This window comes from Anabrus simplex, chromosome 2 (genome assembly GCF_040414725.1).
Source record: "Anabrus simplex isolate iqAnaSimp1 chromosome 2, ASM4041472v1, whole genome shotgun sequence".
Classification (NCBI taxonomy): Eukaryota; Metazoa; Arthropoda; class Insecta; order Orthoptera; family Tettigoniidae; genus Anabrus; species Anabrus simplex.
The window spans coordinates 996,502,208-997,041,623 of NC_090266.1; the positions used below are offsets into that span (position 1 = coordinate 996,502,208).

The 539,416-nt window shown below is 41.2% G+C and overlaps 1 protein-coding gene and 1 long non-coding RNA gene across 2 annotated transcripts; one reads left to right on the top strand and one right to left on the bottom strand.

Moving 5' to 3' along the window:
- The first annotated feature begins 27,825 nt into the window (after positions 1-27,825).
- Positions 27,826-454,735, top strand: LOC136863238 (facilitated trehalose transporter Tret1-2 homolog). Its single transcript, XM_068225885.1, has 6 exons — positions 27,826-27,934; positions 179,106-179,232; positions 236,162-236,297; positions 395,782-395,990; positions 442,708-442,980; positions 452,102-454,735. Exons 1-6 carry the CDS (start codon positions 27,918-27,920, stop codon positions 452,930-452,932), a joined length of 1,593 nt encoding a protein of 530 aa, XP_068081986.1. The 5' UTR covers positions 27,826-27,917; the 3' UTR covers positions 452,933-454,735.
- Positions 454,736-526,044: 71,309 nt separating this feature from the next.
- On the bottom strand, positions 526,045-528,466 carry LOC137498406 (uncharacterized). The gene is made up of 3 exons (XR_011017785.1): positions 528,282-528,466; positions 526,343-526,616; positions 526,045-526,212 (listed from the first exon to the last, which is right to left on the bottom strand). It is a non-coding gene; the product is annotated as an uncharacterized lncRNA (long non-coding RNA).
- Between the last annotated feature and the right edge of the window lie 10,950 nt (positions 528,467-539,416).

The window sequence follows — 539,416 nt, forward strand, 5'->3', positions numbered from 1 at the left end:
GCTCGAATGAAGGGTTCTACAGAAGATCGTTTGGGATCTCTGCTGACGAGTTTGAAGGCCACTGGCGGCTCTATTATCAACTTGAGCACGCCAAAACGGGGAGTGATGATTCACGTCACTACTAAGAGCGTGTGTGTAGAGTTATGTGATATTAGCTGCAACGATGCCGAAGCGGATTGACTCTTACTGGGAGGGATATATAACAGCCCTTTCCGATGCTAAATATAGCTATTCTGCAATCCAAGGAATGTGCTAGAAGCGTGATTAGTGCTCTATTGAATAAAAAAAACGAAGGACAGAGGGAAAATACAGACAAATCTACGACCAGTCACCAGCCGTATGCCAGAAGTGTGAGGAATGTGAAGGCCCTTGTCTCAGGTGGTAACGCTTCCCCACCAAAGGACTTTCACACGTACGTTGGGGATGTCTGTTTCAACAGTTAACACCATAATCAACAAGGACCTGCAATTAGAAAAGCGACATAAGCGCCGAGTTCACAAGCTGTTGCCTCGTCACATTTCGGAACCTCGCACTAATGCAAGAAAGCTGTATGAAGGCTATCTGGCAAGGGACAGATGGAAAAATGTGGTGACATTAGACGAAGAAAATATGTACGTTACTGACTGTAACAAACCCCGCTCGATTTACTGCCGCTTTAGAGATAAAAAATATCAAACATTGTAAAATAATGCCAGGAAAGTTTTCCTAGGGGTTTCATGATCATCGTTAGATACTGCTACAATGACAAATTAACCATTCGCCGTGTCGATAATAATGTGAAGGTGAACTGTACATACTATCAGCAAGAGGTTTTAACACCCATTTACAACACAGATATCCCAGAACTGTGTGGGATAATGAACAATCAGGTATGGGTACATCAAGATAAAGCATCCAGCCACAGCTCTCGTTCGACTCGTCTGTTCTTAGAGAGAATGGAGGTGGACACTGGAATCCGTGTAATTCATTTACTGACATTCGGGTGAAGGCACCCGATGGGTCGCCCCTGGACTTCTGTGCATTTGGACTCCTAAAAAAGGTCCTTAGGAAATAGACGTCCACGCACTATCAATGGCCTCTGGAAAGCCTGTCAGGAGGGGTGGGAAAAGATAGACAAGCAAGTCTGTTGCAATGGAAATTACGTTGTCGCGCTGTAGCTAGAAATGCTGACTTTCCAATTGAGCATTATCGTTGGTTGAGACATGGCTTTTCATAAGCTAATTACCCTTCAAACCTCGTCCCCAGAGATCCCGAACGACCTCCTGTACACTTAAGGCGAAGAGGAATCACATACAGGAGACATCCCTGACGCACTTACTTGTTATTGGAGTAGGTTTAAGTAAATTAACATTTATGTGTCATGAGTGTATATATTTCTAATGATACAACATGTTGAGACCTTGGAATACCTAACTTGTCGAGAATCGTGAACAAATAACGATCGTGAGCTCTGTCAAAAGCCTTTGTTTTATTGTTGCGTCGTTATGGAGGTAGTATCACATGAGAATATAGCATCTCGAATCGCTTGGAGATTAAAATTTGATGTTCTTGTTCGGAATGCCACACGTCTGCCGTGGTTTAATGATAGTTTCCGGAAACGTCCGCAGTCTGTTGGCGAGAATTTTCATAAATAAACTGTAGTCTGTATTTAGTAAGGTTATCGAACGATAACCTGATCAATTTTATGGTTCTGAAACTTTCGGAATGAGAATTATTACGCCTTCGTAGAATCCAATTTATTCTTCTGAGTTGTTTGATGAAATGTTCATCCGTTCCAGGGGCGTATATTTAATAATCTTTTAGTAATCCCTACTTGCTCTGAATTCGTAGACAGTTCACAGTCACAGTACGTAAGAGCTAAATACTGACATCGCAGCTAAGGTTATCGGGAAAAATAGGGTACATTAGCGGTTTGTGTTAACGAACGGCTCGTAATATGTTTCAGATTATGCCTGTGGAAGACATTTACTTAATATTGTTACAAATAAAGCACTTTCTGTTTTATCGGTCGAATGTAATTCTAGAATGACCCAATTAGTACGCACACAATTATATTAGATGATGAAGGACCGGACCGCACTCCACAAACTTCTGCCTATTTACAAGTCTCTCACAGCAGGGCGCCAGATGGGCAGTCTTTACCTGCTCGGACGACCTTCCGTAAATCTTGACTGACAGTTTGCTTTACTTTCACTTCGTCTTGCAAGTCGAATCATCCCGCACAGCAGTACATGAAGACAGATATGAGCACAGGTCTTCTGACCACCACAACACACGATGACTGTTCCTTGGCTCGACTTCAGATGAAGTCCGCCATTCACACTGTCAATAGAGTCAATTCGCGTGGACGCTCCACACAGTGAGCTACTTAAAAATGACGACTAAAAACAGCGGTCACACGACAGCAACAACTCAACAGTGCTATCCAGCACTACAGTATTCCTCACAACAATGACAATTAACACTGCTCCTATTCTACTCACGCCAGCTATTCCACACACATACTCCAAGTCGGCCTGCAGTCCACTGCAGTACACACACAGTACACCAAAGCAGTATACAGACATTACTCTGCTCAGTACATTACACGCTTTCAGTGTTTTATTGCCACAAATGTTGAATAAGTCCCTGGGTTGTTCACTTATTGGGAAGTGACTATGATGTTCTTTCCCTTGGCGATCGTTCGTAACTTCAAGTACTAGAAGGGAATATTTTAACTGCATATCACAATGTATTTCCATAATTGGGGAGATTTCAGAAGTTGCATGCATACATCAACTCATCGTTTCAAGAGCTATAGAATCCCAATAATATTTACTGTATGCATCCAACAAAACGCCTTCAACATACAGTTAGGAACTTGAAACTGATAATCAGTATTGGCGTGTCTAACACACTGTTTATTACTTGATATTATATTTCATTTCCAATATATTTGTGCTCACTAATGTAGCAACGAGACAATATTGTGCTTTAAGGCAGTGAGACCTATATTTAATTTCCAATACCTTTGTGCTCACTAATGCATCAATGAGACAAGTATCGTCCTTTATGGTAGTGAGACCTATATTTCATTTATAATCTCTTTGTGCTCACTAATGCATCAATGAGACAATTATCGTGCTTTAAGGTAATGAGACCTATATTTTGTTTTCAATATCTTAGTGCTCACTAATGTATCAATGAAATAATTACCGGTATCATGCTTTAAGGTAGTGAGACCTATATTTAATTTCCAATCTCCTTGTGCTCACTAGGGTATCAATGAGACCTACATTTTCCAAGAAATATCGAGTTCACTAGTTGGACTGAGGCGGCAGTGTCCCACCGGAGCCAAAGTATCGACGACCCGTGTGGGACGTGTAACTTTCCCCTTCCTGATACTTGTTTTTGTATTCTGTGAACAAAATACTATTTCTACGAAAAGAAACTAAAACAATTATCATTTTCTCTTATTCTGCCGCTTTTACTAAATCTGTGGCGTCGCGGGTGCCAACTATGTCGCACATGTGGATTTGACCCTGTTTTATGGCTGGATGCCCTTTTCTGACGCCAACCCTACGAGGAGGGATTTAATCACTATTGCGTATTTCTGTAGTGGTTGGTAGTGTTCTGCTATTTGCTTTACGTCGCACCGACACAGATATGTCTTATGGCGACGATGGGATAGGACAGGCCTAGGAAGTGGAAGGAAGCGGCCGTGGCCTTAATTAAGGTACAGCCTCGGCATTTGCCTGGTGTGAAAATGGGAAACCACGGAAAACCATCTTCAGGGCTGCCGACAGTGGGGCTCGAACCCACTATCTCCCGATTACTGGATACTGGCCACACTTAAGCGACTGCAGCTATCGAGCTCGGTGGTAGTGTTCTGTGTTGTGTGAATATGAAGAGGAGAGTGTGGGGAAAACACAAATACCCAGTTCCTGGCTCAGAATAATTAATCGGCCGAGATTTAAATTTCCAAACCGGCCGAGAATCGAACCCGTGACCCCTTGAACCGACGGCCTCAACGATAATAATTCAGCCAAGGAGTCGGATAAAAATAGTCATTATTAACGTGAAAGTGCTCGTTTTATAACTATATACAACGTATGTTCATAAGAGATATATTTGTGCCTGGTAAAATTTCCGACACATCCCACAACCTCATCCCCAAGCAAGTGTTCACCGAGTCGTCCACGTAGCTCACCGAATCTGAACATAAACCATTTCCGTTGGAAAATGATTGCCTCTCCAGATGTCGAAATTTCGTACAATATTTGTCGACCTCCTGACGATGAATTTTATCTCACATGAACCAAGCGAAGCACGTCTTTCCCTATCGGCTTGCATACCTCATCATCATTAAAAAATGTATAATACTTCTGACTCTTATGTTTTTGTCTGTTCTGCTAGGTCACCTTGAGTATCATTATTAGATAGCATTTGTTTTCTCTCTGTGTTGTTCCTTTTCTACACTCGTTTTGCTCTTACACTTCTCTAGACTGAATTACACGGTTCTTCTGTACGACAAGCATCATTCTTTTCCATTGTCATTTTTTACTCTCGCCATCAAGCCACTCTCTAATATCTCCTTTGTCCTTGGTTCCAATAGCATGTTCACTTGCGCTGTTTCTGGAAGGTTTAGCGGTAATGCGTCGCTCAACAACATTACTTCGTGGATAATTAACGGGTGATTTTTCTAGTTCTTCGCCTAATTTCTCTTCCTGGTGTTGTGACATTACATTAATTGTAGCGATTATCCATGGTGTTTGTTTATAATTCATTCCGCTCAGCTATCTTGAATTTATTTACCCTTGCAGGGGTTTAACTTGCCAGTAAGAGGTGATAATAGTCGATATTTGCTCCTCAAGTGGATCTCTCCACTGATCAATGCCTCGTAGCCATCAAGATTTGAAAAATTTGATTTACAGGTAGTCATCAGGATACTTTCGGCTACTATTGTATGTCGTGAGTAAGGAACATGGCTTCCAATAAGCATTCTTCTATCAAATTCACACCGTAACCATTTCCATTGCAGTGTAAATTGGGCATGGCTAGAAGCATGATTTTTTCGCATTAACGATAAACGCGACAAGAAATATTTTGAAGCGATTTTGTGATATCTTTACGAATCATATGTTTCTGCTTAAGAAAATGTGGATATTATGTTCGCGAATTAAAGCGACAAGGCCAGTTTAAAGCGAAATTCAATTATTTCGCGATAAGCGCGATATTACAGCAAAATGTGTAGTGAATAACGAACTTGACATTTTGTTCCAAGATTATGAATGAAAAGAAAAGGAAGAGCGAACAAAGATCAACAGGAGAGAAATATGTTATCATTAATGTTCTGGAAAATCTCTTTAACACATGGCATCAAAGAAAAGGGGTTGGCTCCAGGCTTCTTGCCAAACGAAATGTTTGGAATGTTGTTCTTGTGGTGGCTGGTAATCCTACCCCAGCCTGTCTCCTCACGGCAGTGTGCAATCCTGGAATCCCTTATGACGTCTACAAGCATCACAATTGACTGGTGTATTTCGGCTTCGTGGTCAGGTAAAATTAAGAAAGTGATCACAGACAGTAGTGAAGATGGGTCGCTCGACAAGTGTTACGGTGCACAGCAGAGCTAAACAGTTTGCGAGTGAAGGTTTATACGTTTCGGAAAGCAATATTTTAATGTGTAAATTTTGTAATGTTCGTATCGAGTGGGAGAAAAAAGATACTGTCTCAAAACATTGTTTTAAAAATAAGGAACATTCAGAACGTAAATTTAGCACTCCAGCAGTGAAACGGCAGGCAACAATAGAGCTCTCATTAGATATGCAAAAGACATGTATTCACGAAATAACAGCGATGCTACTCAAAGCCAACATCCCGCTGGAGAAGGTAGACGACCTTGCAATCTGGAAAGGACTTCAAAAGTTTGTACCAGGTATGTACAGACTATCAATTAAACCTCCACAATCAACGATCAGTGATTGTAATGAAACCTTTAATGAGTAATTTTATAATTTCATTAAAGCGAAATTAAAGCGATACGGCAATATCTATTTCGCGAAATAACGCGAAAATTAGTATCCTTCTCGCGAAATCGTTCAAAAATTAATGCGAAAACATCATGCCCCTAGGCATGGCTATTGTCGAAATGCATTTGCTTTTGTACCTCAGTTCAATAATTACATTTCACAGGATTGTTTACCGACCAATAGTGCATGTTTCTAAGGTCAACTTGGCCATGATTTGTAAATTTTGCTTAATCATTAAACAAGATACATGATAAATCTCGTGAATCTTGTTTTGCTAATGCCCATGTACAAAGGTTAACGCATTTCTCAAAATAATTTCCATTTAGCTCTTGATGGAGAGAGACATGATACAGATGGAACTTACGACGATGCAGAACGTGCGTAGTACAATCGCGATCACAAGACTTCCGGGTGGAAAAGAAACACGTAACGTTTGGGCGAAGATTTTAGCCAACCCTGACGATGAAGGAGAAGTAATCAAGGCAACGTGACATGTTTTCGTCGTCCAGGAGGTGTGGCCTGCCCCGTAACGCACTCAGAGGTCACTCCCAAAACTAATTTCTCGGGAAATGATTAAGATGTTTCCATGGTTAAATATTCTGGCTATACTGGCTTCTCCTAATCAAGAAAAACAATTAATTAAACTGTAATTTACTTGTGAAAAAATGTGCACGATGTAATCCCGCTCCAATACTTTTAATTGTTTGATCTGCGCTGAAATAACTCCTTAGGAACGGTTTTCCAAATACCCTTGCTATTAACAAAGTGATGAAGAACCATTCTTTCCGTTTTTCCCTAATTAGTTTCCTCCAATCATTTGAATTGCTGGAAAATTATTTTTATGGAAAACTAGTGCTCTGCTTAAGATTAGGCCTATACAAATACAATTATGTTCGTGTGCAGGAAGCGCTCATTTTATTTATTTACATTTTTCTTACAAAATGCACTCCTTTGTTTCTTTAAGATATTTTGCTGTGATGTTATGAGAATATCTTATTTTTATTATTGCCTACCATTATTTTTTTGGCTTGTAAATAATATTTTTCATTTAGATGTCTTTTAAATATAAGCACTGTTTCTGTCTTGTATTTCTATACGTCATTTTATCGTTTACTAGCAAATGTACTCGTGCTTCGCTACGGTATTCTACTTTATATACGGATATCGAAGTAAATTACTGTACATGAAGTGAATAAGATTTTTTAAATTTCATGTCTCTTGACGTTATCCAAGAAACAGCATAGGAACGTCCGCAGACGTTGTTTCCAATGTAAAGTGCGAGTTGAGGAGTTGTGATGATAATGACAGGTCCACTTGTCTACCGCAATTCACTATGCGTAACGTCAGTCACATTTTGAAGGGTATTTTTTTATAATCGGTGGCACCCTTGCAAGAGGGCACCTATTTCTAACGCTAAAGAGAATCAGCTAAAAGAGTTTAAAAAAATGCACGCTCCCTTGCTCTCTGCTAGTCAAATCAAGAAGGGAATTATTCATTACAATTGTACACAGGCGTTGGAGGAGGTCCCCATTCCTACTGCCACTTAAAGTCGATGTGGGGAGTACTGATTACAACAGCAGACGTCCTCCAGCTGACAGTCACTATTGATTTGTAAAGTATTAATTACAATGTCAGACAAACCCCCTTCTAGATCGCTACAAATCGACTTCGATGAATAAACGTAGATCGACATACGGAAGTGTATGCATGTTCACCTATATTTACAGAATATCTGCTGCTAAACGGTGCATGATATCGAAAAGCGGATTGTACGGTAAGACACCTCTGGCCTCATTTACCAATCTAAATGGCTGGCCCTAAGATATTTCCTCGTATCTCATCTATTTGAAGGTAAGATTGCTGCAGAAACGTTGAGTAGAGTGAAATTTGTGTAAGATTTTCACACAGTGAATTACTTTTCAGATACTTATGCGACAGCTTCAAACATAGAATTTGGCTCACATATGGCTACTGGGTGGGCCAATATTCGTGTAGAATTTGATGATCCAATCTTTCCTATAAGTTAATCAAACCATCAATTATACGTGTACAAAGTGGAAAATTTAGGTAAATCCAGAAATACAGCCAAATTTGACGTACAACAAAGCTATAATTTTGCCTAATTTCAATTTTCTAACTTGTCTGTGACATTGTGCCGCCATCTTCATATGGGGGAGGTGGTAAAAAATTAGGACTTTCAGGAAACTTTTAAGCCCATGAAACCTATAAGTTATCGTTCTGGATCAATATCGCCGACTGTGTTCATACGCAGACTTGAAACTCCCAGCGTATCCCCCTCAGAAAATTTTGAGAATTTTAGATTTTTCTAGGGATCCTGAAGTCATCAGCTTGTCTGGTAACAAGTTTTAAGTTTCTAAGATGCCTAGAATGGTCTCATTAATTCACGTCTGTTTTCATGTTAATGCCTTAATTTATATATATAGTACAGTATACAATAGAATTCCATTAGTCTGGCATCCGACAGTCCGGAACGCCCGATGGTCCGGCACCATTCCAGGATATTTAATGTTATTATCTCTTAAGAATGATCTCTCCTGAACAATTTTATGCATTATTTGTCGAAACAACTGGAAGTGTATTTTTTATTATTTCAATGTTAATAGTGACAATGTATCTGATACAATCCAGTTGTTATGCATTGACTTACTTCCATATCTCTATCTCTGGAAATATTCAGTCTGGAAGGCTGTGTGCTACACTGAGTACTGGAAAGCCAACCATATGATAAAAAACAGATTTCAAAAATTGAATGTATGGGCCACGTTCAAAAACGGATGGGAACATGCCTTCAAAAACTGAAGCGGACAGAATGGAAAAGAGAAGTTGTAGATGGAGAGACTCTAAATGGTAAAGGAAGACTTACAGATAAAAACATCGATGAACTTCGGCATTATTATGGAATGGCAATAAGAAACAAGACGATTGAAAAGAGGAGTGTGTTATTAAACTTATGATTTTGCTGATCAATATTTACTACAAAACTGTGTTACAGCTGTTTTCACCGTACGCCTTAACCTATATCGTAGTAAGAGTTACCGCCCGATAGTCCGGCATTTTCGGTATTCCGGCATCGGGCCGGTCCCGCTCGTGCCGGACTATCGGACTTCTTCTGTACATAGATCGCTCCAAACTGACTTCCATTCATTAATACAGATTATATTTCACCCGCTTCCCTAGTGGTTCTAGGGGCGTATTACTACCAAAGTATGTTTTCCAGGTAGTAAGTCATACTTGAAAGTCATACTGGAACATACACACGTTCACTATCTCGGTCATTTTTGACAATTTATTTTCTCACCTTCTGAAGTTGGACTTTAAAAGTCCGGAATATTACTATTCATCTCAGTGACCCGGAAAACTATGGATTCGGCAGTATATTCGATTATTTTTATATCTCACTCCCCCTCCCCCACCCTAAAGGGGCTAAACATTGATTTTTTAAAAATCGGGTGTGTTAGTATTCATCTCAGCGACCCCGACAACTATGGATTCGATACTATTTTTGATTATTTTTATATATCACTTGTTGCGAGCTGTTTGTGCTTACCTTACGTAATAAAATTCTCCCCTTCGAATTGGTGCTCTTTTCTCCGTCTGCTGTTACGAACTGTCAGCTTCCCGGCTGCTTGTACTACTGCTGTCACTGCTCGCCTGCATGGCGCATCCACTCTGACGTCACGCCTATAGTATGTTCTCGATCTACCCCGCTCGCATATATATATATGGCCTTGTGTCGTTCATTCGGCAGGTCAGTTGTGGTATAACCTTGTTAAAGACAGTGGGAGCTGGAACTCTGCACACGGCTGGACCGTGTCCATTTTACTTGTGAACTTCGTGCTGGACTTCTGTCAAGGGTGAGCAGACACTGCTTCTTTCTATCATTTAACGTGCCCTACCTTGCTGTACTTGCGCTTCGCCGTAGTAACGAAAATTGAACTTTGGTCCCTTCAGGACACATCTGAGTATTCGTACAGCGCAAATGTTCTGCCTTTTGGACATTTATATTCCTAAAATGTGGTGTAAATGGTGTACTGGACAGCTGATCTAAAATTCAAGTCCATAAACATTCCTACCTTCTGAGATGAACTTTTGCATCGCGTCTGTCAGTGCTGGGGACTTGGCGGCTTGATCCTTATCCTATCCCATTCCTCCGTATTCTTATTTCCTTGTTCTAACCTTTATATTTTACCTATCTTTATTTCTTTTCTTATCCCATCTATCTGTTCATTTTGCGTAAAAATGGTGCTTGCTCAAAACATGTGGTCTGCTAATTTAATTTGTATGTTCATCGGTTAGCTTCAATTTTATTATCGCTTCTGCGCATGCGTGTGTGTTTTAATCCCTTCTGGGATCATTTGTTAGAATTCCTATTTTTTTTCTAATCTACCAACAGGATCACTCCATGGACTGGAGATTGGTTTATTTCAATTCTGAATCTCTTGAATTGTTTGGCATGAGGTTACATTACAATGTCCTATTGTAAACATTGTATCAATTTGTGAGCTTATCTAGCAAGTGTATGACACTACCAACTTTGTATTCTACTGGCACGAGTCTGAAACTTTATTTGATGTACCTCCCTTCTAGCGTATTGTGTAATTTAATGCAAAGAAACTGTTTTCAGAATCTATGGGTCCCCCCCCCCCCTTCTTTTTCTCTTTCCCCTAATTGAAGTGTTGGAACATATGTCCAAAGCTTGTAGTGATTGGTGCTTAGGAATTCGATTATGACGATGTAATCAAATTTTGTATCACCTACGTGTCTTAAAATCAAACTTAACGCTTTTATTACGCCATATGCTGGTTCATACTATTTGTTCTGATGTAAAGATAATTTGTTACCCCTTTGAGATTGGTATAATATATTTGTTATTTTCAAACTTGTTTTCCAAAATTCTCTTTCACGAGTTCCTTTCCCCCGTTACTTCTGTTTCCACGTGTACCTACCACGGCAATTCTCTTGGGTAGCGGCCCTTTAACTTGTTTATGCACATGTATGGAGCTCTAAATTGCACTGTTTACGGTAATGTTGATACGATGTATTGAACTGTTATATTCTCATGTTGCACGCTTCTCGGCACTCTGCGCCCTTATGTACTGTCAGTTCTGAGTACTTTGATATCTTGTTGTCTAGTATCCCGATCAAGGGCACTCTCTTAAAAGTAAATCTCAATTACAACGCAATTTCTACCAAGTTGATAGTAAGCAAAGACACTATCAAGTACAAAGAGCGTTACACACTCTCCCATCGCCCCTCACCACGAAGGGGGCTGAACTTGAAAAAATTCCGGAATGTCATTATTCATCTCAGCGACCTACTTTCGATTATTTTTATATCTCAGCCCCTTCTTCCCCCACCCCGCGGTGTCCTACCGCCACGTGGTTTGTCTCCTGATACTAAAAATTCGAAGTGTACAATTCACCCCGGCGACCCCGAATACTATGTCTTCGACACTATTTCGATTTATTTTATATACCACACCCCCACCCCCACCCCAAAGGGGGATGAAATTGGACTTATAAAATATCCGTTTTCTCAATATTCATCTCAGTGACGCCGACAACTATGGATTCAATATTATTTTAGATTATTTTTATGTATCACTCTCTCATCACCCCCCACCAAGGAGGGGGCTGAACTGAGACTTTAAAAAATTCCGGAGTGTCACTATTCATCTCAGCGACTCCGAAAAGTATGGATTCGACACTACTTTCGATGATTTTTATATCTAAGCCCTCTCGCCCCGCCTGACCCAAAGGGTTCCTGGGGTGTATTACCCCCACGTGGTTTGTCTCCTGATACTAAAAATCTGCTGTGTCACTATTCATAGCAGCGACCCAGAAAACTATGGATTCGACACTATTTTCTATTATTTTAATATATTACCCCCATCGCCCCCACCTCGTGGGGGCTGAACTTGGACGTTAAAAAATTCCGGAGTGTCACTATTCATTTCAGCGAGCCCGAAAAGTATGGACTCGACACTACTTTCAATGATTTTTATATATTAGCCCCCTCGCCCCCTGACCCTAAGGGTTCCTGGGGTGTATTACCCCCACGTGGTTTGTCTCCTGATACTAAAAATCTATTGTGTCACTATTCATCGCAGTGACCCCGAAAACTGTGGATTCGACACTATTTTCTATTATTTTTATATATTACCCCCATCGCTCCCACCCCGAAGAGAGCTGAAATTGGACATTAAAAAATTCCGGAGTGTCACTATTTATTTCAGTGAGCCCGAAAAGAATGAATTCGACACTACTTTCGATTATTTTAATATCTCACCCCCCCTAGCCCCACTGCCCCTAAGGGTTCCTGGGCGGTCTTATCCCCACGTGGTTTGTCTCCTGATACTAAAAATCCGGAGTGTACAATTCACCTCGGCGACCCCTAAAACTATGTATTCGACACTATTTTCGTTTAATTGTATATGTCACTCCCCCCTCGCCCCCACCCCCAAAGGGGGTTAAACTTGGACTTTAAAAAATCCGGAGTGTCACTATTCATCTCAGCGACCCCGAAAAATATGGATTCAACACTATTTTCTTAATTTGTATATCTGACCCCGCTCGCTCCCCACCCATAAGGGTTCCTGGGCTGTCTTACCCCCACGTGGTTTGTCTTCTGATACTAAAAATTCGGAGTATACAATTCAACCTCGGCGACCCCGAAAACTATGTATTCGACACTATTTTCGTTTAATTTTATATATCACTCCCCCCTCGCCCTCTACCCAAAAGGGAGCTGAACTTTGACTTTTGAAAAATCGGGAATGTTACTATTTATCTCAGTGACCCCGAAAACTGTGGATTCGACATCTTTTCAATTATTTTTATACCTTGCTCCACTGACCGCCCACTCCTAACGCAGCTACGGATGGCTTACCCCCACAGTGCTCGTCTCCGGATAGTAAGTCATAAGTGTACCAAGTTTGGTTGAAATTGCTCGAGTGGTTTAGGAGGAGATGTGTCATTTCCACACATACATACATACATACATACATACATACATACATACATACATTCATTTTTATATATAGTAAGATCCCATTTAATTTCTATCCCATTTCCCATCATTATAATAAGAAAAACGATTGGTATCATATTTCAGTAAAAGCGTAGGCCCTAAATCTTTATGTGAAACAGTTACCTTCTTTCATCTTATTTTCTTGCGCTCAAATTTGATATCCGTGCATATTTTAGTGCAAAGTATAAATCACTTGGAAAATATTCTTATAAAACCAACTTTCAGGTTATAAACGATTACGTTCAGTTTAATAAAATTACAATTCCACATGGTAAAATAAAAATCAAAAATCTAGGGAATTCTTTCCTTTACGACAACGACTACCATTACAGATCCATCTACTTATTGTTTGTCCCAACAAACTAACTACAAAGTACCGAGTTCGATAGCTGCAGTCGCTTAAGTGCGGCCAGTGTCCAGTATTTGGGAGATAGTAGGTTCGAACCCCACTGTCGGCAGCCCTGAAAATGGTTTTCCGTGGTTTCCCATTTTCACACCAGGCAAATGCTGGGGCTGTACCTTAATTAAGGCCACGGCCGCTTCCTTCCCACTTCTAGCCCTTCCCTGTCCCATCGTTGCCATAAGACCTATCTGTGTCGGTGCGACGTAAAACAACTAGCAAAACAAAAAAATAACTACAAAGTTATTGATCGACCACAATCAACTATTATAAAAATGAAAGAACGAAAAATTGAAAATAAAACATACATTCCCAGCTGACGAATCGAACCCGCATTCGTAACTCAAATCTCAAATAAAGAAGCTAAGTGTCAACACGCACACTAACAAAGCAATCGGACGTCTGAACGACAAAACAATTAAGTCAGTAACTAAAATACAATACTGAAGTTAAAGAACTCAAACGCGCATGGTAAACAGCAGTAAATACTCAATCACCGTTAGCTCAGTATCCAATCTTAGACAACCCTCACGTTCATGCCACTAGTGGTTCCATAATCTTATGTAAACACCGTCCAACTGGTGAGGGCTCTGCCAAAACAGGGCCTCAATATTACGTCGCTAACACTCTTCGCATTGCATACACTACTGCAGACACTACCATCGTTCAAGTCACTTCACAAAAACACCTCACCCAAGACTTATTTATATACAGACGACACCATAAACCTATCGTCGGGCCTACATAATATCTACACACCCTAACACTAACATCTATGTACAGACACAACTTCCTAAATCTATCGTCGAGCGTAAACTGGGACGTCTCATCATCAGTATACTCTTATGATAACATGTGACGTCCTAAATCTATCGTCGAGCGGAAAATGGGATGTCTATGCATCCTCTAGATTGTCAGGCGAGAACCGTAACTTCAAACACATTCTTTGATATTTAGCTGGAAACCTTGTCGAAACTATAGCACACAATGAAACGAATCTTGCCACAGAGTGAACGCAAGTCTGGAAATGCAACAAAGTCCCTATCTTGTTAACAATACGTGAAATTAAAAATAAATGACGCGTGGCAAACAGTCCACAACTCAAACACGATCTCGATATACGCAATGAAGTTTGGAAAAATAATATTGAATTTCAGCACACGTCTAACATTACGTGAATATCGCCAAAACAGTAATCGTCACCACCGCAAAAATCCACACTGTAATTCTAGGGTGAGGCCCAAAATCGTCTACCATCTCACTATTCCAAACATTCATATCAATAAACTATCCAGTGAAGCGAAATTAAATGAATCTACACAACCAAACTATCGTTTTAATAACGTCCAATATCTCACCCCACAATGTTTCCGGTTTAATGATAAATTATCGTCTCGTAATTTATGAAATTTACTGAGTGGAAATTTGTTATATCAGTCAAATAACACCAACCGTGTATTTAGAATGCTCTTCTACCCTTGAGGTCGCATACTATAATATTCATTATGCTGACTTTACATAAATCGTCACTTGGACTTAACTGCCAAGAGCTACAATCTTCTACAGAATTGTTTTTCACTGGGAGATCTTAACTTGAAATCATAATGTGCGTCACAGAGCACTCATTTTGAACCAACCTTCACCCGGTCAGCTGTTCCAGATTGTTAACGGAATCTCACTACAGCCTGCCTCAGAAATATCACATTTACTATACAGCCTGTCCCAAAATTTCTTCGCCATCAAGAAATGTAGCCTGTCTCAAAAATTCATCTTCACCGCCTATCACGGCGGCGTCACACATGAAATACAGGCTTCCTATGCCTTCAACATCTTCAAAACTATTATCTCAACATATCGTTCCGGCACAATCCATTTCTTCCTGTTTCAAACTTTTCAAACCTCATTACTCCCGTGATGAACAATTTTATAAGGATCTATTCATTTATTTTTACTACAACTTTCGGACCTCAAGAATACAATAACACACCGTGATTTCCTATATCACCGACAACACGGTCTCACAAAAATTATCTTCCCACGAATAAATATAACTTTATCAGACTTCACTGGATTTCGAGATGAACGCAAATCTTACTGAATATACCTGTTAAATACACGTTTACCATTCAAAAATATTTTCCTGCTGTAAATATTATTATTATTATTATTATTTCGACAAAAAATCTGAACTCATGCGATATTCGAATTTAAGGCATTCACCACGACTACATTATCGTTGTCACCTTTCAAACTTTACTCAGTTTGAATACTATCTCAAATAATGTTAACACATGATTTAAACTTCGCACTTTTACAGTTTCTCGACGTGAATTTTACTGCCCTGAAGTGTTTCACACGACGACCAGAAATGTAACACATTCGCCTGATATTATTAAATATTAATTTGACACACGCACTGAAAATTTTATTGGGACAAACAAATTCTAAACTACAACAGTGATACAAAATATAGACACAGACCTGTAATAGCAGTCATCCTGGATATTCCGGCCACATTTAGCCTGCTGCCCTCGTGCTTAGCCGTTCACGGTTACATTAGACACCATCTTCTTATATATAACTTAAAATACACAGATTTTACACTCGTTATCGGTTAACACCGCAAATGGCACACTTTCTTCGCGTTTTAACATGCGACGAGCACGCTTCCCAAATGGCGACTGCCACTGTTTTCCCAGGACCCTGCTTTCGTTCAATCTAATGCTGGCCAGGTGTTTCAAATAGATAACAAAAATCAGACTTCACTGGCTAGCCTCCAGACTCCCTTTGATAATATCAAACACACACAATTGTAATACAGAGAGAAACTCAGCTGCGCACGAAAGGTTTGTCACTGCCTCAGCTGCAAAGGCTTGTGTTTCTTCAGCAGTTGAAAAAAAAAGCAGTGAAGAGCTAACCTCAAAAAGAAGACCATTGCTATACCTTATTGTAGATTGCATTGTATTTGTAACTTGGGTTGTAACTGTATTACAGTATCGTATTGTTTACCCATATCCATGTCCGAGTAAAATAAATTAAAATTGAGAAAATACAAATTCCCACCTCAGCCATCCTGGAAGTGGTTTACCGTGGTTTTCCACTTCTCCTCCAGGCAAATGCCGGGATGGTACCTAACTTAAGGCCACGGCCCTTCCTTCCCTCTTCCTTGTCTATCCCTTCCAATCTTCCCATCCCTCGCAAGGACCCTGTTCAGCATAGCAGGTGAGGCCGCCTGGGCGAGATACTGGTCATCCTCCCCAGGTGTATCACGACCCAGAGTCTGAAGCTCCAGGACACTGCCCTTGAGTCGGTAGAGGTGGGATCCCTCGCTGAGTCCGAGGGAAAAACTCACCCTGGAGGGTAAACAGACAAAGAAGAAGAAGAAATAAAATAAATTTTAAAAAAATAAAACTGAACTCAGTACAATACTATACAAAGACGACTACAAGGCGAGACACCCGTGCAATGTGAGCAGGGCCTACCCAATTGCCACCCATAAAGGCGGCACAACAATCGTGATGTCACGTAACTTCTGTGCGTCGTTAAATTCGAAGGTTGCCTTTCTAAGCCTGGTTTTTATTGTTATTTAATTTCTTCTTCTTTCTTAATCTGTTTACCCTCCAGGGTTGGTTTTTCGCTCGGACTCAGCGAGGGATCCCACCTCTACCGCCTCAAGGGCAGTGTCCTGGAGCGTGAGACATTGGGTCGGGGATACAACTGGTGAGAATGACCAGTACATCGCCCAGGCGGCCTCACCTGCTATGCTGAACAGGGGCCTTGCGGGGTGATGGGAAGATTGGAAGGGATAGACAAGGAAGAGGGAAGGAAGCAGCCGTGGCCTTAAGTTAGGTACCATCTCGGCATTTGCCTGAAGGAGAAGTGGGAAACTACGGAAAACCACTTCCAGAATGGCTGAGGTGGGAATCGAACCCACCTCCACTCAGTTGACCTCCCGAGGCTGAGTGAACCCCGTTCAGCCCTCGTACCACTTTTCAAATTTCGTGGCAGAGCCGGGAATCGAACACGGGCCTCCGTGGTTGGCAGCTAATCACACCAACCACTACACCACAGAGGCGGCAATATAGTTGTTGCTAGTTAAAAATACAAAACAAATAATACAAACTGTTTATAAATATAAAGTAATGACAATTAAATGTTAAATTTTAAGCTGAAAACGTTCAATAGACACAAATTAAAATTAAACTCGTGTGCTGAAAAAGGGATTATTACAAATTAAATATAATAAAGTCCGCCTCTGCAGTGTAGTGGTTAGTGTGATTAGCTGTCACCCTCGGAGGCCTGGGTTCGTTTCCCGGCTCTGCCACGACATTTGGAATGTGGTATAAGGGCTGGAATGGGGTCCACTCAGCCTCGGGAGGTCAAATGAGTAAGGGTGGGTTCGATTCCCACCTCAGCCATCCTGGAAGTGGTTTTCCGTGGTTTCTCACTTCTCCTGCAGGCAAATGCCGGGATGGTACCTAACTTAAGGCTACGGCCGCTTCCTTCCCTCTTCCTTTTCTATCCCTTCCAATCTTTCCATCCCCCTTCAAGGCCCCTGTTCAGCATAGCAGGTGAGGCCGCCTAGGCGAGGTACTGGTCATTCTCACCAGTTGTATCCGTGACCCAATGTCTCACGTAATAATAATGGCGTGTGGCCTCCGCAGAGGCATGGTGCAGCTCTTTTGATTTGACTCCTGTAGGCGACCTACGCGTCGTAATGAGGATGAAATGATGATGATGACACATACACCCCGTCCCCGTGCCAGGGGAATTAACCAATTATGGTTAAAATTCCCGACCCTGCCGGGAATCGAACCCGGGACCCCTGTGACCAAAGGCCAGCACGCTAACCATTTAGCCATGGAGCCGGACAATTCCTACCAGTGTATCCCCCGACCCAATGTCTCACGCTCCAGAAGACTGCTCTTGAGCGGTAGAGGTGGAATTCCTCGCTGAGTCCTAGGGAAAAACCAACCCTGGAGGGTAAACAGATTAAGAAAGAAAGAAAGAAAGAAAGAAAGAAAGAACAACTATATTATCGAAATGGAAATACAACTCAATATGACTAAATTACAAAAGACTATATAAAATCTAACATGTCCTGGCGCTTCTGTTCAGCACGAACTTTAGTCGCGTTGTTTTCGTGCTGATCGCCAACAGGTTCTTCGAAATCCTCGTCATTCTCGTCCTCTGCTTCTTCTCCGTCTTCCAAGTCACACTCAGATGTATTATTTAAGTGCTTAGCAATATTGTCCAGTGCGGCACACGTGACAATTACTTTGGGGATTCTTTTCAGGGCAACTCGGACGGATCGGAAACCGTTGTTTTACCTGACCAAAGGTTCTTTCCGCTATTACTTTCTCTCTTTGGCATTAGTCAGGTTCCTTACATTTGCTCACATCTCTTCGAAAACGGTACGTTTTCTCTTGTCCAACCGGCATGAACATCGCCGTGATAACTGACAAGCAGAAAGGAAGAAGCCAGAATGCCCCACCACAGTCTTATACAAATTGAGATACATCTATACACAATAAGTAGAATCTATGCTTTTTTTCGCATCAAAATGGAAATGTATCTAGCCTGCCCGGAAAAAGCAAGATACATCTAAGTGTAGTAGCTTCTTGTCTTTTTATTCACATCAAAGAGCGTTACATCACCATATTGTTTAAGACTTAACTTCAACTAGTGTTTAATCACCTCACTCCTTATTGTCTTCAGTCATCTGCTCCCGCAACCGGCTAAGAGCACTTCTTATGCCAAACTCTTGCGCAAACACTTCCTCCGCACAGGTTTTCCATGAATCGTGCTTCGCATAACACTCGACAATGAACACGCGCTGTTTTATCGTGAGCACCATTTTGTGTCCCATTCAACAGGTCACTAAACACGTCTGCTCCTCTCACTTACTCGTTCGCTGACTTGCACGTAATGAATAGTGCCCGGATATTTTTAAAAATGCATATGCGCATATGCAAATACATATTTTGAACGTTAGGGCAAATACAGGCATATTTTTCTCTTGTGTGTGATCGATTATGTAAGATCTCTGGACTAAATGGAAAATTTAATGAGCTGTGTATGTTGCACATCACTTGGCAACATGAGAAACCTTCCCTGATCAAAGAAAGTTCTTACAATGTTACAATACAAGTAGGTAGATGGATAATGACGTTTTTCTCAGCAGCAATTTCTTTCTTTCTGACATTCCTCCTTCTTCTTACTGTAGCCTCCCAAGGTTTGCTTAAAGGGGTGCGTTCATCTGTTAACTTGATCTTCGTCTATTGCAGTGTTTTACCAGATTAAACTGTAAAATTGCCTAAAGCCTTTTCCAGAAGAATGTTCCGAGCAGTCAGTGCCGGTGTATATGTATTGCGCAGTTAATTCCGTCGACGTAGAACGATCATTTTCAGTGTATAAATTACTTCTGTCCGACAACAGAAAGTCATTGACTCCTGAAAATATTGAAAAACTGCTGAAACCTACTACCATGCATCATTTTGTAAGGAATGAAACTTGTTTATCTATTTAAAACTGAGTTAAAATTAAATAATGCGTTTGATGATTGTATTTTGTTTTATTTATACTGCATATTTCCGTGCATATTTTCAACATTTTTAGTGCATATGTGCGTGCATATTTTCGGAGTTTTTAGTGCATATGAATCCGGATCCTAGTAATGACACAGCGACGTATTCGGGACAGAGCATGTGGGAGATCCGCACGCGCAGACATGTGACAGCAACAGATTGATGCGCCGAAACCACGGTTTTCATCATTTCCTGCGATGGGCAGTTCTCCTGTTAATTAACAAGGGTCAGTTCTGCATCAGCCTTATAAATATTTTCCGGGCCAGTTTTATTTTGTCCATTCTGTATATGGTCCTGGCGCGCTCTTGCATGCACATTCCAGGCGCGTCAGTGAAGAGTGCAATGTGTGGCCGTTACTTCCCGTCTGCGAGTAAAATGTGGAGTGGAGTAAGGAGTTTCAGCTTGTTAATAATCTTGAGTGTCTATTCCAGGAGGGTGTACATTTCCGGGTGATTTGTACGTAGGGGATGAGAACAGCAGAAAATCGGGAGATGTCTAACGAACTGATGCGAGATTTCATCGACGTACATCAACAGCACGAATGCCGTAGAAAGTAAAATCACCTTCGCATGCCAACAAAAAATTACGAAATGAAGCGTACGATAAACTTGTTAAGTTAATTCAGCTAGTCTTTCCTAATGTAAACAAGGAATTTGTGATTCTAAGAATAAGAAGAGGGTGTTTCCGAAAGGAATTAAAAAACTGAACGTGTCCAAACGTTCTGTACAGTATGTGGGACTGACAGCGTGCACAAGCCGTCGTTGTGATATATCAACACTATTAGCTGTCGTCCTCGAATAGCAGGAGGGCTGGTATGTGGTTAAAACGGTACATGCAGCTCACCTCTAGTGGGGTTGTGCACCACCTCGGGGCGAGGACATGAGTTTGTCCGGTTCCATGGCTAAATGGTTAGCGTGCTGACCTTTGGTCCAAGGGGTCCCGGGTTCAATTCGCGGTCGGCTCCGGGATTTTAAACTTCATTGGTTAATTTCGATAGCTCGGTGGTTGGGCATGCGTGACGTCTTTATCATTAGAATCATCATAGGTAGGGCCCTATCCTCACAGACGTGCACATCCCGTACACGGCCTCAACATGAAAGACCTGCACCAGGCCTTTTCGGAGGCCACACGCCATTATTATTCACTTATTGTTGTTCATACCCGAATAGCAAATGCCACGAAACAGCATGTCAAATTTGGATGCTCTGTTTGCAAACGTAAAAGGTGATGACACAAGTAAGTAAAACTTATTTCTTCTTCTTCTTTATCTGTTTACGCTCCAGGGTCGGTTTTTCCCTCGGACTCAGCGAAGGATCCCACCTCTACCGCCTCAAGGGCAGTGTCCTGGAGCTTTAGACTCTGGGTCGGGATACAACTGGGGGGATCACCAGAACCTCGCCCAGGTGGCCTCACCTGCTATACTGAACAGGGGCCCTGCAGGGGGATGGGAAGATTGGAAGGGATAGACAAGGAAGACGGAAGGAAGCGGCCGTGACCTGAAGTTAGGTACCATCCCGGCATTTGCCTGCAGGAGAAGTGGGAAACCACGGAAAACCACTTCCAGGATGGCTGAGGGGGGAATCGAACCCACCTCTACTCAGTTGACCTCCCGAGGCTGAGTAGACCCCGTTCCGCCCTCGTACCACTTTTCAAATTTCGTAGCAGCCGGGAATCGAATCCGGGCCTCCGGGGGTGGCAGCTAACACACTAACCACTACACGACGGAGGCGGACAGTAAAACATATTTAATTTATTTTAATCGCTCCTTTGATGGTATGGAGTACCTTGTTTTGTATGAGGTTGCTTCACTCTTTTAACAAAGCACTTAAAGCATTTCCGACACACGCGTATAGATACTGAAATAATCAGGGTTATTTTCTGGTAAGTCGCAACTTAACTTCAAGTTACGGAATTCTCCCCGTTGCATTAACCAGTTCTTGGCCTAACTGTGACCTATTCTTCTCTTTTTAGATTTATCCGCTTCATTTTGAATAACTGTGATAATAATTAATTTTGGGAGCCTACGTGGCTCAGACGGCAGCGCGTCGGCCTCTCACCGCTGGATACCGTGGTTCAAATCCCGGTCACTCCATGTGAGATTTGTGCTGGACAAAGCGGAGGCGGGACAGGTTTTTCTCCGGGTACTCCGGTTTTCCCTGTCATCTTTCATTCCAGCAACACTCTCCATTCTCATTTCATAGCATCTATCACTCATTAATAAATCACTTTGGGAGTGGCGACCCCATCGTACTAATAGCCTATATCTGCTTCATTCATTCCATCCCTGACCCGGTCAATGACTGGAAAACAGGTTGTAGGTTTTCATTTTCAATAATTAATTTCGTGTGGCTATTTCTAGCCGAGTGCAGACCTTGTAAGGCAGACCCTCCGATTAGGGTGGGCGGCATCTGCCATGTGTAAGTGATTGCGTGTTATTGTGGTGGAGGATAGTGTTACGTGTGGTGTGAGAGTTGCAGGGATGTTGGGGACAGCACAAACACCCAGCCCCCGAGCCATTTGAATAAACCAATGAAGCTTAAAATCCCCGATCCGGCCGGGAATTGAACCCGTGACCCTCTGAACCGAAGGCCAGTACGCTGACCATTCAGACGAGTGAGACATAACGGTGATACCTGCAGCTAATTCTTCTTAATACAAGGACGGTACTCCCTCGTTTGGTGTGCACTCATAACTGAACGAGAAACGTGTACACTTCTAGCACTCAAGAATACATACTTCAAGAGCACATTCAAGAGTCCACGTGTGTATCAGCCCTTACCGACATGCAGGTCGTTGTGTATCTTTATGAATTTGAAGTTACTGGTGGACCAATTGCCGGCCCCGTGGTGTAGGGGTAGCGTGCCTGCCTCTTACCCGGAGGCCCCGGGTTCGATTCCCGGCCAGGTCAGGGATTTTTACCTGGACCTGAGGGCTGGTTCGAGGTCCACTCAGCCTACGTGATTAGAATTGAGGAGCTGTCTGACGGTGAGATAGCTGCCCCGGTCTAGAAAGCCAAGAATGACGGCCGAGAGGATCCGTCGTGCTGACCACACGACACCTCGTAATCTGCAGGCCTTCGGGCTGAGCAGCGGTCGCTTGGTAGGCCAAGGCCCTTCTAGGGCTGTAGTGCCAGGGGGGTTGGTTTGGTTTGGTGGACCAATCTGTATGCACAGAGTGTATCAAAATTATAGCGACAAAGAAAATCAAGGATGTTCTTCGAGTTATGTTAGGAACGATGTGCGTGCAATCGTATTGGCGGAGAATTTTTTTTCTTTTCAAGTAAACGAGATTACTTTGTTACTTCCGGGCGCGCGATTCAAATTTACGAACTCGCCGTATTTGCTATCTCAGAGCACAAGCCGCTGCCGTGCTGCAGAGAAGAGAAGGGGAGGGAGGGGAATCGTGGTGTATGGTAGAGACAGAGGTAATGCTCCGCGTATGCTCAAGTTTACTCGTTCTACTCCCACAGGATTGACCTTCTCTCACATGCAATATCCGCAGTATCTGCTCACATGTTACAGGAACATGTTGTAATTACGACACACTTGTCAGTCAAGGAATGCACCAGACCGTTCCCCCTCTCGTCTGTTGGTCTCAGTAACGTTATTTATTATTTAACAAGCTCAAAGCTGCATCGCTGCCGCCCCACGATTGTGTATTCCTTCACTTTCAACATTGTAAATGGAATGAAATGCTGAACGAGGGAAGCAAAACAACCAATGGTTCGATTAGAGTAGACGTTCAATATGCCCCCTTCCTACTACAGTGCACAGTTCACAACGGTGTAGTAGTGACCTTTGGACTCTGTTTAGGATGTGTGGTGTGTCGCGAACGATCTGGAAAGCTGCCTGTATTCTTCGTACAAGTTCATATTCTCTTTCTACGGGGTTCGTATAGTAGTCGGTTTGTGAAAAACAAACGGTATACTGCCAACTGGGACTGGGAAGCGACTATGCAAAAGGAACGAGAAACTCGTGTATTCGCACCTCTGACTCCCACTTCCCCTCCCTCCCCTTTCCTCCTCTGACGCACAGCAACAGGCAGCGGAGAGCTGGCATAGTAATTACGGTAAGTTCGTCAATTTGAATCACACGTCCGAAAGTAACAAATTAACCTAAATTTATCGAGAAAAAAAATGAACTATCCCCCAATTCGATTGCTCCATTGTTGTTAACATACCACAAAGAAAATCCTTGATTTTTTATCAGTACAGTTCTGATACCCTCTGTATACGAGAATAGTAGACTGAGTATTGACAGCTAAAATAGAAGCAAATGTTCACCAGGCTCGAGTCGGTTGATTATGAGACATAAAGTAAACTCTTTACTCGAAATATAGGCATAGCAGCGCGGCCTGTGTCGTTAAATTTATTAACTCCAGTCATTATTGTACTTTTCAGCATCCTCACCATCATCATGATCATCATCAGCAGCAGCGTACTGTCGGTTGGAGCTCTTAGATATTCCTCTGCATTCCCTGTCCTTCATGGTCAACCTAATAGATACTTCCCTGTCCTTATCATCATTATACATACAAACATCCATACTATCCATTAACCCAAGCGAGCCGGCTACCATCCATTTCATTTCTAAAATAACCTCGATTCCTTCATTGTTAATGTCCTCCTGTCATTGCTCGCACCAGCCATCATTCTTGCTACTCTCAACAATGTTACCTCCATGTTATGAATTAAGTATCCCGAATTCACTCAACGCTCAACCCCTGTGCAGCAAAGTCAGTTTGAAAACAGAGCATTTTAAGAATAGTTTCATCTGTCAGCTCACCCCGTCATTCATGTTTTACATGGCTAACTACAATGGGGATTAGCTGCCATCCCCGGAGGCTCGGGTTCGATTCCCGACTCTGCCACGAAAAATTGAAAAGGTACGAGGGATGGAACGGGATCCAGTCAGCCTCGGGAGGTCAACTGAGTACAGGAGGGTTGGATTCCCACCTCAGCCATCCTGGAAGTGGTTTACCGTGGTTTCCCACTTTTCCTCCAGGCAAATGCCGGGATGTTTGCTGACTTAAGGCCAAGGCCGCTTCCTTCCCTCTTCCTTGTCTTTCCCTTCGAATCTTCCCACCCCCCTCAAGGCCCGTGTTCAGCGTAGCAGATGAGGCCGCCAGGGTGAGGTACTGGTCCTCCTCCCCAGTAATATCCCCGACCCAAAGTCTCACTTTCCAGGACACAGGCCTTGGGGTGGTAGAGATGGGATCCCTCGCTGAGTCCGTGGGAGAAACCAACTCTGGAGGGTAAACGGGTTAAGAAAGAAAGAAGGATGAAATAAAGAAAGAAAGAAAGAAAGAAAGAAAGAAAGAAAGAAAAATACAGTCGGTTCCATATTCATTAATGGAAATACATAGTTTTTATAGTACGCTGTGTGCTGTGGTAAGCGCACGAACACATTAGTTACTTTCGTAAATCTTTTTTTTTTTTTTTTTTTTACAACTTGCTTTACGTCGCACCGACACAGATAGGTCTTATGGCGACAATGGGATAAGAAAGAGCTAGGAGTGGGAAAGAAGCGGCGTGGCCTTAATTACGGTATATCCCCAGAATTTGTCTGGTGTGAAAATGGGAAACAACGGAAAACCATCTTCGGGCTGCCGACAGTGGTGTTCGAACCCACTGTCTCCCGAATACTGGATACTGGCCGCACTCACGTGACTGCAGCTCTCGAGCTCGCTTTTCATAAATCTCTCTCCTTGGCTTTGACGGTATATATTATTATTATTATTATTATTATTATTATTATTATTATTATTATTATTATTATTATCCTCGCCCCGAGACACTGCAGCTCTTTTCAGGCTCTTCCCCAATGGATGTAAGCTGCATGTACCATTTTGACCACATACCCGCCCTCCTGCCATTTTTAAATCTCTGACAGTATCGAGAATTGAACCGGGCCCCCGACGTCGGTAGCTAATAGTGGTAACCGGTAAGCTACGACGGCGGCAACTTGTAAGTGACTGAGGTATGTGTCATGCTAGTAATGCCAATCCTGTGATGAATGGTGTGAAAGTGTTGCTCATACGATCGGTTGGTGTGTACTTTTCAGTGGGCTCGGCCGACTGATCTCTAATATCTCCTTCTGGCTCGGTGAGTTAAAAACGGGATTCCACTCAACACCTCATATTTCTCGTAAACCTCCAATGACACCTAGGCTATCCGTGACAGTTGACGATAGGGGTGTTAGGGATCTAACCAGCCTTCGAGTTGGAGATTCATCATATATACATACATACGGTACCATAATCGAGGGAGAATGTATGTTCTGAGTACCTGTTGCATTTCTTAAAGTATCTCTAGGAGGGCGAGTAAAGGCCCGCTCCCACCTAGTGGAATGGAATCGAATCGAACCGAACGGAACAGGATTCTCTGCCAAGAATATTTTTCGACTAGCGGAGTGGAATCGAACAGAATTATCAAGATTCGTGCAACTTCATAGACGGTCGGGTCGTGATCTTTCGGACGAACATTTGGCAGCAAATGTGTATCACCTTCAGCTGGAAAGTCAGCTGTTTCTTGGATACGATCTGGAACGTTCTCCTTTGTGTTAGTTAATTTAATTTATTAATACAAGACACGGAAAACTTACCATTTTAATTCAAAAATATAATTTCCTCTACTACAAGACCCACGAGCATTACTACAACAACGTAAAAATAATGCCTGGGAGGAAAGAAGCAATGCTATGAAAAACCAAACTTACTAGAATATTAAATTTTGCGGTAGGTTACTGTATGTAGTCTATATACAATTTATTTCATAATTTTTGTTGACTTCCTAACAAAATCATGTTATGTTGGAGTCCACATACGGTATATCAGTACGATAATTGACACCACATCTCATATGGGATCTATATTTAAGTGTTCATTATATTTACAGTGAACGACTTCTAAGTTGCATTCCCTAGGTTTCAAACTGTCGTATATGTGTTCCTAACAAATAGTAGGCTACTGTATACTAAATTGCTCTGTTGTAGACAATAACTACACTTCACTGTCTTTAATTAATGTTACAGAGAGTTTGCCGTGTGGTTAGGGTGGCGTAGATGTGTTTTCATTCGGGAGATAGTGAGTTCGAAAACCACTGTCGGCAGCCCTGAAAATGGTTTTCCGTGGTTTTCCCATTTTTCACACCAGGCAAATGCTCGGCCCGTACCTTAATTAAGGCCACGGTCCTAGCCCTTCCCTCCTGTAAAATTGAACTTTTCTGTTAAATTCTGCTATCTGAAATAGTTATTGAAATTGCAATACAATAACTCTGAGGTACCGTCGAGACAGCTTCATCGCGCAATAAACATTCAAATAAGTTTGAATAGTCTTCTTTCAGCTCTCTTGTTAATTTCATGCACCCAGAAACTTCTCCGATCTCTGCCTCCTCACTCCTTCTATCAGACCGTCCATTGCAAGCCTGAAGTTTCCCGTAGAATCCCGTTCGATTCTGTTCCGCTTGATGTGAGCGGTCGAGGTGGAAATTTCGGCTGTTCGGTTCGATTCGATTCCATTAGGTGGGAGCGAGCCTTAAGTCGTGCTCCCGCCTGTGCGGTTTATCACTTTCTGCTTGGGAGATAAGAGATCGTTTAATCCCACTGCTTGACAGATAACACATTTCCTGTCCAGGACATGGCAGTGACACAGACATTAAAAGTGAAATAAGGTCAGGGGCTACTCCTCCCTGTTGGTTACCGCTTGGACAGATAAGTCACGTGGTCACCTTGGTAGTGCCGGAGTGGGGAGAGTGGCGCGGCTTGAAAGTGACAACAGACCTCTTGAAAGCACTAGTAGAGGCGAAGCGGGCCTCAAGTTCGAACACGAGTGGTTACTCCGTTTCGTGACAGCAGCTCAGTGAAAGCACGCGCTATGGAGCAGGACACGAGGTGAGTACCCGCAACAGGTGGTGGTTTCTGGGAACTCTATTCGAAAATTATTCAAAAAGTAAAACTGTTTCTTTTTACGGTACCTGACTGCGTGAAAGGCTGATCTTTTCTCCCCAAATTCTTGGAAGAACTCGGTGAGATTTGTTTCAAGAGGAAGTAACACTAGAAAATGAAAAACATGGATTACGTGAAATGTCATTCGTAGCAGATTTTGGTACCGAAACGTTAATAAATGTGTGCAGTGTTTAACATTTAATAAATCAGCGGAATGTTTCACGCTGTACACCCCATTTACCCGTAAACTTTTCCTCAGGTCGTATTAGCAGACACCTGTTCAGCATTTCTTTGATTTTATATGGACTTCTCTTTCCTTTCAGTTGGTCAAGAGGAGGATGTCTAAATAATTTTGTTAGGATTGAAGTAATACTTTTAAGTGTCGACTAACTAAAATTAACATTCAACTCTTTTAGCCTATCGAACACAAGATACAAATTTATAAATAACTAGGACATACCTGAAACAGTCTCTATTTTTATATTATGTTCCAGTGTGTTTTAAACTTTCATCCTGTGCTCGACAGACCTAAAAGCTTAAAGATCATTTTAATATAACTTTGTGAAAATTAGATAAAACATTACTAAATGGATAGGTTTGAGGTTTGTCTGAAAACTCGCGTGATGCACACAAGTAAGATTTGCCCTCACTGGTGATAGAAACAATCAGATCGTATAGTAAACTGATCGCTCTTAATTGGGTACCCTGTCCGACTCGTTGGCTGAATGGTCAGCGTTCTGGTCTTCGGTTTAGAGGGTTCCGGGTTAGATTCCCGGCCGGGTCGGGATTTTAACCTTAATTGGTCAATTCCAATGCACCGGGGGCAGGGTGTTTGTGCTGTCATCAACATCCCTGCAACTCACACACCACACATAACACTATCCTCCACCACAATAACACGCAGTTACCTACACATGGCAGATGCCGCCCCCCCCCTCATCGGAGGGTCTGCCTTATAAGGGCTGCACACGGCTAGAAATAGACAGACGAAATTATTATATATCGGGTACCATGTAGTCAAAGGGGTAGAGGTATGTTGTTCAACTTAACTCCAAATGAAGTACCTTTGTCTCTTCTCACAATGGTTCATGGCTGCTATTAAAGATGTTCGAGTACAAGGAGCTTACTGGGATTAAAAGAACAACTTTCACTCTGGGTGCACAAGCGTAATGGTGGAGAGAAAAACAAATTACAATCAATGTGTTGGAGTACCCAGTTCACCGACAGATAAATCAACTTCAGTACTAGGACACCAGAACCATCAAGCTAATATCGCAGTTAAACGTAATGAATTGGATATATTAGTTAACTTTAAAATATAAATCACCTCTTCTAGATTTTAAGGCATAGAATGAACCAGTCTATCCGAACAGACATATCTCACCCTCCCCATTGCCTTCCAAGATATTCTTAGAATGGGATTGATACTTCTCCCACCGGGCGAATTGGCCGTGCGGTTAGGACCGCGCAGCTGTGAGCTTATATCCGTGAAATAGTGGGTTCGAATCCAACTGTCGGCAGCTCTGAATATTGTTTTCCGAGGTTTCCCATTTTCACACCAAGCAAATGGGCTTACATTAATTAAGGCCACTGCAGCTTCCAGCCCACTCATAGGCCTTTCCTATCACATCGTCGCTATAAGATCTATCTGTGTCGATGCGACGTAAAACAAATTCTAATATATATTATAATTTGTTTGTTGTACACAATCTTGAGAGGAATCGAGAATTCGTACGAGGGTCATTCCCTTTTGAGTACGTTCGACTTTTTAAAGGGTTGTATACTTGATATAAAAAGCTTTTTTTTACTTTACGTCGCACCGACACAGATATGTCTTATGACGACGATGGGATAGGAAAGGCCTAGGAAGTGGAAGGAAGCGGCCGTGGCCTTAATTAAGGCACAGCCCCGGCATTTGCCTGGTGTGAAAATGGGAAACCACGGAAAACCATCTTCAGGGCTGCCGACAGTGGGGCTCGAACCCACTATCTCCCGATTACTGGATTCTGGCCGCACTTAAGCGACTGCAGCTATCGAGCTCGGTGATATTAAAAAAAATTAAAAAAAAGCTTGATATATTTTGAAGATATCTCAGATTCCAAGGTTTCCTACATTTGTATGTAATCTGTCCATTTATAGGGCCATCACTATAATCCTCAATGAGCTCCTTGATTCTGGAATTTAATTAATTGCTCGTCTCATTAGGCATCTGTCTGCCAGTTTATGTTCATATGAGCGGTTATGGAAAACGACTCTTCCATTTGCTAACATTAGTATCACCTAGCCATTCGTCCATGATCAACTTTTCTAATTCTTTGTGCATCGTTCAACCATGGGTCTCCGAGAAAATAGCTTTTTGTTGACGAACTGTTGTTGTTAATGTGGTGTATTTTTAGTATACCAAATGTAAACAAAACGGGCTCATATGACTTGCTCGGCCGAGTAGAAATATCTCCTTTGTCCGTAACGTTAGACACTAGGGTTCCCAAACTTGTGTAACGCTTATTCAATGCTATAGATTCTAAGAGACCCTAGTGTCGGAATGTTGTCCTGCAGGACTTCATTAACGTTTTAAGCCAACGATATGCTGTTGTTGCATTTAAACTAGTGTTTGTGATACCCGGGTAATAAGGAACCAGTATCCGTATTAGGCCTACCCGTTCTACCCGTTCAGTCGAAAGCTGATTCTCATACTATCCGGGTAATCCCGTTCTTTACAACTTAGCGATCTGTAATCTTATGATGAGGGGGATGAATAAGGACTAGCTATTCCGAGCGAGTTGGCTACGCGGTTCGTGTCTTGTAAATGTGACCTTGAATTCATGAGATAGTGGGTTCGAACTCCATCGTCGGCAGCCCTGATTATGGTTTTCCGTGTCTTTCTATTTTCACACCACGCAAATGCTGGGGCTGTACCTTAATTAGTTTAGGGCCACGGTCGCTTCCTTTCCTATCCCATCATCGCCATACCTATCTGTGTCAGTGTGACGTAATACAAATTATTATTATTATCATTATTATTATTATTATTATTATTATTAGGCCTATTATTATTATTACTAGGCCTATATTAAATTCTTCACATTAACACTTTTGAACCTATAGGTCTAATATTTGTTGTTGGTACTTCTCCACAGTGTTTGTATCTATGTACAATACACGGAAAAAGTCCGGCTCCATGGCTAAATGCTTAGCGTGCTGGCCTTTGGTCACAGGGGTGCCGGATTCGATTTCCGGCAGGGTCGGGAATTTTAACCATAATTGGTTAATTTCGCTGGCACGGGGTCTGTGTGTATGTGTCGTCTTCATCATTTCATCTTCATCACTACTCGCAGGTCGCCTACGGCCGTCAAATCAAAAGCCCTGCGTCTGGCGAGCCGAACTTGTCCTCGGACACTCCCGGCACTAAAAACCATACGCCATTTCATTACACGGACCTTGAATATCTATGACGTCAAAATAATGTCCTATTTCAAAAGTTGAAAAAGTGATGTTTGTAGCTCGATTAGTATTTAATGATGAACGACTTGGAGCTTTGCCGACATGCATTACAATATTTTCCTGTGTGAAAAGGTTCGCTTCTTGTTCGTATTTTGATTATATTTTGATAATTATTAAAATTAAGTCAGATAAAGTTTAAATGTGACAAAAAACAATCCTATGTGCTCATTATTTTTTGAGCTGTTATACATGTAAACAAAATAACTGCTTAATCAATACTGGGCGCTAGGGAGACAAGTACAAATAATCTTGCGGAAGGTAGGTATGTCTTTTAATTTAGCGAATAATTTGTCCGAGGTTGAGCTTGAAGTAGTGTGCGATGTTTGTGAGGTAGGTAGTAGTTTCGCTTCCCCCTCTGCTTATACCACCGCCGTACCATGTTACAGGTGGTAGTAGTATGCATGCGTAAATTGTATGAACATGTTCTACATACAAGAAGCGAACGTTTTCACACCGGAAAGTATTATCATGTAAGTTAGCAAAGCCGTAGCTTGTTCATCATTAAATACTACCTGACCTACAGACATCAACCTATCAACTTCATTTCTTGATTTTTGAAATAGGACATTAATTTGACGTTATATGTATTCAATAATCAGAAGAAAAAACATTTGTACTTGTCTCCCAAACACTGTGTATATTTTTTTTTTATTGCTAGTTGTTTTACGTCGCACCGACACAGATAGGTCTTACGGCGACGATGGGACAGGAAAGGGATAGGAGTGGGAAGGAAGCGGCCGTGGCCTTAATTAAGGTACATCCCCAGCATTTGCCTGGTGTGAAAATGGGAAACCACGGAAAACCATTTTCAGGGCTGCCGACAGTGGGGTTCGAACCTACTATCTCCCGAATGCTGGATACTGGCCGCACTAAAGCGAACACTGTGTATAAATGCTAAACCTAAGGTCCATACCTTTACCGTTTAAAAATTGTGAAGGATGAATAAAAATGTTATTGTTTTTATGCCCCCACTAACTACTTTCACGGTTTTCGCAGAGGCAGAGATGCCGGAATTTAGTCCCGCAGGAGTTCTTTAACGTGCCAGTAAAAATACCGACACGACGATGGCGTATTTACGCACCTTCAAATACCACCGGACTGAGCCAGGATCGAACCTGCCAAGATGGGGTCAGAAGGCCAGCGCCTCAACCGTCCGAGCCACTCAGCCCGGCTTTAAAGGATAATATCGTGAAGAGCAATACAAGAAACTAATAAAGACTGAGGAAATGGCTACCCGGTTAGGGTCGCGTAGCTGTCAGCTTGCAATCAGATGATAGTGGGTTCGAAACCTACTGTCGGCAGCCCTGAAGGTGGTTTTCCGTGTTTTCCCATTTTCACACAAGGCAAAGGGGCTGTACCTTAATTAAGGCCACGACCGCTTCCTTTCAATTCCTAGCTCTTTCCTATCCCAACGTCGCCATAAGACCTATCTGTGTCGGTGCGACGTATAAACACTAGCAAAAAAAAAAATGTAAAAAGAACTCACAAAGGTACAAGAATGGACAATACTATTTGTTGACGAAATTGTCTTTGAGGAAAGGATGTCGGAGGAGTTCAAGAACAGGCTGATGTAGTACACGAGAAATTAGAAGATTGGAGAATTGGAAACGTTTGGCGAAAGGCAAGTGTGTGTGTGTGTGTGTGTGTGTGTGTGTGTGTGTGTGTGTGTAAAAAGGAGAGATTATTAAATGTAATGATATTAAAATATGGGGAGCTTAAATAATGAAAGTGAAATAAAGGAGATTTTCACATTAAATATGGGAATGAATCGGAGGAGTTAACGGGGGTCTTCTATGACGGAGTTTGCAACTTATATGGAACTCAGATATGTTGTACTAAAATACCGTACAAAGTAAACTACGGGTCTAAGACTTACGGTGCTGTTACATGTTAAGTTACGAGAATGGGTGGATTCTGGGTACAAGCACCGTAAGTGAAATTGCTGAGATTTATATTTTGTAAGACATGGGGAAGTCCGTCGCTTGTCGTGTAGTGGTTAGTGTGATTACCTCTCACCCCCGGAGGCCCGAGTTCGATTCCCGGCTCTGCCACGAAATTTGAAAAGTGGTACGAGGGCTGGAACAGGGTCCACTCAGCCTCGGAAGGTCAACTGAGTAGAGGGGGGTTCGATTTCCTCCTCAGCCATTTTTGAAGTGGTTTTCCGTGGTTTCCCACTTCTCCTCCAGGCAAATGCCGGGATGTTTCCTGACTTAAGGCCAAGGCCGCTTCCTTCCCTCTTCCTTGTCTATCCCTTCGAATCTTCCCATCCCCCACAAGGCCCCTGTTCAGCATATCAGGCGAGGCCGCCTGGGCGAGGTACTGGACCTCCTCCCTGGTTGTATCTCCCGACCCAATGTTTCACGCTCCAGGACACTGCCCTTGAGGTGGTAGAGGTGTGATCCCTCGCTGAGTCCCAGGGAAAAGCCAACCCGGGATGGTAAACAGATTAAGAAAGAAAGAAAGACATAGAGAAAATGAAGACTTATTAAATAAATGAAAATTGATTAAACAGAATGGGATAAGCTGAGATGGTTTGAACATGGTAAAATGGAGAGACAAATAAAAGAAGAGCAAATGAAGAACTACTGTATTTGAGGAGGCATATACTCGATAGACTATAAAAGATGGATATCAAATTTTGTGCTATCCTATTACTTACCAAGGGTTTGAGAGCAACAATACTTATAGCTAAAGACGATTTATGTTAGTTCGTTGTTCAGACGACGACAGTCGTAAATTGTTAAATTGATTATTTGGTGCTTCGCTTTAGTCGCATGTGTATTGGTGGCTTAGGTTGATCAGTTTAGTTCACACTGAGCTATTCGTTGAAGTCCGGCCTTCGCTATAGATGTTGTTGTTCTTAATTGTGCTTACACTTCATGATATAGTGATCGGCTGAATAATTGCAAGTCCCAGAATACAAGCACCACGGAAAAGAAGGAGCACACTATCATAGATGTTTCTTAAATAGCCAACACTCAGAACTTCATCTGTACTTCGCTAATGAAAATGTGTTCTTACATACTTCTAGAACAAGTATAAATGATAACATTTGCCACAAATTGCTTTCCACTTTCCTAACATGCAAATTTATTGACAGTGAATATATTGGACAAATATATAAGAGAAAGACAATACGAGGCACCAAAGTATGGAATCCGCCCGGTTTCGTTATCGGGAAGTGTAGCATACAAGAAACTGGCACTCGATTGATAGAAACTTCTTTATTCCAATTATCTAATTTTAAAATTAAATTACATTTGACCATTGCTGGCCTGGTGGTGCCTTTGTGGAGTCTGTCGTGCATGGGAAACAGCGTGTTAGGATGGCGGAGGATAGTGTTGTGTAAGGCGTGCGAGTAGCAGAACTGCTCGGGATAGGCCTAGTACGAACTCCCAGTGAAGGGAATTAACCTTTGAAGATTAAAATTCCTCGACCCGGCCGTGAATCCAACCCGGCGCTCCTAGGACTGAAGGCCACTAAGCCATGGAACTGGACTAACTTCCTAATGTACGCTGTGTTGCAACTGTACTCGATACTAATAATAATTAGCTGGCTGAGTGTACATCCCAGAAGAATGATGGATTAGTGACACCGCCACAGTGGAAAATTTTGCTTGCTTTTCACCTTTACAGTTATTATTAAAACACAGACATTACCATCAGTAAGTCTCCGCATTTATATCACGTACAGTATGGCAGTACACATCCTTTATTATAAAGATATTCAGTTGGAGACTAATGAATTGAGATTAATTATTTCGAAATTTGGAGGGGCAACAGCCGAGAGATATCCTCACAGATTTCTCACTGAGGTGTGGGACTTCTGAAATGAAAGGCCGTGTTCCTGTAGTTCGTACTCCACGTAAAACTCAAGGTTACGTATTACGTGATTATGATTACAATATCACCTGTCGTTCTGAACTAGAAACTATCCTGCTTGCTACTGAGGAGGAAGGTCCTGAATGATATTGTGGTTGGCTTTCTGCCATGGCTGCCGTGGTGAGAATCTTGGCCATTAGATGTGAATTTTTTGAAATGAAAATAACACTAATGTTACTCAAATTCCACGTAAAACTGGAGAATCAGGATATCAACATTCATGTAAAACTAGGAGCTTGGTGCTTGCATTCGAAGAAGCAGTGGTATTCGACTAACAAGAAAGAACTCGCGTATGGATGAATGTCGAATTTTATCTTCTAGGAAGTAGTCCACTACGATCTCATTTTATCAAAGTATTTAGGTTCATAACAGATGACACTTCATGCATAGCCTCGAATGAACGCTGTATGTAATAGTGGTTTGAATTCAGTGCGCGAAAAGAAATTCTCACAAACGATAAGATCGCATGTGGTAGGTCAGTGCTCAATCACGTTCGTGTAGTTCTCCGATGAGAGCATATAATTAGCCTCTGCTGTTAGCAAGTTGATACACAATGTCACTGCTACCAGGGCTCGAAATAGAACCAGAAATATTCTTTAAAGTATTGCTGCTCGCAAAATGACAGACATAGAAGGAACACACTAAGTCGTATAATTGTCGACAAGGGGGCAATCACTGTGCATCAGTGGCGGCATGTGACCCTTATCAAAGTGTTAGCTCACTAGTTTGTAGAAACATGGATACAAACAATGTATAAATAGAATCATGCATTTTTAATTACACACAAATCAATCCTCTCCGTACATCTACATGTATTACATCTTGTAACACAGCTCTATCCGGCGATTTTTGGCGGCAAAAATGTCTGGAACAGAACCCCGGATTCTACCTACAGTTTTTCAGGAGGTTCTTCTCAATTGAAATTAATGACAATTTTAATCTTCTTGTGCTTGCGTACTTCTTAAATAAGATTTTATCCGCTTCATTGCTGAGAAAGTTCGTTCGACAGAGGCGCTAGTAGCAGGAATAGTCACAATTAAAGAACAGAGTTTGGTTACAGGTAATGCCACATTTAATCATGAACATTAATATAGTCCACAGACATGTCGTTTCTTTAGTACATAACTGTTAACATCACAAACTCCCTCTATCGTGTCTGTTGAAAAGTAAAAGACAAGGCCAGCAGTACACCAAACATGACTTCTTACAGCAACATAGCCATGTATCATTTGTGTACCAGGAATCATTAAAGTGACGCATTTTGCCTCTTGTTTCTGTTACCATAGCAGATATACTAGGAGTGGGCCTCTAATTGTCTGTGATTTGTATCTATGCGGCAAGAGTTTGGCTAGAGAATGAATGTGTTAATAAGTCCTCAATAACAGAGCCCCATTCGTCCTCTATCATAACTGAATCTCCCTTTAACAACAAGAAAGCCACAGCAAGCACAAAACACTCTCCTAACAATCACCACCGAACACCATAAATTATTAGGCACACTTAAGCTAGCCTCTCGACTGAGGCAAACACGCGAGCTTAGTTGCCGCAGCATGATCAGCTCTGTGCATACACTGCAGCATTCGCCCCGAATGAACATGCGTTGGCGATGCGGGAGCGCAGAAGCACCACCCGCATGCCAGTCTGTTGAGAAAGTTTCCACTGTGTTCGGACCTCGTGCGGACCGAGAACACCGCCTGTGTTTACGTGTAGTGTAGTGTTTTGCCTGAGCTGAGGCAGTTATTGTTATGTGTATTTATTGCATTCCTTGAAAACAAAAAGGAGAAACCGGCGGTGGCAAAGAAAACTGTATGAAGAGAGATGCAATGCTCAATTGTTAAAAACGATCGGACATGAAACAAATGACAATTTTTAAAAAATTACGAGAATGTCATGCGAGGATTTTAAGTGGATATTGCGTAGTATCAGGGCTACGATTGAGATATAAGACACAACATTTAGGAAAGCCACATCTGCCGAGGAACGTCTAGCTGTGACACTGCGATTTCTGGCTACAGGAGACTCTTCCACGAGTTTGCAGCACCTCTTCAAAATTTCGAAACAAGCCATTTGCAGAATCATACCTGAAGTGTGCCAAGCCATCGTAGCCTGCTTAAAGGTTTATGTGAAGGAATTGTTATAGAACTCATTGGGGTTCCACAGAACGGGATACTTGTGGTAGTACCCCAGGAGATAAGAGAATTACCCTGGGACAATTCCGTTTCAACTTGAAATTATCGTTCACACTTTTCCTTCAATTCACTTGCACGAACGAGATCGCATATGCATAGCAGAAGCAGTCGGCTCATACTGTTCGGGCTACCCCACTCATCACCCGTCCACAGTGAGCACGAACAGAGCACGTGCTCACTTTGAGGTGCCGACAACATTCGGATCTGGCTGAGGCATGCGGATCCATTCGGTTCGCCTTGTACTCATCTGAGCAAAACTGGGCAAACGCATGCTCATTCGGGGCGAATGCTCAAGTGTATACGTGGCTTTACTGAGTGCACAGAATGCGCAAGCAAACGCCGACTATAGTGATGTGCGCAAATGACACCTGGACTTGCGAGAATCGGTTCCTACGACTCCGAGGTCGCACTCAATGTCGCATGCGAGGAATCGGTTCCCCGATGATGTCACCAGTGTGCTAGGCGCTCTCCCGTTTGTAAGTGGGGCAAATTCGAACGTGCCATATTTAATATTTCTTCTGTATACAGTATAGTTATGATATAACACACATTCAAATTAATTGTCTTATTGGTTGTCATGAATGAATTATGCCACATAATAATGAAATGACAATTTAACCTGGTAGTCTGGAAATCACATTACACATTTCGACACTAGGTGTAGCAATCTACATTGTTATTTATGCTTATACTGTATTTTTCTCGTGTAGTAATCAAATATCGCTAGTGTAAACGTATAAAATCTGTGGAATTAAGTCACATTTTTAATAAGTACGCAACTTGTTTCGTAGCATACCTCTCTTCCAATACATTTAATTTGCAATGAATATTTCGTACTACTGTCAGACTAATTGGCTGAATGATCAGCGTTGAGGCCTTCGGTTCACAGGGTCCTGGGTTCGATTCCTGCCCGGGTGGGGGATTTTAATCGCCTCTGATTAGTTCTTTTGGCCCGGAGACTGGGTGTTTGTATTTGTCGCAAGACTTTCCTCTTCAAACTCAGACAACACACAACACTACCAACCACCACAGGAACTCACAATAGTGATTACATCCCTCCAAATAGGGTTGGCGTCAGGAAGGGCAGCCGGCCGCAAAACAAGGCCAATTCCACATGTGCGATACATTTCGCACCCGCGACCGCACAGGTGTCGGAAAAATGGTAGAAGAAGAAGAAGAAGAAGAAGAAGATTTCATAATATTGCTAAATATGATTATAAGAAACTTTAAGAATCGCTATTTTTGTTTTCCTCACTGCTTAACATTACTTAAGGTTGTCTCTTAGTAAATTGTATTTTGTTGAAATAGTAGTATTATATTATGCGATAATACCCGTACAAGTTTTGATTTTTTGACAATCCATAAAATCTGATTATTTTCAAACAGAGATTCATATTTTTTCTGATCAAATTACGGTCGCATTAGAGTATATAACTCCAGGACATTAAAATCAGAGCAGGCATGGCTTGTAGTGACCTGGTTATAAACCAAAACGAACTCACATTACAGAACACATTCGTTCTGCACGGGTTTACGTATCTGCATCATAGATGGTGCCACTATTTCCTCGGAATTGATTCCGGGATCGGGTACCAGGTTCCCCAGGCATATGGAATCGACTCTTCGCGATTCGAGTCGCAACACTTCACTAACGCCCACTGAATTCATGTTCCTCACGTTTGCCTCGGCGAAACGGCAAACAGCGCGCAGTAGGCATATCTTTATCTTGCGACAGATGCGAGTATTTATGTGGAAGAGGATTCGGTTTTATGGTTGTTATAATATGGTATAGGTATTAAATAAACAATTTATATGCCATAATATTATGCAGTCATATTCGTAGATCTTTCGTTTTAGATGGTAATACCGGGCGAGTTGGCCGTGCGGTTTAGGGGTGCGCAGCTCGTGAGCTTGCATCCGGGACATAGTGGGTTCAAATCCCACTGTCGGCAGCCCTGAAGATGGTTCTCCGCGGTTTCCCATTTTCACACCAGGCAAATCCTGGGGATGTACCTTAATTAAGACCACGGCTGCTTCCTTCCAACTCCTAGTCCTCTCCACACCTTGTTGGGGTTGTGGGTGCGAACTCGATCACATGTGAATTTTGTCCTGTTTTACCGCCAGGTGTCTTCGTGTGGAAGGATGCATTCACTGCTGCATGTTTGTCTGGTATTTTGTATGCAAATGAGGATGTTTGTATTAAGGAATATACAAACACCCACTCCCTCAGTCAGAAGAATGCGACAAAAATCATGACCCGGTCGGGAATCTAATTCGGAGCACCTGATCCGAAGACCGACACGCTGAACTTTTCCTATCAAGAAGTCGGGCAGTAGCAAAATAGAATGTTGTTATTAATACTGCCGTGTATTAACGGTAGTTCCTTCTCATGAATAAGCTCGACAGCTGCAGTCGCTTAAGTGCGGCCAGTTTCCAGTGTTTGGGAGATAATGGTTTCGAACCCCACTGTCGATAGCTCTGAAGATGGTTTCACGTCGTTTCTCATTTTCGCACCAGGCAAATTAGGGATATAGTGGGTTCGACGTACGCTGTACGTTTTTTAAGGCCACGGCCGCTTTCTTCCCACTTCTAGCCCTTTCCTGTCCCATCGTCGCCATGACACCTATCTGTGTCTGTGGGACGTAAAGCAACTTCTAAAAAATGGATGATATACGGTAGTCTGCATTTAATGGTCGTTTTCTGCGAGCTAAAAAATTAGATTTAGGACAGTACTTTCGATATCGGCACTTATGCCCACGACCTCACCTACTGATAATTCATAGAGGCTACCTCTTTTACTTAACTTCAAGCACCTTTGCGTACAAAATAGCTCTGAAAATATCCTAGTTTTTGTTATAAGATATTTCTTCAGATATACTACCGAACGTTTCTGTACGATATATTTTCATAAGACTGATTTCCTAGATTTTCTTTTAATAAATATATATATTTTTTTGATTTTACGTCCCAGTTACTTTTACTAATTTAAAGGCCGAGATGCTGACTGTTTGTCCCGCAGGAGTTCTTTTACGTGCCAGTATATCAACCAACACGAGGCTGTCGTGTCTGAGGACCTTCAAAGTCGGGAAAGCAGTACGCTATCTTTTTTTTACATCACACAGACAGGTCTTATGGCGATGCTGGTATAGGAAAGGGCTAGGAGTGGGAAGTAAGCGACCGTAACAGTAATTAAGAAACAGCCCAAATATTTGGCTTGTATGAAAATGGGAAACCACGGAAAACCATCTTCAGAGCTGCCGACAGTGGGGGTTCGAACTATCTTGTTATCGTTGAATGCGTCACACAACGTCTATTTAGTTCACTTGCGTTATATTAGCTGCTAATGGAAAACCTTGTCTGCATGTAGCGTGGTGTTTCAATATCCGTACATCATGGTTGTTGAGGGATGTTGAGTTGAATTAGAGCATAGTCACGTCATGTCCCTCTTGTTGGTATTTCCCAGTCCGATCGCCAGTGTTGGTATGTTTGTTGTCGTACGAGGAGATAAAAAGTTAAAGTCGGGAAAGCAGTACGCTTTCTTTTTTTCTTTACATCGCACAGACACAGATAGGTCTTATGGCGACGCGGGGATATGAAAGGGCCGAGCGTGGAAAGTGACCGTGACCGTAATTAAGAAACAACCCAATCATTTGGCTTGTATGAAAACTGGAAACCACAGAAAACAATTTTCAGAGCTGCCGGCAGTGGGATTCGAACAAGTCCACCACGAGCACCAATTTTTGCCACTTCGTCAGCTTTCTTGTTGCCAAGGATGGCAAAATATCCTTTGATCCGGAGAAACTCTACTTGATGACATAGTACTTTTTTTGCGAGTGGCTTTGCGTCGCACCGGCACACAGATAGGTCTTACTGCGACGATGGGATAGGAAAGGCTTAGGATTTGGAAGGAAGCGGCCGTGATTTAATTAAGGTACAGCCCTAGCATTTGCCTGGTGCGAAAGTGGAGAAACCACGGAAAACCGTTTTCAGGGCTGTAGACACCGGGATTCGAACCCACTATCTCCCGGATGCAAGCTCACAGCCGCGCGCCTCTAACCGCACGGTCAACTCGCCCGGTCGTGGTACTTTTAAGAATAAAGTAATGTCGAATCTGTCAAAACAAATAGGCATATGTCTCAGGATTCTAAAGAGAACACACTTCGAACCGGAATTATCTGCGCCAACCAACCCTAGGAGCTTCTCTACTAGCGAGTATCTCAGCACTGCAAATGGATACCTGACCTGGTAAGGAAAACATAATTTTTTCTTCAGTTTGCAGACAGTAGTACGCAAATACCAAGAAGTCCTCGTATAGGCCTATAGAGTCATCAGTGAAGATGTACATATAACCAAGAGGCTTCGGTTTGGAAGTTGGCGGGAGCGTAGTATATAAGTAAATTACTCAAAGAACGATTGTAAAGGTACTAAAATCCAGGAATACTGTACCTTAATTAAGGCCACGACCGCTTCCTTCCCACTCCTAGCCCTTTCGTGTCCCATCGTCACCATAACGCCAATTCCTTTTAGCATTGGCCGGGTCGGAGATTTTAACCTTAAATCTTTAATTCCCTTGGCTCGGGGACTGAGTGTTTGAAACTCACACACCACACATAACGCTATCCTCCACCACAATAACACGCAGTTGCCTACACATGGCACATGCCGGCTGGTCTGCCTTACAAGCCCTGCACCCGGCTAGAAAGAGCCACACCACACAGAGCTCGATAGCTGCAGTCGCCTAAGTGCGGCCAGTATCCAGTATTCGGGAGATAGTAGGTTCGAACCCCACTGTCGGCAGCCCTGAAAATGGTTTTCCGTGGTTTCTCATTTTCACACCAGGCAAATGCAGGCTGGGACTGTACCTTAATTAAGGCCACGACCGCTTCCTTCCCACTCCTAGCCCTTTCGTGTCCCATCGTCACCATAACACCTATCTGTGTCGGTGCGACATAAAGCAACTAGCAAAAAAAAGGAAATAGCCACACGAAATTATTATTATTATTATTATTATTATTATTATTATTATTATTATTATTATTATTATTATTATTATTATTATTATTATTATTATTATTATTATTATTATAGCATGTAGTCTCTGGAGTGTAGTAAGCAATGGGCTTTTACTCAAAGTTGAGCGCTGAACGTTTCTTGCAGAGCATCTCACGGCGTATACGATATGACATCTCAGCAGCCTCCGTCAACAGTGCTTTAGTAGGTGTTGATTTCATATCTCCCAGCACTCCCTCATAGCGCGATTCTGAAGAATGCTGATTTTATGAAGGACGTACTGTGGGGCGTTTCCTTATAGAATGCTTCCGCATCCATTAATAAAGGAAGGTGAAATGTTAATGCTTGTAGCTTGTCAAATAAGGCGCTAATCGTAAGCAACTCTGATATCGTGAGAGTGAGAGTGAGAGTGAGAGAGAGAGAGAGAGAGAGAGAGAGAGAGTAGATATCCATTCACTTTAAACGTTCTCTTACATCCGTAATCAGAATGCTGTGGAGATATGTAGTACTACCTCGACAAAATCCATGTTGTGTGGTCGGTAGAAGGTTATTATGCTCCAGCCACCACTCCAATCGTGTCTTCGCCGGGCTGAGTGGCTCAGACGGTTAAGGCGCTGGCCTTCTGACCCCATCGATCCTGGCTCAGTCCGGTGGTATTTGAAGGTGCTCGTGTCGGTAGATTTACTGGCACGTAAAAGAACTCCTGCGGGACTAAATTTTGGCACCTCGGCGTCTCCGAAAACCGTAAAAGTAGTTAGCGGGACGTAAAGCCAATAACATTATTATTATAATCGTGTCATCACCAGGCTTTCCAAGATATTAATAGTACAGGATGATAGAACAATTAGTCTGTAAGAAGCAGGATCATCTGGGTCCTTGCCATCTTTAAGATTCTATATGCTGATCTGAGTAATCCACTCGACAGCTAATAGGCGATGAGCCCGCAGGTCATTAAAAATGCCCAATAAAACTTCTTTGGCCGATCGTGGAAGGTGATGTAGCATAGAATACTGGATTCGAACTTTCTTTGGAGTATTGTTATTATTTTGTTTTAAAGCTTGTAAATATGTAAATATCTGGAGAAGAAAATTGTTTTTGTTCTGACGAGGGGTGGAACACGAGAAGGGGCAATGGCTAATGGTACCGGAGCAAGGTAGCTTGCTAAGTCTTGAGGAGGTCGATAAGGCCTGTGACTATATGATCCCTTCGGAGCTCTTATTTTGGACCAAATTTTTGTAAGAGAGGTATCTCTTGTTTTTTTTCGCTTCTTCTGTTTTAAGTACCTTTATACGTGTGCATTTATATTTCGAAAATTGTATTATTTGTCCGACGTAGAAAATCGTCGGTATTGTGAAAAGCCTGCTTTCCTCTTCGCGATCATCCGTGAACAGTCTTTTTCCCACCATGGCGTATAACTTACTTTCACTGCAATAGTAACTTCAGCCGCTTCATGAATACATTTAGTGGGGCCGATGACCTAGCTGTTAGGCCCCTGTAAACAACAAACATCATCATCATCATCAATACATTTAGAACGCTGCATATCTGCCACAGGATATGGATAGTTTGGTATATTTTTCAGATCATGTTCTATTTTTCTATCATATAGCACCCAATCAGCATCCTTAGTATTCCATTTCATTTTTGGATATATTTTGAAAGATTCTTATATAGAAGTATCAAACAACATTTCAACAGGAAAGTGGTCAGAGCTTGTTGAATTGGGTAGAACTGTCCATGTCATATCTGTAGCGAGTTCTGGTGAACAAAGGGCAACCAACATCTACCGCTGGGGGCTGGCGGTTGTGTCGAGGTATCAAAGTAGGTGATCCATCATTCAAAATGACAAGGTTGTAATCGTCCAGTGCTTCTTGGAGCGCATTTACTCTTGAATCCTTTGACATATCCCCACACTTGTGCTGTGGGCACTAAGATCACCTAACAGAAGGTTTTTAAGTAGTTGGAACAACTGAAACAAATCCGTTTTCTGGATAATGACCCGGGGTGGACAGCATGTATATATATCAATGTGAAGGCAACTGGTAATACACGAATCCGCGCTGCAACAACTAGGAGAGCATGGTTGAAATTGTTTGTAATTGTAATAGGTAAATAAATATTTTTACGGGCAGGAACCATTTGCTCTATCCGATCTGGTCACATTATTTCCCGGAAATCGAACTAAAATATTGAACCATGTCTCAGATATTGACCAATGGTAACTTTTCTATCACAAAATTCCTTTAAGAGACTGCCTTTATGCCATACTTCGCATTGCGTGTTCCATTTGTAGTTATTTTAAGTTAGAAGCGATCGTGAATAGTTTCCGTTATCAAGGTCTTTTGGAAGTACAAATTCCTTATATCAGTTGAGTAATCAAGTTATAAATATTTCTTACGAGCGTATAAGATGACAGTAGGCGACTGTTTTCTTGGTGAGGATCAGAAGTATTGGTCGGAGCAATTACACGGTGCGGTTGAGGTGGGTATGTCTTCGGTCCAACTGGGCCACTAGGTAATTCATGGAACTGGTAGAAAGTTGGAAGGATCGGCATTGATGGGTGGATGGACGTTACCGCTGAGTAACAGTAATCTTGTGTGATTGTTGTTGTGATAAAGCGGGGAAAGCCTGTTCATCATATATTGGAGTATAACTTGCAACTTCTGCGTATGGTCTTCGGGTGACTACAGTCTGGGCCTCATCAAATATTGTGTTATGTTTTTCGGATATTTTATTGGTTGTACTCGTTTGTTAAAGTCCGGCATGGCATCCTTTACAATACACTCAAATAGGTTGGATTTCGACCAACTGAATCTGGTTTTGCGTGCCACTAAATTTGACGCATCTACCTTGTGACCAGCAGAGCATACTAAAATGACCGAACCGGAAATAATTATAGGAGATTCGAGCAGGGGCCACAAAAGAGAGGATACTGCACATCGTGCGCCGTACATTGGTACGCTTTCCGGTAAGACTTGAGAATCGAAACTGAGAACACAAGTCTGTAATGGGACCGTTATTAGTTTATTACCCTTAAAAGTATGTTTAGTCATACGTCGATTGCGTAGAACTTTCAGTGGTGAATCAATAACCTGTTTTAGTTCTTCATCTTCTAAAACTGTGGGCACATTCCGAATAACTCCTTGACGAGTAATCACATGCAAGGTGTGGGGGTTCCAGATGTTTATCAATAAATAAGGATGAACCTACTACCACTACCATATTAGCAACCTGGGCGGAATTTAATTCAATTTTAATCCGATTACGTCCGATTGAAAAGATGTTTTTAATTGAGTGTCGGCTAGACTGTATAGCTGTATACATCCATGGAAATAAGTATTCATACACTGCAGTGTAGAAAAGTAAACTTTACTTTTACTGCTATGAAAACAAACATTCTCATTGGATTTGTGACCTACAAGTTGTTCATTCACAACTATAGCTCTATAGGTAAGAAAACAAGAATTTACAAAAAAGTACTCTTTTGCACTGCGAAAAAAGTATTCATACACTGACTGAAAATAGAATTTATAACAAAGCCACAAATGGTTTAATACTTTGTATGCATTCCTATACATCGCTTCTCTCAACCTCTTTGGTATAGAATGGACGAACCTCTTTGTAGTCTCTGACGTAGTACTTTGCCATTTCCGTAACGGATATTTTTTCAAAGCTGTCTTATTACGAAATTCGTGCTTTTTCACTCTGGCTTCAAGTTCACTCCACTGATGCTCCATTGGATGCATGTTCAGACACTTAGCTGGAGTTTTGAGTATGTGTGGAGTGTGGTACGGTAACAACAGAAGTACAATGTCCGCTGCATGATTTGGATCATTGTCTTGTTGATATTAATAATTTCTCGCAAGACTTTTTTTTACAGTTTGTTTTACGTCGCACCGACACAGATAGGTATTTTAACGACGATGGTATAGGGAAGGTTAAGGAGTGGGAAGGAAGCAGCCGTGGTCTTAAAGTACAGACCAGCCTTTGCCTGATGTGAAAATGGGAAACCACGGAAAACCATCATCAGGGCTGCCGACTGTTGGGTTCGAACTCACTCTATCCCGAATGCACGCTCACAGCTGCGCGCCCCTAACCGCATGGCCAAATTGCTCGGACTCGCATGACCCAAGGCATTAACAGTGTGTTGTAAATCCTATTCGGGAATATTCAAATACAAAAATTTGTTCGTGTTACCATCAATAAACACAAGTTTCCCTACGCCGAAAGCTGCCATGCATCCCCAAACCATGACTCTACCACCTCCTTGCTTCACCGTGGCTTGGAGATTTTGAGGGTGATGTCCTGTATTCGGTCTCTTCCAGAGCATTATCCTACCATAGTTGTGAAAGATATTAAATTTATTCTCATCCGTAAATAATACCGTATCCCAGAAATACATACTGTTGTGCGAATTCGGATCTTTGTAATTCGGCGTTATGCTGTTGCTGATCCTAAATAAATAAATAAATAAATAAATAAATAAATAAATAAATAAATAAATAAATAAATAAATAAATAAATAAATAAATAAAAAGAATTCCAAACTCCATTTCTTGTTGTTTTTACCAATATAGGGTTTTCGTCTAGGAACCCTGGCTCTGTTGCCCGAACGGTTGAGAAATGTACGGATTGCCCTTCTAGTGATGGCCTTTCCGAATTGGTCACGAACATGTGCAGATAGTGCAGACGCAGACAGTTTAGGGGATCTTGATCATTCTTTGTAGAATTCTAGTCTCTCTTGTCGTATGCTTCTGTGGACGATCTCATCTTTCACCCTTAATTACAGTTTTTCTGTTTTTGTATCTTTTAAGGATGGATTTCACAGCCTATAGACTTCTTCCGATTATTATTGCAATTTCATAATGTGATGTGTGTTGAAGGTATTAGGAGACAACAATGTTTCTTTCCTCCACGGTCGTTTCCTTCGCCTTGCGGCCCGTTCTGCTGTTCCACAGTACGCACGTTTTGCCAACTGATACTTCACGGAACACCAAATGGCTACACACATGTTCCTAGCACTATGGCGTTGGATGAGCTGTTGCTTTGGTGTATGGAATACTTTGTTCCCGGTTGAAGTCCGGCTCCATGGCTAAAAGGTTAGCGTGCTGGCCTTTGGTCACAGGGGTCCCGGGTTCGATTCCCGACAAGGTCGGGAATTTTAACCTTAATTGGTTAATTTCGCTGGCACGGGGGCTAGGTGTACGTGTCGTCTTCATCATCATTTCATCCTCATCACGACGCGCAGGTTGCCTACGGGAGTCAATTCAAAAGACCTGCACCTGGCGAGCCGAACTTGTCCTCGGACACTCCCGGCACTAAAAGCCATACGCCATTTCATTTCATTCCCCCCCCCCCCCCGGTTGAACGCCGTACGAATTACTACATCGTTTATTTTCATAGAATATTACCGTGGCATATGCAAACATGTACAACGCATGACTTAAGTTATATCGTTACCTGTTAGCTTGGATGTAGTGTTTTAATTTACTATTGTCCGGCTCCATGGCTAAGTGGTTTGCGCGCTGGCCTTTGCTCACAGGAGTCCCAGGTTCGATTCCTGGCAGGGCCGAGAATTTTGACCATAATTGGTTAATTCCCCTGGCACGGGGACTGGGTGTATGTGCCGTCTTCATCATTTAATACTCATAAGGGCGCGCAGGTCGCCTACGGACGTCAAATCAAAAAGGCGTGCACAGGCCATTAGGTATATTTACTATTAAGCACTCAAACTTTCTTTTCCAGCTCATACTGAACGAATACTTTTTCTATGACTGTATAACATTTTGTCGAGGGTCACTGGGCGTAGTTTATCAACATTACTCTCCTTTCCCTCAACATAAATGTAGTAAAGACCGGCAGAATTAGGCTTGTAACGATTTGCTTTATTATAATGATAAGCATTCTTTCGAGGTAGATCTGAAATGTTTGACAATCCGACAGAGCCTACTGACGCATTTGAATTAGGTGGATCACCTGTTGCCGGATTAGAATTGGTCAAGAGCATTAAACAATGCGAACTGTTATTTACAGGAGGTTTAGGTTGTATTAACATATTACATATAAATACACTAATTTACAGCAAGGGGAAGTAGGGATTGGAATAATTTATCAAGGGTAATGTTCGATAAATTCTTTGAAATTATCGAAGAAAAGAGTAGGAAAACAATCGATAGGGAATCTACCAGCTGGGCGATAGTCTCAAATGCAGATGATTGATTGATTGATTGATTGATTGATTGATTGATTGAAGGCAGCACGTGTAGGACTGAGTTAAATATGGTAGTTGTCTCCAGAGTTAGATAAAATGTCAAGGAGAGACAAACGGTTGATAATAATCAGTGGACTTGGTGCCCACACAAAAAACTTTAAAGGGTCGGTATTTCCTGCTTTCAGCACGTCGAACAATGGACAAGAATTTAAGAAATAACAATTGTATTTTAAGTGTGCGTAGCACGGAATGAATTACAATTGATTGCTAAGATAGAAAACCACGGCGCAAACAGATGAAACTTCCACAGTCAGAGTGAGCGCTCCAAGCGACACTATTCGACCAATCCGAATCGTTACCTCCCCATTTGCCAGTCAACTCGTCCAGCGCATGCATCGGAGTTTGAGACCACAGTGAAGACTGAGGCTTCTTGTTACTAGTGGACAGTTTCTGTACAGGTGCGTGATTTCCTTTAAGATGAACGTTTGGTAAACATGTTTTCTCTGGTATATCAGGGATACCTTTAAAAAAGCCAAAACATGTCTCAAGATCTCTGCAGTAATATATTTCTCTAACATTTCTCTTTAGTTTTATCAATACATACTTTGTGCGTATTTGTCCGGAAGTTTCACTTTTATAACGTATTTTTCAGGGTAATTTCGCGCAGGTGGATCCCGATGAAATGCTACCGCGGTGCTCTTCGAGTGTCGAGGTGTGCTGGCACGTTTACTTTGAACAAATTAGAGTGCTTAAAGCAGGCCGGCTGCGCCTGAATACTGTGTCTTCACCATGAAACACCAATACATTTTTGGAAGGTGGATGCCAACGACCGATGCTAGTCGAAAGAAGGCGGAAATTCTGAAGGTTATTTGTAGTGCTTATAAACTGAAAACTGCATAGAAGGTGTGTTTACGTAAATTTTAGTGAATTACTGCACGTGACTTTGAGCCAAAAATGGCAGATATCTCACAAGATTCGGTCGATTTGTAGCTAAACATGTAGAGTGGCTCGACGTCCGTGCCAGCTCCCGGACTATTTAACAATGTCAAATGAAGACCGGTGGAGCTTGCTCTGCTCGCGGTAGGCCCTATGAACAGTTCGAGGACTGCTCACTAAAAAAAAGGAGAAAGGGCGTGTAGAAACTCTTTTAGCGACTAACGCTGAAGAAAAGTTTTCTTTTGCTGCTAAACAGGCAGCAGCGAAAGAAAACTCCAAGAAATATGGAACGGTCGAACTGCCTATCTATTTTGCAAGCATTACCCTTATTTGTAGATCTCGATCTTTCCGAAAAGCAATACACGACTTTGAGGTCGGTCGTCAATAGCATTCATACAGACTGTCTCCCTAGCCTATACAGTCTAAGGCAAGCAAAGAACTTTTACCCCAACGTATTTCAGTCACCGAAAAACATCTGCTCAAGAACGTTTGTACAAAACTGTTGAAAGCATTTCCAAATCGTTGAATGTAGAACAGCCAAATTGATCTATCAATGGAGATTTCACTGCAGTGGAGGTCACCGGATTTACAAACAGAAATTTAGTGACTCGAACGTGGAATATACGGATGAATACGTGTTCTTGATTGCCTTCGTCCCTATTCAATTGATTGATGTAATATCAGGAACAGTTCTGTGGTGCAACGATCGTCCAGGATCAAAATCGTATTGTAGACTCATTAGATTCATGTTCGCGAAAGAATCATATGCTATTGGCTTTACGTCGCACCGACACAGATAGGTCTTACGGCGCCGATGGGACAGGAAAGGGCTGGGACTGGGAAGGAAGCGGCCGCGGCCTTAAGTAAGGTACTGTCCCAGCATTTGCCTGGTGTGAAAAAGGGAAACCCCGGAAAACCAACTTCAGGGCTGCCGACAGTGGGGTTCGAACCCACTATCTCCCGAATACTGGTCTCAAAAGAATCACCGGAGTTGGTTTTACGAGAAGGATCTAACATGAAGACTCCGTATAGAGAATCTTGTGAACTGTATCTTGGTCCTTGGTGATTGTACATTAGATGTCGCCTTTGATTTGCGTTTAACTGTGGTAGATGGGAGCGTGTGTAACACTCTAAGTGGAACCAACGCAACCTCAAATTGTTTCATTTGTAGTTGGAAACCAACGGAAAAGAATTCTGCTAAACCTTGTGGTAAGCCTGTAAACAAAGCTTTCTTTTCATTCGTCTATCTCCCCTTCGTGCCATGATAAGAATATTTGAATTTTTATTACATATTGCGTTTCGTCTACTCTTCAAATCCTGACAGGCTTTTTAAATGCTATTTGTTCGGGGCGTCGACCTATAGAGATCTTTTGCCCTTAATCTGACAGGTTAGGGGTTCAAGAAAACGGGTAGGGAAGGAAAGAAAGAAAGAAAGAAAGAAAGAAAGAAAGAAAGAAAGAAAAAAAAGAGAATTCAAACTGCTTTTAAAGAGAAAATGAGCCTCGTTGTTGATAAACCCAAACAAAGTACGGCCAGAATGTTCTTCGCTGAACCTACGAAGGCTTCTGAAACAACAGGCATTGATGAAGTACTTATTAGGAACCTACCTGTCATTCTACGGTTAGTTGCTAGTAGCAGAGTCATTGACGTAGATAGACTTAAGTCTTATTTGCTATACCAAAGACTTGTAACTAATTTGAGTTACCAGAAGGACTGTTTAGCCAGCCTGCCTCTCACACGGAGGCTCCGGGTTCGATTCCCGGCTAGGTCAGGGGTTACCTGAATCTGAGGGCTGGTTCGAAATCCACTCAAGCTACGTGATTACAATTGAGGAGCTATCTGACGGTGAGATGGCGGCCCCGGTATAGAAAGCCAAGAATAACGGCCGAGGGGATTCGCCGTGCTGACCACACGACACCTCATAATCTGCAGACCTTCGGGCTGAGCAGCGGTCGCTTGGCAGGCCGTGGCCCTTCGGGGCTGTTGCACCATGGGTTTTTTCTTGTTTATTTGTAGGGCTGTTTACGGAAGAGCCTTTAGAAGCCCTCCACAAAGTCTTCCACGTCACTAGGTTAAAGCATACACGGAAAACTTTCTCGATCCAGTACGTGTTTAGACCTGATGACACACATGTTTATTGATCGGACCTTCTGTATCCTCACGAATAAAGAAGTACACAAAGAAAAGGACGAGAGATACAAATCTGGACATTGTTTTAGAATTGAGGCTGGCCTGCTCCATACCTCTACGGACAACTATGCTTTCGTAGACTGTGATGGTGATGACTGATAGGAGGAAAATCTAGACAGGTTGAAATCATATAATTAATTTTCACTATATTTTTAATGTTATTACTTATGTTTAAAAGTGCCTTTTAAAGTTTGATACGGGACTCTCGGACGAGATTTTACTTTCTATATATTTACAGTTGAAAGTTCAACGACGGCAAACACGTGTGTTTAGGTCTAATTGGCCAGTGAGCACCTTTACAGACAATGAACATGTGAGGAAAACGTAATTTTGACTTTTGTCCACTAATCCCATATGGTCGCCGTGCTGTGCGTCATAGGCCCCCTGCTACAGCCACCTTGTTCCGCCAGGATCTTCGGAGGGTCACCGAAGTGAATATGTCAGATCAGACTGTACGAAGTCGGCTGCACGACAGAGGACTGATGTCAAGGAAGCCGGCGCCAAAAGCTTCTCCTAAACCACACCATCGGACAGCATGTGCGAGGTGGGCCCATGGCATCAGGAACGACGGAAATGTACGCTCTTTTTTTGATGAGGTAGCCATAAGCTTGCAGGAGAAGGGTTAGTCTGGAAACGACCCAATGGGGGAGAGAACGAGCGCCATCAGCAGGAAGGTGGTTCATTTTATACCTGTTAGGGTCTTCAGTCTGCCGAAACTAATTTTGAAGAAACATTTACAAACTATCAGAAAAATAAAACATTTGGTAACAGAAGTATACCTAAATAACCGACACGATTAATTAAGTAGTTTTTTCGATGGGACTACTATGACTTGAGGGTGCAAGGTATGATGATGTTCTGCTCTTTATGACTGATGCAGCGCCTTACATAGTTAAACCTGCCAATGCAATCAAAGCATTTTAATTCTTGGAATATCCACATTGCAGGAGACACACCTACGCTTGCGGCTAATCCGGAAGCGATGATGAAGTCGTGGGGGTAGGAAGACAGACAACAGTAAACCCAGTAATGCCAGTCTGGTTAAATACCTCAGTGCAACCATATGTGTGCTAAGTGGATTTGTGTTATCGGCCGCGATTTTTTTCGAGTGTATTTAAAATTATGAAGTTTAAAGCATCTAACGCTGTTCATTTCAAACAAATAATTTTGGAAATTTTACCACCGATGGTGAAGTTATTTTCTGCAAAATACACTGACTGACAGAGCAAATGCAACACCAAGGAGGAGTGGTTCGAAAGGGATGAAAGTTGGGGAAAAAACAGAGTCGGCACGGAAGAATAATTGATGTTTATTTCAAACCGATATGCAGGTTACACAATGCGCACGGCATCGACTCAGTAGGATGTAGGACCACCGCGAGCGGCGATGCACGCAGAAACACGTCGAGGTACAGAGTCAATAAGAGTGCGGATGGTGTCCTGAGGGATGGTTCTCCATTCTCTGTCAACCATTTGCCACAGTTGGTCGTCCGTACGAGGCTGGGGCAGAGTTTGCAAACGGCGTCCAATGAGATCCCACACGTGTTCGATTGGTGAAAGATCCGGAGAGTACGCTGGCCACGGAAGCATCTATACACCTCGTAGAGCCTGTTGGGAGATGCGAGCAGTGTGTGGGCGGGCATTATCCTGCTGAAACAGAGCATTGGGCAGCCCCTGAAGGTACGGGAATGCCACCGGCCGCAGCACATGCTGCACGTAGCGGTGGGCATTTAACGTGCCTTGAATACGCACTAGAGGTGACGTGGAATCATACGCAATAGCGCCCCAAACCATGATGCCGCGTTGTCTAGCGGTAGGGCGCTCCACAGTTACTGCCGGATTTGACCTTTCTCCACGCCGACGCCACACTCGTCTGCGGTGACTATCACTGACAGAACAGAAGCGTGACTCATCGGAGAACACGACGTTCCGCCATTCCCTCATCCAAGTCGCTCTAGCCCGGCACCATGCCAGGCGTGCACGTCTATGCTGTGGAGTCAATGGTATTCTTCTGAGCGGACGCCGGGAGTGCAGGCCTCCTTCAACCAATCGACGGGAAATTGTTCTGGTCGATATTGGAACAGCCAGGGTGTCTTGCACATGCTGAAGAATGGCGGTTGACGTGGCGTGCGAGGCTGCCACCGCTTGGCGGCGGATGCGCCGATCCTCGCGTGCTGACGTCACTCGGGCTGCGCCTGGACCCCTCGCACGTGCCACATGTCCCTGCGCCAACCATCTTCGCCACAGGCGCTGCACCGTGGACACATCCCTATGGGTATCGGCTGCGATTTGACGAAGCGACCAACCTGCCCTTCTCAGCCCGATCACCATACCCCTCGTAAAGTCGTCTGTCTGCTGGAAATGCCTCCGTTGACGGCGGCCTGGCATTCTTAGCTATACACGTGTCCTGTGGCACACGACAACACGTTCTACAATGACTGTCGGCTGAGAAATCACGGTACGAAGTGGGCCATTCGCCAACGCCGTGTCCCATTTATCGTTCGCTACGTGCGCAGCACAGCGGCGCATTTCACATCATGAGCATACCTCAGTGACGTCAGTCTACCCTGCAATTGGCATAAAGTTCTGACCACTCCTTCTTGGTGTTGCATTTGCTCTGTCAGTCAGTGTATGTGAAGTGAAAGTGGCAAGAGATAGGAGATCTACCGTTCAGCAACATATCGGTCGAGAGAAGCACATACGTGGAGTCCAAAAGTAACAAACGAAAAGTTTCTCAACTGTTACTCTCTGTCATCCTCCGACGGCGGTACTTCCTCTGGGTTTTGTAAAGAGTTGTGTGAAGCTTTGGTTTCTTCGAACTTTCCACTCTGGAAATTGAACAGTATTAAAATGAGAGATTTCTTAGAATGGTATACGGGCCGTGTAATTCCGGATGAGTCTACTCTGAGAAAGAACTATGTACCCCAATCCTATGACGACAAAATAAGGAATATCAGAGAAGTAGTCTGCGGAAACAGAATATTCGTTTCAAACAATGAAACCCGTAATGTAGAGGGCCGTATCATTGCCAGTGTTATCGTAGCTACGTTAGAAGAAGATAGGCCTGGAAAAATAATTTTGCTCACGAGCGAAGTTCTGCAATCTGTGAACCACTCTACAATATGTCGCCTCTTCGATAAATCGATGGGACTACTACGGCTTGAGGTGTAAGGTATGATGATGATCTGCTCTTTGTGACTGATGCAGCGCCTTACATAATTAAACCTGCCAATGCAATCAAAGCATTTTACTCAAAAATGGTACATGTAACCTGCCTAGCTCACGCTTTTCACAGAGTGGCCGAAGAAGTCAGATCAAATTTCCTTTAAGTTGTCAAGCCTGTGTCCCTAACTAAGAAGGTATTTACTAAGGTTCCATCACGCAGGGAACTTTTCAGATACCAAGCACTCGACATTCCATTACCACCGCAGCCTTTCATCACACGGTGGGGTATGTGGATCGACGCCTGTATTTACTATTGTGACCACTTTCAGACAGTGAAGCATGTAATAGATTCTTTCGACGTACAGATGCCAAGGACATTCAGATGGCTCAAGAATTGTTTTCGAATACACAAATGGACGGAAAACCAGCGCGCATCTAAGCAAATTTCAGTTCCTTGCCGTCAATTATTACACGTCTTCTGGAGAGAGGCGTGGCTCTAGAAGAAAATGGTCAGTTTAGTCAGAACAGCCACAGTCGAATCAAAATCCATTTGTGGCGATTCTGGTGTGGCAGTGCCAGACAAACTGAAACCTGTTCTTAACAAGAACTCGGGTTTTAATGCTTTGTGCTCCATCTCTCGGATTTTGGCGGGTGAAGATTTCAGCATTATTGGCATTGAAGAACAACTTACATCCATTGATGTAGTGCACTTCAGGTATGCTCCAATAGCATCTGTACACTCTGAAAAGAGCTTTTCAAAGTGCAACAACGTGCTGGTCGACAATCGTTCTTTTTCCTGTGAGAATCTACGAACGGTCAGTCATCTGCTGTAATGCGGAGTGAGGTAATCCTGTAGCCCTATAGCCTGTCATGTATTTTAAGTGCTCGTTTTTATTACCTCTAATCCGATAAAGAATTCGAGTACCTAACGGAGAAATTCTCTTTTTGTTTTTCAGATGTTGCAGTCTTTAAAGTTCCACGTACCATGAAGTGTTATTTTGCTTGAAGAAAAGAACGTAGAACTTGGAATGCCAAACAATAGACTGAAATAATAACCAGTATTTGTGTACAAATAATTCGTATTTGTCAAATAATAATTAAATTATAGTAGGTACTTATTAAAATCATTTCAACATACAATGACTTAGTCTGTTTGCATTTTTTGTGTGATGAAATTATGTCGGTTTCATTCAAATATTTAGGTCAGTTTTTTAAGTTTTCGGGTCTTTATATGGGATATTTGCAGTCAGTTTATAGGTAATTTTTCAAACATTTTAGGTCATCAAAATCCGGCCCATGCTCATTAGTGGATGATAATCCTCGTGCCCTTCGAGCAAGTGTGTCAGTTTGTTCCTTGAGACTCACGCATACCGGCATGTTCTTGTGACATGAAGTGTGTTGAACATGTATAGCGTAAACTGAAGACAACAATTGCTCATACTCCTAATCCTCCTGCTAACATTCAGCAGCTGACCGAACCTGCTATCCAAGAGTGGGATACTCTGCCCACAAACATGTCGTATTTTTTAATATTCAATACGCCTCGTCTTCTTAAGGCTAGTACACACTTAGCGACAAAGTCGCGGGACATTGTATGGGGACAGTTGCGAGACACTGTCCCTAGACTGTTGCGATACAGTGTCCCGCGTCCACATCTATAGAGCCAGTTGCACCACAGCAATCGGCGCGAAATGACGCAAGAAATTGCTTTATGTGCTTTTAATGTTGTGAATCTTTTTCTCCATCTCGTGAACGACATATCGAACTTTTTAGCCAGAAACTCCATTGCTTCCCTCCTTTTGTCTCTGTTTTTATACTCGGTAGACATAACATCCCAAAGACAAGGGAGGGTGTGCAAATCCTCAATGATTTTTAAAGTAGTTTCCATCGCAAAACAACAGAACACGAAACACAACACCAACACGTGACAGCTATCTGCACACTGGCATCGGCGTGTCTCGGGACTTTGTCTCACGACACGTCCAGACTACATCATGTTGCGCAACATTTGTATCATGTATCCCATTTCGAATGGGAGACCTGCGACATGCAACTTTTGTATCGCGACAGTCCCAAACACGGAAAAAATGTCGCAGGATGTCCCTGGAACTTGTCGCGATACACGTGTTCCGCAACTTTGTCGCTTGGTGTGTACTAGCCTTAAAAGCATACCTCAGGTCCCGAGGCATGCTACACGGTACTGATGTGCCACACAACGAACTATAATTTTGTATTAAAAACCCCACACTACCATATTTGTGCTTTCGTTGACTTTCTGTCTGTTTGCATACCTGACTGCATGTTATTTTTCTTTTTATATACCCTTTATAATACATAATCCACGTGCCTACATAAAGCAAGATAAGAAGTGCACTGAACCAGAATTTACAAAACGTTTTGAGCATTGCATTATTATTATTATTATTATTATTACTATTACTATTATTATTATTGTTATTATTGTTACGGCTGAGTTTTAATAAGACAGACTGAGAATTGTTTTAATCTTGGCGGTTTTATCGAAACTTATCTCCCGCTTGCTATCCACACACACCTTTTATCAGGCAACGTAATATGGTCTGCTCCTGGATAACCTGAATTTGTACCACTCAAGCGTGTATTGCTCGGTAGGAAGTCTCACTTCGACCATCAGACCTACATGATCTGGCCCTGCACAAGAAGAGAATCGTCTTTGCTAATTTTTTTTTTGCTAGTTGTTTTACGTCGCACCGACACAGATAGGTCTTACGGCGACGATGGGACAGGAAAGGGCTAGGAGTGGGAAGGAAGCGGCCGTGGCCTTAATTAAGGTACAGCCCCAGCATTTGCCTGGTGTGAAAATGGGAAACCACGGAAAACCATTTTCAGGGCTGCCGACAGTGGGGTTCGAACCTACTATCTCCCGAATACTGGATACTGGCCGCACTTAAGCGACTGCAGCTATCGAGCTCGGTCTTTGCTAATTTTGGCTTACTAAATTGTTGTTAGCTCTTGCTACAGAATACTGTAGTATAATTATTTTAAAGTTACATTTAGATAATTTACCATGAATTTCAACATTCACTGAAATTAGGCGCATAGTTACTTTAGTTACGAAGACACAGTGCAGTCTCTGCATAGCGTAACGTAAGATCAGTATTCTCGTCATTGCAGTTTAACCAAGTACTTCCCACATTCCATTGTATCTCAAACAGCATAAGTAGCGTGTGCATTGGAATAACATAACCTCTGTTATTTACAAATGCCAGATGTGTTCGACAACCTTGGCAAAAGTTGCAAGTCACGAGTGATCAGCGTGTACAGGTGAGTGTTGTAGTCGTGAAGAGTGTGAAGTTGCTCAGTGTGAAGTTCAAAGATAAGCCCCGCTTACTGCTGTCCAAATTCTTAATCGAATATTACTCTATCGCCGTAAACTTAGTCCCATATTTATAACATCTGCCCGCTTAGGTCACTCTACCACGTACACAACGGAAATTACTCAAAGTTGCGTGCTTAGAAAGGGCCATTGGAATTCAGCACACTAGTGAAAAATGTTATGCCACTACGAACTCCGGAAATTTTACAGTGGGTCATATAATTATAAAGGAAGGTACGTTTGGGTAGCTTACAGATAAGGTGAGCACGGGAGAAGTTTTATTGATTTAGATACAAGTTAGTTAATGTTGTCTTGTTAAAACATTAACTTGGGCTAGTCAGTAATAATAATAATAATAATAATAATAATAATAACAATAATAATAATAATAATAATAGTGTATGGCTTCCAAAGAATCCTAGTGCAGGCCTTTCGATTTGACGCCGATGGGCGACGTGCGTTTTCGTGAGGATGGTGCCCTACCTAGGATGAATTCTGATGTTGAATACTGCCCACGAATCCAGCCACCGGGTCAGAGGGATTAACCCTTGAAGGTTAAAATCCCCGACCTGGCCGGGTATTGAACTCAGGATCCCTTGGACGAAATGCCATCATGCTAGCCAGTTAGCCACGGAGCCGGACGGCTATTCAGTCAGTCAACGCTTTGTAGAAAAACTCGAGTGAGCTTGCAATTTCCCGCAATTGTCAGCTTCGTGATTATAGCCAACGGAAGCTCTATATTCACGTGGATTCGCAATCATAACCTCAGGAACGTGACTTTTATTTCGAAGATCCCAGTTTCGTTGACTGGGATATGAACCTTGGTCATTAGCCAATGGTGATATCTCTAGGCTATCTCAACAATAATACTGTACGTGTTAGTCTCAAAGTAATTTTGACGTTGATCAAAGCAAACAAATAATGCTTACACTATTACTTCTTACTTTTCCTGTCGTTTTTCCCAATTTATTGCAGTCTAGATTTTGACGTTGATAGGCCCAGTTTTACAGCTGGATGCTCTTCCTGACCCACCCCTATGTAGAGGAATATACTAATTATTGCGTGATCCTGTGGTGGTTGGCGAGTTGTAGAAGAGGAGAAGTGTCTTATGACGAACACAAATCCCAGTCACCGAGCCAAAATAATTAACCATACGCAGTCAAAATCCCCGTCCTAGTTGGGAATCGAACCCGGGACCGTCTGAACTGAAGACCAGTACGCTGACTTTTCAGCCAAGGAGCCGGACAAGCAAATAGTGATTTCACTTGTTAAATTCAAATTACTGAATGAATTAATTAATTAATTCTGGAAGATTGTAGTGTGTATCATCTGGTATGTTCCTCTTATTGGAGTTTAATTTTGTTATTTATTCTATTTCTCGTATTTTCATTTTGGTTTCTTGACAGTTAAACCATCACCACCTTTTATTCCCTTTTCGATCCACCTAACGAGTGTTTTGCTGTTGTTCAGTTTGACCATTCACAGAAATGAATCAAGAAATTTTTCAAGGGTTAATCAACTGATATGACCGAATTGTTACGCTAGTGTTCTGTCCTCAACAGTAGAGCAAGCTCACGTATAAGTGAGAGTTACGACACACGTCGTCTACTAGTATAACAATACAAAAGTACACAGAAATGGATAGATTTACATTGTGAAGATCATGCAGTGTTGGAATTATTACTTTCGTATAGGTTTCGTAGTTAAGGACACGAGAAGGGCCTACTGTTTGGCAGATTTATTCAATATTACTGCCGTTTGTAAAATACGTTATTAGGTGCTTTGACACTTGTAGAAAGTAACCTAATGGAAATTACTTTCCATTAATGAAAATGTATCGAGTCAGCATATATAAGTACGTATATTTGTTGAAAAAGTAAATGGCAATTACTTCTAACAAAATAAATTCGTGAAGTGCCTGACATATATCGGCATGGTATATTCTTTCGTGGCTCTTTTCCAATTATATGAGGCCGAGATTAATGTGGACTTAACCTAGATTTACGGCTGTATACACTTCTGACGCCGGGGCTAAATGGAAGGTCTTGTTCATTATTGAGTGTTTCTGTGGTGGATGACAACTTAAGAGTGTTGTGTGTAAATGAACGTGTGTATTAATATGATGAGTGATTACAAACACCGGACCCCCAAGCTAGTCCGGGTAAAATCCTCGATCCGGCCTAGAATGGAACCCAGGGCCCTATGAAATGAAGGCCGCTTCGATGACCACTCAGCCACGGAGCCAAACAAATATTAGTGTGATGTGATATTGAATAAGACGGAAAGTTCAGTTGTAAACAGTGTTTTTGTACTAATGTTAGCTCCCTGTAGCGGTAATTATACAGGGTACCACAAAAAACATGGACAACGCTTAGTATGTTGTGCGGGAAGGCAAACTGATCCGTTTTCAAGAAGGAACCGATATCCAGAGATACACGGCTTGGACAATGTAGCGCATCGAAGTGCGAGATGGGTGTGCGTTCCACATGTCGTCAATAAACCCAACATATGTGGCACATCGGGCTCATTAAAATCGGAGTACGAACTGTGTACCTCCTACGTCATTGCAGAGCCTACATAGGCGGTGCTGAGCCTCACGCAAATGACCCAATACGTGCTGTTGTCTCTGAAGAATTTCAATCACTCCGTAGACTCGAGCAATAAAGTCCTCCGCTGACGTTACAGGAGTGTCACACACCATACTCTTCATACTATCTACGTGAAACTGTACGACTTCTCTTAGTCGTCTCTCGATGGCCGCGAACGTGGAATAATGTGGGGTACGTCTGTTTGGAAAACGTTCCGCATACAATCTTGCAGCAGCTGTACCATTGCAATCTGTTTTAACGTATGCAAGCACCATGTCGGTCATTTACGTAGCTTTGTACTGATACATGTCGCACTGCTGTTAACAACGTTACTGCACTGCCAGACTACAGTACACAACTAACGCAGTAGGATGCGCACAAAGGATTGTGTGGTGGAATTGTAGCGCATGCGCAGGAATGTTATTAGGCTGAAGTCGTCCATCCGCAGTACACAGATGACCGAAGGGTTGCATACCATCCGTATTAAAACTCCAAATCGGAAAAAATGGTCGCAAACGTTCTCAGACTTCGACGCCCTTCAGCGCCCAAACCGTGTATCTCCGGCCAGGGAGTCCTCCTTTAAAACCGATCAGTCCGCCATCCCGCAAAACATACTAAACCTTGTCAGTGTTTTTGGGAACATTCTGTATATGGTTTAGTATTGATAAAGAAATCTTGTACACGACAATAAGTATGTTCGATGAATGATTCATTTGTGCATTTGGAGTTGAGCAGCTCGAATCTTCAGTCTTCCAGATAACATGCGCAGAAGCATCAAAATCATTACATTCACCAGAAAATAAAGCTATCTTCCAGTTCAATAAATATGTATGCATTCCATGAATGTTCCTTGTTAGAGGTAATCCCGATTTTGCTTTTCCGACAACGGAAGGGCCCAATGTATGGTTGCTGAAATTAAATTCGCATATAATTTGATAATGGAGGACACTGAATACATATAACATTTTTAGGTGCTGTGGACCACAATCGGAGATAAAACAGGCCTTCAAGGTTGGAATGGAAATGTAACGAATACGAATAGAACCTGGATTTTTAAGAAGAGAATTGTTTATTTATGGAATGATAACCAATAATATTACATTCTATAAGTAAGAATCCAAATCGGAAAAAGAAACTAGCCACTTTTTATTGTCTCTTTCCGGTGCAACCGTTTGGTCCCTGTATTTACTTTTCTCGCAGTGATCACATCTGATGAATGCAGGTGGTCGTATTTTTTTCGGAAACACTCGTCGGTTAATTCAACTTCGCAGCAGTACTTCAGTGGTGTCTGAAATGTGCCAGGATAGTCTTTGTTGTAATCATATTGCGATAAAGCAACTCGGACCAAGCTTGCAACTATGCTGCCAAGAACTAAAAAGATTGAAGAAAAAGAAAATTATCTCTCTGCCAAATGTTGATATCAGAAGGTAGGGGAGAAGGGTGTTTTTTGGATATTTCGTATGGTGAAAAGAACACATCAGCTTGCTGTGCATTTTGCTGCAATTACCTTCCTGATGCAGTCAGCGCAGTCAAGAAATGTAGCGTGTCGTTCCTGCTGTTCAATATAACGAAAGTGAAGTTTCTATGGCATTTAGTCCGACTGTACAAGAAATCTTGTATGGATTGTCTGTTCATCGCCACTGTCTTCTTTTTTGTTGCGTCGCGTGGTTAAGGATAACATTCTGATCATCATCGTTCATCAACTCTTCAATGGGTTTTTGTTTTCAGTTCTATCCTCTATAACCGGTAGACTGACTGTTTGCAAGATCGAAGTGAGATTGTTCAACACAGGCTATCTCACTTTCGTTGGTACTATTTTTGTTGACAGAACTATTATACTAACATTTAACAATCATTTACTGATTAATATCATGGATTTCTTCCAACCAGTAAATCACATCTTTTACATTTAGGCTATAGAGTACAGTTTCTCCATGTTCTAAATCTCCTAGCAGATGCTTCAGATGTCTGCGCTGGTAATTACGCTTAATGATCTCTTGTACCCCTTGATTAAGGGTTAGATGAGGGCTGTTTCATTTCAGGGTAAGAAAAGACCATGAATATTCCCACTAGATGGCACACTTTAATCGTGATGAGCCAGGGAATTATCCGAAATCAAGATTGCCTTGTGTGGGTGATAGTTTTCGTCTACAAATTGTATAACGCTCGGAACAAGATATTCACGGAATCAATTCGTAAATAAAACTCAATTCATCCTGGCATTTTTTGTTGTATTGTTGACAAGACGGCTGTGTACGTTAATGGTTTTGAAAGTTCGTGGCTATTTGATTTGGCAATAAGTAGGGATTTTTTGTGATCGCCATATTTGTTTCTTTTACAATCTGCCTTATGTCGCACCGACACAGATGAGTTTTATGGTGACGATGGGATAGGAAAGGGCTAGGAGTGGGAACGAAGCGACCATTCATACCCATTTGCCTGGTATGAAAATGGGAAACCACGGAAAACCATTTTCAGGGCTGCCGAAAGTTGGGTTCGAACCCATTATATCCCGAATGAAAGCTCACAGCTGCGCGTCCCTAACGGCACGGCCAGCTCGGTCAGTCCCACCCGATTTATTTGAACAAGCTAAATCTTTTCATCTCCTTGCTCATTTATAGCTAGGAGATGGATTTTCCTTCCTTGGAAGTAAGTCCTTTTGTAGGCAATATGTTTTATAGTTCATTCATGTTTCATCGTAGTTGTAGAGTTGTTTCGGACATCAGTCCTCGCTTTCAATAATTTTGCCTAATTTGACATTAAACGATGCTATCTCTTCCGTGATGGCTGACTTCTCGCCATTGATGTTCAACTGTCTCACGCCATATCTTGTCTTTCATCGGTCGAGCCAACCAGAACTTGGTGCGAACCCTTTTGTCTTTAAAACAGCTGTAAAATTCCGAAGCTTTTGCTTGTAGAATGTACCTTCCAGTCTCATTTTAATAAACCACAGAAATAAAGTTCCTGAAGTATTTTCGTACTCGCCCTTTTCCATGGCTTGTCTGCTTTCATCCCCACTCATCGACGCCCGTTGTAAAACCCACTTTTCAATTTCAGTTCTGTGTCTACTCCAGTCTCCCACAGTCACTTCACTGACTCATCAGAAACTAGCCACTTTTTTATTGTCTCTCCCCGGTGCAACCCTTTGATTGCTTCCCCTTTCACATCTGAGGATACCTAAAATAAGATTTCTTCTTCCGTTCATTTGTTGCCACTCAGGCCGCCTGCGTTCCAGTTTCGACATTCTGATTTGCTGTTATCTAGAATTCCACCACACTTAATGGGCCCATTGCAGAAACGGTGTTTAGACGATGTCTAGGTTCAAACAATGTCCAAGTATGGCTTCCGTATTGCAGAGACGTTATTTATCACTTAGACACTGTCTAAAACCGTTGTTCGACCGGCCATGTTTAAACACTGCCGAGAACACTGTTTAACCTCTTTTTTTATTCTATTTTGCTTTACGTCGCACCGACACAGATAGGTCTTATAACGACGATGGGATAGGAGAGGCTTAGGAGTTGGAAGGAAGCGGCCGTGGCAACCCCAGCATTTGCCTGTCGTGAAAATGGGAAACCACAGAAAACCATATTCAGGGCTGCCGACAGTAGGGTTCGAACCCCTATCTCCCGGATGCAAGCTCACAGTTGCGCGCCCCTAACCGCACGGCCAACTCGCCCGGTGTGTTTAACCTCAAATGTGAGGAGTGAATCACAATCAGAGGTTATGTACTATGAAACATGTAGTTCGTATTATCATGTTGAGACGATTCCGGGAAGAAAGATTAGTCTGTGGGTCTTCCGCTGTGAAATCGCAGCAATTCATTTAAAATGTACGAGGAAGTACGGCTTAAAATAAGATATATTTTATTATACAAGATGATCACAAAGTCCCATTACCCCCTATGTATTACATAGATGGTAATGAATTGTTGTCTTATTTTTGTGGGATTACGGCAGAGGACAACTTTGAGGTAGTGTGACTACTTGTTGTTATTTATTCCAGGGTGTCTGTGTGTACACCATCGTTTTCATAACAGAGCATGATTCTCCTCCATGTACGATGTGAAATTCTCCTCAACATTGCTGACGTGATGGTAGTAAATGCACGTCGAACAGCATCCTTAAGTTCGTCAACTGTCTCGTAACGTGTGGCAGAAACCTCCTGTTTAATGAACCACCATAATGCATTATCGCAGGATGAGAGATCAGGACTTCCGGGTGGCCACTCTTGAGGCGTAGGCAAGTGGACAGAACCACGCCCAATCTATTTCTCAGGCAATACCGCATTAGTGGGGAAGGTTTCTGAAACCTTACAGTGAAATCCTGCTGAATATCTTTCATTGACTTTCCTGTATGCGGTCGTTCGTGAGCCCACGTGCTCATTACGATCCGTTCCTCCATGGTGCAAGTGGACTCCTTCGCCATGATTTAGATTTATATCCACACCTACGACACTAAGAAACAACTATTCATTAACATCAGAGTAATACATAGGAAACGCGATCTATGTAATAAATAGGGGGTAAAGGGACTTTGTGATCACCCTGTACATGGGATAATTTCCATGTAATTATAGGTCACTTCGACTACATACATGTGAGAATTACTTGTCTCAATCGTCAGAGGTCTGTCGTATACAACCGGGAGAGATTCACTTATATTTACTGCCAAGTAAGCACACATAGGCCTAATAGTGACAACTAAAAAGAAGGTTGTACGTGGGTATTTATAATCGTCCCGCTTATTCAGTTTTTGGCAACTATGAGATAGGAAAATGCAAGTAATGGTGATGGTGGCGATTATTGTTTTAAGAGGAGGACTGCGGAAGAAGAGCCGTAGCCGTAATAGCAGACCTAGTATTTGTCTGGTGTAAAAATAGGGAAACTATGGAAAACAAACTTCAAGACTGCCTATGATGCGTTTCGAACCTATGATCTCCAGAATGCAAGCTACATCTACGTTATATATGGCCCGTATAACACATTCGCCGGCCAGGTCAGGGATTTTTCTCTCGACCTGAGGGCTGGTTCGAGGTACACTCAGCCTACATGATTAGAATTGAGGAGCTATCTGACGGTGAGATGGTGGCCGCGGTTTCGAAATCCCAGAATAACTGCCGAGCGGATACGCCGTGCTGACCACACGGCCCCCCTTAATCTGCAGGCCTTCGGACTGAGCAGCGGTCGCTGGGCAGGCCAGAGCCCTTTCAAGGACGTTAAGTGCCGTGGAGTTTGGTTTTGGTCGTACAACATATTCGGTTCCACAGTACACTTTGCCGAAACTATTTGCGAGAATATTACACTCACCGTCACAACACTATAATATAACCTACATTTCCTCGAAGCTTTAGTTTCGGTAAGATTATGAGATTTAATTTCCACCGAAAGCGATAATCTTACCTGCGGGTAAGTCATGCTCATGCTTAGCCATATTTGAGTAATGTGTAGGAAGACAACAGCTGACTAGCGTTCGGCGCACGCATCGACGAATTTCATTGGTTGCGACAAGCAAAGTATTACGTGAAATATACTGTAGTCTCCATTTTCGAACCAGTACTCAAACTTTAAACTATATCTGATTTAACATCGGCTGAACATTGTTTATGCAATGGAAACACGTGCACAACTTAGACGTTGTTTAGGTAGACGTTGTCTAAGGCTTACAAGTAGTCATCGTTTCTGCAATCGGCCCAGAGTTGTCCAGTGTGCTCCTCCAGAGTTCAACATTCCAACTGTGACATGGAGGGTCGCCATTTTTACCGTCCTTCAAAGATCAGCTTACGTCGCTCAGGATCGAGCCCGTGAATTGGGAACATGAGTTGGACACATTGGTTTTTGTCTTCCGGAGCAGTTTGTTAGTATATCATTATATTGTACGTTACATTAGGCATTATATTTGGCCAGTCCTGTTCCAGTAACGAGATAAATTAGCCGGCACCAGCTGGGGGAGTGGCAGTGTCGGTCACCTACCGCCACGTGACGTAGCATTCTGAGTTCTTGACCAGACTGAGGCCTTTGGTGCACAGGGTTTCGGACTAGATTCCCGCTCGAGTTAGGTATTTTAGCCACGTATGCTTTATTTCTCTGACTTGACGACTGGGTGATTGCGTTCGTCTGAAGACACATCTCTTCCTTGACACATAACACAGCACATTACCAACTACCACAGAAACAAGCAGTAGTGAATACTGCTTATCCCTCCACATAGGCTTTTGCTTCAGGAAGGGCATTCTGCCGTTAAACTAGAAATGATATTCATTAGTGTCGACCCCAGATAATTGAGAAAAAGGTCAGGAAAGTAAAATAATAATAATAATAATAATAATAATAATAATAATAATAATAATAATAATAATAATACAAGTTGAAATTTTAAAAGAAATTGCCGAACGAACTGATTTGCAGATATCGTTTGAGAAAACAGAAGTAATGACTAACATCAAAGAGGCTCCACCAAAACTCCATACAAAATACGGGGACATCATCCGAGTAGACAAATTCGAATACCTGGATGAGATCATCATGAAAAATGGACTGGACAAAGAAGCACTTCAGGAGCGAGTACGAAAACTGGAAATAGCCTACCAAACATCCCGCACAATCTACAACAAAAAATGCCTTTCCCAAAACACCAAGATACGTCACTATGAAACAGTTCTGAAGCCAGTAGTTCTATATGCAGCCGAAACCCGGTCTCTAAATGCCAACAAAGGACTCCTTGAAGAACTGGAGAAAAGAGAACGCAAAATTGTGAGAGGAATCTTGGGATCAAAGTACAGAAATGGAATCCATCAAAAGAGATCCAACAAGGAAGTCTACAGCAAAATAGAGAAAATTACCGACACAATCAGAAAAAGACGGCCACCATTTTACGGTCATCTGAAAAGAATGGACGGAAGAAAGTTAACTAAAGAAATCTTTCACTTTTTTGATTCAAACCCCAAAACCACAATTCCCTGGTTTAGAAATGCCAAAGAAGACCCGCAAATGCTACATATCTCAGCTGAAGACGCCCTTAACAGAGATCTCTTCCGCAAGAAAATATTGCCGAACGGGCTAAACCGAGACGAGCAACTGAAGAGAAGACACGATGCCCCTTGGACAAAGGAACGTAAGCAGGCCCACTCACAAAGAATGAGGGGAAATTTGGGCTCTAAAGAAGGCCAAGTTCAGTGTCAAATGCAACAAGACTTAACGTGGTCCTTGATGGCCCCAGCGAATTATATATATAAAATAATAATAATAATAATAATAATAATAATAATAATAATAATAATAATAATAATAATAATAATAATAATAATAATCAAATGAATAAGAAACAGTATTCATAAAATGGAGGGATCCCAAAAGTGAACCAAAAGTATGCTGTGCTGTGAGCTTGCGTTCGGGAGATGCTGGGTTCGAACCCCACTGTCGGCAGCCCTGAAGATGGTTTTCCGTGGTTTACTATCTTCACACCAGGCAAATACTAGGGCCGTACCTTAATTAAGACCATGACTGCTTCCTTCCCACTACTAGTCTTTTCCTGTCCCACTGTCGCCTATCCGTGTGGGTGCGACGTAAAGCAACTTGTAAAAAAAAAGAAAAGCTTTCCGACGGACCACAATTGGTTTTAATTTAATTTAATTTAATTGGCCACTGAAAGCATTATTTAAAGCTCGCCAGTGCGATGTTCAAAGAAAATTGGAGTTGTCATTCAAGTCGGTGAGGAACAATATCATATAACAGGAAATGAAAAACACACGTACAAAAATATTTTGTGCAGGGAAATGTATAATTGAATTTCATGGAGTTAATATTTCCGGACCGCGCGAGTTGGCCGTGCGCGTAGAGGCGCGCGGCTGTGAGCTTGCATCCGGGAGATAGTAGGTTCGAATCCCACTATCGGCAGCCCTGAAGATGGTTTTCCGTGGTTTCCCATTTTCAAACCAGGCTAATGCTGGGGCTGTACCTTAATTAAGGCCACGGCCGCTTCCTTCCAACTTCTAGGCCTTCCTATCCCATTGTCGCCGTAAGACCTATCTGTGTCGGTGCGACGTAAAGCCCCTAGCAAAAAAAAAATATTTCCGGTAACTAGTCTTCAAATGAACAAATGAAAACAGTTTTCTTGATATTATGATCCCCTTTTCCATCGCCCAATAAATGCCACCAGCCATAAATAAAGCAGTTGATTCTCCAGTGAATATCCAATGAGTTAATATCTCAAACCAATGCTCTACGTAACTTACTCTATTATAATGAAGACCTGTAACTCTCCGGACAACACTTTCCATTGCATCATTGTCTTATGACTCCCTATGTCCTTCTGTCATGTTTCATCATATTCAGTTATTAACAGTTCTCTTGTCAGCAGATACAGCCACGTAAACTGCACAGCCAAATACAGTTATGCAAATTCATATGGTTGCTTAGAATACTATTTTCACCACAGTTCAAATGATGTACCTTATTTCAGTTACATCCTATATATTAAGTTCGTAACATACTTAACTATGCTAGTTTCACTATATCTTCTTTCGCAGTTTTTCTTAATAATGAACCGGCAGCCCTGAAGATGGTTTTCCGTGGTTTCCCATTTTCACACCAGGCTTAAGGCTGCGCCTTAATTAAGGCCACGGCTGCTTCCTTCGCACTCCTAGCCCTTTCCTGTCCCATCGTCGCCATAAGTCCTATCTGTATCGGTGCGACGTAAAGCAACTTGCAAAAATATCTTAATAATGGAACTCTCTTAACACAGAGCAAGTTGGCTACGCGGTGTGTTCGCGTATCTGCAAGCTAGCATTCGAGATCCCACCGTTGCAAAATGCTGGGATCGACACATTTAGACGGCTAAGCATTATGAATTTGCATCGTTTAACAGAAGACTTAGAAACACGATTTGAGGTTAAAATCTCCCACTCGGCGTGGAATCGAACCCGGTGTCCTCGGAACCGAAAGCCACTACGCTAACCATTCAGCTAAGGAACCCGAAAGTACCTGCTGCTGATAACGAAAGATGTCTCGGTCTCTAATATCAAACATAAATATCACCTGCATTTTTCTGAGATAGTATGCTATACAAAGCCTCCGTGGCTCAGACGGCAGCGCGTCGGCCTCTCACCGCTGGACACCGTGGTTCAAATCCCGGTCATTACATGTGAGATTTGTGCTGAACAAAGCGGAGGCGGGACAGGTTTTTCTCCGGGTACTCCGGTTTTCCCCTGTCATCTTTCATTCCAGCAACACTCTCCATTCTCATTTCGTAGCATCTATCATTCATTAATATATCACTTTGGGAGTGGCGACCCCATCGTAATAATAGCCTATAAACGATTCATTCATTCCATCCCTGACCCGGTCAGTGACTGGAAAACAGGTTGTAGGTTTTCATTTTCAGTATGCTATACACTCCCCGATTTCACAGCTGAACGGACTGTAGTCCAGAAGAAACAGCGTCCGACTTTGTATTTCTCTTCTCGTGTTATGTTCATTCATATGAACATACATTAGTCTAAAACACACTTTGTCAGTAAACGTGAGTAGTTCTTTTATGTTCAAGTGACAAGCAGCGTTTAGGGAAATTATAGCGAATGTTACCACTTACAGTAAACTCACTCTGAAAGAAGAGAAGTGCGAACTTTTACTGGTAAACTGTGGGTGAACACCGCCACACACCGAGTAGATAAAGCTTTGGCTGGCCTTGCAGCTCTACATTCGGGTGGCGGAGGGGTTGTTCCCCACCGTCGGCTGTCCTGACAAGAGTTTTCCGTGGTTTTCCATTCTCTTGCACCAAGGCCAATGCCGGGACAGATGCCACAGCCGCTGTCCCCCTTACCCTTCTCCGCATCATATTTACCGTAACAAATCTCCATCGCCTGATAGGGGGTTACCCTCTAAGGCAGGGCCCAAAATCTCACGCGTGCAAGCAGCGGCGCAGAGTTCCTGTGCACAGTGCATCGGTCCCACTCGGCTCGGCTCGGCTCGGACCAACGCTTCGTTTCTGGGCTACTCGGCTAAGCTCGGCTCAACTCGGCTCGGATTTGGAGCGCTACGGAGCAAGTGAGGAAGACGAAGACAGGGGAGCGATCGAGACAGGCGTGGGGAAAGAGAGAGACAGCGCTGTTGCTCCAAATCGAGGAATGGGGGTCTGCACTCTGGGCAACCAAGCGAAGTCGTCTTTTGCACCGTGCACAGTTCATGCACCAGGCGCATGCACCCCGAAAGGCCCTGCTCTAAGGGTACGAAATGTAAACTTGTGTAGTTACTTAGTGAAAACCCTTGTATTAACCAGCCAATAAATGTCTATGATGCAGTCCTCATATGGGGCTTACTTTCTGATATGAGAGGCAGTGAACTCGGTCAATAAATTCAAGCAAGGTGGCTGAGGAATTCGTCATGCTGACCACGTGCCCTCTAGTATTTGCTGGCCACCTGGCTGGGTAGCAGTCGGTTTGGCAGTCTGACACTGAATGGGCTCTGTTTATGGGCTGTATCCTCGGTGACAGCCATTTCTACAGTAAACTGGACAGCGATTAAAGACTAAATGTCGTCATTTTCCGTACGTTTCACACGATTGGATGTGGCCCGCTGATGACTGCAGGAGGGTAAACACAGTTTTAGTATACATGTTTAGAGGTCCCTTTCCTAGTCGAGAAACTGGATATGACACGAAACGTCAAGAATTGTGAGTCACACTACTAAATTTTAACCTGAACTATGCACTCGGGATGGGGACAAGACTGTGAGTGACAACGTCATATGTTTCTTACCAAAATGGCCGGGGTTTGAATTCCAGCCACTGCGAGAGAGAGAGAGAGAGAGAGAGAGAGAGAGAGAGAGAGAGAGAGAGAGATATGAGTTTTAATTAAAACTTGTTATGGAGACTTATGTGTCCCTTTATATGACGTTCACTCTCAATACAGTATCCAATGATTTAAGGACAAAGTAAAGAGAAGTAAATTATGAACTTAAATGTGCACTGACTTAATACAAGACGATATAAAATTAATTTCCACTGAAATTATAAATACGGTAACTAAAAGAAAACGGGATGCAAACTACTTGTAGGATGAAGGAAAACTTCCGTCCAGTAACCACAGACTGTGATAAATGGAAACAGGACGATTTATGAGGGTATGAACCAACCATTTAACTTACAATTTTCATCCAGAGTAAACTGGAGGAATGTAAGGTACTGTTATTTTGCAGCCACAGATTGCCAGGTTGGAATCTCCACAGTCGTTCTGCTTGGTCTCGGTTCGATATTTACGCGACGGTGGGAGTTGGTCTATTTTATTCGTGCAATAATTCGACCTCCAACTTTTTATGGATTTTGACGAATCTAGACACAGCAAAAATAGATTTCGTAACTAAACTGTGGTTTTAGATGAAATGGGGACTTCTTGATAGGCATTTGGGTCACAGACCTCTCTATATAGACGTTTCGTCACTTGCCCTATGTCAAGCTAGATGAAAATTGCGCGTTAGAAAGTTAGTTCCTATCTTCATTTTAACTGTCCTGATCCCCTTTTTAGCTTGCATCCGAGAGATCGTGGGTTAGAATCCCACTGTCGGCAGCCCTGAAGATGGTTTTCCGTGGCTTCCCATTTTCAGACCAGGCAAATGCTGGGGCTTTACCTTAATTAAGGCCACGGCCGCTTCCTTCCCACTCCTAGTCCTTTCCTATCCCATTGTCGCCAAAAAATCTATATGTGTCGGTGCGACGTAAAGCAAATTGCAAAAAAAAAAAAAAAATTATAAATAATAAGTTGACCCCCTTTATGGCGGTCTGTGATTATTGGACTTTTTTTACCCTGTATAAATAATATTCACAGTACAACGATGAAAATGAACTATATTAACTTTTCCAGGAAGGGTATACGATATGTCGATGGTGGACGAGAAGAAAATACAGTAGTTTATATTTTGAACTAGGCCTACACCAGAAACTAACGATTCTGTTTCAGAAAAGGGAACTAAAAGGCCCTTTTTAATTCGCTGACGATTAGACCACTCGGATTTGTAACGAAAACAAAATAGACACAAATTCTTCAGTAACATCGACTGAAAAACATTGAAAATATTTAACATACTCGGTTAAATCATGTACTCAAAACGTAGTCTTTAATTTACCGTCCCAGGACGCCTTCCTTTTTCATCCTTTTATTTCCAGAACCTGCAGATCTGCCTCTACATCATCTAACAAGCGTAGTTTAGGTCTTCCGTTTTTTTCCTACATCCATAAGGTTTCTGGCGCGTAGGACTTTCCCACATCATTATCTTCCTCCATTCTAAGAACGTGCCCTGCCCATTCTAACTGATGAATCTTTATAAAACGGACCATATTGGTCTTATTGTTCTAATCCACAGGTAAGTCAATTCTATTTTCGTACTTAAGTTTAAAATATTTTGCTCTGAAACTTACGAACTTACATGTAAGAACTATTGTATTCGTCAATTTAAAAAAAAAAATAGTGTTTACTGAGAGAAACAACAGTCCAGCCAGAATTCGTAAATTGGTGAAGATCGAATATATTAAAAGGCCAGGGTGCTAGAGAGAGAGAGAGAGAGAGAAAGAGAAAGAGAAAGAGAAAGAGAAAGAGAGAAAGAGAGAGAAAGAGAGTCAAGTGTCCTTGAAATTCAGAGATGGTACCACAAATACTCTGAGACATTCCTTCTGATTTTTCGCCATAGTCTTTCTCCTTGAAGTCTGACTCCTTGGCTGAATGGTCAGCGTCGAGGCCTTCGTTCAGAGGGTCTCGGGTTCGATTTCCGCAATTTGCCACACTACCAACCACTACATAAACACGCAATAGTGATTACAACCCTCCAAATAGGTTTGGCGTCAGGAAAGGCATACAGCCATGACACAATTCGCAACCGCGACTCCACCAGATTGTGGAAGAAGAAGAAGAAGAAGAAGAAGAAGAAGTCCTGTACCGTAAAGTTATCCAATCCAGGACGTAGCATGCACCCAGGCTCCAATGAGGAAACTTGTAACGTCTTGTAGTTTTATCCAGCGAATACTGACCTAGACTGTACCAAACGAGGTCACGAACCACTGTTTATCCGATTGTCTATAGGCACAAAAATAATTATGTCCGCAGAATATTACATGTTCTTAGAGGAAAACTGTGTAGTGAAAGCAGGTCCCTAGAATTCTTTCTCCTACCAAACATGCATCTCATATTCAATGGCACTACCGATCGCATGTCATGCTGTAATATTGAAGCTAAATGTAAACAAAGACGGGTGGTACACTCCATGCTGTAAGTGACGCTACAGCACGACAAGCTGAAGTTAAACCCTTAAAGCCAAGCGATATAAGCACTAGTTCCGTCAGCTGGTATGTATAACAGAGAGAGCAGGGCGAGTATTAAAATGTAGGCGTGAACGCGCTGGTGATGTCTCTCCCTTCGCTACGAACAACTTTGTTTTTAGCACTTGCCACTACTTAACGCACGGAGATTATATACTTCTGATTGAATTAAATATATTTCATGGTTCTCCGTGGTTTTCCATTCTCCTGCACTAAGGCGAATGCCGGGACATTTCCTAGTATAGGCCACGGCCGCCGACCCCCTCACCTTCTCCGAGGAATCTGCTGGGTGTCCCCATACTTGAGTCTGTTTGTTTTAAAACCCTGTAAGTCAAGAATTGTGAACTTGCGGGAAAGCAAATCTGAATTATTAATAGAGTATATTTACAAGATAATTTGCTTCTGAAACTTAATCTTGAATGAAGAAGACATGGAAAAATGTAATTGTCCTGTATAAAATGGTACAGCATTCGCCATTTTAAGAGTTCGTGACTTACATTATTTCAAAAACTAATGAAGGATGATTGATCACTACTTAAATAAACAATAAATTCAGTTTCCATTTATAAACGGACACATTTTTATCAAAATAATATGTTTAGGTAATTATATTATTCTCAGAATGTGATTGACATTTCTGTTTGTAGTAAACTGTGCTGAGAAACTACTGATAGAATGTGTGTACATGAAGCTACACAAGATATGTTTCTGAAATGATCCCTTTCAGTCCATGAAGTATTTCCAGTGGAATCTCTCTGCTGCTGATGGAAACTTTGAACCATTGTAGTAGTTTTCACAGGCCTGATACTGAACCAATGCTCCTTAAAGTTCACCCTATTCGAAACGATAATTCATCCAGGGCAAAAAATTTACAATAACAATCAGATATAACAATATCAGTGCCCGAAGGCCATAATATTCTCAATCCCTATTGTAACAAATAACCAAATCCTGCTCTACAAATCAAAATGTATCAACGGGAAGGTTATTCTTAACGATTGTCCGCCTTTGTACCGTATTGAGCGTATTCCCGGTACTGCCAGAAATTTAAGAATGGCAGGAAGGCTGGTGTGTGGCGAAAATGGTACATGAAGCTCGCCTTCATGGGAGGCAGGAAGGGGGGGGGGGGGGGGAGCGTGTACCTGAAAAGAGCTGCACCACCTTGGGGCAAGGACACAAATTTTCTTTACTTAACAGTTGAATAAAACTTTTCCACTACGACAGATGAGAAACTCTAAGTTTGCGTAAGGAAGAAAGTCTACTTCAGAACATTCCACGAACTGAATAAATTATGGGCTTGTGGATGTTATAGGCCTACTGATATTCCTTTTCTTCGGCTATACTCTTGACCACGTTATCCCCTGCCTATTGTAAGAGTAGACTAAAAGGGGCGACCACGGGATGATGGATATTGAACCGTGAAATTACCTGTGATTCCATTACGCGAGGAACACCATGGATCGACTTTACTTGCGATTAGTACCACTATGTGAGGAACACAATGGGTCTGTGATTAGTATCATCGTGGGGGAATCACTATGAGTTTGGAGTACCCATGGGTTTACGTTGCCTGTGAATAGTACCACTATTTGAGGAACATCACAGGTCTGTCCGATTCGTTGGCTGAATGGTCAGCGTACAGCCCTTCGGTTCAAAGGGTCCCAGGTTCCATTACCGGCCGGGTCGGGTATTTTAACCTTCATTGGTTAATTCCACTGGCTCGGGGCTGGGTGTTTGTGCTGTCTCCAACATACCTGCAACTCACACACCACACATAACACTATCCTCCAACACAATAACACGCAGTTACCTACACAAGGCAGATGCCGCCCACCCTCATCGGAGGGTCCGCCTTACAAAGGCTGCACTCGGCTAGAAATAGCCACACGAAATTATAATTATTACACGACAGGTATTCGAGAATCCTGTGATTAGTACCACTATGTGAGGAACACCATGGATCTGCGTTGCCTGTGACAGTACAATTACGTGAGGAACACCACGGGTCTGGGCGTTGCCACTATATGAGTGACATCATGGGTCTGCGTTGCCTATGAGTGATGCCATTATGTGATGAACACCATAGGTCTGAATGACCTATGAGTAGTTCATTACCTGTGATTAATACTACTATGTGAGGAACACCGTGAGTCTACGTTACTTGTGATTACTGCCACTACATGAGGAACATCATGGTTCCACTTTACCAGTGATTAGTACCAATATAAGGGGCTCGTGGCATGTATTTTGAAGCCCTTTAGACAACAAGCATCATCGATTTAGGATTTTGCTTTGGAAGCAGTCCCCTGTTCAGTTTATATCATTTTATGGGAAGGTGGGTCATTGCCGGTCGGATCTACTGACTGCTTTCAGTTCATAATCCTTGTTCATCGTCGCCTTTTTGAATTCTAGTCAGTGAATGGATTTTGGAATTTTAATTGTCATTTCATTTCGTCTCAACTCGTACCGTTAGAGGAAGATGACCTAAATATTTTAGGTCCCTTCAAACATCATCATCATCATCATCATCATCATCTGTACGATTGACGCATGATCCCTCAAACTCCCTGATAAGTAGGTATAATTTTAGTATTTAAACGCATTTACATAAAGAATTACGCAGACCTATAATGTAGACTTAACGTTTCTGCCTTTTACCTGGGGACTCTGGGTTCAATTCTCGAATAATGTGAGGACTTAAATCTTGATCTGAGGGCCGGAAGGACTTTCACTCTTTCTCGTGAGAACACCTGGTGGGCGGTCTAAATAATGGAACCAGTGAACATAGACATGAAAGGGAAGCAGTGAGGTTATGAGCCGTCACACTGGCCACTTGACATCAATATTTCTTCAGGCAGTTTGTTCGCCAACAGTCATGTTGATAACTTCATCCGACCATTGACATAATTTTTGACATCTAAATAAGTCTCTTATTTTAAATATCCTTAAATTATAGGTTTTGTACATAACTCCGTTGGAGATATTTCATAGCTCATAACCCCATGTCAGTCTTATATGACCCTTTTATTTGATTAGAGGATTTTCGCTGGTAGGTCACAGAGTTCTTATTTGCTATTGGCTACTCCAAGATTCCTCTCTACTTATCACTCATCGTAATCGATCGAAGCAATCTCTCGCTGGCTGACAGCAAAATGAGCGTATGTTAGAAACTTGCTGAGTAATCGACCGATATGTCGGTTCCATCTGCTTATCTCTCGGACGAACAACATAACAGATAATCTCAAAAACGCGGCATGAGAGCGCACATTGTGTAATCTTAAACCAGAAGAGAGGCTTTACAGTAGTGATGATTGTGAATTAGAACTGACGGGGGTGGGGGTGGGTGACCAAACATATACAGACAACATAAAGTACCCGGTTTTGTTAAAAAGAAAATAAAATAAAATAAAATAAAATAAAATAAAATAAAATAAAATAAACGAATTAGCTGATAAGACAACAGGGCTCGTACAAATTTGTCTTTTTTAATAATTCCTATAATTTCTAGTTTCAGACGGCTAACATGGAATAAAAATATAACGTTTTCTCCAAAGAGCGCGGGGGGGGTGGGGAAGGTGTCTGTCCCCTCGCCCTCCCTAATCACCGTAACAGGAGGCATATCCCTTCAGTTTAATCCTTTGTCCAAATGAAGACTTCAGTTATTTCACCAAGGGCCGGTTCTACCATCTGCTGGTAAAGTGGCTGGCAGCTGCCCGGGAGGTAAACTACCTGGAGGTGTAAATCGGCTGGTACTTTGGCTTGCGTCCAACCACCTCCGCGCAAGTGCTAGGTAGCTACCCGGAGCTAGACACCGATATACGAAGTTGGCTAGACTGATTTTCAGCGATTTCTCGCTTTCGAGTGTGGTGCTATCTATCGTCAGATGCATGAAACCCATTTCGATTGTCTTATTTCCCTGTGCTTGCGTCTGCTGATTATCACCAGAAAGCCTAATAAGGGGAGTCTTAAGAGTTATGGACAACGATTCATGTCAAGCTTTCGTGATTTTAATCTATGATCTTCAATATCAATACCTAATTGGGATTAAAATCTTGAGATTACATTTTCTTACGCCAGTTATAACCTGTCAGGCAAGGCAGCGTTTTTGAAAGGTATTCTCGTAGTAGACTGGTCAAGTCGCTTGCTCCGTAATAGAAGGTACGCAGGTTTTCATCGTATTTCTAATTTACATTTTAAAGTGTATTTTCGTTCCCTGCCGTTGTTCTTAACTCTCTTTTACGCGCTTCCATATACGTATATACACACACATCTTTTTTACGGACTCATTGCCTTTGAGCATTCTATCTGCAGGCTTCTGTGAATTGATTAAGTATCTCCGCGATGCTCTATTTGCAACTAGTTCTGTGACCTCGTTTAGTTCCAGATGCTTCCATTTATTGATAAAGCATTTCATTTTAATTTTTAACTTTATGAAGATAAAGTTGGAAGGTACTGTAAATGTAAAGAACTAATCGGGATAAATATCCATTCATAGGAAGAGGAATTCGGGAATGGAATAATTTCCAATTTCTTCGAAATAATTTACAAGCCTATGTAAACAACTAATAGGGAATCTGCTACCTGGGCGACAGTCCTATGTGCTATTAATCATAACATCACTTGCTATAGGTAGCATACATATAAAGCAATTTTCCTAGTAGACATTATATTGTGATAAGAACGTATGAAAAGAGGCATACAGATTAACACAGCGCTAATAATGGAAATAAAAAAGATTCGTCATAATAAAGACTCGAACCTTCACACTCCGTATTACGAAGCGAACGTGTTAACCATTACGCTACGAAAACACTTGGGTTAGCTAGGATACATACAGTAATATATATCTCGTGTCCGAAAACTGAAAAAGTAGAAAATTAAAGCCCATTTCAAATGATTTCCAAATAGATTTTGATTTTACATCCTTTTAGAGTTTCTTTACGAAAGCTTAACGTATAAAATGTGTTCCCTGCGCTACCGATGCGAGAGGCTGGTGTGACCGTTGCAACTAAAGGGAAGCATTAATGTTCAAAATCCTGCAATACAATATCGATCACTGTTACAGTACACTGTTTTTTTTTTTTTTTTTCAGTATACTAAGCTAATTTGAGTTGCATATCACCAGAAATACAGCTAATAATGTTCAGCTCTCAGAACTTGCCCGGCAGGTGAAGTCTTATCGGGCCCTCGAAGTGGCCGAGAAATTACGCGCCGGGTAACGACGATTTATGCTGCCGATAGCGCTACCTGGGAGTGGTCGGACGGAAACATCCTTTTACGCGGAGGGCAAATTACGCGCTACTTTACCAGTAGGTGGTAGAACCGGCCCCAAGTCGAAATGGGCGACATTTACTTGAGGGGACAACTTCAAAACCCAGTGCAAATGGATATGGGACCATTCGATATCTCATGCTATCGCAAACGGAGGTCACGCTACTTAAGACGGTGAAAAGCACGCTGGGCTGTAAATTACCTCGCACATAACCGAAAATGAATAAAGAACTCCATGAAAGAAGCAAATGAGAAACAGCATTTCGTCGTTGCCGGGACAAAACCTCCTATGTGATAATATTTTTGGAGATACACAGACCTGCAGCACATACATTATGAAGAGCGAGAATACCTTGACCATATTCACACAATATTGCACCTTAGCTGACAGAACCTTACCGGCCAAAGTTCTATGCTAAATTATTTCACATAGGAGGTTTTGTCCCGGCAGCGACGATTTGGTCGTGACATTACCAGTTGGTAGCACGTAGATGACCCAGGGCGCAGAGTTGTAGAAGCATCCGCAAACGTGTGTTGTTCGTGGAACATCTTAGGCTTACAAGCAGTTACACGCCTGCACAGGAAAATATCCCGTAGTTCCAAACGCCAGACTGTGCTTCGAAGTTGTGTTGAACATTGTTGGCATGCCAGGATGGCGTAGGCACGCACTGTGTCTGCAATTAACGTTGGTTGAGTGACGCCATGTAGAGGAGAATTGTGCAACATGTTAACGAGAAGAGTCCATTTTAGTCATTCTGCAAAGGAAGGCGCATATACCCGTATGCCTGGTTTCACATGGCAGTGGCGTACAGTTTTATAGTCACTCAAAACAAAGGAAAAAAGGAGAGAATGAGCGCATGGTATCGTATGTTCCTCACATTTAATATTCTATCAGGCATAATTTTAACTACCAACATCTAATTCACCTCCCGTGTAGATACAAAACCTGTCGATACCCACAACAAAAATTGTATTTATAGGTGCAGTTATTTCTGATAAAAGTCTACCAGGGAGGAACATATACAGTACCATGCGCTTATTCGTATTTGAGCGATTACATGTGAAGATCGTCACGAAGTCTCGAGAAGAGACATCCACAATGCTACTGGGTAACCGTACCCACGTCTCACTACCGTGCAGTTCACCCCTAGAAGTGTCGGGAATGTAAGTCTACAGGGCGAGTGTCGAGGAGCAGACTCTACCTCTGTGTTATTGACGGTCGACCAGGTGAGTGATACCATCCGCAGGACTATCGCCTCTAATACTGTAGGTTCCTGGTTTATCCGTTCACTTGTCCAGGGAACAGTGATCAGTGTGCGGTATATCAAGGACAATGTTCAGCCTATTCTACAGCCATTTGTGCAACATCCGGTAGATGTTAGTCCGACAAGGGAATGCCCACACACAGACCTCTCGTGCAAGTGAACGCTCATTCTAACGTGGCCAGGACGACAACCAGACTTTCCCTCAGCGATCATGTATGGGAATGCATACGACGACGTCTGTTCTGGTCTTGGACACCAGTAACAACCCTTGCCCAACTGCACCAGCGAATAGGATGTCCCTGGGGTTTCATTTCGCAGGATGATATTCATCATTTCCAAGTGAGAGTTTCGGCATGCAGTGCTTTTAAAGACACGTAATGCAGACACACTGCACACGTGTAAGGCTTGAGAAGGAATTAGTGTGTGTGTGCGTGTGCGAAAATATCCATGGCTTGAGACAAGGACTTCGTGGTCGTCCTTTCTCATTTTCGATTTCTGTATTAATCTTCTGTAGCCATTCCAGTTTCGAACGTTTCCGAAGATATGTAGCAGGATCTATGAGTTGTCCAGTAGGCTTTCTATCAGATCGATTTTTGTGGCTATTCCACGATGTAACTCAGAAACGAGAGCTTTGTGGTCAATATAATTTTGACTGTAATTATTTGTGAAAATCTATAGTTCCAATTGTGAATATAATTTCCAGCCTGCCTTTTTAATGTTTGTCATAAACATAGTTGAAAGGGAACATATCTGGCTCCTTGACTCCCACTCCCGTAAATTTACCTATTTCTCGGCGTGCGATGAGTATGTCTTCTTTTCCTAGTGGTTTAACACTTCACTAACACATGGAAGGATTTCGGCGAAGGAAGGATGGGAATGGGCTTGGATTCGAGAGGTGGCGGCGTGGCCTTAATTAAGGCACAGCCCCAGCATTTGTCTGGTGTAAACATGAGAAATCACGGAAAAACATCTTTAGAGATTCTGACGGTGGTATTTGAACCCACCATCTCCTGAATGCAAGCTCAAAGCTACTCGACCTTAATCGCACGACCAACCCGCACTGTAGTAATGTATAAGTTACTGCATTTTAACCACCATCATAACAAAGTTCGAGAAGGTTGTTCATAAGGCAGTTGAGATAACGAAGTTGACGTTTCTTTCTAGATAGCAGTGACATTAGATAGCTACAGAGTGTGTTTCATTCCCAAGCACCATGGCGCAACAGCCCAGAAGGGCCTTGGCCTACCAAGCGACCGCTGCTCAGCCCTAAGGTCTGCAGATTATGCGGTGTCGTGTGGTCAGTACGACGAATCCTCTCGGCTGTTATTCTTGGCTTTCTTGAACGAGACCGCCATATCACCGTCAGATAACTCCTCAATTGTAATCACGTAGGCTGAGTGGACCTCGAACCAGCCCTCAGATCTAGGTCAAAATCCGTGACTTCTCCGAGAATTGAACCCGGGGCCTCCAGGTATGAGGCAAGCACGCTACCCCTACACCGCGGGGCCAGCGTTTCTATCCGAAGGTTTCCGAAAATATGGAAAATGATTGGTATATTATTTCTAATTTTAAAAGCAATCAAGCAGTCAATCGGGCTTGCAGTCAAACGTGTCTGTTGATATCGTGAACATATCCACTAGACCTCCAGTTTTATATGAGATCCGAACCACAAGGACATTACTTCCATTTCAAAATTCCAACAAAACATTGGCCAAAATTAGAATCCTGGCCACCTTGGTGAGAAGCCCGTAACGATGTCACTCGGCTATCGCGTCCCCTATCCGTAAGTTTAGACCAAACCCGCTACACCGGCTATTAAGCAGATTCCTCTGTATGAAGACCATAATGCTGGAAACCAAAGAGGTTGTGTTATTTTGTCGTAAAATTAATCAGGAAAGGCTATTGTTTGGTGCTATCTTTAAAATGTGGTCCATTGTTGCCATTGTTTGAAAGGAAAATATAAACTATGACAGGTATACGAGGCTCATTTCTAGCGACATTGAACCCTAAAATAACGAAGTACATATTGGCTCTGTTCGTTTGACCAGTTCGAGAACCCATCTTACTGTAAATTGTTAGGAAGACAAGTGTCGTGCTCGCCTATTCCCTTACATCAACGCATGCATGCAGTTTCCCTAAAATTAAATGTCGACATCCTCCCATATATTACACGCTGGATGTAAGAAGATACCTGGCATGAAAGCAGTTGACAAAACTCGTTTAGCAACATCGTTATTCTTTATGACCCAACATTTGCACTACAAAAGTATTTGGATGCTTCAAAATGTTCACCGTGCCCGCTCTATAAAGCTTTCAAGGAACTTCATCTTTATGCATGAATTGAGAAATAAAGCCGAGTGGAGGAAAGTCAGCTGTTAATGATATCTAGTCTCGTTGTATGCAAGGTCAGCTGCGTGTTGATCCTGCTTGGTGTACAACAGAGTACAGCGGCACAGTGTATACAGCGTGATTCAGCGACCCTTTCCAATGCAGTTTTATGCAATCCACAATATTCATTCCGTCCTGAAAACATCTGCCCTGCTGGTATGCTCAGAACACACAACCGGATATCTTGGTATTTACCGCCTCATCATGGTAGGACGCCGTAATGTTATACTCGTATTAAACACTGGAAGACATGCGTGTGCCTTCTAGATCATATAAACCTGACACGAAATTTATATTGTGACCGCAGTGAACCTAATACTTGCTATAATCTGCCGAGTGTGCCGTACGGAACCGTAGTGCAGTTGGTAACTTCGTAGCGGAGCGGGCTTGCATGTCAGGTGAGAGGTTCTAGTCCGGGGCGAACATTACACAATTTTGAAATATTTCTTTAATACGTACAGCACGCAAGGTAAGTTCAATATCTGATTTCATGCAAATTGTGTCTGAATGAACGTGTTTGTGGCCCTAAGAAGGGCCGATTAGTTAGCAGGCCGGACGCATACAGATCGGAAGTAATAGGAACACAACTGCCCTGACAATGTTTTATCGCAGCAAATGCTCGATGTGATGACCGTTTTGGTTATGTACATCCGCGCCCGGTGTAGAATAGATCGTCTTGCGCGCTGAAGCATTCCAGGTGTAATTGCTCGGCAGGCGTCCGTGATGAGTTGCCGGAGATGGTCAGGGTTTTTCGGCGCTTGAGTATAAACGACGTTCTTCAAATGTCCCCACGAGAAGTCTAACGGCGTTAAATCCGCTGATATGGCGGGCCAAGAAATAAGGCCTCAATCGTCCTATCCATTTCCCTCGCAGTTCCTCGTTCAGATGGTTACGAACGGGCAAAGTCGAATGTGTTGGAGCTTCATCCTGTTGCAACCACATCGTCAAACGATCGTGCAAGGGCATATCCTCCAGCAGCAGTGGGAGTTCATGACGCAGAAAGTGCAGATAGCGTGGACCCGTCCAATGGCCCTCAAAGAAATAAGGTCCAATCTGGTGATCCCCCACGATTCCACACCAAACATTCACTCCCAATCTTCCTTGATGGGTCGCCTGTTGCACCTAGTGAGGATTGTCCGGACTCCAATAAGGAATGTTGTAGTGATTGTCGTTCCTATTATTGTGAAAGCGCGATTCGTCCGAGAAAAAGGTATGCAATACGAATGCTACATCATTGTCCAGCCTGCCTAATAGCCACCGACAAAACTCTTTTCGAGCTTCGAAATCTCGTCTATGGAGCTCTTTGTGTAGTTCAAGATGGTATGGGTGAAATTTATGTTCATGCAGTTCACCTGTCGTGCAATCGCCCTTGTACTGATGTGTGGACTATTACGAACTGCCTCCAGAACGGCTTCTTCCGTTTCACCCGATGTAACGGATCTATCGCGGACTGGTGCTGGTTGGAAATCATGCCTGTTTTCCTTATGCGTCTTTCAACACGGTGGAATGTCGTACCAGCAGGGTGTTGCCTGTCGGGATACCGTTCCTAGTACAGACGTAGTGCCTCGCACGCGTTTTGTCTTGATTCCCCATAAATGAGGAGCAAGTCAACGTATTCCTCTGTGGAAAATATGCCGAATGACAGCAGAGATCACAGTAAATTCAGGCCCTAACCAGCGGAGTATGTGCAGGGCACAGGGTGAATAACAGCGTCATTCTACTGTTTGAATGTGGCAAACGTGGGCCTGTGTTTACGTATTCAAACATCATACTGATGCAAAACTATTTGAATGATGCAGGATTCGAACCGCCGCTGCCACATTCCGTCGATTGCTAGGCGAATGCCTAACCGCATCCGCTACGCTACATTGCTGGAAACATGCTGGTAGTACGACGAGAGCCGAGTACATACGCCATCCGGTTCGGTGTTTAAGACATTAATTACTGCACTGTTACCTAGTTTTATGCATTGATGCCCCTCTTCGTTACACCCGGTCACGAGGCGCGACACATTATAACATAGTCACATGGTAAAAGGACGTTGCTACGTGACTTCAAGGCATCATGTTTTGCGAACGGATGATTTAACATTTCGCTAGGGCTCAGAATCGTGTGCAAAATGTGCTCACAGAACTTTAGTATCATACAGTACGCCTGCATGGGAATAGCACACCTATAACCTTGTGCACATTAGTTGGGCTGCAGCAAACGATATTGGAAGGGGCTGCTGAATCGCACTGTATAAGGAAACGCTACATGGAAGTAACAGGGACCTTAATAATCGTTCCTTCACAGCACAGCTATCATTGTGATGAATGTTTTGGCCATGGTACTTCCAGGAGAAATGTTCTTCATAAACGTGACCTGTCCTCTAGTTCCGTTTAGGATATTCGCAGGACTGCTTGTCACTACTGGGTACCTGGAATATGAGGATCGAACAGTTTTTTCAGTATGCATATCAGTGCCTCATGGTCAGGTTAACTGCAAGAAACAAGGACATTTCTTAGTTGTGTGAGCTATTTTATACTAAAATAACAGGGTGTGGGGTAATAAGCTTACTGTTGACAACATACCATATAAGTTCTGGGAAAAGGAGATTGGCGTTCGGTTTCCCCATTAATTTTGAGGTTAAGATATTTTACTTACAATGAAATGAAACTATGAATTCGTTTGATAGAACAATATATATTCTTTAAATAATATATCAAAAAATAGTGAGTCTTGTTGCGATAAAACAGATGAGAATATGAAATTATGACATTGCAACTGAAAGAAACTAGGCATGAATTTGAATTCTTCTTGACCGGACATTTAACAATTTATACGAAATATTTCCCTCACTGATTCACTTGACTGTACCTTCAACACTTTGAGTGTAATTACGACGTAATCCATTGCTCTGGTGTTTACTGTAGATGTGTCACGCCTAACGTGGTGATACATCCTTGTGACTGCTTCTTCTCCATATCATCTGACTTCTTTGTAAGTCAATATGGTATGACCTCTTGGCAGGTCCAGGGTTGCCCTCTCTGACTCCTTGGTAAGCCTTGCGTCCGCGTCTTCCACTAAGTGACGGACCAACCATTTGGTCTCACTCTCTCAATGACCAATAATGGCTCACTGAGTCTTCACCATCTCTCGTTCACGCTGGTTGACTGACCACCTAAGGCCTCTTGATCTAGTAGACTACTTCACTGTACTGCATCCGTATAAGTAATGACTGACGCTACAATATGGAGCTACCTTATATAGACGTTGGTTGACACAGCTACGTAATCTCCAGAAATAACCATGACATACTCCCACCTACGCGACAGATATTACATACAGTGGTGAAATAGCCCTGCGGCGACTGAGTCCGTGCGCGCATTGCTAAATAAATACGATGACGTAGCCATGGCGCGGCGATGACTTGGCAGAATCGCCACTAATCTTGCACAATGTCCCAACGTCACACCTAATCCCTGATATATACAACAATTCTCACTGTACAGGTATTGAGTGTTATCCTACACATACGTATATATGTATACATCTAAGTACAATCTTGCAAGCAACAGGCAATTGCAAAATCGAATTGAATAAAACGGATAATTACAATAATAGTAACAATATCACAGATAAAATAATAATAATACTGACATAATAATAATAATAATAATAATAATAATAATAATAATAAAATACAGATAAAATCATACAATAATAAAAATACAGATATCATCTTGTAACGGGATTTGAACCGTTACAGTTGTCTGAAGCAAAGGAAATTTCATATTACTACACAGTTCTCTCCAGCAGACACATGCTTAGCTTCCTAATTGTGGATGTTCATAAGCAACAAATTTGGTGATTCGAAACGAGATGTTGGAGTATCCGCCCATACACCATTAATTAAAATGCTTTTTTCTATTCTAGTTCAGAAGGAAGAAGAAAGACACAGATTTATACCTTATTTTGAAAAGTGTGAATTATGTTAGGACCTTCGTAAGTCAGACTCCTTCAGTGTACTGGTCTTCGCTTGAGAGGACACCAGGTTCAATTCCCGGCCAGCTCGGAGATTTTGAACTGCTTGTAGGTAACTCCCCTGGCTCGGGAAGTGGGCGTTTGTGTTCATCTTAATATCCTTCTCTTCATGTATTTTGCCTGTATCAGTTCGTGATAGCCAACCAACATTTCTAAATATTTCACCTCAAATATTTTCTGACTACCGTTTGCAGTTGTAGCGTCGTGAGTAGTTATTACCTGTAGGTCAAAAAGACAAGGGCTACGCATTACTCACACTACGTGTTGTCGCCAGGAAGAGTGAACATACAATCCACCTCTGATGTATAACCCTCAGGTCTTTACGTTCAGAATATTGGGGCTACAGTGGAAAACTTGCTAAATTCACTGCTCCCTTTCGCCATTGCCAAATGTTAGACTGTGAAAATAATTACATTTCCGAATGTGGTGGTCTACGAACAACTATATCCGCGACAGAAATTGATATAGTTCCATTTAAAACAAGTTGGTGTGCCTTCCTCGAGAATAGTTTATCCTGTTAAATGTGCCAGAAAATTACACAAAATTGTCAGCAATGGGTGAATCTATATTACTACATTTAATTTCTCTTCTCTTTCCAGAATTAAGGCTTTCAGTAATACAATTTTCGCTGATACATCATATGATCTTGTTTCATGACGTTCTGAAGAAAGTCGCATTCTATACATCTTTTTTTTTGCTAGGGGCTTTACGTCGCACCGACACAGATAGGTCTTGTGGCGACGATGGGATAGGAAAGGCTTAGGAGTTGGAAGGAAGCGGCCGTGGCCTTAATTAAGGTACAACCCCAGCATTTGCCTGGTGTGAAAATGGGAAACCACGGAAAACCATTTTCAGGGCTGCCGATAGTGGGATTCGAACCTACTATCTCCCGGATGCAAGCTCACTGCCGCGCGCCTGTACGCGCACGGCCGACTCGCCCGGTCTATACATCTTTAGAGACTGGATTCTTATGTGTTGATGTTTCGAGGAGGAGAGAGTTTTTATGGTTGTAGAACAAGTCATTGTGACTTCATTACATTACATTGAGTTGCAAATTTGATCTAAGGCAAGAAAACAGGAAGCAGTTAGCCTAGCATGAATACAGTATAAGTGGAGCGGCAGAAAGAGCCATCAAGAACTGTTACTGAGCGGTGACGTAGACTGAAGCTATTCAGACAGAACTGACCCGGTTTGTAAATAAAATGGAGTCCGACTCGTTGGCTGAACGGTCAGCGTACTGGCCTTCGGTTCAGAGGGTCCCGGGTTCCATTCCCGGCTGGGTCGGGGATTTTAACCTTAATTGGTTCATTCCTACGGCATGGGGGCTGAGTGACTTCAAACTCATGAAATATTAAAGGTAGATCGTGCCAAGATGGAGAACATCTTGTTTATGATATTTATAACTCTTTGAACTTGTGGAACTCCTGAGTATTGCTGGTTCTGGTAAGCTGAAACCTAGGAAGCGAGATCTGTTTTCAGGTGAATAAGGAGAATGGTTCACGATAAGGAAAAAAGAATGAAATGCATAAATATGCTCTAAAAATGTGCGTAAGATATTTTAGTGGTTCAGGATATTGGAAATAGAGATGGTGTACAGTGGTGTACTGTTTCAAACGCTATGCTCGAAATTCATACAAAACGCCACAAATGAAAATGAAAATGAGAGCCTTGTGTAGAAGGGAGGAGCAAACAGAAATCTCTGAAATCCGTCAGTACAGGGAGAGTCGGTAAACGAGAATGCAGTCGCAGACAAACCGTTCCCGTACGCCCCATCTGTTAACAGACTGCAGAAACCAATTACAACAATGTTTCGTTGCAGCTGGATCTCTTGGTCTTCAACTTAGCATTTTTTGAATGTGTAGGCTGAAATTTCAGTTCAATTGCCAACTGCCAAGCAGAAGAATATGAATTCTCATTTTGATGAACCAGTTTCCTTGAAGATTTTCAAGGGGATTGCTGAAGTCCTTCTCGGACATTCTGAATGTTTTCGTCAGTTAAAACAGTATGTTGTTTTAATCGTTCTTTATTTAGCACTGAACTCAGTTTTGAGTTTATGTACAGTTTTCTAAATTCCGTAACGCATACGCACTCGCGCTCCAGAATATTGTTCACAAACACAATGTAATTTTCCAGTTTTCCGTTTCTAGTTAACGTTTATTTTTTTCTGTAATACTTGTTATGCTGAATATCTCATTGAGAATTAAATTGGCAGTTGATTAAAGGAAGCACTGAACAATAGCACACGAGTGGAAATTTGTAAATTTTCTTTTAATACACGAACACACCTTCAGATTTTTCTCTTGGCGAAAGTAAAGTATCTTGAAGTTGACTTTTAATCCGGCGTGGAAGTGTTGATCGTTTTCCAAGGGCGAAGAACACAGCACCAGGCACATTTCGTAGTTTATTGAAGAATGTCATGGCTTGCGCTGTAATCACGTGTTCCAGAGTGCCTAACTGAAGTTCACTATGTAACCTTGTGTATTGTTTAATCTTCTAGCTGATACAGTTAACGTTTTACTTGGAGTTTGAAAACCATCGTCTTGTTGTAATTGAGGATGGTGAGAAGCAAGAGTTTCGTGCGTACGTTTAAGTTCAGCAAGTTTACTTGATTGTAAAATAGGTTTTGATGGGGTTAAAGACACAAGGTTGATTAATAAGTTCTAGACTTACATGATGTTGTTCCCGTTTTTGTAATTACTGCTGGTGTTGAGTTGCTTGTTGCTGTAGATGTGAGGAAACATTCACTGAAGGCTGGTTTGTGTTGACTTGTTGACAGAGTTGAATTGTTCGCGTAGAATCTATATTCGCTGACGGCGAACAATATCGTCGCTTCACCGGTAAAACGTTGTATTCCACAAAGCTCTTCCTATCGATTACTCTCCTTAAGACTGGTCACGCCTCCCAGCTACGTATGGATATGCAGTCCATCAGAACAAATTTCGTTGTGTTCATTTTCTTATGCCCATGTGTAAAGGAAAATTAACCTTACTGTACCGTACAATAGGAATGTGTGTTTGCATTACGTATTTGCGCACTCCTAGTGTATAATGCATGTAAGGTTCATTTTCGTTTACTCGTCGGCATAGTAAAACGAACACAACGGACATTGTTCTGATGGACTGCGTATCCATATGTGGCTGGGAGGCGTGACCAGCCTTAAGGAGAATAATGGATAGGAAGAGCTTTGTGGAATACAATGTTTTACCGGTGGAGCGACGATATGTTAATAAACTTTCCGTTAATACAGTCCCCGTATCAGGGTTTATTCCATTAGCCGTATTAATAATAATAATGATGTTATTTGTTTTACGTCCCACTAACTACTTTTTAAGGTCTTCGGAGACGCCAAGGTGCCGGAATTTAGTCCTGCAGGAGTTCTTGTACGTGCCAGTAAATCTACCGACACGAGGCTGTCGTATTTGAGCACCTTCAAATACCACCGGACTGAGCCAGGATCGAACCTGCCAAGTTGGGGCTAGAAGGCCAGCGCCTTAACCGTCTGAGCCACTCAGCCCGGCATTAGCCGTATTGAGAGAAGTGTAAGTTTGTAACGTGAAAGCACACGAAGTTTAATTACACAAATACACTGAAGAACGAACGCACAGTACACGTTATGCTACACTGCAAACACAAGCGAGAGGTAAGAGCGCTGAGTGACTTGCTACGGCTGAAGCTCGCTAGCGACTGCATTTACAAAGATCCTTTACTGACAGACATAAATTATCTGGACGGGAATTCAATAAGCACTTCGCCTAATAACTTGATTTCGAAGACAGGTTTTGAGTCGAAAATGTTGGAACTCGAAGCAGATGTATATGAAGTGTGGTAAGCAAATCAGCATTTTTTCAAAGTCGAAAGTGGGATCAGTATGGTAGGTGAGGGACTTGAAAATTTGAAATATTAGGTAGGAAATAGGAAACTAGAGCAGGTAATTTTCACATTCTTGACTTGTGTATACCCCCACAATAACGGTAGTATGAAGACAATTGAATCACGATGTTTCAGAGCTAATGTAGTGAATTCGAAGCTACGATTTACGAGCAGGCCTACTTAACGAATTAAATTATTTCACAGGCACAGTCAGTGTTATTTTGTTCAATATTAACGCCAATTTCTTTTGTATACGAATGAAATCTTCGTGGATTCAGGAATTCTTACTCACAAATTTGGAAGTGTCCGTCTGTCATCAGCCCGGTGACTGGTTGGAACCTCCTATGGCACCAATGAATGTTATGCAGTTAAAAGGAAGCCAAAAACAACCGATGGCTCTATTGTGAGGCATTCCTAGCATGATAAGGTAGTTTGCCATTACTTTCCTTAGTAGTACCTTTCCCAGCATGCAGGAACACTATTTGAGTTCTGTATGTCATTAATAAGCACCACTCATCCCCCAGCATCTTCCATAGTGTCACAGCTGTAAATAAGAAGAGACGTCAATGGAAGTTACATTTCGCTCTGTCTTGTGCAAAGAAACAGATAAATACTGCATCCATTAATAGAATTTGGAAATAAAAGGCATGGCAGTAGCGAGGAAAATTGTTGGACCAATAAACTCTCATCAGTGGTAGGAATGTAACTGTAATAGAGATATTAAGGCCAAATAACGAATGGACACCCACACGAGAGATAGACTGGGTATTTCATGGCTCTTAAGATTTTGGAGGGAACTAGCTGCACATGAAGACCCATAGAAGTGTGTAAGCTGATAACTAAAAGTTATTACATTATAATGAAATTAATAATTGATTGATTAATTAATTAATTGATTAATGAGTTTTATATTAAGAGTCTCTTAGTTGTTGGTTTGGTTTTGGCTGTCACCGTAATTGGCCTACATATTGCCAAGAATAGACTCCATTACATTACATTCATATTGGCAGTTACTCAGAATTTAGTATTTCCCATGAAATGGAAAATATCCCCATGGCTTGATAATTCTTGTTTTGCCCTACATGAAGATGGATGATTTTCATAGTAACAAAATCCAGTGAAACACAATTTCACACTAGTTAATCCTAGCTCGGATGATTATACAAGATATTTTGCCTTCGTCATGATGTGACACATCTACATTCCGTCTTGCATTTCGTATGAACGTAGGAATACTTAACTAGTGCCTGGTCCCCAGACAATGACTTTCTCTTTCTAGTAAACCTACCGAGCTCGATAGCTGCAGTCGCTTAAGTGCGGCCAGTATCCAGTATTCGGGAGATAGTAGGTTCGAACCCCACTGTCGGCAGCCCTGAAAATGGTTTTCCGTGGTTTCCCATTTTCACACCAGGCAAATGGTGGGGCTGTACCTTAATTAAGGCCACGGCCGCTTCCTTCCCACTCCTACCCCCGTCCTGTCCCATCGTCGCCATAAGACCTATCTGTGTCGGTGCGACGTAAAGCAACTAGCAAAAAAAAAAAAAAAAATCTAGTCGCCGCAGTACTTCCCAGGCACGCTCGGTCATTGGTCCAAGCTATTCGTTATAATTTCCCTACACTTCTCAAATTTACTAAACTTGCTTCTACCGGGCGAGTTGGCCGTGCGCGTAGAGGCGTGCGGCTGTGAGCTTGCATCCGGGAGATAGTAGGTTCGAATCCCACTATCGGCAGCCCTGAAGATGGTTTTCCGTGGTTTCCCATTTTCACACCAGGCAAATGCTGGGGCTGTACCTTAAGGCCACGGCCGATTCCTTCCAACTCCTAGGCCTTTCCTATCCCATCGTCGCCATAAGACCTATCTGTGTCGGTGCGACGTAAAGCCCCTAGCAAAAAAAAAACTTGCTTCTCGGGTGCAGTTCATCACGATAAACTCGATATTGCTCATTATTGTTTGCCGGAGAAGGATAAAGTCATACAGTCATTTTCCAAGTCCCGCATGATTCTGCGTATCTTTGGGACAGTCAGAAGGTGACAGCTCAGGACTTGGATCCATTTGCTCAGTAACTTTGGTGTGGACCATCCAGTTTCTTTTCTTCCTTCTCCCTACTACCTTTCCAAGTCCCAAGGCCCGAATTCTTCAAGAACAAAGCCCATCAACCTTTCAGAACAGCTTAGTCTTGCACGGCTGGCATTTTGTCGGTAATAAAGTTTCCTGAGCTTGAAGGCCGCGGTGCATTAACTTCTGATGCGCCCAACATTTCACCAAAAACTACATTTGGCATTTTCAAGGTTTCACTGTCTCCAATGTCTGCGAAAGTCTAGAACCTCACTAGATCATGGTTTGTAAGCCTGGGAAAGTTCTGTTATCAACCCAGCAATATTCTATTTGTACGTAAACTATTTAAATCTTAGGCCTAATAATTTTTTTAACATTAGGGGCCCTTAAAATGGTAATCACATATGTAAATATAACCCGGATTAAAACTAGTGTAACTCTAGCTTCAAACTTGCCCTGCTGTTTTCCATATCTAATGCAAAGTGAAGTCAAGCCATCTTTGTACAGTCCATAAAGCAGCTAGGTACGTAGGTCAGTGGAAACTAAAGGCTTGCACTATTCGTATCCTCTGCACTAAGTGGGATATTGTGATTAGCTCAATGCCAGATTCCCTTTGCCCCCCCCCCAAAAAAAGCCTGGTACTCATTTCTGGTGTAGGCCAAATGAACCTGAAGATCACTCCAAAATGGTAAAGACTCGTTTCTGAATTATTACCCTTCATGTTGAGGAACTGAACCTACGTTCTTCCGGGCGGACTTAGCACGCCTATACCGCCTCGGCTAGGCAGCCCCAATCCGGTCAAATAGGAAATAGGAAGGAAGGAAGGAAGGAAGGAAGGAAGGAAGGAAGGAAGGAAGGAAGAAAATATATCAAATCTCTCTACAGGCCAGGAAGGTTTCCCACGAACAATATATCCATCGAAAAGTGGTCGTTTCATTTCGAAATTTCTCGATATTCAGGTAATTAGTCAATTCGTCAACCTCTGCGAATTAATACAACCTTCCCGTTCGTTTTCAAACTAGTCGCCTGATGCTATGATTAATTAAGATACATTCTATGATCATACTTTGTTAATTTATGATAGTAGCCTATTTTGTTAGGATTTAGATAAATGGCGCAAATATCAAGAATATCCTTACGTACAAGAATGGAATAAAATAATAAAAGGAAGCCGTAAATACGTACGTTAATACGTGGAATTGATTCTCGTTACATCTAAATTAAATAATTGCGCAACTAATTGATCTCAGAACCCCTGCGGGTGGGGGACGCAGATGTAGAATACACCCCCGGTATTCCATGCTTGTCGTAAGAAGCGACTAAAAGGGGCGACCTAGGCGCGGACATGGATTGTGGTTTCGGTATCATGTGTTGGACCCTCTGTGAACGGGAGGGGCTGAATACATTCACAGACAATCCCTGCCTGTCGTAGAAGGTGACTAATAGGGTCATGTGGCCCTCGGTCCCCTCTTTATTCTTATTTTCTTTACTTTTTTGAGGGTTAGTTGTAGACAGATTCAAAATTCTCGATGTGCGTGCTGCTCGGAGATGGGCCTTTTACGAGTGCGATTACGCTCAAAAGCCCGTTGGTGACCCAGGGAAGCCTTCGGGTGGGAGCACCATGTACCCGTACAGTAGTATCCGCCTGACAGCACAGGTCACCGCACAGCCGCATGTCAGACGGACACATTATTATTAATTGTTTAATACTTTTCTCTATATTTATTACTCTACACACGCTATAGGGTACATGCTATTGCGGGTGATTCGAGGAAGGGAGTCCTAGTACTCATTGCCTCAGTCATTCCGCATTAGGCGTCGTCTAACATCAGACCCCGAGCAATATCTGCTACGACCAGGTGGGTATTGCCTTGGCTGCTTGGTTTGGCTACAGAGGCCCCTGATCCGCGTGGGTGGCATTCGAGGAGGATGATTTCGGGCATGGCTTCGAAACGTCTTCGACCTGCCCAAGGTGGTCGGGATTCCCTTGAGGCAGGGAAAGAAAAGGAAGTCTGCAGGCGCCAGGTCTGGGTTGTACGGTGGGTGTTCTAGAAGAGTTACTCGCCGTATAATCAAGAAGTTGCGCACACGGATCGCTGTGATAGGCGAGCGTTGTAGTTGAGGAAGACTCCACTCTCCTGTTCTACACAACTCTGTGCGTAACAGCAACCGTGTCAAAATTTTGCGGCGTAGCTGCAGTCGCTTAAGTGCTGCCAGTATCCAGTAATCGGGAGATAGTGGGTTCGAGCCCCACTGTCGGCAGCCCTGAAGATGGTTTTCCGTGGTTTCCCATTTTCACACCAGGAAAATTCCGGGGTTGCACCTTAATTAAGTCCACGGCCGCTTCCTTCCAATTCCTAGGTCTTTCCTATCCCATCGTCGCCATAAGACCTATCTGTCTCGGTGCGACGTAAAGCAAATAGCAAAAAAGAAAAAAAAAAATACGCTATTCCTGGTGGATGGGTCTTGCCATTGCTGTTAAGATGCTCTGTTGATTTTGACTGCTTCACTCCGCCTACAAGTCTTCTCAGCTTTACCATACGGGCTAAGACCGTTTTATTATTTAGAGTGGTTAGCTGCTGATGTCCGTCCTGGAAATCAGATATTCGACCTGAGCGTTAATGTCAAGATTTTTCTGAAGATTACTTGATTACAAAGGCAACTCGCACGGTAAACCTAACTGATATTTGTATTGTGTGATAATTCAGTATACGTTCCTCAAGAATGGCTTAGCACACCGGAGTAGTTCGATTTTGATTTAGATGAAGTGAACTTCAGTGAACTCTTCGTCATTCGCTGTTCATTGTGCAAGTTGAGCCTCTTTGGATCATTGAATTCTGGCGATAACCATTTTGTAAAATTTCACAGATCTTATTCTGAGGCTTATGCTTTTCACATCACTCAACGGTAAACTTACCATCGTTCTCCTGTGAGCAAGATTTTCCATTAGTGGCTAATGTTGTGCATATGTGGTACTGTCGACACTATTCAGCTTTGTCGACCTCGGAGTGGGAAGTGTCCCTCGTAACATATGAAGTTGTTATAAGTAGATTTACAGAGAACGCGACAATTTCCCAACGCAAGCCAGAAACCTTATAACAAGACTGATATTCATGGGATGGGACAGAGAGAATGTGAGCTTGTTGATGAGTAAAATTCTGGCTGAAACTTGCATCACTGTTTATTCGCTTAGACAACGCGTTTCATTTTCCACTCTTTCGTCGTTCTGCAATATGATGGTGCTCATAACATTTATATTTGTTTTTTATCAGATTACTGCAAGAACTTCTAAATCGTGCCAGTTTACAGTAGTGAAACCATATACACTACTATTAAGCAGAACTAGTTCCATTTGATAGTTTGTTAAAGACATTCCACCAACTAACTCGCTAACTTGACGCGTATGAGTTCCCTTCCTATTCTGTTATGTCATCTACATCATACCAGTCTACGAACTGATGACTTAAATAAAAAAGTATCTTTATCATCATTGTTTCATTAAGCATGGTGTATCTTGTGTGTATCACAGTAACTATTTTAGACGTATTGACAAAGGTTGAGTGCCGTAAGTTAAGTCCAGTATCGTCAAGTTCCGGTTTCCAAATTAGTAGTACGATCTAACAATTCTGGCTGTACCGGGAATCGATCTCAGGCCCCCGAGGACGGTAACTACGGAGGCGCACAAAAGACCTATTCCTATTACATACTATGCGTTGGAGTCATTTTTATACGCAGTTTAAGTTTTACTCCCACATTTAAAGGAAAAGGGAGAATTTAGGAGCAAAAAGTGTCCTTCAGTATCAGGAAGTCTCTGTTAAAACTTGCAGTAATTGACTGTCCCGTATCCCCACGTGAAACTGTTACTTGTTGAACAATCGAATAGTTGGGAAATTAGAGTCCATGACAAACCAGGCTCGGTAATGTTTCGAACCTTCACCTCGATCCGAGGGATGTGAGCACGTATCCCGGTCTCTTCAATAGCCGCAATGAAGTAGCGACCCAGTAATGGAAGCAGGTTGAGTACCTCCGAAATGGGTCGAACCTATGTTACAGTACATTCAATTGAAGTGAATAAAGTTACCATCTTATATAGGCCACATTGAAACTATGTCAGTACTCTTGAACTTGACTCGACGACCGGCGGACAGATTGAGAAACGTCGTTGTCTTCTTGGCCTTATCGCAGTTACCAAGGGTCGGCACATTTGTATGGATTCAGCCCAGCTTTACGGTTGAATTATTTTCCTGACGCCAAAACTATGTGGAGGGGTGTATTCACTGCTGCATGTACTGAGGTGGTTTGCAGTGTGATGTGTTGTAAAAAATGTGTATTAAGATGAACTCAAGTAATTAACGAGTTAACAAAACAAAGTTAAAATCCACGACTCGACCGAAAAACTTGATCAATGGCGGCCACATCAGGTGGCCATAGTTACCCTTCGATGAGTACGGGGGAATTATTTGGGACATCGATGCAGTTGTGTTATTTAGAAGACAGTGAAATTTTAAAAGATAGTGTAACTCCGTTACAACCTACAAATTTACGTAAGCAGGGTTTACCTAATTCGTCACATGATCACTGGAATAAAAGTGTTAGTGCAAAGAAACCTCCGTCCCAATTAAGTAGCCCTGCAGTTCTTGCAGATTATCACACGTTTGTGTCAGGTGAGGTACCACAGAATCTTGGCAGGTTGCACCCTACGGCTGTAGGAACGATTAATCGTTCATTAATGCCTGACCTTCGAACTGACATACTAAATATCTCAGTTAAAGGATGTAACCGTGTCCAGATAGAATTATCCTCTGCCCAGAGCACTAACAAACTTACTAGATGTCATTCCGAAATTTTGAAATTCTACATTCCAAAACATTTGACGGTTAGAACCGGCCTCTTACGAGGAGTAGACACCACCATCTCGGAGGAAGAGTTAAAATCCGAAATTCAATCTGATGTCAAGATTCTCGAAGTTCATTGCTTCCATCGCAAAATAATTCGTTATGACAAGCCATACCTGGTTCGTAGGCAACTATTACGCATTGTATTTGAAGGTCGCACATTGCTCCAATATATTTATATCTACAGTACACGTGTGCTAGTGGAACCGTATGTCCAGAACATAATTCAATGCTTTACTTGCTACCGTTATGGTCATGTTTCTAGAGCTTGTGAAGATGTGCATCTTGCGGTGACCACATTAAGTATAATATGGCACACCTCAAAATAACAATCGAGTATGATTTGGAGCTGGAGCATTCCAGTTCATATGCCAAAACTTCGCAAAACATTTCACCGCCAACTCAAGACTTAGTTCACCATTTCACACCTTTTCCCTCACGAGATCATGCTTTGGCTCTCAAACCTCATCAAGGACCCCAGCAGTACAAGTCCCACAAAGGATCAATACACCAGCAAGTGCTATCGTCTCGAAGCGTACTTAACATTCTGGAAAATTAATTCGCCCACCTCGACCAATGGTTCACAATCCATGGACAACTTTTTAAAGTGGACAAAGAAGCCCTCCCAGTTTATCACTAGGACATAACCCATACTGCCCTGTGTAGACTACACCTAGAAATGCAGCTGTGAATAAATGACTAAAGTTCGTTTCAAATGCCATTCAATCAACAGACTCAGGGATTTCTCCTAATATTATTCGTGATGCTATTACCTCTATCTTCTATGAAGAACAACATAAAGCCGCAACGTGGCACACAACGTGTGATGCAGTGAAACTCCCGGTCTATTCAGTGGAATAAACATAGTTTATAAGTGTGTTACAACATTCCGTGCCTGTCTGTGCTGTGCAACAAACATGGCTGGATTCAACAGCCACTTTTCGATATCCAGGGCTTAATTTCATTCTCTCTGATCGGGATGACGTTATGGCGGAGGGAGCATACTAATTAGATGCTCATTGACGTATGATTTTTTGCCACTGGATATGACCAACAACAGCTTGGAAGCATATGCTATTAAATTTATCATTAGTGGTATGCCTATGAATCTGGTTTCTGTATACTGGTCACCGCATGTTCAGACTAACAAGCAGGATTTCCATAGTCTTTTTTCTCATATTCCCCACACAGCACTGGTGTTGGGAGACTTCAATGCACAGCATACAATCTGGAGAAGCCCGACGTGTGACACTATTGGTAGAAGCCTCTTGGAAGTTATGGATGATAAATAAATGTTTCTATTAAATGACGGATCGTCTACACGCGTATCTTGTCCATCCAGACACCTTCAGTGTTAGATCTAACATTAGATTCCGCCAGTCTTGTAATATACGTTACTTGGCAAGTGCTTACCGACACTCTCGGCTAGGATCATTTCCCACTGCTGCTAACCTTTCACCATACTTCACTTCCAGTGACGATCATTCCTACTTACAGATGGAAAATTCATAAGGTGAACTGGGGAGAATATCGCGAATGCCTTGCAGACATTATGGACCCATACATAGATACTAATGTTATAGTTACAGTTTATAATGCATTTTGCGAAACCTTAAACTGTGCAGCAAGAAGTACTATTCCAGAAAATAGACAATTTATACCGGGAAAATCGAAATGCAGTCCTTGGTGGGATGATGAACGTCATTTAGCTGTAAATGAGAGACGAATTGCCCATAAAAAATATAAATCTGCATCAACTGAAGCAAAATTTTTACTTGTTCGCAGGACCAAAGTTTGAGTCAAACAGTTGCTAAAGCATAAGAAACATCAGAGTTGGAAACAATTTTGGAATGCACTCTGTCCACTGTCCCCTGCCTCTAATGTGTGGAGTAATACTAAACAATTTCAAGGATCTCTTAGCTGACCTATTAAAGATAATCTATTATGCGAAATGGCTCCTCCTTCCGTGGACGTGGTGTTTCCATAATTTTGCAGTGAAAAATCCGACCACAAGCTCTTACGCCCTTTGGACCTAGAAGAACTGCTTCGAGCATTGAAAAAAGTTCCAACACTGCCCCTGGTCCAGATAATATTCTTTATCCGATGCTCTTGCATAAGCCTCTGGATGGGCACTAATACCAGTTGAACTTGCTAATACGTAGGTAGATAGTTGTCAGGCAGCGCACATATTCTTTCAGATTAATTTGCCCGCTCCCTGTTCTAAAGCTTCGAAAGGAACCTCGGCTGGATTTATCCTACCTAACAATTTCCATAATAATCCGCTGTATTTAAGACACTTGTACGAATGATCAAAAAAGAGACTAGAATGGTGGCTTGAATATCGTAGTCTTTTATAAGACACTCGGTTGGGCTTTCGCCGATGCAGAGGAACTAAGGACACGTTGGTACAACTCATCACTAATATTCAATTAGCTCTGACGAACAACGACTATATCACCGTATTATACACAGATAGTAATGTTCTGCTACCCGTCTTAGCATCAGAATTATGCAGTTTTGAGTTCTAGAAGCTTTCGTAGGAAATCTCCTTGCTCTGCAGAGTGACCGGCAAGTTGTTATGACTCTCAACGATATAACCACAAGCCTACGAACTACTTTTACTGGCTTGCCACAAGGTTCCATTTAGGCACCCCTTCTATTTACTGCTGATATTTCTCGCGTATATCGACATAATATACACATTCTTCAATATGTAGATTATGTATGCTTCTGTACGGCAGCCAGATCTATTTAAACATGTTAAGAAGAACCGACAGAATTGTGTACCTTTTGAGCCATGGCTCATTAAAAATGGACTTAATATTTCTCCTGACAAGTCATCTGTATCCATCTATTCAAGACGCTTCGTTCCAGACTTCCAGAGATTGAAACTAGACGTGTACAACTTTCCTTACAAAAGTGTAAAATATTTAAGACTTTTGATTGATACTAAATTGTCTTGGTCTGCCCATATAATGCATGTCGTGAAGGAAAGTGAACCTGCTCTGAACTTACTGCGTGCTATCACTGGCTCATCTTGGGATTCCTATCCCAGGAAAACACTTGTGTTCTACAGAGCCTTAATACGCCCTCATCTCGATTATGGAAGTGTTTGTTTCGGCTCTGCTTCTGCTACAGTACTAGATAAACTAGACAAACGCCAATATCCAGCTCCTCGAACGTGTATTGGAGTGATGAATTGCACGCCAACGAACGCACTACAGCTGGATACTATGAAACTGCCACTGCACCTACGTAGGCATTACCTGACGTCAAAATACAGTATCTGTGAAAACAATATCAAGTTAGTAATGACGCCCTAGTAAAGAAAATTGTACAACTTACCAATGCTGTACAGACATTGAGATACTGGCAGAGCAAGCGTCCCCCAATCCTTGTTCAAGAATTTCTGACGACTAGTGGATTCAGGAAAGTCATATCTACCCTGCAGGGTCTGGAATTTTAACCATAATTGGTTAATTTCGCTGGCACGAGGGCTGGGTGTATGTGTCGTCTTTATCATAATTTCATCCTCATCACGACGTGCAGGTCGCCTACGGGCGTTGAATCAAAAAGACCCGTATCTGGCGAGCCGAACTTGTCCTTGGACACTCCCGGCACCAAAAGCCATACGCCATTTCATTTTTTTTTTCATCCAACGTTTAATACAATGTATGCTAACACTGTCAAGCAACTTGCTGTTCGACTGGATGTAACATTTCAACCGGATACTCCTGAACATGCTGTTATGCCGGGCTGAGTGGCTTAGGCGATTGAGGCGCTGGCCTTCTGAACTCAATTTGGCAGGTTCGATCCTGGCTTGGTCTGGTGGTATTTGAAGGTGCTCAAATACGTCGGTCTCGTGTCGGTAGATTTACTGGCACGTAAAATAACTCCTGCGGGCACCTCGGCGTCTCCGAAAACCGTGAAAGTAGTCATTGGGACATAAACATTATTATTATTATTATTATTATTATTATTATTATTATTATTATTATTATTATTATTATTATTGCAATTGCTATTATATTGCAACAGTTCCTGTCACTGTGGAATGGCATTTTCCAAATATATACTGACGGTTCAAAATCTTTTATCAGTGTTGGAAGAGCTTTCGTAGACGTAACAAATGATAAAAGTGCAACGTTTGAACTTCCCGGTATGTCTTCCATATATACCGCGGAACTAACCGTAATTGTAGCAGATTGCATTATGTAACGACAGTCAAATAGCATTCAGTCATAATACTTTCAGACTCACGAGCAGGATTACAGAAACTGCAACGTTCTCCTGGTCTTAAAAGATCCTCTCTTCTAGTCTACGAAATAAACGATACTGCTCGAAGTCTTCAGCTTGTGGGGAAGTGTGCGAGACTGGTTTGGTTAAATAGTTTATTGGTCTTCTTGGAAATAAGTGGGCTGATAGACTAGTAGAGTCTGCTTAAAACAATCGGAGACACGATTATACCACCTTCCCATTATCTGATTACATACCTCTTCTGAAGAAAAGGCTCCTGACCTGTTGATGCGAAGAATGGCATACTTGCTAGTGCATCCTACGTTTCTCTCCGTACATTGGTACCAGAAGCATCCGTGTTCAAGAATGTTGATTACAACAATTGCACGGCTTAAATTTAATCATGGACGATACCCGCAGCATTTGCACCGAATACGGGTTGTTCAATTACTTACTTGCTACTAATGCAATAACGCTGAACGGGACATTAACCACATTATCTTCAATTGTAATCATCAGTTTGTGCAGTTCACTCCTCTTGCAGAAACTTGTAGCCCTGGATCATGCGTTGCCGACTACTCTACCTACCCTGCTAAATGGATTCAGCTATGCTACTTATGACCTCTTGCGTACATTTTTGATGAGTGTACAAATTACAGTTTGAGTGATCTATCACAGTGCACAATAAGAGACAGTGACAGTGCGAGTAGCCCTATTATAATTTCCTTCTCTGTTGTTGTTTTCTTGTTTCCTTTTCTTTCACATATGAAGATACATTGCGAGTAGACAATTATAATTTGCTTTCCTATTGTTATTGTAGTTCGCTTCTTGCGCTGTTTTGTTTTCAGGTACGGACATAAACAAACGAACTGTGTGTGTGATTATTAAGATCATGTAACATAAATCAAACAATGTAAAACAGTGTTCTTGGCTGAATGGGAAAGGCCCCCGTAGTCAAAATAAATCTATATATATTACACTCTTCCGGGCTTCGAATGGATGACCCACGCATAAGAATGCCTCCACGTAACGGGGTAAACACCCACGGATGAGATTGGATTGAAGAGCGGGTCGAATTGCTTAACGTGCTTCAAACCGCTCCCCTTCCTACTTTCTGTGCCGGCCCGGCAGCCTGAGCACTTGGGGGGGGGGGTGGTACGTTCGAAAGAAAGAAAAAAAAACTAATACTTAAGATGGAGCCTTATGTCTATAATATGAAAGTAGGATCTCTGGGTTCAAATGCCTATTGGATACTGCTTAGCACTGCTACAAATGACAAGAATCATAAAATAGGGGTTACGAATATGAATTTATTCAAATATGACAATTTTAAAGAAGTTGACACAGCTCTATACAATGACTCTCCACATATGGGAGGAAAAGAAAATAATAATCACTTTAAAATACGAATCGCCCATGGGCGTCGTCTGCATAACGGTATGATTGAGGTTTTTGCGACTTGCTATCGTTCATTTTTCCTCATCGTTCAGACCGTTCATGAAATTTTTATATTATTCTGTCGATCACACCGTGAGATGAACTGATGTCCCTATTCACAAATTACTTGTTGTTCTTAGCACGAACATAACCGGGGCCTACGCTACATAACATCATATTAAAAGACACATTTGCATAATGCACAAACAAACACAAATACCATTTTGCTAAACCCCGGACTCCTCATCTATCACCAAGACCACACAACGTGCACATAGGTTCTGTTTGAACTCAAAAATATATGCACATAATTACGAAACATACACTGATATATGGATATATACACTTCATGCACAAAGGAGAGCCATTCCTAGAAAGAAAACAGCATGGTTATCAAAATCTCCGGCCCAAGGCGCACGCCTGGAGCAGCTCGCTCAAGGGCGCCATCATAATCCGGAGTCGAACTGGCCAACTCCCGACCGAGAGGTACTGTGGGTTTCTGTAGATCCCTAGAATAGCTACATTCTCATATCGCCGGATATCTGGGGGGGATCCCTACTCATTTATTAAATACCTTTTAAAATCACCGTGATATTATCATTATACAAGTATTCTTAGCTAGGCCATTTAAACCAAACAGTGGGGGCGTGGAGAGCCAGGGCTCCAAGTCTTAACACAATGGCAGAAAAGAATTCCTCTGTCACGAGGGCGAGAGCCAGACATTCACAAAAAAAACAAGGAAGGGAGGGCGGTCATTCACTTCGCACGGCCATTTCTCATTCATTGGCCACGCCAGATTCTTCTCTCCCTCAAACGTTCACCCTCTCGTCTCGGGGACACATATCCATGGCCCATTTCATTTGCTTATTCATATTATCGTGGAATTCCCATAAAGTACTCTTTTATTCTCTCTCATTATTATCGCTGAGCGCCAACTGTGGGCACAATCACTTCTAACTCATTTCATCGTAAATTACTCGGGCATTCGGCCCTCTCACTACGTCTCATATCGCGTATCTTCTTCCCTTGGGCATATGGCTCTCATGACCCCTCGTTCCTGCCACAGGAACTATACTTATATTTAAATTTTCTGACCAAAGATGAGAGACTCCTGCCTCTGGGCCTCACCCCGGCTATAGATAAAGAAACACTCCAAACCATCCTGTCCAATTAATCAAAAATCACGGGAGACTTGCACATGGTTCCACACACCTACCTAAATAACACACATATACCTCTCTCGGTCGGGATTTCTTCTTTCTTGCTGTACATGCACTGATCAGATGTGTAAGCTAGGCATGCGTTGTCTGACTGACCCATGAGTTTCCCCGGCATCTACGACAGCCACGTGGGACAATAACTACCAACATTTTGACATGGTTTTCCCTGCTCGCCAGCACTATTGTTCCAACCACCCCTATGGGAAACTCAAATAGTCTCCTAACCTTGTTCCCATATTTACTAGGACATTCTACATATTACTAGAAATATAACCCTCACGATAAGCTAATCATTAAGGGAAAAAAATGAGTCGTCCGGGAATTTAGCTCCCCTGAATTTACTTCAGCTATCTAAAGATCAATAAAATTTCCATATAGGACATGCATTATCTTACAACATTTTGATATTTACAAAAGAAAGCTAATCCTATCCCCCGGTTATATCATGCTTAGAAATTAAATTTGGACATCACTCATCTGTTTGGTGGCCGTTGTTTCTCCTTCCACGGGAGACCCATGGTGAAGTTCTTAGTACTCCATGACCACTCGGTAGGTGGCGGGCGTGCAGTCCTTCATCCCTGGTCCATACAAGTCTGACATCCTGGGGAACTCGTTCACAGCTGAAATCTTACAGTAATCCAAGATGGGTACACTTTACACTCGTCACACGGCCTCTATTTCAGAGTTTACACCCACGAATAAGACGGTCTTTCAAACCACGGCGGGCGCGTTCACAGTAAGAATCGGGTGGCTCACGAGACTCGAGCCCCTGATTCAAAGTAACACTTTGGGTGATACCAAATTATGAATTTCACTGACTCATTAAACCGGCATTGTCTCAGCCGTATTCTGCTACTTGTTTGTAAATTATGCTCGCGGAGTTACTAGTTTGACACGCAGCACAGAAACAATTCACCTAGGCTCGTTTGGCCTCCCGTTCACTTCACAAAGGCGTGCTGGACACAATAGCACTTTTAGTACGCGGTCAGGGGTTTCTGACTGTAAACTGGAGCACCGCGGGACACAGTGTCCGTCTCAACGACCCGCCAAGAACAACTGTCTCTGCAATGGCCTGCCCGGCCTATATTATCTTGCCCGCCGGAAGCTTGGGGGCGTCAACGTTCACGGTTCATTAAGAACAAGAGCTCCTTTCGTACCAAGAATTGAAGAAATTTAAATAGTGCATCTTGTAGCCCTCTGTCTCCTCTTTCATTTGAGCAAAGCGTGCTGGACCTACGATCGGCAGTTTTTATGTAATTTGCTTCCCGCCTTTGATTAATTCATTAGCGTCCTCTGGAGGGTGGAGTCATCTTTGAGCGCGACTCTTAGCTTGGGTGACGCCGTTGTTTTCACATGTGTTAGCGATATGTCACCGCTGGACAGCTGGCGACCTCATTTCTTCCCCTGAATAAATTATTGCATATTTTTAGTCTGGGAACCGCAGAAAATTCCGCTCTATTCAATGGTGCGTCTCACATAATTTTCCTATGTCTGGATCAAAAATATCATCCCATTTTTACGCGCCAAACTCCGACGTTGGCACCCGTGACACGTGCATAAAAAACCGGAAGTTCCTTATGTTAGTTTGGAACTCTGGGAAGCTAAGCCACACCTCGGGGCGTATCTGACTACTCCAGCATCGCGTCCCTTTCTATCTCTCTCTGCAAGTTGAGAGGGCATTTCCGCGGGGGCTTGGCTCTTGCTTTGTCTCCCCTTTGTTTCCCAGGCGCTCCTTCGCGGGTTCCGTTCTGGCCGGACGCCGCTCGATCCCCTTCGCCCATACTGAAACCGTACAGTGTCCTGTACAGCTCCATGGGAATGATATGGGCTTTTATACTCCATTAAAATTACTCCTAAAGGTCGCGTCATTGGTAGCAGTATGGGCGAAGGGGATCGAGCGGCGTCCTGCCAGAATGGAACCCGCGAAAAGAGCACTTGCCAAACAAAGCAAGAGCCAAGCCCCCGCGGAATTACGCTCTCAACTTGCAGAGAGAGATAGAAGGGGACGCGATGCTGGAGTAGTCAGATACGCCCCGAGGTGTGGTCTAGCTTCCCAGAGTTCCAAACGAACATAAGGAACTTCCGGTTTTTTATGCACGTGTCACGGGTGCCAACATCGGACTTTGGCGCGTAAACAATGGAATGATATTTTAATCCAGACATAGGAAAATTATGTGAGACACACCATTGAATAGAACGGAATTTTCTGCGTTCCCCAGACTAAAAATATGTAATAACTTATGCAGGGGAAGAAAGGAGGTCACCAGCTGTCAAGATGTAACATATCGCTAACACATGTGGATACAGCGGCGTCACCCAAGCCAAGAGTCGCGCTCAAAGTTAACTCCACCTCCCGAGGGACGCTAATGAATTAATCAAAGGCGGGAAGCAAATTACATAAAAACTGCTGATCGTAGGTCCAGCGCGCCTGGCTCAAATGAAAGAGGAGACAGAGGGCTACAAGATGCAATATTTAGATATCGTCAATTCTTGGTACGAAAGGAGCTCTTGTTCTTAATGAACCGTGAACGTTGACGCCCCCAAGCTTCCGGCGGGCAAGATAATATAGGCCGAGCAAGCCAGTGCAGAGACAGTTGTTCTTTCACGGGTCGTGAGACGGACACTGCGTCCCGCGGTGCTCCAGCTACAGTCAGAAACCCTTGTACAAAAGCCTTTGTGTAGTGAACGGGAGGCCAAACGAGCCTAGGTGAATTGTTTCTGTGCTGCGTGTCAAACTAGTAAAAACCGCGAGCATAATTTTCGAACAAGTATTAGAATTCGGCTGAGAAACTGCCGGTTTAATGAGTCAGTGAAATTCATAATTAGGTATCACCCAAAGTGTTACTTTGAATCAGGGGCTCGAGTCTCGTGAGCCACCCGATTCTTACTGTGAACGCGCTCGCCGTGGTTTGAAAGACCGTCTTATTCGTGGGTGTAAACTCTGAAATAGAGGACGTGTGACGAGTGTAAAAGTGTTACCCACTTGGATTACTGTAAGATTTCAGCTGTGACGAGTCCCCCAGGATGTCGGACTTGTATGGACCAGGGATGAAGGACTGCACGCCCGCCACCTCCCGAGTGGTCATGGAGTACTAAGAACTTCACCATGGGTCTCCCGTGGAAGGATAAACAACGGCCACCAAACAGATGAGTGATGTCCAAATTTAATTTCTAAGCATGACATAACCCGGGGATAGGATTAGCGTTCTTTTGTAAATATCAAAATGTTGTAAGTTAATGCATGTCCTATATGGAAATTTTATTGATTTTTATAATGTTGAAGTAAATTCAAGGGGGCTAAATTCCCGGACGACTCATATTTCTTTCTTAATGATTAGCTTATCGTGAGGGTTATATTTTTAGTAATATGTTGAACGTCCTAGCAAAGATGGGAACAAGGTTAGGAGAATATTTGAGTTTCCCGTAGGGGTGGTTGGAAAAATAGTGCTGGCAAGCAGGGAAATATGTCGAATGTTGGTAGTCACTGTCCCACGAGGTTGTCAAATATGCCAGGGAAACTCATGGGTCAGTCAGACAATGCATGCCTAGCTTACAGATATAATCAGTGCATGGACTGCAAGAAAGAAGAAGATCCCGACCGGGAGAGGTACATACTGTGTGATTTAGATAAGTGTGAGGAACCATGTGCACGTCTCCCGTGATTTTTGATTAATTGGCCATAATGGTTTGGAGTGGGTTTTTTTTATCTATAGCCGGGGCGAGACCCAGGGCAGGAGCCCTTAATCTTTGGTCAGAAGGTTTAAATATAAGTGTATTTATGTGGTATGAACGAGGAGCCATGAGAGCCATAGGCCCAAGGGAAGAAGATACGCGATATGAGACGTAGTGAGAAGGCCGAATAGGAATTTACGATGAGATGATTGAGAAGTGATCGTGCCCCAGTCTCAGTGATAATAATGAGAGAGAATAAAAGAGTATTTTATGGGAATTCCACGATAATATAAATAAGCAAATGAAATGGGCCAAGGATGTGTCCCCGGGACGAGAGGGTGAACGTTTGAGGGAGAGAAGAATCTGAATGGCCGTGCGAAGTGAATGGCCGGCCTTCCTTGTTTGTGAATGTCTAGCTCTCGCCCTCGTGACAAAAGGGTCCCGTATCCCATTGTGTTAGGGCTTGGAGCCCGGGTCTGCCCGCGTTCTTTTGTTTGGGTTAAATGGCTTAGCTAAGAATACTTGTATAATGATAATATCACGGTAACTTCTTTTAAAGGTATTTAATAAATGAGTAGGGATCCCCCCGATATCCGGCGAGATGAGATTGTAGCTATTCTCGGGATCTCCAGAAACCCACAGTACCTCTCGGTCGGGAGTCTGCCAGTTCGACTCCGGATTATGGTGGCGCCCTTGAGCGAGCTGCTCCAAGCTTGCGCCTTGGGCCGGAGACAGTGATAACCATGCTGTTTTCTTTTCTAGGAATGGTTCTCCTGTGTGCATGAATTGTATATATCCATATATTTGTGTATGTTTCGTAATTATGTGCACATATTTTTGAGTTCAAACAGAACCTATGTGCACGTTGTGTGGTCTTGGCGATAGATGAGTAGTCCGGGGTTTAGCAAAAATGGTATTTGTGTTTGTTTATGCATTATGCAAATGTGTCTTTTAATATGATATTATGTAGTGTAGGCCCCGGTTATGTTCGTGCTTAGAACAGCTAGTAATATTTGTGTATAGGGACATCAGATCATCTCACGGTGTGATCGACAGAATAATGTACAAATTTCATGAACGGTATGAATTAATGAGGAAAAATGAACGATAGCAAGTCGCAAAACCTCAATCATACCGTTATGCAGACGACGCCCATGGGCGATTCGTACTTTAAAAATGATTATTATTTTCTTTTCCTCCCATATGTGGAGAGTCATTGTATAGAGAGCTGTATCAACTTCTTTAAATTGTCATGTTTGAATAAATTCATATTCGTAACCCCTATTTAATGATTCTTGTCATTTGTAGCAGTGTTAAGCAGTATCCAATAGGCATTTGAACCCAGAGATCCTACTTTCATATTATAGACATAAGACTCCATCTTAAGTATTTGTTGTTTTTGTTTTTCTTTGAACGTACCACTTCCCCAAGTGCTCAGGCTGCCGGGCCGGCACAGAAAGTAGGAAGGGGAGCGGTTCGAAGCTCGTTAAGCAATTCGACCCGCTCTTCAATCCAATCTCATCCGTGGGTGTTTACCCCGTTACGTGGCGGCATTCTTGCGTGGGTCATCCATTCGAAACCCGGTAGGGTGTAATACTGCTACCAATGACGCGACCTTTAGGAGTAATTTTTATGGAGTAGAAAGGCACATATCATTCCCATGAGCTGTACAGGACACTGTACGGTTTCAATATAAAATAACTTGTCCTGACTGACTGACTGACTGACTGACTGACTGACTGACTGACCATCGCCGAGCCAAAACTACTGGACATAAAGAAATAAAATTTTGGAGATACATACATATTAACATGTAGGTGCCCGCTAAGAGAGGATTTTTGGATATTCCTTCGCTAAGGGGGTGAAAAGGGGGTCAAAATTTTAAAATGAGTGTATCTATATCTCTAAACGTTAAAAGTTTAGAGATGTAAAAATGGTATTTAGAATCTTCTTTAAAAATAAGGAAACACGTATTTTTTTGTTTTCAGAAAATCCCAATAGGAGGGGTGAAAAACGGTGAAAAAGGGGTTGAATACCTTTAATCAGGATACCGGTACTTATATCTCAGAAACTGAACGTATTACAGGCCTGAAAATAGGTACTTTTGATCTCTTTTAAAAATAAAGAAACACGTATTTTTTTGTTTTTGGAAAATCCAATTAATGGGAGGGTGAAAAGGGGGGGTTGAATTTTTAAAATGAGTGCATCTATATCTCAAAAATTTTAAAGTTTACAAATGTAAAAATTGGTATTTAGAATCTTCATTAAAAATAAAGAAACACGTATTTTTTGTTTTCGGAAAATCCCAATAGGAGGGGTGAAAAGGGGTGAAAAATGGGTTGAATGTCTTTAATGAGGATACCTATATTTCAGAACCTGAAGATATTACAGACCTGAAAATTGGTGTTTGGGATCTCCTTTAAAAATAAAGAAACATGTATTTTTTTATTTTTGGAAAAATCAATTAATGGCGGTTAAAGAGGAGTGACAAATTGGGGTGAATGTTTTGAAAGATTATATCTACAGAATATCTGAGAAACGTAAAACGTTACAGACGTAAAAAGTGGGTATTTGGAATCTCCTGTAAATGTAAAGAAACATAGGTGAATTGTTTTTGGAAACTCCACTTAAGGGGAACTAAAAAGGGGTTAAATTTTAAAATGAGAATTTCTACAGTATATCTCAAAAAAACTTTACATGTTACAAAAATGTGAAAAATGGTAATTTTTATCTCTATTAAAAATAAAGAAACGTGTATCTTTAGTTTTCGGAAATACCACTTGGGTGGAGAGGGGTGGGGTAAAAGTGACTGAAAATGGTGTTGAATTATTTTAATTAGGCTACTGATATCTCAAAAATGAAGATGTTACAGACGTAAAAGTTGATATTTGGAATCTGCTTTAAAAGTAAAGAAACACGTACTCTCGGAAAATCCAATGAAGGGGGGGGGGGGGTGGTTGGGTGGGTGTGAAAGAATTGAAAAATTAATTGAATTAATTTTATGATGATACTTACATCTAATAAAAACTAAAGTTGTTACAGACGTGAAAATTGGTATTTGGATCTCCTTTGAAAACAAAGTAAAACGCGTTTTGGGGGGCGGAAACCATCTTGGGGGGCATGAGTGTTGAATTCATTTCATGAGGACACATACATCAAAAACTGAAGAAGTTAGAGTCGTAATAATTGGTATTTAGAAAATCCTTTACTATTAAAGAAACAAGTACTTTTGCCGGAAAATTCACATAGGGGGAGGGGGGAGTGTGAAAGGAAGTGAAAAAAGTGAATTATTTTTATGGGGATACTTATATCTCAAAACTGAAGGTAATAGACAGGAACATTGTTGTTTGAAATGTCCTTTAAACATAAAGAAACACGCCTTCTTTTAATTTTTTTGGTGGCGGTGGAGGGGGGGGGGGGGCGGGTAAATAAACTTAAAGGCAATGGGGTGTAAAAGGAGGTGAGACCAATTGATTTTACTGTTCATAATGTACTAATAAGGAGCCTCCGTTGCTCAGGCGGCAGCACGCCGGCCTCTCAGAGCTGGGTTCCGTGGTTCAAATCCCGGTCACTCCATGTGACATTCGTGCTGGACAAAACGGAGGCGGGATAGGTATTTCTCCGGATACTCCGGTTTTCCCTGTCATCATTCATTCCAGCAACACTGTCCAATATAATTTCATTTCATTTGTCATTCATCGATCATTGCCCCAGAGGAGTGCTTCGGGAGTCGGCACAATTCCTGATGTTGCCGCTAGATGGGGCTTTATCCATTCCATTCCTGACCCTGTCGAATGACTGGAAACAGGCTGTAGATTTTCGATGTACTTATTCTGATCATAAATCGAATATTTTTAATCTTTCCTGGGTTCGTTTTTAACAGCCATCTTTTCCTTCGGAGAACGTTCTTAGATTACAGTAGATTCTCCTGACATATAAATAAAAATTTAAACACATTTGAAATAAACAATAGGATTTGATACATATTAAAAATTCTTATAGGAAAGGATGGCAAAGATTTAGGGACCCAACTGACCGGGTGGAATACCTGGAACTAGCCCGGGAAGTACGAAATCGATTGCTGGAAAGAAAGATTGAAAATGGGAGGAAACTTGCCGTAATCTATTAGAAAACGAGTCAGATCGCGAATTTTGGCGGATTCTCGCAGAAAACAAGTCAGATCGCGAATTTCGGCGGATTATATATGTAAAAGAATAAGCATTCAATTATAAATTTCAGTATAATACCGTAGCGAAGCACGGGTATCTTGCTAGTAAGAAATAAAATAAAAGGTCATGTTGATGTATCGGTCTTACGCTTAGTTATTCATTAGTAACATTCTGCAGAAATTCGAATGAGATGATAGAGTTAACGTATATACAAGCATCAGTGGAATCTAAAGCCATGTGAATTTGTTACAATACCTCCAGAAGATTTTTATACAAATTCCTGACATTCCTCTGCACCAGCAAATTCTCTACTACTTCAGATATTTCGTATCACTGTAAAAGTAATGTTCCAGTCCACAGTGGTTAATCCTTACATCCTGTAAAAGCTTAACAACTAAAAAGCTGAGTTTTCCTTACTGATGTTATTGGAAATCTGTAATGTACATCCTCAAGAGAATAAAAAGATACAAAAAGATATAAAAGAACGTTTCAAAAACTTAAGCAGATCGCATTGTTTTCTCAATATAAATTGAGGTAGTGACTTGTGAATTTCCCAAAATGTGGAAAATATGACTCAACTATATTCCTGCTCTGGCAATATATGTATCCCACGCTAGCTATGACTGAAAGTAAAGTTCCCGAATTTCCAATCGAATTTTGTAAGCTGGGAAGAGACTTTATTCAAATGAAAAAAATTAAAATCCACAGCCCGTTTCCAGTCATTCGACCGGGTCAGAAATGGAATGAATGAAGCCCCCATCTAACGGCGAGGATAGGAAATGTACTGGCTGCCGAAGCCTGTCGCACTCCTCTGGGGTAATGATTAATGGATGATTAATGAATGAAATGATATTGGAGAGTGTTGCTGGAATGAAAAATGACGGGGAAAACCGGAGTACCCGGAGAAAAAGCTGTCCTGCCTCCGCTTCGTCGAGCACAAATCCCACATGAAGTGACCGGGATATGAACCACGGTATCCAGCGGGGAGAGGCCGGTGCGCTGCCGCCTGAGCCACGGAGGCTTCTTTATTCAAATAAGTTACTAATCTTAACATAAGAATTGTAGAAATTTGTAATACCTGTACCTGGCAAATGTCCCAAGCTTTATGACTTTGAATTTCAAGTATGTCTCTATACTGTACGCTTGCTTACATGTTGTTTAAAGGGGCTAGGTGCCGATGACCTTAGATGTTAGGCCCCTTTAAACAACAAGCATTACTCATCACCATCATGTTTAAAGGGCCTAATATCTAAGGTTATCGGCCCCTATACTGTGCGAATGTACTTCATATACAATTGCGAATGAGATTTTTCGTATATGACCTTGCTGATAAAGAAACGGGAAAAATGCTACCAAGGAAGTCTTGAAATTACATTTCGTAATAGATACTACAGCAGCTGCTGAGATCGTTATCAGTTAAACTGGACTTATTATTATTATTATTATTATTATTATTATTATTATTATTATTATTATTATTATTACTATTATTGAATTTTCTCGACTACATTAAGATTGTACAACCTTGCCAGTTAATTCGTAGAGTATGTGATGTATGGTATAATGATATTTAGTACAGAACTACAATAGCACGGCATGACTTTGGATTGAAACCCTCGATATCTCCTTCTGCTGTACTACATACTTTTAATGCTGTATGACGTGTGCTCACACCATTGAGCGGTTGTGGGTTAGAACTGTGTTGCACCTCTGAATTTAGTCCTTTCTTACGGCCGGGTACCATTGCTGACGGCAGACTCAAGTGGATGGATGTATTAATTATTGGTGTTAGTAGTGTTCTGTGTTGTGTGAACATGAAGGTGTATTGAGAAAAACAAACACTCAGTCCCCGAGCCAGCGACTAAAATGTGCAATCCTGCGAAGAATTGAACCTAGGACCCTGTGAATAGAAGGCCGCGACACTGCGAGTTCTACCTAGGTGCCGGATAAATAGAGTACACGAGCTATTTCTCAATCTTCTTATTACCGAGCTCGATAGCTGCAGTCGCTTAAGTGCGGCCAGTATCCACTATTCGGGAGATCGTAGGTTCGAACCCCACTGTCGGCAGCCCTGAAAATGGTTTTCCATGGTTTCCCATTTTCACACCAGGCAAATGCTGGGGCTGTACCTTAATTAAGGCCACGGCCGCTTCCTTCCCACTCCTAGCCCTTTCCTGTCCCATCGTCGCCATAAGACCTATCTGTGTCGGTGCGACGTAAAGCAACTAGCAAAAAAAATCTTATTTACTGTTATAAGATGATTAATTCTCCGACAATATCATGAGGTTCTCAAGTTAATAGGCTTCTTGCCCAGTCTGTGAAAACTTGTAATTGTCTGCTTTGACGGCAATTACTGGCTGGGACTGTAGATTACTTGGCGTGCGCAAGGAGAAAACTCACGCCATAGTGTTGAACAGAGAATTGTGATGTAATATCTCGTCTCGCTTTGTGGATTACGAAGTTAAAAGCAGCGTTTTCTCATGCTCAGGTAGAGCATGAATATTTAATGTGCTAAGTACAGGTAGAGCCAGTGTTTTCTTTTTTGAATAGCTGGCGCAGTTAATACTGAACTTAACAGAGACACACAGTACAGGTAACACAACCTCGTGCATAACTGCATATTTAAAATTACTCATTCGTTTAAATTTCCTGTGAAGGCTGCTAGTTCGCTGTATTGTCGTTCTGTTGTGGAAACTTGAAATCGTTCTATTGAAATATAATGAATGTATGAGCATCAAATGCCGGAATAGAAAGTTTTGCACCAAACAGCTAGGTTTTCACATGTTAATGCATAATGAACATGAGACCATCGGTGACATAAAACCGGAGTCTATATCTGCTACATTCCGGTATTGGACAACTAAATTGCCGGATGAGTGCCACTGTAAATGATTGATGGATTTAGCATATGTAGATAAGGACTCCACTTCCAACACTAAACGTTGTTGACCAGATCAATATACCAAGCTAAGCCAAGGCATTACCGGTTAAGCATCCTGAGGCAGATTTAGGTTTTACTAGGATGTGCGGCTTTCTAAGCCCATGATTTTGGATTCGGTCCTGGTTCAGTTCTGTGGTATATGAAGGTGTTCAAACACGCCAGCCTCGTTTTGGTAGATTCACTGGCACATACGAGGACTTCTGTGGGACAAAATTTCCTTTTTCTCGGCATCTCCGAAAACTATAAAATTATTTATTATTATTATTATTATTATTAGTTGGGAAGTAGGGTGGCCAGATTCACGCTGCTCTTTCATAGGTTATCAGCTTCCAAATCACCTAAGCACTGATCACGCTCAGTGTAGGCCTATAAACCAGTACTTCATAATAAGTACAACTTGCTTTACGCCCCCACCGAGACAGATACGTCTTATGTCGACGATGGGATAGGAAAGGGCCAGGATCGGGAAGGAAGCGACCGTCGCATTAAGGTATAGCCCCAGAATTTTCCTGGTGTGATAATGGGAAACCACGGAAAACCATCTTCAGGGTTGCCGACAGTTGGACGCCCAGTATTAACTTCGAAGATACCATTCGATCCTAATAAGGCCACGTTGTCGTTGAACAAATTTATATATAATTTAAGATAAACACGAAGACATTCAGTTATAAAGGAAGAACCTATTTTTACACGATTGTTGATACACTGATCATAGCCATGACGTCTCCACTTTTACGTGGTATGCGAACCACAGGATCACGACTTTTCATTTTATCAAATCCTAAATAAATGTATTGACTGAGATTTGAAGCGCAGCTCCTTAGTGAGAAGCCTGTGTACAGTAGCATTAAATACAGTATCTCGAGAATAAGTGATGTGAGGATTAAGCAGAAGAGCGAAAGTTGTTTTGTTTTGTCATCAAGCGAGCATCTTTCACAGACGGAAAGATCCACCACTATGTGCGATTGGTGATTTCATGAGCGCTTATTACCGATGTAGAAAGTGTTGTAAATGGAAAACATCTGCGGGAAAATATAGTATGGATCATCCTAGGGTAAGTACAGTATGCAGCAAAACAGAGAGTACTGCCCTAAACATCAAGATAGGTCCTTATAACATGCCAAATGACGACGGCAACATATCTCTAGCTCCGTCAGTACATCATGTGTTCAATATGTACACCCTCACGTCTCACGTAATGTCCATAACGGTCCTATTCATGTTCGCACATGTTGATGAATACAGGTTGTCGTAAAGACACAAAAAACGATCATCTCTCGTAATTTGGGGCATGCTGGAAGAATCCTTTTTCTAGTCAGATGACCCACCTAGGAATGATCCCGAATTAAGAGAACATTTTTGGTTTCCTTACGGCAACCTGAGTTCATAAACATATTCGACAATCTATAGGACTGTTACGAACAATGCGTGAGACGTGAGGGTGCACATTTTGAACATATACTTTACCGACACAGTTAAGCAAGTTACCGATAGCAACACGCATCTTTAGAGGATGGTTGCACAGTTGTACTTCCTCTTAAAACAATAATCACCACCGCCACCAACACGCATACGTTTTAATGACGTATCGGCGGGCTGAGTAGCTCGGGCGGTACAGCGCTGTCTTTCCGAGCTCAAATTGGCGAATTTGTTCCCGGCTCAGTCTGGTGGTATTTGAAGGTGCTCTTACGTCAGCCCTGTGTCTGTATACACTGAGTGGCCAGAAGTCGTGGGAAGACACTGAATGTGATGTTAATAACGAGTTGCTCCTCCACGAGCCCTCAAAACAGCACCAATACGGCGAGGCATCGACTCTACAAGGTGTTGGAATCGTTCTGGAGGGATCTGGACCTCCGCATCTTGTACTGCTATCAACAACTGGTCTTGTGTAATTCATGGAGCGTACACCAGCATCGACAGCATCCCATATATGCTAGACTGGATTAAGGTCGGGAGATCTGGAGGGCCAATCCATGGGCGTAACTTTACTGGAGTGCTCCTCCAACCACATACGTGCCACCACAGAGCGGTGACGTGGCGCATTGTCCTGTTGAAGAATGTCATCACTATCAGGGTACTCTAGGGACAGAAAGGGATGCAGATGGCCTGATAGAATGTCCACATAACGTGCATCTGTCAGCGCTCCCTGCAGCCGGACAATGGGGCCTAATTGCGACCATGAGAACGCCACCCAGACCAGAACTGAGCCACCTCACGCCTGGACACAACCTTGTTGACATGTAGAATCCATAGCTTCATGGGGCATACGCCACACTTTCACGCGCCCATCAGATCGATACACCTGGAACCGGGATTCATCAGACCATACCACACGCCACCACTGTTCCAGGGTCCATTGCCGATGTTCGCGGAGCCATGTACGTCGTTGAGATCTGTGTCGAGGTGTCTGGACACGAGTTGGTCGTCGGCTGGTGAATCCTTAGCGGTGCAGTTGCCTCCTTACAGTTCTGGTAAAAATGGGTTCCTGACTCACAACATTCAACTGGGCGGTAATCTGCCTCACAGGAGCCCGTCGAGCGACCAGTATGGTTCTGCGGTCTGTGGTCTTCCCGTGCGACGGTTTACGCGGATGGCAACATTCTCTCTGCGGTATTGAAGATCCACCCTCGACATTGTTGACCTCGGAAACCCGAATTCGCGGGTAATCTCCGCAATACTATGACCCATGCGTCGTGCGTCGATGATCATCCCACGTTCAAACTCGCGACGTGTTGCCATCTTCACGACACTGGTGTCTGTGACGAACTACTCAGCTACGCCGCAGCTAGCCGCAAAGCTCAGGGGTCATACACGTCACATTTTCTGATGGGACACCCCTTCCCGTGACCTTTGGCCACTCAGTGTATTTACTGGCACGTTCAATATCTTCTGTGGGGCAAAATTCCGGCAGGTGGCGTCTCCAAAAACGTAAACGTAGTTCGTGGGACGTAAAACCAATAACATCAGTTCATTGTCCGGCTCCATGGCTAAATGGTTAGCGTGCTGGCCTTTGGTCACAGGGGTCCCAGGTTCGATTCCCGGCAGGGTCGCGAATTTTAACCATCATTGGTTAATCACCCTGGCACGGGGGCTGGGTTTATGTGTTGTCTACATCATCATTTCATCCTCATCACAACGCGTAGGTCGCTTACGGGAGTCAAATGAAAAGACCTGCACCTGGCGAGCAGAACCCGTCCTGGGATATCCTGGCACTAAAAGCCATACGACATTTCATTTCATCAATTCATTAAAATAGAGTATTGTGGACGTCATTATTTCATTCACTGAGGCTTGCAGACTGAACGCTGGGAGTCAACTACTAATATCGTCCGGAAGAAATGTGAATCTTGAGTGGGTGTTAACTAAATTGATAAGTTATTGGCGGTAGTAGAATTGAGATTATTTTCTTGATATATCGAATTGTTATGATTAATTTCATGAATAACAGGAACACCCCTTATCTCATCCTTTCCCTTTGCATTGCCACCCATCCATCAAGTCAGAAGAGATTCGTTCGTTTCGTAAGGAACGAGTTGGTGAAATCAATATGTAGGAAAAATGAGTAGGTCAGTAGCCGATTTGAGCAATAGAAAGATAAATTTATATTTTAAAAAGGTGTTTTCATTGTTCCAAAAATAATTCTAAAATCATCAGTTTGTCTTTTTTTTTATTTTGCTAGTGGCTTTACGTCGCACCGACACAGATAGGTCTTATGGCAAAGATGGGACAGGAAAGAGCTAGGAGTGGGATGGAAGCAGCCGTGGCCTAAATTAAGGCACAGCGCCAGCATTTGACTGGCGTGAAAATGGGAAACCACGGAAAACATCTTCAGGGCTGCCGACCGTGGTGTTCGAACCCACGATCTCCAGAATACTGTCCGGCTCCATGGCTAAATGGTTAGCATGCTGGCCTTTGGTCACAGGGGTCCCGGGTTCGATTCCAGGCAGGGTCGGGAATTTTAACCTTAATTGGTTAATTTCGCTGGCACGGGGGTTGGGTGTATGTGTAGTCTTCATCATTTCATCTTCATCACGACGAGCAGGTCGCCTACGAGAGTCAAATCAAAAGACCTGCATCTGGCGAGCCGAACTTGTCCTCGGACACTCCCGACACTAAAAGCCATACGCCATTTCATTTCCAGAATACTGGGTACTGGCCGCACTTAAGCAACTGCAACTATCGAGCTCGGTCACAGTCTTCGCATGTTCTCATTAATGTGCTTATAATTAATTGTAGTAAACACTAGGAAGGCGGTGGCTATGGTCTGGAAAAGGTAATTCTCGTATTTTCCACAAAACGAAACGATGAAACAATGTGAACGGTATTTTCAGTGCAGTTAGGTTTTGTAGGCATTTGACACTTTCTCTTGAGGAGGAAAAGGCTTTTTACGTGGCTGTTGGTATTGTGATCATTGTTACGGATCTTCCAGTTGTAAGTACAATCCGAACTATACGACATACTTTATTTCAAAAATTCCACTTGCATGGGCCGGAGATTGAACCGCGGTCGACCTGATGAGATGCCAGTGACTCGCTCATGCCAGTACGTTGAAGCCGTATAAGGAACATAATGTTAACAATCGTCTGTAACCGCTTTACAAGTCCGATATTAATGTTCCGCCTTGAACTAGTTTTATAGCACAGGAGATTCTAACATTTAGCTGCGAGATATTCGTTGCATGTTCCGCAATAAAGTGATGTGAACACGTTTTCCCCTCGGACGTGATTTTGGTAGGCATCCATCCGCGTTATCGCATTCTGGCTGGCCGAACATCGGCCATTTCAACTCGGCCATGATGTGGCTTAGTAGCGCATTTGTCTTGTTGGCCTCGCTGTTTATGCTCGGTCATTTAAACCAGCTGCCAGTCCCTGATCCATTATTTCCTAGTTAATATGTTCTCTCGCTACGGTGCTGTGAAATTTGTTCCTTTTCCACTCGGAAGTAAACAACGATGGATTCCATTAGTTTGTCCTTGCAGTCGGTTCACAACGGAGACGTACGTATATCATTACACCGGTTTTGAGTCTGGCCATTGCCGTGGTCAGTAGAATAGCATGGAAACTTACTGGGTTCAATTCCCGGCTCCACCACGAATTTAAAATGAGGTTGATGGTCTGAAATTGAGTTCATTCAGCTTCGGGAACACAACTGAGAAGAGAAGATTGTAGGTTCAAATTCCTAGAAATGATTCTTTTAAATTCTTGTTCTTTCTCTCTGAAGTCGGAGCAAATTAAGCAAGCTTTTGTTTGTTTGTTTGTAGTGCCGTAACTTTGCACAAGCACATGGAAGGTTTCCGGTGATGCGAGAAAGGGAAAGTAGCGGCCTTGGCCTTAATTAGGTATACCCACAGCATTTATTTGATGTGAAAATTGGAAACCACAGAAAACCATCTTCAGGACTTCCCACGGTGGGATTCGAACCCACCATATCCCGAATGCCAGTTCGCAGCTACCGCGCGGCCAGCTTACTCGGTGCTCGTAGTTTTACTTGACTGTTGATAACATGATCATAGCCAGAGGATCTTCAGTCTTACAAGGAATCCGGACGTGAATTTCAGTTACAAATCCCATAAACATTGCCCGGGATTCGAACTACGGCCTCTTTAGTTACTAGGCAGAGATTACACTACTCAGCTATCACGCCATCCTCACCCTTGCCTCTTGAATTTACATTGGTTGCTCATCTTAAGTGGCAACATTTCAATTCGGTATCTCCTACGACTGCAGTTACCACAGTTACTAAGACGACTTTACGTTCGCTACGAACCCCAGACTGACTACGACGACCCTAGTCCCTTATATGAAGGAGCGATAAACTTATCAACCGATTTGATGAACTGACACAGATGGGTCTTATGGCGACAATGGGATAGTAAAGGGCTAGGAGTGGGAAGGAAGCGGCCGTGGCCTTAATTAAGGTACCGCCCCGGCATTTGCCTGGTGTGAAAATGGGAAACTACGGAATACCATCTTCAGGGCTGCCGACAGTGGGGTTCGAACCCACTATCTACCGAATACTGTTTGGTATTTAAGTCTCACCGACACACAGTTTTTATGGCAATGATAGAATAGGATAAGACTGGGCTAGGGTTGGGAAGGAAGCGACCATGACTTAAATTGAGAAAACACGGAAATCTATCTTAAGGTCTGCCGACAGGAGGTTGGCGGGGTTTTGAACCCACTGTCTCCAGAATACAAAATCTCAGCTACGCGGGACGAACCGCTCGCTCAGTATAGGCAGATCAGGAAAATTAAAATGAGGATAGGATCAAACAACCAACCCTCCAACTTGCAATTTTCTTCCGGAGACAACTGGAAGAATGTAAGGTAATGCAGTTTAGCAGTCACATTTAATCAGATGTGAGTCTCCGCTGTCGTTCTACTTGGTCTCGGTTCGATCCTTACTTTCGAACGACTGTGTGATTGAATGGAGTAAGCCTATTGTATTCGTGCAATAATTCGACCTACGATTGTTAACCCATTTTGATGTTCCATGACTCCTAGATACCGGAAAAGTGGGTTTCGTAACATAACTGTGGTTCATGACGTCGTAGAGCGGGGAGCTCCTTTCGGCCGCAGACCTCGTAAAATACGACTTTACGTTGCCTGTCCCGTTTGAACCTCGGAGAAAATTGCGAGTTAGAGGGTTTGTTCTATCTTGTTCGGCTGCAGGGCTAAATGGTTAACATGCTTACCTTTGACCCACGAAGTCTCGGGTTCGATTTGCAGCCCAGTCGGAGACTTCAATCTTGTTTGGTTAATTCCTCTTGTTTGGAGGCTGGGTGTTTGTGCCGTACAATTCGTCTTAGGTAAGGCTCCATTCTCTGACGCTCAGGTAACCTAAAGGGCGTCAAATCGAAAAACCTGCACCAGGGCTTTCGGAGGCCATACGCCATTATTATTATTGTTGTTGTTGTTATTATTATTATTAATATATTCTTGATCCCTATATCACCGATTGTTATGATTGGGCGGCGTTTTCTGTACACTCTGTATATAAACCTATCGGTTTTGGTACAGTAGAAGATATGCAGTATACTATATAGTGCAGTTTAACTGTTTTGGAAATAGTCTTTTAATAGGTCGCAAGTCATGTTCCTCTGAGAACACAAGTTTTTTTAATGTAAAAAGCATACTTATTCTTCCTGTTTCTTCCCAAATTCCTTGGTCAGCGCTTGTGTGGATTTGGCTCATTTTTGCGGCGGATGCTCTACCTGATGTCAACCCTATGTGGTGGGATGTAATCACTAAACGTATTTCTATGGTGACTTGTAGTGTGGTTTGTTGCATGTAGATGAAGAGATGTGTATTGAGACGAACAAAATACCCAGTCCCCGAGCCAGAGGAATTAACCATATGAAGAAAAATCTACGGCCCAGACGGGAATCGAACCCGTGGACCTTTGGGATTGGCCATTCTGGACCTTTGGGATTGGCCATTCTGGACCTTTGGGATTGGCCATTCTGGACCTTAGGGATTGGCCATTCAGCCAAGGAAACGAACGTAAAGGGTATACTAATGAGGTAAATTATATTTCGCCTCAGGAAGTTATCGGGAATCTATTGCACTACTTCACGGTCATCGTCAAGGGTAACATATGCTAATGGCCACACTTTCCTCCTCACTTCGAATGCAAGCTGATAACATTCCTGGATAGGAAGTAAGGCAATAAACTCTACTTTTTATTGTAATAGAGAATCTGCATATAACTGAAGCATAAATGGAAATTGATCATAGCTGTTCTAACAAACACTTTCATACTGTTGAACAATCGAGCTACTTGCTCAGAGTACATTGAAAACGCTAACAATTTATTTTTCCCAAGATATTAGCGCGATGTTAAGGAGGTAATATAAAAAAAGACAATGGGGGTACGGACCACTGATATCCTTGGCCTCGAAAATGTAGACGTGATAGCAGTCTGATTTATAATTGGATACATTTTTCGCTTGTCACTCATGAACTAATGACTAAATTTGAAATTTGATACCCCTTCGTAATCAATTGCATCCAGTTTATGATTGTACGAGGAAGGCCTTGAGTATTTACATCGGAAGCATCGACCAATAAGTAGTGTGCATTCTTCTTCAATGAGCTCCCAGGAAGGTAAGGAAATTCGCCTACTGTGTACAATTGTTGATAACCAAAGTGTATATGATGACCGGCTTATAAATCTTCAAAGATTTGTGATAGTTCCAACAGTCATTACCCTGGTTATAAACTGACCTTGTATAAAAGTTGTCCTGACGAAATGGAAGTGGCTCCAATAAAAATCAGTCATCGTTATCATCACCGTAAGTAGGTGCTAGATAACGAAAGCGATACGATAGGAAGAGATGAAATGTCAACAAGACTTACGATGGGGAAAACCAATTTACTCTGATACCCACAAACATAAGGCTAATTTTTGGAGAGTTTAAAACAATGACGGGAATATATCCACCTAACACATAAATATGCTATCTAGAGATTTGAAAGGCAGAATACCCTCGCGTAAGGAGATAAGCAAATTGGGGTGAGGACGCACTTAACCTTGGATTTCTTTAACTCGTTAATACCGTTCTGCTGCATACCTAGAAAACTATGCTACACGTCCATTTCTCTCAGGGAGGCCCGAGTAGCTAAAGAGTCCGGTTGATTAAAATAAGCAGTGCTGAGTGGCTCAGACTGTTGAGGCGCAGGTCTTCTGACCCCAACTTGACAGGTTCGATCCTGTCTCAGTCCGGTGGTATTTGAAGGTGCTCAAATAAGTCAGCCTGATGTCGGTAGATGTAATGGCACATAAAAGAACTCTTGCGGGATCAAATTCAGGCATCTCGGCGTCTCCGGAAACCGTAAAAGTAGTTAGTGGGTCGCAAAAGCCAATAATATTTTTGATTAAGATAAGCCTTTTTCACAGCAAAACTCCAGCACCCAGCTCCTCCTAAAATCACTATTCTATTAATTAAAGGAGCGTTAAAACATTATTACATCTATATAAATAAAAATATAATTGTATCTGTACACATTAAAAATTTGCGTCATACGTCGTATTTATCTCAGATTTGTTACACAAAAGTCGAAGACAGGTTCAGTTTCTGTCTGTCTGTCTGTCTGTCTGTCTGTCTGTCTGTCTGTCTGTCTGTCTGTCTGTCTGTCTGTCTGTGTCTACCATGACGGGAATACTGTGTAACATAATTCCTCGAAACCTAGTATTTAAGTTCAAGGATAGCTGACATGTGCACTGGGCTATATATTACTTGATTAGTATACAGTGACGTAAGCATTATTAGGAGGGAAAGCAGGAAATGTCAACTTACTCCGTTAATAATATCCATATGGTAAAACTTTATACAATAAAAAATGTGCAAAATATACTTTGCAGTCTCTTTTTAAAACATCTGGAGATATTGAGCAATTATTACATTTTTCACGTACTTCCAGATATCTATGGAAATGTTAGTCTGATCTAAAATGTGTACAAAACAAAACTGATTAAAAAAGCATTTCAAATAATATGTTTTCGATACACTAGTAAGAGCCTCCGCGCCGGTCGTTCACCGCTGGGTTCCGTGGTTCAAATCCCGATCACTCCATGTGAGATTTGTGCTGAAGAAAGCGGAGGCGGAACAGGCTTTTGTCCGGATACTCCAGTTTTCCCTGTCGTAATTCATTCCAGCAACACTCTCCAATATCATTTCATCTGTCATTCATTAATCATTGCTCCAGAGGAATGCGACAGGCTCCGGCAGCCGGCACAATTCCTATCCTCGCTGCTAGATTGGCGATTCATTCATCCCATTCATGACCCTGTCGAATGACTGGAAACAGGCTGTGGATTTTCATTTTTTATACACTAGTTACGTACGAGGTATAATAATTTAGGTTCTAACTGTAGGGTTCATCAGTGTGATGGCCTGGCGACCATGACCGTTAAGACTTTATGGTTAGCTGGTTCGAGTCCCATAGGTGGAAAATATTTGGTGCGTAGTGCGAGTGTAGGAGGAGCTGTCGGGATTGTTTCTGCCGGCGCATGAACGCAGACACATGGAGCTGTCTGTTTCTTGCAGCGGTTACAGTTCAATGTTCGGCAGAGGATAAGAACCTCGGTATTTTTCATTTCCAGAACTTGTCAAAGGACTTGGGAGATTTGAGAAAATAATACACCGGTATCCAGAGCCCGGACTCAGCTTCCTCCCTTGTGACCGGACCTTTGGTATAATCGAGCAGTCCGATTCGTTGGCTTAATGTCAGCGTACTGGCCTTTGGTTCAGAGGGTCGCGATTTCGATTTCCGGCCGGGTCGGGGATTTTAACCTTAATAGCCTAATTCCAATGGCTCGGGGACTGGGAGTGTGTGGCGTATTCAACATTAGAAATCATCCTAGGTAGGGCCCTCATCTTCAGACATCCAGGTCGCCTAATAAGTAATATACGAGAAAAAGACCCGCACCAGGCCTCTCCGGAGGCCATACGCTATTATTATTATTATTATTATTATTATTATTATTATTATTATTATTATTATTATTATTATTATTATTATTATTATTATTATCGAGAAGAAAGAACTAAAGGAGAGAGAATATATTTGCCACAAGATTATCGTGTCCTGGTACAGAATGGGAGTCGCATGTTCATTGTTCATGATATAACACGAACAATGTTTTTGGACTACATAACTCGCTTTAAAATCTTCTTCAAAACACAGGTCAGCGTTGACAATGTCAAAATATAGATACGATGAGTATAACAGCATGGATTGTCGTGCAGTGTCAATGGGTAAGGAATGTTTTTGTTTTGGAGAAAGCAGTAGCTACTATTTCCTAACGAGACGCATCAAGTGTTCTACATAGTAGTTAGTGTCTTGAATGTAAATGCAAATAAGGCAAAGGATATTAAAGATATAGCTTTGAATATGTTCCACCTGGCTGGTGCTGAATAATGAACTTCCTGTGACCCTCTAATTTCCTTGGTGCATATTTGCATTGTAACGATATTTAATCTCACAGTAAGTCTGCTGTATAATAAAGTATCTTACGTTAATGACGCAGATAAATACTGTAGTACTGCTTATTGCATTCGCCATAGTAAACATAGTGTAAACAAGACAGCTCCAGAGATTATGTGAATAAACCAAGAGGAGTCCAGTAGGACAACCCGTATCATTTTCACTTCAATATTCTTCTTTTCCTACCGCTTTTCCCACACCTGTGGGGTCGTGGGTACGAACTGATTCGCACATGTAGTTTTGGCCCTGTTTTACGGCCGGGTGCCCTTCCTGACTTCAACCCTGTCTGGAGGGATGTAATCACTATTGCGTGTTTCTTTGATGATTGGTAATATGGTATGTTGCCTTAATATGAAGAGGAGAGTGTTGGGCGGACACAAACACCCAGTCCCCGAGCCAGAAGAGATATTCAGAAGCGATTAAAATTCCAGACCCGGCCGGGAATCGAACCCGGCACCCTCTGTCGAAGGCCAGTACGCTGACCATTCAGCCAACGAGTCGGACGTCATTATTTTCCACTTCAATATGTATGTTAATACTGCTTCTAGCTAGTGTACGTAGATAACCTTTAAATTTTCAACACTTTTCATGACATTTTTTGTCTCTCCTGAAAATCTTTATATTTTGGAGCTGTCTGGTTCATGCGCCGGGTTGTTCAATTTCTAATCACTAAATTCCGCGCGAAAATCCCGAGTTCAGTTCCTAACTTCTCCGAAATGTTCATATGGAGTGAAAAAATGAAATGGCGTATGGCTTTTAGTGCCGGGAGTTTCCCGAGGACATCTTCGGCTCGCCAGGTGCAGGTCCTTCGATTTGACGCCCGTAGGCCTCCGTGCCAGAGAAATTAAACAATGGTGTTTAAAATTCCCGACCCTGCCGGGAATCGAACCCGGGACCCCTGTGACCAAAGGCCAGCATGCTAACCATTTAGCCACGGAGCCGGACTCAAATGGAGTGAAGGCCTATATTAGTAATATTTTATTTTACCTGACAAGATTAAGGCCTTCAGACCTTCTCTTTCAGCTGACCAGGCAATCAAAGACACATATTCCATTGTATTATATTCCAACAATTAAATTAAATACAAATTAAGTTAATAATACAATTAATGATCAGTGGTAAGATTAAATGAAACTGAAAAATGCTACGAGAGGAATGGAGAGTTACGTTCATGTTTCGTACATTACATTATCATTATAGACCGTTATACCTTTCAGCGTTCAGTCTGCAAGCCTCTGTGAATTTACTAAACGTCGCCACAATCCTCTATCTAGATATAGGGAAACATATGGCAGAGTACCGAGGGAAAAGGTGTTCGCCGTACTGGGGGACTATGGGATTAATGGTAGATTATTAAAATCAATCAAAAGGCATTTATGTTGACGATTGGGTTGAAGTGAGAACTGATGGTAGCATGAGTTCTTGGTTCAAGGTACTTTCAAGGTTAGACAAGGCTGTAATCGTTCACCTTTATTGTTCATAGTTTAATAATAATAATAATAATAATAATAATAATAATAATAATGTCATTTGCTTTACGTCCCACTAACTACTTTTACGGTTTTCGGAGACTCCGAGGTGTCGGAATTTAGTCCAGAAGGAGTTCTTTTACGTGCCAGTAAGTCTACCGATGCGAGGTTGTCGTACTCTAGCACCTTCAAATACCACTGGACTGAGTCAGGATCGAATCTGCCAAGCTGGGGTCAGAAGGCCAGTGCCTTAATCGTCTGAGCCACTCAGCCCGGCGTTCATAGTTTACGTGGATCATCTGTTGAAAGGTATAAAGTGGCAGGGAGGGATTCAGTTACGTGTAAATATAGTAATCAGTCTGGCCTATGCTGACGACTTGGTCTAATATCTTGGAACTCTAAAATAGGTGCAATGAGTATGGTATGAAAATTAGTCTTTCCACGATTCAATTTATGTCAGTAGGTAAGAAATTAAAGAGAATTCAGTGTCGCATTGCGGTTACAAAGCTGGAGCAGGTAGATAATTTCATGTATTTAGGATGTGTGTTCTCCCACGATGGTAGTATAGTAAGTAAGATTAAATCAATGTGCAGTAAAACTAATACAGTGAGCTCATAGTTGCTTTCAACAGTATTCTGCAAGAAGGAAGTCAGCTCCCTGACGAATCTATCTTTACATCGGTCTGTTTTCAGACAAACTTTGCTTTACGGGAGTGAAAGCTGGGCGGACGTAGGATATTTTACTGATAGTTTAGAAGTGAGACATGAAAGCAAGAATGATTGCTGGTACAAACAGGTGGGAACCGTGGCAGGAGGGTGCTCGGGGTGTGAATATAAAGGAAGTTAAGAATGAACTCGATGGATGTGGCTGTACGCATAAACCGGCTTCGGTGGTGGGATCACGAGGGGCGAATGGAAGAAGATAGGTTACCTAGGAGAATAATGGACTCTGTTATGGAGAGTAAGAGAAGTAGAGGGAGACGAAGACGGCCATGGTTAGACTCTGTTTCCCACGATTTAAAGATAGAAGTAGAGAACTAAACGAGGCTACAGAACTAATTACAAATAGAGGATTGTGGCGGCGTTTAGTAAATGCAGAGGCGTGCAGACTGAACGCTGAAAGGCATTACGGTCTAAAATGATATGTATGTATGTATGTATGAAATATAATAAGAGGAAAATGTTTAAAACTATTACCTGCATGTAAAAAGTAGGTAGTGCATAGCATTTAACAAACAATTAAGAATTGTAAACTAATCTTCTGTCAGGGCATCCGTGACAATAGAATGGTTGTGAGTAGCAACATCAAGTTTATATGTGATCCTTATTGGTGCATAAAATGTCTCCGAAGTGCTTGCTTGAAAGTACGAATAGCACTTAACCCTCTCATACTTTCAGGAAGGGGGTTCAATCATCAATCAGTCTCTACTGATCTGCATTTAGGGCAGTCGCCCAGGTGGCAGATTTCCTATCTGTTGTTTTCCTAGCCTTTCCTCGAATGATTTCAAAGAAGCTGGAAATATATTGAACATCTCCCTTGGTGAGTTATTCCAATCCCTAACTCCCCTTCCTATAAACGAATATTTGCCCCAATTTGTCCTCTTGAATTCTAACTCACTCGCGGCAGGCAAGTACTGTGAATGAATTATCGTAAATGGCAGTTCTATGGGTCGGTAAAGCAAGGACGGAATTACTAGTAGATCTAGTGTTAATACTGTGATAGGATGAGTGGTATTTGAAATGTTAAGTAAGGTAAAATGGCTGTGAAGAATGAAGGACTTTATGGAGTTGGCATAGGGTATGCACAGTGCGACGAATTACTATTCGGGGCCTAGAGAGACGGTTGTATGAAGGAGTTACATGATCATAGTACCGCAGGTTACAGACATATATCTCTCACGTGCATTTTCACAACGTTGCAATCTACTCAATAACTTCCACCCAGCTTCCCTGTAAATCGAATCACAGTAGTCGAAACGAGGGAAAACTAGAGCTTCTACCAGCATTTTAAGTTTTTCAGGAAGTAAGTATTTATAACCGCGCACCGTGTGCAATGGGGAGAATATTTTCTGAGTGATATTCATAATATGCGTTGTCCATGACACGTTTTCAACGAACGTAACGCCTAAGACTTTTACTGGTGTCATGAATAGTAAGATCGTATTACACAACCTTAGAGATGGAATCTCCGGTTGATTGATCTTCGCGAGAAACTTAGGATATCCAAGGATGATGGCTTGCATTTTGCTGGGTTTAACGTCACACCACATCTCAAAGACCAGGAAGTAAACTGTGTTAGATCCTGATTGATTTTTTCTATGGCCGAAAATATTTGATCTGTTGGTGTGCAAGAAAATTTGTACATCAGCGCAAACGTGTTATTTGCTGTGCATTAGATTTTGGGATGCTTCATTAATGTAAATAGAAAAAAGAAGGGGTCCCAACGACCCTTGAAGCACACCACACTGCGCGGACCGCGAAGTTCATTTATCTTATATGGAACACACTGCCGATGGCCATGCAGGTAGGAATGCAACCAAAGGAGGGCACTGTCCGAGAAATTGAGAGAATACAATTTAGATAACAAACTGTCAGTATCAATAGAGTCAAGAACTTTGCTCAAGTCTAGAAGTGATAATCATCATCATCATCATCATCATCATCATCATCATCATCTCCCACCTTTTTTCGCAGGTCGCCCATGTGTTTCAACTAGAAATACCTGCACCAGGCTTCTCAGGAGACCACGCATCACATAGCTTAACAACAATAACGTCACACTGACTGAGCATTGCTGTTAGTTGAAGCATGTTGTAACTCACGCTGCCACTCCACTCTGCTAGATAGTATTACTGCTGCAATTATATAAACTGTCCCGTCAACGATAGTTACACAATGACGAATTATCTATAAATCCTCCGAGAAGGCTGAGGGTGATTAAATTATATTTTTTTTTCTCAATTTTGATTTTTCTGAGAGATCGGTATCCTTCCAAGTTATTTTCCTTTTCTGTAATTTTTAGTCACAGTTACACACTGCCTGACACTGTACCCCGATGAGGCACCATCACTAGAATTAACAACATCCTCAGTGTCTTTTCGAATCCTAGATTCTGCTCATAGTTAGTGAATTTCAATTATTTATATTCCTCCAGTATCCTCATCAGCACTAAACTCATCAATATCGTTTTATACATCTGGAGAAGAAAAGTAAACGTCTATAGGATTTTCTACAGTTGCATCTTCCTAGTCTTATTTTGAGGTCCTAACCTCATCAACATTTAAATATCTGAAACAACGGAAAATGCATTATAAACTATAAACAGGTAGACGTTTATGTGAATCTTTATATAAAACGTCACAAATTTAAATTCTGTGCACAAAGTGAAGTAACGCTTCATTGAGCTTACGGGGTAGATGCACTTCCTTGCGTTCGATGGTACGACAATGCACCAATGGAATTTGAGTTCAGTCTGTGTGTAGCGTAATGAAGAGAAATGGCTATTTGTGTGCTTAAATAATTAAACCTATTCCTCCAGATTATAAACCACCAAATACTTTAGAAGGAAACCCATAGTATTCAACAAATCTCTCCTTTAACTTCGAGTGTGTTCTGTCATTATGTGTTACCGCACATCAATTATGTTCTTTGTGATGATGATGATGCTTGTTGTTTTAAGGGGCCTAACATCGAAGGTCATCGGCCCCTATATGTTCTTTGTAAGCTTGTGTTACATCACTTCTTCCGTTCTAGGTATTGGCAAAAACATTTGAACGGAAACTGCTGGCCTTAAGATTGTTGGGCACACTCAAACATTGAGGAAAGAAATAGCCTTGCAGAGTGATGCAAGAATGCACCACTGAGCAAATACTGGTTATTGTCGAAGATCAGAAAGAAAGAGGTCGAAGAATGATATAAAATATGTTCTACCCCATTCCAGAAGACATAGTGCGCTGTAAACATTACATCAGATATGAATGTGGGATCATTGTGTTATAGGGAGCCTTTCTATGACCTCACCTGAACTCAAGTACACGTCATTTCATTAACAAGCGGATCATTGTTACTAGACAGTAGTTACACGAACACAGACTGAAATGGTCATGGTATCTAGTAGTAAAGCAACAAGCCTTACAAGGAAGGGGATCACGTGTTGTCGCAAAATTCCTATTTCTATGTGGCGTATTCGACAGTCTGTCAAAATATGTATACCACAGAAGTTATAGCTGCTATGGTCAATAAACGTAGGAGTTCGCAGCCTCGATATATACTCTATACACACTAGTACAATGCAAAGGAAATACTATGGCTATAAAATTGAGATTAACGACTGAGTGGTTAATAAAATGGCTTCAATATTGATTATGAAATGAATATGTACCCACAGTAGTTTAATTTGAACAGTATACGTGAAGATCCATAATTAAGGCATGTGACATTATTCACAGTGAGCACATCATAATGAAAGCAAGCTTTCCACCGTTGTCTCTGGAGCATTCTTCCGCTGGCCTCGTCGGAGGTTCTGCCTTACAAGGGCTGAACCCTGCTAGAAATAACAAAACGAAATTATATTATCCATTCGACCGAACAAGTTGGCCTTGCGGTTAGGGTCCCACAGCCCTACAGCTGTGAGCCTGTATTCGGGAGATAATAGGTATGAACCCCACTGTCGGCAGACTTGAAGATGGTTTCCGTGGTTTCCCATTTTCACACCAGGCAACTTCTGCGACTGCGCCTTAATTAAGGCCAGGTCCGATTCCTTCCTCCTCCTATCCCCTTCCTCTCCCATCGTCGCCGTAAGACCTATCTGTGTCGGCGCGACGTCAGACACATTACATTGCAAATTATCCATTCGCCTTACATGACCCCACCACCGAAGCTGATTCATACTCACCGTGGCCTTAAGGTACAGCCCCATCATTTACCTGGTGTGAAAATGGGAAACCACGGAAAACCATCTTCAGGCCGCGACAGTGGGGTTAGAACCCACTATCTCCCGGATGCAAGCTCACAGATGCGCGCCCCTAACCGCACGGCCAACTTACCCCGTAGAAGTATTTTAAATACTTACTTTTTGTTGAGCTTCCTAGCGACATACACGTCGCACTAACACATCGAATATTTCTGACGACGTAACGGTGTGAAAGAGCTAGGACTGGGAAAGGAGCCTTTATTATCGCACAATCCCAACATATGTCTGTGTGAAAATGGGAAATTACGCAAAACCATCATCAGGGCTGCCGGCGGTGGGATTCGAACCCTCTGTTTTCCGAATGCCAGCTCATAGCTATGCGACCCGAACCGCACGGCCAACTCGCTCGGTGATATTATTATTCCACCGCTTTTCGTGCCTTCTGATGGGGTAGCGGGTGAGGACTTTTGCATATGTGGACTTAGTCATTTTTACGGCTAGAGTCCCTTCTTGACATTAACCCTATGTGGAGAGATGTATTATATATTGCATGTGTCTGTGTTGTTTGGTATCGTAGGGCGGTGTGTTACGTGTAGATGAATAGGTGTGTATTGTCACGAACACAAACAGTAAAGTGATCTACAGTAGGTTCGGCTAAAATCATCAACCCGTTCGGGTATTGAGTCCGGAATTATCTGAAACCAAGTATATAACGCTTATTATTATTATTATTATTATTATTATTATTATTATTATTATTATTATTTATTACAAAAATGTTGATATTTTTATTTATGTTTTTGTTGGATTTGTTAATGATTGAAACAGCAAGACCGATCTTCCCAACGAACATTGGTGTAGTTAAGACGATGTGTAAAGCATGAAAGTAAAATAAAGTCGTTCTTGTAATATGTACAGTTAGATAATAGTCCAATATGTAAACTCGATACTTATGCTGGTGAAACCTTAACTAATATTCCTCTGCTAGTCTTGTCAATTCAGTTTACGCTGCGTCACTTTGAAGGCCACTTGATTATCGCATACACCACTAACAAGTTCATATGCCGCTAATGTGAGCCAATGTTTATCTAGACGGAGCGAAAGTCACGTGCGGAGAGCCGCTATTTGATAAGCAAGCCCGCCCTCTCGGCTCAACAGCTGATCGTTGTGACGTCACGTGAGGTTAGTTCATGGGCAGTGACCTCTCCTGCGCTGTACAGGGCGTTTCTATGCTGAAACAATTTGAAGCGTGAATCATGCCAGTCGATGTGTTGATAATGTACATTATGTACGTTTACAGACGCCCTGGGCATTGATAGGCGGGGGAAGTAGGGATTAGTGGGTCCGAAACACACTTCAGAACGAAATAATAATAATAATAATAATAATAATAATAATAATAATAATAATAATAATAATAATAATAATAATTAAGAAGAAGCGTTTTACCGTCTGAGCTACTCAGCCTGGCCACACTTTATTAATGGCAATTCGCAGCCTGTTTCCAGTCATTCGACCGGGTCAGGAATGGAATGAATGAAGCCCTCGTCTAGCGGCGAGCATAGGAATTGTGCCGGCTGCCGAAGCCTGTCGCACTCCTCTGGGGCAATGATTAATGGATGATTAATGAATGAAATGGTATTGGAGAGTGTTGCTGGAATGAAATACGACGCTGAAAACCGGAGTACCCGGAGAAAACCTGTCCCGCCTCCGCTTTGTCCAGCCCAAATCTCACATTGAGTGACAGGGATTTGAACCACGGAACCCAGAGATGAGAGGCCGGCGCGCTGTTGCCTGAACACTTTATTAATAACTAAATCTTTATTATTATTATTATTATTATTATTATTATTATTATTATTATTATTATTCATGTGTCTTTAAAATCTGACGATATTAATTGTACGACACCTCCTAATATCAGTTTTGTTGGCAGTACACTCAATCGTTTCATATCGATTGAATTTTATGCTGATGTTGTTCTGTTGGCAACAAACTCGAAGCCATTTTTCGTTTCTGTACAGACAATGGACAATGGCGTCACACGCGCGCGCGCACACTCTCTCTCTCTCTCTCTCTCTCTCTCTCTCTCTCTCTCTCTCTCTCTCTCTCTCTCTCTCTCTGTGTGTGTGTGTGTGTGTGTGTGTGTGTGTGTGTGTGTGTGTGTGTGTGTGTGTGTGTGTGTGTGTGTGTGTGTGTGTGTGTGTGTGTGTGTGTGTGTGTGTGTCCGGTGGGGGGGCTGAAATAATTGTTAGTTGCATGTGTTCAAATTTATCTGTAAGTTAAGGTTTAATTTAATGTAAGTTATAGCGGCTACGGTTTGAAAATATACAGGGTGAAGCGTAATTCGCGCACTCGGGCGTCGCAGCGCGACTCCTCACATGCCAGCAATAAAAAAAATGTCTCTTACAAATTTTCGTCTTGCGAGTATATCCGGTAGAAAACGGACGTTGAAGAGTTTGGTCGGCATGCAGGAGGTCGATGGTTCGATCCTGGGTTGAGGCGTATGTTTTTTATTTCGTAAATGTAGTCCAGGTGGTATGGTATCTGGCATCTTAATCGTCAACAGCGATTGCAGCGGGTCCTCTAGAAACCATTTGCACTTACATACTACGATCCTAGAAATCGACAATCATTGGTCAGCTTTGAAAGGCACCCTTTCCACGTCGTGGGCGTGAATTTATTCGCACCACTTCATCCACTAGATATGAAACCTGATCCCATAGATTATTATTCTTGCCTCGTTCAGGTCCATTACATTTCGTTAGGGCCTTACGTTACCAGTAGGCCTAGCAACGTGCTCTGCGAATAATGTCCAAACTCGGCATGCAGGAGGTCGATGGTTCGATCCTGAGTTGAGGCGTATGTTTTTTATTTCGTAAATGTCCCAATAATTCTGCCTTTCAACATTGCGTCTGGTAACCGCATGCTGTTTAGTACGTATCCTAATGCATTATTATTATTATTATTATTATTATTATTATTATTATTATTATTATTATTATCATCATCATCATCATCATCATCATCATCATCTGTTTACCCTCCAGGTTCGGCTTTTCCCTCGGACTCAGCGGACCTCTACCGCCTCAAGGGCTGGAGCTTCAGACTCTCGGTCGGGGGATGAAACTGGGGAGAATGACCAGTACCTCGCCCAGACTGCCTCACCTGCTATGCTAAACAGGGGCATTGTGGAGGGATGGGAAGATTGGAAGGGATAGACAAGGAAGAGGGAAGGAAGCGACCGTGGCCTTAAGTTAGGTACCATCCCGGCATTCGCCTGGAGGAGAAGTGGGAAACCACGGAAAACCACTTCGAGGATGGCTGAGATGGGAATCGAACCCACCTCTACTCAGTTGACCTCCCGAGGCTGAGTGGACCCCGCTCCAGCCCTCGTACCACTTTTCAAATTTTCGTGGCAGAGCCGGGAATCTAACCCGGACCTCCGGGGGTGGCAGCTAATCACGCTAACCACTACACCACAGAGGCGGACTATTATTATTATTATTATTATTATTATTATTATTATTATTATTATTATTATTATTATTATTATTATTATGTTGTAAATGTAGGATACATGTGACCTCAGAAACGGTGTCTTACTGTATTACAGTAGGTAATGTCAGATGGAAATTAGCAAATAAAAAATGCGCCTCAACCCAGGATCGAACCATCAACCTCCTGCATGCCGACCAAAATCTCTCCCCACTGCACCAACTGTACAGCACAACGAGAACGTGCTGACAGCGGTAGTTACCCTACATATGGTTACAGTGTTGCCAGATTGCTACTCTTCAACGTCCGTTTTCTACCGGATATACTCGCAAGACGAAAATTTGTAAGAGACATTTTTTTTATTGCTGGCATGTGAGGAGTCGCGCTGCGACGCCCGAGTGCGCGAATTACGCTTCACCCTGTATATGCTTGGTATTTCAGCCAGATACAGATCAAATCGTATGGTGCTGCTTTCCTTTCTAGTTTTATCAGTTTATACTGGTGTGGGTCCCATTCACTGGAACCACACTCCAATACAGGGTCTTACCTGAGACTTACACGTTCTCTCCTTTTCGTCCTTATTATAACCCCTAAATATCCTTATAAGTCATAACCATATGAAGAGATCTGTAACCTCCATTTACATCCTCATTGATGTGACTACCCCAATGCAAATCTGTCTTTATATTAACACCTAGATACTCACAATGAGAGCCTCCGTGGCTCAGGCGGCCTCTCACCGCTGGGTTCCGTGGTTCAAATCCCGGTAAGTCCATGTAAGACTTGTGCTGGATAAAGCGGAGACGGGACAGGTTTTTCTCCGGGTACTCCGGCTTTCCCTGTCATATGTTATTCGAGCAACATTCTCCAGTATCATTTCATGTCATCTATCATTCATTAATCATTGCCCCAGAGGAGTGCGACAGGCTTCGGCAGCCGGCACAATTCGTATCCTCGCCGCTAGATGGGGGCTTCATTCATTCCATTCCTGACCCGGTCGAATGACTGGAAACAGGCTGTGGATTTTAATTTTCTTACTCACAATGATCCCGCGAGGTACATCCCCCCACCCCCACAATCACACAGTGAAACTTCCAACCTGACATTTCGTCCCCTTTACCTTCACACCATTGTCTCCTGTCCATCTCAAAACATTGTCGAGGTCTTTCTTTTTAGTCGCTCACAATCTTGAAACTTGTTTACTATGCTATACAGTATAACATCATAACATCATGTGCACAAGACCTTATCTATGATTCCCGTTTTTATTCATATAATTTATACAGGTAAAATATTAATGTCCATTAATAGTACTTCGCCACCTCTACTTCTCTGAGTTCTATTTTCTAGAAATTTAGCCACCCATTCAAAACTAATTTATCTAGTCCAATAGCCCTCGTTTTCTTGAGCAGTCTTTCATACTGTAATCGACCCTGTCAAAGCTTTGAACAGATCAATTACGAGTTGGCAGTATACAATTTATCATCGCTACATGGTGTGCCTTTCCGCAGCTGTCACGTGGACTGAGGGCATACGACGCTGTTGGTGATTCGTCCGTCAGATGGAGATATTAATCCTCAGTACTCTTGTCGAATATGTGCCAACACAGAGTTTTACCCTCTCCCTACCTCATGACGATCATCCGTCGCGCAAATCACCTATGGGTATAAAATAGACTTGCACCAGGCGGGCCAACATCTCCTTGGACACTTGGCTTGAAGCTCATGAAACTTTCTTCCAGTATGCATACAGGACGCTGATTGATAAGCACGGATGGCATATCTGAGACAGATCCCACCTTCAGTCTGAAGGAGGTAAATATGTGAATATTTCTGTTAGAATGCATAAAGAGAGACTGCTGCTGTCATTGATCACAAATTGCGTGTCAGAGGAATAATAATAGTTCCTTTTCCTCCTATTAGTGTTTTTGACAGACTGAAAAACCTTGAAATTACAGTAACTAAGTGGGCATTGGAAAATATGGCTTCTTTCGTAACTAACTTTCCTCCTATTGTTCATTGTCCTTTAGCACCATTCACCACTTTCCACAGGGAAAAGCGAATCATTTTATTTAATTTGTCTTCAGACTCAGTGTGGCTCCTAAGAAGTGATCGGACATTTTACTATTTTCTCTTCCTACACCGTTTGATGATGGGTTTGACGAACCAACTGTCCGCCTCCGTAGCGTAACGCTTAGTGTTATTAGCTGCCGTCTTCGGGAGCCTGAGTTCGATTCCCGGTACTGCCGGAAATTTAAGAATGGCAGGATGGTTATGTGGTTGAGATAGTACATGCAGCTCACCTCCATCGGGGGTGTGCCTGAAAAGAGCTGCACCACCTCGGGATGTGGACACGAGTTTACTTTATGAATCAATTGCTCAGCACACACAGGGAGAGAAACTTAACAGTTCAGTTAAACACTTCAAGTATATCCTTTCGAAAAATAAAAATAAACTACTACTTTTCTCTCACGGCATCGTTCGAACCCCAATGTCGGCAGCCCTGAAGATAGTTCTCCGTGGTTGCCCATTTTCACACGAGGCAAAATATACTGGGGCTGTACCTTAATCAAAGCCGTTTCCTACCGGTCCCTTTCCTTCCCACTTCTAGCCCTATCCTGTCAAATCTTCGCCATAAGACCTACCTATGTGTGTCGTCGTCTGTGTTGTTACGACGTAAATTGTAAAACAAGAAATCACAAAAGCTCTCCGAATATAGGACTAGTAAAACAAACACTTCTTAGTCGTCGTCGTGAAACGAAGCTATGAATGTAGTGACCTGCTTCTGTCTGAGGAAATTATGAAGTAGCACGCTTCGCAACCCAATTACAAGGGTGTGACAAAACGGACTTGGATCTAATTAACACTGAACTGAAAATATTCGTAAATACAGAAGATGAAGACATGAACATAATTACACTAATAATTTGATGTTGCTGTAAAATAGAGATAAGCAAACTTGACACTACCCAACGATATTTTGGAACAACACTTGAAATGCTCAATCCAGCACTTTTGTACCAGCACTTCTGGCGTGACAGTATTCTCTGAAGGCCCCCATTTACTTGACTCCTCTTTACCAATCCTCGTATAAGATTCTCACTGTCGTCTTCCATTTCTTAAGTCTCGTCTGTGAATAAATTCCTCCTTTTCATCATCATTGTTCATGCCGAATGGCCGAAATTTCGTCCTGAAAAAGGATTTTTTAAGATGCTAGTGAATTACAGACATGAATGCCAACACATCTAAAGGATCTTAAATACCAACCATCTTCGCCAAGAACTAACTATGCTGAGCAGTCAATTGGAGCAACATGATCACATCGCAGTAGGATGCTGAGAGTAACACTGAATGTTCCTTAATGTAATCTGAAATTCAGCTGATGCTGGCTGTAACGTCGAAGAATCAACTCATTCAACTATTACTGATCTGCATTTAGGGCTGTCGCCAAGGTGGTAGATTCCCTATCAGTTGTTTAGCTAGTCCTTTTTTAAATGATTCCAGAGAACTTGTAAATATATCGATTATTTCTCTTCGTAAATTATTCCAATCCCTAAATCCTCTCCCAGTAAATGAATATTTGTCTGGGTTTGTCTACTTGAATTTCAACTTTATATTATATTTCCTTTAAAAGCTGCACTCACTCTACGCCATCTCTCCATTGACGCCTTTCCGCTTAGTCGAGCAGCTCATCTCCTTACTTCCAAGTCTTCCCAGCCCAAAGTTTGCAACATTTTTGTAACACTACTATTTTGTCGGGAATCGACCGAAACAAATCGCGCTGTTTTCCTGTGTATATTTTCCAGTTATCCTATCAATAATCGTGGTGTGGGTCCCATACTCTGGAACCTACTCTAATTAGGGTCTTACGAGAGACTTGTAATATACCCACTCTCCCTCACATCCTTACTACAACCACTAAATTCTCTCATAACCATACGAAGAGATCTGTAACCATTGTTAGAGAGGACCATTGTTGAACGCGTTGGTGGACGGCCGACTGTTGAAAGTGCTCTATCTTATCGTAGTGATAAAGTAGTTTATAGCTACTATGAAAAGTGTGTGCGTGATCCATTTAGTCAATAAATGTTGGTGTTTTGGTGTTGTAATCAAGATTAGTGATATTTATTCAAATTACTTACTTTCAGTAATTCTGTTAATGTTCGGTAGATTACGTATTGTAGGTTAACTTTTCTGTGTTTCGTATCTGGGTTGGGGAGATAGGAAATATTACATAGTTTTTGTTTGAATGTTTATAATGTTGTTGGTAGGATACTTGTAAAGACGGGTTATTACACGGATTCGTACCTGCAGCACTTTCTACATTTACGTACATTCGTATATGTACTAGACTCAATATTTCGTACAGCACTTCCGTTGCGCCAATCACGAAGGGAATACTTTCTTTAAGTTATCAATACAATATCGGTAGCGTTGTAAATTTAGTTTAAAAAGTAAAAAATACATCATGGGAATGCAACGTATTTCGCTGAGAAGATAATTAACGGTCTTTCATTGTTAGTGATTATTGATGCTCGTCAAATTAAAATATTCCGCTGTTTGTATACTGACCAGTAAATCAGCTGATTCGTATTATCAGATATTTGTAGTTAAAGTCAGACATACTTTCGAGAAAATTTGAGTCACTGTTTTAGACGTTTTCCCTGTATTTTCGATATTTCAGCAATTAAGCGCAGTTTTTAATTTCTGTTAGGGCGTAGGTAGAACAATAATATGTTTAAGTATCAAGTATTTAGTTTTAACTTCCGTTCTGTTGTTTCACTTACTGTTATAATTAGGATACGCCTTAATGCAGAGTAGAATAAATTATAGTGTAGTTATTTTATTAAATAGGATCTTGCTTGCTTTATTGCCGTTAAATCTTTCTGGAGTATACAGTATTTATTTACTCTGACATATGTATTTGTATTCATAGAATACGCTCTTTTATTTCTGTTCAGATTTCCTTGCTATTTCATATTTATTTGAAGAAGATAAAAGATTGGCTGAGGGAGTCAGGTGTAGGGAATGTTGATGTAAGTGGGAATTAAGGAATATGAGGAAAGAGATACAGAGTTTGAAGGAGATAATTAGGTTTTAAACGGAGGACAGGAATGAAGGTACATCTCCCTCAGTCAGGACAGATGGACTAATGTTTTAAAGGGAAGAGAAATGAGAGCTGAGGGTTCTCCTGAGGGAGTGAGTTCAGGAGAGGTGTAAGTGAGAAATCTGTATGAGTGGCTGCTGGTAGAGCAGCAGATGAAAGAAGGGAATAGTGAAGTGATACGGATAACGGGCGAGGAAAGAGGAAAGGGACCGGTAGGAAACGGAAACGTAGATTAAGAGGATAGGAACAGGGAGGTGTAACAGTGTCGTGAGAAGCAGAGAAGGGAGGAGAAAGTAGGTTCTGCACGTGTCAGGGAAGTTACGGGAGACCAGGACAGGAGATTTCATCAGGTGGGTTGGGTTGAGGCTTTGATCATAAGTGACTATTGTTAAGCATGTGAGGAAAGTATATGGAGAAAATGGAACCAGGATGGTTCAACCTCCAGTCAGTATCCCACTGATAATATTCGCTCCCTTGAACTTTCCCCGCACTGTCAGAACCATGTACCATACATCAAAACTCTGTCTGTGTTGGACGGTGCGACATGAAATGAAATCGCTGTTCTAACTCATCCCATAGGTGTTCTACTGGGTTTAGATCGGGACTCTGGGACGGACATTCCAGTTGTTATCCTTAAACCATTGGCTTACAGAACCCGCTTTATGACTCTGAATGGAATCATGGTGGTATAACCAGTGGTCATCACCGACCTGATTTTCCACGGTAGGCAGTACGAAATCATTTAAAATGTGCTTATATACTTCCGCTCTTGCAGTGTCGTGCAGTCCTACAAGTGGACCGAATCCGAGTCATGAGAAACATCCCGGCACCATAATGCCACCTCCTCCAAACTTCACTGTTCGTACTAAACATTCAGGTAGATAGCGTTTCCCGGACTTCCCCGCACCCAAATCCTGCCATCAGATTGCAACAACTTATAACGTGACTCAACACTCCAAATTACTGTTCCAGTGTCGAGTGGCGCCGCTCTTAACACCCCGCCAGGTGGTGGACTTCATTAACATGGGTAATAATTTGTTTATGGGCAGATTCTCGACCGTAAAACCGTATTCTTTTCCATTCCCGACGCACATTCAGGGGACTGGCTGTACTTTAAGTAACATTTTGAAATTCCGTGGTGACTTGTTTCTACAGATGATCGACGGCTTTGTCACACCACCCTCTATAATATTCGCTGGACCCTGCGTGTCAGTATATGTGGCCGATCAGATCGTTGTTGTATTTTCACGTTTCCAATTTACCATTACATCACTGACGGTCGATATGGGTACATTCGTAAGGCTAAAACTGTCCAATACAGATTTCTTGCTTATGTGGCAACCAATGATTACCCCACGTTGAAAGTCTCTAAATACACTTGACCTAGACATGTTGCTGTGCCATAGTCGCACTAAACAACACCAAACTCCCTGCCTCCTTTTATAACGGTACGGTGCATCATTTGTTATTTACTAGTGTACAAGGGTGCCCGAATACCTATGATCAGATAGTGTATTAATTCTTATAATGTACAGTACAGAAATAGTGGAGCTAGAAGACTATACGAAGATATCGGCATCCAAGCAGATATGACTAGGAAAGTAGTAAAATATTTGTTAAGATTAAGAAGGGGAGATGGGGAGGGAAATAATGAACCTGGCGTACCAACACCAGATGAAACATCTAGATGATGATTATTGGCTGACGGAAGTGAAAAGCATGCTAGACATAATAGGAATGAGAGATTATTGCGATAAGGAGATACACAGTAAAGAGAAGAGATTCATCAAGAAAGTAATGATCACAGTGAAGGACAATGAGAAGCAGATGATTACGGCAGAATATGAGGTTAAAGGAGCATTATCAGATTTTTTTCTAAAATTATCCTAAATATGTCAATAAGGAAAGAAAGGCTCCCAAATAGAGAACTAAGAGGTGTGGTGTGGTGGCTAATGGGGATATATATAACAATTAGGGGCTGAGATAGAAACATGATGAAAATAATTCTGTACTATGTGGAGAAATAATGGAAGAGGCTCGTCTATTGAGATTATTTAGGGGAACTAATGCACTTAGAAATAAATATTTGGGCGGTGAATATAAATAAAACATAGGAAGAGAGAAAGCATTCTATACAATTGCTAAATTATTAAACAGAGAATGGATCACACCGGACGAATAGCAAAGTTTTTTGTATTTTAAGAAGTATGTGGCAAGAGGAAAAAATTGCATTAACTAAAAGTATGAAAAGAAACAAAGAACAAACATGGTTGTCTTTTTGTTGTCACTGTGCAAGCTAAGCAGATTCACATGCAATTTATGAAATGTGTCTTCCTCAGCTGCTGCAATTCCGTAGCTGTACGCAGAGAATTTCCGGTGTCTATTTTAAGATAAGGAGGAATCTGTTCGCACCCATAACAAAAGAAATACTCGCGCCAGTTAATAGTAAGGGTAAGATACATGTTCTCCTACATAATAAAACACTGCCAATGCCTAGGACAAATATACGTATTCTTTTTAAAACTACAATTTAGAGTTAGATGGAAATAGTAATTAGGCGTAAGTGTAATGTTTGAGGTTTTAATTTAATTTCGTGTGGCTATTTCTAGCCGAGTGCAGCCCTTGTAAGGCAGACCCTCCGATGAGGGTGGGCGGCATCTGCCATTTGTAGGTAACTGCGTGTTATTGTGGTGGAGGATAGTGTTATGTGTGGTGTGTGAGTTGCAGGGATGTTGGGGACAGCACAAACACCCAGCCCCCGGGCCACTGGAATTAACCAATTAAGGTTAAAATCCCCGACCCAGCCGGGAATCGAACCCGGGACCCTCTGAACCGAAGGCCAGTACGCTGACAATTCAGCCAATGAGTCGGACAATGTTTGAGGTAGTAGTAGTAGATAAATTGAAATGTAATAAGGAAAGCGTTCATGTATCAGAATAATATGAATTGCAATAAATGATTACTCTCTCTCTCCAGTTCCAGGCGATCCGGGACTAGGGAATGGGAGTATTCTATTCTATGTGCATTATGTCGCCAAAAATGCTCAACTCTTACGTACCGAATAGTTCTTTTCGAAGTTACCTTGAAAGCTTTCGAAGCGCGGCTGCAGAAGGCTACCAGCGATACCAGCGCATCCAACCTACCGCAAGGGTCATCCGTGACTTCACTGAATGTATGACTGTCATCTCATCCGAAATGGAAGAACTGAAAGATATTTGCTTTACGACGCACCGACACAGATAGGTTGTATGGCGACGATGGGATTAGGAAAGGTCTAGGAATGGGAAGGAAGCAGCCGTGGACTTCAGGAAGCTACAGCCCTAGCATTTGTCTGGTGTGAAAATGGGAAACCACGGAAAACCATCTTCAGGGATGCCGACAGAACTAAAAGAAGAGGTCTCCCGGTTGGAATTCAGAATTGGATGAAGCCATGCAATACAGGCGGAGAAATTATCTTCTAATTCACGGGGCGTGCGAGAATCTCAAGGAAGTGTATTCCAGAATAACAGGCGTATTTAAATTTCATGTAAATATTGATGCTACGCTGCTGTTCTACCTGCAGTGACTCATATCGATTTCTCACCGATAGCTCTCTTGTACTCGACAACCGTGGAGAAGCCTTAGCCCTCATTTCGATTGTACCGTAGAATTGATCAACGGCTGAAGTGGTTGCAAGTGGTAAACAGCCAATAATAGTTCATTTTACTAGTTATGTTGAACGTGATCGTGTGTAGCGAGCGAAGAGGATACTCAAAAGTCCCGTACCAAACTGCTCATAACAGAATCATTTATGAAAACTCGTAAGGAAATCGTAAATGCAGCTAGGGATCACTTTGACACCATTAAAGTCTGGAAAACGTGTAGTCTCATTGTGGTTCTTATTCCAAGTAGGACCAAAGGTTATATTAGCCCAGCGACCGAACTGAATAAACAAAATCGAAACTGCGGGATAACTGATTTCATGATTCATGTTTGCGATATGTTTGATCATTGTTTTGAGCAGTTTTAATTGTTTCTTATATTTTCTGTAAGTGTTTGAGTGTTGTGTGTGTTGTGGTGCTAGTAGCAGTCGGCGGTCTCTTTCTCCAGGATGTCGAGGTGAACACTTATTGTCGCTGTCGGTCTATTTGTAAGATAATACCGCCATACTGTTAGAACAATGTCCACTAAAAGATAAATACCTGGCCCTGGCCTTGGCGAGATACTCAACACTAGTCCTTTTTACCACTCCCCTCCGCTGCCACACGCATTCTTTTGAAGCAGGCCCTTGCCTCCACAACGCAGTGTTTACAATATTGTCACTTAAACACACACTGTATGTCTCTTTCTCGCGCGCGCGTGTCTTGTGTATTAGCTAAAGTCAGTTCACATCTACCATCCCATCTTCTGTGGCAGCACTTGATCGCTATGGACTGGTCCGCCGGGATCTAATGGCAAAAACGGGGGCGGAGTAACCCTCTATTACACAAACGAATTGAAAGGTAAAGTATTATGTACGTCATTGCATGGCACTCAGCCGGTACCTGAGTTCAAGTTCGTTGAGACTACTGTTAGCGCGGCGAAAGCAAACCTCCTGGCACATTAAACATGAATGAGTCCGAAGCTTGTTTATTCGACCTCATAACCTGGCAATACTTCCTTTAAAACCTGCTAATAACATGTACAGAGTGTTCAGGGCATACGTGCAGATATTTTGCTAGTCGGAAAAGAAAAATACGTCTCACAATATACGCTATGTACTTTTTACCTTATCCTATTAGTTTTCCCATAACTGGTCCAAATATTTCAGGACCTAATGTGTTTTGAACGGCCGTAGCAGGATACGCTGGTTATGTCATTCTATCATCGTGTAGTGGAGGTACAGTAGTAGAATGTAGGGGTTGTTGGAACGGTTTCTTATCGCAGGCCAACACATTTAATTATGCACTTCCCCTAGCCGCTTGGCAAGTAGTGGAGACTGACTCACGTGCCAGGTCGCTTGGTATACTAGAAAACCGGTCTAGGATATTCTGTGTGAAAAGCACACATAATCCTTACAGAAGTATCCACTCTTGTACTTTCCATTTTGCCGCCGAGTGTTATTTTGTACTCCTTTAAGTACGGTACGTGACGTCGAAGATCCGTACCAGCACAAACATGCGAATCAAGTGTTGTGCAGTTGTGTGTGATTTGTAAGACGTCAATGGCATTACCCAGTGATCCAAGCTGACAAAAATGAAGGGAAATAGTTTGAGTTAATGAAAAATGGGTGCAACCTTTTTGTGCTGTCATTGTGACAGTCTATGATGAATATCTGAAAGTAGACAATGAGAGTTGTCTATGTTATGTTCATAACATTTTCAGGTCAATGAAAGGACGGCAGAAACTGAAAACAAGGCTATAAGTATTCAGTGAAATTGTTATTAATGTGACAAATTTCAAAAACCGTAGTTGGAACCATACGTGAATATTGCTCGAAGGATAAACAGCTACTATGAACGTGCCGCCGGGTATTTGTAATAAAAGGCTTATTACTGGACATTAAGTGCCGATAGGTAAAATGATGACTGTAATTGACCCGTTTAATTAGATATTCCGTAATAATAGTGTTACTACTAGTCCGACTCGTTGGCTGAATGGTCAGCGTACTGGCCTTCGGTTCAGAGGGTCCCGGGTTCGATTCCCGGCCGGGTCGGGGATTTTAATCGCTTCTGATTAATTCTTCTGGCTCGGGGACTGGGTGTATATGTCCGTCCCAACACTCTCCTCATCATATTCAGACAACACACTGCACTACCAACCACCACAGAAACACGCAATAGTGCTTACATCCCTCCATAGAGGGTTGGCGTCAGGAAGGGCATCCGGCCGTAAAACAGGGCCACATCCACATGTGCGACGCAGTTCGCACCCGCGACCCCACAGGTGTGGGAAAAAGCGGCAGGAAAAGAAGAAGAAGAAGAAGAAGAAGAAGAGTGTTACTACTACTACTACTGTCTTTACGTTCCACTAACTAATTTCACGGTTTTAGGGGACGCCGAGGCGCCAGAATTTTGTCCCGCAGGATTTTTTAATGCAAATCTACAGACACGAGACTGGCGTATTTGAGCATCTTCAAATACCACCGAACAGAGCCGCCATCGAATCTGTCAAGTTCGGATCAAAAGACTAGAGCTCTATCGTCCGAGCTACTCAGCCCGGCTTAGAGCTTAGAGTAAGTTGGTGGTGCGGTTGGGGGCGCGCAGCTGTGAGGTTGCATTCGGGAAAGAGTTGGTTAGAACTCCACTGTCGGCAGCATTGAAGATGTTTTTCCGTGGTTTCCCATTTTTACACCAGGAAAATGCTGGTGCTTTACATTTATTAAGGCCACGACTACTTCCTTTTCACTTCTATCCCTTTTCTGTCCCTTCGTCGCCATAAGACCTATCTGTGTCGGTGCAACGTAAAGCCAGTTTTAAAATGTAATCATATTTAGTTCATTATACAACTGTTGAGATGCATAGTTATAAACGATGAGAAGTATTTTCTGGGCAGACATTATTCTCTTCTTCTAGTTGCTTTACGTCGCGCCGACACAGGTAGGTCTTATGGCGACGACGGGATAGGGAAGGGAAGGAAGCGGCCGTGGCCTTAATTAAGGTACAACCTACTATCTCCCGAATACTGGATACTGGCAAGAAGTCAATAATAATAATAATAATAATATAATAATAATAATAATAATAATACGAGTCTCCGTGGGTCAGGCGGCAGCGCGCTGGCCTCTCACCGCTGGGTAACGTGGTTCAAATCCCGGTCACTCAATTTGAGATTTGTGCTTGACAAAGCGGAGGCGGGACAGGTTACTCCGGTTTTCTCTGTAATTTTTCATTCCTGCAACAATCTCCAATATCATTTCATTTCATCCGTCAGTCATTAATCATCGCCTCAGAAGAGTGGGACAGGCTTCGACAGCCGGCACAATTCATATCCTTGCTGCTAGATGGAGGCTTCAATCATTCCTTTTTTGACCCAATTGAATGACTGAAAACGGGCTGTAGATGTTAATTTCATTTCCATTATTATTATTATTATTATTATTATTATTATTATTATTATTATAATTATTATTATTATTATTATTATTATTATTATTATTATTATTATTATTATATGTCTTCGCTAGTCTGATTATTCCAAAATGTATTCGTATGGAGCCTAAATCCAGTGTAGCATTAATTTTTTACGCTGAGTGTAAAGTCATTTGGATTGTCTGTGTAACAGGTGCATCAGTTCGTTTTCCCATCTGATTGGTATACCTAGTGGATTTAGGCTCCACTGGCGCTCAGTCGTGGGACACTTGTAGAGCTAACATAACTGTAGCCAGTTGATTACATATTGGAAACATTTACTTGTGCCGAGTTAGTTGATATTCACCTCGTTTACAAAGCAGCTGGAGGATCTGCACATGCAGTGAGGGAGCTGCATAGACAACGATTTCCAAACCGCCGTATTCCTTATAGCCGAACGTTCGTCGCTGTGCACCAAAGGCTCCGGGATACTGGCTTGATTCTTCCTTGGATAGAGGGTCGTGGACCTCATCGTGATCCCACGGAGATTCAGCGGGAAGAAGAAATTTTACGACTTGTCGAAGAGAGATCAACGATCTTTGCGAGGCAAGTAGGTACATGTAACTGGACTGTTCGCCGTACATTGCGTGAACAGATATTGTACCCATACTACTACTACCACCACCACAGAGTTCAACATCTCTATGAATCGGATTACCTACCATGAGCTGAACAATGTGAACGTAGTGCAGATTTTCCGCACGACGTGTTGGTTACAGAAGAGGCATCCTTTATCGTGGAGGGTTTCATTCGTTTTCACAATGCCCATACATGGACAGAAGAAAACCCTCATGCCATTCACCAAAGTCATTTCAAGCACAGGTTTTCTATAAATCTTGGAGCCGGGATGTTGGGAGGTCAGCTTCTTGGACCATTGGCGCTGCCTGCACGACTAACTGGCTCCTGCTACCTCCTTTTTCTGCAGTCTTCTCTGTCAGAGCATCTGGACGACGTTTCACTACAGGTACGTCAGCGCATGTAGTATATGCACGACGGGGCAATTCCCCGTGTCAGTATGGACGTTCGTCGATTTCTAGATCGCCACTTCCCGAATCGGTAGGTTGGTCAATATGGCTCCATTAATTGGCAGTCGTCCCCTGACTTAAATACACTCGACTTTATTTCTGGGGGCACCTCACAAACTTGGTGTAACAAGTAGAAATTGCCAATGAAGCAACATTACGATAACGAATCTGGGATGCCGTCGCAACTGTGAGAGTTGATGTGGAGGTGGGTGAGACCTTAATTGTGTCACTGCATGGAAGCTTGTCGTAGAGCTAACGGAAGTCATTTCCAGCAATTCCTATGGAGGAATAGAACTGTAACTTTGGATGTTCAAGTACATGTTCGCCCGCCTTTGTAGCATAGTGGTTAGTGTGATTAGCTACCACCCCGGGGACCCCGGGTTCAATTCCCGGCTCTGCCACGAAGTTTTAAAAGTGGTACGAGTGCTGGAACGGGGTCCACTCAGCCTCGGGAGGTTAACTGAGTAGAGGGAGTACGATTCCCACCTCAGCCATCCTCAATGTAGTTTTCCGTGGTTTCTCAGTTTTCTCCACGCAAACGCCGGGATGGTACCTTGCCACGGCCGCTTCCTTCTCACTCCTCCTTCGCCGGGCTGAGTGGCTCAGAGGGTTGAGGCGCTGGCCTTCTGACCCCAACTTGGCAGGTTCGATCCTGATTCAGTCCGGTGGTATTTGAAGGTGCTCAAATACGTCAGCCTCGTGTCAGTAGATTTACTGGCACGTAAAAGAACTCCTGCGGGACTAAATTCCGGCACCTCGGCGACTACGAAAACCGTAAAAGAGTAGTTAGTGGGACGTAAAACAAGTAACATTATTATTATTATTCCTTCTCACTCCTGTAGGCCTTTTCTGCTCGATGGCGGGCGGAATACATGCTGTCAGGGGAAGTGGGGTGCGGGCAATGTGTCACTGCCCAATCAGACAAAAGATCGCCTAGCGGTGGCGCTGAGAACTACTCAGTCGCCCGGGAGTTTGCCGCGCTCACTTCGCTCTACGAACTGCTGTGTTGCCGAGTAGCCTTACAGTGTGCGTGTGTGTATTATAAAGAGCTTGCTTGACGAGTTTGTTTTAGGATTATTCTAGTTTTATGAGTAATTCTTGCCGCGTCGTTTACTGCATTCTTCGATTAGCGTGTTCGTGGCATGTGATGTGACGTTAGTTTCTATTCTATTTTTTCTGTTTGCGTTGCAGTATGTTTTTGAATGTAATAACTGCACTATATATCTTATAATGATGAAAAGAAAGGAGATAAGGAGCCAGGGTAGAAAATTGATGAACAATGTTCATGAATATTTTAGAAAGGAAGCAGAAAATAACGGCCCTTTAGTGAGTGTGTATAAAGTGCAGCAGTGTGTGTCTGAAGTTTGTCATGTTAGTACGCGAACCGTTCAGCGTATAGTAAAGAAAGGTAAAGACAGTAGCCAATCATCTGGTTCAATCTCATTTCAATCACCGCGCAAATGAACCAAAAGGAGCTACATAACAAAGGCAATCGACGGATTCCATAAAGATGTAATAAGAAGACCCCTCCTCAGTAATTACGTAAAGGGTGAATACCCCACACTGAACAAATTACGTGGTAATTTGGAAAGATATATAAAATTTAAATGGGAAGTTACTTCATTGTGGAGGATACCAAAGTCTATGGGAACTCGTGGCAACGTTGTAGTAATGGCATTTCTCTCTTTCCCTTAACGGTCTATCGCGTCATGCTGGATTGGTCGGCCGCATGCTTAGCCGCCTCCACTGACAGCATGTAGACCGCCCGCCATCAGAACAGAAAGACTTATAGCAATTTCCTATCCCGTCGACGCCATAAAACCTATCTGTGTCGGTGCGAAGTAAAACAACGTGTAAGTAAATGTTTCAGTAATTTCGGAGACATGACCGGAATTATAAGATTAATAATAATTCGGACTTGTTGACAATTCACGATTTTCTTTCCTGTTTTCTGACACATTACGAGCTGCGAAGTTTGAGTGTGGCGATTAACTTTTATTTTCATAATAGTTAATAGTAATAGACTAACACAGTTATAATAAAAATAATAATAATGTTTACGTCCCAATGGAGACGCGCGGTGACGGACTTTTGCCAGCAGGTATTCTTTAAGCGCCAGTAAATCTACTGAACAGAAGCGGATGTATTTGAGCACTTCAAATACCACCGGACTGAACCAGGATCGAGCCTGCTAAGTTCATGAAACCAGTGCTTGAACCGTCTGAGCCGCTCAGCCTGACAACTTTTATTTTGATACGTTTAATAAGCACTGCAAAAGCAGCAGTAAGTTATAATGCTTTATTTTACCTTTACACATGTTCTTTTCGTCTGGAAGTACAAGATGAAAGTACGTTTAATTTATTTACTTTTATAACATGTCCCTTATTGGTGTGAAGCAAAACGTTCGATGTGCTTTGACAATTCAATTCCGATACTACTCATTTGGACATCCTATCCCATGCATTCTTTCGTTGACTTAAACTTTGTTTACGTATACGTCAACACGATGTTTCCTTCTTCCTCGTAACTTTACGCAATGCAAAACGGTGATCATACCGTATTTCACGTCTCGGAGCGCACATGCCGAACTTACGCTTGAATAATTATAATGCCGTACTATCGTACAGACCTCGCACCATCACAGATTTCAGGCCATTTCCACACTCACTAGGGCATGCGGCTGATAACCACATACAGGGTGGGCGGGGTATAACTAGGCAGCCGCGGACACACGATGCCTCATGTCAGTAAGAGCTGAAATATGCTCAAATCGTATATAAAATGCGTGGAGTTTAGCGGGAAAATTATTTTCCTTGTGGTATTTAGAGATGTCTAGCAGACTAACCGGATATCCTATAGGTTTTGTGTTTGAGCTATGTTCGCATTATATAACAACATGAAGAACTCAAGTCCGGGGTTTTACAGCATACGGTGAATAGTTCTCCCAAAAGTCCATGATAATGAAATCACACTGTGGGAGAATATTCAACGTAAGCAGTTAGACAATAGCGCTAGACGTGTCACGTGTCGGTTCGGTTGTATGCTGTTCCTAGCGGTGGGGATGTGGTTAGACTTGTTCCCGGCCCCTCCATGAAATCGGACTAGAGATATGAGTTGCCTGCCTGACCTTCACCTGATTAACAGCTGTCAGAGACGCGAATTATCGTCCGTACTAGTCGTACGCAAGTTACGTCGTCGTTGTAGTAGTAGTATTTGAATAATGCCAGTATATGAAAATCACGAATACCATGATATGCTGCTAGTCTATCGTGAGGCAGAACAGAATACGGGTCGCGCTCTACGAATCTATCGGGAAAGGTTTCCCAACAGACGGGCTACGAACCTGCTACGCTGGCGTAGCAGGGGAAGAGGTGATACTTCCACGTGGCGCGTCCCAGGTGACGGATAGGGGGTCCTAACCGGCTTGCCGGCGGGCTTGAGGGAAATAAAATACCTCTCGCGGAACAAACACACAACCCCCTGTGGGTGGGAGTCGCAGACGAAGAATACACCCACGGTATACCCTGCCTGTTGCAAGAGGCGACGAAAACGAGCGACCTTGAAACCATGAACCATGAAACTACTTGTGATTAGTACCACCACGCGGGAAACATCCTGGGTCGCATTTACTTGCGCGTAGTACTACTATGTGAGGTACCAAATAGGTATGTGATTAGTAGCAAACGAGAGCGCGACGGCTTTTACAGTACTTGTGATTAGTAGCACTATATGAGCGACACCATGGGATGATGGAACCCATGGTTCTGGCTTGCCTATGATTAGTACCCACTATATGAGGAACACCACGGGATAGTACGAGTCCCTGTGGTTAGTACACTTATGTGTTGAACACCATAGGTTTGCGTTGCCTGTAAATGGCGCCGCATTATGCGAAAACGTAGGTCTGTAATACATGTGCGAATTTCATTACCTTGGGTAGTACCATAATATGTGGAATACCGCGAGTCTACGCTACTTTTGATTAGTACCGCAACATGACAAATGCCATGGTTCTACTTTTCAAGCGATAGGTACCATTATAAGGGGCCGCTGCCTTGGATTTAGGACTCCATCCGACTACAAGCATCATCGATTCAGTATTGTGCTATAGAAGCAGACACTTGGTCAGTAATACTATTGTTTTACGCCAGCTTCTGTGCATGTGGGGGACTGTGGGTCGGTTCCACTGATCGTTTTAAATTCATATCCATCCATCCATTCAATCTTCGGCCTCACGTTTTGAATTCTGGTCAGTAGAAGATTTTGTACTTTTAATTTGTCATTCCATTTCGTTTCATTTCGTACCATTAGGGGCTGATTTGGACATCTTATCCCATGCATGCTTGTGTGGACATAAAGAACTTTGTTTACAAACACGTCAACAGGATTTTGCCTTCTTTCTTCTACTATTATGCAATGCACAACGGGGATGTTACGTAACATCTCGTGGCATTGCATTGGTGGCGTTCAGCTGTTGCAATAGTACATATGTTCTTAAACATAAACAGAAACCAGTGTGGCACGGATGGCGCGTAACTTGCCTGTTATCGATGGAAAGCTATTAATTCACATGAACAAGGCACATTACCTATTCTGAAAACATCGTATCCCTATGCCTTCGAAAATAACTTCCGAGGATAACTAAAAGTATGAGATATAGTGGTTCGTAACGTTGTTCTCTATTGCTACAAGAAATATTCGCACGTATACACTTAACATTCTGTATACAGGTAATCACATCTCACATATACTAATCGATCATATCATAACTGACAATCCACAGAAAATTCAAAATCGCGGCCAAATTCCTATTTCATTGATCTCAACTCACGACCTTATTTACTTATCCTACTTGTACCCAAATACAAACCGAAGGTCACCATATGCAAAGGTATGAAATACATTAATTAATCTGTATCACTTGAAGTATGACTCCTGTAACCTACCCTGTAATGGTATTCTACTTCTGAACTATATTCACACAAAAGTGGACAGTTTTAATTCTCTTATTACCAGACTGTACGCCCAGCTGCCGAACGATTTGTGACAGTTAGTTGCCCTCTCTGCCCGTGGTTAAATGACAAAATAAAAAGTATGATCGCTCGCCGTGGCGCATGTTTCAGACGCGATGGCATAAGAGAATTTGCAATGAATGCGACTTCGAAAACTCCCTTGTTCTTAGCAACAGTCAACTAATTCCTAAGAAATCAGAAATATGTGTACTTGAACTTTCTTTCAGGTAAATTAAATACAAGTAATGCTTGGGAACATCTTCGTTCACTGGGTATTGTGAAAGGTCAGCAGAAACAGACTGAACTAATTGTTCCCCTGACGAGCTTAATTACATATTTTTCAGAAGATAGAATACCGTCTAACCCAAACAACTAGACGTAAATGAATATCAATCATTCATCCCATCACCTAATCACCCACATTTTACTTTCAAGGCTGTCTCTGGCAACCAAGTTAATAAAGTGCTTTTTTAATGTACTATAAAGACGGGTTGTAGATAACATACCTATACATTTTATACATAATTTAGGTGCCATTCTTCCTACTGACACACACATTTTCAAGTACTGTCCTACAACTTTTAAAACCCCTAACCCTCCATCTCTCTGGAAACGCGCAAATGTTATTCCAATACCCAAGAAACCCGAACCTAAACTACCTTCTCTATTCTCCCAGTGCTATCTCAAGCTTTGGAACAACTTCTGTACGAATTAGTATTGCAACATTTAAATACCCTTTATGTCCTTGATCCCTCACAGTCAGGTTTAAGAACGGGTACAGTACTGAAACTGCTCTCCTTAGTGACAGAAGACATCAGACTCGCTATGGAACAACGTCAAGGGACTGTTCTAACGCTATTGGATTTCAGTGGTGCTTTTGACACAATAGCCTCACAACAATTAGTTAGGAACATTGATACTACTGGTTCTACTCTTTCACGCTCACTTTTTTACTTTTTATTCGAATGATTGACAGTAGATAAAAATAATTGACAACATTTCGGAACGGTGACCTAGGAAAGTAGATACCCCGCAGGAAGTGTTTTGTTATCACCACTTTTCGCTGTACATCAGTCTCATCTCACCTACTCTAAAATCATGCATTTAACTCTTATATGCAAATGACATTCAAATATATAGCCAATGGAGTATAAGTAAATTATCAGATGCAGTGCAACACGTAAATGCTGACTTGAAACGACTAAGCGAATATGCACGATCAAGCAGACATCTCATAAGCCCATCAAAACCACAAGCAATCACTGTCTGCTCTCGGAAGCTCCTACGTGTAATCAACAGCACGTGTATTCCACTTTTGCTAATAAACGATAAAATCTTTCCTTACATTATAACAGTGAGAAACCTTGGCGTGACTATGACTGAAACTCATAGTTGTTGGGAGCATACCAGAAATGTGTGTCACAAGGTCTCTGCTTCGCTCCATCCATTGAAAAGAAACAGACATCTTATCACTGCACACACAACAAAGGCTAGTCCAAACTTCAATTCTTCTTGTCCTCGACTACAGTGACGTACGTATTCATTGGTGACGAACATACCTGCGAGCAAAGCAGTGAAATCACTCATATTCGCGAGTGGGAGCTTGTATAGTGCAGCGTAGGGCATCGGGAGATAACAAAGCAGAGCGTTCAAAATAATTTGATTTCGCTGTTCTTATTCCTTGGATATAGTATGGATAGAGATCAAGTAATTATTTCAGTTTTCATTCGTAATGCTCTGTGGGACTTGAAGGGCGCACACCACTGTAATCTCTTTATTTGAAATAATCTTAGGGATGAAGTTGCTGCTAAATGAAAACAAATTAGTATGTAGGGATACAATAGTATTGCAGGATTTCTAAATGATTTTTGCACCTGCCATGTATTTACGTATTTTAATATAATAATATAATAAAGGGCAAACTCGTCTAATTCCCGTATAATAAGCTTTAAATACTTGTTCTTTGGGAGTAGTAATTCGTAATGTTTCAAATCGTGCTTTCTTTCTTTCTTTCTTTCTTTCTTTCTTTCTTTCTTTCTTTCTTTCTTTCTTAACGCGTTTACCCTCCAGGGTTGATTTTTCATTCGGGCTCGCCGAGAGATCAGACCTCTACCGCCTCAAGGGCAGTGCCCTGGAGAGAGACTTTAGGTCAGAGGATACAACTGGGAAGGAGGACCAATACCTAGCCCAGGTGGCCTCACTTGCTTGTAGGGGGATGGGAAAATCGGAAGGGATAGACAAGGAAGAGGTAAGGAAGCGGTGTTGGCCTTAAGGTGGGTACCAGAAGTGGTAAATCACCGGAAACCACTTTGAGGATGGCTGAGGTGGGAACCGAATCCCCTCCCCCTACTTACTTGTCCTCCGGAGGCTGAATGGACCCAGGTCTAGCCCTCGTACCACTTTTCAAATTTCGTAACAGAACCGGGAATCGAACACGGGCCTCCGGGAGTGGTAGCTAATCACACTAATCACTACACCACAGAGGCTGACGATAATAACTGGTAATACCTGTAATCTCTTTATTTGAGATAATCTTAGGGATGAAGTTGCTGCAGAAATGAAAACAAATTAGTATGTAGGGATGCAATAGTATTGCAGGATTTCTAAATGATTTTTGCACCTGGCATGAATTTACGTATTTTAATATAATAATATAATAAAGGGCAAACTCGTCTAATTCCGTGTATATATTTACGAAAGAGTTAATATAGTCACCTGATTCTTCTCATGTAATTTCGTGACTTATTTTATGTAGAATACAAATTGATTACGCTATACAACACTGCAACAGTTCTACGTTTTCTATTTCTCCTCGTAACACCCCTTTACCGACTGGCATTCAAATCGCCTATACGCCCTTGGCGGACGAGTAGTTTTAAATTGAGTTTATTTACTAAAATATATTTTCATTGTTTATTGCTAAACGAGGATGAAAGCAGAATAGTTTTAAACGTAACAGAGCAATGAATCTAAGAAAAATTAAATGGCGTATGGCTTTCAGTGCCGGGAGTGTCCCAGGAGATATTCGGCTCGCGAGATGCAGGTCTTTTGATTTGACGCCCGTAGGCGACGTTATCATCGTGATGAGAATGAAATGATGATGATGATGAAGACGATACATACACCCATCCCCCGTGGCAGCGAAATTTGCCAATGATGTTTAAAATTCCCGACCCTGCGAAACCGGGACCCCTGTGACCAAAGGCCAGCACGCTAACCTTTTATCCATCGAGCCGGACTGCCTTTGATCAAACTCCGTAGCTGTTGCGTAAAGAACCGGGCTGAGTGGCTCAGACGGTGTAGGCGCTGGCCTCCTGACTTCAACTTCGCCGGTTCGATCCTGTCTCAGTCCGGTGGTATTTGAAGGTGCTCAAATACGTCAGCCTCGTGTCGGTAGATTTGCCGGTACGTTGAAGAACTCCTACGGGATTAAATTCCAGCACCTCGGCGTCTCCAGAAACCGTAAAAGAAGTTAGTGGAACGTAAAGCCAATAACATTTGTTCTGTGAAAGATTTAATGAGATGCTTTACCTTTCCCTGATATTTCAGGCACACGACCATATTTCAAGGAGTTAAGTTCATTATATGCTTGAATTAATCTCTGAATCTGTATTTCTAAACTATCATACCAAGAGTTACTAGAATACTTCATATCTCATTTAGGGAATCACAGAATAACAGTGTACGAAGTATCAAGGTTTCTCCCTGTATAATAACTATCGCTATACGCAATGCCTCCCTTCAAATATAACCCAGACCTAGACACAGGGTGAAGAAGTCAAATTTATTCCACCAAGACTTATCTAAGAAATGACCAATGAAAGAATCCCCAAATATTCTGTTTGATCACTTGGGTAGAAATGTACTGCACTTCCAGAATACATTTCTTTCTTCCTGGTACTAATTTTCAACTTGCACTCTTCAGCTCACACTACAACCTCAACTGACATGAACACCTGTATCAACCAGAGTTTTACTATTCGTTATATCATCGAACTGAGACACATTAGTTGATTATTTCTATCCTGCGCCGAAACGATGTTCAGTGGACGTCTTAAGTATTACCTTTTCTTGGGTATTTTCCCATGTAGAAGGTGTCCCGAAGCGCCGTCTGCTGCTTGAAGTTTCATGTTGAAGTTACGCATCGCGCACTGGTAATGTTGGTTGCATGTAATAGGGGTGGTAAATATTATATTCAGTTACGACTCGACTCTTTCAGTGTAGTGGTGTATGCTCGTAAACATTAGTTGTGATATCCCAGAATACGACTAATGAAAATACGTTAAGTTTAGACGAATTCAATGAAATTGTGTATATTACAGGCTACCCAAATGGTTTGTTAATACGGAGGCATTCCATGGAATTAAAATATATATATGAAAATTAAAATCTACAACCTGTTTTCCAGTCTTTGACCGGGTCAGGATTGTAATGAATGAACCATATATATAGGCTATTATTACAATGGGGTCTCCACTCCCAAAGTGATTTTATGAATGACTGATAAATGCTATGAAATGATAATGGAGAGTGTCGCTGGAATGAAAGATGACAGGGAAAACCGGAGTACCCGGAGAAAAACCTGACCCGCCTCCGCTTTGTCCAGCAAAAATCTCACATGGAGTGACTGGGATTTGAACCACGGTATCCAGCGGTGACAGGCCGACGTGCTGCCGTCTGAGCCACGGAGGCTAATATATATATAGCAATTTGCTTTACGTCGCACCGACACAGATATTCTAATCCTTATGGCAACGTTGGGATAGGAAAGGCCTAGGAGTGAGAAGGAAGTGGCCGTGGCCTTAATTAAGGCCTGGTGTGAAAATGGGAAATCGCGGAAAACCATCTTCAGGGTTGCCGACAGTGGGATTCGAACCCACTATCTCCCGAATGTAGGGTCACAGCTGCGCGGTTCTAACTGTACGGCCACTTGCTCGGTGGAATTAATAAAGTCACATTCCTAATGTTTATTTTTATTCTAATCCTTAATATCAGAAACCTTAAATCCAGGTACTATGTGAGGCTTCTTATTGCTAACTATATCATAGGGTTTTCTGCATCCATGTCTTGTATGTGGGTATTGAAGCACCTCTATCTTGTGATCTGTCTTTTCACCTCCTCGACATTTCCCCCACAAGGTGGACATGTGGACGAACGTAATGTAGTGGTAACCCTCTCACTGTGCCACTGTTGTGATCTGGGGGTGCCCTCATCGTCCCCTAATGCTTATGTGGGTGGGAATTCTGTCAACTACCGTGTAGCGAATCGGTCACCCTTCCACCAATGTCACCGCCAATGTTGCTTGTCCCATGCGTTGCGATTATTTCGTAAGAATAATTTTGAAAAGTTGCACCTGCCTGTGTTTTACGCTGATTTCCAGTATAGTAGAAAAGTTTCCTCTAGTCTCATAAACTATTTCTACTCACTGTGTATTCTTCGCATTTGTACATCTTCGTTACGTTACTGTAGTCACACTCTCGTAGGACAGGACCATTTTCCTACATACCGGACGGGAATATTCTAGAAACGTATTCTTTTATATTAATTAGACAATGTTGCTCGAAACGCCTAGAAATATGACATAAATACGTAGATGTACGCATATATTACAGGTTTAAAAATCTTTCGGTGGGAGTGGGATTCGGACTCGTGAGCTCTGTTGAAAATCCGCCGCCCTTACCACTCCTGCATGAAGCGCAACTGCAGATGTGTAGGTCAAAGCCACTAAAAAACTCGTGCCGCTACAGACCTAACGGACCTTGGTTTACCAAGTGACTGCTGCTCAACCCGAAGGCCTACAGATTACGAGATGACGCATGATCAGCACGAGTAATTTTCTCGGCCGTTACTCTTGGCTTTTCAGACCGAGGGCGCTATCTCGTTGTCGGATAGCTTCTGCATTGTCATCACGTAGTCTGGGTGGACATCGAACAAGCACTCAAATCCAGCTAAAAATTACTGACCTGACTAGGAATCGAACCCGGATCCCTCCGAGTGACAGGCAGGCATGTTACCCGGCTCAAAGTCTCTACATAACTGATATTCTTGAGACATGTTTGAAAACGGACGAGACGTATTATTATTATTATTATTATTATTATTATTATTATTATTATTACAGTGACACCTGTATTTAGCTACCATTGACTGTTCCGCGAAGGAATGGTATTTTAATAATATTTGCTTTACGTCCCACTAACTACTTTTACGGTTTTCGGAGACGCGGATGTGCCTGAATCTTGTCCCGCAGGAATTCTGTTACGTGCCAGTAAAACTATCGACACGAAGCTGACATATTTGAGCACCTTTAAATACCAACGGACTGAGCCAGGATCGAACCTGAGAAGTTGTGGCCAGCGCTTCAACCGTCTGATCCACTCAGCCCGGCAAATGGTCCTTTTAGCGGGGTGGTTGCTTATTAGGGGGAGGCAATTTTTAGTAACTTTTATTTTACATTGAAAACAAAATGTATGTATCATAAAAAGCATAGTTTACTGCAGTTTTACACCATAGCATATAGAAGAGAAAGTGATTGGTCGTGCGATTAGCGGCACGCAGCTGTGGGCTTGCATTCGGGAGATAGTGGGTTTGAACCCAACCTGTCGGCAGCCCTGAAGATGGTTTTCCGTGGTTTTCCCATTTTCACACCGGGCAAATGCTGGGGCTTTATCTTAATTAAGGCTACGCCCACTCCCTTCACACTCCTAGCAGTTTCCTATCCCATCGTCACTATAAGACCTATCTGTGTCGGTGCAACGTAAAGCCAATATTGTAAATGAAAGAAAAGGTGCGTTCACTTCCCCTGGTTCTGACGCAGAGCGGCGCTAGGAACAAATATGGTTTCCATCATTTTTTCTTATGCAGCACCCTAGGTAATTTCTTTACCAATGGAATATACACACACATGAACACATTCCACGATGTTAAATTCAGTTCTAGACATAGGGAAAATAAAAATGCAGCGTTCCTGTATTATCTCCGCAACGAGGAGAGGTGGGCCGACAAGCGCAAGCAGTTCTTAAACATTGCGGAACATTTTGTTCCTAAAACGATGACTAAGTGTTTTTGTTGGCTTAAAAAGTTCCTTTACGCCTAAATTACCATCCTAAGATCAAACCCAGCGAATGTGTTGAAGAAAAATTCTGAGATATTCACTTCACATATTGCACGATCTCCTGATCTAGTCTCACGTACTCCAACTGCGTAGATAATATGATTATACACACTTTATGACTTTGGATTCATTGTCGTTAAATTTTATCCTGTTCCTCACCCTTATGGTCCATGGCAGTCATCTCAGTCGCGCAAGTTCAGTCTCTTTGGCGTTAATAGAATATGTATCAGCCTTTATGATGCACTTGTCATAAAACTGAACATCACACATAGAACTTTGCCGTGAGATTTCTATCTTTCCGGGAAATACCATTCGTCCACTTCAAAATCATGTCGATCATTTTGGTGGATCTAATTATTATCCTTTCAACCCGAAGTACAGCCCGTTCCAAAACACGGCTTGTCCCCGTCACAGCAATAAGAATGCATTCACAGAATAGAGAAACACATTAAAATGCCGTGCTGACTAACAGCGAAAAAGCAAACTACACGAAGTAAAAATTATGCTGCTGTCAACGTGAGTGGTATCTCTCCAAATCTATCCTAGAGAGTTGTCGTGGGAAAATGTATTCTTAACCATTATTATTGAAAAATCTGGAGGTCTTTAAGTGGTGAGCTGGCGTTTGTAACAGATACAGCTGTTCAAAATGCATAAATAATACAACAGTGACCTTCGGATTGCCTTAGTTTTATTCTGTGTGGAGTTCTGAAGCATTATTTTCAATCAAGGGAATATCATATGAACATTCAGAGATCCACAAACGTTAAAAGTAAACTGAACTTTGGTGTGCAATACAAGGTACTGCATTAGGAACTAAATCAGCAAACAACCGCCACGCCACAGTTTTGGCCAGACGCCCTGGTGACTGCCGCAGACAACGACAAGTGTACGGGCGCGCAGAGAAGTGATCGCACTTTCTTTTTTTTGTGCTATGTTTACACTTTTACACTCTTGTACGCTACTTCAATATAGGTGCAGCTGAGTAAAAATGTTGTCCCTAAGATTTCATTTTCCTTTAAAAAAGTAAAAATTAAACTTGTTTCATTTTCATTCTTCATAACATTTTAAAATTGAATTTATCCGAGTTCTGATACATTTAAGTTTTTTGGCTAATGTCCTTTTCGATAATCCCCTTTCACTATCGTGGATAATTTTTACGCGATCTTCAAGATATAACACGCTTCTCACATTCTTAAAGATCTCTACCGTCACAGTACGTCGCAACAAATGAGCTGTTATGAGTTATGACACACATCCTCTTGCCCCTGCTTTTAAAATTGTACTGAAGAGTTCATTTGAACTTCTAGCAAAGATCTTTAGTTAGTTAATTAAGTACGCTCTGCTCGGACGATTACTCAGGCAGGTACGGAATGCTGACCTTAACTTTCGCTATCCGTTCAAAAACTTGCTAAGGAATCTTCTCATGCGTGTTATATTCCTCCGAATTCACTGAGAAGTGGTCCTTCGAAGGAGGTTAGACAAAAGAAATGCCTGGTCGGTGGTCGGAGAGATTGATGGTTTTTAAGTAGAGGTTCAAAATACATTATCCTTATGGGATTTTAACTCTGTTCCTTTTTTTGCTATTTGTTTTACGTCGCACCGACACAGATAGGTCTTATGGCGATGATGGGATAGGAAAGGCCTAGGAATGGGAAGGAAGCGGCCGTGGCCTTAATTAAGGTGTGAAAATGGGGAACCACGGAAAGCCATCTTCAGGGCTGCCGACAGTGGGGTTCGAACCCACTTATCTCCCGGATGCAAGCTCACAGCTGCACGCCCCTAACCGCACGGCCAACTCGCTCGGTGCTCTGTTCCTTTAATAATAAGTCTTTAAGAGGGGTGGTCTCTTAGTAGGGGTGGTCTTTAAAACATATTTCTCTGTTAACATTATAGTACTAGACGAATAAACAATAATACACATACCTCGGCTAGACTGATGTAACGATCAAAGCTAAATGTTAGTACACGAAACACACTTGCCTTCTACGTACTTGACAAGTGTTAGCAGAACCAGAAATCCAGTTGTAAATACAAGACCATAGCGAATAGAAACAGGAAGTGAGAGCACTTCGAATCGCTTCCCATTAGAGCAGTGGAGAAACTAGTGGCCACAGTGCGGAGATTTGCCACTGCAGCGCAACGATCGCTTTGGATGAACATATGACATTGTTTATACTTGGTGCGCGCGGGTTTACTTGTAGCGGGAGTAATTTTTTAGTATGATAACTATATTTTGGAATGTAGTGAGTATGAAAATGCCGTCGTGCTTTGTGCTGGGGGGTCGATCTCGTTACAGGTCAGGTGAAGATAAACATTTCTTACATTTCTTCTCACCACCTGAAAATGTGGAGCATTTCTCTGAGTGGGCTAGAGCGATCCTAAGAAAAGACATGCAGCTTGTCTAGGATTTGTATCATTTTTCGGAAGATCTTATTATAAAGGTAGGGCTCATTTATTGTTAAGAGGGGAAAAAGTTAAGCCAGGAGCTGTCCCTCACATTTTTCCAAACTTACCGTCCTATATAAGCAAGTCCCTGAAAATTCGAAAATCCCCACTGAAGCGAGAGTTACTCAAAGAACATATTGGCAATGACAATATTAACAGTAGTAGCTTAGAATGTAATGAGCTAAATTTTCCCTCTACATCTAAAATACTTAATAGTGACGATAATGTCAAAATAAAGAACCGTGTCTCGGTTTGCCCTGTAAAGTAGCTGATAGTGATGTTGATGCTTACGGAACTATTCTAAATTTGAGGAGACAAGTTAGAAACCTTGGTAGGAATTTAATTAGAACCAAAAAGAATTAGTTACATGGAGAGCTAAATTAAAGCAGATAGAAAATAAATTCAATATGTCAAGTGGAGCTGAAGTCAGTCTTAAGTTCCTTAGCAAGAAACAATAACTGTGGACACAATGCTAAAAGAATGTAACACCAGCTCCAAAGGTATACGCTATTCTAATGAATTTATATTAGATAGTTTGCTTCTGAAAATCAAATCCCTTAAGGGTTACGGACATTGTTTGAAGCATGAGTTACTTCCTCTCCCTGCCGAAGCTCATTTGAAACGACTATGCAAAGGGTTCAAATGTAATTATGGTGTTAATGGAAATGCCATGAATGCAATTAAAGATTTTTATTTAAACGAGTAAGACGAAAACAAGCGACTAGGAATAGTGACTTTTGATGAAGTGAAATTGAGAGAGAAGACATTAGATTTAATACAACGGGTTCGTTGATTTAGGAGATGAAACTCCGTACGACAAAAAGAACGTCCTTGCCAATCACGCGCTTATATTTATGTTTGTCCCTTTGATGCACAGTTGGATGCTAGCAAGTATGCAACTCCTGGAGACCTAATGTCAAAAATAATCATTCAGGTAATAATTAAATTGGAACAAGCTGGGGTGAAAGTAATTGGCTTTACGTGTGATGGAAGTCAGTGTAATAAAAGGGCGTGGATGAATTTGGGAATTTCATGGAAGAATGATAAAATAAAATGCTCCATTGGAAACCCGGCAGATCATCAAAGGCGAGTGTGGGCATTTTCTGATTCCGTGCATATTTTGAAGTGCATACGTAATTATTTCCACGATAACGTTCTTTTGCTGCATAAAGGCAAAAAGGTGAATTAAAACTTTTATAGACTGGTATATCAAATTGACACCTCCTGAGTTCCCTGGTTTTCGAAGTAGTCCTAAGATGACGTCCTCTCAGGTAGACCCAACCTCATTTCAGAGGATGGAGCTCAGGTTAGCTTTACAGTTATTCAGTAATGGCGTAGCCGACGCAATTCAGCTGTTTAAAGAAATTAAGCCTAATGAATTCAGTGATAGTGAGCCCCCAGAAATTTTCACACGAGAAATCAGTATAATTTTGCAGATGCCCTTAACTCCACATTGCCGTAAAAGGGCTTTATAAAGGTTCTCCGCCACACAAAATATGGGTTGAAATTTTAGAAAACATCACATCTCAGAAAAACACATTTGCATCTTCAAGAACTTTGGAATCATTAAGAGTAACCTTGAAAAGTATTCTGGAAATGGCGGACTACTTGTGGAGCAGAGGATTAGGTATGTCCTAACGGCAAAATTTAATCAAGATCATTTAGAGCGCCATTTTGGTATTTTGCGTTCTTGTAGTTGTGACGATCACCCTTTCACTGTGGACTTTTTAAATTTACGCATGCTGCAGTCTGTATATACATTATACCTACCAAACTCTCCTTAAATTCGACTGCAAATTGCGAGTCGGTGATAGATTACCCCTCGCTTCATTTCTTGTCGTATTCGTGCAATGGCTAAAGAAAGTGAACGTAAGAATAAATAAAGAATCCGCAGAGGTCAAAATTAAAGAAAAATAGTACTCACGGACTGGGAAAATTAAATAACTCTTCCTTACGAGGGGAAACCTCACAAGAAAGAATTTAGTGTTTCACCTGGCAGGCTACTTAGTAAAAAAAAGTGACAAATATGTTGACTGCTTAGACTGTGCTCTCACCCTTCGTAGTCAACAGCCACCTGAGCTTCCACTGGCAACATTTACCCTCGTTAAAGATTATGGCACGAAGAAAGGCTTGCGATACTTGGCATATCCTTCACCGTGTGTGTTTAGGTTGCTATTGCAAGTGGAAGAGGTCGTCTCAGAAAAACTGCGATCAGAACAAAATTTATGGGGTGATGTATTTTTTGCATGTTTGGACAGCATAGACTCTATAATTGTCCAACCCACAGACTTGGATTCAGCAGTGATCACAGATATGAACTTATGGTAAAATTAGTGTTTCATTACATTAAGTGCCGATTCTTCTTCCGTACGAAGGAAATAAGGAAAGAGCTGCTATCGTCCAAATCAGCGAAATCATCCTGGAAGTTCTCAAAGGTTTCGGACAGCTAACGCTTTCGAGGGTGAGTTAAAACTTTTTTATATGTCTTGGATAATGTGAAATACATAATCGTTTCAACTATATCTTAATACTTTGTACGTCATTTCGGAATTACTGATGTTGAAATCTTTTCAGAGGATAACATTAAGCCGTTAAGTTAGTGTGTTTACCAGCTTCCTCTATTCAAATATTTCTGGACTGTACACACATGGCACATGAAAGGGAATAATTCAAAGCGTCATTCTGGCAACTGGAAGTCTTAGAGAATTTATTTCGTGTATGTTTTGTATATTGCCGCGCCCGGTTATTGTATTAACGCGAGCAGTGCAGTCCATCCATAGCTACACTTGCGCAGCCTGCCGCCACCGCCTATTAAATACGGGACAGCACTCACTTCCCCTTTCCATACGCTATGACAAGACTGTAAAACAGATGTCTGCCCAGCGTTTCTGCTGTCGTTTGAGTTGCCTATACGAACAAAGTGGATGGTGATGCATGTGTACCCTATATAACAGACACGTTGAATGAATGACTTCAAAGCTTTTCCATCACTAGCTAACGATTGACATGATAGGATGACGCAGGCACCCATTTGCTTATACTGTAGTAACTAAACCGAAAGGTTACGCTATCTGTTTCACAACAGGTAACCTTGGTGACACCACCATTGTTGGTAAAGTACACGTGCGTATGTTTATCATCCATAGTTGCCATTCTCTACTGAGTCTACTTTGTTCCACTCGATGTACTCCAATTCTTTACAGTCCAGAAATTCTTGCAATATGTATCGTGATTAATGACTTATCGGAAGTACCTTGAGAACAGCAGTCTCACCAGAGTAAATGAACTCCTCAGGAATGACGAAACTTAATGTTTTAACGTTCTGCCATATGAAACTCTCCCAACATTTTCTCCTTATTTCCGTCTTTTAGTCGTGATGTGCGATCAAACTTACAAGATTAGACTTCTCTATACAAATACCTTGTGCTTTGGTATGGGATCTTATATTAAGAAAAAGACAACTATTTTAGCTATACGCTCGTTCCAAATTGTAGTGGAAGCTTTTATAAAACATTCCTTTGTCTTGGAAAGCAATATTCTCAGTAAACGACGATGCTACATCGCTTGTGAATTGCCCGATTCCCACGAAAGAAAGAAAGAAAGAAAGAAAGAAAGAAAGAAAGAAAGAAAGAAAGAAAGAAAGAAAGAAGCTGATGAATGTCATGTTTGAACTTGTACAAACTACTAATATAACTTGTACTGATTATGTAAAAAGAAAAGAAGCAGCTCGAACTGAAAAGTTAGTAAATTTTGGTAGAGCTTGGAAGTTTGGTCGATATGTTATCTTTTATCACTGGTCTATAGGAGAATGGTCATGTGAATATAACATTACTACGGCATCGGGTGATATATAGATGTGTAACACTGCTCCTACAGACTTAATTGTCACGAATGAAACTCTTAAGTTATGAATAAGAATACGGTATAAGTTTGCCATTTCTTTGTGGGCTCGTTATTAAAACTCACAGAATGTCACGAAATTTTATAGGAATATTTGATTCCTATTTTGAAATTAGTTGGTGAATGTATCTTGTGATAAATCCGTGAAATCGCAGCTGTACCTGCCAGGATATTAAGAGCCCTTCCTGATCACTTTTACCATGTTCCGGAACCATTTTCACCTATGCGGTAAGATAAAGATGTGAGTGACCAAAAATTCCACATCCTACAGTGCCAGTCTCGGGTGACCATTTCATTTGTGACCAGAGTTTTTTTCAATTCTAGAAATAAAACTGTAAACTATCAGTGGTGTTGGTATGAAATGCAATGAAAGGAGTATAATTCCTATCACTTGTAACTAAATATTTTATTATTGAAAATGTCTAAACTTTTCCGTAGAAAGTATGGCACTGTTCGTGATTTATCTATCTGATGGCCCATTGAAAGGGACGGACTCTTCGTGTACCTAAACAAGAGAAAACATGTTTGCAGTTTCACATTCTTTTCTATCAATTTTTATTAAAAATTAATTGGATGGATGCTACACAGAGCACACTTGTCATAATGACAACTTCAACACATTCCCTACGATATGTATTGTTGGTCCTTAATGCCCTGTCCGTGTTGAATCTTACAAAATTATTGAATTCTTCAAATTATGCGCTCTGGTCTGTCTAAGACATGACAAGTCCATATATTGTTCTCTAAAGTTAATGAGAGCAATATTCATATGCCACATTATGGACAAAAGCAACGATACCCTTTTGTAAGATAGTCGTTTTTCCGCTTGCAGGCAATTGAACACGGTCGTTTAATACATTAAGCAACCTGGCTTTAGTGTAGCAACGCGACAATTGGAACTATGTAGCTATATTTATTGAAACCATGACCTTCAACTTTGTTAATCTACCTGCAGCATCGCTGATTAAAAATTTGCACCTTTCTACTTTTCTGATGTTTATAGAAAGTTATCTGGAGTAAAAATGACGAGATGGTTCGTTCATAGCAGTCATGAAGGATTCTGTTTATGTTCCATGAAAAGATCCAAGGAACATAAGGGTTATTACATAATGAAGTGATGTGAAAAATAATAAGAGAAGAACATCCATATAACAGGAGGTCTGGAAATGCATACCGCTTCAAATTGCCTTTGTGTCCAGTCAAAGACTTAATAATATGGTGGTTTACAACGTTTCCCGAAAAAGAGACCATGAGTCTCGTGTAAGTTCATCGGGCATATTTTCATCGAAGGATTCAGAGCCCTTGCTCTCGTCTCCCGTGAAAGTTGTTAATCTCGGGCGCCGTACAGACCGTGAAACTCATTCACCCCTGGTACCGAATATATGACATCGCATCGATATTTATTTGGTTTCATTAACCACGGCGACTATATCTACGCTACACTCCTAGAAAACGCTTGTAACGCCTATTATAAAGCTCAAATTGGAAAGTTTCTCCATAATACCGCCAGGGCGCTGAACGCCAAGGATACAGGAAGCACGTAAGCTCTCGCCTCTTAAGGGAAGTATAAAATGAAAACCCAAGTTTGTCATAACTCTTGCCGATATGCTAACAGTAACTTGTAGATGAAAATGTTAGCATATTATCATAACATCATCATACTAAGTTATAATGACTTAACTTTTAAAATAATGTGTATGTATAATCAATGTATCATTTTCAGCATTGCATTGCAACCATGAAGACTGCAAGTCTAGCTTTTGTTGGTGGCTATATAGTGTGGACGGTAGGAAAAAGTTACTTGCACTCAAGCAGTTTCCATTTAATGACCCTTATTTCAAATCAAGACTTACGAAGTCTGCGGTATCCCAAACCTACATTTGTAACAGTGTTATCTGTTCTTCAACATTTTGTAGAAAAATCAGTGCGGTATCTTAGAAATATATTGGAAATCATATGCTTTCATATTTTATTGTCTCTGTGTTAGCCGGATACCCACTTAGCAGTGCCCAATTTGTGACAAATCCAGACAGGGCCATATGTCTAAGATTTTCCCCAAGTCCAACTTTTCTCTCAAGCATACTTGCAGCCCCATCAATTCCCAATCCAATTACCCAAACTTCTTCTCTTCTGTTTTCAGTGGTACAGAATAGTTTTCAAAACCGTTCACAATAGCATCGTGTTATCCGACACTACAATATTTTCACTAACAAGAGGTTCTAATCAAAGAAAAGATTCATATTCTGTATCCTTTAAATATCGGATATAAACAACATGGCAAGATTTATTAAAACAGTATGTTGAACCATCAACTAATACTGTAAGGATTTTAAAATACTGCTAACAAGTTCTTGCTGAAAGCTTCACCTATGAATTGTGTGAAATTTGTGCATTCTGTTCGGCTGTTACTTTTTCCACTCACTGGAACGCCTACATTTCTGAGTAGTTCAGTTTGATCACAAAAATCTCGCAGTGGTTTGGCATGGTAAGCTATGAACTGTGCTATGTTAAAAAACTGTAATTTATTTTAATACTTGTGGAGCACCCTAAAGCACAGCCTTTAGGGACGGAGCTGTAGCAGGTGATGTTTTGGCCTTCCATGCTTTAAGACAAGACCCATGCTTATTACTACTATCATACTGTTTTATAGTCTCTAATTTATATTTTCCTTCCAGTCCAAAAATAAGTCTTGATGCAAGGTTGCATACATGAGGAGTTTTAGGCATACAGATCAGAAAATAACTACCGGGCAAGTTCGCCGTGCGGTCAGGGGCGCGCAGCTGTAAGCTTGCACCCGGGAGATAGTGGGTTCGAACTCCACTGTTGGCAGCCCTGAAGATGGTTTTTCTGTGGTTTCCTATTTTCACACCAGGCAAATTTGGGACTGTACCTTAATGAAGGTCACGGCCGCTTCCTTCCCTCTCCTAGGCCTTTCCTATCACATCGTCACCATAAGATCTATACGTGTCGGTGCGACTTAAAAGAAATTGTAAAAAAGGACACGAAATAACTGCACTACTGTCAGGTTTTTCAATTTGTTTAAGGCAATCAAACTAATTGAACGAAGACAATTGCATCTGTCTAGACCTAAAGTGTACGTGTATAACTCTTCGTTAGGCCTACCTGCATTTGTGTATTTACGTTTGGAGTTACCGGTATGCATGCGATCTATTCATTCAATTTTTGTGTTCTCGGCTCATTGAAAATACTAACGCCAGGATCGTGGGACTCAGACAGTGGTGCATTTACATTTGATAAACTATGGCCAATACTTCCCATTTCTTATTTCCCAAATAAGGACAAGGTATTTCTTCGAGTTGACATGCCACCGGTTACTGAAGCGAAGTGGATTTTTACCTAAAATATATAATTTATTGAAACAAGTCTCTTAGTTAACAAACGAGAGGCGGTGTAGAACTGCACTGGTTATGAAAGAAACGAACTTACTATGTAACTCATGCAACAAGCATGCACAGCATGATTCGTGCAGATAAAATATTACTCGCGAAACTTTTAGTGATAAGTTACCTGGTCTCCCTAGTGCTGAATCGGTAGACCTCAGCAGTCTTCGAGATTCATATTGGCAACATTTGAACACAAACTATGAATCGCAATGAGACATCTGGCGTACACTTTACGTACTAGTACTGTTGTTTACACAGCAAAGCCAAAATATAGAATGCATGCTCGGAACAAGATTCGCATCGAGAAATGTTACATAATGTTATATAATGTGTGTGTGTGTGTGTGTGTGTGTGTGTGTGTGTGTGTGTGTGTGTGTGTGTGTGTGTGTGTGTGTGTGTGTGTGTGTGTGTGTGTGTGTGTGTGTGTGTGTGACACAGTTGTTGACTGAAGATAATAAAGCTTTAGAAAGTTCCTATCGATCGATCATACTATAGATTCAATTCAGATTTCATTTCCATTCAGTTGGCAGTATTACCAGAACCGGGTTAGCTCCCTCCTTACTCCTCATCCCCCGTACAAAGAAGTATCACTAAAAGTTTCGCGAGTAATACAAACGGTTGAATCAGCATCTTCCGCGGTGAATGTGGCAACTCTGCGGCTAAATACCATTGTATGACGCAATACTTCAAGTCAGTCCAGCGTTGCCAACCTCGTAAAGCAATACGCAATATTCTGCTACCAGCGCTAGGACATTTCAGAGATAATGCGGAAATGTTAAAATAAAAACAATTTCAGAGTCCTTTTAAATTTCGGCAGCCATGTAATTGGAATGTTAGTCGTCCGTGGGAATAATTTAGACGCCCGGGGCGTGTGGGCATCTGTTTATTTGCAAGTCTCTACTCGTGTATACGTGAACACATGAGACAAATCAACTGCTGCTTGTATGCTTTAAGGGATTGATATTTGCCCTTGGATAATCTGTCTTAACGGTATTAGTTCCATAATGATTTCTTACACGATGCTTTTTAAATCACAACACCTCCCCACAGTTAGGCCTAGTACTAACAATCTGTCCGTCTTGGTAACTTCGGGAATGAGACAGAAAGGAATATTATTTTGGCGGATGATCTCAGTTTACCAAATGGTAACTGGGAAGGTAATGAGAATGACATAAAGCATGGCCAATAATGAATATGCTAATATGGGAAAGACAGATGAATCGTACTAGGAAAACAATTGATAGGGAATCTGCCACCTGGGGAACAGCCCTATGTACAGATCAGGATTGATTTGATTTCGTTTGCAATAGGGTTACAAAATTGTAATTTTCTAAACTCTTAAAAATAACAATAAATAAGGCCTCGCTCCTCGCTAGTATGAAGTTCATTACGTGATTTCAATTCGAGAAGTACGGTAATAAGACTTCTCCTATTTCTGATATATATAAAAACACATAGCGTTATGTCCACAGTGTATTCCACCTTTACAGTGTTCGCAGGTTTTCGAGTTTATTTTTAGTTTACAGCCAGCACCTAAGGAGCGAAAAATTCTTGTGTATTAATTGTACTCACTTTTTGAAGTCATTTAATGATTGTTCAATGGAAGAAATAACATTCTTCAAGATATCGAAATGTAGCGCAGGAAATTTACTTAAAATTAAAAATATAAAGTACTTTCGAGAAATAATAGTATTATTTATTTTAGTGCAGCAGTACCTAGAGAAAGTAGATAAGGCAGCGATGTGCCTGGAAAGAAAAGTTAACTTTTTGTATCACGATTTTGTAAACACAAAACAGTACACACCAACTTAAGGCAGACCTATAAGCCATTTACATCCAACAGATTCTATGACATCTAATTTCGTTTTTGAATTAAGAACTGACAGTTTTCATCAAATCACTCGCACGTCCATCTTATTATTGTGAATGATCTGGATCTCTACAGCTGTGTCTCACTGATGTGCTAGGGCCTACGCTGTTAAAATTCCTTTCACTTGCTCTTGCAATGGCGTGAATGCGGATACGATTTCTTTCGCAACTTAGGTAAATTTTCTTTTTTCGTCATCCGGTAGTTCTTTGAAACATGCATGAAGAAAGTCATTCATGAAGTGGAAATCGTGCAGTACATTAACAACTTTCTCCTTCAGTATCTTCATTGTTCCACTTTTATCTTGACTTTGGCTTGCATCTAATGAACTAAAAGTCCCTGGTATTACGAAAGGTATGGTCGGTTCATTTTCACCCTCCAGGTCATTTTTGGCGTCTTTGAAACATTTCAGAAAATTGTTTTGCCATTAAATTAGCTAGATACGAAATTCACTTCCTGCTTATTTTTCTCCAACAGTAAGTTTCCAAAATAATTTTGTTGCCAATCGAATGAATCCAACACCGTACCGTTGCTATTCCATCCAATTTCGATATCCTGATATAATTTTGTTTCTAATCCTGCCGCCAAACCGGACTGTTTCGTGTATCCCACAATTTTACGCACTGTCTAGATGGAGTTTTAAACATCAGGTAGGTCTTCACTGTGAAACTTTTCATCCAAATTGTGCCTTAGTGTTGTGTTTATGTAGTGCACTTCGCATTGTGTCCATACCATTCAGCAATATCTGCCGATCTTCTGCAGACTCTGATAAAATAGTAATATCATCGGTAAATTTCAAAGTTTTTATTTCCTCTCCATGGATTGTAATTCCCTGTCCAAATTATTATTTCATTTCCTTTATCGCCTGCTCTATGTAAACACTGAAATGGAGATGGGCAAATTGCAGCCTTGCCTCACTCCTTTTACAAAGCCCTAGATTCTTCTAACTGTTAGACTGATTTTTGTACAGGTAATAGATAATTCTCCTTTCAGGGCCGGGCGTGTTATCCCTGGGAAGGTGGCTCCTTTTCTCACCAGGGGTGGATAACACGACCGGGCAGTAGCTATGCATAAACACATCCATGCATTTATTCAGCGAATCGAATGCTCTCTCCTCAGTTGGCGGTTATCCTTGACTGGGAGAGAAGTGTTCATTCATTCATGCATGCATGACAATTCAATTCAGTCATGGAATCATTCATTACCAACTCATTCATACATTAAAGTAGCCATATGTATAGTGTCTGTGAATATGGAGAATAACTCTGTACAGACTTATGAAAATTAAATAAATAAATAAATAAATAAATAAATAAATAAATAAATAAATAAATAAATAAATAAATAAATAAATCTTCTTTCTCTGTATCTGATCCCGATCACCTTCAGAATCTCAAATAGCTTGGTCCAATCAACAATATCGGATGCCTTTTCTAGCTCTACGATTACTATGTACGTGGGCTTCGTCTTCCTTAATTCGATCCTCTAAGATCAGACGTAAAGTTAAGATTGCTTCATGTGTTCCTACATTTCTTCTGAAGCCAAACTGACCATCGCGCAACTCAGTTTCAACTTGTATTTCCATTCTTCTGTAAATAATACGTGTTACAATTTTGCAGGCGTGAGATACTCAACTAATGGTGCGGTAGTTTTCACGCTTGTCAGCGCCTGCTTTCTTGGGAATAGGTATAATAACATTCTGTCTGAAATCAGACAGTGCTTCTCCTGTATAATATATTTTACGTACTAAATGGAATAACCTCGCCATGCTGGTTTCTCATAAGGAAGGCAGTGATTCTGAGGGTATGTCAACGGCCGAGTTGGCCATGCGGTTAGGGGCGCGCAGCTGTGAGATTGCATCCTGGTGATACCGTAGTCTGTTCGAACCACACTGTCGGTAGCCCTGAAAATGGTTTTCCGTGGTTTCCCATTTTCACACAAGGCAAAGGCCACGGCCACTTGCTTCCAACTCCTAGGCCTTTACTATACCATCGTCGCCATAAGACCTATCTGTGTCGGTGCGACGTAAAGCAAATGTAAAAAAGTGTGTCATCAATTCCAGGTACCTTGTTCCTATTTAGGTCTCTCAGTGCTCTGTCGAATTTTGACCTCAAAACTGGGTCTGCCATTTCATCAGCATCAACAGCCTCTTCTTGTTCCAGAAGAATATAATCTACTTCTTTCCCTAGATGCAATTGTTGGATATGTTCCTTCCATTATTCTGCCTTGTCTCCTTTCCCGATAAGTGGTTTCCATCTGTGGCCTTAATCCTGATATATGTAGTTTACATTTCTACAAAGGTTTTCTTGATTCTCCTGTATGCATCATCCACCTTTCCTCCGACAATACAACCTTCAACATCCTTACACTTCTCTTTCATCCATTTTTCCTTAGCTGTCCTGCACTTGCTACTTACGTCATTCTTTGATCGTCTGTATTCTTTTCTGCCCTCCCAATTTTTTGCACTTTTGTACTTTCGCCGTTCGTCAATCAGGCCTAATATCTCCTGAGTTATCCATTGTTCTTTATTTGATCTTTCCTTTCTTCCTAAACTTTCTTCAGCAGCCCTACTGATCATATTCTTTACGACAGACCATTCTTCCTCTATTGTGCTTCCTCCAGCCTTTTCATTTAGTTCTTGTGCAACAAACAGCTTGAAAAATCCCTCGCACTCCTTTCTTCAATTTCTGCTACTTCAGATGGCATTTCATAACCAACAAGTTGCGGTTTGAATCCACGTCTGCACCTGCAACGCCTGGTTCATGAATCTCTGCCTAATCATTATGAAGTGTCTCCAGGTCTTATCGGTGCAGAATTCAACCGGCCGACTCTCATTCCTTTGTCTCAGTCTGAAATCTCCTACTGCATTACCTTATCTTCCTTGGCCTACCTACTGCATTCCATTCTCCCATCAGAAGTTGGTTCTCATCACCTTTTACATGTTGTATTAAGTCTTCCATCTCTTCATATATTACTTCGATTTTTCATCCTCCGCTGAACTAGTAGGCATATAGAACTGCATTAGTGTGGTGGACATTGGCGTGGTGTCTATCTTGACAACAGTAACTCGTTCACTATGGTGGTCGTAGTAACTTATCCACTGCTATATTTTCTTATTCATTATTAAACCAACTCCATCATTTCCCCTGTTTGATTTGTGTTTAATCGCCTGACCAAAAATGCTGCTTTTCCTGCCAACGTACTTCACTTATACCAACTTCATCTTACTTTAGTCTATCCATTTCCCTTTTCAGATTCTCTAACCTACCACAACAATTCAATCTTCTAACTTTCCACTCTCCGGCAAGCAGAATGTCAGTATCCACCTTCCTAATTATTGCCCCATCTCGTGCAGTCCCCACCCGGAGATCCGAGTGGAGGACAATTTTATCTTCGGAATATTTCACCCAGGAGGTATCGATCATCAGTACATCATTCATACAGAGAGAGCTGCATGCCCCCTGAAGTTGGTTTCGGCTGTAGTTTCCCTTTGCCTTCAGCCGTGTAGCAGTATCAACACAGCTAAGCCATGTTAAATAGTATGACAAGGCCATATCAGTCAATCATCCAGACTGCCGACCTTATAACTTCCGAAATGCTGCTACCCCTCTTTCAATGAACCATTCGTTAGTCTGGTCTTTCGGCGGATACCCATCCGATCTGGTTGCACCTGCGGCTCGGGTATCTGCTTCATTGGGACTCGTAAGCCTCCGCACCGCGGCAAGGTCACATGGTTCGCAGGGGAGGATGAAGAACATGACATTCTAGGTACATTGTTCATCTATAAATATAATAGACAGCTTGATATTTTTGGTGTGTACAGACCTGGAAGGCGTGATGATGACGCGGAATTATTTGATAAATTATTTAGCTATGTGAGGAATAAGACAGAAAGGAACGTGAATGTAACAGTTGATCTCAATTTGTCAGATGTTAACTGGGAAGGTAATGCCAATGATAGAAAATGACCAACAAATGTGAAACAATTTAATCCGGGAAGGACAGCTGAATCAGAAAGTGATGGAACCAACCAGAGGGAAGGGTATTCTCTTCTATCTGCAGGGACGCACAAATCTCCCCACCGCGGCAAGGTCACATGGTCGGCAGGGGACGACCTATATTCTTACAATTCACATTTTTTATCCCTAAATCGATTTGAAATGTTTTTATATATTGTCAGAAATAAAAAATATTTGCTGACTTATTTTCACTATCTTGAACAGTACTCGAATAATATTTTTGAAAGAAAATCCTAAAAGCGGGAAACTGTAAACAGCGCTCTCGGGAAATTCTTGAGAACATCCCGCAGTAAACACGCTCGTATTCTGTGTCACGAGGCGGGAAGAAAAGTGTCCGTTGAGCTGCCGGAAACAAAACTCATTTCAGTGTGTGCATTATGTGCCGCTTCCAAGTCGTCTTTAATTAAACAGTGGTTAGGAGACTTTCGCCATTTCACATCGGATGATAAAATTATATTCTGTGACGTTTTCAACAAAGAAGTGAGTGAAATTTGTTTTACAGTATATTTCCCCCTAAAGTGTTACTATCGATTTAGCAAAATAAAAATGGTATTTTCATTGATAAATCCCCATTAAAATATGTATATTTGAAGCTACGTAAAATATATTTGAGAATATATTTTAATATTTGAGAACCTATTTTATGCACCTAAAATAACATTTTTAGCACCTAAAATCCGACGTCTAGTCATAACACTCATTCTAGTCAATGGCTTGCTTTACTTTAGGCATGATCTAACACCTCACTTCATTGTTGTGCATTCAGTGTGTAGTATTTGACACATGTGCTGATTATTTCATGGAATATTGTTGATGGGTCGTAGATCGAACGCCCACATTAGCACAGAGTAGTCCTTGATTGTCTCTCTACCACTCTTAGAAATTGCTGTGGGTGTTGCATATTTGCTGTCTTTGCACTGATGTATAATGCTCACGGGGCTGCTCTTGTATACGAGTAACGCTTCGCATCCCTGTCTTGGCATTGAACATCCCCTACAGGACTAACGGTATCCCCTTTATTCACTCTCTGAAATGAATAACGACATGAATGAATATATTAGTTCTGTAGAATACAATTCCTTTTTCTACCTGTTTTTGTTTTACGTCGCACTGACACGGATAGGTCTTATGGCGACGATGGGATAGGAAAGGCGTAGGAGTGGGAAGGAAGCGGCCGTGGCCTTAATTGAGGTACAGCCCCAGCATTTGCCTGGTGTGAAAATGGGAAACTACGGAAAACCATCTTCAGGGCTGTCAACAGTGGGATTCGAACCCACTATCTCCCGGATGCGAGCTCTCAGTCGCGCGCCTCCACGCGCACGGCCAACTCGCTCGGTTTCAGTATTTTACAATGTTAAATCATAACTGGTAAACGCTTTTGCCATGGCGTTCACACCTACTTACAGTAATACTCAAACAACGAATAGAGCCAGGTTGTGTTATCCCACTACATATTGAAATAGTCACTCCTTAAGCTAATGGATTTTCTCTCATTCCAGACCTGAAGAAGCCCCTATGCTCACTGGAAACTCGGCCAAGGTCGCACAGTCTCAAGGATCAGCCAACAACAATGAAGACGTGCCGGCGGACGGACCACGCAGCAATTCCCGGTCGTTATATGCTCAGGTAGACGGTCAATCTTGTATCAGTTTATGAATTTAAATCGAGCGGTATGGGTCACGTAACTGTTAGCTTGTATTCAGCATATAGTGGGTTCGAACCCCACTGTCGGCAGCTCTGAAGAGTTTTCCTAGGTTTCCCACTTCCACACCAGGTAAATGATGGGGTTGTACCTTAATAAAGGTGACGTAGTATTCCTTCCTTCTCGTAGCCCTTTTCATACCTGCCAACCTTTGCGGTTTTCTCTTAAAAGGTAGTGTGCTTTACGGTTCTATGTATTAACTGTAATATTTTACGATTTTATGTACCAAGATCTTTTTAAAATTCGCGCTAGAACAAGCCTCCGCAGGCCGTCGATACATGCTGTGTGATCAGTGAATATTCGATACGTTGCTTTGATTAATACATCCGATCGTTAGTCTTAGACTGCGAATACGAGATGCGTCCTGAATCCCAGTCGATCGATGTCTGTTTGCTTGTGTTGAAAGAGACTGACTCTTGGATAACTGTTGGCTTGTTCTTTAACGCACTGATTGGTTCGATAACCTTTACCTTCCTGTAACAAAAATAGTTATTTTGTTCTTCACCACGAATTACAAAGTGTTACGGAAAAACGTGTGCCTTTTGTTCGTCGCTTAATTTGCTTCATAGTTATTGCCACGCGTGGCGAAGCTGTGGTTATGTAGTTGTGGAATGATGTAAATTGTCTTCGTTGTTTATTTTGTCTTATGATCTACGAAAAAATATAACCATCAGGTGTTTAGGGAAACCTATTCTTTGGGTTTCCCTTGTATACTGACATATACAAAAGGAGACAAATTTGCGATTTGTACCGTGTGCTCTTGTGATATTAACATAGCACATGGCGGCGAAAACGACCTGAATAATCCTGTAAAGTGTGTTAAACATCTTGGTAGTTCGAAATCTAAGAGAGAAAAACAGAAAATAAACAGATTTTTTTTGCCAAAGCTGGAGATAATGTAATCAAGGCAGAGTGTATACTTACTTTTTAGTGGAACAAAGCATTCTATTGAGTGCAGCTGACCATGCAGCAGCTTTGCTCAGAAAGATGTTTCCTACGACAGAAATCGCAAAAATATGTATGGTTGTAATGGCACAAAACCAACGTGTATCTGAACGAAATGGTGCATACTGCAACATAGGTCAATGTTACCTGTGTACAGAATAGTCCATTTTTGTTGTCGACAGATGGAAGCAATGTTGCAGATTCCAAATTGTATCCCATACCGCTTACTTTTTGTGATGCTACTCGAGAAAATATTATAAGTACTGTCCTATCGGTAGTAGCATTGGAATGGAGTTCGACAGGGTGCAGCATAGGAAAGTTGCTATTATCGCAGTTGGAATTAAATACATTGCGAATTAAGAACTGTCTGGCATTCTGTTCAGACAATGCTCCTATTATGATCGGGCAGAAAAATGGAGTTATAGCAGTTTTGAAAGAAGCTCATCAGGATATTTTGGCATGGGCTGCAGGTGCCATCTAATTAACTTAGATGCTGGAAAAGCTGCTCCAACTTTACCAGTTAGAATTGATGTGACCATTGTTGATATTTTATGTTACTTAGAGTAGAGTTCCAAAGAAAAGAACGTCTTCGAAAATTTCAAAGTATGCATGGAAAATAAGAAAACCACTTTTGAAGCACATGTACACAAGATGGTTATCCCTAACCACGTGTTTAGACAGATTATTAGATCACTGGGATCAACTTCTTTCATTTTATTAAGGATGAGGTGGTAGTGTGCTTCAAATATTTCTGCCAGTTTATCCTTTTATGTATTCCCAAAGCAGGGCACAGTAGATCTGATGACAAACATCTGAAGAGAGTTTTTGATTCCTTCTCCTTCTCCTTATTCTTCTTCTCCTTCTCCTTCTCCTCATCTGCCGAAAGAATGGTATGTTCTTTTAAATGTGACTCACCTGTTCTCAGAAACGTGAATCCCAATACATATCGTGAAGAAAAGCCGATCGAAACAAAGCATTTTGCGCGTTTTTACATGTGACTATCCAATCATTCGATAAGATCAATACAGTCCTTCAGAATGCTTCCCCACACATCCATGTACTGTTCGACTTAATGATGGATCTATTGAAACAGACGTTCGCCCAATTTTTCAAGCGAAGTGTAGTTAAACTAAACTGCATTGCTTGAGGTCCAGTATCACCCAATCCAGAATCAGAAGGATGTATAAGAATTAGTTATTGGCATTCAATCATCAAATTTTCTTACGATGCTACAAGATGAAAACAAATATTTTTTCTCGTCATTCAGAAAGTATTCCTGTGCAGCCTGTGACTACATGATTAAAAAGTTCCTTTTAAGAACGATGTGCTAAAACACGCACAGGTTGATAAACCTGGCGCCATTGAAGAAGAACAATTTTCTTCTGTTAATTTCTTTTTGGAGAAGTTTCCTCTTATTTTGTGTTAAAAAGTGAAACAAGAGATGATGCTGTGAATGAACTCCAAAGCCAGTTCGCGGCTCTTCAGATAGACTACTTATGTAGTGTTGTAAGTAACCAAGCTACAAATAATCCAATATGGGCACAGTTGTTGAATATATGTGGAACTGATGAACATCATAAATATTACAGGATCTCTAGATTCATTTTGCCTGTTCTTACCATATCGCACAGTAATGCAGGGTGTGAACGAACTTTTAGACTAATTAAGAACAGGACCCAGTTCAGGTTATCGATGTCTAATGGAACTATGGAAGCCATTTCCATTTTGAAGACGAGATGTTCTGAACCATGTTATACAAACGCATATACTATCGACTTTCTGAAGAAAGCAAAGCAAGTCACAACTTCAGCTGTTAAATCAGACTTAAAGATGTGCGTGTGATAGTTTAAATAATGTAAATAGCGTGTGTGCATATAATTATGTGCAGCAACATACTCTTTACTTCAATGTTTTAACTTGTCGTCTGCATAAACAAATTAAGTTGTGTAATTATATTTCATTGATGCATTTTGTTACTGTAACTGAGGTGAAATATTTTGTCCATTATAATGGCATCGGTTACATGCAGTGTTTTATATTTAAATTTTGTTTTACGTCGAACCGACACAGATAGGTCTTACGGCGACGATGGGATAAGAAAGACCTGGGAATGGGAAGGAAGCAGTCGTGGCCTTAATTAAGGTGCAGCTCCAGCATTTGCCTGGTGTGAAAATGGGAAACCACGGAAAACCATCTTCAGGGCTGCCGACAGCGGGGTTTGAAACCACTATCTCCCGGATGCAATCTCACAGCTATGCGTCCCTAACCGCATGGCCAACCCGCCCGGTGTTTTATATTTATGCCCTTGAACTCGTGATTATTATTGAAGTGAAGAAAAACCTGAACATTTACCGTATTTTGGTGCACTGGGTTCCCGCGTATTGTGATGTGCGGGGATTTCACTGATAGGTCATTTGGAAAATTGGCAGGTATGCCTTTCCTATTCCATCGTCGCCATAAGACCTATCTGTGTCGGTAGCTGTAAGGAAATAATAGAGTAGGATGTACATTTCGAGATAACTTACCTTTAGCAGAATTATATATTTATAAAGGTTGCATACCACTAAGTAAATTGAACATGAAAGGTTTAAAAGTATTCTGAATCACAAAATAAGTAATTGTTTGTGAATAGTGAGTCTACATTATAATAGTCGAAATCATACTTCCCGACGAATTCCTTCCAATAGTAGATAAAGCAAAATAATCCTCAACTGTGACGCCTTCAGCTGCAAATGAGAAAGCAGACGACGGTTCTGCTCCTGGAGCCCACATAACCCTCCACTTTACATAAAAGTCATTACTGCCTGCTGACCTTAATGTTTCAGTCATTTGTCCTTTGCTTTCTTTTTTTCTGCATAACGGGATCTTTTCTGACTGAAGTCGGTGGCATTTGAGGGTTTTTAATTACAAGTCTGTATCGTTGACATGTTAAAGAATTTTTTGCAAAACAAATTCCTATACTCAGGCGTTTCTTAAGATTGTTAGCGTTAGAACTGCCATTAAAAGTTTATTTATTTATTTATTTATTTTTATTTATTTATTTATTTATTTATTTATTTATTTATTTATTTATTTATTTACATCCGTTAATGTTCATTTGTTCCAGTAGGAAGTCATGATGGACTTCAACGAACACATTTTGTTCAGAGGAGAAATTCACGACCACTAGACTCTTCGATTCATCTATCAAAACCTCCATATAAGCATCCTAAAATCATTACGTCATCATAATATAGTATCAAACATTATTCCTCTGGTTGCGTTCCCAAAATTTCATTGCGAGGAGAGGACTGAAACAACTCTCATGATTCCTAAATCTAATCAGTCAGGAAAAGTAGTTTACCTCATAACAACGAACATTTCCTCGTATTTAACTTTTTTTCATGAATGCAAAAGGGTGTGACAGACCTCTTCAAAACCTCGTCCATCAAATTAAGGGTCAATTAAGTGGTTCAATTGTAAGGATTACGCACGTATTTTGAAAGCTCCTCTTCCAAGTGTGTTGGTTGGAGTTGACTTATGGCATGTCCTATCTAACGCGAGAAGCAAAGACAAGGCACACAGTACCTTTGGATCACGCTAATTGAGATTGAAGAGATTTAAAACTAGTGGTTACGTCGGAGTCCCTGAGCTGGCTCCAGTCACTGAGGATGACTTGTGTACCACTTTCGGCAGCACTTTACCAAGTACCGATATATTTATCCTTTGAAGGGTATGAATCTCCTTTTCTAGACCCCTTATGTAGAACAACAGTTATTTTAGCAGATAAAAAGCGCCAAAATTCATAGTTCTTATCCTAGAATACTAACCCATGTCCATAGCTAAGAATTTCGTAATAGGACTGCCGAGCAAGTTTTGGGTGCTCTGACATGTTCGTTTTTGCCTACAATCTTGTACCTGTCTTTATTCCCAGAATATTCCTCATTAACAGCAGAAAAATTCAGTGATACAACTTTATATCCAGTTACAGGATGCTTATCTGAATCCTAGTCCCAGATCATTACTAGTTCAGACACACAATACCAAAGGTTACTGGATAATTTTCCTTTAAATAATTAAGCGGAGATGATCTAAGTTGCTTCCAGTTCTCTGAAAACTCATGTAGGCCTACTGAGCATTGATCTGTTTAAGGTTCATGCAAGAACACATTTGCCCATTCTCCGCATATTGCACCCTTCACCGCGCGGATGTATTTTTAGCTGTTTCCTTCCGGTGGTGCAGAGCTGAACTGTTATCGTAATATGAATAATAAATATTAGACAAATTGCTAATCATAAAATCGTGGGGATTTCTTAGAATTATCCTGCTAGATTACTGCGCCGAATAGTGCTCATCAGTGATGAAGCCCTCCTCATGAGCCCACCAGCTCACCTTTTAGACCTCCGCAGGAGTTCGAAACCTCAATTTGGGCCAACTCCTGATATGATGTTGACTGGTGGATATTATTGCTTTATGGGAGGAAAAATATATGCACGATGAGACAGGAGTTCTTCATAGCACTGTGGTTAATCAGACACTTGGTGACTACCCTTGTGTTAATGTTGTTTTTGTAACTATTGGCATTGGTTTCAATCAATCTAGAATTCAAATTGACGCAGAGCATTGTTTTATTTTCTTCACCAACCTTAGCTTCGTAGTCTCTTGTTGTTCATATCCTTACTAGGGGGTTCAGTATCGATCATTGATATTTTTGGCAATTTCTGTATACCCTCTTCATAAATGTTTCTTTGTCACCCCCTTCATACCAGACACTTCCGCTAAGGCGTTACTCGGACTGGATTATGCATTCCATAGATATTAGGAAATTTTAGTCAGGTTCTCTTCAATTTAATGCATTATTTTTTTCAATTTTATAGTTAACGTTTATTGTACTGAGAACTCCTGGTGCAAAGAGGAAACGTATATCTCAGATCCATGTGCTCTAAAGTACAGACGTCACTATCTTGTTGAGTCTCGTAACAGGTAACAACTGCTGCAACACCTTGCAGCCAGAGGCGTCCATCGTACTCTCGCAGTTCGTATTAGCTCTGTTCTGGTGAGTTGGCTTATCATCATAACACACAAAGCGCCACGCACAACACATCGCGACGAACAGAACTCTGCCTAGTAGTATGCATTATATCAGCAAGCCACGTGCTCGCTGGTAGCTGACAGTGACAATCCAGTTCAGTAATGGCAAGATAAATAGTGTTGCAGGTTTTTAAAAGGACAATGCGGAACATCACTGATCCCTCCCCCTCCGTCCTATTGTCGTGCAATCAAACATATCTGACAACGAAATTCCTTATTGTAACCTTAAAAGAGGAAATTATATTTAGTTGTACAATTGCGATCACAAGAATTCCGGGTGGAAAAGGAAACATGTAACGTTTGGGCGAAGACTTTGGCCAACCCTGAGGATGAAGGAGAGGTAACAACGACAACGTCACCTGTGTTCGTCGTCCCGTGGCCTGTCCCGTTACGCACTCAGAGGTCACTCCCAATAACATTTTTTTTTTTTTTTTTTTTTTTTTGCTAGGGGCTTTACGTCGCACCGACACAGATAGGTCTTATGGCGACGATGGAATAGGAAAGGCCTAGGAGTTGGAAGGAAGCGGCCGTGGCCTTAATTAAGGTACAGCCCCAGCATTTGCCTGGTGTGAAAATGGGAAACCACGGAAAACCATCTTCAGGGCTGCCGATAGTGGGATTCGAACCTACTATCTCCCGGATGCAAGCTCACAGCCGCGCGCCTCTACGCGCACGGCCAACTCGCCCGGTATAACATTTTCTCGGGAACCGATTAAGATGTTTCTATGGTTAAATATTCTAGCTGTACTGGCTTCTCCTAACGAGGAAAACAAACCAAACCAAAAACAAACCCCATGGCACTATAGCCCTTGAAGAGCCTTGGCGTACCAAGTGACCGCTGCTCAGCCCGAAGGCCTGCAGATTACGAGGTGTCATGTAGTCAGCACGACGAATCCTCTCGGTCGTTATTCTTGGCTTTCTAGACCGGGGCCGCTATCTCGCCATCAGATAGCTCCTCAATTCTAATCACGTAGGCTGAGTGGACCTCGAACCAGCCCTCAGGTCCAGGTAAAAATCCCTGACCTGGCCAGGAATCGAACCCGGGACCTCCGGGTGAGAGGCAGGCACGCTACCCCTACACCACGGGGCCGGCCGAGGAAAACAATTAACTGTAATTTACTTGTGAAAAACTTTGCACGATGTAATCCCGCCCCACGACGTGTGGCATTTGTTTGATCAGCGCTGACAGTCATTCCATAGAAACGGTTTTCCGAAGACCCTTGCCATTAACAAAGTAATGAAGAACCATTCTTTCCGTTTTCCCCTAATTCGTTTCCTCTAGTCATTTGAATTGCTAGAAAATTATTATTTTTATAGAAAACGAGTGCGCTGTTTAAGTTTATACAAATAAATTTAGTTTCGTATGCAGGAAGCGTTCATTTTTTTAAACTTTTTTTTTTACAAAATGCACTCCTGTTTCTTTTATGGTATTTTACTGTGATATTATGAGAATATATTATTTTTATTATTACCTACCGTTATTTTTGGGGACTGTGAATAATATTCTTCATTTACATGTCTATCAAATGTAAGCACATAAATGGGATTGTAAATAAAGGGTACAGATCTCTGCACATGGTTATGAGGGTGTTTAGGGGTTGTAGTAAGGATGTAAAGGAGAGGGTATATACGTCTCTGGTAAGACCCCAACTAGAGTATGGTTCCAGTGTATGGGATCCTCACCAGGATTACCTGATTCAAGAACTGGAAAAAATCCAAAGAAAATCAGCTCGATTTGTTCTGGGTGATTTCCGACAAAATAGTAGCGTTACAAAAATATTGCAAAATTTGGGCTGGAAAGAATTGGGAGAAAGAAGACGAGCTGCTCGACTAAGTGGTATGTTCCGAGCTGTCAGCGGAGAGATGGCGTGGAATGACATTAGTAGATGAATAAGTTTGAGTGGCGCCTTTAAAAGTAGGAAACATCACAATATGAAGATAAAGTTGGAATTCAAGAGGACAAATTGGGGCAAATATTCGTGTATATGAAGGGGAGTTAGGGAATGGAATAACTTACCAAGGGAGATGTTCAATAAATTTCCAATTTCTTTGAAATCATTTAAGAAAACGCTCGGAAAGCAACAGATAGGGAATCTGCCACCTGGGCGACTGCCCTAAATGCAGATCAGTATTGATTGATTGAGCACCGTTTCTGTCTCGTATTTTTATACGTCATTTTATCCCTTTTAATTTCTATCCCATTTCCCATAATACTATTAAGAAAAACGAATCGTATAATATTTCAATAAAAGGGTAGGCCATAAATCTTTATATGAAACAGTTGCCTTCTTTCGTCTTAATTTCTTGCGTTCAAATTTAATGTCCGTGTATATTTTAGTGCAAAGTATATTAAGTCTTCTTTTGACAGTGTCTACATGACTACTGACGTAGTTTAACTTAATAGGGCCAATATTGACGAAAATATGGGTCATTCTCTCTTACAGTGGTTGAGCGCGATGATAATGAAGTCATGGTCGAGACCGCTATCATTTCAGCCTTCAACAAAGACGTTGCCTCTTCTGTCAAGATTGCGCAAGAATTGTTTTCCAGTAGTTTGCCAGAAAGTCTGGTATATATTAAGTCGAACATTGGAGTTACATCGAGTGCAATTACTTGTTCAGAAGCTGCTAGCTTAGAGATTCATGCAAGTATTGTTCTGAACAATCATATAGAATAGTTGGCGACAGTGTAAAACAGAAACGGTTATGTGAACAAATTGGATCCACGAAATGTCACTATAATATTTGTCCCAAATGGAAGATAATAATTGCTTTTACTCAAATAAAGTGTAAGATCTGCGGTAAATTAAGAAATACTACGAAATATTTTACTTGTAGAGAATAATATATGGATACACACTTTACTACCTTACAACTATTTTTTTCTGCTACGTCGCAGCGTTTCCGCATGTGTTTTGTTCGTCTAACACTTTCATTTGTGATGTCTTTGATCACTGAAGTTGTTTGAATTAATTAGGTGTCGTTTTCTTCATGTTGTTCATTCGTTTTGTGCCTTAACTCATTCATTAAATGATATATGTATTGGTCCAGGGATCATGCTATTTTCCTTCCAACAAAAAATTGCTATTTGCTTTACGTCGCATCGACACAGATAGGTCTTATGGCGACGATGGGATAGGAAACGCCTAGGAACTGGAAGGAAGCAGCCGTGGCCTTAATTAAGGTACAGCCCCAGCATTTGCCTGGAGTGAAAATGGGAACCCACTATCTCCCGGTTACTGGATACTGGCCGCACTTAAGCGACTGCAGCTATCGAGCTCGGTCAACAACAAAATTAATATATTTACTGGTCAAGGGATCATGCTATTTTGTTGTGTGAACTGCCCGCGCTAGTCACATGGACAAAGATAATGAGAATTAACAGATATGGTACTCCCGTTCGTCGCTGCTAGCCCTGAACCTCAAAAAGAAACAAAAGACGGCACGCGCAGCGGAGTGCAACATAAGGGAGTCCTGTCTTCAGTCCGTAAATACGTATACATATTTCTCTAGTAACGACGGTATTTCTTAATTTACCGCAGATTTTACACTTTATGTGAGTAAAAGCAATTATTATCTTCCATTTGGGACAAATATTATAGTGACATTCCGTGGATCCAATTTGTTCACATAACCGTTTCTGTTTTACACTGTCGCCAACTATTCTATATGATTGTTCAGAACAATACTTGCATGAATCTCTAAGCTAGCAGCTTCTGAACAAGTAATTGCACTCGATGTAACTCCAATGTTCGACTTAATATATACCAGACTTTCGGACAAACTGCTGGAAAACAATTCTTGCGCAATCTTGACAGAAGAGGCAACATCTTTGTTAAAGCCGTTAACGATGTTTTGATAGTGGAGTAGTTTCCGCAAAAATACACAGCAGCATCAAGCCACGCCCCCCCACCTAGTTAAACTGCCTGTGGAGGGAGTGGTGTCGAAGGAACTAACTCCTTGAAAGTGCAACCCGCAGATCCCTACAAACAGGATGTATCTAAGTTCTTAGCACACGCTTTGTTGCAGGTGAAGCAGAGTGCATAACATTTTGTGTAGGAACCAGCGTCAGAAAACGTACCATTCAGTCGCTAAATTACCACCTCCACCAATGAGCTTACATTGTTTCAGATGTTTTGTGAGCGAGTGTACCGGAACATGATACGCAAGTGTAATGTTTTTATCGTAGAGCACTGCTAATCGATTTAGCAATCACCACATATTTAAGCGCCTCAAAATGATGGGTTCAGTATATGTACAGTTGAAAAATCAAACTTCGCCGCAAGAAAAATGTTTAAGTCCTCTATCGCTTCTTGCTAAACGACACGTTCCTGACGAAATGCGACCGCCAGTACACTATACAACTGTCCGCATATCAGAATAACATAAAAGAATACTACGAAATGGACGAGAAACAACCATAATGGTTAAATATACGAAGTCAGGGATACGCCCAGCAAGTGAAGCTTCGATGTGAAGAAACTTCACGGTGTGTCAGTGTTACTGGTATCGGCCAATTCTTTTGTTTTTGTTTTGTTTTTACCGGTCTCAGTCATTCTATTGTGTAACTGCACCATACTAAGTCTCAGAATTTCCACTCCGAATTCTTGTTATGAGCGCGTAGTTTATTATCTCTGGCCCCTCGAAGGACTGTTATAGAGGTGTAAATGTGCTACGTGCCATGCACAGTGGGAAATGCTTTACAGTATTAAGCGCGTTAATGAGAGTGCCGGTTAGCTCCGAGGAAGCGTACCCTCCTGTCAAGGTGAGAACCAGGATGAAAGTCCAGCTCTGTGCTTGACTTTTTTTTAAAGACATTTAGTGTTGGGTTATCCAAATACGTGTGTACTTGTTATTTATTGCGAAATCTGGCATTATTCTTTTAATTATGTTAGTCCTGAAAAGGACTGTTTTAGACTTAATAGCTCATCCACTATCCATCGGCTTGAACAATTTGTCGGAGCCGACGTGGAATACACTCAACAAGTTTTCGAAAATATTCCTCGTCGAGGGCGATATCCTCCCATGCGTCGAATAAATATAACGCCCCACAAAGCATCATGCAAACGTGGGGAAGGCCAGTGTTTATTTATATGGCGTTTCCACCTTGCCCACACATGTTCAATGGGGTTCAAGTCTGGAGTTCGAGGCACTCAGTTGAACAGTTCAGTGAAGTCCTGCCCAGAAAATTAGTCTTGAACACGACCGCTGTGGATTGGGGAATTTTCTTGGATGGACTGTGTTACCTCATGTAGACAGCGTTCTCGCATACTCAAAACCATAGTATTCCGTACAAGGTCCAATTATTGATCTGATGTGAGACGGTCGTCTATCGGATGAAACACTCCAGCCCCATCACATGATATCAAGCCCCTACACGACACAGATATGCGACCACTGCGTGAACATTGGGCTACATATGTTTGTCGTATCGGTCTCCTCTTAGCCTGTAAACATGAGCCAGCCGGACCTCAGCCGAACAGAAAGAAATCTCGTTGGATCACATGATCCAAATTACGATATATTTCCATCTCGGTAATGGCGTACCGATCGACCATCTGCTCATCGGAGAGAGACTCTCTGTCAGCAGCTTTTTTTTTCTTTTTTTTTTTTGCTATTTGCTTTACGTCGCACTGACACAGATAGGTCTTATGGCGACGATGGGATAGGAAAGGCCTAGGAGTTGGAAGGAAGCGGCCGTGGCCTTAATTATGGTACAGCCCCGGCATTTGCCTGGTGTGAAAATGGGAAACCACGGAAAACCATCTTCAAGGCTGCCGACAGTGGGACTCGAACCCACTATCTCCCGATTACTGGATACTGGCCGTACTTAAGCGACTGCAGCTATCGAGCTCGGTAGCAGCTTTTCTGCAGTGGAGTGCAGCTTCTCATAATTGTTTAATGACCGTGTATGGAAATCCAGGAAAATTGATCGCCTCTATGAGCTCCGCCGAGTTTATGCACGGGTTCTACAGTAGGCGTAACGTTTCGACTAGCCTGTTGTCTTCTTCCCTAGCAGAAACCCGTTTTAAATCAATGCCCGTAAACGTAGAATGTCCCCTGTAGTGATGGGACATTCGATTCATTTTACTGAATCGATTCATTTGATTCCATTCACGTTACTGAATCGATAGTGATCCGATTCACGGCACATTAGTCACCGCTTCTACTGCATCTGTGTAGTAGGCCTATGTGCTGGTAAGACAGCAACAACAGCATTCACTGCTCGCAGCTGCCATCTGGTCTTCGTACTATGAACTCCTTTCTTAGAAAAAATGCTAGTGACTCTAATACATCGAAGGTTTCCGACGACGCAGGGTGGGAAAGGTTAGGATTAGGAAGGTAGCAACCATGGTCTGAATTAAGGTACAGTCCCAGCATTTCGTGGTGTGAAAATGGGGAAACTACGGAAAACCATCTTAACGGCTGCCGACGGTGGGATTCGAACCCACCCTCCCCCGTATGCAAGCGCATAGCTACGCGATACTAACCGCACGGCAACTCGCTCAGTCATTTTTGAAAATGTGTATTTTTCTATCAGCTGAGGATTTTTTAAATCGTCATATTTTGTATAGGCTACCCGAGATGTACAGTAGCCCGCTGGTTTTCTGATTCAACATACTGTTGGTTAAGTTACTGCGTCTGTCCACATATGATTGAAGTCTTGTGCAACGATGTGACATGTGAACTGAGAGAATACTGAGCCGTTCTTCCCAATATAAAACAGGTACTTTTGAGTGGTCATGAGCATGACTCATAGTCATAGGGCAGGCTAGAGTAGAGTTTAATTGTCAAATGTCAACTAAGTTATAATACTAAGATTCATTAAACTTTTTTGTGCTTGTGGCTTTTACGTCGCACCGACACAGATAAATCTTATGGCGACGATGGGATAGGAAAGGCCTAGGAGTTGGCAGGAAGCGGCCGTGGCCTTAATCAAGGTACAGCCCTAGCATTTGCATGGTGTGAAAATGGGAAACCATCTTCAGGGCAGCCGACAATGGGATTCGAACCCACTATCTCCCGGATGCAAGCTCACAGCCGCGCGCCCCTGACCGCATGGCCAACTCGCCCGGTATTCATTAAACTAATAAACAGTATAACCTAATAGCCTGCCTACTTACTAGCTACTTCAGAATTATGTTGACTACCTTTTTAACACTGCAAATAAATCCATCTATTATTTAAACCTCCCTGTAAGAAGAGGACAGTGAATGCAAATGGGTATTATTTTCAAATGAGCTGAGCTCGAGAGTCCATTCTAGCATACGATTCTTTCAGTGTACCATGGCTCACTGTATGTCTCGCTGCAGCGGAAGCTCGGCTCTCCGCCAGTATCCAGTAAGCGGATAAGGAGCCGTGTGTATCTTGTGTATCACTGAGTCGCGCTCGTTCACGATTCTTTCGATGTGCCATGATTCGCTGTCCCGCTGGAGCGGAAGCTCTGCTCCCCGTCAACGTCCAGTGAGTGCGCCACTCAGCACTGTCCGCTGGGAGTAAGCTGAATCGTGTGCCGTGAGCTCGCCATTCCTGTGAATCGATTCACTCGGACACTTGAATGAATCGATACACTGCTTCGAATCACGCATTCAGTAGCCAACACTAGTCCCCTGACACCCGTCACTACTATATGCAACTCTGAGCAAACCTAGGCGGAACGCCACACCAAATCGTTGCCTCATGAATGTTAAAACTCTCGTGTTGCACGAGAGCCAACGGTTGCTCTTTTGACGTGTGTGAATAATGTACCATGTCAAACTGGAGTGAAGCATTCAGCATCGAAGGTAGTTCGTCCAAACTTGCTGTATTCGTTGCCTGACGTCATCACGGTGTATTTGTCCAGCTCCATGGCCAAATAGTTGACGTGCTGGCCCTTGATCCATGGGGTCCACTGTTCGATTCCTGGCCGGTTCGGAGATTTTAAACTTCATTGAATAATTTAAATGGCTCGGGGGCTGGATGTGTGTGCCGTCTCTAACACTAGAATTCATCATAGGTAGGGCCAGATCCTCATAGACGTGCAGGTCGCCTATATGGCGTCAACTCGAAAGACCTGCACCAAGCTTCTTCGGAGGCCACATGCCATTAATAATAATAATAATAATAATAATAATAATAATAATAATAATAATAATAATAATAATAATATGTTTTATTCATTCGAGAACAAAAATAAAATCGTTCATGCTGGGATTCGTAACTTAGCTATTACGGTAGACGAGAATTATGTATCCTACAGCTGACCCACTGTGCTACACTGGAAGCGTGCAATGTGCTTATAATTTCATAATGCTGTATGCACGTACATACCAGGGGAGAGAGAGAGAGAGAGAGAGAGAGAGAGAGAGAGAGAGAGAGAGAGAGAGAGAGAGAGAGAGCGACTGACACAATAAGAGAATTACAGACCCTGTTGCGAAACACATGGAACTGACTGTACAAGGCCGAACATAGCCGAAGTGGACTTTCTTATACTTCACGTCTCTAGAGGTGCTACAATTTTTGATTGTTCATCTGTACATTGTTACAAATTACGAAGGTTATATACAAAGAAAACCGGCATGCAATCAACTATGCAAAAGCAACAGAAACGCAACAAAACCACGAAGTTGGTATTGTAGAATTTGAACACAAAATTCATTCATTATGTCGCACATCTGTACCTTGGGCCCTGAGGCTTACTTGAACACGACGAGCAATACTCGGCATCAGAGAATCTATCTTGTTCAGAGGCAACTTTCGTCAGTTGGTGAATGTGAGCAGAGGGATTAGGACGGCTGGCAGTTGCTCTCTTCAACATGTTCAACATTGTTCATGTCATTGTAACTGAAACGTCTATGAAACAAAATGTCCACCATGGTTTTTTAAAGGGAATGTCCAATCAGAAAGAAATTAAAATGCAGAGAAACTCTTGGAAACGATTGTGATATTAAACTTCAGTAGAAAGCTGTTGTCTATTAGTCATCTGGTAGATCGTCTTCTTGATATGATATGGCTCTAAGATAGGGAGGGATGTTATTTTCATCTTTGTAATACTGATAATTTCTCACAATGCTAAATATCCTACTTTAGTTGTTAAAATACCGCTGATTTATAGGCTGCTTAATTTTTGTATGGCCGACCAGGACTTGAGTAACTGTTTTGTTTTTGTTCATGAAGATGGTTAATAAATCGCCAAATATTCACGTGAGGTACGACCACAAGTCTCAGAAACTGAGAGTGAAATCCTTCAACCGCGTTATTCGGACGCTGCCTTTCATTTAGTACTAATTGGCAGACATTCTATATCTCAGGAGGAAATCTAGAGGGGAACTGCTCGCCTTCGTCTTCGTGCTGGGTGGCTAGCAATATATATGTCAATTCAACATACGATACAAGCTGCGGAAATCTTCAAGAAATCTGTCATTTGACCGAGCTGGGTAGCTGCAGTCGCTTAAGTGCGGCCAGTATCCAGTATTCGGGAGATAGTGACTTCGAACCCCACGGTCGGCAGCCCTGAAGATGGTTTTCTGTGGTTCCCCTTTTTCACACCAGGCTGTACCTTAAGGCCACGGTCGCTTCCTTCCTACTCCTAGTCCCTTCCCATCCCATCGTCGCCACAAGACCTATCTGTGTTGGTGCGACGTAAAGGAACATACAAAAAATAATCTGTCATATAATAAATCCCATACCATCTGCAAGTCATTTAGTGGAATGAACGGTAGTACCATAATTTCCTGTATTTGGTGTCTTATTTCAGGGTGGCCAATGTCCAAATAATGTGTCCTCAGACCTTTATTGACTATATTTCTCCATATTATGACTTCATTGAAGTGGAAGAGGCATCCACTGACTATTGCCTGAGGGAATGCCACTTGAAAAGCATTCGGATTGGCGAGTTCAAAATCTCACATTGCATAGATAGGATTACATGCGAGATTTAGATGTACCGCGCAATATCTAAGTTCATTAAACATTGTCCTGTAAGTTTCTTCGTTCTTCCGAGGTGTCAGACTAAACACCAAGGGAAATACAAACACACGAACATTCCCATGAACTGTAAAATATTGAAAGAATTGATTTGGATCAGTTTTAAAAGTTCCGTCACTGAATATTGTGTTACTTGCAACCAGACTTTCTAGGTTCCTATCAGTGAAAAAAATAGCACCCGTGATTAGTCATTTATACCTCAATAAAACCACAGAAATTTTTCTCCTTTCAATGTCTTGTTGTATGGTTCAGTAATCACAGTTTCACTTACTGATTGTGGAATTGGAGGGAGATTTTAATTTTGCTGATAAGAATCCATTCTGGTTACTGTATTTCTTTGCGGAACACTTGCTGAAATTTCTTTGTTACTAACGCCGGTAAATACTTGTCTCACAACCGAGCTGGGTGGTTGGGTTAGGTTTTCTCTTTCCCTCTTTCTTATCCTGATCACTATCTCTCTAACCCTCCCTTCTTTGATATTTCGACAATATAAATGGTTCTCTGTACCATCTGTTATAATTCTAAGGTTTTCGAAGTCAGCTTTTGTTGTACATTTTGCGTTACAGTTCTTACTGTGAAAACGTAGCCAATATTTATCCCCCGCATGGCTCTCAGAATGGTAATTGTAAAGATTATCTCGAAATAACAACATGGGCTTGTTCTTCTGGCTGTAGATCACTTGGGGCATTACATCAATGTCACGAACAATTTTATGGTATTCCAATGTCATAGTAACGATAAACTATTGTTGGACAGTTTTCTTTTTTTTTTTTTGGACATTGTCTGCAGGACAACTAACTTGTCGCGCTTTTTGTACGTTGGACCAATTGTTAGTAGGGCATTAAATGTTGGACAGTTTAGTATGTGGACATTTTTGTTAGGACCTTATGTCTCTTTGGACATTTTGTTATGAACATTTTATCTTGGAACCGCGGAACTAAATGGCTGTAGCAGTGGCTTATGATACAACGTGCTGAAAGCAACAAATATCGATCCTCGATTAGTTATTTTGTGTGTCGATCAGCAGTAGTGTGTGCTCTCCCTGAACTTTATCCGAAGCCTTGAGACATCACTATGACTCGCTTCAACACGAGCGTCGATATCAACTTGACGCTATCCTTCTTGCAGCAGTGTCACAATTCGAGTGCTGTCAGTAGTAGAAATGAATATTCTTGTGATGTTTGCCTCAGGCCTACATGTGCTGTCTGTACACCACCAACCTTACAAGTGATGTGTTTAACACTGTTAGGCACGTGCAATTCAGTCATGGGTTTAGTCCGTGGATGACACCTGTCAACTACTCTAACTCATGTTGCATTAGTAACTTAATAACTACAGAAGGTTTACTACGTATTTATTAACTATAGTAATTTTAACTAATACCAGATAGAGTTTACTATAATACAACATATCTGATCATTCAAAAATATGATATAAAGGAAAAGACACAAATACATTAAAATACTTTTGCCCTAACTTTCACTAGCATTTATTCTGAATATGTATCATTTTCAAATAATGTGGAAAAATTCCGTGAATACAGACGTTGAAAACAATCACCACACACGTCCATCAGATAATAAGAGTAGGTCCAATAATTATGGCACTTCTTTTTGCTAGTTGCATTACGTCGCACCGACACAGATAGGTCTTATGGCGACGATGGGAGAGGAAAGGCCTAGGACTGGGAAGGAAGCGGCCGTGGCCTTAATTAAGGTACAGCCCCAGCATTTGCCTGGTGTGAAAATGGGAAACCACGGAAAACCATTTTCAGGGCTTCCGACAGTGGGGTTCGAACCCACTATCTCCCGGATGCGAGCTCACAGCTGAGCGCTCCTAACCGCACGGCCAATTCGCCCGGTATGGCACTTTTTACACCACCTTCTTATTGTCTTGTTCCGACTTCGCCCACACCTGATGGTAGCGGCCTGTATTACCTCAACGTTCCTTGACCGGTGATCAAGTTGTCATTCCAAGGTCTAACTGGGCTCGTTTTCTTATATCATTGGTAATTTGTGGATGTTTTGCTCCCCTTTCAATCTGAGGTTTCAGAAGCACCCAAGTAGCATTCTGTAAAAAGTCTGTTCTCCGCACTTTCTCGTCAACGTGGGTGTACAATACTTCAGTAAAACTACGATGACATTACAGACTTACAGCGTTCTTTGTAATAATAATTAACTTGCAATTTACTGTGTACAGAATCCGACAGAGAAGAGGAGAGTTTGTGCTCAGTCAGTGTAAACTTACCAAGGGCTGAATTTGGGCACGTGGACGACGACAATGGTCCTCCAAGCAAATATACCAGCTAGTAGCAAAGTCAGTGTGGCAGTACTGCAGTCGAGACTCAACTGGGTGATTAGATCAAATTTAGCCAGAGAGGTACACAAAGCCGTGTTTTGTCACTTACTCAGAGTTTTAAATAACCGTTGTCGAAAGCTGACTTGATGACACCTGTCATCCACGCGCCTAACCTAGGGTTAGACTGACTGATCCGACAACTATTGAACCTGATCTTGGTTTGGCGTCTTTGTGTGAGACATTGGCCTACAGTGCATACTGTAAACATGTTTGACGTGCGCTGACATATACCCTGTGAAAATCGTAACAGTAAAAAACAATTGAGCACTGTGAAAGTTTAGGGTTAAACTGACTGATCCGATAAATATCGAACCTGATCTTGGTTTGGCGTCGCTGTGTGAGACATTGGCCTACAGTGCATACTGTAAACATGTTTGACGTGCCCTGACATATACCCTGTGAAAATCGTAACTGTAAAAAACAATTGAACACTGTGAAAGTCACTACGGTGATGCGCAACGACTTCTTCATTCCTCCCATTCAGGCAAGACTATATGTTACAAAATTAAAATACAAGAGGATCAAATACTTTTCAAGATAAGGCTGAAAACAAACACAAGGCAAGTAAAACAAAAACACTCTAAAAGGAGTTAAACTGATAAGTGTAATTCTTGTAGAAACACACATAATAGTTCATACGTTTGCTTCTTTGATCCCGCCAGTAAAGATGTAAGTCTTCTTGGTAATGAGTAATCCAGTGAGACGAGTTTCTTGAGAAGAGCGATAGACTGGTCAAAATGGTGGATACATTTGAAAAGAAAATGATTCATGTCTACTTTAACGGTCTGACAGTAGGCACAAAGAGGTGACTGTATATCTCGTATGCGCTGAAGATGATATGGGAAACGTCCATGATTGAATTTCAGACGAGTTCTAGTGGCTATAAACTTTCTGGAACAGGAATGTTTCTTGTACCAATCAGCATAACGAGCCATAGGATGCACTTGGTAGTAGTGGTATGATTGTGATGAGATCTGCCACTCATCTGCTTGAAATAGCAGAGAACAATCTTCTCTTGAGAAGAGGTATATAATCAGCTGAGGGAACTGTGTTTTATTCTAGTCGACCGCTAATTGAGGTCTATTTAGCCAACTTATCTGCACGCTCGTTACCAAGCCAGTGTCACAAATTTAGCTGCAAGTTGTGGGCGACAATTTGTGTCTATGATTTCACAAATCAGTAAAGTGTTGTTGGCAGTTTTGGTTGATAGTTTCAACTTCTCCATTTCTGCTTTTGAATCTGAGAAAACTATAATGGTAGATTGTTGGACTGTTATCATATGTTGTAATGCAGCTAGTATAGGAGTTAGCTCCGCAGTGTATATAGAGGCTACACCAGGCAATTCAAACTGTGCACTTCTATTGATTGTTATGTCTATGAAAGCACAACTGACTGAATTCAGGGAATTGGAGCCATTTGTGTAGATTTGGCATATGTCAGTCCGATATTCTAAAAATTCTTGCAGCGTCAGGTTAGAATGGAATATTCAACTTGACGTCCAGACGTTTGATGACATTTCCATAAGCAGTGTGAACATTAGGCAGAATGGGGAACGTATTAATCATTTTCATGAATCCATTTGTGATCCTCAATTCTTCAACCAGGATCGGGATGCGTTTTATTCTCCAGTATCTTGATGTTTGTACCAATGTTGCCACCCGCGTAATCGCCGTCAGGAGGTCATTGTCTCTTAATTGGTATAATTTAAAAAGATACTTGGCAGTGAGGTAGTGCCTGCGCAGGCATAGTAGAGGTTCCAAAGCATTGATTGGAGTGAAAGTCATCGCCCCAGTACATACCCGAAGCGCTAAAATTGTACCATAGGACGATCCGTAACATACGATGCTGTAATCTAAGTGAGGCCGAATCAGTGCTTTATAGAACAAAAGTACAGTTCGAGGATCAGAGCCCCATCTTGTGCCATTAATCGCTCACAGGATATTCATAAAAAAGTTCACATTTCCTGATTACGTGGTTAATATTGTTGGACCAAGACAGTTTATGATCAATTGGGAGACCTAGATATCTGACACCTTTTTGATAAGGGAAAATAAACGTACCGGTGCCACAGAAGGCAAATCCGGAACTTCGCGTCGACAACAGATGGGGATAGCCGATTTACCTGGTGAAATGCTGAGTCCATGTCCGTTGAGCAATACTTGAAGGTTTTTCATTGAATCTGTCAGTTCTTCTTTACATTGTTCAATAGTCTTTCCCTCCGTGTTGAAACAAACATCATGCTGGAGAGTGCGCACTGCCGGGTGGAATATCCCAGAGGGATCTGCTTTGTATACATTAAATAAGGTGCCAAAATAGAGCCTTGGGGCAAGCCAATTGTGGTGGATCGGGGGCCAATTATCTTGTCATTTGGTCACCATCAACAAGGATGGGAAGGTCTAACTATTCAATACTGTTATTTTGATGTTATTGTTATTTATTACATGTCGGGACTAGTTTCGACCTATTTTACTGGGTTATCTTCAGCCTTAATTTATAAATAGAGAAGATATTACATGCAAATTACAATCACCAAAGCGTAATATAGTATTATTGGTATGTTCTGGGCTATTGACATACTGTATGATTGTAGTTGTGATGGTGGACAAACTGGTATACGAGCCGCCTGTAGACATCCACATTGTACGGAATATTGACGGATCACTCCACAAGATCAGAAGGCCACATATTCATACCGTGAATGTCCCCGAAAGTATTACAAAAATTGTAGTTTGCATATTAATTTCATGTGGCTATTTCTAGCCGAGTGCAGCCCTTGTAAGGCAGACCCTCCGATGAGGGTGGGCGGCATCTGCCATGTGTAGGTAACTGCATATTATAGTAGTGGAGGGTAGTGTTATGTGTGGTGTGTGAGTTTTAGGGATGTTGAGGACAGTACAAACACCCAGCCACCGAGGCATTGGAATTAGCCAATGGAAGTTAAAGTCGCCGGCCCGACCGGGAATCGAACCCGGGACCCTCTGAACCGAAGGCCGGCGCTCTGACCATTCATCCATCGAGCGGGACAGTTTGCATTTTAATATCAATTACAACTTGAGGACCAAAGGTGTCAATCACATGTACGTTAACTTTTTAATACCAACACTAACGCAAGATTAGAACCACATCAAAGGACACCGTAACAAATATATATCAAAGGAATATTTTTAATGTGTTACTTTTGCCTCCCCCGTTTTATCTGTGCAGTGTTTACATTATAATATACTGAACTCATAATTCTACCTTGCTGAAATTTCAAATACAAGATGGAGTGCATCCATATATTTCCGTGGCGTGAAAACTCACAGCGGGATGCGACCCGCCAAACATCGAATTAGGTCGGAACATTTCGGAAGACCTCGGGTAATTAATAATTACATTCTGGATAATAATCCGCATTGCGAGAGATTTCGGCCTGTCATTAACAAAGAAATAAGTAATTAAGGATTTTGGGAAATATTTGATGAAGCTGAAGTCCGCAGGGTGGAAATGTATTTAATTAGGCTCGGAGAGAAGGTGGCATCCATATTGGTAGGGTAGTGTACACGTGTCAAGGACATAGTCAAAATGCGCGGGAACCTTTGTGTTCGAAATTAATTAATTAATTAATTAATTACGCCCGTTTAAGACAGAGGAAAAATCAGCAAACGACACCGTCGTGACTGAAAAAACAGGCAGAATCTCTGGGGTGAGTCTCAAATAAATCGGTCCAATGGTCATCAGATGGAATGCTTGCACAACAGTACATAACACCAAGCAAAGCGTTCCTAGAGAAGGCATAAAAACCCTCTCCTCAACCAAGAGAGTCAGTCATCATTCGATTGTCCGAGAGGGTGAACTTCTGTTGCGCAACATTAAGAAGACTTTAAGTGAGAAATATACTTGTAGAATCTCTAAAGCCAGTTGGCTAGAGGGATGAATATTTTACCGAGTGATAAATGGTGAACGAAGACAAATTAGATAATGGAACATTGTATTCACGATATCCATCCCGGTAGGAGAAGAAAATCATAAGTTAAATAATTGTAGGATTCCTGAACTTCTGCGTAGGGAGACAAAAGATTCATAGATAGCTCTTGTGATTTATTGCGGACGTTGTTAGTTTGGTAATCGGGAAGGGAGGACTGGTGTAGTCTGGCAGAGATAAGCTTGGGTCTCACGGTAAGTCGCATCTGTGGAACACCTGGAGAGGAAGGAGTTGGAGATTTCCGCAAACTGCATTAGTTGAATTCTCGACACGAATTGGGTCGGTTTAACTGTTGTATATGTGTACAGAACAAAATGTGTGTTTAAGTTTCATAAAATCAATGTGTGTTGCTTCAAGACGAGTGCAGAATCCGTGTATTTATAAGGTAGTATTTAAGCGAAGAATGTGTCCTGCCATTGTGAGGGGCTAAGTCCAGCGGTGGCTGGCGTAAGATGAAGCCGAGATAATGCCACGCCAATGGCGCAATTACAGGTCTGTCAAATTTAAACATTATGTTTTTGTAGTTAGAGATGCAAATGCTCGTCCCTTTAAATAAATTCATGAAGTAATTAATCATAACATCGCGTTGTAAATGTGGCGTGTGTAAATTTAAGTGTTGCGACGACGATGATGCGTCTTGTCGTTATTCCAGTGTGGAGGCGAATTGTCTATTATTTATGTCAGTGCGTGAGCCTTTGAACTGTATTTACATTTCTTTAAAAAAATAAAATGAAGTAAAAGTGAAGTTAAATATTGCAATGAAAATCAATGACATAATATTCAGCCGGTAAAAGTTACAATGATAACGATAAAATAACCGTTATGAGTGTGTTAAAGTCAAATAACGATGTATCCAATAATAATAATAATAATAATAATAATAACACTAGCCTGCAAAATAAAACTTTTGTGCGGTAAAAACGAAACTAGGAGTGATTTATGAATTTCTTAACGCAGAATTCGAGAAAAAAGTTTTGGCGAATCACGTCTAGTTTGGTGGCAATTTTACAAAATATTATTTTGTTCTTACGTAAAATTGTTGATACTTAGTGTTGATTAAATTTGATGTATTAATGTAAATTTCAGCTTGCAAAACGTAATCATATTTTGCATGCATTGAATACACATAAATGCCGCTTTGTAAACAAGTAGATAGTACACTGACTGACAGAGCAAATGCAACACCAAGAAGGAGTGGTTCGAAAGGGATGAAAGTTGGGGAAAAAACAGAGACGGCACGGACGAATAATTGATGTTTATTTCAAACCGATATGCAGGTTACACAATGCGCACGGCATCGACTCAGTAGGATGTAGGACCACCGCGAGCGGCGATGCACGCAGAAACACGTCGAGGTACTGAGTCAATAAGAGTGCGGATGGTGTCCTGAGGGATGGTTCTCCATTCTCTGTCAACCATTTGCCACAGTTGGTCACCGTACGAGGCTGGGGCAGAGTTTGCAAACGGCGTCCAATGAGATCCCACACGTGTTCGATTGGTGAGAGATCCGGAGAGTACGCTGGCCACGGAAGCATCTGTACACCTCGTAGAGACTGTTGGGAGATGCGAGCAGTGTGTGGGCGGGCATTATCCTGCTGAAACAGAGCATTGGGCAGCCCCTGAAGGTACGGGAGTGCCACCGGCCGCAGCACATGCTGCACGTAGCGGTGGGCATTTAACGTGCCTTGAATACGCACTAGAGGTGACGTGGAATCATACGCAATAGCACCCCAAACCATGATGCCGCGTTGTCTAGCGGTAGGGCGCTCCACAGTTACTGCCGGATTTGACCTTTCTCCACGCCGACGACACACTCGTCTGCGGTGACTATCACTGACAGAACAGAAGCGTGACTCATCGGAGAACACGACGTTCCGCCATTCCCTCATCCAAGTTGCTCTAGCCCGGCACCATGCCAGGCGTGCACGTCTATGCTGTGGAGTCAATGGTAGTCTTCTGAGCGGACGCCGGGAGTGCAGGCCTCCTTCAACCAATCGACGGGAAATTGTTCTGGTCGATATTGGAACAGCCAGGGTGTCTTGCACATGCTGAAGAATGACGGTTGACGTGGCGTGCGGGGCTGCCACCGCTTGGCGGCGGATGCGCCGATCCTCGCGTGCTGACGTCACTCGGGCTGTGCCTGGACCCCTCGCACGTGCCACATGTCCCTGCGCCAACCATCTTCGCCACAGGCGCTGCACCGTGGACACATCCCTATGGGTATCGGCTGCGATTTGACAAAGCGACCAACCTGCCCTTCTCAGCCCGATCACCATACCCCTCGTAAAGTCGTCTCTGCTGGAAATGCCTCCGTTGACGGCGGCCTGGCATTCTTAGCTATACACGTGTCCTGTGGCACACGACAACACGTTCTACAATGACTGTCGGCTGAGAAATCACGGTACGAAGTGGGCCATTCGCCAACGCCGTGTCCCATTTATCGTTCGCTACGTGCGCAGCACAGCGGCGCATTTCACATCATGAGCATACCTCAGTGACGTCAGTCTACCCTGCAATTGGCATAAAGTTCTGACCACTCCTTCTTGGTGTTGCATTTGCTCTGTCAGTCAGTGTATGTATTATATTTTTAATGTATATTGAAATTCGTGAAACTGAAGCATAAAGCGCCTATTTAGTTTCGACTGAACCGTACCTTGAATAAAAATTACATGGTTAAACATACACAGTTAAGTTACTTACATTATGTGCAGGTTAGATTCACACCTCCGTCTTTTCCTGTTTTCCGTGGAATTTCCGGGTTTTTGAAGTTCTTGAATGGTCTGTAGAAGGGTCGTCTCGTGCAATCGACCAACAGTAATCTGCCATCATATTCACATCCTAACGTCCCTGATGGCGTCGTTCTGCATCTTTGAGATCCTGGTGAAACCTTTCACCTTGTTCTTCACTGACAGCTCCTAAATTTAGAGGGAAATAATCCAGATGCGAAGCTAAGAAATAAAGCTTAAGGCTCATATTACAACAGAGTTCCTTAAACTTTACCAACATTTTCCTTACAATTTCTTTGTATTGAGGGTCCTTAATGTTGCCAAAGAATTTAGTCACTACATCTTTGAATGCGTTCCATGCCTCTTTCTCAATTTTGGTCATCGTGTCTGTGAAAATTTTATCTTTCATCTATTTACAAATCTGTGGTCCATCAAATACGCCTTCTTTGATTTTTGCATCTAATAATGAGGGAAATTTAGTGGATAAATATTGGAAGCATAGGCTACTTTCATCTAATGCCTCGACATACAGTTTCATCAATCCAAATTTGATGTGCAAGGGTGGAAGTAGAATTTTTTCACGGTCAATAAGACTTACATTCAAGACATTTTTGGATTCTGGTTGTAGTTGTTTCCTTTCTGTTCAATTCACTATATCCCAATGTTTATCCCGTGCCCTGCTATCCCATTCGCATAGGAAACAGGGAAATTTTATATAGCCTTTTTGTTGTCCCAGCAACAATCCAATGATCTTCAAATCACCGCAAATTTGCCACCCACGCTCATGATATTTAATTTTTTCAAGCACCAACTTTAAGGTCTCGTATGTTTCAGACATTTTTGTGGAGTGTGCAAGTGGACGGATGCCAGAACATTTGTATTATGAAGCAAAACAGCCTTTAAACTTATTTTGGAAGAGTCAATAAAAACACGCCAGTTACTAGGATCATACACTTTCTCTCCCAATCGACATAGAAGATTTGAAACATCCGTACAAAATAAAAGTTCATCTTCTTGAGTATAATACTTTCGGACTGTTATATTTGAAAGGAAACTGCTTTATCAGTCCATCATAAACATTGCTTAAGGGCTGGGGCTTTTAACACGTCTGTTTATTCAAGTGGTCCAAGATGAAAGACAAACTCTCAACTGTATTATCTTCAATCCTACATACCTCGCAGTCTATTGCGTATCTGGGGGAGTTTGTTATGAATTTACCAGGAAATCCCCAACTACAAAATGAAAATTTAGGCAGCAATAAACCTATAATAAAATGCAAACAATAACAAAATCAAATCACATAATTGTATTCTAAAAAAAGTTGCGCGAGGACATCTCTCAACATTACATCTTACGAATTCATGCAGATACTAAAACACCGAATTGCGTCAAAACTAGACGTGATAGGAAAAAAATAGCATTTTCGGAATCAGGGCAGCGATTTCCATAAGAATTACATATTTTCTATGTTACCGCAAAATCATGTTGGCTAGTGTAATAATAATAATAATAATAATAATAATAATAATAATAATAATAATAATAATAATAACGCCAGGATACAATTTGAGATGATGATAATTATGGGTTCAGCATTTAGGTAAGAGAGGTTTGCGGTTTATATCGAAATCCAATGAAGAATCAAGTTTGACATTCTGGGGAAATTTAAATTTTGTGAAACCGTGCATTTGTGATACAGAAAATCACGGCATGTTATTTTACTCCTGACGTCGGGAAAAATTTCAAGAAATTAATTGTGAAATCATTATAAAGATGTATGGTCATGCGATCGCTTGTACTTAAAAAGCTTCAAGCAAGAAGAAAATGGATTGTAAAGGAAATGAAATATTATGAGAAGAATTAGGAAGATGTTAAAGGCAGAGTAAGCCTGTGTTTTATGAGTGATGTAAAATAAGCAGGTCGCCGAAGATAAGATGCCCTATAGATCGACGGAGAGGAATTTTTGTGACATTGTTTATGCGTTGAAGTGTAATATTTCTGAGACAGGCTGTCTAAGAGGAACGATGTCCTGTAGCAAGCCAGAACGATTGAAGAATATAAGGGTTGTCAAATCCAAGTGCGCGCGTTGTAACGCCTGTTTTAAGTACAAGTTGATTTTGTCCCATTATTACTATTTTATGTAAGACCACAGGTAACGGCAGTTAAGTCTAAGTGACGATTCTATGTGATACCAGCGAAGTGCATTTTGTGATAGCCGACCTCACGAAAAAAATACATTCTGACACACGGTCAAGATAATATTTTAATTATTGTGAATTGTATTCTATTTCTGTATCTTGACGAGACGAAAACATCACTGACTGGAAACATTACGCGTGTGGAAAATGCATTTTATTAGAGTGATAGTTTAGTCTGCTTAGGTTGATGAGAACTTACTTCACTGGACAGTTCACGATGATTCATATATGGAGTGTTGACATGGTAAGTCAGTTCGAGCCTCACACTCCAGTTATGCCGTGAATAACGTGATGGTGGTGATTATTGTTGTCAGTGATATTACGTAATATCTAACGAGAGTTGAGTTTATTTCTATTTAGCGAACTTCACCGCATGTGTTTAAATTCTAATGAGGAATAGATCCAACTACTCGAACATGTAGTTTAATTTCGATTTCACAGTTTATTGTAAAGATGTATAGACACAGAAATATTTCCAGACTCGAGTTCATTTTTGTAGCGAAATTTTACTTCACGTATCAGAGTTTCAACGCGGATCAGATTTAAATATCCGGACATTGTATTAAAGTTTCGATTTCGCCTGGCAGTGTGAATGATGTGTAGATACCATAACGTTGGCTCAACGATAGGTTTAGGATGCCGCGTGTATTGTATAACTTAAGGATGAGAAGACACAGTACCGCCGAATCAACGACAGGAATTTTTTTGCTAGTGACTTTACGTCGCACCGACACAGATAGGTTTTATGGCGATGGGATAGGAAATGCCTAGGAGTTGGAAGGAAGCGGCCGTGGCCTAAATTAAGGTACAGCCCAAGCATTTGCCTGCTGTGAAACCACGGAAAACCATCTTCAGGACTGCCAACAGTGGGATTCGAACCCACTATCTCCCGGATGGAAGCTCACAGCCGCGCGCCCCTGACCTCACGGCCAACTCACCCGGTGAACGACAGGATTAGGACGTGGTTTGTACATAGGCAAGTCATAGGTTAGTCATTTTTGCGAATCGACTTGAACAATGTTAGTGATTGCAGTAGTGAATGCGAGTGTGAAGGATACTAGCAGGTGCTATTTAGGCCATGTTTCGGCATAATTTTTACTAGCCGCAAGGTGCTTCCATAATAGCGTTGCATCAGTAGCGGCATGAATGTAAGGGTTATCCCACGTGGAAACCTGGCTAATGGAGACTGATCCCTACTACTTAGCCGCGTGTACTCAAGTTCGATGAACTTTCGTTTATAGTTGTTTCTTTTCTTACTTTAAGATTTATTGTTCGGGCGTACGGTATATGATGATAGTGACGTGTGTTGACACTTAGTTGATTTATGTAGTATTTACTCTACGAATGCGGTTTCGATTAGTCACCTGATTCGTGTATTTTTTATTTTCCATTATTCACATTATTTATGTGAGACCTTGATCTATCGATCACTTGTAGTTTGGTTTAATGGGACAATTGTAGGTAGACAGATTTGTTATTGTAGTCGTAGTTATAGAGAAGTGGGAAGATTTTCTGTCGTTTGTTTTATATTGTGGACTTGTATTTTAACTAATTTAACGACGTAACTCTTTCGTAACCTGAAAGTTGGTTTAGTAAGTATATTTTCTAGTGATTTATCACTTTCCTTTAACTTCAGTGTTTGGCATTTCTTCGAAATGCATAATGAATTAATGTTTTCCTGCATTTCACAGTTTTGTTACTTCAGAACGATGTAACGTAAGATCTCATCGGATCAAGTGTTGTTGGTTCCTTCTGAAGATCTGTTTGGGGTGATGCATGTTTCAGCATCGGGGATTACTCTGTAACTGAAGGATGTCATGAGATGACAACACATGGTGGAATTATATTTTTGATTGTACAATTGCTGTTAACTTGTAGTGAACACCAAGCTTTCAAGTAATATTTCGCAACCTATCCAAAGCAACTGAGAGTCGATTTGGTTCGATTAAGGATCCATTCGGGGGATGTTCCAATATCCCATAGGATAGTCGACTGGCGGATAACCTTAATTAAATGTAAATCTGGATTTCTATTTGTTTAAGGACAGATTTTCCACAGATCGTGTGGATTAACTCTCAGTTAACGTTTGTATCATTGGTGAGCCGATTTTCAGGTTTTCAATTCTTTTTCTGGTTCTTGCTGTCCACGAATTTTACACTACATATCCATTCTTTGGAAGGCAATATATTTACCACTCACGTTATATATTGTGACTGCGTTAAAACATGTTTTGTACTGACTCTTCTTGCTGTTCAATAAATAAATTATCGTGAGTTACGTTGAATAAATGTTTTAGTAAGCTCATTTTTGCTTCTCATTTGGAGTAGTTACCGAGCTCGATAGCTGCAGTCGCTTAAGTGCGGCCAGTGTCCAGTATTCGGGAGATAGTAGGTTCGAACCCCACTGTCGGCAGCCCTGAAAATGGTTTTCCGTGATTTACCATTTTCACACCAGGCAAATGCTGGGGTTGTACCTTAATTAAGGCCACGGCCGCTTCCTTCCAACTCCTAGCTCTTCCCTGTCCCATCGTCGCCATTCGGTGCAACGTAAAACAATTAGCATTTGGAGTAGTTATGCTCTTCTCTGAAGCCTATCGTTTGGTCGATGAAGTGACAGAAAACAACTCGTAACGATCCCAAGATCCGAGAGTACGATATTGCTCTGCCGAAGCAGCCGAGGCAGACGACCAACGATGGAACGGTAAGTTCAAGGGTTTAGTACTGTTTTATATCAATACCATATTTTTTCTTACAAGGACAAATGACCCAAATAAATGACGCGTGGACAAGCAACTTAAATTTGAATAGACTCATATGTAACCACAAACATATTATGTCAATAAGTACTACATTATGTTATTGGTGATTGCGATTTCCATGTAATATCTTTTCTATTTATGAATTAAGGCTGAGGATGACCCAATACAACAGGGTCGAAACTAGCCCCGAAATGTAATAAATAATATCAAAATTACGGTATTGAATAGGTGGACCTTCCCAACCTTGTTGATAGTGATCAATCGTCAATACGGATCAAAATGAAATTCATTTCATATGATTGTCGCACAGTAAAGAATAAATGTTTGTGACAAAGGGTGCAGGGACTCTAAGAGCACACAACTTCGATGTTAAGTCGGGTAGAATTACACTGTCATACGCTGCGGTGATGTCTGTCTAAAACACAAGTACATAATTGTTGTTTGTTAGACCCAATTGAATATCGCTAATAAGATGGTCTAAGGTGTCTACGGTTCCTTTGCCTCGTCTGAAGCCCAACTGACGGTCTGGCAGGAGGCGGTGATGTTCCAGTCACCATTCCAGTCTGTTTTATCATTCTTTCCAGTGTCTTTAATATATAGGACAATAGTGGGAGCGTTCGGTAAGAAGAAGATAAACGAGGATTCTTTTATCAGGTTTCAGGATAGGAACCAGACGGATTTGTTTGGATATATTTGGGTAGAGACGTTCTGTCCGCATTCTATTCAACAGGTTCAAAAGCCATTGGTGTCCAACTGGAGGCATGTGCACTGGGTAGTGTATATTATCAGGGCATGGACAGGTATTTGAACTTGTTTTGAGGGTGTTGAACAGTTCCTCCATATTGAACGGCTGTAAGAGATCATGAGCGGATGGATCCCTGACTGAAGGAGGAGCGATATTTTCTAAAACTTCTTCCTTGAGTGGTAAATAGCATGCTGTTATAGGACGATATGAGGTGAGAGATCCTCGAAGACGCATGATATTTGTCCACACGTAGAAGCAGGTGTTGACGGAGAAATAGTTGTTCAAAATTTTCTCGAGCTCTGACGTTTTTTGTACTTCTACAACTGCTTGTCTCTAGCTTGAGCTGTACAGACGAGTAGAAAATTAACCTTTGTTGAAGAAGTTTAAGTATGGAGAGCTCTGCTTCCCACTAGGGAGTAGCCTTCCGTTTTCCAGGAATAAATGGTGTTTTTTGTGGGATCGTAAGATTAGCAGCAAGATTCGAAAAGTCGCAAAAGGAAGTAAACTCGTGCTTGGTCTATGTTGTTTTTTTTTCCGATGGGAATGTCAATTATATCCGAAAGGCACTCACGTTAATGTTCCCAGTTTATTTCCCAAGTGTTCCAGCGATAGGCGGGAAATATCTTGAGTGATGTGACGTGTTTTTAAAAGATAACGACACGTGATCACAACCGAGAGGGTCATCTGGGACTTGGCAGCCGATATTCATTCCAAGTGGGGCGGAGACAAGGGAGAGATCAACTGCAGAAAGTGCCTGAGACGGGAGCGTCCCACTAGTGGGTGATCCATCATTGAATAAAACGAAATTTTCTTCATCCAGTACTTCCAACAAATAAGTAGCAAGAAAATGGCAGAAGATGCTTCCCCAGCTGGTATGATGAACGTTGAAGTCACCCAAGACCAAAGCAGGATGAGGGAGTTGATGATCTTTCTTATTGGTCCCAATACCCGGAGTGCGGTAGAGAGAAACGATGACAAATGGTACACTAATTGTAATTCTTATAGCACATGCTTCTAAAACTACAGTCAGACAGACCAAGAGCTATAAAATCATATGTTAACGATTGTTTAATGAGAATACTAAATCCGCCATATCCGCCTGTACGATCATTGCACAGAAAGTTATATCCACTTAGTCAAAAGTAAATTTCTGAATGTAACTAAGTTTCTTCAACCGCACAAACTGACACATAGTATTCTTGTAAAACTGCTTGTAGACTGTATTTGTCTGAATGGGACGACAATTCGACTGCATCACATGTTGGCCGTTAGAAGTGGACCGCCATTATGTTCTCACATAAAGATAGCTGATTAACTCGCTAATGTTATTAGGAGTGAGACCCGAATCTGTCATTATAATAGCGGTCGGAAAAGAAAGCTCAAAAAGTTTGTTCACAACTGCAGTGCTAGGTGCAGATGGAGCCAGTCTGTAAAGGTTGAATGTTATCGGTGAATCAACGGAAATGCATTGTCCATTGTCAATTGTAGAACGTCTTTCAAGGATTGTGAACTGGTTGCCATGGTGGTCGAATAGCTTTACGCTGAAGTGTCAGAATATGGAACTCCAACGGGTACTGGTATAATACCTTTTTGTGAAGTTGAAACAGATGGATGAGTGGTAAGAGCTTGTGATAAATACATAAATAAATAAATAAATAAATAAATAAATAAATGGAGTATGGCCCCGAGGAGGCCTAGTGCAGGTCTTTCCAATTGACGCCGTACGGGCAACCTGCGTGTCTATGAGAATGGGGCCCTACCTATGGTGAATTCTAATTATGAAGGCGGCACACACACCCAGGCCCCGAGCCATCGGAATTAAACAATTGAGGTTAAAATCCCCGACCCGGCCGGTAATCGAACCCGGGAGCCCCATGACCAAAGGCCAGCACTCTAACCATTTAGCCATGGAGTACTGCCTGGGAATAAACTCGATTCTGTCTGTCACGAACTATTTTCCGTTCAAAACTGTTCACTTCCAAAATTCGAACATTAGTTTTTATTTCTGACCGTAGCACGTTCCCAGGAATGGGCGTGTCAACCCCACGAATAAGGCCACTTTTGACAGATTAGAAATATAAAGGATATTTAAAAATTTAGGAGACCGGGCGAGCTGGCCGTGCTGTAAGGGACGTGCAGCTGTGAGCTTGCATCTTGGAGATAGTGGGTTCGAATCCCACTGTAGGCAGACCTGAAAATGGTTTTCCGTGGTTTCCCATTTTTACACCAGGTAAATGCTGGGGCTGTAGCTTAATTAAGGCCACGGCCGCTTCCTTCTCCCTCATAGGCCCTTCCTATCCCATCGTCGCCATAAGACCTATCTGTGTTGGTGGGATGTAAACAAGATTGTAAAAAGATAATAAGAAATAAAAATAGAGATTGTAACTGATATTTTTCAAGTTAATTAGCACTATAGGCATTTGTAAATTCTATTTGCACACGGTTACAGCCCTCATTTATGAAATTTGATATACCTATCTGAACGAACGTCTGGTATTAGAGTGAATGAGTTTTCCCACAGCCATAGGATGTAATCGACCGAGGTTTTGACGTGTCTCACCTGATACACGAGGTTGATGTACAGTAAATACGGCGAAAGGCCCCATATCCTGGGAGTGCTGGAGGCATGGCCGGCTGGGCAGCTTCATGCAAGTTCGTAGTACGTACCGTACGCGCACCTTTTAGCGATACATGGACACCGTAGTGCTGAATAGGTCGACCTCGGGTATCTTCGAGATTCGTATTGGCAAACTTCGAAACACAAACTATGAATCGCTTATGCATCGCTGTGTGACATCTGGCGTACACTTTACGAACTAGTACTGTTGTTGTTTGCACAGCAAAGCCAAACTATAGAATTCATGCTGGGAACAAGATTCGCATCGAGATATGTTATATAATGTTATATAAAGTGTGTATGACACAGTTGTTGGTTTAAGATAATAAAGGTTTAGAAAATTCATATCGATCGATCATATTATCGATTCAATTCAGATTTCATTTTCATTCAGTTGGCAGTATAACCGGAACCGTGAGAGCTCCCTCCTTCCTCCACCCCCCGTACAAAGAAATGTCGCTAAAAGGTGCGCGGACTATACGTTCACTCGGGCCAGGTGTTTTGCGTTGGGGAAGCACTTCGTGAGACCCATAGTTAACTCTTTAGGATGGCAGTTTCTTAACACTAACACTTTCGTTCCGATAATCGTCAGTATATCAGAAATGCAACGCTTCCGTAAAACCAGATGTTGCGGCTGAGGTTCACTCTTATTCAATGTCATTTTCACCTGAATAACATATATGAATTGAATCCCGAATTATTCGTCTACGACAACAAATCACTAGAGCCACCTGGTGTGGTTGTCATAGTTCGGCTTAAAGGGAGCAAGAAGTTCGCTCAAGGCAAGGGAAGGGTGAAGATGTGTTGTGTTGTGCGTTCGAGTTGTTTAGATTGTAATTCAGTGTACATTCACACTAGTTGTTTGACTCAGTCTCTGTTTATTTTTTCATGTCATTTGACCACTACAGTTAATTACAGTCCTCGTGTGAGTGGGGGAATTCAATCATGGTTGATGGTTTATATAGGGAGGGAAGTCTTCCAATTATCACGAGATTCATATAGTGACACCTATGAGGAAACTAGAAGGTATCCAACGACGAGCAGAACGTTTAATTAACAAACACATCCCCTTAAACACAGCCAGGTCATTGCCACCAGTGAACTCGTTATGTACACAAATAGATGTAGCCTTCCTTAGGAAATCCCTGACAGATAACACACACCTCTCCCCTTTCCACCGCCAGCAGCTCAATTACCGCTCTGTTAAAAGAGGCCAAGGAGTTACTCTTGTCCCTCCCTTCGCTAGAACAACCTCATATTTAAATGGTTTTACTCAAGGGCTGCTCGTACGTGGAACCTTATACCATCTGAGGTAAAGCTACTTCCTCTTCCTCACTTCCTCCGCGAAGTAAAGAAAATGTATATGTAAATATAAACCTATATGTGATGTATATAACTTGTATAAATTAGATTTGTAAGAAGGATGGGTGCAAGTACAGGTGTATGTGGGCGAATGTGTATGCGTATGCGTGTGCGTGTGGGAGTGGTAGTCAATGAGTGTGTATACAGGGGTCTGAGTGAGAGTATAAATGGCTGGGTGTTCTTACTCTAATATTTTCAGGATAAATCAAGATAATTATTATTCTAAGGGTGCAGTGTTTGTAGTGTAAATATGTATATTTAAAATTGTCTACATAAGTTTGTATGTAAATATTCAGAAGAGTTTATGTACACATGTGGAGATGGAGGCACTTCCGTGTATGCGGGGCTTGCCCTTTCTCCATCTACCACCCCTAAATTGTACATGTACAATTTAAGGAAAATAAATAATAATAATAATAATAATAATAATAATAATAATAATAATAATAATAATAATAATAAGGTAACGCTGTATCTTCCAAACGTAGGAATGGCATTGCAGGTACTTAATTATTCTTCCAATTCTGATGTCGATATGGAAGCGACTGCAATGCGTACTAATGCTGCAAACAAACGAGCCCTGGAAGACCTTGTGAGAGGTGCTGGTAAAAAGAAATGCACCGAGCTCGATAGCTGCAGCCAGTATCCAGTATTCGGGAGATAGTGGGTTCGAACCCCACTGTCGGCAGCCCTGAAGATGGTTTTCCGTGATTTCCCATTTTCACACGAGGCAAATGCTGGGGCTGTACCTTAAGGCCACGGCCGCTTCCTTCCCACTCCTAGGCCTTTCCCATCCCATCGTCACCATAAGACCTATCTGTGTCGGTGTGACGGAAAACAAATTGTAAAAAAGGAATGCATCAATCTCAATGACAATCCAGATAAAGTTCCATATTCCTTAAATGAGTCACCTCACTTGACATCTGAGGTGTCTGGGTCACAGCTTAATTCCGAAGCCAGTTCTGAGAGTTCGAATTGGTCTGCCACGAGTTCTTCGACCGCGTCCCAACTTAGGAATGATGTTATGGCACAGCGTTCACTCGGAGATCAGTCGACCTACGCCAGTACCGATCGTATAATACGGCAGCCATCACACACTAGATACAAGCATTCAGATTGTGGACCTTTCTGTGTGTATGTAGAAGGCGAAGACAAAGCCATAGGCCGTATGCATCCTATGACTCTCAGAAAATTACTTCACAATAATTTAATCGGTACGAAAGGCAGTATAGTAAATATTCAACCTCTTGGGCATTATAGAATTAAAATAGAAGTGAACAATGTTCTTAATGCCAATAATCTAGATAGTGCCTCTATTTTATCGGACAGTAACCTAGAGGCTTATATTCCGTCTCATTGCATACACAAACAAGCTGTAATTCGGTCAGTCGAAACGAGCCTGGAAGGGGACAAAATCGTGAAGTAGCAGTTTCTGAATACAGTATAGCACAAGTTCGCCGATTACTGAAACAAGTGGTGCGTGAAGGAGTTAAGACCCACATTTGACTCCAGACCTTTGTATTAACATTAGATTCCAAAATTCTCTTACAATGCATGTATATTCATGGCATGCGATGTGAGGTATCCCCTTACCTTGAGGATTTGTTCAAATTGCGAACTTCAGTGCCACATCAGGACTCGGTGCCGCAGTGGAAGCAGGTACAGTCGCTGCAGTGGATCCCACTTTCTACAAGAATGTGAAGCCAATGCCATGAACTGCCTAAACTGCCACGGACAGCATTTAGCTACCGTCAAGCAATGTCCGGAATACCAACGCCGGCAAATTATAACTGAGTTCGCGGCGCAAATTAACGCATCATTCAATGACGCGCGGGCTTTCTAACAACGGAACTCATACTCAGCGGTGATCGGAGGCACCAAAGAAATGCTTCCAAGAAGACTTAGTCCCATACAGAACAATAGTATCACCTCCCCCCCCCCCCATATGAACAGAGAAGACATTTTTTCTTCTCGCACCGGGACACAGAAACCAATCAATAATTTACCAATAAGAAATGAAACTATCCCCAGGTGTGGAGACCTACACAGACTAATCCTAGACCTCCACAACCACTTGGGAATTATCTGAATTTCAATTACCTTGCAGAACTTTACTATCTCCAACAACGGCAACAAGCTCCAATGCCAGTCAATTCATATCCACCGACACCTCAGGTCCCTCATGCTCGACATCTTAATCCAAATACCATCGAACAGCTCGTTGAACACATCTATAACCTCATTACTATACTGATCCAACAATCTTCTTCTCAACTATCGGATTCTATACAACCCATGGCGATCAAGAATATCCTGCTGTAGATCGCCCAATCGAATAATGGAATTTAAAATTCTTCAGTGGAATGCACGATCGGGTGTATCTAACAAAGAAAGTCTAGACAAAACACTTCACTATATAAAGCCTCATATTGTTTTTCTATCAGAAATATGGTTCAAACCTCAAATATATATAGTTTCGAAACTATACCACTATAAGGAAAGACTGTGATGATGGATATGGTGATGTAGCCATTTTGGGGCACAAATCGTTATCTTACAGCCAAATAACTATTCAACGTAGTGTGCCTTCATCATTTCAACTGATTGCTGCTAGGGTTCAGCTAACCTCTACAACTCCTAAGATTGCATCTGGATATTGCACACAGAGAACAGCAATCACCTTTGATATTCGACATGAAATCATGTCTCAACTACATCCCCCACAGATCATCTCTGGAGACTTCAAAGCTCATTCATCAGCATTAGGTTGTCCAACCACCGACAGCTATGGCAATGATATAGTCAACATGATGGCATAATATAATTTAGTAATCCTGAATGATAATTCCCTTATTCCTTCAACGAATAGGCAGAAATCTGCAGTCGATCTCACTATTAACACACCCTCTTTATCATTGTCAACCAACTGGTCCGTTCTAACTAATTCTGGGTGTTCCAACGATTTTCCTATTTTAATGAAGATAGACTTCTCTTCCTCAGCACCAGAAAGTGTCATAAGTGAGATGAGTTCACGGGCTTCGTATGTTGGAGCCTTTCAAAGCCCACTGCGGTCTATTGCCGAAGCAGGTCATGGGCTGGGCCGCTGTGCAGGACTCTGCTGCTCACTATGGACATATGTAAGACATTTGCTGAGAAATGTTACATGCTTGCCTTTTTTCTGGGCATGTCTGCTGCATACGACAACGTTGATATCAAGACCGGGCGAATTGGCCGTGTGGTTAGGGCCGGGCAGCTGTGAGCTTACATCCGGGAGATAGCGGGGTCGAACCAGACTGTCGGCACCCCTGAAGATGGATTTCTGTGGTTTTCTATTTTCACACCAAGCACACCAGGCTGTACCTTAAATAAGACCACGGCCGATTCCTTCGAACTCCCAGCCCTTTCCTATCCCATCGTCGCCATAAAACCTATCTGTGTCGTGCGACGTAAAGAAAATTGTAATAAAATAATATCTCAAGATTAGTGTCTAAATTGATGGACCTCTGCCTTCCCCATCTGATCATCAAGGGAATTAATTATAGTCTGCACACCAGATGGCCATATTTGCGTTATCAACACAAACTACTTGGACCACGCAAAGGTTCACAAGGATTGCCTCAAAGTGCAGTGCTTAGTCCCCATCTGTACACCATTTACACCAGTGATCTAGAACATATTTTCACCTAGGATTAAAATCTTACAGTATGCTGACGATGTGTGTATATACTAGTGCAAATTCTCTACAAACTGTAGAAGCTCAAATGGCTTCAGCTGTATTTTAATTAGGCCATTAACTCCTTGGAAATAATTTATCCTTATTGCCTTCCAAGTCCCAACACCTAAGAGAAACGCTCTTAACCTTGAACTTGCGACCCTACAACTTCAGAGTCAAACCTCAGGCAAAGATTTTAGGTCTGACATATGACACTCGTCCTACATGGTCGCCACACGTATCTGATCTAACACCAAAACTGGAACAAACCCTGAATATTCTTCGTGCCCTCCTCCGAACACGGTGGGGTGCTGATCTCTTTGTTCTCCTTACCATATATCGCAGCTGGTCCGATCTAAAGTGGATTATGTGAGTATGTTTAATCATAACGGAAGCAAGTTTGACAGAAGACAATGTAGTTATGTTGAAACCTGCTTTAGAGAAATGACTACGACTCCAAAAAGTGCGCCGTCACTAGAGTGCGTCGAACCTCCTTTTGCTGTACGATGACAGTATTTAGTATGTAAATTTGTATTAGCCAGGATGGACAACAATGATACACCAATTTGTAGCAGACTGGCAGATTTAGAAATCGTTATGGGAGAGCACGGGAACCTAAAATGGATGAATAACATGTGCATTCTGAATAGTTTCTAAAGTTTCTACGCCCCTTACTTCCATCGTCAACACCCCGCAAGTCCTTCCCTGTATTTGAGATTCCGTACTCTTACTTATTGTTTTCCATTCAAATACATCTTTTTACAACGTACTCCCTCTAACTGGAGTTCAATCCTACTTTGTAGATCATACTTCAAGCAAGTGGCCCAATGCTCTTCATATCTTCACCGATGGCTCAAAGATATCTTCACCGCCTGCAGTGGAATGCGCTTTTTAATGTCTTGCAACTGAAGCTAGTTTATATACTTTACCACATGACTGGATTACTTTTACATCAGAAGCTGTGTCTATTTCCGAAGCTCAACGAACATGTTGAGCGGCTCCCTAGAGCAGAAACGCATATGGGCCAACGCCTAGATTCACCAGTTCCAATTCGAGATGATGTGGCGTGTATCGAGCAGCGTTCCCAAACACGAATTGGGAACATTTCAAGAACGCTGTTGTACAACCATACCCTCCACACTACCCACTGTTGTTCTCAAGTGGAATGCCTGTCACCATTACGTCACTTCTATTATTTGCATGAGTTACAATCACGGCAGTTTTGCACACCATCTCTACCGGATAGGAGTTCTAGACTTTCCTTACTGTTCCTGTGCCCGCCGAGCAATCGCTCATCTCAATCACATCATTTCTCGTACCAACTTTATCACGTGCAGTGAAAAAAAAAAAACTTTACTTAAAATCAGCTTTCAACTTCCACTAAACTTACAGTGTATTTTATCTTTCCAGCAACTGGAGGTGTGTAAAGCAATTGCCGAGTTCATAAAAGACAGATTTAAAAAATAGAATGTCTGCAGTGCTACTATATCGGAAAAACATAACATTACAGTTGCAGTGTTTATATATCTTCTCTGTGTGTGTGTGTGTGTGTGTGTGTGTGTGTGTGTGTGTGTGTGTGTGTGTGTGTGTGTGTGTGTGTGTGTGTGTGTGTGTGTGTGTGTGCTGTATGGCCTAGGAAACATTAAAATAATAGTACACTATCATGGAATACATCATATGTATTGCAAGTGTAAATTTACCGTTTGTTTTAATACTGAAAACATGATTCCTAGCAGACAAAGCAGGGGCCCCCATGCTACGAAAAACGTAAAATTAAGCAATTTCCTCAATTGTGCCGAAAGGAAGCGCTAAAGGGCCCGGAAAGGTTTCAAGTTGTGTCTTGGATAGCTCTATCAAACTAACCCCATGGCACTACAGCTCTGAAGGGCCTTGGCTTACCAAGCGACCGCTGCTCAGACCGAAAGCCTGCAGACTGAGGTGTCGTGTGGTCAGCACGATGAATACTCTCGGCCGTTATTCTTGGCTTTCTAGACCGGGGCCGCTATCTCACCGTCAAATAACCCCTCAATTCTAATCACGTAGGCTGAGTAGACCTCGAACCAGCCCTCAGATCCAGGTAATAATCCCTGACCTGGCCGGGCTATCGAACACGGGGCCTTCAGGTAAGAGGCAGGCACGTTACCCCTAAACCACGGGGGCGGCTCTATCAAACTAACAAAGTAAAATTCGAAAATCACTTCCGACCTAAATGCAGTTCCGGAAAAATAGCCTAAAATCGCTTGTTACTTTCTTAATTTTCTTTTTTATTCAAACGCCAGCCAAATTAACATTTTTACATATTTCTTTCCGTAATGTGTTCCTTTGTTCAATACCCTTAGGCGTTTTTTAATATTGTTTAAATGTCCACACCGAATGTAGTTATAAAGGCTTAAGTAAAGCTCTGCATTGACTCACGTTAGCGCTCGTAGTGGTAGAAAAGGGCAAATTGCTAATTTAATCGACCGGATAACGATGATTAAGAAAAGGATCGTAATTTGTAGGAATAAATAAACAATATATTCTCATACTTATTATATTTTATTTACCTACAATCCGTAGCTTATATTCCTAGGATGTTTTCAATTTTAAGTTGCTTGCCTGAAGTGCTAGAACTGTGGATTTTAAAAATCAATTGTATTTGTAGCCGACTGTTTGATCTGTTACCTAAAGCCAATAACTTTTTTTTATAAAAGGAAGTAAGCTCCCTGTTCTCTGTTAATCAAAGTCAAAGTCGGACACTAACTTTTAAACAAATCCGTATTATTGTACTGTATGGTGCATTTCACTGTTTATACTGAACTCGCTCCAAGTCGAGCAGTCCGGCTCCGTGCTGGCCTTTCCTTCAGAGGGTCCTGGGCCATTCGTAATCTGTAGGCCTTCGGGCCAAGCAGCAATCGCTTGGTAGACCAGGGCCAATCGGAGATGGAGTGTAAAGTTACCTGAAGTGATGGTTGTTGGTACGTGCTTATATTTTGAGTGTTTAGCTCTGTGACTTTCGAAAAAATTCAAACTTCTGTTAAGGATGAGAGACCCTTATCGGTTTCTGCAACAGTGCACGGTTGGAGGAGGGGGGTAAATCCCCGAACACACGTGACCCATTGTTTTCTTTCTTTCTTTCTTTCCTGCATAGATTTGTGATGTTCACGAATATCATGACTTCGTCTGTCTTTAAGGCATAGTGAAGTGTGAACTTAAGAGACTACAATTGCAGTGTTTAAAAGAGAGAGAGAGAGAGAGAGAGAGAGAGAGAGACAGACGTCTCACCGTTGCACAGACCTCAAAGCAAGTCTGGTAATTGCTACTTGAAATCAAAGTCCAAGTGGAGATAACTCGTCATTCTGTTACCTCGCATTGATATGAATACACATTAATGTTATGGGAGTGATAACGAATCGCATTATAACATATCGTATCACTGGATTGATGAGCCGCCGTGACAGGATACGAGGATACTCAAAAATTCCGCGCGCGGCTTAATATTACAGAATTTCTACTGCGCCAGCAGTGGTAAGCTCCGATGAGCCTTGTAGTATAGAGCTTTTCCACACCTTCGACCATGCGAAACGACAGATGAGGGTTAAAACCAAACCAAACCCCATGGCGCAACAGCCCCGAAAGACCATGGCGTACCAAGCGAGTGCTGCTCAGCCCGATGGCCTGCAGATTACGAGGTGTCGTGTGGTTAGCACGTCGAATCCTCTCGGCCGTTACTCTTGGCTTCTAGACCGGGACCGCCATCTCGCCATCAGATGGCTCCTCAATTGTAATCACGTAGGCTGGGTGGACCTCGAGCCAGCCCTCAGATACAGGTAGAAATTTCTGACCTGGCCGGGAATCGAACCCTGGGCGTCCGGGTAAGAGGCAAGCACGCTACCCCTACACCGTGGAGCCGGCAGATCAGGATAAAACCATAGACAAATTTCATGTTACTGTAAGTACAGTACGAAAGTCATAGGTAATGAAGTGTTGAGAGGTACTATCTTGCCACGGTAGCACTGTCAATAAAGCGCAAGAATATGAGAAGACTTTGGAGAAGATTCAAATGCTGTTAGGAATGAGAGATCCTCATCGGTTTTTGCAACAGTGCTGCTGCCAATGTACAGTACTTGAACATTGGGATATTAATCAGCACAGTGAACTCCTATGTTCACACCGAGCAGCCTTGGAGGACAAAACATCAAGTCGATGACCCTACCTTCCGAGATCTTCCTAACGTCGCCGGAAACATAGCTAGTTTCTGTGACGTTAAACAACTGGCCGAATCGAAGAAGGATAACGTGGCTGTCAGGAATGTGTGTGTATTAAATGACCTAAATAATTTCGTGTGGCTATTGCTAGCAACCATTGTAAGGCACACCCTCCGATGAGGATGTGCACCATCTGCTGTGTATGAGGAACTGCGTGTTTTTGTGGGAGGAGGATCGTGTTGTGTGCGAGTTGCAGGAACCCGGATCCCTCAGAAACAAAGGCCACTACACTGACCATTCAGCCAAGCAGCCGTACAGTAGGGAACTGAGGTGTGGGTGAAGAGTCCCTGCACATCAACACTGTAGCGTGTGCCTTAGCAGGGTTGCCTATGGTTGGTGAATGGAGCATGTTTTGAAACATTTCTCGAGAACTACTTAAAAAAAACACCTCTGAATTGGCCATATCCATTACTCTAATGTTACCGTATGTGTTAAAAATATTATACTTCCATTTAACAAAACAAAGTTAATACCGTTACCTCGACAAGTACTGACACTCTGGAAAAGTACAGAATGTTCGAAACGAGTCCCATGATAACATTACTAAAATGGAAATAAACTTTCCGATATGTTTAATGGTTTACAAGTTAATTGAGGTAAACATATTATGTGACTCACCCTGTATGAACATTTTCCAGATAATATCTCAGATTTTGGAACTAAGACGGAAATAAAATGCAGTTTAAAAAGACAAGGGAATAGTTAATTTACGATAAAGTTTATGAATCCGGTATTTGAAATACAACATGTGGTGTATAGTGGAAGACATGTACGGGAGCGGAGGCTGAATTGAATCAGGATATATTATTGAAATAACAGCCATGAAATGATGAAAGATTTATCGTACATTGGGGTGAATACAATTGCAGGAGAGCATTTACAATAAAGAACAGAGACCAAGGTAGAAATGAAGATGCAGAGCGAAGGTGTATAAATGAATTGCCTTGAATGATAGGACTTGAGAAGAGAATAATGAACTGAGTCGTAGAGGGCAAAAGAAACGTGTTCTTGTTTTCTTTAAAAGTTACTTTACGTCGCACCAACGCAGATAGGTTTTATGCCGCGATGGGATAGGAAAGGGCTAGGATGGGGAAGGAAGCGGCCGTGGCCTTCATTAAAGTACAGCATGATGTGAAAAATCAGAAACCGCGGAAAACCATCTTCAGGGTTGCCGACAGTGGGATTCGAACCCACTATCTCCCAAATGCAAGCTCAGAGCTGCGCGCTCCTAATTGCATGCCCAACTCGCTCGGTAAAAGAAACAAAGGGAGACCTAGATGACAATAGGTAGACTGGGCATTTAATCCTTAAGTAGCTATAGGAGTGAATGTGAGTACATGTTGGAGGCACACACGTCGTTCAGATTGCTTGCGGTCTGAACGTTGAGAGGCACAAGAGTCCGTAATGAAAATGTCTGTCTGTCTGTCTGTCTGTCTGTCTGAATAGATAGATGATGCGTGTATCAGAATGCCAGTCGCGTTATCTCTTAGTCAACTGTCAAACTGTTGAAATAACTAAACGATACACATCGTGTGTTTCTCCTCATGTCATGTGTTATCCATAAATAGGTTCCTTGTTAGCTCTGTCACAAATTGCATGAACAAGCAAAGTGTAGGCTACACACATTAGCTTGGTAAAATGTTTGATGATTTTTAGCTGTATTCTCGGTTCAAATTTTTAAAATATCATGGGAGAATGTGGATTGCGTGATTTTGGGGTAGGAGCAACGATGTGGTTTCAGAGGTTACGTGCCAATAGCGACCGAGCGGATAAGCATCGTGCCACATGCGACCCATCAATCACTTACAATTGATCTGCATTTAGGGCTGTCACCAAGTGGCAGATTGCTTATCAGTTACTAACTTAGTCTTTTCTAAAATAAAGGTCTGATGCCGTGGTTAGCCGGTTCGAGTGTCGTTGGACGAAAACAAAAATTATAATTTTGCTAGCTTTACATTCCAGTAACTATGTTTCTTGTTAAAGGAGACGCCGAGGTGCCGGAATTGAGTCCCGCAGGAGTTATTTTACGTGCCAGTGAAACCACCGACACGAAGCTGACGTATTTGAGCACCTTCAAACATCAACCGGACTGAGCCAGGATCGAACCTGCCAAGTTGGAGTCGGAAGACCAGCACCTCAACCGTCTGAACCACTTAGCCTAGATGAAAAAATTTTCACCGCCAGAATGTAGGCCGGCAGGGTAGGAAAGTTGGTGGTATACAATTTGTAATCACTAGATTGCATGCCAAAAGCCTGGATTCAAATCCAAACCTCTTCGCATTGTTGAAATGGAGTGAGGGAATATGATACTGATGATGGTGATTCGTCCGTCGGATGACGACGTACAAATTTGAACAGACCCCTTGGTGTTATTTGAGAGGAGTAGGCTACGTGCCGACACCGGGTTTCACCCTCTTCCTACCTCATTATCACAATCTCCCATCCAGAAGCGCAAGCCGCCCGTGGGGATCAGGTAGAAAGATTTGCACCAGGCGAGCCGAACACGTCCTCGGAACAGAACAAAGACAATTTCATTCCCTACCCCGTAAGCAGTGTTCTAAATTTTTGGCCATTTTTCTAAATTTTTCTGGTTCTCATTTGGCTTACCTTACCTTGGGTGATGACAAAGCTTATCAAATGACAATTTGCTTGTCAACGCCGGTCGCATCCGGCACGGTTACAGATTGTGGTCACCAGTGACACGGGTCGCATGCGGCACGGTCGCATCTGGCACGCCACCGTTTCACAGTAGCCCAGTGTAACCTCGACTTAGAATTTTTCTTCAGTGTGAAAAAAAAATTTGTAATGTCTAATCCAGTTGCCGTACAGTTCTTTCGTGCGTATAATACACTTGTTAACATGATGCTGCACTTTGTTTCCGATACAGTTCTTTTCACAGTTAGAGGATGTTCTGCTTGTAAGTGGAATTACGCAGAAAGGATATGTTCCATTTAAGAGGCAAGAAAACGCTGAGGACAAACCACATGAAGAGGAAAGATAATTCTTGTTTTGTTGAACAACGATATAAAATAACACGTTGCTATAATTAGAACAAATAGAAAATATCTATTTTATGTACTCAAATTGCTATTTAGAGTAATAACAAAGAGCAACTCATCGAAGTGATCAACCGGCAGCTGACATTCGTGGTTAAATTCGAAGAATTCCTTCGCTTCGTAGATAAACCTCACTCAAGTCAAAGAAATATCTAGATTACTGTGGAAAACGAATTACTTACACTATGCATGTGACTGATGCAGCATTGGAAGAATTTAAGAATGGTAAATTATTTGCTTTCAGTGTTGGGTGCGTGATTGTATGGATAATGGGATATCTGTTGATCACTTTGTGTTACAGTTTGATAATATTTCTTTGGGAGATTCTTTGGATTCTGCTAACAGAATAGCATACTTACTTTTGGTCCAAGGGGCCTCGGGTTCGATTCATGGCTGGGTCGAGGATTTTAACCTTAATTGGTTAATTCCTCTGGCTCGGAGACTTTGCTGTCTTCAACATTAGATATCATCCCAGGTAGGACCCCATTCTCACAGACGCTCAAGTACCTCACCGACGTCAGTTTGAAAAACCTGCGCCAGGCCTCTCCGAACGCCATACACGATTATTATTATTATTATTATTATTATTATTATTATTATTATTATTATTATTATTATTATTATTATTATTATTATTAAAAATCCACAGCCTGTTTCCAGTCATTCGACTAGGTCAGGAATGGAATGAATGGAGCCCCACCTAGCGGCGAGGATAGGAATTGTGCCGGCTGCTGAAGCCTGTCTCACACCTCTGATTGACTGACGGATGAAATGAAATGATACTGGAGTGTTGCTGGAATGAAAGATGACAGGGAAGACTGGAGTCCCCGCAGGAAACCTGTCCCAACTCCGCTTTGTCCAGGACAAATCTCACATGGAGAGACCGGGATTTGAAACACGGAACCCAGTGGTGAGAGGCCGGCGCGCTGCCGCCTGAGCCATGGAGGCTCATTATTATTATTATTATTATTATTATTATTATTAATGAAAGTTTTATATTACGGAAAATTTATATGAGCATATTGTATCGAAAAATATAAGACGCATTGCATCATTCATTTTTGGGTAATGGACATTCATAGACATTCGTAATTTGTTCTACGACGTAACACGTTGAATTCGCAATCACACATTAGCGAAGAAAATATTATTACATTATTAGCATTCAGAATTCCCTAGGAATTTTTATTGGTTGTGTAGATCTAATCAACCTTTGTCCAGTGAACGGAGTGGCTGGACTGGAGTTGGTTCCCAACCATTTTTGAGAAGACACTTGTGTTAGTTCCCAAACTATTAAAAAGTTACTATAGAAATTGGTTCCCAGTAAACATAATTTCCCTTCCTATTTTTTTGCTAGTTTCTTTCCGTCGCACCGGCACAGATAGGTCTTATGGCGACGATGGGACAGGGAAGGGCTGGGAGTGGGAAGGAAGCGGCCGTGGCCTTAATTAAGGTACAGCCCCAGCATTTGCCTGGTGTAAAAATGGAAAACCACGGAAAACCATCTTCAGGGCTGCCGACAGTGGGGTTCGAACCTACTATCTCCCGAATACTGGATACTGGCCGCACTTAAGCGACTGCAGCTATCGAGCTCGGTAATACAAATTTAAAGCAGACGTCTTGCAAGAATGAATATCTAGTTTTAGTATCTTTTAACCTCTCAATCCGCCTCTGAACATATTCTTCTGTTTGTAGTAGTTGTTTTAGTCTTGGTTTCATCTTTGCTCCTTCATTTGATGTTAGAAACGCCCTGAATTTTCTTGAGGACATCTGTCATTTGGAATATATTCCGTGTGTGGAGCTAAAACTGCCCATTCAATTTGCTGCGGAAAGTTTCACAGCAATTAATGGTACGCTGTGACGAACTTTAAATTTCTGCCCATACTGCAGCTCGATATCTGTTGTCTGCAGCAATATCAGCATCAAGGAGATACGAATTTCCTCTAACCTTACATATGTGTATTTGATAACCATTAAATCCTCAACAAAAGACCACTCACTTTCTTCTGGTGGCGATAAAGGAAGTCCAAATAAGGATTTTAATAGCTGTGAAATTTCTTACGGTAACACACGGAAACCAAATCGTGTAATGTTAAATATTCAAGACCCGAAATTAACGGGAACTAAATCTAGCTCCGGAAGTTCGACTTGAGAGGAAAGTCGAGAACTCGGAACGGAGCACAGCCGTGAGAGCGGTGTTGAAGCATAGTGTTTACCTGTGCTGACCAGTTGGCAGGCAATCCAGTGCATCGTGCGTACAGGAGACCACAAATGGACACCTACCTCTTACTAGGACAAAGCAATTTTGGACTGCCTGGAACATTTATCTGTTTCATCCATTTAAACTCTGATAAACTACAATTAGCTCAAGCGGCCTTAAAACACATGGTCATCAGATTGAACACTCTACATTACCCAGGACTGACGACTAGAAGCTGCTCTGCGATCCACCACTATTATGAGAACAGTTCAACATAGGTTGCTCTGTATGCTGTCTCACAATTAGCGTACAGTAAATTTCATCTTTGGTTTTTAATTATTGGGCAGGGGAACGATATATCGTCGTTGCGCCTAGAAAAACCGCTATGCGATAATATTTCAGCTTAGAACTCTGACCAGAAAGGTTCTGTCATCGAAGGTTCATTACTGCACGAACTATATCAACTAAGCGATACGTGTGCTGCGGGTCAGTATTTATCCCCTCAATATTTTCACACAGCGGAGTTTGGAGGCACAACGACAATATTGGTTTTGCAAGTCGTTGTCTCAACAGGGCGTCGAAGATACAGCGAGAGGCAGCGAAAAATGACCGCACTACGCAGGGGACGTCGGGGGAACAGACATTGCTAGACTCACCGGTAAGTGGCCGATGACTTAGCCGTTAGGCTCCTTTAAACAACAAACAACTCCGGTAAGCTGTAACAGTGCGGCGGGTGTTCAGTTTGATTACGGTAGGCCTAAATTATTAGTTAAAAGTTAATAATGAAGTTCAGAACTAATGTAGAATTTTACCATTCATCAAAGCAGCTATTAAAAATGATTTCCATCATTCTTAAAAATTCGGTGTCTAAAGTCTCCGAAACACTCGTATCTCCGTCTCTGTAATTTCACGTATCAGTCGTCTGACTTCATTCTCCAGGGCTTCAAGGCTACGTGGATTGCTTTTCACATTTTTTGTTTTAAAGTTCGCCACAAATTAAATCGGGGGAACGAGGGGGCCAAAGTCCAGGACTGTTCTAATGCATGCACCGATAGCAGACACAAATAACGTTCAGCAGTAAGTGTAGAAATACAACAGTAATAACGCCAGTAACGTGTTCTCAACAGGAACACCACTTGTAAACTAAACATTCATTTCGTTATCTTACAGCTAACCATGCTCTCTGCGCTACCTGGCCACGCACTCTATCCCCCCACTCTGCAGTCTCCAGTCCATCTGCATAGCAGCGCCGGGTAAAGCGCCAGCAACTTTTCGCTGCCTCTCCCTGTATGTTCTAGTTGAATATTGACTTGGAGAAATGCATGCATAAAAATAATAGGGCAAAGTATAATGAGTGGCCATGTTCATGGCATTCTGGCACATTTGAAGAATTGTCTACTTCATGATGTACACTGTAGAGTAGTCCGCAAAGCTGAGGGTTGTATTTTGTGTTGAAGTAAAATGTATATTATTCGTTTAAGGAACTGTATTTTCATCAAAACACCCTCCAATATTTTCATCACGTTAATGTAGCATCTTTGTCCCAGTCTATAAAGGAAAAGGTGATGTGCAAGATTACGGTAATTACAGAGAGATTATCGAGCTAGGGGCGCGAGTCTGTGAACTTACATCCGGGAAATAGTGGGTTCGAACCCCACTGTCGGCAGTCCTGAAAAAAGTTTTCCGTGCTTTCCCATTTTCACATCAGGCGAATGCCGGGGCTGTACCTCAAGTCCACGGAAGTTTCCTCCCCACTCCTAGGCCTTCCTTATCCTGTCGTCGCCACAAGACCTATCTGTGTCGGTGCGACGTAAAGCAAATTGTAAAAAATGCACATAGAGGGACGACTTCCCTTGGAGACAGTAATTGGTGCTGGACAATTTGATTTATACCAGAATATAGTACAACATATGCAATCTTTGCATTGAGACAACTTACGGAAATATAGTGAGTACAGACTGCCCTTCGCGTGGTGTTCGTAGCCCTTGTGAAGGCATATGACCGGGGCCCCAGACAAGAGATATGGAGATGCCTACGACTGAAAGGATCGCCTGAATAATATGTCAAATTGGTGAGGGTGATTTACGAAGAAGTAGTGGTACAAGTGAGAAGTAGTGTAGGAATCACAGCGAGCTTCCCAGTGTGAGTTGGTTTACACCAGGATTTGTCCCTCAGCCCATACCTATTTAATGTGGTTATGATTGTGTAAGGTGTGAAGAATCCCAGCACTTTGGTGCATGCTGTTTGTTGACGTTCTGTTATGTGAACCAAATAAAGGTAAATTGGAAGCGAAGCTGTAGTCATGAGAATTAGTAGAGTAAAAACAGAATAGGCCCCATATGACTACTGCTAAGCAAAAGCGCCTTTGGGTTGCGTTCCAAGAAGTGCAGTTGCCAGCGGTATCGAAGTTCAGGTACTTGGGGTCATGCCTATAAAGAGATTGTCAGCTGCATGCTGAAATACAACGCAGGATAAAATGTGGCTTGCTCAACTGGAGAAAGATAAGCGGAGTACTCTGTGACAGGAAGGTGAACTGTAGACAGAAAGGGAAGGTGTACAAGTCGGTCGTGCGTCCGGCTATGATATACGGTGCGGAAACGTGGCCCATTACTATGGCCCAAGAAAAGAAGTTGGAAGTAAGAGAAATGCAGATGTTGCGGTGAATGTGTGGGGACACTTCAGAGGATGAAAAAGAAATGAGCACATTAAAAGTGAGACACGTAGGGAGGAAAATTCAGGAAATGCAATTTTGATGGTATGGCCATGTGCAGTGACGAGAAGGGTAGCCTATATGGGGGAGGGAGTCCAAAACTTCTTAAATATTAGTAGAAAATCAAGAAGGCCAACGTGAGATGGAGGAACAAAGTAACGGAAGGCCAGAGAGAGAGAGAGAGAGAGAGAGAGAGAGAGAGAGAGAGAGAGAAAGGCTGGCAACACGAGAGGAAGCTGGGGGCAGGTACACCTGGAGAAACTAACGCCGATCCTATATGACACGCGATGAGGAGGAGGAGTTTTCCTGCAGTTTTATAATTCGACAGGCGTGGAAGTAGAAAAGGTCATTCAAATGCTTTTGGACAGCGTTGAAAGCGTCAAGTTACTTTCATTTCGTGGGACAACTCTAGTTTTAGTGGTATGACTAAATGTCGTGTTTCTGTCTGTCTGTCTGTCTGTCTGTCTGTCCGTCTGTTAGGTCATCAGCCCAGAGGCTGGTTGGATACTCAAATAGCACCACCAAAGGTTGTGCGCTTATAAGGAAACTGCAAAAAAACCAATGCTAGCACCAAAATGAGGCGTACTAGGCAAGATGAAGAGTGAGATAGTTTGCCATTGCTTTCCCCACTGGGCCAGTTGACCGTGCGGTTAGGGGCGCGCAGCTGTGAGCTCGCATCCGGGAGATAGTGGGTTCGAATCCCACTGTCGGCAGCCCTGAAGATGGTTTTCCGTCGTTTCCCATTTTCACACCAGGCAAATGCTGGGGCTGTCCTTTAATTAAGGCCACGGCCGCTACCTTCCCATTCCTATGCCTTTCCCGTCCCATCGTCGCCGTAAGACCTATCTGTGTGGGTGCGACGTAAATCAAATAGCAAAGCAAAAAGAAGAAACTGGGACTTCCTTGGAAGCTACACTTTACTCTGGCCTGTACCAAGAGATGGATGCACAAGTACTGCATCCGTCAAGAAATGACAGCAGCCAGATGTTTAAAATATAATATTCTGCTGGGTGTCATATGGCATCCTGGCTAACCTTACGCAACTATCTAGAATTCCTTATTTTACAACAAATAGTATCACTGTCTTCCTCCTGGTGGTAATTATCCTCTTCAAGGTGAAGTGCAGCAAAATAATCTAGAAGTCTCTTATTTAAAAAATTAAACTCGTGTCCTCGTCCCGAGGTGGTGCAGTTCTTTTCAGACACGCAGCCGCATGTACCATTTTAACCACATACCAGTCCTCCTGTCATTCCTAAATAGCTGGCAGTACCAGGAATCGAACCCGGGCCCCCGAGGGCGGCAGCTAATAACACTAGCTATTACGCTGCTGAAGCGGACAGTCTCTTATTCATTGTTGCCATTGAGAAGCATGTGGTTTGGACCCATGATGTGTGCACAAGCTGAAAATAATATCGTTACGATTTTCGGACATCCATAATCGAAAGGAGGTCGATGCCATATGTCACTATCCGTATGAGTCAGCTTTTCTCACTGGCCAATATGATGGAAGTAAACCAATGAAAACGAGTTGCTAACTGTTCACAAAATCCCTAAGATGGGGCATCAGGCATGGAGTATAAGGAGTCTTCTGACAGTGTAGGAGAGAAACTTTAATGTTGTTAATTCCGAGAGAATTCTGTATATGGATCAGATATTCACATAATCTTCGGGAAACAAAATAGAAGTAAATTTGCAGAAACCTCATGGTCGAAGTTATAACGAGATATAAAGGCTGCGAAGTCTACTTGGGTTTGTACCACCTATTTATGCTTCCTCTTATCAGTCGCTGAGATGTGATTACAGTAGAGGAACACTTCCTCTGGAAAACATAGGTTAGGAACGGGATATACTCGAAACTCAACAAGAACGCTTGCCTTCTTCAAATCATCGTCTGGTAGTGACAGTTAAATCCTTTTACATGTGGTTATAAAATAGCCTATCGTATATTTTTAAGCAATGGGACTGCCGGAGGAACGCTCAAACATTCACCAGTTACAACTGTAGGGAACATTACTGTATCACATACTGAACGTTGCCTCTAAACATTCAACTGTTGCTATTATTAACTATAAATCATAAGCGGAAGTCCAAACAAGTTCACTATTTCTGCCTATTGTTTTTCAACGGGTCACTTTATGTGCACGAAAGCAATGAGTGTTAGTTGTGTATAGCTTTAAATCTCCTGAGCATTAGCCACGACAACTGTTTCGGCACCTGTCTTCCATGATCAAGGTTGTAGCAAAATGATTCCCGGTGAAATGTGCTTAAAAATGAACAGACGAGGGTTGGTAGATTTACTAGCACGTTGAAGAACCCCTTTCTAAGGAATATTTCTTACACCGCGACGTTAAAAATGATCACTGTTGGAATCCTACCCAAATGGATAGGATTTTTCGGTTTGAAAATTTGTTCTCCAGCCTCGCAACCGAGTGACCTGACCCATGTTGGATGACAAGTCTCTAATACTTCACAAGTAAAGGGTGTGAGATTAAATTACTTGGTGATAACGACTCTTGAGTCCTGTATTTCTCGGGTATTCTTGCCCTTAATGTATCCCAAGTAAATGCAGGATGGTACCTTGCTTAAAACTGAGACATATACTGTATTTCGCAATAATTAGAATAACCTAATACAGATCTGTAATAACATAGTTATGGGATAGAAGATACACACACTTAATCTATTGACAGGAATTCGAGCCGTCGTTGCCTAGGTGGGAAGTAAACGACTGAATTATTCAGCAATCTCACTTTCCTTAAACGCATCCATTTCAGCAAATAGCCTTTGTTCTAAATAATCAGTGACATCAAAGGATTTAAACTTTTACAGTAAAGATTGTGCAGTGAAACTAAGGCCGTTCAGTTTGTCTCGTCATCCCCTACAGTGATCTCTAGAATTCTTAAAACACTTTGCAATATGATGAAAGAGAACTCTTTACGATATACGAGGGCGAATCAAAAAGTAAATTACACTTCCAAATTATGGCCATTTATGAAACCACCTACACGTAGACAACACGGCTACGACAACATATAATGTAAGTCCACTTTTGCACATAGTCCCCTAGAGACTGTAAATATTTCTCGGAACGGTCAACCAACTTTTCAATTTCGGATGCGTAGAAATCACCTCCAGCGCTATGTAACCACCTGGAGACAGCTGCTTTCACCTCGTCATCGTTTCGGAATAGTCTTCCACCGAGATCCTTTTTCAGATTACCGAACACAGGATAATCGCATGGCTCTAAGTCTGGACTGTATGGAGTATGTTGCCATACCTCCCACTTGAATCGCTGCAGCAGTTTGGTCGTTTGGCGGGCCATGTGAGGTGTTGTGTTATCATGCAACAAAATCACACCGGCGCTCAATTTTACCCGCGTCTTTTCTTTAATCGCCGGGGCCGATGACCTAGACTTTAAACCCCTTTAAACAACAAGCATCATCATCATCATCATCATCATCTTTAATTGCCTTACGCAACTGGTTCAACGTTAGACAACACGGAGCCGAGTTGATTGTCCTGCCTCTCGGCATAAATTCCGCGTGCACCATACCATCCGTGTCAAAGAACACTGTCGCCATTATCTTTCCTGCTAAAGGTTGGACCTTGGCCTTCTTTCATGGCGGTGATGTGGTGTACAGCCATTCCATCGATGTTGTCTTTGTAATGGAGGTGAAGTTGTGAAAACTCGTTGCCCTCCACAGAATTCCGTTGCAAAAATGCCATTGACGATTGAAAACATTGTCCCTTGTGAAGATCGATGAGCGTCTTTGACATATTTTACGAAATCCAATGTGCTAGTGAACAATGGAGAACACACTGCCATATGAAATGTTCAGCATGCTGGCAATTTTCTGCAATGTTATGCGCCGATTCTCTCTAGTGATCCCATCCATACGGTCAACATTTGCAACGGTACTGGATGATGCAGGCCTGCCTTCGCGCTATTCGTCCGTGAGATCAGTGCGTCCGGCGTCAAATTGCTTAAACCACTTTACAATACCTGGGAAAGGAATTGCACTCTCACCATATGAAGCAGTGATTTCATGATGAATGTCCGTGGTATTGAGCCGTTTAACCCATAGAAATCTGATCGTTGCACGCATCTCCAATTTGGAGTGAACATCCAGTTGACGCGCCATTGAGCCTAGCTCTGGACGCACAACACGACAGGATACAACACTAACTTTTCTATCGAACGTGTCGGCAGTAACTGTAGCTTGCTCCGCACTGGCCACGGCCACGACACACAGCGTGCCCTCTCGGCGCGCTAGTTCAACTTACTATTTGATTCGCCCTCGTAGCTCCTTGTATTACATGCAACAAATAAAAAGTCACTGATGAAAAGTGCTAGATAAGTCAGAGATTTTCTGACCCAGAAAACTTTGTATGTGTACGTTCGGACACACTGGCCACCAAGAGAGTCCGCTTCGCAGTTCAGGCCGTGTGGCTGTTAGTTTGCATTAGAGTGATCGTGGGTTCGAGTACACTATTTCTGCCGTATTGTTATTCAGCGATGATGGGTTGTTAATAGGCAACCCTGAAGATGATTCCGTGGTTTCCCATTTTCACACCAGGAAAATGCTGGTGTTGTACCTTAATTAAGGCCACGGCCGTTTCCTTCCCACTCCTAGCCCTTTAAGGTGCCATCGTCGCCATAAGACCTATCTGTATCAGTGCGACGTAAAGCATCTTGAAAAAAACTCTGTAACAACATGATCCTTCATTGCGATCGTGCTTGTACTCGAGGACTTTTCTTTCTGCCGACCAACGAAAAGCTTGTTTGTAGTTCTATGTGCAAGTTGTCATCACAGGCATGGGACCTCCAGTTTTACGGGAAATACGAACTACAGGAGTGTGAGTTTCCATTTCAAGAATCCCATATATATTGACCGGGATTCTAACAGCGGGCGCCTTGGTGACAAACCAGCGACGATGCCCCTCGGCTGTCCCGCGTCCACACCTTTTCCCGATCAAATTTTGAGTCGGGACGTGTACTTTCAATAGTCCATTCTTCGGGGTTAGTTAAAGTTTGTGATATGGAAGATGCACTCGCCTACCTGTACAAAGCGTATCAGAGTTTTATATTTGATTAACGGAGAACATGATATAGATTTCTTCCCTTGTTATCTCTGCTTGTTACCTGAAGACAGAGGTGGAAGAGGGTTAGGGCTACATCCCCTAAATGAGATTAACTTGTGCGGCTGCTTGGCTGAATGGTTAACGTATTTGCTTTAGGTTCAGAGGGCCCAGTTTTCGAGGGCAAAAGGATTTTAACTGTATATGGTTAATTCCACTGGCTCGGGGACGTTTGCGTTCGTGTTTATACACTTCTCTTCATCTGCACACAACACACCACAACACATCATAGAAACACGCAATAGTGAATACATCACTCCACATAGGTTTGATGACAGGAAGGGCATCCGGTCGGAAATCTGGACCAAATTCACTTTCATTGCCAGAAGAAGGAGAGGCAAGGTGAGCTGAACGATGCATACGTAGTGATTCCACAGGATACCAGTACTACATCCAACTTCTCCTGTTTTAAAGATTTGGCAACAATCTAGACGTTCCGCTACTCTATGCCACCCTCTATGTTTATTTGTTACAGCTCCATGGCTTAGAGCTCAGACGATATTAGTGCTGGCCTCCTGAGTCAAAGTTGGTGGGTTCGATCCCATTCCAGTCCGGTGGTACTTAAAGGTGTATAAATATGCCAGCTTCATGTCGGTAGATTTACTGGCACGTTAAAGAACTCCCGAGGGACAACATTCCGGCACCTCGGCATCTCCGGAAACCATAAACATAAAACCAATAGCATGATGGTGGTGATACTATTTTGGCATCCCATGAACTACTTTTACGGTTTTCAGAGACGCCAAAGTGCCGGGAAGTTGTCCCGTGGGAATTCCTTAACGTGCCAGTAAATCTACTGCCATGAGACTGGCGTATCTGAGCACCTTAAAATACCACCGGACTGAGCTGGGATTGACCCCGCCAACTATGGCCCAGGGTTTTGCCGTCTGAGCCACTCAGACTGGCTAATGATTTTATTATTATTATTATTATTATTATTATTATTATTATTATTATTTCTTCCTTAAGAGGTAATTATTATTTCCTGGTGCTGATGCTCTTCCTTACTGACTTAATCATTGTTCGAGGAACATAGGAAACACACCCAGGGACGCTATTACTTACGCTCTCTTCTCCTCAGACGCTGGTGGCGGGTGCAGTGTTCTTGCTGACTGCCGGCTGTGGGTTCCCAATCGGCTTCTCAGCAGTCTTGTTACCTCAGCTGAAAGATCCAAACAGCACGCTGCTTACAGATGATGACATGGGATCATGGATTGGTAAGAATCTCTTCAAATATTCATTCGGCAAATTATTCCGCATGGTTTTAGGTCATGTAGATGATCATTTATTGAAATAATTCTCTATTGATATGTAATACTCTGTAAAACGTAATTTTCCTGTGACTGAAAACATTTTCAAACAAGTCAGTCGTTTCAATTAAGGGAACTGGGAAGTGTGAAAGGATAAACAAATGCATTTTTAAATGCATTACATTCTCCAAAGTTTTCTGAGCAAAATTTTATACACTTTTATTACCTATGTTTTGTGCATATTAAGTTCTTACAAATATATTTTAAAGGACTGAATGTCTCTGTAAGTTGAGCCATGCCACGCCTCATACACACACATCTGTTGTTTCCAAACGGTGAGGAATCATGGAATGGTTTTCAGAAAGCATTAGTAGGTGGTACTAGTCACCAGCACAAACTGTGCTGTGATAGAAGCCATGAGACTTAGTTTCAGAGATCTCGGTGAAGACAAATCCTTGCAGAAATGTCTCTATGGGCAGACTCAAAATTTAAATGAAAGTCTCAATAATTGTGTATTAGGTATCACCTAATGGACTGCAGAAAAAGAATACAACCCACCATCACATTTGCCGAGGACTGATAAAATGTAAAGTGTATGTACACAATGTGTTCAATACTATATTATATAATAACTGTGCGTGGAAACACTTACCAAAAACTGTTTTCATTGATTGTTGTGTTCAATAGCTACGGGTATATGCGATGCTGCTTTCACATTCCGTTAGGGTGCAATGGGTAGAACTAAAGTTTTGAGTGCATTGGGCATGGAACCAGGTCATAACACCACAACAGTTTTATGTCAACTCGAACAAGATCGTGTGAAACGTCCAGAAAGAGCTGTTAAGGCCTCATTAAAGGAAGCCAGAACTGATCGAAGCAGAATAAGAAGAAGAAGAAGAAAGCTAGACTAAGTAGCTGAAGCAGATAATGATGACTATTCTTCAGGAATACACTTGTAATACTATCTTTAAATCACTCTTTTCTCGATACTACATTTTTGCAAACGTAGGTACATGTTTCTCAATAACTATTAGCTAATAATTAATGTTATTTGCTTTACGTCCCACTAACTACTTTTACGGTCTTCGGAGACGCCGAGGTGCCGGAATTTAGTCCCGCAGGAATTCTTTTGCGTGCCAGTAAATCTACCGACACGAGACTGTCGTATTTGAGCACTTTCAAATACCACCGGACTGAGCCAGGATCGAACCTGCCAAGTTGGGGTTAGAAGGCCAGCGCCTTAACCGTCTGAGCCACTCAGCCCGGCAACTATTAGCTATAGAATGCTGGAATTTGAACCTGGACCATATATTTTACATGTAATAGTGAGTGCTGATAAGTAAAATTATACAATTAGGTTTAATAAATTCTAAGATATTTTTAGGAACATGGCAGATTTTTGTGCATGGTAATTATTTTCTTGACATAAATGTATTTCAATTAGGAAATTGAATTTAATTACTAAGGTCAATTAACAGTTATGAAAAAACATGTAAAATGTCTTAAGACCATATTTTGAATCACGTTCTCAGAAATTTTGCTTAAAATTTTTGAACATTCAGTAAGTGATGCTGCTAGGGTGCAATGGGTAGAACTGAAGTTCTGAGGGAATTGGGCAGAGATCCAGGTCATAACACCACAACACTTTTATGTCAACTCGAACAAGATCGTGTAAAACATGAAGAAAGAGCTGCTAAGGCCTCATTAAAGGAATGACGTAGCGTCGGAATATTGCCCGAAGAATGGGTGGTTGAAAATACTTCTAAATTCACTAACCTGTGTGTGTGTGTATTTTAGGCGTTATTCTGCCATCGTTCTCGATGTCCTGTTTGATTATGTATCTCATATGCACAGTATTTATCAAGCGACACCCGAATACTGTAAATAACTGTGTCAGCCGGAAATAGAAGAAACTCGAGCCGTAACGTGTGGAGCGAACTAACTTTCAAAATTCACAGAACTCTTTGAGTACAGCGCGGAAAGTTAGCTGTGAGGTCTTGCTGATAAAAACGAATTTGAGTTGAGTTGTTTAATTTGACTAATTTCATCAAACTGTTATAAAGAGATGCATTCAAGTAGATTTAACCATGAAGAATTTTAACAGGCGAATATTAGTTCTCTTCCAAGGAAGTATGAAACTGTTGTTCAGAACTTGTTTGAAAAACTGAATTTAAGAAAAATGTGGGCAGTATCGTACAGAAATCAAACTGTAGAATTAAGAGTGAGGAATGCAAACGAATTGAAACTGTTCCCAAAGTTGTGTGACATGATTGTAGCTAGTTACCCCATTTTCCTTTTAAAGCAGGCAGTAAAGAATATCAGAGACATTTGATAAGGGAATCACCTTTAATGTAGAGGAAATGAAAGCCCTAAAATGCGTCAATGATTCGCATTATACCGGGCGAGTTGGCCGTGCGGTTAAAGGCGCGCGGCTCTGAGCTTGCATCCGGGAGATAGTGGGTTCGAATCCCATTGTCGGCAGCCCTGAAGATGGTTTTCCGTGGTTTCCTATTTTCACACCAGGCAAATGCTGGGGCTGTACCTTAATTAAGGCCACGGCCGATTCCTTCCAACTCCTAGGCCTTTCCTATCCCATCGTCGCCATAAGACCTATCTGTGTCGGTGCGACGTAAAGCAAATAGCAAAAAAAAAAAAAATCGCATTATTATAGTCAACACATAACTTGGAGAAGATGCTTTATGATAGACTGTCTTCAACTGAACTTCAAGGTGATAGTGAGATGAAAACCAGATTTTGGCAGGTTATCCTAATGAATGAAATCCTAAACGGATTAGATGAACGTTTCTATTTGAGTGGTAAAGTAATCCATATGAGCAGAGGCAAAGAGAACATTATGGGTACACTTTCTAAGCCAGGATAACATTTCTGACAAAGAAAAATTTGCTGACCTTTAAAACACTGGTAGCCCTATACGTATTAAGAAGTCGTTCCTGTAAGCGCTTTTCTCACAAGGAACATCCGCGAAGTGCCTGATTAATAATGGTAAAGATATCAAATGGAAATATTTATTGTTCCAATTTTAGCTGTTCATAACGGTAATTAACATATTTATGGGCCTAGAAAGATATTGACATAATAATGAATACTACAGGAAACTCGGCTGATTATTCTAATAATTTTACCTGTCCTTACATATACTTAAAATGTTTGTGGGTCTTTATGTACAAATCAGTTAAGCACAAGTGTAAACGACGAAAAGCATATTGAATGATTGATGCACTCACTTAGTTGGGAACTGAACCGCTCGAATCTTCAGTGTCTTTGATAACATTGTCAGGAGCATCGAAGGCATCACATTAATGGAAATGGAGCTTTCTTTCAGGCGTGCTTAATCATGTTATTGAATATGGGTGAACTGAACTGACTATCGATAAGACCAAGGAGGTTGATGACAATGTTACGGCTCTGGAGGTGAATATCAATGCTGTCGAGTAAAACTCGTTCGCAAAAACGTTTGGCGAACTTCCTTCATTGACGGAAAATATACGATACATCGAAAAGTTGAACGAGGGAAGTTGTACCAGGTGAAATAGTTGTTAACGTATGTGTTTATTCAGAACTAGCAGTTAACCGCAGCTTCGCTTGCGTGGATTTCGTAATTTGATACAAGTAATCGTTCCTCGGTACTGTACTAAGACATTACCTGAAAATCCCTAAAGTATAAAAACTAACCGAAAAATTTTAGTTTCATTTAATCCAGAAACTCTTTGTAAACTACGTTTATGGTATTGCCTTTCGGGGCTAAGATGACATGTGAGAAGATTTCTTCTCAAGTCCAAAGAAAGCCCAATGTTTCTTTATTTTTAAGAGAAATGTCAAATGCCAATTTTCACGTCTGTAACATCTTCAGTTTTTGAGATGTAAATAACCTCATAAAACGTAATTCAACACTTTTTTCACTTCTTTTCAACCCCGTTAAGTGCCTGACGTGTTCCTGTATTTTTAAAGGACTTTCCGAATACAAAGTTTCTTCTCTGTAACATCTTAAGCTTTTTACATATATTGTACGTATACCGGTACTCTTTTTTAAAAATTCACCCGCTTTTTCAATTTTTTCAGCCCTTTAAGTGGATTTTCCGAAAACAAAAAATACATGTTTCTTTATTTTTAAAGGATTCCAAGTACCAGTTTTCACGTCTGTAACATCTTAAGTTTTTCAGATATTAGTATCCTTATAAACACAATTCATCTTCTTCTTTCCTTATTTTCCCCCACTCCCACCCCTTAAGAGGATTTCCTGAAAACAAAAGAAGACGTGTTTCTTAACATTGAAAAAAGATTCCAAATACAAATGTTCATGTCTGTAACATCTTCAGCTTTTTAGATGCAAGTATCCTCATAAAAAGAATTGGGGTCGCCACTCCCAAAGTGCTTTTGGTAATGACTGGTAGATGCTATGAAATTAGAATGGAGAGTGTTGCTGGAATGAAAGATGACAGGGAAAACCGGAGTACCCGGAGGAAAACCTGTCCCGCCTCCGCTTTATTCAGCACAAATCTCACATGGAGTGACCGTGGAATACAGAATACAAGCAGTAAATATACACTTAGAATACAAATACACATATGAATCTTCCATAATAGTGTACTTGGATTTCGTAGTTTTAAGTTAATAGTTCTGAGTCATTACAGAATACTCACGCACATACACAGAGAAAAAGGAAGAAATTTAAACACTGCAACTGTAGTACGTTAAGTTATTTTTTCCGATGTTGTAGCACGTCAATCTTTATAATCTAAAATCGGTGTCTTTTAATAATAGGACGATTGCATTATACACCACTGGTTGCTGGGATTATAAAGTGCACTGTATGTGGAGTGGTAGTTGGAAGCTGATTGAAAGTAAAGTTGTCGAGACTCTACTTAAGACATCAGCACAGATAACAAAGATATTACAGGAATACATAATAGTCCTTTTACTCGGTTTGGTGAACTCGTTCGTGAAACACTGATTTGATAGCAAAGAAATGTCACACTCGTCATAGTAATACGAACGGTTATGGATTAATACTGAAATTAAAATAATGGGGAAAGCTGTACAATGTGTCCGCATCTACTTCGTACAGAACACATTTAACCTTATCAAAAAATATGTGAACTCTGGGCTGCAGCAAGTGTGAACCATACAGAATTAGCTCAAGAACCACCAAGCTATGTGTGTGGATATTTTTCATCTCACCGAACATGCTGTGTTCGTGGTTATTAAGCTAAGGTGATCACAATTAAAACAGCTCTCTGGAGTTTTATTCTTTCTTTCCTAGCCTTTTCCCAATTTTCAGGGGTCGGCACTAATGTGTATTAAGCCCAGTTTCACGGCCGGATGCCCTTTCTGATGCCAACACTAAATGAATGATATATTCTCTATTGCGTGTTTCTATGGTGTTTTGTAGTACATGTTGAGCGTACAGAGTCTCAAGAAGAGAATAAGTGCATGGTGATGTACAAGTCTGGTCTAGAAAGCCAAGAAAAACGGCCGAGAGGATTCGTCGTGCTGACCATACGACACCTCACAATCTGCAGGCCTTCGGGCTGAGCAGCAGTCGCTTGGTAGGCCAAGGCCCTTCAAGGGCTGTAGTGCCATGGGGTTTGGTTTGGTTTGGTTTGGTTTGATGTACATGTTCTTCCCAGGTACACTTACAATTAAACATGTGTGGGTGTCCACACAGTTTGTATCTACATAAGAGGTGAATTATGTTTTGATAGTAATTAAAATTAAGTTTGATAAAATATTAAATGTGACAAACATGCAATAACATGCGCTCTTATTTTGAAAGACTGTATTTATTAAGATGCGAATTAACACAATCCACAAACGCCCAGCCCCAAGCAAGAGGCATTAAACGCACCTAAAATACCAGACCCCGGCAGGAATCGAACCCGCGATCCTATGAACCGAAGATCACCACACTGACCATTCAGCCAAGAAGCCAAACTTCTCTAAGAGCTCGTATTAGGAGAGAGGGAGATAAGGTGCAATGCTCGGCCTTGGCATTGTCAAGTAGAACTACACTCTCTGTCTCTCGTGCACGTTGCATTGTGCCGTGTATGCAAAAGATTCTTGCGGATCGCTCTGATGTTTGGAAGAGAGTCGGTCAAGATTATTACATTGTAGCAACGTCAGAAAATTTACTAAGCTATTGTATGAGCATAGTTATTAGTGACCGGGCGAGTTGGCCGTGCGCGTAGAAGCGCGCGGCTGTGAGCTTGCATCCGGGAGATAGTAGGTTCCAATCCCACTATCGGCAGCCCTGAAGATGGTTTTCCGTGGTTTCCCATTTTCACACCAGGCAAATGCTGGGGCTGTACCTTAATTAAGGCCACGGCCGCTTCCTTCCAACTCCTAGGCCTTCCCTATCCCATCGTCGCCATAAGACCTATCTGTGTCGGTGCGACGTAAAGCCCCTAGCAAAAAAAAGTTATTAGTGATTCAGATTGTCTTGTGTACAAACGTTTGTAACTATATAAAATTTGTGTTGGACGAAGTGCAGGCTATACAGTTTTTCATTAGGATCTCGGGTTTCCTGTGCTACTTTGGAACTCTGTTGGATTCGTTATTATTGTGCTCAATAATCATTATTTCACAGTTCATACACAATTACCACAAGAGCAAGTAAGATGTGTAGAAGAGTGATGTTAACAATGAAGAGAATTATTGGCGTAAGTCATAGATATTGAGCGAGACGAAAACCGTAACATTTTAGTGAATGGGAGTGGCATCGGAACATCGACTGTATACGTATGCAGAAAGGCGAACTATTTAAATTCTATTATTATTATTATTATTATTATTATTATTATTATTATTATTATTATTAAAAACAAAAACAATGGAAAATCATTTTCAAGGCTGCCAAAAGTCGGTGCTCGAGCCCACCACCTGACGAAAGCTAGCTCAGGAAAACTGCGATATCCAGCAACACTTGGGCCTTGAAAGTGCCGGATTGAACATATTTTACTTCATATTTCATTTTGGGCAGCAAGATGTATTCACTCAGACATACATAACTTATCCCAAATTTTTAGTACATTTTTCATGGAAAGGCGGAAAAATCGTGTAAACACTATAATTAGGAATTTAGTGCTATTGATTTCACGTTTCACTTAACTACTTTTACGATTTTCAGAGGAGCCGAGGTGTCTGAATTTTGTCTGATAGGAGTTATTTTACGTACCGGTAAATCTACAGACACGAGGATATCTTCAATTATATCGGAAGATTCGAATGTTTTCCTACGAATAAATATAATTTTTATGAATGTAAGGATTTTTCATTATGTTTACTTGTATCCTTCACTTTTTAGTACGTGTTCGAACTTTCTTTGCATTTTTTAAAATGGGTAATTCGACTGGCTTATGAAGGCAAAGTCATCCACGTGATCTTCCGGTAGCACTCAAATGCCACCAGAACGCGTTCAGGATGTTCAATCAATCGATCAATCAATCATCTGCATTAGGACTGCCTAGGTGGAAGATTCCCTGTCAATTGTTTACCTAGCTTTTTCTTACACGTTTCCAAAGAACTTCATAATTTTTCGAAAATTTCTCTTGAAAAATATTATTCTAATCCCTTACTCCTCGCCCTATAAACAAATATTTTCCCCAATTTTTACTCCTGAATTCAAACTTTATCTTCACATTACGGTCTTTCCTAGATTTTAAAGCTCCGCTCAATGTTATTAGTCTACTAATGCAATTCCACGGCATCTCTCCACTGGCAACTCGAAACATAACACTTAGTGGAGTATCTTGTCTCCTTACTCGTAAGTCTTCCCATGCCAAAGTTTACAACATTTTCGTAACACTTATCCTTTGTCAGCAATCATCCAGAAAAAATCGTGCTGCTGTTCTTTGCATCTCTTCCAGTTCTCATATCAAGTAGACCTGGTGAGTGTCCCAACACTGGAATCATCCTCTAACTGGGGTCCTACCAGAGACTCTACATCCTTACTACTACTCTTAAATACTCCCATAACCATGTAAAATGGTCTGTAACTAAGGCGAATGCCGAGACAGTTCCTCCTTTAAGCCACGGCCGCCAACCCCCTATCTTCTCCGAGCATCTCCTTCACCGTAACAAATCTCCCGGCCTGAGAGACGGCATCACCGTCTAACAGGCCCGAGGAATGAAAACATCGTAGTAGTAGTCTTTAACCATTTTAACAACCTTGCTAATATAACCCCAATGAATATCATTCCTTATATATAATATTTGTTTGATCCTGGATTTGAATCATCAATTCGCTGTGAGCCTACATTCAGGAGGTAATAAGTTCGAACCACATCGTCGGCAACCTTAAAGATGGTTTTCGTGCTTTCCCATTTTCACTCCAGGCAAATGCTGGGTGGGTTTGTACCTTCATTAAGACCACGGACACTTCCTTCCCAGTCCTGTCTTCATCCTATCCCATGTCTTTAAGGTATTCATTCAAAAATGCATTATCTTATTTATTACCTTTCATATCGATTTTAATTATTGTTGCACTTATTATCTTTTTAAAATGCGATTCTTTTGTCCTGGAACAGAGCTGCAGCATGTTGTTCACATAAATAAAATGAACTAACATGAATGATTTCACGAAAATCTCTCTTTGAATAATGACAACACGTGAGTAAAATTGAAATAATACGGAAAATTATAACCAAGATATGACAGTGTGTGACGTAGCAAGTGGCGTACATGATATTTTCAAAAGCATATCTTCGAAGTAGGGGAGACAATTAACTTTCACTAGCTTACATAGGAAATATAGTTCTATAACGAAGGAAATCAATTACAGTAATGAAAATATGTAATTATTTCACTCTAAAAGTGCACTTATCTTCTTGAATGAATTAATAGACGTTGTTTTCGAGAAAACTTCGATTATTAATCATGCTATTGGTTTTAAGTCCCTCTAACTACTTTTATGGCTTTCAGAGACGCGGAGTTGCCAGAATGTTATCCCGAAGGAGCTCTTTAACGTGCCGGTAAATGTACCGACATGAGGCTGACTTATTTGATCAACTTCAAATATCTCTGAACTGAATAGTGATCGAACCAACCAACTTGACCTCAGAAACCTTATTCTCTACCGTCTGAGCCACTCAGCCCAGCTCTTCAGCATTTTAAATATATATTTTGCTACCATTTTTACATCGCACCATCATAGTTCTTACGGCGACGATGGGATAGGTCAAGGCTACGGTACAGCTACTCCCGTGAAATTGGAAAACCACGGAAAACCATCTTTAGGACCACCGATGCTAGCGTTCGGACCCACTATCTTCCGAATGCAAGTTTTTAGCTGCGTAACCCAAATCGCGTAGCCAATTCACTCTGCACTTCAAGCATTTTTTTTCATCGATTAAGGCTATCAACAATTAAAGCAAGAATATTGCACACACATCATATGAACCACTGTGCGTTCAATGAATCTCTCCTCGTGAATCAGCCCAAGGCTTGGCGAGGTTACGAATGCTTGCAGTGGGAATAGAGCACAGGCATGTCCACGACTGGAATTGCATCTCCATTCCCTCGGGAGTTTATTGTATTTTATTGAAATTGACCCTTAGCCTTCGTCTAGAGAGAGAGAGAGAGAGAGAGAGAGAGAGAGAGGGGGAGGGGGAGAGAGAGAGAGAGAGAGAGAACTAACGTGATCGTACCCAGTTAGTGCCTTAATGTACGACCCGGCCGGTTGTCGACTATCCCCAGCAGCTTGCGGGCAGAAGACAACTACGACTGGGCACGGCTGAACGGAAATTAGAAATTAGAATTAGAATAGCCACTTGATTGCCCAGCACCAATATTGTTACCTTACCACAATATTCATCTCACTCTGTTGCTTTGTACACAGGCTCGGCTCCAACATCACTAATTTGAGATATTAAAGAACACTGAACTGAAACAAGATATAAGTTTATTTACATAACGTTAGTTTCGTATTGTGTTCCTTATGTGTGCCAGCCCCGTGGTGTAGGGGTAGCGTGCCTGCCTCTTACCCGGAGGCCCCGGGTTCGATTCCCGGCCAGGTCAGGGATTTTTACCTGGATCTGAGGGCTGGTTCGAGGTCCACTCAGCCTACGTGATTAGAATTGAGGAGCTATCTGACGGTGAGATAGCGGCCCCGGTCTAGAAAGCCAAGAATAACGACCGAGAGGATTCGTCGTGCTGAGCACACGACACCTCGTAATCTGCAGGCCTTCGGGCTGAGCAGCGGTCGCTTGGTAGGCCAAGGCCCTTCAAGGGCTGTAGTGCCATGGGGTTTGGTTTGGTTCCTTATGTGTTGAATTGCGCCACAGCCTTCCAGGACCTGCGCTTGTTGGGCTTCCTTACGCCTCTTCAGTGATGCCTAGAGACCTATGACAACTATAGTGATGTCAGATACCCCACCAGCCTTCAGGCTGAGGATGGATGGATGGATACAAATTTATATTAATTTTTCTTCTGTCTTCTTCTCTAAGACCCACGGTCGCTTTCTTCGTAATAAGTAATTTCTTCTTGAGGATTTTGCCAGCAGAGTGACATACAGTTCTTTACTAAGGTGGTCGCGGTCTGAATTTATCCAATACATGTGGGACTTTCGGAATGAAAAGAATCACGAACTGCAATTCGAATTCCATGTAAAACTGGCGGCTTCGTGCTATGATCACGATATGAACAGCCGCGTAAAACTACAAGCTGCTGCTGCTGCTTCTTGGAGTTACGGATATCACACACGTGGACTTCCCTTTGTTTTACGTCCGGATGCTCTATCTGACGTCCACACTAATACTTACTATTGGGTGTTTCTGTGAAGGTTCGTAGTGCGGTTTATTGAGTATGTATGGAGCGATGTGTAATAAGACAGTCAGTCCCCGAGCCAGAGGAATCAATCCAACGCGACCAGAAATCTCACACGTGACCCTCTAAACCGAAGGCCGTAACCTGACCATTCACATCAAAAAGTAAAAATATGATGAAAGTAGATTTATTAAACACAATGTGTACAGATGGATTGAAAAAGAAATGCTTGACTGCCATTGCCAATTATCGTACTTAGCACAATAGGTGGTTGGCAGGGTTCTTAGTGTGCACTCGAACAGGTGGTATAATGAACAGCATAGTCGGCAGATTTCGCACATGCATTCAATGGACACTTGACAATCTTTCCTGTTAGAGGTGCGATAGTGAACACCATGTATTCCTCCTCACATGTAAAGCTGCCTCAACTCGTAGTTGGCCGTTTTCCATTCCTCGTTGAACATGGCTGGGGCGTGGGAAAGGTCCGGATGTATTTCTACTGGTTTCTGTAGGAACGTTTTACTGCCTGGAATAGGCATCAAGTTGCGAAAGGTCATCACGTCCTCTATGAAAGATGTAGTTTCTGCCAGCTGGTATACAAGTCGGGTTGGGGCAAACATTGAGATTCAGATAGATTTTGTAATATACTTGGCTTTGACCCTGTCTAAGGTTTTAAGATTGTTGTATTTCAGGTATTGCTATGTTAGACAGATGCATGCACCATGAGTACATACATATTGTGCCGTTTTACTATGTTTTGTTCACGCGATAGAGCACCAAATTTAATATATCCATTTAATAGCTCACAAGGAAAGTTCCCACCTTGTCAGAAACGGATGGTGATGAATTTTGACAGGCGAAGCTAGGGAGGGTTAGAGAAGACACTGGTGCAATATTTCCGCCTGAGTCGAAGAGGGCTAGGAGATAGACGCGAGGGAAGCATCGCATTATTACACTTCTTCCTTGTTTTCAGATGCCAAAAACCGATCCAAAAGCAGTTCTCTACCTCCTGGCACAGAGCTTTCCCGTAGAATACAATGGAGATCCGAATAAGGAGGATTGTGAAGTGGTCAAGAGGGTTCGATATATACTAATTGTAGACAATGTAATGGGTGAAGACAGGACACTAGACGTCGAGGACTGTTATATCCTCGAAGAGGACGAGTCCATTATGTTTGGAGATGCGCCCGTTGAAAAGAACAGTCTTGGTGAAGGAACAAGCTCGCAATCGGAATACGCGCCGTCGCCACCGAAGACATAAAAGTATGAGGAGTCTCTTCAGAGTCTCAAAATCTCCTTTCCCTTGCCACCACCTAATACCAACAGCCTGTCTTTGACACCATCAGCAAGGAGAACATTCTCCCGGTCAGATATTTTTAGAATTTCCTCACGAAGAACACCTCCTCGGAATTTCTTGGTTCTTTTTTGTATTCCTTGGACATGCTTTATGTTTCGGTACAGCGTACTCTTTAAATTGTAGAAATGCGGCGTCCTTGTAACGAATTCATAACCCCTGTTTAGTAAAGGCTGAATTTTTTCATCAAATACCCGGGTAACTGCTGCACTGTTGTCTTTGCGAGATCACTTCTTCGCTCGAAATATAGCTTTATTTACATCCATCTTCGTCTCGTCGGAACCGCACTCACCACTGTATTGTTCTGACACACTAGTCTCCCTTTACACTGCGATTACTTCTCTTTCAAAGATACCCATGTTACCAAATATCGTTGACTTTCACGTAGCTTTCTGTAAGAGTATCCATTACATAAAGCACAAGGCTTGCCCCTATTCGTTTCAGTGAACTTCATGTTGTAAGCACGCAGATGACGACGAAGCTAAATCAACGATGGATTTCTACAGCTGGAGTATGCATGTTAGAAACTATGGGGTAATATTACCTCAAAAATAGTTCAAGATAGAGGGGACGGGTTGAGAGAATCCCTAAACATAGCTTCATCACACGTTATCTGGAGTACGCCCTAATTAGCAGTATCCCTGCTGCATGGACGTTGGGAAACCTAGACAGGCTTCTGATAATTTTACAGTGATCGCAAATGGGACCCGAAGTAGCCTTTCTTCTCATTCTATTTTTTCTGTAATTGGAGTGAACGCAAATGGGATACAACCGATTACACATAGTGTGAGACAAGATTACGTGCCTTCAAAGACAGACTGACAACAATATTATCAGATTACTTTCTTCGCAGAATCAGGATCTAATAATCAGAGACAGCATTCCGCCTTAATAGGTGCTGAAATGTTATCAAAATTGCTTCGATAAAGAGGCCCTTAATGGCAGAACGTTAAAAAATGCTGGCAGCAAACAGGCCTTTGTCGTTAGTGGTTCGAGTGCAGCCACCACACACTTGTGGTGCCAATATAACAAAGGCTGTTTGAAGGGCATCCTGAAGGAAGTAGTCTATTCTTCTCCAGTACCACAGGTTATACTGATAGATGACTCATGAAGTGCATACAAAAGATAAGCAACTAATCCAACAGTGTACTCCTGTCCATGTGCGTGTGCAAATGGAACATATCCCACAGAAACACTAGACGTGAACGTCTGACGTCATTACAAAAATTTCGTGAAATATGTCGGATTCTGCATTAGCTGTCGCTCCACGGTAGGAGATACGGAAACGAGTAAACTTCTTGAAACTTCAGAAGCTGGGCCACTTCCAATTTTTGGCATCCAGACGTAAACCGTCAATTGTGCATGCTTTAGTTGCTGGATGTAGAGATCAGTCACCGGAACATTCAAATGAAACATTAAGTTCTGTTCCACGCAAACAGTAATGATGAACATACAGTATACCACGTAAGCGGATTGAATTCTACAATGTGCACAATGCTACATAACATTTTGTTTTACGAATGCTGCCGTAGAACTACCCAAATGTACATGATGGTCCATGCGTTTACAAACAATTGCATTGTTTGTTTCTTTTGCACAGTTTAACAAGTTATATCTGATGAACCCATTCCGCTCTGGCGTTTATATTTGTTCTGCATGCCTATCCTGTCATGTACATTCAATGTGCCACGTTTAGTCAGGATCGGTGTCTGACACGAATGTATGAGACCTTGCACTTCCTTAGTCAGACGGTGAGCGTTCACGTGTCACATAAGTGCTCATTTCGCTATAAAAGTAAAAGGTTCCCTACAAACGTGGATCCAAAGGATTAACTATAAAGTTGGCAAATTATAATTCGCGGTGCGATTAAAATGTAAAAATTACAAATTGATTCAAAATAAGTGTGCCAGTCTAATTCGCTCCAATGGTGGTAATGATAGTTTCGTTAATAAAATTTAATTTAATCGAAATTAGCGAACGAATGGGGCGTTGCATAAATGTTCCCTAAACTTTCTAATAAATTAATTTTTATCTTCAATACAAATTCGGTCCTGAATTTACTATTTATATTTCCTGTTATACTGAAATGCTCAGAAAATAAAAATCGTGATAGGAAAGATTTCCATTGAGAGAGGTAAACATTCTGAACGTTAAATTATAGACTAATACGTATTTATATGTTTAATCATACACCTTAAAATATATTATTCGCTGTCTAATATTAAGTCGAACGTATGGCTTGACATTTGTTCACAAAACAAAATATTCACTCTTAATTCTTGAAAACAACAATTTTTCAACTTAAGAAACAACACAGAACCATGAATCTCAACAACTTTGGCAAGGAAACACAAATCCAACAACAATTATCACTAATAATGATGATAAAGGGAAAAAGATGACGCAACACATGGCTGCAAAGAAACGAAACACAACAGCACATAATAAATAAACGTGTCCAACAGACAATATAAATACAAAACACACGCACTGGGTTATGCTTTATCATTTATATGATACCTAATAAATTATTATCATATTAATGTCGCAAATCGTGTCAAATGGTCATACAAGTATCGTACTCAGAAGATTACACTTCATATCAACATACTAGCGTACCAAGCTCGATAGCTGCAGTCGCTTAAGTGCGGCCAGTATCCAGTAATCGGGAGATAGTGGGTTCGAACACCACTGACGGCAGCCCTGAAGATGGTTTTCCGTGGTTTCCCATTTTCACACCAGGCAAATGTTTGGGCTGCACCTTAATTAAGGCCACGGCCGCTTCCTTCCACTTCCTAGGCCTGTCCTATCCCATCGTCGCCATAAGACATATCTGTGTCGCTGCGACGTAAAGCAACTAGCAAAAAAAAAAAAAAAAGAAACACTTGTGTATTCTACATCGAATATTAGTGGATTGTGACTGTATAAAAACGCGCTCATTTGCTTGCAATATCACATGACTCACATTGTCATAACTGGAATAAATCTTCTTCGATATTAGATAATCGGAAAATATCAGAAAAACACTCTGACAATATAATGCTCACTTGAAAATACATTATAGATCCATCATCCTTGAAAGTATTAAATCACTATGACAAGGCAATATCATATCAGTCGCATCGTGACTTGTAATCCTTCAAAAGAGCTCATGGCGCATTCATTAACATCCGTGAAGTGCTCGAATTATATTAGGAGATTTCCGACAATATCTTCACTGAATTCACGTAAAGGTACCAAATATTTGACTAGCCGGTCACAAATAACTATCACAAACAGCATAAGTCCTTACTCCAAGAATACACAATGGAAGCTTACACAAAATCTTCACCTATCACCTTAAGCACCGCACAAATTCAAGGTATCTCAAGCATGCCAATTATTTAATACATGATTTTTGTTCATCCTAACTTGTGCGTGTTCTTTAAATTATTAACGTTACTATTATTATAAACTTTGCCTTCGCAAATCAAATATAAGAGATGTCATTTTAAAATGCGCTAAAATCTCATACCACGAGATATCGTGATTTATGGAACATTTCACCACAATCTAACAAACACAAAGCAAATTATCACCGCAACGAATGTAAAATTCGCGTAATATTATTCATCCATTAAAAATACGACTGACGGACTTTATATTATTGGATCGCATATTAATAATTTTTATTTATTATTATATTTCTTTTACAATTTTGCTTTACGTCACACCGATACAGATAGGTCCTACGATGACCATACGATAGGAAAGGGCTTGGAGTGGAAAGGAAACGTCTGCGGCCTTAATTTACCTGGTGAGAAAATGGGGAAACCACGGAAAACCATCTTCAGAGCTGCCAACAGTGGGGTCAAACCCACTATCTCCCGCATTCAAGCTGACAAATACGCGACTCAAACCACGCAGCCATTCGCTTGGTGGATCAAATTATTAATTCATGGCCTCATCTATACATGGTTTACAAGAAAATTCATAACTGCGTCTAATAAATTTATGCGGAAAATCTTAACGGAATAGCTAATCCAACTACAAGCGCGAAGCTTAGAAAATACGCTACAATAAATTAAACTAGTGGAGGGAGAAAGAGTGGGGTTTCTTACTTATGCAACATAGTAATTCATCTACGTTATCAAAGTATAATAAAAATTCCTATCAATCAATTTACATTAATAAAATGTTTAAGTGTCTGCTTAACTTCATGCAATTTCCCATCATGAAGACCGCTGGATTGTTATCCTGGGGCTTGATAACTGGTAAGTCGGTGGAAAAGTTGCCATTTGTGATGGATAATGGAATACAAAATAATCTCTTATTCTATTATTTCATTTTATCCGATGATTCGGTTATTATTCCATTCCATTCTTTTTTTATTGTTCATTCGAAGCTCTATTCGAACGACTGAGACAATCGATCAGTGAACTCCTTCAAAATAATCGAATAGAAAGTGACCCAAATGTTGTGTTCAACTTGTGAATCTCATTACAGGGAAATTAAAATTACGATACGCATTCGGTGCTCCACACGTGTGAATGAGTCATTCACTCGGATGCCGTAACTTAAGATTCATAGATTGATATATTGCATCGCGCACTCACGCGATTGAGCCTCTGTGGCTCAGATGGCAGCGCACCGGCCTCTCACCGCTGGGTTCCGTAGTTCAAATCCCGGTCACTCCATGTGAGACTTGTGCTGGACAAAGCGGAAGTGGGACAGGTTTTTCTCTGGGTACTCCGGTTTTCCCTGTCATATTTCATTCCAGCAACACTCTCCAATATCATTTCATTTCATCTGTCAGTCATCAATCATTGCCCCAGAGGAGTGCGACAGGCTTCGGCAGCCGGCACAATTTCTATCCTCGCCGCTAGATGGGGGCTTCATTCATTCCTTTCCTGGTCCTGACCCGGTTGAATGACTGGAAACAGGCTGTGGGTTTTCAGTTTCATCCACGCGATTACGCGAAGCGCAGTGCTCGTGTTGGATACTTGGCTCGCCAAATTTATCAAGTTATAAATTATAATTCCGCAGAATTTTCTCTAAAGGGTGAAGTCGCTATCTTAGAATTTCTGTCTCTAAATTACTTCAAAAAGACTCCAGATCGTTATAGTTGGCAACATAGATATTTTTGCTGTTGTTGTTGATATTTTGTGATAGTGGTTCCTTCCCCAGCCAAGAAAATATGTAAAAGGTTAATACAAATCAGTAAGAGTTCAAAACTATGAAGGAAAGGTGGTGGTGATTACTGCGGTAAGAAGTACAACTATCCTCTATTAACATTAGAGGGAAAAATGGAAGGTTTCCGATACTTCTAAATATGAGGATATTGGACAAAGAAAGACAAGGGACAAGAGTTGATTAAGGAAGGTCGATTAGGATAGATGAAAGTAAGGAGCCTGGCAGGAGTGAGTAGAAGCAATGCCTGGGCTCAGCTCAGGACCCCGTGGTCGCCAACCCTCCCTCACCACAGATCTGCAATTTGGGCAGTTAACCCTGCGGCATATTGCCTATTAGTTGTTTACCTAATATTTTCTTAAATAATGCAAGAGCTCGTGGGACCCTTTTAGTCGCCTCTTACTGCAGGCAAGGAATACCGTAGATGTTATTCTACCGCCCCAACTCACAGGGGAAAATAATGGTTGGTGAATGAAGAGACAGATTTATCATCACCGTCATCGTCATCATCATCAAAATACTTTTCTGTGATCTTAAATCTAATGCAATGTCTTTCCTTTCGACATACAATTGAAGTAGGTATGTTGTCTGCTGCTAGTTAAAAGAAATTGTCAATTGGTGGTACTGGGCCAGACTTCCATTATGTTGAGAGAATACTGCATTTACTTAAATACGGAACGTGATTTTACAAATATTGAAGTTTAAGACAGTTCATTCAATCATTTAGTTTCAACACTCGTGAGATTCATTTGAAAAAAAAGGGCACATTTCTATATTTTCATATTGTCAAATCCAAAATTGAGACGGAGACAGGTTAATGAAAGTAACAAAATGTTTATAGCCCATATCAGAAGATGTACTCCACTGTAAAAACTACGTCTCGCCACTAAAGGCAGAATATTTTTTTAAATAATTTGAATAATTTATTTGGCATTACACAAGGCAAAATACATTAATATATACAGATATTCTCCATGTAAACCAAACGAGCTTACTCCAATAAAAAACTACATACACCTCAAAATATCTTACTTGCCAATGAACACACGTCTCTATCGGTATAAAAGCTGCACAATTACCCAGATATACTCAAATAAATTGACAGATACGCGAGTAACAACAAATTAATTTTAATATTGTCAAAAAATGTCCATCGGCGGTGCAGTGATGCTGTTGTCGATCCACGCTCTGTCAGTCCATCTCGGCTTTGAATCCTGGTAACATCCGGTAGAAGACTCTCAACCAGTTCAATGGATAGTGGCCATTCAAATAAAACCAGAACAACAAAAGAAGTGTTCAAGATGCCATCGATTAATCCAGTTACACTTAGCGCATTTAAATAACTAGTTGTACATTATACTGCATTTAAGCAAATACGGTGGCAGTCATTACCCCTTATGAAGATATAGAAACGTAGGAATTAACACTCAAAGTTAGTGTAAACCGCTCCAGTCCTCTTCAATGCAATCGACAATGTAGTACTATGGATTTACCAAACAACCATTTAGAAAGAGTTTCAAAATGTTCGATGGGAGCTGACAGAATTCTTGACCAAATTTATTACACAGGTTTATACTTAACACCATATGACATTCTTGAATTTTCGTTTAACCTAGACCACGGCATATCGAGATGACAGGATGACCTGGTACCATAGGTATATAAATGGTGTTCCGACATTACTGATTACTGACTGTACCTACTCTCCATATACTGTACATCAGAATATTATATACTTCTAAATTCATAACGGTTAAGATAGACAGCTCGTTGAGTAGTGGTGTACAATAAGAGTAAATGGGGAACGCCGGCAATGGTGTGAACAGCATTCTTTTGCAACTTTAAAATATCACCTACGTGCGCACTGTTGCCAAAAACGAATAAACCATACCCAAAAATGCTCTGAAAAAATGCAAATATGCATAATGCATATATGCTTTAGTTACTACATGTTTCAGATGATTGAGAAGGTACATACTACCCGGGAGAGCCGGACACAAATATAGTTTGTGGTATTCCCGTGTCAGCTTTGTGTCAAGTTGCAATCCAAGAAGTTTAATATAGTATGCATTATTTTGATTTTTTTAAGTTAAAAATTAGGTTTTGAATTTCCCTACATTAGGGAGAAAACCATTTACTTCACAACCATAGTTTAGCTTCCTCAAACGTGTGTTCGGACAACAATAGTTCATCAAAGTCTTTACATGAGCTCAGTAGAGTCGTTTGCATATATGACAGTATTTGTTTTTATACTCTCATCAAAGAAATTTATCATGATCAGAAAGAGAAAGGGACCAAGGACGGACCCTTGAGGCACCACATATTACACCATAGTTTATTTTGAGGACACCCCATTTACCTCCACATATACAGTGTGATTCAGCCGACCTGTCCAATGTAGTTTTATGCAATCCGCAATATTAATTCCGCCCTGAAAACGTCTGTCCTGCCGGTATGTTCAGACAGCACAACTATATGTCTTGGTATTTACCGCCTCACCATCATAGGACGCCGTAATATTATAGTCATATTAAACACTGTAAGGCTTGCGCGTGCCTTCTAGGCCATAATATGAACCCGACACGCCGGCGAAACACTAAATTGATATTGTAACCGCAGCATCAGCAGCAGTGGGAGTTCCTGGCGCAGAACAGTGCACATAGCTTGAGCCCGTCCAATGGCCCTCAAGGAAATAAGGTCCAATCAGGCGATCCCCCAAGATTCCACACCAAACATTCACTCCCTATCGTACTTGATGGGCCTCCTGTCGCATCCAGTGAGGATTGTCCGGACTCCAATAGTGCTGATTGTGGCGACTCATGTTCCCATTATTGTGAAAGTGCGATTCGTCCGAGAACAAGATATGTGGTACGAATGCTGCATCATTGTTCAGCCTGCCTAATAGCCACCGACACAACTCCATTCGAGCTTCGAAATCCCATCTATGGAGCTCTTGGTGTAGCTCAAGATGGTATGGGTGAAATTTGTTCATGCAGTATTCGCCAGACGGACGGCTGGCTGGTGTTCACCTGTTGTGCAATCGACCTTGTATTCATGTGTGGATTATTACGATCTACCTCCAGAACGGCCTCTTTTGTTTCACCCGATGTAACGGGCCTACCGCGGACTGGTGGCTGCTTGGAAAACACGCATGTTGTCCTGAGGCGTCTTTCAACACGGTGGAATGCCGTAGAAGCCGGGTGTCGCCTGTCAGGAAACCGTTCCTGGTACAGACGTAGTTCATTGCACGCATTCTATCTTGGTTCTTCATAAATAAGGAGCATGTCAACGTATTCCGCTGTGGAAAATATCCGAATGACAGCATACATTCAGGCCCTAACCAGTGGAGTATGCGCAGGGCACAAGGTGAATAACAGCGACGTTCTACTATTTGAATGTATCAAACGTGGGTCTGTATTTACGTATTCAAGCATCGTACCGATGCAAAAATATTTGAACGATGCAGGATTTTAACCGCCTATGGCACATTTCCCCGGTCTCGAAAACCAAGAATAACGGCCGAGAGGATTCGTCGTGCTGACCACACGACACCTCGTAATCTTCAGGCCTTCGGGCTGAGCAGCGGTCGCTTGGTAGGCCAAGGCCCTTCAAGGGCTATAGTGCCATGGGGGCGGGGGGTGTTTGGCACATTCCGTAGATTGCTAGGCTAATGCCTAACGATATCCGCTACACTGCACTGCTGAGAATCTGCTGGTAGTACGACGAGAGCAGAGTATATACGCCATCCGGTTCGGTGTTCAAGACATTAATTACTGCACTGTTTTATGCATTGATTCCGCTCTTCGCTACATCCTGTCACGAGGCACGACACATTAACATAGTTACATATGATTTCAAGGCGTCATGTTTTGCGAGCGGACGCCATAATCTGTCGGTATTGTTCAGAATCGCGTGCGAAATGTGCTCACTGGACATTAGTACTACACAGTACGCCTGCAGGGAAATAGCCACCTTATAACCATGTTGCACGTTAGTTGGGTTGCATAAAACTACATTGGAAGGGACGGCTGAATCACACGCTAGGGTATGATCTAAAAAATTTAAGTTCATTTCCAGAAATGCCATAATATGCTAATTTATCATGTAGAATTTTATGCAGAACACAATCAAAGGCCCTACCAAGGTCACATAGGAAAACCATAAACATAATTTCCTTCGTCAAAATTACTCATATAATTATCTAATAACATCATCCAGTGCATTTATTGTTGTTTTTTCTGGTATATAGCCATACTGAGATGTTGACAAAAGTTTATTAGACACAAAATATTCATAAATTTGTACTAGCATCACATAAACAAAAAATGAGAGAATCGGAACAACGGAGACATTCTGATCTATCACATTTTTTAAACACTGGAAGTAACCTATAATAGTTGCTGTAGAAAGTAACCAGTTTGATCTTTGTCGTAGGAATAGAGATAGAACTAATGAGCGATCTTAAAATGTTGTTGGTAATGTCATAGTGAACTTTACTGTTTGAAGGTTTCATATCATTAACAACTTGTTTCACTTCTTCACAGTTAACCATTGTCCATTTCAAATGAAAGTTACATGTGGTCAGTTTGAAATGTAAGCTTTCCAGGTTTTCAGTAACCATACTACTTGATGACTGGAATTTAGAACAGTTGTCTTCGACTGAATGGATGAAGTAATCATTAAACAAATTATGGTAATTTATAGCTGCAGGTTTCGCATTAGAAAACGTGACTCTTAATTACTGTCCAAGCTGCTTTACACTAACTCTTAGCAATTTGTATGAAATTAATATTTGTAGAAATTTTAACTTCTCTAGGTGCCACTTTATATTCTCTCCGTATGCAAGCATAGCCTATGCCTTTTTGGTATTTAACGTGTTCTGCATTTTAAGTAGTGTCTAGAATAATACAAAATTTCCTTTTGAAACTTCATACTCAGCAGTATACCATTTAACTTCTGTTTGTTTTTCTGATGATCAGTAGATTTTTAGTCCATATAAGGAGGCAATAATAGTTAAACGTTCCAATAATGACACCGGAAGACATATTACAACATTCTAGAGCTGAAAATGCTTTCAGCCCAGTTTTCCGAAAACACTCGATATTCTGTAGTGTAATTCTTCTGCTATTGATTGAAACAGGGTGTTCGGATTTTCCTTCGTTTTACCAGGTTGAAGTAAATTAAACATTACCACAGCATGATCTGATAAACAAGGATTAACACCACTTACTTGAAAACACTGTGGGCTAAAATCAGTGAAGATATGGTCTAAGCAGGACTGGCCACGTGTTGGATCATTGGCAGTATGATATAATCTGTAGCATTCAAAAAGATTACAAACCATGCGACTTTATCTGTAAGAAAATCTATGATCTATTATCTGCGAAACTTTTAGTGACACTCGTTTTACGGTGGTGAGGAGTAAGGAGGGAGCTACAACGGTTCCGGTAATACTGCCAACTGAAAGGAAATGTAATCGGGATCGAATCGATAGTATGATTGATCGATCGATATTAATTTCTCTAAACCGTCGGCTTCCGTGTAGGAGTTCTAGGTTGTTCCTGTGATTTACTTTAATATTCCTCACCCGTGTTCAAGCTTAACATATATTTTGACTTTGCTGTGTAAATAACAACAGTACTTAAAAGTGTTTCAATTATACCGCCAGATGTCTCACGGCGATGCTTAATCGATTAATATTTTTTGCACCTACGAAACTCGAAGATAACCGAGGTCTACAGATTCAGCACCAGAGAGCCGAAGTTTCACTAAAAGTTTCGCGGATAGTACATTCAGATTCCAACAGATTATTACTTTTATTTTAGGCCTAGATTTCAATATATTTTCAAGTAATGCTTCCATACTTTCAAGAAAGATACTTATACTGTCGAAAGGAGAACGGTAAAAGGCCACTAGGCCTAGGTTAGTTTCTGCAAGCAAAATAGCTATTGGTTCACAGTGCGATTCAACAGAAAACTGAGACACATAAATAACTTCATATACCGAGTCGAAAGATAGAAATAAAGCACATCCCCAGCCTGATTGGTTCGACAAAATGTGTCCGCTAGAAAAAACCCATTAAGGTGAATTAATTCCATCTTTCTCTTATCCAACGAATGTTCATTAATACACAGTATATCAAAATTACAATCCCTTAAGAATGTATTTAGTTCCAGTTATATTTTTTAAGCCACAAATACTTAGAAGAAAAATGCTTTAACTTACTTTTTACTGTGAATAAATTTGGTTCCCATACCTCTACTGGATTCCCCGCATTTAATTATAATTAGACTACTACTACTACTACTACTACTACTACTACTACTACTACTACTACTACTACCACTACCACCTTATCACCACCGTTGCCATTACATTCATTACTACGACAACTATTTTTTATTTGAGTTGTTGTTAATATTGTCACGGGGATACCCGTGGAGCAGAAAGAGGTTAACGAAGGTGCTGGGGTGAATGGGTCTCTCTACAATATCAAAATTAATTTAAAACTTGAACTGAAGGTTATACACTGACTGACAGAGCAAATGCAACACCAAGAAGGAGTGGTTCGAAAGGGATGAAAGTTGGGGAAAAAACAGAGACGGCACGGACGAATAATTGATGTTTATTTCAAACCGATATGCAGGTTACACAATGTGCACGGCATCGACTCAGTAGGATGTAGGACCACCGCGAGCGGCGATGCACGCAGAAACACGTCGAGGTACAGAGTCAATAAGAGTGCGGATGGTGTCCTGAGGGATGGTTCTCCATTCTCTGTCAACCATTTGCCACAGTTGGTCGTCCGTACGAGGCTGGGGCAGAGTTTGCAAACGGCGTCCAATGAGATCCCACACGTGTTCGATTGGTGAGAGATCCGGAGAGTACGCTGGCCACGGAAGCATCTGTACACCTCGTAGAGCCTGTTGGGAGATGCGAGCAGTGTGTGGGCGGGCATTATCCTGCTGAAACAGAGCATTGGGCAGCCCCTGAAGGTACGGGAGTGCCACCGGCCGCAGCACATGCTGCACGTAGCGGTGGGCATTTAACGTGCCTTGAGTACGCACTAGAGGTGACGTGGAATCGTACGCAATAGCGCCCCAAACCATGATGCCGCGTTGTCTAGCGGTAGGGCGCTCCACAGTTACTGCCGGATTTGACCTTTCCCCACGCCGACGCCACACTCGTCTGCGGTGACTATCACTGACAGAACAGAAGCGTGACTCATCGGAGAACACGACGTTCCGCCATTCCCTCATCCAAGTCGCTCTAGCCCGGCACCATGCCAGGCGTGCACGTCTATGCTGTGGAGTCAATGGTAGTCTTCTGAGCGGACGCCGGGGCCGGGAGTGCAGGCCTCCTTCAACCAATCGACGGGAAATTGTTCTGGTCGATATTGGAACAGCCAGGGTGTCTTGCACATGCTGAAGAATGGCGGTTGACGTGGCGTGCGGGGCTGCCACCGCTTGGCGGCGGATGCGCCGATCCTCGCGTGCTGACGTCACTCGGGCTGCGCCTGGACCCCTCGCACGTGCCACATGTCCCTGCGCCAACCATCTTCGCCACAGGCGCTGCACCGTGGACACATCCCTATGGGTATCGGCTGCGATTTGACGAAGCGACCAACCTGCCCTTCTCAGCCCGATCACCATACCCCTCGTAAAGTCGTCTGTCTGCTGGAAATGCCTCCGTTGACGGCGGCCTGGCATTCTTAGCTATACACGTGTCCTGTGGCACACGACAACACGTTCTACAATGACTGTCGGCTGAGAAATCACGGAACGAAGTGGGCCATTCGCCAACGCCGTGTCCCATTTATCGTTCGCTACGTGCGCAGCACATCGGCGCATTTCACATCATGAGCATACCTCAGTGACGTCAGTCTACCCTGCAATTGGCATAAAGTTCTGACCACTCCTTCTTGGTGTTGCATTTGCTCTGTCAGTCAGTGTATTTCTTTAAAAACAACAACTCAACAAATAACAACATGTCAGGTACAAAAGCAATCTTGAAACAAGACTAAGAAAGTCCAAGATTAGTGATTTTTACCGATTCTGGGTTTCAAGACCCTAGTTCTACAATTTTACAAATGGAAGAGGTATTATTTAGTGAAGGGCAGAAATCCCCTAGTTCAAAAGCACTTGCTCCCAAAATACAATATCTAGCCTTCCAGAGGCACTCGTTACTATTACAAAACTTGAAAAAGAGCTAACAGGCTCTCAGTTTCTTACTGCCCACTCAAGGCAACGTTACACACAACTCTTACACTCTCTGGCCTCTCTAGGCACAATTTACAATTGACATTACTTTTACAGGGGTATTTATAACCCAACCTGCTGGGCCTTCATGGAAAAAGAACAGGTTAGATACCTGGCCCAAACACAAAATAAATAGGTAATAAAGGATAAAATCCTTACGGGGCTATTGGCCCAGAGATACAGGGGCTAATCCCAAGCTACTGAGGTGGCACGAATAAAGATTGAATAAATGCATCACGGAAAGGGAGAAAACAGTTACAAAACGTAGTCACCTCAAACCAAGATGAAGGGGAGCTCGAGAGGATGGCTCACTCTCTATCCCCGATTTACAGTTAAAGCTTTATGAAATTTTACATTAGCCAAAAGAAAATTTACATTTTAGAAAAGTAGGTTACATAGTTAAAGATTCGAACCTTTCCCCTCGGATTAAGCTGCGGAGGTAGCTACAACAAGAAAGATGTAATTTATGTGGCCATTACATTATAGATGTTCTGCTGCCCACGAAAGAGGCCGCCCGCCTCCTGCGTAAACACACACATTCAGAAAGACGACGATCGATTGGCCAGGAAACATGAAAAGCCACAGTTTATATACCCTCAGGGAAGGTTCGAGATCATTCAAGACTAATCAGGACATACCCTCTTAAATTTAATTGGTTAACACAAAGTGAACAAGAAATGTGGGATTGGTTGAAAATTATTTACAAAAATTACTGATTGGCTAGATTCAAAACTGGTGGAAGGAAAAGGAAGTATTGCCAACCCAAAAATAAATGAACATAGATCATTTATGGAAAACCTAGGAATACAAAATTTCTTTAAGTTCTTACACCTTGCACCAGGGTGCATGATCATAGTTTTTTTGGTAGTGTCATCTGTGGAAGAATGTCCAAACTTGTTGATGAATGGCAAACAAAACGGGGAGAAATTCAGTCAGTTTAGGAAACTTCACAACAAAACAATTACTTAGTTTTCAGTGGTGACATCTTCTGATTCAAGTTTTCAGTGGTGACATCTTCTGATTAAAGTTCTAAGTTCCTGTTGTAGTAGTTTCCACTTTTGTTCGATAGAGGAATTCATTAAGGCGCTTAATTTGAATGCGCGGCTTTGAGGTGTACCTCCCGGTACAGACCTCCCCCCTCCCCAAATGTCCTTCCTTGAGGTGACATAGAAGAATTTGAAAAACCGTATCAGTTGAAGAAAAAAATTCTTAGTTTTTGAAAGCAGATTTGTAGGAAAAATTCTTAAAGCCAGCTTTAGAATGTCCTTGTAGTCGTTGAAGGTTAAATATATATTGATAGGTTTGACGGCAAGACCTGTCGCCGCTGCCGATACCCAGGGGAGGTCGCCCGGACTCCCTAAGTACCCTCAGGTACACCTCTCCCGCTATTATGATAGGCGTAGTCCATGAGATGTATATGTGCAGTCCCCAGATGAGTTGGCGGTAGGGTCAACGCACTTCAGCCTTTGCTAGAAAGATGGATTCCGGCGCGCCGTTCATAAGGAGGCCTTACTAGAGCGAAGTGGGCCCTTTCTTCTCTCTTGTGTCCCTCACAAGATGTTACAGTACGGCGGCAGACAGCTGAGGGGGCACTGAAAGAGTAAGATCTAGGCAACAGAGAAGTGTTGTTGCTTGAGATAGGAGAGTACGATCCTTATTGCTGATGCAGAGGGGCGGGCGGCGTGGAAAGTGCTTGAGTGCCAATAGTGCGTGGATGCAGGAGACGGGGGCTTGGTAATGGCCACCAAGTAATTTGACGGCAGGAAAACCAGAGGGGAGGATCGTACATACAGGTCATATATACGTATTTTAATAAAACTATTAGGGCAGAAGGCCTCAAATAAAAAACATAACCTTCAAACTCCTGCTAAATGTTGATGGCTAATGAAAGTAGTAAAGCAATTATAGAGGTTTCAACTGGGAGAGGTGCACTCTAAAGATCCTCTCTGTGGCTGATTGCTTACCAATAATGTAACAGGAGTCAGAAAATCTAAAATGACGCACGGCCCATGAAATCTGGGGGCAAGCTTGCCCGCGGGAACAAAATTCCTAACCATGACTTGATCCCCGATTTTTTAATTGGTGGGACTCTGTCCACAATCATATCTTTCCCTAAACTTTTCAAGAGAAACCTGCAGGTTGTGCTTAGCCTTCTTCCATAGATCCCTAATATTATCGGGATCTATTGTCTCTGGTAAAATATCATTAAGTGACCAAAGGTTAGATAACGGCGTGTTAGGAACAAATTTAAACATAAGAGAAGCTGGAGTAAACTTATGGGACTCATGAACCGCCGAATTAAAAGCAAAGGCCAACCAATGCAGGGACGTATCCCACCTGGAATGATCTTTTTTTTTTTGCTAGTTGCTTTACGTCGCACCGACACAGATAGGTCTTATGGCGACGATGGGATAGGAAAGGCCTAGGAGTTGGAAGGAAGCGGCCGTGGCCTTAATTAAGGTACAGCCCCAGCATTTGCCTGGTGTGAAAAGGGAAACCACGGAAAACCATCTTCAGGGCTGCCGATAGTGGGATTCAAACCTACTATCTCCCGGATGCAAGCTCACAGCCGCGCGCCTCTACGCGCACGGCCAACTCGCCCGGTGGGAATGATCTTCATGATGAAATGCGATGAGTGCCGATCTAAGATTACGATTGACCCGCACAGCCAGAGATGATTGAGGATAATATGCCGAATTAGTTACATGTGACATAGACAGATCAAAACAGAATTTACGGAAGAGGTTGGATGTAAAGGCTTTAACATTGTCAGAAACTATATATTGACAGGGACCACAAGAGGCAAATATGGTATTTAAATAACAAATGGTGGATTGAACGGTTGCCATCTTAGTCAGAAATAACCAGGAAAATGTCGTGAAACCATCTACACGCACTAGAATGAATTTGTTGGCGTTCCCCTTTGATTGGGGGAAGGGTCCGACGTAGTCTATATATAGGCGTTCCATGGGGCGCGATGCTTGGTGAGATGATAATAGACCTAGCTTAGTGGACAAGGTGGGTTTACTAAGCAAACAAGATTTACAAGCTTTTACCCATTCTCGAATTTCGCCGTCCATACCTTTCCAAATGAACATCTCTCGGATCTTTTCCCGAGTTTTGAAGATGCCTAAATGCCCCCCCTAATGGGGTCTCATGATAGTACTTGATGATCATAGGTACAAGCACGGCTGGAACCACTACTTTCATCTTTTGGTCATGCCTGGACGGGCAACACAAAACCCCGTTCCTCAATACATAAGGGACGACACATTCCCCAGAAGAAAAGGGTCTCAATAATAGGGGCCAGCACAGGATCTTCTCGTTGATATTTTTCAATGTGGGGGCATCAGTTACAATGGCATTAACACCCGAAGGTATGGGCGTGGGAAGAGAAGAATTATCTTCCTGTTCAGGGGTCTCCACATCCTGAGAAAACATGCGGCTTAGTCCATCCGCCACGACATTTCCAGATCCTCTGATATGCCTTACATCAAACTGGAATTGCAGAAATTCCGATGGCCCAACTGGCTATAAGACCAGTACGACGCGGCCTAGCTAATACCCAACTTAAGGCTTGATTATCTGTTTCCAGGTCGAACTTTCTAGTGCAAATAAAAAAGCCAAACCCTCAGGTTCATAGATGGAATATTTGGCCTCTTGGGCCGATAATGTCCTAGACGCATAGGCGATGGGTCGCCTTCCGAGATAATTTTCCTGAAGAAGCACAGCAGCCACCGCCGATGACGAGGCGTCGGTTTGAACGATGTAATTCTTCGAAAAATCACTCATAGCAAGGATAGGAGCGTTGCAGAGAGCTAATTTCAGGTCTTGAAAAGCGGCTTGTTGAGAAGGCCCCCATTCAAGATTGACGCCTTTCCTACGGAGTACGTTCAAGGGCGCCGCTCTGTTAGCGAAGTTAGGAATAAATTTTCTGAAGAAATTCACCATGCCGATGAACCTGGCAGTACCTTTGATATCCTTAGGGGGTTCGAAATCACGGATGGCCTGTGTTCTAGAATGATCAAGAGAAACTCCATCGTGCGACACAATATGCCTTAGGAATGACATGGAAGATTTAGCAAAAGCTACCTTAGATAACTTCACAGTCAACCCGGCCTTACGAAGGCGATTGAGTACCTTCCATTAGATGATCTAGATGTTCCTCAAAGGTCTCAGAAAATACTACGACATCATCAAGGTAGTGATACAAGTACTCAAACTTGATGTCGGAAAAGACCCTATCTAGCAGTCTAGTGAGCACAGCTGCCCCCGTGGGGAACACGAAAGGCACGCAGTTGTACTCATACAAATTCCAATCCGTGGCAAAATCTGTTACATATTTCGATTCTTCAGCTAGAGGGATCTGATTGCACGCCTGATTGAGATCAAGGATGGTAAAGAATTTAGCTTTCCGAAACCATGAAATACAAGAGTGAAGGTCGAGAAGAGGCACAGATTGTAACACCACCTTCCGATTTAAAGCCCTATAGTCAATCACAGGCCTCAAGCCCCCTTGGGGTTTCGGCACCAGAAAAATGGGCGATGAATAAGCCGACTTGGAGGGTCGAATAATACCGTCCTTTAACATTTGATCGATGATCTCCTTAAGAGCCTTCATTTAGGTGGAGACAGCCTATAAGGCGGAAATCTAACTGGGATCGAGTCCATAACCTCAATCTTGTATTCAATAAGGTCAGTAACACCAAGAGTATCGGAAAATACATCCGGAAACGACTGACACAACTTACGAATACTTTCAGCCTGCTCCTCAGGTAGATGTCTAAGGTCTAACAACATCTCATCCTGGGTAGGCGAAACAGATGAACATGACACAGAGTTACATTTTAGCAAAGGAATTTTGCAATTATTAGCAAATTTAAAGGTGCACGACTTGCTCTGAATGTCGAGCACCAGACCAGTAAAAGACATGAAATCCGCTCCCAATATTACGGGGCGCGACAAGTGCTTAGCCACAAACAATTTTATTTTCCAATTGAATTTAGAAATTCGGATTTTGGCAAAGATGAAATCTAAAATTTCCAATGGAGAGGAATTAGCCGAAACGCATTGGACGGAAGACGAACAATAATCAGGAAACTTACAGACAGACTTTAATTTGGAATACCATTCAGCCGAAATAATAGAACAAACACTCCCAGAGTCTAATAGCGCGGTAACGGGTTCACTATTCAATTCAGTTTTAAGAAAAGGTACCATTGCGGGGGTCTCCGCCGCAATCCTGAGGCATTCTTTAGGACCTTGAAATGATTGGTTAGAAGAACTTTTACCGTACCGGAGCTTTCGGTGGGTTTAACGGGGGCTGAGCCTTGGGAAGATGAACTTGCCGACTCAGCCGATGACACTAGTCACTTTCGATTATTAGTGTAGAGTTCGCGGAGGTTGCACCAAAAGTTGAGCAGGAGGGGGTGCTATTGGCATTAGGGTAATTTTTGGCTAGATGAGAAAGAGCCGCATTTGAAACATCCTTGTGATGACCCTGCTCCATTCTTTGCCCCTTTCGATTGTATCACTGGGCACTTGTTACGCAGATGTTCCGTAGATCCACAAGCGTAGCACTTACGGGTGGTGAAAGTTCGGCGAGATGAAGGCCGAATATTATTAGAGGACGGAGGGGTTCCTTCGCAACTTTTAAGGTGTCGGCATACCGAACTCCTTCGGTTGAGACAGCCATAGCCTCTAATTCTGCCAAGGTTTGGGGACGAGACTCAAAACATAAATAAGATCTATAAGGTGGAGAGATACCTTCAACAATAGTTGGCACAATCTGGTCTTCGGAAAAATGCAGAGCGTACACTCGGGTATAAAACTTGATATCTTCAATGAAGTCTGCAAGATTTTCGTCGAGTCGCTGCACTCTGAAATAGTACTTCTGTATGAAAGAGGATATTGCCCTAGCCGCAATGAAATTTGCCAAAAAGTGGGCGCGGAACTCTTATATAGATTATCTATCAGCTATAGCCTTGACGATCTTGTCCGACAGGACGCCTACCGAATATGGGTACATAATTTGAAGAATTTGAGATTGAGAAAGGGAAAAACACTAATGCATGATCCTGAAATTCAACTAAGAACCTTAGAAATGAAATGACATTAGTGGAATTTACGGAAAATTTTGAAATTCGCCTAAGTAACATAGCCAGTGGATGGGGCAAACTACTAAAACAGGGTAACATAATTGGTGACGGCCTAGGGGGTTGAGAAGCGTCCGATACAGCATTATTCGAAAAGAAAGGTGGAATTTGTTTGGGATGACCAGACTCTGTTTCCAATGGGGCTGATGTTTGTTGCGTTGCCACAGATTTTCTACTTTTTACACCTTTGGAAGAATCTTCCTCAGCAGGCAAGTTGATTAAAGGGGCTTTGTCGGATTTGGAAGCAGCTGCCCCAGTCAACAATTGACTAACTTTATTTGACATTTCAGAAAGGTGTTCAACAAGGTTACTAGCCTTCTTATCATGATCTTCTTTTAGTTTGAGAGATAATACGTCCCTAACACTGTGATATAAATGGAACAGTATAGCCTGTACTCTTTTAAGCTGATTAGGAGATAGATCACTTACTTCAGAAAAACTAGCTACATATTCTAGCTCGGTGGTGTTGTCGGTGATAGTGGAGAGAGCCTCACCAATTTCCTTTTCTCCCAAAATTGGGATACTAATTGGCAATTCTGGGGATTATTTAAGTTTGGCAGTATCTGCAGGAACCGTGCCTCCAGATTGAACATTTCTAATAAGTAATTCATAAATTAATTCCTCCTTGCGCAAGTACCCGGGATGGAGGACTTTACGAGGGCCAGACATGATGATAAAACTTTTCAGATCTAGAAAAAAATCCAGAAAAAGAGAAAATTCTTAGTTTTCGATGCGGATTCTGTGTGTAGCCGTCAAAAAGGGCTTAATTTAGACCCATTCAACCACGCTTTGCTACCACTTGTTACGGAGATACCCGTGGAGCAGAAAGGGGTTAAAGAAAGTGCTGGGGTGAATGGGTCTCTCTACAATTTCGAAATTAAATTAAAACTTGAACTGAAGGTTATATTTCTTTAAAAACAACAACTCCACAAATAACAACATGTCAGGTACAAAAGCAATCTTGAAACAAGATTAAGAAAGTCCAAGATTAGTGATTTTTACTGATTCTGGGCTTCAACCCCTAGTTTTACAATTTTACAAATGGAAGAGGTATTATTTAGTTAAGGGCAGAAATACCCTAGTTCAAGAGCACTTGCTCCCAAAATACAATATCTAGCCTTCCAGAGGCACTCGTTACTATTACAAAACTTGAAAAAGAGCTAACAGGCTCTCAGCTTCTTACTGCCCACTCAAGGCAACGTTACACACAACTCTTACACTCTCTGGCCTCTCTAGGCACAATTTACAATTGACATTACTTTTACAGGGGTATTCAAAACCCAACCTACTGGGCCTTCATGGAAAAAGAACAGGTTAGATACCTAGCCCAAACACAAAATAAATGGAGGCGTACACTTGCACTCCTAGGTAATAAAGGATAAAATCCTTACGGGGCTATTGGCCCAGAGATACAGGGGCTAATCCCAAGCTACAGAGGTGACACGAATAAAGATTGAATAAATGCATTACGGAAAGGGAGAAAACGGTTACAAAACGTAGTCACCTCAAACCAAGATGAAGGGGAGCTCGAGAGGGTGGCTCACTCTCTAACCCCGATTTACAGTTAAAGCTTTATGAAATTTTACATTAGCCAAAAGAAAATTTACATTTTAGAAAAGTAGGTTACATAGTTAAAGATTCGGACCTTTCCCCTCGGATTAAGCTGCGGAGGTAGCTACAACAATAAAAATGTAATTTATGTGGCCGTTACCTTATAGATGTTCTGCTGCCGACGAAAGAGGCCGCCCGCCTCCTGCGTAAACACACACACTCAGAAAGACGACGATCGATTGGCCAGGAAACATGAAAAGCTGCAGTTTATATACCCACGGGGAAGGTTCGAGATCATTCAAGACTAATCAGGACATACCCTCTTAAATTTAATTGGTTAACACAAAGTGAACAAGAAATGTGGGATTGGTTGAAAATTATTTACAAAAATTACTGATTGGCTAGATTCAAAACTGGCGGAAGGAAAAGAAAGTATTGCCAACCCAAAAATAAATGAACATAGATCATTTATGGAAAACCTAGGAATACAAAATTTCTTTAAGTTCTTACACCTTGCACCAGGGTGCATGATCATAGTTTTTTGGTAGTGTTATCTGTGGAAGAATGTCCAAACTTGTTGATGAATGGCAAACAAAACGGGGAGAAATTCAGTCAGTTTAGGAAACTTCACAACAAAACAATTACTTAGTATTTCAGTGGTGACGTCTTCTGATTAAAGTTCTAAGTTCCTGTTGTAGTAGTTTCCACTTTTGTTCGATAGAGGAGTTCACTAAGAACACTACTTTGAATGCGCGGCGTTGAGGTGTACCTCCCGGTACAATTATTACTATTATTATTATTATTATTATTATTATTATTATTATTATTATTATTATTATTATTAACATTATTACACTGTGGAATATCTACTTGTGCACATACCCTGTGATTTGTCTCAGCATTTTGGGTTGTGTTTGACTTCACATGACCACCGCTCTGTTTCCTTACTCGTTTCCCATTTGGAGGCTTCCGGCTAATCTGTTTGAGACTGCTGAAATGTGAAGATCCCCATCTGCTGAAATGCAGGCCACCTTTTCCAATATCTCTACCTTCTATCCATGAATTTCCATCAATATATAACGAGCCCATATCCTCTCCTCCAGTCATGGCACGAATGAATCGATTTAATGAATCTGTAACATCACGTCTGTATACCAGTCCACTTGTGCACACTTTCGCACCTACGAAATCATATTTCACTTTCCTTACAAGCTATTTTATGTCTTCTATTATATGTGATTGTGTTGGAGATCTGTTAATACTATGTGTACTCTCATGGATCGCTACAATATCTGGTTCTTCTTTTACATCATCGCTGGGGCGAATAAGGTCACGACCGCTTCCTTCTCATTCCTAGCTCCTTCCTATTCCTTCTTCGCTATTAGACGTATCTGTGTCTGTGCGACGTAAAGTAGCTTGTGGAAAAATACATCATCAACTTTCCGAGTAATGTGACTAATCTGGATCTCTGGGTAACAGTAAATAATTGAATTCTTCATATTCCTACTCACATTCCTGACCTTAGTCTCCAAGTACAACAAGACGACTTCTATGCTTAACCTCCTTTTATTTACCCTGTTTATTATGAAGCTCTCCCGTACATCCGACTACAATATCTTCTTCCGAATTAGCAAGACTTTCAAAACGATTTTCTATTATAGTGGGCGATTCGTAACTTAAGTCGCGTTTTTTCATTGGAGCTGCTTTCATTGTTGGTACTTGCCGAACTGTCCTCTATTTTCTTCTCTCTTCTCTTCTACGATGATTTCTCGATCCCAAAGACAACGGATTTATTCCTGTGCTTTTTCTCATTCTCTTCTTAATACTCTGATAATTCCTTCCTTAGTAGCGAGCTCCGACTTGATTTGATGAACTATAGTAGACACTTTATCGAAGGTCATATATCCATGTGGTTATCGTCACATAATAATAATAATAATAATAATAATAATAATAATAATAATAATAATAATAATAATAATAATAATAATATGTTATATTACTCAAATGTTACTTTGTAATAATGATTATTTTAAACAGACGCGCGCAATTGTCCTTAGTTCCTGGAGTCATTGCGTAGTTGTATCAAAGTCAGAGTACTGTTCCAATTATAACCGGGCTAGTATTTCTACAACGAAATATCATCTGGGTAATCGATAGCTCAAAGAACATTTCATCCACTGGGCCATACTGGCACGATACATACATGCGAATATTTAAGACAGAAATTTTATTTCCGACTTGAGTGGCGCAGACGCTAGTGCACTACATATTTTCCTTCTGTATTGTGTCGACTATCTTCTGGTTGGTTTGAAAGGTTAAGCCACTAGCATCGCCACTATCAAGATATCAGCCATATCTTTCATGACAAGCAACTAGAGGTTATCGTTTAGTTCCATGCAGCGTCTTCTTTGTCAAAGACAGAAAGGAGTAATATATAGCCAAGGTCGCAAAAGAACAAGAAGTGACCATTTGGAGTCAGGACTCACTCAGAAGCGCCAATCACCTTTACTTCTGATGTCTTATCTTTGATGTCCGTATCAGAATCTTCACAAATGAAGATGAATTCATGTCTCTAAAGTGTTTTAATTTCATACTTGGTTTCCACCGTGTGTAAATCTAGAATTCAGGATCGTTGTAGTTGTCCATTGTAGGGGAATAATAAATAAATAAATAAATCAGACTCGGGTAGTACACGTCTCATCTCGTCGCGGACTTCACTAACACGCCGGTACAACATCATACTGCGTGTGAAACGTTCCTCGTCTGAATCTCTGGGTGCGAATAACGGGAGTACACCACTCTCCATTTCATTCATCCTCAACACTGACCAAAACTTGAGCCTGAAAAGCGGACCTCTTGAGCATAAGAAATGCATACGTAAACACTAAAACCAAATCTACAAACAGTGAGTGGGCCATAAATCACCGTACCTCCAAGGATTTGATTGGGTAAGTCATATTAACGAGAACTTGCAAATATGTGAAGTACTCTATCAAAAACCAATCCACAGTTCTAGCCCTTCAGCCAAGTAACTCAGTGTATAAATCATTCCAGGGATATGAGCTACGAATTTTAGGTAAATAAAATGTAATAAGGTATGAGAATACATTTACAATATTTATTTATTCCTAAAAATTACAATCCTTTCCTTAATCATAGTTATCCGGTCGATTAGATTAGCAGTTTGCTTTCTTCTACCACTATGAGCGCTAATGTGAGTCAATACATTGTTTCACTTAAGCATTGCTAGTAGGGCTAATGTGAGTCAATGCAGAGTTTCATTTAAGCCCTTATAACTAATTTCGGCGTGGAAATTGTTCAGGAAATCAGAAACCTCCTGACGGTATTGAACCAAGGAATACATTACAGAAAAAGTTATGTAAGCAAGTTAATTTGGGCTAGGATTCGAATCAAAAAGAAAATTAGTAAAGAAACAAGCGATTTTTGGCTGTTTTTCCAGAACTGCACTTAGGGAGGAAGTAAAAAAATGAAATGGCGTATGGCTTTTAGTGCCGGGAGTGTCCGAGGACAAGTTCGGCTCGCCAGATGTAGGTCTTTTGATTCGACTCCCGTAGACGACCTGCGCGTCGTGATGAGGATGAAATGATGATGAAGACGGCACATACAGCCAGCCCCCGTGTCAGCGAAATTAACCAATTATGGTTAAAATTCCTGACCCTGCCGGGAATCGAACCCGGGACCCCTGTAACCAAAGGCCAGCACGCTAACCATTTAGCCATGGAGCCGGACAGGGCGGAAGTGATTTTCGATTATTCTTTTTAGTTTGATAGAGTAATCCAAGAACCACAACTTGAAACCTTTCCGGGCCCTTTAGACCTTCAGCCCTTCAGGTTTCGGCACAATTGAGTATATTGCTTAATTTAACGTTTTTCGTGGTATGGGTACCACTACCTTGTCTGCTAAGAAGCTAGCAGTGATTGGTCAACATCTCACACGGGATTTTCGACATCGGCGTTTGTCAAGTGACGAGTATGGAGGCTCAGTGACATATCGCGGATTATATTCGGCTGTGCCAGGACCTAAACCTCGTCTCACTCAAACTGACAGTTTTACATGGAGATAGCTTCTGAAATTGTGTCAGAAATGCGCTGTATTTTCTGCATACTATGTGATCTTTCGCAGTCAAAACGTTAGCTATGATACGCAAAAAAAAAAAAAAAAAAGGATCCGGAGGCTAAACCAACTTCGCAGCGTACACAGGCTCGCTAGATCAATAAATCTGGTGATGTGCAGTGACTTATGGTTCACCCAGCTCATATAGCCAGCGCAGCATGTTCGGGTAGAAGATGAAGATAGTCTGAGGGAATAATCGGGTTTGATCACATTGTTGTTATGCACTAAACGTAACCATAACCAGAATGTGAAGTAGGAATAGGGTAATGTGTTTAGTTAGCATTGGTATCAACTGTTCTTGTGCAAAGACAACATGTAATAAAACTAATAATAATATTAATAACTTACTGTCCGGCTCGTTGGGTTAATGGTCAGCCTACTGGCCTTCGGTTCAGAAGGCCTCGGGTTCGATTCCCGGCCTGGCCGAATATTTTAACTGCGTATGATTAATTTATCTTGCTCAGAGACTGGATGTTAGCGTTTGTGTTCGTGTTAATACACTTATCATCTGCACACAACACACCACACTATCAACCACTACAAAAGCATGCATTAGAGATATGGCGTCAGATAGGGCATCCGGTTTTAAAACCCGGCCTAATGCGCATGAAAACTGGAAAAAACATTATTATTATTATTATTATTATTATTATTATTACCAGTAGAATGCCACAGTAATATTTCTTGCTGCTTGCTACTTGCTTTTTACGTCGCACCGACACAGACAGGTCTTTTGGCGACGGTGGGACAGGGAAGGGCTAGGAGTGGGAAGGAAGCGGCCGTGGCCTTAATTAAGGTACAGCCCCAGCATTTGCCTGGTGTGAAAATGGGAAACCACGGAAAACCATTTTCAGGGCTGTCGACAGTGGGGTTCGAACCTACTATCTCCCGAATACTGGATACTGGCCGCGCTTAAGCGACTGCAGCTATCGAGCTCGGTGAGTAATATTTCAGATAGTAAGTATTGTCTACAAAATTCATCAACACGAAATGTCCCCTTTAATACAAAATATTAGAAAACCCTCTATCTTTTGCGGCCTATTAGGAGCGCTGGTTTTTCAAGACAACTGCTGCCCAACCAAATGATGCTGAGATGTTGGAGTGTCACGTGGTTAGCATTAGAAAATCCTTAGCCATGTTACTTGGCCCACTGTCTCTCATACCATTTTTTGTTACAAGTTGCTTTACGTCGCACCGACACAGGTAAGTCTTATGGCGACGATGAGATAGGGAAGGGCTAGGAGTGGGAAGGAAACGGCTGTGGCCTTAATTAAGATACAGCCCCAAAATTTGCTTGGTGTAAAAGTGGAAGACCATGGAAAACCATCTTCAGGGCTGCCGACAGTGGGGTTCGAACCTACTATCCACCGAATGCAAGCTCACAGCTGCGCGCTTCTGTCATATCAAATATCTGCTTAGTTCTCATGGGACTGAATGAACCCCATCCCAGGTCCCAGCATTCTGTCCAGGATTATAATTCTTGAACGAGACAGGAATTAAACTTGATGCCTCAGTGTTAGATACAGACACGCTACCCCTACATCACGAGGTTGAACTAGTGTCGAATATTATGCCATATAATTCAACACCATCAATCAAAAACTACTAATCGTATTCCATATTCTCACATTCTGGGCTGAGTGCCTCAAACAGGGGAGAGCCCAAGTTGGTGGGCTCGTACACGTGCATTACACAGAATGTTACACTGCATTGACATGAGCTAGCTCTCTCTGTCTCTCGCTTTCGCTCTCGCTCTCGCTCTCTGAGTTTTAACCTATTTCTTAAGATTTTACCCACTTATGAAAACATAAATATTGTTAAGAACTGATAGTGATCCTATTATTCCTTTTAATTATGCAACTTATGCGTGATTGAAATGTACAGAAATGTCACTAGAACAACAGGCGGTAGTTCACACGCAAGGCCAAGCAAGAAGATTTTCAGGCACACCATTACAGTTAATCTTCACGTTATCAATGTTCTCCCCTCTCTTGTCCTATTAATGTTTTGGTTGCTCTAGTCCCACCTTAATATCACGAGACATGCTGTTAACAGGTCTATCTCATTCTGTGAGGAAGGCAGATTTGACGTGTCCTCTGAGATTACCGAGTTGCGTGCTTTGCTTTGTGATCAGTTCTGACTGTAACTCAACGGGTTTCATAGATCCTGAAACTTTCACACCGCTGAACTTCCGTCATCTATCTGGATATTGACGTTTGTTCTATAAAGTTCATCGTCCTGCTACCATGCGATGTCACCTCGTTCCTGCCCTCGAAGAACAAGAGTTAGTTATTCTGAACTTTTCCCTGTACCGTAACGTTCGTCAAATATTCTTCATTAACTGTTGAAAAGAACTAGTCAGGAATGTTTTGCTCATGCAGTTCCCAATTCATATACCACAAGAAGAGGAACTGAATATACTATTACATTCTTATAGCCATCCACGAATCACCTAATTTGTATACTGTAATATAAATATTATATGAATACTAGCAAGATACCCGTACTTCGCTACGGTATTGTACTGAAATTTAGAATTGAATGCTTATTGTTTTATATATAATCCACCGAAATTCGCGAGCTGACTCGTTTTCTGAGAGAATACATCAAAATTCGTGATCTGACTCGTTTTCTAATAGATTACGGCAAGTTTCCTCCCATTCTTCAATCTTTCTTTCCAGCAATCGATTTCGTAGTTCCCGGGCTAGGTCCAGGTATTCCACCCGGTCAGTTGGGTCCCTAAATCTTTGCCATCTTTTCCTATAAAGATTTTTAATATGGATCAAATCACTGACGAGATCCAGTGTGGTGTCGTCTTGGGTGCCTTGGTGATACTGAACCCGCGGCCGGACTGCATTTTTAGTCATTACCCGTCCAGAACCTGTTTCCAGCGCGGTCCGCACATTTGACGACGGTCCAGAACATTATTATTATTATTATTATTATTATTATTATTATTATTATTATAGATGTTCTGGACCCCACAGCAAGATGCAAGACCGCTACTTGGCGGTAAATTACATCTGCTGCCATTGTCATTGTTGACAATGTGACCAGCACCATTGTCGCGCCTAGGCAAGTGTGCGGGATTTCTGGCGATACGAATGACATACTGTACTTCCATGCATTATTGACCTTATTATAGAGGTGAACAATTGGATGGTCAATCTCATTCCTATCGTTTATTTCAAATGTGTTTAAAATTTCATTTATATGCCAGAAAAATCTACTGTAATCTAAGAACGTTCACCGAAGGAAAAGGTGGCTCTTGAAAACGAACCTAGGAAAGATTAAAAATGATCGGTTTATGATCATAAGTACATCGAAAATATACAGCCTGTTTCCAGTCATTCGACAGGGTCAGAAATGGAATGAATAAAGCCCCATCTAGCGGCGACAATAGGAATTGTGCCGGCTGCCGAAATCTGTCGCACTCCTCTGGGGCAATGATTAATGAATGACAAATGAAATGAAATGATATTGGACAGTGTTGCTGGAATGAATGATGACAGGGAAAACCGGAGTATCCGGAGAAAATCCTGTCCCGCCTCCGTTTTGTCCAGCACGAATGTCACATAGAGAGACCTGGATTTGAACCACGCAACCCAGCTGTGAGAGGCCGGCGCGCTGCTGCCTGAGCAACGGAGGCTCCTTATAAATACATTATGAAAAGTAAAATCAATTGGTCTCACCTCCTTTTACACCCCAACGCCGTTGAATATATTTACCACCCCCCCCCCCACAACAAAAAACTAAAATAAGGCGTGTTTCTTTATGTTTAAAGGAGATTCCAAACACCAATGTTCGCGTCTATTAACTTCAGTTTTCAAATTAAAAATAACTAACTTTTTTTCACCTTCACACTCCCTAAGTGAAATTTCCGGCAAAAAATTCTTGTTTCTTTAATAGTAAGGATTTGTGTGTCCTCGTGAAAGGAATTCAACTCCTTTTCACTCCCGCCCCACAAGATGATTTCCCCCACCAAAACGGGCTTTTCCTGGTTTTTAAAGGAGATCCAAAGATCAATTTTCACGTCTGTAGGCCCTAACAACTTTAGTTTTTATTAGATGTAAGTATTCTCATACAATTAAGTCAATTAATTTTTCAATTCTTTCACCTTCCCCCCCCCCCCCCCCCCCATTCATCGGATTTTCCGAGAACACGTGTTTCTTTACTTTTAAAGCAGATTCGAAATACCGGTATCAAATTTCACGTCTGTAACATCTTCATTTTTGAGATAACAGTAGCCAAATTAAAAGAATTCAACACCATTTTCAGTCACTTTTAGCCCCCTCCACCCTAGTTATATTTCCGAAAACTAAAAACACGCGTTTCTTTATTTTCAATACAGATAAAAATTACCATTTTTTACTTCTGTAACATGTTAAGTCTTTTGAGATACACTGACTGACAGAGCAAATGCAACACCAAGAAGGAGTGGTCAGAACTTTATGCCAATTGCAGGGTAGACTGACGTCACTGAGGTATGCTCATGATGTGAAATGCGCCGCTGTGCTGCGCACGTAGCGAACGATAAATGGGACACGGCGTTGGCGAATGGCCCACTTCGTACCGTGATTTCTTAGCCGACAGTCATTGTAGAACGTGTTGTCGTGTGCCACAGGACACGTGTATAGCTAAGAATGCCAGGCCGCCGTCAACGGAGGCATTTCCAGCAGACAGACGACTTTACGAGGGGTATGGTGATCGGGCTGAGAAGGGCAGGTTGGTCGCTTCGTCAAATCGCAGCCGATACCCATAGGGATGTGTCCACGGTGCAGCGCCTGTGGCGAAGATGGTTGGCGCAGGGACATGTGGCACGTGCGAGGGGTCCAGGCGCAGCCCGAGTGACGTCAGCACGCGAGGATCGGCGCATCCGCCGCCAAGCGGTGGCAGCCCCGCACGCCACGTCAACCGCCATTCTTCAGCATGTGCAAGACACCCTGGCTGTTCCAATATCGACCAGAACAATTTCCCGTCGATTGGTTGAAGGAGGCCTGCACTCCCGGCCCCGGCGTCCGCTCAGAAGACTACCATTGACTCCACAACATAGACGTGCACGCCTGGCATGGTGTCGGGCTAGAGCGACTTGGATGAGGGAATGGCGGAACGTCGTGTTCTCCGATGAGTCACGCTTCTGTTCTGTCAGTGATAGTCACCGCAGACGAGTGTGGCGTCGGCGTGGAGAAAGGTCAAATCCGGCAGTAACTGTGGAGCGCCCTACCGCTAGACAACGCGGCATCATGATTTGGGGCGCTATTGCGTATGATTCCACGTCACCTCTAGTGCGTATTCAAGGCACGTTAAATGCCCACCGCTACGTGCAGCATGTGCTGCGGCCGGTGGCACTCCCGTACCTTCAGGGGCTGCCCAATGCTCTGTTTCAGCAGGATAATGCCCGCCCACACACTGCTCGCATCTCCCAACAGGCTGTACGAGGTGTACAGATGCTTCCGTGGCCAGCGTACTCTCCGGATCTCTCACCAATCGAACACGTGTGGGATCTCATTGGACGCCGTTTGCAAACTCTGCCCCAGCCTCGTACGGACGACCAACTGTGGCAAATGGTTGACAGAGAATGGAGAACCATCCCTCAGGACACCATCCGCACTCTTATTGACTCTGTACCTCGACGTGTTTCTGCGTGCATCGCCGCTCGCGGTGGTCCTACATCCTACTGAGTCGATGCCGTGCGCATTGTGTAACCTGCATATCGTTTTGAAATAAACATCAATTATTCTTCCGTGCCGACTCTGTTTTTTCCCCAACTTTCATCCCTTTCGAACCACCCCTCCTTGGTGTTGCATTTGCTCTGTCAGTCAGTGTATATAGTATAAATACTCATTTTAAAATTTCACACCCGTTTTAATTCCGCTTAAGAGGAGTTTCCAAAAACAAATCACCTATGTTTCTTTACATATACAGGAGATTCCAAATACAACTGTTTACGTCTGTAACATTCTACGTTTCTCAGATATTCTGTAGATATAGTGTTTCAAAAATTCACGCCAATTTGTCACACCGCCATTAATTGTATTTTCCAAAAACAAAAAAATACTTGTTTCTTTAGTTTTAAAGGAGATCCCTTATACAAATTTTCAGTTCTGTAATATCTTCATTTTCTGAGATATGTGTACTCTCCTTAAAGGCATTCAACCCCTTTTTCACCCCTTCTATTGGGATTTTCCGAAAACAAAAAGTACATGTCTCTTTAATTTTTAAAGGAGATTATAAACACCAATGTTTACATCTGTAAACTTTTAAAGCTTTAAGATGTAGATACACTCATTTTAAAATTTCACCCTCCTTTTCACCCCCCCCCCCCCATTATTTGGATTTTCCAAAAACAAAGAATAGCTGTTTCTTTATTTTAAAAGTAGATCCCAAATACCAATTTTCAGGTCTGTAATATCTTCAGGTTCTGAAATATAAGTAGCCTCATTAAGGACATTCAACACATTATCACCCTCTTCCACCCTTCCTATTGGGATTTTCCTAGAACAAAAAATACGTGTTTCTTTATTTTTAAAGGAGATTCTAAATACCAATTTGTACATCTATAAACTTTAAAAGTTTTGAGATATAGATACACTCATTTTAAAATTTCACCCCCCTTTTCACCTCTTAGCGACGGAATATCCAAAAATCCCCTCTTAGGGAGCACCTACATCTTAATATGAATGTATCCCCAAAATTTCATTTCTTTATGTCCAGTAGTTTTGGCTCGGCGATGATGAATCAATCAGTCAGTCAGTCAGGACAAGTTATTTTATATATATATATATAGATGTAAAATAATTAATACTTGTCTCACGCTTGGGCGTCAATTGTAATTTACCATTAACTATTGCTAAACTGTTGGGTGACGATTGTAATCTGCTTAAAATATCCGCCCTACTGTTACGATTTGTAGTGAACCCGATCACCAATAGTTACAAAACATATATATTTATTATTGTCCTATACTGTATCTGTATCAACACTACTTGCCGGCTATCACAATCAACACATAGTATATCACCTTGATACTATACCTCCTTTTCACTGACACGAGAACTTTGTTTTAGAGAAACAGGGCCGTAGATTAACGAAAGTTGCCATAAATGCCAAGATCAGTACCTCAGCACAAGACTTGTGTAAGTAATAACTCGTTTTCGCTCGTTGGGGGCTTTGCCCCCAAACCCCCAATTCCTCTATATTACAAGTGGTCATTTGGAAAATTACTGTGACGAACCGGTACGTCGTTACTAAAAATGGATTGCGCCACCAGATGGCCCACTTATTCGCGTACAGGTTTGGTCCTGTAATATTTTTCGTACAATATATTCACGATTTATATCAAAGATTGAGGTAAACATTTCGGCCTGGTGCAAATTACGTACGATTCTCACAAGATGAGAAATTATTTTCCTAACCTAATGGGCAGCTATGGTCTTGAAACTTGGTAAGTGTATCGTGGTTGAAACATTCTACATTCTTGTTCCTTGATGTTTTGTCGTATCTGCATCGGGTACACCGTAGATTGGTTTAGAATCTTAGATTAGGAGTACAGTGTCCACATATTCCTTTCGTTTTTCCATTCTTACACGGTGCTAGAATCATGCATTTTGCTCACATATGAGCCACGGACGTTCCAATGAGCCTGCCGAATTTCGTGATTCTACCGGTCTTGTAAATGTTTAAAACATTAAAATTAATTATGGGAAATGTACAAAATGGTCGTAAAATCTGAAAATGCAGCTCTGTCTAAGGCATAAGGGATCAAGATACGACTAAAAGTCACGGGACCGAAGTTGTAGATCTATTCATGATGGGTTCGGGATGTCTTGTCCATTTGGCGATACGACTTACCGTTTAATCACTAAAAAACTTGAAACGATGGTCTGCACCGTCATGAAAATTGCCTCCATTTTTCGATAAATTTTTAGGTAAAAAGTTAAACATTGGAATTTCTCCGTCGGTTGCAGGTCAAGAGCTATAACTGTGCCAAATTTTAATTTTCTGGCGCAGTGCAACATACCGTCCACCATTTAGTTTAGGGGAAGGGAAGTAAAAATAACAAAAAATTGAACATTTGGAACTGTTCCATATGTTACAGCCTAATAGCTATCACACTGACAAATTTCAAGTTTCTACCTCATCTGGAAGTGGTCAATCTTAAATGTCCGTCAGTCCGCCGTACGGTTTTATATAATATAGATAAGCGTTGAAAATGTGCACGTTTATTAGTACAGAAATTCATTTGGAAATTTACTGTGGCGGAATGGTTGTTTGTATCGGAAAACGGATTGTGGCATCAGACGGCCCCTTTCGTAGCCTACATTTTGGTCCTAACGCATTTTTTCGTATTTCGGCTATTTATGGCATATATACAGGTAAATGTTTCGATCTAGGTCAAATTTCGTACGTTTGTCACAAGTTGAGAAATTATTTCGCCAACTTACCAGACAGCTACAGTTATGAAACTTGGCTTCTTTGCTTCTTTGACGTTTTGTCGTATCACCGTCGGCTTCACCTTAGATTTCTTTAGAAGCATAGATAAGGATGAAATTTGAGTAGTGTTTCCACATATCCCTTCCGTTTTGCCATAGCTACATGGCGGTAGGAATAATGAAAATCAGTTTGCGTATGACCAATGACCATGACGATGGGACTGCTGAATTTTATGATCTACCTGTCTTATAAGTGTTTCAAGCAGTGAAATAATATATGGAAAAGAAAAAAATTGACCCAAAATCCAAAAATGAAGTTCGATCTAAGGTTGAAGGAGTCGAGATACGACAGAAAGTCATATGACCAAACGAAATGGAAATCGATGGGGAGCTATCAGTATTAATGGGGCTTATGGAAGAAAGAAAGAAAGAAAGAAAGAAAGAAAGAAAGAAAGTAGAACTGGCTGAGTCAGCAAAGAGTATACATCTGGATATGTTAGGAGTTAACCATATTCGGGTAAGGGGAGATAACGAGGAAGAGACAGGAGATTATAAAGTGTACTTAACGGTTGTTGAAAAGGGAAGTGCAGGGTGTGGAGTAGGACTGCTCATCAAGAATACTATTGTACGGAACATAGTTTCTGCTAGGCACGTAAATGATCGAATGATACGGGAAGATTTGGCTGTTGAAGGGATTAGGATGAGAATTGTGTCAATGTATGCACCCCATCAGGGTGCAGATTAGGATGAAATTTACACGTATTTAGGAGCATTGAGTGACATTGTAGTGAGGGTCAACATCAAAGATAGGATAATTGTAATGCGATTTCAGTGCGAGAGTTGGAAATAGAATTGAAGGATACGAAAGGGTAATAGGTAAATGTAGGGAAAATATGAAAGCTAAAAAGAATGGGAAGCGTTTGCTGGACTTCTGTGCTAGTATGGGATTAACAATTGCGAATACATTCTTTAAGCATAATGCTATTCGCCGCTACATATTGGTGGGTAGGGTCACCAGATCCGTAATATACCATATCTTAACAGACTTTTAATTCAGGAAATCCGTTAGGAATGTGTGGGTTTTCCGGGGATTTTTCGACGATACGGACCACCATATGATCTATACTGAACTAAGTATATGTACTCCTAGAATACAGAAAGTGAAGTTTGTCTGCAGACGAATAAGGATAGAAAATCTTAAGGACAAGGAAATTAGATAGAGTACATGGACATCATTAGTGCGAACTTCCGAATAATGGACAGTAAGCAGGTTCAGGTTATAGAAAGAGAGTGGTCGGCATAGAAAGATGCTGTAGTAGAAACAGCAAGAGAATGCCTACGGAAAATTGTGTGTAAAGATGGGGTAAAAACGAACGTGGAATGATAAAGTGAGAGCAGTTTGTAAACGTAAAAAGAAGGCGTATCAGAAACGACTCCAAAAAGGACTGATGCAGACAGGGAATTGTACGTAGATGAAAGAAACAGAGCAAAACAAATAATTACTGAATCCAGGAAGAAGTCCTGGGAAGATTTTGGTAATAACCTGGAGAAGGTAGGTCAAGCAACCGGGGAAACTTTTCTGGGCAGTAATAAAGAACTTAGAAAGGGAGAAGAAAAAGGAAATGAATAGTGTTTTGGATAGATCGGGTAAACTTATATCCCAGGGAGTCACTGGAGAAGTGGAAGGAATATTTTGAAAATCTTCTCAACGTAAAAGGAAATTTTCCTGGTGACGTCGCGAACAACAGAGCTCATTGGGAGGAAGACAATGATGTTGATGAAATTACGCTTGACGAAGTGGAAAGGATGGTAAATAAACCCCATTGTTATAAAGCAGCAGAAATAGAGTACATTACACCTGAAATGGTGAAATATAGTGGGAAGGGAGGGATGAAATGGCTTCATAGAAAAATATTAGCATAGAATGATAAAAAGGTACCTTCTGGTTGGACAAAAGCAGTAATTGCACCTACCTATAGACAAGGGGACTTGGAAGGATAGCGAGAACTATCGAGGTATCTCACTGATCAGTATACCAGGGAAGGTATCCACTGGGATTTTGGAAGGGAGGGTGCGATCAGGAAGTTGGATGACAACCAGTGTGGTTTCAGACAACAGAGGGGCTGTCAGGGTCAGCTTTCCAGTATGTGCCAGGTAAGTGGAAAAATTCTACGAGAGGAATAGACAGTTATGTTTGTTTCGTAGGTCTAGAGAAGGCATATGGCAGAGTACCGAGGGAAAAGACGTTCGCCCTACAGGGGGACTATGGGATTAAGGGTAGATTATTAAAATTAATCAAAGGCATTTATGTGGACAATTGGGTTGCAGTTGACAATTGGTGGTAGAATGAGTTCTTGGTTCAAGGTACTTCCAGGGGTTAGACAGGACTCTTTCACCTTTGCTGCTAATAGTTTACATGGATCATCCGCTGAAAGGCTTTAAGTGGCAGGGAGGTATTCAGTTGGATGAAAATGTAGGAAGCAGTTTGGCCTATGCTGATAACTTTGTCTCAGTGGCATATTGTCACGAAAGCTTGTAGTCTAATATCTTGGAACTTGATAATAGGTGCAATGTGTATGTTATGAAAATTAGCCTTTCCAAGACTAATTTGATGTCGGTAGGTAAGAAATCCAAGAGATCAGAATCTCAGATTGTGGATACAATGCTGCAACAGGTAGTATTTAGGATGTGTTTTCTACCAGGATGGTAGTATATCAAGTGAAATTGAATCAAAGTGCAGCAAAGCTAAAGCAGTGACTTTGCAGTTGGGATCAGCAGTGTTCCGTAAGAAGGAAGTCAGTTCCTGGACGAAACAATATTTACATCGGTGTGCTTTCATACCATCCTTACTTTACGGGATTGAAATTTGGGTGGACTCGGGATATCTTAAACATAATTTAAAAGTAACAGGCATGAAAACAGCGTGAATGATTGCTGGTACAAAGAGGTGGGAACAATGTCAGGAGGATACTCGGAGTGAGGAGATAAAGGATAACTTAGGAATGAAGTAGATAATTAACCTATACGCGTAAACTGGCTTTGGTCATGTGAGGCGAATGGAGTAGAATAGGTTATCTAGGAGAATAATGGACTGTTATGGAGAAGTTGAGAGAGGTCAAGACGACGACGGTTAGGCTCTGTTTCTAACGATTTAAAGATAAGGTGTATAGAACTAGATGAGGACACAGAACTTGTTACAAATAGAGGATTGTGACTGTGGTTAGTAAATTCACAGAGGCATGCAGACTGAACTCTGAAAGACATAATGGTCCATAATAATGTATGTATGTATGTATGTATGTATGCATACATGTATGGTTTCTTCAATGCTAGAAGCAGCTGACTTGGTCTATATCCGGCAGTGGTACAACAACTTCCAGCTTTCCGTTACTAGAGTCGTCGGAATCGTCGATGTATATCATTAAACCCTCATGATCACTACACGTGTGCAATTTCTTCTCTCTGCGCGGCCGTATCTACTTTCTTAGCACGTACTCAAAATGGTTACTACTTTCGTGGTTGTGAGAGATTTATTATGATTTATTATTGTTCCTAATTATGACTTCACATGGCCCCATACCATCCCAATATTGTGGAAGTGACAGTGGTATGGTGGTAGACTTATCACTCTGTGTCTTTAATCTCTTGCCACACCACCCCAGGGTTCTCTCAACCTGCGAGCGCGTTCAGTGCAACCACGGGACACCTAGCAGAGTCTGGCATCTGTTTCTTATTTGTGCCAGGCTCCTTATTGTCATAGTTTGTGCCGTCCTCCCTTGGTTAATTTTTGTTCTATTTTGACCCCGTGTTTGTGAGACGTAGGGAGTCTTTCATTTTGACGCCCTTCGTTGCCCTTATTTCTCTTTTCCAAAATCTTCATTCTTACAAGAATGGGACTTTTCTTATTTCTTATTCTGATTAAAGATAATTGGGTATGGATATGCTTTTGAACTTCCCGTTAAAACTAGTGATTATCACACCAGCATTGTCCCTTGACACCCAGTTTACAACATGCACAGGCTTATTCGTCTCATGAAGGTAATTTCTATATCCACAGCACTATTGCACGACCGTAACTGTTCTACAACAATTTTTCTTATTTTTTTGTAATGACCTTCGTCCTTTCGACATTTGGCCATCAACGATATACATTACAGCACAAACAGAAAACAATTGGATGACAAGTTAAAGTTATAGAATGTCAAAAATGGCCTAGGATAGAGCGACAAAAACACACACACACACACACACACACATGCAACAAACACTCTTGTTTTAAAAATATTTAAACCAGTTTATGTCAAGCATATTGGTACTGCTCTGTATTCGCTTAGATCTCTGGTTTCGCGAAGGAGTTGGTCGTGCGGGTAGGATCATGCAGTTGTGAGCTTGAATTCGGGAGATAGTGGTTTCGAATCCCACTGTCGGCAGCCCTGAAGATGGTTTTCCGTGGTTTCCCATTTTCACACCAGACAAATGCTGGGGATTAAGGCCTCGACCGCTTCGTTCCAACTGCTAGGCCTTTCTTATCCCATCGTCGCCATAAGACCTATCTGTGTCGGTGTGACGTAAAACAACTAGCAAAAAAATATTTACGGAGGATTGGCCTGGTTGATCCTTTAACAACACCACGACAGTAGTAAAGAAATCGCAAAAACCGACTGCGGCACCATAATGAGGCATACAAAACACTGAGGCGTGAGGTAGTTTGCCATAGCTTTCTTCACTCAGTTAGAAAACTATTGGTGCTCAACTGACTCTACGAACTGCACCTGGACGCTCCATTTATGCTCCGAATGTTACTCAGCACCATATCGTCACAGCCATAAAATGACACTGAGGCTTCGGTGGAAGCTACATTTTGTTATGGTCTGCTAAGGGATAGGTGCAAAAATACTGCACCCATTAAGAAGTAGCAACAGGTGCATTCGGAGCGTTACCCACCATGATTACTGTAGGTGCACGTAGCTGTTGCATGATTATCTTAAACCGTTCCAGAAAACGTGCACAGTCCATGTAGTCATGATAATGTCAAGTTTTTAGTGGCATGAAGATTAAAATACTATCTTGAATCTCTCGATTTGTCGGCAGCCCTGAAAATGGTTTTCCGTGGTTTCCCATTTTCACACCAGGCAAATGCTGGGGCTGTACCTTAATTAAGGCCACGGCCGCTTCCTTCCCACTCCTAGTCCTGTCCTATCCCGTCGTCGCCATAAGATCTATCTGTGTCGGTGCGACGTAAAGCAACTAGCTAAATCTCTCGATGAACTAGAGTGAACAACGTTCTGCCGCCTCTCCCTGCAGGTTTGTAACCAGACTTTTTTTAAGGGGAGTCACCTGTCCAGCAATTCATCGTAGCTTCTCCCGCATTGATTCAGTTTTCGTCAAAATAGATTATTCCATGAAGATCTTTGCCCATTAGTTTATTAAGAAAAGTCGTAGCCATACTGACGTGTGCCTTTACTAGGGAAAATTCACTACTAAAAATGTTTGTACCGCAAAACAATGATTCTGAGCACTCCTTGCAGAGAGGTTTAACACTTCATTGAAACTTCCCCTTCACTGCTGAGCTCTTGATGGAGTAATCCATGCTTTATTATGGCCCCTGCACTTATGGCCAAAATGTGTGATGTCTGCATAAATACACTGACTGAGCAAATGCAACACCAAGAAGGAGTGGTCAGAACTTTATGCCAATTGCAGGGTAGACTGACGTCACTGAGGTATGCTCATGATGTGAAATGCGCCGCTGTGCTGCGCACGTAGCGAACGATAAATGGGACACGGCGTTGGCGAATGGCCCACTTCGTACCGTGATTTCTCAGCCGACAGTCATTGTAGAACGTGTTGTCGTGTGCCACAGGACACGTGTATAGCTAAGAATGCCAGGCCGCCGTCAACGGAGGCATTTCCAGCAGACAGACGACTTTACGAGGGGTATGGTGATCGGGCTGAGAAGGGCAGGTTGGTCGCTTCGTCAAATCGCAGCCGATACCCATAGGGATGTATCCACGGTGCAGCGCCTGTGGCGAAGATGGTTGGCGCAGGGACATGTGGCACGTGCGAGGGGTCCAGGCGCAGCCCGAGTGACGTCAGCACGCGAGGATCGGCACATCCGCCGCCAAGCGGTGGCAGCCCCGCACGCCACGTCAACCGCCATTCTTCAGCATGTGCAAGACACCCTGGCTGTTCCAATATCGACCAGAACAATTTCCCGTCGATTGGTTGAAGGAGGCCTGCACTCCCGGCGTCCGCTCAGAAGACTACCATTGACTCCACAGCATAGACGTGCACGCCTGGCATGGTGCCGGGCTAGAGCGACTTGGATGAGGGAATAGCGGAACGTCGTGTTCTCCGATGAGTCACGCTTCTGTTCTGTCAGTGATAGTCACCGCAGACGAGTGTGGCGTCGGCGTGGAGAAAGGTCAAATCCGGCAGTAACTGTGGAGCGCCCTACCGCTAGACAACGCGGCATCATGGTTTGGGGCGCTATTGCGTATGATTCCACGTCACCTCTAGTGCGTATTCAAGGCACGTTAAATGCCCACCGCTACGTGCAGCATGTGCTGCGGCCGGTGGCACTCCCGTACCTTCAGGGGCTGCCCAATGCTCTGTTTCAGCAGGATAATGCCCGCCCACACACTGCTCGCATCTCCCAACAGGCTCTACGAGGTGTACAGATGCTTCCGTGGCCAGCGTACTCTCCGGATCTCTCACCAATCGAACACGTGTGGGATCTCATTGGACGCCGTTTGCAAACTCTGCCCCAGCCTCGTACGGACGACCAACTGTGGCAAATGGTTGACAGAGAATGGAGAACCATCCCTCAGGACACCATCCGCACTCTTATTGACTCTGTACCTTGACGTGTTTCTGCGTGCATCGCCGCTCGCGGTGGTCCTACATCCTACTGAGTCGATGCCGTGCGCATTGTGTAACCTGCATATCGGTTTGAAATAAACATCAATTATTCATCCGTGCCGTCTCTGTTTTTTCCCCAACTTTCATCCCTTTCGAACCACTCCTTCTTGGTGTTGCATTTGCTCCGTCAGTCAGTGTACTTTATAGGAATAGAGTGACGCCCGTGAATCCGTACAAATTCCTTCCCTTCATAACTTACAGGCCCTTACAACTGTGAAGCTTGGTTATTTTAAGGAACACCTTGCCACAAATGATTTTTATTCCGTGAATATTCGTTACGCAAACAGTTTCTCTTTCGGGACATACAGTGGGTAAAATAAGTAGTCATACACTGCTTGTGCAGCTTGTCATGAATTTTTCATAAAACACATACTTCATTCCCTAGTACATGTATTACATTTCTTGATGAAGCGTGAAGAACCACCTACAGATATAAATCATGTAGTCTTCACAAGACAACAAAACGAATACATATATATGTTTTTGCTACTTGCTTTACGTCGCACCGACACAGTTAGGTCTTATGGCGACGATGGGATAGGAAAGGTCTAGGACTGAGAAGGAAGCCCCGTCTTTTGCCTGGTTTGAATATTGGAAACCACGGAAAACCATCTTCAGGGCTGCCGACAATGGAGTTCGAACCCACTATCTCCCAGATGCAAGCTCATAGCTGCGCTCCCCTAATCGCACGCCCAACTCGCCCGGTCAAATATCATTTTCTGTCCACAAAATTAATATCATACATGTTGAAACACTGTCCTGAAACACACACAGTTTGACAGTCAGTACTTGGCAAGCATTCCCTGGGCATCTATAACTGTTTGAAGTATTCGTGACATGGAGCTTACAAGGTTTGATGTGGTTTCGGCATCAATTTTCGACCATTCCTTCTTCAGATGATTGATGACGTCTTCTTTTGACGAGAATGTCCGTTTCCTCACTCTCCGCTCCAATAATGCTGAAAGATTTTCTGTGGGATTGAGGTCTGGGCACTGGAGGCGTTGGATGTTGCTCGCAAACATTATGCAGCACCCATTATTTGGTTATACGAGCCGTATGCTTGGGATCGTTGCCTTGTTGAAAAACAGACGAGCCCTCAAGATTTAATTTTGCAACACTGGTGAGCAAATTATCATGGAGTATGTTCGCATACGCTTGCGGCAGTAATATTACTCTCAACAACCACCATTCTCCCTCCTCAGCAGAGCTCGTACATCACCACACCATTACATGACCTCCGCCATGCATGACAGTTGGGTCAAATTCTTGATTTGGTTTACGCCACACATACCTTCGCCCATCAGACCCAAAAAGGTTGAACTTACCCTCATTCGAGAATACAACCTTCTTCCAGTTTCTGTGGGTTTATTGAGATATGCTTGCGCAAACTCTAGTCTTTTCGCCCTATTGCGCTGGTGAATAAATTCTTTTTTTTTTTCCTTGTCACTCTGCCTTTTAAGTCAGCTTCGTGATTGTAATTTCCTATGGTTTGAGGTGTTACTTCCTTGCCTGTTATTGTCGCAACGCCTTCAGCAAGCATTCGGGCGCTCGCGGCCGAGTTCTTGCACGCTTTTTATACTACACTTGTTCTTGTTGTTTTAAGGGGCTAACATCGAAGGTCATCGGCCCTTAAGTATTACATATCGGGACTCTAGGTCCATTAGAACACTAGGGCGTCCGGACCATCGCACATTCGCCGTAGATCTTGTTCGTTTGTATTTGTTCACAACATAGTGAACAGTAGCATGTGAGAGGTTCAGTTTTCTTAGCAATGTTTCAGTAACTAAGTCTCTCTTGACATGCGAAATCTATTTTTTTTCCTTTACAACAGTCTTCAACTCACCCGACCGAGTCCCATTCATGTACACTACTAGTTCCAGGCACTAATACTCACTTTTGAACTGGATACACTATAAATTATTTGTTGTCACCTGTCAGTCGGTGACGTTTACGTACCATACGTGACTAAGAACGAATTGTACGAAACATTTTCTGTGCGCTGTTGAACAGTACTTTGTTATAAACCCAATGTGCGTCACAATTAAATACTTCAATGCATCTGTAGTGTTAGTACAAATCGCTTACCGATAATTCCCGTTTGTGTGCCGTTTTAAACCATATATGTGTGAATATTTATTTTACCCAGTGTATAGCACTGAAATACCGTGGTAAAGTTACGGGAACGAACCCACAACAAACATAAATATCAGAGACGCGATAAGCACTCGCATAACTCTAAACAAACGTCAAGAAACGGGATCATAACTTTAACATGGAACAATAGCAAAGTACTTGGAACTGAAGCTCTCAAACAGCAGAACACACTGTTAACACACCACATGCGACTTGCTGCGCACTCGCGAGAAATTGTAATGCTACATGCTAATTCGGTGACAACGTATAACGGGTAAACGTTCTTCTTTCTGTTCATCGTGGAGGTTTCTAACAAAAATGAGAAATGCCGTGTGAAAATTTATAGCGGCCCATACCTACATAGCTACAGGCATTGCCTGATCATCGTGGTTTTTCGCGTGCTTCTGGAAAACCAATTTAAGATTGTTTAATAATAATAATGTTACTTGCTTTACGTCCCACTAACTACTCTTTTACGGTTTTCGGAGACGCCGAGGTGCCGGAATTTAGTCCCGCAGGAGTTCTTTTACGTGCCAGTAAATCTACCGACACGAGGCTGACGTATTTGAGCACCTTCAAATACCACCGGACTGAGCCAGGATCGAACCTGCCAAGTTGGGGTGAGAAGGCCAGCGCCTCAACCGTCTGAGACACTCAGCCCGGCTTAAGATTGTTTAACATTAAACATTATTTCAACATTGTCTGACAGTTCACGCGTGGAAATATTACATACCGATAGTTTTAAGCATTTACGTTAACTCTGCAACTATATTGCTGGAAAGGTTTCTAAACTTCTCATGTTCTTCAACCTACTATCGTGTGTAAGGTGTATAGGCACTCAAAAGGAAGGCGACTTCCACTGCCAATGCTGCTCTTCTGTGGAATGGAACAAGCCGTATCATCCCAATCTTCTTGACAGATTCTCTTCCTCCTTGCAAACAAAAAAGTCAATTGGCTGGGGAGAAAGCAATTTTTCAGCTGCTGCTGTCTTGTACGACGAAATGGGAATGGATCATTCGTACGTCGCGTGCACTCCAATCATAAAACTCGACGACGGGAAAAGACGTGATGAGCTTGTGCGGAATTCTCATACCTTCGAGTCGTTGCCTGTTGTCCTTCTCTGGGAATATTTACAGTGTGTCTCCCCGCCCCTTTCTCGTCTTTTCTTGCCGTAAATACTTTTTGTTGCCCCACGGCCTTATTTGATAAATATTCTAGTTCTCCAGAAGTTGAAGTGAGAAACCAGAGAAAACTGCTACTGGGAAGGCCAAGAGTAGGATTGTCACATCATACTGTTTCAGACGAGTTCCTTAAGCCGAGTTAACCCAGTATCAGATTAAATTAGTACCTATTAAATTTGCGGCTGAAGCGAGAGTCGAACTAAAGTCTACCGGAATGGAAAGTACTGTACTGCGGCGGCAGCATCTTGAACGGTTCTTCCAGAACGATTTAGAAGGATAAGAACTACTTCTTTCTTGGTACGATAATACTGTAAATTGATATAAGTAGCAAAAATGTGTCCGCTGTCCATATAATACATATCTCTTTGAAAATATTCTCAGGCAAAAGTCTGTTGCATCTGACTAGAAATCAGGAGACTTAATTGCGAGTCACGAAGAATGCTTTTTTTTTTCACCTCAATCCTATAAAAAATTCCACATGTATTTTGGCACAGGTCAGAGCAAAATGTAGCTTCTACTGAAGAGTGTTACGTATGGCTGTGACAGTATAGTAGCTGTTAAAGTATTAATGGTGCTTAGTAATTGCATACAGAAACACGACTAGTGCATCTGGGGGCAATGAAAGGTGCTACTCGTACGGTCAGTCATCTATATATATAAAATAAGAGTTTTGTCTGTACATTGCTCAGAATTTAAAAGAGGATGGTATTTCTGTATCAGTCGTGTCCACAGTAACAAGGAAATGCACTTTTTACTTTTCCGTAATGTCTGTCTGTCTGTCTGTCTGTCTGTCTGTCCACGCACCACGAGAAAACGGCTGAAGAGAATTTAATGAAAATCGGTATACAAAGTCGGGGAATAAGTCGCTATAATCTAGGCCATAAATAATTTTATTCACGCTGAATTAAATGGTAGTTTAGGGGTAGGCCTAAAATTTAATTCCCAAATAATTATGTTATAAGTGGTCGTATCGATAAATGCTACATAACTAAAGTTATTTCGATCATTTGTATCTTATGCATTGTTACCATACCGGCTATGATCAGAGATATTCATGAATTTGGATTTTTGTTACTAAGTCCTTCACCGAGCTCGATAGCTGCAGTCGCTTAAGTGCAGCCAGTATCCAGTATTCGGGAGATAGTAGATTCGAACCCCACTGTCGGCAGCCCTGAAAATGGTTTTCCGTGGTTTCCCATTTTCACACCAGGAAAATGCTGGGGCTGTACCTTAATTAAGGCCACGGCCACTTCCTTCCCACTCCTAGCCATTTCCTATCCCATCGTCGCCATAAGACCTATCTGTGTCGGTGCGACGTAAAGCAACTAGCAAAAAAAAAAAAACTAAGTCGTTATCATGGCCGAGTCACGAGAAAATGGGTAAACAGGATTTAATTAAAATCGGTATGTAAAATCGGAGAATAAGGAACTACAGTCTACGCTATAAATAGTTTTATAAGACGCCCTAATATCACAGAGTCGAATGAAAAATAAATGTGAAGGCCTACAATACAGAAAGCTTATAAAATTGATCAACAATAACATTACATTGACCATTCTTTGATGTGATGTGCTTTGTCTTCTGTTGCCACTCATCTCTGATAGGATTACTGCTGCGTACCGAGTATTTATTTAAAATTTGCCTTACGTCACACCGACACAGTTAGGTCTTATGGCAACGATGGGATAGGAAAGGGCTATGAGTGTGAAGTAGCGGCCTTGACCTTAATTAAGGTACAGCCCCAGCCTTTGCCTGGTGTGAAAATGAGAATCCATGGAATAACATCTTCAGGGCTGCCGACAGTGGGATTCGAATCCACTATCTCCTGGATGCAAGCTTACAGCCACGCGCCTCTAACCGCACGGCCGACTTGCCAGGTAAAACATTGCTTTGAATCGCTATATTCCTACTGACGTTTCTAGTAATTACTTATGTTGACTTCAGTTAGGAAAACCATGATGTCAGTCTTTCTGAGAATCCCGTAGCGAAGCATGGGTACGTCAGCTAGTGTTGCAATAAAACTCGGGAAAGTAATGGCAAACCTTCAGTGATTGCTGTGTGAGGATCCAACCAGCTCCGGGTTGATAACTTGACAGACAGACTTATAAAGAAACATCTCTATAAAATAAGCTTTCAGTTTTAAGGGACTGCTATTGTAATCATAAGCACAAGACCTCCAGTTTTACGTGGAATCCGAACGAGAGGGATGTGTGATCGTTCTTAACGAATCCACACGCATAGAAACATCTCCATGTTACCACCTAATCTTGCAATCTTCAATCAAGTCTTGTATTCCGATCGTTGTTCCTTGCATGTCCCCCTCAGAATAGTTCTAAGGAGAAGTACTTGGTTAATAACTGCCCCCAAAATAGGTTAGTATTACTTCACCTTTGTGTGCTGGGTCCCTCTTTCATTTCCCCTTTGACTTCCCATGTCCTACTTATATGCTCTTCGCACTTGCATTAGGTTTTCCAAGGTCATTGGTTACTTCAGTTGCTCATTGAAGCTGACACACTTTTTTTTTTTTTTTGCTAGTGGCTTTACGTCGCACACACTCCGTTTTTGAGAAGTCAGAGCGCTTCTTCTGTCTCTAAGGATACACCCACGGTATTTCCTACCCGTCATAGCAGATGACTCAATGGCTAGTATACTGCGGCCTCATCACAAGGGGGTTAGGCATACAGGATAAACGAAATTGGCCTCGACAGGCGTTCCTTTTTAATTTTAGCTTTCGGTCATATTCGACCATGCAGCCAGCCACTACTTTGTATTTTCCTTTATATATATATATAGTCTACTTGTTAATGATCATGACGAAATGAACTTATATGCAAATCTAATGTTAAAACACGCGCGCGCGCGCGCGCGCGCACACACACACACATACACATACACACAGACAGAGAGAGAGAGAGAGAGAGAGAGAGAGAGAGAGAGAGTGTGTGTCCAAGAGCCAGTGGAATTTACCAATATTAAGGTCAAAAATTACCGTCCGGTCAGGAATCGAACCCGGGGCCCCTTGAACCAAAGGCCAGCACGCCACGGAGCCGAACTAGACCGGCAGTTATTACACGTCCAAGTGAGGAGCAGTTAGAAAGAGTTAAACAGTGCTTCGAGAGCCTGGAATGGACTCGCATCATTACTGCATTATGAACTCCTGCATGGCAGAATGTTATGTTAAGTGGACGATAGGGAGAATGCCGACACTCATTTAGTGTTCCTTCGGTGGATCTGTGGTAATGTCCGATTCATGATCCCGAGTTTGCGGATTCGATCCCTGCTGAGGTAGACTATTTCTGAAGAATGGTCAGAAATGTTGGTACTGAATGTCGTTGTTGGTATGTTAATGATCTCTGATGACGAACTCATCATCACCCAATTAACTCAGCCATAGTATCTACCAAGTAGAATTTCGTTTTCGTTGCTAGAGAGCAGTTCAGACGGAATATCGAAATTGGTAACCAGGCCGCCTAGACTGGCACCACTTCATAAGGTCCGAAACTAGGTAACATAGGCCATGCAATTATGTATTATTATTATTATTATTATTATTATTATTATTATTATTATTATTATTATTATTATTATTATTAGCTTTACATCGCACGGACAGAGATGTCATGCGGCGACGATGGGATAGGAAAGAGTTAGGAGTGGGAAGGAAGCGGCCGTAGCCTTACTTAAGGTACACCTCCAGCATCTCTCTGGTATGAAATTAGGAAACAACGGAAAACCACCTTCAGGGCTGCAGACAGTGGGGGTTCGAACCCACTATATCCCGAATGAAAACTCACAGCTGCGCTCTCCTAAACGCACGGTCAGCTCGTTCGGTAATTTTTGTTCTTCTTGTGGACTAATTAATTACAATACACACAGTGAAGGTAAGGATTGGCTCGCTTAAGAGTGGGATTAGGCATAACCTGTTGAAAATTCTGGAATTAAATTCCTGTGAAGTGCGTTTACTTTTAACTGCATAACTGCGACAATCATCTCGGTAAATTTACTGGCACGTTAAATAACCCCCAGTAGGGGCAAAATTCCGTCACTCTAAATTTTGTAAAACCATACAGCGATTGAAGGCATATTATTGTTATTCATTCGCGGTATTCATTCAACCAGATGCGTTGGTTTTTAATGAATTTATGTTGGGTGACTAGCTGGAAAGAATGTCAACTACGAAGTTTGAATTTCGAGCCCAAGCAGTCTCTAGTCTCTAGACTATTTGAGTCTCATGTAATTTTCGTAATATGAACATGTTAGGATTTACGTTGTTGAAAATGAGGCAATGTTTCCGATTCCGACTCTCGATGTTTGTTAATTATTTTCGTAATGTTAGTTCTTTACATTATTCGAGGAAACTTGCCACCATAATCCTGTCGGAACTTCCACGCTAATTGTGCAGAGTACACGCTGAATGAGCGTTCTTCACTTATCTCTGTTGTGTTTAGTTTCCCATCGAATTTCCTCTAGTGGTCAGGTATACTACTCCTAAGCATGACTCGAAACGTTTGTAATTAGATATTTCACTCCAAAGCCTCTATATCACATCGTTTTACTTTTACTTTCCAAATCAAAAGACTACTGTAATATTCAAGGTACCAATCATGTTGTGACGTACGAATAGAGAAGATTGAACTATATTAGCTCATATAATTTTGGAACACACTCTTCTTGCACCAGACGCACTCTTTACTCTTTACACAAAATCATGTTTGATCAGAAAGAGCTGAATTAGGGTGCACACAAAACTGTAGTTGTATTCTTTGATTCTGTTAATAAATGGCTTCTCGTTCACAATTGCGAACATGGTTCCAAGGTTCTCTTCTTTTAGTCTTATTACCTTCATATTAAATTCAGGAACGTTTTGTACCAGGATTACGAGAGTAATACACTGCCTGAAAATAATGTTACGTACTCAGAAGGAGTAGTTGAAAGTGAATGAAACTACATATGCTGAAATACCCTGTGACTTTATTGAAGTGATTACAATATGCGATGAAATAAAGTTCGTCGGCAGTTACAGGTGGAATGTTGGCGCCAGGTCAGTAGGGTGTCGCACCCCTCTCCCCCCCTCCTCAAACCCTCCCTCCCTGGCCCCAATGCATGCCGTTAGGCGGTTCGGAATGGTGTCAAACAGCCTTTGAATCCTCTCCTCAGGCTAGTTCGTCAACAGTTGTTGCAACTGCTCCTCCAGATCCCGCAGGCCGGTACTTCCCCTTCCTATGTCATTCCACACGTGTTCAATGATGGAGAGGTCCGAGGGACTTGCTAGCTACGGGAGGATCTGAACATGCTCTAGCAAGTCCATAGACACACGTGCTGTGTGTGGGTGTTCATTATCTGGTTGGAATATTGTTCCAGGGTGCTGTTCCATAAGGGGTGGGACGTGAGGACGCAGAATGTCTGTGACATATCGCTGTGCCGTCAAAGTCTGCCGAAGGACTATTAGAGGTGACCTGAACGCACATCCTATGGCTCCTCACACCATGATACCAGGAATTACGCCTGTGGTTATTTCCACAACATGGGCAGGATGTGCCCTCGGCCCTCGACGCCGCCAAACCCACACACGATGGTCATCGGAGGTTATGGAGAAGCGGGACTCGTCACTGAACATGATGCGACACCAGTCGTCCTCTGTCCATGCTTCCCGGGCAAGGCATCACTCCAAACGCAGGCGTTGGTGTTCTGGTGTCAATGGCAACCGACGCATGCAGTGGGAGGAGCCCACTCCGGCAGATGCGAGTCGTCGAGACACTGTGCGGGAACTCACAGGATATTGTCGAGTCTCCAGTACATGTTCGCGGATGGCTGGTGACGAAGTTATGGGATCCCGCAATTATTGGCGCACCATACGACGGTTCTCTCTCGGGATGGTGTTTCTTGGTCGACCCGAATCTGCACGACGTGATTGGGTGCCCTCATGTACCCACTGAGTCTAACATCGATCCACTGTGACATCTGAATGGCCCACATGCCCGGCAATTGCACGATACGACCAATCAGCCTCATGCAGTCCCACAACGCGGCCTCTGTCAAATGCTGTCAGTTAGTAGATAGGCTGTCTAACACGTCTGCGAGGCAACGCGGGTGCTTCTTACTGTACGTAGTCCTCTCTGCACATCTTGCTTAAATGTCTGATTCACTGCAGTTGACTGGTAACAACTTATCAACAATAGGACAGTGCCATCACGAATGCCTTCTGGTGGGCGTTCTACACATTATAGATCCTTGTAAATCCAATAATTTACTCACACATCAATGGTGTGCATGTATACCGAAATGGGATAATATTGTACCACTCCTTCTGGGTGCTTAACTTTTTTGTCATGCAGTGCCAATACAAGTTTTGTTGACTTACATAAACCTCATACACACTAAATAGGGTCTCTTCCCCACATTTCATCAAGGCTTAAAGCTACCTATCTCTAAATATTTTGTTTCAACGAAGATCTCTTTAAATATCTTGATTTAGCTAATCAAGGTTTTTTTAACCATAGGTGTGTATAAAAGATTTATTTCTGGTGATTAGCTTGGCGTCTATTGGTGAAGTAGTATTCTTAAGCCATGACTTATTTACAATGTTCTTTTATTTTTATATCTAACATCGTCGCTTAATTTTTCACTTAGAAAGTAGAACAGTCTTAGTTATCTTCAGATGATAATATATTTTATCAGATGCACACATTCAAGCTGTTATTCAAGGTTTACTAGTTTAGTCGTTTACTACCTAATTTAAAGTATGTCATCGGCGCGAAGGTTGCTTGGATCCCCAACAGCTCCACCATCATTTGTCACTGAAGAGACGTACTAAGGAAATGAGAAGCGAGGTAATTTTCCATTGCTTTCTTCACTGTGCCAGAATGTGCAATGTGTTATTACAAATCACTCTGCCTGCCTCATTGAAATACCCACACCCTTTGTGTGACACTTTTACACCATTCATAACAGGGATTAGCTGCCCTAGTACAACACGCGTGTGATACAACAATTTTTTAAGTCTCAAAGACCGTTCAAAAGGGTGACATAAAGGTGTTTAAAAATATTTCGCACGTAATTCTTTCTAAAGTGCCCTAATATATATCACGACATAATTACCTGTTTTTCTCCGGGTACTCCGGTTTTCCCTGTCATCTTTCATTCCAGCAACACTCTCCAATATCATTTCATTTCATTTCATTAATCATTCATTAATCATTGCCACAGAGGAGTGCGACAGACCTTGGCAGCCGACACAATTCCCATCCTCGCCGCTAGAAGGGGGGCTTCATTCTATTCCTGACCCGGTCGAATGACTGGAAATAGGCTGTGGATTTTCATAATTACCTGTGATATCCAGACGAAAATGATGTAATACCTAAAACAACATATGCCGATACTATAGGAAAGTGTGATGCACAAGTTCTTTACAGTTTAATGAAAAAAAAAAATTTCGAAACCAAAGTACACTTTTCAACAAGATTGTACTTCAAAAAAGTTACTCTGCTAAAACTTTCTTTCGGTTATTAATGTTAGATAGGGGATGAGCGCGTGAAAATATTGAGGAAAACTTGAGTTCATTTTTAAAATAAACTTCAGCACAATGGCTTTAGTAGTCTTCTGTGTAGCCCTTAATAAGTATGGGCTGATGCTTGCAGCACAGAATGGAAGACCAGGCGTTCGTTAAATCTTGCTGTCGTATCAGTTGCGAATTGTGCGTGTATACTGTTTAGTTTCAGGAAATGTACTGTATATGTGAGATAAGGTACCTCTTATTGGAGATTTAGTAAACCCTCACACCTTCATAGTTCAACCAGTTCGTTGCTTTGCCCTGTGATATGACAACGTGTTAGGTATGAAATGTCAAGTCCTTCACAGTGGCGTGTCTAGACTCTGCACTAGCCGACATAGAAAGTGGGCGCACTGTCCAACTGTACAGGGACGAGCATTGTCATATGCAACCGTGATGGTGTGGTTCCTAGTTCGATACTCGGGGACAATGAAACATTACTCATATAGAAGATGCCGCCATAACTGGAATATCTGCGAGTGAGTTTCCTATAAACGGCCTTAAATACGAGCGAGGTGGAAGGTAACACCAGACTAATAGTGTAGGTGTGTTATGCGTGCTGTTCGTGAAGCGCTGTAGCCCAACTAATACAGATTCTGGTTCACAGTGGGAAGGTAGTTGGTTCGAATCCGCTTGGGATGTGTTTGTTCCACGAAATCGGCACCAACAGCTAGCAAATCGGACTGCAGGATGACCCCCACCAAGCTTATTACAAACAGGTAGGTCATTCTACCGGTAACTATGATACACAAAGGACCTCACGTAAAGCAACTACGAAGAAAATGAAATAGATACCGGTACATAAACAAATAATCTCTGACGAATTATCAAAAAAAGAGATGAGTGGGATACTATGAAATATGCAGACACTGAATCACAAAAGTATTCGACCATCCTATTATGTTTTATATTTTTAAGTACTCTTCCAACATTTGAAGCCCAAAGGAAGCAATTGCCAGTCCATTTAGTAATGTGAATATTGACGTACAATGTAGCAAACACAAGTCATCGTAATATGCAAGTAACTATATGCAATTTAAAGTTTACTTATAAGGCACCACAACATGCAGCCACGGAAATATTCGGGCATTTGTCGCACATGCAGGAACTGGTGGGAGTGGGAGGTAGTAGTAGGCAGAACAAGCTCATTACGTTCTTCGTTCCTGTTCTGTAAACACGAACGTTGTACAGTAAGGTGGGCCGGAAAGGAAAAAATATACATCATTTGAAAGGAGACAACTTGTTATTTTCCATCATGCTAAAGGGCGTTCTGAAAGAGATTGCCGCAATGTTACAGATAAATAAGAGTAATGTGGGTGATATTATAAGAAGATTCAACAAAGAAGATAGAATTGAAGGAAAAACGTAAAAGAGGGTGACCAAGGAAGCTGAGTACAAGAGAGGAAACTGGAGTGTTAAGAAAAGTTAAGAATATCCAATGTTACAGCCCACAAAAATTTCTGCCGCAGCGCTGCAGAAATATGGGAAGGAAGTTCACCCTGAAACTGTGCGGAGAATTATCTGAAGAGAATGGTGTAATGGCAGAGTGAGCAGGAAGAAACCCATGGTAAATGAGAGAAATAGAAAAGATTGGGCTTGGCGAATCAGCACATAAGATGAAGTAAATTTTGTAGATGAAAGTCAAGTGCAGATGTTCTCTTCAAACAGAAGAACTATGGTTTGGAGAAAACCAAATGAAGAGCTTCATTCGAAGAATCTGCAACCCACAGTTAAACACAAAGTTAGAGGTGTCATGATTCGGGGCGCTATGTCTTCATCTGGGGTGGGCGAATTAATATACATTTAAGGTAAAATGGACAAGCATATGTTCCTGAATGTTCTAAAAGAGAACTTACCGAAAAGTGATGAAAATGTAGGGCTTTCGGACAAGTTCAAATTATATCATGACAATGACCCGAAACATAAATCGGGTATTGTTAGACTATGGACGCTGTATAATTGCCCTAAAGTTTTGGATACACCTCCTCAGAGTCTAGACTTAAACCCTATTGAAAATCTATGGGATGAACTGAAGAGAAAAGTAAGACAAATGCCGGTGACATCAAGGCAAGCTTTTTTAAGGATATAATAATGGAATAATGGAGACAAATAAGTCCAAATTACAGAAGAAAACTCATTCACAGCATGTCTAAACGCTTGGAGCAAATGATAAATAAAAAGGGACTTCATACAAGGTGTTGAAATGTACTGTGGTGTGTTTGATTCACATGTTACCCGAAAACTTCTGTGGTTACGACATTGGGCATGTTTTTAAGTTTTATCGTTTATGTTGTTTTTGTTAAGCTTCCAAGTAAGAAAATGCTGTTATGTTATTTATTACATGTATCCCATTCCAATTTATGCCAAGATTGTCCCTATATTATTTTTTATGTTAAAGAAGTCTAATAACAGCACAAAACATTAGTGCCCGATTACTTCTGTGACTCACTTTACCTCCCGAGATACGTTGTTTTTAAATTGTTCTATCAAAGCTCTCCTTCCCGGGCCTTCATATTTATCATACGTGTTGGCATGACACGATGATTGATGACATTGCACTTTAATTTTTTAATGCAATTCAATATTTTATTAGATAATAAACCTTTTGCTGTGATGTTTTCAAGAACAATTAAATACTTTTCTTCCCATGAAAGTCTGAATCTGTCTGGCGTCGAGGGCCTACGCTGTGCAGAACTCTCTTCCGTGGTGAATGCAATATCTACCGACTAGCCTTGAACGTCGTGTGGTGTGAGAAAAACTTGCATCCCCACTGGCCTTTTCGCCGTTACGCACTTCCCCTCCATGCTCACTCAGCTGCTCTCGTTCCTCAACAGCGGGGGGTGGGGGGGCATACTGGCTCGGAAGTTGTTTCGCTGTGCGTTGATGCTAGCTGCATATAAAGCATTTTTTGCTATTTGCTTTACGTCGCATCGTCACAGATAGGTCTTATGGCGTCGATGGGACAGGGAAGCTTAGGAATGGGAAGGAAGCGGCCGTGGCCTTTTCAGGTGAACTGCATGCACCATTTCAACCACATGCCAGCCCTCTGGCCAATCTGAAATTTCTGCCAATACCATGAATCGAACGCAAGCCCACGAGGACGAAAGCTAATAACACTAAACCGTTAAGCTACGGAGGCGCAGTGTTTAGTTCAGTTTTAAGTTGAGATGTGCATTATGACGGAGCATTTGCCTGGTGTGAAAATGGGAAACCACGGAAAACCATCGTCAGGGCTGCCGGCAGTGGGGTTCGAACGCACTATCTCCCGGATGCAAGCTCACAGCTGCGCGCCCTTAACCGCACGGCCAACTCTCCCGGTATATATAGCTTTATGCATAGATTAGTTTCAGAGTAAAGATTGACCGAATAAGGTATCGACAACCTTCAGCACAAACCTAGTGTTTTATTATGCTACAGCAAGATCTCGTTTCTTTGTGAAATGTGTTCACTAGTCTGAAAATGTACGTAACTATTTACCAAATAATCGAGAAGAAACGCTTACTGAATATCTACATTTGGTTCCGCTGTATTATTTGTGTCATTAACACGAGAGCTTGAAACTGAATGTGTATTTCACCAAGTATTACCATCCTAGTAATAAAAATGTACTGGTTCAGTGTTATGGCTAGTCAAAGCCAACGCGCTAGCTCGTCGCTCTGTTCAGCTCGGCGATCTGCGCTCAGCGCGGCGCACATTGGTCCATTGTAGCAATCTAACACGACGAAATTATTTAACGCAAAAACACAATAATTAGTTAATGAAATGTACATGTATGTGTTGTTTATCTTATGAGCCGTTACAATACTACACAATCACATTTATATTGAGAGTATCTTAGTTCCCGCTCCGTCATAATGTTCATCTCAACTTAAAACTGAACTAAACACTACGCCTCCGTAGCTTAACGGTTTAGTGTTATTAGCTTCCGTCCTCGTGGGCTTGGGTTCGATTCATGGTATTGCCAGAAATTTCAGATTGGCCAGAGGGCTGGCATGTGGTTGAAATGGTGCATGCAGCTCACCTGAAAAGAGCTTGAAAGTCCAGTTCTCGCAAGACAGCTCTGGTGATGCGTGCTACATGAGCCCTGGCATTGTCGTGCATGAGTACGAATTCAGGGCCAACACCGTATGCAGCAACCAACACATGCTGTGGCAGTATCCGCTCGATGTACCTGGCAGCGGTAAGATTACCACGGACGACGAGATCCGTACGCCCCACACCATCACAGAACCTTGTCCGAATCGGTCGCCTTCCTGGACAACATTTGTCATGTACTGCTCACCACGGCGTCTCCAAACACGTTGACGTCCATCACGCTGTGTCAGGGGAAATCTGGACTAGTCTGTGAACAACACAGGTCTCCATGGGCGAAGTTGCAAGTTGACGTGGGTACGAGCGAACAGAAGGCGAGCTGCGCGATGTTGCTGCGTTAAACGAGGCGGTTCAACAGGACGTCTCGATCGTAAAGACAGTTCTCTTAACCTGTTCCTTACTGTCTGATCAGACACTGTGACTCCAGTGACCCTCCTGAGGTCTTGTTGCAGTACTCTAGCAGTTGCTGAACGACGCCGCAACACACAGATAGTCAGATATCGGTCATCCTGTTCGGTCGTCATGCGTCCACGACCTTTTACAACCTTCCTTATGAACTGGCCTGCCTCATTGTAGCGATTCCACAAGCGTTGAATAACTGACGGAGAGATATTGAGATCCACAGCAACACGACGAAAAGTCCATCCTTCCTGGACCAAAGTGAAGGCCCTTGCGACTTGAACCTCGTTAAGATATCTCATGGGATGTGCTGGTTGACGTACAACGTGCTCAAATGACCGCAGTAGTCTGTGTACCTCACAAAAACACACGGACGCACCGCTATTCACTTTGTTTCGAGGAGTCAGCTGACATTTTAATGCATGGTTACGCCTACAGATGGAGCATAACTTCGATTTGACATACCCTGAGTAGCTAAGGTCTCAAGGTATGCTGTACGACCATTGGAACCCCATCTACCAAATTAACGTTCACATACCAGGCGTTACAAAACATGTTCCCCTAATTTTTTGAACTGTGTATTATATTATATTATATTATATTATATTATATTATATTATATTATATTATATTATATTATATTATATTATATTATATTATATTATATTATATTATATATTATACATCGCAATTGGGAAATATCCCGGTGGCAGTGGCCACTTACACTAGTGTGTTAATAAAGTTAAAACATAATTAACCAACAACAACAAGAATACAACAAGCAATTCCATGAAAAGAAAATGCCTCTAGTTTAACATTCTAAATCATCATATACAAATTATCTAAGGAATTGATCAGATTAATTTCATGTTCTGTTTCATCTGTACTCATCGAATGTTCATACATTGCTTAAATTGACCACCTGCCCCCATTTGATTTGAAAATGTCCGATGTATTGAGAGACTGTAAAGCCTAACTTATCGTAATATCTCCGCACAGGTTATGTAGGCTTATGAAGGGGTGAATACAAAGGCTTACATTAATCGTAACCTCAGCACTTAGTGGGACAGTGATTAGCGCTCTACTCCTGGCACTCATTTTGTATGTAAGCTAAGTACTTCTCTCTAAAGAAACAGATGTCTCGTTTCTGGTTGAGAATCGAGCCCTTGCCCTTCCGGGTAAACCAAGCACGCTTTCACCACGTTGACTAATAGTATCATCATTCTGTATCTTCAACCTGATACAGGACAGTGAGCCCCTCATCGGAGCCGGTGGAAGTTACGAAGTACCGTACGTAAGAATGTTCGCAATTCACATGTAGCGATAGATCAGACGGCGCCTGACTGTCTTCTTACACTGAAACCAGTCTTAGTTTAAAAAGTAAATTCGATATTGAAGATGAGTAAGTTAATGAGCTCGCGTTATATTGGGATGCCGAAGCACGGTCCAGGCCAGATCATAAAACAAGAGAAAGTGTCTCGTAGCTCCACGGGCGAGGTCGACAACCTACATAACAAGCGACGTCCGACAGTTCTTTAGAAGTGCTTCCGTGAAATGTTTGACACACTTGAATTGGCCATTAACCTATAAGCAGCCCCGAACCCCTAGCCGGCAGCCTGCGGTGATTGGCTTGCCCTAGGCGCGAGCGTCCTACATACTGCCTCAAGCAGCGACGTAGTAAGCCTGTCGTATGGTAGCCCCTGGTGGAAGGTGTCTGTGTGTGCCTTCCTTGCACGAGCACCGTGAAGCTGTAGTATAGCAGCATTCTTACTACTGACAACACATTCTTATGTAACTTATTTTTAAAGTGTATCGTACAATATATAACACAGTTTGAAGTATATAAAGAAGTAGTTCTTCATATTATTAAGCAACAGACTTAGACCTAATATTTAAATAACTTATTGAAGTTTACAAAAGGTGAAATGAAATGGCGTATGGCTTCTTAGTGCCGGGAGTGTCCGAGGACAAGTTCGGCTCGCCAGATGCAGGTCTTTCGATTTGACACCCGTAGGCGACCTGCGTGTCGTGATAAGGATGAAATGATGATGAAGACGACACATACACCGAGTCCCTGTGTCAGGGAAATTAACCAATTTTGGTTAAAATTCCCGACCCTGCCTGGAATCGAATCCGGGACCCCTGAGACCAAAGGCCAGCACGCTAACCATTTAGCCATGGAGCCGGACTTTACAAAAGGCAAAATCCGAATAAGAATTTCGTTTTGTGCGAGCAGATGTGGAGCATAACACGTTTGGTTCTCGCATCGTAGACTTAAGGTAGCGGGGCCGCTCCCTCCTAACATGTACAGTCCAGGACGAAGATATTACGATATTTCCGCGTCCTGTAAACGTAACTCTGAGAAACAACCTGCACAGATAGGATCCGTTTTTACAAGTTAGACCGTGCGGTTAGAGGCGTGCAGCTGTGAGCTTCCATCCGGGAGATAGTGGGTTCGAACCCCAATTTCGACAGCCCTGAAGATAGTTTTCCGTGGTTTCCCATTTTCACACCAGGCAAATGCTGGGACTGTACCGTAATTAAGGCCACGGCCGCCTCCTTCCCACTCCTAGCCCTTTCTTATCCCATCGTCACCATAAGACGTATCTGTGGCGGTGCGACGTAAAGCAAATTCTTAAAAAACAACTCCCTGTTACACACATACAGTGGAATGGTGACGATGACGCTGTGGAACTGCTGTTTATATTTTCCATATATGTGAAAATGAAAATGTAAATGAAAACCTACAACCTGTTTTCCAGTCATTGACCGGGTCAGGGATGTAATGAATGAAGCAGATATACGCTGTTTGTGCGATGGGGTCGCCACTCCCAAAGTGATTTATTAATGAATGATAGATGCTATGAAATGAGAATGGAGAGTGCTGGTGGAATGAAAGATGACAGGGAAAACCGGAGTACCCGGAGAAAAACCTGTCCCGCCTCCGCTTTGTCCAGCACAAATCTCACATGGAGTGACCGGGATTTGAACCACGGTATCCAGCGGTGAGAGGCCGACGCGCTACCGTCTGAGCCACGGATGTCCATATATGTATACCCCATAATATTCCTTACTGTATAATAGCAAGAAACCAGATTTTTTGTTTTTATTTTTAGAACTTGCTTTACATCGCACTGACACAGATAGGTCTTACGGGGACGATGGGATAGGAAAGGCCTAGGAGTTGGAAGGAAGCGGCATGGAGTTAATTATGATACTACCCCAACAATTGCGTGGTGTAAAAATGGGAAACCATCTTCTAGGCTGCCGACAGTGGGGTTCGAACCCACTATCTCCCCGATGCAAGCTCACAGCTGCGCGCCCGTAACCGCACGGCCAACTCGCCCGGTGTTTATTTCTTATTAATAAATGCTTCTTGCCAGATTTAAAAAAATGTTCGTACGAAAAGGTTGAACATATTGTGCCCTTTTCAAGGGAAGCAATATTGTATTTTATACTGACGATTAGATCTTACTCTTATCGCTTGATGAATGGACACGTGATAGTGACAACTTCACAGATAAACCGTTCATTCATATGAAATTATGTTCAAAATTAGAAAACAAATTTAATCTTCCGCATTTCATTAGCAAAATAGATGTCTCACTAACATGAATTTCCGTTACGAGATGTAACTTTCAGACAAAACGTGTGGTCTCATACCAAGCTAATAGTGCGGTTCTCATCCCGGCCGTACGCTTGCAGGCAGAGGAGGAATGGAAAATCGATATTAAACAACAGAAATCCCTATACTGCAGATAGGTGAGGACATTTTTCTCCGGGTTTTCCTACTTGTAACAATCGAGCTGCAATAAGGCAAGTATGTGGACGAGGTGTATGTTGTAGCTTCGAAAATGTCAACTGAGCGATCTGAACCGAAGGTGTTAAATAGTGACCCTAAGTCATAAGTTCCTCATAAAAATAAAATGCAAATATCATTTTTGGAATGAGATTGTATTTTCAGCTTTCAAATGACATCACCACATTTTGTTTCCGGAATTTCTCTTTGGATGCTATGATGCTATGGCCACGAGTCATCATGACACCTGAACATTGAGCCGACTCATCTCCACAATGTCGAAAGGTCAGCTTTAAGTTGTGCTGAAAACGGCGAGCAGCACTGAGCAGAGTAATAAACCCGTATATTATAGAGATCCTTCTGATGGGATGTGAAACTGCCATTCCTATTCAACGTGCGTCGACTTCCAGTTGTCTGGCCTTAAGAGGGAACGTTACAGAGCCATACGAAATCACGCTTGAGGGTCTTTTGGAAGTTAAATCTACCACGTAAGGGGAAATGGTTCGGATAAATAAGGAAAACGTATTTGTAAGTAAAACGGAGGAGCTACGAGGAGCGTTCAATATATAATGCAACACATTTTATTTCTCGGCCAATTTCAGTTTTAAAAATTGGAGTTTTGTTTGGGACATCTTTGAATATTCCCGCTTCGTCTCGTCGAGTTGCTTCAATTTCTAATAGGTGGCAGCGCTATAACTAGCCTTCAAATTGCCATCTGTAACGGAGGTGCATACCAAACAGAGAGCAGTTATTGAGTTTCTTTTGGCAGAAAACCAGGGCATCACAGATATTCATAGGCGCTTGTCTACGGAGACCTGGCGAGCTTTCTCCACAACAACACAAGACCTCACACAAGTCTGCGCACCCGAGAGGAGCTCACAAAACTTCAGTGGACTGTTCTTCCTCATCCACCCTACAGCCCGGATTTCGCGCATTCTGACTTCATCTGCTTGGCCCAATGAAGGAAGTACTCCGCGTGAAGCACTACGTGGATATGGAGAAGTTATCGATGCAGCACGACGTTGGCTCCGACATCGACCAGTCGAGTGCTACCATGCAGGCATACAGTCTCTCGTATTACGGTGGCGTAGCACTGAACGGAGATTATGTTGAAAAATAGGGTATTGTAGCAAAAGGATTGGATTAGAAAGGATTAGGAAAGAAACTGTTGCATTATATACTGAACACTCTTCGTATAATGAATTTCGTAATATTATGGCCAGTTTCAGTTTCTGGGCATTTAAGGTGCGTAAAATAACAGCCAGTTCAGAAGTTCTGGAATCTCTTTGGGGGTAAAATTCTGATATCGTGGTTATGCTCCCATAAGATTAACTTAGCTCACCTTACCCCAGGTTTGCTGGAGTCACTTAGGCTCATTTTGATTTTAGCCGGTTGGGGGTGTTGAAGCCAGATGCGTTTCCTGAATCCACGTGGCTTTTTAAGTGGAAATTCCAAGCCAGGATCGACCAGGATTAGAGCTACAGCCGTACTGGCACTAATAACGCCCCTTCCCACAAGACTATTAATTATTATTCAACGTGTATTGCAACTTTGGTGGTGTTCTGTCAAATATTGTGCTCTTTGCGAGAATGTGTGCCCAGAAGGTCCTATGTTCGGAAAAACTGACTCTGTTCAAATAAACGGTAAGAATTTCGTAACAATTCGACGCATGAAGCGAATGGCTTGTCGCCAAGTAAATGTACGACCAAAGAGGACACATTTTTTCTGGGCAAGGTTAGTACATAACAGGTCACCCACAATGGCTGGCTTGCGGTCACTGGCTATTCGAGCGTGACGTCACACAGATACCTGCTCTCCGATCGCGGGAGCGCTTTCCAAAGGAATTTAGTGATTGCGGTAAGATTTAACCAAACAATTCTTAGCTCGTGTATCCCCTATACCTGGTCAAACTGACTTTGTAAATAGTAGATAACGAACACAATAATCTACAATACAAGAGCTAATCGTGTCACAAGACCGTGGTTATTGCTAATAGGATTTTAGTGGCCACACTACGCTACTGAAATCCAATAAAGTATTCTGAGTTAAACAAAACTGAGCATTAAATTTGACCAATAAACAAGCAAGTGAACAAAAGGACGAACAAACAATTCTATTATGATAAAATGAATCTTACCTTAACTGGTAAGTTTCTTCATTTCCTTTATCTTCTTGAGTTTCACCTCCATAATGTTAACACGTTTCCTTCCACTTCTTCCTTTTTCCTCACGTTTATTTAAAAATTCACACGAACATACAATCAGTCACGAAAGTCTACATACACCACCTACAATTTCAAAATATATGATACTGAATGGATATTTGCCTGTTTAACCCTCGTAAACTAATTCTACACAATCTAATCATCTATTCTACCCATACATGTCCTGTTCAACAAAATACTTCCGTGAAGACATAAAGAAATAGCAAACTCGCATCTCACAAGTCAACATACACCTGTGCATTAGTCCACTGGTTACATCTTGTGAGGGTTAAAGAGAGCCATGAGTCAGTCCAGCTCCAACCTTCGAGGTGTTCACTTGTGACAGTACGGAGGGAAAGTGAGTAACTATGCCTAGAAAAGAAATATCTATGGATATTCGTAATTTAATAGTGAAATTACATTATGGAAGTAGGTCTTATGGGAATATAGCGGAGATTGCGGGGAAGACTCGTGCAAATGTTCAAAAAATTGTGCGCAATTTCAAATCGAATGGTAGTGTGATGAATAAATCACGTTCTGGCCGTCCACGCATATGAAATGACCGTGATGTTCGGCCAGTCTTGAAGACAGTGAAGTCCAGTCCACGAGCAAGTGCCCCTAAAATATCGACAGATATTGCAAACACTACACATAAGTTTGTACATTCCGAAACTGTAAGAAGGATTTTACGGACAAACGGATATCGAGGACAAAGTGCAAGACGTAAACCTCTAATTACGGAGCAGAATTGGAGGAAGAGGATAGAGTTTACCACAGAGAATCGTGGGCAAGATGTTACGTTTTGGAAACGAGTTCTCTTTACGGATGAAAGTTCATACAAATTATTTAGAGCTGATGGCAGTGGTAAAATATGGCGTAAATCAACTGAAGGCATGAAAACTGAAAATCCTGTACCAACCGTCAAACATGGTGGAGGCAGTGTTATGGTATGGGGGTCAATGGCGGCGGCTGGGGTGGGGAATTTGTTTTTTATTGAAGGCGTAATGGATCACGGGCAGTATCTCAACATATTACGACAACATCTGAAAGCGTCTGCAGAAAGTTTAGGGCTTGAGGACAACAGATCTTCCAACAGGATAACTATCCAAAACGCACTGATCACACCGTCCGAGAATTGATTCTGTAGAACGTTCCTAAACCATTGCACTCACCACCACGGTTACCCGATTAAAACCCAATCGAGCATATCTGGGCTGAAGTAGAAAAAATACTTCGCAAATATCGAATTACAAACAAAGATACTTTGAAGGATGCACTGAAGAGGGCATGGTCCGAAATAACCCCATCAATGGCAGAACATTTTTATCTATGCCTAGAAGACTGCAGGCTGTTATAGACGCAGATGTATTGAGAGTGAACACTGGTGTTGTAAGTAGATTTTTGTGAGGTGCTACCTTTAGTTATTTTTCCATTTTTGTCACAAAATAAGTACCTGAATGTTTATTTTTGTTATGACAACGTGTATGTCACTGTAATGAAGTAAGGTGGTATAAAACTTCTCAATATTTGTGTGTCTTGTATAGGTAGATCATTTACCGGGTGTATGTAGACTTTTGTGACTGATTGTATGTCCTCATTTTCACAAATGTGGCTACCAGATCACTACTTAAATTACGATCACTTGCACATACTATAGAAATTAGGTTCTGTATTACTCCCAACCCTCTTCGGACTGCAAGTCCGTGATAGGAACAGAAACGTTTCTCCATATCTCGCACAGTTTGTGACCACTCAGCTGTCGGCTCTGTAAGCCCCCCGTATGACAAACTTCGAACACAGGACCCCGAACAAAATTCATACGAGCATACAATCAGTCACGAAATTCTACATACACCACCTACAATTTCAAAATATATGATATTGAATGGATAGTTGCCTGTTTAACCCTCGTACTATGTTCCTCATATATCTGTTTGGCAACCTAAGTGTGAATGACTGCTTTCGTGTTCTTCAGCCGTCCAACCTGCAATGTAATTCAAACCTTCGACCTCCATTTCAGTGTCAGTTTCACCGCCAAATGTTGGAACATTATCATATTTGCCTTCTTCAAAATAGCTTTCAGCAGGAAAATATTGTAACTCACGACACGTTATTCTGCACTTCCTTAGCATTTGTGATGAGAGATGTTTATCAGAGGTTTCTGTCCGTGTGTTCTCGTGTTTCTTTATTTTATCGGCATTATTTCCGAATATAATCATCCGAAGACTATAAAGAGCGTTCAGCGGTGTAGGGTGGTCGTATAATCCTGCTCGAGAATGGATCTCGGAAAACAATTCACGAGTGCATTTTGGTTCAGTTGGTGGGTTAAAATGTATTTCATTCGTAGATTCTGAACTCTGAGATCAGATATTTCAAGGAGGAGATAGTCACAAGGATAGCTTCCTGGAGCACTTGCTCAATATTTTCCCCCTGGCAGGCCATACTGTTAATAACGCCACACGTTTACTGTAATTAAATTTCGTCTTGTTATTTAACTGAAGACCATACGCATTTTTGCTAGGGACTTTAGAAATTGCCGGACTGTAGAAATTCATGAGATCGTTCCACTTTCCATCACACCTACATCTTTGGGTCCACTTCTTCCTTCGTTCCTCACTTTTGGGAATTGAAGTATTTGATATGACTTTGGGGAGATCTTTCCTGCTTTTCACCCAGCTGTTATTGCACACAGCAACCGTAGGGCCTACGCCTCGTACCAGGCATGTTTAAATGCAACCAGAGTCAAATCAATTCAAGTCAAACACAAAATAACACTGGCATAAGAAAGCAGCTATTCACCACAAGGACTAGTCATAGAAAGCACCATGAAACTATAAAATCAAAACTGCAACTCACTTGCACATAGTTATTAAAGGAACTCGCACACTACTCTCATACAGTATTACTGCACAGACTTTTAGCGAGACTGGCGGTCAATGTTACTAACCGTGGCGGTGGGTAACTGGCTGACGTCATAACCGAGCGTAACCGAAGCCCTCCGAATGGAGAAACCCTTGTTCTGGGCAACCTGTTATATACTAACCTTGGTCTATGGGCATATAATCTTACTAGCGGTGATATGGTGTAGCATGGTGAGCTTTCGGTCTGGGACTACTCCTAGGTATTTGGCTTTGTCATGCCATGTTAAATCTTGATTGGCACAAGAACACACGAACGGAAACCTCTGATAAATATCTCTCATAACAAATGCTAAGGAAGTACAGAATAACGTGTCGTGAGTTACAATATTTTCCTGCTGAAAGCTATTTTGAAGAAGGCAAATATGATAATGTTCCACCTTTAGTACACTAATTGGCGAATTACATCTGACTGTCCGCGATGTTGAACGGTCCTTCTCAGCCTACAAGATAATTGTACCGGATAAGAGTCAAGACATCACAATGGAAAACATGGAGATGTACTTGGTGACACACTGCGCATCACGAGAAAAGAAAGTTACCCTACTATTTGTGTTAACAGGGGTTTAAAAACAGGTTCTATACTAGCTTTTAGTTATATTTATTTGTTTCGTTTTCAGGGCATGAGGGAAACAGGAAATTACATATAACAGTATAATGTGTAAAATACTCCGCGATTTACACTGCATAACCTTCTTTTCCTACCGCTTTTTCCCACACTCGTGGGGTCGCAGGTGCGAACTGCGTCACACATGTGGATTTGGCGCTGTTTACGGCCGGATGCCCTTCCTGACGCCAACCCTATATGGAGGGATGTAATCACTATTGCGTGTTTCTGTGGTGGTTGGTAGTGTGGTATGTTGTCTGAATATGAAGAGGAGAGTTACACTGCATAACATTATTTTTACATATTTGAAGTATTTTGATTACGCCCTTAAATATATTATTTAATACTGCCAAAATTAACAAGTGGACGATATAAATTATTCAAAGCAATAATGTTGACTTTGTCATAAAATATGGAGGTATTTAAAACAATTTTATTGTCTCACTAGCTGATGTACCCGTGCTTCACTACGGGATTGGATTCTCAGAGAGACTGACCTTGTTGTTTTCCTAACTGAAATCAACATAGGTCATTACAAAAATGTTGGTAAGAAAGTAGCAATTAAAAGCAATGATGTCATATAAAATACTCGATCAAATGAAAAACCGCACATTTTCTCACTTTTAACGAACAGAACTACGCTGCCGATCTAACAGTCCAAAGTTCCAGAGCTGGAATGATCAAAGCTGCAGGTAGCCGTGATCCGTGAACATCCTTTGTCTTTTTTCGGCAGGGAGGGGTCGAATAGTGGAGACTCCCACGGCATAAACTATGCCCTTCTACTAATCTGTTTCCTAGGAGGACCCGATGAGTCGAAAAATCTTAATTCACTACACTGGCGGCGGAAAAATCTATCTGACTTGGAGGCAATGTTTCCCCCAAACCAGAGTAGAAACCCACTCTTCGCTGTTAATTTGAAACAAAATGAATGTAGAATTTAAGTAAAGAGGAAGAAGCTTTAATTAAGAAACGATTCTTTTCAGGATCGAATTTTGAGTTATTTAGTGAATTGTGGTTCTATAATTTGGAACAGGCCTAAATTGTTATTCTAGACCAGGCCATACTACTACTACTACTACTACTACTACTACTACTACTACCAATAAATGAGGCTCTGCCTTAAGTATACACACTGCTCATTCAAAACAGCGCGTCAGAGTAGGGATCGAATAACTGGAATACGATGATGAAACTGTGTGTTACGTACCAGCTGTATCAGAAAATGTATGAACCTGAGGAATGGCATGCTAAAGAAGAAAGTTTTCTAACTCCCCAGCTATTTCCCGCCAACATTCAGTCAGGCTGTTATACTCGGTACGCAGCAGTAATCGCATCTATCGGAGTTGAGAGGCAGCATGAGAGACAAAGAACATCACATCCAAAAATGGTCTATGTAATGTTATTGTTGATCAATGCTGTGCGCTTTTGATATTGTAGGTCTTAACATTTAGTTTTCTTCCGACTCTGAAATACCACTCTTACCATAGTCGGTACTGTAAAACTGATTAAAACATATATGATCGGAAATTGTATTCCCTATAACTTTTGTTATGTAATACTTTTCGATAGCACCAATAACATAGGTATTTAAAAATTACATTTTGGGCGCCTTCCCCTAAACTACAACTTCATTCAGGGTGAATAAATTTGTTTATAACTTAGACTGTTGTTTCTCATTTCCCGACTCTATATAACGATTTTCATTAAATTCTGTTAACCCATTTTCTCGTGGCTCTGCGTTGATATGGACTTAGCAACAGAATTACAATTTCATGAACATGTGTTATCACAGTCGGTACGGTAAAAATGTATAAGACATAAATGGTCGGAAATTTAATTCTATATAACTTTGGTTATGTAGTATTTAATGATACGACCACTAATAATTTAAATATTTAAGTATTACAATTTGGCCTTCCCCTAAACTACCATTTCACTGAGTGTGAATAAAATTACTTATAGCTTAGATTGTAGAGACTTATTCCTCGGCTTTGAATACCATTTTTCATTAAGATAGGACCACTAACAACATAAATATTTGAAAATTAAATTTTAGGCCTTCCCCTAAACTACCATTTCTATCAGCGTAAATAAAATTATTTATGGCCCAGATTGTAGCGACTTATTCCCCGACTTTGCATACCGATTTTCATTAAATTCTCTTTAGCCGTTTTCTAGTGATGCGTATACATACAGACAGATAGACAGACAGAAATTACGGAAAAGTAAAAAGTGCATTTCCTTGTTACTGTGGACATGACCGATACAGAAATACCATTCTTTTCAAATTCTGAGTAATGTACAGACAAAACTCTTATTTTATATATATACATATCATAACCATAAGTCATGAAAAAGGAATATACAATATCTTTTGTAAATTTATTGCTCCAATACTAACTTATTTCATATTTCACATTTTATGTACATATTTCGTGCCTTTATGTTACGTAAAAACCCGGACCCTACTCATAACAAAAGTTTCATTGCGGAAATATAGAGTTTTATTTTTGCATGTAAACTCTTTGGGGTGCTGTCTACAAATATCAGCTGAAGGGATTCATGAAAATAACTTAATTATTAAATGCCTTCAGTATCACATTTAAGTAATGTTATTGGTTTTACGACGTAATTGTCTCCCGAAGCATTACTGAAGAGAAGCTCCATGGCTAAATGGCTAGCTTGCTGGCCTTTGATCACAGGGGTCCCGGGTTCGATTCCCGGCAGGGTCGGGAATTTTAACCTTAATTGGTTAATTTCGCTGGCACGGGGGCTGGGTGTATGTGTCGTCTTCATTATCATTTCATCCTCATCACGACGCGTTGGTCGCCTGCGGGCGTCAATTCAAAAGACCTGCACCTGGCGAGCCGAACATTTCCTCGGACACTCCCGGCACTAAAAGCCATACGCCATTTCATTTACCGAACAGAAATGAAGCACGGTATTACAGCAAAATTTTTGAGTGTGCTGTTGTGATAAATTTATATAAAAGCAAGTACATGTAGATGGGATGATACAAAATCTATAATTTTGTCGTGAAATACAGTTGTTTATTAGTTGAAGCTCCTCATATTGTTAATACTTGATTGGTCACTGGAGCATGTACTAAATAGTCGGAGATTTCTTGGCTATATTAGTTTTGTTTTCCTCGTAGTTTAACGTCGGTTTAATGCATCGAAGCTTTTCGGCGACTCAAGGATGAGATTGGATTGGGAAGGTACCGGTCGTGGCATTAAGGTACAGGTCCAGCATCTGCCTGGTGTCAAAATGAAAAAAAAAACGTTAAACCACCTTCAGGGCTGCCGACGGTGGGATTCGAACCCATCATTTCCAGAACGCAAGCTCACAGCTATGCAACCCTAACCACACGGCCAGCTCGCTCGGTCCTATACTAAGTTAGTTAATGCCTGTCCGGCGTAAAATAGGAATCACAATTTCCCCCTTCCTTCTCGTGGCTAACGGAGTAATTCTCACTTGATATATTGTGTATTCAACAGCAAAGCATTGGTCGGGAGTCTGCATGGAAATCATACTCTACTAAAATGTAAAGCCTCTTCTAATGGCTATGATTTTTCACTATGTTCATGGGCACAAGGTCTGTTCTTTCAAAGCTGCTCATTCTTGCGAACTCTTTTTCTCACCATAATCTGCTCAGTCGGTTTTTTTTGCGATATGAATGAATAAAAAGGCTGATTTTTCGCTGCAGGAGTTGGATTTACGATGTAATTCATAAGCTGAAGGTAACAGACAAGGAAGTTGCGAGAATTTTCGCTTGTACGAGCTGTAGAAGGAAGGTAAGCTTGTAATGATGGTATAATGATCTGGTCAGAAAAGATCACGTTACAGGAAACTGCATATGAATCTGCAGGATATAAGAAAATCGCGCCTAAATAAAAATCTGTGAAAATCTCGCCCAATGTAAGTATCCCTATGAGTCTAATAGGCAGTTAACCTCTGAAACAAACGGACTGGGAAAGGAGGGAAGCAGAAATTCCTTCCGCTCAATCCCCTCCAGCTTTGTCTTCATTGTTAGTATTGATCAAACTATGCTGTTTTCCAGTTCTATTTGGATCATTCATCTTTTGTGCACTGTGTGTTTGTATTGTGTCTGATATTATGGAAGCATCCCCGATCAACCACGGTGTAAGCAAAGTCCTCACTATGAAAGATACTGGTATAACGTTAACAGAACTAAGGAGGATAGGTCTGTGACTTGGCGCTGCTCAAAACAGAGATCAACACTTTGTCGAGCAATGCTTAAGACAAGATGTTGAAGTACTCGGTTCAAACGAGCTCCAGGTGACTTGTCACTTTGAAGTACAAAAGACTATAAAATGCACGAAGAAGAGAGTACGTGAGGAAGACACTTAAATTCCTAAAATCTACTCAGAAGAGTTACGTCCTCCATAGTAGAGGTTATGATTTTTTCACGGAAATGCCTGAACAACAACTTTATGAAGAGGACTTTATATAGTCATAGCGCAAAAATCGCAAGGAATTCAAAAAGAATAAAAATCATCCCAAGAAGTGATTCGTCAAGCAGAAATCTTAACTATGAACGATGTCAGTAGTTTTCTTATGAAAGATGACAACGTAGGAGAAAAGATTATAATTTTAGTGGAAAAACACGAAGGGAAGCTTTTAAGAGTAAACAGTACTTTTTATAGTCCTTTTCCGTCGTGTCCGGTTCCGAGTTCGATTCCCGGTACTGTCAGAAATTTAAGAATGGCAGGAGGGCTGGTATGTGGTTAAAATGGTACATGCAGCTCACTCCGATTTGGGGTGTGCCTGAAAAGAGCTACACCACCCCAAGACGTGGGCACGAGTTTACTTACTGGATGAAACCTTCAGAAGTTGTAGCAAGCAATTTTTCCAAATTGTGTACTATTCATGCGGACGGTAGAAGTTCAAAGGATGAAACACGCATCTTCCCCTTTACTTTTCCACTCTCACTGATGCAAGAAGAGATGTGTATGTCCGAGTTTTCCGCGATATACTTGAGATTATCCCAGAATGGAATCCAAGTAATGTGACTACAGATTTTGAACCAGCAGCAATTTTTCTGCACAGAGATGTATTTCCATCAGATGAAGTGTATAAGGCCACTTCCACATGAAATGTATCTGGATAAAAGTTGAAGACTTAGGATTAACACGCGAATATAGGTAAAATGAAGAAGTGAGACTTCACATTCGAATGTGTGCTGCGCTGGCTTTCATTCGTCTTGAAGATGTATTTTACGGCTGCTTTGAAATACATACCCAAGCACCTAAGGTCGTAAAGCTTCCCGAGTCTTTTGATTATCTTGCTGAGAGATGGTTTGAAAGCATTGACGTTCCAGTTAAGCTTTGGAGTTGCCACAAGAGGCGCCATAGAACAACCAACGCTGTAGAAGGATGGCACAAAAAAATCAATGTGCTTGGAAAGCCGAACCCTAGAAACAAAGACGTCATCGAATGGATGAAGACAGAAACGGAACACGATGCGTGTGCGCTAATGAGGACAGAACTGAATATGGAAGAGAGATAAAGTAAGGCAGCCTTAATGAAATTAGACGAAAGATTGGAGAAAACAATCTAAATGTCTATGGTAATACCAGAGATTCCTTGATAACCCCCACCCATTTGCAAATAATTTAATAATTAAAAGAAATTTAAAGAAAGTGAAAAGTTAATTATAAATTAAAAGTATGTTTGAAAAATGCAAATAAAACGTGTATATAATATGAATACTGGTTTTTAAGAATGACAGAGCTAACACTAGACTCGAAAATTATTGATGATGCTTAAAAGCTGATTTTGTCGGCCCCGCGGTGTAGGTGTAGCGTGCCTGCCTCTTACCCGGAGTGGTGGTTATTTTAAGAACCATTATTTTGTAAATTAAATTATTTGAAATGCGAGAATTCACAAACTAAATGAAAATTATGGGTAGAATGAATTACATATAACGAATACCTAAGTAATTTGTGCTTGTATTCGTTATTTTTTACAAAATTTCATTTTTACTAGTAATTTACTTCATTAAACAAAACTGCAATTGTCACTTTCTAGGAAGCGATACACATCGCATGGAAGCAGAAACTGCACGATATTAAGTGATGAAGATAACATATTCAGTTCTACTGCAGAAGAACCAGTAGCTTCATCAGTGGTGGCTAAGATAGTTTCTTCCAAAGACGCCTAATTTTTCCTACAATATCCATCACTATAGTAATAATGTTATTGGCTTTACGTCAAGCTAACAACTGTTTTAACGGTTTTCTCCATCACTACTGGGAATGTTCTTAAAAGTGAACTCTGGTATTCCTTCAAGTGCCCCTGTAGGGCATCATTTCTGTAAATACAAATATGTATTACCGGGCGAGTTGGCGTGCGGTTAGGAGCGCGCAGTTGTGAGCTCGCATCCGGGAGATAGTGGGTTCGAATCCCACTGTCGGCAGCCCTGAAGATAGTTTCCAGTGGTTTCCCATTTTGACACCAGGCAAATGCTGGGGCTGTACCTCAATTAAGGCCACGGCCGCTTCCTTCCCATTCCTAGGCCTTTGCCGTCCCATCGTCGCCATAAAACCTATCTGTGTCGGTGCGACGTAAAGCAAAATAGAAAATATGTACTTGGAGACATTGTGATGGACCGAGAGAGTTCGCCGTGTGGTTAAGTGCGCGCAGCTGTTTCCTTGTATTCGGGAGATAGTGGGTTCAAACCCTACTGTGGGTACCCCTGAAGATGGTTTTCCGTGGTTTACCATTTTCACACCAAGCTGTCTGTACCTTAATTGAGACTACGGCCACTTCCCACTTCTAGCCTTTTCCTATCCCATCGTCGCCATAAGACCAATCAGTGTCGGCGTCACGTAAAGCAACTTGCAAAAAAAAAAACCTTTGATTCATTTTAAGAACTATTCTTTTGTATAGTAAATGGCAATTATTTGAAATACGAAATTCACTAACTAATATGGAAATTATGGGAAAAAGTAATTTTGGTTGTTACATTGTTTTACCACATCCCTTGGTTTCTAATCAAATACCTCGCCTTTCCGGAAGTTCTGAGTTTAGTCAAATAAATCTGAATTTAATTTTAAAAAGTACAGATTGATTTATGCATCTCTTCAGAGTCTCCTGTATCCATACTGCATTCATTATTGAGCTTTAAAGGACTGGCGTTCTATCGTTAGAATACGCTGTTGACAACTTGATATATTTTGACAGTAGTGTTGAGTACTAGTTCTAGGACAAAAAATAATTATGAATTTGAGAACACATTCTGAGGTATAGTAAAAACCAGAAGTCGAATCATGTACTGTATTTCGAAATATTTTGGTGTCCATTATGATGCGACTTATGTGCTTTTCAGTACATGCATGTATTTTATTTTCTGTCATTTAAGTGCTCGTGATTTTAGGGTAATTATGGAGGTGTTAGTTTTTCAGTTTAGGCGTAAGAGAGTTAAAAAAGATTATTATTCTTAGTCCAAACTCGAATTTGAATATAAGGTAGTCCATGACGTGTGAAATATAAATATTATCGGAGCAGTTACTTTGCCAGTCTTAGAAACTTTCCCATAATTGAAAAAATACAATATTCGGTTTATTTCTTATATTTGTGGGCGTGATCCGAGTGACGTAGTCATAGGTTTCTCAAGAAGGCGACCATGGTTGGAATCTCGGTCAATGAGTATGGGTGGTTTTGAAATGAAAAGTCATGTCCCGGTAGTTCGGAATCCACATAAAACTGCTGGTGGTCCCGTGGCTATGTTCACGGCATTAAGTCACGTGAAACTACAAGCATCATTTTTCTTATTTGTACAGAAGTGAGTGAGTTTGTAACGTGGTATGTAGCGGTAATCTGGCAGCCACCACCACCGGCATCACCGAGGATGATATTCCCTTGTTTCCCATTTCCACACCAGGCAAATGCTGGGGCTGTACCTTAAAACCACGGTCATGACCTTTGCACTCCTAGCCATGACTTATTCCATCGCCGCGGAAATCATGTATGTTCTGGTGCTACGTTAATTCCATAGAAGGTAAAACGTAAAATACTAGTTTTAAGTCATTTTACCCAAAATAAACTTTGATAATTATTATGAGAAAGGCTATATTTCTTTACAATGTGGAAGAAACAGTTTTCAGGGAAACATAATTACGACCAAAATCATGGATTCGTGAAGAATAGGTTACAGAATGTATTTACTACCTCTCTGAGCCGAAAACGGCTGGTTTCTTCTGACAAGAAACATCGCGGAAGTGCCTGAGTGATAACGGTATGAAATTAAGTACAAGCTGCCCATAGTTGTAATTATACAACACCTCAAAGAATGTATGGAATATTGTGGAATTAGGCATGTTATGTGGTAGGGTGTAATAGTCCTGTTGTAAATACACACAAGTAATCCAATTGCTACTTTAAAACACAGTGGTCGTTGCATTTTACTGGGACACTTGTTATTTATAAACAGGGAAAGGATTTTTATACACTAACAGTTTAGAATGTAAACATATTTAAGCTAGTTCCAAGTATCACCTAGCCCGCGCTACAGTTATGTAGGCGAGTTAGTGGTTCTGATAGTCCATATCCCTAATATTCATGGAAATTTCACTATAGAATCATTTTGCGGACTACATGATACTTACGACTTGCTTAAATACGTTCGCATTCTGACCTATTAGCGCCTAAATAGTCGTTTCCCTATTTATAAAGGTTTGTAGGTGTTTGGGGAAGTAGTGGATCTATGCATGGAGAAAAAGAATGGCGTATGGCTTTTAGTGCCGGGAGTGCTCGAGGACAAGTTCGGCTTGCCAGATACAGGTCTTTTGATTTGACTCCCGTAAACGACCTGCGTGTCGTGATGAGGATGAAATGATGATGAAGACGACACATACACCCAGCCCCCGTGCCAGCGAAATTAACCATTATGGTTAAAATTCCCGACCCTGCCGTGAATCGAACCCGAGACCTCTGTGCCCAAAGGCCAGCACGCTAACATTTACCCATGGAGCCGGACTATGCATAGAGAGAGAGAGACAGAGAAAGATTCACAGTTCGAAAAATAGAAAATCAAAGAATCTTGCGACAGAATCACCCGTCTCGATGCTTTTATGATAAGAGAAACATGCCACGCATATGGTAAGGAGTGGGAACCGTCATTACTACTTATAAATGGAGGGAAGTAGATCCTCGACGTATTTTTTTTAGCTGACGAAGCGATGCACTCAGCTGTAAGCTACGGTGGCCACTGAGTGGCAATATACTGTGAAAACTGCGCGGCTCTTCTAAAAGTTCTGTCGTTTCAAAGATCTGCATTCTTTTATCCAGTTCAAAACGAAATATACATGACCAATACCTGCTCGATACAAAGGTCGAGCTTGTACGCTAGTGGAATGAATACACCAGCTAAAACGGTCACTACAAGTAACTCGTAAACCGTTACAGGTATCGGAATCTGTTCACATTTTGAGTGTAACATCGGTACGTAAAGATATTCAGTTTGATACATTGCAACTGCTTCTGCTGTAAATATCGCGGTTTGAAAAGTCAGCTTGAATTGCTGAGTTTCAGTTTTTTCTGAACAGTGAAATGCGCAGCCGAGTATAGCTTGAATTAGTACTTCCGATGTGTCGGTGAATATTTGGAGAGCGTTCGGTCACTGTGCTTGAATAAAATTAATGAAATGTGATTAAATTCCAGTTCTCGAGTTTGTGACTGCGGGAAATCTGAATAGGCATTGATGCTTGTTGATGCTTGTTATTTTAAGGGGCCTAACATCTAGGTCATCGGCCCAATAGGTATTGAAGAGTCTAGACATGAGTAAGGGAAGTTATATTATATTCTACGATGTCGTATCGGCGGTAGAATCGTTATTAGAAATCTGAAGCTGTGTAATAAAGATATTTTTCTGGCCATTTTGGTGAATTGTGATGCGAGGTGAAGTCTCCTAGTACTCGGAGATGACGAGTAACTGATAAACAATCTTGAAGTAATCTGGTCAGTAAGAACTTGTCTGTAAGGAACTGAGTGGTGGCTCCGATGCTTCTAGGAGGAGAGAATTTGTTGGTGATGAGGATATGGCCTCCAAGGAGATTCTAACGCACCGAAACTGTATTTTATCTATTTTATTAAGAAAGCGTTTACTTCCGTTATGGTAGAAGATAGAGCCATACTCGAGCTTGGAGCGTATCAGTGATCGGTAAAGTATTAGTATGACAGTGGTGGTGGTGGTGGTGATGATGTTTAAAGTGCCCTAACAGCTAGGTCATCGGCCCCTAACGGTACGAGGTAAACGAAATGAAATTTAAAACTTCAAAATGTATCCGCTGACTAGAACCTAAAGATGTTTTTATTTCAGTATCATTTTTTCATCATCAATCAGTGGATCCAATTCACAATGCCTTAATTACTGGGATGATGCTTATTATCTAAAGGGGTCGAAAATCCAAATGACCGGCCCGTCAAAATGGTACTAATCACTGGTAAACCAGAACCATGGTGTTCTCTTATAGTGGTGCTAATCACAGGTATCGTAGACTCATGGTGTTTCTCGCATGTTGGTACTAATCACAGGTGATAAAGACCCATGGTATGTCACACACAATGACACCACTCACAGCTAACACAAACCTATGGTGTTTCGCACATAGGGGTTCTACTTGCAAGCAACGCAGATCCATGGTTTTCTCTTATAGTGGTGCTAATCACAGGTATCGTAGACTCATGATGTTTCTCGCATGCTGGTACTAATCACAGGTGATGGTATGTCACACACAATGACACCACTCACAGCTAACACAAGCCTATGGTGTTTCGCACATAGGGGTACTACTTGCAAGCAACGCAGATCCATGGTGTTCCCGTGTTGTTCCTCACTTAGTGGAATTAATCACAGACCACGTATATTCATGGGGTTGCTCACATAGTGGTAGTCATACGCAATACATACCCACGGTGTTTCACACATTATGATAACGCCCACATGAAACGAACCCATGGTATTCCTCACATAATGGTATTTCAATCAAACAACGCAGACCCATGGTTTTCATCACATAGTGGTACTAATGACAGTCTCTTGGGGACTATGTGGAGAAGTGAACTTACATTGTATGTTGTCATAGCCATGTCGTCTATGTGTAGGTGATTTCATAAATGGCCATAACTTGGAAATGTAACTTACTTTTGGATTCGCACTCATATATCCATTTGATATGTTGTAAACTATATATATACTATTTATACATTTTTTCGGTAAGTCCTATGGCCCGTAGCTTTTGGATTACCGTTGTGATATGAACGTTGGCATATGCTGCAGAGATGTCCAGAAAGAGCGCAGTCCGATATTACTTCTTGGCATAGTCTAGATAACAAACATATCTGTAGTCAGTAATGCGTGATTGTCGTTGGTACTTCTTCCTCATCCGGGAGATAGTAGGTTCGAATCCCACTATCGGCAGCCCTGAAAATGGTTTCCCATTTTCACACCAGGCAAATGCTGGGACTGTACCTTAATTAAGGCCACGGCCGCTTCCTTCCAACTCCTAGGCCTTTCCTATCCCATCGTCGCCATAAGACCTATCTGTGTCGGTGCGACGTAAAGCCCCTAGCAAAAAAAAAACTTCTTCCTCATCGAAGACTGTGTATGTGGCATAATACGGCGAGATTCTATCGACCACTCCGATCGTAGTTTGATCATTCTCCCCGTAGTCTTCAGCATGCATGATGACAAAGTATTAGGGCGGTATGCACCTGATAACACAATCCTGAGTGAGTAGAATCCAAATACGTAGTTTGATTGGAATAAGTTCAGCAATTTTCCACTTTTAGGAATATACAAACAGATAGATAACCAGACAGGCAGACACAGCAAAGGGAAAATTTCGACCTCATGTTACCTCGGTGTCCAGACACATCAGGTGAGAGTAATTTTAAAGCCGAGAGATATATGATGCGGCCCCTGATTTTCTCCTGTTATGGATCCTTCAAATCACTGTAGGTCTGTAAGGGTGTCCGTCACTGGCTGCCGAGCATGAAGCCTACAGAAAATAGTAATTTACTCCATCATTTGAAGAGTAAGTGAAATTAAGTACGTAACAAAAATTATTGAAAATGAAAAGACGTTTCACATCTAGTCTACACATTTTACATATAATCAATAGTGTAAGAGAAAATTGAAAAAAACACTTCTGGTCTTCCTACAAACTCCAGTCTATTCAGTGATTTTCAAATGATATGGATATCGAAACTCCCTCCTGGATGAGTAGACTCTAAATATGAAGTTTGGTCGATATCTATTCAGTCGTTTATCCGTGATGGTGGAACAGACAGACAGACAGACAGACAGACAGACAGACACGAAACCTAAAAGCTACTGATACGATCTTGAACTGACCTGAAACGGATAAATATTTCAGAACTCGGCGAAATAAATGGCATTACAAACAACGGACCTACTAGAATTTTATTTATAAGACTAGGTTTCTGAAGGGCAACGAGGGTTTAATAATAATAATGCTATTTGCTTTACGTCCCACTAACTACTTTTACGGTCTTCGGAGACGCCGAGGTGCCGGAATTTAGTCCCGCAGGAGTTCTTTTACGTGCCAGTAAATCTACCGACACGGGGCTGTCGTATTTGAGCACCTTCAAATACCACCGGACTGAGCTAGGATGGAACCTGCCAGTTGGGGTTAGAAGGCCAGCGCCTTAACCGTCTGAGCCACTCTGCCCTGCAACGAGGGTTTGTTGTTTGTCATACAATGTTAACTCTAAGCTCTCCCTATTTGAAATTGCCGAGTATGCATTTCACTGTATTATATTAAGTCATGAGTGGAATATTTGAACTACCATATCCTTAATTGAGGGGCTGCCTGGCCGAGGCGGTAAAGGCGTGCTCGGTTCGCCCGGAAGGACGTGGGTTCGAATTCCCGTCAGGAAGTCGTAAAATTTAAGAAATGAGATTTCCACTTCCGGAGGTGCATATGGCCCTGACGTTCACTCAGCCTACACCAAAAATTAGTACCAGGTTAATTCCTGGGGCCAAAGGCTAACCACTCTACTCCATCACGTACCGCGGTTAACAATGGTGGAAGCCTTTACCTTCTACTCCTCCAAGGGCCTTCATAGCCTGTACGGAGGTGACTTTGTCTTTGTATATCCTTAATTGCCGTTGGCGAGATCCATTCTGATTACTGTGTGCATGAGTGCTGTACTAATAGTAGAATTAACTTGTACACGCCTATTAGCCATTTCATTGCCCCAAAGTTGGGTTGGAAGGCAAGGGCTGTTGAGGTGGAGGAGGAAGATAGGGGTTAGTTGGCATTCGTGGACGGGCACGTTTTAACGACGCACCGACACAGATAGGTCTTATGGCGACGATGGGATAGTAAAGGCGTAGGAGTGGGCTCGGCCGTGGCCTTAATTAAGGTACAGCTCCAGCATTTGCCTGGTGTGAAAATAGGAAACCACGGAAAGCCATCTTCAGGGCTGCCGACAGTGGGGCTCGAACCCACTACCTCCCGGATGGAATCTCACAGCTGCGCGCCCCTAACCGCACGGCCAACTCACCCGGTAAGAAAGTTCTAGCTTCATTGTAGGATACATTATTGTAGGCTGCGAATTCGATTCTCTGGTGTCTACGGTGAAACTGTCGATATGCCCTGTCTGTTGCTAAGGGTTACTCATAGCAAATGTAATCAGTGTCACGTACCTGAAGTGAGTGTGGGCTTCCGCACCGAATACACATCCTCCAACAGCAGGCATTGATCTTCAGAATGTCCATGTCGGGAACAGCTCGCACAGATCCTCATAGAAGGTACGCATGAAGAGACCTCGCACAGTGTTCCGTCTATGTAAACATACTGAGGTAATACTTGAGTAGAAAATTTAGTGGCAGGGCTGAAGCTGATTTGTGCTGTCGTACCGTTCCTAATGACGTTCTTCAGAAATCTATCTACGTGTAACACCTTGTATTCTGACACTACTACTTCTAGGATTTCCTATTCTTTGAGACTGAGGTCTAAAGCTCGGTAACTCCAAGTGAAACCCCGCAAGAAATGCGAACTACGGATAATTCCCTCCTGCCATTCTGTCACTAGGTATGCAAAACCAATAGCTTTCTAATCTTCACAGTGGAGTGTCCCGTCAGGAGCCAATCGAAGTGAAGATCGCTCAATGTTGCCGAATAGTGACCGCAGGTCAGTATTTACCTAGCTTTCTCGGGAAACTTTTCCGTTAAGCCAGCATTGAAGTGTTCTAACTCCGTGTTATGTCTGTCACTGCGCACGGCTTTGCAACACCGATGTGTGTATTGGAGGAAACCAGGTCTAAATAGCCAGTGTTGCCGGCTATCGTACGCGGAATGTTGCACTGTATTAAATATAAGATTTTTCGCTGACGCCTTCGTTGGAATATGATATTTTATCCTATCGGAAGGAAATTACCCTGTACGTTAAGTAATGGCAATTGCTAAAAACCAAAGTTCTTCATAGTGAAGGAAGAGAGACAACCAATAGCGCGTTCACGGTCCACTCTCTTATACTCTCCCTGTTCTCTCTGTCACACCAAATGACTGAACTAGCGCTTTCATTGCTTTGTTTTCAGGGTCTTTCTTCAACTCCTCGTGCTATACTAATCTAATACCACTGAGTTGTTCTATATGCTTCGTAGTTGCAGTCTGGTAAAAACACGGGACGTAACAAGTTCATCAACATTCTTCGCGCTGTACACTTCTGTTTTTATTTCACTCCTACCTATAGATGAGGTCTTAATGAAACACTTCTTAAAAGAAGGAATGCCTGTGTGAAGTTGTTTTCTCAAGGTCATCGAATGGAGTCGTCCAATATAGCGGTCCCTTCCTTCCACGTACACTAGAAAAGGCCCGTGATCCGTTCGTTAGTAAATATTGTTCGAAGACCGACGATATGGGGTAGGTTGCCTATCGGGCGATTCATGTGTCCTCAAGACACCTGTTAATGTCTGATTTAGAGTGATATTGCTAGTCTGATCCTGTAATATTACTGACTGGGTAGTATCTGAGGAAACACTTGATACATCTAACATGGTACTATCTACAATCTGAAAAAAATATCCAAACACCAAGAAGGGATTGCGCTAGATCAACGAACGTTTGTCGCCGTGTTTATACGTCTGTAAGATGAAGTTGATTCAAATTTCCCGCAAATTGCGTAGGCGTGGCGCTAGTAGCGGTCACATGACGTTGTACATCAGGTTTACTTTAAATACGGCCTGTACTGCGCGAGAGCGTTAGTTACCTGTGAGACTGGACGGAGAGACTGTGAGTGAGTCAAGATTGCCCTTACGACGACGAAGAGGTCGGTATCAACGGCTCACTGCGGTTGAACGAGGCCATATAATAGGGCTATGTGCAGGTGCTATTGCTATTGCGCTATTGCAGAACGATTTGGCAGGAATGTCTCCATCGTGCTTGCGTGCTGGCAGCAATGGTTACGAGAAGGTACGCTCACAGGTAGAGTGGGCTCCGGACGTCCCCTTGGCTCCACCGAGAGGGAGGACCGCCGTATTCGGCGTTTGGCTGTGGCGCATCGGACTGCGTCTGCAGCAGCAATTCGAGCGGCAGTTGGCACCACAGTAACGGAAAGAACTGTTCGAAATCGATTACTTGAAGGACAACTCGGAGTCATACGCCCTGCGGCATGCATTCCAGTTGCTCCAAACCATCGCCGTCTGCGACTTCAATGGTGTCAAGTGAGAGCTCATTGGAGGGTTGAGTGGGGGTCCGTTGTTTTCCGATGAAAGCCGGTTCTGCCTTGGTGCCAGTGATGGCCGTGTGTTCGTTAGAAGGAAGCCAGGTGAGCGCCTGCATTCCACCTGTCTGCGGCGTCGACACACTGGACCTACAACGGGAGTTCTGGTCTGGGAAGCAATTTCCTTTGACGGCAGGAGCACTCTCGTGGTTATCCCACGCAGCCTGACTGCAGATGTGTACGTCCCTCTGGTGATACGACCTGTTGTGCTGCCATTCATGAACAGCATTCCTGGGGTTATTTTCCAACAGGATAGTGAACGCTCCCGACTCTCAGGACCACTTACTAGGCCACTCAGCCGTTGCCCATGGTTCACGAACTAGGACGTGACTACAGTAACCCACAAACATGAACCATTCAAAAGGAATAAAACATAAGATATAAACTTCTCCCGTAATGTATGACTCCCCCCACCCCCATGTTTGGGGAAGTCATTCACATGGCCTTGGAGACCTCCAACGAAACCTATGAACATGCTTGCCACAACCAACGTGCTGATGTTAACACTACAATTGAACCAGCTATCTCCGTATTCTCATCAATCTCACCTTCACTCCATACTGTATCCTCCAAGAATAGATTATGAAAAGATAGTGACTTGCAAGCAAAACAAACAAACAAACAAAACACAAAACTCGCTTGCTGGAACAAAACGATGCTTTTAATACACTGGCGGAAAGAAATATCCAAACACCATAAAATAAGGACTCTAGAATACGGAAATTTTGGCAATATGTTTGTCAAGGTTAATATACGCGCGAGAAAAGCCTTCGCAAATATGACATGCTGGACCAATCATAACCGGTGTAATCGCCCGACTGTTGAATACAGGCATGCAAACGTGCATGCATTGTGTCCTACATGTGCTGGATGTCAGCTTGTGGGATGCCTGTTGCACTTGGTCGGTCAGTGCAGGGACGGTTATTGTTGGTTGTGGATGATGCTGGTGTTGTGGTCCAATGATTTCCCATACGTACTCGATTGGGGACAGATCAGTGATCGAGAAGGCCACGGTAACATGTCGACACTCTGTAGACCACGTTGGGTTACAATTCACCGGTGGTCCATAATAGGTTAGAGGAGAGATCCTCACTTGGATTATGTGCAAGTAGGGTAGCATCCTGCTTCATGAATTTACCGAGCTCAGAACATTTTCAGCAAGCCTCGGACCTATGGGAGTAATGGAGTCCCACTCTCATTGACAGGCGAGGGACTCTTTGGAAACAACTTGGCGAACGAAATGGAATTCGATGGGGAGCTATAAATATTACTGGGGCTTATGGAAGAAAGAAGGTAGAACTGGCTGAGTAGGCAAAGAGGATGCATCTGGATGTGCTAGGAGAAGTGATACTCGGGTAAGGGGAGATAACGAGGAAGAGATAGATTATAAAGTGTACTTGACGGGTGTTAGAAAGGGAAGGGCAGAGTCTGGGGTAGGGCTCTTTATCAGGAATACCATTGCACGCAACATAGTTTCTGTTAAGCACGTAAATGAGCGAATGATGTGGGTAGATTTGTCAGTTGGAGGAATTAGGACTAGAATTGTGTCCGTGTATTCACCATGTGAGGGTGCAGATGAGGATGAAATTGACAAGTTTTATGAAGCATTGAGTGACATCGTGGTCAGGGTCAACAGCAAGGATAGAATAGTGCTAATGGGTCATTTCAATGCGAGAGTTGGGAATAGAACTGAAGGATACGAAAGGGTGATTGGTAAATGTGGGGAAGATATGGAAGCTAATGGGAATGGGAAGAGTTTGCTGGACTTCTGTGCTAGTATGGGTTTAGCTGTTACGAACACATTCTTCAAGCATAAGGCTATTCACCACTACACATGGGAGGCTAGGGGTACCAGATCCACAATAGACTATATCTTAACAGACTTTGAATTCAGGAAATCTGTTAGGAATGTAAGAGTTTTTCGCGGATTTTTCGATGATAGCCTACAGACCACTATCTGATCTGTATTGAACTAAGTATCTCTAGGCCTAAAGTAGAGAAAGTGAAATCTGTCTGCAAACGAATAAGGGTAGAAAATCTCCACGACAAGGAAATTAGACAGAGAAGAGAGCGTAAGTAATAGCGTCCCTGGGTGTGTTTCCTATGTTCCTCGAACAATAATTTTGAACATCATCTCAATGTAAAAGGAAATCATCCTGGTGGTGTTTCAAACAGCCAAGCTCATGGGGAGGAGGAAAATGATGTTGGTGAAATGATTCTTGAGGAAGTGGAAAGGATGGTAAATAAACTCCATTGTCATAACGCAGCAGGAATAGATGAAATTAGACCTGAAATGGTGAAGTATAGTGGGAAGGCACGGATAAAATGGCTTCATAGAGTAGTAAAATTAGCGTGGAGTGTTGGTAACGTACCTTCAGATTGGACAAAAGCAGTAATTGCACCTATCTATAAGCAAGGGAACAGGAAGGATTGCAACAACTATCGAGGTATGTCATTGATTAGTATACCAGGCAAAGTATTCACTGGCTTCTTGGAAGGGAGGGTGCGATCAGTCGTTGAGAGTAAGTTGGATGAAAACCAGTGTGGTTTCAGACCACAGAGAGGCTGTCAGGATCAGATTTTCAGTATGCGCCAGGTAATTGAACAATGCAACGAGAGGAATAGGCAGTTGTGTTTGTTTCGTAGATCTGGAGAAAGCATATGACAGGGTACCGAGGGAAAAGATGTTCACTATACTGGGGGACTATGGAATTAAAGGTAGATTATTAAAATCAATCAAAGGCATTTATGCGAGCTTCAGTGAGAATTGATGGTAGAATGAGTTCTTGGTTCAGGGTACTTACAGGGGTTAGACAAGGCTGTAATCTTTCACCTTTGCTGTTCGTAGTTTACATGGATCATCTGCTGAAAGGTATAAAATGGCAGGGAGGGATTCAGTTGGGTGGAAATGTGATAAGCAGTTTGGCCTATGCTGACGACTTGGTCTTAATGGCAGGTTGTGCCGAAAGCCTGCAGTCTAATATCTTGGAACTTGAAAATAGGTGAAATGAGTATGGTATGAAAATTAGCCTCTCGAAGACTAAATTGATGTCAGTAGGTAAGAAATTCAACAGAATTGAATGTCAGATTGGTGATACAAAGGTAGAACAGGTCGATAATTTCAAGTATTTAGGTTGTGTGTTCTCCCAGGATGGTAATATAGTAAGTGAGATTGAATCAAGGTGTAGTAAAGCTAATGCAGTGAGCTCGCACTTGCGATCACCAGTATTCTGTAAGAAGGAAGTTAGCTCCCAGACGAAACTATGGTTACATCGGTCTGTTTTCAGACCAACTTTGCTTTACGGGAGCGAAAGCTGGGTGGACTAAGGATATCTCATTCATAAGTTAGAAGTAACAGAGGTACCGAGCTCGATAGCTGCAGTCGCTTAAGTGCGACCAGTATCCAGTATTCGGGAGATAGTAGGTTCGAATCCCACTGTCGGCAGCCCTGAAAATGGTTTTCCGTGGTTTCCCACTTTCACACCAGGCAAATGCTGGGGCTGTACCTTAATTATGGCCACGGCCGCTTCCTTCCCACTCCTAGCCCTTTCCTGTCCCATCGTCGCCGTTAAGACCTATTTGTGTCGATGTGACGTAAAGCAACTAGCAAAAAAAAAAAAAAAAAGAAGTAACAGACATGAAAGTAGCGAGAATGATTGCTGGTACAAACAGGTGGGAACAATGGCAGGAGGTTACTCGGAATGAGGAGATAAAGGCTAATTTAGGAATGAACTCGATGGATGAAGCTGTACGCATAAACCGGCTTCGGTGGTGGGGTCATGTGAGGCGAATGGAGGAGGATAGGTGACCTAGGACAATAATGGACTCTGCTATGGAGGGTAAGAGAAGTAGATTGAGACCAAGACGACGATGGTTAGACTCGGTTTCTAACGATTTGAAGATAAGAGGTATAGAACTAAATGAGGCCACAACACTAGTTGCGAATCGAAGATTGTGGCGACGTTTAGTAAAATCACAGAGGCTTGCAGACTGAACCCTGAAAGGCATAACAGTCTATAATGATAATGTATGTATGTATGTATATTCCTTTTGAGAACAAACAAACGATAAATTTTACTGTAACGCACTCGAAAGGGAGAAAAAAGTTCCTTAGCGCTCGACAGATGGTACCACGCGGAGCAAACACTACTACTACTAGTTCTACTACTACTGCTGCTGCTACTACTACTACAATGTTTTCGTTCTTCCCTGAAGGTGGACGTGGGCCTCTTAGACGGTGACGCCGTCTCTCAGGCCGAGAGATTTATTACGGTGAAGGAGATGCTCGGAGAAGGTGAGGGGGTGAGCGACCGTGGCCTATACTAGTTACTGTCCCGGCATTCGCCTAAGTGCAGGAGAATGGAAAACAACGGAAAACCATTCTCAGGACAGCCGACGGTTGGGGCCAGCCGTGAGGTCCAGCCCTGTCCCGTCTCCCGAATGCAGAGGCGTAGAGCCACGGTAGAGCTGTCGGAGCATACAATGACCACTCATGCCTCGTACTGCTTTTTGGCAGCAACTCCTTGCAAGAGTTATTATCCTTTAAGCTTCAATCTTGAGGATAATGAAATGTAGAAGTAGCTATAACTTAAAGTGGTAGGTCAGATGATAAAGTCCCATCTAACGCAAAGAGTAGGAGCGTGCCAACTGGTAAGACCTGTCGCTCGTCTCCGGCGCGATGACAAATTATCGTTAATGTTAGAGAGGAAAGAGAAAAGGAAAAAGAAGTGCAGCAAAAACCGTCCCTCCTCCACTTTATCACACAAATTTCACGTGAAGTCAAATTTTAACCCAGGATAGCAATGTATATAATCGGAACCACGGAGGAACCTCGTGTAATGATAGAAGTATCGACTTTATTTGTTACGTGCGCAGTAACTCATCTTTACAAATGGACACAGTTCCTCGAAGGACAGACTTCAATGAAGTGCAGAATTTTAGAAATCAAGTATACTCCAAGGTGTGTTCCTGACCATTCAGATAAGCATTCCCGGCTATCAAATAACATCCATGGTTTGCGTCACTTCCAGTCGATGCCGGGATGATTACTTAGCATGGCGTAACATCTGCGATAAAAATGGCGTATGGCTTTTAGTGCAGGGAGTGTGCGAGGACATGTTCTACTCGTCAGGTCGATTGATTTGATTCGACTCCCGTAGGCAACCTGCGCGTCGTGATGAGGGTGAAATGGTGAAGACGACACATTCATCCAGTCCCCGTGCCAGCGAAATTAACCAATAACGGTTGAAATTCCCGAACCTGCCGGGAATCGAACCCGGGACCCCTGTGACCAAAGGTCAGAACGCTAACCTTTTAGCCATGGAGTCGGACACATCTGCGATGAATTCCACCGTTGGTTGACATGACGTGCTTTTGTTTATCCTCTTGTGTTGTGGACACAGCATGATAGATCCCCCCATCCTTTAACCTTCCTCATGGAAGGAAGTCTGATAATCGATGGCTTGCTTCTAAAACCGCGTATGTCGCAATGCACTTCCTATCTATTATATCCGTTAAGACCGGTCACGTCCCCCAGCCACATATGGATAAGCAGTCCGTTAGAACAATTTTCTTTGGGTTCATTTTCCTATGCTAAAGTGTAAAGGAAAATGAACCTTAAATACATGATGCTGTAGGGGTGCGTAAATTCGCCAGCAAATTCGCCTTACAATAAGGTATGTAAGGTCCATTTCCTTTTACACATTACCACAGAAAATGAATAGACCGAAAATTATTCTCATGGCCTGTGTATAAATGTGTGGCTGGGACATAACGAGGGTCGGATCGGGAGATCGTGCTGATGGATGAAACCGCAGTGTTCAATATGACGTCCACCAAATATTAGATCAGCGGCTATTGGTTACAGACTAAAAAGGCAAGTATCGCTCTGCTACCACATCTGCCACAGAGTTGGAGGGCATTCTGGTCATTTCGTAAGAGCCAGACTGCGTATCTCAGACGGTAGAGTCCACGTTGGCGTGTTCCATCCTGGCTCAGTGCCTTCAAATACGCCACGTTTTTACTGATGGATTTATTGGCACGTAAAACTACTCCTGTGGGACATATTCTCGCACTTCTGCATCCCTGAAAACCGTACAAATAGTTCATGGGACATAAAACCAATAACACTATTAATTTTTGTAAGAACACAACCCGCTTCGCAACAGTCAATAATAATAATAATAATAATAATAATAATAATAATAATAATAATAATAATTGGAAGAAAGCAGTAATTGCACCTATCTACACCAGTGTCCAAAAGTTAAACATAATCACTAAACGAGGTCAGACCGCCTGATAGGAATGTCAGACGGATTGCTGAACAAATGGAAGCTGAATCACACACCATATGTCACACAACTTGTCCAAAAAAAAAACAGTCAGAAAGGTTCTGATAGCTAAGTACACCTTTGATAACAACTAACAAAACTTGGCAATGTCTTCAACAACAAAATTTAATATGCTGTTTATAGGGTGTATGGTTGCCCCTAACGGCCACACATGCTTCGCAGCGACATGGCATGCCCTCTATCAGATGGTCCAAGAGCTCTTGCAGCAGTCAATCCCATTCCACAGAAAGGGCAATGCGAAGGTCTTGAAGGGTCTTTGGTGGAGGCTGACGGGAAGCAGTTCGTCTCCCCAATGCATCCTAGGCATGTTCTATAGGATTCAGATCCGCAGACCTCGCTGGCCAGTCCATGCGATGATTGTCTTCCGCAGTCAGAAATTCATCCACCAGAGCAGCGCAGTGCGGTCGGGTATTATCTTCCATTACGAGGAATTCTGAACCAACCGCACCTCTGAAGAGTCGAACATGTGGTCTCAGCACCTCATCCCTGCATCTTCGAGCGTTAACTGTGTTCCTCGGACCACCCATGAAGATGTGCAGGTCCGTACGGCCATTCAACATGATGCCGTTCCACACCATGACGCCACCACCACCACCACCACCATACTGGTCCCGTTCCACGATAGTCCTGTGGTTGTATCGGCTACCCGGTTCTCTCCCGATTAATGTGCGAAGGGAATCGTTCTGCAAACTGAAGCGGGATTCATCTGTGAAGAGCACATGCCTCCATTCATTTATGGTCCAGTTTCGAAGTTGACCGTGCTGTCCGATTTCGTCGGGAGGTTAAGGCCAAATATCGGTCCTGCTGTGGGGTGGTTACCCTTGGTCTACCTGGTACTGGCCTACGACTAACATCTCCTGTGTCTCGAAATCATCTCCAAAGGCTGGAAATGACACTTTGTGGCACATTCAAGGATACGGTGACTTCGGTCTGTCTGGCCTGCTTCCAGGCGGCCGAGTATTCTACCCTGCAAAACGGGATCCAGATGGCGTCGTTGTGCCATTATGTTGTTACGTTCACCACGAGGATACACTCCGCGCACTATAACAGGGCAAACACTACTGAGGGAATATGGGACGCAGGCACTGGCTGTAGTTACCTTGCTGTTACGCCGCTGGTCAAAGCAGGGAACACTCCTTTCCTATACAGAGTGAACACTTAAGGTTGGTAGGTGCGTATGTCGTGCGATTTGCGGTCTATTTCCTGTTGCCCTGCTTACTCGTAACTTATGCTTAACTTATGGACACTAATGTATAAGCAACGGAACAACTATCCAGGTATATCATTGATCAGTATACTAGGCAAGCTGTTCGGGTTCGGAACACTTGCACGGAACCAGCTCCATACGCAGCGATCTGAATAAAATCGCAGATGAGGTTGTGACACTTGCCCAGTACCGAGCGAATTGCTGTGCGATTTAATCAGGTAGCTGTGAGCTTGTGTTTGGAAGATAGTGGGTTCGAACCTTACTGTCGGCAGCCCTGACGATTGTTTTCCGTAGTTTCCCATTTTCACACCAGGAAAATGCTGGGCCTGTACCTTAATGAAGGACACGGTCCATTTCTTCCCACTCCTAGTCCTTTCCTATCCCGTCGTTTGGGTCGGTGCGACGGAAAGCAAATTGTTTAAAAATAATACTCGCCCTTGCCTTTGCTGGCAGGACCTAGTGTTTACAGTGCACTATGTCATCTGGTATGGGCTAGTGCAATTTTGTTACTTTCGTTGATCTGTCTCAGCTTTATCCTTGGCTTTGACAAAATGAAAGTGACTGAGGTATGAATGATGCTAGTAATGCCATTCCTTCTCCAGCCAGTCCCTGCTATGAATGGTATGAAAATATTGCTCATAGGGTCGGTCTGTGCATGCATTTTTTTTTTTTTTTTTGCTGCTTGCTTTACGTCGCACCGACACAGATAGGTCTTATGGCGACGATGGGACAGGGAAGGGCTAGGAATGGGAAGGAAGCGGCCGTGGCCTTAATTAAGGTACAGCCCCAGCATTTGCCTGGTGTGAAAATGGAAAACCACGGAAAACCATCTTCAGGGCTGCCGACAGTGGCGTTCGAACCTACTATCTCCCGAATACTGGATACTGGCCGCACTTAAGCGACTGTAGCTATCGAGCTCGGTGCATGCATTTCAGTGGGCTTGGCAGACTGATATGTAATAGCAACTTCTGGCTCGGTGAGGAAAGCAACGGGAAACCTACCTCACTCCTCATTTCCCTAGTACGCCTCTTCAGTGATGCCCAGGCCATCTATGACAGCTGATGGCGGAACTGTTGAGGATCCAACCATCCTTCGGGCTGAGGACTAAACATACATACTCGCCCAGAATAACATGAGGCAGTGTAAATGCCATATATATGAATGCTCTATTTAAAGGAAGGGGAGTTTATCGAGCTCGATAGCTGCAGTCACTTAAATGCGACCAGTATCTAGTATTCGGTAGGGGCCGGTGGGCTAGCTGTCAGGCCCCTTTAAACAAACATCATCATCATCGGTCTGACTCGTTGGCTGAATGGTCAGCGTACTGGTCTTCGGTTCAGAGGGTCCCGGGTTCGATTACCGGCCGGGTCGGGGATTTTAACCTTCATTGGTTAATTCCAATGGCCCGGGGACTGGGTGTTTGTGCTGTCCCCAACATCCCTGCAACTCGCACACCACACATAACACTATCCTCCACCACAACAGGCAGTTACCTACCCCTGGCAGATGTCGCCCACTCTCATCGGAGGGTCTGTCTTACAAGGGCTGCACTCGGCTAGAAATAGCCACACGAAATTATTATATCATCATCATCATCATCATCATCATCCAGTATTCGGGAGATGTGGGAGGAGGACGCAGACGAAGAATACACCCAAGGTATCCCTGCCTGTTGTAAGAGGCGACTGAAAGTGGCCCCAGTGTCTCTCAACTTGGGTGCGAGGGCTGGCAACCACGGGGCCCTTAGCTGAGTCCTGGCATTGCTTCTACTTACTTGTGCCAGACTCCGCACTTTCCTCTATCCTGTTCGACCTCCCTTGGTCAACTCTTGTTCTTTTCCAACCCCGATGGTATTAGAGCATTCGAGGCCTAGGGAGTCTCATTTTCACGCCCTCCGTGGCCCTTGCCTTTCTTCGTCCGTTATTTCATTTTTCCAAGTGACAGATTCCTTCTTTTATTTTTCTCTCTCTCTCTCTACCCCCTGTGGGTGGGGGACGCAGACGAAGAATACAGCCACGGTATCCCCTGCCTGTCGTAAGAGGCAACTGAAAGGGGCGACCAAGGGATAATTGATTAGTACCATCATGCTGGGAACACCATGGGTCTCTTTTACTTGCGAGTAGTACCACAATGTTAGGTACACAATAGGTTTGTGATTAGTAGCAGCAGAGAGCGGTCCACTGTGGGTTTACACTACCTGCGATTAGTACTACTATATGCGGAACACCACGGGCTTACGTTGCCTGTGATTAGTACCCACTGTGTGAGAAACACCACGGGTCTGGGCGTTGCCTGTGATTAGTACCCACTATGTGAGGAACACCACGGGATAGTACGAGACCCTGTGATTATTACACCTATGTGAGGAACATCATGGGTTTGCGTTGTCTGTGCGACAATACTTGTTAGCAAAACCATAATGTGTGGAACACCGTGGGTCGACGCTACTTTCGATTAGTACCGCAATATGACAAATGCCATGGTTCTACTTTCTTAGCGACAAGTACCATTATGAGGGGCAGTTGACCTGGATTTTGGACCCATTTAGTCAACAAGTATCATCGATTCAGGATTGTGTTTTAGAAGCAGTCCCCTTGGTCAGTAATACTATTGATTCAAGATAGTTTCTGGGAAGGTGGGGCATTGCGGGTCGGATCCACTGATTGTTTTAAATTCATATTCATCCATTAATTCTACATCATCACGTTTTGAATTCTGGTCAGTGGATGATTTTGGACTTTGAAATTGCCATTACATTTCGTATCATTAGGGGCCTATGACCTAGATGTTAGGCCCCTTTAAACAAGCATCATCATTATCAATATTCGGGAGATAGTGGGTCCGAACCCCATTGTCGGCAACCCTGAAGATGGTTTTCCGTGGTTTCCTATTTCCACACCAAGAAAATACTGGGGTTTTACCTTAACCAAGGCCACGTCTGCTTCCTTCCCACTCCTAGCCCTCTCGTTTCCCACCGTCGCCATAAGATCTATCTGTGTCGGTGCGACCTAAAGCAGCTTGTAATTAAAAAAGGAAGGGAGTCATGCAAGTTTTAATCATTACAAGTAAAAAAATTGCCATATTTCTATCGTGTTCATTGAACTACGAATTCGTACGTAGAGTTTTTAGTATTTACGTCGGTTGGGTAGGATTAGGTTAGGTAAAAGTGAGCAAACCATAATATTAAGTGAAAATTTTACCTACCCTTCCACTTACCTGTTCCATAATCTAGAGGATTTTCCCATTAATTGAACACAAATAAAAGCAACCGCACTCCTCCCACCGCCTTTACTCTCGTGCAAGTATCACAAACTCAGGTGTTCATAAGCATTTTGAAAGGGAGGTTACGATCAATGGTTGAAAGTAAGTTGGATAAAAACCAGTGTGGTTTTAGACCACAGATTTTCAGTATGCACCGGGTAATTGAAAAATGCTACTAAAGGAAGAGTTGAATCATTCAATATGAAAAGATGTTAGCCGTACTGAGGGATTGTGGGATTACGGGTAGATTATTAAAGGCAATCAGAAGGCATTTCTGTCAGCATTTGGGCTACAGTGGGAATATTGATGGTAAAATGAGTTCTTGGTTAAGAGATTTAGACACCACCTTCGTTGCTCATAGATTATATGGATGGTCTACTGAAAGGTGTTAAGTGGCAGAGAGGGTTTCAGTTAGGTGGAAATTTAGTGAGCAGTCTGTCTTATGCCGACAATTTTGTGTTAATGGCAGACTGTGGTGAAAGCCTGCAATCTAATATCTTGGAACTTGAAAATAGGTGCAACGAGTATGATATGAAAAAATGAACGTTGCCAAGACTGAAGTGGTGTCGGTAGGGTAGAAACCTAAGAGGTTTGAATGTCAGGTCGGCAATACAAAACTTAAACGGGCACTCTTCAAGGATGGTATTATAGTACGTGAAACTGAATCAAGGTGCAGCAAAGCTAACGCAGTGAGCTCGCAGTTGCGATTAACTCTATTCTGTAAGAAGAAAAAAGTCAGCTCTTGGACGAAACTATACACCGGTCTGTTTTCAGACTAACTTTGCTGTACGGGAGTGAAAGCTAGGTGGACTCGAGGTATATTAAAAGTTGGAAGTAACAGGCATGACCGTAGCGAGAATGATAGCTGGTACAACCAGATGGGAACAATGGCAGGAGGTTACTCGGAATGAGAAAATAGACTCAAATTTAGGAATGAACTCTGCTGATGAAACTGTACGCATAAACCAGCTTCGGTTGGTGGGGTCATGCCAAGCGAATGGAAGAGGCTAATTTACCTAGAAGAAGAATAATGGGATCTGTCATGGAGGGTAAGAGAAGTAGAGAGAGTGAGAGCACGACGATGGTTTAGACTCAGTTTCTAATGATTGAAAGATAAGAGTTATGAAACTAAACGAGGGCATGGGATTAGTTACAAATAGAGAATTGTGGAGGCGTGTAGTAAATTCAGAGGCTTGCAGACTGAACGCTTAAAGGCGTAACAATCTATAATGAATATGTATTCAATAATAATTTAATGAATAATAATTTTTCGTTCCAATAACTATTTTTACGGTTTTCGGAGACTCTGAGGTGCCGTTTCCCACAGGAGTTCTTTTACATGGCAGAAAATCTACCGACACGAAGCTGGTGTGTTTGAGCACCTTCAAATACCACCGGACTGAGCTGGAATCGAACCTGTCAACCTACCTCAGAAAGCCAGCGTTGTATCGCCTGAGCTACTCAGCCCGGTGTTAACAGCAGTTAATGAATCTATTATTATTATTATTATTATTATTATTATTATTATTATTATTATTATTATTGGTCTTACGTTCCACTAACTAGTTTGACGATTTTTTGAAACATCGAAGTACCCTTATTTTACAGCATCGAAGTACCCTTATTTTACAGCAGGAGTTATCTTACGTCCCGGCAAATTTAACGACGCGAGGCTGGCGTACAGTAACCGAGCACTGTCAAATACAACCGGGCTGAGCCGGGAATGATCCCGCCAACTTGAGCTTAGAAGGCCTTCACTCTACTGCCTGAGCTAGTCAGTCAAGTGAACTTGTGTTAAAAATTAGGGTAACGTCACAAATTATTCCACATCATGTACTGACTCTCTATGCTCCCTGCTGCTGTGTCTGGCGAAGCAAATGAGGATATTACGATAATCGGTATGTAATGTTTTTGCCATGTAAATCCCGTGGAAAATTTGGTATGACATTCACTATAGGTTCGAATCATTTGGGCATTTTCTGTACTTGAAAATACGAAATTTCATTAAACATCTTCAATACTGCCCTTACCTACTGTACATCATACGTTACTGATGAGATGACTGACACACCTTTAACTACAACCCTTCCTTATGCCGATCAACATAAACGGCACGAGTGTGTGGTGGTGGTGGTGGTGGTGGTGGTGGTGGTGGTGGTGGTGGTGGTGGTGGTGGCGGCGGCGGCAACAGTGACGACTGTTGTTAAGCTGTTGGTTATCCAATGAGATCTCCTTTAATACTCCCTCGATTATGAAATTCATTCACTTGCAGTTTCTCTAATGAAGCATTTCCTGGAAACAGTGAAAAATTGCGATATTGAAGTAGGTATGATTCCCGTTGTCTCTTGTAATGATACGTGAACATTCTTAGATTTACAACAACAAAAGCTACAGTCACTTCACCTGCTTCTTCTATTATGGTTCTGACGTAGCCACTTTCGGTTCAATTTACTTAACTTGAAGTGTGCCGCGGCGAGGAGGGCATTGCCTGTCATAATAAATTTCTAACCCCACTGTTGCCAGCTCTGAAAATGGTTTTCCGTGGTTTTCTATTTTCACATCAGGCAAATGTTGGGGTTTGTAATGGTTTGATATCAAATGTGATCTTCTGACACCAATTTGTAGCGAATTTAGATAACAATTTGTGGTGCTAGGTTATTGAGATCAGCAACAAATGGGAAGTTATGTAGCTCTGCTAACGATTCGGATCCATGAGCATGGTCAACACCAATAATAATAATAATAATAATAATAATAATAATAATAATAATAATAATAATAATAATAATAATAATAATAATAATAATAATAATAATAATAGTAATAATAATAATAATAATAAAAATCGAAACAGAATTAACTGTTTGTTGATAATCCCTTGAAATATATTCATACACCAACTTCCCGTCCGGCTCCATGGCTAAATGGTTAGCGTGCTGGCTTTTGGTCCGAGGGGTCCCGGGTTCGATTCCCGGCAGGGTCGTGAATTTTAACCATCATTGGGTAATTCCGTTGGCATAGGGGCTTGGTGTATGTGTCGTCTTCATCATTCCATCATCATTACGACGCGCAGGTCGCTTACGGGAGTCAAATCAAAAGACCTGCACCTGGCGAGCAGAACGTGTCCTCTGTGTGATGTTAGATACAAAATAAATCTACATTGATGATGATGATGATAATAATAATAATAATACTAGAGCAAGGTCCCCTATAATTCATAGCACCGGAAAGTTGCAAGGTGAGTATGTTCATAGTTCGCACCATCGAGTTACGTCAGATGGGTAGATAGAGGCCGTGGTAATAATAGCAGTGTCGCCCTTGTAAAAAGATAGCGCAGTGGAAACCGTGCATATGAGCATTGAATAGCTGAGTGTGTCAAGTCAAGTTAGGAACATGATAGGTCAAGATTAGAAAACAAGAGAAAAGCATAATAAATTTTGAAGGCAAATGTGTTGAAACAAATCAAACTCTTTACCCGTGTCCCTTCTCTTATTGAAACCGATGGTGGCTTGTTCTATGAATCGCGTAATATTGGGGCAGCGTGCCCATTCCTGAAGCCGGGTTGCTCGTTGCGAATTATTTCTTTTTCCTTTATATGCCATATTAACTTCTTCAGTAGTATTTTTTCGAATACATTACCGAAGGTGTCCAGAAGGGTCTGTAACTTTTAGGGTCTGACTTGTCTTCGCCTGGTTTCCCAAATACGAGTATCTTAGCCCTGTTCCACTGTTCAGGGTAGTACCGAAGCCTGAACATTGCATTAAGATGCTGGTGAATAGGATAAGGGCTTTATGAGTTCATTTCGTAACAATAATATTTTGGATCTCGTCCGGGCCAGGCGCCTTCTTGGGATTAATATCATCTATTCTCCACTTAATTTTGTGTATATTAGTTCTCTTAACCTCTGGCTTAGGTGCGTTTTCGAGGAGCTTTGTTTCCTTTGCCTCAGTTTGCCTTGTGAAGGCGGGTTCAGACGGTGTTCGGTTGGGGGTGAATGCCGCCTCAAGCGAGTACGCTATGACTTCTGCTTAGGAATTTCGAAATGAGGGTAATTCTTGGGTTTGTGTTCCGGTATGCTCGCTGTTGCGGCTGCCTGGATTGCTTCTACTGGGGTTTTGACTGCTTCGTCAATTTAGGCTGAGTTTTTGCCTTCATTTCCCTGTAGTAGTGTATCTAGTTTGTGTTCGAATTTACCCCACTTGGCGGCTTTGTAGTTAAGCCTTCGCTTGGGGTTGTTTTCGTATTCCTCGTGATTATCATCCAATGTAAATAGCACAGGTTGCTGCCTCGAGCCTATTGTGGTGATGATATGCCTCTGAGGAATGTGTTGTAATAGAGCTATGTCAGAAATATCGGAGACCTGTCCTTTGGGTGCTAGGAACGTGGGTTCGTCTGGGGCTGTTACCAAGTATTCCTGGGATATGTGTGGTTATACAGTGTTGTACCTTCAGCGTTAGGCTTCAGGCAGCATGCATTGAGTTAGTCTCCTCCTAGGATTGTTTCTGTTTAGCCCTAGAACAGTTTCGATATATTGCGTGTTTAAGCTTCTCCGCCTGGCGTATGCTGAGACGGCAGTAATTAGTGTCCCTCGCACTTGCATGCCAATTCCACGTGCTTCTAGCGCTACAAGTTCTGGTAAGTCTAGTTCCTTATGTTTAATGACTTTTCTTACCAGGACTGGCACGCCACATACTGTATGCGATTTTCTTTGTCACGTCTGTGTACCTTATAGCCTCTCATGTTGAATTTCGACCCCGGCGGGAGAAAGGTTTCTGTTAGGAGAGCTACGTATACTGTATTGAGATCGTAGCAAGGAAGCCTTCGAGTTCGGTGTTGTGGGTCCTGATGCCGTGGCAATTCCATATTAGTACTCGAAGCCCTGCGTGTTGTTATTATTATTATTATTATTATTATTATTATTATTATTATTATTATTATTATTATTATTATTATTATCGCTGGGTTGTTCAGACATCTTGGATCAGGAGGTCGGAGATTGTGTTTGCCAGGTCCCTTAGCCAGAGCATTGACAGGGCCGCGGCCAGCATATTGACCATCATAACTCCAGTGGTTATGATTGCGGTGAGGTTTAAGTTCGGGAAGCGTTTTCCAGAATTTCTTCTATCCTTTCCTTGAATGCTCTCCCTGTCATGTTCCCTGTGGGCTGCTGTACCTAGTTTTGTGTGGCTGGTGTAGGTGGTGTGGTAGGTGAGAGGGGTATGGTCCGTGGGGCCGGGGGTTGGGGGAGGGGGGTTGGGGTCGTGGGTGCCGTTTCACTAGTGGCAGGTTTCCTGCACGTGTGGGGATGGCCACTGGGGGCCTTGGTGCAGCTCGGGAGCAGTTTGCGTGGACTTAACCTGCCTTTTAGTTACTGGAGGGGGCTGGACCTTCCCATTTGTGTTTTTCTCGAGGACTTGACTTGGAGGGTGGTGGTGGGTGGCTGGTTTAGGTTCACCCTCCCTCCGTGGGGGTTGCAAATTGAATTTGCCTCCTCCTGAAGGGCCTGGTTTGCCTGATGAGCGTTGCTTTTTATGGCTGAAGGGCCTGCGGGACCTGAAGGGTCTTTTTTGCCTGAGGGGCCTGGGTTCTTCTTGACTGAAGGGCCTGTTTGGGCTTTAGGGTCGCCACGGTTGTCATCCTTTGGCCCTTTGCCTTGATTAGCGGCTTCGTAGTCCCTGCGGCTGAGACATTCTTTGTAGTTAGCCGCGTGTTTTCCCCCGCAGTTGGCGCACTTAGAGTACGCGGGGTTGCTGCCGCGGGGCAGTCGCGAGACGAGTGGGGATCGGCCCATCTGCGGCATCTGGGATCCAGCCGGCAGGCCACACCTGAATGCTCGTGCCTCTGACAAATTGAACAATTGAGTTAATTCGCCGAAAACCGTCAAAAATTGGTTAGTGGGGCGTGAAAACATTATTATTATTATTATTATTATTATTATTATTATTATTATTATTATTATTATTATTATTATTATTATTTTCTACTCACAGTCCCAATATGACAAACGTTAGCTATGTAATGTCGGAAGAGGAAAGGCCGAGTAAAACAAGAGGCTGGTTTGGTGTAATGTTTCTGTGCTTTCGGAGACGGAGAGTTTCTCATGTAACAAGGACATGTTCAAGGCCTGCCTCTGACAAGTGAGGGTGTGGTGATGACAGAAGATGGTTTATACTGTCAGAGTACGCCCACAACGGCGAGAATGTTTGCTGGTCTACGCAAGCGTCACGCGTGGTATTCTCACACTTGTGCTGTGATGCCCCGAACTTACCTTGTGTACCTCCGGCACTTCATATTACATTACCTTCTGCCGGTCTTGTTTTGCACTTACTGACAGTCATATTGGATAATCAGCTGACTCTCCTGCTCCCCTGATGTCGTCTCGCAACTTCTAGATCGTATAAATACTCGGCCATCCGACCTAACTCACCAGGTTGAACGAGAGGCCGCTCCCCGCTGGATGTGCGAGTGCATAACATAGGACAGAGCTGGTTCTCTGCTCCCATCGACTGCTGGTGTTCTTTAGGTGAGACCTACGTAGAGATCACATTATGTAACACATCGTTTAATTCATCTTTCTCCGGATGGTGTGAGATTTGGGAGAATCACCAAGTTGCAGAGCACTAAATTCCATTCTGTGTTCATGGGCTACGGAGCTTTGAAGCACGCTTGGACACACATTTTTCAGTGCCATCGAACTACTCCAATCTTTATAGCTAATTCAAATCTTCGCGTCTTGAGGGTCATTCCTAGTGCATCCAATGAGAACGTTTTTTTTTTTTTTACTGGTTGTGTCTCTTGATTTCCCTCATCCACGTCCTGTCTCTCATTCTACCCCATATCTTGCTTAAATTTTGTGTAACTCATGGTATATAGATTTGACACACTTGTATAAGAATTTAGCAACCTTTGTCTAACTATGCAGATTAATGTCATAGTCCATCTTGTTGAATAGAGTTACTGGTTTACCTAAACGTACGTACTCTTTATTCCATTGCGCTATACATTCTCCTGGCAAAACAATTTTGGCAGTAGTCTCTGTACATCTAGCGATATAGATCAACTATTTAAACTAAACTTTGTCATCACCCTTTGTAATCTACTCGCACTATATCTTGCCTCAACATCAGTCGTGAAATTTGTCTCAAATTATCATTCGAATGATTTATGTTATTCTCTTGTATCCCGCTGGTCGGTAGTGTACACACACATATATACTTATTGAAGTAAAGGTTGTTGTTATTATTATTATTATTATTATTATTATCTAAACTATCCTTCCTTTAATTGTACACATTGCTAACCCCCCCCCCCTCCCTTTTTACATCCCGGATCCCTCTGGGCTTGTTTCCACTGCGCACAACAGTGTTTTATTATTATTATTATTATTATTATTATTATTATTATTATTATTATTATTAATTATTTTGATCTTAAACTTGTAGTCCGTTATCGAACTCAGACTTCGCCCCAACGTACTGTAACACACTCCTCGTTCCAATTTGCTTCCGCGAGCCATGCCAGCAGTTTAATCATAGGCGTTCCCAAGTAACTTACAACAATGATACTAGAAAACATTTCTTCGTACATGACGCTACATTTCCAGACCTCAACTGAACTTTCTTCCAGGTATTCTTACCATAGGACACGCAATTAATCGGCTTCCATAGCTGTGCGTTGCGGAGTCGCATACCTGAAGTGTACTGCGTAGTTGAAGTTGCGTGGCGCAATTCGCAGCTTGTGATTTATCGTTAAGAGGCTTTGCACACTCCTGGGATGCATGTTTACGAAATAAATTTAGGCTGTATTCTATTGAGATACCATATTTATACATACCTTAAGTGTAGGCTATAGCTTATAAAGATAATAACGATACTCGGTCCCATTTGCATGCGTTTGCAGGGAGACAGCGCTTACAGTGCCATCGCTTGGAGCGACTTCGATACTACACTTGCCTTGCCGTCATTTAAAGTGGAGCATTCGTTTCTGTACAGTTTACTTGGCTAAAATACGAACTGAAAGCAACGTAACAATGCATGACATAACATTGCTTTGATGAAGGCTACTCTTTTCCATTTGTGATTCAGAGGAATTATTTTTCTTATTTACAAACGCTTCGATCAGGACTCTTAAGATATTTGCTTGCAGAGTAACGAATAACAACTATTACACATCCCTAATGTGGAACATTCATTCGCGAGAAAGCTAACAATCTTGCTTCTCAGCTAATGGATGCTTTCAATGACGCAATTATCAAAATTAATTCTAGACAGTTCTGACATTTTATATGACAAGCTCTGAGCACATACATTGGGGAAGAGCATTTTGTTTGAATCATATCTCTTCATCTTTAGGCTTTATGAAGGTTGGCAACATCATGCTCATTATCACTAAAAGCGGCTGAGTGGCTCAGACTGTAGAGGCGCTGGCCTCCTGACCCCAACTTGGCAGGTTCAATCCTGGCTAAGTTCGGTGATATTTGAAGGTGCTCAAATACGTCATTCTCGTGTCGGAATATTTACTGACACGTAAGACCTCCTGCGGGACTGAATTCCAGCACCTCGGCGTCTCCGAAAACAGTAAAAGTAGTTAGTGGGACGTAAAGCCAATAACATTATCATCACTAAATGATGCCAGAGCTACTTTACATTTTTCATGTTCAGCCCATATTTCCTGACATTTGTCTCAGTAGGCCTGTCTTCAGCGATACTGAAACAAACCTAGTCTTCAACAGACTTACAGTTGTAATGAAAGTCAGTTTTTCCAGTTCCTTTAATTTTACAAGGAATGCGGCTGCATAAAATTCAGTTACTGTCTTGAGGGGGAGCAAGTGAACTATTCACTATATCTGTCCTTTTGGCACTGTGAAATTTATAAACATCAAGTGTCATATTGTTGCCTCCTTTCTCTCGTATAATAGTAAATGCATTTTCAGTGCAATCCTGAGTCAGCCTTCTGATGAAAAGAAAACTAAAACCCAACCTGTCACTTACAAGCAGAGGCCAGACCCTGCGTCCAACAGATTTCAACAAGCTTCGATGTCCCCGTAACTCGTGTAGACAGGTTTAGTTCAATACGCTTTCGTTTTCGAAAAAATTGAGGGAAAATGTCATGACTCAGGATCCGCTTCGGACCAAGTGGAGGTTATTTTTTTTTTTTGCTAGGGGCTTTACGTCGCACCGACACAGATAGGTCTTATGGCGACGATGAGATAGGAGAGGCCTAGGAGTTGGAAGGAAGCGGCCGTGGCCTTAATTAAGGTACAGCCCCAGCATTTGCCTGGTGTGAAAATGGGAAACCACGGAAAACCATTTTCAGGGCTGCCGATAGTGGGATTCGAACCTACTATCTCCCGGATGCAAGCTCACAGCCGCGCGCCTCTACGCGCACGGCCAACTCGCCCGGTAGTGGAGGTTATAGAACACTATTAAACATGTCAGGTCCACAACGTAATAATTTCCGAAAAATTAATGAATCCCAGATTCTAATGCAACGCATAACGGGTGAATCAGCCGCGCTTTACGTTTCTACTTTTAGGCATCCCAAAGAACGTGAGTGGGGTGATAGTCACTGTGCACACCAGTGCCAGGAGAGGCACTGGAATTTGCATCACTAGTTGTAAGGATATTGCATTTCAGTTTTTTCGTCCGTATTTCCTGCAACTGGGCCGATGACCTTCGATGTTAGGCTCCTTAAAACAACAAGCATCATCTCCTGCAACTACATCAAGAACTCCACGGACGAGATTTCGAAACTCGTGTTGATTTCTGTGCGTGGATACTGACGCAAGTGGCAAATGATCCTACAATGCTACAAAGAGCCCGAATGCAGTTCAACGCCGCGCTGAAACGTGCACTACTGCAGAAGGCCATCTATTCGAACACTTACTGCGCTAACAGGCTGTTGCTCTGTCAAGCGGATTCAAACCCCCGACCATTCTATCCTCGTCCAGGCCTGCGTATAAAACATCCACATAAGCAGCCCTTTTTTTAATTTCGTGTGGCTATTTCTAGCCGGGTGCAGCCCTTGTAAGGCAGACCCTCCGATGAGGGTGGGCGGCATCTGCCATTTGTAGCTAACTGCGTGTTATTGTGGTGGAGGATAGTGTTATGTGTGGTGTGTGAGTTGCAGGGATGTTGGGGACAGTACAAACACCCAGTCCCCGAGCCATTGGAATTAACCAATGAAAGTTAAAATCCCCGACCCGGCCGGGAATCGAACCCGGGACCCTCTGAACCGAAGGCCAGTACGCTGACCATTCAGCCAACGAGTCGGACAAAGGTAAACTCGTGTCCTCATACCGAGGTGGTGCAGCCCTTTTCAGGCACACCCCCATTGGAGGTGAGCTGCATGTACCATTTCAACCACATACCAGTCCTCCTGCCATTGTCAAATTTCTGGCGGTACCGGGAATCGAACCCAGGCCCCGAGGACGGCAGCTAATAACACTAACCGTTACGCTACGGAGGCGGACATAAGCAGCCCTAATGGCCTAGAACAGTGTCAAAATAAATAAATAAATAAATAAATAAATAAATAAATAAATAAATAAATAACCCACGGCGTGAGGGCATTCGGATACATTGGCTCTGTGGATGATTCTCGAGGTACAAAATGCAAATAAAATTTAGTCTCGTGGGATTCGAACCCACCTACCAAACGCAGCTGTATTAACAGCACCGCACTTAACCTATGACACCACGACAACTCCAGTGAGTTAGTTTCCAGAAAGCGTACTAGATGGACTGCTACTTCCGTTTCACAAATGCACGGGCGTTTTCTATCATTCTCAATTGAGGTTTGGGCTTCACTGATAGCCTTGGTAGCCCCCAGTATACGCCACTGGCTACTGGTTTATTTATTTTTTAAGCTGTTGTTCTCGAGACAGAGTGCACTTCGAACTACGAGCAGCCTAATCTTCAATTCTAACTAGAACGGAATTTAACCCGAATATTTAATTTAACTCTGTTATTTCCCTCATGGATCGCCATGCAGCTGAAATTATACACTATAAAAACCCTACATTTCTTCTCCCTGTAAATGTTTAAATCTATGCCCATTTACGAGCGGAATATTTTTTTTCGGTAAGCAGTCTGCTACGACTGTGGCCAATGAGCAGGAAAATAAGTAGCCTTCTCAAGCGCAAACGAAGGAGAACTGCAGTCAGTGAGGCATATGGCAGCCATCTGGCGGCTTAAAACCGAACTACCCACTAGTACTGGCTGGCTGTCTTGACAAGTTGCGCTCGACGATAAACGTTTGAACGCGTGTCGCTGAGTGAGTGTTTCGATCAGGGGTTGGGTCGAGCGAGGAACATTCACTCACGGGTCATTGTCCCCCATCATTGTCTCAAGTGCTAATCCGATATCTTCAGTGCGACGTTTCCTTCCTTCCCGCATTTTGATCTCTCTCAGCTCAAACGTGTTCGGAAATGTAAATTGATATCAATATTCTGATAATATTACAGGTAACGGCGCGCATCGAGACAAGAAATTGCAGTTACAGGAAGAGAATAACGAAGAATGGATAGGGAAGTACGAAAAGAATTGATTTATCCCGATCAATTGGTCCCTTCGGACTGAATTGTATTCTGAAATAATCTTAGACATCAAATCGTATCCTTTCATCGTTATAACTAGACATCGGATTTATATGCTGTATAAATCACCAATATAAGCCTGCAACTATGCTGCAAAAACGTGACGAAATATGCACTTAAGTACGCACTAATTTTCATGATGTTATACACTTGTATGAAATGCAAACTTAACATTCCTTTACTGTGCTCACGCAATTCACCCACACCAATACATAAAATCATGATCATGAATTAAGAACTGAGTGGGATAAAACAATCACACGGCTGTGGCCGTTCCACTACTACAAACAATCCGAGCATTGTTTGTGAGACATCAGTCTAACTTATCCGTGTTCACTGTTAAAACAATGTTAAGGCAATGTTGAGGGAACCCGGACCTTGCAAATGATGAAATTTTGGATTTTTAGTTTATTATGAAGTAAAATACTGCAGCTTTTCCTCTTTAAAGTGGCATATTAATCTTCCCGGTAGCTCAATTCCAAGTATTAAGGAAGTCTGTTTTAAATAACGTGCTTTAGTGGGTGTGTCACCACATGAATACGTGTTGAGTGAAAAGATCACTATTTAAATTTCTCGGTCTTTCCAAAGACATCATATTAAGTATGTAGGGCATATTTCTTGTGTTGGCTTCTTGATGTGACAGGCTATTGTTTTGTCTGCATTGCTGTATTCTTTAGATAATTGTTGTTTACATTGAGTAATTCGGCGGTTAGTTCAAGATTTGTATTGCATTATTTCTATTGTTTAACTGGAACTTATCGAACATGCCTCGATTTAGTAAGAGTTTATAAGACGAAAAAGCCTCCTTGGCCGTACGCTAGTCGAACTGAGACAATTTCTCATAATGTAGGAAATGATTCTGTAAATAGTGAGGTTATACATGAAGTGATATCTACTCCTGTCTCTAGCACAAGCAAGAAGGATGCATGGATCAACTGACAAATACTTCAAATTATAGGAGCAGTGTATTGATGATAATGTGAACGAAACGATTAATATTCCATTTGTTATAAACGTGATAAGTATTTCAGTATTGTGTAATGAACGTCGTAAAATATCGCTAAATGTCAAGCGTCATAAAGGACTTCAAAATCAAAATGAGAGTTTGAATAATGTAATTTGGGCCAGAATTTCAAAAAATGTGTTCGTGGACATTTATACTCTTCATTTTTGAGTAAGTGATGCTGTTGCTACGTTCAACAAAGGTAACGTTATAAAGCCCGATGTACTGCAGAAGACGGGAGTGATGCCAGGAAAATACATGGTCACTGCTGTGACAATGACAGAAAACTAAATGCTGAAATGAAAGAAAAGGAGTGTGAGAGGCAAGCCAGGCAAAGAATGAAAGGTGTAAAGAGAAGGCTAGATGAGGATATGTCTACTGACAGTGAAAACCACTCTTATGGTGCTGGACTCCACTAGAATGTTAGTGCCGGGCTGAGTGACTAAGACGGTTGAGGCGCTGGCCTTCTGACCCCAACTTGGCGTGTTCTATATCGTTAACATGCCAACAATAATGACATGGAGTGTCAAGATTGACTATCCTTCAAAAAATCACCTCAGAAGGAATAGAACCCGCGAACTTGGGGTCACTAGTTGGGTATTGTACCACTGATCCTCCGAGGTATCAATAATAATTAATAAAATAAAATAAAAAAATAAAATAAAATAAAATAAGATAAATAATTTATTTATATTTATTTTGCACACTTTCGTGGTAATGATATTCAAGTAATTTTACAGATATTAGGAAATCAAAGCACAAAAAACCTTAATTTAAACTACATTTGTACGTAGAATTTGAACCCATAAATTTCCATAGAGTTCCAGTCGTGGCAATGACCACCGTCTTCTGCATGGTCTTGTAGATGTCGGTGTTGACATCCAAACTCTTCAATCCTTCCACCAGAGTTTTAGGTATAGCAGCTGTACTCGAAAGGATGATGGGTACAATTATCACCTCTTCACAGTGCCATAATCTTTGAATATGTTCTGCCAGTGGTGTATACTTGTTAATTTTCTCAGTATGCTTTTCATGGAGGTTCCCGGTGTTCGGTGTCGATCAGAGCGGCACGTTTTATTCCCTTCTCTAACACCACTATATTTGGTCTGTTGTGGATAGTCGTGATAATTGTTCGATCCCAGTACAGTTTAATCTCATCATTTTCAACTACAGTTTGTGCGCTATACTTAAAATAGGGAAGTCTTTCATCAACTAGTCTGTATTTAATGGGAAGTTCGTGGTGCAATATCTTGGCAACAGAGTCGTGGCGTTCCTTATACACCCTTCCTGAGAGGTGCGAGCATCCAGTAGTAACATGATGCATGGTTTCTTGCGTTTGGTAGCCATATCGGCACGAGTCCCTCATGGCTGTTGGGTCTCTAACCACGTTTTTCAGGTAGCTTCTGGTTGGAATGACTTGGTCTTGTATAGCTAACATAAAACCTTCCGTTTCGGGGAACATTTGCCCTGTAGTCAGCCAAAAATTCGATGCTTCTAAATCGACATTTTCTTGTCTAATTGAGAAGGGATGCTTCCCATGTAGTGGTTTTGCCAGCCATGCGTCCAGCTTTTGTAAATCAGTTCTTACTTCTCGTTCTACCGGGCGAGTTGGCCGTGCGGTTAGGGGCGCGCACCTGTGGGCTTGCATCAGGGAGATAGTGGGTTCAAACCCCACTGTCGGCAGCCCTGAAGATGGTTTTCCGTGGTTTCCCATTTTCACACCAGAAAAACGCTGGGGCTGTACCTTAAAGGCCACGGCCGCTTCCTTCCCACTCCTACGCCTCTCCCATCCCATCCTCACCATAAGACCTATCTATGTCGGTGTGACGTAAAAAACAAATTGTAATAAATAATAACTCCTTGCTGTAAGTCTCGGTGGTTAAGAAGTAACGGAGTTATATCATCTACTTTACATATCATTCGGTGGAGGTCTGAGTTTTCAGCTGATGTATGAAATTACTCCTTCAGTGACACTAATTGCCGTGTTAGCCGAGCTCCAATGTCCACAATACCACGCCCCTCCCCCCGACGGCGTGGCAGAGTAAGACGCTCAACTGCTGACTTTGGGTGGTGTTTTCGTTCCTTGGTCATCAGGAAGCGCAGTTTCTTTTCAAGATTTTCGATGTCAGTCTTGCTACACTTGATAATTCCGAAGGAGTAGCTAAGAACTGGTATCGCATAGGTATTGATTGCTTTAGTCATATTTTTGCTGTTCAGGCCTGATTTCAGGATTAATCGAGTCCGTTTAACAAATTCCTCAACCAATTCATACTTAACCACTGTGTGTTCCGTGCGCGATGTTTGCTTGATACCCAAGTACTTGTAAGGCTCGTTTGAAATCGTTTTGACTGATCGCCCATTTCTCAGCTCAAACAAATCTTCTTCACATAATTTACCTTTCACCATACAAACCATTTGGCATTTTTCTATCCCAAAGTCCATACAAATGTCCTTCTAGAAGTTCTCAGATATTCTCAGTAGTTGTTCAAGCTGTTGCTGCATACAGTTTGATGTCATCTGTGTACAAAAGATGACATAATCGGTACTGGATTCGTGATTTGGAGTTGATGGAATACCTAAATCGAGTGGAGATCAATATCCTTGACAATGGACTCATTGCCAGGACGAACTACAATGGACTTAAAAGGAGTCTTCTTGGAATATTTCACGCTATTTGCTAAGCAGTGAGTTACAAATGACTGTTTTAAATTTTTTAGAGTGAAACTGCGTTTATTATCTTTTATAATAAGATAATAAATTGCTCTGTACTCTTTGAAACTCCGCTCAACAACACAATAAGTTACAGGGACCATTCTAAACATTGCAGCGTCTTCAGGAGATAAATACAGATTTTGTTCCACTCTTAATTCACCACTTAAACTGCACTAATTTTGCACATGTCGCTATATCCTGGATTCTTGGCTAACACTGTGTTAAACTTCACTTTTGTGACTTCTCCAAACTTTCCGCAGCAGCAGTTGAGACGTTCAATCACTTCTTCTACAATGGCAAGGCTTTTGGGCGGAGTAGTTCCTTGCTTGTGGAGATCATTTGATGCTGATGTAATACACAAGAAGTTTGCTTGGATGTAAACTATGTCATTTTCACTGTTTTGTCGCCAACAACTGATTTTGCAGATTCAATTGAAGCAAAGCGGTCAGTCTAAAACACTTAATACATTCTCGATGGCTTCAGTGTTAACTGCAAAGTATGCTATTTCCACTAACCATGTTCCCCATCGAGTTATGACGGATATGGGTGGCTGTGGCATAGCAGGGTACAAATGTCTCCGAATCTGAATCCTTCTAGAAGCCTTCAAAAACACTTCATTGAAGATACTGTATTAAGAAGTCCACTTTAGCCAGCTCGAATAAGTTCTGCACACCGATGAAGGTCATGGACTGAGCAGGTGAAATGAATCTGTTTGGGACATACAGGGTGTTTCCGTAAGAGCGTGCAAGAATTTAACAGGGCGTAGTGGATGCTCCACTGAACAGTTTGAGGTAGGGAACCTGGGGTCGGAGAAGCCAGCTTAAGGAGATTGTAGGTATACAATCACATTATTGTGTACATTTTTATTTACATTAGTTACAGTTAACTGCAAATATCATCATTCATGCAATGAACGTACCATTTTCACTGTATCTTACAAAATGTGCTGAAACTGGCGGCCATCAACCTCAATGCATGCGTGATTCATAGCACGTTCTGTCACGAGACGATACAACAGAGCCACCTTATGGACAGGTAAAGGAAACAAAATCTGCATCATGACGTCCTCCTTGTTTCCTTGCAGAAAATAATGTATGTACATGTAAAGAAACAACACAGTACGTGTAAACTTGTACGAATTTTAGTTGTAAATAAGCTGGAAAACAGTAATGCGAGACAACGTGGTAGACACGTTTACTTCCATATCTCATTAAGCCGACTTTTCCGACCACAGGTTCCCTGTCTCAAATTGCTCAGTGCAGCATTCTCTATGTCCTGTTAAATTTTTGCACGCTCTTACGGAAACACCCTGTATAACTTTCAATGTTTCACCAGCTTTGACCGTATACGGAGCTGCATCACTCAGAAATATTAGCACATTTTCATATCTAATACCATTTGTCCATAGAATTTCCGTAGCAGTAGTGAGCAATTTGGCTATGTTCTTGTTATATCCATCCAAGTCTTAGCATATTAACAGAAAAGTTTTACGAGGCTCACCTCATTCCCCCTGGCCCTGTCTTGCGTCACATCAAATGATACCCATATTGGAGTGTCTTGTATAGATTTCCTTATTTTTCCCAGTGTTTCTTCATAGATCAGTGGTAGGCTACACAGTTCTTCCGCACCGTGTATTTCTCCGCACACTCCTTGAAGCGCGGGATTATTATGTTAGTGGATTAGTATATCTAAGCCGATAAGGGTTCATCAAAGGTCCGCACTAAATTCACTCTTCACATTCAGTTTTCATATCGGATAGAATATCTGTTTTAGTTTGTCTTGTAATTTATTGTTGGCCTTGTGTTTTCTGTCGAAATGTGTTGCACTAGAAAATGCTGAAAACTAGACATACCTTTCTGGCAGTATTACCAACAAAAAAAAACTTTTACCATTAGTTGATATCCTTCGTTCGGAAAAACACTTACATGCAATCGTAATTTTACAGATGAAGACATAATATACCGAATAAACAAAGATATAAACCACACTAAAGATATTCTCAAAGCTCACACACAACTCTAAGTACTGAATACAACGAGCTCGTTCACTGAATAGAACAGGTTAATTAACATAAGTGGTACTAATGCTATGTTAATTGCTTGGCCCAGACCTGCTGTGGTCAGATGTAAGAAATGGTATTGTCACAGGCGTTGACTGACAAGGCTAAAGCCGAGGCCCAGCAATAAACAAAAGAATGTGCATACCACACAACTTGCTTACAAGAATAAGTTGGAAACCATGAAAAATGGAACAGATTTATAAATAAAATGTTCAGTTATGTAATGATACGTATATTTTTAAATGCCTATATAAAAATATGAGCAAATATGGAAAATCAAATGGTCTTAAACCACTCTAAATATCATTCGCAAACATTATAAGGAAACGTGTATTTTCATAGAAATCCTAGCCCTCCATGCTACAAAGTCCTTTGCTAACCTTTTCATCTCTGTTACTAAAACATCCTAAATCTATTGTAATCTGTTGGTCGTGCTGCTTGTCCAGAAGCCCCTTTAGACTGCCATGGGACCCCCTACCCAGCCTGGAAGCCTGTAGATTACGAGGTGAAGCGTAGTCAGCATGACGAATCCCCTCGGCCGTTATTCTTGGCTTTCTAGCCTAGGGCTGCTATCTCAGTCTGATTATTGTTGTGGTGGTGGTGGTGGTGGTGGTGGTTGTTGAAGTCATCAGTCCTTAGACCGGGTTGATACAGCTCTATATGCCACCCAATCCTTTGCTAACATTTTCATTTCTACGTTATTAATACATCCTAAATCTATTGTAATCTGTTTGTTGTATTCATATCTTGATCTACCCCTACTGTTCCTACCGCCTACACTTTCCTCAAGAAACAACTGACAAACCGAGTTGGCCGTGCGGTAAGGGGCGTGCAGTTATGGGCTTGCATTCGGGAGATAGTGGGTTCGAACCCCACTGGCAGCAGCCCTGAAGATGGTTGTCCGTGTTTTTCCATTTTCACACCAGACAAATGCTGAGGTTGTACCTTAAGGCCACGGCCGCTTCCTTCCCACTCCTAGTCCTTTCCTATCCCATCGTCGCCATATGACCTATCTGTGTCGGTTCGACGTAAAGCCAATTGTAAATATATATATAAAGACAAGTGAACAAGTCCTGAGTGCCTTGGGAAGTGTCCTATCATTCCATCACTTCTGGTCAAATTTCGTGCCGTATCGCTATCCTCTCACCATTTCGATCCAGTATCCCTTCATTCGTGATTCCATCTACCCATCCCACCCTCAGAAATCTTCTGTAATACCACATTTCAAAAACCTATATCCTCTTTCTTTCTGAGCTAGTTACCGACCATCTTCAAAAGTAACTTCATAATTCCTATATCAATGTTCGAAGTGAGCAAATTTATTTTATTAAGAAAGACCTTCCTTGCGTGTGCTAGTCTGAATTTTGTGTCCTCCTTACTTCTCCCATAGTTAGTTATTCTACTACTCAAGTAACAATATACATCTACTTCCTTTAAGACTTCATTTCGAAATTTATGACTTCGTTCGACTGCACTCCATTACGTGTGTTTTAAATGTATTCATTTTCATCTTCTACTCTTTTTCCAAGTCTTTGTACATATCATTCCAACAATTCGTCCAGATCTTCTGCCGACTCAGATTAAGTAACAATATCATCGGCAAATCTCAAAGTTTTGATTTCCTCTCTTGAGACTGACTCCCATTCCAGTTTCCTGTTTGATTTCCCTTACCACCTGTTGTATATAGGCATTGCAAAAGAGAGGGGACAAACTGCAGCCTTGTATCACTCCTGTCTGGATTGCTGCTTCTTTTTCAAAGCCCTCAATTTTTATCATTGTAGACCGATTTTTTTTTTACAGATTGTAGATAATCCTTCTCTCTCGATATCTGGTCCCAATCACCTTCCGGAACTCAAGTAGCTTGGTCCAGTTAAAGTTATCGAATGCTTCTTCTAGATCTAATAATGCCATGCATGTTTGTCCTTCTTAATTAGATCCTCTTAAGATAAAATGTAAAGTCAAGATTATTTCACGTTTTCCTACATCTCTTCTGAAGCCGAAATGGTCTTCTCCCAATTCAGATTCAACTTGTCCTTCTATTCTTCTGTAAATATTACGTGTTAAAATTTTGCAAGCATGAGATACTAAACAAATGGTGCGGTAGATTTTATACTAGTCAAAGCCTGCTTTCTTGGGAATAGGTTTAAGAACGTTCTGTCTAAAATCGGATGGCACTTCGCCTGTATCATACATCTTACACACTAAATCGAATAACCTCGCCATGCTGGCCTATTCTAAGGCAGTCAGTAATTCTGAGGGTATGTCATCAACTCCAGATGCCTTGTTCCTGTCTAGGGCTCTCAAAGCTCTGTCGAATTCTGACCTCAAAATTGGGTCTCACATTTAATGAGCATCAACAAACTCTTCTTGTTCCAGAACGATGTCATCTAATTCTTTCACTCGATACAATTGTAGGATATGTTCCTGCCATTTTTCTGCCTTGTCTTCTTCCTATAGATGTGATCTTTTATCTGAACTGTCAATATTCATACACCTAGTTTTCCTTTCTCCAAAGGTTTCCTTGATTTTCCTGTATGTAGCTCGTACCTTTCAAATCAAAAAATCAAAATCTCTTTATTTGCAAATGAGGTGCCTACCTCGGTAGCAAATGGTGCACTAAAAATACATTATTGTCAAGCATTAAATTTTAAATTAACAAGAGAAGAAGAAAATTTTCCTAGAATACAATATTATACAATTTACGCTAACATTTTTTTCCTAATAAACACACAGCTCATCCTTAATAAATGTATATTGCTTACAGAATTCTACTTATAATATCGCCTGTACTCACAAAGATAGTCAACTCATATGCAGTATGTGGAATTACTTCAAATAATACTATACAACTGGTATAAGATTAAAATTTACATTGCATTTATTAACTTTTTTTTACCCATTTTGGAACCTAAGTAGCATAACGACCTGCTGCGTCTTAACCAGAGCCCCTTTTTCCACCGGTTTTCAGAGTCCCTGAAGGGCCTTCACAGCCACCGGAGCGGTCCCAGGGCCCTCGAAGTCCCCGCTGTACTTCACCCCTACAGGCAGTCCCCTACTTTGGCTATCCAAACTCCATAGCCCAGGGGTTGGAATTAATATATTCACACACAGTTTTTATTTACAATAACCTGCACTGGTCTAATGCCCTCTAACATTTCATTTATTTTTTCTGTTGTTGTTTATTGTCTTCTTGAATATCTGTACAGATTTTGGAAAAGGATCAAACAGTACCCCTGGTAAACTGTTGCACTCCTTCACGCCCTTCCCAATGAATTAAAATTTACCCCAATCGCTTCTGCTAAAATTCCTTCTAATTTTATACTTGTGGTCAGTTCTGCCGATATAATTATTTTCCAACTGAAGCCTGTCACGGATTTTTCCCCATGCTGCTTCTCCTGTATAGGCTCTATATAATCCTGTAAGTCTAGTTTTCTCCCTTCTCTTACTTAAAGTTTCCCACCCAAGTTCCTCTAACATTTCTGATACACTGCTGTTTCCCCTGAAATCCCCTGTTACAAATCTTGCTGCTTTCCTCTGCACGCTGTCTATTTCTTTTATTAGGTATTCTTGGTGAGGATCCCAAACACTGTTTGCATATTCCAATAATGGACGAACCATACTTAAGTAACTTTTTCTTTTAATTCTTTGTTGCATCCTTTAAGTAGCCTCATTATGACATGTAACGATCTGTATGCTTTCCCAACAATGTCATCAACATGACCCTTACAGTGCAAATTACTTTCAAATCTCACACCTAAGTATTTGCATTTGCCATCTTTTGGGATAACTACCTCATCCAAAGTATATTCAAATTCAGTTTTAAAGCTCCTGTTTGTAAATGTTGTAACCTTCATATTATTTTCTTCAGCCCATTGTTGGATACTCTCAAGGTCCCTTTGTAATTTTGAACAATCCTCAATGTTATTTATTTGCCTATAAACAATTGTCATCTGCATACAATCTTCTTTTTTATGTTATATTGTTCCTTAAATGATTTGCGTATATTAAGAAAAGTAACGGACCGATTATACTACCCTGTGCAATTCCCTTCCAAACTTTCTCTTTCTGTGATATATTATTTCCTACTTTCACTTTCTGAACCCTTGGATTTAGAAATGTTCTTATCCAACGTATAACCCTTACGTCCAATCCTATTCCCTTCACTTTCTTCAATAATATTCCATGTTCCACTCTATCAAAGCCTTTGGAAAGATCTATGGCTATGCAATCTAATCTGATATGTCCTGATGAAATCCCACCAGTTGTACCTCACAAGAAAATTTCTTTCTAAATCCATACTGGCTCCTCATGAACCAATTTTTATCATCACATATCCCTCTGATGTACTTTGCTATTAAACTCTCCAGTATTTTACAAACTATACTGGTCAGGCTAATTGGTCTGTAGTTCTCTGGGTTTTTTTATCACCCTTTCCTTTATAAATTGGTATTATTATAGATTCCTTCCATTCCTTTGGTATTACACTATTATTTATGACATAGTCAAAGAGAAATTTTAAATAAGGCACTCTGTACCACCCAATTGCCTTTAATACCTCCCCAGTAATATGATCACTTCCTGCTGATTTTCCTTGCTAAAGCAGTTGGATTTTTCTGAAAATATCTTCATTTGTGAATGAGAAGCTTCTTGTTTCACTATGTGTCTCTCCCTTTCCATCTTCTGTTACGGTTTCCAACTCCTGACAATCTTCTACTGAATATCTGAATTCCCTACTAAATGGATTTGCTTTCTCAGTATCTGTTGAATAGTGTTCACCCCCTTCTCCCACCAATGTAGGAATTTGGATTCCTTTCCCTTTTTGATTCCTAATATATGAATAGAGCTCTTTTCCATTTCCCTTTTTGGTCATTACCCTCTTGAAGTATTCCATTCATATAATTATCTTTTGCTTCCTTTTTTACTCTATTCAGTTCCCTCATTAGCTGTTTTCTAGTTTCTCTATTCTCCCTACCCTCTTTGATTTTCCTGTTTACTATTCTACATTTTCTTTTTAATTTTCTTATTTCCCTTGTATAATAAACAGGGTCTAAGATCATTTTACCCTTAACAGGTAAAAATCTCTTCTCTCCTTCCAAATGATTTCTTTAAATTTAGCCCGAAGTGTATTCACATTATTCCCTTCACTTATCCAACAACTGAATTGTGATTTAAGATGTAAGTCCCAAATTCATCAACTTTAGTTTTTCTGTATAATTTCCTCTTATATAAGCATAATAATAATAATATTTCCCAAGACCATAGGCCGATGACCTAGATGTAAGGCCCCTTTAAACAACAAGCAGCATCCTAAGATCATAACAACCTTCAACATCCTTGTTCTTCTCTTTCAACCATCCTTCTTTAGCTGTCCTGCATATTCTATCTACATTATTTAATCGCCTGATTTTTATTCTGCCCTCCTCATTTTGCATTAATGTACTTTGGCCGTTTGACAGACCGGTCTAGTATCTCCCGAGTTATCCACAGATTCTTACCTGATCTATCCTTTTTTCCTAACCTTTCTTCAGCATTCCTACTCATTTCAATCTTAATTTATTGTTTCATTTCAGCCTTTTCATTTAGTCCTTGTGCAGCATGTTCCTTGAAGGAATCCCTCACACTTTTCTTTCAACTTACCTAGATCCCGTCTGGAATTTTATCAACTTCATGTGGCATTTCATGACCAAGTTGTGGTCAAAGTTCACGTTCGCTCCTGGGAATGTCTTGCAATCCAACATCTGGTTTCGAATCTCTGCGTAAATCATAATGAAGTCTTTTTGATACCTTTCAGTGTCTCCAGGTCTTGTCCACGTATACAGACGTCGTTTGTGGTGTTTGAACCTTGTATTAGCAAGGACTAAATTACGATCGGTTCAGAATTCAACCAGCCAACTTCCTCTTTCATTTCCTTGTTCCAGTCGAAATTCTCCTCCTACATTACTTTATCTTCCTTGGCCTACCACAGCATTCCAGTCTTCCATCACAATTAGATTCTCATCTTCTTTTACTATTGTATTAAATCTCCTATTTCTTCATGTATTCTCTTGATTTCGTAATCATCCGCTGAGCTGGTAGGTTTATAGATCTGCACTATTGTGGTGTACATTGGCGTGGTGTCTAACTGGACAACAATAATCCGTTCACTATGCTGCTCGTAGTAGCTTACCCGGTGTCGTATTTTCTTATTCATTATTAAACCAACTCCTGCATATCCCCTGTTTGAATTTGTTCATAATTCTGTAGTCGCCTGACCAAAAATCCTGTTCTTCCTGCCAACTTACTTCACATATGCCAACTAGGTTTACATCTTACTTCAAATCTATCCAGTTTCCTGTTCAGATTCTCTAACTTACCACAACGATTCAAACTTATAACATTCAGTGCTCAGACTCGTAGAATGACAGGCATTCATCTTACTGATGATTGCCCGCTTTCGTGAAGTTCTCACCCGGAGATCCGAATGGGGGACTATTTTACCTCCGGACTGCTCCTCAAATGTAATCACGTAGGCTGAGTAGACCTCGAACTATCTCTCAGGTCCAGGTAAAATTTCCTGACCTGGCCATGAACCGAACCCATGGCCTCGAGTAAGAGACAGGGAGGTTCTCCTACACCATGGAGTTGCCTGATGATGATGATGATGATCAGTGTGTCAGGAGTTTGTCCCACAGGAGTTCTTTTTCGTGCCGATAGGTTTACAAGAGGACGGCGTGTTTGAGCATCTTCAGATCAACCCGGACTCCGCTGTAGGCCTAATCGAACCCGTCAACTTGGGCTCAGCTGTTACTCAGCCTGGTCCTCAGATTTCATGACTAGTTAATACACGGAGGTTTAATTACATGTTGTTAATAAAAGTGTACACTTCCGTGATAACGTTCGCTACAAATTGTCCTAAACGCTGTTTGCCTATTACCTAACACAATATAAGTACGGAAGTTTATTGGCAAAGTGTATATTGGATAGATGTATATTAAAGAGTAAATGAAGAATTATTTTTCTGCGAAAAATCGTTGCATAGGATGAGGTATTAAAGGTCCTACGCGGATTCTTGCGTACACATGTATGAGGAAGTGTACGTAAGTGCCAAAAATAATTATTTTTCATAATTAAGTTAATTAACGTAGAACTTTAAAGAGATCGTGAGGTATTCGAACTGTTTCAAGATGATGTGACGCCGGGCTTAGTGGCATTTGAAGGTGCTCAAAAACGACAGCCTCGTATCGGTAGATTTACTGGCACTTACAAGAACACCTGCAGGAAAAAATTCCGACACCTCGGCGTCTCCGAGAACCGAAAAAGTAGTTAGTGGGACATGAAACAAATAACATTGTTATTACAAGACTTAACACGCCACTGGACTTCAGAAACGTGTTAACTGTGCAATGCATTCAATACCTAACGCAGCTTTTCGCACATTCTTTGTATTGCCAAATACGACGGTACACTAATGAAAGAACACCGCTCAAATTAATGAGGAGCGCTGTACAGAATCGATACGCTTGCTGGTGGACTGACTAATGAGATCGTGAGAGTCCTGTCGTTAAACAAACTCAATCCAGGCTTGCGGGGGTATTGAGCCAAGTAGAACTGCAGGCCCTTGTCAAGTTGATAAGAACTGAGAAGTGCGGTGAAGTTTGACGCAGAAATGGGCTTCGTAGAATGAAACTCTTTAACCATTAAAAAGAGAGAGATGAAAGTAGTGGTTTCATGATTAAAATTTACTATAATTGGCTTACTTCGCATTTGCTATTTTTCACGCCCGTTTAATCCCGATGTGTACATGGTCTCTGTACGCCTCCGCCAAACAAAGAATTGTGATATGCTGAGTGTCAGTCTCGTGTTCGGACGCCCAGCGTTGGGCGTCGTATGCAACAGTGCGAAGATTTGAACTTCTGACTAAAAACTTATTTGTGTACGGAACCTAAGGTGGACGAGGAACAGTTTCTGGCCTGTTTTAAACTAACCGGAGTGGCTAAGAGGAAGATATTCTGCTGATGTACACCTATAAGAAATGATTACGTTGTTCTATATTTATTTCGTAATATTAATAAACACACTTAGACTACAGCACAAAACTTCATATGTAGGAATATTTACGTTAGGAAGACTGGCCGAAATGCCCCGCCCCCCCCCCCACCTCTGCTAGACTATAACCTACTATAATGCCAATAAGCCTAATACCTAGAGGCATGATTTTTTCGCATTAACGATAAACGCGACAAAAAATATTTTGAAGCGATTTTGCGATATCTTTACGAATCATATGTTTCTGGTTAAGAAAATATGGATATTATGTTCGCAAATTGAAGCGAATTAAAGCGATAAGGCCATTTTAAAGCGAAATTTAATTATTTTGCGATAAGCGCGATATTACAGCGAAATCTGTAGTGAATAACGAACTTGACATTTTTTCCAAGATTATGTATGAAAAGAAAAGGAAGAGCGAAGAATGATTCATGAACAGGAAAGAAATATGATATCATTAATGTTCTGAAAAATCTCTTTAAGACATAGCATCAAAGAAAAGGGGTTGGCTCCAGGTTTCTTGCCAAACGAAATGTTTGGAATGTTGTTCTTGTGGTGGCTGGCAATCCCACCCCAGTCTGTCTCCTCACGGCATTGTGCAATCCTGGAATCCCTAATGACGTCTATAAGCAACACAATTGACTGGTGTATTTCGGCTTCGTGGTCAGGTAAAATTAAGAAAGTGATCACAGACAGTAGCGAAGATGGGTCGCCCGACAAGTGTTACGGTGCACAGCAGAGCTAAACAGTTTGCGAGTGAAGGTTTATACGTTTCGGAAAGCAGTATTTTATTTTGTAATGTTCGTATCGAGTGGGAGAAAGAAGATACTGTCTCAAAACATTGTTTTAAAAATAAGGAACATTCAGAACGTAAATTTAGCACTCCAACAGTGAAACGGCAGGCAACAATAGAACTCCCATTAGATATGCAAAAAGAAAGCTAAGAGTAAAAAAAAAAAGAATTTATTCACGAAACAACAGCGATGCTACTCAAAGCCAACTTCCCGCTGGAGAAAGTAGACGATCCTGCAGTCCGGAAATGGCTTCAAAAGTATGTATCAGGTATGTACAGTCTATCAATTAAACTTCCACAATCAACGATCAGTGATAGTAATTAAACATTTAATTATTAATTTTAGAATTTCATTAAAGCGAAATTAAAGCGATACGGCAATATCTATTTCGCGAAAATTAGTATCCTTCTCGCGAAATCGTTCAAAAATTAATGCGAAAAAATCATGCCTCTACAAATACCAAACTTTCAAGATGATGTGTACATAACTTACACATTGGAGATATGTCATGATTGAATATGTTAGCCGGAACTTCAGCATCTATCGAAAAGAAAAACTATTTCAAGACAAGAAATACAGGAAATTGTGGTCATAACAAAAGTAAGAAGTCCATGAACATATGTTTACCTTCCTCAGTCGTCCTGAAAAATCCCAGTTCCTTCCATATCATACGATGTATCCCTGTCACTGTGTGATGAACCACTGCATCTCTGACCGCTATCAGTGATGATAAACCTTTCCATAACACCATCTGCCAGGCCATCCAGCTGCCCCATCTGTTTCTCTTTCGTGGTGTGTCGAATGCAATCCTTCCAATTATCTGCTGTTGTTAACATGTCTGTCTTTCTAAACCGTGTCCACACGTTATGGACGGACAAACAACTCTGCACATAGTTTCTCTACCTCTGTTACTGCTAAACCTGGCTTCTATTCACTTAATTTACTAAACAGTCACAATGCACTGTATGATCATTTCTGAGCGGTTTTCCGCTTATATGCTTCAGAATACTTGATCGTCCTACCATTTGCTCCATTTCTTTCACACTGAATAGGTGAATACTGACTTACTGACTGCAGATACAGGATGCAATACTTTACCTTCACGCTGTACAGCTCAGGGCTTCCCCGAACTGTGAGGACATTTTCCGTGTTACACCACGCCTTGCGACTTCATTCCTCTTTACTTAATATTTTATAAACATGTGCAAATATACATAAATGTGTATGATAAACATACTTAAATTAGATAGCATACTCTTCCAAATCCTCTGAAAGTAATAAAATAATTAATAAAATAAAAATGAATGCCACATACTATTTTCCTTAGAGCTCGCATACAGTCAAGTGAGTACGATGGTTGCTCATCCAATGAACTATATCTACTCCCACGTGTCAAAACAAGATGCTCCACTTATTTGTTTACATCAAGATTACACTCTCGTGAAACAGAGCATAAGGCATGCTTCTCAGTATTGAAAGCTGAAAATAAATAAATTTACAGCTATCGTATTTATGCACCTCAGTAGGCCTAATCAAGTGGTTGATAAATTTCAGGTTAGGATACAATTCTGAACACACTCGTGCATAAATGTTAGAAAGAAAATGTTAACCTTACTGCAAAAACCACGTAATAACCAAATCTCAATACATTTCCTGCAGCCCAATCTCCCGAATAAAAAAGGATTGCGTGTGCCACACACTAACGAGGATAATGCTAAATTTTGCTGTAAGTTTGTACGTGTTCATAAATGAAATTCAGTGACGTTTCAAACAAAAGTGACATTAATAAATGCATAAAAATTGCTAGTTTAACAATGTTGCCAAAACCCCACCTTCTCCCTGGCTACGTTGTTCTGTAAGAACCACCACTTTTTTTACGGTTTGCTTTACGTCATGCTGACACAGACAGGTCTTATGGTGACGATGGGATAGGAAACGGCTTGGAGTGGGAAGGAACCAGCCGTGGCCTTAATTAAGGAACATTTGCCTGGTGTGAAAAATTGGAAACCACAGAAAACCACCTTCAGGGCTGCCGACAGTGGGGTTCGAACCCACTATCTTCCGAATGCAAGCTGACAGCTACGTGACTCAAACCGTGCAGCCACTTGCTCTGTATGCAAGAACCTCAAAAGAGGATGATTGACCAGTTTTACTTCGTCTTAAAACCACCACCACCACCACCACCACCACCACCACGAACCTCAAATAATGATGATGATGATGGTTAGCCTGCATCATATCCAGAGGTCATGGTCACGATTCTCGCCTAGATCAAGGATTTTCGCTTGAATCTGGGGGTTGGTTCGAGATCCACTGAACATTCATGAGAACAATTTAGCAGCTATCTGACCGTGAGATAGCGACCCCGGTATAGAAAGCCAAGAATAATGACCGAGAGGATTCGTCGCGCTGACCACGTGTCGTCTCGTAATCTGCAGGCCTTCGCGCTGAGCAGTGGTCGCTTGGTACGCCAAGGCCTGTCAGGGCAGTGGGGTTTGGTTTTTAATGGTTTCACATCACATCAACTCAGCCTTCCTTTTTGGCGATGATGGGAGGGGAAAGAAGTGACCACGGCCTGATGTGTTAAAGGGAAACCACGGAAAATCGTGTTGAGGTCTGCCGGAACGGGGTTCGAACCCAACATCTCCTGAATGCAAGTCAATAGCTACATGGTCTGAACCGCGCAGACAACTCGCTTAATAATAATAATAATAATAATAATAATAATAATAATAATAATAATAATAATAATAATCATTCCTTCTATTGCTATTGTCTACCTCTTGCCCGGAAGCACCGGGTTCGATTCCCGATCAGTCCAGGGATACTAATTTCGGACTGAGTGCTGGAGCATGTTTCACTCAGCCTCAAGACACCAATTGAGGAGCTGTCTGATACAAGAGACAGCAAACCCACTCGTGTAAGCCACGCATTACGGCTGAGAATATCAAGCTGTATCTGCAGAGCAGCAGCCGTCTTGGCAGGTCAAAACCTTATATGCTGTTGTCTTGTTAACTCGGGGAAAATTGCAGCGCTATACCGCACTGAATATACTTTTACCCACTTCTTAGTGTGGTTTGTGAATCATAGTGCAAGCTACGTTGTGACAATGTGGTAAACCATCTAGGAAACAATCTCACAGGTCCGAGTTCGATTCCCAGCTCTGCTGTGGACGATTATAGCCTCGTAGGAAGACTGGTTTATAAGTAATGTCAACTAGAAGAATGTGACAGTTTATTCAGAAAATGGGGATATAGATGGAACACCGCGGGCTGATTTCGCCGAGCTATCATGTCCTCAAAAATCGGAAGGAGAGGAGCTAATAGATTCCTTCTCATCACTAGGCTGCGAGTTAGAACAATGATACAGATTGGCATTATAGTCACCTTTGAATTTCTCCCTTGGACTTAGTTAATTCTTTACTCATTAGCAGATGGTAATACATATGCATACAATTTCTGTTAATGCGAAGGATATAAAATGCTGCAATACAATGTACTGTACAGTGTTCCCTTAATCATTTTCCTTCACGAACAAAATTTGAGGAATGATTCACTGAGCGAGTTGGCTTAATTAATGCCTTAATGAAAGCCACGGTCCCTTCCCAGTTCTGCCCTGCCTTATTCCATTGTCACCATAAGACACATCTAAGTCGGTGCGACATAAAACAAAATTTAAGAAGTAAGGGACATTTGACCAAGACATCCATAGATTCTATAATTAAGGATGTGTCAGAAGATGTATAGTGTAAGGATCTCTCTCTTCACTGTAACATTTGTTTACGAATCTCTGGATCATTGACTGAGAACTTTTTAAATAATAATAATAATAATAATAATAATAATAATAATAATAATAATAATAATAATAATGGTGCTCCTCTACGTTGCAAATTTAGGTCTAGTTTAAGCTTCTGACAACTATTCCATCAGCTCAGCTGATTAAGATTCAAATATAGCAGTCTCATTCCTGCTATAGGGACGTGCCATTAGCTTCTGCTCGAGACTGGTTTTCACCTAGTTTAATGCCGCGTATACACTTCAACAATCTGTAGGTAGCAACGTATTATACATAACTGTGTTTTGATTGTATGTTACGTTTCATACGATAAGAAAATTCCACTTTATTTGCTGATCGGTACGGTATTCAACTCGCAGTGCTTAACCTCATTTATACTCAATTCTCTCAAACCATGAAGAAAGTAAGTCTATTGTAATTTGAGATGTTTCAGTAAATCACCTTTCTGTGAAGTTTTATAATATGAATGAAATGCCTAGAATAGAATGGAATACTCATCTCCCAATAACGAATGGCCAACAAATGGTGAGAGAATATTCACTTTTTTGCAATCATTCCTAAACGAACGCGGCAGTTATTGATAAGAAAAAATACTAAAGATATTCAAACTTACAGATTGTTCTAATAGTAATTAAGAGATAATTTACTTGTGTAAAGGGATGTGCGCAACTGAACCTGGAATCGAAAGAGTAGACTCCATCGACTCGGTTCGCACGACTCCAAGCTGACCTAACGCTCATCCGGGGCCGCGCGCTTGGCATAGCGCGGTAAATTAGCATGGATAATACGATCAATCTTTATATGCTCATTTTTCCTGAGGGATTTTGAGGGAGTTGTAGAATAGAAGTATCGTTAACGAAGACGACGGGCATGAATGATATAGTTTAAGTACGAGGAGTCAAGTCAGAAAGTGTCGGCATAATAGACAACGGGCATTTAATTTCATGCCTTTATTTGTCGAGAAGAGAAAATGATCGAGAGATATCGATATGAAAGTAACATGGTTAAAACCAGGAAAGATGAATACATATCTCACATGGATAAAACCATGAAAAAAAAAATTCTAGCTCACAGCTACCCGACCCTAATCGCACGGCGAACTCGCTCGGTAAAGGAAGCTTTAACCAACCCGTCAGTGTTAACTCCCGTACATGTTGGTGGCTATACAGTGTCAAATAAATTAAATCGCTACAATGAACACCATGAATGTCTTCCTATAAGTGAAGTTACCTGAATGAGCCATACGAATGACGCTAAAATTATCGTTCACGCATGGTCCACATGGGACAGTAGAGAACTTACAGGCTATGAACGATATCAGCTTCTTCTTTTTATTTATCGTCCACTTTTTTCACATTCTGGTGGGGTCACAGGTGCAGATGTGTACAGCATTGTTTGTAGCGTATTCATTTTCACTGAGTGCAGATGTCACCTGGAAAGATTTCCCACTGAACTATCTTTATGTTCGTCATAAATATGTAATGTAAGTACAAATTTACTACTATTTAAGAGTATTCTGACAGTGCGAGTTGGCCGTGTGGTAGCATAATTGTGAACTTGCATTCGGGAGATGGTGGGTTCGAATCCCATCGTCAGCAGCCCTGAATATGATTCTTCAATGGTTTTCTATTTTCACACCAGGAAAATGCTGAGGCTGTGTGCCACTACCCTCCCAAAACCCAGCCCTCTCCCATCCTTGCGTTGCCGAAAACCTTCGATAGGTTAGTGCGATATTAAATTACTAGGGGCAAACAGTGTTCTGTCAGAGTACATTATTAATAGCAGTAATTGGTTTTCGTAATGCAAAATATTATTATTATTATTATTATTATTATTATTATTATTATTATTATTATTATTATTATTATTAACAATAATAATCTGTTGTAATATTGCACTTTATGCAGAATACAATGATGATGATGATGATGATGATGATGATGATGATGATGATAATAATAATAATAATAACTGGTAAAATTGTTGTAATATTATACCTTATGCTCACGCCGACTTTTGTTGTTTGTTTTTATGTAATTGAAGTTAACGTTGGCGATTATTTAATACTAGCAAGATACCCGTGCTTCGCTACGGTATTATAATGAAATTTATAATTGAATGCTTATCGTGTTATACAAGGTGGCTCCCGGACGCCGTACTTTCTACTTATAAATGTCCCGCATGCATAAGTGATGTGTGGGGTGTCTACCACCTAATTTTAACAGGGGAACTACTGCCAGCGGGCAGGTTACGTCAGAATATGAAGAGATAAGAAACAGAGTCACACTCGCAGCATGTTACTCAGCGTTCCCGGTCGAATGCACCCCTTGCATTAGTAAACATTGTTTTCGACCGCATACTTCTAGGATGGTGTATGGTACAGCCGCACTATATTTACTGTCTGCTTATCGACAATGGCTAGTGTGTTCAGCAGCGATGAATACACATACATTACTTTTAACTGGACTGCCAGGTCGGAATGCAACCGAAGCTCCAAACAGAAGTATGCCGTCTACACAAGTATTTCACCGAACAGTACCGTGTTTGTTTCATACAAGCAACTCTTTTATCGCGTGGAATGTCTACACGTGTATAAATTAACACGTTATTAAATTCTTTTCTGCATCTTTGGCGTGTTACCAAACAGTTGCGGCGATTAGGGGGTGGGGCGAGAAGGGAACGTCGCCCCCGCCCCTCGTCACTTTGTGGAGTAAATATTACATATTCACTTTAGCCACCTGGAACTAGGAATTATTTTTTTTGCTAATTGCTTTACGTCGCACCAACACAGATAGGACTTATGGCGACGATAGGATAGGAAAGGCCTAGGAGTTGGAAGGAAGCGACCGTGGCCTTAATTAAGGTACAGCACCAGCATTTGCGTGGTGTGAAAATGGGAAACCACGGAAAACCATCTTCAAGGCTGCCCACAGTGGGATTCAAACCCACGATCTCCCGGATGCAAGCTCACAGCCAATTGGTTTTAAAAGAAACGTTATCTGTACAAGCTTTTGTGTCTTATCTGCTAATTCTTTCCTTTATTTTCTTTAATTTCATTAACATAATGTTTGGCGGAAATAAGCACCAAATGCCGTTCGTCGCGGCTAACCGATTTGTATAGCGCTACGGCAAGTAGTGGAGACTTTGCATGTGCTGTGGGGAAGGGTAGTAGGGGAATAATGTTTTTGCCAAGGTCGTGGACACTGAGTTGTAATTCACCAGTATGACGCACGCATTCGTCAGTCTGGCAGCCTCTTCAGTGTCTGTTAGTTCCTTAGTGTGTATTAAAATACTAAATAACTTTTAATTGCATGATCATGCCGTACTTCTATTTAATTGTACCGGCTGAGCTAGCCATGGAGTTAGGGCCGCGCAGCTGCGAGCTCGCACCCGGGTGATAGTGGTTTCGAATCCCACTCTGGCAGCCCTGAAGACGGTTTTCCGTGGTTTCCCATTTTCACACCACGCAAATGCTGGTGTTGTACCTTAATTAAGGCCACGGCCGCTTCCTTCCAACTCCTAGGCCTTTCCTATCCCATCGTCGCCATAAGTCCTATCTGTGTCGGTGCGACGTAAAGCAATCAGCAAAAAAAATATTCCTAGTTCCAGGTGGCTAAAGTGAATATGTAATGTTTACTCCACAAAGTGACGAGGGGCGGGGGCGACGTTCCCTTCTCGCCCCACCCCCTAATCGCCGCAACTGTTTGGTAACACGCCAAAGATGCAGAAAAGGAAATTTAATAACGTGTTAATTTATACACGTGTAGACATTCCACGCGATAAAAGAGTTGCTTGTATGAAACAAACAAGGTACTGTTCGGTGAAATACTTGAGTAGACGGCATACGTCTGTTTCGAGCTTCGGTTGCATTCCGACCTGGCAGTCCAGTTAAAAGTAATGTATGTATATTCATCGCTGCTGAACACACTAGCCATTGTCGATAAGCAGACAGTAAATATAGTGCGGCTGTACCATACACCAGCCTAGAAGTATGCGGTCGAAAACGATGTTTACTAATGCAAGGGGTGCATTCGACCGGGAACGCTGAGTAACATGCTGCGAGTGTGACTCTGTTTCTTATCTCTTCATATTCTGACGTAACCTGCTCGCTGGCAGTCGTTCCCCTGTTAAAAGTAGGTGGTAGACACCCCACACATCACTTATGCATGCGGGACATTTATAAGTAGAAAGTACGGCGTCCGGGAGCCACCTGGTATATAAACCGCCGATATTCGCAATCTGACTCGTTTTCTGAGAGATTACGGCAACGTTCCTCCCATTTTTCAATCTTTCTTCTAGCAATCGATTTCGTACTTCCCGACCTAGGTCCAGGTATTCCACCCGGTCAATTTCGTCCCCAAATCCTTGCCATCTTTTCCTATAAGCATTTTTAATGTGGATCAAATCCCTGAGGACATTCGGGGTGGTGCCGTCTTGGGTGCCTTGGCGGTACTGAACACGCGGCTGGACTGCATTCGTAGTCATTACCCGTCCAGGACCCGTTTCCAGCGCGGTCCGCACATTTTGACAACGGTCCAAAATATTATAATATTATTATTATTATTATTATTATTATTATTATTATTATTATTATTATTCACCAAACCTTGGTGCGATAGCCCTGACGGGTCTTGGCCTTCAAAGTCACAACTGCTCAGCCAACAGCCTGCAGATTACGGGGTGACCCGTGGTCAGCACGACCAATCCTCTTGGCCGTTATTCTTGGCTTTCTAGATTCGGGCCGATATCTCAGTCATGTAGTTTCTCAATTGCAATCACGTAGGCTGAGTGGACCTCGAACCAGCCCTTAGATCTAGGTAAAAATCCCTGACCTATCCAGAATCTAATCTGGGGCCTCCAGTTAAGATGCAGGCACTCTGCCTTTTAAACTATTACGATGCACAATAAATGGTAAAATATCTATTTTAAAATTATACTGTAAGCCCTCACCGTTTTTTCTGTTATGTCATGGAAATACATATTGACGACGATGGTATAGGAAAAGTAATACTCTCAGATTATTATTATTATTATTATTATTATTATTATTATTATTATTATTATTATTATTATTATTGTTGTTGTTGTTATTGTTGTTATTGTTACTGTTGTTGTTGTTATTATTGTTGTTGTTGTCGTCAAAATGATGCATTAAAACAACGATGATAACCCAAAACTGTATTGTTCTGAATAAAACACCGTCCGTTTTATTGTTCTGATTTATTTCAGGATGATCTAACAAATGCGCGCGCGCACACACACACACACACACACACACACAATAATATTCAATCTTGAACGATCACACTCACTAATGGCTGTCTATTGACAAGTGTCTCTTCTTTACACACAGCAGGGTGTTCCAGCTCGTTGGAGTTACCTGGGGATGGCTATAATCCCATTCACTGGCCCGCCTTACCTTCACTTCTCTAAGTCCTGTCACCCCATTCAGCATCTGCGTGCGCACCGTTGGTTTCGAACACAGTGCTACGGGCTACACAACACACACACGATCACTGTTCTTTGGTTTGACTCCAGAGACAGTCCAGTAGTTCATGCAGTCACATAGGCCTACAGTGGAAAACTAAACAGCAACAGTTAAACAGTGCTAAACAGCAGAACAGTATTTCTAACAAAACAACTAAAAACGCTTCGAATCACACTCACGATAGCTGCTTAAGTAGCTGATTCCACAGTGGTCCTCAGTCTACAGAAGTACACACACACAAACACACTATACTCTCTGTCGCCCTCAGCCTAGCCACCGAACACCAACACACTGCGTTTCACACTGACTCCACCACGGAGTCCTACACTGACGCCGAGTGCAACACTGACTGCCCGTGGCTACCCTCCCTTCTCATAGCTCGGGTGATGTGTACCAGAAAATTCGCAACGTGGCTAGAGACGCAATAGTCTCGTTGCATTTTCCAGAAACTCATACGTAAGTCAGCTGGCGAGAACAATAACGGCCTTTCCCCACAGGCCGGCTGGGAGATCCCGGATAGTCTGACTCACTAGCCCCTTCCTGGAAGTACCGAAAGGGGCTACCACGGGGCTGGCGCGTAGCAGTATTTAATGTTAACTAGCTAATTATGTTCTCCTTGCTTTTGTATTTATCGTACCACAAGTTATCAGGCGGTTATCAGGGGAGGGACGTGAAACTGTAAATCCAAGCAGTTCTGAAAAGAGTTGATAGACAGCGTTAGTGCATCAACTGAGTCGACACTGGAGCAGTGTGTGTCTATTCCACAGGCAACAGTCTCGACTCTTCGCGACCTCGTTTGCAATCTATCCCTAGCTTCTATACTGTGTATTCCATAAATCCTTCTTGGATGTGTCATTGATAACTAGAAAAACTTCAGATATTTCGTAGACTTGAACTGAGTTATGAAGTCTAGGATACCTCCTCATTTTTATCCTTACTAATAGCTACATGTGTCGTCCGTGTTTTCGTCAACAATAAGGACAGAAAGCAAAAGCAAGTAACATTCTGTAAAATAAGTTTATTTAAGTATGGCTGAGGAGCGAAATGTTAACTAAAGGGAAGCGGTTGATGGGAGTCTGTAAGAATACAACAATAAGACAAGAAGTGAAAGAAAATCAACATATTTCATACAGTAAAGGCACAGAAGTTGCACCCCTACTAAAATACTGCAAAGAGACGAGAAAAATATACGGATAAAATCTAAAGCATCTAATATGATCAGAGGAATGTAGGAAAAGAAACCCAGGTTCTATAATGTAAGATGTAGTTATTCACATAATTTACTCGCTTTCTTTGCGATTAGCTGTTGTGTGAAGACCAATATTTTATATTGGTTACAGGAAGATATGGGAATTTGAAAATGTGTTTATTAAACGTATATTTATATGAGAGGTACCTATTTTGGAAATATGTTTCTAAAGTTTAATGCCTGAAATAAAATTTTGAATTGGTTAATAACCCTAAAATCCGAGCTCTTGCAAGCACTCCCTTACTCTGTCAAACGTGATTTTAGCATTCAGAAAAATTTCGACAGGTGATGTACGACATATCATACACTATTCTAGATGACCATAGTTTAAGTTGTTGGACAGGCGTACTCTGAGTCGTGTAATACTGTAGAAGGCAGTAGTTTATTGTTAGCGCCTATTATTGAGTTGTTTTACAGTTTTTGGTATTCGTGTTTGGTGAAACTGAGGGCAAAGATTGCATTTTACTTCAACTGAACCATAAGGAAAGTACCGTTATTTCAGGATGGGTAGGCTTGGTACAGTGCTTAGGGAAATAAAGACGACGTTCAAACAATATATGGAAAGGCAAAATCAACGTTATAGTTAGGAATATAAATGTAGAGATTTCTACCAGTGATTCGCGGGAAAAAATTGTCATTCTGTACCTTTCCGAAGAGCTTGGCAGTAATTTGTATGAAATCACAGGGTTTAAATTTATAGATTGTCGTGTAGCAATTGGGTCAACTTGTTACTGCAAAGATAGTGGAGACATAGGTTTGATATATTTGAGTATGATAATAGACAAGACATATGTTATTTACATATAGTTTATGGTAAATAACAGTTCGATACTGCCTTCAGAACCCCAAGTTGTAATAACAGAACTTATAAGGCTAATATTAGATTCCCATGTGGCCTGAGGTATGCTGGAATTGGGAGGAAGGGTGCTAATCTTGTGTGTGGTATTATGAATATTCCGTCGCCCCTATTACTATGCTTTACATCTATGAACATTATTCTGCTTCAGGCAGTAGAGGAAGTTTGTGAAGCCAGCATGATAGCAACAGCCATAGAAGCTACCGTATTTCAGTGAATGCACTCCGTGTTCTCCACGGTAATGAAGAATTTGTGCTTACATACTGTATATGTATGGATGTATGTATCTTCTCAATTTTAAGGAAATCATCCTGGTGGTGTTGCGAATAGCCAAGCTCATGCGGAGGAGGAAAATTATGTTGGCGAAATTACGCTTGAGGAAGTGGAAAGGATGGTAAATAAACTCCATTTGTCATAAAGCAGCAGGAATAGATTAAATTAGACCTGAAATGGTGAAGTATAGTGGGAAGGAAGGGATGAAATGGCTTCATAGAGTAGTAAGATTAGCATGGAGTATTGGAAAGGTACCTTCAGATTGGACAAAAGCAGTAATTGCACCTATCTATAAGCAAGGGAACAGGAAGGATTGCAACAACTATCGAAGTATCTAATTGATTAGTATACCAGGCAAAGTATTCACTGGCATCTTGTAAGGGAGGGTGCGATCAGTCGTTGAGAGGAAGTTGGATGAAAACCAGTGTGGTTTCAGACCACAGAGAGGCTGTCAGGATCAGATTTTCAGTATGCGCCAGGTAATTGAAAAATGCTACGACAGGAATAGGCAGCTGTGTTTGTTTCGTAGATCTAGAGAAAGCATATGACAGGGTACCGAGAGAAAAGATGTTCGCTATACTGGGGGACTATGGAATTAAAGGTAGATTATTAAAATCAATCAGAGGCATTTATGTTGACAATTGGGCTTCAGTGAGAATTGATGGGAGAATGAGTTCTTGGTTCAGGGTACTTACAGGGGTTAGACAAGGCTGTAATCTTTCACCTTTGCTGTTCGGAGATTACATGGATCATCTGCTGAAAGGTATAAAATGGCAGGGAGGGATTCAGTTAGGTGGAAATGTGGTAAGCAGTCTGGCCTATGCTGACGACTTGGTCTTAATGGCAGATTGTGCCGAAAGCCTGCAGTTTAAAATCTTGGAACTTGAAAATAGGTGCAAAGAGTATGGTATGAAAATTAGCCTCTCGGAGACTAAATTGATGTCAGTAGGTAAGAAATTCAACAGAATTGAATGTCAGATTGGTGATACAAAGCTAGAACAGGTCGATAATTTCAAGTATTTAGGTTGTGTGTTCTCCCAGGATGGTAATATCGTGATATTGAATCAAGGTGCAGTAAAGCTAATGTAGTGAGCTCGCAGTTGCGATCAACAGTATTCTGTAAGAAGGAAGTCAGTTCCCAGACGAAACTATCTTTACATCGGTCTGTTCTCAGACCAACTTTGCTTTACGGGAGCGAAAGCTGGTTGGACTCAGGATATCTTATTCATAAGTTAGAAGTAACAGACATAAAAGTAGCAAGAATGATTGCTGGTACAAACAGGTGGGAACAATGGCAGGAGGGTACTCGGAATGAGGAAATAAAGGCTAATTTAGGAATGAACCCAGCTTCGTTGGTGGGGTCATGTGAAGCGAATGGAGGATAGGTTACCTAGGAGAATAATGGACTCTGTTATGGAGGGTAAGAGAAGTAGAGGTAGACCAAGACGACAGTGGTTAGACTCAGTTTCTAACGATTTAAAGATAAGAGGTATAAAACTGAATGAGGCCACAGCACTAGTTGCAAATCGAGGATTGTGGCGACGTTCAATGAATTCACAGAGGCTTGCAGACTGAACGCTGAAAGGCATAACAGTCTATAATGAGTATGTATGTATGTATGTATGTATGTATGTATTGTGCCCATCCTGGGCATATTAGGGCAACTATTACATAATTCGGTTTCACAAACAGATGTATAGATGGAATTGCTGGATGAGAACTTCAGAAGTCATTACCCAGGCTTGAAGTCTCGTCCTCCCTACTTTCATTGCGTCAACGACTGAAGTTCATAAAACATACGGGCAGTGGAATGTTCGAAAAATAAAGTAGGCACTACAAAAAATATAACGAAAGTAGGATTCTCTATAATGTGAGAGGAATACACTACTATTATTAAATGAGAAGAATTTTCGTTAAAATATTTTTGCTAAACTTTTATTATACTGATAAAATTACACGAGATGATGCCATATTACAACACATAAACAAAGAAGTAATCAAGACTGAAGCAATAATTATATATAGTATACCTTAACGTCCTTTTAGTTTATTCACAGTTGTAGTTGTTGCTTGGCTTACCTTAAATCATTTGATTAATACGCACTGATACGTGGATTTATTTGTCTATAACAGTGATACAAAATGGCATCTATTACTTTAATAAGCTGATAAAAATGGATACTAAATAGCTTCATCATGTTCATTAATTATCATTAATCATCATTAATCATGTATTTAAATAATTATTATTAGTCATGATTTGGAATGTATGCGTTCCACAAGTACATCTACTTTACACACGAGATTGCACGCCGCATATCAAACACATGGTCTATTTGACCACGACAATTTTTTTTTTTTTTTTTTTTTTTTTTTTTGCTAGGGGCTTTACGTCGCACCGACACAGATAGGTCTTATGGCGACGATGGGATAGGAAAGGCCTAGGAATTGGAAGGAAGCGGCCGTGGCCTTAATTAAGGTACAGCCCCAGCATTTGCCTGGTGTGAAAATGGGAAACCACGGAAAACCATCTTCAGGGCTGCCGATAGTGGGATTCGAACCTACTATCTCCCGGATGCAAGCTCACAGCCGCGCGCCTCAACGCGCACGGCCAACTCGCCCGGTACCCCGACAATTATATATTACACTGAACACATACGGGTATCCTGGGTTTACCTAACAAATTATATACAAAGAAAAAATCAACCAACGCTGGTATCGAACGCATCACCATAAAACACTTTGGGGAATAATAAAACACGTAAACACATTACATAGAAAATATCAAAACATATAACACACAATACATCTGGAAGATATGGCTTAATCAAGCCATAGTATCAGGTTAGATCCATGGTCCCAACATGAGTCGAACTCGATGGATGAAGCTGTACACATAAACCGGTTTCGTTGGTGGGGTCATGTGAGGCGAATGGAGAATAGGTTACCTAGGAGAATAATGGACTCTGTTATGGAGGGTAAGAGAAGTAGAGGTAGACCAAGATGACAATGGTTAGACTCAGTTTCTAACGATTTAAAGATAAGAGTTATAAAAAAACTGAGGCCACAGCACTAGTTGCAAATCGAGGATTGTGGCGAAGTTCAGCTTCCGAGGTAAAAAATCTGAAACTCCTATCACGAGCTAATTTAATGCATAAAATTGGGGAGGGGTCTATCCTTCGCAAAATCATAAAATTATCCGCGTTACTCATAACGTATCATTAGAATGGAATTGATACTGCCCTGGCAAATGAAAAGAATCTTGCAGTGAAACGCTAGGCTTGTTGGAAACAACGCTATCTCCCTCAGACCCTACAAGACCTTACGTCGTAAATATGTCAACCATGACAATAGCTGTGTGTCCAGCTCTGGGGCTACAGAAACACAATGAACTTCTCTTTTCTTTTCTTTCTTTCTTTCTTTCTTTCTTTCTTTCTTTCTTTCTTTCTTTCTTTCTTTCCTTTTCATTTATATCATCTCGGCTCGTTATCAAGTACGCATTCATTTGAAAGCCATCACTTCTTATTATTCATTATCTGGCTATATATTCAGCCTAATTCAATATATCACAACAGCCGTAATTATTATAATCTTTTATCATTCCAATATCTCAAACATCTCACAAGATTCACCTTCCACATCATACCATTGCATCTCAGATCCATTCTATTAATTTACAGAGAAGACTCCATTCTCACGGGTTATTTAATTCTTCTCGCATATCTATATAATTCACATAATACCTCGGTCTGAACATCTACAATGATCATTTATTATCATATGGGATTTATAAATACCTGAATCACCTTAAAGCAAACATATAGTTTATATTCAAATTACTATGAAAATCTTTACCAGATAGTAACATTACGAAGAAGCTGTAAATTTAGCTAAAGCGCTATTCTTCTCAAAATATGTGCTTCATGTATACTAAGAATTTATGGGATCTATATAATAATTCATGCAAATAAGCCTGCTAAATATCAATGATTATTCTTAAATCACCTGAAACCCGAATTAAAATAATAAATAATCTTTTCCCAGTCAAACGCGTATAGTGTTCCCTACATTATTATTATTGTTATAACATTTTTATATTTTCAAAAATAAAAATTGCTACTTGCAAATCTCGTGGTTTAACGTATTCAAATTAAATGTACTTATCGAATGCTGGGTATGGTTTGCCGTCATCTCGAGGCACACCTTAGATTTTTACATCACCATGATGAATGTTCTTCTCTCTGATAGTCCTTGGTTCCTCTTCATCCTAACACGGTCCATGTCTCGAACTGTGGTCTTCTTAGTGAAGTCCCTGGACGTCCCCTGTAGAAATGACTGCAGGCACTTAGGCGCGGCTCTCCTAGGCTCCATATCTCGGGGTTCGACGACCACTCACGAACATACAGGCAAAAATGGGAAATCAGTTACTAAACACCGTTTATGTACTTTCAAAGGAATCTACTGGTGATAAGATCCACTAATAACTTTAAATAGATTAATGCAAATAGTGGCAAGTTTGTAGAAATCACTGTTCATTTCGCCATTAATCACACAGTCTATCACCACGAGTGTCCATGGAGTATGCTGCCCCCTTCATGCCGGGCTCAGCTCGCCGGAGAGCGAGGGTCTCAGTGGTGGACCGTTCGCTATCGGCTGTGCAGAAATTTTTAAAGGCAGGGATAGATGAAGGACTAGCGACAAATGAAAGGAGACTAAAATAGGTTTACACATTTATTAAAACTGACACTCCTTTAAAGAAAACAATTAAATTCACAAAATCTGGGTTTGATTCTTGAAAACATCTTCTCCTCGTGCTATCATTCATGAGGGATCTCGCTCAAATAAATTTTCAATGATTGTTCTTTCTGTAATAACAAATATAGGAATCATTAATTTACTGTAAATTGATTGAAAAAAAAACAAAATAATATCTGATATCATTCTCCTATAATGGTAATCAAATCGTTTAAATTAAAATATTCCGTCTGGATTTTGCTTATTTTCCAAAAAAAAATGATTATTTCCTCTTCCTTATTTAAATTATTGAAAATTATTTAATTCATTAATTTATGGTTAGCACGTCTTCCTTAGACTTTCCCTTTTATAATTACTTCATTTTCATAATTATTAATTGATTAAACTTCTTGTAATAAATTTTTACTTGAACTTATATCATCCTAACTTTTGCTCAATTTTATGCAGAAAGTGACTGTACAATAACTAATAATTAAATCTCGTGACATCAGTCCACGGACGTTGCCTTCTCTTATTCACTTTAACTTAGTAAATTAGGCCCTAATCAACCTTAAATTACGATAAAATCTTCTAAAGATTCAAAATTGATCCAATTACGGACACGCGAAATAATACAAGTCGGTCAAAAATTTGACGCACATAATGAAAAATATCATCACAAAATCGTACAAGAAATATTCAAAAAACACAGAATAGGATCAAATCTCACATCACACATTCACACATGGGTACACGGCATTATTATAATATTATTTACACGAACACTAACCCATTATTATTAATTTTAGGATTTACTGCAAATTAGGGAAATCATTCTCTAGATGACACTATCACACACATCACAGGTATCAATTCAGAATGTGATAGAATTAAGGTTATCACTTATACAAAGAAATTAACTATACAACGATGTTCAAGGAATATTTTAAACAGAAATCATCCCAATTAAGCGAGTAGAATAACTATAACACAGGTCAAAATATTAGAATACGCGCTTACGGTACATGAGTTGCGGCATTTATTTTTATTCATCATAATGTCGTGGCTCTCAATTATTCTGCACTGAAGCTCGAAGAAATCATGTTCAGTGACACATCTCTTCCCAAAATTGACTCTAATGGGTGCATAAATTATTACTCAAAATATAATGCCCATCTGCAAGTCATACTCAAATTAATAGCGCAGAAAACATACATATAATTCGTCGATACTCCGTCCGGAGAATTTGCCATGTCCCAGGCTTACTTTACCTAAAGTGAGCACACGATAATACTTTCCAAGAATAACTAACATTAAACCCATGACCTTATTAAATAATTTTAGCCCGTAATTAGCTTTAATTATTTTTACTCATTATTATTATTATTATTATTATTATTATTATATTCCTGACCGTGCATAATCTCATTCGCAAAGCTGTCGTGTGAAGTTATTCGGATGACCCTAAACAAACTCGAACCCACAAACATGTCGTACAATCGTAGAATGAAATTCTACATTAAGAAAAACACTAGAACACTGTCCTAATTTGTCTCAATTAATTTTCCCAAATTATTTCAAACTACTCAAAATTAACGCGGGGTTCATTTATTTTTATCTCTCCTGCCTTCTAAATTCTTAGGACAGTTAAGGTCTCTCTCGATGACACACACTCATTTCTAACTAATAGAATAAATACACACTTATTCCAAATCACTAACTACCTCTCACCAAAGAAAGAAGAATGAAAAGTCAAACTACTGCAAAACTAATAGAAATCTAAATGAATAAGGCAAGGCTGCGCTTACAAACGTTTTAGAAAGAAATTGAATTCTTAAAGAATACTCATGTGACTGGTGTGAACTGGATTCTGGCTGATGACCTAGCACGTGGTCACATCACCTTCCATCGAACGAAGTCTCTCCCATGTCCGATGCCTTACATGTTTAGTGACTCTTGGAGGAGCTGACGATATACAGGAACTTGCAGTATTCTTCGCGGAACTGGATAACCATCTTGCAGTAAACTCGAACTAAGGACCTTTCTTCTTCCAAGTTCTTGTAGAAAGCTGAAACTAACAAAAGTCTTAGAAATAGCCCAGGATTCACTCACGATGCTTTATAATTTGGATGAAGACACTTATCTTAGGACAACCCTAAATAAATCGTAGCTAATTTTTCGAGTGTCTGAATTGCTGTTTATACAGTCCTCGATGCCTTCTCTAATGTAAAGTCTTCCGATGAAGCAAACGACGTCCAGTCTCTTCCGTTGCTGCAGTCAGAGTAGTGCTCAAATTCAGCGTTCAGAAGTATAAAACCCTCTACAAAATTTTCCTCTGGAATTACCATTAATTTCCTATCTTAAGACATAGGTGTGTCTCCTAATTACATCTAATTGGTGGATTTGTTGAATTCTTGTGAAGATTGTCACTTTTATTGGCTGCTCCAGTTTTACGTCAATTGACTTTCCATTTATTGATCGATTGAGATCGGGCTGCTCGCCGGGTCACGTGGTACGCACACATGTGTCTGAAGGCCACATAACAGGAATTCCACCCTGCTTCCTCGTTCTCTCTGTAGGTCGGGAAAAACCGGTTCGCGAAGTGACTAGCTCGCACTAGCACGAAGTACAGAATCTCACCCTCTTGCCGATTAAAATAATGACCCAACACGCTGATGAAATAAATCATTTTCTTTTTAATAAATTATTACCACTTTTGAAGGGGACAATGCAAACGCTAATTTTATCAGGAATAATTCTTTAATTTTACTGAACGTCACTCACGCTTAAAATACTTTAGATCGGTCACTATTAATTACTGAACGTAATTAGTTGTCTCACTACCTCTAAACCTAAAACGATCAGTGGATTATTCACAATCACAAAAGCGTCCTTTTAGAAATTCACGCGTCATGGTTCATCACGCAAGACCTCCCACTTTTTTCCATACGTTGTCAGATTTCGGCAGTCATCTTTAATCTGCGTACTGCTGTATGACAGGCGTCATTACCGATCCACTATTAAAGTATTGCATTTATATGCGTCAACAATTAGCATTAAATACATCGGTTCGAATGAGACCTGACTCATAAATTTCCAAAAATTATCTCAGATGGTGTTCTTCTTCTTCCTCTTTTTAGTAGATTATGGTGAAGTGGCACCAATGAATGCGGTGTTAAATTAGTAAAGGACATTTATTTCGCAGGGGTTAACACCTTAATTCAGCCCACTCTCCGACAACCTGCATTTCCACGCGTAGCGTCATCTCTCCTCCTTACTTGCTCGAAAAGAGAGCGCGATTTCAAGGTTCAGCAGTAATTCCCTATCCTTTTCTCGTTAAAGCGCAGAAAACTGCTCCCTTCGGGCTGGCGTATCGCAAATCACATCCCGGTTCGGCCTGTAGACTCCTAATTGCGACATTATATGTCGCAGAATGTTGCGCAAAACGGCATATATAATTGACTAAACCTCCTAACATGCCTATGGCATGGTGATGACCGGTTACAGTATGTATGTATGTACTGTATATGTGCATTAACTTGTGCAGTGATTGAGCTTGGCTGGTTCAACCCCACGCCCTCCGGTGCTTAAAATATGTCATCATGGTATTTCAATGTTAAGAAACTTCCACTCTATTTTTGTAGTTGGTTGTATTATTTATTTTGCACATAAGTGTTGTTTTAATGCAAAATATTCAATGCCTAATGCGTCTATATAAATTATAACATATAACACAACTTTTACAAAAGCCAAAGAAATGTTTAATAAATGTATTGTCATTTTCGAAAGAATCTAAAACTCCTAGAATTTGCTTTAGTTCGAACCGACACAGATAGGTCTTATGGCGACGATGGGACAGGAAGGGCCTAGGAATGGGAAGGAAGCAGTCGTAGCCTTAATTAACGTACAACCCCAGCATTTGCCTGGTGTGAAAACCATCTTCAGGGCTGTCGACTGTGGGGTTCAAACCCACCATCTCCAAGACGCTCGAATAATTATAATATCACACAGTCTTACAGACCCCGCACCGACACAAATGGTCAGGTCATTTCCACACTCACTAGAGCATGGGGCTGATGACCACATATATCCCAATACCCTAAAGGATCTAACAGCAACATAACCGACCTTAACATCGGCTATTCGATACATATCCATTAAAATCGATGACCAAGGCCGTCTGAAGATCTTGAAACGTAAACAAAATGCTAACAATTTTTCGTGGACCGAGCTCGATAGCTGCAGTCGCTTAAGTGCGGCCAGTATCCAGTAATCGGGATTCGATACATATCCATTAAAATCGATGACCAAGGCCGTCTGAAGATCTTGAAACGTAAACAAAATGCTAACAATTTTTCGTGGACCGAGCTCGATAGCTGCAGTCGCTTAAGTGCGGCCAGTATCCAGTAATCGGGAGATAGTGGGTTCAAACCCCACTGTCGGCAGCCCTGAAGATGGTTTTCCGTGGTTTCCCGTTTTCACACCAGGCAAATGCTGGGGCTGTACCTTAATTAAGGCCACGGCCGCTTCCTACCCACTCCTAGGCCTTCCCTATCCCACCGTCGCCATAAGACATATCTGTGTCGGTGCGACGTAAAGCAAATAGCAAAAAAAAAAAAAAATTCGCGGACAGGCTGCCCGTAAATAAACAAAACTGGTTTGGGAATAATGTTACGTAAAATATCATGAACCAGCAGCATCAGCCTTCAGCTGTTTTCTTGGACAGGTTTCACATACCCGTAAACAAAACCGATTTGACAAGAATGGTACGTAACTTGTCATGAACCAGTAGCACTAGCCTTCAGCTGTTATCTTGGACGGGCTCCCCAAAAATATGAACAAAACCAGTTTGGTAAGTATGGAGCCTAACTTGACATGGCCTTCAGCTATTATCGTGGACAGGCTGGCAATATACATAAACAAAGCAAAGCTATACTTTCACATCAAAGAGGCGTAATAATAATAATAATAATAATAATAATAATAATAATAATAATAATAATGGCGTATGGCTTTTAGGCCGAGAGTGTCAGAGGACAAGTTCGGCTCGCCAGATGCAGGTCTATTTGACACCCGTAGGCGACCTGCGCGTCGTGATGAGGATGAAGACGACACATACACCCAGCCCCCGTGCCAGGGGAATTAACCAATTAAGGTTAAAATTCCTGACCCTGCCGGGAATCGAACCAGAGACCCCTGTGACCAATGGCCAACACGCTAACCATTTAGCCATGGAGCCGGACAAAAAGGCGTATTAACTACTCTAAAAACATCATATCCTTTTGCTCTCGAAAGTAACTTCCGACGATTACTAAAAAATTTATATGTACATGTTCGACACATCATTCTCGATTGCTATAAGAAACTTTTTCTTTGCTAGCGGCTTTACGTCGCACCGACACAGATAGGTCTTATGGCGACGATGGGATAGGAAAGGCCTAGTAGTTGGAAGGAAGTGGCCGTGGCCTTAATTAAGGTACAGCCCCAGCATTTGCCTGGTGTGAAAATGGGAAACCACGGAAAACCATCTTCAGGGCTGCCGATAGTGGGATTCAAACCTACTATCTCCCGGATGCAAGCTCACAGCCGCGCGCACTATAAGAAACATCCGCACGTATACCCCTAATATCCTGTATATGGCGATAGCCAGGCGATATGAACGATAAAGAAATTGGAGCATCGGCAGTTACTCTCCTGGGGCTCTAATTACGAAGGTACTTGAGAACACTGAAGAGGCAGCAAGAAATCTCGGAAGTCGCGATGCAATAGTAACCATCGGCGAAATGAACGATGTGCTAACGAAGGTGGTAAAGTAAATAATTCAACTGACGTACACATGCTGTAGCAGTCGATGTATTACATAAATTTGACTTAAGGAAAGACTCGTACCGTAACATTGAAGTTCGTAGAGTTAATAGTAACATTGCCAAAATCTGTCTTGAAGACATTCCTCCAGGCAACAGTATAAACATTTTCCAGATTCCTCCCGGCACTAAAGGTAAAATACAGCTTTTGGATAAGTTTTTCTTCCGGCAGTTGAAGGATTTGTATCCCCGTTTAACGGCTTTTGAAGGCTTTCAGTTTGATGCTTATCAGAGAAACAGCATATTGAATTTGTAATCCTTCATTCATTTTCAGTTTTCTTCCCCACGGTTCAAGGACATGGTTCAATATTCGTGGTTTGCAACCAATTACACAGCGAAGTTCAAAGTGCCTGCGAAATGTTGCCTTCTTTAAAAATGAATAACAATGTGGCCTTACAGTGCATATTCGTTGTGTGTCGTGCCAAAAATACTTATAATTTTTATCATGCGATTTAAACACACTATTTACGTTTCACATTCGTTCCCTAAATATAAAGTGGCCTTGGCGCGCGGTAACCTGTCAGTTCGTTTTCTCTCTCTCTCTCTCTGTGGGGGGGGGGGGGTGCTTGACTGCAACTCCACTCCCCTGTGTGTCACGCCAGTCAGCAAGATGCAAGGGTTGTCCAGTAGGTGGGTTAACACGTGGATTTTGAATCAAGATTTCGACACCTTTCAATCCGAAATGGCAGCTAACATTTTGTACATCGCTATTTCATGGTCTCCTCATCCTCGCAGCGAAACTGCATGGTTGGTATCTATATGAACTTCCTGATCTCATATTGCGATAGCCAGCGGAAACTCGTTAGTTGTACCCCATCCATACTGATTATTTGCATCTAGACAAACGATCTATTTCGACTGCTCGCCTGAACCACAATTAGACATATATTTGTTATTAGCCTTGGAATATCGCGCACAAAACTAGCTTAAACCACCATGAAGAGCTGATTTTATAAAATATATCATATCAGTATCTATTAGCAGTTCTAAATTCACCTGTGTGTATTTTAACATGACTTCCCAATTTAACCACGGTGCTGTATAATACTGGCACGTGTGAAGTTGTACGTTTTAATGCAAACATTTCGAAAAAATTCAAAAGCATCAGCTAATAATAGCACATCTGTTTCTAGACCTAATATTTACCTAGCGTTTAGATGTGAAACTGCTCCCAGATGCGTTGCGCATGAAAATTGTCCTAATTAATTCCAGATTAATTTAGGGGAATGAAAAATGACCCTACTTATGGCAAAAAGCGTTCTTTAAAACGTTCGACACTATGTATATATTCGTAAGGGGATACTCCTTTACGGTTCTTTTTGCGGAAAGAAGAGTCGATTTCGGTTAATTGTTCCGAAAAGAGTCAAGAAACTTCAGATTTATAGTAAATCATCTACCTTTACGAATTTTGCAATTGAAAAATACCGATCGTTATTCTGAGAGATTAAGTCAAGTTTCTCTTCTGAAGCTCCAAACTCGATAAAAATTAAGTGTGACTCGTAGCCAGATAAATTATTCAGTATAACGGGGAAGAATTTAGGAACCTTATGCTCAAAATTACAGCTATCATTAGCAGGAAATCTGTAAAATCCTGTTAAGTAGTTGTAATCGAAGGCTCTACTCCCCAAATACTACATTTCGTTGCACTTTCATGTTGTCATAGCTCTGTTCCTGTAAGAGGTTTCATAGGAATTTCAGTATTTAAAATACAACGATAATTAGTTCATCTCACTCAAGCATTTTCATGAAAGTTTCAGGAGCATCTTGTCCTCTGTATTCCTCAAACTTACTGAGCGAGCAATCTTAACTACATTTGATGTAATACGCAAAGTTATATGGGTCATATATGACAGAAGTTATAGTAAAATATATCCTGTTACGACCGCTCTACTGCATCTTACCTTCTGCCTTCCGTCGCCTTCTACCGTCCATCTGCTTGCTCGCCCAGCTGTTCACTGACTGGCCTGTTCTCCGGCACTGTTGCTGCTCCCTCGTTGTGACGTCACACCTACGTATTTTTCATCGAGTAACTTCTCGAATCTCTTCACCACGTATATAAGCAAGCTATTCCTTAGTTTCCCCGGTCAGATATTGAGTTGGAAAACAACACGAGTGGAGAGAGCGGAACTGTTCGCTAGCGGCTGGGCCGTTGCGACGTTTTACCTACTTTTTAATTTGTGAATAGCTGCATTGTTTATCAAAAGACTGGGTGAGCAAAATGTTACAACTTTTTATATCTTTCGTGGTTTATATCAAGATTTGAACTTTGAATGTTAAATTATTTGGTGGCTTCATGGTCTCCATTCTGAGTCCTTCAGACTGATACCTTTATCCATCTCATACACCAAAATAAACTGTGCATGGACAAGTGATAGAAGTGTTGCCACATCCTCGACTTTTTCTACAGGCCCGAGTGGTCGCTTACATTGCCAACGTGATAGCGTTTAAGCAGCCTGGAAGGATTTCCCCCCTCCTTTTCCTCTTTTCTTCCCTTCTCACTCAGTTTTCTTTTTCTTTCCCTTTTTTCTTTTCCGGTATTGAGTGGTAAAACTTTTGCCTCCCGACGTGCTTTAATTCTCTTGCCCTCTTTTGGGTTTCAAATGAAGATTGTAAGGATGGCCTTAAATCATTATTTTCAGATATACTAATGTACTCCCCCCACCCTTTAATTCTTAACCAATGTGTTTTTTTTTTAAAAAAAGGTAGTAGTAAATTTAAATAGGTGCTAATTCTGGTTTTTTCTGTCGAACTCTGGTCTTGGGCTTTTCTAGAAAATCATAATCGTTATTCCCAAGAATTCTTAATTATTATTCATATTGATTGTATTTTGGTTGTCAAACCGGCTGAGCCCTTGCTAAATGTTTGTAATTCCCATTCTTTGTTTGTTATACACTGCCTATTCTAGTCATTTGAAGTTTAAATACAATTTTTTTTTAATCAATTCACTTTTCTTACAGTTGGTTCGTTGTACGTTCTCTCTCACTCTTTACCTTTTCCTTCTCTCTTTTTTTTTTTTTAACATTGTACTTACCACGGACATCCCTCTCGGTTAGCCCGCCGTGGCGTCCACTGGCTCTGCTGATTGATGATGAATAATAAGTCTGATATACTAGGTTTGACCCAACGTGGCATCAAGCGCATGCCTTTCCGTGGTCCGACAAGTCACCACCAGTGAAATAACATTTGCTTGCTTCTAGCGTTATGGTGTCCTAATCATTACCGTTTCACCATCTTTGATGTTGTGGGTCGACCATCCTATCATTATCTATGCCAAAATTTTCGTCATATTTATTAGCACCCCACATTGACAAATACGCCACAATCCCTGGATCTGGTGTACATGTCATGTATGGTTTCAACACAGCCTCATAGTCAGCATATATAACAAATAGTTCCCGCAACTGCTTATTCTTGAATTTTAATATATATTCTTTTGGGAGTAAGTAGCACTGTATGCACTTGATTAGTCTTGTTTAGAGTGTTTAGTTAACCGGACTTAATTTGGGAAATACTGTAGGCATCCACTACCTAACCACTTCTTACCATTATGTTTTGATAACTAATTACAAACAAGTCTACTTAAATTCTTAATCCAACCATAATATCTTCTATGTACAGTAGGTTGATGTGCGTATCGTTCCTTCCTTTTATGAAATACAGAGGCCCAACTATTTTTGTTTTCTCTATCCCATACACATTAATGCTAATATTATTCAGTTTCCAAAGTGCTTAATGCCTTTTAAATGCATCGGAAATTCTATACCTTCTAGATTAAGCTGTGATGAATAGTGGGGATCAGATATTCTTTTAGATAAGGAAGATTTTGCTGGCTGTAAAGCTGATAAAATGGTCCATGCGAAACATGCCTGAGGGTTGTTCTGAACATTCACTACTGCTTCTTTCCACTTCATGTCGATAGTTCGACGTATGATGATCCTCGCAAGGGGCAACATTTATTAACATCAAAATCGAATTAAACATTCCCTATCATGCAATTCATTAATAGCTATTGACTTGAATGTTCAGAAAATCATCATAAGCGAGTGAGTTGGCTTCGCGTTTCGGTCTGTGTGGCTGTTAGTTTGCGCTCGGGAGATTGTGGGTTCGAAGCCCCTTTTGGCATCCGTAAGTGTGGTTTTCTGTGATTTGATATTCTCACACCAGGCATATGTTGGGTTTATACATTAATTACGACCATATTCGTTTCCTTTCCAATCCAAGGCATTTCCTATTCCATCGACGCCAGAAAAAAGTCGTTACTTTGTGTGACGTTAGCCCACTAGCAAAATATGCTTTATGTGATCCCTTTTGCTATTTATTTTATGTCGCACCGACACATGTCTTATAGTAAAGGTGGATAGGACAAAGCTAGGGCTGGGATATTGTGAAAATTAAAAACTACGGAAAATCATCTTCAAGACTGACGACTGTGTTAATTAATGGATAGGCACGGAGGAGTAATATTAGTTTGCCTATACCTGGTTTAATATCACTTAGCAGGAGTCTTAAATCTCTACGTTGAGTTATCTAGAGTCTACGTTTCAAAAGAAATGACATGACCACACTAAAACTACGTTCTATCAAATGCGATGTTCAAAGGGGCTTCTTACTCACTCCCGTCCGGCTCCATGGCTGAATGGTTAGCGTGCTGGCCTCTGGCACAGGGGCCCGGGTTCGATTCGATCTGGATTCCTTGATCTAGATTATCAAGCCCAAGGAAAGCAGTGAGTTAATGTTAACCTCAGCTAGACCTTAGTAGCGCAGTCGATTACATGTAGATGTTTGTCTTAAGAAACTAGTAAAATCACGGGTGAACTCGATGGTATTTGATGGTGGTGCGGCAACTCCGTGTTGCTTGCTTCAAGCACGTTAAAGCTAGTAGGACAAAATACAGCAGCTCGGCATCTCATCAGGCCTGCAGCAATTGAATGGTCGTCAAACAACGTTAATCGTTTCAAGATACCCCTTATATACATGATGGAGGGAAAGAACAGATGTGAAAATGGGGCAACCAAGCATTCAGGTAGCGAGGACGGCAGGTGTCAGAGAGATATTGCACAAAGGAGCTATCAGAACAAGTGATCACTTGCGAACTTTGGGAGAAATGTTGTATTATACTTACGAAGTGTTTGCTGGATGTTGTAGCTGTTTTCAGTATGTTCTAACCCTGCGAGTTGTGTTCTGATCCCTAATGTAGGGGAGGTTAGGGCAATTCCGTCACCATGGGCAATTCCACTTGTAGTTAAATTTGAATAACTTCGCATCGTACACGAGCACGAATAAGGGTGATCTCCAGCGGATGGCGACTGAAAAACTTCAAGGTGCGTCAGTTTCCTGCATGCGGAATAGTTTCTGCTCGGGGAATAAAAATCTAAATTAAGGCTTTATCATCTTATTTTGTGACATCAAATAAACTGAGGTAAGGGTCGTTAAAATCAGTGTCAGAAAATTATGGTTATACTGTATAATATGCAAGTACGGTCAGCTATAAGTATTTTGACTATACTTTCGTGTTGTTCGAGTTGTTGGTTATGTAGGATTCCGAGCCACGTGCTAACGGGATAAAGCAGCCACAAGTGGCGGTATTCTCCTATGCAACTCTTTTCAATGGGATCGATTTTATTATTTCATTTACAGATACCTCGAAATAGAATGAGAAGAACGGAAAAGGCAAAAGTGACTGCAGAAGATTTACAGAAAGCTGTTGAGACAGCGAATAATGATCACGTTCTGAAAAGTGCGTCTTAACATGTTCAATATACCAAAGACAACGCAACGGGATAGACTCAAAGACAATAAGTTACAACAACTAGCAGTGGAGCGTAAGCTTTCTTTTTTCTCAAGCTTTTCTGAAAAACTTGCTGTTGCCATGATCAAATATGTTTAATGGCTTTCTCGTCATGGAACTTTATCGTCTGAGGTTTGAACCGGCAGAAACAAATAAATTGCTCTCACTTACAGCGGGACTAAAAACAGGTTGGTCCAGACTGGGATTTATAGTTTTTAAAAGAGAAATCCTGAAGTTACTTCGAAAACCTGAAACGAATACTCTGAACGGGCTTCAAACTTGAATGGAATTGAGGTACAGTTGTTTTCCACAGACCGGATAAGTGGTAAAATTGACATTTCCTGCGTCATGAACATATAATATTGACGAAACGGGGAATTCCACTGTCCATAAACCAGCGAAAAGTTTCGGCCCTCAGGGCCGGAAGCAAGTAGGCCCTAAGTGCTGCTACCATCTGGGAAAAGGAGTAAATGTTGTTGAAGTCCATGGACTGACAGCAAAACGAAGGTTTATTTCACTAGTGATCATTAATAATGTAATGTTTATATCTCCTAAAAACTATATTTGTGATTTTTGTTTGTGTAGTCAGATATGCACAATGACTGAAGTAATTGCTGTTCAGTCATGAACCAGCAATATCTGTCTGTATGAAAGGCATCCATTCAATTTAGAATACCCCGGGAGTACAGTGAAATTACCCCTATGGTAAGGGCAACACCATCATATTCAAAGTTTCACGAACATTACTAATAATCACCTACAAGTCATGTAAAACAACTAATTACATAGTACTATACAAGATATTTCAATACGCGACTATGTTCTCTATAGTAGTATTTTCTACAACAAAACCATATTAATACGGGGTGCCATTTTCTGCAAAGTTGCACACTATCTACCACCCCGCTATAACTGTTGTATTAACCACCATAATGATTCCCCACTGTGATTATGATCAATAATGTGATGTTTTCTTCCTCAGCAAGCATCCATTCTGCAGCAACTCCCATCGGCTCGTTCATGAGTGGGATGTTGATGGATCGGTGGGGCCGCCGCACCGCTCTTCAAGTGACCGCAATTCCATTTACTGTGGGCTGGATCATCATCGCCCTGGCTGGCAGCCACGCCGTCTTGCTGGTGGGCCGTGTGGCGGCTGGGCTCGCTGTGGGGCTCTCAGCGGCACCTTCACAGGTAAGTTACCGCACTACAGCTCAGTAAACATCTAGTCTGTAAGGGGGACGTCAATAGCTTCTTGGCACCACCTCTACAGGTACCGCACTACAGCTCAGTAAACATCTAGTCTGTAAGGGGGACGTCACTAGCTTCTTGGCAGCACCTCTACAGGTACCGCACTACAGCTCAATAAACATCTAGTCTGTAAGCGGGACGTCACTAGCTTCTTGGCAGCACCTTTACAGGTACCGCATTACAGCTCAATAAACATCTAGTCTGTAAGGGGGACGTCACTAGCTTCCTGGCAGCACCTTTACAGGTACCGCATTACAGCTCAATAAACATCTAGTCTGTAAGGGGGACGTCACTAGCTTCTTGGCAGCACCTTTACAGGTACCGCATTACAGGTCAATAAACATCTAGTCTGTAAGGGGGACGTCACTAGCTTCTTGGCAGCACCTTTACAGGTACCGCATTACAGCTCAATAAACATCTAGTCTGTAAGGGGGACGTCACTAGCTTCTTGGCAGCACCTTTACAGGTACCGCATTACAGCTCAATAAACATCTAGTCTGTAAGGGGGACGTCACTAGCTTCTTGGCAGCACCTTTACAGGTACCGCATTGCAGCTCAATAAACATCTAGTCTGTAAGGGGGACGTCAATAGCTTCTTGGCAGCGCCTTTACAGGTACCGCATTACAGCTCAATAAACATCTAGTCTGTAAGGGGGACGTCACTAGCTTCTTGACAGCACCTTCACAGGTAAGTTTCCGCACTACAGCTCAGTAAATATCTAGTCTGTAAGGGGGACGTCACTAGCTTCTTGGCAGCACCTTTACAGGTACCGCATTACAGCTCAATAAACATCTAGACTGTAAGGGGGACGTCACTAGCTTCTTGGCAGCGCCTTTACAGGTACCGCATTACAGCTCAATAAACATCTAGTCTGTAAGGGGGACGTCACTAGCTTCTTGACAGCACCTTCACAGGTAAGTTACCGCACTACAGCTCAGTAAACATCTAGTCTGTAAGGGGGACGTCACTAGCTTCTTGGCAGCACCTTTACAGGTATCGCATTACAGCTCAATAAACATCTAGTCTGTAAGGGGGACGTCACTAGCTTCTTGGCAGCACCTTCACAGGTAAGTTACCACACTACAGCTCAATAAACATCTAGTCTGTAAGGGGGACGTCACTAGCTTCTTGGCAGCACCTTCACAGGTACCGCACTACCGCTCACCCCCTGAGACTACACCTGCGGTATCCCCTGCCTGTCGTAAGAGGCGACTAAAAGGGGCGACCAAGGGATGATCAAATTAGAACTATGGGACTAGTTGTAATTAGTACCATCACGCAGGGAACACCATGGGTTGCATTTACTTGCGCGTAGTACCACTATGTTAGGTACGCACTAGGTTTGTGATTAGTAGCGACAGTGTGTGAATCAGGATGAGGGTCTTACAGTACCTGTGATTCGTACCTATATATGAGCAACACCATGGTTCTGCCTTACCTATGCTCAGTTCCCACTATGTGAGGAATACCACGGGATAGTTCAGGTCCCTGTGGTTAGTCCACTTATGTGAGGAACGCCATAGGTTTGCGTTGCCTGTAAATAGCGCCGCAATGTGTGAAACACCATAGGTCTGTGTTACATGTGCGCATTACACTACATGTGAATAGTACCGTAATGTGTGAAATACCGCGAGTCTACGCGACTTTTGATTAGTACCGCCAAATGACAAATAGCATGGTTCTACTTTCCTAGCGATAAGTACAATTATGAGGGGCCGATGATCTGGATTGTGGACCCGTTTCGACTACAAGCAAAATCGATTCAGCATCGTGCTATAGAACCAATCCCTTGGTCAGCAATACTATTGTTTTGTGCCAGCTTCTGTGCATGTGAGGCACTGTGGGTCGGTTCCACTGATCGTTTTAAATTCATATCCATCCATCCTTTCATTCTTCGTCCTCACGCTTTGAATTCTGGTCAGTGGAGGATTTAGGACTTTTAATTTGTCATAACATTTCGTACCATTAGGGGCCGATGACCTCGATGTTAGGCCCCTTTAAACAACAAGCATCAACATCATCATCACTACAGCTCAATAAACATCTAGGGCCGATTGCAGAAACGGTATTTAGACGATGTCTACGGTTAAACAATGCCTAAGTATGGCTAACGCATTGCAGAGACGTTATTTATCACTTAGACACTGTCTAAAATGGTTGTTCAACCGGTCATGTTTAAACACTGCCGAGAGCACTGTTTAACCCCAAATGAGAGGAGTGAATCACAATCAGAGGTTATGTGTACTATGAAACATGTAATTTGTATTATGTTGAGACGATTCCGGGAAGAAAGGTTAGTCCGACGGCCTGTCTGTGGTTTTGCCCGTTGCTAAATCACAGCAATTCGTTTGACATGTACAGGAAGATAGATCTTAAAATAAGGTTTCGCTTTTCGAGAGACTTTTATCTTGACTGATAAAGGGACAGTCTGGTAATTGTCAACTTGACTTGGAAACCGATACATTTCATTTTATACATGGGGTAATTCCCATGGAACTATAGGTCACTTCGACTACATACATGTCAGAGTTACGTGTCGCGATCGTCAGAGGGCTGTCACATACATCAACCGCGAGGGATTCACTTATTTTTCTTTTTTTCTTTACAATTGGCTTTACGTCGCACCGACACAGATAGATCTTACGGCGACGATGGGATAGGAAATGGCTAGGAGTGGGAAGGAAGCGGCCGTGACCTTAATTAAGGTACAGTCCTAGCATTTGCCTGGTGTGAAAATGGGAAACAACGGAAAACCATCTTCAGGGCTGCCGACAGTGTGGTTCGAATCTATCTCCCGAATACTGGATACTGGCTGCACTTAAGCGACTGCAGCTATCGGGCTCGGTCACTTATATTTACTGCCAAGTAAACACACATAATAGTGAAAACTAAAAAGTAGGTTGTATGGGTTTATATATATAATCGCATAAGTTTTCGGCGACTATCAGATAGGAAAAGGCAAGTGGTGGTAATGGTGGTGAAATGAAATGTCGTATGGCTTTTAGTGCCGGGATATCCCAGGACGGGTTCGGCTCGCCAAGTGCAAGCTATTTCTAATTGACACCCGTAGGTTACCTGCGCGTCGTAATGAGGATGACATGAGGATGACATGATGATGAAGACAACACATACACTCAGCCCCCGTGCCATTGGAATTAACCAATTAAGGTTAATATCCCCAACCCGGCCGGGAATCGAATCCGGGACCCTCTGAACCGAAGGCCAGTACGCCGACCGTTCAGCCAACGAGTCGGACATTGGTGGTGATTATTGTTTATCGAGGACTGGGGAGGAAGAGCCGTGGGCATAATAACAGCCGCAGTATTTGCCTGGTGTAAAAATAGGGAAAATACGGAAGACAATCTTCAGGGCTGCCGATGATGAGTTTCGAACCTACGATCTCCAGAATGCAAGCTACATCTATATGGCCCATACAACACACTCGGTTACACATTAGGTACTATGGCTTCATCTTCCCTTCGTCGAAGCTACCGTATTTGTGAGTAAATTGCTCTCACTGTAACAACGCTATAACCAAAGCTACGCTTCCCCGTACGGTGGCGTGTCGCTTTAGTGTCGATAATATTATGAGATTTAATTTCCACCGAAAGCGGTACTCTTATCTGTGGGCAAGTCATGCTCATGCTTAGCCATATTTGAGTAATGTATAGGAAGACAAACAGCTGACTGGCGTCAAGACAGACTACGCGTCTAAACGGATATGTGCGCGTTCGGCGCACGCACCGACGAATTTCATTGATTGCGAAGAGCAAACGGTTGCATGAAAGATACTTCTATCTCCATTTTCAAACCAATATTGAAACTTTAAGCGATGTCTAGTTAAACATCGACTGAACATAGTTTATGCGTTGGAAGATCATGCTTGATTTAGACGTTTAGGTAGATGTTGTCTAAGGATTAAAACTAGTCATCGTTTCTGCAATCAGCCCCTAGTCTGTAAGGGGGACGTCACTAGCTTCTTGGCAGCACCTTCACAGGTAAGTTACCGCTCTACAGCTCAATAAACATCTAGTCTGTAAGGGGGGCGTCACTAGCTTCTTGGCAGCACCCCCACAGGTACTGCACTACAACTCAATAAACATCTAGTTTGTAAGGGGACACCATTAGCTTCTTGGCAGCGCCTTCAGAGGTACCGCACTACCGCTCAATAAACATCTAGTCTGTAAAGGGAACGCCAGTAGCTTCTTGCAGCACCTTCAATGGTACCGCACTACAGCTCAGTAAACATCTCGTCTGTAATAATGTTGGCTACTGAGTGTATCATTCGAAGCAGTGTATAGATTCATTCAAATGTCCGAGTGAATTGAATCGAAGTAACGGCGGACTCACGCCACATGATTTAACTGACTCGCAGCAGACAGTGCTCAGTGGCGCACTCCACTCACAGATCAGTGAGACACAACGCACACAAGGTTCATTATTGGAACATTGGACCTTGGCGGGGAACCAAACTTCCGCTGCGGGCGGCATACAAAGAGTCATGGCTCACTGAAAGAATCATACGCTATAACGGACCCTGCCTCTCAGCGCATTTGAAAACAATACCCACTTGCATTTACTGCCCTCTTCTTACAGCAAGGTTTAAATAATAGTTGGAGTTATTTGCAGTGTTAAAATGGTAGTCAAAACATAATTCGAAAGCAGCTGGTAAGTAGGTAGGCTAATCGGTTATTCTGTTTATTAATTTAATGAATCCCCCTGCGGATGGGGGACGCACATGTAGAATACACCCGCGGTATACCCTGCCTGTCGTAAAAGGCGACTACAAGGGGCGACCAAGGGATGATTGAATTAGAACCATGAAACTACTCTTAATTCGTACCATCATGCGGGGAACACCATGGGTTGCATTTACTTGCGAGTAGTATCACTAAATTGGTACGAAATAGGTTTGTGATTAGTTGCAGTAAAAAGCCTGGCCTGGTGGATTCCAGTACCCGTGCGTTGTATCCATGTGGGCAACACCGCGGGTCTGGGCGTAGCCTGTGAGTTGTACCGCTATATGAGCGGCACCGTGGGTCAGCGTTGCCTGTGATTGGTACCCACTATGTGAGGAACACCACGGGAATACCGGCGCCCGTGTCTAGTACACCTAGGTGAGGAACCTTACCGGTTTGCGTTGGCTATGAGTGGCGCCATTGTGTGAGAAACACCATAGGTCTGCGTTCCCTGTACGAATTGCAATACTTGTGAGTAGTACCATCTTGTGTGGACCACCGTGAGTCTTCGCTACTTTTGATCAGTACCCCAAAATGACAAATACCATGGTTCTACTTTACTCGCGACATGTACCATTCTGTGGGACCTTAGACGTGAATTTAGCACCCCTTCAGACATCAAGCATCATTGTGATTTATAAATGGTCCCTTGGTCAGTAATACTCTAATTAACTACCTTCTTTTTGAGTCTGATCCACTGTGTTTTTTTTTTTTTTTTGGTAGGGTTCATGTCTATCCTTTCATTCTTCATGACATTTTTATTTTATTTTAGTCAGTGGATGAATTTGAACTTTTTGTTATTTCATTTCGTACCATTAGGGGCCGATGACCTCGATGTTAGGCTCCTTTAAACAACAAGCATCATCATCATCAATTTAATGAATCTTAGTATTATATTGACATTCGACAATTAATTCAACTGAAGATGTTTTTCCGTTGTTCCCATTTTCACACCAAGTAAATGCTGCGGCTGTACCTCAGTTAAAGCTTCGACGACTTCCTTTTCACTCGTAGTCCTCTCCAATCCCCTTGTGGCCATAAAACCTATCTGTGTCGGTGCGACGTAAAACAACTTTTAAAAATATCAACTTGTCTCTCTAGCCTAACCTATGACTGAGTTATGCTCATGATCACTCAGAACAATCTATTTCATATTGGGAAGAACCGCTCAGTATTCTCCCTTTTCGTATGTCACACCATTGCACAGGACTTCAATCATCGAATCACGAGATCATCGGTACGTAGACAGTGAGTAAGTGAGCCGACTGACTCAAGAACTTAACCAAAAAAGAGGTAGAATCAGATAACCGTGAATACAGTGAAAAGTTCTCTGAGATCATTTAAGAAAAGACTAGGCAAGCAAGTGATAGGGAATCTACCACCATGGATCGCTGATGATTGTGTGGACAGATATGATGTCATCTATATCTATATACCTATTTAATGGAGTTGTCACTGTGGAGGGGAAAGGCTTTGGAACATCCGAACTTGATACGAAGAGGGAGCTGCAGATGAAACCTGAATCTGAAAGCTAATGACGCACAGGAAAGCAGTTCATAGAATTTTTTTCTTGCTAATTGCTTTAGGCCTACGTCGCACCGACACAGATGTCTTACGGCGACGCCGCGACAGGGAAGGACTACGAGTGAGAAGGAAGCGGCCGTGGCCTTACTTAAGGTACAGCCCCAGCATTTGCCTGGTGTGAAAATGGGAAACCACGGAAAACCATTTTCAGGGCTGCCGACAGTGGGGTTCGAACCTACTATCTCCCGAATACTGGCCGCTCTTAAGCGACTGCTGCTATCGAGCTCGGTGTTCATAGAATGAAAACCAGATGGCAGCAGCGAGTATTGACTGCTGTTGCTGCTGTCGATCAGTACACACTACAGAGATGTAATAGGAACGGTGACTAATGTACCGTGAATCCGATCACTGTATCGATTCAGTAACGTGAACGGAATCAAATAAATAGATTCAGTAAAATGAATCGAATATCTCATCACTAGTCTGTGAGGGCGATGTCACTAACTTCTTCGCAGCATCCTCACAGGTACAGAACTACAGCTCAAAAACGACTATAAGGGGAACGTCACTAGGTAGTTTACCATTAAGGCAGCCGCCATTCTAATTCTGGACTATGTGTGTAGAATTTTTAATATGAAAACTCACGATAAATTTGCTCTATCAGACTCCTAAAGTCTTCTATCAAACCTCACATTACAGTATGTCATACTGTCCATATTCACATTACCAATATCATCAAACCCACTGCTGGTTTAAAAAGATGCGGGGCATCCACTCTTAGCACAGTGTCCAGCATAGCTAGTGCGTGAACTAAAGGAATGAATGAATAGCCGACTAGTAGAGAGGAAGGGCGAATGTAAGCACGTGAGTGAATGAGTGAGTGGTTGGAATTTATTAGTGAAGTGATTGATAATGAGAGTGGATGAGCATTGAAATGATAATATATTAAAATTCAGCGTTCAGTCTGCAAAATTCAGTCAATTTACTATACCCACCCACAATCCTGTATTTGTAACAAGTTCTGTGATCTCGTTTAGTTCCATATCTTTATACCTTTAAATATTTCGAAACTGAGTCTTGGTCTCCCCCTACTTCTCTTACTCTTCATTACAAAGTCTATTATTCTCCTAAATAACCTAGCCTCCTCCATTCATTTCACATGATCCATCACCGAAGCCGATTTATGCGTACAGCTTCTTCATTCGAGCAGGTTCTTAGAATTTTCTCCTCATTCCAAGTACCCTCCTGCCATTGTTCCCGTTTAGCCCTCATTTTCATTACTTTCATGTCTCTTACTTCTAACTTATGAATAAGATATCCTGAATCCACCCAGCTTTCACTCCCGCAAAGCAAAGTCTGTCCGAAAACAGGCCGCTGTAAAGATAGTTTCGTCCGGGTGCTGATTTCGTGCAGAATCAGCTAACTCACCGCAGTAGCTTAGGTACACCGTGATTCAATCTCGCTTACTATACTACCATCCGCGAAGAATACACATCCTAGGTACTTGAAATAATCTACCTGTGCAAGTTTTGTATTCCCAACCAGACATTCAAATCGCATAGGTTTCTTCCCCACTGACATCACTTCAGTCTTACAAATTCAAATTTTCATATACTCATTGAAAGTTCCAAGATATTAGATTGCAGGCTTTCACCACAGTCTGCCATTAAGACAAAGTCTTCGGCATAGGCCAAACTGCTTACCACATTTCCACCTAACTGAATCCCTCCCTGCCACTTTATAACCTTCCTGTAGATGATCCATGTAAACTGTGAACAACACAGGTAAAAGATTACAGTATTGTCTAACCCATGTAAGTACCTTGAACCAAAAACTAATTACTCCATCTATTATCACTGCATCCCAATTGTCAACACAAATGCCTTTGATGGCTTTCAATAATCTACACTTAATTCCATAATCCCCCAGTACGACTAGCACTTTTCCCTCGGTACTTCGTCATATGCTTCTCTAGATCTATGAAACATAAACATAACTCTCTCTTTTCCTCTCTCTTCCTGGCCCATACTTAAAGTCTGATCTTCTTTGGTCTGAAACCACACTAGCCGGGCTGAGTAGCTCGGGTGGTAGAGCGATGGCCTTCTGAGCCCACCTTGGCAGGATCGATTCTGGCTCAGTCTCGTGGTATTTGAAGATGCTCAAATACGCCAGCCTCGTATCGGTAGATTTACTGGCACGTTAAAGAACTCCTGCGGGACAAAATTCCTGCACCTCGGCATCTCCGAAAACCGCAAGAGTATTCAGTGGGATGTGAATTCAATATTATTATTGCTGTTCCGGATTTTCCGTGGTTCACAGAGGAACAGGAAGTGCCTAGCTTGAATGGCTGGACGTGGGATTACTAAGAGCAACTTTTAATATAAAAGATTTGGCAATTTCATTTCTTTCCTTTCATAAAATTGAGAGATAGAAAATCTAATATAATTACATGGATTAACTGCAAGGTTAATAGCGAGCTCGTCAGCTCGAGGAATATCAGGGACTTAGAAGTCCTGACATCAGGTACAAAAACTTGAGATAATTAGAAAGTCGTTAAATACATAGAGAGGAGCATAATTGCTCCGGACAGGTACAATATTTTGCAGGAGCAAGATTTGCTCCGATTAGGTACACTTCACAGGAGTCTGAGCTCCAAAATACAAGAGTCTAGCCTCGTAGAGGCAGTCAGTTTCATGTACCACACATAAAACTATACTAGGCAAACCATCCGGTGTCCACATTTTAAAGTGTTCATACACATTTGCCACATGGTGGGCTTATCCATTGCTCAACAATCATATCGGTCACTGTTCCCAAAGGGAACTAAACCGAAGAAACGGTTACCCTATGAATAATATAGAATAAACAGGGACACAGTTACCCATACTACATGGCCTTAAGAGTAAAAAGAACAGGTTGCACATAACTGGATATCAACAAAATGCTTAGCCTCACGCTGACCAGGTGTTAACCTAACCGGTTGCCCTTCCTTACACCAGCTCTGGCATAACATTACACCTTAGCTAATTGTGCATGTTTAAACTTACGCTGACCACGCGTTAACCTAACTCAATCCCAGGACTTCGAGCTGAACTAAGAACAAGATGGCAGCTGCACATGGGACTAGGGAGATGGTGAAAGGCTTAATACATGTACTTTATTCATAGGGGACGTAACGTTCGAAAGCGTCTTAAGGGAGCTTGGAGCTGAACTTGGAGCAAGATGGTACCTGTGCTGACGCGTAACGCGCTGTTCATTTTTAATGTCCGGAACGCTCGATTTTTTTAGAGCTTATAGATTTGAACTGTAGAAACTTACAGTACCCTACAAAAGCGGACTTAGTAGAAATTATTCTGTATGCCTCAAACAATAAACAGTATAAGTATCTACTTACTGTCATCGATGTGTACTCTAAGTTCGCTTTTGCAGAACCAGTGCGTTCCAAGACAGCAGCTCATGCCAAATACGCCTTCCAACGTATTGTTCAACAATCAAAGAGTCCGCTCGTAACCTTACATGACCTTACGCTGGCTAAATGTTCAGGCTTAACTTTACAGACATCGGGTTCGACCCTAGGCTTAAGGGCCTAAGACCCAAGTTCAATGCCAAAAAGTGCAAGCTTACCGTAACAGCCAACGTGATTGTGGCTAAGAGGATAAGCTTAACCCAACAGGTATGACGTGTCTAGACTTAACCTCGCAGACCCCTGGAACGTTTGTTGAATTTTCTTTGATGTTCTAGAACAGAAAAACTTGTTAGTAAACATTACCACTACTAGTAAGATTGGATAAACTCGTTAGTCAAAATCACTACTACTATTTAAGTTAGGATTTGGAATAGCGTTGGACAAGTGACAATTTAAAAAGTAATCAAGCAACAACTGCGCTGTTTTAAAAATGTTATTTATTTCAGCGTAATGTGTACAGTTTCTTCTTTCATCAAAGTAAATCTGTTTAGTCCTTAGATATTTCTCTGCCGTTTTGTAATTTAAGACCTCCACCCAGCAACTGTTACCCTTTCATTGCAACGGCAAGTGCTGCTATCTTCTCAGCAACTGTAGCATTAGGTGACGCCACACGCTGCATAGTTTATGATGCAGACTTTCATCAACTACACGTCTTAGTTCAGTTTGTTTTGACGATAAACAATGTCATGCTATTTGCAGGCAGCATCTAGCATATTAATACCAGGATCACCGCGTGAAAGCGGACGTCAAGTCGAATTCCAGGGCCACACTACTGGTAACTAGGAAGATGAAGCTCAAAAGGAAGAAGATCAATCACCTTATTGATGAGTCCATGCCCAGTAAGCTTCCCACCTTTCTCCCAGCACGTTTCTTCACCTTTTTCTGCGACAGCTTGCTTACTCTCTTCGCAGCCATGATAGTGTTTATAAGCGAAGTCAACTCCTTAGTTTTGGGTCCGTGATACAGTTTGAGTTGACATGTACGGCACTGCCTTACTGAAGGTCTCTTAGCTTAACTCACTTGTTCAAAACAGGATCTTGAGTCCACTCACGAGGCACCTTATCCCAGATCTTCTTTACAGCATTCGCAGCTACATTGACCAAAAATGCCTTTGGTAATACATTCAAATCTTCTTCAGTAAAAGGGTTTAGTTTCTTTTTGCAAGCATAAAATTTTACGATTGCCTTTAAACTGTCACTGTCGACATTTGAACACTGCACTTTACATATTTAGCTCTCCCGGAATGCATTGCCACACAACCAATCAAAGAGCATACACACATGACGTAAAGACTGTTTCCGCGTTGCTGCACTATGCTCCTTCAGAAGAGTTCTTAATGATGAACATGCTAATTCATGCAGATTGATAACTTCACATGTTGGTGGTAGATAATCTCGCAGCCATTCCTTATTTTCACAACTCTTTACAAACACTCGATCTGCGCTTGAGAAATAAGCTTTCAAGGTCATAGTTAGAAAGCGATATGGAATTTCTTTTTCTTCCCACCGAAGTACTAAATGCTTTTTCACCCATTGAGTCTGCCTTTTATCTTCATCCCGTTGCAAGCAGCAAGATGGGCTAAATACTAAACTCACGACTTTTGGTGCCCACAATACAGTGCAGTCCAACACAGCTACCTCTTTGAACACGAATTTGTTTCCGTTCAATTTAAAGCCTTGAATATCTACTATCAATGTCCTTGCCATGATAAACTACAAAGCGAACAACTCTCTGTTACAGTATCTTATCGACCAAGGAAAACAATTTCTACTCATAGCATATATATAAAGACTTGAATTTACAAAGAGAGCCTGATAACGAACAAGTCTAAACATGCATATCCATGACCACGTGATCACTGCGTGTCAGAAACTGTGTGACCTCATTATGTTACATGCTCAGCCCAGTTAGGTTAAGCTAACACTTATGTGGTTAGTCCGGGTATCGAACTTAAATTATGTTAAGTTAAGCTTACACTATTTTTGCGGTTAGCCTGGGAGGTTAGGCTCAGCTTCGAGCCCCAAAGATGCTTCCTAAATGTTACATCCCCTATCAATAAAGTACATGTATTAAGCCTTACACCATCTCCCTAGTCCCATGTACAGCTGCCATCTTGTTCCTAGTTAAGCTCTGAGCCCCCGAAGTCACCTTCCGATATTACGCCCCTATGAATAAAGCATACGTATTAAGCCTTATAGCCGCCATCTTGTTCCGAGTTCAGCTCGAAGTCCTGGGAGGTTAAGTTAGGTTAACGCGTAGTCAACGTGAGCTTAAGCGTGCACAATTAGCTGGGGTGTAATGTTATGTCCGAGCTAGTGTAAGGAAGGGCAACCGGTTAGATTAACGCCTATCGAGCTCGATAGCTGCAGTCGCTTAAGTGCGGTCAGTATCCAGTATTCGGGACAAAATGGTTTTCCGTGGTTTCCCATTTTCACACCAAGCAAATTCTGCGGCTGTACCTTAATTAAGGCCAAGGCCGCTTCCTTCCCACTCCTAGCCCTTTCCTGTCCCATCGTCACCATAAGACATATCTTTGTCGGTGCGACATAAAGCCAATAGAAATAGATTAACGCCTGGTCAGCGTAAGCTTAAGCGTACACTGTTATGATATTAGCCTCGGCATCGAACTTAGGTCCGTAAGGTTAACGCCCTTAGGTCTAGGGTAGAACCCGGAATCTATGAGGTTAAGCTTGGACACGTGCTTCGAACTAGGGTCAGTACGGTTAACGTCCTGTGACATCAGGTAAGGTTAAGCTTACACTGTTATGCGGTTAGCCTCGGCATCGAACTTAGGTCTGTAAGGTTAACGCCCTTAGGCCTGAGGTCGAACCCGGGGTCTGCGAGGTTAAGTCTAGACACGTCATGCCTGTTAGGTTAAGCTTACCCACTTAGCCATAATCACGTTGGCTGTTAGGGTAAGCTTGCACTTTTTGGCTTCGAACTTGGGTCTTAGGCCCTTAGGCCTAGGGTTTTACCCGAGGTCTGTAAAGTTAAGCCTGGACATGTAGCCAGCGTAAGGTTATGTAAGGTTACGGGTGCACTCTTAGCCAACCGCTCTAGTGAGGTAATGTAAGGTTAAGCATGTACTCTTAGTCAGCACATTTCATGAGGTGGAGATCTCATCCAGGGGCCTGCGGTGGCGGTGGTAGGAGAAATATCCAAAAACATCTACTTTCCAGATTAAATTGTAACTGCACTTTGCTTATAGGCTGAATTCCCCTACAATCCGTCGGGTTTGATTGGCTAGAGAACAATATTTACGAGCATCTGATAGGTAGATTACAATTATAAAGGAGGAACCAGCTGAAGTGTTGACAACTTCGGTACATTTAAAAAACAATCTTCAGGAAAAGGTTTACCAATAACAAAAATAGCATTTCCTTATCTATTGATTTGTTTTAGTCCATGAGGGTGCGCTAACAATTCGATGGTAGAGCCATCTAACCGTAGAAGAAGAAAGTTTTTTGTTTTGTTTTTGGGAGTTAACAAGTTCAAGTCAGTTGGCATAGATGGCCGTAGAGACGGCTTGCAGTTTAAATAGCCGGGGAAGGTGTACCCTTGGCACAATTGTTGTTGTTGTTGTTGTTGTTGTTTTTGTTGTTGTTGTTGTTGTTGTTGTTGTTAATGAACCACACTGGTTTTAATCCAGTTTACTCTCAACCACTGATAGCACCCTCCCTTCCTAAATCCCAGTGAACATCTTGCCTGTTCTACTGATCAAAGAAATACCTCGATAGTCGCTGTAACCCTTCCTGTTCCTTGCTTATAGATAGATGAAATTACTGTTTTCATACGTTACTAACATTCCATGCTAATCTTATTACTCAGTAAAGCCATTTCATCCCTTCCTTCCCAGTATATTTCATCACAATTTCAGGTCTAATTTCATCCATTCATGCTGTTTTATGACAATGGAGTTTGTTAGCCATCCTTTACAATTCCTCAAGCGAAATTTCACTGACATCATTGTTCTCCTTCCCGTGAGATCATTTGTCAGCGACGTCAACAGATTTTCTCTTAAGTTGAGAAGATCTTCAAAATATACCACCCACTGTGGGTGGTGACGCAGATGAAGAATACACCCACGCTGTCTTCTGCCCAGTGGCGGCTCGCGACAAAATTTTTAGGGGGTTCACAACAACGTTTTTGTTCATGTCTCATATCAGGAAAAAAGTAACGTAGGTACATAAATCCCTTCACTAAAAGGTCCTTGTACGGTTCCTTTTTAACAAATATGATAAAACCCCTGTAACCGAGGATAAATTTTATAGTAGACTAATATGTTAATGTAGAACAAAAGTAAAATTCATAGTAACTTTACTGCACTGAGAACATTGAAGGATGTGAGCACTATCCTTGCTTTTTAAATAGCACAAAGTTCACGTGGGTTTGACGAGAAGCATAGAAGTAATGGGTACCGCATTTACCGGTCGATATTTTAAATAATTGTTTCCGAATTAACCCCAGTAGTTTCCACATTATCTCGGTTAATCAGGGTTCTACTGTATTACATGTTAATTATTCTCGTCTTGGAAATTATAGACAACGCTAGCATAGGGAATTCAATATTCGCGTTTTTGTGTGCATGAGAATTTTCATGTTTATTTATTTTTGCACTCAAATGAACAAGGTCTGTGCACCCAGCTGAAATCCATACCTTATTTCTTTGTTGAACAATAAACAGGGCAAACAGAAAAAGCGCATTACTAAATCTACGTCCACAGGGCTACTTGCGTGTTTCATACACTTATCCATTAAACTTACGCCTATACTCGCGTTTGTCAGTTTTTGTAACTTTTTCGATACCGGTAATCAAATCGGGTCTGTCCGGTCCAAGCCTTCTAATTTCTAACTTATCCTGATATCAATCAATCAATCAATCAATCAATACTGATCTGCATTTAGGGCAGTCGCCCAAGTGGCAGATTCCCTATCTGTTGCTTTCCTAGACTTTTCCTAAATGATTTCAAAGAAATTGGAAATTTATTGAAATTATCCCTTGGTAAGTTATTCCAATCCCTAACTCCAATCCTATAAATTAATATTTGCCCCAGTTTGTCCTCTTGAATTCCAACTTTATCTTCATGTTGTGATCTTTCCTACTTTTATAAACGCCACTCAAACTTATTCGTGTACTAATGTCATTCCACGCCATCTCTCCACTGACAGCTCGGAACATACCACTTAGTCGAGCAGTTTTTCTTCTTTCTCTCAATACTTCCCAACCCAAACATTGCAACCTTTTTGTAACGCTACTCTCTTGTCGGAAATCACCCAGAACAAATCGAGCTGCTTTTCATTGGATTTTTCCAGTTCTTGAATCATGTAATCCTGGTGAGGGTCCCATACACTGGAACCATACTCTAGTTGGGGTCTCACCAGAGACTTATATGCCCTCTAATTTACATCCTTACTACAACCCCTAAACACCCTCATAACCATGTGCAGAGATCTGTAACCTTTATTTACAATCCCATTTATGTGATTACCCCAATGAAGATCTTTCCTTATATTAACACCTAGATACTTACAATGATCCCCAAAAGGAACTTTCACCCCATCAACGCAGTAATTAAAACTCAGAGGACTTTTCCTATTTGTGAACCTCAAAACCTGACTTTTAACCCCGTTTATCAACATACCATTGCCTGCTGTTCATCTCACATTTTCGAGGTCACGTTGCAGTTGCTCACAATCTTGTAACTTATTTATCACTCTATAGAGAATAACATCATCCACAAAAAGCCTTACCTCAGATTCCACTCCTTTACTCATATCATATATATAAGAAAACATAAAGGTCCGATAATAATGCCTTGAGGAATTCCCCTCTTAATTATTACAGGGTCAGATAAAGCTTCACCTACTCTAATTCTCTGAGATATATTTTCTAGAAATATAGCAACCCATTCAGTCACTCTTTTGTCTAGTCCAATTGCACTCATTTTGCCAGTAGTCTCCCATGATCCACCCTATCAAATGCTTTAGACAGGTCAATCGCGATACAATCCACTTGACCTCCAGAATCCAAGATATCTGCTATATCTTGCGGGAATCCTGCAAGTTGAGCTTCAGTGGAATAAACTTTCCCAAAACCGAATTGCCTTCTATCGAACCAGTTATTAATTTCGCAAACATGTCTAATATAATCAGAAAGAATGCCTTCCCAAAGCTTACATACAATGCATGTCAAACTTACTGGCCTGTAATTTTCAGCTTTATGTCTATCACCCTTTCCTTTATGCACAGGGGCTACTATAGCAACTCTCCATTCATCTGGTATAGCTCCTCCGACCAAACAATAATCAAATAAGTACTTCAGATATGGTACTATATCCCAACCCATTGTCTTTATTATATCCCCAGAAATCTGATCAATTCCAGCCGCTTTTCTTGATTTCAACTTTTGTATCTTATTGTAATTTCATTGTTATCATATGTAAATTTTAATACTTCATTGGCCTTAGTCTCCTCCTCTATCTCGACATTATCCTTGTAACCAACAATCTTTACATACTGCTGACTGAATACTTCTGCCTTTTGAAGATCCTCACATACTCAGTTCTATTCCTTTCTTTACAATACTTGTACAGTTCAACACTTAACAATTTTATGTCATCCCTACTTGATTTCCAGTTCCCTGTTCCCTTATCACCGCTCCCTAGGCCATTCCGTTTCCCTGAATGTACCTCTCTATTACCCTTCCAAACAAATTTCCACTGCGGTTTAAATGAAGGCCATCCGAGCGCAGATCCCTATCTCCTACCCACCCATTAGGATCTAGAAATTTCACTCCCGGCAGCTGTCATCCGCCATCTTTAATCACCGTGCTGCCCTCTTTAGCTACTTACCTTTGAAATGTGGTACGTCACAGCTGTCATCCGCCATCTTGCATCGCAAACCTCAGTGCTGCACTCTATGTAGTGACGGCAAATTCCACGTGCTCTTGTTTGGAAACAAACCTGTGCGCTTTTTTGTCAGCTATCATCCACCATCTTTAATCCAGAGAGCACCGTGCTGCCCTCTATGTGGTGGTGGTAAATTCTACACGCTTTACAAACCCATGTGCTTTTCTGACAGCTGTCAACCGCCAGAGAGCACCGTGCTGCCCTCTTTATGCCGGTGGCAAATTCTACGTGCTTTTTGACAGCTGTCATCCGCAAGAGAGCACCGTGCTGCCATCTTTAGCTAGATACCTGTGGTGGCGGTAAATTCCACGTGCTCTTGTTTAGTAAACAAAGCCACGTGCAGCTGTCGTCCGCCATCTTTAATCAATAGAGCACTGTGCTGCGGGTAATTTCGTCAGCTGTCATCCGCCATCTTTAATCTACAGAACACCGTGCTGCTCTCTGTAGTAGCGGGCAATTTGAAAAGTTCTGTTAGCTATCATCCGCCATCTTTGAGCACCGTGCTGCTATCTATGTGGTGGCGGCAAATTCCACGTGCTTTACAAACTCACGCGCAGCTGTCATCCGCCATCTTACATCGCAAACCTCCGTGCTACACTCTTTAGTTGAAAAATGGTGGTGGATAATTTAAAAAGAAAAATTCTACAGCAGCCATCTCTCGACGCTAATTGCACAAGATGGTGGCTATACATGACTCCTTAAAGGTTCTTATGCAAGATGATCGCTATACATAGACGCCCTTGGGATGCTTACGCAAGATGGCGGTTATACAAGGCTCCTTATGAGACACCCTAGGGATGCTTGCGCGAGATGGTGGTTGCTCTTATGAGGCGGCTTAAGGATCCTTGGCTAGAGACGCCCTAAGGATGCTTGCGCAAGATGGCGCACGCAAGATGGCGGCTATACATAGCTCCTTATGAGACAGCCAGTACTCGATACAACATGTGATCAGAACATTGATTGATGTGTTCAGAACACAAAATAAGTAGAATCGAACACTGTACTCGATACAATATGTGATTAAAACATTGTCTGGTGTGTTCAGAACACTACATAAGTAGAATCGAACGCTGTACAACATGTTAGGGGATACCTTTGTTCTAAGAAGATCAGATTGAAACATAACAAGACTAGAATTTGAACACTGCACTCGATGTCGTTACATGTGATCAGAACAATGATTGATGTGTTCAGATCACTAAACAAGTAGAATCGAACGCTGTACAACATGTTAGGGGATACCTTTGTTCTAAGAAGATCAGATTGAAACATAACAAGACTAGAATTTGAACACTGCACTCGATGTCGTTACATGTGATCAGAACAATGATTGATGTGTTCAGATCACTAAACAAGTAGAACCGAACACTGTACAACATGTTAGGGGATACCTTTGTTCTAAGAAGATCAGATTGAAACATAACAAGACTAGAATTTGAACACTGCACTCGATGTCGTTACATGTGATCAGAACAAAGATTGATGTGTTCAGATCACTAAACAAGTAGAACCGAACACTGTACAACATGTTAGGGGATACCTTTGTTCTAAGAAGATCAGATTGAAACATAACAAGACTAGAATTGAACACTGCACTCGATGTCGTTACATGTGATCAGAACAATGATTGATGTGTTCAGATCACTAAACAAGTAGAACCGAACACTGTAAAACATGTTAGGGGATACCTTTGTTCTAAGAAGATCAGATTGAAACATAACAAGACTAGAATTGAACACTGCACTCGATGTCGTTACATGTGATCAGAACATTGATTGATGTGTTCAGATCACTAAACAAGTAGAACCGAACACTGTACAACATGTTAGGGGATACCTTTGTTCTAAGATCAGATTGAAACATAACAAGACTAGAATTGAACACTGCACTCGATGTCGTTACATGTGATCAGAACATTGATTGATGTGTTCAGAACACTAAACAAGTAGAACCGAACACTGCACAACATGTTAGGGGATACCTTTGTTTAGATTGAAACTAACAAGACTAGAATCGAACACTGCACTCGATGTCGTTAACCTTAACATGTGATCCGATACAACATGTTAGGGGATACCTTTGTCCTAAGAACCGAACACTGTACAACATGTTAGGGGATACCTTTGTTCTAAGATTGAAACTAACAAGACTAGAATCGAACACTGCACTCGATGTCGTTAACCTTAACATGTGATCCGATACAACATGTTAGGGGATACCTTTGTTCTAAGAAAATTAGATTGAAACATAGCAAGCCTAGAATCGAACACTGTAAGAACATTGTTTGATGTGTTCAGTACAACTTCAATGATTTACCTAGTGTAAAACACGCACTCTGCACATATCGCATAGCAATAACGAAAATAAAAAAACACTGTGCACATATCGCATAGCTAACACTTCAAATGATTTGCTTAGTACGAAAATAAAATAAAAATCTATACCGCGTAGCTAACTCGTTCATCACACTGCTAAGACGCTTAGTAATTGTGAATACACTCATACGAAAATCAAGAAAGCACACTGCGTAGCCAACTCGCTCGGGTCACTCGCTTAGTAATTGCAGAACACTGATACACACACGGATAAGAATGTTGCGAGATACTACATACTTACATGTTAAAAAAAATATTGGGGGTGAAAGATCATAAATTATATGTACACATGTTGTCTCCTCCAAGTTGTAAGATGAAATAGACGCAGTACTGCGAGTTTCCGCTCTAGCTCGCGAACGGAAGTAGCATGATATCTCAGCAAAAAAAATATGCGTGAGCTTGCAAGTCAGACACAATGATGGATACCGCGATTCAAATCCTGGCAACTTATGCCGTCAGGAAGGGCATCTAGCTAGATCATGTTATGACGATCGCGCAGGTCCCTCGCCTAGCATTTGCTATTTTGTACAGCTTCCAGTTCGTACCCGCTATCATCCGAAGTAGCGAGAATGATTGAAGATTGTTGAGGGTGATTCATCTGTCGGATGGAGGTAATAAGCCTTGTGCAGGCTTCTTCGGTAGGAGTAGGCTATATGCTGGTACCGGGATATCTAGTTATCGATTTAAAATCCTAGTCAGGAAGGGCAACCGGTCGTATAAAACTATGGTGTATGATCTAGGAGGCGGGGTGTGCAAAAAAAGCCAGCATTAAGTAAGGGCTGTTGATAGGGGGTGTTAAACCTTGTGCAGACTCCTTCGATAATGATTTTGAGTACAAGACGTTGATGGTGATTCATCAGTCGGATGGAGGCAATAAGCCTTGTGCTGGCTTCTTCAGTAGGAGTAGGCTATGTGCCGGTACCGGGATATCTAGTTATAAAACCCGCTACAACAAATTTATCGCGTATACTACGATTTCTCGCTGTATCACGAACTATTGTTTTACAGCCGGATGCCCTTCCTGATGCAAAACTAAGATTTTAAATCGCAAGAATTTGTTGAGTTGCCCTTCCTGACGCAAAATTAGCAGTATCTAAGCTCTTACATCATACACTATTGTTTTCGACCGGTTGCCCTTCCTGACGTCAAATAACTCGGATTAAGAATCTGTTTGACAACTTGAGAATCGGGGATTTACAGCTAGATGCTCTTCTTAGATTTTAAATCGCTGTATCACGAACTATTGTTTTACTGCCGGATGCCCTTCCTGACGCAAAACTGGTAGTATCTAGCCTCTTACATCATACACTATTGTTTTCGACCGGTTGCCCTTCCTGACGTCATAGGCTAAATGCTACACATTCCGTGGCAGAGCCGGGAATCGAACTCGGACCTCCGGGGGGTAGCAGCTAATCTCACTAACTACTACACCACAGAGGAGGACTATTTCAGTTTTACAGAACAGGATATTTTACAACCTTAATTGGTACTGTGTTTTAACCTCTCCGTACAATCATAATATGTTAAGAGCTTACATGGGCTGAATGCTACTCAGCTAAGAAGACGTTCGTGAGTTACAAGTCGCTTATCAGCACACCGTGTCTTCGTTCAAGGTTACTACTACAGCCGGAAGATACGTGTACAATTTCAGCTAACACATGCATTCCGCGGATCGCTCAGAATGACTGCGTCGATACAACTTCAAAGACTGTAGAACAAACCCATAGCCTACAGTTTAGTTTAGTGTGCATGCCTCTCACCCGGTAGTCTCGGGTTCGATTCTCTTGGGGTTAAAAATATGTTTTACAGAGTTTAAATCGCAAGAATTTGTTGAGTTGCCCTTCCTGACGCAAAACTAGCAGTATCTAACCTCTTACATCATACACTATAGTTTTCAACCGGTTGCCCTTCCTGACGTCAAAGAACTCTGATTAAAAATCTGTTTTGTTTAAGATTAGTTGCCCTTCCTAACGCAAAACTGGTAGTATCTAAGCTCTTACATCATACACTATTGTTTTCGACCGGTTGCCCTTCCTGACGTCAAAGAACTCGGATTAAGAATCTGTTTTACAACTTGAGAATCGGGGATTTACAGCTAAATGCACTTCTTAGATTTTAAATCGCTGTATCACGAACTATTGTTTTACAGCCGGATGTCCTTCCTGACGCAAAACTAAGATTTTAAATCAGAAGTATTTGTTGAGTTGTCCTTCCTGACGCAAAATTGGCAGTATCTAGCCTCTTACATCATACACTATTGTTTTCGACCGGTTGCCCTTCCTGACGTCAAAGAACTCGGATTAAGAATCTGTTTTACAACTTGAGAATCGGGGATTTACAGTTAGATGCACTACTTAGATTTTAAATCGCTGTATCACGAACTATTGTTTTACAGCCGGATGCCCTTCCTGACTAAGATTTTAAATCACAAGAATTTGTTTTAAGACTAGTTGTCCTTCCTGACGCAAAACTAGCAGTATCTAGCCTCTTACATCATACACTATTGTTTTCGACCGGTTGCCCTTCCTGACGTCAAAGAACTCGGATTAAGGATCTGTTTTACAACTTGAGAATCGGGGATTTACAGCTAGATGCTCTTCTTAGATTTTAAATCGCTGTATCACGAACTATTGTTTTACAGCCGGATGCCCTTCCTGACGCAAAACTCAGATTTTAAATCGCAAGAATTTGTTTTAAGACTCAAGTCTTGTTATGTTTCTTTCGTAATCTGCAAGTCTAAACATGCATATCGCTGCACACTCTTGCCTTCGCGATGCGTGTTCGATAATTGTTTTCGACCGGTTGCCCTTCCTGACGTCAAAGAACTCGGATTAAGAATCTGTTTTTACAACTCGAGAATCGGGGATTTACAGCTAGATGCTCTTCTTAGATTTTAAATCGCTGTATCACGAACTATTGTTTTACAGCCGGATGCCCTTCCTGACGCAAAACTAAGATTTTAAATCGCAAGAATTTGTTTTAAGACTAGTTGCCCTTCCTAACGCAAAACTGGTAGTATCTAAGCTCTTACATCATACACTATTGTTTTCGACCGGTTGCCCTTCCTGACGTCAAAGAACTCGGATTAAGAATCTGTTTTACAACTTGAGAATCGGGGATTTACAGCTGGATGCACTTCTTAGATTTTAAATCGCTGTATCACGAACTATCGTTTTACAGCCGGATGCCCTTCCTGACTAAGATTTTAAATCGCAAGAATTTCTTGAGTTGCCCTTCCTGACGCAAAACTGGCAGTATCTAGCCTCTTACCTCATACGCTATTGTTTTCGACCGGTTGCCCTTCCTGACGTCAAAGAACTTGGATTAAGAATCTCTTTTACAACTTCTGACATGAGAATCGGGGATTTACAGCTAGATGCTCGCCGGATGCCCTTCCTGACGGCATAAGTTGCCAGGATTTGAATCGCGGTATCCATCATTGTGTCTGACTTGCAAGCTCACGCATTTTTTTTTTTTTTTTTTTTTTTTTGCTGAGATATCATGCTACTTCCGTTCGCGAGCTAGAGCGGAAACTCGCAGTACTGCGTCTATTTCATCTTACAACTTGGAGGAGACAACATGTGTACATATAATTTATGATCTTTCACCCCCAATATTTTTTTTAACATGTAAGTAGGTAGTATCTCGCAACATTCTTATCCGTGTGTGTGTATCAGTGTTGCAATTACTAAGCGAGTGACCCGAGCGAGTTGGCTACGCAGTGTGCTTTCTTGATTTTCGTATGAGTGTATTCACAATTACTAAGCGTCTTAGCAGTGTGATGAACGAGTTAGCTACGCGGCATAGATTTTTTTCGTACTAAGCAAATCGTTATAAGTGTTAGCTATGCGATATGTGCACAGTGTTTTTTTTTATTTTCGTGATAGCTATGCGATATGTGCAGAGTGCGTGTTTTACACTAGGTAAATCATTGAAGTTGTACTGAACACATCAAACAATGTTCTTACAGTGTTCGATTCTAGGCTTGCTATGTTTCAATCTAATTTTCTTAGAACAAAGGTATCCCCTAACATGTACAGTGTTCGGTTCTACTTGTTTAGTGATCTGAACACATCAATCAATGTTCTGATCACATGTAACGACATCGAGTGCAGTGTTCAATTCTAGTCTTGTTATGTTTCAATCTGATCTTCTTAGAACAAAGGTATCCCCTAACATGTTGTACAGTGTTCGGTTCTACTTGTTTAGTGATCTGAACACATCAATCATTGTTCTGATCACATGTAACGACATCGAGTGTAGTGTTCAAATTCTAGTCTTGTTATGTTTCAATCTGATCTTCTTAGAACAAAGGTATCCCCTAACATGTTGTACAGCGTTCGATTCTATTTATGTAGTGTTCTGAACACACCAGACAATGTTTTAATCACATGTTGTATCGAGTACAGTGTTCGATTCTACTTATTTTGTGTTCTGAACACATCAATCAATGTTCTGATCACATGTTGTATCGAGTACTGGCTGTCTCATAAGGAGCTATGTATAGCCGCCATCTTGCGTGCGCCATCTTGCGCAAGCATCCTTAGGGCGTCTCTAGCCAAGGATCCTTAAGCCGCCTCATAAGAGCAACCACAATCTCGCGCAAGCATCCCTAGGGTGTCTCATAAGGAGCCTTGTATAACCGCCATCTTGCGTAAGCATCCCAAGAGCGTCTATGTATAGCGATCATCTTGCATAAGAACCTTTAAGGAGTCATGTATAGCCACCATCTTGTGCAATTAGCGTCGAGAGATGGCTGCTGTAGAATTTTTCTTTTTAAATTATCCACCACCATTTTTCAACTAAAGAGTGTAGCACTGAGGTTTGCGATGTAAGATGGCGGATGACAGCTGCGCGTGAGTTTGTAAAGCACGTGGAATTTGCCGCCACCACATAGATAGCAGCACGGTGCTCAAAGATGGCGTATGACAGCTAACAGAACTTTTCAAATTGCCCGCTACTACAGAGAGCAGGGCGGATGGTAGCGTGAGTTTGTTTCCAAACAAGAGCGCGTGGAATTTGCCGCCACCACATAGAGGGCAGCACGGTGCTCAAAGATGGCGGATGATAGCTAACAGAAGTTTTCAAATTGCCCGCTACTACGTGCGTAAGGTAGTAGCCATAAAGAGGGCAGCACGGTGTTCTGTAGATTAAAGATGGCGGATGACAGCTGACGAAATTGCCCGCAGCACGGTGCTCTGTTGATTAAAGATGGCGGATGACAGCTGCACGTGGCTTTGTTTACTAAACAAGAGCACGTGGAATTTGCCGCCACCACAGGTATCTAGCTAAAGAGGGCAGCACGGTGCTCTCTTGATTAAAGGTGGCGGATGATAGCTAACAGAACTTTTCAAATTGCCCGCTACTACAGAGAGCAGCACGGTGTTCTGTAGATTAAAGATGGCGGATGACAGCTGACGAAATTACCCTCAGCACAGTGCTCTATTGATTAAAGATGGCGGACGACAGCTGCACGTGGCTTTGTTTACTAAACAAGAGCACGTGGAATTTACCGCCACCACAGGTATCTAGCTAAAGATGGCAGCACGGTGCTCTCTTGCGGATGACAGCTGGCAAAAAGCACGTAGAATTTGCCACCGGCATAAAGAGGGCAGCACGGTGCTCTCTGGCGGTTGACAGCTGTCAGAAAAGCACATGGGTTTGTAAAGCGTGTAGAATTTACCACCACCACATAGAGGGCAGCACGGTTCTCTCTGGATTAAAGATGGTGGATGATAGCTGACAAAAAAGCGCATAGGTTTGTTTCCAAACAAGAGCACGTGGAATTTGCCGTCACTACATAGAGTGCAGCACTGAGGTTTGCGATGCAAGATGGCGGATGACAGCTGTGACGTACCACATTTCAAAGGTAAGTAGCTAAAGAGGGCAGCACGGTGATTAAAGATGGCGGATGACAGCTGCACGTAGATTTGTTTATCTCACGCTAGTGAGGTTAAGTTGGTAGCACTAAGGTTTAGGCCCGCCAAGCTGGCAGCACTGCCGATGACAGGTGACGAATTTTACATCTAAAGAGGGCAGCACAGTGCTCTGTAGTTTAAAGATGGCGGATGACAGCTGTCAAAAAAGCACGTGGCTGTCAAAAAGCACGTGGCTTTGTTTACCACCCGCTAGTTAGGTTAAGTTGGTACCACTAAGGTTTAGGCCCGTCAAGATGGCAGTACTGAGGTTAGCGATGCGTTGTTGTCTGTCAAAAAGCACGTGGCTGTCGAAAAACACGTGGCTTTGTTTACCTCGCACTAGTTAGGTTAAGTGACAGCTGTCAAAAAAGCACGTGGCTTTGTTTACCTCGCGCTAGTTAGGTTAAGTTGGCACTACTGAGGTTTAGACCCGTCAAGATGGCAGTACTGAGGTTAGCGATGCGTTGTTGTCTGTCAAAAAGCACGTGGCTGTCAAAAAACACGTGGCTTTGTTTACCTCACGCTAGTTAGGTTAAGTTGGCGCTACTGAGGTTTACGCCCGTCAAGATGGCAGCAGTGAGGTTAGCGATGCGTTGTTGTCGATGACAGCTGTCAAAAAGCACGTGGCTTTGTTTACAAATTCAAATTTCCCGCCAGAATTCAAATTTCCCGCCAGAATTCAAATTTCCCGCGCCGCGGGAGGAGGAGGAGGCGGCCGAACCATCCAATTATACTACTAGTTTCTACTGATACCTCTACTACACCAGTACTACACAAATATTTTACAATAATAAAATAAGCACACTAAATTCTAATAGGATATTACTCGTATACTACTGTACACACTACTGTACCGTACCCAGGGGTAAATACCCTCCAGGACGATGCCTCCATTCCTGTATGAACATCCGACTAACTCAGGGTTGGGCAGAGTGTGGGTTGGTTGTCGATTGGGTCAGGATAAAAAGTCGAAGTTCTACTCTAAAATAGCAATCAATGACAGGAAATGGAGGTATAACACGAATGAGAAACAATCATAGGGGGTAAGATGGATTTATTAATAAATATCCCCGATCAAATCACACGAAAATAATTAAATCAAGAAAAATATTAATTTGTAAAAATTAAACTCAAAGTATAAAAATAAGTTGAAATCAGAAACGTTAATTGAATGATTGTACAAATTTGACATAAAAAAAGCAAGTTCAACAAAGAACATTTATATAAATCAAGACTGAGCTTCTTCTTATAGTCCAATGTTTATGTTGTATGGCAACAAGTGTACACAAACACTGCCATGTGGTATTTCCGTATGGAGTTTCACACTATCGCATCCCAACGATACGGTTTCAAAGTTAAGTTACTCCCGAGAGTCGTCAAACTATTTCCGTAAAATAAAAGTTACATTGTAAGAAAAATTACGACGGAAAGAAAAATAATTAAGACGCACCGGACGCTATGTAAGTTAAGCAAAATACTAGGGGCCAATCCTACACTATATTTACAGCAATACAAATAATCAAACTAAACATATATATACATCGGATATCGAGTAAAGTCTTAAATGCTACACTGCTTCTAATGTGAATCCCGGTTCACTACAAAAGATCTAGACAGAACTAGATAAACCAACAATACTTCAGCACTCGGGCTGTTCCCTTTAAAAACAACGAGACAAGGTATACAGTCATAAATAATAATGTAAAACCATCCTGTAAGGGAAAAACATATAAATAATCCTTGATATCATGAAGAAAGCAATGGGCAACATTGCCTCCTTCTGCTGCGTTTAAGCGCTCAACAGCGCGGTCATCCGTCATGTACTTCCGGGTAGATTACGAGCTGTAAAGAAATGTAGAACTCCACTATGCTAAAGATTGGATTTTGTCTCCCGAGGCCGCCACAAGGAAATGCTGTCTCTTTCACACATACCGATAACACAGGCCAGGAATCAGCTTGCCATGAGATAACGCCCATCATCAACTACACGAAAACTCACGTATATTTATTCCTTCTTGGCATGCTTGGGCCATTTAACAACATCAGACTCAATAGTCTGGAATTAACACTGTCCATTCTGATCACAATAAACACTCAGAAGACACTAGGCAGGCACACACATCTGCACAATACTCTTTAGCTTGTCAGGCATACCATCAGCCTGCACCAATACATTATAATTCAGCATGCAATTATTATCTCATTATTCTTCATGAATCCCACTGGCCTTTCCACATAATGAGACGCAGTTCGAGTCCTTGGCAGACCATCAGGCAAACAGAATCCAACTTAACTTCAAAGATCTTAATTTAACAACGACGTTCTGCAGCTCCTTCTGGCAGCTTCTGTAAAACCATGCATCATGCAAAATAGCTATACCTGTCTCTCTGAATAACCGAAATAAAATGAATTGATACGTGTTTGACGTAATATAAAAATGAACTTGTCGATCTAGCCTTTCTAGCATATATTTAAGGAAAACTCGGAATATCCTACGCTAAGTACTATATTTACAACAATAACTGATCCTATCAATCCCTCATTTTCCCAAACATCTACTCATAAAGCAAAATGAATATAAAATAAACATGCATTATTCTCGTATCCGAATCTATCATAGTAACAAAATTAAACACATGCCGTCAGGCTTACTTTGAATGAAAATTAAAATTCTATCTACACTGCCCTAGTACGTTAACATAACTTACATATCATGCCGTAAATAATACATGCGTCTTACTTTACATGACTCTCGGGAAACCAGGATAGCAGCTTACATCCCCACTGCTTTATGGGTCTACTCCATGTTAATCACAGCATTAACATGTGGGAATGCACTTCCTTCCTCTACAGGCGTATCCATCATCTTGCTGGAAAATAATTCACTGGAACACAGAAGACTATTATTGATAATCTCTTCGCTGCTTAATGCTGCGAGCCGCAATACCCTTTCCTTTACCAGATCAGCTAACACACTGATTCACATATATATAACACACTTCACTTAAAGGGTAAAAACACAGTTTAAAAAGCAGCCCACGGTTCGGTACGGAAGTTCCACGCGAATACGCGCCCGTCGCGAAATAGTGAAACAATAGCACGTTTCCACTACACTTGTTACTCAGCGGTCACTAAACACCGTCTTTATCAATTGAAAGTAAACTCTGCCAAAATTATACTATTTCATTTACTCAAGCACAGTAAATTATTGCGACTGCACAATTTAAAGTATCAATGAAACTCAGTTACTGTTACAGGAATGATACCACGTTAGTCACGATCACCAGCCACAGAGTTAATACATCCGCACTATTCAAATCTTTACCACAGAGATACAGAGTTGGTACATCCGTACTGCTCAAATTTTTACTACCGAATACAGAGTTGGTACATCCGTACTGCTCAAATTTCAACTACGGAATGACGCTCTCCAGAGTTAGGGTTACTGAGGAGGCTTCGGTGACGCCAATAATGTTGGGGTTCCCGGGTGTCTGAACCAACCACCAATCAGAGTTCGTCATGTATGATGACATAATACTTATTGTAATATATTTACAAAACACAATTCAAACACTAGCAAATCTCTTCCACTAATTTTTATAATACATTTCCAAATATATCTCACTTCAGAAACTGTGGAAAACCGATCTCTTACAGAAACTGACTTTATCCACAGAGCATGTTGGTCATCCTGGAATTAATATTTGGCGCGGTGTAGCCTCCAGGTTTGCCAAATCCTTAAGTTCCCATTGGCTGAAATATCTTGCTTGGTCAGCATCTAATACACGTGTCGATCCTTGCCAACGCTTGGGTACGCTATCTTTTCTCACGGTCATACGGAAATATGAAGCAACATCCAGCGATCCACTGTCTTGCTCAACATCCGGTATCAACTATCTTAGGATACGATGCTTTCACATGTTAGACTGTAACTTTTCTGAATAAATTTTACATATTTGGTCAAATAATATTCCAATTATTATTATGGGCCGGTAGGATACGGCTCACTACAGTAATTTTAAACTACTTTAAGACGTATCCTAATTACGATACCGGTACCGTACCGTGTGTCACTACTAAGCACAACAGAAATGAAAATGCAGGAACTACTGTACTCAAAGATTACCAACGAAGCTAAATGCTTAGACAAATTATTATTAGTATTACGGTCTAATAGATACACACGAATATAGCAGGCAAGATACGGCACTATCTAAATGTACTGTATCTATACTACAATGTATCTACACTACACTACACTACACTGCGTTTGGTTAAATGCTTAAGTATCGAAAGGATTGCCTTACACGAAGATAACTGGCAAGATACTATCTAATATATTATACCTTATCTTCACTACAATTCTACTGAAATGTGGTTATGTGATTATTACAGCTGGTGGATTGCTATTATTTTCCCTACTCCACGGAACGGAGAATAAGTGTCCTTAATTAGGCCTACTGAAAAATACGAGGTTGTCTACAATAATGTCTCAAATATTTCTTATCAAAACTACTACTACTACTCTAGGGACTTGAAATGCAATTACTGGGATATATAAACTTTATTATTATTAGCTAACCGCTCATAAATACTGAAAGATCGAGGGAGCGAAATATAAATTACAGATACTTTAACTACCTACTCAGAAGTACAAATGAATGGAATACAAGGTCAGCTGATTTTTATTTATATTTACTTGACTACACTACACCCTTTGTTCACGACTGTAGCCAACAATGCAATATTTGAATATGAGGAGCAACAATAATCAATAACAATACAACGACTGTTAACTATTACCGTGTAATCTCTTAACTTCTTTTTAAATGGAAGTTTACAGGCGTACCATGTTTTTTTAATGTAGTAAATTATTACCTTCGCGATAGTTTGAACAGATATCTATACGAAATACCGGAGAAGTTGCTGCAGAAGTTACGGTACTATTCCTTATGATAATCTGCCTTTGTAAGTATAACCAACGAACCTACAGATATTTACAAATATTTTTAAAGTTAATATTATTACCTAAAGTATTTCCTAAACCTAAATTCGAAACAAGGTACACCTAGCTAGCCTACTTTACCTAGAAAACGTAATTTACTGAAGACCAACTGAATTACTTGTTACAAAATTTAAATAAATCACTACTCCCAATTTCTACCAACAAGCACTAAACACCACTATATAAACAGCACTAAATGAATCAGATATACACAAAATTAAGCTATTTCAATGGGTTTTCACTACTTTATCACTACAATAATGCAAGAGCTCTCATAACAGCCAACCGTTCTCAAGCGCATCCAACAATGAATGGTCGGAATGTGATCCATTGATAGGTTAATATTTCGCTGGTTAAAATTACCTAAACTGAATTCATTTTCTCTTACACAAAGAATATCGTGGTTACAAAAAGAGAAGCAAACCACAACACTCAAATAAATTTCAAATGAAAAGATTTTCCAATCACAAGGTAAAGCAAACTTCTTCCCGCGATTACGAACACCTTTTCACAACGAGCTGGAAAATGCCTATTCAGAATTACTAGCAAAATCTGCCGGTAATGTAATGCAATAGTAGCTCCTGGGAGGCTGTGGCTAACCGTAATAGGGGATGTGGCGAACCCTTGTGCTCAAGTGTAATACTGCAACTGGTTTGAGGGTGGCTCTAGACGGCAAGGCACGTACCTTACAGTACTCCTCGCTAGTGGGAATATCGGTGCATAAACCATGACGTCATCTGCTTTGCGCATGCGTATAGTTTTCAGCACAATAGCGCATTATCCAGTGTGCTCGCTGCACTGTAACCGTCTTACTAATAAGAAGTCCTTATACGGTTGTTTAACACTTGTATAAACCCTGTATAAACGTTGTAAATTTTTCTTACCGGGCGAGTTGGCCGTGCGCGTAGAGGCGCGCGGCTGTGAGCTTGCATCCGGGAGATAGTAGGTTCGAATCCCACTATCGGCAGCCCTGAAAATGGTTTTCCGTGGTTTCCCATTTTCACACCAGGCAAATGCTGGGACTGTACCTTAATTAAGGCCACGGCCGCTTCCTTCTAACTCCTAGGCCTTTCCTATCCCATCGTCGCCATCAGACCTATCTCTGTCGGTGCGACGTAAAGCCCCTAGCTAAAAAAAAAGTAAATTTTTCTTACAAATAAACGTGGTATACGCATTGTATTACTATACAGCACGTATACACTCGTTCCAAGGCGTAGGAATCTCTTCCTGTAGTTCACTGACGTATTTTGCACGTTCACCGCATTTACGATCGTTTCTGCTGGTTATCTACGAGCAAAGCTTTCCGGAAAGTCGCGCAGTAGCACAGCATATCGAAAAGGCAGTGGCAACACAAAGTGAGACGGCTGGAAATTGGCTTACATTGATATCAACATTTCTTCAGCTTGCTTCTGTAATGAACGCCAAAAAAGAAAAGGAAAAGCTTAAGAAAAAATCAAAAGCTCCTAACTGGGATAGTAGCCTACGGAGAACGTAACGATTTGCAATTGAATCGGCGAGCTGAAAAGGGCACACATTCCAAAATCCTTACTTTTCAGGAGAAAGGAAAAACTGTTTTGTAGCTTAAAAGAAAGTTTTGATCAAAAATGGTTCTATTAGGCATTTATACATCATATTTCTGCGTATTCAAGTACAACGTATGGAAATTATATTACGTACGGTTTTCAAGTAATACCATTTTTATGTCAAGGAATATGTCCTTTTTTATACTCAAATTTGACGAAGATCACTGTAGAGGCAGATAATGTATAATAAACTCGCAATTTCAAAAGTCTATTAAGCAGTAACACATTATTGCACAAAAATACGCCCAACCATCATTTCTTTTATAGTTATTCATTGTCATTCCGTCTCTTTAAAGTGTTTTACTTTACGAAGATGTCGAGCCTCCATAACCTCTGAATATTGTGTCTTCTATGTTTAAAATATCGTGAAGATCATCAATGTTATCGTCCATTCTTTCAATGTGTGTTCAATGTCAAATGGATAAGTCAAAAATTTCACCAAGACAATAAATACCACGAAAATAAACTGCTCACTCGTTTCTTTTTCCGCTACTAAACAACGCTTATAAAAGAGTCCTGGTCTGTATGTGGGAAACTGGGAGTGAAATTTCCAGATCCTAATGGGTGGGTAGGAGATAGGGATCTGCGCTCAGATGGCCTTCACTTAAACCGCAGTGGTACGTATAAGTTAAGAAATTTGCTTGGAAGGGTAATAGGAGAGTACATTCAGGGAAACGGGGTGGCCTAGGGAGCGGTGATAAGGGACCAGGGAACTGGAAATCAAGTAGGGATGACATAAAATTGTTAGTGTTGAACTGTACAAGTATTGTAAAGAAAGGAATAGAATTGAGTAATTTAATAGATATATATTTACCAGATATTGTAATAGGAGTTGAATCATGGCTGAGAAATGATATAATGGATGCAGAAATTTTCACACGGCACTGGAGTGTGTATCGTAGAGATAGGATAGGAATGGTGGGAAGGGGAGTGTTCATCCTGGTGAAAGAAGAATTTGTAAGCTACGAAAAAGTTAAAGATGAGACACATGAAATTCTAGGTGTAAGGCTCATTTCTAAAGATAATAGGCAACTTGATATATTTGGAGTGTACAGATCGGGAAAGGGTAGCACTGACGCGGATTCGGAATTATTTGATAGGATAGTCAGCTATGTGGGAAACAACATGGAAAGAAATGTGATTGTAGCGGCAGATCTGAATTTGCCAGATGTCAATTGGGAAGGAAATGCGAACGACAGGAAGCATGACCAACAAATGGCAAATAAGTTAAAATGGGAAGGACAGCTGATTCAGAAAGTGATGGAACCAACCAGAGGGAAAAATATCCTGGATGTCGTGCTGATAAAACCAGATGAGCTCTATAGGGAAACTGAAGTAATAGATGGTATTAGTGATCATGAAGCTGTTTTTGTGGTAGTTAAAAATAAATGTGATAGAAAGGAAGGTCTTAAAAATACGACTGTTAGGCAGTACCATATGGCTGATAAAGCACGCATGACGCAGTTTCTAAAAAGTAACTATTATCGGTGGAAAACGGTAAATAAAAATGTAAACAGACTCTGGGATGGGTTTAAAGAAATGGTTGAGGAATGCGAAAACAGGTTTTTACCTTTAAGGGTGGTAAGGAATGGTAAAGACCCACCTTATTATAATAGAGAAATAAAGAGACTAAGAAGGAGGTGAGGACTGGAAAGAAATAGTCAGAAATGGCAGTGGAAGTAAGGAGAAGATGAAGGAACTTACTAGGATATTGAATCTAGCAGAGAAGGCAGCTAAGGATAACATGATGGCAAGCATAATTGGCAGTCATACAAATTTTAGTGAAAAATGGAAGGGTATGTATAGGTATTTTAAGGCAGAAACAGGTTCCAAGAAGGACATTCCAGGGATAATTAATGAACAAGGGGAGTGTGTATGTGAGGATCTTCAAAAGGCAGAAGTATTCAGTCAGCAGTATGTAAAGATTGTTGGTTACAAGGATAATGTCGAGATAGAGGAGGAGACTAAGGCCAATGAAGTATTAAAATTCACATATGATAACAATGACATTTACAATAAGATACAAAAGTTGAAAACTAGAAAAGCGGCTGGAATTGATCAGATTTCTGGGGATATACTAAAGACAATGGGTTGGGATGTAGTACCATATCTGAAGTACTTATTTGATTATTGTTTGGTCGGAGGAGCTATACCAGATGAATGGAGAGTTGCTATAGTAGCCCCTGTGCATAAAGGAAAGGGTGATAGACATAAAGCTGAAAATTACAGACCAGTAAGTTTGACATGCATTGTATGCAAGCTTTCGGAAGGCATTCTTTCTGATTATATTAGACATGTTTGTGAAATTAATAACTGGTTCGATAGAAGGCAGTTCGGGTTTTGAAAAGTTATTCCACTGAAGCTCAACTTGCAGGATTCCAGCAAGATATAGCAGATATCTTGGATTCAGGAGGTCAAATGGATTGTATCGCGATTGACCTGTCTAAAGCATTTGATAGGGTGGATCATAGGAGACTACTGGCAAAAATGAGTGCAATTGGACTAGACAAAAGAGTGACTGAATGGGTTGCTATATTTCTAGAAAATATATCTCAGAGAATTAGAGTAGATGAAGCTGTATCTGACCCGGTAATAATTAAGAGGGGAATTCCTCAAGGCATTATTATCGGACCTTTATGTTTTCTTATATATATAAATGATATGAGTAAAGGAGTGGAATCAGAGGTAAGGCTTTTTGCGGATGATGTTATTCTCTATAGAGTAATAAATAAATTACATGATTGTGAGCAACTGCAACGTGACCTCGAAAATGTTGTGAGATGGACAGCAGGCGATGGTATGTTGATAAACGTGGTTAAATGTCAGGTTGTGAGTTTCACAAATAGGAAAAGTCCTCTCAGTTTTAATTACTGCCTTGATGGGGTGAAAGTTCCTTTTGGGGATCATTGTAAGTATCTAGGTGGTAATATAAGGAAAGATCTTCATTGGGGTAATCACATAAATGGGATTGTAAATAAAGGTTACAGATCTCTTCACATGGTTATGAGGGTGTTTAGGGGTTGTAGTAAGGATGTAAATTAGAGAGCATATAAGTCTCTGGTAATACCCCAACTAGAGAATGGTTCCGGTGTATGGGACCCACACCAGGACTACCCGATTCAAAAACTGGAAAAAATCCAAAGAAAAGCACCTTGTTTTGTTCTGTGTGATTTCTGACAAAAGAGTAGCGTTACAAAAATGTTGCAAAGTTTGGGTTGGGAAGAACTGAGAGAAAGAAGAAGAGCTGCTCGACTAAGTGGTATGTTCCGAGCTGTCAGCGGAGAGATGGCGTGGAATGACATGAGTAGACGAGTAAGTTTGCGTGATGCCTTTAAAAGTAGGAAAGATCACAATATGAAGATAAAGTTGAATTCTTGAGGACAAACTGGGGCAAATATTCATTTATAGGAAGGGGAGTTAGGGATTGGAATAACGTACCAAGGGAGATGTTGAATAAATTTCCAATTTCTTTGAAATCATTTAGGAAAAGGCTAGGAAAACAATACATAGGGAATCTGCCACCTGGGCGACTGCCCTAAATGCAGATCAGTATTGATTGATTGATTGATTGATTGATTGATTGATTGATTGATAAGCAATTCAATGAATAACTATGACAGATGTATAAACAGGAGGCTTATACACGGTTTATTAGTAACAAATTTCACATAAACGGTGTATAAACCTTGTATAAAAGTTATACACCGTTTATTAGTAAGACGGTAAGTCAAAACGAACAACTGTCGGTGTAACGGAGCTTCGATATAAGTCGAATGCTTTCGGTCGATTGTCGAAATCGGGCCGGAAGAAAGGAAAGTTTTAAATTATCCATGAAGGTGTAAAATGTATTAAAACTGGGTGTTCACGTGCTGGAAGCCCACCGTCACTGCTTCTGCCTGTCGTAAGAGACGACCCAAAGAGGTGACCAAGGGATAATGGATCTTGAACCATGTGATTAGTACCATCACGCGAGGAACACCATGGGTCGACTTTACTTGCGATTAGTACCACCAAATACAGTAGAGACAATACGCGACACTGAGCGAGATATCGAGGGACAGCTATTGGAGCTCACTCTAGCGGATAGACCTGAACGGTACTGATTCTGTCATAAGAGCACGTGCATTTTTCTGTGAAGTTTTTGGTGTTATTTATGCGTTTTCAGTGAGTTGACATAATTAAATAGTAGCGTGTGTCATTCCTTGATATCTCCTCTCAACATGAGGGGAAAGGTATGTGCTGTGTTTGGCTGCAGTAATTACGAAGTAGAGAAAAATGCACGGTCATTCTTCAGGTTCCCTCGTGACAAGAACATGTAAGTAATATTGTGTTTGCATATATATTCTTCCAGTGACAGAGATTTTTATAGTACTTCATAATCTTCTGACCTGCTCGACCCATGTTTTAACGGGCTTAAAATATAAGACGCATATTTTATTGTATAGTGCAGCAGTTAACCTTCAATACCGATGTGTTGTTGTAGATGTGATCTGTGGGTTTTGAAATGTCACAGAAGCGATTTGGATAAAGTGTACAAGAAAGAAGGGACGTTACGCTTGTATAAGAATTATAAATCTGTTCAGCTCATTTCCAGGCCAGCGACTTTAAAAATCCTCGACTATACAGCCAAGGGTATGTTACATTTTTACTCTACTTGTACGTAAATATTCCTCAAAGCATCACTATCGACAACATTTTCAAACTTTTCTTTCTTTTATGCCGCTTCTCAGATTAAAGCCGGGATTTTATAGATTTTCTTTCTGTTAGTAGGCTTCATGTTAATAGGAAAATTGCCCAGCTATTAAATGTTAATTCATTGCATCATATGTGTAAGGAATGTGCCGATATTTGTATTGACAAATGTCTTAATGTGATGATACAATGTTTTTAAATGAGGAAAAAAGACAAATCCAACCGTAAGATTTCAGGCAGGTATGCTAAAGCTAAAAAAGCAATGCATAAATGAAAGATCAAGCCATTTCACAGCAGTCCATTTCACACCTTGTTTATATGTCTAATTTCAGTCTTTGAATAATAACCTTTTAAATAATTCTTCATTCATTTATCCAGAATTGCTTTAGCAACTTCGAAGTTAATATCTCAATACCACTTTCTTTCTAGACGTAATTTATTTATCCATTTCCGTATATACATTTCCATTGATATTTGAATTTAACGCGATTTGTTCAGGTCAAGTCACTAGGAGCGCCACCGTCGAATTGTCTCCCATTTTAGCAAGGCGAAATCCGTAAGTGTCGTGTATTGTCTCTACTGTATTTGGTACCACTATGTGAGGAACACCATGGTTCTATGATTGGTATCATCGTGGGTGGCTCACTATGGGTTTACAATACCCGTGATTAGTACCACTATATGCGGAACACCATGAGTCGATTGCAGAAACGGTATTTAGACGATGTTTACGGTTAAACCGTGCCGATTGCAGAAACGATGACCAATTTTAAGACTTAAACAGTGTCTACCTAAACAACGTCTAAATCGAGCACGATCTTCCATTGCATAAACAATGTTCAGCTGGTGTATAAGTACACATCGTTTAAAGTTTCAAAATTGGTTTGAAAATGGAGATAGAAGTAGGCTACCATGCCTTTTATGCAACTCTCTGCTTGTCGCAACCAATGAAATTCGTCGATGCGCGCCGAACGACAGACAGCTGTTGTCTTCCTACACATTATTCAAATATAGCTAAGCATGAGCATGACTTGCCCACAGATAAGAATATCGATTTCGGTGGAAATTGAATTTCATGATTATATCTACACTAAAGCGACACGCCACCATACGGGGAAGTGTAGTTTTGATTATAGGCGTTGTTACGGTGAGTGTAATCTGCTCGAAAATAGCTTCGACGAAAGGTAGATGAAACAATAGTAATGTGTAATCGAATGTGTTGTACGGGCCATATAGATGTAGCTTGCTTTTTGGAGATCGTAGGTTCGAAACACATCATCGAGAGCCTTGAAGATTGTTTTCCGTAGTTTCCCTGATTTTACACCAGGCAAATACTATGGCTGTTATTATGGCCGCGGTTCTTCTTCCTCAGTCCTCCTTTTTAAATAATAATCACCACCATCACCACCACTTGCCATTTCCTACCTCATAGTTGCCGAAAACTTATACGATTATATCTATAAAAACCCATAAACCTACTTTTTAGTTTTCACCATTATATGTGTTTACTTGGCAGTAAATATAAGTGAAATTAAGGCCACGGCCGCTTCCTTCCAACTCCTAGGCCTTTCCTATCCCATCGTCGCCATAAGACCTATCTGTGTCGGCGCGACGTAAAGCCCCTAGCAAAAAAAAAATTATATATAAGTGAATCCCTCGCGGTTGATGTATGTGACAGCCCTCTGACGATTGGGACAAGTAATTCTGACATGTATATAGTCGAAGTGACCTATAATTCCATGGAAATTACCCCATGTATAATAAAATGTATCGGTTGCTAAGAATTGTATTCAAAGTGACCGTTATTGGACTGTCCCTTTGTCAATGTCAAGAAACAAGTCTCCTGAAAAGCGAAACCTTATTTTAAGCTCTACCTCCTCGTACATGTCAAATGAATTGCTGCGATTTCGCAGCGGGCAACCCACAGAGAGGCCGCCGCACTAACCTTTCTTCCGGGATTCGTCTCAACATGATAATACAAATTACATGTTTCAAGGTACATAACCTCTGATTGTAATTCACTCCTTTCATTTGAGGTTAAACAGTGTTCCCGGCAGTGTTTAAACATGGCCGTTTGATCATCGGTTTTAGACACTGTCTAAGTGATGAATACTGTCTCTGCAGTGCGGCAGCCATACATACGCATTGTTTAACCGTAGACATCGTCTAACCTCAGTTTCTGCAATTGGCCCACAATATCTAAGTATGGCTGCCGCATTGCGAAGACGTTATTTATCACTTAGTCACTGTCTAAAACCGATGTTCAGACGACCATGTTTAAACACTGCCGAAAATACTGTTTAACCTCAAAATTTTGGAGTGAATCACATCCAAAGGTTATGTACCATGAAATATATGACACAAGAGACAGTCTGATAACTGTCAACTTGACTACAGTTCCTGGCTAACTATATATTTTAATTATATTTGGGATAATTTCCCTGGAATTATAGGTCAATTCAATAACATCCATATCAGAATAACTTGTCTCTGATCCTCAGAGGGCTGTCACATACATCAGCACACATAATAGTGACACTAAAAAGTAGGTTGTGTGTTTTTTGCAGATAATCATCATGCTAATTCAGGTAAGTTTTTGGCAACTTTGAGGTAGGAAAAGGTAAAGACTGGGAAGGAAGAGCTGTGGCCATAACAGTCTCAGTATTTGTCTGATGTAAACATGGGGAAACTACGGAAAACTGTCTTCAGGGCTGCCGATAGTGAGTTTCGAACCTATGATCTTTAGAATGCAACTTACATCTATATATCCCATACAACTCATTCAGTTACATAATAATACTGTATACGTGGTTTCATCTTTCCTTCACAGAAGCTATCAACAGTCCTACCACCCATCTTATATTTTCTTTGCTGAGTTTCAACAGTTCTTTAGTATGCTTCTTGTTTGGTCCTTTTATCAGTTCCTTTGCAAGTCTGCATCCTGGAGTAAATTTCCAGTTTTCCATTTGTTTCTTTTGTACTCATTTTCCTATGTAGTGTCGGGCTTGTCCTTAGGAAATCCTGAATACAGATTCTGGGCCTACAAAATGTGTTTCTACCCCTTTCCTGGCCAGTTTATCTGCCTTTTCATTTCCTTCTATACCTGCATGCCCTGGTGCCCATATTATTTTGACAATGTTGTACATTGAGAGCTTCAGGAGAAGTGAGTGGCAATATCAGACAATTCTGGATATTATCCGGACTGCCTCTAGTGCCATAATGGCCGCTATGCTGTCTGTAAAAATGAAAATGTTCTCATTCCTATAGTTCATTTTCAGTTTCTCTTCAAGACATGTTGTGATAGCTATCATTTCAGCTTGAAAGACTGTAGTGTGACTGCCCAGGCTCATCTGGATTGATCTTATGGAGTCTTGGTTGTAGGCAGCTCCACATCGTTCATAAATAAACCAGCCCTCATGGATAATAAGATTTATTTACACCACACACAATTTTAGTACACCTTTGCATGTGAGATAGGTTACACTGATTACACCAACAAGACACAAACAGGCGTGATGCTCATGCTCACTCCACGCAGCCGAATGACGCTAGTTTAGCAAGCTATACCCTGATGCAATGTTGCATCGTGCACAAGGGTGTGTTCTGTATGTGGGGCGAGTTCATTCTTCCTGATGCCGCCACATCACCCCCCCACGGAGAAGGAAAGTTCACAAATCGAATGGACGGGCAAAGCGAACTCTGCGTCCTGATCGTGTTGTGTACTTTCTGGGTGGTGATGACGCATCAGGTAAGTCAGGTGTAAAAGAAGTGCTAGGTTGACTGGGTGAAATGGGGGTAGCAGATGTGTCAGGTGTGTTGGTGCGGGTAGGAACAGCAAGGTTTGTTTCTATGTATGCAGGTTTCACACGGTCTGTACTCACTACTACTTCCTTGTTTCCGATCATTAGCGTCAAAGTCTTCTCATTACGGCTGACTACAGGGTAAGGACCAGAGTATGGGGGTTGCAAGGGAGGCTTCACATGATCAACTCTCAGGAAAACATGGGAGGCAGTTGCCAAGTCTTTGAAGACGAATATTTTCTCTTGACTATGGCGGGAGGCAGGAACAGGTCTTAGTTCGGCCATTACCTTCCTTAGGTGATTTACAAAATCCGCAGGGTCAAGTGGAGTAGGAGAACTGGGCGAAGAAGTAACCATTTATCCAGGGAGGCGTAGAGGCTTCCCAAAAAATTGTTCGGCGGGGGAAGCTTTCAGATCTTCCTTAAGAACCGCACGCATGCCAAGTAATACTAGGGGTAAGGCTTTTATCCACGTTGCACTATGACACATCAGAGAAGCTTTTAGCTGTCTATGAAGACGCTCCACCATACCGTTAGCGGATGGGTGGTAGCTGGTTGTACGGATTTTTGTTGTACCAAATTGTGTCATAAGTCTGCGAAAGAGTGTAGACTCGAATTGTCTTCCTTGGTCAGTAGTTATACGAGTTGGGAGACCAAATCGGGAGATCCAACCACTTATTAGCGTATCGGCTGTTTCTTCGGCAGTGATGCTGCGCATCGGCCATGCCTCTGGCCAGCGAGTAAATCTGTCAACAGCAGTGAGGATATAATTATAGCCTTCGCAGACAGGCAGTGGACCAACAATATCCAGGTGAATGTGGCTGAAACGGCCTGTGGGTGCTCCGAAATTCCCCAAAGGAGATATATTATGCCTCGTCACTTTATTGCGTTGACAGGACAAACAAGCACGAGTCCAGGCACGAGTGTCTTTCTGAATAGATGGCCAAACAAATCTATCTGAGACTAGACGAGAGGTGGCTCGAATACCTGGGTGGCTTAAGTTATGGAGCTTGTCAAAGAACTTGCGTCGAAAAGGAAGTGTCAGGAACGGACGAGGTTTTCCTGTTGATGTATCGCATACAATGGTAGTCGTGGTGCCCGGAAGGGTTACTTTTTCTAATGTCAGCGACGTACCACCATGCAATAAGGCTTTGAGTTCGTCATCGTCTGCTTGGGATCGAGCCAGCGCAGCGTAGTCATCTTCTAGTGAGATGGCTTCAACACGAGACATTGTATCAGCGACAACGTTATCTGCTCCCTTTATATGCTGAATATCAGTTGTGAACTGGGATATGAGGGACAGCTGATTTAGTTGGGCTGGGGGTAGTTTTTCTCTGCGTTGAGAAAATGCATAAAGCAGAGGCTTGTGGTCCGTATATATGGTGCAGTGTTGTGCTTCCAGTATATAGCGGAAATGCTGGACAGCCTCGTACACAGCTAACAGTTCCCTGTAATAGGCCGGCCACGTTGTTTGACGCGCCGAAAGCTTCTTACTGAAAAATGCTAGGGGCTGCCAATGGTGTCCAACTTTCTGTTGCAAACACGCTCCAACTTGAGTATTTGATGCATCGGTAAAGAGACCTAGAGGCGCATCTGGCAATGGATGAGCGAGTTGAGTGGTTTGCGCTAGGCTTTCTTTGCATTCGTGGAAAGCACGTTGCAATTCTGGAGTCCAGGGGACAGGTTTAGAACCCTTAAGCTTAGAATTGGCTAGGACGTTCACCAACGGCGCCTGCAATTCAGCCGCATGTGGTAGGAAACGTCTGTAGAAGTTGACCATGCCCAGGAACCGGCGGAGGCCCTGGACAGTCTTCGGTAGAGGGTATTCCAAGAGAGACTGGATTCTCTCTGGTGGAGGTTTTGTACCGTCCTTTGAGAGCCGATAGCCCAAGAAGGTCACCTCACTTGCACCTAATACGCACTTGGATGGATTTATGACTACACCGTAATCAGCTAATCTCTGGAAAAGTATGCGGAGATGGTGCATATGCTCTTCAGCATCCCGTGAGAACACCAGGATATCGTCGATATACGGGAAACAGAAGTTTAAATCTCTAGTGACCTCATCCATAAAACGCTGGAAAGTTTGTCCAGCATTTCGTAACCCAAACGACATATAGGGAAATTCAAACAGCCCAAAAGGGGTTGTTATGGCTGTTTTGCAAATGTCACTGGGGTGAATTGGAATCTGTTGGTAGGCCTTGATAAGGTCAAATGTGCTGAAAATGGTTGACCCAGCAATGTTATGGCAAAAGTCTCCTATGTGTCGTACCGGGTAGCGGTCGGGTATTGTTCTTGCGTTCAATGCCCGGTAATCGCCACATGGACGCCATGAGTTGTCCCGCTTAGGTGCAAGGTGCAAGGGTGAGGACCAGGGACTATTAGAAGGTCTCGCTGTACCACACCTTACCATGTCCTCGAATTCTTTCTTCGCTATCTGCAGTTTTTGGGGTCCTAGACGACGAGGTCGACAAGAGACTGGTGGGCCTTCGGTTGTCCTAATGTGATGTACAGTATTGTGTTTAATATCACGTTGGATCCCAGGTGGGCGAGTAATGGACTGAAACTCAGCGAGCAACATGCTGAAAGGTGAGTCGGTGGATACTGCAGCAGTCTTTACGCTGGCCTGTTCGATAGAGGCTACAGATGCCTTAACGTGTAGGCCGGTGGTGCCGTCGAGGAGGCATCTGTTACGGCAGTCAGGGAGTAAGTTATAGTAAGCCAGAAAATCAGAACCAATGATGGCTGTGCTAACATCAGCAATGACAAATTGCCAACGAAAGTCACGACGTAAACCAAGGTTGAGGTTCATGGAAAGGCTACCATATGTCCTGATTGTACTACCGTTTGCAGCGCTCAGCTCATACCCAGAAGCTTTGCAAGTGCTTCCCAGAAGCTTACGCAGGAAACAGCAAAGGTCAGATCCGGTGTCAATCAGAAATTTTGCTTTGGTATTCTGATCAAAAATAAATAGACGGCGGCCCGAAGTAGAACAGACAGTTGCCGTCTTCACTGGCTGTTCGTTCCGTTTTCCGCCTGCCAGGAACAGGGACTAGTACATTTTACAGCTTTATCTTGGAACTTTTTGTGGTACCAACAAAGCCGGCTCTGTGGAGTAAGGGAACGGTCACGGCTTTTAGATCTCCTTTTACTGTGACTCCTGCCTCGGGGCTGGTTACGGGCCAGGGCATCGACTTTACGTGTCAATTCCTCCATCTAGGCAGCTAAAGTGTTCGGCGCAGCTGTAGCATGTACGGCCAAGTGGCTATATGGTGGTGTAACAGTAGGTGAAAGTTCCAAGATCTTGTCTGCAAGCTCTGCTATATCAGCTAGAGGCATTAACTGGGCCGCTAATATAGCCTGCAAGTGCTGGGGTAGTCGACGCATGAAAAGTTGTTTTAATATACTTTCGTCATGAAGTGAGCTACCGGCTAATGACTTTAAGTGACGTAAAAATTGTGATGGTTTCCTATCACCGAGTTCTTCGTCGCCAAGAAGTTGGCGAACTCGTTGCTCTTCGGATACGGAAAGACGACGGACTAGTTCAGATTTTAGTTTTTCGTAACGTCCTGTGGTAGGAGGGTTAATGACAATGTCTTCTACCTCGGCTAGGACCTTGGTGTCAAGCTGTGAAATTACATTATCAAATTTAGTCTGGTCGGCCGTGATGCCTGCGAGCCTGAATTGAGTCTCAACCTGGGCGAACCAAACAGTTGGTCTGTCATACCAAAACGGTGGTAGCTTTGCAGAGATTTTGGCAACTTGGCCAACATTGCTAGATGTAGCATCGGTACCAGTAGACTCATGCTCCTGGAGCCGGGCTAGTAATGCTTCGTTCTGCTCTTGCAAAGGCTTCGTCAAAGCAATAAGTTGTTGGAGTTGGTTCTGCAAGTTGTTATTTTGTTCCTCCAAAGCTTTTAATCGATCCTCCGCCATAATCAAGATGGGTACACAACACAAGGGCAAGGAGAAAAAGAATTCTGAAAATACCGGACAAGGTGACAAAGAAGTAGTCAGAGGTACGATGTGTAGTTGTGTGTGTAAGTGAATGAAGATGTGAGGATGAGCAACACAAGCACAAATTTACAAATGGTTTGAAACAATCTTATAGGTTAGCTGGAAACAAAATATTATGCAGGTAGGCCTAGCATATGATAAGAGATTCACAAACATATAAACTATAAGTTAACAAAATAATCTTGCAGATGTTACACACTGATTTTGGTTATAAATGAAAATATTAAGCATAAACCGTGGGTTCCAATGTCCATTTTAAGTCTTGAGGAATGTCCATATAATGCAACTGTGTGTTACACCTGTAATGTAACAACTTAGAAACCACTAAAAGGCACGATTACGATTTATATATATATAGTACAACAATTCAAGCAGTTGTAATGCATGAGAAGTAGGTTATTTTAAAGTAATTTTACTTGTTTGAACAGCAAATAAGGTAGGCCTATGTTGTGGAGTAGTCTGTATCTTAGGCCTTAATTAGCAAAAAGAGAAAGAAAATTGCACAGAAGATTGCTGGATTACGTACATCAATTTAACACCAAGATTGTAACTATGGTTAGAAAACTAGGTAAGTTACCTACTGTCCATTGTAGGCCTATACATTTCTTTGTGATGTCCGTACAACTTCACAACGAATTTATGTTGTGAATAATTTGCAATATTCCGGAACAAGTAAAACGTAGGTTATATACATACAAGTTTTTAGATGATATGTTGCGTTCTTGAAGAGTAGCAGATGCGGCGTAACAAAAATGAAGTGGCGTAAAGTTGCCGCGTGCGGACTGAAGCGATGCGTATCACCGACGGCCGTTAGGATTCTGGCGACTGTTTTTGTCGTTTGTCGAATTGGTTTCATACTCGGAAGAGGTGGTAGTTCCAATGAAGTAAACAGTCTAATGCCTCTTTGAAATAAAGTGTGGTAACATACCGTGATCTGTGGTGAAGCACGTGGTCCAAGATAGGTTATGGTATGAGCGTGTTCTCCATACTCGGGGTCACCATTTATGGAGTCTTGGTTGTAGGCAGCTCCACATCGTTCATAAATAAACCAGCCCTCATGGATAATAAGATTTATTTACACCACACACAGTTTTAGTACACCTTTGCATGTGAGATAGGTTACACTGATTACACCAACAAGACACAAACAGGCGTGATGTTCATGCTCACTCCACGCAGCCGAATGACGCTAGTTTAGCAAGCTATACCCTGATGCAATGTTGCATCGTGCACAAGGGTGTGTTCTGTAAGTGGGGCGAGTTCATTCTTCCTGATGCCGCCACAATCTCTAAGTTCTTCCCCCATTGATCCTTCCTTCTGTGCCATCCACAGTCTTTGAGCCATCAGCCCACCACACTATATCTTCTTTTTCAGTATTCCACTTGTTGATATCCCAGTCTCCTTTTTTATTATCTGGGTCACAAATGGTTTTTCAAAGTTTTACTTTGGTATCATAATATGATCAGAAGGCATGTGTAGAACTTTCTGTTATTACTCTGTTAATTTTACAGTGTCCTAGATTGGGTCTTTCTGCATTCCAGCACTCTGATTGTGCCAATATATATGAACTCATTCTAGCCTGTCCTTTCATGAAATTGCATAGTGATGGGAGGTCTAATAAAGTATTCAAGGCTTCTGTCGGCATAGTTCTCATAGCCCCAGTTATGGCTATGCACGCCATTCTCTGTAGGCTATCCAATCTACTGCAGACTTTTCCTTGACTTGCTTTCTGCCACCAGGTGATTGCAGCATAGGCCATCAATGGTCTAATGATCATTGTATATATCCACATCACCATCGATGGTTTTAAGCCCCCATGTCTTCCCGATGGCTCTTTTACATGCATACAGCAAGTTCTTGGTCTGGATTATGTTCCTTTCTATATGTGGATTCCAGGTTAGATTTTTATCTAACACTACACCTAGGTGCAGGGCCTGTTCTTCCATATATATATCTTGCCCAAAGAGCCTCAGTGTTCCCTCTAATTTCCTCCTTCTTGTAAAAGGGACCAGAGTTATCTTGATCGGGTTGACTGATAGTTTTCTTCCCGACACCAGTTCTCCACAAGGTTGAGTGATCTATGCATGAGGTCCTGGATAACACTAATCACCTTACCTTGTACCACAATCCCTAGATCATCTACGTATCCTTGTGTATAGAAACCCTGTTCGTTGAGCATAACTATGATTTTGTTCACCATGAGGTTCCACAGCAGAGGCGAAATAACTCCTCCCTGAGCATAGCCTTGGGTGGCCCTAACCATCAGCATTTCTTCAAACAGGGTTGCTTTTATCTTCCTTCCGTCTAACATGGATTGAATCCATTTGACAACAGTTTTACTCACCTTGCTCTTTTCTAATGCTTTGATCATAGTCATAGGTTGTATTGCTGAAGGCTCCTTCCATATCTAGAAATGCTGCCAGTGCAATTTTTTTATATTCTAGGCTTTTCTCTAGTTTACAAACCAACTGGTGGAGTGCTACTTCAGTGGATCTGCCAGGTCTATATGCAAACTGATTTTCATGTTTAAAAAAATTGTGTCAGCAGTTGGCCATTCATAAGGTTTCTGAACTATTTATTCACAGTTTCTTGTGTCAGTGTTTTATCTAATTACACATTTGGTCATTGTGCAGGTGTTCATCAGCGAGGTTGCCGAGCCCCGGATCCGTGGTCTCTTGGCTGGAACACCGATGGTTAGCTACTCTTTGGGCATCTTAGTGGTGTATGCTCTGGGTGCTACCCTTCCCTGGAGGACTGTGGCCTGGTTGGGCATCATTCTCCCTGCCTTGTCTCTCGCTGCCTTCTCTTTCCTGCCCGAGAGCCCCACCTGGCTAGCTCGGAAGGGGCGAGTAGATGACGCAGAACGCTCATTAAGATGGCTTCGCGGTGGGGGAGCTGGCATACAGGTAAAGTCGCACCATTTGTAACGTTAGCCTCTAATGTGAAAGGCAAGCCGGCACATGTGCTGCTTTAATGACAAGACTGATCATCGGTGTCAGGTAAACTGGTATTTTACCATTCAGATGTATTTTGCATGCAGAGCGGAGGAAATATCTCTGGCACGTGTCTTCTGCATGTACCTACAGTCAAAGGCGCTGTTGCGACATACCCAGACATGCTAAAAGTCATGGGATAGCACCACCGTACATTGATGTCTTGGAAGTGGCCAGACCTGTAACAAGTGTGATCTGACATCTCGAGAGTGAGTGTAAACACCGTCTGTGCTGGTCGTGGCAAGGCGACATAAACTATCATCTTTTGAACGGGGGCCAGATGAATGGAACATTAAATTGTCGAAGTTGTGTGGACATTTAACATTTCTCGTTCTCGGACGACAGTGTCACATGTGTATCGGGAATATTACATGGAAGGCATTACAACCCTCCAGTGAAGAGCTCAGCAGCCAACCACTAAAGCTTAATAATCGCGATTGGCGGCGTCTGGCTAGAATTGTCCGTGGTAACACACAAGCCACTCTGGCTCAAATCATATCCACATTCAATACAGGAGGTAACAGAGATACCTGTATATTCACCAGGTCAGTGTAATGTTCTTTAGTGTCAGTGGGATATGGAAGCAGAAGACTACCGGAGTGCCCTTGTTAACAACACAACACTGGATACAGTATCTTGCTTAGGAACTTGGCATTGGACACTGAAAGTCTGACGATCTTTGGTTCATAGAGTCACTGTTCCAATTGTTTTGAGCTGATGATAGAGTTCACATATGGCATAGGCCCCATGAAGCCATGGATTAAAGTTGTCAACAAGGCACCATACAGGCTGGTGATAGTTCCATAATGGTGTGAGGTGTGTTCATGTGGCATGGGCTGGATCCACTAATCCCCCTGAATAGCTGTACAGGTCATTGACCACTGACTGTTACATTGAAGTAATTGGTGACCATTTGCAGCCCTTAATAGAGTTCATGTAACGCTACAATGATGAGATATTCCAGCAGGATAATGCACAGTGTTACTGGACCCAAGTTTTCCAGAATTTGTTCAAGGAGTGTTGTGGAGAGCTTCAATGACTACTGTAGACACCTCATTCGCCTGATTTGAACCCTGTCAAATATTTATGGGACATAGTGAAGAGGTTCATTCACATCCAAGACCCTGCACCTACAAATAGTAGGAAGCTGTGAGTAGCTATCCAAACAGCATGAGTCAGAATCTCTCCACAGGTGTTTCTTCCACTTGTGGAATTGGTCATGACGTGTTGCTACACTTGGCCAAGCTAAAGGAGGACCTGCACGATACTGGACTCCTATCCTATGACTTTTGGCATGTCAGTATATAACTGCTTGGGTTGTGTGCTGGGTACATGCTGTGAGTGAAGTTCTAAAGACATCATTGTAGCTGTATAAGGAACCAATGGAAATAGTACTGATGGCAAGAAGAGAAAACACGACAACGTCGCTGCTGGTTTAGAGCAGCAGCTTGGTGCAACAGTATGTTTATGAATAGGGATCCTTATTCACATTCCTACTCTTACAAAGCTAGCTGATGGTTAAGGATGATAAAGGTTAATGTTACACACGTCCAAGTTATATGTGACTAAGGATCGTAAAAAAACAAACTTTCAGGATGGTAGGCCGAATGGAGAAAAACGGTTGTTTTATATGAATATCACTGGGCTTTCATGAAGGGAGAAGCAGTTCAAATACTGTCTAATGCTTGCGGAATTTAAAAAATGAAGTCACATATCAGATTTCAGGTAAAATTCTAGATGACTGGTTACAATCACGATATCAACAGTAATGTAAAACTGCAAGTTTCCTAACTTATTTCAGAAGTTAGTCAAAGTGACATGGATACAAAAGTAATTTCTTCTTTTACAATAACTTGGGCTATTCATCATCTGCAGAAAGAATTCACATTAGGGTCAACAGAACTCCTTGTGGGCCACATGAATGTCATATTTACAAGACCCCATTGGAGTCAGATGATGATCTGCTTGCCCGAGTTATTATAGCGGCAGATGTTTGACTACAACATAAGATTGATACTGAAGCCTCCACCTTATCAATACATTTATTTATATACTATCATTCACAGTACTGGTTTCGACCCTTCAAGGGTCATCCTCAGCTGACAGTTACAAATATGGTTCTTAAAACATCACAATGGAAAATATTGTACAGTCGTGACAATTGTCCAATTCAACAGACCGTCTAAAACAAATGATACAATTAAAATAGTAAAATAAGTCCTCTCGTCTTGGATTGTAAAAGGGTTACGTAGTATAAAAGGACATGTCATTTGCAAATGGTTTTTGTTGTTTTGATCAGCGTAAAAATTGAAACTTGCAATGCTATGTATACACTGATAGTAGTATTCTTGAAGTGTCCACTATTTTGCGTTAAAACTTATGGCTAATTGATTAAAACATTTTGAGGGTTTATTCTTGTAATACCTATATTGTTTGTTTCACCGTGTTCCTTTGCTGGTAGTATGAGCGTCTTGAAGTGACTTGGACACTGTTTTTGAAGAATTGGGTAATTGTCTAGTGTTCAATTCAAGGCATATTCAATATATATGTACAAGACTCATACTATATACTAATGCTGAGTTGATAGTAAAATGCATTTTGTAAGAATAAAAATTTGTTTTAGCGACGTGCTCCTTAATTTGGTGTTGTATAATTTATCAAGTGTCAATTTGTTTTACAATACTTGATATCTTGATTTTGAAAGATAGCGTGAAGGCTTCTTCCTTTTATGTTGTAGGCCGTATTTATCTGTAAGTAGAAACGAAGTGTGTGAAAAGTTACGTCTACTAGGTTTTTGTTAGAGGCAAAAGATTGTGTGTTGTACTTACTCTAGAGTTATTAATTCTCCAATTACAGATGATATAATACATTCAAATAATAACAATATTAACAGCACTTACTACTACTACTAATTATAACTAAGCCATATATAATATATACATATTTACAAAAAAACGTAAGGAAGAAAAAAAAGACATGAAAACAGATAAGTATAATTTTCAGTTACCAAAAGCGCAGAACAAGATACAAGGAACACACTGTCTATGAAGCGTCCATAAGATGTCTGCAAATTTCACTAGCTGACGAGTGAATTATATCCATTTTCCCGCTAATTTCATTCAGGGATCTTAGGGCCTGCATAAACCAAGAGTTCCTCTGTGATTCCGTTCTGCACCTGGGTAAATAAAAGGTGACAGCCTGTCGGGTGTTGTGGGAAGGAACATGAATTGGGAGAAATTGGAGTAAATTGGGACAGTCAATGAAATTACCGATAAATTTGTGTATGAAACATGCATTGACGTACCTGCGCCTAGTCCTAAGAGACTCAATACACATGTTTGTACAAAACAAATCATAATCTGTCGATTGATACCCAAACACTTTTTACAGATCCATTTCGAGAATCGGATCTGTACTCGCTCTAAGGCATTAACTAAGTATTTCTGTGAGGGGATCCACACTTCAAAGCAGTATTCTAGACTAGATCGTATAAGTGAGAAATACAGCGTTTTCAATGGAACAACAGATTTAAAACTCTTGCAATTTCTTTTGAGGAAGCCTAACATTTTAAATGCCTTGTTAATGATATTTAAAACATGCTCATTGAAAGATAGACCATTTTGATTGCTAAAAATAACACCAAGATTGTTAATTTTATTAACACGCTTCACTTCTTGATCCTTTATATGATAATTGAATACACTAACTTGCAATTTTCTCATGAAGGATATTGAACTGCACTTTGAAATATTTAGGGTTAAATGCCACTTTTTGCACCATCACTAATATTATTTATATCAGACTGTAACAATTCAGTCACTCATCTTTTCAATCACCCTGTAGATTTTAAGGTCATCAGCATAGAGCAGGTAGTTGCTCGAATGGATTTGTGATGGCAGATACCTAAGAAGTATGATAAGAAAGACAAAGAAAGACAGATTGAGAAATGAAGATGTGAGAAAGGAGGTCGGAATGGAAAATCTAAATGGGAGAGCTGATAGGAGTAAACTAAGATGGTGTGGACATGTAAAGAGGGTGAAGGAGTAAAGAATACCAAACAGACTGTGGGGATTAAGAGAGAGAGAGAGGAGGGGGGAGGGACACCTAGAACGTTTTTCTTCCTGTTTTGTTAGTGGCTTTACGTCGCACCAACACAGATAGGTCTTATGGCAACGATGCGATAGGAAAGGCCTAGGAGTTGGAAGGAAACAGCCGTGGCCTTAATTAAGGTACAGCCCCAGCATTTGCCTGGTATGAAAATGGAAAACCACGGAAAGCCATCCTCAGGGCTGCCGACAGTGGGATTCGAACCCACTATCTCTCGGATACAAGCTCACAGCCATGCGCCCCTAACCACACAGCCAACTCGCCCGGTGAGACATAGAACAAGGTGGATTGATTCAATAAAGAGGAGTGCAAGAGTAAAAGCCTGGACTGGGACAAAGTTATAGAAGAGGATTGGTGGAAGGAGAGAGGGAGGTGGAGAAGTGCCATAAATGCCCTGACCTGGCAGGAGTCAGATAAGGGGAAAGGAGGAGGATGATTATAATGATACAAAATATAATTAATTCCTAAATACTGACACCAAGTAGATTATTATCAATCTTTACAGGTGTAAAAAAAAAAAAGAAAGTGCCAGTCCTTATGGTCCATCCCCATCACAAAGGAAGAAGCTTTGTAAACTAGATCAAGATTATAAGATACACTGTTAGCCTGCAGATACTGGACAAAATTAGAGACAGTAGAATAATTTGATGTGCAGCCCAATGTAGAGAGACTATATTCTTTCAAGTGTCTGAAATAGTCTTCTTTGTCTTAGCATTTGTCCCGCATAGCTGGATCCATTATACTGCATGTGACTCACCACTTCTTCTCAGCTGACTCTAATCTTCTTTGGTGACATCCATCCACAGTTTCTGTGCCCATCATCTTGGTCAGTGCCTTGGAGAAGAGATGTTGAGCACAATTTTAACATCAAAATTGTCACCACTTCAGATTACACGATTGTACTACCATAGGTGATTTTCTTGCATTTTGTCCAGTATAGGGTCTACATCAAATTGTTCTCTGTTCTTTGCTCCTAATTTGGTTAATCTGATATGACCTAATGACCAATGCAGAATCCTCATATCTGCATCATGGACCTTCTGTACTTATTTTGTAGTAATGATCCAACTTTCTGGCTCATACAGCAGCACAGGTCTCACCATAGTCTTGTATGGCTGAGACTTGAGGTAAACAGGCAGTTTACGGTCCCACTTCAATTGCAACCATGCATTCAAAGTTCACCTCCTCTTCAAACCTACTCTGATCAACATTGAATATCTGACATGGTGAAAGGCTATTTGATCTTATGAAATCTGTTACTCAGAAGTTACACTGTCCATAATTTCTTGAAAATTTTCCCTTTCAGAAAGACTGATTTTAATATGGAATGACAAATGGTCTTGGTCCAAATTGTAAACAAAATCAGCACTTTTGTGATGTCCTTTTACGAGTCCATATGTCCACTGATATTTGTTCCTGCCTTCTTATGCCTAATTGCATCAGTACAATGCAAGACTGAATTCCAGATAGGCTCCATATCATGCACTGGCTAACAAAAAAGTTAGGTACCCAGAAGGAGTGGTCCAATATTATTCCATTTCGGTATACATGCATACCATTGATGTGTGAGTAAATGATTAGATTTACAACGATCTGTAATGTTTAGAACGCCCACCAGAGTGCATTCATGATGACACCGTCCAGTTGTTAAGTTGTTACCAGTCAATTGCAGTGAGTCAGACAGTTAAGAAAGACGTGCAGAGAGGACTACGTACAGTACGAAGCACCCATGTTGCCTCAAAGACATGTTAAACAGCCTATCCACCAAGTGACAACATTTGACAGAGGCCGCATTGTGGGACTGCATGAGGCTGGTTGGTCATATCGTACAATTTTGCCAGGCATATAGGCCATTCAGATGTTGGTGACCTGAAGTTGGACTCAGTGGGTACATGAGGGCACCCAATCACGACGTGCAGATTTGGGTTGACCAAGAAACACCACGCTGAGGGAGGACTGTCTTATGGGATTCCGCTATGCTTCACGCACCATAACTTCAGCACTCGCCATCCGCGAACACGTAGTGGAGACTCTACAACATCCTGCGAGTTCCCCCCCCATTGTCTCGACGACTTTCATACGCTGGTTTGGGGTCCTACTGCCCCATGCATCGGTTGCCATTGACACCAGAATACCAACAACAACGCCTGCATTTGGAGTGGTGCCTTGCTCGAGAGGCATGGACAGAGGACGACTGGCATTGCAACATATTCAGTGATGAGTCCCGCTTCTCCATAACCCCCGATGACCATCGTCTGTGGGTTTGGCATCGTCGAGGGCAGAGGGCAGATCTGCCCATATTGCGGAAAGACAAATAGGTGTAATCCCTGGCATCCTGGTTTGGGGAGCCATAGGATATGCATTCAGGTCACCTGTCGTAGTGCTTCGGCAGACTTTGACGGCACAGTGATACGTCACAGACATTCTGCATCCACACATCCACAGTACCCTGGGAGAGTGTCCCAACAAGATAATGTACGTCCACACACAACACATGTGTCTATGGACTAGCTAGAGCATTTTGAGGTCCTCCTGTGGCCAGCGAGATCCCTGCACCTCTCCATCACTGAACACATGTGGGACGACATTGGAAGGGGACTCCGTCCCAGTACCAACCTGCGGAATCTGGATGGACAGCTGCAACAACTCTGGACGAACTTCCCTGAGGAGAGGATCCAAAGGCCGTTTGACACCATTCTAAACCGCATAAGGTTATTTTTTTTTGCTAGGGGCTTTACGTCGCACCGACACAGATAGGTCTTATGGCGATGATGGGATAGGAGAGGGCTAGGAGTTGGAAGGAAGCGGCCGTGGCCTTAATTAAGGTACAGCCCCAGCATTTGCCTGGTGTGAAAATGGGAAACCACGGAAAACCATTTTCAGGGCTGCCGATAGTGGGATTCGAACCTACTATCTCCCGGATGCAAGCTCACAGCCATGCGCCTCTACGCGCACGGCCAACTCGCCCGGTCGTATAAGGTTATGCATTGCAGCCAGGTAGGTCGACACCCTACTGATCTGGCACCAACATTCCACCTGTAACTGCCAATGGCCTTGTCTTTTTCATCCCGTATTGTAATCAGTTCAACAAAGGCACATGGTCTTTCAGCATATGTAATTTCATTCTCTATCAACCACTCCTTCTAGGTGCTTAACCCACAAGTGGTCGCTAGCTGAATTGTAACACGAGGGGTTGCACGTGAGACTTTCTCTCACATTTAATTTAATTTAAAATAAATATATCTTCACACAATTTTACAGGGAATAGGAGTAAAATGAATTACTGAAATGAGACGCAAAGTCTGCGTTATACATTTTAGATTTAAAAAAGTTAAATCATTAGCCGTATATTACAGGAAAAAAAATTACTACTCACTGGCAATTAGTCATTATTTCAGTTACATATCAGTATGTAATATTCACAAGAGTGCCGGGCTGAATGTCTCAAACGGTTAAGGTGCTGGCTCTCTGAGCCGAAGTTGGCAGGTTGGATCCTGGCTCAGTTCGGTGGTATTTGAAGGTGCTCCGATAAGTCAGCCGTAGATTTACTGGTATGTAAGAGAAATCCTGGTGAACAAAATTCCAACACATTGGCATCCATGAAAACTGTAAAAAGTAGTTACTGGGATGTAAAACAAATAATTCTTATTAATATAGAACTTTCTGACAGATGCAATATGAATGCAAGAATAAAATACAATAGGTCTTCTCTCTAACATTTGAGATAGCTGAATTTTGTAACAGCGCTTACTACCCAGCATTCTTCCCCGGCTCAATTTTTGAAGACTCGTTCATCAGTAACTGCAAATGGAGAATGTTTTGCGCACGACTTAAGTCAAATACTAACGTCTACAACAGGAAATGAAATGGTGTATGGCTTTTAGTGTCAGGAGTGTCCGAGGACATGTTTGGCTCGCCAGGTGCAGGTCTTTTGATTTGACGCCCATAGGCAATCTGCGAGTCATGATGAGAATGAAATGATGAAGACAACACATACACCCAGCCCCCATGCCAGCGAAATTAACCAATGATGGTTAAAATTCCCAACCCTGCCAGGAATCGAACCTGGGACCTCTGTGACCAAAGACCAGCACACTAACCATTTAGCCATGGAGTCAGACTCTACAACAGGAGAAAGTTTCCCTCTCGACTTCAACATAACCACCTCCACTGGTCGCGCGATGAGAGAACCTCTCACAGAGGGCGCACAAACTCATACAAATCTTTGTTCCGACTAGAGGACGGGATGCTTACCCTTCAAATGTGAATTGCCTTACTCAGGACAGTTATCAACTCAGCTAGAAGAGGGAAGTCACCTCCCTTGCATCACTGAGAAGTAAACTCACAATATCATATCTCATATAGCGACTACTCGCGTGTTAAATTTTTGGCAGGCAGTGTATATCCAGTCTTATAAGAAGTTTATAAGTTACTTTATTTACTGGGATTTAAGTTTTTAACCTTTAATGCAGACCTTAAAATGAATAGAAAACCTTCTCAAATCGAAAATGAGATATATTTATGTGCACTTCTAATACAAAAAGTGATTGATTGAAGATTCTCAAGTTTTGGAGTACGAGCATAGGTGAAAGTAAGAAGCATATTATCACAGAGACTTCCTGGCCTTGTAACACATTAAAATTTATATACACATTGACAATAAGAGGGTGCACTTCTGTGCTTTTTAGTACAAGTTTAAAGTTGTTATGAAAATGTGTTTGAAGAGAGCACCTGAGGAGATTATTCTTGTCCTGTTGTTTTCACGTTGATTCTTCTCTCTTCTTTCTGTTGCTCCCTCTTTTGACACTGACCTGTCTTTATGTTTATCCTATTATAAGTTCTTATTCACGTTCCTCTCTTTCTAACATGCATGAAAATCTTGCTGTGTACACTTTAACTAGAAATAGATTCTGTGTATATGTTGCAGGCTAAAAAGGAGCTACAACAGTTGCTAAATCGTCTAAGGGCTGAAGAAGATGCTCGTCGCACAGAAGGAATGGAAAGTGATGCTCATATTGCACCAGAGAGTTGCTTTGAAATGTACTCAAAGCCTAACATCTATAAACCTTTCCTTATAGTGAATGTATTTAATATGTTGCAAATATTCTCGGGAACTTTCCTTGTCATCTTTTATGCAGTTGATGTTATCTCTGAAACTGAAACAAAGGGTGAAGGCATGGACAAATTTGTTGCAGCAGTTCTTACTGCAGTGGTGCGATTGATTTTCACAGCTGTAGCGTGCTGTCTTCTGATGTGGATTGGTCGCCGACCACTGGCCATTGGTTCGGGTCTGTGTTCTGGTATCACAGCGGTAATTCTTGGGACTATACTATACATTAAAAATATAAGGGATCCTACTGAAGAACCTATAATTCCTTATTCTGAAGTTATAATTACATGTGTTCTGCTATACATGGCCACGAATACCTGTGGGTTCTTCGTTCTTCCAGGAATTACGATAGGAGAGTTACTCCCTGCAAAGATAAGAGGTCTTGCTGGAGGATATATATTTGCAGCTTTCAATCTGGGGCTCTTTTTTGCAGCAAAGTTATTTCCACAAATAATGGAAGGAATAGGAGCACATGGAATGTTCTGGATTTTTGGTGGTTCATCCTTATTAGGAACTTTATTTGTATATCTAATGCTGCCTGAAACGAAAGGACAGTCACTGGCACAAATTGAAGACTATTTCCTTGGGCCAAATATTTTGTGGATAACTAGAAATAAATACCAAAGTGCTGTAGCCACTAAAGTTTAATGTGAAAGTGAAAAGCTGTGTGTGAGTGAGTGAGTGAGTGAGTGAGTGAGGTGTGATTAGAGAGCAAATAGTTTGAATGTACAGTTTGAATGATCCAAGTAATTTATTTTAATAGTTCTTAATTTTAATGGAACTGTATGACCTTCCCTGGAGGAAGCCACAGGTATATTAAGAAGTTGTTGAATTTCTATTTATATTATGGGAATAGCTTTAGCATATTCCTTCCTTCAAATGCAGAGTTTTATCTGTGTTTAAAATTAGAATGTGAGTGATCAAAATATATATTTTTGAATTTGAACTGTATATATTTATGAATTATCGTATTCGTAAGAAATTGGAACATACAGGAAAATTAAGGCCTGTACAGAAGCAATTTTTTTCAGTCTTCACTTGTACTTTTCAGCTGGTAATAACATTCATTTTGGTGCCTAATTAAACACATTAGTAAAATGAAAACATAAAATATTGTATTTATGTGCTATTATTTTACATTTGTTTTAATTTTATGAATACACGGATTATCATTAATTTCCTCTGGAAGTAATTGGGTATCGTAATCATCATGTCAACAAATTGAAAAGTGCAAGTATTTCAGAACAAAATTAAATCATATTTAATTTTGAACAGCCATTCTTGAAAACAGGTACATGATGTAAGCTTTTGTTATGCAAGTTTGATTTTAAAGTACTATATTTGTGCTAGAAATAAGTTGCTTCTTTAGGAGGGAGTGTAATTGCTGTTACAATAAGTGAAGTATCCATTTTGGGATAGCAGATTCATCACAATAAAGATCTTGAAAAAGACTTTTGTTGTGAAATAATAATAATAATAATAATAATAATAATAATAATAATAATAATAATATTTAGAGGTAATAACCCTGTATATTGCAATACTGAAATATGTTTGGATGTAACTTTCCTTTTTTTAAAAAAAGTTTCTGAGCCTTATAGCTGAATATTTGTGTAATTGTTCAAATTTCTTATTATCCCAGGTGGATCAAATTTAAATGAGCTACTTTTATATAGAAAATGATTGCTTATAATTTTGTATGCTTAAATGAAACATGGAAGCAACAACTTCATTAACAAATTAAATACGTAGTGTTTCTCTACCTGTCTTAAAACAAGCTGATATATTTTTACTGTATATTTCTTAAAGGTATTTTACAATACAGTAGCTTTCTTAACTGGGGAAAGTGAGCTTGAATGGACAGTACTCTGTGGAAAAATTTGTAAATAATTTCTGTAATGAAACCTGTATATATATTTTCTTCCGTATCATGAGCACATTCTTTAATAGGCTATTCTAAACTGTAATGTTGTTGCAATGTGCACAGCAATATCAGGCTTCAGATAATTCTATCATCGATAATACTTGAATTCCATGAACATTTTTACTAAAGAAAAAACACAACTATAGTTTCAATTGAAGGAAACAAGAATATTTTGCTCTTTAAACTGTAAATTTGGTGGCAGATTATGATGTATGATATCTAGAGTTCTTACATCTGGCAGTCTTTGGATTCATTGATAAAAATACAGTATTTGTGGAGCATAATTATGACATATTTAAAAATGCAGTTATATTAAATTCCTGTCATCATCACTATTGTATTCATCAACCACTAGAAATTTATCAAGTTCACTATTAACTGGCCACTGAAAGAGGATAATTCAGAATGGGACAAATGTGGAGAATTCAATAATATTACTGAATTATTTTTATTACCTACATCTATATATAACATAACATGTCCTGACTGACAGACTGACTGATTCATCATCGCGAAGACAAAACTACTGAACATAAAGAAAGGAAATTTTGAGGGTACATTTATGTACTTTTTTTTCCTACTTTGCTTTACGTCGCACCGACACAGGTAGGTCTTATGGCGACTATGGGATAGGAAAGGCCTAGGAATGGGAAGGAAGTAGCCATGGCCTTAATTAAGGTACAGCCCCAGCATTTGCCTGGTGTGAAAATGGGAAACCACGGAAAACCATCTTCAGGGCTGCCGACAGTGGAATTCGAGCCCACCATCTCCCAGATGCAAGCTCACAGCTGCGCACTCCTAACCACACGGCCAACTCACCCAGTACATTTATATTACAATGTAGGTTACACTAAGGGAGGATTTTTGGATATTCCGTCGTTAAGGGGGTTAAAAAGCGGGGGGGGGGGGTGAATTTTTAAAATGAGTATATCTATATTTCAAAAACTTAACAGTTAAAAGACTTAAAAATTGGTGTTTGGAATCTTCTTTTAAAATAAGTAAACGCATATTTCTTTGTTTTCGGAAAATCCTGTCAAGGGGTGTGAAAAAAGGGGAAAAGCTGGTTGAGTACGTTTTATGAGGTTACTTATATCTCAAAAGCTGAAGATTTTAGTCTTGAAAATTGGTATTTGAAATCTTCTTTAAAAATAAAGAAACATGTAATTTTTTGCTTTTGGAAAATCTTCTTAAGAAGGGGTAAACAGGAGTCACAAATGGGGTGAATTCTTAAAATGAGTATATCTACAGTATATCTCAAAAACTTAACATGTTACAGACATGAACATTGGTATTTGGAATCTCCTGTAAAAGTAAAGGAACACGCATATTTTTTTTCTCAAAATCCAATTATGGGGAAATGTTAAAGGGGGTGAATATTTAAAATGAGCAATCTGTAGTATATCTCAAAAACTTAGTATATTACAGATGTGAAAATCTGTGTTTTTAACTTTTTAAGTAAAGTAACACGTATTTTTTTGTTTTTGGAAAAAAATACTTAAGGGGGAGTAAAATGACTGAAAAAGGTGGAATTATTTATATTAGGATGCTGGTATCTCCAAAACTGAAGATACTACAGACGTGAAAATTGGTATTTGGAATCTCCTTTAGGAACAAAGAAACACACATTTTTTGTTTTCGGAAAATCAAATTAAGGGGGGGAGATATATGAATTGAAAAATGATTTGAATTCTTTGTTTGAGGATACTTGTATATCAAAAACAAAGGATGCTATAGATGAGGAAATTGGTATTTGGAATCTCCTATAAAAATAGACACACGTATTATGAGGTGGGGGGGGGGGGTTTGTAAAATGAGTTGAATTATTTTTATGATGATACAAATAAGAAGTGGACTTAAAACAATACACGCCTATGGGGTTTTGTATGGGGGTTGAGAAATGATGGCAAAAATATCCATTTATATGAAACCGTTTGAATGATGAAGTTAAAATTTCAAATTATATCCTAGGCGTTAAATAACAGAAGGTTTGAAACAATTTTAATTGCCCTTAGAGTTATATGGGGGTTAAGATCTGAAAACAAATATATTCATTCCTTCCTCCAAAATGGTTTAATGTATGAAGACAAATTCCACTTCCAAATCCTAGAAGTGAAATGGGAAATATGTTTTAATGTTCCAACCCTGAAGTGTTAAATGAGGTTAACTCCGTAAATGAAATGATTCATCCCTCCAAAACTGTTCGACGTACAAAGTTGCAGTTTTACGGGAAGGGTGTTCTTTTGTGTCCTTGGTGTAAAATATTGTATACTTCAAAATACAGTTGAACCTGACTTATACGTATATCAAGGGGAAGAGAAAAAATTACTTGTAACTCAGAATTTCTTAGAAATCAGACTTACACAATACATCAGATATTTACTGAAAAAAAAACCAATGGAATAGACCTATATGTGTAAATCCTTGCAAATAATAAATACATTATGTTTCACTTCTCTTGCATTAAGAGTAGAAACCTCCTTTTGCAAACTTAGTTATGAATTCAAAGCATTTTCACTACAACTTTTCGCACTGATGTAATGCCTACACACATCAATTTCACTTAACACTTCACTCAGTTCAGGTGTTTCAAGATTCAAGTCGCTATCTCCATCTCCATCACTGTCACTATCACTTGTAGCTGGTCCATCACCACCGCATTGTTGGCATACATCAACAATAATCTCTTCATCCGGTAGTTCTCCACATTCAGCCAGATTATCATAGAAATGCACAAAAGTATCGAATTCTACACCCTCCGGTAGCGTTAGCTCATTGCCAGACAAAACTTCGTCCCCATAATAATCATTAGAGGCAGCCTCTTCTAGTAAGCCACCAGCTTTGCGGAAACAGTTGCTGATTGTGGAGAATGACACCTGCTTCCAGGCAGCTGAAATAAAGTACATGGCTTGTAGCAAATTAATGGAGAGAGGTTCATTTCCTGCATCACTCAGTGTCATTAAATGTTGAACAAGCATTTTTCTATAATGCACATTGAAATTTGCAATGATGCACTCATCAAGCGGTTGTAGAACACTGGTACAGTTAGGAGGGAAAAATTCCACTCATACATTCTCCAGAACAATTTGAGATGGATGTGCTGCACATCGATCCACAAGAAGAAGGATCTTCTTCTGTTTCTTTCTCATTGTAATGTCCATTCTTCTTCAACCACTGTTCTGTTAGAAGCAAAGTCATCCAAGAATTTGTTGGATTCATGTTCCGTAGGTATTGTTCTTGCACCCTTAGAACACCCTGGATTCCTCGATTTTCCTATCACAGGTGGAGGAAGTTTGTCAGCTCCATCTGCATTGGTGGCGAGAAGTACTGTTACACGAATTTTACTTTATTTCCCACCATGGCATGGGTCACCTTTTTCAGCTAATGTTTTATTAGGAAGGATATTGTAGAATAGGCCTGTCTCATATCACAATTGTACATGTTTGGAGGCTGATAATCGCTTACAATACCCGGCAGAACCTCTTATTTCCAGTGTTGTACCGTGACGTCGTCCATAGCTTTTAGGTCACCGCAAATTGTTCTCCCTGTGATTTCATGACAATCTTTAAATCCTTGCAACCATCCTGATGAAGCCTTGAAATCATCAGCGATACTCATCATTTTAGCTAAATCTATCGCCTTTGCCTTCAGCATGTCGCCACTAATTGGTAGAGCTGCAGCCCGCTTTTGCTGGAACCATGTGAAAAGTGCTTTCTCCAAATCTACGTACCTTCCTTCTTGCTGACGGCTGCGCTTTGCTGATTTGGAAGCTAGTTTTAAGAACTCATCCAAAATAGCATTTCTTTTACTGATGACTGTAAATAGCGTGGTATAAGCAATCCCTAAGTCTGAAGCAATTTCAGTTTGTTTTGTGTGGATTAGCGTCCACTTTTCGTATAAATTTTACTTTTTCATCTAGGGTATAACTTTTCCTTTTCCTGTTCTCCATGGCTAATCAAAAGCAACTGAATAACAAAACTACTGTTCAACAGTAAACGCTAGATACCGGCACCATGGACATTTTACTTCTCCATTGTTCCCAGGAAAGAAATTCTGATATTCAAACACATTTTCTGTATTTTATTTTGCTTCCACACTGAAGCCGTCCACTTTGCTTGTAATGTATCTTAATTTTTGGCGTCAGTGTGAAGGTAAAAAACGACAAAGGTACAGGAGGAGCGAGATAGAGAGCGAAGGGGACTCACTTGGTTGGCCTTTGTTAACCCGCCAGTAAGTGTCAACAATGTCACTCGGCGAAACCCTTTGTCTTCTGTTTCAGCACCGAAACCCGACCGCTCTACTTCTGCCTATGCCTACAAAGAGGAAACTTCGTAAATACAGTAGTTTCTTTTAAGAAAGCACGTGCTCATTACAATTACGCAAAACCCAGTTATATTTCACTGACGCTTAATACATGTAACAGCAAATTACATATAACGTATAAATAAGGTTTAATTAACACGCTTTTAAATTACATTTTACCGGGACCTAAAGGAAATTACGTACAAATACAAATTACGCAGAACACAGTTACGTATAAAGCAGGTTCAACTGTATTTCTCCCCTAAGGGGTTTAGATGGTGGTTGACCCTCAGAAGCACAATATCCATTCTTCCAAAACCCTTTCAGGCACTAAGTTATCTTTTAATGAAGGTTGGTCTTCTATACTCTAGATGTTAATAAATATTTAAAAACATTCACCCTTTAAGAAGTATTCATTCCTCCATTACTATTCGAAGTACAAAATCAAAATTTCACAGGTTGTTCACTTTATATCCCAGATTTTAAATAAGACATTCAAATTCTTCTGTATGGGTGTCAAATGAGTGTTAGATCAGAAAATAAATAATCATTCCCCCAAAAATGTTTGACGTACGAACTGAGGGTTAGCTGACTGTGGACTCTCCAAAATGTAAAACTTTGAATAATAATTTTCAGTTTAAAGCCGTAGTGAAGCAGGGGTATCTTGCTAGTTATGAATATGGGCAGTAAGAAACAAGAATTTTCTGTATAATTTTAGCAAACTCTTACAGTACCAGTAACACTGTTACTTAATTTTTTTTTTTTGTATTAAAAGCAGTTCGGTTCTTTAATCAAGTGCTCCTTTTGTACCCTATGGCAATAAATGTTTTAATAAAAGGCTCATTATTTTAGAGCTTACCAAGCCTTACGGAAAGAGGTTTCAGTTTTTCCTGTATGTTGGTAAAATATTGTGGTAAGTGTGTGTTTAAGTAGTATGGTACTGTATGTAAAGTGCCAGGGAAGAGATTTTAGTGCATTACTTTACTTGCAAGCAATAAATAAACTGCATTTACTACAAGTAATACAAGATAAATAAAACTAAGAATGACAGTATCTTACTTGCATAGAAACTAACTAGCAAGCAATAACTTGTTAACTTTCTAGAATATCATATCATCATATCTGGTTTTTTTGGCTGTGGTGAGCACATGAAATAATTTCTCTAGGAACTGAATAAGTGCTATGGAAACAATAATTACCAGTAAGTTATGACTTCCAATGAACAGAGAACAAACTGAATATTTTCTTAGGAGAGAGAAAGACTGAGTGCATAACAATATTTGCTTCATTATTTTTGATTTCCCTGTTTATATTGTGTTTTATATCCTGGATAAAATATATATATGGTATTTATTTAAAATGTTTAAACAACATTCATTCTTTTTCCCTAGAAACTTCACTCGACTTTTTTCTTTTAAGTAGATTTATCCTCTAAATCTATTAAGAATTGGCTGAAGGTGGTTTATCTTTTAACATGTGAATTTGTTAAGAACAGTTGTCATTAATGCTTTGGCAAACAGACTAATTTATTTTAACTTATCATTTGCAAGATGAAATACATTAGTGCTTAGCTCTCTTTCCACTTATTCCAGTTGTTTGGAATTATTCTTTCTCTCTCTGCTCATTGAGGACATGGATCAAAGTTTATTACTGGATAAACTTCCTAACTCATTGTGAATTTTAGGATGCAAAATACACTCTTTTTATTTTTTTTGCAAACATTTCATCTCTAGTCCCTAGGATAAAATTATTTACTATTGTACTGTAAATTTCACCAGTAACACCCACCCAAATGAAGAAATGCAATAATATTAAACTAATAGTATGATTGAAACTGCAATAGTTATAAACTTGCTGTAAACTCCACTTTTCCATTAAGTCTGTTAATTAACATCACGTGGTTTCCTATTATCACAACAGGTAGATGTACCTCAATTAAGGTCAAGGCCACTTCCTTCCCAATCCTAGCCCTTTCCCTTCCTTGTGTTGCCAAAAACCTTCAATGTGTTAGTGCGATATTAAACCACTAGGAAGGAAAAAAAAAAAAGCCTAACTTTAATTTTACTAATCACTCATCCATATGTATTACATTAATTCACTTACTGTTAATGAATTATTATTAATACTCAGTGGCGAAGCGTGCTAGTATCCACTGTTACCACTGGTAACAGTTTGAAAATATAACAATCGAATATTCTTTAATATTATTATTTAATATTTTTGTTTCTTCACCTGGACATGTTGCAAGAACTCCATTGCAGTAGATTGCCACCGTCAAAGCTGAGCGATAGGCTGTTACCAACTCCATGCAGTGGTTACGCTTTGAATCTCTCCTAACAGCTAGGCGAGTATTACTGCTCCTACACGCAAGGCTCCTCTCCCCTCGACACTGAGATGTATCCTGCTACGTTCTCCTGTCATGTTACCACAATGGAAAGTGGAAAAAAACGCTTATAACGTCGGTGCTGAGCTGTTCCGTCCATTCCTACCACCGCGTTCAACAGTGCATTGCTATATTATTGTGGTTTTTTTTTTTTTTCCTGTTTTAATACGATGTGACTTATCTTTAATTTATGTTAGGTAAGGATAGCCTATAGGACTGCACAATGTAATAAATATTAAAATGAGTGCTGCCGCTCATGGGCGCCTGCAGGATCTTTACCATCGGGGGGGGGGGACCACATTAACAATTTCCTTGATTACAAAAACCAATACAACGTTAGCAACATTAAACTGTTTACAGAAATTTCTGGTTATAACAGATGCTAGATGACTGTCAGTAAGTTCAGTTTAAGAAATAATCTAGTATGATATTAAACAATTGAACATTAACCTTTTTAGAATTCCAGAGGGGGGTGCAAGCGCCCCCCTTGCGGGCGCCCATGCGAGCCGCTTTCACTTTGAAAATAAGTGAGTTGGCGGGCCCAGAATGTTCATGTATAATAGAAATTTTAATGAAGAAGCCATTTTCATTAAGAACTATTGTAGAAAAGAAAAACATATTTGAAAAAGCTAGACCCACACCTTCTCTTAAAAATTTAGTCAAGGAATCGAAAAGAACAGTACAATATTTTCATGACTTGTGGTACATAGATCTGTATTGGTTATGTGGTTATGCAAAAATGAATAAACCATACTGCTGGCCATATATTCTGTTTTCCTCATAAAATAATGCTTGGAATAAAGATGATGTGGACAATTTAGATAATTTCAGAGTTATAAAGGGACGCCATGAGGTGTCCCAAGCACACATCAACGCTGCTGCCAATATGATTTAGTTCGGAAAGTCCAGAATAGAGTTCTGTTTGAGTACAGCTTACAGAAATAAAATTGATGAGCATAATGAGCTAGTAAAAAAGTAACAGATACATTATCAGCACTTTAATAGATACTGTGTGTTTTCTTTCAAAGCAAGGATTGCTAAGAAAGATGACATATTTCAGCACCACTTAGAAATATCTACAGTTTTCTCAGAACTTTCATCTGATATACAAAATTATATTCTTGAAGCCATAGCTACTTTCATGTCCAAAAAAATTGAAGATTAAGAAAGCAAACTTTATTTCCATTATTTTGGATGAAAGTACAGACGTTTCTAACAGACAACTCTTGACTGTATTTAGATATGTTAGTCACGAAGGCGAAATTCAAGAGAGAATTTTGAGATTCAGTCATGTAAGCCATGACCGTTCTGCTGCTTCTCTCTCTAAACATCTCTTTGGAGTGTTACAAGAATTTCAGTATGGTGAAAAGTTAGTATCAGAGACATTTGATGGTGCAGCAGTGATGGCAGGACAGCACAGTGGATTGAAGAAGTTAGTCAGTGAGAAATATGACCAGACTATATTTGTTTGCTGCTATGGTCATAGCCTCAACTTGGTATTACAGCAATCTGTTTACCACATCAAGGAATGCAAAGTATTTTTTCGGACCTTGTCCGGGTTAACAGGGATTTTTCGTCATACCCCTAAAAGGGCCGCTGACCTTGATAAAGTAATACACAGACGATTACCAACAGTAGCGCCTACCTGATGGATATATGCTGGTAGGCTGGTTGAAGTTGTTTCCTCTGTCTATACAGATCTCCTTGAAGTCTTCAGAGAAATGAAAAATAACGCAGACAAATGGGGACTGTGGAATGAGAATTCAAGCTAAGGTTTACTATGTTACCCTGCAAGACTTTGATTTCTATTTCCTACTAAATTTATTTGCTGAAGTGCTCCCTCAATCTGATGTTCTGTATCAGATCCTTCAGAAGAAAATGTGTGTTATTGTCTTCTGCTCCAAAGAAATCCAGCAGTTTAAAGCGTTTTCGCAGACAACGAAAAATAATTTTCAATTTATGTGGTCAAAGCTGCAAGACAATGAAGGGAGGAAAGAGAACCCTCAAAAAGCACCAGAGAATTGATTTTATAGGAACTAATAAAACATCGTACCTCCGATTGTATTTAGAAATAACTGACATCATATATAAATTATCTGATATTAACAAGCTGGAGTTCATTCAGTTAATTGATATTGACCAGTTTAACAATTTCACAAAGAACTTCCTGAACAGTGCCTATCAGTTGCTAGAGAAGATGTATGGACGAAATTTCGACTGCATAAAACTTAAAAGTGAACTGTCTGGCCTATACATGAAGCCAGAACTTGTGAAAAATAATGCATATGACCTCTACCAATATTTGCACAATAGTGGTCTTAAAAAAGCATATCCAGAAGCAAGGAAATTGATTGACTTCATTCTCATCATCCCGGCAACTAGCGCTTCCTCTGAAAGAAGCTTCTCAGCCTTAAAAAAGAATACACAAATTCCAAAGAAATTCAAGTACAGGACAGGCTCTCTCCATTTTTTTTGATTGCGATAGAGAAGAAATTTCTGAGTGATTTAATGAAGAGGTTCATTTCTATGATGCCGTGATAGAAATTTTTGATGCCACAACATGCCGTCATATCGACCTGAAGTACAAATAGGAAATACTGAGGTAAGCCTTAAACCTCCGTTAGAAACTATTTTTAAATTTTGTTGATGAGTGCATGAGGTGCCTGCCATATGTTTTGCATGATGTGAACTATTTTAAATCAGTAAAATATTGAGACTGCTAGTTTCTATGATGTTGATGCCCGCTAGTGTTCAATATATTATGCACCATTTCATCATTTTCAAATGATGTTATACAAAAGTAATGTCAATTATCAAAACTTTCAGTTTTATGAAATGGCATCTATACTGCTCATAAAAATGCTGCGGTGCAAGCGACAATATACTCTTGGAAGGAGTGTGGTAACACTTTTCCAAACGTCACACTTCGCCACTGTTAAGACTTTTTTTTTTGCTAGTTGCTTTACATCGCACCGACACAGATAGGTCTTATGGCAACGATGAGATAGGAAAGGCCTAGGAGTTGGAATGAAGCGGCCGTGGCCTTAACTAAGGTACAGACCCAGCATTTGCCTGGTGTGAAAATGGGAAACCATGGAAAACCATCTTTAGGGCTGCCGACAGTGGGATCCGAACCCACTATCTCCCGGATGCAAGCTCACAGCTGTGCGCCTCTAACCGCATGGCCAACTCGCCCTGTACTGTTAAGAATATTGTCACTACTGGTACCACTATTAGCACTTCCATTCTGAACCAGTGCCCACAAACACTATCACTACGATTACGAATACTTTCATCATTTGACCTGCAACCTGTAAACTAAACTGCCATCAAAAATATTTTGACATGGAAGACCATCATTCATATTATTTGCAAAACTGTAAACAGGGAAACCAATGATCATGAATCCAATATTGTATAATAAGAGACTACCATATTTGAATGCGTTAATTTAATCACTTGTTTGTGAAATATTTACTTGGACAAACATCAGTTCCTGGAATTCAAGAAAGTATATTAACTTCATAAAGTAAGTCCTTTCAAAATAAAGAATTCAACAGCTTCAACTCAAACTAAGATGATATATTTGATTGTTCGTTTCATAGCGTAAGTACTCTCATTTCAGTCCATAAGATGAGGTGTCCAATATTTTTAGGAGACAATTGTAAATAATGTGTAATATGTCCTCTCCATGTAAAACAGCTTTCAGGGACGAAAACTGGGCAAATTTTTGTATTATTATGAAGTTTATCGGAATGTATGTAGTTAGGCCTACTTGGCTTAAAAATACATTTTCAATTTATAGTTATGTTTTTAATGTAGAATAAGAAATATAAATGTACAATTTTTCCTGCCATAATTGTCACAGATATAAAAATATCCCAATTATATGTATTCTCACATTGATTTTCTTAGGACATAATCCCATACGGTAGTCTATGTCGATAGGTATTCATACATTATTCCTCTATGAATCAAAGCATAAAGACAAATGTTTGTATTACTTAAAGTAGGATGTTTTGTCGTCCCATTAGCTCACAGGTTAGTAATTTTGTAAGTGACCTGATCAAGCATTGTATTTAAGTAGTCACTAAGTAGGTTATCGGACTATAGTAACGTGCTGAGAGATTAAAGTGATCTCCATCTTCCTGGAAATTGTTGAAGTTCATGAATGTATAGAACATTATGGATACTTACATGTGTAATTTTATTCATGAGTTGTTTACAATATGACTCTTTTTATGTAAGATTCCTTAGCATTGTATGATATACATTGTTTGTATTTATGTATTTATGTTCTAGTGGTGAAAATATATAGATATAGATTTGTCATGCAATTCCTTCATTTTGTGACTAATCATTGCCATCAAGGAAGCTTTCCAAAAATGAAGCTTTAACCCATTGCCATACTTTGACGGACCCTTCCATCCTGCAATCATAAGGTGGTAATATACTTTTGACGGACACTTTCGTCCTGGTGCATGGAATATTTATAAGTTCATTATCGCGGTTGGCTGGTCAGAGAGATTTATTCTGTTTGTTTTGCAGCCTACCTGATAGATGTCAGATGATACCTGAAGCTATTTTTCTCATGTAAATAGTAACTCTGAGCTGAAATACAGAAAATAAAAATCGCCTCAGTTTGCCGCTAGTTGTAAACAAAAACAATCATTGCGGCATCCAAGCACGGCATGGATGATCTCTGGAGAGTGAAAATACTTCTTCAACTGACAATGATGAATGTGATTCTGATTTCAGTTCCGAGGTGATAGTGCCAATTGAAACTACAGGGGAAAAACCAGAAGGCAACAAGAGCGGGTGAGAACTCTAGTAATGATACTTGGAATTGGGATCTTGTTGACAATAAGCCTGTTTCTGTGACATGCAAATCAGTTTCTGAAATTCACTCTATAGTGAGGAGGAGGTTCAGGAATAATTCAAAAGAAATGGACATAGTGAATGAATTTCTAACCCCACAGTTCTGGGATCACTTTACAAAGGAAACCAATGCCTATGCCTCTACATTTCTTGCTAATTTATCTGCTTCTCTTGAAACACTTTTTGTCAACTCAGCACGATAGACCAGATTTTGTTACAGTCCAATGAAACGAGGGAAGAAGCTGAAACCCAATCTGGCGGTTGATTATAATGGTGGAATGGGTGGAGTCGACTCTCATGATCGACTGGCATCTTACCCACTCCTGAGGAAGTATGTGAAAGGCTTTAAAAAGATGTATTTCTACCTCCTTGATATGGCATTATTGAATTCCTTTCTCATTTGGCAAATTCTCGACTCAACAATAAGGAATAAATGCTTCAACATTCTGCATCAATGTTGTAGAACAGTACTTACAAGGTGCTGAAATACCGTAGTACCGCAGCAGAGGCCGTCCCCATACTGGTTCCACCCCATTGAGACTTCAGAGTCAACATTCTGGGCACTTCCCATCCAAAATTGCCCCTACAGAGAAGAAATTAGTCCCATCCAAGTGATGCAAGGTATGTTACGCACAGGGTCTATGGAAGGAACCTCTTTTCAATGGGTCAAATGTACGGTTGCTCTCCATGTTGATACCTCTTTCTTGGTGTACCATACGAAAACTGATTTCTACAAACCATAAAAACATGATAAAACTTGAAAAATGTTATAGTGTGCCTTCAAGTTTCCTGTATGTGATCAGTCAAATTTATGTTAAAGTGACTGAAAAATAAATGGCATGTAAGGGTATATTTCCTTTCACAAGTAATGGTAGGCCAAAGGGTTAATCTTGCCACTCAGAATGATAAAGTTGATTAACTCATGAAGTCCTTGCATCTATCTATCTATCTATCTATCTATCTATCTATCTATCTATCTATCTATCTATCTATCTATCTATCTATCTATCTATGTGCAAGGAGCAAGTAAGGTTTTCCAGTACAAGGAATGAGCCATCACCAGCAGCAATAGCAGAATCTACTCAACAACAATCACTTCTGCTTGTGAAGTACAGCAAAGCCCTCTGGCATTTTCTACCCATCCACCATCTCTTTTCTACTACTGTTGTCCATTCCGTGCCACTCATCAATGTTCTCCTTTCCTTTTACCATATTTCTTCCTCTGAATATTTTCCCTTCATGTCTACCATCTTCATTGGTTTTTCCATTCCTCATAGCATGTCTGTATCATTGTAACTTAGACTTATTTATCCTCTTGCACAGAATTTTATGATTTAATCTTTCATTTCAGCATTTCATATTCTGGCTTCGTCTATCGTCGTTACCACCAATATTTGTAATCCATAAGAAAATTGAAATAAGGTTGTCCCTATAAATGATTCCTCTACTATTTTGTGGTGTTTCCCAATTCCAAATCACTCCTCTAATGTATCTAAAAAGTGAATCACACATCTTACTCTTCATTTATAATGGACTGATACTCATTTGTTCCACTTAGAACAATTGCTAGCAACTTTCCTCCATTTTCTTCAGTATACATAAACTGGTTTATCCTGCCCTCATTAATCTGAATTTGCAGTTTATCTGGACTGTTATTTTTTTTTTTCAATCTATGACTATTAGGTTCCTCAGTTTGTCTAAACTAATTTATGATTAAATTACATTTAGGAAAAATGAAAAAGAAAATATTTAGCAACAGATTATACCCGAAAAAACTTAATAAAAATACAATGACATGTTTTGTTTTTGAAAGACCATCAGATTCTATCAAACCACATTTTAATATAATAAACTGACTAATATTATTAAGAAGTGCAAAACCATTTATATTAAAATCTGTGTCCCTCTCTTCTAATAATTGTTCAGTGTTATAACTTTCATTACTGAAGTATTAATGCACATCTTTTGAATAATACATATGAAACTGTTACATTGTCACCAAAGGTAACGTAGGGATCGCTGGACCCTCGCTTCAAGAGACCTTTACCTGGAAAAGTGAGCCTAGGTTTATCTCTTACAGAGTTTCAAAGCTGAATAGTTTTCCCTTTGTTCCTGTGTTTCCAGTGTATATGAGCGAAATGGCAATGAAGCAGAAGGAGGCTGTTGTTTCTGTGGACAAAATGTTGGAAGCACTGAACTAAAATCATACCTGACAATTTTTGGTCCTCTTTCTTGTGTACTAACACATACAATATTTAATGAAACTGATCTCGTTGCAATCTTTTTGATCCATAAGTTCATCATGCACATAAAACGCTTTCTTAAGCTGGCAGAATGGATACAAAAATTAAACACTGAATAAAGAACATCTCTAGTGGGATGGTTATGGCTAGGGATGAGAATTCTTATCGCTTGAGACTCGAGGCTGGAACCAAAAATTTTGATAATCCCAGAAACCTTCTAGAGCTGAAGTGAATAGTGTTGCACTCTCTATGTATGTGTGGGAACTGCAACAAGCTGTAGACATTTATCTCTCAAAACGGGGGGACTTGAGTTGTTTCAAAGAAGTGAATTACTGGTTCAACTGTTGTAAGACATGCACAACATCTTTTTACAAATATTTGTCTCTAAAATACTGTACATTGTATCTTCATTGTCAATATTAATACAATTGCTTATTTACAAAAACAGAAATCAAATAAAACAAAACCCAGTTCAGGAACTTGTCAAAAACGAAACTAAATATTATTTGCAATTAAATAAAAATGGAGTCTTGTTTTACCTTTGAATTATGCTTCCTCTTCTTTTACATAACTTTGTATTTAATTGTAAAATACAACTACTTATTCACAAAAAAGTCATGAAAAAGTATGGAATGGAACGGAACGTAATTCAAGCTAAGAAAGTAGAACAACTTCAATCTGACACTTGACTGCCTTGAAATATCTGTGGCAAATCATATCCAAGTTGTTTCTACTTTTGAAACTAATACACAAATTATTACATTGTACTTCATTTCATAGGACTTCTGTGAATTACTTACAGGCACATGACTTCTCTTGATAGCCATAAATGTCCTCTAAATGTAATGTAATCAATAAATTATGAGCAGAAAAGCACAGGTCTTTCCCATTGTCCACCAGGCTTAAATGTAATGACAGATTATATACGAGTCTTGGCCTGACTGGGATAAATCGGACCTCCTTCCAACTTTCTTCCTGCTTACACAAATGTCTATGGTATTCTCAATGAATAGAGGACCAAACCAACTACTGACTTGTCTGGTTGTCCAAGACATTTCAGTTTACTCTCATTCCATCAGACATAGCCCCCATTATCTATTTTGTTATCTTTCCATTCTCCAAATCATCTCGGTCTATTCCTTCCAGTGTACTGCATGCTTACTCTTCTCTAGAGGTTCATAAGATATGTTTCCTTTGCAAGACATTAAGAAGTTCTCTGGCTTCTTGAGATACGATCCAGTTTGTCATCCCTAGTAATGGCATATTTGTTATAATCGTAATAATTTCCAGCTCCTGGTGAGTTGGGGCATTTATGGTACTTCTACACTTTCCTCTCTCCTTCCACCTTTCTTCTTCTGTAATTCGGTTCCATTCCTTCTTCTTACACTGGTCTTGATCAAGTCCATCTATCATCTGTGCTCTGGGTCTCGCTCCTGCTCTCTTTCCCTCAAACTTAGACTCAATCATCTTTTTTGGTATCCTTCCCTCCTCCATTTGCTTTGTGTGTCCAAACTATCTTGGTCTCTTCTTCTCAGTTCTGTTGTTCTGTCATTCAACCTCTCTGCTCTGATTTCCTTCCTAACATCTTCATTTCTTACTGCCTTTGCTTGTCTTTCTTGTTACATTTCATAGGAATTTTATTTTACTCTTGTCACTGCCCAGATCTCTTCTGCATATGTCAATATGGGTTTGTTATACATCTTGTTCATCACTTTCTTACACTTCCTTGGTACCACCTCCTTCCAAACTAGATTCTGTACATTCTGGTTGAATGCATTAGTTTGTTGCACATTCTGTTAATTTCTACAACTAGCCTTGCATTTTGCATTAATTTTCTTTCTAGGTATTCAAAGCTATACACAATTTCAAGGTTCTGTTCTCCAATTCTTAGGATTATGTTCCCTACTCTGTCACCTCTTGTTATCACCATCATCTTGTTTTCCTTCACATTGAAAATATTTCAGAAATTTCTCATTCAGAATACCTAGTTGTTCTTGTACTTTCTTAGCAGCTATTCCCCACACCAAATATCAGCAGCAAATAGCATTAGTTTCACCCCTCTTTCAACAAATGCTTCCAGTAACTCCTTTACAGTTTCATGCATTATGATTGTAGTTGATGGTGGTGACAACAGGCTTCTTTGTCTTAGCCCAGTTATATTCCTCAATTCTCCATTTTTCGTGGGAGCACGGAAAAAAAAACGTACAACACGGGAAAACGGTAGGAGGTTCCACTGTATATCTTCATATGGTTATGAGCAGCAACGGCTCATGTATAAAAGCACAAGTGCACGTGAATGCCTAGAATTGGAAAATGGAATCCATGTTACTCTCTCATTATTCAGTATCTAACTGATTAAGTAGAATTTAGATCTGCCCCATATTACTTTTGCCCAGTTCTACGCTTCAAACTTCCAGCATTGCATACATGTGCACATGTCTTGTGCTACTGCTGTGGCATGTTTCATGCATGCATGAGTGATGGTGAGATCATACCTTAGAGAGCTGTTATTGTGTGTCAAATCCACACATCCAATTTGCTGTTCAGAATAACTAAACCTTATTGGATGGGGCTGTCATATCTTCAGATCTTGTGCCAACGCAAACTTCTTTGAAAACAATAGTCTGTTTTAGACTTCAGTATCTCAAAATATCATACTCTTTGGTATTCTCATGGTCTTTAAGCTGGTGAAGACTAATTTGAGTTACTGTTATTGTGTAGTATGTCATTTTGTATGTATTGGCTTTTGAAAAAGTAGTGAATAATCATGTCTCTCAATTGAGTTTTCATTAAGATTTCTTTATTTTGATCAAGCAAAGCAATCATGAACTCCGTAGGTTCAATATTAAAATGATACCTCTACATGTCAGCAGTGCAGTTAGGCAAGTTACAAGCATTTTACTTAATATATTGTTATTATTGTTAAATTTTGTGAACACCAAATTTTCTATATGATGAGCTGCCACTGCTTATGAGTGAGTGTAGGGGTTGTAATAGGAATGTAAAGGACTGAGCGGAGTGGCCACGCATATTAATGCACTACGTCTAGGGAGCCAAGCTCTGCATTCGAGAGAGACACATGGGTTTCAAGCACACCGGCGGCTGTCCCGAGAATGAATTTCTGTAGTTTCCCATTTTCACATTCAGGCAAATGCTGGGACAGTTCCTATTCATAGTCCACAGCTGATTCCTTCCACCTCCTTACCCAATTTAATTCACCGTCATTCATTTCATCTTCGTTAGCTTCCCAGCTGAGGTTGCTGTCAGGAAGTGCATCTACCTGTAAAAACATGGCATATAAATTAATTTCATCTCACCTCTTACTCTGTGTCAAGAAATGGGACTAGGGGGTATACATACAATTTTGTTATATTTTAAAATTTCTTTTAAAAGTTGTTTTACGTCGCACGGACACAGATAGGTCTTATGGCGATGATGGGGGAGGAAAAGGCTAGGAGTGGGAAGGAAGTGGCCATGGCCTTAATTAAGGTACAGCCCCAATATTTGTCTGGTGTGAAAATGAGGAACCACGGAAAACCATCTTCAGGGCTGCCGACAGTGGGGTTCAAATCCACTATCTCCCAAATACTGGATACTGGCTGCACTTAAGTGACTGCAGCTATTGAGCTTGGTACACACAATACAGATGCATGTATGTTGCTAATAAGATTCCAGTTAGAGTATGGTTGCAGGATTACTTGATTCAAGAACTGGGAGAGATCTTGAGGAAAGCAGCACAATTTGTTCTGGGTGATTTCCAACAGAAGAGCAGTGTTACAAGAACTTTTTAAACATGGAATGGGAAGACTTGGGAGTAAGGAGATGAGCGGGTTGAGTAAGCAGAATATTTTGAGTTGTCAGTGGAGAGGTGGTGTGGAATGACATTAGTTGATGGATAAGCTTGAATGGAGTTTATGAAAGTAGGAAGTATCATAACCTTAAGTTGGAATTCAAGAGGACAAATTGGAGCAAATATTTGTTTTTAGGAGAGGAATTACTGAATGGAATAATTCACCAAGGGAGATGTTTGATAGATTTCCAAATTCTTTTAAATCATTTAAGAAAATATTACTTAAACAAATGATGAGGAATCTGCCACCTGATTACAGCCCTAAATGCAGGTGAGTGAATGAGTGAGTGAGTGAGTGAGTGAGTGAGTGATCAGACAATTGAGAACTGAAGTGAAGACTTGCAACAAGCTACAATGAACTAAAATCATTATGATCACTACAATGAGAGCTTTTAGGAACGTTTAGATTAGCTAACTTGAACGGATATTACTGTTCATGTTGACCTAGCACATTTGAACATTTTTATTCTATATAGAATTCCAGTTATGCAAGTACTCCTGATTATAGACACACACAAAAAAAATCAAGATCTATTAAGTAGTCAGCAAAAGGCCCGGGCCTAGGCCGGCACTTTGGTAGAGGTGCGAGTTTTCCCCCCATATAAGGAACAGATTAAATCAACCTATACCAAAACAAATCCCAGGGCACTGCAGCCGTGATGAGCTTTGGACTACCAAGCGACTACTGCTCACCACAAAGGCCTGCAGATTACAGGGCTATGCAAGGTCAGCTTTAAGAATCTTCTCTGGCATTATTCTTGGCTTTCTAGATAAGGTCACTCTCTCCCCGTCAGATAGCTCCTCAATTAATTATTGTCGCATAGGCCAAGTGGATCTTGAACCAGCCCTTGGATCAAGGTGAAAGTCCTTGTCCTAGACGGGAATTGAACCCGGGGCATCCAGGTACGAGGCAAGCTTCCAAACTGTAGGTTATAGAGCTGCCAATATTTTAGAAATAGCTTACTTAATTTTCAGAATGCCCCCTTTCTCTGAACATCATGAATATTCTTAAGAGATATACCAGCAGTATTTGAAATATCAATGGTTAATAATATTGCATTAATTACAGACATCAGCAATTACAAGTTAAGATGATCTTCACTCCACATTACTCAATGAATGTTTATATCTGAAATATTTTTCTGTAACTCCTAATGGAGGATGACAAGAAGTCCACAAAATTAGTCTTATTTATGTGGCTCTTTCGTTAGTAGGAACTTGTGAAAGTATTTCCAAGCATAGATATATTTATTCATATGGCACTATGAACATTGACCATCTGCTGCTAGGAGGATCAATCAATCAATCAATCAGTCAATCAATCAATCAATCAATCCTGATCTGCATTTAGGGCAGTCGCCCAGGTGACAGATTTCCTATCTGTTGTTTTCCTAGCCTTTTTTAAAAAAAAATTCAAAGAAATTGGAAATTTATTGAACATCTCCCTTGGTAAGTTATTCCAATCCCTAACTTCCCTTCCTATAAATCTCTAACTTCCCTTCCTATAAACGAATATTTGCTCCAATTTGTCCTCCTGAATTCCAGCTTTATCTTCCTTATTTTTAAAGAGACAACTCAAACTTATTTGTCTACTGATGTCATTCCACGCCATCTCTCCACTGATAGCTCGGAACATACTACTTATTGGACATCAAAAATTTTCCAGGTAACTCATTCCTGGTTGCCAGCGTTTTGCCCCATTGTGGTAAGTTGGGCTCATCAGTTGGTAAATAGCACACCTACCAATGCTAGTGCATTCCGTGGAGGTCACTGCGTAGGCTACTTAGAGCCATTGCCTGCTGTCCATATCGAGGTCATGTTGCAGTTGCTCACAATCTTGTAACTTATCTATTACTCTATACAGAGGCTTTTTGTGGATGATGTTATTCTGTATGATGATAAATAGGGTTAAAAGACAGGTTGTGAGTTTCACAAATAGAGAAGTTCCCTCACTTTTAATTACTGCATTGATGGGGTGAAAGGGCCTTTTGGGGATCATTGTAAGTATCTAGGTGTTAATATAAGGAAAGAGGGCATATAAGTCTCTGGTAAGACTCCAACTAGAGTATGGTTTCAGTGTATGGGACCCTTACCAGGATTACTTGCTTCAAGAACTGGAAGAAATCCAAAGAAAAGCAGCTCGATTTGTTCCGAGTGATTTCCATGAAAAGAGTAGCGTTACAAAAGTGTTGCAAAGTTTGGGCTGGGAAGAACTGGGAGAAAGAAGACGAGTTGCTAGATTAAGTGGTATGTTCTGAGCTGTCAACAGAGAGATGGCATGGAATGACATTAGTAGACAAATAAATTTGAGTGGCATCTTTATAAGTAGGAAAGATCATAATATGAAGATAAAGTTGAAATTAAAGAGGACGAATTGGGACAAATATGCATTTATAGGAAGGGGAGTTAGGGACTGGAATAACTTAACAAGGGAGATGCTCAATAAATTTCCAATTTCTTTGAAATCATTTAAGAAAAGGCTAGGAAAACAACTGCCACCTGGGCGACTGCCCTAAATGGGTTGACTGCCCTAAATGCAGATTAGTATCTACTGATTGAAAAAGCCTTCTCTGATTCCACGTCTTTACTCATATCATTGATATATATAAGAAAATATAAAGGTCCAATAATACTGCCTTGAGGAATTCCCCTCTTAATTATTACAGGGACAGATAAAGCTTCGCCTACTATAATTCTCTGAGTTCTATTTTCTAGAAATATAGCCACCCATTCAGTCACTCTTTTGTTTAGTCCAATTGCTTGTTCTCAACTTGTAGGTGGGTGGAGATTTATCAATGGCTGGGGAGATGCTTTCAGCTTTGGGCACTTCTCAGCTTTGAAGGAAGGCTGATGTAGAAAATTGAATTTAATGACTCGGTAGATAAATTTGCCCATTACAAAGTAATGAGGAAGGCTTTCCCATAGGAAACAAATGTTTAAAAATTAAATGCATAATTTGTCATTTAGCTTTATTAATTTGTTTTAGGTTTTTATGTGTAGCAATCATTTACTTAATGGCCCATTATAACTTCACTGAGTTAATATTGATTAAAGTGATTCTTTTCATTTTCCAAAAAAACAATATGGGTGGCAGGCCTTGTTTAGCCTAGAGGTGGTGAAGAGGTAAATTTGGTCGTGATTGGTAATGATGTGAAGATTAGTATAGTCATAAAAAAAGAAACCTTCATTGTGATTTACAATGGTTGATTATTTGCTGCTAAATCAAGGTTTGTCTGTATGCTAAATTAAATGAGTTTCTATAAAGGAAGCTCTGATGAGCTCTTCAGAAATTGCATAATAAATTCCTTCTTCGACAAATCTGACTTCACAATTAGAAATAGGAAAGGATTTCCACCTATCAATACTTGTTTATTGCACTTATTATGCTACAGGACCGGTTTCGACCCTTTACTTAAGGTCATCCTCAGCTGAACCATGCATACATATCTATGTGATGAAGCTATGATTAAGATAGTATTGTCAAAGGAATGCCATACGATAATAAACATTAGGTCACATCCAAATGGGGCATGTCGTAACGAGAACTGGCATATGTGTCACTATGTACAAAAATGCATTGTATGTCTAAAACGGTATGTTTAAGATGTTAAAATTAGTTGATAAAACATATCTCACTTAAAACTAACTTATATATATGTACAAGATGAATACAATATATGGGAGCACTTCATGCACATGAACGTTCGTGTCTTGCTTGTTGGCTGACTCCCATGTTTAAGTCTTATTTACACAGTTGTACACTCAGCTGCTGTTCCTGGAGTTTAAATGATATGGTTTGCTTGTAAAATTGTATAAGTAAAACATTTTGTCTTCATGTATGTACAGTACATATAGTAAAACACTTTCCAATTTTAAAAAGGTGCCAGACGTATGGTTAAAATTAGGTTAAAATATGTTCAGCTCTGCTGTGTGTGTTGCCTTATGTTAAAATCAAATCATGTTGTCCTGTGATGTCCATAAACTTTGAGTGACATTGGGTTTAAAGTAGTGGCTCCTTTCCCATTTGTAGCTGTGCAGTGATGTTGTATTTATCTGTGGAAGATAAGATTGAACTATGAGTGATATTTATGTTGGAGGAATGTCTAAGGGTTGTGTGTGCTAATTTGAATATGTACTTACTGTTGTTGGTGTGGCTGAGATGTGTTTGATATGCGAGCTTGTTGTGTACTGCTTCGTGTTCTTCTTGGGTTCATACTAGCTGCAGTGAGGGGAAGGGAAGGAGGGGTAGGGAAAGTTGCTGTTGTGGGGGTAGGGGTGGAGCTGGGTGTGTTGTTAGATGTTTTTCTGTCGCGTGTCGCGTTCTGTTTATCGATTAACTTAAGGTAAGAGTTTTTTAGGGCAGGGATAACTGTATTGAAGATGTTAGTTTTTTCTGTGATTTCATTTATGTTGTAATTTGGATTGGTATACTGATCTAGAGTGATGTAAAATTCTTCTGTTATGTTGAGCAAGGGGCCTTTGGGGTTTATGTTCAGGATTTGCATGTCGTTATCGATGTTTGTGAAACTGTGTTTATAGTCTGCAACATGTTGTCCTATTGAGGAAAAATGATTGTGTTTTACCGTGTTTATGTGTTCATTATATCGGGTTAGGAAGTTTCTACCGGTGTGTCCGACATAGCTTGTCTCACAGTTATTGCATTTGATACGGTATACCCCTGAGTAGTTGTATTTGTTGTTGCTGTTGATTGTCCTGACGTTGTGTATGATGTTGGTACTGTTGTGTGTAGTTCTAAATGCTATTCTTAGGTTATGTTTTTTAAGAATGTTAGTTATGGGGTATATGTGTACATTATTGAAGGTGAATAGTGCATATTCTTTCTTGGATTCGTCTGCTTTTGTTAGTTTGGTTTTGGGTTGGGATTTTATTTTGTGAATGATTTTGTTGATTATTTCTTTCCTGTATCCATTGTTTTTAGCTATGTCGTGAATTAGTTGTAATTCTTTGTTTAGATCTTCTTTTGTTAATGGTATATTGAATGCTCTGTGTATCATGCTGTAGTAAGCTGCTCTTTTGTGTGTGTTGGGGTGAATGGAATCTATTTTAATTGTATTTGAGGTGTGCGTGGGTTTTCTGTAAGTTATATTCTGTAAGAAAGGTGGTCTTCATGTCTAGTTATCGTTATGTCCAAGTAGTTCAAATTGTGATTGTTTTCGGTTTCCATGGTAAATTTTATATGGGAGTCTATTGTGTTGAGTTTATCTAACATATCAGTTTCATTTGTGGATCTATTGTCGATGATGACAAAAATGTCATCAACAAATCTACACCAAAAAAAAGATATTGTCTATTTTATTAATTGATGTGTGCTCTAAATAGTCAATGTAAATTTCGGCGAGTATTCCAGAAGCGGGAGATCCCATCGGTAATCCTTGTTGCTGATAAATAGTATCATGAAATTTAAAGTAGTTGTTACTAATGGCAAAATTAAGTAATTTAATGAACTCTTCTATTTCTAAAGTGCTTAGAGTGCTGTGACTTTTTAGATTAGATTCAATGATTTCTATTGTTTGTTTTGTGGGAATGTTCAGGTACATGTTTATTATATCAAATGATGCGAGATTATGATATGGTCCAATTTTTAATCCTTTCATTCTATTACAAAAATCTATTGAATTCCGTACTGTCTTATTAGCTGAGAATACGTAGTGCTTTTTGAGGAATCTTTGAATAAATTGCGAGAGTTTATAGGTTTGGCTTGCTCTGTAGTTAATAATAGGTCTCATTGGTATATGTTCTTTGTATATTTTGGGATAAGCTTTAGCAGTTGGTATTTGAGGGTTCATTACTATAAGTTTAGAGGATTTTATTTCAGTTAAAAGAAAGTGTGTATTTTTTAATTAGGCTTTGAAGTTTCTTTGTATGTTATTAGTCAGATCTTTACGTTTTATAAGGAAAGTGTTATCTTGAAAACATTCTTTAGTTTTCGATATGTATTGGTCTTTGTCGATAATGACTGTGGTATTGCCTTTGTCGGCTTTCGTTATAAGTAAATTATTCTGTTTTATTTTATCTTTGAGTTTGTTTATATGTGTTTTATTGGCTGAGTTATTGTTTTGGAAGTTACTGTGAATTTTGTCGATATATTGTGGGAGCGTTTTTTTTTTATATCTGACTTCATCTCGTAGCTCGTGTGGGATTTTCTGTATGGCGTTTTCTATTTCAGTGATAGTGGTTATAATGTTCTGGAAGGTTGATGTGTTACCCCAATTGTGCTTGGGTCCCTTGCTCAATATAACAGTTTCCATTTCATTGAAAGTCGTATTTGTGAGATTTTTTATGGGTGGGTGAAATTTGTGTTCAGTGATTTCGTTGGGAAGGGTTGGAGAATTCGTGTTCGGAATTTTGGTTTTTGGGTTCATGTACATACATGAAGACAAAATGTTTTACTTATACAATTTTACAAGCAAACCATATCATTTAAACTCCAGGAACAGCAGCTGAGTGTACAACTGTGTAAATAAGACTTAAACACGGGAGTCAGCCAACAAGCAAGACACGAACGTTCATGTGCATGAAGTGCTCCCATATATTGTATTCATCTTGTACATATATATATATAAGTTAGTTTTAAGTGAGATATGTTTTATCAACTAATTTTAAGATCTTAAACATACTATTTTAGACATACAATGCATTGTTGTACATAGTGACACATATGCCAGTTCACGTTACGACATGCCCCATTTGGATGTGACCTAATGTTTATTATCGTATGGCATTCTTTTGACAATACTATCTTAATCATAGCTTCATCACATAGATATGTATGCGTGGTTCAGCTGAGGATGACCTTATGTAAAGGGTCGAAACCGGTCCTGTAGCATAATAAGTGCAATAAACAAGTATTGATAGGTGGAAATCCTTTCCTATTTCTAATTGTGTAGTTCGTCAATACGGAAATGAAGATTATAGATTACGAAATCTGACTTGATCAAGCCGTACTCTTGGAAAGATCCTGGGTGTCTGTTGTACAGTTGAACAGGCAGTGGACGATAAACAGCGTACACCCCTGACCACCAAACAGATGTACTGTACACAACTTAGCTCATAGCATGTGTGTTGTGACAACTGCATGCATTGCACTAGCATAGTAACCTGTGCCACACGCACACCACTATCCCTGGTGTCAGTTGTCCATTGCATCAGACAGCTTGTGATGTGTCCATGGTGAGGTATGTTACTGTGTACAGTGCATGACGCATAGTCAAAGATGGAACATTACTTGTCACGAGAGTTGGCAGACATGCATTTAATGTATGGTGTTGCAGGATGAAGTGCCCATAAAGCAGCATGAATGTACAGAGAACTCTCTCCCAACAGGCGTCGTCATAATGGGTAGAAATTTACCTCCATGGGTACCAACTTACAAGAGATGGGGTCGTTCTTGCCACAGAGATCCGGCCAAGGTTCCCACCAAAGGCATGTCCAAACACCAGAGTTTGAGGAGATGGGGCTGAATCGTGTGGCCGACCACCCAGCAATAAGTACCCAATCAACTTGCCCGTGAAACGCACACTTCAAAGGATAGTGTGTGGAGTTGACGATGACGCTTGTTATTTATAGGGGCCTAACATCTAGGGTCATACGCCCAGAGTGTGGAGAGTACTGGCGGAACAGGTATTACACACCTATCATAAAGAACGAGTGCAAGGACTGGGACCAATGGATTTTGAGCCCTGCATTCACTTCTGTGAATGGATTATCCATCACAGTATTGTCGTGCTGAACTTTGTGCAGTTTTTTTTGTTCACAGATGTGGCCTCATTCACCCATGAAGATGTTTTCAACAGCCACAGCAGCCAGGTCTGGAGTGAGGACAATCCCACGTCATCCACATTGATGGCCACCAGCAACGATTCTCTGTCAATACATGGGCGGGCATTGCACAAGATCACTTAATAGGACCTTATTTGCTGCCTCCCCATTTGACTGGTCCATGTTACCTGGTGTTTCCACAAGATGTGCTGTTCAGTTCCTGGAGACTGTCCCCCTAGTTTTGCACGAAAGGATATGGTTTCAACACGATGGTGCACCAGCCCACTTTGATGTTAATGTCCATGAGCATCTGAACAACACATACCCTCATCACTGGATTGGAAGGGGAGGTCCTGTCCCATGGCCAGCACGATCGCCGGATCTCACACCTCCGGACTTTTTCTCTGGGGTTACGTCAAGTCATTGGTGTAAGAAACCCCTGTAGAAACGGATGAAGTCCTGCTTGCTAGAGTCCAAGCTGCCTGTCTCCTGGTACAACCGACACCAGGGATCTTTGAGAGAGTGCAGCAGAACTTCATGCGCCATTGCCATGCATGCATTCATTGAGAGTGGCGGTCATCACTTTGAACAATTACTGTGAGCTACTTTGTTGTTATGCGGTGTATGCTGTGTACATTCATAACATAATAAATGTGCATTTCCGACCATTGGCTTCCTACCTCAATATAATTGGTTGTGGACCCACTATCACCTGTTTCAATTTGACCCAAAAGGTTTGAGACACCCTGTATGACTAGAGAAGAAATATAATTTACCCTTACCAAGTAGTAATAATAATAATAATAATAATAATAATAATAATAATAATAATAATAATAATAATAATGTGCAGGCATTTTAATTTGATGCTGTCTGCTGGTTTTGAAATTCCATTTTACTCTAGGCCTATTAGATGGCAGAGTAAACCAAATCTCTCTTGGGCATTTACTGCTTGAGCTTTAATGAATTTCATCAGGCAAACACCAAATTTGTCACCAGAGATACTTTACATGCCAACATTGTACACCATGGAGAGTCGAATGAACTTTTGTCCACCCTACAAAAATCTGATTACCTCTGCCAGGTTTGAACCTACAGTCTTGGGATCCTCTTTACCACTGATCCAGAGAGGGAGCTGATGCAGCTTGATAAGGATCAGATGCAGTCCAATTGATAACAGCAATATCTGTCTGTTCTCCAAATCGTATAACATGGTTCTGTGAATGAGGCTGCCAGCGATCTGGAGGGGGGAGTAGCCAGCTTGCCCAGTAGCATCTATCGAAGCTGCAATATTAAACATATACCTCAGATTTATGCACTGCCTTGACAGTAGGCTACCAAGAACGGTAAAACTATTCCATCTACTATCTTTGATGTGTGAGGCAGGGAAGGTGGCATCCGATTTTAAAGAATATCTAAGAAAGCAGGTGCTAACAAATGTTATCTTACACGTGAAGCTTACAAATTATTGAAGGAAGACTGAAAAGATACATTAATACTGAACTGGGAGGTCATTTTGGCTAGTGAAGGAAGTTAAGAATGTACACAGCAATACAGGTTCTACATCTAATCTTAGAAAACTGAACAAAGAAGAGTAAACTCATGTTTATGGAGATCTGGAAAAGGCATTTGATAATGTTGACAGGTGAAGGCTTTTTGAGATTCTGGGTGGTTGGAATCGAGGACAGAGAAAGAAGGTTTATGTACCAACTGTGATATTGCAAGCCGTCCACTTCATGACCGTATCGATGAGTACAATCAACAAATTAATTTAAAAACCACCTAATCGATTAGGTGGTTTTTAAATTAATTTGTTGTCCAACTGTGATAGGAAAGGGATTGGACTGGAAAGGAAGTGGGTAAATTTTTAGAGTGCAGTCCAGAACATGGAATTGTGCCAATGCATCTAGTTTCTTTCTTATTGCTTTACAGTAAATTCTGGTGCACAAACTCTAATCTTCGAACAAAAATTTGCTCGAAAGGCAAACCTGAATGGTTGAAAGAAGATTGCCTTGAAACTTTATCATTTACCTCGGAGATGCTGAGAACCAAGGGTAAGATGATGATGATGATGAAGCTTGTTGTTTAAAGGGACCTAACATCTAAGGTCATCGGCCCCATGGGTAAGATTAGGCTGCCAGTCAGCACAAGGGAATTTCTAGAACAGATAAGTAGATAGCTGTGGTTGGGGCAGAGGCATTGTAACATTCCATTACAAACATAAATAACTGTTTCTACATCAGCAAGAATCCATGCACTCAACTGTACATATCAGCGAGTTGCTAGCTGTAAAGATAAAGAATGACAGACAAATCATCTTCAGGGTTGCTGGCAGTCAAGTTCATACCCACCATCTCCTGAATTCAAGCTCATAGATACCCTATGGATACTACATACACAACTAGGCAAGAAGATATATCACACTAATGGGATAATATTATTATTCATGATATGAATATGTATTCAGCACTTATCTAGTCGATAGTGTATCCAGTAAAGCATTCATGACATCCAGTAGCATACTGCCAGGAAAGCATGTTTACTATGGGGGGGGGGAAAAATCAGTATTCCATACTTAAAGTTTAAAGAAGGCACTCAGGGGGTAGGAGAAGTGTCCAATAGGGCAAAATGTGCCTACCAGAAGGCAATGTTACAGATAACTGAGCCCATCACTACTCAAGATCAGGCAATGGTGAGGCAACTCTCACCTAATAAAATGTTGGAGAGGAGAGGAGGTATATGATAACATGTTCATGTGACGGTATGGGGAAACCTGCACCTGTAGCAAATCTTTCTGGGAGACTCTGGCTTGACCACTAAATTACCAACAAACACTTGCTAGAGTGTGTCCTAGAATTGTAGGTGTTTGGTAATGCTCACACTACACAAAAAGGCACGATGAAATAGGGGGAGTAACCAGACCACCGAGATGGGAAATGAGGGCACACATTTTAAGACCCCCTAATAACCCCAATAACCCCATTAACTTCTCGATGTCTTGCAGAGGAGACTTGTCTTATGAGTCTATTGAGAAGAATGTTTAGTTACAACTGCACAATGGCATATTTTCCAGAATTCTGCATTGGATGTAGTGTTTTTCAATAGATAAAAGCAGTAAATGCAGTTAATTTTGATTTTTGGGTAATTTAACATATGCTATATTTTCTTGGAAATCAACAACTTGAATATATATATATATTTATGGTATGATTAAAAAAAATGGCTCATGGTGTGGATTACTGTAGTCATGTCCTAGCTCCTGATACAAGGGCAATGGTTGAGTGGCCTAGCAAGTGGTCCTGAGAGTCGGGGTTACCAGTTACTATGGACTGGAAGCGATCTGACAGCCATGCAGAAATACCGTTACTAATAAAACAAGATATAATACTGTCAGCAATGGCTTCTCCCGTTAATGAATTTAACTCTACAGTACTCTCATAAAAATAGTTACAAGGTGAACCACTGTAGGTGCAATAAACAAAGACAATTAAGCATGATTTGTTTGCTTGATTAGTGCTTCCATCTACTAAGATGCTGAAAACACAACAGGAATCAACAATGTACCTTGACAGGAGAGATGATTTGGGCTAGCTAATGAAATATATTATACATTGTCGGACAAAAAAGTGGATCACTTTGTAAAAGTGAAATTGTAATTGTTAAACACCAATGATTAGAGGGAATTGCTCCATTAATTACATTGTCACATTAGGGCATTTTTTAATCTGTATTCTGGTTTTTTGGAGAATAATATGATGTTTAGAGATCATAAATAAACTTGAGAAGCCACTTTCTTAGTGCTAGGCACTCAATTTTATTGCCTCAACTAGCAATAAAACATTAAATTTTACAATACTGGGGCAGAAGCTATTGATGGATTATCAGTGTATGGCTCACCATCTGTCACAAAGGAGCACTTTCCTTCAGTTTCTGTTTTACATTTGACAAGTTAAGATGCCTTGTAGCTCAGAAGATAATGTAACAGCAGTGGCGTTGTTGGATGTTGGACACAGCATTTGTTATGCGGCTAATGCCATTGGTGTATCATATTGAAGCATCGAGCATGCTCTAAGACGATTTTGTGAAGTCAGTACCTACCACAAATGACCTGGATATGGCTGTTGGAGGTCTACATCTGCTAGGGACGAAAGGTATCTGATCATCCAAGTCTTGAAAGAACGCCAAACCATCACCGTAGAAGCCAGAAATCAACTTGAGGTGGTAAAGAAATGTCACTGGGACTACGAGGACTCTCAGACGAAGTCTCCAAGAAGTCAATGACCTTAAGAAGACCTGCAACTGGTCCACAGCTTACTTCCCAGTACATAGCAGCTTGATTACAGTTTGTGCATCAACATTGGAATTAGACTGTGTAGCAATAGTCAATGTTACTGTTCACAGATGAGGCACAATTTTGTCTCTGGCCACCTGATGGTAGAGAGAGAGTATGGAGAAGGCTTGGGGGGTCAATATTTTGAAACATTTCCAAGAGGTCACCATTTGGGAGAGGCTCCATCATCATATGGGCTGGTATCAGTTTTGAAGCATGGATGAAACTTCTTTTCATCGATGGAGGTGCTCTGAATGCACACTGCTATATTGTAGAGGTGTTAATAGAGCATGTAATTCCCTATGCTGTCTTAATTGGTGAAAATTTCATTCTGATGCATGATAATGCATGCCTCCATGCCACTTGCTGCATGACGGAATATCTACGCGACATCAGGATGCGAAACCTCGACTGGCCAGCTTGCAGTTCAGACCTCAATCCCATAGAACACCCATGGGATATGCTTAGCCGAAATGTCTGGCGTCACAACTTTGACACCCTCAACAAAATACAGGCAATACTATTGGTAGAGTGGGGACTCATCCCCCAGGAAATGATCCAGGACCTTCTAGCTAGTATGCCACAAAGATTGGAGGCCATAATGATCTCCAGGTGTTGTAACACCCCATACCCAAGATAACTGTAGAGTCATCAAGAAAACTTTCAGTGGTGTGTTCATAAGTTTTCTCAGTTAATTGCCATGTTAATGTAATGTAATGACATTTTCATCAATTACAGCATCTATGAACTTTTTGGATAAACTTAAAAAAAAAAGAACTTAGATAATGAGTATGAAGTATACATAGCACTGGTTAACTTCATTTTATAATAATATTCTGTAGGAATGAAGAAAAAGCAAGGCTTAAGATGAATAAATACAGTTTTTGCTCTTAAATTAAAGTGATCAACATTTTTTTGTGTTTGCATGAAGCTTGCTTCCAATAACTAATCTGTTCAATGCTTGTAATTCGCATAAACTTTTGAACAATAAGAATGGTCCATTTACTTTACATAAGAGATACACTGCTCTGCTGCTGTTAGTATCTCTGTATTTTTTCTCCCATTTCCAATTCAAACTCAATTCACACTTCAAGTGAAACTTGCATTTCCTGTCATCATTAATTTTATCATCTAACCTTTTTTTCTCTTTTTGTTATTTCCAATTGACTTTTATGTAAAAGCTAGCTCAATATTTTCTGTCTTTAAGAGCACCATGATTTTGAATGTCTGAACAGTACAAGCATATATAATCTCCAGAACTGTTTGCTGAAAGCCAAGGGTGATTTGTTTTCTGTTTTTTAAATCTTGCTTCATCCCAATTAGGCTACTGTAGTTAATCTTGCAATTTCCACTATTTGTTTCAATAATGCTTTTCCCCACTTGAGCTAGAATTTCTACCTGACAAGCAGTAGACCTTTTACTTGATGCTTGAGACTCAAATAGACCTACACCATTTGATTCTGTTTCTTTATGCTTTTTTATCTCAAATTTATACACATAATACACATTATCCACTCTTTTTAAAAGAAGTACTAAACTGACTACTGCGCTCATTGTCACAGCATATATTTAAATTCTATTGTTATCACAAAGAACTGGAAACAAATCAGTAATATGAGTCTTATAGTAGAAAACAAAACATTATGTCCATTCTTGTGTTTTTGTCACATGTCTAATGTCAAAACATTTGTTAAGATTTATGATTCTAAAACATGTCATACAGGCGATTCATTAGAAAAAAGTCATTAGGAAGAAATGAAATGTGTATTTGCCGACCCTGCCCCCCACTGTCACTATTAATTAGATTCCTGTTATACTCTTTCACCATTCTCCTTACTAATGTAAGGAAAACCATTTAGCAAATATATCGATTTAGAATTAAAGGTTCACAAAATTTTCACGTCATACTTTCCAACTTAGCTGATGTAAAATGTCAGAAAGAGCACTTTTCTCAGAAGGGAATGAGTTACTAATGAACTGTAATGTCAATTTCTACCAGATAGAACTAGATAGAACTAGAAGATAAGCTTTCTGAGAATGGGTGGAACTTATTGTACTAGGTGTATGTATAAGTTTTTGCTGGTTTTTGTGGTAAAGAAAACACGTCATTTTCAAGGGAAATTCATTTTTTGTTTATTCAAAATGTTGGCCATTGGCTTCTGCGCACTTCGCCCATCTTTCACATAAGGTATGAATACCATGCCAGAAAAACTGCTTTTCTTTTGAGGCAAACCATGCGTCGAGCCATTTTTCAACTTTCTCAAAATTTCTGTAGTGCTACTCTGTGAGCACGTGCCCCATTGATCCAAAGAGGTGATAGTCAGATGACGCCAGGTTGGATGAGTACGGCAGGTGCAGAAGCTATTTCAAGGTGTATTTCACTGTTTTTGCTGTGTCAGACAGCACATTGTCATGTAACAAAATCATTTTGCCATGTTCTCTGGCCCATTCCAGTCATCCTTTGATCAATGCATGATTTAAATTAATCATATCTTGGTGATAGCATTGTGCATTAACAGTTTCACCGGGCTTCAAGAGTTGATAATACACGATACCTCTATGGTCCCACCAGACACAAAGTATGGTCTTCTTACCCAAGCAGTTTGGCCTTGGTATTGAATGACCGGCTTTGCCAGGTAACAGCCATGATCTACTCTGCTTTGGGTTTACAGAATAAATCCATTTTTGGTCACCCATCACAATTCAGTATAGAAATGATTTTCTTTCGTGGCATTGAAGCAGCATTTCACAAGTGACTTTGCGATTTTTCATTTACCATTCATTCAAATCCTGTGGGACCCGATTACCAAGTTTACTGATCTTCCCCATTGCTCGTGAACATCTGCTGATTGTTTCTTGTGACATATTTAATGTTTATGCCAATTGCTGTTGAGTTTGAGTCCAGAGTGTGCACTACCTTTCATATTGAAATAACCATGTTTAAATTGTCGAAACTATGTCTCACATCTTCTAATCAATGGAGCGTGTTCACCATATGTTTCTACCGGTAAACGATAACTTTCCACAGCCTTTTTCTTTTGATTAAATAAGAAAAGCAATGCGAGTGGCAAATGTTATTTATCAGCCACGAACGTCGACATGATCACTGAACGATCCAATACAGACGCTATTGTTTGGCAGACTCAATTTGTGTTTGTTGGCAGGTTAATGTCAGACAAACAAACTGATGTATGTGTAACATTCATACGCTGCACACTGTTTGCTGGCGCCATCTCTTAGTGAAACCAGAAAAGACTTATGCATACACCTGGTATTACTGTTACCAGAAAAAAGCTGGGAACCATTTGAATTGCTTCAAGCCCTTGGGGGCCTTGAAATGTGGGGACTCATACATTCTGCTCCACAAAATTTCACTATTTAGTACGGTTCTTATTCCGATGACTATTTATAAGAAGAAGATCAATGAAAGCTTACAGTTCAACTATATCACTTGCTTTGCAGGGTGTATTATAATCTTTCTTCTCAAAATGCGCTTTCCCTCTTGATTAGTGTTGCCTTGCAATACTAAACAAAACTGAGTCATCAATATAAAGATCCAAGGCATTCACAAGATCTTCTAAGACCATGGAATGGAATGTAAGGATGAACTACAGTGCTGACAGGATTTGGCCTATCAAGTAACCGCTGCTCAGCCCAGATGCCTGCAGATTCTGAAGTGATGCAAGATTAGCTTGATAAGTGCTCTGGGCCATTATTCTTAGTCTTCTAGACTGGGGCTGCTATCTCATGTCAGATAACTCCCTAAATAGTTCTCACGTAAGTTCAAACTAGCCGTCAGATCCAGGTAAAAATCACTGACCTGACCAGCAATTAAACCCGGGGGCTCCAGGTAAGAGGCAGGCTTGCTAGATAATAATAATAATAATAATAATAATAATAATAATAATAATAATAATAATATCACCAGGATATAGTGGGTTCGAACCCCACTGTCAGCAGCACTGAAAATAGTTTACCGTAGTTTCCGATTTTCACACCAGGCAAATGCTGGGCCTGTACCTTATTTAAGGCCACGGCCGCTTCCTTCCAACTCCTAGCCCTTTCCTATCCCATCATCACCATAAGACCTATCTGTGTTGTCAGCAGTGGTGCATTGGTCGTGAAATTATGCCTATTAGGGGTGACTAGAAAGAGGTGATTTATAGAGGGGTGCAATGCAGTATTAGGGTAGGTGATGGGGTAGTATGTGGTCAAATAGAATCTAAATTGGGTTTGAAACAAGGGTGTAAATTATCTCCTATTTTATTTTTGTTATTTTTCAATTATATATTAATTGGACATGGAAGAGATAAGTGGACGAGTCCAGTTTTAGTAAATCATGAAATACCAGGCCTAATTTTGGCGGACAATGTCTTGATGACGTTAATGGCTGGAGGCATGCAAGAGAGTATCAATGCTGTGGCAGCGTTTCCAAAAAGTGGTCATTGACTCCCAGACAAAAGTTCTGATTTGTAAAAAGGGCTGTAGACGAGCAAAGAATGAATAATGTGCGATAGATGGATGTCAAGTGGAGATCACGAATAGATTAGAATACTTGGGAATATATATAGCAAATAATTGGAAATGGATCCACCAGATAAAACAAGCAAAATGGAAAGGTCTTGCAGCATTATCAGTAATTTGAATTCTTGAAAATAATTTCCCAAACATAGATTGTAAGATTCAGAAAAATGTCCTGCAAGCTGTAGTGAAAAACCAAATGTTATATGGAGCTGAACAAGGGGAAGCAGAGAGAGAGAGTGTGAGATGCTGAATCAGGTAATAAGTAAGTTTTGTAAAATTATAATGGGGTTACCAAATTGTACAGCAAACTGTGAAGTAAGATTAATATGTGAAGAAAGTATTCAAGTAGATATTCTTAAGAGAAGTTTGAAATATTTGTCAAGATTGCAGAGAACAGAGGGTGGCCAGTTTCTGCTGATTGCATATCAACATCAGGGAGACAGTATTCAGGGAGAGTACTGGCTAACTAAAGTTAAAATTATACTAGACAGGTTGGGATTTGCAAATTATTGGGAGAAGGACCTCGAGAGTGTGGAGGTATCGACAAGTAAACTAATTATTATACGACTTAGGGATATTCAAAGACAGTGGTTTGTATCCAAATGTAGAAGCAGGACGACCCTCTCAGCGTTCAATTGGATAAGGCAGGGTATGAGCATAAATATTGTGAATGTAAATAGGAGAGAAACTCGTGGTTTGATATGGTGGATGATGGGAATTTATAAGAATAAGAAAGGGATTAGGGGGAAGGATACTGTAAAGTGCCTTCTTTTTAGTGAACATAGAGAAGAATTTCACATGCTGAAATCCTGTAAAGAAACCCTAGCGGTTAGAAGGAAATTTTTGAATAGCAAAGAACAACGTATGATACAGTAAGTGAGGATGAGAATGGCTATAGAATTATTAGGATCATAAGCAAAGAATGGTATAAGCCTAGTAATCTCAGTAAGTTATTAATTGTAATTAGAAATTTATACAGAAGAAAGTTGCAAGGTCCTGTAATATGGGTAGAGCAGATTACGGATAGATAGATGTTTGAGTTATGAATCGGTTAATTAAGAATCTGTCAATAGTGGTAATTAGTATAATGAGTGTTAGTATTATTGTACTGTTATTGTTGTGAGTACTTGATAATATAATTAATTGTTAAATTGCATGTAATGGGTCAGGGTCCAATAGATGGAATGTTTCTTCCTCAGCTGCTGATTTTCTGTAGCTGTAGAATGAGAACATTCATTCACTCATTCATTCATCCATTCAGTTATACAATTCAGTCACACAATCATCATCGTCTATAATTTCATCTTTACTTAGATTGATGCTTTCACGGCCCATATTAGTAGATGAATGATGATCACTTACTCAGTTCATGCATAGTGTCTGTTGAATATGGAGGAGAACTCTGTACAGACTTATGACAAATAAATAAATAAATAAATAAATAAATAAATAAATAAATAAATAAATAAATAGACCTATCTGTGTTAGTGCGATGTAAAGCCAATTGTAAAAATTGTACCACCTCGGTTGCCAGACATTTTGATATGATTCCATTTAGGCTACTGTACATATGTTGATTTCAGTGTTCTGCTTGCTCTACCACAAGGCATAGAAACCAGATTATGTTGAGTGACCTATGGTCAAGTTTTAATTAATTTTATTTGGAAAATGCTAAATATGTCAGCGGAGATCATTTTGCAAAATAGAGTGTCGGGTGGACTTTCTTTTTTTGTTCTGCCCTTCAAAACTCTGACTGCCTCTGCCAGGTTTAAGCTTGTGATCTTGAGATCTGGAGCCAGACACTGTACCACTACTCTACAGAGATGAAACCCATTTACTCATTAGGCTTCTGATAATATTTTGTGTCCCAACTGTAGAGGTGTGCACATTAATGGTGTCCCGACATAAACAATCAACACTGCCCCATTCCAGTACTGGAAAAGGAGGGTAGGGAGTGAAGGGGTAGTGTCGAAGGTCACTCCAGTACCGAAAAGGAGGGGAAGGGAGTGAACAGGTAGTGCTGAAGACTCAGTGTGTGTATTCTGTGGCAGCATAGGCCTATATTTCGTTATACTCTAACACTGTAAGATGGATCCTATCTTATCGCAAGTGAATCAAGGCCATATTATTGGCATGAGGGAGGCTCACATGGTCCCCCAAGCAATAGCTGAACCAATACTATGCAGTCTTAAGACAGTTTGGAGGTAGGTAGAAATATGGCAAGAACGAGGTGAAGAAAGTTTTGATCGGGCAAGTTGGCCATGTGTTTAAGGGCGCACTGCTGTGAGCTTGCATCCGGGAGATAGTGGGTTCGAATCCCACTGTCGGTAGACCCGAAGATAGTTTTCCATGGTTTCCCATTAACAACAGGAAAATGCTGGGGCTGTACCTTAATTAAGGCCACGGCCGCTTCCTTCCAACTCCTAGGCATTTCCTATCCCATCATCGACATAAGACCTGTCTGTGTCGGTGTGACATAAAGCCACTAGCAAGAAGAACTACTCCAGAACAGGATGCTGGAATCATTCAAACTATGGACAATTCTCCATTTGCGACTATTGGTAATGCGATTGTCGCATTGGAATTGCCAGTAAGCCGGACTACCGTGAGTCGCCGACTCCATGCTGCAGGTATTCCCAATCGCCAAGCTGAAAAAAAGGGGCAACTTCTTCCTATCCGCAGAGAAATTCGCATAGGCTTTGCACTATAAGAAAGTATTACTCCACATCAGGAATGGTAATTTACAATTTCAATACATGAAAAGGTATTTTGCTCCGATCCAGGTAAATAGCTGAAGTGCTGGCGTCCAGCTGGAAAGCGTTATGAGGAGTCCTTTGTCCAGGTAACTAATCAGTCAGGTCGCTTCACATGTGGCATATTGGGGTGGATAAGTGGAGCCGGTCCAGGAGAGTTGATAGAGGTCACTCAACATATGACTGCTTGTGAATATGTGGACGTTTTAGAAGGTGCTGTTATTCTTAGTGTTCGAGCTAATTACCCCGTAGAAGAAGTTCCCATTACAAGATTTGTGCAAGATAACTGCTCTGTTCACACTGAGCATGTAACCGAAGCTTTCTTCAAACAGCATCCTGGCGTTCACGTACTTTACTGGTCTCCTAAGTCGGCTAACTTAAATGTAATAGAACATGTTCGGGCAAGAATGGTAAACACGTGGGTTCCAGGTCAGGAGAGGGAAGAGCAGCTCTTTTAATGCACTGCCGTCACGTTTGGGCGAATCTAAGGAATGAATCAGACTTTTTCCAACATCTAATAGATTCCATTCCCAAGCGGTCCGATTATTAATGTTCTGGAAGGGAGGATGAACCCGTCACCTACAGTTGTTGTGAAGTCAGTATTTGGCACAACTCTTTAGTTATTTGATACCCATTTCACAATTAGATTTGTTTTAATTTCCGTTTTTCATTTCTTGAAATTGTGTAACGATGGACAGTTTATTACTTTACCGTACGTTTATTCCAATTATATATTTTCTAGCAAGATGTGACATGTTCATATTTTTGATAAGATATTTCTGTAAAAATCTCTTAATTTTATAATAATTATTTATGTTGAGATGTTGCAATAATAGCACTTTTGTTGTATATTTTAAGACACGACTTTGTATTTTATGGAAATTGAATTTTAATTATATTAAATTATTTTCAGATGTATTTGCTTATTGTTCAAGAAGTAAAATGTATCTTCAGTTATTTTTATAAAGAAATTCATGCTTACACAGTTATAATAATTTATACATCCACATCTTATTTTAGCATACTAATTTTCTATTTATGGAATTTATCAAATAATATTCGGTTAAAAACATCCTTTACCACTTGATACTGTAATATTAGGGTAGATTACCTATTACTGTACTTCAATACATCTGCCGCTGTGCCCATTTCAATCGCAACAAAGTATTGTAGCGGGCTGTCTACATGCAGCAATGCGTGCATTAAGAGAGAAGGTGGGTCACAGTGCCTTCGGCACTGCCCCTTCCTACTCTTTTGCACTGGAGTGGTCTTCAACACTACCCCTTCACTCCCTCCCCTCCTTTCCAGTACTGGAGCGGGGCAGTGTTGATTGTTTATATCGGGTCACCATTAATGTGCGTGCGTGTACCCTAAGAATGAGGCTGTGAATTTCAGTGTGTTCCATTCTTTGCAATTATGACTGTATTTTGATGTACTCTAGTAGTGCTCTTGGTAGTATATTCTTCATCTGAATGATGATCACTGACATTTGATGTTGTACATGCGTTATTATCATCAGTGATAACATGATCATCATCACTGTCATCATGATGATGATCATCATCATCTATAATTTAATCTTCACTTAGATTGATGCTTTCACGGTCCATATAAATAGACATGTTAATGTCTCATCTCCATTGTTAACATTCACATGGTATGGCTTATTAGTTATTTCTAACAAATGAAATGTGAAATCCAATTATAAAAATATATTGCAAAAACTATAAAAGCATTTTGCTTAATTTATTGTGTAACTGGCTTACCTCAGTCTGTATTTTTCTGAAAAAAGAGCTTACAGTAACACACTAACAAGGAATTCCATATATTTTTCATAAAAAAGTAGGATAATTCCTTAATTTGTTGCCCAAACCGAGAGAAACTGTTGATTTTTTAGTATTTGGAATTCCTCATCTGTAATACAGGTACACTTGAACCAAAATAGATTAAATTTTATGAAAAATAAATTAGTACCTGCCACTCTTATGAAGGAGTTGCATTTTTTATTAGACCACTAACTTATTTCAAATTAACCTGTCAAGCGGTTCATTTCTTTTGAAGCACTACTAACACAGTGGCACATTTTCCATAAGGTACTGGGAAGTAACATATAGTGCGATACTCTTGTGTAGTATAGTATTTTTATCAGGTTCAAATGTACAGAACATGTATCAAGCTGTCAAAAATGATCATAGTACGAAGGGCAAGGCATCTGGCTCACTGAGGAAAGCAACTGGAACTTATGGTGAGATAATTTTAATTGGTCAGCTATTTTCATCAGGTTTAAAAAACAGTCTTACTTTCAAGCTGTTAACATGATTACAGTGCCAAGGGCAAGGAAAGAAAATCTGGCTCAGCAAGGAAAGCAACAGGAAGCATACAATAACATACTCTTATGTACAGGCACGATAAACAATTGAAAATATTCTAGCAGATTATTTATGTCTTCAATTTACACATTCAGTCCAGGTTGCCCGTAAATGTAAATCTCGGCTGTTTAGATCCTATCTTTGTCCATACATTGAGTAGAATATAATCGTTAGTGCTACCGTCACGTTCACTTGAGTCGCTTTCATCATTGCACTCACGATCTCCTGACATTTCAGTCTCTCTATCAGATGACACATCACTCTTCGAATTGTCACAGTGTAATAAATCAAAACAGTTCTTCACGCAGATGTTTCTGAGCTCCGCTTGCACCTGCCATAATGCACTATCTACCACTCTCAGCAGCCTTGCGGCCGGTACTGGCTGGCCACCAGCTGCACGCGGGATGAAAGCATTTCGCCCGGTCACGTGGTTTTAGGAGAGTGCTGCTGCTGTAGACAAAGCTCAAAACTAACATAAACGCATAAAAGAAAGCAATCTCGGATCATACGATGGAATGTGATGACGAAATATTCTGTCATGGCCACTTAGGAAGCCATGCGGCTATGACGATTTATTCCGTCATTACCACTTGAAAGGTTAATGAAAATACACAAAAACAGTAAGTAAAATAGTAGATGTACATAACACACAGAAGGAAAATTATGCTGATTTCTATTCCTGAGTTTGGTTAATAATGATCATTTTTTTTCTGAAGACAAGGCATCACCCTGAACTTTTACATTGGTTTTGAATTGGTTGAATTGGCTTGGAATTTACATATACTTGCAATTCTGATTTTATTAGATGAGTGGAGCATCTGCTCCTACTTGCTGACCATTCATGATTTATCATAGAGAAAACATATTTGACAAGAGAAATAAAATCTGCAGTTGCCAGGAGTAACTTCTGCACTTGTTATGCAATGTCCTTGATGGTAGTTGTCCTTGATGGTAGTAAAAATAGATACAGTACCTGCTTCTTTTCCACAGAGTTGTGATCGATTACTTGTAGCTAATCCAAGAAGTTATGATGTAGAATTGATTATTGAAGTGAAGTAGCCTTAATTAACCTCCCATAAGTCCAACCCCTTGTCCAAATCGTAGGAGGTGAGCTACGACATGAAGTAAGGGATTGCCTGCATGGGTAGCGGGGACTGTGTGTGCCCCATGACCACAGTAGCTGTGAAGGCCCTACAGGAACCCTGAAAAATGACGGCTAACGGGGCTCTGCTGAAGTCCTCAATGGCAGATGTGGCAGAAAAAGAGACTTTTGGAATGGCAAAGCTGGCAGACGAGAAAACCCTCTTCCCGTGGGGTTTAAAGAAACAAGGGGAACCACTGCCATGTGGTGAAGAGGGATCTTCAAAGCTTAAGAAAGACAACCCTACAGAAAACAGCAGGCTTGGATGCTTAGGTGGCAGTCCCACCACCAAGCTTGGGTTGCTGTGGGCTAATAACTCGCACAGTCTTAAATATAAACTATTAAAGGAACTGAAGTGAAACAGAACTGATTGGATAATAAGTTGACGAATTTTGGCATAAAACAGAAAATGATAATAGGTTTTTTGGAATGCCAGAACCCTGAGAGAGAGCAGTAGATTGAAGCAATTGGCTAAAGTGATGGAGGAATACAGGCTGGATATCCTTGGATTAAGTGAAGTACATTGGCCAGACTTTGGAGAAATAGAGACTGTTAATAGGTATACATTCTTTTATTCTGGGCAAATGGGAGAGGATGCAGAACACAGAGAAGGTATAGGATTGTTATTGAATGAAACCGTAAGGAGGAGCTGACTGGAAACCCATCTCAGAAAGACTGATGAGAGCTCGATTCAAGACCTGGGTTCGCAATGTGGCTGTGATCCAGTGTTATGCTACCACAGAAATGTCAGAGATTTAAAAAAAGGAAGAATTCTACTCCCAGCTAAATGAGACTATTCAGAGAGTGGGAAAGGGGGATATTATTATTGTGATGGGGGATTTAAATGCAAAGGTTGGTTCTAACAATGAGGGGCTGGAACAAATTGTGCAAGTGAATAGAGTTGGTGACTAACAAAAATGGGTAGATTTTCATTGATTTCTGTGCTAGCTATGATTTGGTAGTGAGTGGCACTATATTCCCCCATAAACAATGCCATAAAATTACATGGGTGTCGCCAGATCATGGTGCAGAAAACCAGAGAGGCCCCATCGCCATAAGTAGAAAGTTTAGAAGATCAGTGACTGATGTGAGAAGTAAATGAGAGGCAGATATTGGAAGCAATCGTCAATCAATAAATCAATACTGATCTGCATTTAGGGCAGTCACCCAGTTGGCAGATTCCCTATCTGTTGTTTTCCTAGCCTTTCCTTAAATGATTTCAAAGAAATTGGAAATTTATTGAACATCATCCTTGGTAAGTTATTCCAATCCCTAACTCCCCTTCCTATAAATGAATAATTGCCCCAATTTGTCCTCTTGAATTTCAACTTTATCTTCGTATTGTGATCTTTCCTACTTTTAAAGACACCACTCACACTTATTCGTCTACTAATGTCATTCCACGCCACATCTCTGCTGACAGCTCGGAACATACCACTTAGTTGAGCAGCTCATTTTCTTTCTCCCAATTCTTCCAGCCCAAACTTTACAACATTTTTGTAACACTACTCTTTTGTTAGAAATCACCCAGAACAAATCAAGGTGCTTTCCTTTGGATTTTTTTCCAGTTTTTGAATCAAGTAATCCTGGTGAGGGTCCCATGCACTGGAACCATACTCTAGTTGGGTCTTACCAAAGACTTATATGCCCTCTCCTTTACATCCTTACTACAACCCCTAAACACCCTCATAAACATATGCAGAGATCTGCACCCTTTATTTACAATCCCAATTATGTGATTACCCCTATGAAAATCTTTCTTTAAATTAACACCTAGATACTTGCAATGATCCCCAAAAGGAACTTTCACCCCATCAACGCAGTAATTAAAACTGAGAGGACTTTTCGTGTTTGTAAAACTCACAACCTGACTTTTAACTCCGTTTATCATCGCACTTGGCTTTGACAATATGAAAGTGACCTAGGTATGAGTGATGCTAGTAATGCCATACCTTATTCAGCCAGTCCCTGTTATGAATGGTGTGAAAATATCGCTCATAGGGTCAGTTGGTGCATGCATTTCAGGAGGCTTGGCAGACTGATATGTAATACCAATTTCTGGCTCAGTGAGGAAAGCAACGGGAAACTACCTCTCTCCTCATTTCCCTAGTATGCCTCTTCAGTGACACCTAGGCTTCTATGACAATTGTTGGTGGAGCTGTAGAGGATCAAACCAGCCTTCGGGCTGAATACCCAACATACATACGTACATACATACATACATATCATCATACCATTGCCTGCTGTCCATCTCACAACATTATTGAGGTCATGTTGCAGTTGCTCACAGTCTTGTAACTTATTTATTACTCTAAAAAAAAAACATCATCTGCAAAAAGCATTACCTCTGATTCCACTTCTTTACTCATATCATTTATATATAAGAAAACATAAAGGTCCCATAATACTGCCTTGAGGAATTCCCCTCTTAATTATTACAGGGTCATGTAAAACTTCACCTACTCTAATTCTCTGAGATCTATTTTCTAGAAATATAGCAACCCAATCAGTCACTCTTTTGTCTAGTCCAATTGCACTCATTTTTGCCAGTAGTCTCCCATGATCCACCCTATCAAATGCTTTAGACAGGTCAATCGCGATACAGTCCATTTGACCTTCTGAATCCAAGATATCTGGTATAACTTGCTTGAATCCTACGAGTGGAGCTTTGGTGAAATAACCTTTCCTAAAACCGAACTGCCTTCTAACGAACCAGTTATTAATTTTGCAAACAAGTTTAATATAATCAGAAAGAATGCCTTCCCAAAGCTTACATGCAATGTCAAACTCACTGGCCTGTAATTTTCAGCTTTGTCTAACACCCTTTCCTTTATACACAGAGGCTACTATAGCAACTTTCCATTAATTTGGTATAGCTCCTTCAACCAAACAATAATCAAATAAGTACTTCAGATATGGTACCATAACCCAACCCATTGTCTTCGGTATATCCCCAGAAATCTTATCAATTCCAGCTGCTTTTCTAGTTTTCAACTTTTTATCTTATTGTAAATGTCATTTTTATCACATGTACATTTTAATACATACTTCTTCAGCATTAGTCACCTCCTCTATCTGGACATTATCCTTGTAACCAACAATCTTTACATACTGCTGTCTGAATACTTCTGCCTTTTGAAGATCCTCACATACACACTCCCCTTGTTCATTAATTATTCCTGGAATGTCCTTCTTGGAACCTGGTAGTTGCAGAGTTTAGAATGAAAATTGTGGCAAGTGGAAGGAAATTTGAAAGTTGAAACAAGAGATTTGATTTAGGTAAATTGCAAGATGAAAGCAAAAGGAAAGAATTCCAGATAGAATTAAGAAACTGCTTTGAAGCTCTTGCTGTTAAACCAGAACTTATATGGATGGAAGTTAAGGACACATATTTAGAGGTTAGTGAGAAGGTACTTGGATTTCACAATTATCTCAAGAAGGAATGGATGTCTGATGGTACTTGGAAAAAAATGGAGGCTAGGAAGCTAGTTAAGGCAAAGATTAATATGTGTAAAACAAGACAACAGAAAGCTGCAGCACAAAAGGAATATGCGGAAGCTGATAAGAGTGTGAAGAAAAGCGTAAGAAAGGATCATATACAGTGGGTAAATGAAGAAGCACAAATGACAGAAGGGGCATCAGCAAGGGGAGATGCTAAGGAATTGTATAGTATCACAAAGAAACTGTCAAGGAGAGGATTTGTCAGGAATAAACCTGTTAAAAACAAGAGAGGTGAACACCAAAAACCCCGGAAGAACAGAGTTGTTCAATAGAGATAGAGATATAGAACAGAATGGCAACCAACAAACGTGGAACCAGTAGATAGTGACCCAAGAATAAACTTACATCCTCCAACCTGTTCAGAATTAGAGAAGGCCTTGAAACAGATATGAAATGGAAAAGCACCAGGTATGGATAATATCGCGCCAGAAATACTTAAAGCAGATATAGAGATCTGAGCAAAATTATTGCAACCCCTGTTGCAAAGAATCTGGAATGTAGAAAGGCCTGATAGTTAAGATACCAATGAAAGGAGATATTACTAAGTGTGATAAATGGAGGGGAATTACATTGTTGTCGGTACCACGTAAGGTGCTTTCAAGGATCATTTTAGAGCGGGTGAAGGATGTTGTGGAATTGCGCCTTAGAAAGGAACAGACTGGTTTTTGTAAATACTGTAGCTGTGTCAATCTCATAAACACTCTGAGAATTATTTTGGAACAAAGTACAGAATGGCAGAAAACCCTCTACTTGACTTTCATTGATTTTGAGAAGGCCTTTGACTCTGTAAATAGAAGAGTTATGTGGGAAACACTTGAAGAATATGGCATACCATGAAAGATCCTGAATCTTATAAAGGATATGTATGAGGTTTATAAATGTCAGTTTCTGCATATGGGAGACCTTACTGAGCCAATAGATGTGACCTCGGGAGTTCGATGGGGCTGTGTTCTTTCTCCAATGATTTTCCTACTTGTGTTGGACAGTGTGCTGAGGAGAGTGTATCGAGGTTGGAAAAGGGGCCAGTGGGGCTTACAAGATAGGTTAGAAGACCTTGTTTTTGCAGATGACATCTGCCTACTGGCTCAACGGTTCAGAGATATGGAAGAGAAGATTAAGCGGTTGAAGGTGGAGGCAGAGAATGCTGGACTTAAAATAAATATTAATAAGACCAAGGAATAGCCCTCCATGGCTCAGGTGGAAGCACGCCAGCCTCTCACTGCTGGATACCATGGTTCAAATCCCGGTCACTCCATGTGAGATTTGTGTTGGACAAAGCAGAGGCGGGACAGGGTTTTCTCTGGGTACTCCGGTTTTCCCTGTCATCTTTCATTTCAGCAACACACTCTATTAACATTTCATTTCATTTAATTTGTCAGTCATTTATCATTGCCCCAGAGGAGTGCAACAGGCTTCGGCAGCCGGCACATTTCCTATCTTCGCCACTAGATGGGGGCTTCATTCATTCCATTCCTGATCCGGTCGAATGACTGGAAACAGGCTGTGGATTTTCAAGACCAAGGAGATGAGGATCAATTCCAAGATTGATGATAAATTGTCTGTAGATGATAAAGAGACAGAACAAGTAGACTCCTTCGTATATCTTGGGGGTATGGTTACTACAACTGGAGAAGCAGAAGAAGACATTAAGGATCGTATCAGGAAAGCAAATGGTGCTTTTGTTCAATTGTATCCTATATTAAGAAAGAAGAACATTTCTAGAAAGACTAAGCTACGACTTTTTAATACAAATGTTAAGTCCGTTCTGCTTTACAGCTGTGAAACTTGGAAAGTTACCCAGATGACGACTAAACAACTGCAAGTCTTCGTGAATCCCTGTCTAAGACATATCATCAACAGAAGATGGCCGAACGTTATTTGAAATGAAGACCTATGGGAAGAAACCAGTCAGCAGCCAATTGAAATACTGATAAGGGAGAGAAAATGGTGTTGGATAGGACATCCTTAAGGAAGCCTGCTGGAGCTATTGAAAAGACAGCTCTCGTCTGGAACCCCCAATGTGTTAGAAAGCACTGACGTATGAAGAAGACCTGGAAAAAGACGATCGAAGAGGAATGTCTAGCAGTGGGAAAGGCTGGGAATGAAGTGAAGAGGTTAGTCAACAATAGGAACAGATTGAAGTGTTTTACGGAAGCTGTATGCTCCCGGAGGAGCAACAGGAAATAGGTCAAGTAATTCAAGCCATAATTATGTTGTGAAAAATTGAAACTGCTGAATGTTAATTTTTATTAAATTTGTCAACATAAGGGGGAAAATTCAGGAAATATTTGTCCTTAGCCAGGAAGTGGGAAACTGTATGTTGTGTATGTTTAGTCCTCAGACTATGCAACAAATATCTAAATATTAGGATATCCCACTAAAATTGAAAAATCTGGCAACCCTAACTGATGACTGCAGTATTAATTAGTCACATGGCCCACACAAAAAAATTATTCCTTTCTTTCTAGTGGAAAAGCAGTAATGGGACAAAATATTGGCTAGCATTATCGTAAAATATTCTTAGAAATCCATGCATTCACGCTTTCAATGTAAATGGAAATGAAAATCCACAGCATGTTTCCAGTGATTTGACCAGGTCAGGAATGAAATGAATGAAGCCCCCATCTGGCGGCGAGGATAGGAATTGTGCCAGCTGCCAAAGCCTGTCGCACTCCTCTGGAGCAATGATTAATGACTGATAGATGAATTAAATGATATTGGAGAGTGTTGCAGGAATGATAGACTACAAGGAAAACCTCTGCTTTGTCCAGCACAAATCTTACATGGAGTGACAAGGATTTGAATACTGTACCCAGCAGTGAGAGTCTGACATGCTGCCATCTCAGCCATACAGGCTCTATTCATACTTTCAATGTACAATTGAATAAAATATTAATCATGCATATACATGGTAGATTAACAGTGAAAGTCACTGCAATAAATGTGAGTCTGAAGGAGTCCTCTTGCCTGGTTAAAACTGTAAGAAAGAAAATCCATTCATAAAAATAATATATTTGTAGCCTGAAAGTCATACAATTTTTCTACAATATATAAGGTAGGGGGCCAAATTCCATCCTCACACCTACTTTCTTTCCCCTAGGGATTTCCAGTTTGCACAGTTGGTACCTAATGTTTAGTCACACGAACACGCATAGCCTTATTCTGTTGTCTTGTTGTGAGAGTTGGTTGTGTGCACCACGTTTAGTTTCCATATACAAGGAGAATTCATTTTTCATGCTGACCTGAGTTAGTGCAGCATGCAAATTAAGAGCCTGTTATTCCTAGAGTGAGCACTGATACGTGTATGAAATACTGGACTGCGTTTCAGTCATGTGGTGTAATTCCTGGCCTGTAAATGTGACAGTGAGGTGGTTGGCATGCGTTACTGTAGCAGCCGTTACAATAAATCAGGGAATGTTCGTAATTTCGCCCCCCTTCATTTTATTTGTTATTTATGAAGTTTATCATTATTTTCGGATGGGAAAACGCAAGCTGTGGGATAAGGAGGCTATGTAAAATGCTATTAAGGCAGTGAGGGACTAGTAATGGATTACAGACGGGCAAGTAAAGCATTTAACATCTCATGAGCAACGCTGAAGTTCTATGTTAAAAAGAATACCAAGAAAATATTTTTCATAAATTTCCTTCAAGTAATTATTATAGGGAAAGTGTTTGGTAAGATTAGAAAGGAGGAATAAATTCAAATTAATTGTTATTTCATAAATTTAGTGGAGGATGAAATTACGAACACATTTTTTGGTAGTTACAGACTGTGAATCTCATTGTTGAATCTGTATTGATGGTTGAACTTCTCAACTCAAATGAGACAAATAAAAAAATAAAAGAACATAATATGGAAAAATTTTATTCCGATCATTTGTAGTAAAAAACAGGAACATAAGAACTCACAATTATTACACTCGGTTTCAGTCACTGCCCCCATTAATCTGCAAACTCCCATTCTCCCGCAAGCCCAGCCCCATTTCCCCTCTCCACTTCCTTGCAGCAACATGTCTTGCATCTCGACTGCGGGAGCAAGTCAGTCGAGAGCTGGACTCTGTAATGAGAGATCACGGGCGATACAGGCGAGCCAAGTAACGTAAGTTAATTTTCATTCTTCATAACTTAATCTAAATGTGTTCCTGTTAGGCACCACTTTTCAACCTTAATTCAATTTTTTATTATTCATTTTACAGACTAAAATCTGATGATTCAACCTCAATAATGCATATGTATATCAGCCCAGGTCATAACACAAAAACTAAGCCAGTATAGAGACACTAGTTGAACCACACCAAAGGACAACAAAAAGCATTGAAACAAATAGACTTCCAGCTCAAGACTGTTTTAACGATCAACATTTCACAGTTTTTAACTTTCATCATGCTTTTTAAAAACTTTTTAACGAACATTTAATTTTGTATGTTTCCTATGATTTTAATGCATCATACAGGTATTACTGAGGATGACCCAATGCCAGGTCTAAACTTGTCTATGTATGTGTGAACTTTTGTCTTAATTGGATGTAAAAATATATAGTATTGACTAGGTGGATTAAAATAGTTTTGTACAATTTTGTAAGAACATTTTTGGTAGTTTCGTTTTTGCAGGGTTTATGTTTATGTCAATATTGACTACCTTACATTATAATAGTTTCATTGTAACTTGCCCTAAAGTGAGTAATATATATACCAATTTCTAGCTTTGTCCATAATATTCCTGAATTTCTACAAGTCAAAATCTGCTAAGACGACAAAATATGGACCCCCCAATCTTACAACTTAAGAATTAAATGAAGTCATAATATTTCAATCTGGTCACTGTCCGGCTCCATGGCTAAGTGGTTAGCGTGCTGGACTTTGGTCACAGAGGTTCCGGGTTCGATTCCCAGCAGGGTCTGGAATTTTAACCATCGTTGACTAATTTTGCTGGCACGGGGGCTGGGTGCATGTGTTGTCTTCATCATCATTTCATCCTCATCACAATGCGCAGGTCGCCGACGGGTGTCAAATCAGAAGACCTGCACCTGGCGAGCCGAACAGTCCTTGGACACTCCTGGCACTAAAAGCCATGGGCCATTTCAATCCAGTCACAACCATACATTCTGCAATAATACTTAAAATATTGGTAGTTAGGTCAAGTAGATCCCATTTGGCTGTATAAATGTTGCTTATATGACCTCGCTGAAGTAGAAGACAATTTCAACTGTGATATATAGTACTCATGTCTAGATCCATCTTCGGTTGAGATACAGTGTGCAGAGTATAGTGTGCCACCTGGTATGAGCTACATCAAGTTTGTTACTTTTTTCTTGTCTTAGTGTGATACGACTGAGGTATGAGCGATGCTAGCAATGCCATTCTTCATGCAGCCAATCACTGTGATGAATGGTGTGAAAGTGTTGCACATATCGTTGGTAAATATACAGGGTTATTCAGCTAAGTTGTCCACCTCAAATAACTCATGAATGGTTAAGGATATTGACATCAGAGTACATTTTCATGGCTTCAATATCTTCTGAGATAAAGGTAACTTACTAACTTTGTTTTCTTAAATAGAATACCATGCACTGTTTTCTACACATAGCCTTAAACCTACAAACATTACAAATTTAGCACCATGATTATTTTGAAAATCTGACAAGTACTTCTCAAGAAAATGGGATGTATTCAAACATGCTTCATTTGCCAGCTGGAGACTGCCCTGTTCAATTCATGCTATGTATGAAGCATGGGCTTTCTGTTGACATACAGAATTGCTTCACCTTCATCTGACAGATAGGTATTCTCTCTCCTGTACTCATAAATACACTATGATAAATGTATGATTTCTAACACCTTTAATATTGCCATAGGTAACAGGTAAATGGAAAACGGATATACAGCCAGTTCTATGAGACTATAATACATACGGTACCATCCTGATGTGACATTTAACCACACAGGACCAAACAAGCCAGCTGTGCGGTGTGGGCCGCTTAGCTTGCATTCTGGAGATGGTGAATTCGAACCCCAATAAAGGCAGTCCTGAAGATGTTTCTCTGTGGGTTGCCATTTGCACTTTAATTAAGGCCAGGACCACTGCTTTCCCGGTCCTAGTCCTGTCCTAACACATCATCAATGAAAAACAACCTGAGAAAACCATAAATGATTGGCATCAAGAAGAACATCTCCCTGTAAAACATAGTCAAATCACATGCATAAATGATAAATTATGAATAAGGAAGAATCAAAACAGTCATAAGTTAATTTAATAATACATAAGGACTTCTGTGCTTTATAGCATTTCAAAAAGAAGAAGAAGAAGAAGAAGAAGAAGAAGAAGAAGAAGAAGAAGAAGAAGAGGAAGAAGAAGAAAGTTATATTACTAATTCCAACATCTGCAACCCACACAATTTCTTTAGGTTGTGATGGGGCCCTTGGTTAACTTGAAGTTGGACAGCACTGCTGTAAAACATTAAGTGTTGTCTGGGTAGGGCGCGCAGCTGTGAGCTTGCATTTAGGAGATAGTGGGTTCGAACCCCACTGTCGGAAACTCTGAAGATGGTTTTCCGTGGTTTCCTATTTTCACACCAGGCAATTTCTGGGGCTGTATCTTAATTAAGGCCACAGCTGCTTCCTTCCAATTCCTAGACCTTCCCTATCCCATTGTCGCTATAAGACATATATGTGTCAGTGCAACGTAAAGCAAATAATAAGAAAGAAGGAAAAAAAAAAAAAAAAGAACATTGAGTTTGCTCTATAGAGCCTCTCACCATGCACAGTACAGGAGCTACGGGATACACTGCTGGCAGCATGGTTCCAGGTGACATCCTACCAGCACCTTACTGAAGCACTTGTAGTCCATCTAGATGCTGTCTGTGTTGCATACAGTGATTATTCTGGATATTAACTGATGGTCATAATAATGTGACTAGATTGTGTCTATATTTTAATGCTGTTTCTAATTCTAGAAAGGGATAATAACAATAACAAGAAGCAGCAGCAGCAGAAGAATAAGAATAAGAATAAGAAACATGTCAATATTTCTGTTCTAATAATCTGAAAATCTTTCATCACCAATTCTGGGAAGTAAGTCAAATTTCACAATTTGACCTTCCCAATTCTGTCTGGTTAACAATCCTAAATAAATTAATACCGAGCGATTTGGATGTGCAGTTAGACTGGAACAGGGTCCACTCAGCCTCGGGAGGTCAACTGAGTTGAGGTGGGTTCAATTCCCACCTCAGCCATCCTGGAAGTGGCTTTCCGTGGTTTTCCACTTCTCCTCCAGGCAAATGATGGGCTAGATTGAGGTCCACTCAGCCTATGTGAGAACAACTGAGCTATCTGTCAGTCAAAAATAACGGCTGGTAGGATTCGTCGTACTGACTGTGTCACCTTATAATCTGCAGCCCTTCAGGCTTAGCAGTGATCGTTTCGTAGACTAAGACCCATCAGGGCTGTAGAGCCATAGGGTTTGTTTTGTTTTATGGAACTTCAAACACTGAGTATCAAAGGTGCATTGTTCCTGCTTAGCATTGTGAAAACTGTGGTTTTGAATTATTATATCATATATCGGTGGCACTATGTTAAACTGAAAACGGAAAAATATTATCTTCCATTCTTGACGGTTGTGGGTGTGTCACATCATGGCAAATTGTCAAATCCATTGCTACTAATGAAAGGCTACAATTAATTTTCACAAACATAAATTTTTTCGGAAATAGACCATGGCAAAGTAATCGATTCTTGGCAACTTAGTAATAATGAATATATCATATTTGGGACTGTATTTATATTTTAATTCTGCTATTCACTTTTGACAAGTGGCAAAACATTTACACAATGGGTATAGTTGGTGTTTGCCTCTGTGATGTAGCTGCCACCCCCGGAGCCCCAGGTTCGACTCCCGGCCCTGCCACGAAATTTGAATAGTGGTATGAGGGCTGGAACGGGGTTCACTCAGCCTCGGGAGGTCAACTGAGTTGAGGTGGGTTCTTTTCCCACCTCAGCCATCCTGGAAGTGGCTTTCTGTGGTTTCCCACTTCTCCTCCAGGCATATGCCAGGATGGTACCTAACTTAAGACCATTGCTGCTTCCTTCCCTCTTCCTTGTCTATTCCTTCCAAACTTCCCGTCCCCTCCACCCCCACAAGGCCTCTGTTCAGCATAGCCTGGGTGAGGTACTGGTCCTCCTTCTCAGTTATATTCCTTGACCCAAAGTCTCATGCTTCAGGACACTGCCCTTGAGGTGGTAGAAGTGGCATCCCTCGCTGAGTCTGAGGGAGAAACCAACCCTGAAGGGTAAACAGATTAAGAAAGAAAGAAAGGTATAGTTGGTTCACTTTTGATTACGTAGGCCTGAGGGAGAAACCAACCCTGAATGGTAAACAGATTAAGAAAGAAAGAAAGGTATAGTTCATTCACTTTTGATTACGTAGGCCTTGTTGTAAACTAAACAATATGCCAATTTAATTTAATTTAATAAGGGCAGTTGACTAGTTGGCTGGCCCTGTGGTGTAGGGGTAGCATGCGTGCCTCTTATCCGGAGGCCCCGGGTCAGGGATTTTTACCTGGATCTGAGGGCTGGTTTGAGGTCTACTCATCCTATGTGATTAGAATTGAGGAGCTATCTGACGATGAGATACGGACCTGGTCTAGAAAACCAAGAATAATGGCCGAGAAGACTCATTGTGCTGACCACACGACACCTCTGCAGGCGTTCGGGCTGAGCAGTGGTCGTTTGGTAGGCCAAGGCCCTCTAGGGCTGTAGTGCCATGAGGTTAGTTAGTTAGTTGAATAGTTGACAATTCTCTATATAAATTGTGATATGAGTAATTGAATTTCTAGAAATTTCCTTCCAAGTGAAAAAGCGTCAGCGATGAGCATTTGATATTTCTTGTGAACGTGCGCTCATCATTGCACTTGGGCAGTATGCAAGAGCAAAACACTTGCTAACGCAGCTAGGTCACCAGTGGTGGTTGTGATGCGGCGGCTCGTATACGTACAACTGTGCACTCTGAAATTAAGACATTACATTTTTTTTTGCTAGTTGCTTTACGTCGCACTGACACAGATAGGTCTTATTGCAGTGATGGTATAGTGAAGGCCTAGGAATGGGATGGGAAGGAAGCAGCCGTGGCCTTAATTAAGGTACAGTCTCAGCATTTGCTTGGTGTGAAAATGGGAAACCATCTTCAGGGCTGACGACAATGGGGTTCGAACCCACTATCTCCTGGATGCAAGCTCACAGCTGCGCGCCCCTAACCGCATGGCCAACTCGCCCGGTTTATGTTTTTTCTGATCGTTCTGCTGTAATAATTGGAATCATGGTGAAAAGTTGCCCATTTGAAACGGCGTTCTTCATCTCCACATGTTTATTTTAATCAACAGTGAGAACATTTATATTTATTAACAGAGCATGAAGGAAGGGCAGAATGTTTAGTGAGTCAGACAGTGCTGACAACCATCAAAAAGTTTAATATTCACATACATTATTCTGCTTATAATGTGTCCAGCTCAATGTCTAAATGGTTTGCGAGCTGGCCTTTGGTCCAAGGGGTCCCGGGTTCGGTTTCCAGGTGGATCAAGGATTTTAAACTTTATTGGTTAATTCCGGTGCCTTGGAGGCTGGATATGTGTGCCATCTTCAACATTAGAATTTGTCACAGGTAGGGCTCCATCCTCACAGACACACATGTAGCCTTGAAGGCCTTTTGGAATGCCACACGTCATTATTATTATTATTATTATTATTATTATTATTATTATTATTATTCATAGGCCTAGTAGTATATCAGGGGATGCCTGGCCGAGGTGGTAAAGGCTTGCTTGGTTCGCCCGGAAGGACGTGGGTTCGAATCCCCGTGAGGAAGTCCTAAAATTTAAGAAACGAGATTTCCACTTCCGGAGGTGGATGTGGCCCTGAGGTTCACTCAGCCTACACCAAAAATGAGTACCAGGTTAATTCCTGGGGGCAAAGGCGGCCAGGCGTAGAGCTAACCACTCAACCCCATCAGGTGCTGAGGTTACGGATAGTAGAAGCCTTTACCTTCCACCCCTCCAAGGGCTTTCCTGGTTTCCAGGTGGATCAAGGATTTTAAACTTCATTGGTTAATTCCGGTGGCTTGGAGGCTGGATATGTGTGCCGTCTTCAACATTAGAATTTGTCACAGGTAGGGCTCCATCCTCACAGACACACATGTAGCCTTTAAGGCCTTTTGGAATGCCACACGTCATTATTATTATTATTATTATTATTATTATTATTATTATTATTATTATTATTACTTTGTTTCGCTTTGCTTTGCTAGCAGTATATCAGTGAGACTACGTAATGAATTGTATTATGATGTGGCCTCCTAGTAAAAGATATAGGCCCTAAGTATGAAGAAAATCATATAATTAAAAATAGATAACGAAAATAAATAGTGAAACCATAGAAAAATGATTGCTTAATCGTTACGTGCCGCTGACTGAATTCCAACACACTGCTCACTCATCTTCACAAGTGCACCGCTGTTAAGAGCGGTCCCACTGAGCTGAGTGGCTCAGACGGTTGAGGTGCTGGCCTTCTGAACCCAACTTGGTAGGTTCGATCCTGGCTCAGTCCGGTGGTATTTGAAGGTGCTCAAATACGTCAGCCTCGTGACGGTAGATTTACTGGCACGTAAAAGAATTTCAGCGGGATAAAATTTCGGCACCTTGGCAAATAACATGATGAAGAGCGGTCCAGACGGTCATTCACTGGTCTATGTGGACAATCAAAAGGAAAAGTCGTCCCTGATAAACCTAGTTTGGCTCCCTTTTTATCCATCCCCTTTTTTTAATCAGGGGCGATTTTCCCATGGATCAAATCAACTTAAAACACAATATTTGTACGAAGTTCCTGAAGAACACAGATACGAAATATGCAAGCATTCCTATTCATTAATATCGGTAGTCCTACTTGATCAGCGTAAGTTTCTCATTTATAATATCAAGTTAGACACGCTAAAAAATGTTCCTACAATTATGATCTTCCCTACCTTTAAAAGTTCCACTCAAGCTTGTTCGTCTACTTATGTAATAATTCCACGCCATTTCTCCTCTGACAGTTCGGAACATACCGTTTAGTCGAGCAGCTCATCTCTTTACTCCTAAGTCTTCCCAGCCCGAAATTCGCAACATTTTCGTAACACTACTCCATTGTCGGAAATCGCCATAACAAATCGTGCTGATTTCCTTTGGAGCTTTTCAAGTTCTCGTATCAAGTAATCTTTGTGTGGGTCCCATACACTGGGACCATATAGGCCTAAATGGGGTTTTACCAGAGACTCATAAGGCCTCTCCTTACTACAACCCCTAAATACCCTCATAACCATGTGCAGAGATCTGCACCCTTTACTTACAGTCCCATTTATGTGATTACCCCAATGAAGATCATTCCTTATATTAACACCTACGTATTTACACTGACTGACAGTGACAATGCAACACCAAGGAGGAGTGGTTCGAAAGGGATGAAAGTTGGGGAAAAAACAGAGACGGCACGGATGAATAATTGATGTTTATTTCAAACCGATATGCAGGTTACACAATGCGCACGGCATCGACTCAGTAGGATGTAGGACCACCGCGAGCGGCGATGCACGCAGAAACACGTCGAGGTACAGAGTCAATAAGAGTGCGGATGGTGTCCTGAGGGATGGTTCTCCATTCTCTGTCAACCATTTGCCACAGTTGGTCGTCCGTACGAGGCTGGGGCAGAGTTTGCAAACGGCGTCCAATGAGATCCCACACGTGTTCGATTGGTGAGAGATCCGGAGAGTACGCTGGCCACGGAAGCATCTGTAGGGCCTACACCTCTTAGAGCCTGTTGGGAGATGCGAGCAGTGTGTGGGCGGGCATTATCCTGCTGAAACAGAGCATTGGGCAGCCCCTGAAGGTACGGGAGTGCCACCGGCCGCAGCACATGCTGCACGTAGCGGTGGGCATTTAACGTGCCTTGAATACGCACTAGAGGTGACGTGGAATCATACGCAATAGCGCCCCAAACCATGATGCCGCGTTGTCTAGCGGTAGGGCGCTCCACACTTACTGCCGGATTTGACCTTTCTCCACGCCGACGCCACACTCGTCTGCGGTGACTATCACTGACAGAACAGAAGCGTGACTCATCGGAGAACACGACGTTCCGCCATTCCCTCATCCAAGTCGCTCTAGCCCGGCACCATGCCAGGCGTGCACGTCTATGCTGTGGAGTCAATGGTAGTCTTCTGAGCGGACGCCGGGAGTGCAGGCCTCCTTCAACCAATCGACGGGAAATTGTTCTGGTCGATATTGGAACAGCCAGGGTGTCTTGCACATGCTGAAGAATGGCGGTTGACGTGGCGTGCGGGGCTGCCACCGCTTGGCGGCGGATGCGCCGATCCTCGCGTGCTGACGTCACTCGGGCTGCGCCTGGACCCCTCGCACGTGCCACATGTCCCTGCGCCAACCATCTTCGCCACAGGCGCTGCACCGTGGACACATCCCTATGGGTATCGGCTGCGATTTGACGAAGCGACCAACCTGCCCTTCTCAGCCCGATTACCATACCCCTCGTAAAGTCGTCTGTCTGCTGGAAATGCCTCCGTTGACGGCGGCCTGGCATTCTTAGCTATACACGTGTCCTGTGGCACACGACAACTCGTTCTACAATGACTGTCGGCTGAGAAATCACGGTACGAAGTGGGCCATTCGCCAACGCCGTGTCCCATTTATCGTTCGCTACGTGCGCAGCACAGCGGCGCATTTCACATCATGAGCATACCTCAGTGACGTCAGTCTACCCTGCAATTGGCATAAAGTTCTGATCACTCCTTCTTGGTGTTGCATTTGCTCTGTCAGTCAGTGTACAATGATCCCCAAAAGGAACTTTCACCCCATAAACGCAGTAATTAAAACTGAGAGGACTCTTCCTATTTGTGAAACTCACAACCTGACTTTTAACCCCGTTTATCATCATACCATTGCCTACTGTCCATCTCACAACATTATCGAGGTCATTTTGCAGTTGCTCACAATCTTGTAACTTATTTATTACTCTATACAGAATAACATCATCTGCAAAAAGCCTTATCTCTGATTCCATTTCTTTACTCACATCATATATATATACACGGTACATAAGAAAACAGGGGCTGCCTGGCCGAGGCGGTAAAGGCGTGCTCGGTTCGCCCGGAAGGACGTGGGTCGTAAAATTTAAGAAACGAGATTTCCACTTCCGGAGGTGCATATGGCCTTGAGGTTCACTCAGCCTACACCAAAAATGAGTACCACTCTACCCCATCACGTGCCGAGGTTAACAATGGTGGAAGCCTTTACCTTCCATTCCTCCAGCGGCCTTCATGGCCTGTACGGAGGTGACTTTGCTTTGCCTTCAGGAATTCCCTTCTTAATGGTTACAGGGTCAGATAAAGCTCCGCCTACTCTAATTCTCTGAGTTTTCTTTTCACCCATTCAGTCACACTTTTGTCTAGTCCAATTGCACTCATTTTTGCCAGTAGTCTCCCATGATCTACCCTATCAAGGTCAATCACGATACAGTCCATTTGACCTCCTTAATCCACGATATCTGGTATTATCTTGCTGGTATCATACAAGTTGAGCTTCAGTGGAATAGCCTTTTCCTAAACCCGAGCTGCCTCCTATCGAACCACTTATTAATTTCGCAAAAATGTCTGATATAATCATAAAGAATGCTTTCCCGACTATTAAACGCAATGCATGTCAAACTGACTGTACCATCTCTACAGAGAGAATATAACCTATTAATAAACAGTTATGTTTATTCTCTGGAGATTTGTTTCTGCAAATTATTGGAAGTAACATTGTTGTCTCCAAGGAACATAAAAGAACTACGGTTCGAGAAGTTACCGGTACTGTGTCATCAAACCTTTGGAGACTGGTCAGAGAGCTCCAATCAAAAAACGACGCGGCAGAAGAAAACGAATATATGTTGACAAAACAGTATTGGGTTGCTACTTATGTTGTTATTCTGACATCTAAGTTTACGAAATATTACTAAACAGCATCATGGATCCCAAGTCGTTTATCGATTTTTGTACTGTGATTGCCAGCTTCGTGGAATTTCTGCTACCTGTGTAAGTACCCGGTACGCAAATGCTGCTCAATTTTACCTTGTTGTAGTACAAACATAAATTACTGTATACAGATTTCACGCAATTAATGTAGGGTTTTACTCTGTAGCGGTACCGGTATATCGTTCTTCACACAGTTTCTGTTATTGCATATTATGGGAACAAGACTCCTACAAGCTACGGTTGGCCATCATAATTCTCATGTGGCTAAATCATTGATGCCATCTTGAGAGGTGATGAGAACTAGAAGAAGCAGTTACATAGGCCTATATCTACGACAATTCACAGCCTGTACTTTGCTGAGGGTACCGCCTTTACCTTTTATTAAAGATCACAGGCTTATAATAATTAGTGACAGGGATGTCGACAGGGTGGGTGACATCTGCCGTGTATGGTAAACTGCGTGTTATTACGGTCGAGGATATTGTAGTGTATGAGTTGAAGGGATTTTGGGGTTATCACAAATACTCAATCCCCGGACCAAGAGAATTAATAATTGAAGATTAAAATCCCCGACCCGATCGGGAATCTAACCCAGGTCCAAAACCAGAACGTAATTTACCTATTAGTACGGCTGATATAAGGAAACATTTATCATAAGAGACTACCTGAACTTTGGTATGTTTGTATCAACTTCATGTTTAATGACGAGAACATGTGTTACTATAAAAGTGTGTAGCCTACTTATAATACACTAATATTCGTAGAACACTCGCATTTCGTAGAGCCATGAACAGAAGAAAGCAACTTGGTTTGATTTTGAATGAGCCTATGTACTCATTACAACTTACCGTACATGTTTCATGCTGAGTTGTACGTACAGCGTTGTATTCAGATTTCAGTTCCTTTCTTCTATCCATTGGACTGTCATAAGAGAAAAAACACTCTCTACATTCGCAGTATGCCCTGGGACAGGGAAATAATATCGTACAATTTTGAGCAGTTCAGAATTTATATAACCCGGAGCTGAGTTTCATAACTTCTTAATAACTACCGGTATGTTAAAATATCGCGGATTTTTGCCTTTTCGGTCCGGGCGTTCTTTTTACATTATAACATAGTGGATTGTCCGTGAAATCCGTGGAATATGGTAACTCTAACTGTACTAATTATTGCTAATTATTTTCTTTATACCGCGACGTACCTATCCCAAGCTCATAGCCAATTTTAGTCATTCCTGAACTAATTCGCGTTCACATTGATCCCACTGACTTGCAAAGAGGCAGAAACTGACGGAAGTTGTATACTTCCTTCAGGTTGGAGAAAAAGTACCTACCTAATGAGGTGTCAACCTTATCTAAGTGTGTGTTTATTACAAGTTGCTTATACATCATACCAACACAAATAGGTCACGGCAACAATGGGACAAGAAAGGGCTAGGAGTGGGAAAGAAGCGCCATGGCCTTGATTAAGGTACAGCGTCAGTATTTGCCTGGTGTGAAAATGGGAAACCACCAAAAACCATATTCAGGGTTGCCTACAGTGGGGTTCGAACCCACTATCTCCCGGATGCAAGCTCACAGCTGCGTGCTCCTAACCACATGGCCAACTTGCCTGGTTAATTATTGTTTTATGAGGCCAAACATCAGCCCAGTGTCAATGTCACATTACGTTTCCCTTCAGGCAAAACAATGTTTGTCTGAAGAATTTTCTTCTATAACTACAAATAGTCATTTTAACCAGGTGGTTTTCTTCTAGTGCTTCACCTTCGGTATGCACAGTCCCTCAAAAAAGAATGAGCACATGGTGTTACTTAAGCTGCCTGCAAGTACACTTTCTCCAGAAGTAACTGACCCTATAGATATAATATTTGTTGTGAGTATCCACAAGGTTTCTATCTACATGGGAAGTGAATTATATTTCAATGATAATTAAAATTAAGTCTGACAAAATATCAAATGCGAGGAACACGTAATAACATGTAGTGTACCTTTTTTTGAGAGACTATACATAATTTCTAACCCCTAACTTCTTCTGTCTGATAAAATTCATTTGGGATGAAATGCCTGAAAAAGAACATTCAATAACAGATTAAACCTGAAAAAAAATGGGAGATGGTGGGTTCGAACCCCACTGTCGGCAGCCTTGAAAATAGTTTTCACCAGGCGAGTTGGACGTGCAGTTAGGGTTGCCCAGCTGTGAGCTTGCATTCGGTAGATTGTGGATTTGAATCCCATCATCAGCAGCCCTGAAGATTGTTTTCCATGGTACCTTAATTAAGGCTACAGCCACTTCCTTCCCACTTCTAGGCCTTTCCTATTCCATTGTCACCATGAGACCTATCTGTGTTGGTGCAAAGTAAAACAAATTGTAAAGAAAAAAAAGATGTTTTTCCATGATTTCCCATTTCCACACCAGGCAACTGCTGAGGCTGTGCCTTAATTAGGGCCACAGCCACTTCCTTTCCACTCTTAGTCCTTTCCTATCCCATCCTTGTCATAAGACCTATCTGTGACAGTGAGATGTAGGTAATGCAACTTGTTAAAAAAAAACAGAACATTAAATTAAGTTAATTCCTTCTTCATCTATAATGTGTTTTTGAACATTTTCTTTTTAAGGTATTTTGTAAATTTATTTTATCCTGAATTAATTTTGGCAGACTGAAGAACCGAATAGTTATAGATTAACTACGCTGAAGCTGAAACTAAATGGCTTCCACTACAATAAACTATACATGTATAAGTGCTTAGCTATCTAAATGCTATTATTTGGTGTTCTCTTCATTGTACATGAAGTACTGTATTGGTATTTAATTTCACTACCATACCAGGAATGCTGATACAGAATTGATTGCAATGGTGTGAACTGTTACAGAGAAGAAAATGTCAGAATTGATATGAATGTTGCTGCGGTGGGGTCAAGTGACAAGACTAGTGTTCAGCTGCCAAGGTCATATGGTGAAGTAATAATAATAATAATAATAATAATAATAATAATAATAATAATAATAATAATAATAATGGTTTTTTTACAGTTTGCTTTACGTTGCACCGACAGAGATAGGTCTTATTGTGATTACACAACAGAAATAAAATCAAATCAAATTATTCAGTATATAGAAAAACAGGAGCATAATAGGATATTCATAAATGCAGGCCAAGGTGGGAAGAGGGAACGTAAGAAAGAGGAGACAATAACAAATATAAACACACACAAGAACAAAACCATTACATCTTCACACAGTGCTGCAGTTTGTCACGTCCATTTCTTCTCAGCCCCTAATGAGCTTGTGTCTACTTCTCTGCTTCACCAGGGGAGTGGGTATCAACACCCACTGGGGGGTCTTCTTGATAGATTTTCAGTCTTGTTGTATGTAAGTATATATATATATCATATGACTTTACAAGTATACCGGGTGAGTTGGCCGTGCACGTAGAGGCGCCCGGCTGTGAGCTTGCATCCGGGAGATAGTAGGTTCGAATCCCACTATCGGCAGCCCTAAAAATGGTTTTCCGTGGTTTCCCATTTTCACACCAGGCAAATGCTGGGGCTGTACCTTAATTAAGGCCACGGCCGCTTCCTTCCAACTCCTAGGCCTTTCCTATCCCATCGTCGCCATAAGACCTATCTGTGTCGGCACGACGTAAAGCCCCTAGCAAAAAAAAACTTTACAAGTACACAAAAAATCTAATATCAAATGGAAATGTCCAAATTTGACAACCAGTCCAGAGCATTCGGAGTCGCTTGGTGTAGAAGCCTCAGATCACCGTCAAATGCTCAAAGTGGGCACTCCTTAACCCTCGAGCACTCGCGCTGGCGCACTGAGTGCGCCACGTTTAAATAAACGGATATCCACTGTCACACCAACAATCTGCTGACCTGTGTCGTTAGGTATTCCTACAGTACAGTTTTAGCTATCTGTATGAGAAGTCAAATAAATATTTCTCCAACAGAAGCGAATTAAACTGCGTTTAAATTCACCATGTCACAACTGGCGAATTAGAACAAGTCAAGGGAGGTTTGGTTACATGTTGAAGAAATGGGGTTTCCGTGAACATTTTGACGGCCAGGATGTCAGGGAACAATACCAGATGTAACCTTCTCATCGGAGGATATTGCGCCTAAGATTACTGAATAGCAAGTGATTGAGAACTATACGGGGAGTGATCACCAATATATCATCCTTCGACTGCTCCAGAAACTCCTCAAGTAAGAAACATCTTGCACAGGTCAGCACGGTGAAACATACCAAGTTTTCTTATAAGGTTGCAGGCTTTGTGACTAGAATGTGTAAAGTTAAGTTCCACCAGGGTTTTATGCCATTTTTCTCTTCTGTTCTTATTGAGAGCTCTCGAAAGGTCGTCAACTGTTGTATCATCGTGAGATTTTTTTTATATTTAGCATACAAATCATTGCATTCCTGAGACCATTTGGGGATGTATTCCTTCCAAAACTCACGTGGAATTTAATTTCTGGCATTAACTTTAATAGCACGCACTAATTGTTCATAATTGGAAGGAACTGGGGGAATCTGCTGAACGGTGTTATCAAGACTTTTCTGAAACAGTTCCCAGTTCACAAGTTGAAAATTCCATCGAGGTTGTATGTAGTGTTGGATAAGAAGGAACTTGGATAAAGATAGGAAAAGGCAAGAGACATAAAATGAAGAGGAATATGTCACAAATGACAGGAAACAGATAAAACCAACAAGTAAATAAAGAAATACAGGATTGACACTCACTTTGTAAAAATCATTTAGATTCCCAGTTATCTGATTTTATTTAATGAGACTTCCAGGTGTATTAGGTTGTATTATGCACGGCATTGAGTTTACATTTCAATATCATTGTTATATTAATGCTTCTGATGTAATTCTCTCCCTAGTTAAGCCTCAAATCAAAGTACATGATCTATGACATCATTAAATATATTTTTAGAATCAGTTAAAATGTATCCATACAAAGCATTTCAAAATACATGCCTTTCAGTTAAGCTTTATATGATTGAAACTTTACTGGTGAAAAAAAACTTGACTGGTAAATACTTTGCATTATAAATGAAGACCTCAAGAAAAATTTGGAAAACTGCCATAAATATATTTTGGATTAGCTTTTAATACAGCAAATCCTTACATTTTAAAGAACACCAACATCTCTCTCCAATATTTAAATATCTGATCAAGTTTACGGTATGGGAGTACAAGCTGAAAGGATTCAGCATACCTCAGACAGGTACCAATATTCCAAATTTATTTTAACATATATATATTTGTATGGAAAAGTAGCCTTAAACAGAGAAACTGTACAAATGAGTGTGGTCTATTAGCACTGTATTATAATTAGTATTGTATTTCAATGACATGGTTGAGTTAACATTTCTCCACTGTCCAGCTTAGGGTTTCATATTCTCCTCTATATTATCAATATATGAGATGTGGAGGATACACTCAATGGTCCGACTCGTTGGCTGAATGGTCAGCGTACTGGCCTTCGGTTCAGAGGGTCCCGGGTTCGATTCCCGGCCGGGTCGGAGATTTTAATCACTTCTGATTAATTCTTCTGGCTCGGTGACTGGGTGTATATGTCCGTCCCAACACTCTCCTCATCATATTCAGACAACATACTACACTACCAACCACCACAGAAACACGCAATAGTGCTTACATCCCTCCATAGAGGGTTGGCGTCAGGAAGGGCATCCGGCCGTAAAACATGGCCAAAACCACATGTGCGACGCAGTTCGCACCCGCGACCCCAAAGGTGTGGGAAAAGCGGCAGGAAAAGGAGAAGAAGAAGAAGGAGGAGGATACACTCAATGGTTGCCAAGGCAATACAGTGGTAAGGAAGCTTTCTGCAGTCACATGATGGAACTAAGGAATAAAATAACAATAATTTATGCTGTTCTTCTAACAACAAGGAACGTAGAACCATAAGATGTGGGACTAACAAGTAATCTTGAATCTTCAGATGAAAATGTAAAGAATCTAGATTTCCAATGATTATGACAACACTATAATAATAATAATTGTTACAGAGATACCGTGGTGGACAGAGCTGTAAGAAGGTGCGGGCATGAATGGGTGGAGAGACAAAATATCAAATTTTAATTAAAAATTTTAAAATAGTAATTTTATTTCTTGTCTTACTTTTTCTCTTTTCTTTTCAACTTTGCACTTAGCTAAGCAAATAATAAATAATCAGGTACAAGGTCTAGCTCTTGAGCTCAAGAAACAGTGTAAGAAAATCTATAACAATTTAACAACATGAGCTTGAAGCTCCTCTGTTAAAAATTTAACAAGAGCACCACTGCTCCTTTCAATACCTCCTGAAGGAAATTGAGCTCCAAAATTTACCACAGTAGGAAGAGCATCATTGCTCCACACATTACTCTGTAGGAGACTATTCTGCAAAGTTTTACAAGTTAAGGCCTCTTAAAGGCACAACCTACATTTAACAAAAATATTATTAGACACTGTCTTATCTGTTCAACAGTCTGATTTACCTAGAAAGAAAATGAATAATAGAACTTGACTTTAACAGGGGCAATAAGTACCCATTCTACGTGAAGTACTGTACTGGTATTTAATTTCACTACCGTTCTAGGAATGCTGATACAGGATTGACTGCAATGGTGTGAACCGTTACAGAGAAGAAAATGTCAGAATTTATGTGAATGTTGCTGCGGTGGGGTCAAGTGACAAGACTAGTGTTCAGCTGCCAAGGTCATATGGTGAAGTAATAATAATAATAATAATAATAATAATAATAATAATAATAATGCTATTTTACAGTTTGCTTTACATTGCACCAACAGAGATAGGTCTTATGGTGATTACACAACAGAAATAAAATCAAATCAAATGATTCAGTATATAGAAAAAAAGGAGCATAATAGGATATTCATAAATGCAGATCAAGGTGGGAAGAGAGAACATAAGAAAGAGGAGACAATAACAAATATAAACAAACACCATTTACCAGCTTTACCCTTTCTAATTGCATTTTGGAGTTCCTTCTTCACTGACTTGTACTCTGCTGAGACTGAGGTATTCTCTGGACAGCCTCTCATCCTCTGAGCCCTGTGTCAAAGTCGCAGACAATTCCTTCTCAGTTCAGTAAACTCTTCGGTCCACCAGTATGCTGGGCACTTGCTAGTTTGTGGTCTCTTTCGGGACATTGAGACATTGCATGCTTGCTGGATTAGCTGCATGTTAAGTTCAACACATACACCAGCTGCTTATTTCCCTCTACAGCCAAAATTTTTTGTTATGGTCTCCATTCCATTCTGTATTAAATCAAGAAACTTTTCCTTGTCGATACCGGCTATGTTCCACCATGCTGGCCTGTGCAAGATGTTTCTTACTTGAGGAGTTTCTGGAGCAGTCGAAGGATGATATATTGGTGATCACCCCCCGTATAGTTCTCAATCACTTGCTATTCAGTAATCTTAGGCGCAATATCCTCCGATGAGAAGGTTACATCCAGTATTGTTTCCTGACATCCTGGCCGTCAAAATGTTCACACATTTCCAATGTTGTTGACGACAAATCCGTTCTGGCTGCCATCTCCATTATACGTCGTCCTCTGGAGTCTGTTTATGGCATGCCCCAGTCCGACACTTGAGCATTAAAATCACCAACGACCACTAGTCTGTTTTCCATTCTGCGCAATGCCTCCTCAAGGCCATCAAGTTTCTTCTGAAAATTGGGAACAGATTCATTTGTCGTAAAATAATAATAATAATAATAATAATAATAATAATAATAATAATAATAATAATAATAATAATAATAATAATAATAATAATAATAATAATAATAATAATAATAATAACAACAATAATAATAACAACAACAATAATAATAATTGTTATGGACTTTCTGTGGAGCACAGAGGTGTAAGAAGGTATGGGGATGAATGAGTGGATAGAGGAAAGATCAAAACTTAATTTAAAACTCTAAAATTTGAAATTTTATTTCTTTCCTTGTTTTTTTTGGTTTAGATTTTAAACTTTGTTAAACAATAACAGATAACAGTTGGATAGACAGAACGGGATCTCTTCAGCTCTTACTACAATAGTTATTTGAAAATCTAAGAAAGATCAGGTACAATAGACATAATGATTTTTAAGCGATGAGTTAGGTGGCTCAAACGTTACACTCTTAATAAGAGCACTACTGCTCAATTACTAGTAAGGAGACAAGGCTCCAAAATTTACCACATTCAAAAGAGCGTCTTTGCTCCACACAATTAACTAGGAGACTACTCTCCAAAAGTGACAAGCTTCCAGCCTCTCCAAGGCACAATCTAACTTTTACATTAGGTCAAATACAAACAGTTTTCACTGTCTTATTTGCTCGACAGTCTAAGTTACATTTAAATAAGAACAGTTAAACATTAACAGAGGCAATAAGTGCCTATTCTACCTGACCTTAGAGAAAAAAAGAAAAGATTTAATATGTCAGCTGTAAACCAAAATATTAGGAGGTGAACTCTTACACTCCTTTGAAGTTCACTTGAAAATCCTTAAAACCCTGTTTGGGCTTATGGCCCAAAGTTACAGAGGTGATTAGATGGAGAGAAATTTTTTAATTAAAAAAGGAAAATTTTAAAGTTTACGAAATCATAGTCACCCCAATACCAAGTTGAAAGGGAATTTAAAGAGGGTTCACACTCTTTATTCCCTAAGTTAGAATAAGGTCTTTAGACTTGTTTGAAATTTTACATTGAAAGATTGAAATTTACATTATGAAAGAATATTGAAACCTTCCCCTCAAGTCAGCTTTCTGAGACTATCACACACTTAAGAGATGTATGACATTACCTTGAGCTGGTGGACTTTTCGATGATGGGCAAGGCTTGCCCCCTGCCTCCGACACACTCTAAACTTCTTGACTGGAGTGATGGAAAAGACATGGCCCAAAGAAGTACCAGCTTTTATAGCAGAGAGGAAGGTTCCAGAACTCTCTGGGCCGAAGCCCTGTACGCACAGACAAATCCTATTGGTTAATTTAATAAAGATACAAAATTCTTGATTGGTGGAAAATTTTGAAGAAGAAGACAGGGATAGCAGTGCTAGTAACTTAAGAACACAGAAAAGAATCTACAAATATTACAGTTTTGCAAACTTAGAAACTAAAAATATCTTTGAAGATTAATTGTCTATCTTCCCACCAGAGAGAGCACGTAAGTCAACAGTAGAGACATCTGAAGACAAAGTTCAGAACTACTTCTAGAATAAGTTTCACTGTTCGTATAACAGATGGCCTTCTAAGAGGCGCTCACTTTAAATGGATGGAGTTGGTGTACCTCCGGTACAGTAATAATAATAATAAAATTGAACTGATAACTGAAGAGACGGACATACAGTATTTAAAAATATCCACCTAATGGCGAGTACAGCTCACAGTAGGAATATACAGTAAGTTATTTTAATAAAGCAGGGAAGTAATTCCATGAAACCAACATTAAAATACTTGCAGTAGTGCTGACTGTGTTGATAAGAAAATATTGTCCCAGATTTGTACTGATCTTCATACAAATCATAAAAAAAATATTATGTGAAAGTATATTATATTCCAGTAAGTAGACTTTGTATTACTCTCCAAACTAGCTTTATAACATGATTGGATTTACAATGAGCATCAGATTTGGAGTAAAACCTATAGAAAAGCTTTAGAACTGTAGAGCAAACAAGGATGCAAGTTTGCAATTTTAGATAACTGTTGATGTCATGATCACAGCCACAGAAACTCAAGTTTTATGTGGATTTTTCATTTTTAAAATCCTGTACAGACAGGATTCGAACCATGTTTGTCTTGGTAAGAAGCCAGCAACTATGCCACTTCATTGTCACACACCACAAAAATCTAGACTATATTAGGCATTAATGCTACATTTATCCATCCACATTTTATATTCCAAATCTCACAACTGGCACAAGTATCATTCTATAGCTAAGTTATGCTTCATAACTAGGGATGGGAATTTTCATATTTGCTTATTTAATTTCTGTGTTCAGAAACATAGGCTTTTGTCATATAAATTTGTTATAGGGTCTTTATAGCTAAATTTCACTAGTTTTGTGCCTATAAATGCTTATTTCAGAGGTTTGTGCCTATTTGGAGTATAATTGCCTATTTGATGCCTTTTTATTGAATTTTTAAAAAGCCAGTTTTCTTCCAATGCATAATATTGTAGCTGGTGTGCTCGACATCTTGTTTCTCAATACCTGTTTACCCCATGAACAAAAACGGGAATTCTCGAAAGTCACCAGAAATAGCACTTGGGATATTTCCACCAGGGGAAACAAGGAACAATTTGACCTGGAAGCTTTCAACCCCTCCAACCTCCTAAGACATATGCGAGAACCAATCAACGGTAAACTGTGTTGCACAACCTATATCCTCTACCTCCCTCTCGATGCGAACTGTTGTAGGTGTACTCTTTATCTTCAGAATGTGTTGTGATTTATTATGAAGGAGAAGAAGAAGAAGAAGAAGAAGAAGAAGAAGAAGAAGAAGAAGAAGAAGAAGAAGAAGAAGAAGAAGAAGAAAGAAGGGTAGCCTTCTGACAAACTTGCTGTTAGAAGGTAAGTTTGTTTGTTCCTTTCATCTTTTTTGTGACTGAGAACTACAATCGCATTTCATTGTAGCATTAAAAGGTCTATTAATTTATGTAGATTTTTTTTTTTTTTGCAATGCTGTATTAGTCATGAACTTTCAATAATTTATATTGCTAAAATGTAAATAATTATTTAATTAATGGAAGAGGAGTTATAACACTGGTGGTCGCTTGTCACAGACTGGATGAAAATTAAAAATTGGAATAGAGATTTACAACTGAAATGCAATTTTTAAACCTCCATTTAAAAAAAATCGTGACTTTCACCAGACTTATGTGTAGGCTCTAGTAAAATCTATTACGCTTCTGCTAAGCCTTCGCGAAACATGGGTTGCAGATACAATGTGGCATGGCTAGGATGATGCCACAGAGGCTAGACATACAGTACAACATGGCACAGCTCGGACAAAGTCACAGCAAGTTTTACAAGGGTGCCAAGACTGTCTTTACAAGATCAGGCCAGTGAAAAGATTGTTGGTCTGGATTGTTGAGGTTCGGTTAGTAACTGTTGTGCTGGGCGGCAAGCAAAGAGTGTCTGGGGGGGGGGGGGGCATAAGCTCCCAGGTTAAGGCTACGAAGGGGCCAACAAGCCTTTACCCTTTCTTAGAGTCTTGCTTGCTTGCTTGTTGTTTAAAGGGGGCCTAACATCTAGGTCATCAGCCCCAAGAGTCTTGCTAAATTGTGATCAAAAGTAAGGTTATGGGCATATGCCACGACAATTTCAAATTATGCGGTTTTCTAATTTTCAATGAGGGTAACAGTTTTGTGGGCACACAAAACATTCTGCATGACAGGAGAACAAGATTGTTACCGGAAAACACTGAAAAGTTGCTTGTTGTAAATTCCCTTTATAGTAGTTGAATGTGTTATTTAATTATATATAATTTTTTTCATGCCTATTTTGTTGCCACTCTTACACATTAGTGCCTAATTATATGCTCATTTTGGAAATTTTAAGAATTTGAATTTAGACTTTACTAATAGAATTCGTTACCAGATGGCTCAACGGACGCGGTACAGCACTAGCATTCGAAGCGGAAGCTGAAGGCACCATTGGAATCAGTCTGGAAGTGGGGTGGGCCATATGGTGATGAATGAATGTACCACTTACACTTCTATTACTAACGCCTATATTCAAACTTTCATTCTTGGAGAAGTCTTCCTTGTGAACAGTTGAGATTTTATTCTGAAGACGCACAGCAAAGTTCTGTGCAAAACATAAAGAATTTCACCTTATTTTCTTGGCATGGCATAAGCCCAAAAAGCCTATATCATGTCAATAATATTACGGTATTTATCGTTCTCTTGTAAAATTTTGTTTTCTAATTGGGCACCTATATACACAATTCATCAGATCTATTGTACATAATTTGCTTGTTATAAATAGAGAAGAGAATTATAGGAACTAAACACAGTTAAAATATGCAAGCATATAGGCTCTAAAAATATCCAAAATAGGCATGTAATTAGACACTAATATGTAAAATAGGCATGAAAAAATTACTTATAATTTAATAGCACATTCAACTACTATAAAAGAAATTTACAACCAGCAACTTTTCTATGTTTTCCAGCAGCAGTCTTGGTCTCCTGTCATGCAGAATGTTTTTACATTGAGAGGAAAACCTCTCAACATCACACTAAGTGATTGGACAAAACTTCAATGAAGCCACTTCATCTGGCCTTAGTTCCATTCAGTGGCGTATACTGAGGGCTACCAAGGCTATAAGTGAAGCCCAAACCTCAAATGCGAGCGATGGAAATCTAAAGCACATTATATTGTAAGCATCTGACACATTGTTCCATTTGCAAACCTTGAAAGGAATGAGAAAACACGTCGCACGTATTTCTGAGAATAAGGCTTCGGAGACTGATAGTGCAGCCCAGACACTCGTCCCTTCCCATCGACTCGCCTCACGCGGCTAGCTCCTGTCTGGCTACAGGCACGGGGACCGGCGGAGGATAGCTGTGCTAGGCTTCAGTCCGTCAGATCGCCACTGCTAACTATCACCATGCGTTACTCAACGTATATACTTCCTCACACCTCATCCTTCTGTCTTAAATATATAGATAACGGAGTGCTGGTATTTCACTCCTGTTTATTTCTACATCCTTGTAGGAAGACACTGCAGAGCTGCTGTTATAGGAGTAATATAGTTTTCTTTGTATTGGTAGATCTGCTAAAAAAAAAAAAAAAAAAAAAAAAAAAAAAAAAAAAAAAAAAAAAAAAACGCAATCTTTCAGGTTTAGTGTTCTCTTTTGTTGGTTGGGATCAAACCCATGATCATGGGTCTGACACCACCACTGATCTTCCGAGGAAGATAATGAACCATTGAACGATGGGTACGACTGCTGTAAAAGTCAACATTGTTATTTAATGATTATGATGATGATGTTAATAATAATAATAATAATATTAATAATAATAATAATGCTGTGAGCTTGCATCCGGGAGATAGTAGGTTCGAATCCCACTATCGGCAGCCCTGAAAATGGTTTTCCGTGGTTTCCCATTTTCACACCAGGCAAATGCTGGGGCTGTACCTTAATTAAGGCCACGGCCGCTTCCTTCCAACTCCTAGGCCTTTCCCATCCCATCGTCGCCATAAGACCTATCTGTGTCGGTGCGACGTAAAGCCCCTAGCAAAAAAAAATAAAAAAAAATACATGGCATCTACATAGGCTTGGTGGTGACCTAACAAGGATAAAATGAATGGTGAAGACGTCATAAACACCCAGATCCCAAGCCAGGGGAATTAACAGTATGAGGGGGTTGATTCTGAAAATTGAACCGGGGCCGTCGGGCCAAAGGCAAGTATTCTATCCATTTAGCCTCAAAGCTGGACTTCAATTTGCTAAACCTTAGGCTACCAACTCGATCGATCAGGTGTTGAGTATTGACGGTGGCAGAGGCCAAGGCAGTAGCTTGTGAAGCAGCCTTGACAACATAGCAGGCAGCTCCGTTGGCTGTTGGCTGCAGCTCAGAATGCTTAAGGCTTGATGTTCCCTAAACTAACTATCAAAAAAGGGTAGCCTAAGTCTAGTGGTAGTCCACGCCTTGATACCAGCATGTGCCACTGGTTCCATTGTTTCACCTACCTCACTGCGTAGCACCCTGGCTACTTTTACCATCACTTTCCATCCTGGATTCGGCTGCTAAACCCTATCAGCGGCTACCTTCCCGGAAGTTCGGTCAAAACTTCCCCTGACTTCTTCCACATTCTTAAATTAATCCACCAGGGGCATGCCACTCTTCTCCAACTCGGTGATTGCTCCAGGCACTGGGCAACTGTCAGGGCAGTGAAATAAAATCCTCAAAATTTGAATAGTAGTGTACCCACTTCTCATTTACAGAGAAGATTGAAACAGGTTGATTCTAACTTGGTGTTTACTGCTATAAAATGACGTTTTAAACTTACCGATAAGTACGATGACTGCAGATAATTCTTCTGTAGCATTGAGAGACATGGCATTACTTTGCTCATGTATTTTCTTTAAAATTATTTGAATGTTGGATGCTCTAGTTTATGCAGGGGGATATTAGCTCCCACCATTGCAGTGCATAGGTCCGAAGAAAATTTTTGTAGGTCACTATTCACATTGGACTGGTAGAAAGGCTGCATTGATACAGCTTTCTGTCCTTGTCAGATGTATTGGAGTATTGACCTATATGGTACTTTATTCACATTTGATCTGAAAAATAATAAAATTGGCATAAATTACAATGTTCCTATAACTTAAATTTCTACAGTTGTGCAAATTGGCAAAAATGCTTACTATGCATCATGCATTTATTTCATTAAAAAAAGACAAAACTAATAGTGATGATGTTTCCAGAAGTACAAAATTAGGAACAAAGGAATTCGTAAATTACATTGAAATATTTCCTCAAGGACTTTTCAGTTATAATTTGGCAGTATCGTGTTGAGTTCTCCAGGTGAAAGAAATAATAAAAATGACATGGAATGATATCTGAATAGTGTAGAGGAGAGATCATTCCTTTATGCTTCCCATCTGCCCCTAGCAGTATTAAGAATTAAAATGGAGGCACTATAAATCTCAGATTTGTGAACATTTTATTTGTTGCCATTTGCTGGCTTTCGTCAGCCAAATCAGCTGTTATGAAGAATATTTTCTGTTCCCTGAAATAAATATTGATCATGTGTGCCCACAAGGCTGCCACCCTCGTTAAAAATTGGAAAACCGCGTAATTTGAAATTGTCGTGGCATTTGCCCATAACCTTACTTTGTTCAAAAAGGGCCAAATGTCATTTTTTTATCGAAATTGAGATATTAACTGATACAAACGCATTTTATCCTGGCTGCAACATGTTAAAAGGGCCAAAGTCTCTGTTAAGTACTAAACGAACAGTTAACGTTTAATTAAATAAGCCCTTGCCAATAATGTTAGATTACCAATAAAGATTAGAGACCTGGCAATTTTTAAAGAATATGATAGAAAAGATTAGCGCTTAATAAGGTGACTTCCACAAAGAAAGTATAAAGTTATTTAAAGTTAGTTGTTAAAAAAAGTAATTGCAAAACTATAAACAAAACTTCAAATGCTCATAGCTCAAAAACAGGTTTTTTGACATTGGCCCTTTTAGCACCAAGCCACAGAATTTAGCAAGACTCTTGGGGCTGATGACCTAGATGTTAGGCCCCTTTAAACAACAAGCAAACAAGCAAGCAAGACTCTAAGGGAGGGTAGAGTCTTGTTGGCCACTTCGCAGCCCTAACCTGGAAGCTTACGCACCCCCAGCCTGTATTTGTTTGCCCCCAGCACAACAGTTACTAACCGGACTTCAGCAATCCAGACCAACCATCTTTTCACTGGCCTGTTCTTGTAAAGACAGTCTTGGCACCCTTGTAAAACATGCTGTGACATCGTCCAAGCCGTGCCATGTTGTATGTCTAGCCTCTGTGACATCGTCCTAGCCGTGCCACATTGGATCTGCAACCCATGTTTCGCAAAGGCTTAGTAGAAGTGTAATAGATTTCACTAGAGCCTACACGTAAGTCTGGTGAAAGTTATGATTTTTAAAAAAATGGAGTTTTTAAAATTGCATTTCAGTTGTAAATCTCTATTTTCACGGGAAATGAATTGCAGTTCAGAATTCTGATTTTTTATTTTCATCCACTCTGTGCCAAGAGACCACCGGCGTTCTAACTCCTCGTCCAGTATTTAAATTATTATTTATATTTTATCAATATAAATTATTGAAAGTTCATGACTAATACAGCATTGCAAGGAAATAAATTACCACAATACATAAATTAATGGGCCTTTAAATGCTACAATGAAATGCAATTGTAATTCTCAGTCACAAAAAGGATAAAAGGAACAAACGAACTTACCTTCTTACAGCTAGCTTGGCAGAAGAATACCCTTCCATCCGTAGTGAAATTAAGATCTCCTGTGATCCACTGCTTCAGCCAGTAGGATTTCGGCAATTTATCTTTGGGCATTCCTGCAGACACACTTCTTATTCTTATTCTTCACAATAAATCACAACACATTCTGAAGGTAAAGCGTACGCATACAACAGTTTGCATCAAGAGGGAGGTAGGGGATATAGGTTGTGCAACACAGTTTGACGTTGATTGGTTCTCGCATATGTCTTAGGAGGTTGGAGGAGTTGAAAGCTTCGAGGCCAAATTGTTCCTTGATTCTCCTGATGGAAATTTCCCAAGCGCTATTTCTGGTGACTTCCGAGAATTCCTGTTTTTGTTCATGGGGTAAAGAGATATTGAGAAACAAGAAGATAATTCTGTCGAGCAAACCAGCTACAATATAATGCATTGGAAGAAAACCGGCTTCTTTAAAATACAGTCAAAATGCATTGAATAGGCACAGACCCCTGAAATAGGCATTTATAGGCACAAAATCAAACGAAATCTAGCTTAGAAGGCCCTGTAACAGATTTGTATTTCAAAACCTACGTTTCTGAACACAGGAATAAAATAAGCAAATAGGCAAATTCCCATCTCTAATCATTATTGTGCACCCTGAAACAGAATAGAGAACTTGTTTAGAATGTTGGTTGCAGGAAAATTAATTGCAGTTGAGTATTTAAATGGATTATATCATGATGGTTGATTCTAGAACCTGTATTCATATGCCATTTGTCTGTTAAGCCATCAGCCCAGAGGCTGGTTAGATCCTCAAATAGCTCCACCAAAATTGATGTGGTTATATGGAAACCGTAAAAACCCATGGTGGTGTCATCAGCAATCACTGAATCATTTATTTGGGATTTAATTTCAAATGTAATACAGTATTCTTTATCATCATACACCAATATGTACGGTATATGAATACAGGTGCTCTCCATATAAACTAAATAAACATACTCGACATTGACAGACATGAGAGTTTACAAAAAATTAACTGTCATATTGTAAAAATTGTCTGTCAGTGGTGAGTTGATCCAGTCTTCTATCCACGCTTCCGGTCTGGTAATCCTGGATTTAAATCCTGGTAACATCTGGTGGAGGACTCTCATTAGTGCAGTGTGTGGTGATCTTTGAATATAAAACATGTTATTTGTAGCCATCTTTAATGAATACAATTATACATGGCACATTTAAATAACCAGATATTCATTATATTTAAGTAAATGCCATGAAGGATATTACCCTCCTGAAGATATACTGTATACATGAGATAGCATGAGATAGATACCTATAAAATGATTCATGAATTTAGCTGAGACCAGTCCAGTCATCTTCAATGCAATCGGCAGTGGGTTACCATAGACTTACTAACAACCATTCACAAGATGTCATTTGAAAATGTTTTGTGGGAGCTGATGGAATTCTTTACTTTATTTATTTTAAAGAGTTGAGGCCTACACTGAACACACTATCGCATCTCTGAGTTTAAAAAAAATTATGTTGGACCGACACAGATAGGTCTTATGGCAACGAACTTCTGAGATTTAACCTGTACCATGGCACATCGAAATGATACACCAATATATACGGTATATGAATACAGGTGCTCTCCATATAACCTAAATAAACATACTCGACTAATTGACAGACGTGAGAGTTTACAAAAAATTAACTGTCATATTGTAAAAATTGTCTGTCGGTGGTGAGTTGATCCAGTCTTCTATCCACGCTTCCGGTCTGGTAATCCTGGATTGTGAGTATGCATTGTGCTTCGACATCCTACCCATAACTACAGGGCTGTCCGTCTCCATGGCTAAATCGTTAGCATTCAAGCCTTTGGTTCAGGAGGTCCTGGGCTCGATTCTCGGTCAGGTCAGGGCTTTTAACCTTAATTGGTTCATTCGCCTGGCTCGGGGTCTTCATCGTTAGAGATCATCTTAGGTAGGGCCCCATCCTCACAGACATGCAGGTCGCCTATATGTCATCTACTAGAAAAAGACCTGCACCAGGCCTCTCTGGAGGTGTATTCTTCAAATATGCTATTGTATATTATATATATTGAAAACCTACAACCTGTTTTCCAGTCAATGACCGGGTCAGGGATGGGATGAATGAAGCCCCAACTTGCGGTGAGGATTAGGAATTGTGCCGACTGCCGAAGCCTGACGCACTCCTGTGGGGCAATGATTAATGACTGACAGATGAAATGAAATGATATTGGAGAGTGTGGTTGGAATGAAAGATATATATATTGTATATTGCATAAGTATACATTTATTATAGGGGGCAATGACCTAGGTGTCAGGCCCCTTTTAAACAATAACCATCGTCATCATCAATTGATTATAGTTAGGATAGACAGCTTACTGAGCAATAGTTTATGGTAAGAGTTAGGGAGAACATTGGCAACTGGCAATTGTGCAAATAGTCATGTTTGGAACTTTACAATTTCACCTATATGTGAACTATTGCTAAAAAATATTAGACAAAATGGAACAAATGTTAAATATGCTGAATATACATATGCTTTAGACACTACATGCTTCAGATAATGGAGTAGGTATACTACTCGGGATAATCTGACACAAAATATGACTAATGCATTCCCATGTCAGCCTTGGGTCAAGATGGATTTCAAGTACCATAGTTCAAAATATGTTAAGTCATTCATTCATTCATTCATTCATTCATTCATTCATTCATTCATTCATTCATTCATTCATTCATTCATTCATTCATTCATTCATTCATTCATTCATTCATTCATTCATTCATTCATTATTATTTTTATTTTTTTAGGTTTAAATTTAGGTTGAGTTTTCTTTCCATTGAGAAGAAAAACTTTATTTTAAACCGTGATTTAGAAAAACTTTATTTTAAACCATGATTTAGATTCTTCCAGTGTGATCCGACACTAACAATTTTTATATGAGCACAGTAAAGTAGTCATATGCATAGAAAACAGTATTTGTTTGTGCATTCTCATCAGTGGCATATCCTAACCTTAATAATGAGATGTGCTGCTAGTTGCCTTTAGAAAATTTAGGTTCTCAATAATTTTACCTATAATTCAATTAGTAATTGATTTACATCATAATTTCACACAGTGTTTACGAACACATTTCGTATAGCAGTATTCAACATTACAAGAGTAAAACTAAAAGATAGTAGGTACTTTTAAAAATGGTGCCATATATTACAGCAGTTATTTATATTTACTTACTACATTTACAGGAGTTAAAATATATTAATGGAGTACCAGGTGTATGTCTTCAGAGGTTACAACTTCATTTATAAATTAGTCCAAGTCTTCGCTCATCGAACATAAACTTTTCCATTACCTTGACATAGAGTGAATCTTTGAGTCATTGTTCTTGAAGCATGACTTTTCCAATTGATATGATATTTAAATTACCAAGTCTCTTCATATATACTATTGTATATTATATATATATTGAAAACCTACAACCTACAACTTGTTTTCCAGTCAATGACCGGGGCAGGGATGGGATGAATGAAGCCCCAACTTGCGGCGGGGATAGAAATTGTGCCGGCTTTGAAATGTGTGTATTCAATTCAGAGATGAAAACGAATGCTTAACAGAACTAGCTTTAGGTATCCGGTATACATCGTTTAAAACCAGCTCAGCCAACTTGTATACTAATTCTTTACATTCCAAAATTAAGTCATGGTTCTTGAACTTCAGCAACTTATATACAGGCAAACCTTGGAACTCTTTACTTGAAGACTATATTACTGTTAGTTCACTAGTCTTAAAGTCAAATAATGACCCATACACAGGTTTTAAGGAGTCTAGAAGTTCATCTGTAAATGTTACTTTGTAGTTATCAAACTTGTAATGATGCAAAAGCTGAAGAAAAAGATATGTTGAAAGTGAGCTATATCTTGAGCATCCAGAACAGGATCATATGCTCTGAGTGCCTCCAGATATTCCAAGTAATTTCCTTTCTTCATAGATTTGTCTTATTCATCATGGGTCCTCAGAGCAAGTACTTGTTTTGCCAAGAAGCAAACAGATCAATTAATCTCCTGACTACCTCCCTGTTCTTCTATACTTTCTCATTGTGTTTATTTTCATTAGTTGTGTGGATTCCCTATTTTCCAAAAATGTTTGCACATGTAGGCGAGGAACGCATAGGTTTGCTATCATAGACATCCTATTACGAAAAGCTTTTTCCACTATCACATAATCAGTGTTGGTATGGTTATACATTTATGATACTCTAAATTGTCACCAAAATGCATATAAATACACGGACAAAAAATTACAATCACCACAGTTAGATTGATGCTGTTCCTTACCTGTTACATACGGCAGGGAAAGATTGTGCATTGCATTAATGTTACAGAGAGCTGTGCGGGACTGAAATTGCACGCTAGACAGTGGTATTTATCAGCATACGCACCGTTCACTCACTGTTTCTCTCCCCACCACTTCCATTACAAACAACACTGAAGTTGAGACTGGGTTCCAGGCAGCACACACGAAGGCGTGGTACGCGGTACGCGGTACCCGGTACCCGGTTGTTGAACAAAGCATGTTTGTTCTCAATTCACTTTGTAGTTTGTTAGAACGGTCTATTATTCATTCTATTAACTGTATAAAATAAATAACAGTGTATAATCCACTGTGTTAAGTATCAAACAGTTTAATGTTAAATGAACCATCTTCTACTTATTTGAAAGCGTGTACCGCACGTATTGCACCTTAAGGCCATATACGCCTGATTGTCATTTAAATCATTTATCATGACCAGAAAGAGAAAGAAACCAAAGACAGGCCCCTGAGGCACCCTTTTTTTTAACCTGAGCTTCCTTTAAACAACCCCATTTCCACGTAGTGAATTTGGCCAGATAAGCATGATTTGAATATTTTACATTATTTTCCAGAAGCTATAAAAAAGCAAATTTTTCAAGCAGAATATCATGCTGTATGCAATCAAAGACCCTACTAAGGTCACAAAGGGAGCCTTAATATAATTCACTCTCTGAACATTACAGATTGTATAAATATATAACATCGTCTAGTCCATTTACTGTCAATTCTCTTTGTATAAAGCCATACTGAGATTTTGACAAATGTTTATTAGACACAAAATTATAATTAATTTGTACTAACATCACATATTAATTATCTTGAGAGAATTAGAACAACAGACACTGAACGATAACTGCTCCGTTCTGACCTATAACTTTTTTGTACAATGGAACTAACCTGGAAATGTTTAGTTGCTTGGGAAAGTAACCGGTTTGAAGAAATGTATTTATGATCTTTGTCACAGGAATTGAGATTGAAGTAATGAGAGATTTTAAAATGGTCTTAGTAATGCCATGGTGATCCTTGCTGTTTGACAGTTTCAGATTATTAACAAATTTTTCACTTCTGCACAGTTAACCATTCTCCATTAAAAATTTAAGTTACATGTGCATGATTTGAAATTTAAGCTTGCTAGATTTTCAGTAGCCAGACTATTTGGTTGTTGAAAATTAGTATATATGTCTTCGACTGAATGGATGAAGTAATTATTAATCAAATTTTGGGTCATTTATAACTACAGGTTTTGTGTTAGATGAGACGAAAGCTTTAATTACTGTCCAAGATGCTTCACACAAATCCTTAGAATTTTGTATAAAATCAATATTTGCAGAAATTTTAGCTTCTCAACATTCCACTTTATATTTTTTCTATATGCAAAGATATGCATTTTTGACACTTTGCATTTTATATTTTGTGTAGAAGAGTTTCCATTGTCCGTGACCTTGGCATTTGGTGGGGTAGAACAAGTTAGCTCTATGCCCAACCATCCTTGCTCCCACAAATTAACCTGTTACTCATTTTTGGTGTAGAGCCTCAGGACCATGTGCACCTCCGTAAGTGGAAATCTTGTTTCTTAAATTGTTCGACATCTTCATGGCGTATTGAGCTACACGATTTTTCCTCCTCTTTAAACATTAGCCCACATGTATTCCACAATTGCTCCCCTTCCTTCCCGACCCTCTTGTATACCTACCATATCTTGTACATAGTTGGAGAGAGACCTACCTCATTTCATGTCCCCTGTCACTGTCCTGAGCGTAGGTGGAACAGATTCCATTGTTGGATGCGCTTGTGAATGGTCAGCTTTTGAGAGTGCTCTTGCATTATTGTGGTGATAAAGTAGTTAAAACCTATTGAAATTGTTTAATTTTGAGTGTGTGTGATCCACTTAGAGCTGACTATATATTGTATATTGTATTGTATGAAAATGAAAACCTATAACCTATTTTCCAGTCATTAACATTATCAGGGATGAAATGAATGAATCATATATAGGCTATTAGTACGATGGGGTCGCCACTCCTAATGACTGATAGATGCTATGAAATGAGAACGGAGAGTGTTGCAGGAATGAAGGATGACAGGGAAAACCGGAGTAGCCGGAGAAAAACCTGTCCCACCTCCGCTTTCTCCAGCACAAATCTCACATGGAGTGACCGGGATTTGAAACATGGTACCCAGCGGTGAGAGGCCAACGAGCTGCCGTCTGAGCCATGGAGGCTCCATTGTATTGTATATGTATATATATGTTGAAAGTAGAAGAGAAGGAGGAGGGAAAGGAGAAGGTGATAGTGTTTCACGTTGGTACCAACAATGTAAGTCAAGCAGGTATAAGTACCAACATAGTCGGGGATCTGGTACATGCAGCACGGGTGAAGTCAACGACAGGAAGCATGACCAACAAATGGCAAATAAGTTAATATGGGAAGGACAGTTGATTCAGAAAGTGCTGGAACCAACTAGAGGGAAGAATACTGGACATGGTGCATGTAAAACCAGGTGAGCTCTATAGAGAAACCAAAGTAATAGATGATATAAGGGAAGAATATATAGGACGTGGTGCAGGCAAAACCAGATGAGCTCTATACAGAAATCAAAGTAATAGATAGTACTAATGATCACAAAGCTGTTTTCGTCATTGTTAAAAATAATATGATAGAAAGGAGGGTCTTAAAAGTAGGACTATTAGGCAGTACCATATGGCTGATAAAACAGGTATGAGGGAGTTTTCAAAAAAGTTACTATATACACTGACTGACAGTGACAATGCAACACCAAGGAGGAGTGGTTCAAAAGGGATGAAAGTTGGGGAAAAAACAGAGATGGCACGGATGAATAATTGATGTTTATTTCAAACCGATATGCAGGTTACACAATGCGCACGGCATCGACTCAGTAGGATGTAGGACCACCGCGAGCGGCGATGCACGCAGAAACACGTCGAGGTACAGAGTCAATAAGAGTGCGGATGGTGTCCTGAGGGATGGTTCTCCATTCTCTGTCAACCATTTGCCACAGTTGGTCGTCCGTACGAGGCTGGGGCAGAGTTAGCAAACGGCGTCCAATGAGATCCCACACGTGTTCGATTGGTGAGAGATCCGGAGAGTACGCTGGCCACGGAAGCATCTGTAGGGCCTACACCTCGTAGAGCCTGTTGGGAGATGCGAGCAGTGTGTGGGCGGGCATTATCCTACTGAAACCGAGCATTGGGCAGCCCCTCTAGGTACGGGAGTGCCACCGGCCGCAGCACATGCTGCACGTAGCGCTGGGCATTTAACGTGCCTTGAATACGCACTAGAGGTGACGTGGAATCATACGCAATAGCGCCCCAAACCATGATGCCGCGTTGTCTAGCGGTAGGGCGCTCCACAGATACTGCCGGATTTGACCTTTCTCCACGCCGACGCCACACTCGTCTGCGGTGACTATCACTGACAGAACAGAAGCGTGACTCATCGGAGAACACGACGTTCCGCCATTCCCTCATCCAAGTCGCTCTAGCCCGGCACCATGCCAGGCGTGCACGTCTATGCTGTGGAGTCAATGGTAGTCTTCTGAGCGGACGCCGGGAGTGCAGGCCTCCTTCAACCAATCGACGAGAAATTGTTCTGGTCGATATTGGAACAGCCAGGGTGTCTTGCACATGCTGAAGAATGGCGGTTGACGTGGCGTGCGGGGCTGCCACCGCTTGGCGGCGGATGCGCCGATCCTCGCGTGCTGACGTCACTCGGGCTGCGCCTGGACCCCTCGCATGTGCCACATGTCCCTGCGCCAACCATCTTCGCCACAGGCGCTGCACCGTGGACACATCCCTATGGGTATCGGCTGCGATTTGACGAAGCGACCAACCTGCCCTTCTCAGCCCGATCACCATACCCCTCGAAAAGTCGTCTGTCTGCTGGAAATGCCTCCGTTGACAGCGTCCTGGCATTCTTAGCTATACACGTGTCCTGTGGCACACGACAACACGTTCTACAATGACTGTCGGCTGAGAAATCACGGTACGAAGTGGGCCATTCGCCAACGCCGTGTCCCGTTTATCGTTCGCTACGTGCGCAGCACAGTGGCGCATTTCACATCATGAGCATACCTCAGTGACGTCAGTCTACCCTGCAATTGGCATAAAGTTCTGACCACTCCTTCTTGGTGTTGCATTTGCTCTGTCAGTCAGTGTACATTGGAAAATGATAAATTAACATGTAAACAGACTCTGGGATGGGTTTAAAGCACTTGTTGAGGACTGTGAAAACAGGTTTGTACCTTTAAAGGTGGTAAGGAATGGTAAAGACCCACTTTGTTATAACAGAGAAATAAAGAGACTAAGAAGGAGGTGCAGATTGGAAAGAAATAGATTTAGAAATAGCTGTGGAAGTAAGGAGAAATTGAAGGAACTTACTAGGAAATTGAATCTAGCAAAGAAGTCAGCTAACGATAACATGATGGCAAGCATAATTGGCAGTCATACAAATTTTAGTGAAAAATGGAAGGGTATGTATAGGTACTTTAAGCAAAAACAGGTTCCAAGAAGGACATTCCAGGAATCATGAATGAACAAGGGGAGTGTGTATGTGAGGATCTTACAAAGGCAGAAGTATTCAGTCAACAGTATGTAAAGATTGTTGGTTACAAGGATAATGTCCAGATAGAGGAGGTGACCAATGCTAAAGAGGTATTAAAATTTACCGATGATAACAATAACATTTACAATAAGATTCAAAATTTGAAAACTAGAAAAGCAGTTGGAATTGATAAGATTTCTGGGGATATAATAAAGACAATAGCTTGGGGTATACAGGGTGCAGCAGAAATACCTGACCAATTTCAAATGTAAATAACTTGGCAATGCAACAAGCCATTTAAAGATTTATTGCACCATTGGAAAGAGTAGTGTTTGCCATTTGTATCACATGCACATACTCACTAGGTTTTCAAAATAATGTCATCCAAATCCAGACTGTCCTGTTCTATGTACCTCTGAAGCCTCTCCCTGAAGTTCCGTATGACTCACTTGAGCATGTCTTGTGGTATTGCCTCGATTTCTTCACGGATGGCAGCTTTCAGGTCATGTAGTGTTCGTGGCTTATGTCGGAAGATGCAATCATTCAAATATTCCCAGAGAAAGAAATCGCACGGGGTGAGGTCAGGGGATGGGCTGGCCATGGAACGTCACCCCAAAAGGAGATGAGACGTCCTGGAAACATTTCTCTGAGGAGACCCATCGACACCCTGGCTGTGTGTGCAGTGGCACCATCTTGTTGGAACCACTCAGCAAGATTCCATAAGTCGGTGAGTGTTGGCTGCAAGAAGTTGCATAACAGCTGTACGTAATGATCCGATGTTACTGTTACAGTTCTATCCTCCTCTTCAAAAAAGTAAGGGCCTACAGTTCCAAAATCAGCGGCAGCGCAACAAACAGTAACATGTTTTCTGTGGAGAGGTCGCTCATGGATCTGTTGAGGACTGGTTGCAGACCAGTACCGAAAAGTTTGTTTATTAACGTAGCCTGACAAATGAAAGTGTGCTTCATCACTTGCCAGGACAATGGTGTCAGCTGCTACAGCTTCCAGGATAGTCTCACAACACGCTCTGCAGTTGGCCCAATCACATTCACTGAGGTTCTGAACACCCACAATTTTGTACGGATGGAAATTCATGTCTGCATGTAAAATCCTCCTTACAGTGCGATCCGAGAGTCCCAGAGCACGTGAATGCCAATGCGCCAAATGTTTAGGAGATAGCGTAATGCTCATTGTGCGGACAGTCTCTGGTGTTCGGATGCTATGGGGCCTACCAGGTGGCTTCGTTCTCACACTCGAACCACTTTTTCTCAAACTGTTCGCCCATAACAGACTGGTGTTCCTGCTTGGAATTTTCTCATGTCGACCTAAGCCAAAGAGTCTGTGAAACAAACGCTGTGTTGTGTAAACAGAGTCTGCATTTATGAAATAAGTCTCAATCACGAAACCTCGGTGTTCACCACTCCATGCCATGCTAGCGACTGGCTGGCTGACTGACTAGCCCGGACAAGATTATGCAGATGTTTTCCATGGCCAAGGCCAAGACCATGCGCACCACGAAAATAACACCTGTTTGAAAGCTGTGGCCAATATGACCTCTAGTTTGCTTCAATCTACTGTATGTAACATAAATGGCAAACCCTGCTCTTTTAAACTGTGCAACAAAATTGTGAATGGCTTGTTGAGTTTCTGAGTTATTTACGTCTGAAATTCATCAGGTATTTCTGCCACACCCTGTAGTACCATATCTGAAGCACTTATTTGATTATTGTTTGTATGAAGGAGCTATACCAAGTGAATGGAGAGTTGCTATAGTAGCCCCTGTGTTCAAAGGAAAGGGTGATAGACATAAAGCTGAAAATTACAGGCCAGTCAGCTTGACATGCATTGCATGTAAGCTTTAGGAAAGCATTCTTTCTGATTATATTAGACATGTTTGCGAAATTAATAACTGGTTATTCCACTGAAGCTCAACTTGCAGAATTCCAGCAAGATATAGCAGATATCTTGGATTCAGGAGGTCAAATGGACTGCATCGCAATTGACCTGTCTAAGGCATTTGATAGGCAAAAATGAGTGCAATTGGACTAGACAAAAGTGTGACTGAATGGGTTGCTATATTTCTAGAAATCAGATCTCAGAGAATTAGAGTAAGCAAAGCTTTACCTGACCCATAATAATTAAGAGGGGAATTCCTCAAGTTAGTTTTATTGGACTTTTATATTTTCTTATATATGATA

What these genes read in the sequence shown, in the direction of transcription:
- LOC136863238 (XM_068225885.1), top strand. An exon ending in CCCGGTCGTTATATGCTCAG is followed by an intron (nt 179,233 to 236,161) that starts GTAGACGGTCAA and finishes TCTTCTCCTCAG; the next exon opens with ACGCTGGTGGCGGGTGCAGT. An exon ending in TCTCAGCGGCACCTTCACAG is followed by an intron (nt 395,991 to 442,707) that starts GTAAGTTACCGC and finishes GTCATTGTGCAG; the next exon opens with GTGTTCATCAGCGAGGTTGC.